The 576,716-nt window shown below is 37.3% G+C and overlaps 17 protein-coding genes and 2 long non-coding RNA genes across 27 annotated transcripts; 12 read left to right on the top strand and 7 right to left on the bottom strand.

The window, feature by feature from the left end:
- The first annotated feature begins 80,963 nt into the window (after positions 1-80,963).
- On the top strand, positions 80,964-82,487 carry LOC129738457 (GATOR complex protein NPRL2). 2 transcript variants are annotated; one of them, XM_055729663.1, is made up of 3 exons: positions 80,964-81,027; positions 81,138-81,385; positions 81,446-82,487. In XM_055729663.1, exons 2-3 carry the CDS (start codon positions 81,174-81,176, stop codon positions 82,422-82,424), a joined length of 1,191 nt encoding a protein of 396 aa, XP_055585638.1. In that variant the 5' UTR covers positions 80,964-81,027; positions 81,138-81,173; the 3' UTR covers positions 82,425-82,487. The 2 variants fall into 2 exon arrangements, with proteins under 2 accessions (XP_055585638.1, XP_055585637.1); XM_055729662.1 differs by lacking the exon at positions 80,964-81,027 and having other exon boundaries at positions 81,034-81,385.
- Positions 82,488-83,977: 1,490 nt separating this feature from the next.
- On the top strand, positions 83,978-97,129 carry LOC129751570 (uncharacterized). Of its 4 annotated transcripts, none has more exons than XM_055747175.1 (5): positions 83,978-84,154; positions 91,885-92,565; positions 92,625-96,416; positions 96,476-96,829; positions 96,898-97,129. In XM_055747175.1, exons 2-5 carry the CDS (start codon positions 91,892-91,894, stop codon positions 97,028-97,030), a joined length of 4,953 nt encoding a protein of 1,650 aa, XP_055603150.1. In that variant the 5' UTR covers positions 83,978-84,154; positions 91,885-91,891; the 3' UTR covers positions 97,031-97,129. The 4 variants fall into 4 exon arrangements, with proteins under 4 accessions (XP_055603150.1, XP_055603142.1, XP_055603135.1 ...); XM_055747167.1 differs by having other exon boundaries at positions 83,978-84,248; XM_055747160.1 differs by having other exon boundaries at positions 83,978-84,624.
- A 30-nt stretch (positions 97,130-97,159) lies between these two features.
- On the bottom strand, positions 97,160-124,046 carry LOC129751590 (uncharacterized). The gene is made up of 4 exons (XM_055747194.1): positions 122,817-124,046; positions 98,373-98,672; positions 97,846-98,303; positions 97,160-97,781 (listed from the first exon to the last, which is right to left on the bottom strand). The coding sequence occupies exons 1-4, from the start codon at positions 123,330-123,332 to the stop codon at positions 97,403-97,405; spliced, it is 1,653 nt and encodes a 550-aa protein (XP_055603169.1). The 5' UTR covers positions 123,333-124,046; the 3' UTR covers positions 97,160-97,402.
- Positions 104,485-105,231, top strand: LOC129751601 (uncharacterized). The gene is made up of 3 exons (XR_008738753.1): positions 104,485-104,879; positions 104,961-105,032; positions 105,093-105,231. It is a non-coding gene; the product is annotated as an uncharacterized LOC129751601 (long non-coding RNA).
- A 60,716-nt stretch (positions 124,047-184,762) lies between the features above and the next one.
- On the bottom strand, positions 184,763-193,095 carry LOC129737552 (uncharacterized). The gene is made up of 3 exons (XM_055728714.1): positions 192,039-193,095; positions 185,192-189,593; positions 184,763-185,150 (listed from the first exon to the last, which is right to left on the bottom strand). The coding sequence occupies exons 1-3, from the start codon at positions 193,093-193,095 to the stop codon at positions 184,763-184,765; spliced, it is 5,847 nt and encodes a 1,948-aa protein (XP_055584689.1).
- Positions 193,096-194,652: 1,557 nt separating this feature from the next.
- Positions 194,653-355,199, top strand: LOC129753622 (sushi, von Willebrand factor type A, EGF and pentraxin domain-containing protein 1). Its single transcript, XM_055749457.1, has 10 exons — positions 194,653-195,882; positions 319,920-320,096; positions 333,985-334,554; positions 341,398-341,550; positions 342,158-342,484; positions 347,137-347,667; positions 347,729-348,322; positions 348,385-348,741; positions 354,107-354,286; positions 354,349-355,199. Exons 1-10 carry the CDS (start codon positions 195,633-195,635, stop codon positions 354,879-354,881), a joined length of 3,672 nt encoding a protein of 1,223 aa, XP_055605432.1. The 5' UTR covers positions 194,653-195,632; the 3' UTR covers positions 354,882-355,199.
- LOC129753630 (peroxisome assembly protein 10-B) lies at positions 354,988-358,345 on the bottom strand. The gene is made up of 4 exons (XM_055749466.1): positions 358,174-358,345; positions 357,709-357,982; positions 357,394-357,636; positions 354,988-355,622 (listed from the first exon to the last, which is right to left on the bottom strand). The coding sequence occupies exons 2-4, from the start codon at positions 357,979-357,981 to the stop codon at positions 355,242-355,244; spliced, it is 897 nt and encodes a 298-aa protein (XP_055605441.1). The 5' UTR covers position 357,982; positions 358,174-358,345; the 3' UTR covers positions 354,988-355,241.
- Positions 358,346-359,076: 731 nt separating this feature from the next.
- LOC129738516 (myosin regulatory light chain sqh) lies at positions 359,077-384,504 on the top strand. Of its 2 annotated transcripts, none has more exons than XM_055729734.1 (2): positions 359,077-359,216; positions 383,649-384,504. In XM_055729734.1, the coding sequence occupies exon 2, from the start codon at positions 383,677-383,679 to the stop codon at positions 384,199-384,201; it is 525 nt and encodes a 174-aa protein (XP_055585709.1). In that variant the 5' UTR covers positions 359,077-359,216; positions 383,649-383,676; the 3' UTR covers positions 384,202-384,504. The 2 variants fall into 2 exon arrangements, with proteins under 2 accessions (XP_055585709.1, XP_055585710.1); XM_055729735.1 differs by lacking the exon at positions 359,077-359,216 and adding an exon at positions 376,492-376,650.
- LOC129737550 (uncharacterized) lies at positions 362,737-367,809 on the top strand. Its single transcript, XM_055728713.1, has 4 exons — positions 362,737-363,630; positions 364,027-365,210; positions 365,325-366,593; positions 367,707-367,809. The coding sequence occupies exons 1-4, from the start codon at positions 362,737-362,739 to the stop codon at positions 367,807-367,809; spliced, it is 3,450 nt and encodes a 1,149-aa protein (XP_055584688.1).
- LOC129737549 (uncharacterized) lies at positions 366,174-369,630 on the top strand. Its single transcript, XM_055728712.1, has 2 exons — positions 366,174-366,737; positions 367,369-369,630. Exon 2 carries the CDS (start codon positions 367,810-367,812, stop codon positions 369,628-369,630), a length of 1,821 nt encoding a protein of 606 aa, XP_055584687.1. The 5' UTR covers positions 366,174-366,737; positions 367,369-367,809.
- A 12,443-nt stretch (positions 384,505-396,947) lies between the features above and the next one.
- Positions 396,948-397,748, top strand: LOC129737548 (histone H1-like). Its single transcript, XM_055728711.1, has one exon. It carries the CDS (start codon positions 396,948-396,950, stop codon positions 397,563-397,565), a length of 618 nt encoding a protein of 205 aa, XP_055584686.1. The 3' UTR covers positions 397,566-397,748.
- An 8,949-nt stretch (positions 397,749-406,697) lies between these two features.
- Positions 406,698-408,018, bottom strand: LOC129739235 (uncharacterized). Its single transcript, XR_008735774.1, has 4 exons — positions 407,634-408,018; positions 407,457-407,559; positions 407,316-407,385; positions 406,698-407,250 (listed from the first exon to the last, which is right to left on the bottom strand). It is a non-coding gene; the product is annotated as an uncharacterized LOC129739235 (long non-coding RNA).
- A 1,171-nt stretch (positions 408,019-409,189) lies between these two features.
- Positions 409,190-409,517, top strand: LOC129738978 (histone H4). The gene has a single exon (XM_055730328.1). It carries the CDS (start codon positions 409,196-409,198, stop codon positions 409,505-409,507), a length of 312 nt encoding a protein of 103 aa, XP_055586303.1. The 5' UTR covers positions 409,190-409,195; the 3' UTR covers positions 409,508-409,517.
- An 872-nt stretch (positions 409,518-410,389) lies between these two features.
- Positions 410,390-411,424, bottom strand: LOC129739107 (histone H2B-like). The gene has a single exon (XM_055730506.1). It carries the CDS (start codon positions 410,808-410,810, stop codon positions 410,418-410,420), a length of 393 nt encoding a protein of 130 aa, XP_055586481.1. The 5' UTR covers positions 410,811-411,424; the 3' UTR covers positions 410,390-410,417.
- LOC129739108 (histone H2A-like) lies at positions 410,928-411,448 on the top strand. The gene has a single exon (XM_055730508.1). The coding sequence runs from the start codon at positions 411,039-411,041 to the stop codon at positions 411,420-411,422; it is 384 nt and encodes a 127-aa protein (XP_055586483.1). The 5' UTR covers positions 410,928-411,038; the 3' UTR covers positions 411,423-411,448.
- Positions 411,449-427,804: 16,356 nt separating this feature from the next.
- On the top strand, positions 427,805-459,921 carry LOC129738970 (uncharacterized). The gene is made up of 2 exons (XM_055730323.1): positions 427,805-427,939; positions 458,267-459,921. Exon 2 carries the CDS (start codon positions 459,142-459,144, stop codon positions 459,472-459,474), a length of 333 nt encoding a protein of 110 aa, XP_055586298.1. The 5' UTR covers positions 427,805-427,939; positions 458,267-459,141; the 3' UTR covers positions 459,475-459,921.
- On the bottom strand, positions 447,023-449,080 carry LOC129737547 (uncharacterized). Its single transcript, XM_055728710.1, has 2 exons — positions 448,564-449,080; positions 447,023-447,792 (listed from the first exon to the last, which is right to left on the bottom strand). Exons 1-2 carry the CDS (start codon positions 449,078-449,080, stop codon positions 447,023-447,025), a joined length of 1,287 nt encoding a protein of 428 aa, XP_055584685.1.
- Positions 459,922-474,762: 14,841 nt separating the features above from the next.
- LOC129737546 (uncharacterized) lies at positions 474,763-480,075 on the top strand. Its single transcript, XM_055728709.1, has one exon. The coding sequence runs from the start codon at positions 474,763-474,765 to the stop codon at positions 480,073-480,075; it is 5,313 nt and encodes a 1,770-aa protein (XP_055584684.1).
- Positions 480,076-493,190: 13,115 nt separating this feature from the next.
- LOC129738961 (forkhead box protein K1-like) lies at positions 493,191-575,540 on the bottom strand. 4 transcript variants are annotated; one of them, XM_055730303.1, is made up of 7 exons: positions 575,342-575,540; positions 545,805-546,601; positions 502,254-503,379; positions 501,664-502,189; positions 501,371-501,588; positions 501,002-501,306; positions 493,191-496,001 (listed from the first exon to the last, which is right to left on the bottom strand). In XM_055730303.1, the coding sequence occupies exons 3-7, from the start codon at positions 503,285-503,287 to the stop codon at positions 495,853-495,855; spliced, it is 2,232 nt and encodes a 743-aa protein (XP_055586278.1). In that variant the 5' UTR covers positions 503,288-503,379; positions 545,805-546,601; positions 575,342-575,540; the 3' UTR covers positions 493,191-495,852. The 4 variants fall into 4 exon arrangements, with proteins under 4 accessions (XP_055586278.1, XP_055586277.1, XP_055586279.1 ...); XM_055730302.1 differs by lacking the exon at positions 575,342-575,540 and adding an exon at positions 546,763-547,020; XM_055730304.1 differs by lacking the exon at positions 575,342-575,540 and adding an exon at positions 546,847-547,020.
- Positions 575,541-576,716: the final 1,176 nt, after the last annotated feature.

Below are 576,716 nucleotides of genomic sequence, written 5' to 3'. Positions count from 1 at the left end.
ATGTTTGCGTTCCGGTTCAGTTGTTGGTTTGTTTTTTCGTTCGAAACCACGATGAGCCATTCCACTTTCACAATCAACAACGGTTGACCGGCCGGCCCTGTGCCTTTACCTTTTTGACGGGTGATAATTTTTCAAAATATGCAGTGTCATTCTGATGCTATTCTCATACACTCCTAACGACCATATGTTTCCTGAATAAATTAACTCGTCAAATTTGGAGGCGTTGATTAGTCGCTTTCAATTTCCTTTGCTAATACTTCTCAAGCCAGTTTCTGTTGTCGTTTCTCTAGAAGATTAAGCTAAGGAGGATTTCTCTTCCCCAAACATAAAAACGTTATGAAATACTCTCGATCTTGTTTTTTGATTCCTGTGAATCGTTTAGCATGTTTAAAACAAATGCAAGCCCCTTTAAATTTCGCTACTTGTTTAGAGTGTGGTTACCATAATAAAAAAAAACAAAAAAACATGATAAACCAAGAAAAAACGTTGGACGGGATCTCAAATGAGGAACTACATCGCCGGTGTCATCAAAGGGCGCTAGAAATCGAGATTCAGGAAGTGGAGATGGATTGGGCACACGTTGCGCAAAGATTAGAACGAGATTTGCAGAGAGGCGCTTGGATGGAATCCAGAAGGACATCGGAGAAGAGGCAGACCCAGAATCTCGTGGCGGCGAAGCCAAGCCGCAGAAATCCGAACTGTCGACGAGAATCTTGACTGGGACCGAATGAAGACGCTGGCTCCGGATCGTCAACAGTGGAGGTCTAACACTTAAAAAAATCGTTTTTTTTTTATTTTCTTATTGTAAAACATTTCAAGAATGTTGTGTCAAATTTTCAAGTGAATTGAAGCAAAACTGTGGAAATAATAGGCCTTTATCTCCTCCTATCTAATACTGCAAGAAAGCAAGAGCAGAAACTTCAAACGCGTTTTTCTCGAAAGCATATTTTTAAAGTCCGTGGACATCGTCATTTGAAAACTACTTATCCGATTCTTTTCAAATTTGGAACATAGCTTCTACATATAAAATACCAGACCCCAACGTTTTTCTTTTTTTTTTTTAGTTTGGGGAAATTTTACAGATAAAAAATGGTGGATTTTTTCGTGAAAAATCGTAGTTTTAACTTCAAACAGCCACAAAAATTTCATAAAAATTTTGTTAAGTTAAGTAACGTTGGGGTCTAGAAAAACATCTATTAAAAATATTTTGCTCTGATTTTTTGATTTCAGATGATTCTGTGCTGAGATACAGTGTCCACCGCAAATCCTGTTTTCTAAAAGGCATCCTCGAAAATGCTCCGTCACCGGCTCATTTTTCAATATTTTTTTACGAAAAAATTACTAAATGTTCTTTTAACAATGCTTTGTATAATGCAATAAATTTGAATAAATTTGTTTGAACGATAGCTCTAAAAAAAATCGTGAAAATGGTGTTTTTTTAAATTCGTGATAATTCGCATTTTGGAATGATATTCACGTCCCACAGACACTTAATTGGACAAACAAAACTGGAGAATGTTTTAAAAGTAAAACTGAATGCTGAACTCATCAATCCAGCATTAGATCGTTCGTATGTAGAATGTTCTTTTGATCTTCGATTTTGAAATTCGACTTCTACTCGCTGAGCCCTTTCACCTGATACCCATATCGTGGGTGGTTCAATTGATTTTCAGTAATTTATTAAGTTAAGCGAAAACCGCCATCTTAGATTTCAAGATGGCGTCGGATGACGATATTCGACTTCTACTCGCTGAGCCCTTTCACCTGATACCCATATTGTGGGTGGTTCAATTGATTTTCAGTAATTTATTAAGTTTAACAGAAGCCGCCATCTTGGATTTCAAGATGGCGTCGGATGACGAAGTTCGACTTCTACTCGCTGAGCCCTTTCACCTAATACCCATATTGTTGATGGTTTATTTGATTTTCAGTCATTTACAGCATTTTTAAGTTGAGCGGAAGACGCCATCTTGGATTTCAAGATGGCGTCGGATGACGAAATTCGACTTCTACTCGCTGAGCCCTTTCACCTGATACCCATATTGTGGGTGGTTCAATTGATTTTCAGTAATTTATTAAGTTTAACAGAAGCCGCCATCTTGGATTTCAAGATGGCGTCGGATGACGAAATTCGACTTCTACTCGCTGAGCCCTTTCACCTAATACCCGTATTTTTGGTGGTTCATTCGATTTTCAGTCATTTACAGCATTTTTATGTTGAGAGGAAGGCGCCATCTTGGATTTCAAGATGGCGTCGGATGACGAAATTCGACTTCTACTCGCTGAGCCCTTTCACCTAATACCCATATTGTGGGTGGTTCATTCAATTTTCAGTCATTTACATTTAAATTAGTTTGAACGATAGCTCTAAAAAAAATCGTGAAAATGGTGTTTTTTTTACCCGTTAGACCCACGGTGTTTCACGCACCGATTGGTAACTAGTAAACAATTCCTTGGATACCGAAATTATATAAATGGGGTTTTCAACTTGCCACGCGAAAACTTCATACGGTCCCTTTGCAGATGCAGGATAACATCGATTCCGCTGGCCAGGGGCATCGGAATAACGATTTTCTTCGGTAACTGTTAGTCCATCGGGAGGTTATGGATCCTCGCTTGATTTTACCATTGGCTGGTTTCGACAATCCATGACGCAAGAACTGCGATGAAAGCGCACAGAAAATCTAACCCGCTTCAAAATGATTTTTTCAACCTTCACCAAGATTCAATTTTCAGTTGTTTGTTCACACTTTTCTAATAAAAATCAAGAGCTCATGGCTACCATGGTCAATTCTTTGCATTTTATTTTTGGTAGGCAATGTCGACGCTAGGTGGAAGAGTACACAGCAAAAAAAGTATTGTGAAATTACATCAAATACCTGTACATAACTTGAGTCGCAAATGTTACTTAATATTACATCGTCAGCATGTATCCGGCTGTTTGAAACCATCTGATATATAATGTACCGCTGATGCAAAATGGGCCAAATGTCCTAAAAATGAAAAATAAGGAAATTATATTGAAAGCTATAGGATTGCTTACATTTTTATTTAATTTTGGTAGTACTTACACGCCAAACAAAAACAGCTGAGGTCCGTAATCCGTTTCTAACTTTTTGAAATGAAATAAATTTGAACGTCAATTGAAGAAAACATTGACTACTTGATGCGATATCACACAGAAAGTTGTGAAATTACACCACACGACGTATTCACATTGTGTACATCGTTTAGATGTATTAATTTAACAGAAATCTATAATACTTCAACGTTTCCAGAAATTACATCGTCCATCGTTACATTTTTTTTTGCTGTGTAGTCACTTTTGCGAAAAATTTGATCAAATTTTCTATGCAGTCATGTCTGTATTAGTCTGTGATAAAAAATTGCCTTATTTTTTTGCTATTAGTTCTAACTTCAGCAGGGCCGGATTAAGCCATCGGGGGGCCCGGAGCAAATGTTCTCGGGGGCCCCTATGATTTGATTTTATTTCAAATGCTATCCTAGAGAATACATTACATTTTAAACGTGTAAAAGAACTGGAGATGAGTTCAGTATACTGTCTTCAAATAGCCATGTAGTCTGCGTAGAAGATGTTTTGTGATATCTTCAAATAAAAATTGTTAATTCATCACATGCAAACATTTCGGAAGAGTGCAGAAATTTCTCTGATTTGAGCTGCAAAATGCAAAATTTAATTCTCATTTTTTAATATCCTTATCACCAACTAAAATTCGTTGACTTAGAAAAATGACCAGATAGATATTTTAATTGATTTTCATTTAATTATTGATCGTCTGAATTGTAATTCATCAGAAAAAATAAGGTTGCAATTTGATTTTTTTTTCAGTAAACTACACTTTTTCCAGTTTCAAGTCGTAGATGGCAGCACTATCTTTCAGTTAAAACCAAATTAAGTCTCTGTATTGATTTACCAGTTTTATTTAAGCCCAAATTCCTATTTTTGAGGTAGATTTCCAACACTGTTTTGTTGGAGTTCACGCTGCAGAAAGCTTTTCCGGATTTGCAAAAAATCACCAGCACAAGAATGTACTACCGCCAAAATTTCTGCTCATCTCAACTTCCAATTCAATTGCAAATCATACCAATAATACTGCTAGTCGTCTGGTTCAACAAGCTCCATCTGAAAGTACCACATTATACTGATAATCGGTCCAAGAAATTCACTTTTAGTTACCTTAATGCAATTCTAATTTTTTTATTTAGTGATCTTAGAATTTTCAAGGCGTTCACGCTATACCAAGTACTTTATTCTTGACCAAAATCATTCAGCACACCTGAATTAATCACGAATATTCGGATATGGACATGAATTCGGTTTAATTGCATGATAGTGCTGCCATTTATGACTTACAACTAGAGAAATAGTGTTTGATTATTTAAAATCATTAGTATTTTCGAATTTGAAGCCTGCTTTTTGGATTTAAATTCAGTCAAAAATCTATGTTTCATCATTTTGCATCATACTAATGATAATTAATGAAGAATTCAAGCAGTTTGATAAAGTATTATAGCTCAAATATCATGTTCCTCAACGGTAGATGAGCATCTCTTAAAACCCCCTTTTAAAACCTTTGTAAACCTTTGGAATTCTGGAAAACTCCTTTAAATGCAGTAGTCTATTCAAATAATTCGTAGAAGCATTAATATTAACTTTTACACATTTTTTTTAAATAATCTTTTTTTGTTGAAAAACACAAGTGGCACTATTCTTATTTCGCACCCCTTTTTACGTTCAAAAAAAGTAAACTTATGCTTGATTTGTCCGTTAAACAATTCAAAACAAATTGTAGAAGGAAATTTCACAATCAAAACACATATACATAGGTACTATTCTTATTTCGCTCACTGTAGTATGATTAAAGTAATGTTAATTTTTTTCCCTCGGGGGGCCTCCCAATGTAACTTAACGAAAATTCTTTCTATACGTTCAGTGCTGCTCCCTTCTGAGAAGAGGCATCATAACAGGCGACTAAAACAGCTTGTACACCCTCCATGGGGATCAATGGTTTGAGTATTCAAAAACATCAACGTCAAATAACATACAAAATTATCAAAGCAACCAGTGTTCGTATTCGCACTGTTGGTATCAATTTTAACATGTTTGTTTTTATGAGCGAAAAGATTCCCAATTGAGCGATTATTAGATAATTTTCTTATCGAACAGAGTAAAATGAGAAAAGCTGAGTTTAGGTTACATTCAAATTCAAATCAAGTTTTTTTCCGGCTGGCAATATAGTGTTAACAATTCATCTAAAAGATCAACCAAAATATATTTTCACCATTTAAAGTATTGTAGATGGCTCTGCAGTACTTACTTTCAACAGATATACTTTGAAAGAGGATTTGTTTTTCTACGACACGCATTGGTTACCATGGCTAGATGCATGAATCTTGTTGAAGACGTTATCTTTGCAGTGTTTAACACAACTGCTATTGTCCAAAGAGTTGTAAGAACTCACAAGGTTTTCTATGGACCGATAGCCGAATCGGTTCGCGGACGTTTTGAATTTCCCATCCCTTGGTTCCTTTGTTGTCAGTAACTCAGCTTCTGACAGTTCTTACCATATTTAAGTGACCCTGAGATACCACCCACCACCTTGTGCAGCATTAACATAAACTTTTCTCGAGAAGAGAGCTAGAATGTAACAAAGTGCTATCGCGAATCCTACTGCGCCTTCTAACGCCACAAGAAAACAGATTCATGGGAAGCCATCATGGAGGGACGGTCTACGGCAAACCATATCTTTACATTACGGCAAGTCCTCCGAAAATACCGTGAACGCTAAATTCCTACGCACCCTCGCACAGTAGTGGTTTAAAACTCGACAAACGTGATCATGGGCTTTTTGAAGGCATAATTCTCAAAACAGCTTTAAGGTATATTCTACAATGTTTCATCATTTTAAAATGCTCATCTTTTGTAATTTTTTTTTCCTGATCAATTCACCTATAAGTGAGATAATTTTTTTTTTATAGTTATCATTTCATCACTATAATGTCTTCAAGAAAATTGTAGTTCATCAAATTAAAAAAAAAACTTTGTTGAAGATGTCAAAGCTCTATCTTTTGAAACAACATGTTTTAGAGACATTTTCTCAAAAACTAACCTCAAAAAACAAAAAATTCGTTTAGCTTTTTTCGAAGCGAGTTTTGAGACTAACTTTGTATGAGAGTGTTGTTACAATTGTAAAACTACACAACTTCATTGAAGGTGTCAATTCACTGTTTTGAATTTAAATGGTACTTTTTGGGTGATTTCTTTGAAAATTTGCATGTTTTTATAGTTCAATATCTCTGAAAGTTGCAAACATACCAAAACAAAAATATATACATTAGAAAGGACAATCTTTCAACTTTCATGAACATATAGTTTCATTTGTGTGTATGAGGTTTTACTACTAAAATAACTTAACTGAAAGATGCCAGTTTTAAATTTTTAGTAGGTATAGCCGATTCAACAATTCCTCGATCAGCCAACTATGCCACATTCGTGTTGAAGCAGGAACTTATGTTAGTGTGTGAAAAAATTCTGAAATTTGCCAATCTACCATCTTTGATTTAAGTCATTTTAGTAGTAAACCTCATGAATACAAATGAAACCATATTTTCATAAAAGTTAAAAGATTGTCCTTTCTTATGTGTATATTTTTGTTTTGGTATGTTCGCAACTTTCAGAGATATTGAACAATAAAAACATGCAATTTTTTAAAGAAATCACCCAAAAAGTACCATTAAACTTCAAAATAGTGACTTAACATTCAATTCAATGAAGTTGTGTAGTTTTACAATTGTCACAACTCTCTCATACAAAGTTTGTCTCAAAACTCGTTTCGAAAAAAGCTAAACGAAGTTTTCGTTTTTTGGGGTTAGTTTTTGAAAAAACTTCTTTAAAACATGTTGTTTCAAATGATAGAGCTATGTTGTCTTCAACAAATTTTTTTAAACTTTTGATGAACTACAACTTTCTTGAAGACATTATAGTGATAAAATGATAATGACAAAAAATAGAAAAACTATCTCATTTATAGGTGAATTGATCAGGAAAAAAAAAATACAACAAAATATGCGCATTTTAAAACGATGAAACATTGTAGAACATACCATAAAGCTGTTTTGAAAATTAAGCCTTCAAAAAGCCCATGATCACGTTTTTCGAGTTTTAAACCACTGTGTCTCAGTCTAAAAACGGAGTTGATCCAAGGTGCCTAGTTCAAATGCAAGGTATGCAAAGTTGTGGATCACCTGTGCTACCATGGGAAGGACCTTTCCTCAAACGTCATCCGGAATGAGCAGGGTTGTATCAAAATTGTGCTAAGACATAATGGAAAACCCAATATCACCTCTTAATAAAATATAAATGCGAGCTTCATATCTCCGGTGCCATATCTGCAGCGTAAACCTTGTAAAAAGTTAACACCAGCAGCATTGACCAATCTTTTCCGGATCTTATCTCAAGCCAGGGGTTAATATAATCAACATATAACCCGTGCGATGAGAAATAATAATAAAACGCGAGTGTGGAAAACCGAATCGAAACATTTTCACCTACCTACAAATGATTTCCACCAAAATACTACTCTCTTTCACCTTCACCGCGTTCGGCCAAATTTGTATGTACCAATTCATTTACACGATACACACAACACGGATGAGTAGGATTCACCTTTTCATTTAGGCGTATGTATTATTTATTTGGGCTTTTGGTCATGGTCATGGTTATCAGCAGCCAAGTTTTTCTCTTTTTTTCGACACTGTCTCTGCATCTTTTGCTTCGCAGCTCCAAAAGTTTTCCCCATTTGGAAAGTTCATACATAGAGTGGAGTTTCTGTTTTTATTTTGGAAGAGAAAATCAGCCAAATAATTAGAAATCAGTTTCCCTTCGGAGGATTTTCCTTTTTATTTAGCCTTTAATTCGTCCAGCCAGTCAATGGAAAAAAGTGCGCACAGAATCAAGAAAAGCTGCGTTGAAATTTATTGGTGAACACAAAAAAAAACCCTCTGAAACAATGCAACCGAAATTGGAAGGCTCACATTTTTCTGGGTCGGTACTCATCAATAAATATAGGTCTTTTGGAAGCGCTAAACGATCGCGATTCATTCGTACCTTCCTATAGAGCTGTTAAGCGCTCTCGATCGCGATTGGGATGGGATACGCAAATTACGGTTCTACGGACCTTGGCAGGTTAAGCCTTTTCTCAGCTCAAATATCTAAGTAATGGCTGACTTTTGCTTACCTCTTCAATCGAATGAATTAATAATAATTGCGTACAGTACCTACACAAAGAGGTGTTACTCGAAAGTTCAAATCTCAGCACGATGGCTAGTGAGTGCGTATTATAGCGGCTCAAGTACCGATACTTGATGGATTCCGACAGATTTGGCATAAATGGAACACTTGCCGGCAGGCAGGAAGGCATTTTTCGGCTTTCAGGCGCACTATCGATCGGAACTTTGGGCAATTTGCCGAGCAAAACACCCGATGAGATGTGTTCCGAAAACGAGAGTTAATTATTTGTCGGAATATTCAATTTAACGCCAGATGATGAGGCCACTAATTTTTTTTTTCTGGGGAGAGAATGCGGAAAATCCGACCGCCGAAGGGGAAAGTAGTTTTGATTTTGCTAACCACACAGGTTAGATTTGAGGGAGGTATTTTTTTTTCTTCGAAAAACGTGATTGCATCAGTGCGTGAATAAGCTTTCTACGCACCCCGGTGATACATATTTTCCACGTTTGAAGTTCATCCAGGAGTGATCGATAAAAGATTGTGAAAGTTGAAGGTTCATAAGTTAAACAATAACGGTCAAATCAATATGTAAAAGAAAATGGATCCATGAACTGTTAAAAATATAATAAGTAAACAGCTCCTTAAATAAAGATTGATAGCACACTAATAAATTCAGTTTTTTCGTAATGCCAAGGATTTTATAACTGATGTTAACTAATCTTGGGAAGAACTTTATACAAACATGCAATTTTTTCTCTTCTTGAGCAGCTCAAGTTTTTGAAATTCAATTACAGACCCCGTTCGTTTTTGGCAACATGCCCGAACATTTTGTGTTGCCAAAATCGAACGTTTTTTTTCTGAAACTTTTTTCTCTTATTTTTACAAAATAACTATTTTTATTATCATCAACGTTATTTTAAGTTCATTTCCGACCATTTTTAGATTTTTTATTGTTTTTTTTTCAGGTTTTTGATGCATTTTGCACTATTTTTGTTTTGTTTGGAATCTTTGTTTTTTTTTGTCATTTTTGCTGTAATTCATTTTAAAAAACAGATTAAATATCCATTTTAAATGATTGTGTATACATATGTATTTTCGACAACATAGTACAAAGCCTATTAGTTTATTATAATGAAGGTTTCATATTCAGAAAAAACTTCCTCCAAGTTCGCTAGTAATTTTGTCTAATCTAATCTAATCTAATCTAATCTAATCTAATCTAATATGTATAATCTAATCTAATCTAATCTAATAATTTAATCTAATCTAATCTAATCAAATCAAATCAAATCAAATCAAATCAAATCAAATCAAATCAAATCAAATCAAATCTAATCTAATCTAATCTAATCTAATCTAATCTAATCTAATCTAATCTAATCTAATCTAATCTAATCTAATCTAATCTAATCTAATCTAATCTAATCTAATCTAATCTAATCTAATCCAATCTAATCTAATCTAATCTAATCTAATGTAATCTAATCTAATCTAATCTAATCAAATCTAATCTAATCTAATCTAATCTAATCTAATCTAATCTAATCTAATCTAATCTAATCCAATCTAATCTAATCTTATCTTATCTTATCTTATCTTATCTTATCTTATCTTATCTTATCTTATCTTATCTTATCTTATCTTATCTTATCTAATCTAATCTAATCTTATCTAATTTAATCTTATCTAATCAAATCTAATCTAATCTAATGTATTCTAATCTAATCTAATCGAATCTAATCTAATCTATTCTGATCTAATCTAATTTAATCTAATCTAATTTAATCTAATCTAATCTAATCTAATCTAATCAAATGTAATCTAATCTTATCTAATGTAATCTAATCTAATCTAATCTAATCTAATCTAATCTAATCCAATCTAATCTAATCTAATCTAATCGAATCTAATCTAATCTAATCTAATCTAATCGAATCTAATCTATTCTAATCTAATCTTATCTAATCTAATCTAGTCTAATCTAATCTAATCTAATGTAATCTAATCTTATCTAATCTAATCTAATCTAATCTAATCTAATCTAACCTAATCTAATCTTATCTAATCTTATCTAATCTAATGTAATCTAATCTAATCTAATCTAATCTAATCTAATCTAATCTAATCTAATCTAATCTAATCTAATCTAATCTAATCTAATCTAATCTAATCTAATCGAATCAAATCTAATCTTATCTAATCTAATCTAATCTAATCTAATCTAATCTAACAAATCTAATCCAATCTAATCCAATCTAATCTAATCTAATCTAATCTAATCTAATCTAATCTAATCTCATCTAATCTAATCTAAGCTTATCCAATCTAATCTAATCTAATCTAATCTTGTCTAATCTAATCTAATCTAATCTTGTCTAATCTAATCTAATCTAATCTAATCTAGTCTAATCTAAAAGGATTCTTTCGATTGCTTTGATTCAGTAGAATTATTCAACCAAGTAGGCTCACAACACATATTTGAGTGAATCTTGCATATTTTTGAAAGCATAAGTCAAATCGCCTTGCAATCTTCAACCAAGTTGTTAAGGGGGGGGGGGGGTAGGGTCTAACACTTTCAAAAAATCGATTTTTTAATTTTTATATTTTCTTATTGTAAAACATTTCAAGAATGTTGTGTCAAATTTTCAAGTCAATTGAAGCAAAACTGTAGAAATTATAGGCCTTTATCTCCTCCTATCTTATACTGCAAGAAAGCAAGAGCAGAAACTTCAAACGCGTTTTTCTCGAAAGCACATTTTTAAAGTCCGTGGACATCGTCATTTGAAAACTGCTTATCCGATTCTTTTCAAATTTGGAACATATTTTCTACATATAAAATACCAGACCCCAACGTTTTTCTTTTTTGATTTTTTTACTTTGGGGAGATTTTACAGGTCAAAAATGGCGGATTTTTTCGTGAAAAATCGTAGTTTTTACTTCAAACAGCCACAAAAATTTCATAAAAAAATTTTTAAGTTAAGTAAAAACGTTGGGGTCCAGAAAAACATCTATTAAAAATATTTTGCTCTGATTTTTTGACTTCAGATGATTCTGTGCTGAGATACAGTGTCCACCGCAAATCCTGTTTTCTAAAAGGCATCCTCGAAAATGCTCCGTCACCGGCTCATTTTTCAATATTTTTCTACGAAAAAATTACTAAATGTTCTTTTAACAATGCTTTGTATAATGCAAAAAATTTGAATACATTTGTTTGAACGATAGCTCTAGAAAAAAATCGTGAAAATGGTGTTTTTTTTTATACCCGTTAGACCCTACCCCCCCCCCCCCCCCCCTTTAAATGAGTTAAAATCTTTCAATATTAAATATCCAAAGACTTGTTTTAGTGATGTCCAAATAGTTGTATTCCCAGAAATTGTACTCTTTATTTTTGCCAGCGTTGTTTCTCTAAAACTAGAATATCTATGCAAAATCTGCTATCTTTTCTGAATGAAGAACACCTTATAAAAAAAAACTTGAGGTGATAGACAAATTTTAACAATTGATCCGAATATAGGATGTTTAAATCTTCCAAAATCAATTATTTTAAAATAGGCACCAAAAATGCTGTTCCCTAGTGTAATCAAAAAGTTTGCAGCGCACACTTTGATTATTAACTATTAAACACAGGCTAAGCCTGTAGATAAGCCTTTCAACCAACCGAAATAGTTATATTAATTATAAAAGACTAAGCGCCTTTAGGGCTTGAACAATCTATCTGCAAAACTTCCGGCAACCGCGTGATATTTAAAGTGTGCTCATTGAGGTAGAACTAACAGACACTTCGTTTCGATTCCAAACAAAACAACAACAAACCCTTCTTCTGCTTACTTACACTAGGTAGGAAGGTAGGTCTTCGAATCATCATCAGCGCCGCACATTAATAACCCATTTTTACTTACGAGTTCGGATAAGTTGGACACGAAAGCTTATGATGGGCTGCTGGTTTTTTTTTCGTTTCGTTGCACTTTTTTGCCCAGTTAAGGAATCACGGCCGATTATACTGAAACTGGCACTGCTCGAGGAAATTTTCAAATTGCTGCTAGCTGCTGGTGTCCGACTGAGCCGGCTTAGTCGCTCATTTTAAGGGGTAATAATGCTGAACTTATGTGATTCAAGACGGAAATCGTTACCCTGCTGTGTTAGGCTAGCTAGCGAATTAGTGTACTCGAATCGACGTGCGTTCGGGGTTGTAAATCACGCACAAATTTTGCAACAATCAGCTAATGAAGGATCGAAACAAGTTAGCTAATAACTTTTACGGCCCATTTTGTAATCACCTGATAAACAGGACCCACAAAAAATCTACACCTGTAGAGCATTAGACAAAAAAGATGTTAACGTGCCATGAACAAAAGGGTTTCATATGATTTCTTTTTTCAAAAAATGCTATCAATAGAAAAAGGCAATTTAGAACATAAATTACATAATTGAAACTATTTTCTAAACGTTTCATATTCTTGTTAGAATTGGTTGATGGCTGGTTAAACATGCAAAGATCTATAGCTAGAGATCAATTTGTATGGAAATGAATTTAATCTTGGAACCAATCGAGTTGCAATGGATCTTTTTCTGAATGATAGATAAAATACGACTATGTTTTGTTCAAACAAATTTATTATGACCAATTTATTTTAATTATTAGCAGTGTTTCGTAATACCAATTGTAAAGCAATTTTTTCTGTAAATAATGAATATCATATTCAAATATTTGACACGAATTGTAGCTCGGAATGTTTTAACCCTTGCCCAGTAAGGTAAGCTGGCTCAACTTGCTAGAGAAGCTAGCCGCCAGACTTCCTGGCTGTCGACAAACGTTCCCCAAAACACTTTAATTACATTTGTAACGGTTGATTTGGCAACTTTTAGCGATTTTGCCAGCTTTGCTTGCGAGTAGCTCGGATTTTCGCGATGCGCGAGCAAAATTTTGATACGTTGTTCTTCATCCTTGGACGGCATTTTGACAACTGAAGAGTGAATTCCAAAATCAAAATAGGAACAACATTCTACACACACACACCTTCAAAATGAGGGGTGTTCAGGTTTTTTATATGGAAAATTGAAAGAAATACGTCAAGTTGATATTGACCAAATTTTGACCGTATCACCCTTTAGTCTTTAAGGCTTTTGATTGATCCTAGAAAGTGTCTTACTAACGGTCCCTCCCTCATTCCTCATTGACTACTAGGACGCGGCCAGCGTCGTTATTAATCATTTTCAAAGGGAGAGAAGGAGTTTTGTGCATTGAGAATGTGCTGCTAATCCCAAGCACCATTCTATTTGGCATTTGCACTAAATTGATGGTTTCGATCAATCACGGAGTAGCAACCATTGGCGAGGTAGAACTCGTTCTGCTTAGCCACGAAAGCGATCATGGAATTTGAATCGCGTAAGTATAACTAAGTAATCAAAAATGATACCGGAAGTTTTAAATGAATCTAAGCACTTCAAGTTCAATGATTCATGGATATGAGTAGTCAACTAAGCTATGCTAAGCTAACACATATAGCTTAGTTCTTTTAGAAATGGGACACTTTCTTTTGTTAATAGCTGGTTTACTAGTAATCGGACATTCAAAATTTTGACAGCATTTTGTTGCCTGTAAGAAGTACTATCCTACCTATTTTTTCAAAATTTAAAATTCACGCGTTTTTGAGATATTTACGATGCAAGAGAAAAAGGAAAAAATAATTTTGCACACTTTCATTATCATCCATTCATTAATTCATCCATTATTATCAAATTGATAGCCGACAAAACCGTTGATTATTCAAAGAACTACTGTGTTTGAGTAGTGGAAAAGTATGGAAACACTGTCAAAAATGTCCACAAAGTTCAAATCAGCCATTCTAAAGAAGCATATGATCGGCAACTTCGGCTAAGGGTCATCAGGGAAGTCAAGTCTCATACCAGCATTTTTAATTTTCAATAAGCGAAAAACTAAGGGTAGATCACTGAAATTTCAAAAAAAAAATTTCTCCGATAAGCTGAAAGTGTTGCCTCTTAATGAGTTATTCAAACCTAACCTCAAACAAAAAAAAATAGCTAGATCCACAGCTCGTAACATGCGCGGTCCTATGGGGGGGGGTGATCGGGGTGATCACCCCCCCCCAAGCGGCAAAAAACCGTTACAAAATATTCGCGAACGCTTGAATTTCTATTCAAAGTTCGAACATTTCCTAGTGGATGTTGTTTCGAATTTTCAAAATTTTCCACTCCGTGGGGGTGATTGTTAAATAAAAGAATTTATTTATTTCTTAAATTATTAAAATTGGAAAAAAATCGGTCCGACAAACTAAAAAGCTATAACTTGCAATTTCCTATGCCAATATTCACCAAATTACTTTTGTTAAGGCACTTACAGTGTTTAATTCGAATTTGCTGACCATATATGTATCTTTTATACATTTTTATACATTCATATCTATTAAATTTTCTAAAAATACCAAAATACTACTTAAATTAGAGGTGATGAACAAAACGTGATAAAAATTGTATTCAGGAATAAACCTGATAGAATAGTTTTAAAAACATAGGCTCCAAAAACATGCCTATGCATTAATTTTTCACAGATCATACAGGCGCGGTCCTATGAGGGGGGTGATCGGGGTGATCACTCCCACCAAGCGGAAAAAAAATTATTCAATTTAAAAATAAAACCATACATGTGGAATGAAAATTCAGCAATATGATATGCACAAGTAAAACTTAGTTTACGGTTCTTAAATTCAACTCAAAATTAAATTCAACAATTGATGACTGAACAAAGGTTGAGATTGCATGCTTTGAAAAAAACCCAGAAAAACCTAAAATTGAACCGTGCTTCGGAACGACTGTTTTGAGTTCGAACATAGCAGTTTATGGTTTGCCTAGGGGTCGTGTAGACGTTGTTTTGAAATACCAGAACTACTCTGTGAACATTTTCTAAATAAGATTGTGAGTGATACAACAAAATAGTTGAAAAAATGGAAAAGAAAAAGGAAATCAAGCAGATAGAAGGTCAAGGGAGTTTGATGCGATTTTTAAGAAAAAGGAAAATTGAAAATTTACAAGGTAAGTTGAATTTAATAACAGCATTTCTGTCTGTCTTTCCAATATATGTCCCGCTTATAAATCAGATGAAATTGAACTGACAAGAAAATCTGAATTTGTGCATGAGAATAGTTCTAGGTTATGGACGTGATAATTAATTTCATACATTAAATCCATCATTCAAAAGTGTTAGAAACCGACGGGTTGATAAGGTTAGCAAAGTCATGCGAGGTAAGCAAGGTCATGGCAGAGTGCCTACAGCTACGGGTGGATGCATATTGAGGAAAAGTAGGCAAAGGGTACCGAAAGTTTCTCATTGGTGGGGGGTGGAGACGGAGCGCTTTTTGACAGCCAATTGTTCGCCTACCATGCCTACGATTACGATTGCCTGTCACAAGATAGACGATTCCGTTCATTGGTATAAGAACACACCCGAGCTGAACTCGCCCTGGGTCATGATTATATATTAGGCCAGTAACGAAGAGTATATGCCCCACTGAACTCATCCGAGAACAAGCAAACGCTATCATTTATTCTCATTAAAAATTGTCAATAATAGTGTTGAAATAGATTTTGTATACATTTTGTATCAATATTTTACAGGGAGATTACTACTTTTCAAAAGAAAAATTCTTTGAAAAAAAGGAAAATGCATTTGAACCAAAAGATTTTTTATTTATCCCAAAATCAAAGGAAAAAATCCTTTGTTTTTGCGGCACTTTCCTATGAAATAAAAAATCTTTTCGCTGCGTGTAGTATCGAAGAAGAACGAATGATTCGATATCAATCATGAATTTATAGTTAATTATCGAGAACTAAAAGAGCTGCAGAAAATTTGTTCTGAATTACACTATACGAGAATTATTTGAAGATGAATCCAAATTACCATCCTACAAGCAGCCTTGGGCAACAAAAATCTTGGAAAATCGAAAAACTGCTGGTCAGTAAAAAAACTGTAACAATTGGTATGCAATCTTTATCTTGTTTATCTGTATTGTAAAAATTGATAATACTTATGCTAATTTTGTTTCAGAAAATCTTGTGCAGCATATTTTTAAATTCGGATCTCTTAGAACCATCGACTGAAAAAGATGAAAATTTTTCCAAATAGTACACATATTTCAGATTGATTTGGAACTAAATTGAGTAAAGGATAATTCGATCAAAAATTATTAGGATACAGTAGTGTTGTAACGTATTCAAAGTGTTAATAATCAGATATGCCTGACAACAAAATTTCGCATATAATCATCGAAAAATAGTCCAAAGATCGTACGACTGAGCAAATCCTCTAATTATTGATTAGTTGGCAATTCGATTATCGGAAAACAAAGTAGTCTTTTTGTTTTCATCATTCTATTAAACAACTTATTTCTAGGTTTTTTGTCAAAACGTCTTGGTATTTGGCAGAACTAATAAAACGCCTTTTTCTTGTACTTTTATGAACTGTTTTAATGTGGCAATACTTGGAAATTAAATAGAACACTTATTTCAATATTTTTAAATTCAATTCTTGCATTTATGTGTTATGAACAAATTTCTGGTACATATCCTAATGATATTTTAAATATAATAGCTATGAACTTTGAGTTCACTCTTTAACGTGACTTTGAATTCTTCATTAACTTCCGCATTACAAACAATTCATGTTCTAAGTGAAAACAATTTTCAAGTCCTTAAAACAATTACATTCCTAAACAGAAAAAATAAGCTTAAAATGAACTAAAGGTTTTTTAAGAATATGAATCGGATAAACAAATTAATAATTAAAACAACACAAAATTTCTATCAAATTTCTTTTATTAATTTTGATTTTTTTATTCTTCTAGAACTAAACTTACTGTCATAGAAAAAAGAATAATATAATTCAATATATACATGTAAAGCACAGACAAACAGACGGGACACTCGGTTTTAGTTTCTCGCAAACCTGTTTCGAAGCTAGGCAATGTCACCACAAGAGTGCACTAGAATCGCTAAGAGGCAATTCAAAGTTTTTCATCATGGTAGCTGTGTAATAATGGTAATAATATTTTCATCACCATGGTATTTATAGAATGTTTATTTCTGTTTGTTTTCATCCAGCGAATTTGATTTCCGTTACGGGAGACATTAATTTTTAAGTTTTGAAATATACTGCAACGGACAGCTGAAATAATCGGATCAGTAGGGACATCAGTCAAGGGTACATTCGTTCGGTATGTAAAACTCCTTTACTTCGTGCAAGACCAAGCTTCTAACAGCCAGTGTATTTATATTTTAGGAGTTATTTCCCTTAGAGTAGTCCGGATGAGTTTGTCGTACCTATCCCGTCTTGCGGCCGATGCGTTTTTTTGACACAAAACAGAGGAACTTGAGGAAGCTGGAAGAATTACTAAATCTTTCGAAATCTCAATGAGCTCTTCCTGCTTGCTTATGCTTATGCTTATGATACGTACACAGCCAGATCTTGTCAGCATCCCGGTGAATAGTAAAAATACATTTACTATTCATCTTATCAAGGCCGGGCCCACTGTGCAGTATTGGATGCAGAGACGACTGGAACCAGGGGAGGAAGAAACGTGGACAACAGTACCATACGTTCCCATGTTAATTTTATATTTATTCGTTGGGAGCATAGATGCTAAGATATTTCTATGCTCCTTGGTGTTGGGCCTTGCGATTCTTCCTTCAGGGGATGGAAATGAGGTTTTTCTACATGGAGTCCAAAATTCAACAATACAATATTAAAGAAATTTCTTTAATCATTATACACTGTTTAGTTCTGGATCCCTGTACCTTCATCTCAGGTCATCGACCATGGTTATAGCGCCATTGCCCGCTTTTGAAAAGATTTGAAAGAGCAGAGAAATTATTAATACAGCACCAAAATCCTTAGAATTTTTCCATTCTAAAAGATTTTAGCGCCAAAAGGAATACATACACATTATGACATACTAAAAATATCAAAAGCAAAATTCTAAAAACAATTCTTTATGATAAATTTGCAGTAAAAGATAAAATTAAATGATTATGAGCGTAAGAAATATAATCTTTAATCAATCAAAGTTAAATGCACTGTTGAATATAAAGTTTTGACCCTGTTGCAGACGAATAATCATAAGTGGTGGTATGCAAGTTTTTTTTGTTACATTTTCCTAGAATGAATAAATACTATTAAATAGAACTTTTAACCTTCCCATGCCGTTCGGGTCAATATGACCCGAAGCGCACATTTAAAATCTCTTTATCATCATTCCAATATACTGAAGAACTTGGAATTTTGACAGACCAAGTATGTTCTATGAAAATAATGATCAAATTAACGTCAAAAAATTGAAATTTGAGTTTTGAAAATCAGTTCATTGGGAAATGAAATACAGCTAAGCAAAGCAAAAATTGGATATCGTTTTTTTAAAGTTAGATTTTTTTCTACCGGAAGATCTGATATAGCGGTCAAAACTTTCATTGGACCCCAACATATCTATACACTGTCGGATAGATGGATTCTTGACGATTTCAAACATCAATGAAACACTTAAATACAGAAAAGCTGTCAAAAGTTATGAGCATTTTAAAAATAAAATTGATTTTTCGGACTTTTTACTTTCTGAACCAGTTTCTGATAACTTGGTAATACATATCGACTTTATTTTAAAATGTTGAGTAATAAGAACAAATTACCTACACAATGAATATAAAATCATCAAAATCGGTTAACATTTACAGCCAGGAGAACGAAATCAAACTATAACTCAAATTTCCCCGAAACGGATATTTTGCGAACGGCATGGAAAGGTTAAAAAATAAAGCCTTTGCATATTTTTGGCGAACCGAAATCAATTTAAACAAAGGATCTGAAATCAATTAATAATCGAACATATGTTATTTTGAACTCCACACACATCAACATCTTGTACATAACCACTATAATCTTGCCAACTGCATTTTAGTTATATAGGAAAAATAGTGCTAGTACTGGTACTTGAAATCTATTTAAACTGGCGCATGTTAGTGAATGGTGTCAATCAAATATGTTTTGAGACAAAATATTTTCATTTAGTCAAAAAAATAAATTACAATGTAGTATTAATTATCGTTGCCCGAAAGATTTATGTCGCCGGATAAAACGCAATCACTCAAATCGCTTAACGCCCGACCTAAATCGTTACGCTTAAGCGTTACAAAACCGTGACGGTGGTATACGAGTTTAATCCAAGGGTCGATTATAATATGCATGTATGCTTGATTATGAAAAGTATACTTAGCTTCGGGTTAACTTCGGATATTTTCGAAATTCCATCTGAAACAGGGACCAGACAACCAGTGTTACCAACGATCCCCTCGAAATCTCAATGAGCTCTTCCAATGTCAAACTGTATGCCTTGACGAATCGTAAATTCAGGGTTGACTCACAGAACCTGTACCGGAGCTGTTGCGTCACTGAAGACGACAATTGGGATCCGCCAACAACGATTGCCCGGACCGAGGGTACATGCCTCCAGAGACAGCAGCGGACCCGGTCATATAAATATTTAAAAAATCCAAATACAAAATTATCTCAACGCATCTTGAAGACCGTCTAGAAATGTTTGTGGAAGTGAATTTATCGAGGATGAGCCAACATTTACTAATATATAGTAGATATTTGAAACAATCTGCAACCTCTAAAATGACTTTTGAAAGATTGTTAGTAACGTAAGGCTAAAAGAATTAATTCTGTCAATATGAGACCTTTAAATTTTCGTTAAAAAATACCAGAAAAATTTTCTATAAAAATATTTAAAATTTCGATAAGCGATTTTATAATTCAACTGAGTCCTCAGAATAAAATGGAATACATGAAAGCAGAACAGCTTTTTCTTAAATAATAGTTGTATTTTAAACACAATATTCATACACAGTTCAATCCGAAGCACTTCCGTTTGATAAATCTTCATCGATTTCGGATGGAGGAATGTTCAATAGTCAACTCGAACCATTTTAAAACCAAATGGTGTCTATCGATGGGATTCACTCACACTCAAGGACGATAAAGCTGTTAATTTCAATTTTATGACTCTGCAAAATAAAATTGTGATTTGAATAATTTTAAATGCGCTACGGCAGTGATTAAAATCCATCCAGTTCAACAAACTCTCTCTTTAAGGGATGAAGCTCCGTTTTTCTTTCCTTCTCCTGTGCTGCTGCCTTTCATGAAGTTTCGAATATCTTCGGTTTCAACTAGAGCACTATCTTGCGCCAGAATGCTTAGTAACGATCACACTCTTTCTGGAATATCTGTTGTATAAGTTCTTGTTCCCTGATCTTCAATGAAATGGCATGTCTCGATCACACGCAAACAATAATATTAGGAAAAAAATTTGATAAAACCTTAGCATAAATGAAAAATTTGTTTGTTTACACTTTTTCTTTACATCACAATATCTTAGGCTACCTCGATCCTTTTTCTTGAGACAAAACTAATTGGTAGGCAATACCGACACCAGATGGCAATGTAATCTCTTGCGAAAATTTGTATGATTTTTCTTAGGAGTTTCCTGTCTGTTTGTCTGTGTGTAAAGTATCTTTAAAATAAACTTTGTTTCAAATTGTATTCAACATAATTAACATGCAGTTGAATATTTTAACACCTATTTTGCGATATATTTCGTCATTTTTTACAATTCTTATTACCATTGTATAATAGACTCTTTCATAGGAAATAATTTTTTAATATTTGAAAAATCACCCCCCCCCCAAGAGAGATCTCTAGGACCGCGCCTGGCTCGTAAGCTGTATATCTGGTTCCGAGGCTATGGGACAGATGATTTCTGATGAACGACAAAACTTATGAAATACGCTATTTTAAACAAACTCCAGCGTTTGAATCCTTTACCACGTCTGCTCGTGGCAAGGTCCCAAGTATATTAAAGTATGTATTTGCTGGATATTTTGTATAAAATATTATGATTTGCCAAAATTCTGCTCCTGTGGAAAAAAAACAGCAATTTTCAAAACGAAAACTATGATTTTCACTCTTTTCAAAAGCCTAAAAAGAGTAATCTGTTATGTACCCTTCGCAACCTACGATCTATTCTAACCAATTATACTTTAAGTTCAATCTCCTCATGGTTTTACTTCGTTATTGCCCGATTTTGCCAGCAGAAATTCCATTAAAAACGCTCAAAAAGTGGCTCAAAAATAATCAAATTTGTTAATTTCGAAACAGCTGTATCCACTAAAATGGCCTCAGTTTCTTTTAAAAGAGAAGTATTGGTCCAAAAAGTATCAGAAATTGAAGGAGGGGATGTAGTCGCCTAAAATACAGATTAGACGAAGTATTAGTTTGAAAAAACTGATCATTATCGTGACTCCAAAATGTGTGCGCTGGCCGAAGGGAGGTTCCAAGAATAATGTAGAATTTATTCTTACAAAAAAACGATAAATAATTTTTTTCAAATTTTTTCATGAATTATCATAAGATTACCTTCATTTCCTTCATAGAAAGTATTTAGATCAAACGAAAGGTTTTTGAGATACACGCATTCGTAACTGTCCCATTTCTAAAAGAACTAAGCTTTAGTGTCAAATTTTCATTCAAACTTGAGGCTCGATGTACCACCTCTTACAGTTTACCAAATGAGCTGAATTTGGCATAAAGCCAAAGAAGGATTTCAACACCCAGGTTTTGATTCTGGAAGATACACTTTTTTTGGACCAAACAATGAATAAAAAAATTAAATGATATCTTGAATGTGATACGTAGCCTGCATCTCGAAATCTCAGACTAAGTAAATCAATGAAACATGTATGAAAATTTATCATCTTTTCACGATCATAAAATACCGAGTCTTAAAAAAAAGAGAGTTTATCAACAGAAAGAGATGGATAATCGTCTTCATTGTTAAGACATTCGGCATAGACGATAAAACATATTCACACCGTGAGTTATTTATTGTATTTCTTTCGGGAGAAAAATCCCCAAGAAAAACATAAAACCGAATTTACCACAACATCTGCAACTAGCACAAATCAATTTTCTCACCTCATCAAACAGTTGGCCAGCAGCGTTTTTTTTTTGTTATTTTATCCACTGCCCTAATTGTTGCGGCCGAATAATTTCGCCTGTTGCACCACTTCTGGTTTCGTTTCGAATCGTTCGCGGGGCGTTTAATCGAAAGTGAAATTCGATCATTATCACGCCCCGCATTCATCATCGGCGTCATCTAGTTTGTTGCCGAGGTGGTTGAGATTGAGATGGTAAATCAAATCAGCACTCCAACTCCGAAGACGTTCAATCCAAAAGCGCCGATTTTCCTCCTTGCGATGCCGTCCATTCGTCAAACCGATATGGGAAAGAAACGAGACAATTTATGCCAGGTCCCGGCAGGTATTTACATAGAGCCATTTCACGGGTTCGTCGCCTCCACACAACTCTTCACCAAAAGAGATCGTTTAAGTCACTTACCACATCCGAGTCAATCAGGTGGCATATGCACGTTGCTGCTGCTGCTGCTTCTAGGACTAGTTGGTAGCACATGGAGATTGATCCAGTTTGCATTGCATTTCGCTATGGTTTTTTTCTGTAATGCTTTTCTCCAGGGCTGCCTACTTGAATCTGCATAGAAATCGACAGTCTTTTGGGTTGGAAAGTGTCAATTGCTTTGCTGCTAGGTTGCTTTGATGGCTTTTCTCTGTCCCTATTATAGCAGAGGGGGTTTGTTTACAGTCAAGGTAGAAACAGTTTTGCGGTAAGTTTGAATAGTAAAGAAGCCAGACTGTCACCCGTGCATAACAAGTGAAATTTGTCGGTTTATAAATCATAATAACAATTGAGGGTTCACTAGTACGTTTGTTACGTTAAAAGTACTTCAAAAACCGTTTCCATAATTCTTAAAATACTTACCAAATACTCAACTAGCTCATACGAAAGATTTCTAGTTAATAGCTTGAACAACGTAAAACCCCGTTAGCAGTTATAAAAAATGTCCTACGATGACCTATAAAAGAAAAATCTTTTAATCACATAACTTATTTAAGCATAAACAGGCATTAGATAATTTATGCAATCGAACATTTTTTTTCCTTATTTTCTTTTTTCAAGGCTGAACATTCACCAACCAACCAATTCGGACAACTTTCAAATGAAATCAGGTTTATTTCTTATATTTATTTTTCACCTTGTGGCGCGGCGAGTCCTAAAGTTTTTTGATTGACAATGATCGTGTTTTGAAGTATTGCTTGCTACCAACATAACATTAGCCGTTGCTGTTTTCCTGAATGACTGAATCAGTGCAGAAATTCAGTCGACTTGCTTTTTTTGGTGCAAGTGGGAAACAGCATTGCCGAGTCGTTTTTCGGTTCATGTTAGCCTACAAACTCGCTGCAAATCAATGGATGCATATGTATTACGCCACAGCTGAAAGTCGATTGAATTTATGATAGTGCGTCAGAGCCAAACTTACAATAAAAGTTTGATAGCCCGAGGGAAAAGCAGATCGGGAGCAAAAAATAAGACAGCATTAAGTAACCTATCTCGATCTATCTTTAAAACGGGTACGAAAGCTTACATTCAATAGTTTAAAAAAAGTTGATTCATACGGACTTACTCCATTTCTTGGATAGTCGTTTAAGCATAATGGTGTTCTTGTATGTTTAAATTGAATTTATATTTTTATAAATTGATAACAGAGAACATCATTTCGGTGCTTTTTAGTTTTTCTAAATTCGAGTCTAGTGTCACATTTTTTATAGCACCTAGGATAGAGGCGCCTAGAACAACGGCTTAAGGAAGCTGTTTTCATCATTTCAATAGAATTCCCTTTCATCATTGTTCAAATACTGATTTTTGACAATCGATTTATGTCTCTTATATTGTTTAATGAAACTCTGCAGAAATTACATCAATCCATTCCGTTCTTTTGAGCCTATTAATGATTTATTGCTCTCGTTCAAGTTCCCTCGTTGCCTTATCGATAGAGGTGTCAGGTGTCCAGATTTTTCAGCATTTGTCTTGATTTTCGAAAGGCCGTCCTTATGTTTTAAAAACGCTTGAATAGTCCTGATTTTTGTAAAATGGCCTTTGAAATGTCCTGGTTTGTCCTGATTTAAAAAAAGCTAAATTATAACTACATTATAACTTGTTAAATGGCGAGAACATCTAACAAATCTTTCATAAAATAGTGTAACAAGTTTGACCGATGATAATCTTTTGTTCAAATGATACTTAAATAGTGTTTTCGATATTAACTTCAGGCCAGCCAAGGTTCTTCTCGCGTAAGTTGCATAATTTGAGGCGTTTTCAGCACCTGTGTCTCGCCTTAAGTTATGCAATCTAAGCAGACTTACTTACTTAATGATCCCGCGCCGATCCACCGGTGCATAGGGCCGTTGTAAAAGACCTCCACTGTTGACGATCCGGAGCCAGCGTCTTCACCTGGTCCCAGTCATGATTCTCGTCGACAGTTCGGATTTCAGCGGCTAGGCTTCGCCGCCACGAGTTTCTGGGTCTGCCTCTTCTTCGATGACCTTCTGGATTCCAATCTAGCGCCTCTCTACAAATCTCGTTTTAATCTTTTCGCAGTGTGTGCCCAATCCATCTCCACTTACGTTCCCGAATCTCGATTTCTAGCGCCCTTTGATGACATCGGCGATGTAGTTCCTCATTTGAGATCCAGTTGCCAGGCCACCAAGCGCGGATGATATTCCGCAGGCAGCGATTTACAAAAACTTGCAGTTTTCGCGTCGTCACCGCATATGTGCACCAAGTTTCGCACCCGTACAGCAATACGGATTTGACGTTTGAGTTGAAGATAAGCAGAACTGCATGTTATTTGCATCAATTTATTGGTGTCCTCAAAAATCCCTTTTTTTCATCGCGGGGTCCTGATTTTTGACAAAACCTTCTGCCAGTGTTCGACATCGCTAACTGAAAAATGAGCGCCGCTAATTAAACCGCTAACACATTCAAAGTCAGCGATCGCTAATTTAATACGCTAAAGTTGCCGAAAAAATTATCGCTTTAAGCTTAAAGCGCTAACCGCTAATCACTAATTGTTGACCAGGCAGGAACAAGTATTAAATTCTTCTTCTGTCACGCCCATCTCCCCTTCGATTTTTCCAACTCCCCAAGGAAGAATAAACGAAGTTTCAAGTTTTATTTTAAAACTTGATAAATTGATCGAATTTTTATACCTACAATTATATGAGCAAAACAAAACTGTCAAAGATGGGAACTTTATAACCTCTTTGTTCTACAAATTAAAAAAAATCGAATTTTCGAACAATAACAAGAGCAAAAGAACAAAATTTGGAGATGGGAGCTTAATTTCCTTATTTATAAATATTGTAAAAAAATTTACTCGATTTATCGGGTTTGTGCAAAGTAAATAGTATGTTATTTCGTAGCAAACAATCTTTTGTGCAACTCATTCCATTTTGTTGTTGTTGGATTATTTTACATTATCCTCATTTAAAATCTTTAAATTGTTTGCCCCTTGTTCAAACTTGCAGGAGCATCGTCAAACGTGAAGTTTTATACAATTTCTATTTGAAATTGAAAAGAAGGCTACAATGAATTATTAACAACTTAACAAAGTCAATTCATTGCATGTTATTTTTTCTTATTTTTATTTGAACTGATCTTTAAAATCTCTAAAAAAAACTGTATTTTAAAAAGTAAATATCTTTATCAGTTTAAAGAAAAGCTGATTAAGGGATGTCAAAAATAGTTATATATTGTTTAACACTGTTTTTGCTATCTTGTTCTGTAATTTTTGCGAAAATAGTACCAAAAGAGAGAACAATGAAACTAAATACATATCTTTCCTCTAACTCCAGTACGCATTCCTCCAATGGATCCAATTAAATAATCAGAATGAAGCTCAATGTCATTAACTTGGTTAATGACAAAAAGTTTATTCTATCACTAATAATTCGTGAGATTGATTCAAATATATGGGAGTTAGCGGTCTTCAATCAGCGGAATAAAAAAATAGCGGAATTTTATATTCTTCGAGAAAGAATATTTAAGAATTGAAAGATTATAGACGGATAAAAGATTAGAATAAGATGAAAGATGTTGAAATTGAGCGGAATATGCTCAATGTTAAACTGAATGGTGTTTTAGACATCAAATGTCTATCTCTTCATCCCTGGGCACTATCAATTTCGTACAGCTAGATTGATGTTCTGCACCATTGTGCAGTGTATCAACAGTGATCCACTTAACTTACCCATAAATTTATATGTTTTATTTGAAATCTAAGTGAACTATCATTTGGTTCTGCTAGCATAAGCAATCTTCTGCACGCCAATATTTTTTTAAGGATGATTATGAAAATTTGTCAAGTTATTGAACATCAAATCACGACTTTTTTTGTCTTTATCAAAGAGGTTTTCAGTCACAGGACTCTGGAACAAATCACGACTTGATTTAAATAAAAAAAAAGCGACTTTTGTACAGTTTTTGATCTGCTGAGCAAAAACTAGTGAATCAATTTTCTTCAAATTTTGTGCAATGACTTTTCACTCTTACTTGCAGATTCGGTGAGGAAATGGTGTTGATCCAAAGCGCTAAGTTCCAATGCTGTGCAAAGTTGATGATTACCTGTGCTACCTTGGGAAGGAAAGGGTTGAAAGCTTGATACTGTTATTCGTTATAATCAAGTTAAGTATTAAAAATTTAAACTTTGTAGCAAATCTAGTCATTTTCTTCAAATAAAAATACTTCTTACTAAAAAATATTCATGGTTCTTCCAGTCAACAAATTAGTTTGACATTTTTGAAATATCTATTGCAAATTGCAAAACAACTTCCCTATTGATAGAGCTATCGCACGAAAACACACTTCTCGGCCGATATGAACGAGTTATGCCAGCGAGCTGATGCTAAATCGAGAGATAAAGAAAAAAATAGTCTCAAAGTTTGCCTATTTTTTGTGTCGGTCCATAAAATCCCAGCCGCGAAAGCGAAAGTGTTGATAAAGAGTCTCAGCTTCGAGTCTCTCATCGAAGTCGCTTCGAGAAGTCAACTGAAGTACTAAGATACCGACTAATCAATGCGCTATGACGTGGGGTGGCCGTTTGGGGATGACCAGACTAGACCAGACTCCAGTGCAGGAAGATTATGGTTAGTTACATAGTTTGAAAATATGCGAAGTGAAAATAGCTGGGTGATTTAGCATGGGAACAGCAAAACGCCTTCTCGCAAACCTTTCGGAGGAATTCCGCTTCGGGTAGGCAAGCAAATGTGTGACGTAACGATCGCAAACCCGTTTTCGCAGCTGATTAAGCGACGATTATGATAATTAGCTGATGTGAAGATTTGCAAGCGAATATATTTTTTACGTTATCAATTCAGATGACATTATTGCAATCTTCTGGTTTGAGAGAAAGTTATGAATGCATATTCATACAATTTCTATCTATGGATATTTGCAAGGAAAGGTCGTTTTTATATTGGTCCATGAAATGTTGCCGAAGGATGAAAATTATTGAAACCTCGTTAACACTAAGCTGAAAATTTCATTACATGACAGACTTTGTCTAACTTGTAACGTTGTTACAAAATAATTAAAAAGTTTAATCGTTTGCTGTAAATCATTAAATCATTTTCTACGATTGTTTGGAAAACTTCCTCCTTACGTTTATTTTGAGGCGATGGATAGTTGCTTAAGTTACAAGTAGTAATTTCAGTATCGTTTTAGATTGGATTTGCAATCCTAGTGATGGGAGGTAAAACCACAATTTGTTAACCGATCGCCGTCCGATGATCCATCTCTCCGGGTTAACGGAATTTGTGACGAATTCCGACAGATTAGGATCGGAAATCACATTTAATGTATTAGTGGGATTTGATTGCGTATGTTGAGTTTCCAGGGGTCAATGCCCTCGTTTGCCAATAAACATTCTTTTCTCGATTTGTGCGGCACTCAGTTGATGCGTTTGCCAAGTTCAAAAGTTTAAGTGGTTTGTGATCTGAGCTATTGGAAAAAGTTGGTTAGAAATCACAATTTAACCGCTGCCTGTGGAATATCAACCGCGCTTGGTGGCCTGGCAACTGGCAATTTTCAGAGTGGCGCTTGGAATCTATTACTTGCTCTCTCGGAAGGAGGTCGCCAATAGCCCCTAGTTGCTGGTCAAGCCACGGCAACCGTCTGGGGTGGGCTACATACGCCTCTTTTGATGGGCCAGCTAGAGCTTGAGAACCACTAAGGCTCAAGGTCGGCTCTCGCTTTATGAGACTGGTCGGATATCCAATAGAAACACTACGGACTCTGGTAAAAATGTTCTGTATTATAAAACTTACGTTCGTGTAGTGTGGGTGTGTGGTGTGTAATCTGCAGCTGCTGGTACCGGCCGGCCGTAACGGGTGCGGGGCGCACTCACCATGCGCTCGGGATTGCTTCGATGCTGTTTCAAAACGTGGTCATCAACTGTTGACCATTCGATGCAATGGAACCGGAGGGTAGTTGATTGAATTCTTACGAACCCGTTTGAAGGGATCAAACAACACCCTCTGGAACCAGATCGAGATGAGTCAGTTTGGCGGTTATGGTTGTCGTGGTAGATACCGGGACCTTCTGCGGAACTTCTTTTGCTCGGAAACTTGGCTTCAGGACGTCTCTCAGAACATTGGCGGTTCTGATTAGCTTACTGGTTCGTTGGATCCTTTGCCTCGGGCACACGGCAACTTGTTTGGATCCAACTAGCGGATTCCGCTAACCAATGTCTGCACTGTCGCTTGTGGACCTGGGAATTAGGCTCACTAGCTCGTTTGCCTCGTGCAAATTGATGCTTCGTCGACGCTAATTTGCAGAATCCAGAAAACTCCGGATAGAAACGGGATCTGGCTCACTGGTTCGTTCGCCTTGTGTGAACCCAAACTAGGTCGAGTCGATCCGGTCAGATTTGCTGTGACCAGAATCCTCGAGACCAGAAACTTTTTGGTCAGAAACTTTGGGGTCCTAAATCGGAACAGGCATTAGGATGGGTTTTTAGAAACAGCTGTGGGAAACTCACTTGACTAAGACTCTACTCTGGAAAAACAGGCACTTTCCACTTTAAAATTGGCTTTACTTTTAGTTATTTAAGTAAAACTTTGCACTAAATATAAGTGACTTCGATCTAGTCGCTATCGTGGTTGCAAGCGGAAAGACTTAACTTAGTCAAGGAGCTGATTTTCCCACCATTGCAAGTTTCCGTTCCATTTTCCGTTGACATTAGTATGTCCGTCGCCGTTCAGTTGGTGTTATGTGTTTTTGTTTGCGTTCTGTATTTGAATTTTTAAACTGCTGAATGTTGTCCGTTACTTTTTAATTTGGAGTGCTTAAATTATTCGTTTTTATTTTATTGAACCTATCTCCTACTCTTTTCCTGTTTAACAATTTTGTGTTGTTTTTATACAAAATGAGGCGGGAAAATCGTCGATATTTAATCGACGAACTTCTTGAGCACTCAGAAGGAATGCTTCAAGTGGCTCGCTCCCTATGGGTCCAATGGGGCAAGATACCCTAACGGTTACAAATCCAAAGGGACACTTGTGGCAGCGAAGCTTAGCCGCCTAAAAACGAACTGTCGACGAGTGTCTTGACTGGGACCAAGTGAAGACGCTGGCTCCGGATCGTCAACAGTGGAGGTCTTTTACTACAGCCATATACACTGGAGGATCGGCGCGGGAACATTAAGTAAGTAAATTAATAAATCACAAATTACAGTTTCGAGAAAAAAGATACCGTGACGTTGATAAAGTCTGTTTAACATAGAATCTGGTCGCATCTTTTCATTTACTGCAGCGCCCCTAGTTGTCAGATCGCGAATCTATTGACAGTGTTTTGATCCGGATGGTTTGTTTACTTAGTGGTGAAAATTTCATCAAGATTGAAGCAATCAGTCAAAATTTATCGACGATGGAACGCGAAAGGCGAGAGAAAATTCTGCACACTCACGTAGAGGCACCGACGTAGTCAGGGGTAAAGATCGAGAAATTCCTGAAATATCCAAAATTGACTGTACATTCGGTGCTGCAACGTTACCGGAAGACCCTTACGGTGGATTGAGCAAAACAAACCAGGCATAAAAGTGGAACATATGACCGGAAGCTGCGAGCAAATGTAATTCGATCAGTTCACAATAATCCTGGAATCTCCTAGCGTGATTTGGCGAAAAAGTTCAAGACGAATCACAGTACAGCTCGACGAATTTGTTTGCGAGAAGGCTTGCGGTCGTATCATGCAAGCAAACACCTGGTTGCCAACAACAAGGGCAAGGAAGTTGTACGAGAAAGTGTTGACCAAGTACAACGGATGTATTTTGATGGACGACGAAACTTACGTCAAAATGGATTTTGGATAAATACCCGGTAATAAATTTTACCTTGCGAAGCGTAAAGGGAATGTTGCGGGTAGATTCAAGTTTGTTTTCGCAGATAAATTTGCTCGTAAGTTTATGATTTGGCAAGGGATCTGTAGTTGTGGGAAGAAGACTAAGATTTTCATCACTGGGGACACAATGAATGGAAATGTTTACAAAGAAGAATGTCTCCAGAAGAGTGTTTTGCCATTCATTCGGTCCCACAAAGGTCCGGACCTGGCAAGCTGCCACTACAGCCGGGATGTCGTTAGGTGGTATAAGGAGAACAAGATCGAATTTGTTGAAAAATGTATCAATCCACCAAACTGTCCGGATTTTCGACCCATCGAGAAATATTGGGCAATAGTTAAGGGCAAACTGAAGAAATGTGGCAGAACCATGAAAAAACCCGCTCAAATGGAAAATGATTTTTATGTATTTTTTTCCTTAAAGTGCAATAAAAACCCTACAAAATAACATTTTTACTTTTGTTGTACGTGTTTCTTTGAGGAGAAATTATCCATTTTATCCGACCAGATTCTATGTGAAACAGACTTTAGATCGTCACTTTTTGTTCGGTTCGAGTGATTTGCCTTTAAGCTCCACTGGCAGAAACCGAATTCGATTGTCTCGATTGACACCAGGTTAGTCGGAGTGGTTCGAAAACCTCCGATACCAAGATCGAGCCCAGGTCCTCCAGCAGGGTGGAGATACATGCTTTACCATCCTAAAAGATTTTCCTTCAAGTTAAGGTGTTTCTTGTGGGTGTAAGGAGTGCTGATCAGCCAAATAGACGCTCTCCGAGGATTGATTCCAGATATCGAGAAGTTCGTTTATTTGAATCATCAATCGAATTCTATAAAAAAAAATTAGGCAGATTGAAAGAAATGAAACGAATAAGTAGAATTTCATAAGAATCATTTTCATCACGTGACATCAGTTTGTTCCTAATGGAACAAATTTTCATATTCATAATCTTGAAATGTTCTTACTAAAAAAAACATGACTTTTACCGACAAGGCCGATCAATTGAGTTAACATTTTATTATACTTTCCAAAAAAATTAACCAAGTTATACTGTATTTAAAAAAAATACATTCACCAAATTTTATAGTGAAGAAAACTTGAACAATCTTTAATAAGTTTGTCTTTGTTTTTCAAGTTCAAATTTTTGTGTTTTGATAACATAATCTTCTTGGAAGCCTAAAAATCTAAATTTTCGATAAGAATAACTTTGGTTTTAGCTTTTGTTCATGAAAAGATCGAAAAACAATTCGCAGGGTCAACTTTAAAGCCTAATTTAAATGCGCAATGTTGACTCAATTAGGTACTGTTTGATTTTCTTAGTTTTCCTAAAGCTTTAATTATGACAAACGTTCCAAGTTCAGATCGCATAAGCGTTATCACAAAAAACGAGCCTGAACTCAACTACAAACTGTTGATTGACTTTCGCAATCAACTATGAATATAAGAGATTCAGTTGTATTGGTATAATTCATTCAACTGTAAATATGATGAATTCAACTACAATAGTATGATTGATTCTAGGCATTGGCCTGTTGAATCAACTATATTTTAATGAATGATTGTATGATACTTAAATAAATTCATACACATATAAATACTACAGTGTAGTGAGTGTGCTCTCAGCAGCAGGCAGCTGGTGTTTACGAATGGCAAAAACAGAAGATAATTAGCAAAGGAGGTTTTATGGTTGAACCAATCATACAATTGTAGTTACACCTATCATTCATATTTATAGTTGAAATTATAAAAACCAATCATACAAATATAAGTGAATATTCAATATTCAATATCATTAATTATAGGCGAAATATTATTGATAAAACTATATTTTTTTCGTGCTTACTTCTCACTTATCTTTTCTTGCTTTTCTCAAAGTATCATGTGCCATATCTCAGGTCAAAGGCCGCATTTTCATTTATTTTTCAATTCGCTTGTCGGAAATCTGAGGTCGCAGGTCTCAAAGTTTCATATCTCAGGTCTCAGTTCACATGTTTGCTGATGATGTTCAAATACCTTTGCAATACTAGTGTATAGAAGCGATTTTTTCTTTTTCGTAGCCATCGTGAACAATGATCTATCGGCGGCGAATTGATTAAAAGCCATTCCATCTTCTTTTAGAAAAAAAAAGATAGATTAAGAACCCTCCCGTTCTGTTCGTAAATCATGAAAAAATTGGATTTACTGGTAAAGTCAACAGTGTAGAAGTAACTTTCGAAAACTTTACTTTACTTATAAAAGTTTTAAATTTTCCAACGCGAATGTGTCTCATTCGAATCGCATCAAACAGGGTTGCTAGCGATTTTTCGTTTTCAAATTCCAAAGTTTTTCCCGGTTTTCCCCCGGTTTTTTCCCTGTTATAAATGATGATTTTCCTATTTAATATTCTCGTTTTTTTAATATACAACCATGGTGAAAAAAAATAATCGTGAAGGGCCTCAAATTTCTAACAATTGTAACCCAAACTTGAAGAAATCGTGAAGAATACTTTGGCTACTAACACGTTATCTTTTCGTATAATTTTTTTTTCATGATTTTTAAAAACGAATCTAAAGAAATTGGCCTCTATTCGTTGTTTTGCTCTACAAATTCAAAAGTTTTGCAAAAAAAAAAATTAGGTCAATTGATCTTGAAACTATAATGTAGCACTTTTGAGCCACTGTGAAACTTTCTAGAATTTTTTTAGAGTTCTAGAAAAAAAATTATAAAAAATTCTAAAATCAAATCAGCTTGTCAACTTGAATGGGGATTTGCCTTACAAAACTCAAAATCATTAGATTGCAGGAAAATTTTTAGTTATTATCTGAATGCGGTTAAACTTTTTGAGGAAATTCCGAAGACATATTTGAAAAAAAAATGTTTTTTTTCTATACAAACCAATTATTAACTTTAGTAGTGCTCTAGTCATTTGAACTAAAGCTTCGTGAAAATATAGAATATCGTGTATAAGACAGGGCTGAACTTTAAACGTTTGAATGTGAGATATTATTCTGTATCAGGGTAAAGATCTTATATTTCGGTAGGAGCTTGTTTTCGATACAATTTTTAAATAAGACATATAAACGAGAAAAAATGTTCAGTTCTTTGGACTCCTACTTATCCAGGTTCGACTGTAGTTAGTTTTGTCGATAATAATTGTCGATAATTTTTTCAATGATGTGATGCTGATGCTTGCTGCCGAATGCCGATTAGGTTACGCGGACGACCTGAAACTATTTCATGTGGTAAAAAATGAAGCTGACTGTCTAAGACTACAAGAATACATTGATTTGTTCGCCAAATGGTGTTCTAACAACCATCTGACCATCAGCATCCCGAAGTGCGCCATCATCTCCTTTACTCGTAAATCTAACCCTATTGCATGGTCTTATAAAATTCGAATATTCCGCTGGATAGGGTCTCATCTTTCAAGAATCTTGGCGTCATCCTTGACGAGAAAATGACTTTCCATGAGCATTACGCCAGCATCATAGCTAAAGCCAATAGAAATCTCGGATTCATCACGAGGATTTCCAAAGAATTCAAAGATCCCTACTGCCTACGATCTCTGTACTATTCTCTTGTACGATCCAACTTGGAAACTGCATCGGTTGTATGGAGTCCTTACACAGAATACTGGGCTAAGCGTATCGAAGCAGTCCAATCGAGATTCGTCAAATTCGCCCTTCGATTTCTACCCTGGAACAATCCTGATACTCTTCCTGATTATAAACACTGATGTTTATTGATCGGAATGGAAACGCTCTCCGAAAGGCGCATAATTGCACAAGCTGTCTTCATTAAAAAACTCATTGACTACGAAATTGACTGTCCCGGATTATTACATCAAATCAACATCAACATCAGACCACGGATCCTAAGAGGTAGAAAATTCCTGCGCATCGATTTCCAGCGAACCAACTACGGACAGCAGGAACCACTTCGAGCTATGTTTAAAGTGTTCAATCATTTTTACGACCTGTATGATTTTCATATTTCAACTGATGTTTTCAAGACTAAAGTTAGGAATAGTAATCAGTTAGCAAGTATCACTATGTAAGTTTAGTTAGATTCTTTTTCTCGTTTTCTATTCATGTAGACAATACTGTCAGATGAAATTTCTAATTCAAATACAAATACAAATAAATAGTTTCATTATTAAATTTACAACATTGGAGTTATGCTTGTAAGTATAGCACACTTGCGGAGATCGAAAAAATGAGATATCTAATTGCCCCGCAATTTGTTAAAAAAGCGATTCAAACTTCGTTTGTTCACTAATGAACGAAAATAAGCGTTTATGAGATGAATCTATATCAAGACTGCCAAAAACTATTCTAAAATTTAAAAATAATTTTTAAAATATTTTTGAAATTCCGTGAAAAATCTCCAGCATGACAATTTTCCCGGTGAGGTGCCGAAATTCCAGGTTTTTTCCCGGTTTCCCGGTGACGAGATGAAATTCCAAAGTTTTTCCCGGTATTCCCGGTTTTCCCGGTTCGCTAGCCACCCTGCAAAATAGCGTTAAACGCTTGTGTTAGATATTTCTAGCACTGACCATATTTCTAGTGTGTTCCAGCGTAACTTTTCTTCAAAAGTATCTCCTCGATTGTAGTAATGCAAATTCAAACCAATTTCGCAATTGTATGATGATTTTAAAAATTATCAATAGCAAAAAAGCTCCTTATTTGTATCATCGTTAACGACCTTACGTAGTTCATTTTCTTCCGATTTTCTCATCCCACATCTTTCATCATTGAACTATGGCAATTCTTTAATAATGAGTAATAAAAAACTGAAAACAGGAAGATTGTAGCAGCGTTTGATTTGTTCTACCTGATTTATCCTGGCAAAAAATCTCTATTCTCTTGGAATCTCGTTTAAAAACCTTTTTTTATGTTTTTCAATTCAGTAGCTACCTTTATTCAAATCTAATATTTTGATATCTTACACGGCACCGATGCTCTGACGAGCAAGCACAGTTATATGCAGATCAGGGCTCCACGGTAATGCTCGATGATTAAAAGCATGACTCCTCGCGGGAACTTTCGAGTCTTTATGGATTATTAAAACTGAAAAGCCGCAACTATCTTGATGTGTAGGCACACCTCGAAATCTTTGCATATTATCTGGTTGAATTTTACCTGCGCGCACTCGGCTTAGAAGTAATGCCTAACTGTTTTGGCTTTCTTTTCGAAAAGTGTCTTCTTCTGTGTTTTTTTCTCCTCTCACGCCTTTGGAAATCATCAAAACATCACCGCTTGAAAATGATGATCTTGTACACCTATCAGGCATGGAAGTTGCGTTTGTTCGTATGGGTCAAGAAGCATTTGGCATACTCGTGATTATAGTAATAACAAAAGATTTGCATTCGACAAAATAAAATTTCTCACGCATTTCAAAAGTGCGCAGATTGTATCATTTACTGTTCTTTAGCACCAACCATTTTGTTGGATACCATTTTTTTCTTCACTTTTAAGGGCTACCGGCAAACATTAAATATCTTGTCCAAACATACTAATTTCTTGACCTTTAGCATCAGCACCATTTTCAGTGTGGAAAATTATAAATTAACTTTTCAGTTTGTTGATGAAATTTCTTCTGAGTCGTACTGTTACCTGTAAGAGTTGGGAAATTTAAGTTTAAAAAATAGCAGTCAATGATATGTTCCAACGTGCCTAAATTTTCAAATCCAACTTGTCCGAATCGCGTATGACTTAATGGCCTTGATAGGCTAGATAAACTCTCAAATTATACAACCTTTCGCTCAAAGTTCAGCCGAATGAATCACCCAATCTCAATCCGGATTTGACTTTCTTCCGGACTCTGCCGGCCATGTGATATGAGCCACAGCCTACTGCTACTACTATACTGGTGGCGTGTCAACCTGTATACACATCTCAGGTGGCGATGGAAATCCCGTGCTAAGTGTTAGTAAAAGTTTTTCTGTGTAAACATTGAAACCATGACAATTCGTGACGTCAGTTGCATTTCCAAACAAACAACCAACAGCGAAAACTATAGAGAAAAAAATCATTGCCAACTGCTGTTCACGATTCTCGCCTAGGATACATAAACATCCTGGCAAGTGACGTAGGCTTTGTTTACATTTTTACTTGTTGAATAACGAGTTCTGTATTAGTGTGCGTGTTTCTTCATCACCTTCTTTCCACCACATTGGTGGCGTGTGTCGGCATTCAAGTGCAGATGACATATGCGGCAAACAACAGGGCAGCAGACGCGTCTCCATCCGCGTTCGTTCGTGATTCATAAATATTTACAACGAAAGTGAGACCTCCGATTTCGGTCAATCAATTGCGCGCCCGGGCTGTTTCATTTTTATTATTTTCTTTCGGCTTTTGGCACTTTAGCTATACACCTTCCCAAATTGAGCGTTTTGGAAAACCGCGCGGTGTGGCGTTTCACCAATGCGATGCAATGGCAAGAAAGGCGCGCGCGTTAAACGAACCGGATCATAACCTTTCCATTACTTTACTTTTAAGTGTTCGGATTTCTGTATGGCAGTAGATTTACGATAGAAGCAGGAAAATCATATGGAAAATATAATTAATAACTGCATTAACTATTGTAGAAAAAGCTTTCCCAAAGATTAATTTAAATCAAATAAATTCCAAAAACGTGTCCGTTTTTTTTATCTTGTAACGAAAATACTTGAGCCTAAACAGTAGATAACTATCACAATGGACTAGTGAAATTTGAGGAAGTCATTTCGTACTTCCATCTATACCGTTGAGCCGTCAACACGTACGGCGGAGCATCGTTGCTGTGTACCTGCAGGAACTTTTTACATTATTTATTCTATTTTCTTACCTGTTTTCATTCAGCACTTTTCAGTGCTAAATTAATTTCATTTTATTTTATTAATATTTTCTCTTTTCTTTCCAGCATGGGAAAGTCATCGGCCGACGTCAAAGTCGGAAAAAAAGGATTGCCGAATCTAATTCAGGTCCATCCTCCAAAAAAGTTTAAATTTCTCACCGGCAATCAGACACCGGATGAAATCACAACCGAATTAAATTCTTTATTATGCTTTTCTCGGATTCAAGTAATTCAAATGAGGAAAAGAACCAACACGAATAATACCAGTAGTGTTGGTTTTGCTCCTGAGCTTTATTTGATCCATTTTAAAAAGGATCAGGTTAATAATTTGCAAATTCTTGAAAAGGATCGTCTTATGTTTCATTGTCGAGTCAAATTTGAACCTTGTAGCGTTATAATTAAATATGTGTAGCTATTTCGTCTTGAGTGTGTAGTCAATTCTACCAATAGAGAGAACAAATAGCCAAATATGCGTGTTTAATTCTAAGTGTGTAAGCTGTCAAACGAAAACATATGGGAAAACGTAAACAAGCATCGAACGAAACAACATCATTCATCGATAAATTACGTTGTTGCTGTTGATTTCGCGCAGAATGTACCGGATTATTCCGCTCCGGCTGAAGGGAGCAAAAACAAATCACCTCAAACGGATCGCATAAACATCCATTCTCCTCAACGCACATGCAACGGTTAAGTTGAAGGCGGCGACACCTGTAGTATCGTCACTTATTCAAAGGTTGTCTAGTTTCCATTTTGTTCATCAAAGCAACACTCGATGTTATAGGGAACAACAATAAACATTCTACTTCAAACTATCAACAAGAGCTAACGGTTTAGTTAGAAGCAGATCCTTTTCTTGGATACTACATTTGGCGACGAGGAGAAAAATGGCGAATCCATTTGGTGAGTAATTTAAACAGAAAAAAAAGAAAATGTATAAGTACTGAATTCTTGAAAATTTCAAGAAAGGAGACATAAGGAATAGAAACGAACCAGTCGCTTAAATGCGAACTTGTATGTCTGGTTGCGTTCTGCTAAAATGCAGGAATAGTAGTAGAAATGGATCAGGTGCTTAAATGCACATTGGAAGTCTGATGCCATTCTGCCAAAGGGCAGGTTAGAAAGATGTAGAAATGGATCAGGCGCTTAAATGCGCAGTTGAAGTCTGATTCCATTCTGCCGAAGGGCAGGTTGAAATGAACCAGTCGCTTAAATGCGGAGATTGAAGTCTGGTTTCGTTCTGCGAAAGGGCAGAAAATAGTAGCAAGGATCAGTAACTTAAATGCTGTTTAATGAAAGTCTGATTCCATTCTGTGCATGAGTATTGAGTCGCTAAAATGAAGCGCCTATTGATGGGAAATGGAGTTCCCAGGAGGAAAATGATGAAAAGTTGGACGGTATTAGTTACTGACAGGAAGTGGTAAAAAAAAGTGAGGCAATACAAAACAAAATTTGTTTACCTACTTTGATTTGGTTGGTTGTGCTCAGCTAATAGGAGACGTGCAGTTGTGTGGTCACGTGGTTCGATTTATGATGCGTGTTGAACTTCGGCTTTTCAAGATAACTTTGAGTGGTTCAAATGATGAATACCATTGTGAAATAATGAAGTAAAATTGTAGATTTTGGCAAAATGAGAATACACAAAGCATTCGTAACATAAAGTGAGTGAAGGCGATTTAAGAAGTACAGTACCCAAACATGTGAAAGAATCTGATATAAGCGATAGATGTTCGGAATAAGATAAAAAAATTGAAATTGTATTTTAGGCATGGGTTTCATTTATGTGACACCTTGCAAGTATGAGGAATGAATAACACATCTATACAGTTTGAAGAAATATTTGCTGATATAACAAATCTATTGGTGAGAAAAAAGTTGGAAAGTCAAGGTAGCAAAAAAAAAACTATATGTGCTGATCTATATGAGGAGAAATGTTGTAGTGAACAAAGGCTGGGATATATTTGATAGAATTAAAAATTGATGTGTATATTCGTACCACTTAAACCAGGACAACAAACAACATGATACGTTATTTGAAAAAAAAAAATCTGACAATGTGAAAAAGGTAAAACTTTGGTGGTAATGAAATAATGGAAAATCGAAGGATAACTTGAGAAGAAGAAAGGTTTTGAGATCTGTAATGCTGACAGTGATCTTGAGAGAGAAAAGCTTACACCATAGATTAATGTAGAAAAAAAACTATGTCAAAGAAGATAGTTCAGGCAGTTTGATTTTCGGGACGTACGAGTTATCAAGTTTAAGTTTTTTTTCTTATGGAGAATCGTTGAACGCCTAACAGTAATAAAATATAGTCAAAAAAAAAGAAGGAAGTAAATGTAGTATCGTCACTTATTCAAAGGTTGTCTAGTTTCCATTTTGTTCATCAAAGCAACACTCGATGTTATAGGGAACAACAATAAACATTCTACTTCAAACTATCAACAAGAGCTAACGGTTTAGTTAGAAGCAGATCCTTTTCTTGGATACTACAACACCCAACCTGAGGAGCAACCGGTCAATCCGAGCGGAACTGAAGCTTGCAACTTGTGATGAAAGTCATTGCCGACTGTGCTCATAGTTTGTCATCGCCAACGGCCCAAACTGGGTGAGTGATGAATAAGTGCATAAGAAACTTTTGAGAAAAGAGAAACAACCTTTGGTTTTCTACAGGGCCTTTGTTGAAGAGCTGAGCGTTGTTCGGGAGCTAAAGGCACTGTTGGCTCCAGCTCAGTCGATCGGGCCAAGCCGGAACAGAACCAGCCGGAACCAGACAGCGGAGGTGCTCCGGGCAGTGGTGCGAGCCCGTGGAGCAGGGTTGCCACGCCGGCAGGGTTGCCAGACATTCCCGTGATATTAAGCTGTGATAAACTTATGCCTTGTTGTTGTTTGGATGATATGGTAGGAAATGGGCCCGTGAGTAGAAATTATGTTAAGCTAGCTTAGGTTTTGAGAATGTCGTAAGAGTAAATTGTGACCATTTCTACAAAGTTTTGCGTGTTTGTGTTTTGGGTAAAAGTTAGCCGTGCAGCACACACTGAAAGTCAGTTGTGCTCAACTTGTTTCAACCTTTTCGAAAATCTTCAACCAATTTTCTTCAAAATATTACGAAATGTCGTCGATGACTGTCCCGTTAGGGCAAAAATTATTGCTTCAAGGAAAATTCCAAAACTATCAGAAAAGTTTCTTCTCCTCCTTCCTCTTTGTCATCTTCACACGTCAGGCCGACAAACAATCTGCCTGTTCGCGGTCAGCCTCGGCCTACTTTAGAACCACGTCTTGGTAATGCTCAAAGTGATTTTAATGTTACCTGAGCTGATTCAGCGCCACAGACTCGTTGTTTAACGTTCTCAGAGGTGGTCAAAAATGGGTTGCCAAGTCTCAATGTCCATGCGAAGGCTTGGGAAAATCCCCGAAATTCAAATATCCTTTCTTCTCCTTCTTTCTCTAATCCTAACAATTTTATTGATTTGGGTGAAATTACTGAGGAAAAATTAAAAAAAATTATTATACTGTTGAATATCCTAATGGGCATACTTGTTTCTCTTCAATTAGAAATCCCTTCACAATTGATTTGGTTCTAACGGATTAAGCGAGCATTTTAGTCAATTAGTTACTCATGCGGATCTCGATTCAGTCCACCTTGCAGTAACTTTTTCTTTATCCCGAAGCCCCATTGAAAACCCTTTGAAATCAACATCAACTTTCAAAAAGCTGACTGGAAGTGATTTAGGAATTTTATTGAACGTAATTTAGATGTAAACGTTCCACTGAATTCAATAGAGGATATTGATTTGGCTGTAGAAAATTTGACAACTTCAATAGTCAATGCTAAAGCCGCTTCAGTACCCAAAGATAAATATAAATTTAATCAACCTTTGATCGATGGCGATCTTCAGTTTTTGATTCAACTGAAAAACATTCGTCGACGCCAATGTCAACGAGCTAGGGATCCTTATTTGAAATTTATTTATTGCGACCTTCAAAAAGAGATCAAACGTCGTTTAAATTTTATTCGTAACGAAAATTTTGCAAAAGCAATAGAGGACATAAATAAAACCCTACTCAAAGCCATTTTGGAAATTAACTAAAATTCTGAAAAGCCCCAGAAGCCAATTCCTCCCAACAATTTGAGTATGTTTTTAATTTAAACGTTGTTTAGTCCAATTGATGGTCAAATTTCCCTTGAATTTGATGATATTCTTTCTATGCAAACTGTATTTGAATGTTCTTGCGAGACAAATATTGATGAACTTAAATTGATTTTAAAAAAATTAAGAATATGAATTCGCCGGGGGAAGATGGGATTTTCTATATTCTTATTAACAATTTGCCTGAAAGCACTATAAATTTTTTAGTCAAAATCTTCAATATATGTTTTAACTTGGCTTTTTTTTCCCCCTTAAATGCAAAAATGCCGAAGTAATTCCAATTTTGAAACCTGGAGAAAGTACTTCAGAGCCTTCAAGTTATCGACCAATTAGTTTGCTTCCTTCTTTAAGTAAACTATTTGAGAGAGTTATTTTGCCAAGGTCTTTTGAAAACACATGAAGGATCAAACCGATGGAAAATTTAAAATACCTGGAAGAAACTCATGTGTCCGTTTTACCCGAGCTTCAGGTCTCACGCGCCTAAACAACTTTTTTTTAAATGGTTGTTGCTCAAGCCCTTTGACCGAAATTCGCTGATTTTTCTCCAGATAGTGAAAGAAAAGTCTAATAAGGAGTGTATTCGAAAAAAATGCAACACTTTGTTTTGAGAATAACTTTTGAATGCATGGATGGAAATTGATGAAATTTTCAGTGAAGCTACCTAGTAATGTAATGTGTACATGTACAAAATTTGGTGACGATTTGTCAAGTAGTTTTTGAGATAGCGTCCAATAATGAAGTTTTTTTACAATTCGCTTGTTTGAAACGGCTTGTATCGTAGGTTTTAAAGAGCCAATGTCTGATTTGTGTAATTACATTTCATAGTTTCGATAGATTTCGTTACAGTGAAAAAGGAAGTAGTATTTATAAAGGGAGATCAATAGCTTTGAGAAAGAAATAGATTTCGAGCATGTAATCAATGGCTATTGCTGCTAATACATCTCTCAATGGGGTGTTGGGTGGCACATCAATACTCGGTTCCAAAGTTGTTCGACCGCTTCTGGTCCTTTGACCTTGGGTTTTTTCCGAGTCAACGTGCTGAAAAGCAAACAATATACGAATTTGAGTTTAAAAATATGTTTAACATTCACAAAAAAAACAACTCAAACTTACCATTTAGTTAGGAGAATAGAAATGATAACTCCACAACTTCGTTTGACTGTCAAAAAGTGACTGATTAAATGAATGTGTTTTTTTATTTATTCACAAAGCGGGTTTTTCTATTTTTCATGAAAACTTCGTATGAAAATTGAAAGAATTTCATAAGACTCTAAAGAAAAATGATTTTACACTCTAAAAGGCGTTTCATAAGACGTATCTTATGAAAACTATCATTGCAATTTTCCTGAGTGTACCTATATATTGAAAAGCTAGAAAAATTTTCAATCTTGTAATATTTTCGTTTAATGTTTTTGTGCAAACATAATCCACCATCGATTGTAAAACATGATCAAATTACAATTTACAAATTTCATAGAAGCGTGTCAACCATCGACCGCACCTATACGAAAATAATTAGGCGTGAAGCGTTGCCTTGAAGTGAAAGTTTGCCAAGCAAATTTGAGTTGGTATTTTTTCTGTAGATTTTATTTTGCCATCAAGTTTTTTGACAGCGAAGACGATCTCTCGTCACGGTCGTTGTGGTTCACGGAATACATGTGACCAGCAAACTGCAAGAAAAAGCGCTTCTCCGATTCGTTTCTCTTCATATGCGTGAGCGAAAGAATTCACCTTCCGAAAATTTTGACGAAAAAGCCAAAAATCGCGCTGACATGCGTGCGATATGCGCCCACGCTGCTACCACTAACCCGGGGGAATGACACCTTGGACCCAACAGGACCGGGGTTGGGCACGAAATTCCTCGCCCGATGGACATCTCGATGTTGTTGTACGAACGAGCTCATTTGCAGCCGAAACGGTCCGTTTAACAGGGGGCTCGCGCATACAAATTACTCACTTTTGCGCGTTTGACTTTTTCACTTTTTGAGGATGATACTGGGGCCATAGATGGGTGCGAAATGTGTCCGTCCAGAGAACAAAACGGAAATGATAGGCTTCACATTTTGTGGTGATTTATTGCTTAACGGTATGATTAATTTTGGGTATGAATCAAATTCAATCTCTAAATAATATATATTTTGTATGTGGTTTTCAGGTTTCGTAATGGTCGACGGATAAAAGATTGAAACGGGAAAAAGTCGGAATGAATAACGAAGAGTTCGGAGGAATGAGGAAAAAATCATAGAAGAAAGATGCCAATGAGCCTGATCATATGTACTTTCAAACAGCAAATTTTATCAACAATTGCCTGGTCGAATGAATAAAAAGTTGTAAGAGCACGATAGCACACAACAATCGAATGTATTATGAATTCATCTCATGTGCATACCATTCCGAATGACGACGGCGATCCCACACCGGAGTGCGCATACAGTCATTCCGAAACTAGGTTAGCAAAATAAAAGAAATTTCCTCGCGTGACAATTGCAAAAATGTGGTTCGATGATGGTACTCGCGTCGGCGTATCACACTCAAAGTGTTATACACTTGTAGAAGATTTGAACAAAAGAAAAAGATCGATCCAAAGTCTGAGGAAAATAGTTCTTATAAAAAAATAGAATATCATTTTATTGATTGATTCTTGAATTAGATAATACAGGCTCATGCGCGGTGCTATAAACAGGCGTGGTCCTAGAGCTGGCTCTTGGGGGGTGATTTTCCAAATTTTCAAAATTCAGTCAAACGTAAATATCTGGTGAGAAAACGTTCTTTCTGAGAAAGCGAATGGAGGGGAGGGGGATGCGAAGACGCTGCTTCACTACAAAGACAATTCGACCTTTTCGCTACCTGGTGCGACAACAACTTTTTCGCGCAAACGGCATCCCATTTCCGCCGATCATTTCCTTTCGGACCATTTAATTGCTTGTGGTTAAGGATTTAGGTGTGATTCTTGGTCAAAAACTTGACTCCAAAACACATACAAACTAAATAGTGGATAAAGCTTTTCGATGTATGGGCTTTATTTTGCGCGTGACGAAGGACTTCAGAGACGTAAACTGCTTGAAAAGCCTCTACTGTAGCCTCGTTCGCTCCATCCTGGAATATGCATCGGCAGTTTGGAGCCCCTTCTATCAGAATGGCGCTGATCGTATCGAAGCATTACAACGACGTTTCATGCGGTATGCTCTACGCCATTTGAACTGGTCTGACCCTTTCCATCTTCCAAGCTACGAGAATCGCTGCGGCCTTATTGGCCTAGATTCGTTACAAGCCCGTCGAGCAGTCACACGTGCCTTATTTGTCTCCAATATCTTGACATCGAAAATTGACTGTCCTTCGCTTTTGGAATCAATCAACATTAGTGTCCGACCTCAAGGACTATGGAACCGGAATTTACAGCTCTATACTTCACTTCGTCAAAGCTACTACGGGGTAAATAGTACATTGACCGGCGTGATCAGTACGTTTAACCGTTACTCTGAATACCTTGATCTTGGTACATCGAGGGATTCATTTAGAAGAAAGATTTTTATAGCGTTTAGATCAAGGTAGCAGTGATGGTAAATTTCGCCCGTCACGCTTGACCCGATTAGTTTTGTTTCATCAAACGACTGGCACTGTTCTCAATTGACGGAGCCTCAATACTCGCATGACGGACAAAGCACGACAACAATCAACATTTCTCCATCATCGACTGGCGAAGCTCCTACACATGGTCAAAATTTCTCCTGAGAGTGACTGGCAAATCTTTTCACACTTCGATCGGCTGCTGACGGCAGGTACAACTAATTGAACGACTTGCTGGCAGAGAGCAACAATAGCAATAAAAAACTGAAAACGAGCTTGCTGGCAGGAGCAACAATAATAATAAATGCTTTTCTTGTTCCTTTTCGGTCGTCTTCGGCTTGCTGGCAGGGCCAACAATAATAATAAATGCGTTTCTTTTTCGTCATCGGTCGTTTGAATGCGATTGCTTGACTAGGTTATTATTTGAGCTTCAAATGAATGGGGAATGAATGACTGGCAAACGAAGTGACTGGTCGTTAAGGAACAGTCAATTGAGTTTGACGGACCAAGAGGCTTCACAGTCACAGCTTCACGCCTCATGACGATGATATTTGCCAAGCCTGCAAGGTAGTTTGCGTTATTCTTTTTTCATAATTTTAATTATTTTGTTTTGTATCCAATTAATCATTAGGATAAACTTGTGATCTGTTGATTTGTGACCAAATAAACAAAGAATACACTGCTCCTCGTCCAACAACCGAGCATCTGTTCAAACAGCGTCTGTCTAGCAGCGAGCGTCTGAGTTTACGAAATTTCGCTGAACAAAGGTTCCAAAGGGAATAGTAACGAATTTTCTCGAATGTGAGCATGAAAGTTACAAAAGGTTCCTCAAATAGCCTTCTATGGACTTGAAGTTCCAAAAAGTTCCTCAAATAGCCTTTTTTGTGACATGTCAATCGCATTCACACAGTATAAAAGCTACAAATTAGGTCTCAAATAGCCTTCTGTGAACTTCAAGTTCCAAGAAGTTCCTCAAATAGCCTTTTTGGAGACATGTCCGCCATTTCATGAATATGAAATGTGAACGAACATCATAAAAGGGCATATAATAAAAAATAAATCATTTTTTGAAGCTTGAAAATTGTTGAAATGTATAATTTATTTTGAAACTTCAACTCAGAACAACTCAAAGCTTATTTACATACCACGAATTAATCACACATAGAAAGTCAGTTGAAGCAATTCATTAATTAAATATCAAGATAAACTCAAGAATTTGTATAATTTTATGCATAACAGTTAAAAACATGGAATTCCATTTTTTTTTAAACCGATATTATTTTAACGGATGATTGATTTATATGCCGTTTCGTAATGTTTCTTAGTAATGATCAACATGCGTCTTTGCTGCTGGCCGCTGGCTGCCCTTGCGGGTATTCTAGGAAGCTTATAACCACTTCGAATTTTAGCCGGCAAGGCAACATCTAGGCGTGGCGTCGTGGCAGCGTGTTTGGCTATCATCTTGGAGGATCGGGTTCAAATCTGGTACCAGGACTATTTTTTTCCATTTGGTTGCTTGATTGCCTGAGAAAGCGAATTAAACAATTGTGTAGCAGAACTGGCGTGCGTCCTGGCATGTATCGAAGAAAGTTAAAAACAAAGCAATTAAGTAAGATCAATTGAGGGAGGTGATGGGAGGAATAAAGATGGATGCCGAGGAACCGGCAGCACCACATGGGCTGGTGGTGATTAAAGTAAGAGAGGAGAGGAGAACTATTTTTTGTTTTTGCTGATTAAACGTTTACTTGTGGGCTGAATAGAAGGCCGTTCAAATCTGTAATGGAACTGCAAAGTTTCAATAAGAACTTAAATTTTGGGCTGAATAAAACGAACTTCAGCACATTGATTATGCTGATTAAGCTGCGTTCGGCCTTTTAACGAGACTTTTGGTTGCTTGGGAACCTACTGCTCCAGATTTTTTAAATTGTTACGGAATCCGAAAGAAATGACCGACTTGAAACTTTGGCGATGATTATAAGCATGAAAACACGGGCACGAATTGGAACTTGTAATGTTTTAACCCTTGCCCAACAAGGCAAGCTGGTTCAACTTGCTAGAGAAGCTAGCCGCCTCAAGCTTGAAATTCTGGGACTGAGCGAAGTCTGTTGGCCTAATACTGGAGAACACAAGACACAATCCATGTAAGTCCTGCTTTACTCTGGCATACGAGGATAACACGCTACTCAGGAACGAGGAGTTGGTTTTCTGTTAAACCCGCAGGACCATGCGGCCCTCATTAGATGGGAACCGATAAACGAAAGAATAATCGTATGCAGATTTAGAACACGGGTTAGAAATCTTGCAATGGTCCAGTGTTATGTGCCAGCTGACAGTTTTATAGGGTGCCATGGCCTAGGACAGATAAGCGAAAACGGAGAGCCGTTTGTAGAATTTTGTGGCAACAACAACATGGGGATCGGTGGATCGCTCTTTCCCCATCGACCAGCACATATGGTCACTTGGGTATCCCGAGATGGCCGAACAGAAATCAAATTTATTTTAGCTTAGCTAGCTTAGCTTGTTTGACTTCTCATATCCACCTTAAATCATTAAGCCCGAAATGCTTTAATTATTCTTCAAAAATACTACAATTTTCTCATGGTTTTAATAAAAATATAATATTATCAAATCATTATTTATTTATTTTTATTTACATAGTATTCCGTCTCACGACATAACTTGACGAACATAATTCCTAAAATTCACTCGGTCCATGGCAACCGTTCTCCAATTTCTCGGGCATCCCACGTTCGCCAGATCACGCTCCACTTGTTCTAACCATCTCGCTCGTTGCGCCCCCGCTCGTCTTGTTCCTAGCGGATTCGTAGCGAACACCTGTTTTGCAGGACAGTCGTCCGGCATTCTCGCAACATGTCCTGCCCAGCGTATCCGGCCAGCTTTCACCACCTTCTGGATACTGGGTTCGCCGTAGAGTCGCGCGAGCTCGTGGTTCATCCTTCGCCTCCACACTCCACACTCCGTTTTCCTGTACGCCGCCAAAGATGGTTCTTAACACTCGTCACTCAAATACTCCGAATGAACGCAGGTCCTCCTCGAGCAATATCCATGTCTCGTGTCTAATGAGCGTCATATACAGGTTACACTTCGTGCGAGGGCTAAGTCTTCTTGATCGCAGTTGCTTGTGGAGTCCATAGTAGGCACGACTTCCGCTGATAATTCGCCTCCGGATCTCACGGCTGGTGTCATTGTCTGCGGTCACCAGTGAGCCGAGATAGACAAAGTCTTCGACTATCTCCAGCTCGCCGCCGTCGATCGTGACCTTGTTATTACTGGTCAAGCGGGTTCGGTCGGTCTCGGATCCGCAGGCCAGCATGTACTTTGTCTTGGACGTATTAATCATCAACCCAATCCTTCCTGCTTCGCGTTTCAGTTTGCGGTAGATCTCCTCCACCGCCGCAGATGATCTGCCGACTATATCAATGCCATCGGCAAAGCAGATAAGTTGACTGGATCTGTTGAAAATCGTGCCCCGCATTTCGCCCACCGCTCGTCGAATAACACCTTCTAGCGCCACGTTGAACATCATGCAGGATAGACCATCACCTTGTCGAAGCCCCCTGCGCGATTCGAATGAACTCGACAATTCACCCGAAATCCGCACACAGCACTGCGTTCCATCCATCGTCGCCTTGATCAGTCTGATCAGCTTCCCGGAAAAGCCGTTCTCGTCCATGATTTTACATATCTCGTTACGGTCGATCGTGTCGTATGCGGCTTTGAAGTCGATGAATAGATGGTGCGTGGGGACTTGGTGTTCACGGCATTTTTGGAGGATTTGCCGTAATGTGAATATCTGGTCCGTCGTAGACCGTCCCTCCATGAAGCCGGCCTGATGACTTCCCACGAATCTGTTTGCTTGTGGCGTTAGGCGGCGGAGTAGGATTCGGGGCAGCACTTTGTAGGCGGCATTGAGGACAGTGATTGCTCGGTAGTTCTCACAGTCCAATTTGTCGCCCTTCTTGTAGATGGGGCATATTACCCCCTCCTTCCACTCCTCCGGTAGCTGTTCTATGTCCCAGATCCGCACTATCAGCAGGTGTAGACAATCGGCCAACTTGTCCGGGCCCATTTTGATGAGTTCAGCTGCGATGCCATCCTTCCCAGCCGACTTGTTTCTATTCAACTGGCGAATGGCTTCCTTAACTTCACTCATCGTTGGGAGTGGCTCCTCTGCGTCGTTGGCTACGCCGGCGATGTACCTTCCCCCACCGTCTTGATCTCCTGCATATGCGCCGTTCAGGTGTTCATCGAAGTGCTGCTTCCACCTTTTGATCACCTCACGATTGTCCGTCAGGATACCCCCGTCCTTATCCCGGCACATTTCGGCTTGCGGCACGAAGCCTTTGCGGGATGCGTTGAGTTTCTGATAGAACTTTCGTGTTTCTTGGGAACGATGCAGCTGCTCCAGCTCCTCGAGCTCCTCCTCCTCCAGGCGGCGCTTTTTCTCCTGGAAAAGTTGGACTCGCTGCCTCTTCCGCTGTCGGTGAATTTCCACATTTCGACGGGTGCCTCTTTGCTCTACTGCCGCCCGCGCGGCATTCTCTTCGTCCATCACCCTCCTACACTCCTCGTCGAACCAGTCGTTCCGTCGAGATCGCTCCACATAACCGATGACGTTCTCCGCAGCACTGTTGATGGCTGTTTTGATGGTATCCCAACAGTCCTCGAGAGGGGCTTCGTCAAGCTCGCCCTCTGCCGGCAGCGCTGCTTCGACCGATTGCGCGTAGTCTGCCGCGACCTCAGGTTGCTTCAGTCGCGCGATATTTAACCGGCGGGCGCCGGTTTCGCGTGTTATTTACTACGGAGAGTTTTGGGCGCATCTTCACCATCATCAGATAATGGTCCGACTCGATGTTGGCGCCCCGACAGGATCTGACGTCGATGATGTCCGAGAAGTGCCGGCTGTCGATCAAAACGTGGTCGATCTGTGATTGAGTTTGGTACGGAGCCATTCGTTTGGAGGCGGCGAAATCGATAAGTCTGAGGCTGTTTTCGTTGGTCAGCTGGTGCGCACTGAACCTTCCAATTGTAGGTTTGAATTCCTCCTCCTGGCCGACCTGAGCATTGAAATCCCCGATGACGATCTTGATATCATGTTTTGGGCAACGGTCGTATTCACGCTCCAGCTGCGCGTAGAATTCGTCTTTGTCGTCACCGGTACTTCCGAGGTGAGGGCTGTGCACGTTGATGATGCTGATGTTGAAGAACCGGCCCTTGATTCTCAACCGGCACATTCGTGAGTTGATCGGCCACCACCCGATCACGCGCTTTTGCATCTTTCCCATCACTATAAAAGCTGTTCCAAGCTCGTGTGTGTTGCCGCAGCTCTGGTAGATGGCACGACCATCTGGGTACGTTCGTACCGTGGAGCCCTTCCACTATACCTCCTGCAGTGCTACGATGTCGAATTTGCGGCTTTTCAATTCGTTGGAGAGCACGTGGGTACTGCCCACAAAATTTAGAGATCGACAGTTCCATGTTCCAAGTTTCCAATCGCTAGTCCCTTTTCGTCGCGTGTGTCTTTGCCGATTTCCATCCGAAATTTGTTGTTCGTTGTTCGTTGCTTATGTTTTTTGTAGTCACGGGCTCGCAAGGCCCGCAGCTAACCCCACTATCTCGCAGGAGAACGTTGTGATGTTGCTGTTTTGGGTCCCGAACACCACCAGGGCGTTGTTGCACTCCGCACGCCGCCCCTAACATGGAGAACAGACGCGTACGAAGCCCCCCTAACTCATTCTGCATGCGACCAAAGCATCCACCGGGGTTGGGTACCCGATCTCCGCTAAGGTTGCTCGCACCCCAGCTAGCACCACGGGGAGGTAGAGAATCAGAGTTGCAGACAAGAGGTGATATGACCACTACCCGGAGGTTGGGTGTATGGGATCTCGAGTTGCACATTGTCTACCGTTCACTAGCCAATCTTTGCTCCTTAAAGATTCTTAAAGAGACTTCTTAAATATGTATTGATTATCCATGAAATAACCGTTGGAAAACCGAATAATACATTTAACCCCTAGAACTCAATTCAACCTTAAGACGGAAATTTTACGATTTTTTCTAAATTTATTCAAAAAACTAATTTTGATTCTTGCGACGAATATTACTAAGTGGAATATATTACGCATAACAAGTTAGGTCCTTGAACAAATTAAAGTAAACAAGTTGGATCATCATTTTACAAGCAAAGAGCAACTCATAATAATCAATCAATCAATTTATTTCATGAGAGAGTTTTCATCAATGAGTACTAAGAAGCGATTTGGATAGATCAATATTAATTCCGTTTGAAGAATGTTAAAAAATTTCTGTTATAATATTTACCTTCGATATCGATACCTTCGAAAATCAGTATTCAAAACCATGAGAAGATGAGGGGGGGGGGGTCATTATCAGCGTTACGTAATTTTCATAGGGGGGTACGTCGAAGAGTTACGCTTTGTGACATACGGGGGGGAGGGGGTCAAAAAAGTGCATTTTTTGCGTTACGTGATTTATGGATGCCGCCTTAGACGTTCCAAACTAGGGAATTCGTCGGTAGAATCTATAGAAGAAAATCTGTTGGCATTAATGAAGTTTGATGTGCAACTCTCAAGTAGCACATTGAACTTCCCGCACGATTGATTCAACTTTGTGTGTAATGTTGAAAAAATTGTGTTACCGGATTCTTTGGTAACTATGATCATTTTTATCTGATTTTTTTTCATTTACTTCATTCCAAATTCAAATTCTTTCTTTTATGATAGTCAGCATTTTTGTTATCGGAAAAAGTGGCTATCTAAAATCACTTTCCCACCCCACATAACCATTTCAATTGCGAACCCGCCAAAAAAAATCCAGCACAAATTGAATGTTTCAATACTTTTGGCCAAACACTATTAACAGTTGCTTGCTTATTTTGCGTAGTCATCTGACAGAACAGCCCGTTGTGTGCTTCCACGATGATAATGCTAATGATTTTTTTTCTCGGACGTTTGGACGTTTTGGGAAACCTTCAGAAAGTGGTACGCGTACCCATCATCAGCCATCAGTTGGAGGTCTGTAAATAAACGGAAAAAATAGGGTACTGTATTGAGGAAAAAAAAGTGAAAACGATCAGTTCAATCGTGCTGAAATGTATGTATCTATTTGAAAGCAGATAAGCCAACCCAAACCCAACAAAGACAGTTAACAGCTGGATGAGCCATTAGTAAGTATTGTCACGTTCCAAGGAATGTCTTCGGTATTCGGCACGCAACACGAAAGTTTACCTACCTACTTGAATTTGGTGTACCGACATGCAAAATTTCACCATCGTGAGTCTATTTCGATTTCAATGTCAATGATCGGTGGGTAAGATTTTTTTAAGAATGACATTCGAAGAATATTAAATACCAGCCATACTCAAAAACGAACACGATATCGAGAGGATATTTCAAAAGAATTGAAAAAAATATCACCCCTTTTTTCCATAGACTTAAAAAGAAGGAAAAATTCATACAATAGCATAATTGTCAAATTTTTTGAAATGATTAGGGATAACTTATAAAATATCCAAAACCAAAATCAATGCTAAAAAAGTTACACACAAAAACTCATTGTTTCAGTTAAACATCTTAGGTGCATCCTTGTATCTTTCACTGCAAGGTTGCCAAAATCACAGAAAAATGTGTAATTTCACAGAATTTTGAGCAAATTTACATCACAGTTTCTGTGTCACAAAACATATAATTCTGAAATATTCTCAGATTTCACAGAATTTTTGATATTTGAATGGATTTCCAAAATCATAATTTTTTTTTACCAAAATAACATTAAGATTTCTTACTTTGAATTTGAAAAGTACGATAAGATTTGTAATGTTAATTGATTTTTCTCAACAAAAATGTGGAATTAACCCAATTTATCATGAATTTTCTATGAAATTCAAAGGAATAGCTTCATAGAAAACTATCAAAGAATTTTTAGGTAAAATCACAAAAAGTCAGATTTTTTTTCAAAAACACAGAATTTTTTTTCAGCAAACTTGTTTTACTGTTGATCGTTCAGGAGAATGCTGACGACTATCGCTTTATCCTCTGATTAAAATTTATTCCAGATATTCCTTAAACATCCCAGCTTGCCCAAAAATCCAATAACAAAATCTAGATAATTCAAACCTGGCTGGGATGCCCCGACATTGTTCAAAATTTCCCGAATTTTGCACGGGTCTATTAAAAAAATACAGTCACAAGAAAGACAAAAATAAAAAAAATAACAAACAAAAATGCCAGAAATTACAAAAACTACAAAAATTAAAAATTTACAAAAATTACAAAAATTACAAAAATGACAAAAATAACATAAATTACAAAAAGAAAAAATAATTTAAAAAACATACATATATTACAAAAATTACAAAAATAAAAAAAAATACATGTATTACAAAAATAACAACCATTGCAAAAAAAAGAAAAATAACAAAAATTACAAAAATTACAAAAATTACAAAAGTTACAAAAAGAATAAGAAAAACAAGAATAACAATAATAACAAAAATAACAAATATTACAAAAATAACAAAAAATACAAAAAAGTAAAAAATATAAAAAATGACAAAAATTTCAAAAATAACAAATCATAACAAAAATTACAAAAATGACAAAAATTACAAACATTACAAAAATTCCAAAAATTACAAAAATTACAAAAATTACAAAAATTACAAAAATTACAAAAATTACAAAAATTACAAAAATGACAAAAATTACAAAAATTACAAAAATTACAAAAATTACAAAAATTACAAAAATTACAAAAATTACAAAAATTACAAAAATTACAAAAATAACAAAAATTACAAAAATTACAAAAATTACAAAAATTACAAAAATTACAAAAATTACAAAAATTACAAAAATGACAAAAATTACAAAAATTACAAAAATTACAAAAATTACAAAAATTACAAAATGTACAAAAATTACGAAAAAAACAAAAATTACAAAAAACTACATAAATAACGAAAATTAAAAAAATTACAAAAATTACAAAAATGACAAAAATTACAAAAATTACAAAAATTACATAAATTACACAAATTAAAAAAATTACAAAAATGACAAAAATGACAAAAATTACAAAAATTACAAAAATTAAAAAAATTACAAAAATTACATAAATTACAAAAATTGCAAAAATTACAAAAATTACAAAAATTACAAACATTACAGGATGTACAAAAATTACAAAAATTACAAAAAATGACAAAAAATTACAAAAATTACAAAAATTACAAAAATTGAAAAAATGACAAAAATTACAAAAAAATAACAAAAATTACAAAAATTACAAAAACTACAAAAATAACAAAAATTACAAAAATTACAAAAATAACAAAAATAACAAAAATAACAAAAATAACAAAAATTACAAAAATAACAAAAATTACAAAAAAGATTAAAATAACAAAAATTACAAAAATTACAAAATTTACAAAAATAACAAACATTACAAAAATTGCAAAAATTACAAAAATTACAAAAATTACAAAAATTACAAAAATTACAAAAATTACAAAAATTACAAAAATTAAAAAATTACAAAAATAACAAAAATTGCAAAAATTACAAAAATTACAAAAATTACAAAAATTACAAAAATTACAAAAATTACAAAAATTACAAAAATTACAAAAATTACAAAAATTACAAAAATTACAAAAATTACAAAAATTACAAAAATTACAAAAATTACAAAAATTACAAAAATTACAAAAATTACAAAAATAACAAAAATTACAAAAATTACAAAAATTACAAAAACTACAAAAATTACAAAAATTACAAAAATTACAAAAATAACAAAAATTACAAAAATGACAAAAATTACAAAAATTACAAATATAACCAAAATGACAAAAATCACAATAAAGATTAAAATAACAATAATGACAAAAATTAAAAAATTACAAAAATTACAAAAATTACAAAAATTACAAAAATTACAAAAATTACAAAAATTACAAAAATTACAAAAATTACAAAAATTACAAAAATTACAAAAATTACAAAAATTACAAAAATTACAAAAATTACAAAAATTACAAAAATTACAAAAATTACAAAAATTACAAAAATTACAAAAATTACAAAAATTACAAAAATTACAAAATGTACAAAAATTACAAAAAAAACAAAAATTACAAAAACTACATAAATAACGAAAATAAAAAAAAATAACAAAAATTACAAAAATGACAAAAATTACAAAAATAACAAAAATTACAAAAATTACATTAATTAAACAAATTACAAAAATTACAAAAATGACAAAAATGACAAAAATTACAAAAATTACAAAAATTACAAAAATTACAAAAATTACAAAAATTACAAAAATTGCAAAAATTAAAAAAATTACAAAAATTACAAAAATTACAAAAATTAAAGGATGTACAAAAATTACAAAAATTACAAAAATTACAAAAATTACAAAAATTACAAAAATTACAAAAATAATTTAAAAAACATACATATATTACAAAAATTACAAAAATAAAAAAAAATACATGTATTACAAAAATAACAACCATTGCAAAAAAAAGAAAAATAACAAAAATTACAAAAATTACAAAAATTACAAAAGTTACAAAAAGAATAAGAAAAACAAGAATAACAATAATAACAAAAATAACAAATATTACAAAAATAACAAAAAATACAAAAAAGTAAAAAATATAAAAAATGACAAAAATTTCAAAAATAACAAATCATAACAAAAATTACAAAAATGACAAAAATTACAAACATTACAAAAATTCCAAAAATTACAAAAATTACAAAAATTACAAAAATTACAAAAATTACAAAAATTACAAAAATTACAAAAATGACAAAAATTACAAAAATTACAAAAATTACAAAAATTACAAAAATTACAAAAATTACAAAAATTACAAAAATTACAAAAATTACAAAAATAACAAAAATTACAAAAATTACAAAAATTACAAAAATTACAAAAATTACAAAAATTACAAAAATTACAAAAATGACAAAAATTACAAAAATTACAAAAATTACAAAAATTACAAAAATTACAAAATGTACAAAAATTACGAAAAAAACAAAAATTACAAAAAACTACATAAATAACGAAAATTAAAAAAATTACAAAAATTACAAAAATGACAAAAATTACAAAAATTACAAAAATTACATAAATTACACAAATTAAAAAAATTACAAAAATGACAAAAATGACAAAAATTACAAAAATTACAAAAATTAAAAAAATTACAAAAATTACATAAATTACAAAAATTGCAAAAATTACAAAAATTACAAAAATTACAAACATTACAGGATGTACAAAAATTACAAAAATTACAAAAAATGACAAAAAATTACAAAAATTACAAAAATTACAAAAATTGAAAAAATGACAAAAATTACAAAAAAATAACAAAAATTACAAAAATTACAAAAACTACAAAAATAACAAAAATTACAAAAATTACAAAAATAACAAAAATAACAAAAATAACAAAAATAACAAAAATTACAAAAATAACAAAAATTACAAAAAAGATTAAAATAACAAAAATTACAAAAATTACAAAATTTACAAAAATAACAAACATTACAAAAATTGCAAAAATTACAAAAATTACAAAAATTACAAAAATTACAAAAATTACAAAAATTACAAAAATTACAAAAATTAAAAAATTACAAAAATAACAAAAATTGCAAAAATTACAAAAATTACAAAAATTACAAAAATTACAAAAATTACAAAAATTACAAAAATTACAAAAATTACAAAAATTACAAAAATTACAAAAATTACAAAAATTACAAAAATTACAAAAATTACAAAAATTACAAAAATTACAAAAATTACAAAAATTACAAAAATAACAAAAATTACAAAAATTACAAAAATTCCAAAAACTACAAAAATTACAAAAATTACAAAAATTACAAAAATAACAAAAATTACAAAAATGACAAAAATTACAAAAATTACAAATATAACCAAAATGACAAAAATCACAATAAAGATTAAAATAACAATAATGACAAAAATTAAAAAATTACAAAAATTACAAAAATTACAAAAATTACAAAAATTACAAAAATTACAAAAATTACAAAAATTACAAAAATTACAAAAATTACAAAAATTACAAAAATTACAAAAATTACAAAAATTACAAAAATTACAAAAATTACAAAAATTACAAAAATTACAAAAATTACAAAAATTACAAAAATTACAAAAATTACAAAAATTACAAAAATTACAAAAATTACAAAATGTACAAAAATTACAAAAAAAACAAAAATTACAAAAACTACATAAATAACGAAAATAAAAAAAAATAACAAAAATTACAAAAATGACAAAAATTACAAAAATAACAAAAATTACAAAAATTACATTAATTAAACAAATTACAAAAATTACAAAAATGACAAAAATGACAAAAATTACAAAAATTACAAAAATTACAAAAATTACAAAAATTACAAAAATTGCAAAAATTAAAAAAATTACAAAAATTACAAAAATTACAAAAATTAAAGGATGTACAAAAATTACAAAAATTACAAAAATTACAAAAATTACAAAAATTACAAAAATTACAAAAATTACAAAAATTACAAAAATTACAAAAATTACAAAAATTGAAAAAATGACAAAAATTACAAAAAAATAACAAAAATTACAAAAATTACAAAAACCACAAAAATTACAAAAATTACAAAAAATACAAAAATAACAAAAATTACAAAAATTACAAAAAATTACAAAAATAACAAAAATTACAAAAAAGATTAAAATAACAAAAATTACAAAAATTACAAAAATTACAAAAATTACAAAAATTACAAACATTACAAAAATTACAAACATTACAAAAATTACAAAAATTACAAAAATTACAAAAATTACAAAAATTACAAAAATTACAAAAATGACAAAAATTACAAAAATTACAAAAATAACAAAAATTACAAAAATTACAAAAATTACAAAAATTACAAAAATTACAAAAATTACATAAATTACAAAAATTACAAAAATTACAAAAATTACAAAAATTACAAAAATAACAAAAATAACAAAAATTACAAAAATTACAAAAACTACAAAAATTACAAAAATTACAAAAATTACAAAAATTACAAAAATTACAAAAATTACAAAAATTACAAAAATTACAAAAATAACAAAAATTACAAAAATTACAAAAATTACAAAAATTACAAAAATTAAAAAATTACAAAAATTACAAAAATTACAAAAATTACAAAAATTACAAAAACTACAAAAATAACAAAAATTACAAAAATTACAAAAATTACAAAAATTACAAAAATTACAAAAATTACAAAAATTACAAAAATTACAAAAATTACAAAAATTACAAAAATTACAAAAATTACAAAAATTACAAAAATTACAAAAATTACAAAAATTACAAAAATTACAAAAATAACAAAAATTACAAAAATTACAAAAATTACAAAAATTACAAAAATTACAAAAATTACAAAAATTACAAAAATTACAAAAATTACAAAAATTACAAAAATTACAAAAATTACAAAAATTACAAAAATTACAAAAATAACAAAAATTACAAAAATTACAAAAATTACAAACACTACAAAAATTACAAAAATTACAAAAATTACAAAAATTACAAAAATTACAAAAATGACAAAAATGACAAAAATTACAAAAATTACAAAAATTACAAATATTACCAAAATGACAAAAATGACAATAAAGATTAAAATAACAATAATGACAAAAATTAAAAAATTACAAAAATTACAAAAATTACAAAAATTACAAAAATTACAAAAATTACAAAAATTACAAAAATTACAAAAATGACAAAAATTACAAAAATAACAAAAATTACAAAAATTACAAAAATCACAAAAATTACAAAAATTACAAAAATTACAAAAATGACAAAAATTACAAAAATTACAAAAATTACAAAAATTACAAAAATTACAAAAATTACAAAAATTACAAAATGTACAAAAATTACAAAAATAACAAAAATTACAAAAACTACATAAATAACGAAAATTAAAAAAATTACAAAAATTACAAAAATGACAAAAATTACAAAAATTACATAAATTACACAAATTACAAAAATTACAAAAATGACAAAAATGACAAAAATTACAAAAATTACAAAAATTAAAAAAATTACAAAAATTACATAAATTACAAAAATTGCAAAAATGACAAAAATTACAAAAATTACAAAAATTACAGGATGTACAAAAATTACAAAAATTACAAAAAATGACAAAAAATTACAAAAATTACAAAAATTACAAAAATTGAAAAAATGACACAAATTACAAAAAAATTACAAAAATAACAAAAATTACAAAAACTACAAAAATAACAAAAATTACAAAAATAACAAAAATAACAAAAATAACAAAAATAACAAAAATTACAAAAATAACAAAAATTACAAAAAAGATTAAAATAACAAAAATTACAAAAATTACAAAAATTACAAACATTACAAAAATTGCAAAAATTACAAAAATTACAAAAATTACAAAAATTACAAAAATTACAAAAATTACAAAAATTACAAAAATTACAAAAATTACAAAAATTACAAAAATTACAAAAATTACAAAAATTACAAAAATTACAAAAATTACAAAAATTAAAAAATTACAAAAATAACAAAAATTACAAAAATTACAAAAATTACAAAAATAACAAAAATTACAAAAATTACAAAAATTACAAAAACTACAAAAATTACAAAAATTACAAAAAATTACAAAAATTACAAAAATTACAAAAATGACAAAAATTACAAAAATTACAAAAATTACAAATATTACCAAAATGACAAAAATGACAATAAAGATTAAAATAACAATAATGACAAAAATTAAAAAATTACGAAAATTACAAAAATTACAAAAATTACAAAAATTACAAAAATTACAAAAATTACAAAAATGACAAAAATTACAAAAATTACAAAAATTACAAAAATTACAAAAATTACAAAAATTACAAAATGTACAAAAATTACAAAAAAAAACAAAAATTACAAAAACTACATAAATAACGAAAATAAAAAAAATTACAAAAATTACAAAAATGACAAAAATTACAAAAATTACAAAAATTACATTAATTAAACAAATTACAAAAATTACAAAAATGACAAAAATGACAAAAATTACAAAAATTACAAAAATTACAAAAATTACAAAAATTACATAAATTACAAAAATTGCAAAAATTACAAAAATTACAAAAATTACAAAAATTACAAAAATTAAAGGATGTACAAAAATTACAAAAATTACAAAAAATGACAAAAATTACAAAAATTACAAAAATTGCAAAAATTGAAAAAATGACAAAAATAACAAAAAAATAACAAAAATTACAAAAATTACAAAAACTTCAAAAATTACAAAAATTACAAAAATTACAAAAATTACAAAAATTACAAAAATTACAAAAATTACAAAAATTAGAAAAATTACAAAAATAACAAAAATTACAAAAAAGATTAAAATAACAAAAATTACAAAATTTACAAAAATTACAAACATTACAAAAATTGCAAAAATTACAAAAATTACAAAAATTACAAAAATTACAAAAATTACAAAAATTACAAAAATGACAAAAATTACAAAAATTACAAAAATTACAAAAATTACAAAAATTACAAAAATTACAAAAATTACAAAAATTACAAAAATTACAAAAATTACAAAAATTACAAAAATTACAAAAATTACAAAAATTACAAAAATTACAAAAATTACAAAAATTACAAAGATTACAAAAATAACAAAAATTACAAAAATTACAAAAATTACAAAAATTACAAAAATTACAAAAATTACAAAAATTACAAAAATTACAAAAATTACAAAAATTACAAAAATTACAAAAATTACAAAAATTACAAAAATTGAAAAAATGACAAAAATTACAAAAAAATAACAAAAATTGCAAAAATTACAAAAACCACAAAAATTACAAAAATTACAAAAAATACAAAAATAACAAAAATAACAAAAATTACAAAAAATTACAAAAATAACAAAAATTACAAAAAAGATTAAAATAACAAAAATTACAAAAATTACAAAAATTACAAACATTACAAAAATAACAAAAATTACAAAAATTACAAAAATTACAAAAATTACAAAAATTACAAAAATTACAAAAATGACAAAAATGACAAAAATTACAAAAATTACAAAAATTACAAAAATAACAAAAATTACAAAAATTACAAAAATTACAAAAATAACAAAAATTACATAAATTACAAAAATTACAAAAATTACAAAAATTACAAAAATTACAAAAATTACAAAAATTACAAAAATTACAAAAATTACAAAAATTACAAAAATTACAAAAATTACAAAAATTACAAAAATTACAAAAATTACAAAAATTACAAAAATTACAAAAGTTACAAAAATTACAAAAATTATAAAAATTACAAAAATTGCAAAAATTATAAAAATTAAAAATTACAAAAATTACAAAAATTACAAAATGTCAAAAATTACAAAAATTACAAAAATTACAAAAATTAAAAAATTACAAAAATTACAAAAAATACAAAAATTACAAAAATTACAAAAATTACAGAAATTACAAAGATTACAAAAATAACAAAAATAAAAAAATTACAAAAATAACAAAAATTACAAACATTACAAACAGTACAAAAATGACAAAAATTACGAAAATTACAAAAATTCCAAAAATAACAAGAATAACAAAAATTACAAAAATTATAAAAATTACAAAAATGACAAAAATTTCAAAAATTACAAAAATGACAAAAATTACAAAAAAAAATTAAAATCCAAAAATTTCAAAAATTACAAAAATTACAAAAATTACAAAAATCACAAAAATTACAAAAATTACAAAAATTACAAAAATTACAAAAATTATAAAAATTACAAAAATAACAAAAATTACAAAAATTACAAAAATTACAAAAAATAACAAAAATTACATAAATTACAAAAATTACAAAAATTACAAAAATTACAAAAATTACAAAAATAACAAAAATTACAAAAATTACAAAAATTACAAAAATTACAAAAATAACAAAAATTACAAAAATGATTAAAATAACAAATATTACAAAAATTACAAAAATTACAAAAATTACAAACATTACAAAAATTACAAAAATTACAAAAATTACAAAAATTATAAAAATTACAAAAATAACAAAAATTACAAAAATTACAAAAATAACAAAAAATTACAAAAATTACATAAATTACAAAAATTACAAAAATTACAAAAATTACAAAAATAACAAAAATAACAAAAATGACAAAAATTACCAAAATTACAAAAAAGATTAAAATAACAAAAATTACAAAAATTACAAAAATTACAAACATTACAAAAATAACAAAAATTACAAAAATTACAAAAATTACAAAAATACAAAAATGACAAAAATTACAAAAATTACAAAAATTACAAAAATTACAAAAATTACAAAAATTACAAAAATTACAAAAATTACAAAAATAACAAAAATTACAAAAATTACAAAAATTACAAAAATTACAAAAATTACAAAAATTACAAAAATTACAAAAATTACAAAAATGACAAAAATTACAAAAATTACAAAAATTACAAAAATTACAAAAATTACAAAAATTACAAAAATTACAAAAATTACAAAAATTACAAAAATTACAAAAATTACAAAAATTACAAAAATTACAAAAATTACAAAAATAACAAAAATTACAAAAGTTACAAAAATTACAAAAATGACAAAAATTACAAAAATTACAAAAATTACAAAAATTGCAAAAATTACAAAATTTACAAAAATTACAAAAATTGCAAAAATTACAAAAATGACAAAAATTACAAAAATTACAAAAATTACAAAAATTACAAAAATTACAAAAATTATAAAAATTACAAAAATTACAAAAATTACAAAAATTACAAAAATTACAAAAATTAAAAAAGATTACAAAAATTACAAAAATAACAAAAATTACAAAAATACCACAAATTACAAAAATTACAAAAATTACAAAGATTACAAAAATAAAAAATATAAAAAAATTACAAAATTAAAAAATTACAAACATTACAAAAGGTACAAAAATGACCAAAATTACAAAAATTCCAAAAATAACAAGAATAACAAGAATAACAAAAAATACAAAAATTATAAAAATTACAAAAATTACAAAAATTACAAAAATTACAAAAATTACAAAAATTACAAAAATTACAAAAAATACAAAAATTACAAAAATTACAAAAATTACAAAAATTACAAAAATTACAAAAATTGCAAAGATTACAAAAATTACAAAAATGACAAAAATTACAAAAATTCCACAAATTACAAAAATTACAAAAATTACAAAAATTACAAAAATAACAAAAATTACAAAAATAACAAAAATAACAAAAATTACAAAAATAACAAAAATTACAAAAAAGATTAAAATAACAAAAATTACAAAAATTACAAAAATTACAAAAATTACAAACATTACAAAAATTACAAAAATTACAAAAATTACAAAAATTACAAAAATTACAAAAATTACAAAAATAACAAAAATAACAAAAATTACAAAAATTACAAAAATTACAAAAATGACAAAAATTACAAAAATTAAAAAATTACAAAAATTACAAAAATTACAAAAAATACAAAAATTACAAAAATTACAAAAATTACAAAAATTACAAAAATTACAAAAATTACAAAGATTACAAAAATAACGAAAATAAAAAAATGACAAAAATAACAAAAATTACAAACATTACAAAAGGTTCAAAAATGACAAAAATAACAAAAATTACAAAAAATTCCAAAAATAACAAGAATAACAAAAATTACAAAAATTATAAAAATTACAAAAATAACAAAAATTTCAAAAATTACAAAAATTACAAAAATGACAAAAATTACAAAAATTACCAAAATTCCAAAAATTTCAAAAATTAAAAAAATTACAAAAATTACAAAAATCACAAAAATTACAAAAATTACAAAAAATTACAAAAATTACAAAAATTTTAAAAATTACAAAAATAACAAAAATTACAAAAATTACAAAAATTACAAAAAATTACAAAAATTACATAAATTACAAAAATAACAAAAATTACAAAAATTACAAAAATTACAAAAATTACCAAAATTACAAAAATTACAAATATTACCAAAATGACAAAAATGACAAAAAAGATTAAAATAACAATAATGACAAAAATGACAAAAATGACAAAAATCTCAAAAATGACAAAAAAAACAAAAATGACAAAAATGACAAAAATAACAATAATGACAAAAATGACAAAAATGACAAAAATCTCAAAAATGACAAAAATGACAAAAATGACAAAAATGACAATAATGACAAAAATGACAAAAATGTTAAAAATGACAAAAATGACAAAAATGACAAAAATGACAAAAATGACAAAAATGACAAAAATGACAAAAATGACAAAAATGACAAAAATGACAAAAATGACAAAAATGACAAAAATGACAAAAATGACAAAAATGACAAAAATGACAAAAATGACAAAAATGACAAAAATGACAAAAATGACAAAAATGACAAAAATGACAAAAATGACAAAAATGACAAAAATGACAAAAATGACAAAAATGACAAAAATGACAAAAATGACAAAAATGACAAAAATGACAAAAATGACAAAAATGACAAAAATGACAAAAATGACAAAAATGACAAAATTGACAAAAATGACAAAAATGATAAAAATGACAAAAATGACAAAAATGACAAAAATGACAAAAATGACGAAAATGACAAAAATGACAAAAATGACAAAAATGACAAAAATGACAAAAATGACAAAAATGACAAAAATGACAAAAATGACAAAAATGACAAAAATGACAAAAATGACAAAAATGACAAAAATGACAAAAATGACAAAAATGACAAAAATGACAAAAATGACAAAAATGACAAAAATGACAAAAATGACAAAAATGACAAAAACGACAAAAATGACAAAAATGACAAAAATGACAAAAATGACAAAAATGACAAAAATGACAAAAATGACAAAAATGACAAAAATGACAAAAATGACAAAAATGACAAAAATGACAAAAATGACAAAAATGACAAAAATGACAAAAATGACAAAAATGACAAAAATGACAAAAATGACAAAAATGACAAAAATGACAAAAATGACAAAAATGACAAAAATGACAAAAATGACAAAAATGACAAAAATGACAAAAATGACAAAATTGACAAAATGACAAAAATGACAAAAATGACAAAAATGACAAAAATGACAAAAATGACAAAAATGACAAAAATGACAAAAATGACAAAAATGACAAAAATGACAAAAATGACAAAAATGACAAAAATGACAAAAATGACAAAAATGACAAAAATGACAAAAATGACAAAAATGACAAAAATGACAAAAATGACAAAAATGACAAAAATGACAAAAATGACAAAAATGACAAAAATGACAAAAATGACAAAAATGACAAAAATGACAAAAATGACAAAAATGACAAAAATGACAAAAATGACAAAAATGACAAAAATGACAAAAATGACAAAAATGACAAAAATGACAAAAATGACAAAAATGACAAAAATGACAAAAATGACAAATATGACAAAAATGACGAAAATGACAAAAATGACAAAAATGACAAAAATGACAAAAATGACAAAAATGACAAAAATGACAAAAATGACAAAAATGACAAAAATGACAAAAATGACAAAAATGACAAAAATGACAAAAATGACAAAAATGACAATGACAAAAATGACAAAAATGACAAAAATGACAAAAATAACAAAAATGACAAAAATGACAAAAATGACAAAAATGACAAAAATAACAAAAATGACAAAAATGACAAAAATGACAAAAATGAAAAAAATGACAAAAATGACAAAAATGACAAAAATGACAAAAATGACAAAAATGACAAAAATCACAAAAATGACAAAAATGACAAAAATGACAAAAATGACAAAAATGACAAAAATGACAAAAATGACAAAAATGACAAAAATGACAAAAATGACAAAAATGACAAAAATGACAAAAATGACAAAAATGACAAAAATGACAAAAATGACAAAAATGACAAAAATGACAAAAATGACAAAAATGACAAAAATGACAAAAATGACAAAAATGACAAAAATGACAAAAATGACAAAAATGACAAAAATGACAAAAATGACAAAAATGACAAAAATGACAAAAATGACAAAAATGACAAAAATGACAAAAATGACAAAAATGACAAAAATGACAAAAATGACAAAAATGACAAAAATGACAAAACTGACAAAAATGACAAAAATGACAAAAATGACAAAAATGACAAAAATGACAAAAATGACAAAAATGACAAAAATGACAAAAATGACAAAAATGACAATCACAAAAATGACAAAAATGACAAAAATAACAAAAATGACAAAAATGACAAAAATGACAAAAATGACAAAAATGACAAAAATGACAAAAATGACAAAAATGACAAAAATGACAAAAATGACAAAAATGACAAAAATGACAAAAATGACAAAAATGACAAAAATGACAAAAATGACAAAAATGACAAAAATGACAAAAATGACAAAAATGACAAAAATGACAAAAATGACAAAAATTACAAAAATGAGATTTTTGTCATTTTTGTCATTTTTGCAATTTTTTTCTGTCGGTTAATTTACACTTAAATTTGTTTTCAAGTTCATTTTTCATTGTTTTGTCTATTTGGTTATGATTTCTTTTTTTATTTCTTGCAATATTTTCTACAAATTTTCTTTTTAAGAATGTTGTCGTTTTTGTTTTCAATTATTCTAGGGTAGTTCCTAGCAAAAAATAAAAGGATCAGCCTGATGAAAAATGAAGTTTAGGTGGAGCGACCATTGCATTTTAAGGTCATTTGGCATCAATGGAATTGTACTTCTGAATTCACGGTTCTTAATTTTAATTCTGGCTAAATTCTTAATCTTTTTTTAAGGATTTAAAAAAAATCAAGTAAATTACAACCTTTTTTTCGTTTGGAATCCTCATTCCTAATTCTGAATTTAACTCCGAATCGAAATCCTGAATCTAAAAAAAAAATGACTTTGAAAACCTGATATCGATTACAAAAGCCTAACATTGACATTTGCCGGGCAATGTGAATGCGGATCATGTTTTCAATTACAATTCAGTCACCCCAACTGAATGCCGATAAAATGGTAAAATATTTTCACTTTCACATTCACATTCAGCTCTTGCAATTCACCTGACGAGGGACGGACGCGGGCAGCAAGATCAAAAGTGTCATACCTAAACGTCATCAATCAAAATGCACTTGGCTTTGTAAATTCGCCAACATTCCGGCGGCGCACACGGCCAATGCCAAGGGGCATTTCACTTTGGCGGAGTCAATTATTACCGACCTATTCCAATGGCCCCAACAACCATTGCATTATTGTTCGTTCCATGCTTTTGATGAGAATGATATACCTAAGCCATGACAAAAGGCTAATGACTTTTCAGTATTTCCCAATTACAACTTTGGCTCGAAGCAACGACAGCACCTGTCATAGGAAAACGCGTTGATTGGTGGTCTTTTCATTGAGTTTTCTATTTAAATTTTACAAAAGAATAGAAATGGCAATATAAGTATTTCAGGATGGTTCCTAACTCTAGTTTACAGCATTTTTGAGCATAGTATTTTGAAGAACTAATTCGAAATCGAGCGCTGAATCTGAAAATTAATCTATATTTGTAAAAATGAATTTCTGTCTGTCTGTCTGTCTGTCTGTCTGTCTGTTCCCTATAGACTCGGAAAGTACTGAACCGATTTGCGTGAAACTTGGCAGGTGGGGGTATTGGAGGCCGGGGAAGGTTCCTATTATGGTTTGAGACCCCTCCCTCTTTCATGAAGAGGGGCAGGGGCCTCCCAAACAAAAGACAATTTTTTGCATAACTCGAGAACCAATCAAGTAAATGGTAACAAATTTGGCATGGGTGGGTGCTGGAGTACGAGAAATGTTTCTAAGAATATTTGGTACCCCTCCCCCCTTCCAGTGGGGAGATAGAAAGAGGGGAGATGGCCTACCTTACAATATTTTACATAACTGGAGAACTAATCAAGCTAATAGAACAAAATTTGGCATGGGAGGGTAGTGGAATACGAAAAATGGTTCTATGATTATTTCAAACCCCTCCCTTTTTCCATTGGAAATACAGGAAGAAGGGGGAGGGGGCTTTAACCACTTTTTTTTTGCATAGCTTGAAAACTATTCGAGCAAATGAAACCAAATTTGGCGAGGAAGGGTATATGGGTACGATAAACAGTTCTATGAATATTTGGTACCCCTCCCTCCCTCCAGTGAAGATATAGAAAGTGGGGAGGGTGCTCCTTTACAATTTTCAGCATAACTGGATAAATAATCAAGCAAATGGCACCCAATTTGGCGTGGGAAGGTATTTGATTACGATAAATTTTTCTTTGATATTTTGAGAGCCCTTCGTCCTTTAAGTCGGAAAATCTTAAGGCAGGGGGGTCCTCCCATATAATTTTTACATCCCTCGGGAACTTACTAAGCATATGGAACGAAATTTGGCTTGAGAGGGTATTTGAGCACAGGGAAGATTTTTGTGAATATTTGGTACTACTGCCTCCTTCCAGTGAAGGAAAGGGGGGGGGGGGGGAGGGGCTCCTTCACAATTTTTCACATTACTCGAGAACTAATCAAGCAAATGGAAACAACTTTGGCATGGGAAAGCATTTGGAAACGTGAAATGGTTATTAGCTTATTTGAGACTTCTTTCTCCTTCAATTGAGAATGCAGTTAGGGAAGACGGAAGCTCATATATGTATGATTGTTTTGCATAAACCAAAAACTTATCTAACAAATGGAACCAAGTATGACATGTGAACAATCATTCAATTTAACAACTGGGGAAGAATTTAGCATAGGAGTGTATTTGAATACACGGAATGTTCAATCTTGATCCCCTTCTTCCAGGTAGGGGATAGGAAGGAAGAGCGGTTCCGATACAAATTTTAAAGCATAACTCGACAACTAATAAATCAAATGAAACCAAATTTGGCATGAGAGGGTATTCGAGCACAAGATATGTTTTTTCGGTAGTTTAGCATCACTACCACAAATCAGTGGAACGATATAGAGGGAAAAGAGGGCATTGATACAATTTGTTTAATATTTCGATAACTTATCGAGAAAATAGAATTAAATTATCATGGGAGCAAGTTTGTGTACGAGCAATGTTTTTTCGATAGTTTGAGAACCCCTTCTGTTTTTTTCAGGAAATGCGGATAAAATTAAAAACAACCGTTCTGGTGGAATTCCAAAACTAAAAGAGGAATTTTATTTTTTATTCATTCTCCAATTATACTTTTCCCGCTAATTTGAACAATATAAATTGAAACAATGAAAACAAACAATTTGGCATCATTATAGCAGTGGTTGGAGATCTCAGCTTGATAGTCTAATTTCAGGCGTTTAGATGTCAGGGTGACCAATAGTGATGATATCGATCACCTTCTCTTGCCAGAGGGGAGAGATACAGTGAGGAGAGGGTCACCCATTTTTTTTTAATAACTCGAGAGCTTAGCGAGAATGGAGCCATATATGACGTGGGATCGTATTTGTATACAAGAAGTGTTTTTCTGATGTTATGAGACCCACCTTCCTTTAATTAGGAATGGGGGTAATTTGTATGATAATTCGAGAACGAATAGGTAAAATAAATGTCCCATGATGCTATTTTTTTCTAAAAATGTTTATATGATAGTTTGAGATAGTTTCAAATTGATATAAAAAAATATTTTGGCATAAGTTATAAACTTATGAAGCAAAGAAATCCAGAGTCATAAAAAGGATTATAACGCGGATTTAAAAAAAATAATTAAGATTTCAAAATAATAAAAGTTGCAAATTCATTTTGAAAAAACATTTTAAGGATTTTGAAATTGAACTTAAAATTTTGTGCAAATAAATAACAAGTTAAATAACTAGGTACCACAAGTTCAAAAATTTTTGGAAGGTGTAGCAAAGCACACAGGGTCAGTTTCAAATAAATCTCAGTATTTAGAACAGTTTTCAAGTTATGCTATAATTATTAAATTTTACTTGATCTTTATAGGCTTTATAGGCTAATGGAATAGAAGAAACGTGTCATCTGGACCGCTGAAGTGGTATGTAAGTCATCGAATTTTCTAAAACGAATCGTATATTTTTTTCTGATTACTCAGAAAACAAAAATATGAAAATTCTAAAAAAAAATGACAATCAGGCTAGAACAAATATCAATTTCTTCTTTTAGTCACACCCCCCTCGAAATTTCCAAAAAACCCGAAGGGGAAATAAATTAAGTTTGAAGTAATTTATGTAAATTTCGATTAAAAATTCCAATATCTGAAAGATTACAAGAACAAAAAACAAATTTAAAAAGATGGAAGTTATTTCTGTTTATATTCTGTTTTCTTGATTTGATTGGATTATTGGATAAAAAATTACTTGATTTATAAGTTTTGTGCTACGATATAGTATGCAATTTTGTTGCATACAAGCTTCCGTGCAATTTGTTCCAATTTATTTGTTTTTCGCATCATTTTTTATCGTGCCCTTCCCCCCCTCGCAATGTTCCATCTCCGAGTGACAAAAGAAAGATTTGAAATTTGTTCCGGCCTAAATCATCCAGAAAATTCAATTTAGCTTGAAATGAAGTTGGTCTTTGATTTTTTGTTGTGACTATTCTTAAGCTTATTTTTTGTTAACATGACGAGCAGCCAAGCATTTCATAATAAAAAAACAACTACATATAACCACTTAAAAATTAAAAATCTGAATACCTTTGAAAATTGTTTAAAAATAGCAGACTTTGCTCTCTAGAGCTTTGAATAATTTGATGAAATGTTTTTGCAAAGGTTATGACAGTGACAGTGAGGGGCAAAATAAAGTGTCCAAATTATTTTTTTTTCAATTTCTTTTATTTTTCTGGTAAAAATTCAACGAAAACACATCGTAATTATTTTTAAAATATTGTTTATTATGTTCTTTTCAATTTTTGTATATGTTGCACTGGTAAAAAATGGAAGTTTTCCTGATAGAAAAAAAACAGTTAATATTCCAAAAAAAAAACGGGCAAAATAAAGTGTCCAGATCAGTACAGCTTCAAATAATTTAAACTGAAGGCAAACAAAAACACCTCTCCTTCAGCCTTCAACACCTCCTGCAAGCGCTTCGGCATACTTTCAACAAGGTTGTGCAAGTGTTGCGGGTCGAGTTCTTCCCACGCATGCTCCAGGGCATCAAAATAAGTATTTTTATTTGTCACACCAGTCTTATCAATCAGAGCATCGAGGATGGCCCACCGATTTTCGATGGGGTTCAGATCAGCCATTCAAGGGGTTTGATGCGGCAGAAACGGAAAAATGAGTTCGTCAGATTTGCCGTATGCTTCGGATCGTTATCCTGCTGTAAAATGAAGCGCTCTTTGTGGCCCGTCTTGATGAGGTATACCTCGAGGTTTTCTCGCAGGATATTGCAATATGACTCAGCTGTCATGATTCCGTCAGTTTTTACTAAATTGCCCTCCCCACCCCAAGAAAAGCACCCCCACACCATCACGTTACCTCCTCCGTACCTCCTTGGACGGTCTTGGAGCTCCTCACCCGACTTCCGCCACATACATATGATCCCGCTTCTTCCGGTTGAATAGCTCGAATTTGGATTCGCCGGCTCACGACAATGCTTTCCAGTACTCGAGCTGTTTATCGGCGTGTTCCTTGGCGAACTTGAGCCGCTTAGCCTTGTTCACCTGGCTGATGAAAGGCCTTCTCACTACGGTCTTGCTATGGAGCTCCTTTGCATGGATGCGGCGACTGACAGTACGACTCAATACCGAAAATTGAAGCTCTTCCTGTATCTGCCGGATCGTTGTTATTGCGTTTTTGTTCACTTCAAGAATGATTTTCTTGTCCGTTCTGGCATCTGTCTTGGGCTTCAGTTCTCTTCCCAGGTGATCCACCACCGATCCGAACGTTTCCATCTTCTTCATGATTTTTGATACCACTCTCTTGATTATTTCGTAGTTCCTGGCCACTTCCCGGTGCGTTTGATCGTTATTCACATCACGAACAACCAGCTTCCAGATGGACCACGGAATGGAACCAGAAATTTATGCGTTCTCCATATTTTACAACTTATTCGAAATATAAATATCATTCGTCAGCTTTTCGGATGAGTTTCCGAACTTTTTTTGTGATTCCACCCATCATTTTCTGCACAGTGCTGCTGGTAATCTCATTCGCCATCCTGTTCCACCACTTTTCCATTTGAGCGGATTTTTTCATAGTTCTGCCACATTTCTTCAGTTTGCCCTTAACTATTTCCCAATATTTCTCGATGAGACGAAAATCCGGACAGTTTGGTGGATTGATACTTTTTTGAACAAAATCGATCTTGTTCTCCTTATACCACTCAACGACATCCCGGCTGTAGTGGCAGCTTGCCAGGTCCGGCCAGAACTTCCCCGGACCTTTGTGGGACCGAATGAATGGCAAAACCCTCTTCTGCAGACATTCTTCTTTGAAAACATTTCCATTCATTGTATCCCCAGTGATGAAAATCTTAGTCTTCTTCCCACAACTACAGATCCCTTGCCAAATCATCAACTTGCGAGCAAATTTATCTGCGAAAACAAACTTGAATCTACCCGCAACATTCCCTTTGCGCTTCACAAGGTAAAATTTGTTACCGGGTGTTTGTCCAAAATCCATTTTGACGTAAGTTTCGTCGTCCATCAAAATGCATCCGTTGTACTTGGTCAACACTTTCTCGTACAACTTCCTTGCCCTAGTTTTGGCAACCAGGTTTTGTTTCAGCGTCCTGTTGGGGTGTTTGCTTGCATGATACGACCGCAAGCATTCTCGCAAACAAATTCGTCGAGCTGTACTGTGGTTCGTCTTGAACTTTTTCGCCAAATCCCGCAAGGAGATTCTAGGATTATTGTGAACTGATCGAATTACCTTTGCTCGCAGCTTCTGGTCTTATGTTCCACTTTTACGCCTGGTTTGTTTTGCTCGATCCACCATAAGGGTCTCCCGGTAACGTTGCAGCACCGAATTTACAGTCGATTTTCGATATTTCAGGAATTTCGCGATCTCTACCCCTGACCACGTGCGTCGGTTTCTCTTCTCTACGTGAGTGTGTAGAATTTTCTCTCGCCTTTCGCGTTCCATCGTCGATAACTTTTGACTGACTGCTTCAATCTTGATGAAATTTTAACACTAAGTAAACAAACCAATAGATTCGCGATGTGACAACTAGGGGCGCTACAGTAAATGAAAAGATGCGACCAGATTCTATGTGAAACAGACTTTACCTGGTCTAAAATTAATCCTTTAGCCTACATGTTTCATTAAGATTCGTAGAATTCAAATTGTTACCACATTTAAATGGCACGTTTGCTTCCGCAGCTCCGGCGCACTCAAACACGTACCCACATCAGCAACAACCCACTAAAACTTTCCCGATAAATCACGCAAATTACATAAAAACCGAAATAATGAGCCATCAATTCGCAGTCCGAAAGTCCAATAATTATGGACACAAAACCGCGCCACGCTTGGATAATCTAGGTCTTTTAGCAGTCAGCCAGCCAAAGTCAATCAGTCGCAGTAGGCCGGCAGTCGTCAGAAGCTCATACGAGCCTCATGAATCCAAGCGATCCAGAAACAGCACCTAGGCTGCTTAACTCTTAACTCACTAGCCTAGCACGCTTCCGTCTCCCTCTTTCTCCTAAATTTTGTGGCTTGCTGGCTTTCTTCCTGATATGTACAATCCAAAAGTTAGTCGACAAAACCATTTCGCATGGTCGTAAAACCCGAAGGCCTTGCTCGTTGCTTCCAGGTGGGTCCCAGATTGTGTGAAGGTTGACTATCAAACAAATTCCGTTGGTTTGTAAACATCAGCAACAGCAAAAAGTAAACTGGCCCAACCTACCTATCATCTAGGCTGGTTGCCACAATCACGAGAAGATCCGACCGGAGAAGTGCTGTCAAAAAAAAAGCGCACCCGGAGAAGCCCGGGGAGTAAAAGCGAAATTTCTTTAAAAAATTAATAGCGAATTTAATAAATCGCTTCTTTGCGCTCAGTGAGTTAAGTGCGAGCTGCCTATACCAAGGTAGGTACTTATGGAATACTCACATATGGTCAGTGGCCAAATAGGCCACCCGCCCGGCGCACCTGAGTAAGAGAGATACCGCAAGCTTTGCGCGCGAGATAGACGAGCAAAGCGTGTGATGTGTGGTGCCCAAAACTGGAATGGTTCGACGAGCGAGGAGAGGGCCCGGGATCAGTGCAGCGTTTCTAATTGGCCCAGATTTTCGGACAGCCGGAAGAAGAAGAGCACGGATCAATGGGTGGGAAAACGAGGTGCAAAATGCACACCTTGATTAGAAACCTGATCAAATTTTGTAGACCAACGAAATGCTAGGTATTTACTATTAGGTAGAAGGAAGCACCGATAATCGAAATTAGTGTTAAGTTGATTGGCGCGTAACGCTCAATGGGAGCGAGTGTGATGATGTTGATGGCAGGTGTGTACACAGATGCTGCTACCTGTTGCAACAACTGGGATCCTAGTAAAATAAGGGAACTAGTCCAGAATCAGAACATCTTCCATTGTACAGAATTTGTTCAGTAGAGATGTCTGTGCATAAATTTAGGGGTAAAACCTTCACATATTTTTAATGATACTTTTTCTAAAATTACTGCTCAAAGTTAGACCTACAACCTAAAGATCCGATTTTTGGAAGCTAACATATAAAGCATAGCTCGCCCAAATCCGAGTGCATTAAAACGGGCCTATCTCGGAGCTATGTAAACGAAATTAAAATTGTATGTACACAAAATTGAGGTCTTTTATTGCACTTTAAAGGAAAAATATCAAAAAAAATATCCCAATGTGGTTATGATGAAATTTCGAACTTAGTTTGGACACCTTGTTCGCTGACCTCAGCGGCCATTTTGTTACACCATCGTATCATCTCTGATGCATTCCAAGTCCCAATGTTAATCGATAAGGGTGAATTGAGGAAAGTTGGGTGGGTTGATGCAGTATCTCGGTACCTCTTTGCCTCTTTACCACTACAGCTTGCCAAATCTGGCCTTTGTGAGATCTGATGTACAGAAGAATACGCTTTCTCAGGCACTCCTCCTTGTGCATTTTGGAGTCCATGGACTTTTTTGTCACAAAAACCGGGGTTTCCCATCCGCAGCTGCAAATACCTTGCCAGATCAAACACTTTCTTGCAAACTTTTCGGCAAAAACGGACTTGAACTTGCCGGGGACATCACGGTGACCAGTAGCTTTATTAATTTTTTGAACATCTTCTTGTACGTTTCGTCATCCATGAGGATGCATCCGTCGTAGAATCTTGTTGTATAACTTCCGGACACGTCCTTTGGCTACTACATTCTGCTTCAATGTCCGGTATGGTTGCTTACTGCCCGGTCCGATGCCTTGATCGTTCTCAACACCTTCAAATGCAGTTTCCGATCCTTAGTTCCACTATGACGGTTGGTATAAACCTGCCGATCGATTGATGCATCTCACGAGAATGCGGTCGATGTGACATTTTTCAACGATTTCGTGGGTGTCCAACATTAATTTTCGTTTCGCGGCTTCCATCACGATAACTTTTTTGAAACAATACCAAATCTATATAAAACTACCGGAGAACGCCCCATGTACTGGCAAACATTATATAGAACAAAACAATCACGCAAAATTAGTGTACAATTTGTTCAATGTTTCCTTTTCCACTCATTTCCTTTTTTTGCACAAAATTTATGCATAATGAATGTAAAAAATACCCCCGAAATTATGCACTACCAAAAAAAAATAAACCAAATATTAGGCTCAATTATATTAATTTTAAGCAGTAAAACATGGAATAATGCATTTTTTACTATTTTGAACTAATATAATTAGGCCAAATTAAAAAAAAAAGTCATGCTAATATTAACTTTAACATTTGGGGATTTTTTTTTTATTATCTGACGGGTTTGCGCCGGGGGTCTTCAGATTTTCCCCATAATTGAAAATTTGGTTCATTTTTGCGACTTAAAAACAAATGTATTTTTTCGGATTTCTAACATTTTTATTTTTTTTAGTTAGCTTCGGTTAGATTTTTTTGTCAATAAAAAATAACCATTTTTCAAAGCTACATAACTCTGTTATTTTTCATCGGAAATTATAAAATAGCACATCAAAATGCATTGAAATTTTATCAGCTTTCCAAATAAAATAGTTGAAAAAAGATAAATAAAGACCTTCAACATGAAAAGTTGTAAATAAACTTTAAATGGCGTCTAAAAGTACCGTCTGCACCACCGAATATTTTGCAAAAAATATCATTGAATAGCTCAATTTATGATGCAACTTTCATCTGAAGACACCAAAGTGGGCCATCAACTCCTTGAAGAGTTATGAAAGAAATAATGACGATAAATCTCTTTTTTTGCATCGAAAACAAACAATGGTCGAACAACTGCACTCACATATGGAGATAGCGCGCACTTCTAACAACATGGAAACAAAAGAACTTATCAAAGCAGGTAAAAAACATTACTGTTTGCAGCATAACTGACTTTAAATTTTAACTGAAATTCTTAGTATCGAATTGCTAATGTGATATAACAAATAATGGGAATGTTGCTTTTACAATCGATCAAAGATCATTGTGAAGCATAATCAATGTCAATAGTAGAAGGTTCAGTCCCTGTGTTTGAGATCACAAAAATGTGATTAAAAAATGAAATATAGACGAGCTTTACATAGTTTTATATCGGGAGCTAAGCACTGGACACCAAAATCATTTCCCATTGATCAAAAACAAAGAGTGTAGCATAAATGTAGAAATAATCGAAGAGCTCAGTATGGCCAGCCCAGGCTGTAGAAAACATCATTCCCATTGTAGGTAATATGACACTGAAAATATGATACTTTTACCGTATTCGTTTTCTCCATTCGCCCAGTTTTGAGGTTTACCATACTAGAACGAACATAATTCGTCGTCAGTGTTTTGCTACCTCGATCGCTCACAAACGAATCTTCAGTGTTCCACCGTCCATTTTAAATCAAATCTGGAGAATTACGGATGCAAAACTGAGCGCATAAACTTCTAAAAATGACAGCAAAATTTGCAAAACTTGTTGTGACCTGGTGCAGAACTGGGTATAAACGAATACGTTATTAGATTTTTGGATATAACATGAAGTCAGTTTAGCTGCAACACTCTACCGCCTCTACTTTCATAATAGTCCCATATGCAAAAACAAGCAAGCGAGAAAATCAGCTTTTCCTGTTTTGGAATACATTCTTAAATTGTGATCACCACTTTCAGTATAAACGAAAATCGTTTCTAGGTTGTCATTATAAATTGTAAGACCTGAAATTTTCGAAATTGGGTTATTGGTAAGGTCGAGAGCACTATTTTTATTCATTATGGGACTGTTAATCGACCATATTTGAAACCATTTTCAAATCTACTCGCATAACAGTCCCATACAGAATATTTTTTTCTCACCAAGCTACTTTCTAAGACTTAAATTTGATCATTTTTGAACTTCTAAATGCAATTTTCAGAAAAAGAAACATACTTTTGGAATAATATCGTAAATTCCATATTGTAAGTTGAATCCTTTTACGATTTTTGATTGCATCCGATAGTTTTTCGCTCAGGAAGTCATTCCTAAGGAACTTCGAAAACTTGTGTGCATCATTCGACATCAAGTGAGTTAAATTTTTTTAAATGATTCAAAGCAACGATTCAACGACTATTTCGCCGAAAGAAGCATTGAAAAGTAACCAAATCCGTGGTATTTCACATATGGAACTGTTATTCGGGTATATTTCATATAGGACAGCCACGAATTGATATTTTTTTCGAAATTTGTAGAATAAAACCTCTTTTTTTAGTGTTTTATTTTGAATCCCTATGTTGACCTAAAATGACAAAAAATCATATGGGATTGTTATGGGAGTAGGGGCAGTCTACAAGGCACAAAAAATAGAGTTTTTTACCTGCTTTGATAAGTTCTTTTGTTTCCATGTTGTTAGAAGTGCGCGCTATCTCCATATGTGAGTGCAGTTGTTCGACCATTGTTTGTTTTCAATGCAAAAAAAGAGATTTATCGTCATTATTTCTTTCATAACTCTTCAAGGAGTTGATGGCCCATTTTGGTGTCTTCAAATGAAAGTTGCATCATATATTGAGCTATTCAATGGTATTTTTTGCAAAATATTCGGTGATGCAGACGGTACTTTTAGACGCCATTTAAAGTTTATTTACAACTTTTCATGTTGAAGGTCTTTATTTATCTTTTTTCAACTATTTTATTTGGAAAGCTGATAAAATTTCAATGCATTTTGATGTGCTATTTTATAATTTCCGATGAAAAATAACAGAGTTATGTAGCTTTGAAAAATGGTTATTTTTTATTGACAAAAAAATCTAACCGAAGCTAACTCAAAAAAATAAAAATGTTAGAAATCTGAAAAAATACATGTGTTTTTAAGTCGCAAAAATGAACCGAATTTTCAATTTTGGGGAAAATCTGAAGACCCCCGGCGCAAACCCGTCAGATAATAAAAAAAATCCCCATTTATGTTGATTAACTTGAAATGAAAATAAAAAAAAGTGACCAAAATCCGTCTATTTTGGATGTTGACAAAACGAACGGTTTTGCTCGATGTTGCCAAAATCGAACGAGGTCTGTACATAGGGGAAAGCCGGTTAAAACGGACACTTTCAATATTCCGAAAAACACGATGTTTGGCTCAAATCTAAGATGGGAATATGTTTGCCTAATACCGTATTTGTTTTCTCCCCTCGTTCAGTGGTGCACACACGATAAAAACAAACACAAATCGTCGCCAGTGTATTGATACCTCACTCACACTCTCTCTCGCAACACTGACAAAATTTTCGGAGCACTACCACAGGGGTGTCAGGTGTCCTGATTTTTCAGGATTTGTTCTGATTTTTGAGAGGCCGTCCTGATTTTTCAAAAACGCTTGAATTGTCCTGATTTTTGAAAAATTACCTTTAAAGTGTCCTGGTTTGTCCTGATTTTTGAAAATATCTATACTTGTACTAAATTTATTGTTAAATGGTGAGAAAATCATACAAATCTTCTATAAAACAGTTAAACTATAGTTTAACCGAGGATAATCTTAGTTTCAAATGATATTTAAATAGTGTTTTTCGATGTTAACTTCAGGCCTTCCAAAGTTCTTCTCGCTGTGGTTGCATAACTTTAGGCGTCTTCAGCACCTATATTTCGCATTTAGTTATGCAATTTAAGCAGAGCTGCATGTTATTTTCATCAATTTATTGGTGTCCTGAAAAATCCTGATTTTAATCATTTCGGTGTCTTGATTTTTATCAAAACCACCTGGCACCCCTGCACTACCACCCGATGGCAGTGCAACACCAGGTCAAAACCAGTGCAACACTTTCCGAATAAACAAACAAGATGAAAGTACTTAGTGTTGCCCTAGTGCAACACTCGGAATAAACAAATACGGTATAAGTGTTTGCCGTTTTTTTTAAATAAATATTTTTAAAACTCCATTACCTGTCCGGGGTAAGATGCAACAAAATTAAAAACAAAGAGGCACATTTTAAATTCCGTTTCCGTATGCCGGAGTATGATTGTTTTGCATCAGACGTTTGTCAACATAGAAATTTCATTCATTCAAACATTTATTTTTATGATTTTAGCTAGTAGTTTTTTTGTAGTATTTTTACCCCTAAATGTATGCAGCATCCTTATGTTTAGAAAAATGTAAAAGTTAGTTTTAGCAGAACCCAAAACTACTGCAATTGTTGTTTTTATAATAATATAGCCTTTATGCCATCACCAGTTTATCAAAATCTACATATTTTTATACGTTTTCAATATACTTTTCATTAAAAATAAATTTTGTTGCAAATTACTCCTTTTTCTATATATGTATAGTGAAAATCGCATGTTATTAGAAAATTAAGAAAAAACTGGAAAATGCATTAACCTAAAAACTTTTGATGCATAAGGTATGATTATCCGTGGACATCAGTTTTTTAAGAAGCCATTGAAGTTCAAAAGTGTTGCATGTTGCCCCAGTTGACGGTATTTTTTTTTCTCTAAAACTGCATAACCACAGGGGCTAAAGAACTTACGGGGTTGGGTTAATTCTGTCTACGGAACGGAACTAAATCGCTAAACCACTCCAACACATTCAGTTATATTACATGTTATTTTAAGTTTTAAATTATTTCTACGTTTATGATTGCAACATTTCCTAACACTCGAGGCATGTTTTTCGAGGAATTTTCAACCCATGTTTTTTTAAGTACCTATATATATTAGTTTTCAGGTTTGTAATTGAAATTTTCCTGTTCTTCATACTCGAGTACTATCATTTTCTTAACACGATTGGGTCATGAATGTACTAGGTATTGGTTTATTTAAAAAAAAAATGAATTATTTGACTGGGATACATAATAAAACCGTAGGCGAGTAACGTTCGATGTTTACGGTTAGCTACAAAACGCCGAAATGCAGACTTAAAACTTTTTATATAGAATTGTACCCCCCGTTTTGGTCTTACACAATGTCAGCCAGTCTAGTATGACGAGAAACTCTCACAACTCGTTGACGCCATTCATAAAACTCGCTCGCGGGCTGGCTGGTGATCTGTTGTGATGAAAAAGGTAACCAAAAGCAAATAACAAAAATAGATATCGAAAACATCTGACCGCATATCGATATCTCAAGGTTGGCAAAATTTCATAGCAATACTTAAAATGTATTCTAATTTTAGTTAACGGATTAGAGTGAGAACATAAGTTGTTCGAAAATGTCAGTGGTGTCCAATCAAATCAATCAGTTTTATGAAGGCTGCGGTCAGGAGGGACCGATCCGGTGCATTCTGTTGAGCGAATTCCACGCAACGGCTGGCTCTAAAATTAGTTGCCAAGTACCAGACAATTACATTTCGAAGGAAGTTTTCGATTCCATACGGTTCTTCATCATTCCCAAGCCGCAACTTCAACGTTGCACATTGACGGTGTAAGTTAATTTTTTAGTAAAAATTTCGATCAACTCAAAAATAGCTATGTATATTTTCAGCAATGCCCTCGGCCACAAAGTCATCGGCTATCCTGTGCGAATCGATCACCAGCGATATCCTCGAAATGCTTTCTATTTCAACCTTTGTTTCGTTTGCGACAGTTGGGCTCGATCTGTCCAGTACGAAGCAGTGGTCAAGAAACTGTCCGAGTACCTTCTCATGATGGAAGAAGAAACGGCATTTCTATCTAATCCGGATAATAATGATCGAATTCAAAACTTACTCACCAACATATTGCGAGATTTGAACGAAAAACAGGTGGCCACAATTGTCGAAGGAGAGACTACAATTTATTTGAAGATTGTTAAACTACGACCGGATCCTCCACCTGTTCAGGACTACCAGGTCCCACTGATATGCAAAGGATTTGAGAACATTGCTCTCGAGTCTTGGGATCTGACCACTCAGCAAGTGATTCCGTTCATAAATGGTATCAAGCACGTAGCTCGGATAGCAGCCGAAGCAGATGTCGAAAATCAGTTGGTCAAATCCTGCATTCAGAATCTGGTCTATTATGGAGTCGTTCAGCTGCTACCTCTCTTGAAATATAGCAATGTTTATATGTGCACCCGAAATCTTCAAATCCTAAGCAAGGATCGCAAGTTTGCCGAAGATTGCCGACGTTACGTAGTGCTGGAATCGGAAAAGGAACCAATTCGGCTTCCATCGCTTCACAAGATTCTGCAGCTTTACTCGCAGATGACCCACGGTGTTACGCTGAGGGCACTCTGCCAGCGGCTCTGTCCCCGGGACAACGAAATCGACGAACGGAAATTGGTTACATTCGGGTTGCAACATGGGTTGGTGCGATGCATCAACAAATATCCTATCTTCACCGGGTCCTGTCCGAGCGCACGCCACAAACTGTACAATGGACTCAACAGTTTGGATGAGATTTGTTGTAAAACTGGGCTGTGCCCTAGCCGCATCGAGGAGGACATCGATGTGGATTCAAATGTTACCGTTATTTGGAAGTGAATGTTGAGGAAAATGTTTGTGCTTGCTTTGGAATATTTGTTGCTTTTAATAAATTGATTTAGGATAATCAGATTTGAATCTTATAAAATTGTATTCTAGAAAAGATGCATCCATCTCAAAAACTTGAAACGACAAATTTGTTTCCCCTTGCTTTATCATCTCCGTTATCTTTAGAAGGCTTAGTAAAAGAATACAAAATTTAAAACCGAATATTCATAATTTGAAATCTAAAATTCAGATTTCCTTTGATAATTTTCAAAGGAATTTGGACGTTTACAAAACAGACCCCGTTCGTTTTTGGCAACATCACATGTGCTCAAATCGAACGGTTTTTTGGAACGACATTATCTTATAGTTTTCACTATTAAGGTTCATTATTATTTAGACAAATATCATACATACGTTTTAACGTTCTTTAATGGTGATAAAATATCAGAAACCAAACATGTAAACATATTTTTCGACTCCCATTCGCCTTGTATTTGTTTCAGCTACTCGCCACAATATACAACGTGGCGCTAGTGAACTCTGTAAAGAAGAGGAGCCTATCGGACAGTGGAGAAAGCTTATTTGAAGGCCTGCATGTAATCGCATAGCTGTAACAATTTTTGGAGAATAAAAAAGTGTTGAGTTGATTTGCATTTTGATTATTATTAAATCGAGCAACTGAAAATATCTAAAAAAACGCTTTGTCTAAAAAAAAATCCATCACTTGCTATGTGAGATGCAACTCGGTACACAAAAAAAGTATTGCACACTTGCATTGCATACGCGAAGGCGCAAAACTTTGATAGGTCATGTTTTGCGCCTTCGCGTATGCAACACAAGGATTGTGTATGTGAATATCAAAACAAACAGAATTAAGGAAAACGCAAGAACGAAAAGCAAACACGCCGATTCTCCCATGATAATTTAGAATTTTCAAACAGTGAATCTATAGTCCTCCTGAGAAATCAGAATCATTTCGATTCGTATATTCATTTGAGTTGCGCTCAAATCTCTGTTATCGAAAGTTTTTGCGCAGCCCCTCTCTCTCACTGTCCACGACGAAGACTCTCCATTGAATGATGGTTGCCAAAACAACAGATTTATCTAGAAATGTGAAAATTACTGTTTGGCTTAAACAACAGATTTTTCGAATTTGAAACAGATATTTGTACATCGCTTTAATGACAAATTCCAAAAGACTCATGAAATTTTCAAAACATTGTTTGAAAACTTACAAGTTGAGTTGAATAATAATTGATAACAATTGAGGGTCGTCTACGATGTAAATTAATTGTATTATAGGTACATTGAAAAAAAACAAACTTGTTCTTTTGAAATATTCCTTCGAATTGTAATGTTCTAAGTATTTTGTAAATCGATGTATGGATTAAATTCAAAGATATTGTACCAACTAAAGAAAATACAAATCAATAGATCTGGCCACTCTGCTCGAAAATATCTCTCTTTCGTCAATCTCTTTCCCGTCTCCACCAATCACAGTCGGCTAATTTGAGCTCATCAATCCACTTCGAGTCGAGTTGTTCTCCTCGTCATTCTTGAGCGAACCGGTCAGCCGCGCGGATTGTTTTGCGTCGATTCTCCTCGGGTTTTCGTTTTCCTTTTATTTGCCACGTTCAACAGTGTGTTAGTGCCTTGGGGTTTAGTCAGCCAATCCCCTGGAATTCTACGGCTGGGTTCTGTTGATCATATTCAGTGCAATAGAATCCGTAAATTCAAACGAGGTGGGTACTTGATCCTCAACCTCGCCTAAATCGTGCTCCAAAACGTATTGGACAAACCCAAGGTCGCCGTCAAAGTGTTCAGCGCATCAATTACGTGAGTCAATAATTGATTAGACATCAAAATTTCGGTCAGTCTGACGAAACGGATGAAACGTACGAGGGCCAAGAAGAAAGGAATGTCGTGCAAGTGAGAGAAGAGCAACAAGTTAAGCTACTTGATTGGAGTAAAAAGTGCAGGCGTGTGTTTGTATTGGTGGGTGTTTTCTAGCAGCAGCTCTGTTTACAACAGCATTGTGCAACTCCATTTGCCCCCTAGCCCCAGCGGGAGAGAGTGTTGGTTCAGAAATTATTGCGCTGATCGTCGCATTTCCACCATTCATAACAACAAGCTCCAATAAAATGACTAAAGTTATTGGAGCAAGTAGCGGAAAAAGTCGTCTATGAGAGCTGAATAAACAGGAGTAATAAAAGTAAGGGCTAACAGCCATATGGCTTAGTTATGATTCATTACTTTTAAGTAACAGTTGCTAAATTATTCTATCGTATCAGCAACAGACGGTTCACATTCGTACTAAGATTTGAGTCAGATTCAGCAATGCTCATGGGAACATGGTAAACCGAGCATTGGGGCATGACTTTGTAATACGATGTATGCTAAATTGCAGTATGACAGAAACTTGTTCAATGAGCTGGGAGGATGAGTCATTGCGAGAAGGCGGCTACGTGAGATACAACTTATACAGTACCACTACACAGAGTAACACAATCAGGAGAATGTTTTAACGGCATTTCTCAAGAAGAACAAACCAGGTACTAACGTGCGGTTAGAACGACTTGAAGCAACCGTGAAAACTTTTCAAACGATAACGTCCGTCCAATCCTCATCTTGTATACTTTCGCTCGGGCACTAAAAGCGGCAACACCATTTCAAGAATAAGGAAAAGTCCCAAAGTTTGTATTCCCAATTGAATTGAAACGACTGGCGTGATTCGTTGATCAGCATCCACTCCGTCTGTTAAAAGATGTTGAGTGCTTGTAGTGAAGAAATCCTAACAAATAGATTAACCGGGTGTTACGAGAACGAGTTCTATAGTTGAGTCACGATATCCATCAAGGTGGGTGAAGTTTTGCAAACATTATTGTGAGATTAACAGGCAGGTAACAAATCAACTTCAACTTATTGACCGTATCATAACGATTCGTCGGTATAACGGGAATTGTGCGAAACATCCACATACCAAGGGGGTAAATAGTAGGTGATCTCTCAAATTTCAGAATGTTACAAGTAACATTGTACCCCCTACGCCATAAAGTCCACCTGGGACCACTTCAATAGTTGGAGGTCTTCACCCATCTTGGCATGGTATGAGTTCCAAGACAATACTCCGGCCGACTCAAGCACAACATTTGCTCTAACTAGTTAATACCCGACATCTCATTGTGTTCAAAGAGATCCACATGTTAGCGCAACTACAAGCTTTTCGATTCCAGTCCAGGAAGTCCAGAAACACAAAACGAGTAAGAACCCCTTAACCACGTGTAAAACTCAGACTCTTCCAAACCCAAACCCTTGACTTAAGTCACCACTCTGCGCCACTATTCAATTTGCGGGTCGGGGGGGTAAACGGTCCCGAAGCGCAAATCGAGCTGCCGACCGCACTTATCAGGTCGCACACGCGATTTGGGCGCATCAATTTTCCATACGCGTGTCGAACCTTCACACCTCCGGCACAATACTGTGCTTCATTTGCCACCTCTTGTGTCTGACACACCTCAAAGTTTTGATCTCTAGGTTGTCAACTCTTTGCCCTAAACGAGCTGTCGATCGCACTCCCTCCGGTCTAATTCGCAGTTCAGGGATAAAACCCCCGACCACGTGTCGGGCACTCACTGCTCACACCTGAGTATTAATGCCTGGTACCCAGGTGTACCACTTCTTCCGCGCAGATTTACGTATCTTTCGATGGCCTCTAGTGCGTTTCGTGATAGTTCCCTTAGCCGTACATCGGCGGGATTTGCAGACACGTTTCCGCCCTGGACCACGAGGAGGTGGACCTACCAGCCCAGGTGAAACTACCATCTAACGCCAACCAGTGAAAGTGGAAAGTAATCTGTGGAATCGTGTTTACATGTATTTAGTTAACAGTACTATCATTTACTCACGCGTCTTGCTCTATAATTGTGATACCTTTAACAAATGAGTCATGCATTCTTTCAAACACGTCGTGTGTTGATCTCTCCCTACCCTCCTTACAAAGTCACTACAGTAGACATTCGCTATGTCGCTAGTCCGAGCACCGTTCGCTAGCTAGATTGATACCATATTTTGAATCCTAACTAGCGAACGATCAATGTAGGTAGCTTGGTATGCCGGCTGTCTGAGGGGAAAAATCCATCTGAGTAAGGTAATATTTTTTACGCTGAAACAATCTGTTATCTCAATCATGTTGACACGCAGATGGTGTAGGCGATAAGAAATGCGGTAGGGCTTCCTGGTAGAAGGGTTGAGAGTCGATTGAAGAAAGCACTCTGTAAGTACATATATTTCGGTAATAATGCAGTAGTTTAAGAACTCAATACGACAGAAATCATCGATTAATCAATCCTACACCGAAAGAAAAATCATAGTAAACGTTACCATATCCAAAGGTGAATTTAAAAATAAAAACAGATGGATTTTTTTCGAGTACGTATTTGTTTATCTTGAACATTAGTTTGTTTAAAATTACCATGTGTTTACGTTATGGTGCGTTACGGCTTAATGACGTTCAATTTCACCATGCCATGGTAATTATTACAAAATATTGTAAATTTAGTAGTAATCCGTGCATTCAATAAAACAATTTAAATTTTTGAAATGCTGTTTTATTAATCCATCATTGTGATTATTCTCTTCTCTTATTATTCGGCGTAAAACATCAGGAAACATACGCCAAAAACCTAATTTGGCCTCCAGTGCTGCGTAATTGTCCTAAGATTTTATCGTCGTCGTCTCGAGCGCTGAAATAAAAAAAAATGGAATGTTAAATATTGCACAAAATTACTTATAAAATTCACTTACCCCTGATCATTTTATCATCGTCGTCTCGAGCGCTGAAATAAAAAAAAAAGTGTTAAATATTGCACAAAATTACTTATAAAATTCACTTACCTTTGATCATTTTATAAATTGTTGTATTGAGCTTCCATCATTGATGACTCTGCTTACGCTCCAGATTGTAATGGTTTTCTGAGGATGGATAAAAAGTGATATTTTTGGTTACATATCCCACACCAAAATACTTACCTTCAAGACACAGAGCACATAATCAATTTAATTCCAAAATTTAACCAGCCGATTTTATGGCAAGAAAAAAACTAAGTGTTAAATGACATGACGGAAGCATGTTGGCTATTGACATCCATGGTAAAACTTACCAGAGTATTGTTCACGATAACCAAAATATTATTCAAATGCGGAAAATGCTGCATATGGTAAAATTAAACCTCTTTTTTTATTTAGATTTACCACATTTTTTCTGGTTTGCATGGTAAAGTTCACTAAAATTTTATTTATATCGACAAATTTTGCGCATGGTAAAATTAAACCTCTTTTTCATTTAAGTTTACCATATTTTTTCTGGTTCGCAGAGTAAAATTAACCAAAAGATCGTCAAAATAACCAGAACTTTGTTTATATCGACAAAACTAGCGCATGGTAAAATTTAACATTTTTAATTATTTCAGAATACCATGATTTTTCTTTCAGTGTAGCTGTAGTAGGAAACAATCACGTGCCGTGTACACTGAGGTTTTTTTTACGCGGTTATTTTTTACACGGTATTTTTTTTACGCGGATTTTCGAATAACGCGGTTTTTCAGAGAAAATATTCTAAGACTTTTTCAAAGGAAAACACTTAGTATCTTTTTGTAGTTGGGAAAATCTTAGCTCTGAGACTAAGAACGTGATACATGAGATCTGAGACCTGAGATCTGAGACTTGCGACATGAGACCTGAAATATGAGGCTCGAGATCTGAGACACGAGACATGAGACGTGAGACCTGAGACTTGAGACCTGAGACATGAGACATGAGACATGAGACCAGAGACATGAGACCAGAGACATGAGACATGAGACATAAGACATGAGACCTGAGACATGAGACCTGAGACATGAGACATGAGACCTAAGACATGAGATATGAGACCTGAGACATGAGACCTGAGACGTGAGACATGAGACATGAGACCTGAAACCTGAGACATGAGACCTGAGACATGAAACCTGAGACATGAGACCTGAGACATGGAACATGAGACCTGAGACATGAGACATGAGACGATCTGAATTCCACACTGTAAAATAAGCCTCACTATATTCTACTATTCTATTAATCTAATTGATTTTGTTTTTTTATCTTCAAAATAAACTATCATTGTACCAGTGATTGAAATCCTCACCAATTTTCTCATCAGAGGCATTCAAAATACACACTTTGAGCAGACGGCTGCAACGTTACACGTTTTGTCTATGTATCGTGTGACCAACATCTTTTAAATATGTGCTCGTGAATCTCGTTTTTAAGCTTTTTTTCCTCAGATTTAAGCTTTTTTTGCCTTGAGAGCATAGGAGCGAAAGCTTAAATCTGAGGAAAAAAGCTTAAATCTGTCAAAACGAGGGGAAAAAAAGGGGAAATCTGAGAGCTGTGCTCCATACAGGCGGCGGCAACGCTATTCAAACCGTATGGAGCACATCTCTCAGATTTCCCCTTTTTTTCCCCTCGTTTTGACAGATTTAAGCTTTTTTCCTCAGATTTAAGCTTTCGCTCCTATGCTCTCTAGGCAAAAAAAGCTTAAATCTGAGGAAAAAAAGCTTAAAAACGAGATTCACGAGCACATATTTAAAAGATGTTGGTCACACGATACATAGACAAAACGTGTAACGTTGCAGCCGTCTGGCTCCATACGGTTTGAATAGCGTTGCCGCCGCCTGAATAACTCCAGCCGATAGCTGTCTTTGAGGAGAACATCTTCAATCTCGCCGCATATGTTGAGGCAACAACAAAAACAACCGAACTTATTGCGTTGCACGGCCCGCAACGTATAGTGCAAAGAGGGGGGAGGAAAAAGAAACGAAAAAACTAGCTGCCTGCGTGCGGTTGCTGTGCAATAATAGCAATAGCAGAAAAACCTCACGCATTCGATCCAGGCACAAACGAAGAGACTCGGGTTCGCTCTGCCTTTTGAATTTGCTTCCCTCAAGCTTGTAAGTAACAGGAGATGAGAGAGAGACATTCGTTTGGTTTTTTGGATTCGCTGCCTCGAATGTATACTGCTTCTTGAAGGCGGGCCATATTGAGAGCGTATGCATCATCGGTTTTGTCGTTTTCGCTGCCTCAAAGCAACCTTTGCTTCCGAGTAAAGCAGTGAGCGAGAGAAGGTTCAATTCATGCTCCGAAACATTCAATCACTGCATTGTACGCAAATTTTTAAATAATCATGGTTCTCACGCGTTTTTTTAGTGACGTGCTTTTTTGCGCGAATTTTTTAATTAAAATGGATTTTTTACGTGGATTTTCGAATTTCGGAGTTTTTCTACGTGGATTTTCGAATTAACGAGGTTTTTTTTTACGCGGATTTTCGAATTAACGCGGTTTTTTTTACGCGGATTTTCGAATTAACGCGGTTTTTTTACGCGGATTTTCGAATTACCGCGGTTTTTTTTTACGCGGGACGAAATACCGCGTAAAAAAAACCTCAGTGTATTTAAATCGATCAGTTTACCCCTTTGAAATGTATGTATAGATTCTTGGATATCGAAATAAATCGCTTTGAACCGGAAGTTCGACGTTCAACCCAAAGCTCGATAGGCATCCCACCCCAGCGGTTGGGAAGTTCCCTTTTAGCTGTTGGTTCCGAACCACAATGTATCGAAAAGTAGAGAGTTCGGCCAATGCTGATAAGTGGCATGAAGCGATGTAGCGAACGTGGTCGCTCGTGCCGTTGCCCCAGGAAAGAAAGTTGTTAGGAAGCAAGTGGGTGTATAAATCAAAGTGTGACGCCTCTGTGAAAGTCGTGAAATATAAAACTAGCTTAGTGGCACAGGATTAGGGTTCAGTGGTCTGCTGAAGTCACCTACCTTGGATTATTGATCGACCAAAAACTTCTTTTCCGCTCACATATTGAGAAGACCCTGGTAAAGTGCTCTGCCTTGACTAGGTATTTATATCCACTGATCAAACGTAGATCCCGCCTCCGTAGGAGTAACAAACCGGCCGTCTACAAAGAAGTAGTATCACCCGCGACCTTTTACGCTGTTCCGGTGTGGGGGTCATGCGCACAAACTCACAAGGACAAACTTCAAAGGATGCAAAACAGGTTCTTACGGATGATCTTAGATCGTCCATTTGATACTAGAATATCTGAACTCCACCAAGAGGCTGACATCTCGAGAGTAGATTTAAAAATTCAAGCAACAAATCCAAATTTGTAACAAAGTGCCAAATATCAGAACATGCTTTAATAAGTAACTTGTATGTAGTAGATTAGGTATAAATAGTAGGCTTAGGTGGTATAGGTTGTAAATAGTAGTTTCAAGTAGGAACCTTTTTCAAATTCATTACCACACAATACCAAACAAATGGTCTACGACTAAAACTTGAATACTTTTCTAAAAATTAAATAGCCTACACACTGACATTCAACTAAAGATGAAAAGAGAAAGCTGTATCACTTTGAACAAAATTATGTAATCATAACTAACATCACTGAATAAAGATAAATTTAAAGTCAAAATAAAAAAAGGATTTTACACATGACTATGAAGAGGTGTATGCGCCAGTTACCAGTCAAGTCAGAAAGGAATGGTTCCGCAGCACTGGGATGTGAAATCCGCATACCTACATGGCACAATTAAGGAGAAGCTGTACTCGCAGCATCCCCTAGGATTCGTTGACAATACCAAACACAATCTGGTTTGCCATCTACGGACTTGCATTTCTTCTTGAGTATGGAGGTGATCCGAGACAATGAGAAGAACAGCATCAACATTAGAAATTACATCGAGAAGGTAGCAATTAAATTCGGCTTACGCTCCGCTAAACCAGCTAGAACACTCATGGATGAAGGCTACTTGAAGTTGGAAGATGGTACAGCGCAGGAGTTCTCATCGACCTACCGCAGTTTGCGAGGTGCTATGCTCATCTTTGGCGAAGCAGCGATCTCCTGGTTGAGTAGGAGGCAGTCCTCAGTAACTCTCTCATCGATGGAGGCTGAATACATCGAATTGAGTGTAACATGCCAGGAAGTCATTTGGTTGAAAAATTTGTTTCGTGACTTGGGTGTACCACAGAAAAAGCCGAACGTGATACATGAAGACAACCAAAGCTGTATCTCGTTCGTGAAGTCGAAGCGTTCCACAAGGCGATCTAAGCACACTGACACAAGATAGAAGTTAGTGAACCACCGATATCATCTATATTGTCCCACGGAGAAGATGGCAGCAGATATCTGAACGAAGCCGCTCGGGAAACTACTCGACAATATGTAATTGGATTGTTCTCAAGGAACTACACTAAGGAGGAGTGTAGAGGGTGTAGTGTACGCTCTTTTCGTCTTTTTGAAGTCAATAAATCAAGACGTATTTAAAGTTTAATCCGATTGTTTTTTTTTATTTCGATTATCCGACTTTCCCAAAACAATCAGATTTTTCAATGATTTACAATTTTCTTATTTATTATCTCATTCCAGCGCAAACATGTCGGATCCGGCACCAGTTCCAGTTCCACGGCCTAGGAATCGTGGAGGTGCAACCGAAGCGAAAATTTCGGAGGATAAAACAAACAACAATCTAAAAAATGACACAGACGAAACAGATTTTGGACGCGCCGCATCGTTGTATCCTCAGTTGAACAAGAATAATTTTCCGGAGCTCTTCAATTCGCAAAACTATGAAAATTTTGAAATTCCACACCCTCAGAGAAAGACTTCTGTGTCTGAGAAGATTTCGAATGTACAGCAAGGTCACATTTCCGAAGCGAGGCCAGTTCCGGCACCTCGGAGAACGAAGATTGTCGTACGGGATGATGAAGAATCATCGAGTAGCAACTATCAAAACGTCACACCAATCAAAGCTAAGGCTGAGAATTCTACCGGTGCCATAAAAAAGTCAACTGCCATGCCATCTGCTGATGAAAGTGGTGGAAGCAATCGGAATGATTTCCATAGACCACCGATCAAACATCAAGATATAACAATGGTACATAATGATTTGAAGGGACACAATTCTGGATCTTCTCCTGGAGTCGAAACTAATTCGAAGCGGTTCAGTTTCGATGCAGATCGCTTATCAGGGATGGATCGTCCTGAATCGGATGGAGTATCGATTGGCAGCGCCGATAGCGGGAAAAAGTACAAAACTTCATCTCCAGGGTAAGATTGTTCAAACACGCTTCATTTATAATCAACACTAATCTCTGTTCTGTTTTCAGGGAGCTTTTCAAGTCTATCGGATTAACTTCAAAGCTGCTAACAGAATCAATTAGCGAACGCGTGTCGCACAAAACGAAAAAGGTCGTTACGAAGTTAGATAAAAATTTGAAAAATAAAACTAGTGCCATCACGAGTTGGAAAACGGAAGCAAGTAGCAAGGTTAAGAACGTAAGCAAATCGATCAATAGTATTGCTGAGGACAAGTTTTCATTGTCGCTCACGCGAAACAAGAACAAGCGTAGCAACAGCACAGGGGAAGATGCAGACTTTTTGGAGCGACGACAAACTGTTCCCGCCGAAAACAGTGAAATCATGCATGGAATTCAATTCGAAAGCCCACTTAATAACAAAGTTTCCAATAGGTACGATCTTACCAAGGAATCATCGTCATCGATCAGTTCTACTTACGACATTCCAAAAAACACCAAACGAACAAATTTCGAAGATCCCCCTCCGTATACCGAGTCCATGAAGTCGGGATCAAAATCTAACAGCTCTGCAAGTCTAGCCTCGGCCTCCTCATCTTCAACTAATCCACCCACTGCTGCTTTTACGAGAAACTCTGGCTTAAGCCAAAGTTTGTACAGTAGGGTGATTCCAAAAAAAGAAAGGAAAAATGAAGGAATACCATCACCACTTCCGCTGAGAATAAAGAACAAAAGTGAATCGAATCTACATGAGAGTAAATTCTACATCGATTCTGTTCGAGAAGTTGATATCGGTAGCAGTGCAGAAAACATTCCTCCACCATCATTTCCCCCTCCGATTCTAAACTCTTCTGAACTCGAGAATCCGTATGGAAAACTGAATATAATCCCTAAGAAAAAGTCGAGTAGTGAGTCATCGAATGAAGACAACACACTTCCCGAGTTACTCAAGAAAGTGCACATTCGAAAAAAGGCCGTGGCTTCGACATCTCCAGACTCGAGACGAGCCACCTGTAGTTCTGGTAAACGAATATTCTCTCGACGCTCCTCTTCAATCGATGAACTGCGTAATAATTTAAACCTTCGATCTGACTCGTGGAACTACTACGACATCAGCAGCCGCGATGAGACTCAGCAGGAAGATGAAGACAGCTCATCGAAAGCCAGCACACCAGAACCAACGTACGTGAACAATGAAGCGTCGTCATTCGATTCGCCACAAATCTACGGCCAAATATGCGAAATGGAGACCAAACTATTGAAACCGGAACCTCTCAACTCGCGGCCAGCACGTAATGACTACGACGAGGTTTCCATATCGGATGTGATAGACGAATTCGATCCTTTGTCTCATCCAAGGCGATCTCTGGACGCGATCCTCGAAGGCATTGGTGACGAATTGGATTTGATAGAAAACATTCTAAGCTCTGAGTCGTATGGACGTCGAGTACGACTTGAGTCATCCGATGAAGATCTAGTCCCCGAAGGCCTTCCATCGAAGGCTCCTAAGCCACCGAAACGATCAGATTCTTTGCTTGAATCATCCACTGCCAAGCAGCCAGATCTTGGCCCACCTTTAAAAGATCAACCGGAGGTACCCAAACGACGGAAGCATCGTAGTCCCAAACATTCAATCATTGTGCATCAAAACGCAAGTCTCCCTTCGGATAGCATTGAAAATCTAGTCGAAGGATTGGACATTACCCCATACCTGGCAAAAGTAGAGGAACCTACTGGAAGTCAAGATCCCGCAGACCTTAGCTACCCACCAAGCAACCCCGGGCCCAGCGCCAGCTGGTTCGTGTCCGATGTCAACTCGACTGCTAGCCCTCCAGAACCTGATATGTTTCTCAAAAATTCTAAAGTGAACCCGGTCAATGAAAAATCTGTAACCAGACCATCAGAGAAAATTCAAAAAGAGATTCCTTCAGAGCTGGCCAAGATCAGCGAAGATGAAATGTATCTGCCCTCTTACAACGAAGCGATCGCTGCCGCTGAGGGTCTTACAGGCCCCCTGCCAGGTCCTTCAACTTCGTCCGAGGCCAGCAACAATAAACCTAGCGTCACTGCCAAACTTCTGAGTGCGCTTAAGCGTAAATCGAGTGTCAAGGGTCGTGAATCAGTCAGAAATGTACTCGAAATGGTTCCAAAACCGCTGCTTACGGAACGCTTGATCAGTCACCAGGGGCACATTTTGAAACTGCCTTCCGGAGTCATTGGAGATGTCTTCAATGAGCTGGTTCCGCGATCTGTTGTTCTGAAGGAAAAAATCTTACAAACTTATCAAGATCCTCAAAAAACTCAACCGAAGGAGACATTACACTTGAAGTTCATTCTAAGCCTGCAGTGCGTTCTTCAACATAAGTTCAGCAACGACGGCGAACTGGAGTTGCACTGTTTCGAAATAGTGCTGGCTTTACCGAAAAAGGATAGCAGTTCAGGGGCTAGTCAACAGCTAATGACTAATCCAAATCTTGTAATTACCAGCTCAAACCACGGAAATGTGAAAACTATAAGACAATCTTATATGTTTGGCGTTCACAAACGTTCAGATCGCAATATTTGGATGGCCAAAATTTTCCAATCCGTTACAGATGTTTTCCCGGAGGGTTGTTTGTCGGAATTCACCAGAGGGGGTTGGTGTTACATGAAGAAATCGGTAACGACCGATTGGAGCGGAGCTTGGCTTTTGTTGGCTAAGAGAAGGTTGTATTTCTATAACTACCAAGATAGGCAGCTGGAGCAACTAGATCTCAGGAAAGCAAGATTTATTGGCGAAAGGGAAGCAGACGAAACCATAAGAAACTTGCACGTTGAGGCTGGATCGTCGATTCTCATTGATTGTCCACCGTATGCCACGCTTTATTTCATTATGTGTTCACCGCGAGAAACCCAGATATGGCGAAAGATCATTAGAGATACGGCCCACAAGAATGGAAGTGGCCTGCACAGTCAGCAGCTTACCAAGAGTGATGTTCCGGTGCTGATCGACAAGTGCATTAATTTCATCTACGCTCATGGTTCCATGTCCGAAGGTATCTATCGCAAATCAGGATCAGCTTCTCAGGTGACCAAGATTCTACAGCTCTTTAAAGAAGATGCATTCTCGGTACAGCTAGTTCGAAGTGAGTTCAACGAATACGATGTAGCCGGGGCACTTAAGAAGTTTATCAGAGACATTCCGAATTCCTTTTTTGGAGATTCTGCCATCAGTTTTGTTAGTATAACTAGCTTAAAATCCGCGAAGGATAAGCTAGACTCATACCACGAACTGCTCAAACGATTGCCAAGAATCGAGTACAACACGCTTAAAAAACTGATAGGACATTTGCATTTCATATCATCGCTTGAGAAGCACAATAAGATGAGTGTCCCTAATTTGGCCATGATTTGGGGGTCTACGATAATGGCCAACTCAAGCCTTAACCAAGAAGCCGAACAGTACACCTACTCACAGGATGAGGCTGATGTGGTAGCCGATTTGATCAAGCTGTACAAAAACCTCTTTACAATAACTCCGGAAGAAATAAAGAAGGAGCAACTTATGCTGAAGGTTCTGCAAAAATACCACGCAGCCGCCGAGAACCTTTCCGATACAGTAAAACACTCGGGAGATTTCAAAGTATGGGTAACCATCGATTGTGATTCGGAAGCTGCCCCATCTACAAGTTCTACTGCCAACGATGAAAAGCTTCAGATCAACGTGACTCTTACTCCGACGAAAACGGCGTCGGATTTGTGCAAGGAGCTGGCCGGAAAAACAAGCTACGAGTGGTACAAACTCACTTTGTACGAAGTAATATCCGAAGGAGCACTTACTCGACCAGTGCATTTTAGTGAACGTCCCCTTGAGAGTGTTTTGAGGTAAGTTGCCTGCCTTTTGGGTTATAGGTATTAGTTTATAAACCATTACCAATCCCCAGGTGGACGCAGTGGAACGATGCAGACCGAAAGAACAACTATCTGGCACTCCGGCCAACCACTACCTTACATGACGTCTACCGACAGATTCAGAAAGAGCTGGTCCTCACCCCTACTACGGAGCTAATGTTCGCCGATCAAAGCACCAAGGTAGCACGTAGCTACAAACTGCAGCTCATCGGGCGTGAAATTGTGGTGCTCAAAAAGCTCGAAGGCAAAAAGGACCGGGGTCAATACGAAGAGCACACGAAGATCAACCTGGACAAGGTTCAGGCCTACATCGGGCGGGAAAGCAAGCGAGACAAAGTGCGGCTGAGGTGGGCCATCACCCTGGTGGATCATAACTTCAAGAAAAGGTGAATACTACGAAAAAAAACCCCACGATGAGTTCGGGAAATGTAATGATAACCTTTTTCCATTGTAGAACGAGAGATTCACCTTTCATCGGCCACTTGCTTGGAGGAGTTGTAGTCAATGATCTGGTTCTTTGGTATTCCAGCATTTTATACAGCTTACACAAGGATAACATTCTACCAAGTAGTGATCTATTTTTCTAGATTTTCAGAACTACGTCAAGGAAAGAAAAGTCCCATTTTAAATGTATATACAATTCATTTATATCGTGTTAGAAAAATAAAATTAAAGAATATATTTTTCAATTTAGAATAAAATCAAGAGAGTATTGTTTGTGTCCAAAATTCTATTCTTCGTACCATATTTATTTATTTGAACAATGTTTTGCAAAAAAAAGCATTAAATTCTCTACATCGTAGGAAAGGTATTCTTCAACCTGATCGTATCAATTTCCACATTTCCGTTTTCTCATTCCGTTAAATTAAAAATTTAATGTGTAAATATAAAAATAATACTCTCGATACAAGAATTGTTGTTGTATCGTTCCATGCATGTCATCATTCTTAGTCTTAGGGCTAAGGTTCTTTCGTATCAATACTTTCGGTAAGTCTGGGAACTACATCAGTCGTCGAAGGCAGTGACTGTTTTTGCGGCGTCTCTGGTGTCCCATCGCTGGAACCTCCGCCAGCATCTCGCGCGGCTTCGGATTCATCCTGCCGACCGTTGGGCACGGTGATCGTTTCCATTTTGACGTCATTGTTGGTCTCTATCGCCCCAGCAGGGTTCGTTCGAACCCCCACATACTTTACTTCGTTCAGCTCTCTCCGCCATAGACATTCGATACTGTAGATTACAAGAAAGGCGGCAGCTAGCAGACAACCTATACTGTTCAACATCGTTGAACAAAGCGTGAAATAGTACCAAATGCCCAAAACTTCGCTACAGTTGAAATCTCTGAAAAAGTCATTAGTTTTATACTTTCATTGATGAATTTTCAATTGTGGGCTTAAAAACTCACCGGTATTCCATGTGGGTGATGCCTTGCTCTTCCAGGTTTTGAGCAGTCCTTCTCAGATCGATACCACTTATGACGGCCTTATTTCGATCCGCTAACGTTCTGTTGATCCTTCCAGGTGTTCCATCTTCATCCAGAAGAAAATCGCTACCTCTCAACTCGCTAGCTTCAGAAGTGTCATTCTCCTCAGTCATCGGAGTGGAGCGCGTATCGATCAGGCAGACACAGCTGGACGAGTTTATATTGAATTTATATTCCGGTTCACAAAGGAGCTGACTCGAACTGAGATACGTTGAGTGTATCAACGCGTAGATGAAGGCCAACATCGTGAAAAATATAGTCAGCAAAAGAATGACCAACGCGTTCACGCGTATGAAATTGTAACAATTTTCGCGTAACCGATTTGAAGGCCTCCGCTTGAAATCAAATAGTATTAGGAACAACGTGCCGCTTAAAACTAACTGAAATAAGAAAAAAAAAACAAATAAATATACCTTAAAGAACCATTCGATCCTACTTCAGTTACTCACAACCATCCCCGACCAATAGGGATTGTCCTTGGTGTGGGTGTTTGGGGACCACACGATGATGGTCATGCCCATCAGGGTAAGTAGCGCACCGATAATGATTTTCAGCACCATCAGCGTCTTGCTCAGCCGGATGTGGCGCAGGTTGAGCGAGTTGCCCTTCGGGTATCGCTGATGGAAGGTTTTGTTCACGACCAACATCCTGCTGTGCCTCAAACTGCTCCGGGTCGGTTTGTGCCTTCCGATTAGCGAGGTACTGTTCTTGGAAAAGTTCTGCGGCACAGTCGTGGTCATGTAAACTGCCTGAAAACAAATGGTGAAAAAACTAGGTGTTTAATTTATAACATTGACCAAACTATTTGAGCGAAATTTTTTTTAACTATGAGGGAGTTTCAAGTATAAATCCCAAATATCTGTTATTTGAATCCATCAAACTTTGCTAGTTGCTGCAAAATCCACTTTCAACAGTTTTTTAAAAATCATTTTCGTTCCAAACTTGGTGTTTTTTTAAACTGATTTTTTTCACAATTTTTAATTTTTTTTAGAATAACCCTAGTTGAAAATACATGCAAAACCCTAGTGAAACGTTCAAATTCAAACGGGGTCATGTGATGTTTGGGTTGATTTGTGATTTATTTTAAAGTCAAATTCTTAACATTTCTTAGAAATTTACCGGCCTTTTTGGAAAAGCCCATACATTGCCACCAAAATGCTGGGGTATCCTGTCTTACTCTCTGGAGCCACTTCTAGAAATGTCATTTCTGAGACTGAACGCTTAGAGACCTTCTAATGGAATTGAACCAAAGCCTTTCTAACTTTAAGCGCTACAATGATGATCAAATATTCTTGTGCTACTGGATTTACTTTTCCTAGCCACTTGGTTTGGCGAAACAGTTCCGGAGGTAGGTACTCTAACGACGTCAGAAGACATCAGCTTGATGTTGGAATTAGTACCATTATTTTTTAAGACTCAATCTTCCATCCAACGCAATGTTCTAAATAAGTTTCGTTTTGGTTCGAAACTCATCCAAAATTTTTTGCAGAATTTTTAAGTAACGTCACATGAGTAAATTTGAACTTTTTAGTTGGTTTGGAAAAATTGAATATTTTGTACTGAAAAATCAACATCATTTTTTTTATTCATCTGTGGAACCGAGCCTGCGGTATTTATGTGAATTTATGAATTTTCTAAAGGAAATTATCCGCTGAACCACTTTGTCGAAGATTGTAACTCCTTATCTATACTTCTTAACCATTTGGTCCGAAAAAAAAAATCAACATTTCATGAGCTTTCAAGTAAACTATGAAGAATTTTTGAAGCACAAAATTCGTAATAGAAGCAAATTTGTGCAAAATTATTTTTACCATGTCTTTTAGCATCGTATATATAAACACACGTTATCTTAAAAATCTATCAAAAATAGGCAAGATAGTCCTTCCCATAACCAACTCAACGCTACTAAAGTTTTGCATATCAGAGCTCTATTAAAGTAGCTATCACCGAAATAAAGTGCCCGGATACTAAACGAACACAGCTTACCAACGCTCTACAGACATGAGGCGTAAGGCTTCGATTTCTTAAGCATCTGTTGAAGTGAACACTTTTTTTACGATCAACTGAGTATTTCATTTTTTTTAAAAACCTATCTTTTACCATGACAAACAGGTGCCCACTTTTTTTTGTGAACACTTCTTACTAAAGGGTGATACTGTCAAAATTTGGTCAATATCAACTTGACGTATTTCTTTCAATTTTGCATTTAAAAAACCTGAACACCCCTCATTTTGAAGGTGTGTGTGTGTAGAATGTTGCTCCTATTTTGATTTTGGAATTCACTCTTCAGTTGTCAAAATGCCGTCCAAGGAAGAAGAGCAGCGTATCAAAAATTTGCTCGCGCTTCGCGAAAATCCGAGCTACTCGCACGCAAAGCTGGCAAAATCGCTAAAAGTGTCCAAATCAACCGTTACAAATGTAATTCAAGTGTTAGGGGAACGTTTGTCGACAGCCAGGAAGTCTGGGTCGGGGGAAAATCGAAAACCGGAAGCCGCTGAGACGACAAAGAGAGTTTCCGGTAGTTTCAAGTAAAACCCTAACCTATCTCTCCGAGATGCCGCAAATAAGCTGGGTGTATCGTCTACAACCGTGCATCGAGCCAAAAAACAAGCCGGACTATCGACTTACAAGAAGGTAGTGACTTTAAATCGCGATGATAAACAAAATACGACGGCCAAAGCGCGATCCCGGAGGCTGTACACGACGTTGCTGACGAAGTTTGACTGCGTGGTAATGGACGACGAAACCTACGTCAAAGCCGACTACAAGCGGCTTCCGGGCAGGAGTTTTATACGGCAAAAGGAAGGGGAAATGTGTGCAATCGTAACTTACTGCAAGGAAAGTCACCCTTAGCACGAGGCACAAGGCACTGACTTAGCCGTCCGAATGTTGGTACACGAATGAGCACAGATTCGCTAATACGAATGCCATACACCCGATGGCATCTAGTGTGTGTGAGGCATCGCTCAGTAGTTGCCGTCTATATACATGTAGCTTAGCTTAGCTTAGCTTGATTGACTACTCACATCCACCTTTGAACTTTGGAACCCGAAATACTTCATCTTGAATTTATTTATCATTAGATGATTCCATTTTTGCTTCCACATTACTTTTAATGTATTTCGAACTCCATTGTCGCAGGCGTGGCTCAGTAGAACGAATTCCACATCGCCAATGGTTGCTACTCCGTGATTGACCGAGGCCATCAGTTTTGCTCAAAGGTCAAAAGAATGGTGCTTGGGATTAGCAGTTCATCCTCAATGCACAAAACAGATGCTCTCTCTTTAAACATCAATAACGGCGCCGGCCACGTCCTAGTAGTCAATGGATAGATTGGAAAAGGTAGAAAGGGATGAAAGATCAATTTTGTGCTTTAGGACCGAGGTTACCTCTGCATCCTAGCAAAATAATTTAAAGTTGGAGGTTTGGGAGTAAAGGACATGAGCAGGATACACTTTTGACTAGTGTAAAGAAATGAAAAACCAAATCCTATACATTGTACTACGCTCGTGTTCTTCCCTAACGACACTCAAAAGTTTGAAAATACAATTACTATTAACTATGAACTTCTAATATTGAAGAATAAAATTGAAGAAAAAAATTATACCGGTGTAAAAAAAAAAAAATCTTTTAACTGTCTTTCTTTTCTTTAACCATCAACATACTAAATTTAATCTTAACTTGAAAAAGTATGTATCAGATAAGTACTTTTCAATTTTTTCAAAACTTATTTTACTTTATGAAAATATTACTATTGTGTTACCAAAAAAGTTGATTATCCATTAAATGTTTAGCCAAATTTCAAAATCATGGAATCCAAGATTTATGATCCTACAAAAGTTGGAATTCCAATCAAAACTGCAACTTTCTGGCCAATTTTTATTTTATTTTATTTATTTTTTTGTTTTGGGATTTTAAACCCATAGGTTTATTCATCCCCAAAAGGCCAATTTTTAACTTCCGAAAATGCACTTTAACGTCGAGGAATTCTGTAGTTTATTCAAAGTCAATTTCGTGACAGAAAAAAGTGACGTAGATTAACAATATATGTATGCAACTGCATATAATCAATATTACGGTCGATAATCAGAAACATAACTAAACGATTAACTCAAACCGATAAACCCGACGAAAATTAAGTCAAAGTTTTCCATTAGAAGCTAAAATTGTATCACAATTTGGAAACTGTGATTTATCAAATTCTAACCTTTGCAAAGACTAAAAATTAAAAAAAAATACTTAGCTTTGTGCTTTCAGGCTGATAGTACCAGATTTTCTAATGAAGAGCATTCCTGGAGAAAAACCATCCGAGTCGGGAATCGGGAACCTAACTGGTAAGGATAACCAAGGATCGATCACACCAAATTCTTCCATTTCCTTGTTGAAAATCTCGTAGGTTCAGCAGTCCATTTCCTTCGCTTGATATCCTAGGTCCACAGAGCAGTTTGGGAAAACATTTGATCGAAAATTTCTGCTGCTCGCCCGTTTGGGAAAACATTTGATCGAAAATTTCTGCTGCTCGCCCGTTTGGGGAATTAGTTATTATTTTTTCTCTACACCAACACGATTGTTCCTAAAAACTCTTGAAATTTTCGGAGCCGCTGTCAAACACGTCCTTCTTGTAGCGTTGACTACTTAGATCTCACGTAGTTGCCGTCTATATACATGTACACTATAAACTCTCTCGAGACACCTAGATTCATCGTGTTCGCTATGCTCAATTCATAACGGAATCAATGTGTGTACAATATGTAGCTGGTGATATATTCGAGCACCACACAAAAGGTAGCAGATATTTTCAAGCACATGAAACTGTCAAAGTTCGCAAAGAAATACATGGTTTGGCAAGCTATCTGTACCTGTGGCTTGAAAAGCAGCATTTTCATAGCTTCCGGGACTGTCAACCAAGAATTTTACGTGAAAGAGTGTTTGAATAAACGTCTGCTGCCTTTCCTGAAGAAACACGGTTGTTCCGTACTGTTTTGGCCGGATTTGGCATCTTGCCATTACGGTAAAAAGGCCATGGAGTGGTACGCCGCCAAAAACGTGCAGGTGTTTCCCAAGGACAAGAACCCTCCCAACACACCAGAGCTCGGCCCAATTGAGAAATATTGGGCTATTGTCAAGCGGAACCTAAATAAGACCAAAAAAACTGCTAAGGACGAGCAGCAGTTCAAGGCAAACTGCCTTCTGCGGCGAAGAAGGTGGACAAGGTGGCTGTACAAAATCTGATGGCAGGGGTTAAGCTTAAGGCCCGGCAATTCGGATTTGGAAAAGCGGAAGCCTAACTTAATATTTTTCCTGAATTTTATACTAATTAAACTTGAAAAAGAAATTTAACTTGATTTTTTAAATAAACGATTTCACCGATTTACACGGGTTTTTCTTTGACCAACTTTTAACCGTATCACCCTTTGGACATGTAAAGTGTGTTTTTGCTTTGCATATTTTGGCTACCAAAATGGCGTTTTAATCCGTTTTTCTTTAAATGTACAGTGGCAAAATAAAGTGTCCAAATTATTTTTTTCAATTTCTTTTATTTTTCTATTTTAAAATTTGTTAATGTTGCGCTGGTAAAAAAGAAAGTTTTTCTGATAGAAAAAAAAACAGTTAATATTCCAAAAAAACAGGGGCAAAATAAAGTGTCCAGATCAGTACAGCTTCAAATAAGTCAAACTGAAGGCAAATAAGAACGATTTAATAATGGGTATGGTCTCCTTCAGCCTTCAACATCTCCTGCAAGCGCTTCGGCATACTTTCAACAAGGTTGTGCAAGTGTTGTGGGTCGAGTTCTTCCCACGCATGCTCCAGGGCATCAAAATAAGTATTTTTATTTGTCACACCGGTCCTATCAATCAGAGCATCGAGGATGGCCCACAGATTTTCGATGGGGTTCAGATCAGGACTTTGTGGGGGCCATTCAAGGGGCAGGAACGGAAAAATGACTTCGTCAGATTGGCCGTATGCTTCGGATCGTTATCCTGCTGTAAAACGAAGCGCTCTTCCAGGCATATCTTAATGAGGGATACCTCGAGGATTTCCCGCAGGATATTGCAAAATGACTCAGCTGTCATGATTCCGTCAATTTTTACCAAATTGCCCACTCCACCCCAAGAAAAGCATCCTCACACCATCACGTGCTTGACTGTTCCTTGGATATGGCGGTCTTGGAGCTTTTCACCCGACTTGCGCCACATATGATCCCGCTTCTTCCGGTTGAATAGCTCAAATTTGGATTCGTCGGCCCACAACAATATTTTCCAGTACTCGAGCCGTTTATCGGCGTGTTCCTTGACGAACTTGAGCCGCTTAGCCTTGTTCACCTGGCTGATGAAAGGCCTTCTCACTGCGATCTTGCTATGGTACTCCTTTGCATGGATGCGGCGACGGACAGTACGACGCAATACCGAGAATTGGAGCTCTTCTTGTATCTGCCGAATCGTTATCATTGCGTTTTTCTTCACTTCAAGAATGATTTTCTTGTCCGTTCTGGCATCTGTCTTGGGCTTCAGTCCTCTTCCCGGGCGATCCACCACCGATCCGAACGTTTTCATCTTCTTCATGATTTTTGATATCGCTGTCTTGCTGATTTCGTAGTGCTTGGCCACTTCTCGGTGCGTTTGACCGTTATTCACATCACAAACAACAAGTTTCCGGATGGACAACGGAATGGAACCAGAAATTTATGCGTTCTCCATATTTTACAACATATTCGAATGTAGACACCTGTTTGAATACTCCAGAGCCAAGCCAGTTGTTTATGAAACGTCAAAATACACAAAACAAACAAATTGGCGATTTGCAGCTCGAAACGACACTCAGAAGGCGCTGCGATCAAAATGATGATATTATCGATCGAAACGTCAAAGCCAGTAGTAATTTTCCAAAACAAAAGAGAAATTTTTGAAATTTCGGAGTTTAAATGAAAATAATCGAAGATTGGATTATAGAATAAGGTAAGAAAAAGTGAACTACGCAATTTTTCATACCTTTAAAACCCGGGTAGGGTTGTTTAATATATGTATGTTATTTTTCAGTTTGCCAACCGAAATCAGCTGCTAGTGCAGAAAATACCTACTGAATTTTTAGGAATGATCAAGAAATAACTCGTAAGATGACAATCTTCAACACTTATTTATTGATTTACTATATTTATGAAACATTTTTAGATATGCGCCGAGTTCAAATCAAATGTTTCTGTTATTTTTTATACGAAGAAGTTCCCAGCAAAGTCATCAAAGAAATAAAATTGTAGCATTGAATAAGGAATCCAGGTTTGAGATGTAAAATGATTAGTAATAGTTCAAGATATGAAATAATAAGTAAATTTTTAAATCTATAACTTAAATATTTCGAGTATATATGATGATTCATAAATGCAATATTAAGAACTTAACTGGGAAATCACCACGATCTAAGCCTTTTAATTCCCGATGACTTGTTGAGCCCTCTAACTCATATGAGTTTGAATAATCGTTATCACTTATTATCAGACAAAAGAGCTGAACCGCTAGAGATGTGAAAAGCTTCGTAATGGGCATCGGTTGAAAGCAAATTTCTGCTTTGAAATATCAATGTAATGATTTTGTTTTATTAAAGACCTTTTTTTAACATTCGGGTTCATGTCATGATTTAATAATGTCTCGAAAATCGATCTCAATTGATGCTGCGTTTTCTTAGTTTGAAACTAATTATTTTCCTAATCTAATTTTATTTGCAAAACATGGAAAACTCTACTTGTTTCAACAAAAAGCATTGCAACCAGTTAATTTCAAGTTTTCTAACAAAATTCTGTCATTATTAGTGTCTGAAGTTTCGTTACTTCCGTACAAATCATAAATTTACGAACAATTCGTATTCACTGCCGTGTTGAAAATCAGCTATCATCACCCTTTTGTTAGTTCCGTATGTGAAAATCAGTTGGCGCTGTATGTCAAAAAGTTTTGCTGCAAATCGCCAATTCGAGTGGCCTCGCGATGGAAACTTATCGAAATTATATTGATTTTTGAGTTGGACACTTTATTTGGCCCAATTTTTTTTTTGGAATATTAACTGTTTTTTCTATCAGAAAAACTTTCTTTTCTACCAGTGCAACATTAACAAAAATTGAAAAGAACATAATAAACAATATTTTTGAAATGATTACGATGTGTTTTCGTTGAATTTGAACCAGAAAAACAAAAGAAATGATTAAAAAAAAATAATTTGGACACTATATTTTGCCCCTCACTGTAAGTGTTTGGAACTGATTTTTAAGTGAAAGCAGAAAATACACCCTGAAAATGCTGAAAATAATACTCACAATTTATACTTCAATTTCAATCCATAGCAAAAATTTAAAAAAAAAAAATACTTTTTCCCACGCTGAAACTTGAATAACTATTAAACGAAGAGTTATAGCTGTCGGGGCCGTTCAGATACCACGTGTACAGAAAAATGAGAGTTTTGACACCCCCCTCCCCCTCCGTGGACAAGCGTGGACATTTGGCAAACCCCTACCCCCCTCCCCGGATGTCCACGTGGACAGATTTGAGACACTTTTTTTTTAAATACCTATAATTTGACAGTTAGAAAACACCACATTTTGCCTTTTGTTATTGACATGGCTGATTTTGAAAAAACTGAATAATAATTCCCTGATACAAAATAATTTTAAAAATTTTAAATTTCAAATTTATCATATTTATCACTTGTAGCTATTTATTGTTCAAACTTAAACTGGAAAGCTTTGCAATTTTAAGATATTGATTTAACCTTCCAAAGCCGTTCGCTAAAAATCCGTTTCGGGGAAATTTGTACTGTAGTTTGATTTCGTTCTCCTGGCTGCAAATGTTAACCGATTTTGATGATATTATATTCATTGTCTAGGTAATTTATTTCAATTACTCAACATTTAAAAATAAAGTTGATAAGTATTACCAGATTATCAGAAACTGGTCCAGAAAGTAAAAAGTCCGAAAAATCAATATTATTTTTTAAATACTCATAACTTTTGACAGCTTTTCTGTATTTAACTGTTTTATTAATGTTTGAAATCGTCAAGAATCCATCTATCCGATAATGTATAGATATGTTGGGGTCCAATGAAAGTGTTGACCGCTATGACTAATCTTACGGTAGAAAAAAATCTTACTTTAAAAAAACGACATCCAATTTTGGCTTTGCTTAACTGTATTTCATTTCCCAATGAACCGATTTTCAAAACTCAAATTTTAATTTTTTGGCGCTGATTTGATCATTATTTTCATAGAACATACTTGGTCTGTCAAAATTACCAGTTCATCAGTATATTGGAATGATGATAAAGATGTTTGAAATGTGCGCTTCGGGTCATATTGACCCGAACGGCTTTGGAGGGTTAAACATCTTAATATTTATTCACCTTTAGAAAATATTTTGAAACTAAGTATGTCCACGTGGATATGACCAAAACCCCTACCCCCTTCTCCGTGGACAAGCGTGGACATTTCCATACCCCCCTCCCCCCCTAAGTTGTCCACGTGGTATGTGGACGGCCCCTACAGTGTCTTCTACAAACTTGCACTTCGAACGCAGTAAAATTACCAACGATGGCTTAACTTCCATCGCCTCCAGATGCTTTCTAACATATAAAAAGTAAGATGCAAGCTTCTTGTGGCTGTCAAAGGATTTTTTTCAGATGAAGAATTTTTACAACTGGGACAGCCGGCGAAAGGTAGTCTGCCATGACGCCACTCCTTGAGCTAAAGTTTTAAGGCAATCATCGTGGAGAATTACACACATCGAGAGGAGGAGTAGTGGCTTTCGCATTTCGAAATTTGGTTGGTACTTGTGTCGTTTGATTTCTAACGTTAAATTGTCAACTAAGCCCTCTGATAATAAGGAAAAAACAAGGTGGTTTCAAACGATTAAGTGCGAAAAACGTGGCTCCAGAGAGTAACTGAAGCTGACAGAAAGAGTTATTACCCATTTGCGTTCTCATAATCAAATCACACGATGCATTAAGCAGCGTTTATTCTGTTCGTTGTTTTTGTAGTCCATGTTTAAGATCTGAAGCTTTGTTATGATTAACATATTGGTGGACTTACTGGCAACCAATCTTGTTCAGGATGTACAAAGGGTATCGGCAACTAAATCCTGTGTAAGGCCACATTAAGGTTTCAATAATTTGGTTTTAACTTCGACAGTTGATTCTTCTAGACAAGTTTCAAAATTTAATTTCTTAAAAAAAGTCAAATTTCCATTTGTTAGATCATGGATACCTACATGAAAAAAGTTATAACCATTTTACCTATTTTTCGCAACTATGTTGTAAAAAAGAAAATGATGTAAAAAACGTACGATTCAATCAATGAAACGTAATATTTTTTAAGTCTTACCAGATAAATTTTGAAAAGAGGATTGGAAAGTTGACATAATTTGGCCCATTTCTGCATTTTCAATCCAAATACGTAAAACATGATTTTTGGCGAATTATAATGATTAATTATTACTTATAAATTATAATTTCAAAACATATTTCCACGAAAATAATATATCGATTCGAAGCTGAGAAAAAAGTTTAAGCTACACTATCATATTTTTTTCCAAAAAACCTTTCGTTATATTTCATTGGCCACAAATTCGTTGAATTCCAAAGATGGTGTTCAATATAAAGTGTTCTTATCCTATTCTTATGTGAAACGTAAAGCTTCTAACTTCAGCTTTCTTGGGCACTAATCGAAAATTTTGTTTGAGCATTCTGTAGTTGATCTACAGTCTTTTTTCCGAAGCATGTTTTTCGGATTTTTTTAGACTTTGAATAACGCAAAACAGAAGTGTTGTAGGTGAATATTTTATGAAAAACATATAAACAAAACTATAAATTTTATAAAAATCCGTTGAGAAAAAAGAGATATATAGCGGTTTTAATCGAGGAGTGTCGAACTTGGGCTTGTGATATAGCTCAGTTGGCAAATCAGTTGCTTCCTTAACCCTCCAAAGCTGTTCGGGTCAATATGACCCGAAGCGCACATTTCAAACCTCTTTATCATCATTCCAACATACTGAAGAACTGGGAATTTTGACAGACCAAGTATGTTCTATGAAAATGATGATCAAATTAACGACAAAAAACTAAAATTTGAGTTTTGAAAATCGGTTCATTGGTGAATGAAAAACAGCTAAGCAAAGACAAAACTGGATGTCGTTTTTTGAAAGTAAGATTTTTTTCTATCGGAAGATCTGAGATAGCGGTCAAAACTTTCATCGAACCCCAACATATCTTTACATTGTCGGATAGATGGATTCTTGACGATTTCAAACATCAATAAAACACTCAAATACGGAGAAGCTGTCAGAAGTTATGAGTATTTAAAAAATAAAATTGTTATTTCGGACTTTTTACTTTCTGAACCAGTTTCTGATAACCTGGTTATACTTATCGACTTTGTTTTGAAATGTTGAGTAATAAGACTAAATTACCTATCCAATGAATATAAAACCATCAAAATCGGTTAACATTTACAGCCAGGAGAACGAAATCAAACTACAACTTAAATTTTCCCGAAACGGATATTTTGCGAACGGCTTTGGAAGGTTAACCGATGTCCGTGAATTTGAGCCCAAGAGTAAACATCGATCACAGTTGTACAGGATAAGTTTTCCAATGACTGTCCGCCAACTTCATCGTTGATATAAATCGCGAGTGACAAAAAAGATGTTAAAATGACTATAATCGAAACAACAAAAAAAGAGTGTCAAATTGACACTCAAGGTCTAATTAGGGAGTTATTTTCCTTTCTTCTTTTTTTGCGTCCATAAAAAAAGTAATGATGCAAAATTAAAGAGTTCAAGAATTCATTGAGGGTTCCCCAAGAAATTGTTTTATTTGGACGCACCCGAATAAAGTTACAAGTCGCAAAACTTCCAATAATGTCATATTGACACTCAAGAGCGGATTAAGGTTGAAAAAAATTGCCAAAATTCTCAGCGAAAAAGTTTATCATTGGACAAAAGATGTTTTTAACCATAAAAACTAAGACTTCAATTTTTTCAGCAAGAAAATGAGTTTTAGTTGGTTAATTATTTCTGAAAGATATGAAGAAAAACGATGATTTTTTTAAGTCCCTGGATGCCCAAAACGAGGAGAAAGCTGAGCAAGATGACACCACTCCAAATTTAGTGGTCAAATTCTCAAAAAAAAATCCCCAAAGACATTTTTTATTTATCCCAAAATCGAAGGCTAATTTTGTTTTGTTTTTGCGGCACTTTCCATTGGAATAAAAAGTCTTTTTGCTGGGTGTAGATTGCAACTCCCAAAGTAACAATGATGGATTTGAGGATTTTCTGCTCTTGATCTTCATGTCTCGAAAGAAAGTTATTTTCAAATTTATCGAAAAAATAGATATGTTTTGTGTTTAGAAAAATAGTACAAGACTAGTCAAAAACAACACAACAAGGCTCAGTTACAATTGCTAAAGAACTCAAAAAATAATTTGTCTTCCGGCATCGAACTATCTGCGAAATCAATGGCAGATGGAAAACCAGTGCTGTTATTTCTGATCGTTATTCTTTTTTTTAAATCTATTTACAAACGTGCAACAAACACGCAAATCTCGTATCCCAAACCTCGTAACAACACTTTAAAATTTCCTCATTATCATGACACTCGTTGTACCTGATCTAAAATAATTAGGCCAGCAACGTTCACAAAAAAAAACACTAATGAAGATTACACCATCGCGAGGCATCATTTTGCATGTGTTCACTTGATCATCGTCACAGCGAGCGTAAAAAAAACCAACAAAACTCATCAGCTCTCAAGGCCTATAATAGGTATTCCTCCATCCATTCGCCCATTTGTTCAGCTGCCTCAAGCTGAACAGCAAACATATACGCAGAGTTCTCTTCGTTTTTTGTTCAGTCTCTTACTCAGCTATACCTAGCTGTTCAAACTGATTTCAGTTCTGGCTGGCACCATTTCTCTCGTTTAGCTTATCTCGAAATCAAACTCACCGCACGCATGTGAGATAAGTCATACAAAAAAGGGGAGTAGGAGAGCGCCAGATGGATAAGCGTATCCAACCTTTATGCCTACTTACTACATCTGTGGATGGAAACTCTGATTTAGCTTTACTTTTGGCCTTTTGAATAGTGACCCTCACCTCGATTTGCGGTAGCCCCGAATGTTTGAAACAATATTTATATTGGCTCCACACCGCCAATGCCTTAGATCGACCTATACTGCAACTTTTTTTTTTAGTTTTGCTGTAAGTTAGCGAATTTTGTCCCATTGTTCCACTTATTTTTCAGCATTTGGCTTCATTTCTTTATTTTTGAAATATTTACCACACTAATAAAAATAGAACAGCGATTAAACATTGAATTTATTTCAAACATTACAAGATTACCCTCAATCGCCATAACATACAGAAAACTCTGAAATGTAGATACAATATTTTTCGAGAAAACGCGTTTTTAAGTTTTCGTGTTGTGCTATTTTCTTTGGCTCTGAGGGCCTCATATGGAGTATTTATAATAAGCTTATATCAAAGGTTTACTGTCAGAAAGCCATCTTTCAACATTCGACAAAAGCACACACAAAATTAGCGGAAGGTTTTGAATATTGGAACTATAATTAGCTTGTTCGTTTTTACCAGGACTTGCCCGGATATTCAATCCACATGATAATACATTTTTGATTTCTGAAATTAAAAATGAATATTTTCGAGCAAGTTTTATTGAAATAAACAAGAACGATTTTTTGGAAGCCTTAAACACGATTCAAAATCTTCTGTGGTTAACACTCGTCGCTCGAATACTCCGAGTGTGCGCAGGTTCTCCTCGAGCAATATCCATGTCTCGTGCCGTGCCCATTGAGGACAACCGGTCTAATGAGTGTTGTGTACAGGTAACACTTTGTGCGGGGGCTAAGTCTTCTTGACCGCAGTTGCTTGTGGAGTCCATAGTAGGCACAACTTCCGCTGATAATTCGCCGCCGGACCTCACGGCTGGTGTCATTGTCTGCGGTTACCAGTGAGCCGAGATAGACAAAGTCTTCGACTATTTGCATCTTGTTATTACAAGCGGGCTCGGTTGGTCTCGGATCAGGTCCCATACGACTGGGATACGAGCGAGGAGGAGCAAATTTCGCTGAAGGCACTGCGGGACATTGCTAAGTCCTTCTAGTTGAATAAAGCTCCAGGTCCGGATGGCATCCCGAACATGACAGTGAAGGCCCCGCTCAAGGAACACCCTGAAATGTTCCGGTAACTACTGCAACAGTACGTGTTCCTAGATGTGTGGAAGCGGCAGCGATTGGTGGTCCTGCCAAAACCGGGAAATCCACCCATCAGCATATCGCCCGAAAAAAAGAGAGAAGACCGGTTTTGTGCAGTGATCACCCTTTGACGTGAGGAACGCGTCCAATAGCGTCAGTTGGGCAGCGATTGCGTCGTCGCTCATTCAAATGAGGATTCCGACGTATATCTGTAAGATGGTGGAGTGTTACTTCCGTAACTGCCAACTAAGGTGTATGGCCAGTGAGGGATTAGAAACAGTGAGCGTCTCAGCAGGGGTTCCACAAGGATCGATGCTTGGACCGGTATTGTGGGACATGGTCCACGACGAACTGCTGCGACTTTTGGGGTTCGCCGATGACGTGGTTCTCCTGGCATCGGGCCTGAAGTATTCAGTAAAATGCCTTTTTGATGTGTAGGTCCAAACCCATTCTGGATACACAGTCAGCATGAGAACCTCGCTGGTGAGTCTCTGTTCAAGATATAATAAACGGACAATTCTGGCATCCAACCAAAAACAGACGTGTTTGATTGTACTTTTTATTCTTTCTTAAAAACCCCGCTTTTATTCCATCCAGCTACTCGCCACAGTAGCGATCAAGCAAGTGGAAAGTTGGATGCGCCCTAAGAACTTCCGTCTGGCTCGCTACAAGACCGAGATGGTGCTGATTTACGAGCCTATAGTAAACAAAGAGACGAAATGTCACGATTGAAATTTTCAATTTTCTGTTAGTGTTATTCCAATCGAGAAAAGACTTGTCAAATTAAAAATTTTGGAATTGCGAAAGCGAAAGTATCATTTAAATAAAAAAATTTGAATAAGGGCATAACGAACATCCGGGGCATAATAAGCACTCCTCTTTTCTACAAAAATAAATTTTCATGAGGATTTGTTTCGTTCTTCCTTTAGTATTAAGTAGTATTAGTAGTGGTAGTAGTAGTATTATTATTTTCACCCAAAAAGAATTCTCCTTATTATCTGTACAGAAATATATGAAAATTACTAGCTAGGTTCTCAAGTAACGAAAATATTATAATTTTTGTGCACCGCAAAAAAAGCTCATATGATCGTTAACTCATCTTGATCTATAAAGTAAGCACTACAACATGATACACACATTGCTCCTCAATTTTCACCATCATGAAGTTTTTGATTTTTCACTATAATAAATTTTAAAACGCATTTTTACTTTAATTGTTGTCTCGGGGCATATAGAGCACCATTCATCGGGGTACAATGAGCATTTTTTGCCGTAGAATCTAGCATTGAATTTAACTCGATTAAGTTTACATCTGACGACCTAGCCTATTGGTTAGATGTGGGAGAGGTAATCAGAAGACTCGAGTTCGATTCCTGGTCGAGGTGATTTTTTTATTTACCATTCATGATCGATTTCATTGTTGCATTATACGGCTAGTAGCATCATCCCCCAAACAAAGCACGAGAAATATAAATTATAAGTGTGTGTGAATTGTTTGTATTCTACAAATAGGCATACATTACTCGAGTCTTCTTGATTACCTCTCCGGCACCTAACCAATAGGTCAAATCGTCAGACGTAAACTAGTCAAGCTGTAGTTCTATAATTCAGTTGACTTCATAGTTGAATTCGCTGCTACATTCTATGGCAGAAAATGCTCACCGTGCTCCGATTAATGGTGCTTATACTGCCCCAGTGAGGGCGAGAGTCCTCATTATGCCCATACGGTGACTGATTTTCAGCCTTAGGAAAAATGTTTTAAAATGCATTTTTAAACGTTTTTATCTACTTTTTCAAGTTTTAACCCGTTAGGAAAAAGACGGTAAAAAGTGATATTGAGTTTTAAAAATTAGTTTCTGAAGTGTCAATTAAGAAAAAAACGAGTGATCGTAAATCGACAATTGTATACCCGTTTTTGAAGCTTAATAACTGTTTAATGATAACTCTAATCGAAATGCGTTCTTCAGATGAAATATTTTCATAATTAAAGCTTTAAAACACTCAAATTAAAAGAAAATTGTGTTGATAAAGACCAAAATTATTGATGAAAAATGATTGTTTTTGTTCATCCCGAAAAAGATCCACGAATTTCCAAACAAACTTCAGGTTTAATGCGCGACCCCTTTCCGTAGTATAATCTGGCCCAAATTGTGCATGGGACCTTGTGCTAGTACCTACCTATATACTTTAATTTGATTAATTTTGTAATTCAGTTTAAAGTCTCTTTTGTGGGATTTTATGTGAATACGGTGTTCGATTTGGATTTTCTAGTAACATTCTTTGAGGTGGAAATTTCAATTAAGGACAGTTTTCTTAGAATAATTTTATAAGAAATTTATTTTCCATTAAAGTTTTATGAATTTGATTGATAGGAAAAGTCAATCTTTAAAATTTGCAATGTTCAACAATTTTTTAAATCTCTTCGCAATCCATGAATACATATTTTGTTTGAACAGAATGCTAGAAGTAATAGAAGCTATTAGCGGTTTTTTTATTCTCATATAGATTAAGCTTGCCAGATTGCCCGGTTTTATCCGGGTTTGCCCGGATATTTGATTCAAAATTTCGAGAAAGTCCGGTCCGGCCCGGTTGCCCGGATATCGTGAAAAAAGTCCGGATATTGCCCGGATTTTTTAACAATTTTCACAAAGAAACCAAAAAAAAAATCAAAGTTTTTGAGTACGTTTCAGCAAAATCGATTATCGGTATGGAAATTTTCAACGGTTGTTTCAAATAATTTCGCTGATTTACTTTTATAAACCTTTAAATATTTAAGTGTTCCAAAAAGTTGTTGGAAGTCTGCAATTACATTAATAAAATATTAATTTCGATTTTTTTTGCATTTTTTCTTTGCTTTTATATATAATAACACCTAAATTTTGCCCGGTTTTTGCCCGGTTTTTGGATTTGAAAAATTGAAATCCATGCCCGGATTTTGCCAGGTTTTTTTGAAAAAATGCCCGGAATTGCTAGGCCCGGATGGTAGTGAAAAAAATTCTGGCAACCTTAATATAGATATATGAAGAATTTGATCTCCTGCTATATGATTCACAAATATTCTTTTAAAAAATCGTTGAAGATTTCATGTTTACGATAGCTTGTTTTCTCTCGAATGAAGTGTTAATAAAGCGCGATTACATTTGTTTTTATTAGAGACTACCGTCAAACCGGGCATCATTTAACAGCGGGGTTAAATGCAACATTTATATAACACCACACTGAATCAATTTTTACAATTATATATTGTAATAAAGTTATCTTTTAATGGTTACAAAATGATGATGACATAATTTCTCGCATCTTTAGCTAGTTTTTCAAAGTTTTTTTTTTTTATTTTAATATAAAATTTGAAAAATGGTACTGTACCATTTTTCAGTCTTAAGAGCGATTTGGCACAGGTCATATGAGACCCCGTTGAAACTTGAATAATTTGCCTAAATATATGTTTAATGTAGTTTCGTAGTTAATAAATTCGTTTCAAAGTAGTGTGTTTTTTAAGCCAAAATAAATGTGTAGTTTTTGTAAATAAATTGTGTGCCTTACTTCAACGAGGAGTTTTTACTTACCGTCACCGGAGAGATTGCTATCATCACAAGGGACAACCCAACACCCCCCACGGAAGACTCAACCCAACCAGCAGCCCAAGGTTTGCCCCACGGAAATTCCCCCCATACAGTCCACTGCGAGGTCCAAGCAGGGTTTGGACCGCACCCCAACATTTGACAAACGGGTGCTAAAACTTAGCACAGAAGTGCTGCTGCCGAAGGGGATCTCCAGCTGCTAGAGGTATGATAGTGCGTTGTGTGTTGGGCTGACCTTGACCGTGAAAGACAATGGCGCACGGCAAGTGATTGATTGAGCCGTACCTTCTTGGCTCGGGGCAGGGTGGATTAAACCAGTCAGTTGATGTGATGTTCTGTGTGCTGTGATGTTAATTGATTAACCAATGAAAACCAAAAACCAGATGATTTTCATTCCTGGAGTGTGAAGAAATTGGTCAATCTATCGTCGTTGGTGTTGATGATGCTGATCAGCGCTGATGATGATCATCAGAGATGGTGATGATTGGCCGCGGGATGATGATGATGAGCAGTGAGATCGATATATGATATCACTGCTGCTGGTGATGTTAGTTCCAAGTGCCTTGTTGGAGTATTGGTGATATTCCGGTAGAGTTGTCGTAGTGACGTCGATGTTGATCTTGTGGGTTGATGGGGTTGGTGAGAATCTCCAATTCTCATGGGTGTGGATGCGGAATGGTAAACAAACGATGTAGTATGCAAAAAAAATCCTAGCAATTGGCTGAACATAAACTGTTCTCGGGTAATTTACCTGGAGAACCGTTTTCAGCGGCTCGATTGCTGGATACCTGCTACCTCGACCGACGAATTGGGTGATGTGGATATTACAGGTGAGTTTGGTGCAACGTTGTGGTTCCGAAGTGTGTGGAAGTTGTGCTAAACGCAACGTTTTGTTTGTTGCAAACGGCGATAGCTAAACTTCTTTGACGGCGGCAAGCGAAGTGTAGACCTACCAACGGGTTTCGTGAGCTGGTGATCGTAGGTGATCGCTGCTACTTTGCGAGTTGAAACGCGCACCTGGTGTCGGGTTTCCGAGTCTCCTTCTCGGGGAATATCCGTCGCAATGTTGATCCGGCCGATGGACCAAAATGCTACTACCATTGGTACAATAAAAGTACAAATTTTAACATTTTCTAATGCCGTAAAAATTTTTACATAGTATGATGGATTGGCTCGATAATATTACCTACAAACTTTTACTGGTTTCCTCATGCTACACCAACACTGTTGGTGTAAAAATATTTTCCAAAAAATCACTCAATTTTTTAAATAAATAAAAAATGTTATAGTTCAGTTAAGTGTCTGGGGTAAAATGCAACAAAATGCAAATCAAAGAAACACCTTGTAAATCTTGTTTCTATGTGCTTGAAAATGAATGTTTTGCATCACGCATTTGTAGACATTGAAATTTCATTCATCCAAACATATATTTTTTATGATTTCAGCTTGTAGAATATTTCGTAGTGCTGTTTAACCCCTAAATGTATGCAGCATCGTTATTTTCAGAAAAAATGTGAAAATTAGTTTTTACAGAAAAAAAATTACTGCAATTGGTGTTTTCATGCGTCAATGGTCCTTAAGGTATCGCAAATATATTAAAAACTATAAATTTTCATACGTGTTCATAAGATTTTACATTAAAAACAAAGTTTGTTGCAAGTTACCCCATATTCTAAGGAGGGTGAAAATCGCATGTTTTATGAAAATTAAAAATAATTAAAGAAACCAATAATTTTTATAACTACGCCAATTTGATGTCCAATCATCCTTAAAACTTTTGATGCATGAGGGGTAAGATTAACTGTGAACGTAAGTTTTTTTAGAGGCCATTGAAGTTGAAAATTGTTGCATGAAAGTTGCATGTTGCATGAAGTTGAAAATTGTTGTTAACTTTTTTTAAATTTGCATTGAACGTAATTACTGTCATTTCATTTCTAAGATGTTCTGTTATTTGCGAAAATGTGAATTTGAAAATGACCCAACCGCCCCCCCCCCCCCCCCCTGAGCCCTTCCAACGCTCCTCAAATTTCATAGTTGTGCTCACCGTCCCCCTATAAGCTTTCAACGCCCCCAAGGCGACGGTAAGGACCACTTTGAAAACCACTGATAGAGGGTTAAAAAACACGATAAATGAAATATTTCAAGCATTTCTAGAGTTTCTACAAAACAGTGATAAAACTGTGATTGATACATTGAATGAACCTTCATAAAACAATGATAAATTTTAATATATCCAAATGGCTTAAAGTGTGTAGCTTGGAATGGGAGATGTACATAAGTGAGAGGTTTGTTTCGGAATCGAAACCTTGAGGTTAGAATTTTATCCTGAAGCCTTCGCCAGAAGACTGCAAACCAAATTTAGTTTCATTTGGATAACTCTAATGCTCAACGACTTTGCAGTTTATTTAGAAATTTGACATCTGTTGTTGAAGCGAAACGGCGAAACTCACTTGTTTAGTTCCAACTTTTTTGCACATCCATCGATTGCTCTATGAATTTAGGTCTAGCTAGACGTAATTTCAGAAAAATTTTTTAAACACCGGGAGATGCTACATTAGACTGAATCGATTTGGGGTCATTTTTGAATTTCTCAACCCCTGGGGTCTTAAAAGTTTCGTTTTGGTCCAAAACTCATCCATGATTTTTTGCAAAATTTTTAAGTAACGTTTACATGATTAAATTTGAACTTATGGGCACAAAAATCATTAACTGGCTCGGTTCCACAGACGTAACAAAAATGATGTTGATTTTTCAGTACAAAATATTCAATTTTCCCATACCAACCTAAAAGTTCAAATTTACTCATGTAAACGTAACTTTAAAATTCTGCAAAAAATCATTGATGAGTTTTGGACCAAAACGATGCTTTTTAGACCCCAGGGTTCAAGAAATTCAAAAATGACTCCAAATCGACTCAGTCTACTGGTACATGCTATGACGAAATAATAAGAGGTATGTGTCTCTACAAAAATCCCATCACCTAAGGAAACTAAACTGCAAATTCATGTTTCAGAATCAAATAAATTTGTGGAAATCAAATAAAAAAATTATTAATTTTAATTTGATTTTTTAAAATGAAATTTACATATGCAGATTCAGAAGAAGGGGTCACTTAAAATGTTGTTTGTCAAAAAATAATTTAAAAATAGGTATTCAAATTTTAACCCTCATCCGCATTAGGGTGTCATTTTGACACCATTGCAAGTTTGAAGGCTTGTAACTTTTTTCAGAAGCTTCAAAATACAAAAATTTCTTCGGGGACCCTAAATGAATTCAAAAGTTCTTCAATATTGCATCTTTATTTTTTTTTATGGACGAACCCTGGAAGCCTGGACAAAAAAACTCCCTTTTCCGACTTTGGGTGTCATTTTGACACCACAAAAGTAAAATCTCCGTTCGGCACATGTGCACACTCACATGGCGGTCGAACCATCCATAATTAACTGTATCGAAAAATGTAGTGCCTTCTCTATTGGGTACTACTTCTTCAATACAGTTAATTGATGCGGGACAAAGAATTTAGCATGTGGTCAAGCTTCTATTTCAAATGTTCTTCGCTCTTTTCACCACCTTAGAATTTTCTTCTGATCTTCTATCCGTCTTTCATTTCAACTCTTTAACCCTCACCAATAAAGCCGCAATATTTCATAAAGTAAAATCTATTTTAGTCGTTTGAATTATTATGAACTTCATATAAAACTTATATCAATAGAAACCTTGTAATGTCAGTAAAATATGTTTAGAACATTATATACAGCTAAAGTTACAAGTTTTCTCGTTATTCAGCATGAAAGAAAAAACATCCGAAAAAACATGCCTCACGAAAACTGCTGTAGTTCATATATTACACGTCCAAAAAAATATTTGCCTTATGCATATGAAAGCTGAAGTTAATGCCTACATTATGAAGACAAGAAATATTTTTTAAAATTTTTTTTAATGAAATGGTCAAAAAAGTTCAAAAAAGTGGTCTAAATAACCTACTTCTCATTCGATTGCTAGTAAATACTATTTGAGCGATGGTAGAGTGTTTTTAAAAAAGATATGACTACAAACTTTATTGAAATTCTAATATTTTGCTGTCTTTAGATTTTCGATGCAACAAAAATTGAATTTACTGGAATTTTGCAAATTTGGCTACTTTGCGCAATTTTTTTACAAATTCAAATTTCATCTGTTTTTGTGGTCCTCCGTCAGGTTGTACCCGGATTTTCAGTGCTTTCTCGCCGTTTGAAGCAATCAAAACTACCATCAAGACGCCATTTACCGCCCAGTTAAGCGGTTTTTCAACTTCAAACATGTGTAATAAAAAAACGACGGCAGATTTTTATTCACTTTCTTTTCCAAAACATCCCAAAACTGCTCTACTTAAAATAAAAAATTTAGTGGAATGCGAAAAATGTACACTTTTCAAAATAATTAAACAAACTTTGGGGTGTTCAACTGGCCCTATTACCGCCCACTCGACTTTTTTGGGTATCGATAATGTTTTCTTAAGGAAAAACTATCTCAACAACACGGAAACTGTTCTTTTTAGTATTTTCCATACAACGAGCTGTCAAAACCATATTGTGGCTCTTTAGAGAATACATTTTGTGAAATTTTTTCCGCAAATTTAGTACAAATTTTAACAAAGTGCGTTGACTGACAAAATGATGATTCCCGGCAAACAACCTCAAGTAACCGGTTACTTTCAGCGATAAAACATCATTTTCTAACATAATCAAACTAAATGCTTCTTACAATTTACACATTTGACACAATACATGCGTTAAAAACAAAGAAATTGTGCGTGACCGGTCATTAGGAACCCACACTTTTTTTATACACCAATTACCGCCCATCACTAAACGCTTCAAAAAACAACAACTATTGAAAAAATCGAAAATTTTTTGATGCAAATCTATTCTACGAAAATAGAACTATCGTTTCAAGTCGATTTTAGGTCCAATAGGTACTATCTAGTAAACAAAAACCCCTTTTGCCCTAGGAGTACAGTAATGCTTAGTTCGCTAACAGGCGTCGAATTCAATAATTTGACCGGAAACGAAAAACCAAATATTTTATTTCTGGCTATAGTTAGCATAATTAAGTGATGTTTTTTCAGTGAAATGGTCGAACAATGATGCCGACACAGAACACAGGTCTTATATTTGGAGAAAACATCCCAGTTTTTTCAAAATACACACAAAACGGTGATTTTGGGCGGTAAATGGTGTCTGGGCGGTGAATGGCGTCTTGATGGTATATCCATTGAAAAGGGAATTTAATCTACATTCTAGTGAGGTGCAACAATTTACGCTGTGAGATTTCACAAAAATATGAAAATTATAAACGTAAAATCATTCCTAAATTTCTAGAACTACAAGCAGCGCGTCCAGCAAAACGTGTTTGTTTGCTCTCCGAGTAGGTACGGTGGGTGATGATTCGGGCAGAGAGCGAAGCCGACAGACGAAATAATGATGCGTGTCGTGACTAGCAAACGAGAACTACTGTCAATAGAAAATTTCCAACCGAGAAACGTACGACACGCATCATTATTTCGTCTTTCGGCTTCGCTCTCTGCCCGAATCATCACCCACCGTACCTACTCGGAGAGCAAACAAACACGTTTTGCTGGACGCGCTGCTTGTAGTTCTTGAAATTCAGGAATGATTTTACGTTTATAATTTTCATATTTTTTGTGAAATCTCACAGCGTGATTTGTTGCACCTCACTAGAATGTAGATTAAATTTGCTTTCCAATGAATATACTTTTGATTGGTCCAAACAAAGTGAAAGCACTGAAAATCCGGGTACAACCTGACGGTGGACCACAAAAAGAGATGAAATTTCAATTTGTAAAAAAATTGCGCAAAGTAGTGAACTTTGAAAAATTCCAGTAATTTCAATTTTTGTTGCATGGAAAATCTAAAGACAGCAAAATGTTAGAATTTTTATAAAGTTTGTAGTCATTGCTCAAACAGTATTTACTAGCAATCGAATGAAAAGAAGGTTTTTTAGACCACTTTTTTGAACTTTTTGTGACCATTTCATTAAAAAAAATTTTAAAAAATATTTCTTGTCTTCATGATGTAGGCATTAACTTCAGCTTTCATATGCATACAGCAAATATTTTTTTGGGCGTGTAACATATGAACCACAGCAGTTTTCGTGAGGCATGTTTTTTCGGATTTTTTTTCTTTCATGCTGATTAACGAGAAAACTTGTAACTTTAGCTGTATATAATGTTCTAAACATATTTTACTGACATTACAAGGTTTCTATTGATGTAAGTTTTGTTTAAATCGGTTTAACATGCCAAAAGTTATAACGATTTGAGCTTGTGGTGTTAAATTGACACTCCTAGTGCTGATTAGGGTAATGAAATCTAATGCGGATGAGGGTTAATCAGCCTTGCTAATTCATTTTTTGTTTGGCAGCTTGAAAATCACCAGTCATCAGTTTAAATCAATATAAAGCTAGTGTCGATGTATAGAATGTTATCGCAAATAATTGATAAAGTAAACAGGGAAACAAAAAAAAACCCATCCCGGTGTGTGTTAACGTCAATGCAATAAACTGAACGACGTCATCATCGGCATGGTCAGGTACCCAAAGCATCTACCTGACTGACGACGAAATGAACGATATGCGGAATCTCGCCCGACTGAGGGAGCGCTACTGGCACGAGACGAAACGAAACTAACAGAAAAAATGCAATGTTATTATAACATTCCTCTCTTTTCGTAGCCGTTTCCATCTTCTAAACATGCGCCTATTTGCTCAAGGTTCAGTGTCAGACTATTGTTATGCATTGTAGGCCTAGGTACCTGCTCTGCTGCTAGACTGGACCGAGCTGAGCTAAGGCTTTCCTGGAAAGTAGCCCAAGTTATTCAGCCGGGCGCCCGATTATTCATCAACACCTCTCTAGCGAAGCATGCATGCATGCATGAGTCGAGAGGCTGAGTGACTTCATGTGGAGGATGCCACAACACACAACCGGTCATTAGCAAGTTTAATCATTGGGTATCTGCGGGAGCTGATACTTGAAGCAAGCTCTGGGGATCGGGAAATTTTTATGTGTTACTCACCTCAGAAGGAGCGCTTTCATCCGGCAGCTTGATGGTGATGTTGCGTGTGGAGGATACGGGCCGGGATTTAAGTCCGGGGGAACCTTCTGGAGTTCCTGACGAACGGGCTAGTGCTGTGCTGGCAGTGGACATCGGTGAGGATGAGCTGGCAACTGGACTGAGGATCGGCGGAGGGGTTTTGCGATCGTCTGAGTCCGATATCAGCGCTTGAGTCTCCTGAACAGCATCATCCGGGTTTTGTTTACCATCCGTTGTTGAAATGCCATTGGCAGGTATTTTTGACAGTCCGAAAAAGTCTGACTTTGCATTACTCATTAGCAAGGTCGATCGCCGAGGATCGGCGGTGATCGGAATAGCATCATCAAATTTGAACTGAATATCCGGGATTTGGATAACTTTTGTAGCACCAGACGACGACGACGATCCAGCTGTGATGTTGTCATAGAAACTCAAGGGCCTCTCGTCGCCCGTTTGATTGGCAGTGAGTTCAAAGCTTGATCGCTTTGTCGAAGACATTTTGCATCGGTGAAAGTCTACTTCAAGCAAAACGTCTCTGCTGCAGGCGATCACGGTTCAACATTTCCCTCCCCCTGCCCTGCCCTGGAAGGAAATAACACCCCAATAATCCGTTTCTGGCACGAACTTCCTCCTTTACCAAGCTCGGTCAATTCGTTGACACCCAGCTATGTTCATAGATCACACTAACTACACTACACAATGTACTGTTTCCTGACTCGATCGCGCGAATGATGAAGACAACGACAAAAAGCGGGGGGAAACGCTTTGTTCTGAAAGCAGCACTTTCAGCTTCACGCCACTAGCTAGCTTCACTATAATTATAACTCTTTTTGGGACAGCCACTAATTACTATTCGTAGACCGAAAACACAATGACACCATCATCCAAACAATGTGCTTCTCTCAGGCAGGGCATCACTTCAGCAAACCACCATTTGAAGTCTATTGACTTCCGAATACACCGACCCTCCCGAGGAATTCATACCCATTTACCGAGCCCAGGTATTCAACATAGGCAGCAGCAGGAAATGTGAGCTTGGGGCCAAACGGGCGAGGAAAGTGCCAGGCCAGCCAACCCATACACCCGATCAGAGACCCCAAAAGCACATGGAGAAAACACACGATCACTAACGAAGGTTATCGGTAGCAGCGGCGTTAAACAAACCGACAAATTTCTTCAATCCGAACAACAGCGCGAAACAACCTCACTCGATCTCTGCACTCGCTAGACTGATCGACTCTAGCCGGAGAGATTCGAAAAATTGTCGAAGATCGGTAGGAAATTTACCTTCACTCAACCAACAAAACCATGCTTGGCAAAGGCTTGCGTAGAGCGTAGAGCATAATGCAACATACGCTCTCTTGCGTTTGCATTCTCTTCGCTCTCCCAATTTCTCCTAAATGACGCCTTTAGAGATTAACCTACCTTCAAACAAGCACAGCATCACAACAACGTGCTCCGAAACACGTGTTTATCTTAATGAGTAATATGCACAACAGTTAAAATTTTTACTATTCAAAGTCCAAACCGAGCCATGTGCAATTTTAAATGCGCCCTACTTTTGAGAGGCTGAATCGAGAGTGTTGTAAACGAAAGACACAAAGTAAAGTTATTATGACGAGTATCGATCGATTCGATTGATGTACCGGATTGCGCGTTGCTAGGTCGAAGATTAATGGATGAGGCGTTGCTCTTCGATCGAAATTCCAAAACAAAATATTTCCGGAGCAACGCAGCGTGCTGGGTGACACTGTTCCTCGACACCTCGCGCGGACAAACGTACATAGAACTTTACCGGAAAACCGGACGTTTCTAAAAATTTGATTTTTATGTACAGTAACAAAATACAGTATTGTCTCTAAAATAAATTTATTTAGAAACTTTCAAACAAGTATTTCATAAAAAAAATATTTTGAAAATTTAATTTCCAATTGTATGATTTAAAAAAAATCCTTACATTTAGCTGACATAGTGAAAGTTCATTATTTCGACCGAGATAGTAACGATCTTTGTTCAAAAATGCTATCTTTTTTGACCATTTTGTCTTTTGGCTCAATTTCATCAGACGCCAACAAAATTATAATGATTTTTTTTCTTCGTAAATAGATAGTGAACATGTATGACGATTCCAAAATGGTATCATTTTTGAATCGGTCCAATTGTTTTGAGAAACAGCCAAAACAGTATGGTCCTATATGGTCCTAACCGGTTTTTTTTAAATATGTCTTTATTCGTACCAATTCATCATTATATTTATATTATATTATTACATTAAATTAGGTGTTCAATTCAATAATGAACTGTCCAGAGCCCTATAGTTTACTAATCACTAAAATTTATTTATTCGACTTAAATTTTCTTTGCGCAATCATGTATTTAATGTAGGAGAACATCCTGTAACGGCAAAAATAAAGGGTGATACGGTCAAAATTTGGTCAATATCAACTTGACGTATTTCTTTAAATTTTGCATTTAAAAAACCTGAACATTCCTCATTTTGAAGGTGTGTGTGAAGAATGTTGCTCCTATTTTGATTTTGGAATTCACTCTTCAGTTGTCAAAATGCCGTCCAAGGAAGAAGAGCAGCATATCAAAATTTTGCACGCGCATTGCGAAATTCCAAACTACTCGCACGCAAAGCTGGCAAAATCGCTAAAAGTTGCCTAATCAACCGTTACAAATGTAATTAAAGTGTTTGGGGAACGTTTGTCGACAGCCAGGAAGTCTGGATCGCGGGGGAAATCGAAAACCGGAAGCCGCTGAAATGACAAAGAGAGTTGCCGGTAGTTTCAAGCGAAACCCTAACCTCTCTCTCCGAGATGCCGCAAATAAGCTGGGTGTATCGTCTACAACCGTGCATCGAGCCAAAAAAACGAGCCGGACTATCGACTTACAAGAAGATAGTGACTCCAAATCGCGATGATAAACAAAATACGACGGCCAAATCGCGATCCCGGAGGCCGTACACGCCGATGCTGACGAAGTTTGACTGCGTGGTAATGGACGACGAAACCTACGTCAAAGCCGACTACAAGCAGCTTCCGTGACAGGAGTTTTATACGGCAAAAGAAAGGGGAAAGGTAGCAGATATTTTCAAGCACATGAAACTGTCAAAGTTGGCGAAGAAATATCTGGTTTGGCGAGCCATCTGTACCTGTGGCTTGAAAAGCAGCATTTTCATAGCTTCCGGGACTGTCAACCAAGAAATTTACGTGAAAGAGTGTTTGAATAAACGTCTGCTGCCTTTTCTGAAGAAACACGGTTGCTCCGTACTGTTTTGGCCGGATTTGGCATCTTGCCATTACGGTAAGAAGGCCATGGAGTGGTACGCCGCCAACAACGTGCAGGTGGTTACCAAGGACAAGAACCCTCCCAACACGCCAGAGCCCCGCACAATTGAGAAATACTGGGCTATTGTCAAATCTGATGGCAGGAGTTAAGCGTAAGGCCCGGCAATTCGGATTCGGAAAAGCGGTAGCCTAACTGAATATTTTTCCTGAATTTTATACTAATAAAACTTGAAAAAGAAATTTAATTTTATTTTTTAAATAAACGATTTCACTGATTTACACGCGATTTCCCTTGACCAAATTTTGACCGTATCACCCTTTATTTTAAACTTAAAACTAAACACTATCCAAAAATTAAACTAATTATGAAGAGAACGAATCTCTGCGATGGAAGACTGCATCGATTTGCCTCTGAAGTTGGAGATGATTTTGTTGGCCATCTCTTCGATCGATTCAATGCCCACAATCCGATGAAGATCTTCGGTGTTGTGCCAAGGTGGAAGCCGCAAAATAATGTTCAGAACATTGTTCTGAATCCTCTGGTTGGCTTTTTTCCTCGTCGCGCTAGACTGGCTAGACCAAATCGGAACTGCATACATCATCGCTGGTCGGAACACTTGCTTGTAAATCAGCATATTATTTATTCTTCAGGCAAAGTCGGGATTTCCTGTTGATGAGAGAATAAAGAGATTTAGTGTATTTATTACATTTAGATTGAATATCTTCAATGTAATTTTTAAAAGTAAGATTCCGATCAAGTGTGAGTCCCAAGTACTTCACGTGATCAGACCATTCTAATGAAACGCCATGAAAAGTTATGGAATGATTTTCATATGGTTTTAAAAAATTTGCTCTTGGCTTATGGGGAAGTAAAATAAGTTCAGTTTTGGAAGTGTTAGGAGAAATTTTCCACATTTTCAAGTAATTCAAAAATGAATTCAAATTTTGTTGCAATCTACTGCGTACCACCCGTAAATTCCGACCTTTGGCTGAAAGCAAAGTATCATCAGCAAACAATCTTCTACCTTTTCCTTCTGGTACATCAGGAAGGTCAGAAGTAAAAATATTGTATAAAATTGGCCCAAGTATACTACCCTGAAGGACACCAGCTCTAATAGGTGTCCTTTCAGAGCATGAATTTTGATAGCTTACTTGTAAGGTTCGGCTAGTCAAATAATTTTGAATAATTTTGGTGAGATATACGGGAAAATCAAATCGAGCTAATTTAGCTACTAAACCTTTGTGCCAAAAACTGTCAAAAGCTTTTTCCATATCTAGAAGAGCGACACCAGTTGAATAACCTTCAGATTTGCTAGCGTTAATCATATTAGTTACACTCAAAAGTTGATGTGTAGTAGAATGTCCATGACGAAAACCAAATTGTTCATCAGGGAAAATAGAATTCTGATTAATGTGAATCATCATTCTATTCAAAATAACTCTCTCAAATAGTTTACTTAAAGAAGGAAGCAAACTAATTGGCAAACTAATTTGGCTCTGAAGCACTTTTTCCAGGTTTCAAAATTGGAGTTACTTTGGCATTTTTCCATTTATTGGGAAAATAAGCCAAGTGAAAACATTTATGGAAGATTTTTACTAACAAATTTAATGTGCTTTCAGGCTACTTTTTAATAAGAATATAGAAAATCCCATCTTCCCCCGGGGCTTTCATATTTTTTGAAACCAATTTAAATTCATCAATATTTGTCTCACAAAAACTTTCAAATACATTTTGCTTAGAAAGAATATTATCAAATTCTAGGGAAATTTGGGCATCAATTGGACTTACAACGTTTAAATTAAAATCATGAGAAGACTCAAATTGTTGGGCTAATTTTTAAGCTTTTTCTGCGTTTGTTAAAAGAAGTTTATCCCCATCTTTTAAAGTAGGAATTGGCTTCTGGGGATTTTTCAGAATGTTTGTTAATTTCCAAAATGGCTTTGATTAGGGTTTTATGTCCTCTACTGCTATTGCAAAATTTTCATTACGAATAAAATTCAAACGACGTTTGATCTCTTTTTGAAGGTCGCAATAAATAAATTTCAAATAAGGATCCCTAGTTCGTTGATATTGGCGTCGATAAATGTTTTTCAGTCGTATCAAAAACTGAAGATCGTCATCGATCAAAGGTTGATTAAATTTATGTTTAACTTTAGGTATTGAAGCGGCTTTAGCATTGACTATTGAAGTTGTCAAATTTTCTACAGCCAAATCAATATCTTTTATTGAATTCTTATATGAATTTCACAGTGTTGTTATATTTTTGTCATTATTTTGTCTTATTTTTGTAGTTTTTTCAGTGCTTTTTCAGATTTTAACATTTTTTGTTAAATTTTTATCAGACAGTCATGTTCCATCTACTCTTTGAGCCCTTTCACTCAATGACCATATTGTGGGGGTTCATGCGATTTCCAGTTATTTAAAGCATTTTGAAGTTATGTAGAAGCCACCATCTTGAATTCCAATATGGCATTGGATTATTTTCAGTGTATGTCCGGATAAACTAGCGCGATCGAGTCGGTTCTTCGCGCGAAGAATCGTGTGCACTGTAACCGATTGATGTTTATTTTTTAATGTCTTTCAATGAGAAGCGGTTTTAATTGTCCTCGACCAAAAATGTAGGTGGAGCACGATACCCCACACTCCCCTAATTTTTACCGATGGATACCCGAAGGACTGAGGATATGGTCCAATCGATCATTATGAAAAATACCGAGCTTATGAATGATTACCTCATGTTGAAAATTCATTTCAAAAATACCGCGTACGTCCGTGGCAACTTGGTGTCTCTTGTACAAATAGCGTACACAGCTAGAAGTTAAGGCTAGTCCACACTAGGAGACAGTTGGTCTCGAAACGGTCTCAATGTCTCATCCTATTTTATTCGGGAGGCACTGAGACCGTCTCATGGTTGCAACAACAACTCAAGTTGTCTAGTATGGACTTGAAAATGAGTTGAAAAGTAGATTCTTCTCAATCTACAAATTAAAAAATGATTTCATCAATCGTAAAGGAGGGTTCGATCGTCGAACGATCGTGAATAAAAGCGATACCTTTTATCAGCTTTGCCAAAACAGTTTATACGCTATATGACGGATTTATGTAGACCCTCCGCCAATCCGATATGTAATCGATCCAGCCAAGTATGATTTAAGCTTACCGACGCATTGGTGTCAAGTTCTCAAAGTAGGTACCTGCTGCTCACAGGCAGTCAATCAATCAATCGATTGTCCTCTCCGGAATGCCTCTTTCACTCGGGCGGATGCTATCGTTTCCTCCATGCGAGTTCAGCATCCAAAGCTATTACTTGGGCCCTCGGATCGATTTCCCACGATGAAATTTTTGCGCCCGGGAAATGTGATAACCCATCGTGCACACCTACCTATGCATGTGCTGCAGCGAACACTGAAAGATTGAATTTATGTTTCGAACGTTTCGCTGGAAGGAAAATTGATCAACGACGATTAATGATTGATTGGATCGGCAATCTGCAGTTTTTTCTTTCTTCAAACTTGATTGTACAAGAATATACGCGAAGGCAATCGGCATATTTTGGATATTGCAGTTTCACTCATACGCCATGATTGAGTTCATGAAACGAAATCAGAATTTGGGACTCAACAATAGATGGAAATAGGGCGAAAGATAGATTTATCCCGACTATCATCCAACATGTTTAAACCAGACTTACTTAATTAAAACTGGCAACTGGCACCCTTGTTGCTACATTGATCCAATAATAGAATCAACGTATCAATGCGATAAGTGGCTTATTCTAAACGGTTGTTTGGGAAGTGAGGTAAGCGGAGATAAGAAGGAGCAACCAAAAAAAACTCTTTCCGATGCCCTACTTGACACGCGATCTTCATCGTAAATAGGAGTGGGTGGCAGACGATAACGCAGTCATGAATGAACAAACGCGTGAGTATACCTACTTATGGTGCTATGATATGCTTCATAATGTTGCTGTCTAGCCCCTTGCTGATGCACGAGATTTCATTGCACTTGAGAGAACTTCATGCATGGAGGGTAATTTCCAATTCAAGTGCTGGAAAAATGTCAATTGAAAAAAAAAAGGCAAATGATCAAATTGGTATGATTGTAGAAGAATTAAACAATCATTATTCAAAGTTTTTCATACCAAATTGAAGATAATTTCAAAAAATAATAACTCAATCATAGTACATTCTATAGTCGTCTCGATCTTATTTGGTAAAATGTTTCATGCAGCGTGGAGGAAACTGAATTTGCATAATTCTCATTCAAATCGTTTGTCCTACATACATAGGAAGATTCTCTCGGAAAGAAAGGTTAGAGTTCTGATTCAACCTCCATTTCTGCGCGAAATCATCAGAATCCGGTCTCGCTTGAGCGAGATAGTTAGCATAAAATGCTCATTTCGACGACCGCCGAACTATAGCTAGTCCTATGCAGTCTGCCGGGCCGGGCGGCAGACTACAGACAGGCAATGATGAGACACAAGCAAAATAAAACAAAAACAAATAAAAATTGCTCAACATAGTCGCTACATTTTTATTGTAATGAACTCCTAGCGATGCGATGCTGTGTGGATCTGTCGAAAGGGTAAGTATGGTACCTAACTAACGTGAAATCACAAAAGCGAGCAACAAGTTTAATGAAACGAGAATCGGCTTCCCGTTTCCAGTCAGCCAGTAGTGGTAGACAAGACAAAACAAAACGTGTTTTTAATGGGTTTTCATCTGAATAATGATGTGATATATTTTGGCGGGAATGAGCAAATTTCATTTGCGTCATAGCGTTAACAAGGAAATGCAAAAATAATAAAGCTTAGGTACCTGTGCTGTACGAAAATGACAAAAAGGGCATAAAACCCAAAAATGACAAAAATGATAAAAGTGTCACAAAAATGATCCAATATCTGATTTGATTACTGTTAAGAAAAATGATAATCATTTTAAAAAAAATGGGCTTGAGATATAGCTCAGTTGGCAAGTCTGTTGTCGAACACAGTTGTACCGGATAAGTTTATCAATAACGATCCGCCAACTGTAACGTTGATAAAGTCGCGAATGCCATAAAGATGGTAAAACGACTATAATCGAAACAAAAAAAAATTAAAATTTCATAACAAATAGGTATATAACAGAAAACACGGTGCTTTTATGGAAGATGTTTAAAAGAAAAAATACAGTAACTCTAATTTTTTCAGAAATGAAAAATTTAGCCTTTTCTGAATCATTTTCAGGCAAAATTAAAATATTTGATCGGTGAGTCCTCATACGTTTTGTTTTTTTGAAGATTTGTAGTCCATATTTAGAAATTATTACCTGTAAATTTATTCCAGTCAGTGTTCGGCATTAAAGCGCTAATCGCTAATTTGTCTATTCCGTTTTTGTTAAATAATTATCGTGTTAATTCAGTTTTTGACCAAACGTTTGTACTAACAGATAGACAAACTCCACCACAAGAAATCAGTCAAGGAAGAACGCTGATATATGATTTTTTCTTGTGTCTGGCGTTAAATCGCTAATCGCTAATTAGTCCGCTACTTTGTTGCTGGCAAATTTATTTTATTACGGGATTTCTGTTGAAATAACGGATAAACAAACTCCACTAGGTGCCATTTTTCAAGCCGGAATGCTGATAAATGTTATTTTCTGCAAGGTGATAGAGTTTTTGCAGCCATATTATTTCTAAAAATAAAGTTATAAAATAAATATATAAACAAAAATGTAGCGGACTAACTAGCGAATAGCGTTTTAATGCCGACCTCTGATTCCAGTGCAATGGAATAGTAACTTTTTTCATGTAAAACTTATTTTTTTATTTTTACTGAAATATTTTGTCATTCTGAAACATCAAAAAATGTCAACGCCTGGAAAGATAAGTGATTTGGACTTCCTGAAAAACTTATTTTATATGAACATTTTATTTGAAATTTTATTATTAGGAATATCCTTGTTATTATTGGTGTTATCCAAATGTAACATGAATTTATATTTATATGTGTGTATCTTGGAGAACTAATTCTGGTTAAAAAAATTTATGATACATGAATAAGAACAGTCCAACATTATTTGATTGGTTTCCAACAAAATATTAAAAATCTTTTCTTTTTTTTTTCAAAATTGTTCTTTGCAATATTTCCGTAATATTTGCAGGCTCTGATGCATATGGGTACGCACTTTAGAAAACAAAAATTTAATTTTTGATGATGTCACTCGTTTACGGCATTTTTAAAATAAATTTAAAGATAAAGATTAGATTTAAACATATCTAAGAAGACCAGTTTTCAATAAAATTTAGTTAAAAGTTAAAGTACTTGCACTGAAATCCGTTTATCTTCCGCTACATAACATCTATTTTAAATTTCTTCTTCTCATATTGATGGTGAATAAATTTTCTATTAATCATTTGAACTTAATTTTTGCTTAAGAATTGAAGTACTGCTGATATTTTCATATTTATGATCAACAAAGCGATGAAAAACGATTTTTTTTCTAGAGAAATTTCAATTTTATCGACGGTTTTGGACCAGATATATGCGTTTTATTTTTTTTTTTTGTTTTTATGGATTTCTATGGTTTATTCAAATCAATGATTTCTATACTTTTTGCCATAATTGGTATACAATTGTAGAAGTTATGATTGTTTTACTGTAACATAAATGCTTCATTATGGTTCCATTTAATGATAAAGTTTAATTACTATCGCCCTTATCGGTGAAAAGTGATGTCCTTTTTAGTGAGAATATCTTATGATTATGAAATTCTATAGACGGATAGAATGTTAGAAGAAATAAAAGATGGTGAAAATGAGCAGGTAGAATCTATTAGAAGCATTATCAATTCATATCAACTCGGGTAGATGCAGCTCTATCTGTATCTAAAAAAAATTAATACGTGATGATAACCCAAGCAACCAAAAGTCTCGTTAAAAAGGTCGAACACAGCTTAATCAGCATAATCAATGTGCTGAAGTTCGTTTTATTCAGCCCAAAATTTAAGTTCTTATTGAAACTTTAAAGTTCCATTACAGATTTGAACGGCCTTCTATTCAGCCCACAAGTAAACGTTTAATCAGCGAAAACAAAAAATAATTCTCCTCTCCTCTCTTATTTTGGTCACTATCAGCCCATGTGATGCTGCCGGTTTCTCGGCACCCATCTTTATTCCTCCCATCACCTCCCCCAATTGATCTTATTTAATTGCTTTGTTTTTAACTTTGAGCGATACATGCCGGCACGCACGCCAGTTCTGCTACACAATTATTTGATTCGCTTCCTCAAGCAATCAAACAACCTAATGGAAAAAATTTGCCCTGGTACCAGATTTGAACCCGATCCTCCGAGATGATAGCCAAACACGCTGCCACGACGCCACGCCTAGATGTTGCCTTGCCGGCAGCTAAAATTCGAAGTGGTTATAAGCTTCCTAGAATACCCGCAAAGCAGCCAGCGGCAGCGAGCAGCAAAGATGCATGTTGATTATTACTAAGAAAAATTACGAAACGGCATATAAATCAATCATCGATTATAATAATATCGGTTAAAAAAATGGAATTCCATGTTAAGCATAAAATTATACAAATTCTTGAGTTAAACTTGATATTTAATTAATGACCTGCTTCAACTGACTTTCTATGTGTGACAAATTCGTGGTAAGTAAATACAGTTGGACGAAATTTTATAAAGTCAAAATATTTACTCTTTTCAAAAACAATCATTTGCGAGTTAGCTTTTAGTTGTTCTGAGTTGAAGTTTCAAAATAAATTATACATTTCAACAATTTCCAAGCTCTAAAAAATGATTTATTTATTATATGCCCTTTGGTGATGTTCGTTCACATTCCATATTCATGAAATGGCGGACATGTCTCAAAAAAGGCTGTTCGAGGAACTTTATGGAACTTGAAGTTCATAGAAGGCTGTTCGAGGAACTTCTTGGAACTTGAAGTTCACAGAAGGCTATTTGAGACCTAATTTGTAACTTTTATACTGTGTGGATGCGATTTACATGTCACAAAAATAGCTATTTGAGGAACTTTTTGGAACTTCATGTCCATAGAAGGCTTTTTGAGGAACCTTTTGTAACTTTCATGTTCACATTCGAGAAAATTCGGTACCAATTCCCTTTGGAACCTTTGTTCAGCGGAATTCGAACTTGGGAGGCACGAGTTTAAGTAGATATGAGACTTTTGGTTGCTTGGGAATGCTTCTTATAGAGTTGTTTTTGGCATTTCTTACGCACACTTGCTGAGCGTGTACAGATGAGAGGGGACGATTAACCTCAAAAACTCTCGGTACAAAAATCGGGCAGCCGGTCGACACACATGGTCGTTTTTTGGGTTGATTGTCCCAAAACTGAAGAATCTTAGTGCAACAAATTTGATCTCCTTATACAAACAGTTGTATTCAAAACTCAAAACTATTGTTCACTTCAGAGTTGATTAATTAAAATAGATTTTTTTCTTTCTTCGATTACAATTGAACATTCTCAAATCTAGGAGATGTGTTCCAGCCTTATCTTTTTGAACTTTATCTATAAAAAAAAACTGTTTACCATTCCTCGATATTTTAATTATTTAAAATTAGGCAATGCAATGTAAAAAGGGCGAATACAATCAATTAGGCCGGAACAAATATAAATTTTTTCATTTGTCAATCTAAAATCTGAATCTGAAATTTAAATCTGAAATCCGAATCTGAAATCTAAATCTGAAATCTGAATCTGAAATCTGAATCTGAAATCTGAATCTGAAATCTGAATCTGAAATCTGAATCTGAAATCTGAATCTGAAATCTGAATCTGAAATCTGAATCTGAAATCTGAATCTGAAATCTGAATCTGGAATCTGAATCTGAAATCTGAATCTGAAATCTGAATCTGAAATCTGAATCTGAAATCTGAATCTGAAATCTGAATCTGACATCTGAATCTGACATCTGAATCTGAAATCTGAATCTGAAATCTGAATCTGAAATCTGAAATCTGAAGCGGAAATCTGAATCTGAAATCTAAATCTGAAATCTGAATCTGAAATCTGAATCTGAAATCTGAATCTGAAATCTGAATCTGAAATCTGAATCTGAAATCTGAATCTGAAATCTGAATCTGAAATCTGAATCTGAAATCTGAATCTGAAATCTGAATCTGAAATCTGAATCTGAAATCTGAATCTGAAATCTGAATCTGAAATCTGAATCTGAAATCTGAATCTGAAATCTGAATCTGAAATCTGAATCTGAAATCTGAATCTGAAATCTGAATCTGAAATCTGAATCTGAAATCTGAATCTGAAATCTGTATCTGAAATCTGAATCTGAAATCTGAATCTGAAATCTGAATCTGAAATCTGAATCTGAAATCTGAATCTGAAATCTGAATCTGAAATCTGAATCTGAAATCTGAATCTGAAATCTGAATCTGAAATCTGAATCTGAAATCTGAATCTGAAATCTGAATCTAAAATCTGAATCTGAAATCTGAATCTGAAATCTGAATCTGAAATCTGAATCTGAAATCTGAATCTGAAATCTGAATCTGAAATCTGAATCTGAAATCTGAATCTGAAATCTGAATCTGAAATCTGAATCTGAAATCTGAATCTGAAATCTGAATCTGAAATCTGAATCTGAAATCTGAATCTGAAATCTGAATCTGAAATCTGAATCTGAAATCTGAATCTGAAATCTGAATCTGAAATCTGAATCTGAAATCTGAATCTGAAATCTGAATCTGAAATCTGAATCTGAAATCTGAATCTGAAATCTGAATCTGAAATCTGAATCTGAAATCTGAATCTGAAATCTGAATCTGAAATCTGAATCTGAAATCTGAATCTGAAATCTGAATCTGAAATCTGAATCTGAAATCTGAATCTGAAATCTGAATCTGAAATCTGAATCTGAAATCTGAATCTGAAATCTGAATCTGAAATCTGAATCTGAAATCTGAATCTGAAATCTGAATCTGAAATCTGAATCTGAAATCTGAATCTGAAATCTGAATCTGAAATCTGAATCTGAAATCTGAATCTGAAATCTGAATCTGAAATCTGAATCTGAAATCTGAATCTGAAATCTGAATCTGAAATCTGAATCTGAAATCTGAATCTGAAATCTGAATCTGAAATCTGAATCTGAAATCTGAATCTGAAATCTGAATCTTAAATCTGAATCTGAAATCTGAAATCTGAAATCTGAAATCTGAAATCTGAAATCTGAAATCTGAAATCTGAATCTGAAATCTGAATCTGAAATCTGAATCTGAAATCTGAATCTGAATCTGAAATCTGAATCTGAAATCTGAATCTGAAATCTGAATCTGAAATCTGAATCTGAAATCTGAATCTGAAATCTGAATCTGAAATCTGAATCTGAAATCTGAATCTGAAATCTGAATCTGAAATCTGAATCTGAAATCTGAATCTTAAATCTGAATCTGAAATCTGAAATCTGAATCTGAAATCTGAAATCTGAAATCTAAATCTGAAATCTGAAATCTGAAATCTGAATCTGAAATCTGAATCTGTAATCTGAATCTGAAATCTGAATCTGAAATCTGAATCTGAAATCTGAATCTGAAATCTGAATCTGAAATCTAAATCTGAAATCTGAATCTGAAATCTGAATCTGAAATCTGAATCTGAAATCTGAATCTGAAATCTGAATCTGAAATCTGAATCTGTAATCTGAATCTGAAATCTGAATCTGAAATCTGAATCTGAAATCTGAATCTGAAATCTGAATCTGAAATCTGAATCTGAAATCTGAATCTGAAATCTGAATCTGAAATCTGAATCTGAAATCTGATTCTGAAATCTGATTCTGAAATCAGATTCTGAAATCAGATTCTGAAATCTGAATCTGAAATCTGAATCTGAAATCTGAATCTGAAATCTGAATCTGAAATCTGAATCTGAAATCTGAATCTGAAATCTGAATCTGAAATCTGAATCTGAAATCTGAATCTGAAATCTGAATCTGAAATCTGAATCTGAAATCTGAATCTGAAATCTGAATCTGAAATCTGAATCTGAAATCTGAATCTGAAATCTGAATCTGAAATCTGAATCTGAAATCTGAATCTGAAATCTGAATCTGAAATCTGAATCTGAAATCTGAATCTGAAATCTGAATCTGAAATCTGAATCTGAAAACTAAATCTGAAATCTGAATCTGAAATCTGAATCTGAAATCTGAATCTGAAATCTGAATCTGAAATCTGAATCTGAAATCTGAATCTGAAATCTGAATCTGAAATCTGAATCTGAAATCTGAATCTGAAATCTGAATCCGAAATCTGAATCTGAAATCTGAATCTGAAATCTGAATCTGAAATCTGAATCTGAAATCTGAATCTGAAATCTGAATCTGAAATCTGAATCTGAAATCTGAATCTGAAATCTGAATCTGAAATCTGAATCTGAAATCTGAATCTGAAATCTGAATCTGAAATCTGAATCTGAAATCTGAATCTGAAATCTGAATCTGAAATCTGAATCTGAAATCTGAATCTGAAATCTGAATCTGAAATCTGAATCTGAAATCTGAATCTGAAATCTGAATCTGAAATCTGAATCTGAAATCTGAATCTGAAATCTGAATCTGAAATCTGAATCTTAAATCTGAATCTGAAATCTGAAATCTGAAATCTGAAATCTGAAATCTGAAATCTGAAATCTGAAATCTGAATCTGAAATCTGAATCTGAAATCTGAATCTGAAATCTGAATCTGAATCTGAAATCTGAATCTGAAATCTGAATCTGAAATCTGAATCTGAAATCTGAATCTGAAATCTAAATCTGAAATCTGAATCTGAAATCTGAATCTGAAATCTGAATCTGAAATCTGAATCTGAAATCTGAATCTGAAATCTGAATCTGAAATCTGAATCTGAAATCTGAATCTGAAATCTGAATCTGAAATCTGAATCTGAAATCTGAATCTGAAATCTGAATCTGAAATCTGAATCTGAAATCTGAATCTGAAATCTGAATCTGAAATCTGAATCTGAAATCTGAATCTGAAATCTGAATCTGAAATCTGAATCTGAAATCTGAATCTGAAATCTGAATCTGAAATCTGAATCTGAAATCTGTAATCTGAATCTGAAATCTGAATCTGAAATCTGAATCTGAAATCTGAATCTGAAATCTGAATCTGAAATCTGAATCTGAAATCTGAATCTGAAATCTGAATCTGAAATCTGAATCTGAAATCTGAATCTGAAATCTGAATCTGAAATCTGAATCTGAAATCTGATTCTGAAATCTGATTCTGAAATCTGATTCTGAAATCTGATTCTGAAATCTGATTCTGAAATCTGATTCTGAAATCTGAATCTGAAATCTGAATCTGAAATCTGAATCTGAAATCTGAATCTGAAATCTGAATCTGAAATCTGAATCTGAAATCTGAATCTGAAATCTGAATCTGAAATCTGAATCTGAAATCTGAATCTGAAATCTGAATCTGAAAACTAAATCTGAAATCTGAATCTGAAATCTGAATCTGAAATCTGAATCTGAAATCTGAATCTGAAATCTGAATCTGAAATCTGAATCTGAAATCTGAATCTGAAATCTGAATCTGAAATCTGAATCTGAAATCTGAATCTGAAATCTGAATCTGAAATCTGAATCTGAAATCTGAATCTGAAATCTGAATCTGAAATCTGAATCTGAAATCTGAATCTGAAATCTGAATCTGAAATCTGAATCTGAAATCTGAATCTGAAATCTGAATCTGAAATCTGAATCTGAAATCTGAATCTGAAATCTGAATCTGAAATCTGAATCTGAAATCTGAATCTGAAATCTGAATCTGAAATCTGAATCTGAAATCTGAATCTGAAATCTGAATCTGAAATCTGAATCTGAAATCTGAATCTGAAATCTGAATCTGAAATCTGAATCTGAAATCTGAATCTTAAATCTGAATCTGAAATCTGAAATCTGAAATCTGAAATCTGAAATCTGAAATCTGAAATCTGAAATCTGAATCTGAAATCTGAATCTGAAATCTGAATCTGAAATCTGAATCTGAATCTGAAATCTGAATCTGAAATCTGAATCTGAAATCTGAATCTGAAATCTGAATCTGAAATCTAAATCTGAAATCTGAATCTGAAATCTGAATCTGAAATCTGAATCTGAAATCTGAATCTGAAATCTGAATCTGAAATCTGAATCTGAAATCTGAATCTGAAATCTGAATCTGAAATCTGAATCTGAAATCTGAATCTGAAATCTGAATCTGAAATCTGAATCTGAAATCTGAATCTGAAATCTGAATCTGAAATCTGAATCCGAAATCTGAATCTGAAATCTGAATCTGAAATCTGAATCTGAAATCTGAATCTGAAATCTGAATCTGAAATCTGAATCTGAAATCTGAATCTGAAATCTGAATCTGAAATCTGAATCTGAAATCTGAATCTGAAATCTGAATCTGAAATCTGAATCTGAAATCTGAATCTGAAATCTGAATCTGAAATCTGAATCTGAAATCTGAATCTGAAATCTGAATCTGAAATCTGAATCTGAAATCTGAATCTGAAATCTGAATCTGAAATCTGAATCTGAAATCTGAATCTGAAATCTGAATCTGAAATCTGAATCTGAAATCTGAATCTGAAATCTGAATCTTAAATCTGAATCTGAAATCTGAATCTGAAATCTGAATCTGAAATCTGAATCTGAAATCTGAATCTGAAATCTGAATCCGAAATCTGAATCTGAAATCTGAATCTGAAATCTGAATCTGAAATCTGAATCTGAAATCTGAATCTGAAATCTGAATCTGAAATCTGAATCTGAAATCTGAATCTGAAATCTGAATCTGAAATCTGAATCTGAAATCTGAATCTGAAATCTGAATCTGAAATCTGAATCTGAAATCTGAATCTGAAATCTGAATCTGAAATCTGAATCTGAAATCTGAATCTGAAATCTGAATCTGAAATCTGAATCTGAAATCTGAATCTGAAATCTGAATCTGAAATCTGAATCTGAAATCTGAATCTGAAATCTGAATCTGAAATCTGAATCTGAAATCTGAATCTTAAATCTGAATCTGAAATCTGAATCTGAAATCTGAATCTGAAATCTGAATCTGAAATCTGAATCTGAAATCTGAATCTGAAATCTGAATCTGAAATCTGAATCTTAAATCTGAATCTGAAATCTGAAATCTGAAATCTGAAATCTGAAATCTGAAATCTGAAATCTGAAATCTGAAATCTGAAATCTGAATCTGAAATCTGAATCTGAAATCTGAATCTGAAATCTGATTCTGAAATCTGAATCTGAAATCTGAATCTGAAATCTGAATCTGAAATCTGAATCTGAAATCTGAATCTGAAATCTGAATCTGAAATCTGAATCTGAAATCTGAATCTGAAATCTGAATCTGAAATCTGAATCTGAAATCTGAATCTGAAATCTGAATCTGAAATCTGAATCTGAAATCTGAAATCTGAAATCTGAAATCTGAAAACTGAATCTGAAATCTGAATCTGAAATCTGAATCTGAAATCTGAATCTGAAATCTGAATCTGAAATCTGAAACTGAAATCTGAATCTGGAATCTGAATCTGAAATCTGAATCTGAAATCTGAATCTGAAATCCGAAAGTGAATTCTGAATCTGAAATCTGAATCTGAAATCTGAATCTGAAATCTGAATCTGAAATCTGAATCTGAAATCTGAATCTGAAATCTGAATCTGAAATCTGAATCTGAAATCTGAATCTGAAATCTGAATCTGAAATCTGAATCTGAAATCTGAATCTGAAATCTGAATCTGAAATCTGAATCTGAAATCTGAATCTGAAATCTGAATCTGAAATCTGAATCTGAAATCTGAATCTGAAATCTGAATCTGAAATCTGAATCTGAAATCTGAATCTGAAATCTGAATCTGAATCTGAAATCTGAATCTGAAATCTGAATCTGAAATCTGAATCTGAAATCTGAATCTGAAATCTGAATCTGAAATCTGAATCTGAAATCTGAATCTGAAATCTGAATCTGAAATCTGAATCTGAAATCTGAATCTGAAATCTGAATCTGAAATCTGAATCTGAAATCTGAATCTGAAATCTGAATCTGAAATCTGAATCTGAAATCTGAATCTGAAATCTGAATCTGAAATCTGAATCTGACATCTGAATCTGACATCTGAATCTGAAATCTGAATCTGAAATCTGAATCTGAAATCTGAAATCTGAAGCGGAAATCTGAATCTGAAATCTAAATCTGAAATCTGAATCTGAAATCTGAATCTGAAATCTGAATCTGAAATCTGAATCTGAAATCTGAATCTGAAATCTGAATCTGAAATCTGAATCTGAAATCTGAATCTGAAATCTGAATCTGAAATCTGAATCTGAAATCTGAATCTGAAATCTGAATCTGAAATCTGAATCTGAAATCTGAATCTGAAATCTGAATCTGAAATCTGAATCTGAAATCTGAATCTGAAATCTGAATCTGAAATCTGAATCTGAAATCTGAATCTGAAATCTGAATCTGAAATCTGAATCTGAAATCTGAATCTGAAATCTGAATCTGAAATCTGAATCTGAAATCTGAATCTGAAATCTGAATCTGAAATCTGAATCTGAAATCTGAATCTGAAATCTGAATCTGAAATCTAAATCTGAAATCTGAATCTGAATCTGAAATCTGAATCTGAAATCTGAATCTGAAATCTGAATCTGTAATCTGAATCTGAAATCTGAATCTGAAATCTGAATCTGAAATCTGAATCTGAAATCTGAATCTGAAATCTGAATCTGAAATCTGAATCTGAAATCTGAATCTGAAATCTGAATCTGAAATCTGAATCTGAAATCTGAATCTGAAATCTGAATCTGAAATATGATTCTGAAATCTGATTCTGAAATCTGATTCTGAAATCTGATTCTGAAATCTGAATCTGAAATCTGAATCTGAAATCTGAATCTGAAATCTGAATCTGAAATCTGAATCTGAAATCTGAATCTGAAATCTGAATCTGAAATCTGAATCTGAAATCTGAATCTGAAATCTGAATCTGAAATCTGAATCTGAAATCTGAATCTGAAATCTGAATCTGAAATCTGAATCTGAAATCTGAATCTGAAATCTGAATCTGAAATCTGAATCTGAAATCTGAATCTGAAATCTGAATCTGAAATCTGAATCTGAAATCTGAATCTGAAATCTGAATCTGAAATCTGAATCTGAAATCTGAATCTGAAATCTGAATCTGAAATCTGAAATCTGAAATCTGAAATCTGAAAACTGAATCTGAAATCTGAATCTGAAATCTGAATCTGAAATCTGAATCTGAAATCTGAATCTGAAATCTGAATCTGAAATCTGAATCTGAAATCTGAAACTGAAATCTGAATCTGGAATCTGAATCTGAAATCTGAATCTGAAATCTGAATCTGAAATCCGAAAGTGAAATCTGAATCTGAAATCTGAATCTGAAATCTGAATCTGAAATCTGAATCTGAAATCTGAATCTGAAATCTGAATCTGAAATCTGAATCTGAAATCTGAATCTGAAATCTGAATCTGAAATCTGAATCTGAAATCTGAATCTGAAATCTGAATCTGAAATCTGAATCTGAAATCTGAATCTGAAATCTGAATCTGAAATCTGAATCTGAAATCTGAATCTGAAATCTGAATCTGAAATCTGAATCTGAAATCTGAATCTGAAATCTGAATCTGAAATCTGAATCTGAAATCTGAATCTGATAACTAAATCTGAAATCTGAATCTGAAATCTGAATCTGAAATCTGAATCTGAAATCTGAATCTGAAATCTGAATCTGAAATCTGAATCTGAAATCTGAATCTGAAATCTGAATCTGAAATCTGAATCTGAAATCTGAATCTGAAATCTGAATCTGAAATCTGAATCTGAAATCTGAATCTGAAATCTGAATCTGAAATCTGAATCTGAAATCTGAATCTGAAATCTGAATCTGAAATCTGAATCTGAAATCTGAATCCGAAATCTGAATCTGAAATCTGAATCTGAAATCTGAATCTGAAATCTGAATCTGAAATCTGAATCTGAAATCTGAATCTGAAATCTGAATCTGAAATCTGAATCTGAAATCTGAATCTGAAATCTGAATCTGAAATCTGAATCTGAAATCTGAATCTGAAATCTGAATCTGAAATCTGAATCTGAAATCTGAATCTGAAATCTGAATCTGAAATCTGAATCTGAAATCTGAATCTGAAATCTGAATCTGAAATCTGAATCTGAAATCTGAATCTGAAATCTGAATCTGAAATCTGAATCTGAAATCTGAATCTGAAATCTGAATCTGAAATCTGAATCTGAAATCTGAATCTGAAATCTGAATCTGAAATCTGAATCTGAAATCTGAAATCTGAAATCTGAAATCTGAAATCTGAAATCTGAAATCTGAAATCTGAAATCTGAAATCTGAATCTGAAATCTGAATCTGAAATCTGAATCTGAAATCTGAATCTGAAATCTGAATCTGAAATCTGAATCTGAAATCTGAATCTGAAATCTGAATCTGAAATCTGAATCTGAAATCTGAATCTGAAATCTGAATCTGAAATCTGAATCTGAAATCTGAATCTGAAATCTGAATCTGAAATCTGAATCTGAAATCTGAATCTGAAATCTGAATCTGAAATCTGAATCTGAAATCTGAATCTGAAATCTGAATCTGAAATCTGAATCTGAAATCTGAATCTGAAATCTGAATCTGAAATCTGAAGCTGAAATCTGAATCTGAAATCTGAATCTGAAATCTGAATCTGAAATCTGAATCTGAAATCTGAATCTGAAATCTGAATCTGAAATCTGAATCTGAAATCTGAATCTGAAATCTGAATCTGAAATCTGAATCTGAAATCTGAATCTGAAATCTGAATCTGAAATCTGAATCTGAAATCTGAATCTGAAATCTGAATCTGAAATCTGAATCTGAAATCTGAATCTGAAATCTGAATCTGAAATCTGAATCTGAAATCTGAATCTGAAATCTGAATCTGAATCTGAAATCTGAATCTGAAATCTGAATCTGAAATCTGAATCTGAAATCTGAATCTGAAATCTGAATCTGAAATCTGAATCTGAAATCTGAATCTGAAATCTGAATCTGAAATCTGAATCTGAAATCTGAATCTGAAATCTGAATCTGAAATCTGAATCTGAAATCTGAATCTGAAATCTGAATCTGAAATCTGAATCTGAAATCTGAATCTGAAATCTGAATCTGAAATCTGAAGCTGAAATCTGAATCTGAAATCTGAATCTGTAATCTGAATCTGAAATCTGAATCTGAAATCTGAATCTGAAATCTGAATCTGAAATCTGAATCTGAAATCTGAATCTGAAATCTGAATCTGAAATCTGAATCTGAAATCTGAATCTGAAATCTGAATCTGAAATCTGAATCTGAAATCTGAATCTGAAATCTGAATCTGAAATCTGAATCTGAAATCTGAATCTGAAATCTGAATCTGAAATCTGAATCTGAAATCTGAATCTGAAATCTGAATCTGAAATCTGAATCTGAAATCTGAATCTGAAATCTGAATCTGAAATCTGAATCTGAAATCTGAATCTGAAATCTGAATCTGAAATCTGAATCTGACATCTCAGTCTGAAATCTTTAGAACATTATTTTTCTCGAAATCCTATAGGAAAAGGTTGTTGCATCATCGTTAAGAGTTTGTATTCTGGTGAGTTTAACATTCAAGATATCTGATTGCTGCTTACAGATGGCGGTATAGTGACAAGTCAGATTTTTGGGTTGGTCGTGTTGGTATTTTGTATATGGGAAAATGGGGATACTTGATCCTCTTTTCTTATTTTGATCATATCTTTTCGGAAAAATTTAGCAAATTTAGCGTGTATTTTCAAGTTTATATGCTAGAAAAATTGGAACGTTACGTTTTTTTACTATTTTTTTTTATTTTTAATGGCCCGATACATGAGCCCGTGGATGAACTAGAAGCATTTTCGTGGAAGTAAAAAAATTGCGATATATTTTAAGTTAAGGGAGACTCTATCCTTTATTGAAAGAGACTTTGATCCTTCACTCCGGGGGCCCTAGTCCTTGGAAAAAGTCTAACAAAATTTCAAAAATGAATGTCAATTGACTATTTTGGTCATGTTTTTTCTCATTTCATAAGAAGAAAATTCCAAAACTATGTCTTAACCCAAGTGTCTTTGCATACTTTAAGGCCCTATTTTTTTAAATTTAAGAGAAAATCAACTTTCTTTGCCCTTTTTGCCAAACAGTTGTTGTATAAATATCAGTGATTGGATAAATAATTGTAATCTTGTAATCAGCAATGATCACGATCTATTTAGAAGAGAAAAAAAAACTTTTTCGGTAAATTTTTTAAACATAGTTCAATAACTCATAAAAATATTTTGTTAAAATTTTTTTGAGCTTATAGCACATTTAGCACATTTTCTAGAACATTTGATCCTTGTAAGTCATTCCAGTTTCGAGATAAAGCTAAGAAATCAAGTATCCCCAGGGATCAAGTATCCTCATTCTCCCCTATAGAATTAAAAAAATATAAGAATCTTGAAATGGAAAGTTTATTCATTATATTTATAAAGATATAGTAAATTAGATTATATTTACTATTTGTGTAAGAACAAAAGAAGTATGTATTTGCAAAACCGATACAAAAAGGCCGATAAGTTGAGAGAAAATTCCAGATATAACTGGAGTAACGTTTTTCTTTATTGGAGCCGCCTGCTGGTTTCGCCCATTATGAAATGTTACGCGAGTCGCTTTCTTTGACATGAGGTATAAATTGAAATGAAAAAATTTTTACCGATTGAGCGAAAACAACACTTCAGTGCTGTGGTATACGAATGTTGCATCCAACCTTGCTGTTGTATGTTACCACGTTTTACGGTAGTTTATTTTTCACTATTCTGATTGTTGGTCAAACCGTTTTTTTTTTCTATTTATGGTTGCAAAAAAAAAGAATAATCTCTTGTGACTTACAGCTAAGCTCCTTCCCCCTAAAGACAGTCGGAATCGTTTTGCATAAACAGAGCGAATAACAGATTTCAACAAGAAGTTAATTATGGCCCATAAAAGCAGGTTTACGGTCGGTCGACCTTGATTCTACCTCCAAGATTTGTAACGCGGTGCACAAGCAACTAATGCAATATGTTTACACAATTTTTTTTTCACTTGGAATGGTATGTACCTACATATCAGAATGTGATCTGTGATTCACTCTCACGAATTCTGTTAAAAATTTAAAAAAAATAAAAGCTGAAAGAAAAGCGAAACCATGCGAACAGATATCCGGTAACAATGAGAGGTTTTTGACATTTCACATATTTTCTGCTGCTACCTGGAAAACTTGAAAATATCTCGAATGCTCTATAGAGGAAAATAATAAACCGGCTTTTCCTTTTCAATTGTCATTTTGCATAGAAGTGTTTCCACCGAATTTCTCCGGAAGATATTAAAATCATCTCAGTTCCGAATGCCGACGAATTAAAACAAACTACTGATGGACGCTTCTGGGTCAATATTGCACACAACATACAGTGATCGGCACAAAAAAACAATCCATCTCTCTTTTAAATCTTAAAATGCCGATATTTTCAGTTTCCCAAAATCTTTTCGACTTTCAATGAGTTCGTTAGAAAGCTGGTAATTTCAAGAGCGTTTTAAAATTAGATTTTTTTTTCTTAATTCGTCGAATCCAGTTTACTAAATTGCATACTTTAAGGGTATGGCATAATAAAAAATATTCTTTTGAAGTTCGAAATGATTTTGAGAAACTGATAATATCGGTATCTCAAGATTTAGAAAAGGGGTGGGTTTTTATTTGTGCCGGTCACTGTAGTATGAACATATGAGCAGGAAAATAAAACTAAACAATTCGGCGGCCCATTTCCACACACGACTTTACAACATTCAACGATTAACTGGATGTGCGTACCAGCCTGACAGGAAAAAGTCTGAAAATAAATCCCGTTCTTAGAGTAGCATCAGATTCAATTCACCAGTGAATCAGGTCAGATCAGAATCAAAGTTGTTTGAAACTTGAACAACTTGCCACCCTAACATTGTCCGAGTATAAGATTTGTTTACGGATTTAACACTTTTGTTTTTCCTCCCATCATCATCATCATCGCGACCATGATCCGGCTCCACCGACCGGTTAGTAGTCGCCGTTTTGACGAATGAATCTCTGTCCCAACAACACAATTAATTTCCTCATAATGCTCGAACAAGATGATATGGTTTGTCCGGTTTTCGATTTGACGTCAACTTCGAGCATGTTTGCATATTTTTTTTTTTAAATTAGCTTATAGGTTTCAACAGAATGAACGTATTCTGCCCATTGTTGCGGTATATGGTCTTGATCAAAATTCAAAATTTTATACATAAGTACATAGGTCAACGGTGAATATGTTCGTTTTAAGTTCAAAATAATAAGAATATGAAATCAAACTCCTAATCACGTCATACGAGAACTTTAAGCGCCTGCCGATATGTGAATTTGATCAACTTGCACGCAACACTACTGGAATGTTGCGCGCTACATAAAGATTGCATGAAAATACTTGAATGGACGCACGTTCTAGAAAAAAAAACCGTTGGTCACTATGATTGGCCAAAGCAGAAAATAAAATAAATTATCAATTTTCATATGAGCTTAGTATTTGTTTTTTTTCCACAGGTAAGATCTTTTCAAGGTTCAATCCAGAATTGGCCTTTAGTTTGAATGTTTGAACAGTTGGTAGCAACAGAACTGTTTGAATTGGATTAAGATTAATACTACATGAATACTTTTTTTGTGCATCACTATGTAAGATAATAATACAAAAGATTCATTTGCAGTAGGCTTATAATCTTCGTTATGTTTATAATACTATTCTCAACATATTGTCGGTTCACGATTGAATAAAACTTATTGCGTCTAAAACCGTCGATAACATTGAAACTTATCTAGAAAAGAAAAAAGTTTTTTTAAACGTTTCTTCTATTATACAATTACAAACAAATAATAACAAATAACAATACTGTTAATTGTTTAAAAAAGTTAAGTTTGAATAAGCGATAGCAAATTTATACACCTTAAATATGTACCTAAATAAAAGATTTTGAATTGATATTATGTAGCACATGTGCATCATTTGATTTCTAGCAGCTGAGATGCACGGAAATTATCATCTCATGATTTCAATCAGTGGATATATCTCACGCAGCGCTGAAAAGAGAGGAATGTCATATGTCATAGCAACGAGAGAAAAATATAAGAGCGGAAGTCGGACAAGTTCTGCTGAATGTTGGAAGTGAATTTGAGAAGCTAGTTGAGAAAATGCTGTACGTTAGAGCAGTTGTGCAGGTGACCCGCGAGTTTTTGTAAATGGATTCCTGTTAAGTATTCCCATCGATTACGACAGTGTCATGACCGATTTCTCTTACGGTACATAAGCCCGGCTTTAAAGGAAATAAATAGTCCTGATGGCCAAACAGCATTTATTACAGTACAGGTAGGACCGAAAGCCATACGTAGATTTTCCACTGAAATTTAAGCGCCTGCAGATATGCTAAAAATTCAAAATGCATGCAGCAAAACTTTGATGACGCGCTACAAAAAAAAATGTATCAAGCAACATGGATGGTCGTACGCCTCTGTATAACTAAATCAATTTGAAAGAAAGTCGTAATTTGTTTTCACTTAAACCACAGAGAACAGACGTACAAGCTCGAACAAAAAATCTTCAAAAAAGTGTGAAAAATTTCAAATGCTGACATCCAAAAAATACGTTGAAAATTGACTGGAAACAGTGCCATCTATTGCGCCGTTCAAAAGTTAGCAATCTAATTTTCAACAGCTCAGTTTTCGAAAAGGCGTAATCGTATATAATCGACATTAATAATTTAACTAATGTCGGTCTAAAATAGACGGGTTCAATTCATTGCTAAATAAATGCAATAAGAGTTACTAGTGATTGGGTAGAATTTCATTATATGGTTTTACTTTTTCATTTTTTCAGTGAGAGAAACAACTTTCTTTTATTTTTAAACTAGCTTATTTTACCCGGCCTTGCTCGGGTTCACAAAAAATATAAATCAAAATGAGTCGTTTGATTTTTCGAAATGTTGGAAGCTTTATATTCATCATTTAACCCACCTTTTTCTGAGAATCTCGAATAGATTTGGCCTTTAATTTTTTTAATGCAAATGATAAAATGTTCCCATTCTCCATTCGATGAAAATCTCTTTTGGAGATTATCCCACTTTTCAAGATGGATGATCTTCTTTTACAATGGTATATTTAAGTTTTATTCACTTAAAAATTTCCAGAAAACACTTCCGAACCTTGTTGAACTATTTTTAAGACTCATTTTGCATGTTTTTAATTGTATGTGTGCTTTTTTCGCTTTTTAATTGAACACTGTTTTATGATTAGTTTTTCTTAAATGTAGAAACTTTTACTAAAAGTTTCTTGGAGTTATCGAAAATAAATCATCTCTGAACCGAAACTACCATTTAAATGTTATGGAAATGGTCTTATTTGAGTTCTATTTAAGTTTTTTATTCTCGGACACAATCATTTTATTAATTATTTTGAAGAGTGATCAATGTTAAAATTCTTTGATATCATTTGTTTGAACTTGCATTACCAAACGAATTTTTCCCAAATTGGATGGTAGAATTGAAAACATGGATGGCCAAAAATAAATCAAAAGTTATAAATTGGTCAATGAAATAGAATTGTATAAAGCTTAAAACCTCCGATTTAATTAGCTAATAAAATTTCTACTCCCCCGTTTAAATTTCTCGGCGGCTATCAAAGCATTGAAATTGCAGCCTTCAATGTATAACTCTGAATCTTATTAATTTGTCTTTCTTTATAAGGAATCCTAAAAATATGAAAATGGTTGGTTCTTAAAAGCTGGAGTCTATGAAAACGCTGTTCATAAGTTTTTCAGCCTCCAGTCCAAATAGCTATTCACGGTTCAATTTTCAGTTCACTGTGTATCCTTGTAGACTCTCAAAGCCCCCGGGCGGTGGTAGGGAGCACTTTGAAAACCACTGAAATTCTAGTCAATATATTCCTAACAGGGATTGTATTTTTCAATCCTTAATTAAGGCTCATTATTGCAATCAAATACCTCGTACCAGTACCACGTGCTTTGAACAGCAGAAGGAAAAAAACTTCACTTTGAATTTGTAAATCGCTAGCAGGCTTTGATTTGCTTTCCAGTCCACGTGAACTCTTGATGGTCGTTTCTAATGCCCGGCCCATGGTGATGGTGAAAACAACCCCGCCAAAGGGAAAAAAAATGGTTCTGAAAAATGGGTGCCATGACTTTTGGTTTGTGGGAAAAAAACGAAAGTTCTATGGGAGGGTCCCTTTTCTCAGGTGGGAGGGGCTCGAAACTATTACTAAAACCTTCCCATGGTCCAAACACATAACTGTACCAAATTTCAGGCTGATCGGTTAAGCGGTGTGGACTTGTATAAGGTGCATACAAACATATATAGTCCAACTCATCTTTATATATTAGATTGACATAACTATTCCGGTTACTTTTCTTCATCCATCATCAGATTTCTCCCAGAGTAACCCGAAACGCTACCTTTATTTAAAATAAAAGAAAGTTGTTCAACTCATTGAAAATAGTCAATAAGTAAAACCGTATAAAAAGCACCGGTGTTCATTCCTTTATTTTTTCACTTCTGAGTCAGACTAACAGTTCATCAATAATTTTTGCACTTCTTGAACGACAAAGGACGATTCGGATATATTCAGTCAATTAGGAACATTCTTGACGATCAGTCTTACCCATCAGAACTGATTCTAGACATCTCAAAACGCGTTCTTTTAAGTATCATTTTTGCATTCCATTGTCCAAAATTATGCACAGTTTGAACGAAATAGCAATTAACTTTTAAGATATTTTTTCATTATGCAAACTAACGAGCCTATAGTAAACAAAGAAACGAAATGTCATGATTGGAATTTTCGATTTTCTGACAGTGTCATTCCAATCGAGCAAAACCAAGCAGTCTTAAAGGCAGCCCACAGCCGGGTTGCAAGCTTATTATTTCAAAAGGGATCAGACTGCGCCTCTTTGTATGTAGTCTCTTTAATGCAAACGAACAAAAGTGTTACAAAACTTTTACAGTAATTTTCTTGAAACATGCCAAACAGTTCATACGCCCTGTTCAAAATTGACTAAAATTTTGTTTTTTTTCTCAGTTTGGTTTTGACAGTTCTCTTTGGTGTTTTTGAAGACATCTGGTGGCCCAACCAAAAAAACAAAAATTGGTTCTAAACGATCGTTGGAAATTTTACACAAGTTTCATGGGCTAGCTTGTATGTCTGTTCTCTGTGCCTAAACCACTTAAAGTCACCTCTGAACCTAAATATCAGAGTGGTTTCTAAAGCTTCTAGGAATGAGTATAATTTCGGTAAAGTAAAGTTTGGAAACGTTTTAGAAATTAAACCAATCGATGTAAAATATTGCTATAGTCCGGCTTTAACCCTCATCCGCATTAGAGTGTCATTTTGACACTATTCCAAGTTTGAATGCTTGTAACTTTTTTCAGAAGCTTCAAAAAACAAAAATTTCTTCGGGGACCCTAAATGAATTCAAAAGTTCTTTAATTTTGCATCTTTACTTTATTTATGGACGAACCCTGGAAGCCTGGACAAAAAAACTCCCCTTTCCGACTTAGAGTGTCATTTTGACACTCCAAAAGTAAAATCCATTTAATTCGTTTGAATTATTATGAACTTCATATAAAACTTATATCAATAGAAACCTTGTAATGTCAGTAAAATATGTTTAGAACATTGTATATAGCTAAAGCTTCTAGTTTTCTCGTTATTCAGCATGAAAGAAAAAAAAAATCCGAAAAAATATGCCTCATGAAAACTGCTGTAGTTCATATATTACACGTCCGAAAAAATATTTTCTTTATACATATGAAAGCTTAAGTTAATGTCTACATCATGGAACAAAGAAATATTTTTTTAATTTTTTTTGTAATGAAATGGTCACAAAAAGTTCAAAAAAGTGGTCTGAAAAACCTACTTTTCATACGATTGCTAGTAAATACTGTTTGAGCGATGGTAGAGTGTTTTAAAAAATATGACTACAAACTTTATTGAAATTCTAACATTTTGCTGTCTTTAGATTTTCGATGCAACAAAAATTGAATTTACTGGAATTTTTCAAAGTTGACTACTTTGCGCGATTTTTTCACTAATTGAAATTTTATCTGTTTTTGTGGTCCACCGTCAGGTTGTACCCGGATTTTCAGTGCTTTCTCGCCGTTTGAAGCAATCAAAACTATATCCATTGAAAAGGGAATTTAATCTACATTCTAGTGAGGGGCAACAATTTACGCTGTGAGATTTCACAAAAATATGAAAATTATAAACGTAAAATCATTCCTGAATTTCTAGAACCACAAGCAGCGCGTCCAGCAAAACGTGTTTGTTTGCTCTCCGAGTAGGTACGGTGGGTGGTGATTCGGGCAGAGAGCGAAGCCGACAGACGAAATAATGATGCGTGTCGTACGTTTCTCGGTTGGAAATTTTCTATTGACAGTAGTTCTCGTTTGCTAGTCACGACACGCATCATTATTTCGTCTGTCGGCTTCGCTCTCTGACCAAATCACCACCCACCGTACCTACTCGGAGAGCAAACAAACACGTTTTGCTGGACGCGCTGCTTGTGGTTCTAGAAATTCAGGAATGATTTTACGTTTATAATTATCATATTTTTGTGAAATCTCACAGCGAAAATTGTTGCACCTCACTAGAATGTAGATTAAATTCCCTTTTCAATGGATATAGTTTTGATTGCTTCAAACGGCGAGAAAGCACTGAAAATCCGGGTACAACCTGACGGTGGACCACAAAAACAGATAAAATTTCAATTAGTGAAAAAATCGCGCAAAGTAGTCAACTTTGAAAAATTCCAGTAAATTCAATTTTTGTCGCATCGAAAATCTAAAGAGAGCAAAATGTTAGAATTTTAATAAAGTTTGTAGTCATATTTTTTAATTTTTTTTACCATCGCTCAAACAGTATTTACTAGCAATCGAATGAAAAGTAGGTTTTTCAGACCACTTTTTTTAACTTTTTGTAACCATTTCATTAAAAAAAATTTAAAAAAATATTTCTTTATTCCATGATGTAGACATTAACTTCAGCTTTCAAATGTATCAGGCAAATATTTTTTTGGACTTGTAATATATGAACTACAGCAGTTTTCATGAGGCATGTTTTTTCGGATTTTTTTTCTTTCATGCTGAATAACGAGAAAACTAGAAGCTTTAGCTATATACAATGTTCTAAACATATTTTACTGACATTACAAGGTTTTTAATGATATAAGTTTCATTGTAATCGGTTAGATATAAAAAGAGTTATGACGATTTTAGCTTGGAGTGTCAAATTGACACTCCTAGTGCTGATTAGGGTAATGAAATCTAATGCGGATGAGGGTTAAAGGAAACAGATAGTCCTGATGGTCAAACAGCATTTATTACAGTACAGGTAGGACCGAAAGCCACACGAGGATTTTCCACTGAAATTTAAGCGCCTTCAGATATGCTAAAAATTCCAAACTTCCAAGCAGCGAACCTTTGATGTCGCGCCACAAAATAGTGTATCAAGCAGCATGGGAGGTCGTATGCTTCTGTATAACTAAATCAATTTGAAAGAAAGTCGTAATTTGTTTTCACTTAAACCACTTAAACTATCACCTCTGAACCTAAATATCAGAGTGATGTCTAAAGCTTCTAGGAATGAGTATAATTTTGGTTAAGTAAAATTTGGAAATATTATAGAAATTAAACCAATCGATATAAAATATTGTAATTACATAACAGCTGTACCACGACAAATCGGTCAGATTTTTTTGTCTGTCAATAACCGACGCTCAAGTAATATATTTAAAGTAGTTGTTTCATGCGCACTTTTACTAAATAAATGTTGTACTATGTCGTGGTTGAAAATACTTGGTATAACGCAGAAATGGTAAAATTATCATGACAACGTTTTTGAAATTGTCACACAATTTTTTCCGTAAAGGGATGTATTGGATTGGAAATTTGATAAGCTCTACAAATATTTATAGTACACTAGCTGACCCGGTGAGCGTTGCGACAGCTTCCAAAATGAAATGAAATTTTAAGAAAATTTTGTTTTTTTTGTAGGTATCATAACTGCTCGGTTTATTACATCAACATTTATATGGGACCCCCTCCGACCCTCGCCAAACAGAAGGGTCTGTAAAATTCCATATAAACATATCTTGTATTCAAATACCTTCCCAGGTCAAATTTGATTTTCTTTGATAGATTACTTCTATACCAAGAAAATAATATTGGACTTCCTCCCCATTTCTTACTTACTTACTGGAAGAAAGATGGTGTTTCAAATAATCATAGAACCATTTTTCCTACCCAAATTATATCCCATGTCATATTTGGTTCCATTTGTTTGATAAGTTCTTGGATTATGCAAAACAATTTCATGCGAGCTCCCCTCTTCCCTAACTTTATCCCCAATTGGAGGAGAAAAGGGTTTCATATGAGCATATAACAATTCATCGATTCCAAATGCCCTCCCATATAAAATTTGTTTCCATTTCTCGATTAGTTCTCGAGTTATGCGAAAAATTGTAACAAAGCCCCCTTCTCTTCTCCAAAGCACCCCACGGTAAGGAGGCAATAGTAACAAATATTCATAGAAACATTCTTTGTTACTACTCAAATAACCTACTAAGCGAAATTTGATTCCATTTGCTGGATAAGTTCTCGAGTTATGTAAAAAATTGTATGAGTGCACCCTCCTACCTTAAAATTTCCCCACAGGAAGAACTGAGGGTTTTTCAAAATATGATAGAGACATTTCTCGTATTCAAATACCTTCCCATGCCAAATTTAGATCCATACGCTTTAAAAAAATTTCAATTATGCTGGAAAATGTAAAGGAGCCCCCTCCCCTTTTATATCTTTCCACAAAATGAAGAGAAGGGTATCATATATTCATAGAACCCTTTCTCGTACCCAAATACTCCTCCAAGTCAAATTTGGTTTCATTTGCTCGAATAGTTTTCAAGTTATGCAATAAAAAGGTATAGAAGACCCCCCCCCTCGCTGCCTATATTCCCACTGAAAAAGGGAGGAGTCAAAGATAACCATAGAAACATTTCTTGTGCTTCAATGCACTCCCATGTCAAATTTGGTTCCAATATCTTGATTTGTTCCCGACTTATGTAAAAAATTGTAACGTAGGCCCACTCCCCCCCTTCCTATCCCACCACAGAAAGGAGGGAGGGGTACCTAATATTCTAGGAAACATTCCTCGTACCAAAATACCACCACATGCCAAATTTCATAGCATTTGCTTGATTGGTTCTCGAGTTATGCAAACTTTTGTCTTTTGTTTGGGAGGACCCTCCCTCGCTTCATGAGAGAGGGAGGGGTCTCAAACCATAATAGGAACCTTCCGCTGCCTTCAATATCCCCACCTGCCAAGTTTCACGCAAATCAGTTCAGTAGTTGTCGAGAATATAGGGAACAGACAGACAGACATTCATTTTTATATATATAGACTAGCTGATCCGGTGTGCTTTGCTACACCTTCCAAAGTTTTTTTGAAATTTGTGGTTCCTAGTTATTTAACTTTTCATTTTTTTCACAAAATTTTAAATTCAATTTAACAACCATTTGAAGTTTCTGCGAAATAAAATTGCATTTTTTTTTTTTTGAAAACTTAAATTTTTTTTTATCCGTGTTTTGATTCTTTTTATGACTCTGGATCTCTTTGCTTCATAAAGGCGCCCGCACAATAGCACGTCGGTCGTCGCGTCGCGTCAGCTGTCAACGCCGTCGTTGAGTACTAAAACGCTGACGCGACGCAAACTACGATTTTTGCATCACAATGCAGCGTCGAAGACATAGCAACCAAAACGTTTGTTTTGATTTGTTGCTTCCGATCAGCAGTGTAAAGTTTGTTTTTAGAAGAATCGTTTGATCGTCTCCTAGCGGATTTGTAGCCAACTCATTCCAGGCAGTACCCTTGGCGTTATTTTTGTGCGATGGAATCACAACTTCACCCCTGCGGAATGGGCACATCCCAACCCAGGATCCAGTCAACAATTACCAATCCTCCAGCCGGAAGTGGATCGCCAGGCTGCACAATACCAACAGCCGCTCCAGGGTAATTGCAAAATTCATATGGTAGAGGAGAAATAAGCTTGATTGCCTCTCAGCGAAGAAGACGGTACTAGTAACAACGCCTGCAGAATGGACAGCTTCCAGCGTAGGATCCTTCAAAGTAGGATGATCACCCACCAAATCAATTCTCCCTCCGGTAGTGGATCGAAAATTCCCACAGTGCCAATAGTGATAGTGATTGTTAGTGGATTATAAATGTTAATTTTGTTTTAGAATAAATTTATAGAAATATAGAAATGTAAAAACAGTTTGCTTTGACAGCTCTTCGTGTGCGGTTCAGTATTTTTTGAGATCGCGAGTGCGTCTATCGAATGGGGGTTTTGCTAGTGAAGCTAGCTAGTTAGATAAAACTAATTTCTTAGCATTAAGTAGAAAGGATGGTTCAGTGCTGTTATATTGTCATGTGGTAGAAGTTTTGTGGAAGTTGTACCCGAAAAATGGAAGAATTGGGATTTAATAAAGGTTCTCCAAGAAAAAGAGTGTGGGCTATGCCCCGCAAATAGTCGGGCTTTACACATGCGCATGCGGGATATGTACGAAAAAACCATAGCCTGCTGTGTTGCGTTTGCATTCATCGCACCATTGATGGGAAATGTTAATCCCGCTTGGCTCAAAGAAAAATGAATACAAGATAGGTACTTGAGCCTGTGTGAAAGAATAAAATTTGAAAGAAATATCTAAGTGAAACTTTTTTTTATGATGAATCAGAAGATCTTGTGTCAATCAGAATGTATGTCAGCTAATCGGGAGTGATTTGCTGTAGGGAATGAGATACGAGCTAGTATGCGTGAATAGCTTGATATATCCCTAGCAAGTTGGTTCGGTACACAGAAAGCTATTCTTGAAAATTCTAAAAAGAGGAAGAGATGTAAATTGTGAGGGGTAATTGGTTCATAGTAATGTGTGTTAAAAAAGACATTTAAAAAAATAATAAAAGAGAAGAAAAAGAAAATATGTTTTCTAAATTGAAATATCATGTGCGTAGGCTTCAAGAAAAGCACATATCGTGAAATTTAAGTGTGAAAGTGGTGATAATTGGGAGCGTTCATAGCATTGTTGGGTGGGTAATGAAGAGCTCGTGAAGATGAGGGTAAAGATAGATGTTCCAGAGGTTAAATGAGCGAATAAAAAGAAAATCTTATTGCATACTAAAGAAGAGTTTCCGGAAAAAGATGCATGATTGTTTGCAATTTTGGTCATATGAAGCAGAGAGTGTAAAAAAATAAAAGAATAAATAAGTGAGGTTGTGTTTCATCTTAGCTAACAGCTAAAAGAAGAAAAAAGAATAGTGAAATGAAGAGGTCTTGCAAAATTATCTGGGACTGCTGAAAAGTTTTTGGATCTTAGTATTGGCAGATCTTAGTATTGGCAGAATGTTATCGGTTTGAGTCTCATTATGAGGCAATGGGTAAGATGCACTATATAAATTGGAATGTTCAATAAGCTACAAACTGGCCAGGTATATACACGGATGCCGGAATACCTGTAGTAAATATATAACTTCAAAAATGTTATAAATTTTTAACTGGTTGTGTATCTAATTGAATAACTCCCCCAAAATATACGTACATTCATTTACACGAAAAACATTCACTTCATAACAGTTCACACGAAGCCATAGTATCGGGTATTGTGCACACTGCATTGAAGATCTGTCGGTTAAATTGTATCATCTAAAGAATGCATATGCGCATTTACTTTGATGAAACTGCGGTGAATCCGTGCACCTATGGTGGATAATCAACATACATACATACAGAAATATAGAAATGTAAATAAAATACAATTCGTGGTTTTTTGTGCTTCCCCGAATTAATTTATTTTAAATGCATTGAATTTATTTATATCAAGTTTTGTTTTACCAATACACGTTTTATAATATGGTAGAGATATTAATTTGATTTCTGGCTGAAATTCAAACAAACACTGCCTAAAAATTACCATTGACGCGCAACTATTTCCAATTTTTTCAAAAAACAGAGCGTCGACGTTGGAGGACGCTGCTGTTTAGAACCAGTTTTGCGTTTTAGTACAATTCCTACGCTGACGCGACGCATCATTGTGATGGCTGAAACAAAAAATCATATCCCCAAAAAAGAAATGTCAACGCGACGCTGACGCGACGCGACGACCGACGGGCTATTGTGCGGCCACCTTAAGTCTATAATTTATGCCAAAATATTTTGTTTAAATATGGAATCTTCACTGTAACTTTTCAATATGTTGTGGGTCTCAAACTATCATAGAACATTTTATGTATCAAAATAACGAAAAGGGGCATTTATTTTACCTATTCGTTCTCAAATTATTATACAAATTGTGAGAGTGACCCCCTTGCCCATTCCTATATCTCTAGTGGAAGAAAGGGGGTCTCATAGCATCAGAAAAACACTTCTTGTATACAAATACGATTCCATGTCATATGTAATGGAGGGAGGGGTGTTAAACCACTGGAAAAACATTTCTTGTGCTCGAGTACCCTCTCATGCCCAAATATTCCCATGCTAAATTCTGTTCAATTTGCTTTGTTCCCAAGTCATATTTGGTTACATTTGTTAGATAAGTTCTTGATTAATGCAAAACAATGGTATCCCAAGTAACAATTTTAGCTTTATTATGGTCAGCAAAATTTCGTTTGGACTATAGCATTAATCTTCATAAAAAGCTAAAGCGCATTCTATAACATCACCTGGACTCTAATAAAGCCAAAATTAGGCTATTTGAAACGTCATCATGACATATCTTTGTTGGTCATCAATTCTGGTCACCAAAGCTATTATAAAACATGTTAGGAATTTTTGTTTTTTTCGATTCTGTGAGTTCTTGGAGTTTTATTTTTTTTTCCAGCAACCATAATGGTTGATGAATGATGATTGCATTATTGAGATATTTATGATCTGGTAAAATTAATAGCCAAAATACCAATGTTTTAACCATATTATGAGCCTCTTTTGTACTGCCAGTCAAGATTTTAGGTAAAATGTGTATGAAATAGTATCTTAAAATAAATGCGCCTCGTCAAATCTGATGGTCAATCATGATGGAATTGATGGAAAATGGGCTTGAAAAAATATTTTCCAATGCTTGCATTGTGAATCCATCAACATGGCGTCATTTTGTGCCCTTCGATTTCGCAACCAACATGGCGTGAGTCAATTCATAGTTTTATTATGGTTTAATGATGACCCCAAAAAAAGCTACGATTTGACGTTTCTCTCGCAAGCCAATCAATTACACGCTTAGGATGAGTTCCTAATTTCTGAGTTGTTAATCCTTAGTACAGTAAATGAGGACATACATTTTAAATAAAAACGGATTGGTTGTTAATCACCCGTGGAATAAATCATGAGTTGAAGTCAAATTTCGTTGTCTGACGCCATCTTGAAATCCAAGATGGCGGCTTTCGCAGATCGTTGAAATGTAGTAAATGACTTAAAATCGCATGAAATCCCATCAATATTGGTATTGGGTGAAAGGGCTAAATGATTAGAAGTCGAATTTCGCTATCAGACGCCATCTTGAAATCCAAGATGGCGGCATCCGCTGAACTTATAATGCTGTAAATGACCAAAAGTCGCATTAAACAACCACTATATGGGTATTGGTTGAAAGGGCTAAACTAGAAGAAGCCGATTTTTTTTCTTTTCGACGCCATCTTGAAATCCAAGATGGCGTCTTCCGCTTAACTTTGAAATGCTGTTAGTCACTGAGAATCGCATGGAAGGCCCACAATATTGGTATTTGGTGAAAGGGCTAAACTACAAGAAGTCGAATTTCGCTATCGGACGTCAACTTGAAATCCAAGATGGCAGCTTCCACTGAACTTTAAAATGCTGTTAATCACTGAAAATCACATGAAACTTCCACAAAATGGGTATAACTTGAAAAGGATCAACGAGTAGAATACAAATTTCGCAATTAGGCGTCATCTTGAAATCCAAGATTGCGGCTTCCACTGAACTATAAAATGATTGAAATCATTGAAAGTCACTAAAAATTCCCACAATATGGTCATTGGGTAAAATGGCTTAATCAGTTTAAGTGGAATTTCTCTATCAGATCCTCTTAAAATCCAAGATGGCGACTTTCGCTGAACCTTAAAATGCTGTAAATAACTAAAAAACCGCATGAAACACCCACAATATGGGTATTGGCTAAAAGGGCTAACCTAGAAGAAGTCAAATTTTGCTATCAGGTGCATCTCGAAATAAAAGATGGCGGCTTTAACTGAACTTTAAAATGCTGTTAAACACTGAAAATCGCATGAAACTCCCACAATATAGGCATTGTGTGAAAGGACCAAACGAGTAGAAGTCGAAGTTTTCTATCAAACGACATCTTGAAATCCAAGATGGCGGCTTCCACTGAGCTTTAAAATTCTGCAAATGACTAAAAACCGCACGAAAGCTTTACAATATTGGTATTCGTTGAAAGGGATAAACTAGAAGAACCAGACCCTGATTGTTTTTGGCAACCCGCTCGAACATTTTGTGTTGTTCAAATCGAACGATTCTTTCCTCAACTTTGTTTTTTCTTTGTACTACATTTTTTATCATGTTTTTGATGCATTTAGCACTTTTCTTGTTTTGTCGATAGTTTTTGTTTTTTGCCATTTGCTATTTATGTCATTGTATTATGTCTATCATGCTAATATGTCTAAATTTTATTGGTCCTATTAAAGCGAAAACTATAAGGTTATGTTGTTTCTGTTATTTGTTTGATTTAGGGACATGTGCCAAAATCGGATGTTTCCAAAATCGAATGTTGCCAAAAACGCTCGGGGTCTGTATTGTGGTTGCTTTGTGCGATTTTGGGTCACTTACAGCATTTCAGAGTAAAGCGGAAAGAGAAAATCGACTACTACTCGTTTAGCCCTTTTACCCAATACCAATATTGTTGAGGTTTCATACGATTATAAGTCATATACAACATTTTAAAGTTCAGTGGAAACCACCATCTTGAATTCGGATGGCGTCAAATAACGAACTTCGACTTTTACTGTTTCATTTCTTTCAACTAATACCCATATTGTAAGGGTTTGAGGCGATTTTCAGTCATTTACAGTATTTTCAAGTTGAGTGGTAGCCGCCATCTTGGAATTTAAGATGGCGACGGACAACGAAATTCGACTTCTACTCGTTTATTACTTTCACCTAATAACAATTTTAATAAGGTTTCATGATATTTTCAGTTATTTACAACTTTGAAAATAAAAGCGGAAGCCGCCATCTTGTACTAATGATGGCGTCAAGCAACAAACTTTGTTCCTCCTATTTGAACTCTTTCACTCAATACTCATATTGTAGAGTTATTCATTCCACTTCCGGTAATTCGAAGTTTTCATAGATTTTTATATTTTTTTATTATTTTAACTCAAAATCAACACACAGAACTTACCAAAAATGTGTAAAAATGAGAATTCTAATTCAAATATGTGCTATCTAATCTGAGCGTGTCCTGATTTGACATCTTGATCGAGAACTGTCAATAAGTTTTATGGCGGTTTAATAATCAGGCACTGAGTGCTATTATAGAACATGCAAAAGAAAGCTTGGAGCAAACTTCTAAGTTTGTGTTTTATTATAGTTTAAACAAAGCATTCCTAACTCTTTCTAAATAACTAAAACAGTATGTTTAATGGAAGATTTATGAGCGTTTTCAAAACTATCAAAAAACAGATGGTCGATTCAAGAATATAAGCATTTTGCATGACCATAATAAAATCATCATAAAACGAGCTGCACAAAAAAAGCCATAATAAAACCATAATAAAACATCGAAATGCTAGTTAGCTTGATCTGTGTTACTTGGGATGTCCCGTCTTCTATAACTGTATCCCCAATTGAAGGAGAAAGAATTCTCAAAAAAGCAAATAACCAATTTACGTATCCAAATGCTTTCCCATGCCAAAGTTGTTTCCATTTGCTCGATTAGTTCTCGAGTTATGCGAAAAAATATAAAGGAGCCTTCACCCCTCTCCTTCCCTTAACCTCACTGGAAGAAGGCAGTAGTTCCAAATATTCACAGAAACATTCCTTGTGCTCAAATTCCCTCCCAAGCCAAATTTTGTTCCATTTGCTGGGTAAGTCCCGTGTGATTATAAAAATGGTATGGGATTCCCACGCAAAATTTGGTCCCATTTGCCTAATAAGTTTTACAGTAAAGGAGCTCTCTCCCCACTTTCTATTTCCTCACTGGAAGGAGGAAGGGGTATCAAATATTCATAGAACTATTTATTGTACCCAAATACCCTGCCAAGCCAAATTTGGTATCATTTACTCGAACAGTTTTCAAGTTATGCAAATAAAAAGGTATGAAAGCCCCCCTCCTTCCTTCCTGTTTCTCCACTGGAAGGTGGGAGGGGTCTGAAGTAATCATAGAAACATTTCCCGTATTCCACTACCCTCCCATGCCAAATTTGGTCCCATTAGCTTGATTAGTTCTCCAGTTATGTGAAAAATTGTAAGGTAGGCCCCTTCCTCCCATCCTATCTCCCCATTGGAAGGAGGAGGGGTACCAAATATTTTTTGAAACATTCCTCGTACCAAAGTTTCCATTCATGCTAAGTTTGGCTTGATTTGCTTTTTCAGTTCTCGAGTTATGAAGACTTATTACTTTTAAATGAGAGACCCCCTCCCTCCTTCCAGGGATAGGGAGGGGTCCCAAACTATTATAGGAACCTTCCCCGGCCTCCAATACTTTCATCTGCCAAGTTTCTCGCAAATCGGTTCAGTAGTGTTCGAGTGTACAGGGAACAGACAGACAGACAGACAGACAGAAATTCATTTTTATATATGTACTAGCTGATCCCATACGAACTCCGTTTCGCTTTAAACTTGGAATATGTCATGAACAGTTTGTATGAAAGTCAATTGCCAAGCATTTTCCAGATTCATTGTTAAGTAATAATTGCAAAAATATTGGACGCTCACTTCGTTTGTCGTCTGCTACTAAATATGAAATCAGGAATCAAAAACCACGTGTATAAATTTCGACTAAATCATTGCATAACAACGCAATTATTGCCAAAAAGCTAAACCCCTTTCGGGGGCTCTTATACAATCTTTGATATCTGAAAACGATTGCCCTTCCCTCAAAACTCCCGTGTACCAATTTTCATAGCAATCCGTTGTATAATAACGTCAATATTGCTAAAACAGTGGAAAATTAATTAATATGGACGACCCCTTCCGTCGACCCCTGGCAAAATATTTGACATCTGAAATCGATTGCCCGTACCTGAAATCTACCGTGTGCAAAGTTTCATCTCAATCCGTTGTATAGTTTCGACGATATAGCAAAATTATTGAAAGGTTAATATGGACGACCCCCTTTGCCAGCCCCGTACACTGAATTTAATACCTGAAATCCATTGCCCGTCTCTCATAACTCTCGTGTACCAATTTTCGTCTGAATCCGATGTATAATAACGACAATATCGCATCAACAGTTAAAAGTTAATATGGACGACCCCTTTGGCCGACCCCTGATTTTGATTTGGATAAGTGAAATCGGTTGTTCGTCTCTAATAACTCCTATGTGCAAATTTTCATCCCAATCCGATGTATAAAAACGTCAATATCACTAAGATACTGAAAATTTTATATGGACGACCCCTTTTGCCGACCCCTTACACTGAATCTGATACCTCAAATCGATTGCCCGTCACTCAAAACTATCGTGTACCAATTTTCATCTGAATACGATGAGTAATAACGTCAATATCGCAAAAATAGCGAACAGTTAATATGGACGACCCCTTTGGACGATCCCTTACACAAAATTTGTCACCTAAAATCGATTTCTCGTCTTTCAAAACACCCATGTGCAAATTTTCAACACGATCCGACGAAAAGTCAAGTCAATATTGCGAAAACAGTTTTTGCCTTCTATGGACGACCCCCTTCAGAAGGGGTCATCCGAAAATCTAAAAACATTTTTCATCATTCCTGGTCCTAATGAGTATCCATGCCAAATTTCAGACCTCTAGCTCTTAAGACGGCTGAGTCTATAGAGGACAAACAAACAAACAAACAAACAAACATACAGAAATTGCTTTTTATATATATAGATATAGATAAGTTTTGTTTTGTCAATAAAGCGACAAAATCAAATATGAGCAAAATAAAACTTTTCAATAATCGTCACATCACGCTTGAAATTTTCTCTTGCTAAAAGACTGTATAGTTGTTGCATGTGAATTTTTATTGTTTTTTCTTTTAATTTTCCCAAAAGTTTCCAAAGTTTATGGACTGTCCAGAATATTTTAAATATTTTTGTCGACCTGTATGTTCGGTTGGCTTTAGTTGCAGGATGAATTGTACGAAAATCCACACAATTTGAAATCTCTGGAATTAAAATAACAGCTATGAATAACAATGATCTTAAATGCTAAAAATCAATTGAAAACGTTGTGTATTGTAAAAATATTGAAATATTGTGAAATGTGATAATTTTTTTTATAAAAGCTTTAAAGCATAGATTGCCGAGATTTGAAAATCATGGATCCACCTGTAGGCTCTTTATGTCATCGAAAGAAATAAACGTTTGCATAAATTCGGGCGGGCCATGAGGTTCATGAATCCTAAAGACCCCTGAATACATGCAAACACTTTTCCTTCGATGTACATACAGAGCCCACAGGCGATCCATGATGTTGAATATTCATAACAAAATTCAGTTTCTGGTGTCAGGTAGCTTCCAAATAAGGCTATTTTTGGTGAAAATTCTGACCACCCACGCTTTAAAGAAACTATTCATTCTCCACCGTATTCATGAAAAATCAAAATATTCTAACAAACAGTAAATAGGTACGCTTGTTAGATGACTCCGTGGACTCCCCACAAAGCTAATACTTATACCAGACCAGCATCTAAGTGTCTATCAATTTGGAATGATAAGCTCATGCGTTTTTCTTTATTTCTCTTTTAACGATGATGGGTCATTCGTCGAGATAACTGGACTCGAGGTTAAGGTTGGGTTGAAAATCACGATTGACCCCATCCCAACTTTAGTACCTACAGAGGTACTAGACTCCAGCCAGTCACCACCACGACACGCCTTCCTCCAAAGTCAGTCTCTGTGGATCTTCGTCTGCGTTGCAAATGCGGGAAAAGAATTTATAATTATCGTGAGAACTGGGGGAGTTGTTCCACGCATCGCCTCAGACTTCTGGCTGATAAATATGATAATGGAAACTGTTTTGATCAGCCAATGTGCCTCCATAAAAATGGTTAAATATGGTTGTTAAAATCTGAGGCCCGGACAAAAGAAAGATATTGATGCCGTGATGATTGCAACGCAATTATTGAAACGGAGATGAACATTGTATTCATAGAATTTTATTCAATTTTATTATCGTCATTATGCTAGAAAATTAGCATGTCGTTTCAATAGAAGCGTAATTTACATGATCAAAAACGAAAAGGGAGTTAAAATATGATAATCACATGTTTTAACGAAATTGATTGAATGCAAAAATTAACCTGAATTTGAAATCAAAATCTAGAGTTTCATTTGGAAATCGCCATTATGTTTACAGGATTCATAATCATCGTTCAAAGGCAAATTTCAGAAAACAATCAAAATATTTTTTTTTTCAGTTTATTCATTGAAGACTGGAAATAATTAAAACCCGCTCTTGTATTCAAAGAAATGTTAATGCTGGTGCCTAACTTCAGGGGCTCAGATAGTCGAGGAGAATTAAATTCCCGTGTAATCTGTTGTGTTTGAATGTACTTCGTGTTGCTGTTTGTGTTTATTTTGGATGAATGTTTCAATCATCTTCACAGCTAGTAAAAAAATTACAAATTTTACAATTTCATAAATTTACTACACGGCATCCGTGTATCTACCTGGCCAGTTTGCAGATGATTGATTATTCTTAACAAGGCCTATGATATTTTTAATTATTGAATACACCTTGATACTCACCATACCGAATATTTTGAAATTTATGAAATAACATAATTGCCAAATTTTTCAAAAGATTTTGGAGAATTTATCAAATATCCAAAAGTAATGTTGAAAAAGCTACACAAACATCAGAAACTTTTGGTTTCAGTAAAACATCTTAGGTATATCCGTGCATCTTTCACTGTAGATAGCTTTATACTTTGATTATCGTTTATTCAAGATTTTCTTGATACACTAAGTTTTTTTTACGCGGTATGGATTCCGTCGTTAACGTATGGGACTTGGAATATTTACGCTAAAAAAAAAGTGTTGATTCGCGAGAGCCGTGTAGAAGAAACGTATCCATGGCAAAAAATCGTGTAAAAAGAAGCCGTGTTTGAAAAACTGAGCAAAATCAATCCGCGTTAAAAAAAAACCTTAGTGTATATACAGGCTTGCCCATCAATCCAATAAAGGATTCGAGATAAGTTAAATCTGCCCAGATATTGTTCAAAACATCCAGGATTTTGCCCGGGTTCATTCAAAATATATGCTTAATTAAAAAAACTCAAATTTGTCTTAAAAAAAATTTTAAAATTTGTGTTGAAAAACGATTTTTTTTAAATATTTCAAAGTGATCAAGAAATTTTGTTAAATCCTTAGATACGATTTTTACACTACTGCTGTGATTCATTGAAAACTTGTAATTTTCAGTAGGTAATTTTCTTTCACTTTCCTCTTGTATGTTTTTAGCCCAGATTTCGTTCAGATTTGGCCTTTTTTACAATTTTTTCAAATCATCTTGATAATTGCCCGACTGTGTTGTAGAAAGTATGGTATGCTCATCGTTCTTTTTAACAACTATTTTGAAGATATCTAGCTCAAATTCAATTTAGTTCAATATCAAATAAGCAGAGGTCGGCATTAAAACGCTATTCGCTAGTTAGTCCGCTACATTTTTGTTTGTGTATTTATATTTTAACTTTATTTTTGGAGAGCTTACGGCTAAAAAAACTACACCAATTTATAGAAAATAACATTTATCAGCATTCCTGCTTGAATAATTGCACCTAGTGGAGTTTGTTTATCCGTTATTTCAACAGAAATCCCGTAAGGAGATAAATTTGTCATAAAAAAAGTAGCGGACTAATTAGCGATTAGCGATTTAACGCCAGACACTTCAAAAAAGCATGTATCAGCATTCTTCCTTGACTGATTACTTGTGGTGGAGTTTGTCTATCTGCTAGTACAAAAGTTTGGTGGAAAAATAAATGAAAAAGATATTTATCTAACAATAACGGAGCAAACAAATTAGCGATTAGCGCTTAAATGCCGAACACTGCAAATAAGTAATTTCCAATTTCTTGGTACCTCTTTCGTCGTCTTTTTTCCAGTTTTCACAGGCACTAATTCTCTTTGGTGATAAACGGTCTACAAGCGAAATGTCATCTGACGTCCTTGCAGTTATTGGTGACATTTTTAATATCAGAGAGACCCTTACTAGAAAAAGATATTACATCATTTGTTGATATCAACTGGTTGATGGGTGGATTGGAGGCATTGAGTAGGAAGAAGTAGAAAAAAATGAAATAATTGCTTTTGCATTTTTATTAAAAACTCGACAGAATGTTATACCGAATATTCGTTTGGCCAAATCGTTGAAATGGTCAACATTCAGTACCACAATTCGATACATCTCTACTTATAATGATTCCATGTAACTTTTCAACTTTTTTATTGCTACCTTTTTCTATCAACTCTTAAGACCAGACCTGAATTGGAATTTATTTTTACTGTTACACTTGGTTTAATCAGTCATAAATGACTGACTTTACCTATTCAATCACGTTTCGAATATGACCTACACGAATATCCATCTTCCCCTTTTTCACTTTTCCATATTTTCCCAACCACACTTCAACTTCCCACCACTTTTCACAGCTGAATTTTGGCATATTCCAGTAGGTCCGTTTTTTTGTTTTCGTTCAACACCATTATTATTGTGTAAATAATGTTTTGTTGAAATGTGTCACCATTTTAAGCAGATTTAATCAATTGTCTATTTTTTTTTGTCAAAACCATGTTAGTAGGGCTAGGTGGGGTAATTATGAACAAAATTTCTTCATTTGGCACACTTACAGCCACCATATGTTAATTCCTTATCACAAACTCTGAAAAGCTACCATCAATGAATGTTTCCGTGCTCTTCATCATTCTGTGGAGCAACTTTTTTTTTTTGGTCGCAACCCACGTTCTTGAGACGTCTGTTCATAATTACCCCGTCTGTTCATATATACCCCCTCTGTCTAGGGGGTAATTATGAACACGGATTACGGACTTGGTATAAAATTTTTGAAAAGTAACAGTAGTTATACGTTACATTTACGTATAGTAAGCAGTGTATGGTGATTTTTTACTTAAAAAATTATGTTCATAATTACCCCAAAACCTGTTCATAATTACCCCAAACAATGTTCATATTTACCCCGAGACTTGTTCAATATGATTTATATGGTGTCAGAAAATCTCAATTCAACACCAAATAATGAAAAAAATAGCAGTAATAAGAAAATGGGTTGTTTTATAAAAACTCACTTCAATTCAGGTATAAAACTTGTAAAGTAAACAAATGTAAGTGAAAATAAGATGTAAAGCAACAGATAAAATAGCTTTTTGGTGTTCTTTTTTATTGATTTTTTCTATCTTTTGTTACGGGAGTTGAATTTCTTTGTTGTATCTTTTAAGTTTTGGTTGTTTTTTTTTTGTCTGTTTCTTTATGTCGTTGCAGAATATTTTTATTTGATAGGACCTCTCCATACGAGTGAAATTTTAGGCGAGTTAGACAACTCGATAATTTTTACATCCGTTTAAAAGGTTCTGCGCAGCAAACATAAAGTCTTCACCTAAATGTAGGGAACTAGGCTTTTTGTGTATCATGAAAATGAAACCTATACATATGCAGAAAATTCGAAAATCTTTTAAGATAGTTGTTTCACAAAAACACTCATTTAAATCTTCTTGAATCAGTGAACAGTCATTTCTTGCAAGCCTAGTCAGTTCTATATGATCGACTGTTGTGAAAAATATTTACACTAATAAAATTTTTTATAACCTCTATGAAATTTCATATAAGTAGCTCTACTCTCTCAATAAAAATTTCAAAGTTTTCCTCATAAAACTGAAAGAGAAAACCTTCAACAAAAAAGTATTCTTTTTGTACCAAATTTAAAAAAAAGTTTTCGAACAAATTAACAATGAAAAAAATCTAAGTTTAAAAATAAGCCTGCAAGAAAATAGATTTTGGATCTTTGTTATCCGGATGTAACACATAAACAATTATTATTTGCTGTAAATCTAATGTACTGAATAGCAGCACGTTGTCCAAACATACAAGAAAATTGATCTTTTTTATCTTTGCTTTGTGGACTTATTCACCTAATAAATTTATCAAAGTTTTTCTTATATTTTACTGCTGACCACAGAGATTTAAAGTTCGAAATAATTTTAAATTTCACGCGGTTATGCATAAAAGCTCGAGCAACAAAACTTTTGTAAACAAACAGTGAATTTTATTTTAAGTAAAATTAATTATTTCTTCAAGTTAAGTTTATTACCTTGTTATTTATGCATACCAAAAAAACTGATTTTAAAAGGACGTAAAACGTGTATTCGGTATTAGAAAACTACTCCTGGGATACAGGTTTTCGGTTTCGGTATTACCGGTAAAACTGTCAGGTGATTTGACTGCCCTTTTTTATCAACAAAAAGCAAGTACATATCACTAATTTTTTGAACAAAATTATTATTTATTTTATTTACATAGTATTCCGTCTTACGACATAACTTGACGAACATAATTCCTAAAATTCACTCGGTCCATGGCAACCGTTCTCCAATTTCTCGGGCACCCCACGTTCGCCAGATCACGCTCCACTTGGTCTAACCACCTCGCTCGTTGCGCCCCCGCTCGTCTTGTTCCTACCGGATTCGTAGCGAACACCTGTTTTGCAGGACAGTCGTCCGGCATTCTCGCAACATGTCCCGCCCAGCGTATCCGGCCAGCTTTCACCACCTTCTGGATACTGGGTTCGCCGTAGAGTCGCGCGAGCTCGTGGTTCATCCTTCGCCTCCACACTCCGTTCTCCTGTACGCCGCCAAAGATGGTTCTTAACACTCGTCGCTCGAATACTCCGAGTGTACGCAGGTCCTCCTCGAGCAATATCCATGTCTCGTGCCCGTAGAGAACAACCGGTCTAATGAGCGTCGTATACAGGTTACACTTCGTGCGAGGGCTAAGTCTTCTCGACCGCAGTTGCTTGTGGAGTCCATAGTAGGCACGACTTCCGCTGATAATTCGCCTCCGGATCTCACGGCTGGTGTCATTGTCTGCGGTCACCAGTGAGCCGAGATAGACACTATCTCCAGCTCGTCGCCGTCGATCGTGACCTTGTTATTACTGGACAAGCGGGTTCGGTCGGTCTCGGATCCGCAGGCCAGCATGTACTTCGTCTTGGACGTATTAATCATCAACCCAATCCTTCCTGCTTCGCGTTTCAGTTTGCGGTAGATCTCCTCCACCGCCGCAGATGATCTGCCGACTATATCAATGTCATCGGCAAAGCAGATAAGTTGACTGGATCTGTTGAAAATCGTTCCCCGCATTTCGCCCACCGCTCGTCGAATAACACCTTCTAGCGCCACGTTGAACATCATGCAGGATAGACCATCACCTTGTCGAAGCCCCCTGCGCGATTCGAATGAACTCGACAATTCACCCGAGATCCGCACACAGCACTGCGTTCCATCCATCGTCGCCTTGATCAGTCTGATCAGCTTCCCGGAAAAGCCGTTCTCGTCCATGATTTTCCATAGCTCGTTACGGTCGATCGTGTCGTATGCGGCTTTGAAGTCGATGAATAGATGGTGCGTAGGGACTTGGTGTTCACGGCATTTTTGGAGGATTTGCCGTAGTGTGAATATCTGGTCCGTCGTAGACCGTCCCTCCATAAAGCCGGCCTGATGACTTCCCACGAATCTGTTTGCTTGTGGCGTTAGGCGGCGGAGTAGGATTCGGGACAACACTTTGTAGGCGGCATTGAGGACAGTGATCGCTCGGTAGTTCTCACAGTCCAATTTGTCGCCCTTCTTGTAGATGGGGCATATTACCCCCTCCTTCCACTCCTCCGGTAGCTGTTCTATGTCCCAGATCCGGATTATCAACCGGTGTAGGCAATCGGCCAACCTGTCCGGGCCCATTTTGATGAGTTCAGCTGCGATGCCATCCTTCCCAGCCGACTTGTTTCTATTCAGCTAGCGAATGGCTTCCTTAACTTCACTCATCGTTGGGAGTGGCTCGTCCTCGTCGTTGGCTACGCCGGCGATGTACCCTACCCCACCGTCTTGATCTCCTGCATGTGCGCCGTTCAGGTGTTCATCGAAGTGCTGCTTCCACCTTTTCATCACCTCACGATTGTCCGTCAGGATACCCCCGTCCTTATCCCGGCACATTTCGGCTTGCGGCACGAAGCCTTTGCGGGATGCGTTGAGTTTCTGATAGAACTTTCGTGTTTCTTGGGAACGATGCAGCTGCTCCAGCTCCTCGAGCTCCTCCTCCTCCAGGCGGCGCTTTTTCTCCTGGAAAAGTCGGACTCGCTGCCTCTTCCGCTGTCGGTGATTTTCCACATTTCGACGGGTGCCTCTCTGCACTACTGCCGCCCGCGCGGCATTCTCTTCGTCCATCACCCTCCTACACTCCTCGTCAAACCAGTCTTTCCGTCGAGATCGCTCCACATAACCGATGACGTTCTCCGCAGCACTGTTGATGGCTGTTTTGATGGTATCCCAACAGTCCTCGAGAGGGGCTTCGTCAAGCTCGCCCTCTGCCGGCAGCGCTGCTTCGACCGATTGCGCGTAGTCTGCCGCGACCTCAGGTTGCTTCAGTCGCGCGATATTTAACCGAGGCGGGCGCCGGTTTCGCGTGTTGTTTACTACGGAGAGTTTTGGGCGCATCTTCACCATCACCAGATAATGGTCCGACTCGATGTTGGCGCCCCGACAGGATCTGACGTCGATGATGTCCGAGAAGTGCCGGCTGTCGATCAAAACGTGGTCGATCTGTGATTGAGTTTGGTACGGTGATCTCCAGGTGTACTTGTGTGGGAGGCGGTGCTGGAAAAAGGTACTACGTACGGCCATTCGTTTGGAGGCGGCGAAATCAATAAGTCTGAGGCCGTTTTCGTTGGTCAGCTGGTGTGCACTGAACCTTCCAATTGTCGGTTTGAATTCCTCCTCCTGGCCGACCTGAGCATTGAAATCCCCGATGACGATCTTGATATCATGTTTTGGGCAACGGTCGTATTCACGCTCCAGCTGCGCGTAGAATTCGTCTTTGTCGTCACCGGTACTTCCGAGGTGAGGGCTGTGCACGTTGATGATGCTGATGTTGAAGAACCGGTCCTTGATTCTCAACCGGCACATTCGAGAGTTGATCGGCCACCACCCGATCACGCGCTTTTGCATCTTTCCCATCACTATAAAAGCTGTTCCAAGCTCGTGTGTGTTGCCGCAGCTCTGGTAGATGGCACGACCATCTGGATACGTTCGTACCGTGGAGCCCTTCCAGCATACCTCCTGCAGCGCTACGATGTCGAATTTGCGGCTCTTCAATTCGTTGGAGAGCACGTGGGTACTGCCCACAAAATTTAGAGATCGGCAGTTCCATGTTCCAAGTTTCCAATCGCTAGTCCCTTTTCGTCGCGTGGGTCTTTGCCGATTTCCATCCGAAATTTGTTGTTCGTTGTTCGTTGCTTATGTTTTTTGTAGTCAGTTGAACAAAATTAAGACTTGTTTAAATGTGGCTACGGATTAAGCCTTTTTTTTCAAAATTTCTGTTTTATTCAGTTTTTCACATTTGAAATTTTATTTTCAGTTTTTAATAAAATTGCGTTCAAAATTTTTTTTCAAAGACTGATTAACAGGCATAACTTTTTTTAATCCAAATATCATTTTTAGAAAAAAAAGGGAAACAATTTCTCAAAAATTCAAAACCTTACACTTAACACATTGCGGACCTAATTTTAATATGAAATTTATTGAACTTGGTTCAGTGGATTCTGTAATATAGAATGCCGAGTGTTGATGTTTCGCGGCTAAGATTTCTTCACGGTCCCTAATGTGTTAAGATCATACAGAAGGGGGGGGGGGGGGGAAGCGAGGGGTAGTTTTTAAGGGGAGGAGGGGAAAAGGGGTCTGTAAATACTTGGGTATTTAGTGAATGGCCCCCTAAGTTGATGAATAAAACATTTGACCATCAAAAAGCCAAAGAAATGTCAGGAAATGAATAAGAATATATGTTCATAATTACCCCATAGGACGAAAACTATGGGGTAAATATGAACACTCATCTGTAAATCAGTGGGATTAAAATTTTTCAAAATTTCTTCGAAATCCAGACAAAGCATAAAAAACTGGATGTAAAGCAGTTGGCAACAACATCCCAGCTGGATTTCCTATTATCAGATATTCAAAACATTGAACATTGTTGAAAACGATTTCCGTTTCACGGGGTCATGGTTTTTCAAAACACCTGAAATGATATCATTAGGATTTAAAAGCAGATCGAAAACAGCTTATAGCAATCAAGTGGATGTTAAACTACCACTTTTGGAACTTTTTGTGTTCATTCATCCCCCACAGCAGCGCGTATGGCACTTGTTCGGAACTACCCCGTGTTCATAATTACCCCACTTGACCCTATATAAAACCAGACATGGCATATCTATCATTCGATTTAAAATTGACGACCATAAATCCGGCCAATATCCGGGCAAATTTAAACAAAACTCAGAAATTCTTCAACAAAAATCAAGAAAAAAAATGAAAAAAAAAATTTTCATCAAAACTCCTCGACTGATTTTTAACCGTATTTTAGGCTTCCTAAAAACCTTTCATGATTATTATTAAAAAATTTGCTCAAAAAATTTGTTTTGGAGGAGTTTGTTGTTTTTTTTTTTGTTTAAATAAAACCGGGCAATCTGGCAACCTTAATCTATGTGGCTTATCCATAGTTGGGGACAACAAAGTTTTTGTCCTGTAAAAAGTCTTCTGAAGCTGGAACCAACAAAAACGACTGCGAAAAAAAATCCTTAGAAGAAACTGAGAGATTTGTGTGAAATCCGTTCGAAAATAAATTTGTTATAAAAATCGTCATCAAATCAAAAACCCATAACAAAAATATTTTATCATTGTCATGAACTGTTTAAAATATTCTGTTTTAAAGTTCATCCACAAATTAAAAAATCAGATGCCGATTTAAAATCCAAAAATAAGATCACCTTTTCGTTCAGTTGATTTGAAGTTCGAGTTCAGTTGAGCAATTTCACATTTCAGGTATTCCATATCAGATTTGAAACTCAAATATATAAAAATGAATTTTTGTCTGTCAGTCTGTCTGTTCCCAATAGACTCGAAAACTACTGAACCAATTTGCGTGAAATTTGGCATATGAGGGTATTGGAGGCTGCTAAAGGTTCCTATAATAGTTTGAGAACCCTTCCTCTACCTGGAAGGGGGAGGGGGTCTCTCATATAAAAGTAATAAGTCTTCATAACTCGAGAAATGATCAAGCAAATCCAACTAAACTTGGCATGGGTTGGTACTTGGGTGCAAGGAATGTTTCTAAACATATTTGGTACCCCACTCTCCTTCCAGTGGGGAGATAGGAAGGGAGGGGGAGCCTACCTAAGCTAAGGAACCAAATTTGGCATGGGAGGGTAGTGGAATACGAGAAATGGTTCTATGATTATTTCAGACTCCTCCCCCCTTTCAGTGGAGATACAGGAAGGAAGGAAGGGGGCGTTCATAACTTTTTTAAAGCATAACTTGTAAACTATTCGAGCAAATGGCTTGGAAGGGTATTTGGATACGATAAATAGTTCCATAAATATTTGGTACCCCTCCTTCCTTCCAGTGAGGAGATAGAAAGTGGGGGGGGGCACCTTTACAATTTTCAGCATTACTGGGAAACTAATAAAGAAAATGGAAAAAAAATTAACGTAGGAAGGTATTAGATAACAAGAAATGTTTATATGATATTCAGAGAACCCTCCGTTTATCAAGTCCGAAATTCTTAAGGAGAGAGGGTGCTCCCATAAAATTTTTTATATTTCTCGAGATCTTACAGAAAATGGAACGAAATTTGGATTGGGAGGGTATCTGACCACAAGTAATGTTTCTGTGAATATTTGGTACTACTGCCTACTACTTATTTTATAAACCTCCCCTCTTACAGCGAGGAAAAAGAAAAGGGGTTTCATGAATGTCACTCATTTTCCGCCTAACACTGCACTACTTTCTTTTTACCAATTAATTACACTTTTTGTGAACTTATGACACCTCCTCGATCAACGAAACAACGACCGTTCGCACAGAGAATAGTTTTTAGAATCATCTTTCCGACGTTCGGATTTCCTCTTCATCTCTCTCTTTTGCTCGTATTTACAACAAAATCTCTTGCACACAGTTTTTTTGCACTGAACGAAATTACTTGAACATTTATTTCGTGATTGTTCGTCGATCTATTTTACTCTTCTTCTATTTTGTTTTTAGACTATACTATTATTACCACAAGGGGGAGAGGAACTTCATACAATTTCACCCGCATAACTCGAGAACTATTCGAGCCAACAGAACCAAATTTGGCATTGAAGGGTATTTGGGTCCGAGAAATGCTTCTATGAATATTTGATACCCCTCACTCTTTCAAAACAATGGATGGAAAAGAGGAGTGAGAGCTCCCTTACTATTTCCAGCATAAGAGCACCTGCAACGGTTCAGGCGTAAATATTGGTTTTAAGTATACCAGTTTAAGGACAATTTGAAATTTTAGAATCGGCTAAAACACCCACTCCCCACCGGTGTAGGAGCAAATTTAAAACGGAAACACTTTCATTGCAGACACTCAATAATTGAGAAGGAAAAACCCATTTTATTAGAAAAATTGCATAAGTTTTGAGTTTCACGGTTAATTGTTTTAAAATTAATTCTACGAATATTCTTTTTGACAGATCAATGATTTCAACTATTCTACCAGGATTTCATTAATTTAAAAGCAAAAATGACTACACATCGAGGAAAAAAGGCATTGATAAGGAAACGAGAAATGTTTATCCCAAAGTCAAGGAAATTTTCCTTTGATTTGTCGACATTTTTGTTTGACAAAAACTTGTTTCACTATTTGCAAATTTATGTATGGATACAGAAAAATATGCTGATATTGACGAAAACTCCGAGCAATCCATACGAAACTAAAAAATCTCTCAATATCTCAAATAATACAAAAATTATAGAACAAACAATAAACATTTATTTTACCTCATTGAAAAAGTATTAACATTTTCTTTTCGTTTATTTTTTTCAAATTTTAGAACGCTGGCTGGATTAACTAATTCGTCGAGCCGTAATGAAAAGCTTCTTATTTTTTTTATAAAATCGAGAATAATGTGACATCTGTTATTTATACTTGATATGGTTTTTATTAACATCTATTCTCAATTTATGTTACGTATAGGGTGGTTGAAGCGAAAAAAAAAACATTCAAATAATATCTCAAAAAGAAATTATTATCACACACAATGTTACCCAAACATGTGTGAAAGAAATCATTGTTGGCTAAAATTTTCTCACCGTGAACTAAATCGGTCTGTCGTATATTTTGAAATCCTGTTCCAAATTTGCATGAATTTGGAACAAAGGCGTATAACTGTTGGGAATTTTGAAATCGATAACTGTGCTAAAACAGCAATTTACGCCACCGGTGCCAGCCTAAATGTTTTAGCGTGGTCGAAAACCGTGTTTTGCATCTACCGTTGGGACAGCCCTAACAGGAGATCTGATAGAGCAAATGGAACCAAATTTGGCATGTGAATGTTTCTATGATAAATTGAAGTCCCTCCATTCTTTCAGCAGAGAACTATCAAGGGAAAGGAGGGCTTCCATACATTTTTTTTGAATAGCTCGAAAGCTTATCAAGCATATGAAACCAAATTTTAAGAGTATTTGAGTACGAGAAATATTTCTATGAATATTAAGTACTCACCCCTATCAATCGCTTCTCGGCCTAAAGGCTAAGATCAAAGTGTAAGTACTCACCCCTTCATCCAATGGGGAGATAGAGAGGGGGGATGGGACTTTCTTTCAAATTTTTGCATAGCTCAAGAACTAAATAACCAAGCAAATGGAACCAAATCTGGCATTTCAATACGAGAAATATTTCTATGGTTATTTGAAACAAATCCTTTCTTGCAGTAGGAACAAATGGAATCAGATATGGCATGAACAGATATTTGGTACGACAGATGTTCCTTCGTTTTTTTAGACCCTTACGCCTTGCTGTCAAGGTTGCCGAAAAAATTCTGTGTTTTTGACAAAAAAATGCTCGAATACTGTGATTATAACCTAATATTCTGTGACGATTTTCTGTGACACTATTTCTATAAATTTCATTGGGAAATCATGTGAAACATCAACCAAAAACTATTTACAGTTTTGTTAAAAAGAAAAAAAAATCTATTTACATAACCTTGTTTTCATATTTTCATGATTAAGAGTCAAAAATAAAAAGTCGAAAGAGACATAAAAATTTATAATTTTGGAAATTTATACAAAATTTAGAAAATCTGTGAAAGTTTTCAAAAATCTGTGATCTGTGACACAGATTCTGTGACGAAATTTTGCTCAAAATTCTGTGATAATACAGATTTTTGGAGAGGGGAGGAAAGGAGGGGATTTCATATATTTTGTTGTAAAGATTAAAAACATATCAACCAAATGGAACGAAATTTTATATCAGAGTTTTTTCGAGTACGAAATTAATGGGTAATGAATGATATTAAATGGGTATTATAAAAGACCCCGACATCCTTCCAGCAGGGGATGGGAAGAACAATAGGGCTCCCTTACCAGTTTTATGACATAAATTGAGAAGATATTAAGCAAAAGGGACGATATATCATCATGAGTAAGGTTGTTTGCGTACGAAATAATGGACAAATACGAATACGTACGAGTAATAACTAGAAAACTCTTATCAAACAATAGGGCCAAATGTGGCATGTGACGTTTTTCAGACCTACTTAAAATATTTCTATGATATACCTAGTTCGTGAATCTTGCCGGCAATGGAAGGGGGAGAGTGTGGGGAATTTAATATGGATTTTCTTAAAGGGGTATTCAATCGATGGGTGTAGGGTTCAACACCGCATTCTTCTGCAGCGATATCTGGCTTTGATACTACGACGCAAGCGGGAATCCGTCAGATGATTTTGTAGTAAGTTTGAAAAAGGGCGAACGTGCCAAATGTAAACAAACCTAGCGTAACATTTCATAAGGGTGAAACTATCAGTTAGCTCGGAACAAAAAAAAAACGCTTTTGAAATTTCGGAACATCTAATCAAATCCTATTTAAAAAATCGACGCTATCTATTGGCCCTACCCGAATGAAAAAAACCATATTTTAAATAGGCGTAATTTCACGTTCCAGCCTGTTCCAACGAAAATACATCAACAAAAAATTTCACCCAATTTAATTTTATCGACTGTTTTAAAGTTTAAAGTGATTTTTTTGTACAGACGCGTTAATTTCAAGATGTTGTATTCCCTGGACTTTAAAGTATTTCTGAATTCAAACTTAATTTAAAAGAAATCGGGTCTAATAGTGAGTTTCAGAATACAGATTAAAATCCAAAAATTCAGATGCAATCCAGAGCTAGACGATTTACAAACCAAATTTACAAAACCGACATAATTGACAAAGATATCAATAAAGTCAATTAAAACAAAAATGACATAATTGTTTAAATTTTCTTAAATTACAAAGTGGACCAAATTTACATGATTGACAAAATTGATAAAAATTACAAAATACACAACATTTACAAACTTTTATCAAGTTTTAACAAACCTGACAAATTTCGCAAATATGGCAAACATTGACAAAAATTTACCAAAATTGACCAATTTTGAATGGCTTGACATAAATGATAACATTTACAAATTTGGAAAAACTGGATAGATAAAATTAATATAAATCATACAACTGAAAAAGTTTTCAAAATATGCAAATTAAACAAATTTACAAAACTGACATAATTTACAAAAATTTCAAAATAGTCTATAACTACAAAAATGACATGATTGTTAAAATCGTCAAAAATTACAAATTGGACCAAGCTTGCATAGTTGACAAAATTGATAAAAAAATACAAAAAAAATGACAACATTCACAAACTTGATAAATTTTACAAACCTGACAAATGCAAATATGGCAAAAAATGTGCCCTTTTCAAAAATCGACCTTACGTTGTGCGTCATTCGTTGGCATACCCAGTATCCCATTATTTTCTTCCAATAAGATTCTATGTTCCCTACCCAGCATGAGAGCAGCAGTGGTATCAATTTTTTCAAAAGGGCGTGCGGCCAAATGTTAACAATCGAATTATCAGCTGGGTGAAAAAGTACCGTTTGAAGACCTACATTTTAAACCTAATTACTTTCAACGCGATTTTCTCGAAACAGCTTTCGCCCTTTACAAAAAATGAATCAACATAGAAATCAAAGTTCTTAGCTAACCTATCAGGGGCATTCTTACTAGTATACATTTAAGGAGCAATTGGGTTGAGCTAGTTACCAAAAATTTTTATGTTTGGCTTGCAAAAAAAGTGATCCGTGATTCAAACAGCAACTTCACTGCTATCGAGCGCACACATAATATTTTAATGCATTTTGATGATTATTGATTTACATTTTACATTTTCGTCATTTTTGTCATTTCTGCCATATTTGTCGTTTCTGTCATTTTTATCACTTTTGTCAATTTTTTTCAATTTTGTTAACTTCTTTATTTTTTTGCCAATTTTGTATAATCATTTTATTAAGTTTTCTGTTTCATCAATATTGACAATATGTTTTATCAATTTTGTCAATTTGGCCAAAATGGTCAATTTGAACAGTTTTTTTTCTGTTTCATCAATTTGACCTAATTGATAAAATTGAAATAAATTGACAAAGTTGACATAATTGAAAAATTGGCATGATTGAAAAAATTGAGATAATTGAAAAAAATGACCAAATTGACAGAACATATAGGTTAAATTGATGAAACAGAAAAAACTGTCCGAATTGACCATTTTGGCCAAATTGACAAGATTGACAAAATTGAATAAACAAAATTGATAAAACATATTGCCAATATTGATGAAACAGAAAATTGAAAAACTTGATTAAACAGAATTGCCAAAAAAATAAAATTGAAAAAAATTACAAAATTGACAAAAATGATAAAAATGGCAGAAATGACAAAATTTTAGCATACCTTTCAGGGGCATTCTTACTAGTATACAAGTAAGAAGCCCCTGAAAGGTATGCTAATAACTTTGATTTCTATGTTGATTCATTTTAGTAAAGGGCGAAAGCGCGTTGAAAGTAATTAGGTTTAAAATGTAGGTCTTCAAACGGTACTTTTTCACCCAGCTGATAATTCGATTTGTTAACATTTGGCCGCACGCTCTTTTGAAAAAAATTGATACCACTTCTGCTCTCATGCTGGGTAGGGAAAAAAGAATCTTATTGGAAAAAAATAATAGGATACTAGGATCAACTCATCTAGCAGTAGTATGTATCCTGACAAGTTAAAGACAAAAATCAAAAATAAATATTTTAAATATTGTCGAGTATAAGTTTTTGCATCATTAAATTTCACTTGCCTTTCCAAATGTTCTTTTCCTATGAATTAACTGACATATAATTGTTTTTCAATTCAATTGGATAATATCATCATCATTACAATTATTAGTCTATTTGTCTATAATTTTATATCTTTCATTTGATAGTATTTCTTATTAAGTTTAATACTGACAAATTACGATAAAAAAATGAGAAAAATGAAAAAGTAGATAGACAAAATTGACAAAAATAACTAAATTGAGACCAAATTTACAAAATTGGAAACAATTGACAAACTGGGCTAAATTAACTATACGACCAAAATGAAAAAAAAAAAAAATCTATGTTGACAAAGTTGCGAAATTGACAAAATTGACAAAATTACAAAATTGTCCAAATTAAGAAAATTGACAAAATTGATTTGACTGACTAAATTGACTGAATAAACTAAATTTACTAAATTGACTACCTAGGCTAAATTGACAAAATAGCCTAGATTGACTTAATTCACAAAATTGACAAAACTATACAAATGGTCAAAATGTCCAAAATTTACAAAATTTACAAAATTTGCAAAATTTACAAAATTTACAAAATTTACAAAATTTACAAAATTTACAAAATTTACACAATTTACAAAATATGCAAAATTTACAAAATTTACAGAATTTACAAAAATTTACAAAATTTACAAATTTTACAAAATTTATTAAATTTATAAAATTGACAAAATTAATAGAATTGACAAAATTGACAAAAATGATAAAATAGACAAAACTGACAAAATAACAAAATTGAAAATATTGACATTTCAAAGTTGTCAAAATGTTTAATATAAGGTTGCCAGAATTTTTTCCACTCCCATCCGGGCCTAGCAATTCCGGGCATTTTTTCAAAAAAACCTGGCAAAATCCGGGCATGGATTTTAATTTTTCAAATCCAATAACCGGGCAAAAACCGGGCAAAATTTAGGTGTTTTTATATATAAAAGCACAGAAAAAATGCAAAAAAAAACGAAATTAATATTTTATTAGTGTAATTGCAGACTTCCAAAAACTTTTTGGAACACTTAAATATTTAAAGGTTAATAAAAGTTAATCAGCGAAATTATTTGAAACAACCGTTGAAAATTTCCATACCGTTAATCGATTTTGCTGAAACTTACTCAAAAACTTTGATTTTTTTTGGTTTCTTTGTGAAAATTGTGAAAAAATCCGGGCAATATCCGGACTTTTTTCACGATATCCGGGCAACCGGGCCGGACCGGACTTTCCCGAAATTTTGCATCAAATATCCGGGCAAACCCGGATAAAACCGGGCAATCTGGCAAGCTTAGTTTAATATCTATAGTTAATTGGATAGATTATTGTAATCTACGTTGAAGCATCGTATTTTAGTCTAGCAGTTGTAAATTTACTTTTTTTTTCATTTATTCGCTTCCTTTACCAACTTGAGAGGTTGAATTATTTGAAACACATGGTTAGTATGTATGTATGTATGTATGTATGTTTAACCCACCAGTGGCTGTTAGGTCTTTCGACCCGAGTCGGTACGGGAAGTCTCGATCGCACATTCAAATATTGTTCATACTTAACTTATCAACAATATTTGCAGCACAACCAAGGGGTCCGTTACCACTGGCTTGGGACAGGTTTGACTCATCTCACTCCCTTCCAACTGTTCGAATCAAATAAAGAATCCTGCAAAGGTGTCTAAGTAACCTCCCAAGATTCCAAATTTGCCGAGATACTCCGGCTGGCTTGAACCCACAATCCATTGTATATCAGTTTTCTGGTCGTTTGATGACCTGTCCAGTCCCCCCGCGAATCCCCAATAACAGAGTTAAGCAGTTATGAAAATGTGAATATAACTTGAAAAAAAAGTTACACATTTTAAACATCTTACCATTTGAAAAGGATTCTAGAATTTCTTCAATTACACAGGAGAAACACTCTACCTCATGGAACAGCTGACATAATTCCGGGAAGGTTGAAATTTTGCACGATTTGGACGTTCTACATTTGGTTGAACCAATTGATGCTTGATTTGAACTTTTCACTATCCACTATTTCACCAATTTTAAACTTTTTCGGTATCAAATTTGGCAGGAGCAAAAAATCTGCTACTTTTTATTCAAACAACGCCACTCAGCGAATCCAAAACTTAAATAATGGATCGATCTCACCAAAAACTGACAAAACTTCACGCAGATGCAAACATGTTATTTATGTGATGCCATCTGGAACCCTTTTCCAGCTATGATGGCATTTCCTGTAGACTTCAGCAAACTTCAAAATTTCGTTGATTATAGCATTTCCGTTGTGAAATTAATTTGGTTTTTCCATGAAATCCAATTAATTTTGAAACGCAATTGCTTTCACAATATGTCTTTTTCGGGTTTCCGAATTGAGGTTTTTCTTAACTTGTATTGAACCACACATTTCTACAGAAGGTGCTTATGCAATCCAACTCGTCACTTTCACATGAACGATTTCTCTAGCGATCTTCTGCCATTTGAAATGAATTTGATTATTTAAAATTTTTATTTTTCTATCAAAGTATTTTAAAATTGGCAGAGCCGAAAAAACCAATTATTTGAAACACATGGTTAGGCATCTTTTTTAAAAATTATACTCTTCATTTTTAGACCTCTTCTATTTTATAGATATAAGATCATAATGTCATAGAAACGGTAACATGCAAGATATCCCAGAATTCAATCATTAATAATTTTTCAATGAGTTTACAATTATGTTATTATTTATGTGAAAATTATAATTATTTCAAAATACCTTCATCCTATAAAAAAATTTGAATCCTAACTTCTCAAATTCATTTAGGATTTACTACGTTCGAAATACTTTAATCATTACTCAGAATTTATAAATCTATCATTTATTTATTATTTTGTGTCATGTGTATCCAAATATAATTTTTAGACTGTAAGAAAGGCTACAATCCACTTGTAAAATTGTTACTTCCGGATTGTGGTAACAATAAAGCTCAATTTCCAAACTCGTAACGTTCCCTTTATTCGTACGAAACTCTACCGGGACACGTTTTAAATTCCTACGATATGAATTACAATTATAATAGGGAAATTCTAACTTATAATTCGTTTGCTTACGTTTAGTGAGCTTCTACCGTATTCTTCTGCCTCGATTCCAGCTCTTCGCTTCCGCTAGTCCCTACACCTTAAGTAGACTTTGGTTAGAGATATAACTAAACTTTCTCTATGAATTTCTCACCTTTGTTCGTGTTTGGTTCAATCTGGGGATCCTGAATCAAAATCGCTTTGCTTCGTGGTATTGTAACCTAAATTAAACGGTTGCACATTAGGAACCATCACTTTTCATGTCTAAGTACAAGCATACCTGGGTTCAATTTTCCTGCGCAGTTTCACTTCGCACCCTTCCGTACTATAAGTAAATACTCGCTAATGCCTGGATTAAAATAGTTTAGGAGTTAGAATATACGTTACGCTATTCAAATTTCATTACAGGCCTACCTTAGCATGTAAATTTAGGGTAAGTATTTGACTTCTACAAAACCACTGTGCACTAATTAGCTTTAGTTTCTTCGGATCACCAAACGATACTACTGGCATTGAAATTCCACAATCTTTGTTTTGTTTACAATCTATCTCGCTTTTATTTTCCCGCCTAGACTCCTGAACTCACTTCTCACCTACATTCTAACTCATCTTCGATTTCTACAGTTGTCACTTCAGCGCGAGTGCGTTCAATGGCACATTCGGTTTCGAAGGTCAGTTCAGTGACACTCCCCCCTAGTTTGCTGACTCCGCCTCTGAGTCAGCAAACTCCTCCTTAGCTCTCACGTCTATCACTGCAACCTTTACAGCCGGTCTCTCGTAGACACCTTTCGGCGTCTTTATTGTTACGGTACGCACCTGCCCGTCTCGGTTTACCGTTCCGATAACTCGTCCCTTGGGCCAGCAATTCCTTGGTAGCTCGGAGTCGACGATGACCACGATGTCACCCTCTTTGATCGGTGGTACGTTCTGATGCCACTTGGAACGCCTGGTGATCTCCGGCAGGTACTCCCGCAGCCATCTTTTCCAGAAGTGGTTCGCGATCTGCTGCGATAGATGCCAACCTCGACTCAAAGCGATGGAGTTGACTTCCAGTTCGGTCCATGGTTTGAATCCGTCGGAACTGCCCAGCAACCAATGGTTCGATGTGAGCGCTGGTGCGGCCTCGTCTTCGATGGGTAACCTTCAATCTCGACAAGAGCACTCCTCAGTTCTTCCTCCTTCGGGCGATGGGGTAGCTGCAGTTCCACTAAGGTGCGCTTGACGGACTGCACGAGTCGTTCCCAGCTCCCCCCCATATGGGGAGCTGCCGGTGGATTAAAACACCAAGTGGTTGTCGCCGAAACAAACTCCTGAGCTATCTTCTGCTGGTCGACGTCCTGCAGGGCTTGCTTCAACTCTCGATCGGCTCCGATAAAGTTAGTCCCCCTGTCGCTGTAGAAAACGGAAGGTGTTCCCCGTCGCACAATGAAGTTGCGGATCACCATTATGCACGAGCTTGTTGTTAAAGAGCTAGCTAAATCAAGGTAGACCCCGCGAATAGTGAGACAAGTCAATAGAACCCCCCACCTTTTTTCAACCCTTCTCCCTATAGCCACTTCCATCGGTCCAAAATAATCGATGCCGGTGTGTGTAAACGGTCGAACGAAAGCTGCTAGTCGACACTTTGGTAGGTCAGCCATTGCTGGAGGACGCGGACGAGCTTCCCGCAGCTTGCAGCGTTGACAGTTGGACCTGACCTTGGCGTATACTCTGCGTAGACAACTGATGCAGTATTTCTGGCGAACTTCGTTGATGACTGACTCGTGGTTTTGATGATGGAACTTCTGGTGGTAGCTTTCAACGATGAGCTTCGTTATCGGATGGTCGCGCGGAAGGATGATAGGGTTGGCGATTTCCACTGCAAAGAACTTGCACGCTCCAGTTCTCCCGTGCATGCGCAGCAATCCTCTTTCATCGATAAACGGGTTGAGCTTGTACAGCTGACTTTGCTTGGGAATCGTTGCGTTGCGGTCGTCGCGTCGGAGAATGTTGAGCTCGGTTCGGAAGACGTCTTGCTGTGCTGTGCGGAGAAGGTATTCTTCAGCTTGGTGTATCTCCTCGCTCGAAAGGATTTCGATGGTGCGGGTGAATTTCTTTGGTCGAAGCTGGCGTAGATATCGGAAAACGTAGGCGGTTGTGTTGACCAATCGTCTCCAGGTTGAGAAGTCTTTAACTGGGATGATCTCGCTTTCCGTTGGGAAGTGCGCGTTGACGCACGCTCGCATCTCTTCCACCGGTTCCGTCAGTTTTTCCGGGGTATCTGGCCATTCTTTTTCTGCTTGCCACAGGAATTCTGGTGCTTTGAACCATCTGCTGTCGTTCGTCAGAGAGGGTTGACATTGCCACTTCGTGCCTTCGTCCGCTACGTTCCACTTCGTTGGGACCCACTTCCAGCTCGATACGCTCGTGAGATCTAGGATTTCGCTGACTCTCGCGGCGACGAATGCGTTGTATTTGCGGTGGTCGGCACGTATCCAGGCGATAACGTTGCGGGAGTCTGACCAAAAAACTCGACGGGCAACCTTGATCGATAGTCCCTGCATCACAAACGCAGCTAATCTGGCTCCAATTACTGCCGCCTGAAGTTCGAGCCTCGGAATCGAGAGATACTTGAGTGGTGCTACACGACTCTTAGCGGTGACGAGACTGCATTCGATGTTTTCGCCTTCCACGAATCGGAGATAGACAGCTGCTGCCGTGCCATTTTCGCTCGCGTCGACAAAGGTGTGCATCTGGATCTCAGTGTGATGACCAAGCGATGAAGACATCCTGTAGCACCGTGGGATACTGACGTTCTCAACGTCCGGAAGAAGATGCAGCCATTTTCGCCACTTTTCGAAGCACTTATCGTCGATGTTTTCGTCCCAGCCTACTCGGGTCCGCCAGATCTCCTTTAGCAGTACCTTGAGAAACATTAGGAAGTGCGCGATGAGACCTAGAGGATCGTAGATGGTCATCAGGGTGCGGAGTACCTCACGTTTCGTAGGGCAACGATTGCCTTCCAGCAGCTCACGTCCTAGCCGATCCCAGTTGATTTTGTAAGTGAAACAGTCGGTCTTAGTACACCACCACATCCCCAATACCTTCTCGGTCGCTAGGCTGGATGACAGGTCGAGGCTTTTCTCTGCACAGGAATCTCCACGAAGCGCTGATAGTATGCCAACGGAGTTGGACATCCAATTGCGGATTTCAAACCCGCCTCGATTGTTGATGTCCCAAACAGTCTTCGCCAACTCAATCGCCTCCTCTTCGGTCTCTGTGCTACACAACATGTCGTCGACATACGTACACTGCACTATGGCCGCAGAGGCTGCTGGGAATTGCTCGTTGAAACGTTCCGCGTTCATGTTCTTCACGTACTGTGCACTTGATGGAGAACAGCACGCCCCGAACGTCATCACCTGCATAACGTAAACACTGGGTTCACCTAGCTCTCTCTCATCTCGCCACAGAAATCGCTGGCTATGCTGGTCTTCGTCTCTAATTCCAACCTGGTGGAACATCTCCCTGATGTCGCCACAAATACCGAATCGATGTTCGCGAAATTTGAAAAGCACGGAAACAAGCGGAGTGGTCAGATCCGGTCCCGTGAGTAGTAAAGAGTTCAGCGAAACTTCATGCGTTGTTGCTGCGGCGTCCCAGACGAGTCGAACTTTTCCTGGCTTATTGGGGTTGATGACCGGAAAGACTGGTAAGTACCAGACACGCTCGTGGTTTTCCTCCAGTTCCTCCTTCGTAAGCTTCCGAACATAGCCCTTGGTGACGTAATCAGCCAGTTTCTGTTGCAGTACTCCCCTCAGCTCCGGGTCTTTCGCCATGCGTCGCTCGAGATTCAAGAACCGCTTCAGCGCCATCGGTTTGCTGTCTGGCAGATGCGTGATGTTGTATCGCCAGAGCAGGCCGGTTGTATATCTCTCGCCTTCGAATTTGGTTAGCTCACGTAACAGCTTGAGGGCCCTCTCATCGTCGGCGGAGCGCATCGTCTTAGTGGGTGCTGTTATTCCTAGACTTTCAAGAGAGAAGAAGTCCTTCACCGCGCGATCCAGCTTCCCGTCAGCATCATCTTGCATCTGGTAGTCACAGGCGTAAACGTGGTACGTATAGTGCACCATACTATGCGACTCTCCCGTCGGCACTCCTCCGTAGATCGTCCATCCCAGGTTGGTCTTAACTGCAATCGGTTGTCCGGATTCGCCCTCTCGACTCTTCCTGACCAACGTCGCGTTAGCGTGTTGCACTCCGATTAGCAGACGAGGTCGGACATCGGTGTACGAATCTACGGGAATTCCTCGTAGATAGGGGTTATCTCTCTGAAGCTGCGTCACGTCGAGCGTTTGAGACGGAAGTTGCAGCTCCTCCACTGTCCTTACATCCTCCAGGTGATACCGCTTTCCTTTAAGTCCGGACACATCTAAACTGACGATTTGACTGTTGTCCTCTGTTCGATATGTGCCTCCAGTCCACTTGAGGCCCAAGGGACGAAGTTCTCCTTTTAGGTTCAGCTCATCTGCTAGGTCTTGGTCCATAAGCGTTAGCGAGGATCCGTCATCCAAGAAGGCGTAGCATTGAATCACAATCCCGTTTCCATGCACCACGACTGGAACATAGCGAAACAGGACAGCGCTGGACCCGGACAGGTGAGTGTTACAGGACCGCTCTTCCCGTTGCGCGTTGTCTCCAGTCTGGATGGGCGTAGACTCTGAGTTTGGCTGCATGGGCGCGGACTCTGGGTTTAGCTGCTTGTGCAGCAATGGGTGATGTTTGCATGTGCATCCGTTGACTCCGCAGTTCCTGGACACACATCCTCCTCTGTGGCGCTTCAAGCATTTCCGGCACAGCTTGGTTTCGCGTGTGATTGCCCACCGTCCATCGTATGACAACTCCCGAAAGCCTTGGCAGTTCGCGAGAGATGCACAAGATCCCCTGCAGACAATGCACGCTGTGGGGTAGGCTCTTCTGGCACCGGCTGATGATGTACTACCTCCTGGCAAATGAGCGTGGTACTCCCCCTGGTGCTCAACGTGAGCATTCACGTATGCCTTAGTTCTCCTGCGTGGCTCCTGGTTGTGAGACGATGCTTTTGTCTGACGCGGCTTCGAAACCAGACAGGCGTCTTCGCCTATTTCGTAAATCCATTTGCCGAATGTCTTCAGGTTAACCTTCTGAATACTTCTGGAGTGTTTCGCCCACTGTAGTTGCATTGGTCCCGGAAGCTTGGAAACCAGTGAGTTCAGCAACGAAGCATCCTGCTTGAGCTCCTTCCGACCACAGGCGTCGATCGTCACCGTCAGGTTCTGGACGTCCAGCGCGAAATCGACCATCGCGTTCATCGACTCAGGGTCGACCGGTGGAATGGCAAGAACCTTTTCTTTCAGAGATTCGATGATAAACCTTGGCTGTCCAAACTTCAATTTGAGCGCATCCATCGCCCTGTTCACTGTCTTCGGATGGAGAAGAAAACTTCGAACGGCAGCAAACGCATCTCCCTTCAGGCAGTTCCTCAGCCGAATCATGTTTTCGTCGTCTGTGTAGCCGCACATCCGGGTCGTGCTCTCAAAAGTGGAGAAAAACATCGGCCATTCCTCGGGATTCCCTGAGAACGCAGGCAAGTCCTTAGCGACAACGTGGCGAGCGGCGAGCTGATTGCGCGTCAGGTTACAAGTTAACCGGCTACTGGTTGCAGGGCCGGATTAAGCCATCGGGGGGCCCGGGGCAATTTTTCTCGGGGGGCCCCTATAATTCGATTTTTTTTCAAATGCTACCCAGAAAATACAAAGCTTTTTCAACCGTGTAAAAACCTGGAGATGAGTTCAGTATACTATCTTCAAATAGTCATGTTGTCTGCGTAGCAAAATAGTTTCTGGTATCTTCAAATAAAATTTGTTAATCAAACACGTGCAAACATTGCGGAAAAGTTTAGAAATTTCTTAGAAATGAAAACTCTGATTTAAGCTGCAAAATGCAAAATTTAATTCTCATTTTTTTTCAAACCCTTATCACCAACTAAAATTCTCTAATTAAAAAAAAATTACCAAATAGATATTTTAAATAATTTTCATATCATCATTGATTGTTTGGTTTGTGTTTATTCGAGAAACATTTACCAAGTGGCAATTAGGAAGTATCATGAACATTTGAAACATTGAAAACAAAATTTAAAAAAATAAACAAATTAATTAAATCCACATTCCATAGAGATACAGATTACAATACATACGATACAGATTAGAATTAGAAACTTTAAATCACGTTATATTCAGAACTAAAATTCAGTGTCTTAAATCTAAATCATATTTTCAAATCAACTTTGCGAAACAAAATATGAATTATTGAAAAAAAAAGAGATACAAAGTTACAATGAGAGCAAAAGCAGAAATTGCCTCAAATGTGAATTTCAGTTCTATGTCTTTTAAACACAAAAAAATCTTTTCATGAGATGTTTTTGAATATGATTCTCATCAGATTAAAAAATTTTGAATTAAAAAATTGCTATTCTAAATGTAACGAAAGTTTCATTCAATGCCCTCAAAGCCAGAGGGGTATTAGTGAAAAAATGAACGATTGAAAAAAAAAATTGAGAATAAAGATTAAATGTTTAAAACACAGAATCAGTCATCATTGAAAAAAATCAAATAAAAATTCAAATGAGTTTAGTACCTTAAACAAAGTTCCTGAATTTTCAAATCTCCGAAAAATTATGAAACTGAACTTCAGTAACTGAAGAAACAACACAAGATTTGAAAATCTCAATGAATTGAATTTGGAAAAAGATAAGATTAAGATCATAAAAATATTCATATTAAGAAAATCACTCAAGGATACTAGCAACTCAACTATCAGATCGTTTTTATGATAAATTGAGAATGATCATTTAGATAATGATATGCTGAATTCAGGATGTTCACTTCAGTGGTTGATAAAATTTTGGTTAAATTAGTTAAAAATGTTCTAGTAAACATTTCAAGTCTAAGACAGAAATTGGGATGGAAATAAGTAAAGAAACCCTGAATTTCAATTGCCAAGCATTTTCCAGATGTATATCCGAATGCATTGTTAGACAATAATTGCAAAAGTGTTGAACGCGTATTATGGACAATAACCTTTTCTATCGTTTGCTACTAAATTTGAAATCAGGAATAAGTTGACCGTACCAAAAAACCCCAGTTTATGAATATTCGTCTCAAGGCGTTGCAAATTTACCTTATTATTGCAAAATCAAATTTAACAGTAGATATGAAGACTCCTTTTTTGTCGTTCGATACAAATATCAAAATCAGAAATCAATATACCGTCCCAACCCCCGTGTATAAATTTCAACTCGAGCATTGCATAATAAATGTCAATATAGCGAAAAAAAACAGTAAATAGTTAATATGGACGACCGCTTTGGCCGACACCTGACCTAGAAATTGGATAATTGAAACCAAATGTTCGTCTTAAATAATTTCTATGTGCAACTTTCATCTCAATCTGATGTATAATAACGGCAATATCACAAAAATATTGAAAAGGTAACATGGATGACCCTTTTTGCCGGCTCTTTACACTGAATTACCTGAAATCGATTGCAAACAGTTATTTTACATGTTCTGTACAGAATATCGTAACTGATATGTTTCGATAAAAAAATGAAAATTTGAGGTGTTTTGCCTCATTTTTAATTTTTTTTTTCGAATTCAGTTTTGCCCAGAAGATGTTGATATTCTCAGCTCGAAAAATGTGGGAGAGCTCCTTCACTGTTTACTCTAGGGGGCCCCCTTAGCTTTTTTAAAACAAAAACTAATCTAGATATTATTTCAGTTTTAGTTTTAATATTTCAAGTTTTCATTCCGATGTTCTTGTTTTGATTTCCTTTCATGAATTTGTAGTAGTATGATTAAAGTAATGTTAATTTTTTTTTCCCTCGGGGGGCCCCCATGAGCCGGGGGGCCCGGGGCAATTGCCCCTTTTGCCCCCCCTTTAATCCGGCCTTGACTGGTTGCGTCTTTTCGCCTGTTTTCGCCTTTCTTTGCTGGCGTAGAACGACCCTTCGGATTGAAGCTAGATTCGTTAGTTCCTCCCTTTTCGTCCTCACTAGAGTCATCGCTGCTGTCTGACACCGTTTCCTCCTCGGAATCATCGCTGGAATCCATTTCTCCACCTTCTTCCTCTTCTTCGTCGTCGGAGCACTCTTCTTCTTCATCCGCACTAGGAGATTCCTCTTCTTCTTCTTGGCGCCTTCCACCAGTGGCGCCTAACCAGTTCTGCACCTTAGTATCAGCGTCCACTTCCTCTTCATCGGCGTCTTCTTCATCCTCCAGGTCGACCAACTCCTCCGGAATGCTGAAGTGTTTCTCCATCAGCTTCTTTTTCTCTTCTAGCAGCTTCTGTTCTGCTTCGAGTTTCTGCAATTGCAGCTCCAGGTGCGCTTTCGCCGACCTTCTCGATCCCGCTGACTTAACAGATGCTGCTTTGGGTGGTTTCGTGGTTCCCACGGGTTTCCTCGGCAAAGAATCTTCCATCTCTTTCATCGCTGATGAAGTCTTGTTCTTCTTCCCGTCGCTGGTTTTCTCCGGCCTCGATTTTTCGACCTTCTTCGCTGCAGCGGTGTTCCTGGCAACCTTCGTAGCACCCGTCTTCTTCTTCTTTTGCTTCGCCTGGCACTGTGCACAATTCCACTTTCTATTCTCCACACTTTGGTTCACTCCCACACAACTAAAATGGTTCCATCCATCACAATCATCGCACTGAACCATCCGGCTGTTATCGACCGACTTACAGGTTCCACAACTATGACCGACATTAACGACCGTGTTCGCGGAGGAAGTATGGCTAGTATTGTTATTGGCTATAGGGTATTGTTTTTCGGAAGAGGTTTTCTTTTTGGTTTTTGTCGTGCCTGGTTTCGATTTGCCGTTCTCAGTGTTAGGGCCAAGAGCAACGGACTTGAGTTGAGGGGGGGTATCACTTTTCGCCTTAGGGGAACTACTCGCTAAGCTCTTACCTTTTTGGGCAGCAGTGGCTGTGGTGCTGGCTGAATCGGACATTTTCGTAAACGAATTTAAAATGTAAAATTGTTACTTCCGGATTGTGGTAACAATAAAGCTCAATTTCCAAACTCGTAACGTTCCCTTTATTCGTACGAAACTCTACCGGGACACGTTTTAAATTCCTACGATATGAATTACAATTATAATAGGGAAATTCTAACTTATAATTCGTTTGCTTACGTTTAGTGAGCTTCTACCGTATTCTTCTGCCTCGATTCCAGCTCTTCGCTTCCGCTAGTCCCTACACCTTAAGTAGACTTTGGTTAGAGATATAACTAAACTTTCTCTATGAATTTCTCACCTTTGTTCGTGTTTGGTTCAATCTGGGGATCCTGAATCAAAATCGCTTTGCTTCGTGGTATTGTAACCTAAATTAAACGGTTGCACATTAGGAACCATCACTTTTCATGTCTAAGTACAAGCATACCTGGGTTCAATTTTCCTGCGCAGTTTCACTTCGCACCCTTCCGTACTATAAGTACTCGCTAATGCCTGGATTAAAATAGTTTAGGAGTTAGAATATACGTTACGCTATTCAAATTTCATTACAGGCCTACCTTAGCATGTAAATTTAGGGTAAGTATTTGACTTCTACAAAACCACTGTGCACTAATTAGCTTTAGTTTCTTCGGATCACCAAACGATACTACTGGCATTGAAATTCCACAATCTTTGTTTTGTTTACAATCTATCTCGCTTTTATTTTCCCGCCTAGACTCCTGAACTCACTTCTCACCTACATTCTAACTCATCTTCGATTTCTACAGTTGTCACTTCAGCGCGAGTGCGTTCAATGGCACATTCGGTTTCGAAGGTCAGTTCAGTGACACCACTGTTAAGTGTATTAAATCGGGTTTTTTTTAGAAAGAATAGTAAAAGATTATAGACGGATAGAAGATTAGAATATGGTGAATGAGGATGAAAATGAGCGGAAGGGTAATTTTAATTCGAAAAACTTTTCATTTCATTTCATCTCTATATTCCTCGTGGGCATTTGAGAAATTCCGAGAATTCACCTCACGAGACATAAGCGTGTTTGGATGGATAGATCGCTTCATTTAGTTGTTGAAGCACTTCATAACAAAACATGAAGTACCCTACCAACAATTAGCACAACGCAAATTATTCTTAACATACCGAGTTCCACCTGCCGATTGGAAGGGTGTGTTATTTTTGTGTCGAAACTTCAATGGAGTTCAACGAGCTTAGCTTGGCGCGTACCAATCTCCACCCCCGCCTACTTACTTGTGTTTGTATATGTAAATTTATTTTAGCCGAGACTCCAACCACAACATAACCCCCTGTCGCGTTGTTTCGATGTGTTAGTGTGTTGGGGAATCCGCCTAAGAAATGAAACGACCCAACAAAAACCGCAAAGGAAACCAGTTGGTTTTGGTTGGTCGTTTTTATGTTTCTGCACAACAACACATCCATACGCAAAAAGTTACTAACCAACTGGGGATCAAGCCGTTTGACTGAAAGTGAATGGTGGCGGCAGCGCGCGATTAACAAAAAAAAGCCCCCAGCCCAGAACCCGACCCGGTCCGAAGTTGTTGATTTCAGTTTGTTTGTGGCTACCGATCGGTTCGGATCGTTGTTGATGATCGTTGTTGGTGATCGTGCGCGTGAGTGCTTTTCGGTTTGGGGTTTTGGTGAGGCGTTCTTGTGTTGTTAGAGTGGTTTTTGCACGTGATTATCTGTGGTGGTATGGGTGCGTGACATTTCTGCACGACATTCTTGATCAGTCGGGATCTGAGCTGTTAGGTGGCGACCCAGTTCTTGCGGTAACAAACCCTTTGAGGGGGGCTACAAATAGGATCGGAAAAGCAGAACAAAATTATCGACCGGGTGCTTGTGCTTGGGGTCTTGTAGCAGCAGGAAGACTTGATCCGATCGAGAAACCAGTTTTCTCTCTCCTGTGCGCTCTGTGGAGACTTGGTTGGTCTCGTAGTAGGCGAGGAACCCCTTTGGACTTGGATTGGGTTACCACGGCAAATCAAACGGGAAAACAAGAGTGAAAAAAGGAAAAGTTGTCATCGGCCAACTTCATCGTGGCACTGCGGTTGAAAGTGATAATCGGATCAATAAATAAAATTCAACCCGCCAAACCAGTAAGCCAACAAGCGGGGGGTAAGAAGAGGAAGTTGTGCAACTTGTGTGTGATAACCTCCTGTCCTGGGTAATGTAACCCAAACGGCGACAGGAAGTCGAAAATTGGAGTTCGATCGTTACCAAAATTTAATACGTACATACAGTCAATGGTCAAGTGCTCGAAAACAGCAAGTGCGCCCTCAATGTTGGAATAGCTATTGTATTTTGTAGTTCAACTGTGTAAGTGCAAAATTCCTAGCCACTGGTACACCTCGAAGGAAGAAATAACGTCCAAGCATCTTTCCCCTTCACTTTTGGCGAAGAGAAACCAAGAAATGCCGCGTTAAGGTGTCCAGAAGTGCTAGCTGGAGGCTATTTGTGATTGTTCATCTTTTGTGAAAAGAAGAGAGAAGAAAAAAAGTAGCATTAGAGCTCTAGCGACGATGGGACGACACTTGCAGAAGTTAGTGGAGAAGGAAGTTGATCACAGCAATCAGCGTTTTGGCCGAAGAAGATGGCACGACGTGGCCACGAGTCAACAACAACAACAAGTAGTAGGCGGTGAGGCTAGCTTAGTGCTGCGAAGAAAATCAGCTGCTGCTGCTGTTGGCTCCGAGAAGATGTTCAAGAAAACGATTACAGCTGCCGTAGTCGGTGTGATTTTGGTCACCATCTCAGCGGTAAACTGTCAAGGTAATAATCGCATAGCTAAGTAGTTGGTATAGCACCGCAAGAAGAGATCACCACTAACACTAGCGAGTGACGATCTGAAGACACCGGAGTCAACTCGCATGTGTTTACTATATTTTCATACATAGGTATCACAAGTTGGTGGCTGTTTTGCCCATGGGAATTTGAAAAGGTTGATGTCGACCAACAACAGCCAGAGCCGGCAAATTTTTATTTCTAGCCGTTCGTCGGTCGTCTCGAGTGAACGAGTTTCGTTCCTACGATGGCAAGGCGCCGCCTGAACTGAACACTGACTGGCTTGACTGGTGCCATTAAAACCAACAATTTTGAAAGTTCTGAAGTCGGAACCTATGCATGCAAGTGTGTGCTTTGGAAGAACAAGTTTCTACGAAACTTTCGCAGGGACTCCGCCGTAGGTCGTGGGTGTTGCGGAATTGAATCGAACAAAGTGCATTCTGGTTTCTTGGAATGAGTCCAACCTCGAATGCTTCAGAGATATTAAGAGGAGGAATTAAGAGGAATTAAGATACATATTGAAAGTAATAAATTGATCACGTGAAATTTGAAATATTGGAAAAAAAGTATTTGTTGTAAACATACATACATAAATTATTCCTGAAGACGTTTAACGCTGAAGAAATTTAAATGACTTACAAGAAAATAAATTAAAGTACATGATATGGTATCCTCAAAGCGCTCATAGTTTTGATTTTTGACTTTTAAAATCACTTAAGAGTTGATCGGAAATCGGAAAAGTTGAAATTTTAATTCTTATGTCAAATGACTTAAAAATTGAGTGCTGAAAGAGTCTAAAACCCCAATAAAACATAAACTTAGAGGTTTGATCCAAGCTTTTTTTGCATAATTTATAAAGGTACGCAGTGCTTGATTTTAAGCCGTAATAAAATTAGGTGACAGTTCTCGATCAAAATGTCAAAACCGGACACGCTCAGACTAAATTACACATAGGGAGAAGTGTTCCTAAATGCGCATGATTGACGATATGGCTAGAGATTCATCATATCTTATCAGTGCAGTTTGAGGGTAATACGCTTTTAACACATGGCATGAAAAAATTAAATTGTTATGTAAAGTCGAAAAAATTTAAAAATTCAAATAAGATTTTTGTCAGTTTTGTTATAATATATTGAACTTTAATTATTGTGCGTACAGATTCTGTGAACAAAAATATTAGTGGTTTTTCTTTCTTTTTCATCTGGAAATAGGAAATTCAACAAATTGAAGCTTTTGGCAAAGTTGTAAATGATAAGATATTGGAATAAGAGACAGATTTTGAATGCCCATATCAAGGCAGGTTAAATGCCTATATCACGAAAAATAGATAAGTCTTATAATTCTTTCTATCATTTAAACAAGAAATCTACGCTCAAATCACGATTTCACAGCGAAAAAAGAAGAACTTCCTACTTATCCGATAAAAATACAATATGAACAAAATGTTACCCTGAAATATGGTCATATGGCATACTTAACTATGTTTCATGCAAAAGAACTAGTGATGTAAAAAATTTCGCCAAAATTTCAGCCTTGACGTATGCTCAACATTCGTTTCTACCATTTTCAATTAAATAATTTCAAAATATTGCAATTGTAAATGAAATATAGCTCAAAACATAAATATGCGCATTTAGCCCGCCGGTTTCGGAAATCGGCTATTTTGACTTCTTTTATTATAAAATTATTTTCACAAAAACTGTAAGAGATTTTAACAGAAAAATTGCTCTTACGAATAGAAAACAGATGGCCGCTCATGTGCATATAGTTTTCAGACTCCTATCTATTGGAATATGGGAGACAATGAGTGCTTTCCTTAATATGCGCATATAGCCCGCCTCTCCCCTATTTGTATTGGAGTTCCTATTTATACCAACGTTGTTTTTGAATAAATTAAAAAAATATAAATATCTTTCAATTATTTCAAAGCTCCGAAAGTAATTTGAATATCTTTTAAATCATGTGTGGCCAACATTTTCATTAGGCGAGCCAAATTTTGGAAATGAGATTTGCTCGCGGGCCAAACAAGTAATTTTTCTTTAATATTTAAAGAATAAAAACCGCTTTAAAAATTAAAAGTTTCTGCATATGCCTGCCTCAAATGCAGATTTATCTTAGTAAGATATTATTTTTCTATGCTTTTTTCTAGCAAATTCTTTATAGTAATTTGAAACCTTCGTTATTAATTCCATAAGTGTCAAACCGCCACCCATATCGAAAGCTTTTAAATTTAATGGTCTCCCTGAAAAAATTTGCAGCTCTTTTGAAATAAAATTTTAAAAAACACTACATGGAATGGAATTGTTGAAGATTGTACCGTTCATAAGCTCTCGGAATTTATTTATTTACTAAATGTGCTGTGCTGTGCTGTGCTGTGCTTGAAAGCACAGACCTCTTGAACTTGGATTGAATTTCGAACTTTAAATTTACTCTTTTGCATTTGCACACAGAAAAGAATGACATATTTCAGTGAAATTTCTCAGAATATCTCATTTTGATTTGATAATTTTATCGGAAAAGTCATCCATAAACAAGATGACAATGCATTTGGTTATCTATAAACATTTCATAATTTTTCAATGAAAAAGTTTCTGAAAAAAAAAACAAATTCATATTCAAATCAAGGTTTCCAAAAAAAAATCTGTGTTTTTGCGAAAAACAATTCTGATTTTCTGTGATTTTACACGAAAATTCTGTGATGGTTTTCTGTAATGCTTTTTCATGCAAATTGGGTCTTCAATACATTTGAGTTATAAAAAATTAACATTTCAATCTTATGATGTTTTTTTCAATTCAAAATTAGAAATCTAAAATTTATGTAACCATAAAATATTACATTAAAATTCTTTAATTTTTTTTTAAATCTGTGAAATCTGTGAATCTTTTGAAAATTCTGTGTTTTGTGACACAGATTCTGCTCAAAATTCTGTGAAGTTATATCTTTTTTTCTGTGATTTCGGCAACCTTAGTTCAAATATGTCGTCTTTCTGAGAGATTTACCACGGATCTGGTTAAAATCTTGACAAATTTTACCGCACTGTAAATTCCAATGAATATTTAAGGACATGTTACCAATACTAAGCTATTTAAATTTGGTTTCATTTTCATAATTATACCTTTAACTATTGAAATTAAGCAAAAAGAACTAATTTCCAATACTTACGTACCAGAGTTTAGAGTTTCTGAATAATAAGCAAATGTTGAAAAGTTTTAATTGATATTGAAGGTTTTTAAAACAAAATTTTCATTACGAAAAGTTGAATAAACTTTTAAAATACAAATTTGATAATGATGTGAATGTGGTTCAAAGAATTTATGAAGTTTGATTGATCTGTTTTCCTGAGGCTTTTCTAACTCCTCAAAATAATATGTAGAGTAGAGTTCGCTAAGACAACTGAGGAGATCACTTGAAAAATCAATTATATGATAAAATCAAAAACAAATTTCGAGGATACTCTTGACATTAAATAATTTGTTCATATTTCAGTCAAACTGAAGAATATTTCAAAGATTTTAAAAACAAAGGTTTAATTCAGTGACCGCGTGCCAAATTTTCAGTAGACCGTGTATAATTTTGTTTCCTGAGAAAAAAAAAGTTACAGTTGTTTTTGTCAATTTTTCCCAATTCTGCACGGTAAATTTGGCTAAATTAAAAAAAAAAAATTCAAACCAATTTGCATAAGCATAAGTCGAATCGTGTCAATGTTGGCAAAAAAATTCTTGCATGAGTTAAAATTTTCAATACCAAATACTCAAAAACTTTCTTGAATGATGTTAGAAATATTTGTAATCTGATCTATTCCAAGATCTAAAAATGTTAAGATCTAATTTTTAAGCGTGTTTTTCAAACAGATAACTAAGCAAGAACTGAATCCGTGATCGAATGAAGGATAATAAACAGATTCAAAATCAGGTTTCAGTTTTCAGCACGTAAACCTAATTTAACCTAAATAAGATCGATTTCACTTAAGACTGATCAATTTTGAAACTTTTACACATTATATCACTAAATCAAGAAGAAATATATAAGATCTGCAAAAAGATTTATATTTGGGACGCCACAATCTTTGAAAGTCAGTTATTAAAACGTAGACAGCAGAAATGATGTTCCGCTGTGGATGTGTCAAATATTGTACAAAATTGAGAATTCAAATTTTTCTTGTAATTGATCCTTTATTCAATGACGGTAACTTTTTTGTAGAATTACATCAAAATCAAACAAGGAGATTTTTCTGTCCTTCATTTCAAATGAAGTCGATGAAGATTTAGGCACATTTTTTTTTAAATTATATAAACCAAGAAAAACATTCGATTCTGAAAACATGGTAATTTAATAAAGAGCTTCGCGGGCCACAAAAAGATAGTTTGGCCACCCATGTTTTAAATAGTTGACTGACTGTTTTGCATTTTATTTCCTGGGAAACAAACATTTTATAAGGGTGCAGTGAATGACTAAAAAACGACAAAAAAACTGAAGTATGAAAATTTGGTATAAAATTTCAATTGAAAACGACAAAAAAAAATTTAGATCGAAACACGGGTTTTGGACAACTTTTTCCAATGTGTACACCTTTGTGCATCGGACCGCTTGATTTGCACGAAAAAATAATCCAAACCGGCTATTTAGATCAGAGGAACATTTGCTCTAAGGAGATAATTGCATATGTTTGCCAAATGTATTGAATAGTATTTTGAAATCAGTGTCCCTTTTTCGTAGCTTGTTTTAACAACAAGACACCCGAAAAAGTTTCCAGGTACGCTGACAAGTCTATTAAATTTTGACCTAACGAAGACATAACACGACACATTTATCTGATGCCAATTTGCAATCGGTGTATGACAATTCGGTTTTGATCATTTTCAGCCGTGTTTGTTGCTTTGAAGCAAACGTCCTACCAAGAAATTTTGCAACGACCCTGGTAATTTTTTGTTCATTAGTGTCCCTCGGCATCGTCGGTCGGTTGGCCAAATGGCCAGTCCGCTGAACGGTTTCCAGTCCATTAGCAAGTAGATGTGAAAAACAGGCGCCGCCGTTCGTTTGTCAGCAGAAACGTGAAAACTCCGACCGGCCCGAAATGTCTCTCGAAATGTCCAGCAATATATTTCGCGCTGGAGAACCGTTTTCCTTCCCGTTTGTTTGAGTTGACCACTCTCAAATGGACAACAACTTGTATGGAGATTTCAACTAGATTTTAAGACACGAACCCAGCTATAACTAGTTGTTTGTTTCAGCATTACCTACTCACTGGCCTAAAACAGCACTCGGTTCAACGGCCAGAAAAGAAAATTATTACAACTTCATATCAGAATGGTTCACGTGGAGTCTCTGTTTCTGAGTTGCTAGCATAATGACAGTATGACATGTTGCTTTTTTCCGTTTTTTGAATATGCACAATCGTGTGCGCTGGTGGCCACTTGCCGCAAGATGACCTCCAGAGATAATGGCCTGACCACATTCGTTCCCCAAAAAGAACGGTATTCTTCGGTCGGGGTTTTGTTTTATGTGATGGGAATGTTGTCAGACATCACGTCAATAGAACTGTGTTAATAATTCACAAAACTGTTCTTTGGCTTCGTACCAAATTTGACCTCCTTTGCGTTATCGTCTCTTAAACAAGGCAGGTGACAAACAAATGCCCTTATTCGGTTGTCCGATGAATAATACCAGAACGCTACAAAGTGGAAGTGCGAATATTCACAAGTGAGAACCTGTTCCAAATACACAAACCGATGACTACCAGCCATGGGCGTAGAAACCTGGAAATGGGTTTGGGTTGGGGTTTAAACTAAAGATTTTGATTTTTAATTCAAACTGAATTCTATACTGCAAAAAATTCAGGAAATTATCTGACGCCCAAAGAGCACTGAAATGTAAAACATCATGTTGTAAAGCCTACAATGCTTATGCTTGCTTATGCTTATGCTTATGATACATACACAGCCAGATCTTGTCAGCATCCCGGTGAGTAATAAAAGTACATTTACTACTCATCTTAACTAGGCCGGGCCCACTGTGCAGTATTGGACGCAGAGACAACTGGAACAAAGGGAGGAAGAAACGTGGACAACAGTACCATACGTTTCCATGGCTACTTATAACTAAGATTTTAACGTTGGAAGCACATATGCTAAATTTCCTGTGCTCCTTGATGATGGTCCGTATGCATTCGTCCTTCTGTGGATGGAAATGATGTTTTTCTGCACAGAAATCCGAAACTGCATGCTATATATAATATTTCCTTCCAAATTTGCTTAATTTTTTCCTTTGAATTTTTTTTTTATTTTTAAATTTCGATTTTAGTATTGTTTTAACGTGAATAGTAATAGTTAAAATTAATAGTTTCGGATTTCGATGCACTATCATTTCTGGTCTTTACCTTGGATATAGCGCCTTTGCTCGCTCTTGAAAAGAAACATTAGAAGAACAAAAAAAAATCATAATTAGTGTTCCCAAATCCCATCCCCAATAATATAAACAAATTGCGAATTATACAGCGTCGAATGCCATTCAAACTATCAATATAATATTGGGAGAGTTCTGTAGATAACATTCAGTGGGTTAATTTTTTTTTTTTTTAGCTATCAGGTGAAATATCTAACTTCATAATTATGAGTGCAAGGTAAAGATGATGATGTTTATTGATCATTGTATGATCTTGATTAAAGTTCTCTTTACAACTTGTTAAAAATCTCTCCATTTCATTATTGATTTGTTAGGGCTTGTGATATAGCTCAGTTGGCAAGTCTGTTGTCTCCTGAGCCGATGTCCGCGAGTTCGAGCCCAAGAGTAAACATCGAACACAGTTGTACCGGATAAGTTTTTCAATAACGATCCGCCAACTGCAACGTTGATAAAGTCGCGAATGCCATAAAGATGGTAAAACGACTATAATCGAAACAAAAAAAAAAAAAAAATTATTGATTTGTTCATTTAGCAGAAATTCCACTCTTTCATTTCGGTGACATCACTATCTGCAAAGTACAAGCAGTACAATCTATAAACTAAAATTGCTCACTCCTCACTCTTTCAGAAGATATATTATATTTTTGGCGTAAATGAATTTAGCTTGTGAATAGTGAAAAAGCGAGCATTCATATACTGCCCCATCCCGCGGGACAAAGATGCAACAACACGAAGCATTTTAAGAACGTGTCACATAAAAAAATGTGCTTCCACTGTGTGTGGGTAGAAAACCAATCTATCTCAGTGGTACAGAATAAGAAAAAAAAACCCAGTCTCTCTATGGAAAGGGTCAAACTAAAAATATAATTTGAATTAAAATTTTGAATAAGAATATACTTAGCTTTTCATTCATTTCCTCATACTTATCACAGAAAATCTCAGGAAATTCAATCGAAGCAATCCGAGTAAAGCAGCAAACCATCAGCCAGCAGGGTTTTTGGACAGCTTGACGTCAGCATACAGCACAGCCGAAACAGCAAAGGATCTCTGTTCTCTCCCACACTTTCTCATTTACCGTACTTTTTAACGTATCTTTTTAACTTTTTAACAATATTTTCTTCCTTTTTTCTATTTCTTTGCATTCCTTTCACATCTGCATTGACTCTCGGAATTTACTACCAATCTTTGTTATCCCATTCGATCCACCTAGCGCTGTTTTTTTTTTCAAATATTGCACATCCACGCCAATCAAAATTAATTGATTTCACCATTGCCAGCCCTCATTAGCTTTCTTCTTACAATCCTCAAACCTTCCCATGTTACAATAATCATTTTTCAACCCCGTTACTTCCCAGCACCCTTCCAACGAAAACCACACATTAACAAAAGGCTCTTTACTGGTTTACGATATAGGAATTTACAACCAGATTCAAACGAAATCTTCTCATCACCAACACGTGTTTTTTTTTTTTCAACCAACAACATTTTCGGGGTTTCCTCAAATTTTCTTCCTCCTTAGAACACGAAATTCTCAACTTTCTTCTGAAAAATGGTGGCCACATTATCACTGGATCCCTGTTGTTCGGTAGTAACATTTTACATCGGATTTACTATAATTTATCGATAAAATTCAGAAATTTTGCGGACGGATGAAAAAACGCGTGCGTTGCTTGAAAAGCCTCGCCTACTTCTCCACATCATGTTGTAAAGCCTACAAGGAGCAAAACGACATAGAGAAATTTAAATTAATCAAAAAGTTTGTTGCAACCATTTGATGGATTTAACCTGCAAATAACATGAATTTTTTCTTGTTTGTTTATTAATTTGTTGTTCACGGTCTTCGACAACTTAATATCATTCATACTGGTTTCGTAATCTATGCTTAAAACTATCTTTACTCGTATTATAATCGAAACAATCAAAAACTTGATTCAACTATTTACATGATATGTCAAATGGGTGGTGAAATTCGTTTCATCCAAAATTAATTGTTCCTAGAGGCTCGAAATCCCGTAGAGAGCGAGATGGGACATGATACAGTATCATTTCGACGAGGTTAGCATTATCTTTATTTATTATAAGCTTACTTTTTTTTTAGATTAACTTCCATCGCCTTCATTTGGCACCAGAATAAAAGTTTATCGAGATCCTGCTGCATTGACAAACAGGTTTTGTTATATTGAGCGGTACATTTTTAGATCGTCAGCGTAGAACACTAGTTCAGAATCAATTATACCACAAAGGTCGTTCATAAACAAGTTGAACAGTAGTTGATCCAAATGACTCCCTTTAGGAACTCCAGAAGGAACAGTTAAGTTTCGGGATTTGATGTGACTCTATCGAACGAATGCAGTTCTGCCTTGGAGACACGATTCGAGCCATTTTACAAACCAAGCTGGGAGTCCACATATAAAGCATCTACTTGCTTTTTATTTGTGAGACAACCGCTGATGAAGGGGACATACACCATTAAGTTCGACTAAGTTGATCACTTTTTTCGAAATCCATGCTGACGTTCGTCAATGCTGTGTGAGGAGACTGGGCTCATTTCTTTCTCACAGTAGAGAAATACTACAATAATTTTCAACGAGATGTATATTAACAAATGTGGTCAACGAACGTAGTTTTAAAGAACTCTGTGCACAGCTGGACAGCTTCTGCCGTTTTAGTTGAGTGACGACTTTCATGCGACAGATTCTGTGGAAATGCAGAATATCCTTTTTGGTTCTTTAAGTAGCTCCAAAATGATGATGTTTCATTTTTGAATTTACGTTGGATATCGGCTAAGTAACGACGGTAACAGGAACCTGTAAGTTTTAAGTATTCCAACTCAGTTGCTCTGACTTCTGAAATTATGTTTCGAGGCATCCGTGGGGTTCTTTTATATATTTTCTCCCTTTCTTAGGTGGTTTTTAAATTTAGATTACTCGCGATTCCACCTTGCCAATTTTTTGGAAATATGGTGAGGGCGTATGGGCACATTTCTGCTCAGAATGTCCATTAATACGAGAGTAGAAAGCCTCATTAGCTGAGTCTACGTAAGGTCAAAGATATGTGGTATTTTGCTGTGGCATTTAAAACATAGGGCCGATTTTCCTGCTGGATTATAATATCGAGCTCATGAAAGTCGCAATTTTTAAAGTAATATTTAGTATCACTGCCTTCGTCAACGCCTTCGAAAATGTTGGAGGGAAAAGAAACTTTGAAAGCTGGGTGATGAGCATCCTCACGCATCAGCGGCTGCGGGGATTCAAATAACTGGAAACTGGTAGAGTCACTCGAAAACACTAGATCCAGTAGACCTCCGTTGGCGTATTCCTTGGATTGTAATAAATCGGGAACGTCGATGTAAAGGTCGGTTTCAGGAAGAAAACTATTTAATTCCTCGTCAAAAATCCAATGGACCTATGGGGGGGGGGGGGGGGGGTTTAGGGTCTAACACTTTCAAAAAATCGATTTTTTTATTTTTTTATTTTTTCATTGTAAAACATTTCAAGAATGTTGTGCCAAATTTTCAAGTCAATTGAAGCAAAACTGTAGAAATTATAGGCCTTTATCTCCTCCTATCTAATACCGCAAGAAAGCAAGAGCAGAAACTTCAAACGCGTTTTTCTCGAAAGCACATTTTTAAAGTCCGTGGACATCGTCATTTGAAAACTACTTATCCGATTCTTTTCAAATTTTGAACATATTTTTTACATATAAAATACCAGACCCCAACGTTTTTCTTTTTTTTTTTTACTTTGGGGAGATTTTACAGATAAAAAATGGCGGATTTTTTCGTGAAAAATCGTAGTTTTTACTTCAAACAGCCACAAAAATTTCATAAAAAATTGTTTAAGTTAAATAAAAACGTTGGGGTCCAGAAAAACATCTATTAAAAATATTTTGCTCTGATTTTTTTACTTAAGATGATTCTGTGCTGAGATACAGTGTCCACCGCAAATCCTGTTTTCTAAAAGGCATCCTCGAAAGTGCTCGTCACCGGTTCAATTTTTAATATTTTTCTAGGAAAAAATTACTAAATGTTCTTTTAACAATGCTTTGTATAATGCAAAAAATTTGAATACATTTGTTTGAACGATAGCTCTAGAAAAAATCGTGAAAATGGTGTTTTTTTTACCTGTTAGACCCTACCCCCCCACCCCCTTCCCCCCCCCACCCCCTTCTTAAGGCAGGTTGTAATCGCCTAGAACTTATAGCACTGATCACACTGACATGACACATAGAATCGACCATGTTATGGCTATTTTTTTTTTTTTAATTTTATAGGTTCGCAGTACCGACGGTAGGTGGCGAACCTGCAAAATTAGTCAAAAAAAAATGCCCTGTAGGAAAAATGTACCTGTTTAGGCCGATTTCATCGTAGAAATTGCCTATTTTTTTTAAGTTGTGTGGCACTTTCTAACTGGGATAGCATTTCTTCAAATCGAGCGATGCGCACTCTGGAATCGATATGGGCGATGGGCGCGCTCGCGATCCCGGTATACGATTTCTCATGTGTTAAACAGAGAAAGCAATAGCCTTCACTCCAATTTCACTCCGATTAGCTGTCATTCTTATGGAAATTTATGTAAGAGTAAAGAGCAAGCTTTATTCTTTTTAGCAGGCCCAAGCCCAATTGCGTGCATTTGGAAAAAATATCCAACAAACGAAATCGAGTGTCCAGTCAGTATGGTCGCACTGACCGAAAAGTGAATCAGTCGCTGAAAGCTGCTCAGATAGCTGCTTGATGTACGCAATGCGAATATGTCGTATAAAGTGTAATACCACAACCTGCTATTTGATATTCCAGCAAAGCAACCCTTGTTGACTTTTTTTGACGTTCAATAGTTAAAGAATCATGTTGAAAAATTGAAAAAGGATTGCGAAGCTCAGGACGATTTGTTTTGCAGGTAAGCGCGATTGATGTTCAATTTAAACGTGAGCAAAACCGTTGTCATGTTTTTTTAATCACTTTTCCATTTTAAGGAAATTTTGCCCGTAGGTTTGAGTGAATAAAAGGTTCGAAGTTATCAAAACAACCTAATATAGGGTTGCCATCCGTCCCGCAAAAGCGGGACATGTCTCGCTTTTTTGTTGAATGTCCCGCCGTCCCGCTTTTTCCTCAAAATGTCCCGCTTTTTTTTTTCTTAAAAAACTTTTAAAAAGTCCACTGACTTCCGCAGCAAAAAATCAAACTTTAGCATCAATTTCAATTCATTGGTACAGCAAGGAAAATTTGTAAAATACGTCTTTTTTCTCAAAATCAGCAGAATTTTTACAGTTTATATAAGAAAACACTGAATAACTCTAAAATTACAGTAAGATTATGATTCAGTTAAGTGTTCTTGGACCACGTTCAACCAATGTAATGTAAATTTTAACATTATTACTTGCTTCCAAATGATAACAGTAGGGATCAGCATTTTTTGGTGCTTATGTTTTAATTATTGTTTTAGGATGATTTTGGCGTCCTGAATTCGAATCATTTGACCGATTTCGTCTATAAGCTTTTGTTTTAGTTACATAGCGTGTGGGAATTTTGAAATTGACCAGTTTTGGGTAAAATCGATAATTGATAACTGATGAAATGAACCAACAAACCTAATTTAAAAACCAAAAACTGATTTAAAATCCTTTGAATATCCTCCATCTTATCTAGGATTTGGATTTTGTTTAGATATTCTATTTTCAAACATCCATCGCTTTAAAAAGATTAAATTCTACAATTTTTAGAAATTTTAAAACGATAACATTTCTGACACTGCTGAAAAAAGTGAATATTTGATATTATAGATTTTAACTTATTTGAGAATTTTGTTGAAGACTGCAAAATGATTGGACTATAATCGAAAAAAAAAAAAAATTTGACTTATTGTTTAAGAAATATCTAAGATTTAATTTGGGTAAATACTATAGAATTGGGAAAAATAAACAATAAGAAAACTTCTATAACTTTTTTCTGTGAAGTAAAAATTACTCGTGGTCTTTGAGAAAGCTGATCATTGATTTGAAATTTCAATTTCCAAACCTTTATAATGTTCTACAGTTTTGCCAAAAAAGTGCACAAATTGATTAAATGAGTTTTTATCTATTTTTCAAAGTTATCTCGATAACAAGAGCTGTTAGAAAAAAAAAACTAATTGCATATCTTAGTTAAATTGCCTTTTATCAACTAAACAACTTTTTTCGACCTAATGGTCCGAAATATACAATGGCCCAAGTTTTCGAATTTTTAAAACAAATTTGAAATGTATTTGTTCAAATATTTTTACGTGGTATTAAATTCGCCCTTCACAAATAGGACTTGAAATTTTCTCTCTCTAATAACGTATTAATTCGCGTGGCTTGCAAAAAAAACGTGTAAATAGAAGCCGTGTTAGAAAAACACAGCTAAATAAATGCGCGTAAAAACCTTAGTGTACTTTCTAGGAATAGCTTTGGCTGATGGTGAAAGTATAAGTTTGGCTATTCAGTTAAGCTTATTTTTTAAGAATTTTTTAAATGTCCCGCTTTTTTCGGCGGTGTCCCGCTTTTTTTCGAAAAATGTCCCGCTTTTTTCTGAAAGTATCTGGCAAGCCTAACCTAATATGAAGGTCAGTTTTTGTGTTGGAATCTCTCTCTCATTTGCGATTATTTCATAAATCCTTTCAGGAATTAACGATGAAACGTACGATGTAAGTGATACGGCTACCGTCCTATGATGACGCCGATGGGAGTTCAATATTGATTCGGAAAGGTAGTTGAAATTTCGGAAATTTCGTTAGAGTGAAAGAAGTTTGAGAGCTAGAACGCGATATAAAGACTCGAATAAGGACATCCCAAGAAAATGAGTTCTCAAGGTTTGTGCATTGAAGAACTAATAAGACTATTGCCGCCGACTCACTTTTGGTAAGAAGTTGTTTGCGAAAAAGTTACTTAATTCCAGACACTTTTTTGAAACTTCCAAAGGTTCCCACACACTTTCCGGATTCTTTGCACCCGGTGCTGGTTTCGAATGAGGTGTTGAAAGTTGTTAAAATCGCGAAAAACTGTCGGTGAGAGAGTAATTTTGTTTTGTTTTGGTTTTCTATTCTAGGGCCAGCCGGGCTGCCTGTTGGGATATCTTTTTAGGTTTCGTAAAATTTTCAGACTTGACACTGAATAAAAATCTAAACATAAAATTTGCTTTTTTTTATTAAAACTTTTATGGTAAATCGTAACGGCAGATGTCAAGCTATTTTTCGGAAAATCCATGGTAGAACTGTGAATGGTAGAAAGAGTTCCCAAATTGATTATTCTCGATCAAAGGGATTTGGAAGTGATTGAGCTTGAGTAAATTATAAGCAAGAGACTTCAATGACAAATGGATTGATTTTGAATATTAACTACGCTTAACGAGAAGGTTCAATTAAAGCCAACCCCCCTCCCCCCGTTTTACCACCAACAAAGTGTTGTCAAATAAGTATGTGAAACTGTAGCAAGATTAAATTAATAGCGTTTCTTTTAATTAGAAAGTTGAAACTTTTTCTTTGTTGACCATAAATTTTCCATTTGTAATTGATTCTCAAAAAAGCTTTACCTTTAGCTTTATCAAGGAAAATGTTCAAATAAAATGTGTGCTGACTGTTTGTAATACCGTTTGGCATCTCAGATCCGCAGTTAGATAAAGAAATTTTGATTCTACAGAAAACTTTTGAACGTGGAGTTTTCCGATGGCTACTATGTGTAAAATCGACACGGAAAACCAAAATCAAAATAAAACAGAGAAAAATTTCTCTCTTTAAACAGATTCCCTCTCCCCACTGAGAGGGAACTTCAAACTCACTTCAAGCGGTCGATATCTCCAGGCGCTTGCCGACAAGCCCCATTAAATGTCTGAATAAAATCTTTTTTCATTCTTGTTGTGTGCACAATAATTACAGAAAAAATAAGTTTAAAAAAAATTGTCTTCATAATCTTCTCCCTCAAACTGTTCATCTGTTTCAGCTATATTTCAGAAAATGTTTAAAAAATGCAACATTCATCGAAACAAACTTCATAAACGATGAACGCAACATTCATCGAAACAAACTTGTTAAAGCTACATATCTTTGAGTATACCAATCAGCTTATACATTTGAGCCGTTCTTAAGAAAACGGGATAAAATTTGAAAAAGTCGATTTTTTAGCTGTTCAATTTTTTACTTAATATTTTGATACTTAAGATTTGATTTCACAAGAACATCAACTAATCGAAAAAGGTTTTCATTTCATAGGACATTTTGACAAGTTAGTCGAACAGTTTGCTAGCAGTCGATCGAAATTAATATAGGCATAGGTATACACGATCGTTTGTTTTTTTGCTCCTGACTAGCCATGTTTCGAGCAACTTGCCATCAGCGAAAAAAAAATATCCCGGACCATGGAATGAAACTCGGGTGAACCGAAAAAAAAACAGATCAACCGTACTCTCGGATCCATATGAGCCAAGGTTGCGCAACGACGACGGCGACGGCGCTGCTGTTGCTTTACTATTAGGACTGCCGGCTGGGATAATGAAGAAAAATTGTTTCAAACTACGTTTTGCAGCGTGTTTTTGGCCAGCCGCCATAAGGGGGAGTTTGGCATTTAGGATCTATGGTGATCTGTCCGAGGACGGCGAACGATGCACAGAAAATTAGGTTCTTGATGGATTCTACTTGCTGCTTTTTTTCTGTTTTCTCAATATTCTTAAAATTGCCTTTGCTATTAACGTTCGTTGACAAAATGTGAATGCGAAACATCTACTTGGAGTTTTTGAGCGCATTCAATTACATTCACCTTAATTCGCACAGCTAATTTTAATGTGCAGAACAATCAAGGAAGATTGATATGTTTTTGTTGGTGGATGCATGTATTTTTTCAATTATTTTTAATCGTTACTCAATTGTGGTGATGAGAAAATTGGGGTTTCAATCCGATGCTTAGATGTTGTAAGCATGCAGCAGATCATGAATTGGAATTACGCTCTTGAGTAATGGCTTAATGCGTATCGTGTGCATGCAATTTAGATGTATCACCTTTCGCCAAAAATCCAACCGAAAATTTTAATCATACAAATCTTTAAACCTGTTTTAATAAGTAGCACTCATTTGAGTCTTATTTTCTGACTAAGCTGTAGGTGATCCAAATAATAATCCAATTTTTTATGAGATTCTGCAAGCGCTTTATAAGACTTTGTTCCAAAACCGCATCAACCCAAGCAACATTGGGAACTCTTCAAGTTTTGTAAGCAAATGGTGATGTTGTAGAAGAAGATGTTTTCTTTTGGTTAAAAGTTACTATAGTGCAGTTGCGATCAATTCAAATTGTTTCAATAAATTGAATAACTAAATGATCAAAAAGTGTGTTTTGCATTTCGTTTGCTAGACACCTTGTTTTCAATCCATAAACACCTCAAGTCAAATGAAATTTTTCAGAGCCTAATTCCTAATACTGATTTTTATCTCGGTCACTTAACCCCTCCTAGGCGTTCCAGAACCTATTTGCAGACACATTGTGTAAGAGAATAAAACTTATCGCTGGCCTAGATGTTTTTTTATCGTGTGGATTCAGCACTGGAAAAACCGGAAAATGACTGGGAATTTGACATTAAATAGAATAAGAAGAGAAAAACCCTTATGCAGTGGAAATATTTTTTTCTATTTAACCTTCATCCGTCCCTAAATTTTTTACCCGTTACAGTCCCTTGAGTGTCAATTTGACACTCCTGACTTAAACCAATATGTCTCTCATGTTATATGTTTCCCAACCGGTTTTTACAAAATTTATAGTTTTGGAAATCTCGTAATGTATCTCAAATTTGTTTCTCAGACAATATTCACCTAAAACACTTCAGTTTTCCGTTATTCAAAGTCTAAGAAAAAAACCGTCTCGGTGGTCGAGTGGTTAACGTGGTAAGACGGTAATCGCTGGTCCACTGATGGCATGGGTTCGATTCCAATCTCGGTACTGGATGTTAAATGTTAATCTTAAGTTGTCCACGTCATTTATTCAGTCTGTAAAGCCTAATCGGCTAAGACGATGTATGTCTTTTAAAAAATCCGAGAAAAATGCTTTGGAAAAAGACTGTTGATTAGCTACGGAATGCTTAAAAAAAATGTCACTGATTGTCCAAAAAAGCTGAAGTTAAAAGCTTTACGTTGCTCATAAGTAAATATATTTTTTAAATTTTTAAGATTATGACCACAAAAAATGTAAAAAAGTGGTTTAAAAACCGTACTTTTCAATTCAATGAACCGTCAAAATTGTTTAAATAACTAGAGATAAATTTTGGAAAGAGGATTGAAAAGTTGACTTAATTTTTAGACGCATTTTTAGATTGTCAAAATACGAAACACAGAATTTTTGACGAATTTTCAAAGGAAGCTGTTTTCAAGAACTTTTTCTTTAATTTGCAATTTCTCAGAATTTCTTGCACTTAAATTCAACATTGCACTGGATTTTGAGTATATTAACTCAAGATTTCCGCAATAAATTCAAGAAAGCTAATTTCATACCGATTCTAATGGTGTAATTAAATAAAAGCGTTGCGATACTTAACAAAAATACGAAAAATAAAAAGGTAAAACGCTTTCTAAACATTCACAAGTCAGAGCAAACTACCGCTAGCAGCTGCTAAGGCGATATCCATTAATTACGTAACGCATAAACTGGACTTTTTGTAAAAAAAAATCAATATAAGTTTGTTCGAAGAAATATTGTTCATAGTCATATAATTCTGCGGGTTACGCTACGCAGCTTGTAATTGTACGTGTTTACGCAAAATTTTGGAAGTGCAAAATAAATAATATTGATACATCAATGTTTCGAGTAATGCCATTACGAACTCACTATACCGATGGATTCAAATCGAAAATACTAATATGCAACAACTATCTAACAACCGAAAAAACCTAAAAAAAAACATTTTTATAAATTTTAATTTCGAGGTTTTTGCCAGGATTTGGGGTTTTAACATAATAGTTTTTTCACCATTCTTTAAATTACATACAACATAATAAACTGAGTTAATATCTGTCCAGATCTTGAGCTTCATAGAACTCAATAATGATAAATCTTTGTTACACTTATTGATTGTCTTATTCCTAATTTTCCTGTGCTTGTTAGCTAATGGTCTTCGTTTAATTTATTTTACTCAAGGAGCATAACTTGATATGTAAAATATACTTCACTAAGTAAAGACATCGAAACCCGGATCAGAAAGGCCCGATTTGCGTTTGCCAGTCTCCGAAACATCTGGTGTTCACGCCAGATCTCTCTACGAACAAAAATCCGAATCTTCAACTCAAACGTCGAATCCGTATTGCTGTACGGGTGCGAAACTTGGTGCACATATGCGGTGACGACGCGAAAACTGCAAGTATTTGTAAACCGCTGCCTGCGGAATATCATCCGCGCTTGGTGACCTGGCAACTGGATCTCGAGTGAGGAACTACATCGCCGGTGTCCTCAAAGGGCGCTAGAAATCGAGATTCGGGAACGTAAGTGGAGATGGATTGGGCACACGCTGCGAAAAGATGGAAACGAGATTTGCAGAGAGGCGCTAGATTGGAATCCAGAAGGTCATCGAAGAAGAGGCGGACCCAGAAACTCGTGGCGGCGAAGCCTAGCCGCTGAAATGAAGACGCTGGCTCCGGATCGTCAACAGTGGAGATCTTTTACCACGGCCCTATGCATCGGAGGATCGGCACGGGATCATTAAGTAAGTAAGTAAGTAAGTAATATTAGTCGGAACTATTAAACTTGCATGTTAAATCTTGGGGGTCTAATATACGGCTTTCCAACGGTTATTTCATGGATATTCAATACAAATCTTAAAAAGTCTCTCTCAGAATCTTTATGAAAGGAAAAGATGCAAACCAAAGGGATCTAAGTAAGCATCGATCGTTCGAAGATGTATTTGACAGTTGTTCCCGAAAATGTTCTAAATCATCATGAAGATAAAGAAAAAAAAATCTTAAACATAGTTTGGGAGAACGAGAGCTTTTGTTGAGGTTCAGTGAAAATTTTGAAACTTTAACCGAGAAGAACTGGAAAAGGTGAATGGTGGCAAAGATTGGATTACCTGTGAAACAAGCGTCAAACTGTGAAAGTTTCGAATAAGATCAATCCATTTTTTGATTGTTTGAACATAAACATTTCAAACCCGAATTCTTTAGAATCATATGAAACGTTTGGTAAGGAACTCCAAGCTTCATTCCTCCCTCTTGTCCCTGTATCTTTCGCGATATACATCACATGGTTGGCATGGCCGTAGTAGTATCTGTAATGCATGTTCTATGTATCAGATATGTACTATGTTAAAACGAAAAGTGTGGTACGCAAGTTTATCATTTTCTAGGATGCCTACAAGTTTTGTCCATGTTGGTATTAGGAGCAGAAGAAGATGAAGAACAAGAAAAGGAAAAGATACGAACCAATTAGAATCATGTTGAAGCTTACAAATTTGGTTTGATTTCCCTGGAAAAATTGCATGACATCAAAATAGCAGAGATAAAAATAAAAGCGTTACGTAATAAATGGATGCCCCCTTATTAGTTCCGAAATTGGGTAGTACTGGGCGACAAAAACGACCAAATCGTAAGGTGGTTCGTACCAGTTGAGTATTTTAGCATTGAACGTTGCCTACACTCTTTTCTATCTGCGCCAAAACGCTGAACCTACCTAACTTTTTCTAAATTCGATCCGACTGGTGAGCGAAAACAGTTTTCTAATGAATATAATCTACGGAAATCTTGAGTTATTAAACTTAAAAACTTAAAGTTGAATTATAGTGTAAAAAAACTGAAAAAAAATTATATTCACATAAAGTTCGACAGCCAGCTTTCTTTGAAAATTCGTCAAAAATTCTGTTTTTTTTAAACAGGTAACATCGAGGGAATCTTTCTAAAACAAAAGTTATATTTTGAGTTACTAACAATAGTAACACTTTGCTTTTACTTGTTCTTTTTACAGGTTCAAAAAATATATCTTCAATATGATAATGTGTTCTATCCATTCCTTGATATCAAGAGCACGATTGTATTCGATGCATGTTGCTGTCTACCTCATTACAAATTTCGCACATTTCGCCCATCTCAAAAAACAGTGCAAAGTTGAATTATATGGCCAGAAAATCTGAATAACTCAAATTCACAAAATGTTCAAAACCAGCTTTTCTAGAAAATTCGACGAAAATTCTGTGTTTCTTTGTAGAGAAATGAATCCAACTGTAAGTTGAAATTTCAGGGACTAGACTAGATGAAAATTAATGTAGAAAAACATGTGAAAAAAATCGCCTTGTCTCCCGGTAGGACTTGAACCCACATCTTTCGCCTCTCCGGGGCCCATGTATTAACATTCTACTACAGGAATGTTAATAGACATCGACACTCGACCAGTATAACTTTCATACGCCAGGTTGTCTCATGTAGTAGAATGTTAATACATGGGCCCCGGAGAGGCGCAAGATGTGGGTTCAAGTCCTACCGGGAGACAAGGCGAATTTTTTTCACATGTTTTTCTACATTAATTTTCATCTAGTCTAGTCCCTGAAATTTCAACTTACAGTTGGATTCATTTCTCTACAAAAAAGTTTCGCCGACTGAGTGTTTGAGTCAAGACCCATCTCTGGGTCACAGTTTAGAAAAAAATCTGTGTTTCGTATTCTGACAATCTAAAAATGTTGAATTTGAAAACATTATTTTTTATCACTCCTACACGTGATATTCGAATGTATGAGCTTTCCTTTCGTTTTCACTGTTTACTTCAACATAAAGCAGCCCCAAGCAACACTCGTTACAAAAATTTGAAAGATCGATCCTTTCTTCCGATTTTTTAGGTGGATCGATTCTGGATCCATTCAGCTGAATCGATCTTTTCCAGAAGATCGAACAACCGTTCTCTAAATATACATGTTTCGATATACTGCCAAAGAATGTTTTGAGTGAATTGTAAAATTTTCATTAATGTATTCTAAATGTGAATTTCGAGTTTAAAATCCTACTCAAAATGTTTAATTTTTTTATTCTGAATACTGAGTTCTGTGTGGTTTTGAAATTTATTATTTCGGATGAATAGTTTTAATCGACCGCTTAATATAAATTATGATTTTGAAATCAAATGTGTAAAAACAAACTGAGACAAATCACAAAATGCGAATGTTCTATTCAATGTGTTGGTATGTAGATTTAGAGAAGGTTTCTTTGAAATAAACGAATCAGACCATCCTACACTTTTAATCGACCGATTAATCTAGCGAATGCGTCAACTAAAAGCGATAAATGGACACAACCAAGATGACCCAAAGCAACCTTCCATCCAGTTGTCCACAAGCAAGTATTCGAACGAACGCCAAACGGCGAGATATATTCCTAACCAAACTTGGTGAAGGCGTTGTCATGGTGATCTACTTCTATTTGCATCGCACCGACTACTGCTTGATGACCGGTCCGGTGCAATAAAACCAAACCTACTGCGACTGACTGTGTGAAAAATGGGATGGTTAGAACTAGTTGATAATCTTATTAGGTAAAGGTTCCATGTGCCTCTACTGTTGATCAGTTAGAATGTTTTACTAAACAGAGTGTGTATCAAAAGCTTTTAAAAATCATAGTTTTTTTTATTAATTTAGTGATTAATGAATTACCTCACCAGTTCAATGACCTCTAGTAAACTTTGAGCCTCACCGTGCCAATCTGCTTAACCCTTAGCGCCAAAGAACAATAAAACTAGACACAACCTTCTCAAGGAAGTCAAAATTCCACCATTTCTAATGCAACTAGAGTAGGTACCTACTCATTCGTAGGTAGATAGGCAGATAGATGGATGGTCGTAAACTTTTCCCCAGCCGCCACATTTTTTTACCCACCATTGTCGCACATTCTTTTCAGCCTTTATTATATCGTCATTCGACTTGGCTTTTTCCATTTTTTTTTTCGCTCTGGGGAGAAAGATAAATGGTTTCAAAATTTCTCGAATAGCCTCGAAAGTTAGTGTAGTTCGTCGTCTAATGGGAAACTTTCTTCCGACAAACAAAACAACTGACGACAGACCGGAATGAGAATACCTGCCTTCCTACGTAGAAAAGTGAATATCTTTAGTCGGAACAAGCTTGGCCTCAACCGGCCATCGTTGTGGCTACGGGACACAAAAGCTTAGGGGTTCCATTTCAGGTGAAGGGTAAAGTTGTTTGGTGCCCCGTGGATATTGAGACTCGTTGGGCCAGGAAAGAAAATAGCCTCCACAAGTCTTGGAAAACTATTTCCAATCCAGATAAACCCCCAGACGAGGTGATGGTATTGGTTTGCTTAGCTTGGATTGACTTATTATGCAATGAGTGCCCATAAGCTGATTCGATGATATTGAAGATAAAACAATCGCTTAACGTGATTTTAACATACACTCTACACAGCAGCATAAAAAAAAACCAATCTATCAAAGTTGTGTTAAACTACAAGTCGACTAGTTTTTTGGTTTAATCATTTTTTCCGTGTTATATTAGCTCATAGTATGTACTTAAATCCAGTGAGTCGTTTAACCTAATGGCTGAGTGCTGGGTGGAGAAAGGCAAACAAAATAAGCCGACTACTACTACTATTTAGCTGGGTAGTTTTACAACTATCCGTTTTAATTGGACAAAAAACTAACCAACAAGGAAGTCCACCGAATGTGCTGAATGACGGTGGCGCGGCGGCCTTTACGGATGATTTTTTCATTTACTTTTAAAATGCCTTACACTATTTGACTGTGGGCTAAGCTGATTAAGCTGAGGGAGTAATAGGTTCGGCTCCTGTCTTGCAATATATCTGTCAAAAGATACTTACTCGGTAAACGTTCACTTTTGTTGATGAAGTTATGCTTGTATTCGTACCAGACTAGTATAAGTAGCTGATAATTCAGTGAAGGAAACAATATTATGAAAACTACATGAACTGTTTTAAAAAAAAAGATAACATTTAAGTGTACTCTATGAGAAGCAATAGATAATGAGGGCTTTCAATTCATCATTTTGAACCAAGTACAGAATTTGAAATTAAGTTTCATAATTCCGAAAGCAAATCGAAGTGGAGGGCGTGAACAATCAATTAAAGGGTGTTCGGATCAAAAAGTGGTCAACTTAAATTAGCCGTATTCGCCGTATCAGAATTTTGTACATGCGTCGTGAAAATTCAAACTACACGTACGCAGAAATAGCAAAATCGTTGAATGTGGTGAAATCAACCGTCACCAAAATAATAAAAGTGTTCGGGGGACGTATTTCGACAACTAACAAATCGGGATCTAGGCGAATCGAAATCCGGGAGCCGCAGGGACGAACAAAAGAGTGGCCAGCACTTTCAAGCGAAACTCGTATCTCTCCGTTCGAGCGAGATGTCGCCAATAATTTGGGAATATCGTCTACAACCGTGCATGAAGCTTTAAAACGATCCGGACTATCGACTTATAAGAAGGTTGTGACTGCTAATCGCAATGAAAAGCAAAACCTAACGGCAAAAACAGGATCTCGGAAGCTGTATACGACATTGTTGACTAAGTTTGACCTACGCCAAGGCAGACTTTAGACAGCTTCCTGGACAAGAGCAACCGGAAGGGGAAAAGAGGCAGGCATTTTCAAGCATATTGAACTATCAAAGTTTGCCAAGAAATATCTAGTTTGGCGAGCTATCTTTACCTGTGGCTTGATAAGCGACAATTTCGTTGCAACCGGGTCCGTCAACCAGGAAATTTACGTGAAATTGTGTCTTCAAAAGCGTTTGCTGCCTTTCCTGAAGAAACATGACTTGCCTGTGCTGTTTGGGCCGCATTTGGCATCCTGCCGTTATGAAAAAAAGACCATGGAGTGGTAAATATCTGCTAACAACATTCAGGTTGTGCCCAAGGATAAGAACCCTCCCAACACATCAGAACTTCGCGCGATCGAAAAATAATGGACAAAGCAAAACCGTAAGAAGAACCAAAAAACTGTAGGTAGCGAGAAGCAGTTCAAAGCAAACTGGCGTTCCGCGCTGAAGAAAGTGGATAAGGTGACTGTACAACATCTAATGCAGGGGTCAAATGAAAGTCTCACCAATTTGGACTAGGTCGACCGGATTTTTTACTGAGTATTTTTTCAGTCTTTTAAACAGATTGAACTTCAAAAGGAAAGATGCTTTAATTTTTTTAATAGACAATTAATCGATTTACACGCAATTCAGTTTGACCACTTTTTGATCCGAACACCCTTTATTCAAATAATAAATAAACATACATAACACAGTCACATTTTTTGCATGTTACGGGAATTTGAAATATAGACACCGCTCGAGTTTGGCAACACGCTCGAACACTTTAGGGGATGAATAACACGAGAGTGTTAAAATTCCAGAAAAACAAAAAACAAAAACGCTCGAACACTTTATGTTGCCACGATCGAACGGTTTTTTTCTCAACTTTTATTAAATGTTACTTAAAATCAAACATTCTTACTGTCATTAGCGTCGTTTTGGAGATGAATAAACCAATTGGTTTTAAATCCCAAAAAATAGCGAAATTTTTTGGTGAATTTTTAAAAAAATTTAGTCATTTTTTAATTATTTTTATTTCGTAGACACATTTAGCCCTTTTTGTTATGATTGTCATATTTGTCATATTTGTTATTTTTATAATTTCAGATCATTTTTAGTAACTTTTTGTCATTTTTATTTTTTTATATGTATTTCTATTTGATTTTTATAAAATCTCATCATTTTTGTCATTTTGAATACTTTATGCAAAGTTTATTATTTTCGTTACAGTTGTTATATTTTAACAACATTAAAGAACGTAATAACATATTTAAGGGATACCAATTTATTACTTAATTGAGTAGGATATAGTCTTTTATGCGAAACAGTGAAACTCTTTCAGTGGCAAATTTTAAATCATTTTCATTTTCAAGCTTAGTTTCAATGTAATGTTGCTTCTTACAAAATTTTGTAATAGTCGGTTTAGTGAATTTGTTTCTAGGATGAGCTTTGAACAAATATAAGCAATTAGATGAACATCCTTCATTATCATTGAGAGTAAAACATTTCATCTTTCCAATATTTGAAAAAAAAAAATGCTTGATTAGAAATCCGTATAGATGGTTTATGTTTGACAAACATGTGTCAATGTACCAAATGATCCAAAAATAATGAACTTTTTGTAGTTTTAGAAATGAGTCATGTGCCCGGGGTTTGTCTTTTATTGAATAAATCAAATTTTCCTGATCCATATGCTTTTCTGTTAAACAAACATGGTTTTTAATAACAAAACTAATCTTCTGTGATTTTTTGGGCGGAAAAATCCTGTTTAGCAGGTTAAGCAACTTGTAGAATGCATAATTGCAACACCCATTAGAAATTCTTTCTGAAGCATATAAAATTTCACCATTGTAGCCGATAAAATATTTATTTTAATTAATTTCTATGTGTAAGAGTAGTTTTTGACAGTCTCGATATAGATTTACCTCATAAACATTTATTTTCGTTGGGCTTATGATATACATAGCTCAGTTGGCAAGTCATTTGCTGCCTGAGCCGATGTCCGTGAGTTCGAGCCCAAGAGTAAACATCGAACACAGTTGTACCGGATAAGTTTTTCAATGACTGTCCACCAACTGCAAAGTTGTGATATAAAGTCGCGAATGCCATATGATCTATAATTATAATCGAAACAAAAAAACTTATTTTCGTTAATCAGAAAAAAAACAAGGTTTGTTAACGTGTTTTGATCACTGCTGGTTGTTGTTGACTTTTTGAGTTGATGTTTTGCGGTGAATTGTAAATCAAAATTAAACAATTTCTTTGACGTTTTGGCCGACTTCTTTTTTTTTCCTTTCAGCCAATCTCAGAAAAAAAACTCAATTTTGAAAGATAATTTCCAAAAAAACATCAGTTAATACGCGAGATTTTGCGCAATATTTATTGCTCCACTACTTTTCGTGCTTAGGAATTGTTTCGCCACTCGCCTCCCTTACGGCTGTCTACATTTAAGTCAGGTTGAAACCACCCAGCAAACTTAAAATCGCGTTAACAATGTTATTGCGAATCGCAATTCCTACCAAATAAGTAATCTATTGTAAAAGTCGCTACTTAAAACGATATAAATCGGATATGATAAAAAGTCCGCTATGTTCGCAAATTTGTTTTCCCGCGTGGGATTCAAGCAAGGGGGTGAAAGAGAAGAAAATTTTCGAACTGACATTTCAGTACCGGACTGACGTTTTAGTACCAAAATTCTATTGAAATCAAAGGGGAACTGACGTTCTGGTTCCAAAAAGTCAGTACCTACGGTCCGTTTGTATGTGATTTGACAGTTGCTTCAGTCCTTTGGATTCAAGTGAGAAAACAACCTTTTTGTACTCTCTGCGATAAGCAGTGCAACGAGATTGGTAACAATCAGATGGTTCATTTGGAAAAATTGCCCAATGAGAGAAGCAGCAAATATTGTCGCTTTCAACGGTTTGCATGCATCGAGAGCAAAACTTGAGCTCTCTTGCATACTTTCAGGATGTTCGAATAAGGTGTTGAATATCGTCCAATTTGTATAATTCTGATCACTTAAGCCAGAAGTTAAAAATATGTATGTAAATTGCCTCCACTTTGGTAAATGCTGTTTTTTCGAGTTTTATACAATGATTCTATAAGATATATGAAATAAATGTATAACAAAATTTGTTGCGAAATATACCTACAGGCACGTTTACTTCTAACAGCTGACGTCTTTAACGGTTCAAAATAAAAAAAAGTTGGCAAAAATTATTAAACAGCTTTTTTTATGGAAGATTGTATGCGGAAAGTTGGAAAAAAAGATTTTTTCTTTTCAATGTTTGTTATGTTTTTTTTTCTCAAATTTCTATAACAGGTTTTGAGCCTCATACTGGAAAATTGATAAATTTTCAATTATTTATTATCCACCTTAAGAAGGACGCTTATTTCACAACAGAAAACAGCTACAATATAATGAAGTATAATAAACAAAATCAGAATCAAATTTTTCTCAAATGTAGGATTGATAGTTAATCAGTTTATCAATGATTGATTTCAGTTAAAAACTGACACATTTAAATACTCCATATCACCAAAACCAAAATTGATAGTCAATATTTGACAAATGATTCAAGTTCAGGACGTTAAATCTACCAAGTCAATCATTAAAACATAATCACCAAAATGCTTCTACCTTGAGTAATGAATTAAAAGTTTTTCTGATGGTAAGAGGTGTTTAATGAAAAAAAACCTTCTTAAATGGTAAAAACCTTATCTTTTTAATCTTCATGTTTTGTTTTAATGTTCAAATGATTTCACCGAATTCTGTAGACCAGTTTTTATCAATTTTTAAATAAATTAACCTAATTTTTAAATTTAAATTTTAAAACTAGACTGCTTAGACATTCTTTTGAAGCAAATTTATAGTTCAGAATAAGGAGCATCATTAACAAAAATGAGCAATGACTAGCTAAATTTGAATTTCGAAAAACCTGTAACACATGGATATCTAACTGTTTCTTATAGACTCGAGAACTACTGACATAGCAAATGTCAATCTTATGACCATATTAATTTTCTATTTTGTTTGTCTGACGATAAATATTCAATGTGTCTAAGGAGATGTTGGAAGGTGCAAAGAATGAACAATAAACATTATCCGGAACTAAGCTTAGCAAAAATTAAAAATCATCGAAATAAATTTGTCTCCAGAGAAGTTTAAAAGTGTCCCGTGAATTATCTTTGATTGCTACTAAAATGAGAGCATTTGTACGAAGTCTACGAAGTACGAAGCATTTTTGATCTCCCGGCTCTGCTGATCGACGCCGGTAGTTCAAAACTTTAGCTGAAAGCTAATTTAGCAAAAAATCTGAATAAGCCCGGCTCAAATCCGGAAAGTTTTACAAAGTATGTGGCAATCCCGGTCTTATTTAACTTTTCTCGAATTCTTTTTTGGTTTATGGGCAAGCCTGGATATATCAAGAAAATTTTGAATAAACGATAATCAATGTAAAAAGCTATCTACAGTGATAAATACACAAATACATCTAAAATGTTTAACTGAAACCATAAATTTTTGATGATTTTGAAGGTTTTTCAACATTACCTTTGGATATTTTATAAATTATCCAACATCAGTTGAAAATTTGAGAAGGCTGTTTTTGTATAAATTTTAAATAATAAATATTCGGCCTATTCGGCCGAATACTCAACTCAACTATTCGGTGAGCTGAATATTCGGCTTAACAGTTTTTTGGCGGTATTCGGCGCCGAATATTCGGTACATCTCTAGTAAATATGAATTAAATTAGTTCAATAATCGTTCTAAGGCTCTCAAAACTTTCAGCGACTAACGGACGATTTAGTTCAGTAATTAGTGGAAACGCTTGGAGAATTTGTTTGTGTCATATGGCCCTCAGAAGTTGGCATCACTGACTTGCTGCCACTGACTGATCGCCAACCGAGAAATTCCTGTATTTTCTCGTCCAGAACCGATTTTCCATTAACTGCATAATTCTCCATTTCCGTAGAGGCCAGAAATAAGTAGACTAACCACAGAACGGCAAAGCGAAGTTTGCTTCTGGAGCCATGAGGTGACTGGCCATTAACCACTACTACACACTAGCAAACAATTTCTAGAATAAATAGCTCAAGTTGGAAAGCATTCATTGGTACTAACTTTACGCCGCAAAAAGCCCACTCAAGTGTATCAGAATTTGCATTGAGGCATTTTTCGTTCCTCGAGCAGGTTTTCAAGACTAGTTACTAGTGGCGACGGACGACTGATAGTTTTGCTCCTTTGCTGGAGCCCAACCGAATCAGTTCCCTTTTCTTTGCTTCCCGATCGAGTTTTTTTGTGTAGTTGTTGTTGTTGTTGAAGACTGAATGAATGAATGAATGACTGTATATTGGAGCTGTCTGATGGCGGAACCGGGTCTCAGTCTCAGATTCAGTGTTAATAACACATCGTCGCGTTGTGTGGTGGCGAAGTTGGAATCACTTGTTCCATGACGTGATCGACTCCGATCCGTTTCGATCCTCGTGAGGGTATCGTTTTTTGCTGCTACATGATGTTACAAAGTCTATTTTTGCCTTACAATTTAAGTTCCCGTCATGCTTGGGCGTTGGTTTTAAACAGATTGAATAAGAACGATTTGATATTTCGTCTTTTGAGCTTTGCTTCGAATCTTCTAATCCGTCAAATCCTGCCTTGCTCAAAACAGGTTCTATTTAAGGTAGGGGTCGTGCTTAAATTACTCCTTGCAGCGTTTTCAATCATTTTTGCTCCTTGTTGAGTTTGACAGTTTGAATATTGCGAATACGAACCGTGGTTTTTTGCTAGAGGTCAAAAGAAAAATCAATCTTACTGTGGAGTTAAGCCACAAAATAGCCAAAACTATATGTAAATAAAGACAAAGTGATAATAATGTCTCGAACTAGTCTAAATAAATTTTCATAAGAGATTCTTATGGAAACAGTAAAAAAAAAAAAAAAAAATTTACTCATTTTTTTCTGGCATGTTCCTATTTCGTGAACAGCTGCCGTCCATCCATAGAGTACCCACTTAAGAATCCGCCATGCAGAATTCTTGGACCATGAACATGATTAATGCCCGTGGGATGCTTGACGTGAGCTGCCGGCTTGGCTTTTCCACTTGGCCACTTGGTTTGGCTACCGGTCTCTGTAGAAACAAACGAACGTTCTCTCCTGAATCCACTTAAAACTAGCAACGAGTAGATTTTGATGTAGGTGTTGGTACAAACAGGAGAGAGAAAAAACTGTGTCGTGAGGAAGGTTTCGAGCGGATTTATTTAGTACGCTTGGTTGGTAACCTTTTCAGAAAAGTTGTTTGGTCATGTTTGCAGATACATGCATACGCGGATTTCGCTCCGGCTGGTTTTGGGACCAGACCAGATCGGCCTGTGGCTATGAAGAAAATCAATAAATGAAAGAACAAACACAAAACAAGAAGACAGAACTAATTGGTTTCGTGGTGATCTGATCGGTAGATCGGATCTTTCGTTTCATATTGTCGCTTTAGTTTCAGTTTTGGGCGGCCAAGCAATTACTGGGAGGCATAGCAATGAGACTTGGGTTGCCCAACTTTTCGTTCTCTTTCAACCTCAGTTTAGTGTAAGTTTATGAATTTGAGATTCGGTATCGTCATCAATTTGGCGTCTTTCTGCCACCCAATTACTCTGTCAGTAACGAAAAACTTAGGTAGAATTTGTTTTAAGAAATATTGATAACCAGAGAAATCCGGTGAAATGAACCCATTTGCGTTTAAGACGTACATATTCTGATTAATTTCTGTGGCTCTGAACATCTATGTACGTCCGGAGAAAAAACAATTTCCATTACAGGGTGACAAAAAGTCCGGTAACACAGGAAAATCTCAATATTTCAAAGAATAGGAAGAAAATCTGAACCTGTCTTTCATAGCTTTACTCAGTAACTCATAAGATACTTCACAGACGATATCTCGGAATTACACAACCTTTCTCTGATCGGACCAGCTTCAGACGTCTCGGAAAGTCGTCGCACGCGGCGCGCACGTGCTCCATCAGCATTTCGTCCCATATTTTCGTGATAACTCACTTGAATTGCTCCATTTTTTTATTTTATTGTCGTTTAGCTTCGACATCATGTATCCTCACACGAAATAATCCAGTGCAGTGGATTCAGAGCCGGAGACGACGGAGACCATTCATTCTTCGAAATAAAATCGATCAAGTTTTCCTCACACCACACCTGAACAACCTTTGCGGTGTGGGATGGGGCGCCATCTTGCTGGAAGCAGTAGTAATCGTCTTCAAACAATAGTTCAGCTTGAGGCAGAACATTTTTCTTCAAAACCGTGTCCAGGTAGTACGTTGCGTTGATTTTGACCCCTTTATCGATAAAAATAAGAAGCAGTTTACCTTTCTTGCAAATGGCTCCCCAAACCATCACTGACGTCTTATTTTGCAACCGGGAAACGTACAGCTTGTCCGCAGGAGGTTGCTGGAGACTCACACTCCAAACTCGATCATTTTGGCGATTGACTGTTTGCTCCAAAACGAACAGCCTCTTATCCTTTGTAGCTTTGGTAACCCCATGAACCACCTGTTTTTGTACAGTGTAACTTTAAATCCTTGCATCCATCCCAAAAACCCTCTCCTTCTAGAGTTGGTTTCTTTCGTACACACTTAATCTTTTCTCCTGTGGTCGGGACGATTTCGTCCTGTATTTTCAACAGCTGAAATTACAGGACAAATCTCGGGACAGAAAAACAGCTCAGGAAAACATCTGTCAAATTAACCTGTGGCATCGAAATGCTTTTCTCCTGTGAATTCCAGGGAGTTTCGTAAATCTCCTGCGAACTCATGACATGCTTCTTTTGAGATTTGCAGGAGATCTGAAGGGGTTTGTTTTTTCTCTAAATACAAATAAATTCTCAATTCTTTCTTTTTGAATGAAAATATAGATTTTTCTTCAAACATAAACAAATTTATTTAGTTTTTTTTTAAGCACATCTTTGACACACAACACTATAATATTTTAAGAACACTGCACAAGTTTTTTCCTGCTTTTGGGCCAGGCGGCTGTTTGCGGGCATTGTTGATCCGTTGAAGATGCCGCTGCGGGATGATCGGCCTTTGCACGAACTCAAGAGCGCGGTTGAGACTACTTACGCTGTGTTTACCATATGGATCTGGATCACTGGCAACCAAACGTACCGGAAACATCTTGCCGACTTGGAAAGCTCTTGCCTAGACCAAGCGACAGAGGGACGATAATCATTTTCCCGTTTTTGTCACACGGTACAAAAGGACAGAAAAAAACGTTGTTTTCTCTAACGTCTGCAACGAACGAACGGTGACCGTAAAAAGTAACGAGTTGAAACTTTTGGCGGTTTGGAATTTTATGCACAAGTGAAAAAGAGAAAAAAAAGGTTGTTTGTTCTATACAGGAGAGCAAGAGAAAGAACATTTGACAAAAATAGGGTCTCCCGTGATTCAGGAGAACACTAAGTCCTGAAATCACGGGGACACTGTAAGTTCCTGCGCTCTCGTACAAAGTTTGTCTCGGATCTCGGGAGAGATGAAGCGTCCCGAGATTCGGGTGAGTTCTCATTCGAACTTTGTTTGAATTGGGCAGTTCTCCTGTGATACGGAGATCCCGGGTCCCGAGCGGGATAAATGCAATCTTAGTGTGTATGACTAAATCAAGAGATATACAACAAAAATGTATGAGGCCCCCGTCTCCTCTCCCTAACTCACTCAATAAGAGAAGGGAAGGATCCCAAATAATTTTAGAAACATTATTCGTATCAAATTACAAACCCATACCAAATTCGGAAGTAGTTTCAAACAATCATAGAACCTTTTCTCTTATTCAAATATCCTCCCAAGCCAATTGGGATCCATTTGCTAGAAAAGATATCGAATTTTGTAATAAACATTGTATGGAAGCCCCCCTCTCCCTTTCAATTTTCCCACTTGAAGAAGGAAGGGGTCTCAAATAATCATAGAAACATTTCTAGTATCCAAATACCATCACATGCCAAATCTGGTTCCATTTACTTGACTAATTCTCGAGTTACGTTAAAAATTGTAAGAGAGCCCCCCTCCTTCCTTTCTATTGCCCCTCTGGAAAAATAGAGAGGTACCAAACATTCATAGAAACATTTCTCGTGGCCAAAAGCGAGAATTTTTAACATTTTTTCAAATATTTATTAATTTTGTTTGAGAGCCCTCCCTTTTTGGATTTGGAGGAGTTTGAAAATATAATGAAGCTAAGTTCTTTTAGAAATGGGATAGTTACAAATGCGTGTATCTCTAAAACCATTCGTTTGATTTAAATACTTTCTATGGAGGAAATGAAGCTAATCTTATGATAATTCATGAAAAGAATTAAAAAAAAAATATTTATCGTTTTTTGTAAGACAAATTTCTCCTTTTTTCTTGGTACCTCCCATCGGCCGGCGCACACTTCTTTCAGCCATGTTATTGATCAGTTTTTCAAACTTATTCTTCGTCTAATCTGTATTTTGGATGGCTACATTCTCCTCATTCAATTTATATTACTTTTCGGTCCAATACTATTCTTTTGAAAGAAACTGAGGCCAATTTAGTGGATACAGCTGTTTCGAAATTGCCAAAACTTTATTAATTTTGAGCCACTTTAAAGCGTTTTCTATGGAATTTCTGCTGACAAAACCTTACAATAACGAAGTTAAACATCATGAGCTTGAACTTCAAGTATAATCGATTAGTATAGATCATAGATTGCGAAGGGTTCATAAAGAAGGGTACATACAAAATTACCCCTTTTTATTCTTTTAAAAACAACGAAAACCGAAATTTTTGTTTTCTAAATTGTTGTTTTTTCCACAGAAGCAGAATTTTAGCAAATCATTGTATTTTATAAAAAACAACCAACAAATACATACTTTAATATGCTAGGGACCTTGCCACAAGCAAACATGGAATAGGATTCAAACGCTGGAATTTGTTTGAAACAGAGTATTTCTTAAGTTTTGTCGTTTATCAGAAATCATCTGTCCCATAGCCTCGGTACCGGCTATACAGCTTACGAGCTCTGGACCTAGCAAAAAATTGTTGTTTGAGGTTTGCATGACTCATCATCAAGCAATACTGTCAGTTTACCGAAGAACATTTTTTTTTTGGGAATTACAGCGATCTAAATACACTTAGTTTATCGCTTATTCAAAATTGATCATGACCCTGATGACGCTTAACCGTAGTTGCCGATCATGTGCTTCACTCCAATGCTTGATTAGAACTTCGTGGACATTTTTTACAGTTTTTGCAAAAATTTCAACCACTCACACAAAGTAATTCTTGCAATAATCAACGGTTTTGTCAGCTATCAATTTGATAATGACGGAATTTGAAGGAAACTGTGCAAACTATTTTTTTTCTTTTTGTCTTACATCGTTAATATCTTAAAAATGCCTTAATTTTAAAATTTGACAAAAATAGGTTTAATAGTACTTTTCACAGGCCGCAAAATGCTGTCAAAATTTTGAATGTCCGATAACTAGTAAACGAGCTATTAACAAAAGAAAGTGTCCTATTTCTAAAAGAACTAAGCATTAGAAACCATTTCTGGTCTTAAAAACGGTTACAAACCAATTTTCACGTTCATCGGTTCAGTAGTTTCCGAAAATTGTATCATATTTTATCAATTTTGTATGGGTGCCCCCTTTTTATTTATTCCGAGGGGTTTGAAAGTATTATAGAAACTATTCCCGGTCTTGAAAACAACTACACACCGATTTTCGCGTTGATCGATTAAGTAGTTTCCAAAATAATGTTTGAATAATCATATTTTTCTTAATTTTGTATGGGAGCCCCCTCTTTTAAGTCTGAGCAGTTTGAAAGTACTTTAGAAACCATATCCGACCCCAAAAACTCATACATACCATAATATTTCACATTGATCGGTTCGGTAGTTTTCGAGTCTATAGGGAACAGACAGACAGACAAACATTCATTTTTATATATATAGATATAGATACCACTGACCATACTGACTGGACACTCGATTTCGTTTTCTGGATAATTTTTCCAACAGTACGCAATGTCGATTCCAGAGTGCGCTTCGATCGATTTGAAGAAATGTTATCCCAGTTAGGAAATGCCCCCCCCAACTTTAAAAAAACAGGCAATTTCTACGATAAAATCGAGCTAAACATGTACATTTTTCCTACAGGGCATTTTTTGTCTAATTTTACAGGTTCGCCACCTGCCGTCGGTACTGCGTATCTGCAAAACCTGCTTAATAAAATTAGACAGAATATGGTTGAATTTTTGTTCTAAGTGTCATGTCAGTGTGATCAGTGTAGATACCATCGCCCTTAGAAATTATTAAGACAAAACAAGCGGGCTTAAGCTAACCCATTGCATTAAAAGAAAAAAAATGGAAACTCTTTGAGGAAACATCAATATTTCTCGCGTGAGCTTTCATTACGTCGTATGAAACATCTTAAGAATTCACAGAAAACTGCCACAAAAGTTATCAAAACAACTTTGAAATTTGTATTTCGCATATAGAACATGTTGTCCAGGCTACAAATATTCTAAATGTAAAGAAGTTGCAACTAGTTCATGTCAGTTTTTGTATTTTTTTCGTAATAAAACTGTTTGCTCACATTTTGTTTCTTACGACGTAATGAAAGCTAACGCGAGATTTGTTTCAATTTGTACGCTTATCTCACAAATCCGATAACTAGTTTTACAATAAATTGTACGATTGGCGTTCCATTTACCTCTATATTTGTTTGAACATCATAACTTAATCATCTCCTCAAAAAAAAAAAAAACAAAAAAGATCTCAGATCATATGACCTTGTAGGACAGCTCCATTTGTTCGAATGAACGTGTATAGATAGGTAGATCTACTGAGGGTGAGAGGCAAATTTAGCAGCAAGGTTCAACAAAAACAAGTGTTTCAAGTTAGCAATCAGCTACAGTGAGGAGGAAGTTCCAGACCACTCACCATGGTGCCTCAACTTTAGGATGACGTAGCACTGTGATTCTATATCGGTTGATCAGGGTGCGATCCGAAGCCGGAGGGATCGGGTTATAGGAATCTGCGGGTTGCGTCTACGTACGATCACGAAGGTATTCCTCGATTTGATATGGGTGGGCTATTAATGCTTTTTGCTCTAACTCACCACAGGCTTTGCTGGGGATGATTAGACATGAGACGTTTCATCGTTGATGATCGTTCATTAAGGAAACACGAAGTTTTTTTTTTACAATGAACTAATGCTTTATTTATAGTACAAAAATGTAATCAATTTAATTTCAATTCTAAAAAATACAAATCGAAACTTCATATTTCCTTTTTCTCAAACAAGAACTTTTTTCCCTCAGGTGGAATGAATTTGAATAAACGATTCCAACTGAACAAAGAACAGAACCAATCGCATATTGTTTTCCCTTCAAATTGACAGTTTCAATTGGCTTTCCACCTGGCTTGAAGCCGATCGAATAAACTACGAAGGTTTAAAGTGTCGATCGTTAAAATGGACCTTACTGCTCTGGTTGGTAGGCGTCAAACGGAACGAAAAAAAACCTAAATCTTTTCCAGCATCACTCTTCTCGGATGCTGCTGCCGGCGATCGACCGGCTGGGGAGTTGTTTCGAAAATGTCGATTTATACGCTCCATTGCGCCCAAATTCGTGCAGCCAAGTTGATTAGCCGTCCCTCTTCTCTCAGTAATAATGATGATGGTTTGGACCAATTTTCTCACCATCATCCGAAACCAGTCAACCAACCTATGGGGCTTGTATTTTCTGCAACTGAATCTTCCAATTGCCTTGGGATTCTGCATAGATGCCGTTCAGTAGAAATCGTTCTTTTTTTAGTTATTAATTGATCTTAATTTGAGGGTTAAGACCATTAGAATCGACACTTGGAAGCACCAAAATGACAGTAGTCAAAATGCGTGTTGATTTATGAAGGGTAAGAAAAAAAAGTCGCAGGTCTAACGAATTAAGCCTAAATGGCATGGCATTTAACACTGACCATAAATGTAATTGATGTGTGTGCGCTAACTAAATACTCAACCCATCCATAAGATATGTCTCCTCCTTCCTACCAACAAAGTAAAGCATAGGCTCGAATGAGTGTCTTATGGCATTCAATTAGGCCTTTCGGCAACATTTGAAGAAAAAAAAATTAAGTTTTCGAATGAATTTCGCATCACGAAAGTTATTGCTTTAAAAAACATGCTAATAAAATGACATTTTATTTTATTTTATTAAACATACTTGTATTGAGGGCTAACAATTGCGATTGAGAATTCAAATTTCAAATGTTGAAAGAAAGTAAAAACTGGAAGTTTTCTATTCATATCCATCATTGAACTTGAAATGCTGTGTAGATATGATCATCCATCAAAATTTCAAAAAAATTATCTTCAGATTACTTTTTGATAAGGATTTGCTCAATTTACGCATTTCGAACTCTATGCTCGCTGGCGTGGCTAAGCAGAACTAGTTCTACCTCGCCAATGGTTGCTTCTCCGTGATTGATCGAGGCCATTCATTTTGTTCAAGGGCCAAAAGGATGGTGCTTGGGACTAGTAGTTCATTCACGATGCGCAACACTCGTGCTCTCTGTTTAAAAAAGATCAATAACGGCGCCGGACACGTATGAGTAGTCAATTAGGGAAACAAGGAAAGCAGGATTAGTAGGATATTCACACAATTTTTGGTCCCTATATAATCCAAAAACTAGTTTTAAAAAATTCACAAACAGAATCAAGTCAAAAACACAAACTATAGAAACCGTCTATTCGTCTGCGAATCTATATTCAAATATCCAACCCAAGTAACACAGATTAAGCCAACTAGTATTATTAGTAAGTTTCATTATTATTTTATTATGGCATTTTATATGCACCATAATAAAACAGTTATAAAACACTGTTTTATTATGGTCATGAAAAATGTATAGATTTTGATTCAACCATTTGTTTTCAGGTAGTTCTAAAAACGCAAATTAAGGATAAGGAGTAGGCTTTGACTGGTTCGGAGCTCACGCGTTTTCTGTCACGTTTGCAAAAAAATTTCAAAACTATTAACTTTGACGTGGAAGTTGAAAAAAAAACCTTCCGAGTCATCTGAATTCATAAGCTTAAAAAGGTGTTCAGTCAATCTAGTGTTGATTTGTTGAGATAGCAGAATTGGGGCAAGGACAGAAACGACCAGAATCCAAAAGGCTTTAAGACTATTATAAAAGTATGTCTTTATTAAGCGGAGTTCTGGTACTAAAGGGTGATACGGTCAAAATTTGGTCAATATCAACTTGACGTATTTCTTTCAATTTTGCATTTAAAAAAAACCTGAACACCCCTCATTTTGAAGGTGTGTGTGTGTGTGTGTGTGTGTGTGTGTGTGTGTGTGTGTGTGTGTGTGTGTGTGTGTGTGTGTGTGTGTGTGTGTGTGTGTGTGTGTGTGTGTGTGTGTGTGTGTGTGTGTGTGTGTGTGTGTGTGTGTGTGTGTGTGTGTGTGTGTGTGTGTGTGTGTGTGTGTGTGTGTGTGTGTGTGTGTGTGTGTGTGTGTGTGGAATGTTGCTCCTATTTTTGGAGTTCACTCTTCAGTTGTCAAAATGCCGTCCAAGGAAGAAGAGCAGCGTATCAAAATTTTGCTCGCGCATCGCGAAAATCCGAGCTACTCGCACGCAAAGCTGACAAAATCGCTAAAAGTTACCAAATCAACCGTTACAAATGTAATTAAAGTGTTTGGGGAACGTTTGTCAACAGCCAGGAAGTCTGGATCGGGGGGGAAATCGAAAACCGGAAGCCGCTGAGACGACAAAGAGAGTTGCCGGTAGTTTCAAGCGAAACCCTAACCTCTCTCTCCGAGATGCCGCAAATAAGCTGGGTGTATCGTCTACAACCGTGCATCGAGCCAAAAAACGAGCCGGACTATCGACTTACAAGAAGGTAGTGACTCCAAATCGCGATGATATACAAATTACGACGGCCAAAGCGCGATCCCGGAGGCTGTACACGACGATGCTGACGAAGTTTGACTGCGTGGTAATGGACGACGAAACCTACATCAAAGCCGATTACAAGCAGCTTCCGGGACAGGAGTTTTATACGGCAAAAGGAAGGGGAAAGGTAGCAGATATTTTCAAGCCCATGAAACTGTCAAAGTTCGCGAAGAAATATCTGGTTTGGCAAACCATCTGTACCTGTGGCTTAAAAAGCAGCATTTTCATAGCTTCCGGGACTGTCAACCAAGAAATTTACGTGAAAGAGTGTTTGAATAAACGTCTGCTGCCTTTCCTGAAGAAACACGGTTGTTCCGTACTATTTTGGCCGGATTTGGCATCTTGCCATTACGGTAAAAAGGCCATGGAGTGGTACGCCGCCAACAACGTGCAGGTGATTCCCAAGGACAAGAACCCTCCCAACACGCCAGAGCTCCGCCCAATTGAGAAATACTGGGCTATTGTCAAGCGGAACCTAAAGAAGACCAAAAAAAACTGCTAAGGACGAGCAGCAGTTCAAGGCAAACTGGCTTTCTGCGGCGAAGAAGGTGGACAAGGTGGCTGTACAAAATCTGATGGCAGGGGTTAAGCGTAAGGCCCGGCAATTCGGATTTGGAAAAGCGGAAGCCTAACTGAATATTTTTCCTGGATTTTATACTAATTAAACTTGAAAAAGAAATTTAATTTGATTTTTTTTAAAAACGATTTGACCGATTTACACGCGTTTTCCCTTGACCAAATTTTGACCGTATCAACCTTTTTATTTCACGTTGGCAAAGTTGGCTACTTTGGAGCTGCCAAGAAATTCATTTCCGGAAAAGTAGTGGAAAAAACCGGCGGTAGAAGCTACTCGTCAGCAATCAAGCTTTCCGTCCCCGACGGAAACAGGTACGGAACGATTGCGCTTCATAACTCGGCTAATAAAATCCCGAGAACAGGGATCAGAAAATTGTCAGGACCACCGGAAACTTGTCAAAGGAGCCGTGATGAATTTGTGATGAATTTTCGCTTCGTTGTGTAATGATTTTTCGCTTAATTGCAGATCTTACGAAATATACCATCACATCTCGTCTTCAAGTGCCTCAATTGCTCCTCGGGTTTCGACACCAGGACGCATCGATCTGAGCCCTTGGGAGACCCCTGAGCCCTTCGAGTCAGTCGCGCTGCTTCCTGCCTGCGTCATTAGTCGTCCTGGCCCTGAGTTTGTTTGAGGCGATGGGGTTCTCCAGATCACATCTACAGGCAAGTACCCTGTTACGACGAGGACATCTTCTTCTCTTAGTCCAGCTAAACACTCCTGACCTCGGAAATCCGGCGTTTTCTACTGGGCCTCCAGCACCGGGACGCAACGAACTAGGAACTACGGAGAACCTGGAGCCCTTCGACTCAGTCGCGCTCTTTCCTGACAGCGTCAACAGTCGTCCCGGCCCTGAGTTCGTCTGTTCCTAAGGAGTTCTCCAGCTTGCGCTTTCAGGCATGTATACAGATCTTCTCCGCGTAATAGAATCTGTCTTCCCAGCGATCTTCGTTCCGGTACTGCATCTGAATCGGACTACTCTATCAGCATTTTCTACCAGAACATACATAAGTGGTGTCAATTCCTGCCTGATCGATTATCTGCTTGCTTCTGGGTGCTCCTGCTACGATATCATTGCCTTAGCCGAAACATGTCTTAATGACCGTACCCTCTCCAGTCAGATTGTTGGCCCAGATTATGCAGTGTTTCGTTGCGAACGTAAATGATTTAATTGAATAATATAAAATTATGGAAGTTCAGATAGCCGGTATAAAAGAATTCCAAATTATCCCAACAATATTCGTTCAACTCGTTCTCAAAAGTTTTAGTTCTAGTATACGATCAGTTTGAGATCTACCGCAAACTGAAACGCGAAGCAGAAAGGACTGGGTTGATGATAAATACGTCCAAGACGATGTATATGGTAGCGGGTCCGAGACCGACCGAGTCTGCTTGTCCAGTAATAACAAGGTCACGATCAACGGCGACGAGCCGGAGATATTCGAAATCTTTATCTGTCTCGACTCACTGGTGACCGCAGACGATGACATCAGCCGTAAGATCCAGCGGCGAATTGTCAGCGGAAGTCGTGCCCACTATGGACTCCACAAGCAGCTGCGGTCGAGAAGACTTAGCTCTTGCACGAAGTATAATATGTACATGTACATGACGCTCATTAGACCGGTTGTCCTCTACGGGCACGAGACATGGATATTGCTCGAGGAGGACCTGCGTACACTCGGAGTATTCGAGCGACGAGTGTTAAGAACCATCTTTGGCGGCGTACAGGAGAACGGAATGTGGAGCAAAGGATAGATCAAAGCTCGCGCGACTCTACGGTGAACCCAGTGTCCACAAGGTGGCGAAGGTCGAACGGACACGCTGGGTAGGACATGTTGCGGGAATGTCGGACGACTGTCCTGCAAAACAGGCGTTTGCTACAAATCCGGTAGGAACAAGACGAGCAGGGGCGCAACAAGCAAGGTGGTTAGACCAAGTGGAGCCTGATCTGGCGAATATGTGATGTCCTGGAAATTGGAAGTTATGTCGTGAGACGGAAAAGTATGTAAATAAAAATAAAACCAATCAGCATCCAAGATTAGGATAGAGAAAAGGTTCTGGAATGACGAACAAGGATTTAAGATTAGTTGTCAAGAGTCCGGGTTCAGGATCAGAGTCCTGCAGAATCCTGGATCCAAATCGGGATCCGAAATTACAATCATTATTAGAATCAGAGTTTAAAATGAGTATCAGAATTGGAATCCTAGAGCTAGATTCCGGATGAGGATCGGGTTCAGGGTTGGGATCAGAATCGGAATAAAAATCGGGTTTGCGAACAGGTTCTTGATCTTGTTTGGATGCCTTAGGTTTAAGATAAGGGCTAGAATCAGAATAGAGGCTAGGGATTAGAAATTCGGAATCTAATCACGATTTTTATGACATTTGAAATCTATTTTGTATGTACATAAGCTCAAAAGGTAAAATTGAAAAAGTCGTCTAACACTACCAAATGGAATAACCGCTGATATTTACAGCTTCAGAAAAATTGTTTATGCCATTTATGACAAGCAATTATTCTACAGAAGACAGTTAAAGTGAGTGCTTCTCGGACAATTCAGCTTAATACGAAACTCTAGGTCATGGGTTCGAATATAAAAATCCTCATCAACCGGAAGAAACGATAAACAAAAAAAATCGTAAACCAATAATAATAATAATCAGGTACACCCCATTCAAACTGAACCAGTTCGTTTCTTAGTCATCGTCGTCGCCGCCAACTTTCGCTTTCTTCCACCTTGGAAACCCGCTTAGTTATTAGGTGGTATAATCTCAAAGTTTGTTTTCACTGTAGGACGTAGCGTAGATAGAAGAAAAACTATAGGGGAGTTTCTTACGTGATACCGGGTTTTATTTATCCGCGTTCCGATCACGCATGCAGCATTGGTATAAAAAAAAAACTATCCAAACCAGTTATCACCTGGAGCCATCATCGTGTTGATCGTGTTCAGGATACTCGATACAAACATGCATTCATACATATGAACGTTAAGATTAGCTCCGGAGGTCCAATCTTATAGTATATTACATGACCACCACCAGTTATTATCTCGATCGTAAGGGTTACGATCGACACGACCGGCTGAGTTCGATCGACTTGCACTTAGACTTGGAGGGCCAGGGAAGATGTTCACACGACGATAGATTTTAGATATAGGATGTGTATCTTAGCTGATATGGGCATCAATTAGAGGAGACGATCGATCGATCGATAGTGTGCTCAGCTCATACAAGTGAACGTCAATCATAGCAACCAAGTCAACCATTGAAAACCGAAATATTGAAATTTGGCTGGCGACCCTGAAATGTTTCGATGTTCAATCAAAATTGAACTTAAAGGTTGAGTGGATTTTCAAAATACCGCACGATTGGAGATGTTGTTGATCGACGGGTGATGGTGACTGTCATTTTCGAAGATGGCTTAACCATGATAGTTTGAAATCTAGGTGGTCTGCACTGCAAATTGTCGCGGATGAATAGTTCTGATGATTGATATATGTATGTTCCTTTAAGTGAAAAATATTTATTGCAATTCAGTACTGAAAATTGAACATTGCGACACTGAAAACAGTATCGAGAAGCTATTTTTTGCTTGCAAAAGTACATTCCACGTCCTACGTATTGACCAGAAATTTTCAGTCAAGCCGTTCACATGCGCTTCTTGAAGGTAAATTTAAAGATTTCCATATGACTTTTTTCGAATTTACGTATTTGCATGATATTTTTATAAAAATTTACAGATTTGACGAAAAAACGACACAATTGACAAGACAATTTTGTTAAATTGTTAAAAAAATAACAATTTAACAAAATTGAGAAAATGGACAAAATTGACCAAAATAATAAATTTTGAAAAATAACAAAATCGGAAAAAATGATAAATTTGACGAAATTCACTAAATTGACAATACAAAAAATTTACCAAATCATCAAAAATGACAAAATTGACAAAAATTACCAAAATAAAAAAAAATAAAAAAAAATTATAAAATAACATAAAATTTGTCAAAATTGACAAAATTTACAAAAATGAAAAATGGACAAAATGGGTCACTTTGTCGAAAATAACAAAATTAATTCCAAAACATTGACACGATAATTGACAAAAAATGGTAAAAATGAAAAAAATGACAAACGTGAAAAAAAATGACAAAAATGACAAAATTGACAAAATTGGTAAAAATGACAAAAATGACAAAAATGACAAAAATGACAAAAATGACAAAAATGACAAAAATGACAAAAATGACAAAAATGACAAAAATGACAAAAATGACAAAAATGACAAAAATGACAAAAATGACAAAAATGACAAAAATGACAAAAATGACAAAAATGACAAAAATGACAAAAATGACAAAAATGACAAAAATGACTTAAAAGACAAAATTACTATAATAACAAAAATTACTAAAATTCCAAAAACTGCAAAAATTACAAAAAAAAAACAAAAATTACAAAAATGACAAAAATTACAAAAATTACAAAAATTACAAAAATTTCAAAAATTACAAAAATTACAAAAATTACAAAAATTACAAAAATTACAAAAATGACAAAAATTACCAAAATGACAAAAATAACAAAAATTACAAAAATTACAAAAATTTCAAAAATTTCATAAATTTCAAAAATTAAAAAAATTATAAAAATTATAAAAATTACAAAAATTTCAAAAATTACAAAAATTATAAAAATTATAAAAATTATAAAAATTATAAAAATTACAAAAAAACAAAAATGACAAAAATGACAAAAAATGACAAAAATGAAAAGAATGACAAAATTGACAAAAAAAACAAAAATGACAAAAATGACAAAAATGACAAAAATGACAAAAATGACAAAAATGACAAAAATGACAAAAATGACAAAAATGACAAAAATGACAAAAATGACAAAAATGACAAAAATGACAAAAATGACAAAAATGACAAAAATGACAAAAATGACAAAAATGACAAAAATGACAAAAATGACAAAAATGACAAAAATGACAAAAATGACAAAAATGACAAAAATGACAAAAATGACAAAAATGACAAAAATGACAAAAATGACAAAAATGACAAAAATGACAAAAATGACAAAAACGACAAAAATGACAAAAATGACAAAAATGACAAAAATGACAAAAATGACAAAAATGACAAAAATGACAAAAATGACAAAAAGGACAAAAATGACAAAAATGACAAAAATTACAAAAATTACAAAAGTTACAAAAATGACAAAAATTACGAAAATGACAAAAATGACAAAAATTACTAAAATTACAAAAATTACAGAAATTACAGAGATAACAAAAATTACATAAGCCAAGGTGCCAAGCGAATGCGATGGAAGTCAACCTAAAAAAATGTAAGATTCTTACGTTCACCAGAAGCAGGGTTGAGATTACCCATCTGTACACAGCTGATAGCGTCTCTCTTGAAAAAGTTGAGTCTATTAGGGATCTTGGTGTAATTATGGATAAATCTCTGACATTCAAGGAGCATTTAGCTGTAACCATGGCCAAAGCAAAAACTGTGCTGGGATTTCTGGTAAGGAACACCAAAGGATTCAGTGACATTACCACTCTCAAAGCATTATACTGCTCACTCGTTCGCAGTGGTTTGGAGTACAATATCCAAATATGGGCACTAGACCGCTGCAGGCTTTGTATAGGAAATCTGAAATTTATAAGTTATCACAACTCCCATACCATTTTTTGACGGGATTTTCACACACAAAAATCTCCGTAAAGTTTGGAAGCGATACATTGAGTCCTGATTTAGCGCAACGAGTTTTAATTTTGTATGGAGAATTACATGGGGAATCAATTTTTTTTATTCAAAAATCGCTACAGATTTACAGAAACTTCGGAAAAATAAAGAAGAGGCTGAATACTATTCCTCGAATTAATCTCTACAAATGATGTGAAGGTACTATGATGCTTAGTTGTAACACAACAAAGATATTTGGAATTTAGAAAATATTTATTAAAAACTCAGACGAGTTTACTTCACTCATGGCATCGCTGGCTGAAAACTTGCATGCAAATTATTCCTTCCCAGATCGAAGAAACGGTCCCGAATCGGCCCGAAATCGGTCAGAAATTAGTCCAAAGTCAGTCCGTTTAACATGTACAGATTTATAATGTTGAATTCTTCATAAACTAGTTTAGTAACTTTACTTTACACTATGGTGGTATTATTTAGAGAAAAAGCACCATTATTACACTGAAAAAAATCATAACTTATATAATTTTCAATCGATTTCGGTAAAAAACCTCTTGAATCATTTGTTTTCACTGATTCACAGAATCCACAGGAAATGATTTTTTTTCAAATGTTAAAATCAGATCCAAAACCATAACTAAAGTTGATTTTTTCTAAAACAAATGCGTTATTTATCGTGTTTTCTATCATTAATTCACAAATACTGTGTGTATTGTGTTAAATTTACCCAAAAATGAAGTTCAGATGATCAATTGCAAATTTAACACTAAACATACCGACATTTTTTATATACCTATTCATACCGCGAGTAGTCATATTTTTTCCGCTAAAACTCTCTTGTTTCTTTACCGATTTCTACAAGTTTATAGTTTTGGAAAGCTCGTAATGACTCAAATACGGTTATTCAAAGTTGAAGAAAAAAAAATCGAAAAAACAGCCTTCGGGAAAAAGGCTATAAATCAGTTATTAACTACTCGAAAAAAAAATTCACTTAGTGTCTGAGAACGCTGAAGTTAGAAGCTATATGTTACACATATGGAAATATTTTTTGAAAATTTCTTAAGATCATGGCCAATAAAAATGTAAAAAAGTGGTGTAAAAATCGTAATTTTTATTAAATCAACCACCAAAGCTGTTCTCGTTACAGTAGAAAATTCTTGTAAAGTGAACTGGAAATTTGACGTAATTGACATTTTGGCATCTTTAGATTTCTTAAACACAGAATTTTTGACGACTTTTCAAAGGTAGCTGTTTCTTTTTTTGCTTTTTATCAATCTGCCTTTTCTGAGACTACTCTAGCACCTAGATTTGGCTTTGCACTGGAGCGCAGCGTTCTCAGGCACTAAGTGAAATTCTTTCCGAGTACTTAATAACTGATTTATAGCCTTTTTCCGAAGCCTGTTTTTCGATTTTTTTTTCTTTGATTTTGAATAACTTTGAGAAAAATAATTGTAGCTAGATTTTGTTTGAAAATCGTATTTGAGTCACATTACGAGTTTTCCAAAACTATAAACTTTGTAGAAATCGGTCGAGAAACCAGAGAGTTTTAGGGGAAAGTGTTTGCCGTCATTTGACCGCTCGCGGTATGCAAAGGTATACCACATGCGTAACTTAATCTTATTTTTCAACTTGGTTGTGAATTTCGGGATCGTTTCACCACATCTATCACCGTGTATCTCCAATAATCTCAAAAAGTTTGTATCTTACTTTCTACATAGTGCTGCAGTTTTTTTCTATCTGCGTTACCCGATTAAAAACGCCTTTGTGTATGCCACGCATTAGCTTGTATTCAAGAATTCATCTAGAAATATTGCATGCAAGTTCAGGTTTCCAGTGCTGCTGACAGTTTTGACTGTTGATCTACTATGAATGATTTTTTTTTTACAGATTGCTTTAACTTTTTTCTGGTGGCATCTAGCTGAAAGTAACCTTAGTAAAAATTGAAGTTTAAGAATACAGTAACCCATTGAAGAAGTTATTTTTTGCATAAAACCCAAAATCGCTTCCCTAGCGATTTTAATCTGAAAAAAAAACTTTCCCCATACTAATTTCCATACAAATTTAAAACCCGTTGCGCTAACTCAGGGATGAACCAAATCATTTTATATTTAACAGAGATGATTGGAGAGCAAAATGGAATCGAAAAAACACATGGGAGTAAAAAGTCAGTTTTTGCAGCGGTCTAATGGGCACCTAATTCAATTGGAGGGCTGAAACTACTTGAGTCAGTTCAGAGGCGGTTCCTGCGATACGCGCTTCCAAATTTACCATGGAATGAACCTCAGCGACTTCCCTCCTACCATGACCGATGTGGAATCTTGAATATCGAACCAATCGGCTCACGTGTTGTGCTGCTTCGTCGTTTGTTTATATTCGACGTCATATCCCGGAAATATAGATAGTGCCAGTCTCATCGAAAGGATACCGTATCATGTCCCATCTCGTTCCCTAAGAAATTTCGAGCCGCTAAGATTAAACAATTATGGAAGAAATGAATTTTATAATCCATTTGACATCTCTTGTAGATTGTTCAACCAAGTGTATGTGTATTTTGATTTTAATATAAGTATGAATAGTTTTAAGCGTAGTTTAAGTAACCAGTCTGTATGATATTAAGTTATCGAAGACCGTGAACAATAAATAAATAAATAAATAAACAAAAATTACAAAAATTACGAAAATGACAAAACGACGAAATTTAAATTATTGACTGAATTGACTGAAGAAAATCAATTGTTCATTCGACCGATTATTTTGCCCTACATTTTACTCCAGCGATTGTAATTTTACCCAATTATGTTTTCTTCACTTAAGCGATCAATCCGTACAAACGCTAAGTTATTAGTTTTTATTTTTAAGATACCATATACTGTAACTCCGAAGTTTATTGAGATTATACTTATCTCGAAAAGTTTCATATAAACGGAATGATACATGATATTCCAGGAGCCAGTCATTTAAAAACTACCATTTAGTTGCAACTAAAGTTATTTATTTGATAATTATGATAATATTGTTATCCTATATACAATTTTGAATTTTAATATATTCAAATAATTTTGGATGAACTACGTAAGAAGTTCTTCAATCATAAACAGAATTTAAAAAAAAACTATCATTTGTTTATGAATTTGTATAATATGTATCCACATATAATTAACAGACTGTAAGAAAAGCTATAATCCATTGTAAAGTGTAATAATTTTTAATTCATTTTTCTTTTACTTTCAGGTATGAGGATTTTTCGTCTATGCATTCTGTTCATAAAAGGACTCAATTTTAAAGGATTTATGTACGTACGTAGGTGTTTGTAAATTTGGTATTTTGTAATGTTTAAATAAAAAATTTACTCACTCACAGGTTACTATGTTCAATACTCAATCGGGTAGTCGAAATACCGATAAGTTCCGTATCAGCTTTAAACCGCATATCTTCACTGTTTGATGGTAGACGTTAAAAAGCGTATCATAAGAATCTAATATTTTTTTAACAATTTGTTTATATGGAACGACTCCAAACTATTGAGTTCTGAATCATTCCAAGCGTTTGCTTATTAGTTGGCAAATTGACTCGTATTCAATTTCTAAGTAGGCTTAGTAGTAAAGGCGAATAAAAAGAAGGAATGTTATAATCATAAGTTTTTGTTCAACCACTAAAATTTTATTCTTGCATGCTTCAAAGATAATTTTGAAACAGTCTGAAGCAGAGATAAGTTTAGAATAGGAGTAGGCTTAATAGCAGCACTTTATCGAAATCCAAATTGTTATGTACAATGTACATCAAATTTAAAATAATAATACAGAACACATGTACACAATTTCGATACATATACTTTTTACAAAAATTTATGGAGAAAGATATAATCCCACGTCAATTTGTTCCAACCAAGTCAATATGAACTCTGTGATATATAGGGTGTTCAATAAGTTCGAATACATACTTTAATTTAAAATCAACTGAACATAATAAGTTTTTTTTTACTCAAATGGAAAGGTAATTTAATAATGACCAATCACACTTTTGTTTTGAAATAAAATTACCTTAAACCAATTATATGAGCCCCAGCGGTTTATTTATTTATTTATTGTACATCAACAGATCACATATTCATCCTAATGATAAAAATAAAAATTAAAATTAAAGACACTACAAATACAATGGTCTACTCAAAACTTAAAGCTTTAAGGACTTTTCTTCGGAATGCATCCCTCGAAACGTCAAAATCAAAATGTTCGGAGTAGCGGTTGAATGTCTTGATTACACCAATAAGTGCTGTGTTAGCCCCATAATTATTCAAACGAAGAGGGACGTAGAGCTGGAAATCACGATTTCTCAAACCACGTGGTCGTATGTTGAGTTGAAGACCTTCCAACAGTGCGGGACAATCAGTTCTGGATGTAAGCAAATCAGCCACGACAGAGGCTCGTGCGGCGGTCCTGCGGGCTTGCAGCGTGTCGATGTCGATTGAACGACAGCGGCTCTCGTAGCTGGGAAGTCGGAACGGGTCTTGCCAGCTCAGGTGTCGAAGGGCGAATCTCATAAAGCGCCGTTGGATAGCCTCAATACGCTCAGAGCCGTTTTGGTAATAAGGGCACCAGATAGCAGAGGCGTATTCGAGGATCGAACGAACCAAACTGCAATAAGGACTCTTCAAACAGTAAATATCTTTGAAGTCTTTCGCCATGCGGAACAATAGACCTAGGCTTCTAGAAGCTTTATCGACGATGTCATTGGTGTGAATCTTGAAATCCATCCGTCTGTCAAGAATGACACCAAGATCTTTCACGTGCTCAACTCGAGCAATAGCCGAGAAAATACACTGCATTTGATGGAAGCCGCTTACGTGAAAAAGAAATTGCTGCGCATTTACTACGATTCAAAGGCTGACAATTGACATCGCACCAGGAGGCGAAGAGGTTGAACTGGTCCTGCAGGAACTTGGCATCGTCAGGGCCGGAGATGGGATGAAACAACTTTAGGTCGTCTGCGTAAGCTAATTTTGGTCCATCGAGGAGCAACAGCACGTCGTTGAAATAAATCAAGAACAGTATTGGTCCTAAATGGCTCCCTTACTCCAGAGGTGGCGAAAAACTGGTTGGAGAAGGATTCTGCCGTTCGGACAGTAAGTTTCCGACCTACCAGGTAGCTGCGAAACCATTCCAGTAGAGACCCACAAAAACCAATGCGATCGAGTTTGGCGATAGCAATTTCATGGTTCACTTTGTCGAAAGCGGCTGACAGGTCGGTGTAGATGACGTCTGTTTGGAATCCTGAAGCAAAACTGTCTTGCACCTTAGACGTAAACGCCAGCAGGTTTGTGATCGTAGAGCGCTTAGGCATAAAGCCATGTTGATCATTAGAAAAATATGGTTTGCAGTACGAGAAGATAGGGTCTAAAACAACCAGCTCAAATAACTTGGCAATAGCGCATAAGGCGGAAATACCGCGATATTTGTTGACATTCCTCCTGTCGCCTTTCTTGTAGACCGGAAACATGTAGGCTTCTTTCCATATAGAGGGGAACGTAGACGTGTTGAGCGATGCTTGGAAGATTCGTTTTATAGGTGTTAGCATATGTGATATGCAGCGCTTCAAAAAGGTGGCTGGTATACCGTCCGGTCCTGCAGAATAGCTGTGTTTCAGCTTCACGGAAGCCTTCAAGATGGTATCTTCGTCGACTGCAAAATTATCAAATGAAGTGCTCAAATGAGGGACGTTGCTTGTTGCACTATTTAACTGCTCCGAGGATATTGAGCCAGAATCGAAAATACTACGGAATTTCTGTGCAAAGAGATTACAGATTTCACGGTCCGAAGTCGCCGACGTATCATCCAGGAACATGTAAGATGGTAAGCCGCATTCCTTCCGTTGATCCTTAATGTACTGCCAGAATGATTTAGGTTTTGTTTTAAAACCACGCTGAATCCGGATTAGGTAGCTCTGATAGCAACGCGTGCTTAGTATTTTATAGGCTGAGTTAAGTTTGCGATACTGATTTTTGGCCTGAAGTGTCTTGTGCCTGGTGTAATAACGGAGGGCTTTATTCTTCAGCGTTTTTATTTGCCGCAACTTTTTCGTGACCCAAGGTGCTCGTAGATTTGAGACTGCAGAGCGTTTCGGCACATGGCGATCGATAATGTAGTTTACAATGTGAGTGAACTTAACAGCAGCAGCGTTTGGATCAGAAGGGTCCAGTTCAGATTCCCAGTTAATGGTGTCCAGAGTTTGAAAAATCGCAGAAAAATCGGCACTTTTAAAGTCGTGGAAGAAGGATGCCGGTTTTTCGGTAACGGTGACAATTCCGGAAACATCGAGCGTAAGCAGCAAATCGGGGTGGTGAGGGACGGACTTGACCAGAGGCTCAGGAGCTTCTTCGATTGTTGGTGAAAGAGACCCGTCATTAGGGGCCGTTCAAATATTACGTAACGCTATTGTCGGTCATTCTCAACACCCCCCCCCCCCCCCACCCCCCTACGTAACACATTTGTCTCGGATTTTGGCCCCTTAACGAAACAGAGATCGAGCGTCCGGCCATTTTCGTTAACGATGTTGTTGTTTTGCTGGAGAGTGGCCGTACTTAGAGCGTCGAGGATGATGTTGGAGGGCAACGTGAACGAGGATCTTTCCGGGTCAGCAAACAAGAAGCTGCTTTGGGAGGAGCACCACTTTAAACAAGACAGCTAACTTTGGAAAGGCTACGAGAAAAGGATTCAGCAAAAGTCGCATTTTTAGCACGATCGGGGGGGGGAGGTACACAGCACCAATGTAAAGCTTTCGTTTGCCTAGATCGATACGAATCCAGACCATTTCCAAGTCAATCCATGCCACATCATCGATGGGCACGGCTGATAGGCATGACTTAATGGCAATCAAAACACCACCTCCAGTAGATTTCGTGCTGTTGTGGGGGCCTCGATCACAACGGAACACTGTGTAGTCCGGGCTGAAAACCTGACTGGTAAGGGTCCTTTCCTTAAGCCATGTTTCGGTGAAGACAATGATGTCGTAACAGGAACTTGAGGTGGCAAGCAAATATTCTTTAACACAGGCATTGATGCCGCCGACGTTCTGATAGTAAAGATTGATATAATCACGTTTACCGTCATGCAAACCGGGTCGTTGTACACTGGAACGGGAAAATCCATCACGAAGAGGTAAGTCATTAGAAGATGGATACTTGCCTGGTAAGACAGGCTGGAGAACAACTATGCCACATACGAACTCAGGGCCGGGACGACTGGTGACGTTGGCAGGAATCAGCACGACTGAGTCGAAGGGCACAGGGGTCTCCGTAAGGCCCAAAGCGTTGCGTCCCGGTGATGAAGTCCCAGTGGAAGTCGTGATGTTCTCGGAGTACGAAAAAGAACAAACTGAAGTATTGACGAGCGCAGCTTGGAGATTACAATCGAGTGATGTTCTGTTGGGCAGAAATTTATCACGCAAAAATAATGTTCTGGATGTAGCAGAGTACTTGCCTGAGCATGCAGGCTGGAGAACCTCATCGCCACGATCGAACTCAGGGCCGGGACGACTGCTGACGCTGGCAGGAAGCTGCGCGACTGAGTCGAGGGGCTCCGAGGTCTCCGTAGTGCCTAGTTCTTTGCGTCCCGGTGAAGAGGCCCTTGTCGGTAAAGCAGTACTTCTCAGATGTGGTTGAAATTCGATGAATCTATTAAAAGGCAGGAAAACACCACGCGCAGGAACAGCTCTCGAATTTGAAGAATACTTGCCTGTGGGGGCAATTTGGGGAGCATCATCACCACAGACGAACTCAGGGCCGGGACGACTGCAGACGCTGACTGGAAACGGCGCGACTGAGACGAAGGGCTCCGAGGTCCCCAAAAGGCCGGATTTTTTGCGTCCCGGTGATGGAAACCCTAATGGGGAGGCATGCTCGGAAGTCTCCGATGTGCTGACTCTGATGCGTTCTGGAGCAGAGACACTTGGAGTAGGTTCGGATGGCGAGAAAGACGATAAACTTATGGAAGTGCTGAGAGCACTCGATTTCAGGGCCATGGAAGGCCCGCTGTCGAAGAACGTAGAGTCGAAGGTTGTGGCAGGTTTGTCAAGTCCACTGTACGAGGCACGCTCCTCTATTGTTGAAATTTCGATCCACATGAGAATGCTGACGATTTTTATAAAGAGTCAAAATAGGTTTCCTGTATCTGTTTTATCTCGACAACATGTAAGATATAACTAACCAATCCAAGAGAGTTATATTTTAAGGGCAAGGCACTTTTCATTTTGAGCCAAAATTTCCAAAACCTGTGTTCTGTATAAAATGGCCTATGAAAAAAAAACTATATGCAAATTTAGCAATAAAAATCCATTAACTACCAATGTAAACTTAATAAAAAGTTACACAAGCACATATTTAATGGTTTTCGTCTATTTATGATGTGGAATAGTTCTATCCTCCATCAAGTTGATAGGCTATTTGATGAAAATCAGCTACTAACACGTAGCTACTTTTTCGACATTTCACACATAATACGGAAAAACAGATTTAATATGAGACAAGTTTAGGAATTCTGTTCTTGATGATTCTCGACAACATCATTATGGGAATTGGACCAATGGAGACATATTAGGTGACAGGTGACCTGTTAACTATTCATTTTGGTCAATTAATTGCATTTTTCGTCTATACCAGTACTTTTTGTGTAAAAAGGCTGATAAAAACGAATACTAAATGAAAATTAATTCTTCGAAACCAGGAATAATTTGTCTGATGATAGCACAAAATTACTGTAACAAAAAGTTAGATGTATATGCTACGGCTTTACCACACCATTTGGTTAAAAAGTGTATTCGAACTTATTGAACACCCTGTATATTTGAACGTAATTCTATAACAAAGTATCTTGCAATAAATCATTGGCTGCTGTCTAAAATAACCTCACTTACAGCACCATGACTGCAGACATAAAATCAGAATTGAGCAATTCTGTGAAAGAATTTCAGCATAAATATCGGAATTTGCCAGATCGTTGTGCCTAAATAACAAGTGCCAAAGAACACAAAATTACTTCATTTTTCTGAAGACCTTAAGCTATAGAAATTTTTATTTATTTGCAATAATGAGTGATACAGTACATCAAATTGTACTTTTCGCATTACAAGGTAAGATGTAAATATTATGAAAAGCTAATGTTTAAAACTAAAATGTACGTCCGGTACATCCGGTGTTGCAAGAAAATAAACAACAAGATCAGCAGCGTTTCCTTGGGGTAGTTCGGAACAAGCCTCGATCAGGTGCAATCTTACCGAAATTCGAATGTGGCTGATCCGATCGGCTCGATCATCCATATCAGTTAGTTAGTAGGAAATTTTTCTGTTCTGCAGACGCCCCATAGATTTTCTTGTTAAAAAGAAACCGGGCGGCCGGCCCAGGCACGGAAGCAAAACACGAACCGCCTTCAACTCAACTGCGCCTCGGCGAGCTGGCTCTAAATTGGGGAGGTCTCATTCTCACACCCCCCATCTGCACTAACTGGGGGGGCAGCTCTTCGGGTTAGCCAACTAAGGTTCAGATTCAGAGGCACCTGGTTCGGTTTGGCTCCATTGCCGGTTGCGCTCAAGCGTTTCGGCATTTCACGGACTTGCCAAGCCACACACCACATGGTGTCCCGCAGTTGAAAACCTTTTGAATAGCTAAACGCGTTATTAGCCTCAACCAATAGGCCACATGGCACTCAACGGCGGCGTCAGCTCGTAGCTACGTAGATTCCAACAGAGCGTTACGATTGATTGCCTGGTCGTCAATCAATCGGAGCAATTGGCCCCAAATGACGCAGCCGTGCAACTTCTTTTAGGGCCCGGTGACCGCAAATTTTTGGACCGGCCATTATTTAGGCTCTTCGAAAGGTGGTCCACCTGTGGTCAATTATGCGAAGACGTTTTGAGGGATTTCTGAGAAACGATTCCCATTCCCAGTGGTAAGGTATTCATCATTGGCAGGTTTATGAATTTCAATCAAACCTTTCCAATTTTTAAAGTCAGTCGAAAGGAACTAATGTTTTCTTGAATCGACAATCAAATGACAACATTATGGTACACAAACAGATTGTGGTTTGAATTAACTTAATGGAAACAAACCACTTTCAGGAACAAATGTATTAAACATTTAATTTAATCTATTTTTGATTGATTGTTTGCATGACAAAAAGATTGGCTAAATTTATCGTTATTTCGGAATTGATTGTTAGTTGATTAGTTCAACTACGTTTACAATGAAAAGCGATTGTCAGGGAATCAAAAAATCGTAAACCTTCGTTAGAATTTGTTGCTCAAAACATCCGCGAGGGAGGTTTCCATCCACCACTAACTTATACTCATCATTAAGAATTTGCTCGATTTGTTTTGCATTCTGAATTCAACTTATCGGTAGCTGTACTGTTAAGCATAAGTTCTCATTTGCTCTCATGTAGAAAATTGATCCCTGATTTGCATTCAGATTTAAATTGTTGATTTCGATAAATGATTCGTACAGTTTTGCTCAGATTGTAACTTGCGACCCATTTAGTGAAAGGGTTTTAGTTAAAGATGATGAAATTAAGTGAAAGAAGTCTTAGCTAGTGCTAGCACTAGTAACCGCTATAAATTATGTTAGTTCCGATTTCAACTTACGACCAGTCAATTGAAAAAGTTTTCCTTAAAGGTGACGAAAATTAGTGTCGCGAGTTTGCTACTACAAGCTACTAGTGTTAGTTGAAATTAGTTTAGCTCCGTTTTTAACATGCGACACTAATTTTCGTCACCTACATGTCAAACCCTTTCACTTGACTGGTCGCAAGTTGAAACTGGAGCTAAACTAATATCTAGCGGTACTAACACTAGTAGCTTGTACTAGCGAACTCACGACACTAAGTTTCGTCACCTTTAAGTCAAACTTTTTCATTTGACTGGTCGCAAGTTGAAATCGGAGCTTAACTAATATCTAAAACCACTTTTAGCTTGTACTAGCGAACTCGCAACGCTAATTTTCGTCGCCTTCAAGTATGTGTTTTGCATTCTGAATCCAACTTAGCTATCGGTAACTGTAACGTTAAGGATATGTTCTCATTTCCTCCCAGGTAGAAACTAGAGAAAATTGATCCCTGTTTTGTATTCAGATTTAAATGGTTGATTTCAATGAATAATTCGTTTAGGTTTGCTTGGTTTTAGTTGAAGATGATTAAAAATAAGTGAAAGAAGTTCGATAGTAGAAGTTACGCTAGTAATCGCTATAAATTATGTTGGATCCGATTTCAACTTGCGACCAGTCAATTGAGAAAGTTTTCCTTAAAGGTGACAAAAATTAGTGTCGCCAGTTTGCTACTACAAGCTACTAGTGTTATTATGGGTTAAAATTAGTTTAGCTCCGTTTTTAACATGCGACACTTATTTTCGTCACCTACGTGTCAAACGCTTTTACTTGACTGATCGGAAGCTGAAATCGGAGCTAAACTAATATCTAGCTGTGTTTACACTAATAGCTTGTACTAGCGAACTCGCGACACTGGTTTTCATCGCCTACATGTCAAACCATTTCACTTGACTGGTTGCAAGTTAAAATAGCAGCTAAACTAATATCTAAAGGTACTTACACTAGTGACTTCTACTAGCAAACTCGCGACACTAAGTTTCGTCACCTTTAAGTCAAACTTTTTCACTTGACTGGTCGGAAGTTGAATTTGAAGCTAAACTAATATCTAACGGTACTAACACTAGTAGCTTGTACTAGCAAACTCGTGACACTTATATTCGTCGCCTACAAGTCAAACCTTTTCACTTGACTGGTCGCTAAAATAATATCTAGCACTAAAAACATTTGTAGTTTGTACTATTATAATAATAATAATTCGTTTTATTCATGTAACAGAAGATTTTTACATTCTTTTTGATTTGTTACAATAAGTGTTGTTTACTTGTAATTTCAAATACCGTCAACTGATGCATCATGGAACACTTTTCAACTTCATTTATTTTTTATTTTTATTTATTTTCGTAGTATTCCGTCTCACGAGTCACGGCATAACTTGACGAACATAATTCCTAAAACTCACTCGGTCAATGGCAACCGTTTTCCAATTTCTCGAACATCCCACATTCGCCAGATCACGCTCCACTTGGTCTAACCACCTCGCTCGCTGTGCCTCTGCTCGTCTCGTTCCTACCGGATTCGTAGCGAACACCTGTTTTACAGGACGACTGTCCTGCAATCTCACAGCATGTTCTGCCCAGCGTCTGGATACTTAATACTCGTCGCTCGAACACTCCGAGTGTACGTAGGTCTTCCTCGAGCAATATTCATGTCTCGTGCACGTACTTTCCAATTTCAATGTCTTCTAAAAACTGAATGTCCACAGATAATCATACCGCTTGTACATCAAAAGTTTTAAGGTTGACGGGACATCAGATTGACGTAGGGGAGATGAGGGCATAACGAGCACCCGAGGCATAATGAGCACTATTCTTTTCTACGAAAGTACGTATTTTCTTAAATAAATTTTCATGAGGATTTGTTTCGTACTTCCTATAGTATTAATTTTTCACAAAAAAAGGAATCTCCTTATCATCTTTACAGAGATATTTAAAAAAAACTAGCTTGGCTCTCAAGTTACGAAAATATTATAATTTTTGAGCACCACGAAATAAGCTCTTATGATCTTAAAATAACCTTGATCTACAATGTACGCACTGCAACATGATGTACACATTGTTTCTCAATTTTTACCATCATAAAATTTTTGATTTTTCACTTTTATCAATTTTAAAACACGTTTTTACTTAAATTTTTTGACTAGGGGCATATAGAGCACCATATTATCGAGGCATAATGAGCCTTTTCTGCCGTAGAATCTAGCAGCGAATTAAAATTGTATTATAGCGCCACACCTTGACTAGTTTTCATCCGACGATTTAGCCTATTGGTAAGGTGTCGGAGAGTTAATCAAAAGACTAGCGTTAGATTTCTGTTCGAGGTGATTTTTTTCCATTTACAATTCATGATCGATTTTTTTATTGTTACATTATACGGCTAGTAGCATCATCCTCCGAACAAAGCACATAATGTATGAGCGTGCGTGAATTGTTTGTATTCTACAAACAGACCTAGATTATTTTGTTATTGCTTTGTTTGATGAATCTACGACTCACCTGACTTCATCGAATTGAATTCGCTGCTAGATTCCCCGGCAGAAAACGCACATCTTGACCTGATTAATGGTGCTCATACTGCCTCAGGGGGGGTTCTCATTGTGCCTCCACAGTGGCTGGTTTTCAGCTTTTGGCAAAATTTTTTAAAATGCATTTTTTAACGCCTTTATCTAGTTTTTCACGTTTCAGCCCGTTAGGGAATAGGCTTTTCAAGTGTCTGAACACGAAACAATAATGTAACCTCCATATTATAGCTATTTTCTGTGGTTAAATAACCGTTTTCCTTAAGGTTGCCATTATGCCCCCATCTCCCCTAGCCAGAAAAATTATTGGTTTCACCAGTTGTTTTTAAATTTACACAAACATGCGATTTTCTTCCTACTGAGAAGAAGGGGTAAGTTGCAAAAAACTTTGTTTTTAACGGAAAAAATCCAATAAGTTTGAAAATTTATAGTTTTTGATAAACTTGTGATGCATAACGCATAATTGCAGTAATTTTTGGTTTTGTTCTGATTTTTTTTTTAAATTTTTTGCTGTCAAAAATGTTTTTAACCTTCCTTCACGGTTGAAAAAAGGACAATTAGCCGATTAGGGTCATATAGAAACGAATTACTAGGGGAGTTGAAGGGGGCATAATGGCCACCTTAAGGAAAACGCTCATTTAACCATAGAGAACAGCTGTAATATGTGAATTACATCATTGTTTCGTGTTCAGACACTCAAATAGTCTATTGCCTAATTGGATAAAACTTGAAAAAGTAGACAAAAACGTTTAAAAATGCATTTTAAAAATTTTTGCAGAAAGCTGAAAACCAGTCACTGTAGAGGCATAATGAGAAACCCCCCGAGGCAGTATGAGCACCATTAATGAAGGCATAATGAGCGTTTTCTGCCGGGGATTCTAGCAGCAAATTCGACTCGATGAAGTCAACTGAGTAATAGAGCCTACAGCTTGACTTGTATCGTCTGACGATTTGGCCTATTGGTTAGATGTCGGAGAGGTAATCAGTAGGCTCGGGTTAGATTCCTGGTCGAGGTGATTTTTTTTCATTTATCATTCATGATCATGGTTGCACTAAACGGTGAAACGTTGATTCATCAAACAAAGCAATAACATTTAATCTAGGTCTGTTTGTAGAATTCAAAGAATTAACACATGCTCATACATTATGTTTCTGGTGTTTTGTTTGATGGATGATGCTTTGATACTATTAGCCGTATAATGTAACAATAAACAAAATCAATCATGAATGGTATGTGCAAAAAAAATCCCCTCGAACAGGAATCGAACTCGAGCCTACTGATTACCTCTCCGACACCTTACCAATAGGCCAAATCGACAGACGAAACAAGCCAAGCTGTAGCTCTATTATTCAGTTGACTTCATCGAGTTGAATTCGCTGCTAGATTCCCCGGCAGAAAACGCTCATTATGCCTTCATTGATAGTGCTCTGTTCGCCTCTAGTGAACAAATTAAAGTAAAAAAGCGTTTTAAAATTGATTAATGTGAAAAAACAAAAATTTTATGATGTTGAAAATTGAAAAACAATGTGTAGATCATGTTGCAGTGCGTACATTTCAGAACAAGATGATTTAAAGGTTGTAAAAGCTTATTTGGTGGTGCTAAAAAATTATAAGATTTTCGTCACTTGAGAACCTAGCTGGTTATTATTTAATATTTCTGTAAAGATGAAAAGGATATTTCTTTTTTGTTGAAAAATTAATGCTAGAGGTAAAACGAAACAAATCCTCATGAAAATTTGTTTAAGAAAATAAGTACTTATGTAGAAAAAAGGAGTGCTCATTATGCCCTGGGTGCTCGTTATGCCCTCATCTCCCCTACTTTGGCTGTATTTATCTTCAAAACTACTAAACAGATTTTCATAAAATTTACCATTTTGGAATCGTCTACATGTTCACTATCGATTTATGAAAAAAATGTTATAATTTTGTTGGTGTCTGATGCCGAAAGGCAAATTGGTTGAAAAAAGATGCCGTTTTTTAACGAAGATAGCTACCCTCCCAGTTGAAATAATGAAATTTCGGTTTGTCAACCAAACTTTGATTGATTCGAAGATTCCATTAAAGCAACAAAAAAGTTTTTGGTTCCCGACGTCATATGTCATGAATGGAAGTATAAGAAAAAATAAAATAAAACATTGATTTTATTCTTGAAAACCATTGATTTTTTTAACGGAATTATTAGGTATATTTACAAAACTGGGCTGATAGATAATTCGATCTATAGGAACAGAAAACCAATAAAAACTAATTTAATTTTAATTTTTTGTGATATTTTTATCACATTAAGAACAGCGGAAAACATACAACGATTTCAGATATTCGCTGAGCCGTATTTCAACATAAAATGGATTAAACGTTCAGATTCTAAATTCTTGAATTAATTGAAGTGTCGTATTCGATTTTTTATAAAATTATTTAAAAATTAAATTTAAGATTTCAGAGTACTCAGGGCAGGCTTACCAGAATAAAATTTCGGGAAGTAGGACATTTAGTTGAAAATACTATGCAAAAGTAGGACGTTTTTCAATCCGAAGTAGAACGAAAAGTAGGACGCTTTATTTTGTGATTTTAATTTAAAAAAAAAATTTACACAAATTTTCAAAAAGATAAGATGATATCACAACAAATTAAGATAAAAAAAAAATTCACATTTTTATGTAATTCTGTTTTTTAAATTCAATATTTTATCGTTAATACTTATTTTTTATAAAGGAAGTTATTCCTCTGAATCAAAGCAAACGAAAGGTTCCTTTTAATTCAACCACGGTAAATGAAAAGTTCATATACCGGTATTTCGATAGCAACTCAGTGAGTGTTTTCGATTGTTCACTGGAGAAGGTAGTAAGTTGCTATCGAAATACCGGTATATGAACTTTTCATTTACCGTGGTTGAATTAAAAGGAATCTTTCGATTGCTTTGATTCAGTTGAATCATTCATCCAAGTAGGCTCACAACACAATAAAGTTATTCTTGTTCTGGAACATACTTCTCTGAAGAGCCGTATTTTTCCAGTAACTCTTCATTTTTCAACAAATAGGAACTTTGAACATGAAATTTGCCTGTTGTTGTATTGCAGTGAGATAATCGCTCACACTGCGTCAATACGTCTGAGCTCTCAATCTATTTGAATTCATATCAATCAAAAGTTTTAATGCGGTTTCAACAAAGACCACAAACATTAAAACTCAAATTTTTGAGAAGCATCAGATAGCACTTAGACAATTTCAAAATGGTGTAGTTTATAAAAATTGTTTCAGTAGTTTTGAGTCTTTAACCAAAACAATATTAATCCGGGTCTATATGACCCTAACTGGTTAATTTTTCTTTTTTTTTTTGTTGGGAGTCTTTGATAATCCTATTCAAAAATCTAAAAATGAGAAATTGAAGAGCTCCTCATTTTAGGAACAGTCAGAAAATTTCATGTATGCTTTAGTTTCCTGAGATATCGCTTCGAGAAAGTACAGTTCGGGTCATATAGATCCTTACCGCAAAGGAAGGTTAAAGAATAAGCTTAGGGTGCTGCATACATTTAGGGGGCAAAAGTACTACAAAAAATTCTAGTTCTTGTGCGAATACTAGCTGAAATCATAAACATTAATGTTTGAATTGGTGAAATTTTGAAATAAACAAACGCGTGATGAATCTTCGATTTGCATTTCGATGCATTTTAGCCCAAATTGGTAACTGAATTATAAAAATATTTATTAAAATAAAATTGGATGCTTGCCGAAAAATATTTATTCACCAACAGTGTTGGTATAGAATAATAAAAGCAATATAAAGTTTGTACGTGATATCATTAAGTCAATCCGCCATACTGGATAAAGTTTTTTACGGAATCGAAAACTTAAAAAAAAATGTGAGAAACTATGACATCATCATTTTGCTATCATTAAATGATAACTTTATAACATTATACTAAAATTAAAATTGAATAAGTGTTGTGGTATATAAATGTTGCATCTAACCCAGCTGTTGCATGATACCCCGTTTGACAGTATATTGTGAAGCTTCTATATGAAGTATTCTGTGGATAAATAACTACGCAGGATCTAAATTTGTAAAAATCAGAATGGACGGACAACCTTTCAGATTTTTTTTGTAGGTGGGAAACACTGGAATATCTAAACAAGTTGTAAACGTAACAAGTTCAAAGAAACACGGAGTCTGTCCATGGACCTAACAGAACAATTTGAATAAATAAACAATTTCAATTTTTTCAGCACAAAGGTTCCACGTGGTGAGATTTAACTGATTCAAAGATCCATAAATTTTGGAACACTGTTTATTGACTTGCCTGATCCATGACAATTCCAGGTCAAAAATGATGCCAAGATTTTCAGCAAAATCGGTGAAAACTATCTCAAAATTTGTCAGATAAAGCGTAGGGGTATCAATATTTCTATTGGATCGACTGAAACATTAAGCCTTGGTTTTAGTTGGGCTAACAGGTGGAAAATTCTGAATAGACATAAATGATTTGTTCTAAGTGATAATTTATTTTATTACCAAAAGCTTCCATTGACAACGAATTGTAAGAACAAAAAACTATTTGTACATCATCAGCAAACATCTGAACGATACAGTATTTTAAAATTGATGGCAGGTCATCTTTAAAGAGAGAAAACAGCATTGGTCCTAAAATCTATCCTTGGGGTACGCCAGACCCAATTGTAGCTAACATAAAAAACAACCATCTAATAAAACTGATTGAAGCTGTCCTTGAAGGTTTTGATTTAATCATTTTAGTTACAAATCCAGAAAAAGTTAATTTGGATATCATTTTTTATTCTGGCAGATCCTACCACAAGCTTTTGCAAAATCTATGAGTAGCAGGAAAGCTAATCCTGTTTTATTAAGAAAGATGGCAATGTCATTGCGAACTTTCATCAAAGTAGTTTCGGTAATATGATTTGCTGTAAAACCTGATACATTTTTACATAATAATCTGCGTAAGTTGATTAACATTATGAGAAATTCGATGCTTGATTAAGTTATCAAAAAAACAATCGAAACGGAACTCAATAAACTAATAGGCCTTAAGTTGGTAATATCGAGATTGTTTGATTTTGTTGGGATTGGTACAACTTTAACTTATTTCCACTGTAAGGAAAATTAAGAACTTCTGATGATTGTATTAAACAGATGGCTTAAGATCGGGAGCATACAAGGAAGAACCCTTTTTCACCAATCTGATAGGGGGGCATCCATAAATTACGTAACGCTCCTAGGGGGGGGGAGGGGGTAAGCTCGAGCGTTACAAATTGTGACATAGGGGAGGGGGGGGAGGTAAGGTCATCGTTACGTAACGATTTTTCCTTAAAATTTCAGTTTAATTGCAGCTTTTAAGATGTCATGCAATTTTTGCAAAATAATTAGCAAACCAAAATTAGCTTAAAATTTGAAGCTTCAACAAGATTGAAAATGGTTTATAACCTTTCCCCTTAAAAGATTGTGAGATAGACTCCATAAAATATGCGTTGGATATCCGTGAAACAACCGTTGGAAAGCCGAATATTAGGTGCATTTACCCGCAAGAACTCAATCCAATCTCAAAACGGAAATTTACCCATTTTTTTTTTCAATTGATTTAAAAAATGCAATTTTGGTTATTCCCACGAATATTACTAAGTGGAGTATTTTTTGCATAACAAGTTATGATCCTGGAACAAAACAAGGTAGATCATCAGTTAACACGCGCAGAGCAACTAGTTGTAAGACAAATAATTTATTTTATCAGATAGTTATCATCAATGAGTACTAAGAAACGATTTGGATAGATATTAATTCCGTTTTTAAGAACGTTAAAAAAATTGATGTTAAAATCTTTTTTTAACTTCGAAAATCAGTATTTAAAAACATGAGAAGACGGGGGGGGGGGGGGTAATTGTCAGCGTTACGTAATTTTCATAGGGGGGGTACGTCGAAGCGTTACGATTTGTGACATACGGGGGGGAGGGGGTCAAAAAAGTGCATTTTTTGCGTTACGTAATTTATGGATGCCGCCTAGGAATGTTAGCCAATCCGGTAGCGTTGGATTCAATGGAAGTAACTGCATTAATGATTTCGTACTAATGGACAGAACTGAAGTGGAAACCAGAAGAAGTGTGGAGAATAAAAATGTCTCCGTTATTATTATGAAATATGGATTGGAAAATGGAAAATTGGAACAAAAATTATTACTCACTTCTGTTGCAGAAAAGTCAGTAGAAATTGGCGATTTCTTTGAATTTTTAAGCCAAAACTTTTCAAGTTCTTCCAGAACTTATTAGCGGGTAAATTAATATTCAATATCAGTTAATCATGCATGATTATAGCTTTTTTTATCAATGTGTTCACCTTGTTGCGTAATCGTTTGAATATTGCTCTGTCTTCGGCTAATCTAGACTGTTTTCAAGTTATGTATACTAAATCTCTGTTGATTATTCCTACTATTTCATTTTTCATTTTTTATCTGTGTTACAGCACATTTCCAGTAACAAAAAATCCGTGCTTCCGTTGTTATTTTCGAACTATTACCTACATGTTTCTAAACCTTAATCGGCTCTTAACATAAATACAAATTCCACCACAGTTTCTGAAACGATCATTTCTAACTAGATTAAAACCATCAATTGAAATCACTAAATCCGGGACGCGTTTCATTTAACTCATTTAAAGCAAAAGCAACTAAATAAAAATTCACTAATTTTCGTCACCTGGGAGTACGAGTCCGTACGAGTACGAGTTATTACATGGTGTTCCAATGATGCTACGCGCCGGGAGCCTTAGTAAATCCCGTTTTGAGTACTTTTGTGCTTTTTGTATCTTTGTCCCCTACAACGTACATATAAATCACTTAAGCAACTTTTAGGTGCGTTAATGAGTACATACAGTTCACTCATGGGAATTGGCCAGTTGTAATATGTAACTTTCGAAGAAATTATGTGACTTTTTGTTGCTTGGGATATTTATCGCTAAGTGTGACACAAGGGATAAACCAGTTATCATTATCATCTGATCAGCCCGATTTACTTCCATGGCAGTAAGACATAATTCTACGTCAAAAATTATTCAAATTTATCTGGTTTTTTCCACTTGTCTATTTTAAAAATAAATTATGACGATTTCTAATTTGATCTAAAATAAGTTTCGGATCGGTAGCTTCTACCGATCCCAATTGAAATGAAACACTATAAAAGTGAAAAAAAAATGGTATTCAGAAAGTTGACGACATAGTATTTCAACGGAAATTTAGTCTTCATGTAGGCACAAACGTTTAGCGACTTTGTTGGCCGCACATCTTTCTATCCTATGGGCGCGTGTGTGATTGATGCCCGTCGAATTGAAATATGTCACTGTGAGTGGAGAGCTGACCAAAGTGAAATCCAAGTAGGTCACACCAGTTGAAGTCACCCAGCACCCTGATTGTACGCGAGAGAGTTGTCCAAATAAATACATAGTAGATACGAACCTGGAACCTGCTGTTGCCTGGTTTTCGTCGCTTCGCGAACGATTGACACATTTTTGTGGAAGCGTTTCTTCCATGACTTCATACGTTAGTTGGGAGCAACCGTGAATAGCATATGTTTTACGGTCGATTTTATTTGGTCACGTCCTGCACCCCGAAACCTACTTTTGGAGCCAGCGATCAACAGTGATTTGTTTTTTTTTTTTAGTTGGGAGCTGTCAAGGTAGCAAAATGTCACTCGAAACGTTTTGGGAATTGTTTGTGACCATGTGTCAAACAATTCATTTTGATGTTCCAATGTAATGAGTAGGCATGGAAGATGAGTTTATGTTTGCTAAACAGTGCCAAAAATTTTAATTAAAAGCTCGGTCAGCTAGCTGTCAAATGTGGAAAGAGAAAACTGTGGGCTATGCAAAACTTTTCCCAGTGATTTTCCCACGAAATCTAATCTCTAACCATTTGTGGACGTTTGACCATACACCTAAACCGGATGGCGGAAGACGAGCACTTACCACAATGCCAAATCCCATCCATTGCAAAGCATCGCAGAGCATTAGGAAGGTAAACAAATGCCACAGGGTGAAACACATCTGCTGTCCGGTGATGCCGGAGATGAATGAGTGTTAATCAGACCGGGACGCCCTTTGCATTTTTGATCTATGGAATGCTAGCCAAACGCATGCTTAACTCAACAGCAGGGTCAGCCAAAGATGGCTGATGAATGTCATTTGGAAAAAAATGTATTAATTATTATTTTTGCAACTACTGATGCATGCTTTTGAGCTAATTGATATACTCATGAGTTTCACGCCTACTTAACTCTTCGTCAATCATGCTGTAAAGCTAGTTGTTATTTTTTATTGCTAACTGAAATTAAATTTTAAACATTTTCTGCCGAAAACACAATAATACCACTTTGACAACCGAAATTGACTATAGACAAACGAAACCAGAAACAAAAATAATGACAAACCGCTCAATAAGGCGGTAGTCAGTAACTCCTCCAGCAGCAGAAGACAACTTCGGCTTTCGGCAAAATTCCTCTTCCCGGAGCGATCTTGCGGCCTCGCTAGCTAGGCACATTTCGTTGCCCATTTCACCTGCCGCATTCGAATCTACTAATGAGACGGGAATGTGAATGACCTTTGAAGTAGGCAGCGCCAGTCATCAACAGCCATCAACGGCAGATGACGACAGCTTTCCATTGTTAAAATTTTGGTGCGATCGCTTAAGTTGGGATGATGTTTGAAAATAAGCGATTTCTCTCGATTAATTGGTCTTTTGGTAATTAAAGTTTGGAACAAAAATAAAAAATCTTGTGAAAATCCAGAATTCTAATTTGTAATTCGGATTCAGAATTGAGATTCCGAATACAGATTCTTGAAATGAAGAGTTGATCACCGTAAATTTATTTTATGGAATTATTTTATCGGCAATATCGGTGAAATTTTATATTCTTTGAGAAAGAATATTCAAGAGAAAGAATTTTCAACATGTTTCGCCTTATTCTAATCTGCTATCCGTCTATAATATTTCAATTCTTAAATATTTTTTTTCTCAAAGAACATAAAATTTTACCGTTTCTGTACTTGCAATACAGATTCAGAATCCAAATTCAGATTCAGTATCCAAATCTAAATTCAGAATTCAGATGTGATGATAATGCTATGAATAAATTCTGCTCGCTCATTTTCACCATATTTCATTTCTTCTTACTTTCTATCCGTCTATGAATTTCATAAAGACGGTTATGCTTAAAAGGACATCACTTTTCACCGATTAAGCCGATAAATTAAATAAAAAAAAACATAAATTACGGCGCTTCTTTGAATTCAGATAAAGAATACAAATTTAGAATTCCGAATTCAGAATAAAGATTCAGAATTCAAATTCAGCATTAACATTAGGAATGTAGATTCAAGACTTTGATAGGAAATTTTCAATTTAGCATTAAGCCTCAGAAATTTGTAATTCAAGTTTATTCAATTATCTTGAAATTTATATTATAACATCACGAATCTTTTTTAGACAAATTTCAACACAAAGAATCGGTATTACTGAAATTTTGCCCCACTGTTAAGAAGATCATCTTATTTTCAAAGTTCTTTTCACGGAAAACCCCGTTTGGTGATTTTTTAAAGTAAAAACTGAAACTTTGAGCATTGAGCTTATATTTTCAGCAAAATAAAAAATCGAGATTACACCAGATCTCGACGTTTCATGCATTTCTAAGTCATGTGGCTTTGAAAAAAAACATTTTTTACGATAAAACGCAAGATTTCGACGTTTTATGCATATTCAAGCCATTTGGATCAGAATTAACCCTTTTAGTACCTAACTAAAAGAGCATAAATACATAGATAATCCACCATGGGTGCACGGATTCACCGCAGTTTCGCCAATGTATGAGCTAAATTACGTTCTTTAGATTATTAGTTCAGCCAATTTTCAATGCAAATCAGCACATACCCGACACCATGGCTTCGTGTGAACTGTCATGTCATGATTTGTGTATGTGTATGTCTTAATTGTAGAATGTGCAAACAGTTTCGCAACCGTATAAAATTCATAACATTTTTAGTATTATGAATCTCTGACAGATATTCCGCACAACGGAACGGACCATAGACCAAAAAGTGTGTGGGTGGTAGCGACAGTACTGATAATCGTGATAATGATGATGAAGGCAAGTCCCCTGTCGATGTAGGGCGGCTTAGATCATCATCTGCTGTGTATACTGGTATTAGGCGATCTATCGAAATGTTGACTTTTTTTCATTCATGCTGATAACGAAATATTTCAATTTTCGATCAATGACTTCGAATGGTCCAGAATACGGGCATGATAGCGATGGTCTAATACAATCATTTCTCACAAATAGGGGAACATGCCCTATTATGCGCCACCTAAGCGAATCGCTGATTTTCTATGTATTCCAAGTACAAATTGTGTTGAAAATGGGTGTAATCGTTGAAGAAAAGTGTTTTCTACAAATTCCTATGACTTTTCATTACTCAAATTGCTATAGTTTCTTCAAAAACTTGATTTTTTAAAACCATATTCAAAGCCACAAAACAAAACTGTGTTGCGAATACGCGCCGCTGTGTATTCAATACGCGCCTAGCAGCCGAACACACCCGAGAGCAGCCGAAGACCGAAAACACACCAATACTTACAGACACTTTGACTGAAAAGAAAATCAAAATGGACTAATAGAAATTTAACAAAAAATGAAAAATAGATTTTTTGGGCTGAATTAACGCTCAAAATATGGTTTTCGACATTTTGTTCATTTTCAATGAAAATTGGCCTTTTTGAAAAATTAATGCTATTTTTAGCCTACTACGATTGGCGCGTTATAAAGAGCGCATGGGCCGTGATAGAACATACCCATGAAAAGCATACCTTAGAGAGTTCAGTATGAGTTTTTAGCATAAAATCATAATTTAGATTCTGCTCTATCGATGTGTCAGAAAATTTAGTCTTATTCGTTTTTCTCTACTTGGTGACACCTTATTGAAAGTGTTTTAAAATTTAGATCGAAATGAAGAAAAACCTTAATTGTAAAATTATCACGACACAGAGGCATTTTAAGGAAAAATTCATACTTGCCATGACCAATCACAGCATTTAAAACAAATTGGTAATATTTTGCAAGCTTAAAATGTTTCAGATTCTTCAAAACAAGAGTGGTGCGTATTAGCCACATGGGGCGTTATATGAACTTTTCCCCTACCTACTTGCATATGCTCAGGTTCTGATGAACGAAAATCTTTTTGGTACCGTGCCAGGCTGTATCACATGTTCGAAGGCTCTGCATTGTTTTGCGCAAATTGTTGTTTACGTCGAATTCGCTCCACTGATTCGAATGTTCACAAAAACTCTGATCGTTGTTTTGAAATACGAGACTTCAAGCAAACAGGTAAGTTCTGCGAACAGATTGGACTCGAATTGTCGACTTTTATCTGATGTGATACAATTAGGCACACCGAATCGGGAATTCCATCCTTCGGCGATCGTCGGGGCAGTCATATCGGGAATTGGTAACGATTCTGGCTAAAGGATGAATCGATCAATTATCGTGAGACAATAGCGTTGGCCATTGCTAGTAGGAAATGGAACAATGGTATCGATATTTATAGCATAGCATAGCATAGCATTGGGTGACTACACACATCTTGAATTGGCTGATACACAAGGTACAACTAATTATCAAGCCCAACACAAGATGCCAAAATGAATACCTGGATTCAATATTCATTTCAAGTGTTGTTATTGAGGATTAGTATGGTACCGTAATGCACACCGTGTCAAGTCAATGTAATCATGTAGGGATGGTCTGAAACAGAAAAATAAACTTTTCAGGTGCAGAAAAACTCATACGACCTTACATATAAAGATGCTGTTTCAGATAGGTAAGGGAAGGGTTATTTATGTTTAAAGGAAATCCTACTTGGCAAATAGGATTGATGAACGAAAAAATGTTTCAAAATAACACAGATACACAAATAAAAATGGAAAGGGCTCACCAATATTTTGTACCAGCTGAGTTCATGAATAATTTGAAATGATGGGAGCGATGCTGGAGTGAATTAATCATCTTCTATGATTAAGTATTCTGGTTCCTTTGAATTGCCACTTCCGGTTCTTTGAAATTTCTTCACTTCTTTTGTATCACAATTTCATATCATCCGGAACCTCAACTCTAATTTGAAGCGTGGTGGTACCTTCCGTTTTTCATACCGGTCTCATAGGAAAAAAAATCGAAAAAAAGAAAAATATACCCAATATTAATCAAAATGTGTTATGTTCTGATAAAACTGAAAGGTAATCTAAAAATTTTGAAACGACAAATAGAAAATTTACTAAAAATTTGAAAATAATAGAATCTGTTACCTTACCTTTGAAATAAGATTCAAGTTAGTTTTCTTTTAATTTTATCCCTCCAAAGTTATAAAAAATATCGAAGTATCGATTACCAGCTAGTAGAAATTGTTTTAGCAATTATCCCCCACTTCCCCACCAAAGAAAACGATACTCATCCGTATTTTTTCGATTCCGGATCCCTTGGTCCTGAAAGTTACGGTTAATTTGTTGTCTCTCGAAGAGTCGTTTTGATCTGGTGGGCATCATTTGAATTCGGTGACCTCAGCTTTTCCAGGCGCTCCTGCTTTCCGCAAAATCCGGGGGACAATCCAAATAGAAAAATAAACTGATTCTTCTGCAAAACTTGATTTTAATTTTTTATGATTTTTCAGCACCAAAAAAAAACGTGTCCGTCACTTACAAGCACAGCCTACCGAGACTGGAACAATGGTATCGATATTTATGTGGCTAAATCTTCCTTATGGCAGCGAATAATTTCCAGGTAGGGATCGAGTGTGTCGACCGACTTTAGCTTTCTGACATTCAATACAATTTTTGGCAAAAGCTATGCTGTCCTTTCGAATTGAAAAAAGTTTAAAAGTTCTTTTACCGTTTGAGATTTCTGGATCTTTTGTACAGCGTCGACTAGTTCTGGCAGGGGGCTGATGCCCCGCGGCGTTACAAGGTGTCCTAGAAACACAATTTCTGACCGACTAAACTCGCATTTAGAAACGTTAATTGTCAATTTGAACTGCACCAGTCGCTCAAAAAGCTGTCGTAGATGTATCCGGTGTTCTTCAGGCGATTTCGATGTAATGAATAAATCGTCGATATAAGGGAAATACGAAATCCATTCCTCGTGGATTAGCCGTTGGAAAGTTTGGGCTGATTACGAAGCCCAAACGTCATGAAGACGAACTCAAACAATCCGAAAAGGGTGTTACGAGTTGCTTTATAAAGAATAAAATCAACAACACAAACCTTAAAAATATTGTTAAAATTCTAGCCAATCTAGTTTTGGCTGTAACAAAAAAGAAAAATCCAATTCAGTTTTCACCTGTTCCTTAGTGCTGACAACACTAGCAAACATTACTATAGCAGCGAAAGAACCGTCATGACAATTTGACTTCCGCCAACTTACTAAAACAGCACTTCAACTCAGTTCTGGAAAAGTGTTATTCTAAAAGTTTTCACAAAGTGTTAAATCCAGCTTCTTATTGCTGAAAAACAAATCAAATCCTTAAAAGGTAGAATCGCAATTGAAAGCGACACTTTTTTACACGTGGGAAAGTAGCTACCGCTGAATACTTGTTCGGAACTGAAGCGTAGCATGTCATTGGGCATTGCCGAGGAATACCAGATTACAGTTAGATCGGGTCGTGCAGCAACGTGAAAGTCATCAGAAACGGTGTACCATTTCAAGGAAGGGTTCTCTCAGAGGGCCCTTTTTAAAACCGGTTTCCGAAGCATCGTTCGGGTCACGTGGTGACGACAGCACACGGCGACTCCTACACCTCATCGTGTTTAGGGAGTGGACGAATCATCGCTTCGACGAGTATTCGTGAATCAATCTTCGACCAGAGATAAAGTATCCGATCAACCAGCGAAGGAGTGCATTGGTGTGGCAATTTTCAGCTGCCAGTAATACACTCAGCGTGTGTTGGTAAGATCTGGAATCATCCACTGGTGAACATCACGTCGGCACTCGAATCAGTTTCCGCCGGTGCTCGAAAAGGCAGCCATCGATAGCGGGGCGTATCGGAAAATCGTTGCTGCTCCGCGAGATAAACGTCGGTGTGCGCAGGTAACGTTCGCGGATTCGAAAAGCCGAGAGGGAGGTGGTGAGTTATCGGAGGAGGGATTCTCGACAGATCAAGGGAAGGATCTCGAGATCATCGTGCCCAGAAAAATTCTGAGGCAGATTAAAGCGGAAGAAGAGCTTGAGTGTAGTGGTGATTACATCGGCCGATGTATAGTGCTTGTAAGCGTCGTTCTTACCAACACCGGCACCAGTGTTTTGGTTTACTCACAGAGGTGTGAGTTATAGCGTAGTGAAGGGGGTTGTGTAAGCGTGTGGGTAACGAATTGGTAGTGAGGCGTGAGCTTTGTTTACTTTTTTGGGTGAGCAGCTCGAAGATAATTTTGGAGAATACCTGAAGCCCAGGAGACGAGTTAAGATACACGACGTGGCCCCTTCGAAGACAGCATGACCATGGAATAACTTGATCAAATTTATTCGAAACAGCATCGCAAGCCGAGCGATACCGTCTGTGCATGAACGTCTAGACTGCCTCGGTTCCCAGTACATCACGTAAGTGAATTGTTTTAAGTTGATTTTCCATATAAGCCAGAAATACATTTACCTAAAATCATGTCTCAATATACCCACAATTTGTAAGCCTTATGTAGGAGAGTTTTGATTGAACCATTAAAGGTCTTGCGAAAAATATTCCCCCCCTTGATTAAAATTGTTGCTTGATACGTGATAGTAGATCGGTTATACGATGTCTTTGGGATATCGTCCGGGTGAATAGAAAGAAGAGGGCTGGCCCAACTACTTGATGAAGGTCGGCAAATTCCGTTATTTATTTATTTACATAGTATACCGTCTCACGACATAACTTGAAGAACATAATTCCTAAAATTCACTCGGTCCATGGCAACCGTTCTCCAATTTCTCGGACACCCCACGTTCGCCAGATCACGCTCCACTTGGTCTAACCACCTCGCTCGTTGCGCCCCTGCTCGTCTTGTTCCTACCGGATTCGTAGCGAACACCTGTTTTGCAGGACAGTCGTCCGGCATTCTCGCAACATGTCCCGCCCAGCGTTTCCGGCCAGCCTTCACCACCTTCTAGATACTGGGATCGCCGTAGAGTCGCGCGTGCTCGTGGTTCATCCTTCGCCTCCACACTCCGATCTCCTGTATGCCACCAAAGATGGTTCTTAACACTCGTCGCTCGAAAACTCCGAGTGTACGCAGGTCCTCCTCGAGCAATATCCATGTCTCGTGCCCGTAGAGAACAACCGGTCGGCAAATTTCGAGTTTCTTCAAATATTCGAACTCGGCACGAGCTGCAGCAAGCTTTTCGGGAGATAAACGCCTCGGACGTGCAATAACTGGCTGTCCGGACGTCAATGGAAGCCTGGCTAACGGTGCCAGGTGGAGTGAGTCGTGTGATATTTTTAAATTTATTCAACAATTCGAAGTACGGCGAAGATTAAGTGAATGACTTTATTGAATGCTGATTTGTGGGACCTGAAAAACATTTTGACTCAAGCGCAGTGTTGTTATCAATCAGTCGGTTGCGCTTCAAATCAATAAGCAGGTCGTGATAGCTAATGAAATCAGCTCCGATGATCCCGGAAGTCACGTCTGTGATCAAAAAAGTCCACAGGAATTCTCGACGAAGTCCCAAATCGAAAAGGGACTCGCCGTAAACATTGATCGGCGATCCATTTGCGGCGAACAGTTACATCGTTGTCGGTTGAAGTAATCCCGGCTGTTTTGGGGCCCCGGGGTATAACAGACACATCATCACCGGGGTCTATCAAATAATGCATGTTAGTTGTTGTGCCTGTAATTTTGAGGCGATAGATTTTGGGTTTGGGCTGTTTCGGAAGGCTCGTCATTCTCCGAAACAGCGTCAGCCAGGTGACGTCAATGTTGAAAGCAATTAAAAGGCGACAAAGAGCGCCCAAACGAACACGGTTTTCGGCAACGAGTAACGTCTGTGCCAAAGGTACGATGGTACCAACACTGTCCTTCTTCGCCGTCACAGCGTCTCGAACTCACCGATCTACCGCGACTATGGGAAGGATTGCGTCCACGGACGGCCGCGCCGCGATTTCTTTTTGCAGCGTACCAATACATTTCACTAACCATTGTTGGTGTGGTGAAGGTGTGTGGACGACATTAGTTTCGATGGCCGAAATATTTCGGAGTCCCATCGAATCAACGACGGCATCTGCGATGGCAGTTTTTTCTGAAGCAGCACCCTTTGATGCGATAACGGAAGCCTAGACGTCCACAGATCAATAAGAACGACTAACGACCTAACGACGTTCCAGCAACTCACTTCATTTCATTAAAAAGTTGGCTCGGCTTTTCATCCGCCAGAGGCATTTCGGCAAGCACACGGTGGAGACGTCGTTGCTGGCTATCGGCGATGTGTTCGATCAGCTTGTGTTTAATATAGGAATACTTCTCCGATCCTGGAACACATTCGATGATTATGTAACTTTCAAAGCCTTCTTTCAAGTGATTAGGTGACTTTTGGTTGCTTTTTCGTTGAAAAGGCGCAATACGAAATATTTGAATAAAGTGTGATATGGTCAAAATTTGGTCAATATCAACTTGACGTATTTCTTTCAATTTTGCATTTAAAAAACCTGTACACCCCGCATTTTGAAGGTGTGTGTGTAGAATGTTGCTCCTATTTTGATTTTGGAATTCACTCTTCAGTTGTCAAAATGCCGTCCAAGGAAGAAGAGCAGCGTATCAAAATTTTGCTCGCGCATCGCGAAAATCCGAGCTACTCGCACGCAAAGCTGGCAAAATCGCTAAAAGTTGCCAAATCAACCGTTAAAAATGTAATTAAAGTGTTTGGGGAACGTTTGTCGACAGCCAGGAAGTCTGGATCGGGGGGAAATCGAAAACCGGAAGCCACTGAGACGACAAAGAGATTTGCCGGTAGTTTCAAGCGAAACCCTAACCTATCTCTCTGAGATGTCGCAAATAAGCTGGGTGTATCGTCTACAACCGTGCATTGAGCCAAAAAACGAGCCCGACTATCGACTTACTGCAAGTCGCGATGATAAATAAAATACGACGGCCAAAGCGCGATCCCGGAGACACGACGATGCTGACGAAGTTTGACAGCGTGGTAATGGACGACGAAACCTACGTCAAAGCCGACTACAAGCAGCTTCCGGGACAGGAGTTTTATACGGCAAAAGGAAGGGGAAAGGTAGCAGATATTTTCAAGCACATGAAACTGTCAAAGTTTGCGAAGAAATATCTGGTTTGGCAAGCCATCTGTACCTGTGGCTTGAAAAGCAGCATTTTCATAGCTTCCGGGACTGTCAACCAAGAAATTTACGTGAAAGAGTGTTTGAATAAAGGTCTGCTGCCTTTCCTGAAGAAACACGGTTGTTCCGTACTGTTTTGGCCGGATTTGGCATCTTGCCATTACGGTAAAAAGGCCATGGAGTGGTACGTCGCCAACAACGTGCAGGTGGTTCTCAAAGACAAGAACCCTTCCAACACGCCAGAGCCCCGCCCGATTGAGAAATACTGGGCTTTTGTCAAGCGGAACCTAAAGAAGACAAAAAAACTGCTAAGGACGAGCAGCAGTTCAAGGCAAACTGGCTTTCTGCGGCGAAGAAGGTGGACAAGGTGGCTGTACAAAATCTGGTGGCAGGGGTTAAGCGTAAGGCCCGGCAATTCGGATTTGGAAAAGCAGAAGCCTAACTGAATATTTTTCCTGAATTTTAAACTAATCAAACTTGAAAAAGAAATTTAATTTGATTTTTTAAATAAACGATTTCATCGATTTACACGCGTTTTCCCTTGACCAAATTTTGACCGTATCACCCTTTAGATAACTGCATTTTTAAGCAACTTCTATGATTCTTTCAGAATTTTCCATTACTTCCAAGCCGCTCACGCGGTACCAAGTTCACATTTCTAGGCCAAAATCATCCAGGCTGCCCTAATTAAACCCAGAAAAGTGAACATGGGTCTTTATTTCAACTTGAAACTGAAAAAAACATAGGCTTGGCTTGTAAAAAAAATCGAATTTTCTTAATTGGCAGTCTATTTTTTAATTCAAATTCAACTCAGAGACTATTCTTCATAAATTAAAGTCATTTTAATGAAAAAAAAATAAGCAGTTCAATAAACTATATATAACAGTTGAAGTTCAATAAGCATAAAACAGAGCGATACAATTCTTGTTTCGCCCGGTGTATTTCGAATAATGTGTTAAGCTAAAAGCGTTGTCACTAAGATTGCCCAGGTTTCGCGGTTTTATTAGTTAAAATTTTATTTCATTTATGCCCCCTCGCTAATGACTTTCACGAAGTTTTTCAGGTACCAAAGTATCCACCAAGAGTGAATTATCTTCCGGAGCAGGAAAGAACTTGTGTTGTGTTTTGGCCGTTCATAAATAAAATATTCTCATCATCTACCCGAGTGGCGGATGCGATGAATGACAGCAAGATGGAGCACGTTTTGAAGTCTGAATTCAACTAAGCTCTTGAAAGCGACTTAGACTTGTGAGTGGCTGAATGAATAGTGGAATAGGGGAGGGTCTAATTAATACCTCATTAAATCATAGATTATCTTGGACCTCACTGAGATAGTATACTATTCAACGAAATTGTAGCTCCATTGACCGGAACCTCAAGTAGATCTCGCATTTTTAGCAAAAGCTGTCACCATTTACTTATTCAAGTTCTGACTAGCAAAATTCAAGTGAGGGTTTGATCATGAATGGCGTAACAAATTATAAAAGAATGGTCTTCGGTTTAGATGCTGTGGTATGAATAACCCCAGGAGGTTTGAAATCACATATAAAATTAAATTTAAAAATATTTACTGCACCACAGAGCTTAATAAATAGTGTGAATCAATGTAGGAAAAACCATTGCGTAATTCATTGATCAACCCAAGTTGAAACGCACCTTTCGTTCCAATACGAATTTGCCGATTTATTTTTTTTTAGCAGAATCTAGAGCAAGTTTGCCCGGTGTTACTGTTTTCCGTTTATTCTGTATTTCATTCCATTCTGCATCATTTAGTCACTTCAGCAGCCAGTTTTGAGCACACCACCAGCCTTAATTAATCAAGTGCCAAAAGCGGGCGGAACCTTGTTTATGGCTTTGGATTAAGTATATTGTAGTGCAGACGGACTGAACTGAACTGACTGGATCTGAGTCACACTATTTTCGGTGCTCGACCTGCAGCCTAAGTAGATGGGTACCTTGTTGATTGCAAGCAATCGTAAACTACCGATCCGTGAACGACGACGCCCGTCATAGAAAAATAAATTTGGCGGAACATTTGATTAACGAGAATTTAGAACAATTTCGAGCGATTAAACTAGTTCAAAATAATGAATCTTCACAGCGATTCGCTCTTTATCTGATTTGTTTTGTTTTTGTGAAACTTTGCGATCATAAATTGAAATATTATAGTTTTTTTAATCATTAATGGTGTTATTTATGAAATTAAAAATAACCTAAAAATTCTGCAAAAAATCATGGATGAGTTTGGAACCATAACGAAGCTATCTAGACCCCAAGGTTTGAGACATTTGAAAATGACCCCAAATCGACTCAGTCTACTAACCATGAGCTCTAAACCTACTTGGTTTAAAATCCCTGAGAAAAAAGGAAAAAAAATACTAACCATGAGTTACTTGTGCACTATCATTTCAACATTGAACTTACATAACTTTTTCCTCTAATGATATTTTTTAATCAAATTTGAAAGGAGTAAAGTAGGCGTTGACGGTATCGGACGTGATTTTTTTCCGCGTGTGTCAAAATTTGAGTCTGAACCAATTTATTTTGTTTATGTTATTCACATTTATTTTGTGGAATAATTACACAGCGCAGTTTCTACTAATAGCGACGAAATTATTGCGACACCGAATCAACCCGAAATTTTAGGGTAGTTTAACACATATGTTTCAAAAATTAAAAGAAAAGTTAATCGATGGAGCCTTGAGTGTAAAATTGAACGCATTGTCGCTTGATGCCCCCATCAAAGTCTTTACAGTGTCATCCGGTAGTAGTTTCTCAGTTTTTTTTTTCCATTTTCTTAACATGTCCTTCTCTTCTTTGACTGTCTTCTTGCTCTATCGAAGTTCCAGCATCATTATTGCCGAGTACTGCTGGGTACTTGTAGATCTCGCCATTTACTGTGCCCTTTGTCACGAAAGGCTCACTCCTCAGTCTGCAAGAGCAGATGGCCTGCCAAACGAGATATTTGGAGGCGAACTTCGACATTTTCTTCTTCTTAAATTTGTCGTCCACATCGGACTTGCCCTTGCCGGCGAAAAACTTCAACCCCGGAATTTGCTTAAAATCGGCTTTTATATACGTTTCGTCGTCCATCACACAGCAGCCATATTTGGTCAGCATCTTCTCGTAGAGCTTCCGTGTCCGAGTTTTAACCATCGATTGTTGCCGCTCATCACGGTATCCCAAAGTTCTGTACCTTGTTTGTATGTATGTAGTCCAGCTCTCTTCTTTGCATTCTGGACGTAGCTTTGTGACATGCCGATCTTTTTAGTTAAATCACGGCTTGAGACGTTGGGATTTGCTTCAATCATCCGCTTCACTTTTCCCTCCCTCTTTTTGTTCTCCGGCCCCGGTTTTCTTCCAGCTCCTTTGCCGTGGTCAAACGTCAACCGCTCCTGGAACCGTTCCAACACTCTGGAGAAGGGGAATGGTTAATGTTCAACATTCTTCCCAACTGCCGGTGCGACAGGTCAGGAAATTCCAAGTGTTTGGAGAGAATTTGTTCACTCGACTCGCGTTGGTTCACCTTCATTTGCAAAATTTGCTTGATTTTTACCCAATGGTAAAAAAGTTATGTTGAATGTGTTGCAATAAATTCGTGTTCAACCTTTATTTGCGTTTACTTTCTTTTCAATTTTTGTTCAAAATAATGCAAATTAAACTAAATTTCAACGTAAATTATATTTATTTTCTTTTTCTTTCACTACACACTCTTTACTTATTTTGCTGTGATAAAAATCCTTAATTCCAGGAGATTTTGCCAACGGTTTGATTCACGAAAATCTGTAAAACGTCAATAACAAAATACTACAGGGTGTTTCAAAACAAAGTTGTTTGGTATAATAAAAAGACCGAAAAAGCCAAAAATATTTAACAAAATACTAACATTAAAAAATATATATCTAAATGATAAATAACTTAACTATCGATGGAGGTAGAAAAGCCACCAAAGGAAGGTGACTGGTACCAGCCTTCATTGATCAGCAACATATCTGCATGACCTTGATACCCTCAGAAATCTTCACACGAATAAAAAAAAGTTGGCTGACTAACGACAATTTCTTTTTCCAATAAATATTTACCACCAGACACTCGAGAGAAAAATGCTTCTACTTAGGCTTTAAAGAGTGATACGGCCAAAATTTGGTCAAGGAAAAACACGTGTAAATCGGTGAAATCGTTTATTTGAAAATCAAATTAAATTTTCTTTTTCAAGTTTAATTAGTATAAAATTCAGGAAAAATATTCAGTTAGGCTTCCGCTTTTCCAAATCCGAATTACCGGGCCTTACGCTTAACCCCTGCCATCAGATTTTGTACAGCCACCTTGTCCATCTTCTTCGCCGCAGAAAGCCAGTTTGCCTTGAACTGCTGCTCGTCGTTAGCAGGTTTTTTGGTCTTCTTTAGGTTCCGCTTGACAATAGCCCAGTATTTCTCAATTGGGCGGAGCTCTGGCGTGTTGGGAGGGTTCTTGTCCTTGGGAACCACCTGCACGTTGTTGGCGGCGTACCACTCCATGGCCTTTTTACCGTAATGGCAAGATGCTAAATCCGGCCAAAACAGTATGGAACAACTGTGTTTCTTCAGGAAAGGCAGCAGACGTTTATTCAAACACTTTTTCACCTAAATTTATTGGTTGACAGTCCCGGATGCTGTGAAAAGACAAAGAGACAAAACAGAAGGAACAACAATCGACAACCATGGTGGAATTCTGCGCTGCGTAATTTGAGGACCGTGTTCGTAGAGCCCGAAAAGGTTTTCTGAAGCATAAAGATGACACCAGAAAAGAAATTCGCGACTTAGAAGCTGAGTACAACGCCGTAAATAGCCAGTGCTTCAGGAGTTACATCAGCAGAGTTGAAGAACAGGTAAAAAGTGATCCAAAAAATTTCTGGAAATTTATGAAAGATCGTAAGAAATTGAACGGGGTTCCCAAACAGGTTCAGCTAGATGGAAATTTTGCAAAGTCTCCCCGAGAATCTGCTAACTTGTTTGCTAATTTTTTTGAAAAAGCTATGGGAACTTGTTCACCTCCCATAGACCATGAATATTTGAACAGTTTGCCTGGTTATGAAATATTCATGCCAATGATGAATTTCTCGGAAAATGAGGTCTACATGAAATTACGTTCCATCGATTCATCCAAAAGAGCAGGTCCAGACGATATGCCGCCTTCGCTGTTGAAGAACTGTGCAATTTCACTTGCCTTGCCCATCAGTATGCTTTTCAATCGCTCTTTGAATGAAGGTACATTTCCGTCTCTATGGAAATCAGCTTGCGTCACACCGATACACAAATCAGGAAACCTTCAAAATGTCGAGAACTTCAGAGGTATATCTATACTGAGTTGTATTCCGAAATTAATGGAAAGTTTGATGCACGAGAGAATTTATCAAAGTGTTCAACATGTTTTATCACCTGATCAGCACGGTTTTGTAAAAAAACGATCAACTTTGAGTAACCTGATGTGTTATGCTTCAACGTTGATAAATAAAATAGAGAAACGACAACAGGTTGATGCAGTCTACATCGATTTCACAAAAGCGTTCGATAGAGTTCCACATGAACTGTTAGTAGAGAAATTGAAGAAGATGGGTCTTCCTACTTGGCTCACAAAATGGATAAGATCGTACTTAGTGAATAGAACAGCTTACGTTAAAATAGGCACCGTTGTGTCCGAAACTTTTAAGATATCCTCAGGTGTGCCACAAGGAAGTCATCTTGGCCCCTTATTGTTCGTTCTCTTTATAAACGACTTATGCTCTCTAATACACTCATCGAAACTGCTATACGCTGACGACCTGAAAATATTCAGAACGATAACATGTCCGTTAGACAGTTATGTTCTTCAAAAAGATATCGACACTTTGTTGAAATGGTGCAACACAAACGGAATGCAAGCAAATGCAGGGAAATGTAATACTGTGTCATTTACTAGAGCACGAAATCCAATCTTATTCGACTATAGAATGGATCAAACTACGCTTCAACGGAAGAGCGAGATAAAGGATTTGGGAGTCATTTTTGACTGTAAGCTGAAGTTCACAACGCACATTGGAGCGATCACAGCAAAGGCGTTCGTTACTCTAGGATTGATACGTCGTAATACGAAAGATTTTACGAATATCTACTGTTTAAAAACGCTGTTCAATTCTCTTGTCCGGACCGTGTTAGAATACTGTGTTCAAGTCTGGGCCCCCTACCATAACGTCCATGCTAACCGCATCGAGCGAGTCCAGAAAAGCTTTTTACGTTACGCACTTCGAACGCTACGTTGGAACGATCCTGTCAACTTACCGCCATACGAGCAGCGGTGCAGGCTCATTGGACTGCCGACACTCGCTTAAAGGAGAATTCTTCTACAACGTTTGTTCATTTATGATCTTCTGATGAGCAACATAGATAGCAGGGAGTTGCTCGAGAAACTACATATCAGTGCGCCGTCTAGAACATTACGCCATTACTATTTCATAAGACTCCCAACTCATCGTACACAATATGGCCTTAATAACCCTCTGGAAAATTCATGTCGCCATTTTAATAATGTTTACCACCTTTTCGACTTTAATTTAAGCAAGTGTTCATTTAGATTAAGGATTAGTTAATAAGTACACATCTGTGCGACATAGTCGAAGGTGAAATAATAAATAAAAAAAAATAAAAAAATGCTGCTTTTCAAGCCACAGGTACACAGGCCGCGAACTTTGACAGTTTCATGTGCTTGAAAATATCTGCTACCTTTCCCCTTCCTTTTGCGTATAAAACTCCTGTCCCGGAAGCTGCTTGTAGTCGGCTTTGACGTAGGTTTCGTCGTCCATTACCACGCAGTCAAACTTCGTCAGCATCGTCGTGTACAGCCTCCGGGATCGCGCTTTGGCCGTCGTATTTTGTTTATCATCGCGATTTGGAGTCACTACCTTCTTGTAAGTCGATAGTCCGGCACGTTTTTTGGCTCGATGCACGGTTGTAGACGATACACCCAGCTTATTTGCGGCATCTCGAAGAGAGAGGTTAGGGTTTCGCTTGAAGCTACCGGCAACTCTTTGTACGTCTCAGCGGCTTCCGGTTTTCGATTTCCCCCCGATCCAGACTTCCTGGCTGTCGACAAACGTTCCCCAAACACTTTATTTACATTTGTAACGGTTGATTTGGCAACTTTTAGCGATTTTGCCGGCTTTGCGTGCGACTAGCTCGGATTTTAGCGATGCGCGAGCAAAATTTTGAAACGCTGCTCTTCTTCCTTGGACGGCATTTTGACAACTGAAGAGTGAATTCCAAAATCAAAATAGGAGCAACATTCTACATACACACACCTTCAAAATTCAGGTTTTCTAAATGAAAAATTTAAAGAAATACGTCAAGTTAATATTGACCAATTTTTGACCGTATCACCCTTTACATGAAATTCATGAGCCATTTACGTAGAAAAGAAGGAATTACTACAAGACACACGTAAAATTGATGTGATGCACCAAAACACTAGTTTACGTTACAAATTCCGAAAAATTAATTTCTAAATTATTTTGAGTGTTTAGAATTTCGGACGATTGTTTGCATAAGAATATCATATTTTCTATTCAAATATTGTTTAGAGACTTGTGCTGAGCTTCTTTTTATTTTCAAATAAACCTTAGGTACCTACCGCCATATTTATTTTTAAAAATTTTTTATGTCTTCCGAAAATAAGGAAAATCTTATGGCATTATAAACTGAAATTTGATTATTTTAGCACTTTTATAGACCCTTCGCTGCATTTAGATTTTTTTCTTAACCGCTTTAAATCTTACAAATAACGTTTTCGCCAGCAGTCGTTTGCGTTTGCGAGAAATTTATGAGAAATTTATAAGTCCGGTGGAGTGAAAATTCATCACTTACTTTACAAAAAAAAATCATAAATCAGTTAGTTAATGATTTCTCTGTTATTGAAAAAGTCAAGTGCAAGGACAAAAAATCAAAGCAAAATCACTCTGACCAGAAAATGTCACCAGAATAAACATACCTACATAAGAGGGTGTTCAAGTAGGCGTTGCCTTGCAAGGACGTCAGAATATTCGCTCTGTAAAAAAAGTGTTCTTCCAGAAGTAAAATAGAATAAATACAAATTATTGAACATGGAATCCAGCTGATTATAACTGTGAATGTAAATATTGTGAACTAATAGCGAAGTGCGCTGTATCAAATGGGAAAATCCTGTATATATTTCATATACCTGAGAGACGTGAAAGGCGTCAAAACGGCTTCAGAAATTTCGGTTGCAATAGGACCCAATATCAAAACATCATCAACCAACCAAAGACAAACGGATCCGAACCAGTGAAGATTGTATCTCTTCAATGACAACTTATTTGGTGAGATCAAACCTTTTCACAGTTTCAGATTTTACATAGTACAGATCCCGTTCGATTTTGCCAACACGCCCGTACATTTTGTGTTGCCAAAATCGAATGTTGCCAAATTCGAACGGGTTTTTTCTCAACTATTTATTTAAGATATTATTACAAAATAACTATTATTTTTATTTGTCATATTTGCTGTTTTTGTCATTCTTCATCATTTGTTAGTTGTTCTTTGTCATTTTCAGTCTTTTGTTGGAATTTGTTTTTTAACTTTTTGAATTTTTCATCTTTTTTTCATTTTTGAGTAGTTTATAAATTCTTCAAAAAAACTTTTGTTTTTATTGTTGCATTTTATCACCAATTCAGATCATAAAAACGTGTTTATGGTGTTTGTCTAAATTAAATTGGACCTGTAATAACGAAAATTGTAGGTAATGTTGCTTCTAAAAACCGTTCGATTTTGGCACATTGATGAGGGAGTCAATTGATAAGACATGTCTCAAGCGATTTTCGTTTCTCAGAGACATGCATTTTGTTAATAACTGTAACTACAAAATTTATACAGTTAGATTTGCAAGTTATAACTGTAACTTATCAATAGAATGACAGACTATCACATTTGATCAGTTTTGTTTTGAGACCCTACTATGACCCCAACGGCGCTTACGACGTTCGTTCGGAATTACCCCTTGTTCATAATTACTCCACTTAGCCTTATTTAGTTATCTCTGCAATGCATGTTTTAATATAATAGAAATTATGCTGGAAAAAAGACGCAGGTTTTTCATTTTCCAGGATGATAACATGTTTTGGCTATGTTGGTAAAAGAAGAAGAAGAAGAAGAAAAATATCCGATGTCTTCCAAATTTTAATATAGAGATGACCCACGAGAAAAAAAATCTCTCGAAGGCTGGCATCAAGCACTGTCAGCGTGGTATGAATTCGATGTTTTTTTCAGTGAGCTATACAATCTTTCATAACCCGTCTCTGGTTAAATGTTATGTGAAATTAGGACCGATTTTAAGAATTTACCGTTATAATTTTTTTCGGATGTGGTCACTTGCATAACCGCACACCATTTTCGTTACGAAGAGATCCGAAATTGAACAAGAAAGATATCCAATGATCGTGCCTGCTGGTGAGCGTGGCCAAAAAGAAGGACGCAAATGGCTAGCTGCATGGGTAGAATATTTCCCTTGGATTTTTTTTTCAATGTTTTCTACTCAACCTTTCGAAAGCGTGGGTAAGATATTTTTCTTCATTAATTTTATGGCAGCGCGGCCAAATCTCTTGCGAAAAGGGTCAGATCCGGTCAGCTCGCCTTCATCGTCGAGGTTTAGGGCTTTGCGCTGTTATGTGTTGCGAGAAAGTTCGTGTCTCCCGGGCGAAAGATCTTTTCCGCGCCAAGTAACTGGGTCAATTGGGTTGATCGCTTTAAAAACTTTTGTTTTTTGTGAGTTCTGGGCGGAGGTTTCGTTCTACATTGCAGGGTGAGTAATCATTACTGTTGCTGGGCTTAACTTGGCCAAAGACATTTGTCTGCGAAATAATAGCCTCTTATACTTTTAAGTTTGTTAGAGTCTTTCAGCAAATAAGTAGTAGCTTGAACTTAAATTAGAATTGGTAATAGGAAGATAAGCCATTTTACTGTTGCAAGCATGCTCTCATTTAACCTCCCTCATTCGATCGTGCAGATGATCCCAAGCGCGCGATCACACACAGTTTGATCCGATTTCCATTTTATCTGAGATTCCGCAAACACGTAAAGTCGACGCGGTTTGCAACCTCACACCTTTTGCATAATCGCTCACGTCTTCTGCTGGTCTATCACGCTTCATCGATGCATGTGGTCTTCTTTTTGCTACAGTTTGGTACGACTCAATGGCTCAATTGGTGCGGGTCGCCTGGCACATTCACACATCTACCTAATATCATGATTTGCACGATTAAAGTGCGCCCCACAAGCTGTCGCAACCAATACGTTCCAATCTGTACTTACCTACTATTTTAAGCCCACACCCACACCGGCATTCAACCATCTATCACAACTCACAGAAAGGTGGCAGCTCAGCTGTAAGGGATTTGTAAGGCAGCCTTACGGTGGGAACTTACGCTTCGCTTCGTTGCCTACCTTCCCCATTCCCTAGCTCTTCGCTTGCAGTGCGCTATCTTCAAAGAAGCGAAGAAATTGGCAGTGAGCAGAGTTCTTCACTAAGTACCGCAGCAAAGCCGCGATCGTAGAGTTCAGACATCCGAGTGCAGTTCGATTTGCGAAACCATCACTGTGTGTAGCATTTAGGTATCCACTTATGAACGCTTCTGATGTGGATCAACCGAGTAGTGGCGAGTGCATAACACCCTCAGATGGACAGTGGGTGTTGGGCTAGAATGAATTCCGTAATTTCAGCTCTCAAAATCTTTTCGGAAATCTAATCATTTAAAAATCATTTTACCATTAATTTTTTTTTTTTAACTTTTTTTAATCAGTTAACATACTTAAGGGGTACGACGTGAAAAAATCCATTTAATGATTTAAAAATGATTAAAGAAATAAATGAACAACATTTAAATAACCGTTATCATCCTTGAAGATTTACTGACCATACTATGCGTAGCTATTTTTTGTGGTCTCGGAGGTATTTCGGTGGTGATTTATGATGACTAAAATCAAACAAATGCTAAAACCACCAACCCACAAAAAGTCAACTATGTATGCCGTGACCGGGATTCGATCTTATGAACCTAGGCGTAGATGTCTTGAACTCTAACGACTACGCCAAGGTCGCTGGCGACTGAATTCTCAATAGGATTCATTTTAAGGCCAAGGATAGTCAAACGATTGGTTAAGACCATGTAGATCAATAGAACGCTGCTGTTTTCTACGTTTTTTGGATCGGGCCATTAGTATTAGATTAAACGAATGTACTAGTCCTCCTGTTTCGTTTTAAGCGTGGATTCTTCCAGGTTCTCGAACAGAATGTTGATTTTGTTCTTTTTAAAGAATAGTCCCCGTTGATTATTATTTCATGCTAGTTTTAATGGCATTGCGGTGAAAGTTATGACGAAAATTCTTGATAGAAGAATTACAGATTGAAAATTAAATGACGGATAGATAAAGCAGATGCTTAGTACGAGGAAATTTACAGATGTTTAAAATGAGCCAAGAGCATCCCAAGTAACAATTTTAGCTTTATTATGGTCAGCAAAATATCGTTTGGACTATCGCATTAATCTTCATAAAAAGCTAAAGCGCATTCTATAACATCACCTGGACTCTAATAAAGCCAAAATCACCCTAGAAACGTCATCAAGACATATAATTGTTGGTCATCAATGTTGGTCACCAAAGCTTTTAAAAAGCTATTATAAAACATGTTAGAAATTTTTGTTTTTTTTCGGTTCTGTCAGTTCTCGGAGTTTTTTTTTATTTTTTCCAGCAACCATAATGGTTGATGAATGATGATTGCATCAGGTAAAATTAATAGCTAAAAAACCAATGTTTTAACCATATATTGAGCTTCTTTTCTACTGCCAGTCAAGATTTTAGGTAAAGTGTATATGAAATAGTATCTTAAAATAAATGCGCCTCGTCAAATCTGATGGTCAATCATGATGGAATTGATGGAAAAAGGCCTGAAAAAATATTTTCCAATGCTTGCATTGTGAATCCATCAACATGGCGTCATTTTGTGCCCTTCGATTTTGCAACCAACATGGCGTGAGTCAATTCATAGTTTTATCACAGAGAACGTTTTATTATGGTTTAATGATGACCCCAAAAAAAGCTACGATTTGACATTTCTCTCGCAAGCCAACCAATTACACGCTAAGGTTGAGTTCCTCATTTCTGAGTTGTTAATCATTAGTACAGTAAATGAGGACAGACTTTTTGAATGAAAAGGGATTGGTTTTGAATGACCCGTGGAATAAATCATAAGTTGAAGTCAAATTTCGTTATCTGACGCCATCTTGAAATCCAAGATGGCGGCTTCCGCTGAACTTGAAAATGGTGTAAATGACTCGAAATCGCATGAAACCCCAACAAAATGGGTATCGGGTGAAAGGGCTAAATGAGTAGAAGTTGAATTTCGCTATCAGACGCCATCTTGAAATCCAAGATGGCGGCATCCGCTCAACTTTTAATGCTTAATGCTGACAAAAAGTCGCATTAAACCACCACCATACGGGTATTGGGTGAAAGGGCTGAACTAGAAGTCGATTTTTTTCTTTCCGACGCTATCTTGAAATCCAAGATGGCAGCTTCCACTGAATTTAAAATACTGTTAATCAATGAAAATCACTTGAACACAACTTTTTTCACGTAATACTACATTAAAACTAGTATTTTAAGACAATTTAGATCATTTTAAATCACTTTTATTATTTTTTCATCATGTTTCTAATGCATTTAGCACTTTTCTTGTTTTGTTTATAGTTTTTGTTTTTTTTTTTTGCCATTTATGTAATTTTATTATTCCTATCATGCTATTATGTTTAAATTGTATTGGTCTTATTCTAGCGAAAACTATAAGGTTATGTTGTTTCTGTTAACCGTCTGATTTAGGCACATGTGCCAAATTCGATGTTGCCAAAATCGAATGTTGCCAAAAAGGAACGGGGTCTGTATTGTGGTGGTTTTTGTGGGATTTTCTGTCACTTACAGATTTTCAGAGAAACGCGAAAAGAGATATTTGACTTCTATCATTTAGCCTTAGCACCCAATACAATATATTTGGGAGTTTCATGCTATTTTCATTCATTTACAGTATTTTTAAGTTCAGCTGAAGCCACCATCTTGGATTTCAACATAGCGTCAGAATGCAAAAATAAACTTTTTATAGCTTATCCCATTTGACAAACACCCATATTTTGGAGGTTTCATGCGATATTCAATGATTTAGAGCATTTTTAAAGTTTATAGAAAGCTGCCATCTTGGATTTCAAAATGGCGTAAGATAGCAATATTCGACTTCTACTCGTTAAGCCCTTCCACCCACTACCACCTGGGTTTCATGTCATTTTAAGTCATTTTAAAGTTTAGCGGAAGCCGCCATCTTGGATTTCAAGATGGCGTCAGATAGCGAAATTCAACTTCTACCGGTTGATTTCTTTCAACTTATATCCCTATAATATAGGTTTTTTTGCGATTTTCAGTCATTTACAGTATTTTCAAGTTGAGTGGTAGCCGCCATCTTGGATTTAAGATGGCGACGGGCAACGAAATTTGACTTCTACTCGTTTATTACTTTCACCTAATAATCATATTGTGAAGGTTTCACGATATTTTCAGTAATTTACAGCTTTGAAAATAAAAGCGGAAGCCGCCATCTTGAATTAATGATGGCGTCAAGCAACAATTTTTTTCCTACTATTTGGGCCCTTTCACTCAATACTCATATTGTAAAGATATTCATACCACTTTCGGTTATTTCAAGTTTTCAAAGATGTATTTTTTAAATTTTAACTCAAAACCAACACGCATAACTTACCAAAAATGTGTAAAAATGGGAGTTCCAATTCAAATATGTGCTATCTAATCTGAGCGTGTCCTGTTTTGACATCTTGATCGAGAACTGTCACTAAGTTTTATGGCGGTTTAAGAATCATGCACTGAGTGCTATTATAGAACATGCAAAAGAAAGCTTGGAGCAAACTGCATAACCATAATAAAACCGCCATAAAACGAGCTGCACAAAAAAATGCCACAATTAAACCATAATAAAACTTCCTAATGCTAGTTGGCATAATCTGTGTTACTTGGGATATTTTATGGAAAGCTTTAAAGGTGCGTTCTAGACCCTTTGTCCCACATCAGTTGAATGGCTGGGAGAAGTAATAGCGAGAGGCGCAATTACGTTCACCCATACATCCAACCAATCGGGTTAGGGGAACATCCATAAATGACGTAGCATTTGGGGGGGAGGGGGGTGGTGTTGACTTTGTGTGACGATGTGTGACGAGAGGGGGGTTAGGGGTTCAAGTAAAGCTACGTAGCTTTAATAAAATATCGAAAAAAAAAATCAAAATTGTTTTGAGTAATTTTAAAGAGGACACGAAGTGCTGGTCATCACTCCGGAGGACGATAGAGAGTGGGTGTAAGCAGCTGACATCGCAGATGCAATTATTTCAGCCGAACAGACGATGGAGGAAAGCTGCCAAACGATTTCATTGGAATCCAGAATGGATATAATTTGGACCGACGCAACTGTTTCAACTGATTTTTTTTGACTGATTGATATGCTTTTTTAAATTCCATTATAACTTCTTTCCCTTTTTTTGTTATTTTTTGTATTATTCTTGCAAAATGCTGAAAATAAAAGTAAAAATTAAAAACCGATTTTTAAAAATGGGGGGGGGGGTTTCTTAAAGCTACGTTATTATCTAGGGGGGTCTATGACTTTGTGACGAAATGCTACGAGGGGGGAAGGGGGGGGGGTATAAAAACTCAACAAAAAAAGCTACGTCATTTATGTATGTTCCCTAATTAAGAAACCGAAGCAAAAACAAAACTAGGGCTATTAATTATAAAACGTTTGTTTTAGCTGGCCGGTATGTTCAATCTCGAAGATATTGGTCACCCTGGCTAGAATGAATAACGCCTAAAAGTAAAGTATCCATCTGAGCACCACAATAATGATGCCAGTTATTCATTCTATTGTTCATAAATGATTTAGCGGGAAAAGTTGTAATTTTAAATCGAAGTAAAATAAAATTTCTCTTTTCGGTTGACCGTGCTTAAAATAAGTTGTGTTTTATTTTTAACCCGACATGATCTGCCCAAACATGATTATTTAAAATAAAATTTGGGTTTTTTTGTATAACACAAAGAACTCAAATTATACCTTTATTTGTGATTTTCAACTGAATTGTGTTAACAAACTAATTTTGTTAAAAAAATTGAAATCTTGAATTTGAATTGACAAGCATTAACACATTTAGTGCATTTAGGGTCGCGAAGAAATCTATGACGAGATATCCCGAAATCAAGGAATATTTAAATATTGTCCAATAAAGTTTAACACTTCAATTCAGTCCATTCGAGTTATACTTTGAAGGGTAGCACACTGTTTGCAAGCGAAAAAACGAGATATCTCGTATTTTGTGTTCTCTTTTCTCATATTCGGAAAACTATTATCAAAATATTGAAAATGCATATGATCTCGAAAAAAATGATTTAAATTTAATATAAAATCTAGCGTAACATTTCATAAGGGCAAAATTAGCAGTTAGCTTGAAACGAGAAAAACGCGTTTGAAATTTCGGAACATCTAATCAAATCTTAATTAAAAAATCGACCACTTTTTGTTCAACACAATCAAAAAATGTGCATTATATTTACTTATTGTTCGTTGGTTATCAAAATCTTTAACTTTTTTCACTAAGTTTCAGAGATTTTCGAGTTTCGCCTTTTTTTGTTTTCGATTTCAGTTAAGCCTGCAAGTTTCGCCCAATTGATCGGCCGTTTTTGTTTTGGTTTTGAAGTTTCACCCTGGGCGTGTACAGCTTCGGGTGTGTTCTTATACCAATACACGGAATCGTCCATCTTGTGACAGGCAATCGTAATCGTAGTCATGGTAGGCGAACAATTCGCTGTCAAAAAGCGCTCCGTCTCCACCCCCTACCAATGAGAAACTTTTGGTACCCCTTGCCTACTTTTCCTCAATATGCAACCACCCGTAGCTGTAGGCACGCTGGTTTCGCCCATTGGTCCTACACGCAAAAACTTATTAGGCCGTTTTGTCACACACGGTCAACTCAGTTACGCCTATTGGCCCTACACGAATAGAAAAATTTTGAATATGCGTAACTTCACGTTCCATCGAAAATGTATCAACAGGAAGTTTTGCCCAATTGAATTTTATTACTTTTTTGAAAGTTTTAAGTGATTTTAAGATGAAACTGCGTTAATTAGGTAAAGAGCAACCGCGTACATCCGGAATGACCGCTAACTCGATTTGTTTACGTTTAGCGGTCTCGCCCTTTTGAAATGTTACGCTATAAATACAAAAACCAAATTTGAACCAGGATTTCAAAGCAGCTTTTCATTTCTAATTTCTTATGATTATTCGAACTGAAAATCAAGAATCATGAACTGGATTTAGAATCCGAAATATGAAAAAGGAATACAATTTTGGTTATGAGAATTATGGTATCAAAACCTCCGAATTGGGGTTTAATTTATTCAAAATTTAATATTCAGATCTGAATTTCGATGAACAAGTGAATTTCTTTTTTAAAAAGGGTAGCGGAATTTTAGACTTGGGATGGATTTGTGAGGTTTTGGCTTTAAAGCTATGATCATTTAGTGTCCGGACACTTTATTTCGGTGATAGCTACGTTACTAGAACTTGGTTATGCAAAAATTTAGCAGCGCGAGCGTTGTGTTGGTTATAAAAAGGTTTATCAGGTATATTTTTTCAATTTACGTGTGTTTGAAATATTTACGATGCAAATCGCCTTAGAAATTCTTCAATGTCGATTTGAAAACTCGTGACCTGTTGATTTCTTCTTGAATTTTTTTGGCCCAAATGGTTAAGAGGTATATAAGAAGCCACTCTAGGATGCTTGCTCACGAAGTTCAAATCAAGCATCGTAGTGGAACTCTTGATCTCACTCAGCTATAGTAAAAAGTCTTTGGTTATTGGGATAACTTAATGCAGACTCCTTAACAATGCAGTAAATCTGTTTCCGGCAGGCACAAAGTGTTACCTGTCTAGGCAAATAACTGATAATGACCTGTTCCATGGATCGCAATCTGTGCAACTGGTTTTTATACAATGTGACAGATGTGTTCTGATGGACAAATAAATTTATGTTAAAACCGAATTTAAGAGGTCAAATACTTCGAGATTCCTTGTCAAGACATGTTTCCAACCAGATTCCAATTGGTTTTTCCAGGTGAATTTGTGTAAAATATCATGATTTTTTGCAAAGGTTTTACTTCTGTGGTAAAAATAATAGAACAATACATGACTGAGAAAAGTGTGCAAAGATAAAAAAAAGAGATTTTTTTTACATTAAATATCATATTAACACCTTTATTTCCTCCATAGAAAGTTTTTCGATCAAATGAACAGTTTTTAAAATACACACGTTTGTAACTGCCCAGATTCTAAATTATCATAGCCTTAGTTTTAGTCTAGAATTTTACTCTTGATTAACCTTACTCTATTATTAAAATTTTGTTCTGAATTAAAAATTTTGAGTGTAGGGGAGGATTAACCCCCAAAAACCCTCCGTTTCTACGGCCATGAGTGAGCACATACTTAGGCAGCAACTGAAAATTGCAAAAATTTCAAAAATTTCAAAAATAATTACAAAAAGTTCAAAAAATGACAAACATTTTAAACATGCCAGAAATTACAGAAATTACAAAAGTCATTAAAACTTCTTAATTTACCTAAATTACAAAACAACACCAAGACCTCATAAAGTCACAAAGATCTTACGAATATTTGAAAAAGCACTCAAATTACTAAAATTTAAAAACTTTCAAAGGTCAAAAAAAGAAACTCACGTTTATAAAATTACAAAAATATACATCATTTAAAAAAATACAAAAATTTCTTTTTCGTAGGTGATGGAAAGAATTAGAGAAACATGAGGTATCAAAGAACGAAAGAACATAGGCCGTAAATACAATGAAATTTTCGAAAAAGATACAACGGCCGTAAGCAACGTTCGTCGCTAAACGTTACTCACTCCAAAATACGCCTATCATTGGAAAGTCAAACAACAATACGGAGTTATCGTTTTTTTTTCAGAATGATACCCAATTATGTATTACCAAATTCCTCACTCTTCTTCAACCGAAATTTGAATCCGAAATCCGAAATGAAAATTTCCAGCTTAGCTAGCTGAAATTAAAGTTGATTCATAAATGAACTTTAGAACGTGTTCTTTATCGCCAAGAAACGCTATCAATTTTGTTAACAGGCCAACAGAACAAAAAAAGCATCCCTTTGAACATCAATTTCGGCGCCGGCAACGTCTATATTTTCTATATTTAGAAAAAGAAGTAACTAAAAAACTATCAGAATTTTAACCATAGGCACATTTTGAATATGATGTTAGAAGTTTATCATTTTTTAATTTATCATGGATTAAAAAAAATCATTTGTATGGATTCTGTGAAACAATGTAGTCAACAAATTTTCGCACAAATCACCCCATGTTACATTGACATGATCTAGGTTGCTTCCCACAACAGCATACACAACACGCCCCCACATAGCTAGTAATTGAAGCATTGATTTGTCGAAGCGTCGAAGACAAGAAGGAAATTGGAGTAAATAGCAAGTAGCAGCAGTGCTGCTGCTAAAAAAACCAAACGATTCGCCGTCGTAAAGTGTAACGAAAACAAAACTACGACGGTGCAGCCATTTTTTTTTTGTTTTTTTTTGTGTTTTTTTCGTCTTTGACTCTTTCTCAACGCAGCATGATTTTCGCTCGAGTTCAATCACCATAACCACTCAATTTGGTCATAGACTTCACAGGCAGTTTTGGTTTGTTTTTTTTTTTCGGTGAAAAAAACAAAACGCCACTCCACGACGCTCTAGCTCTACAACTAATGATGCTTAATAATTGCTACTTTAGTTAATTCGATACTGCAACCGATGATGGCGGTGGCCTGGTTATGACTTTGTTGTTCTGAGATCCTGATCGAATCGATTATCTATGTTTTATAACAGACGAATAATGATTTAGGCAACAACAGCAGCAAAAACGGCGCACTACTTCTGAAAATATTATTTAGTCGCCCATCTAAGAAGTAGAACGGCCAACGAGTGAAGGCGTTTTTCTAATGGATATTTTCCCTCAGATTATGCGAATCGATTAATATCAGTTGTTGATTTGACAACCGTTAAGAATTTCGACAAGGCAGGACGCCAAATGGTTCCATTTCAAAAGAAATTAGTTTGAAGGAGGTTCACGTCTTGATTTCGCCATGATTAATCACCTCAAGGTAACGATTCGGGTTTGAAGCTGTTTAATAATTTCAGTTTCATTTCATTTAACTGATTAACAAAATAATTTTTAATTATATTTTAGCAAGAGACTTCTGAAAAATTCTACATGGTTCAATCAAACTCACATGTTGGCAAATTTTCTCAGATATTGATATTTATTGAACAAAATGTGAGGTCCAATCAAATGTTAGCTGATCTACTTGCAAAATTGTGCTGAAACATGATGATTTGATTTCCTTTATGACTCCTGAAGGCATAAAGACTCGAGCTCTATATCAAAATGATACCACTACATACAAAAATTCCAGCGAAACAAGATTTTTTTACAGGGATTTTCATCCTTTTAGATAATTCATCCAAGAAACAAGAAAAAAAGCTGACAAAAAATGAGTGTCGAACTTAAATTAACTGTCCTAATTTATCTTGGCAGTTGCACCACTTTGCCATGTGTTCTACCTTGGTCAGTTGAAGAACGAGTGTTAATTACGGATTGAATCATACCAATAAACGCACAACGCTCGTTTGGTTTATTCGAGTTCCTGAACCTGGACATATATCTATATTGAGTTTAAAACAGTCAACATTCAGTTTTCATTAGCAAGTTTTGTACTGGTTTAAAATGTTATTTGAAAATTATCTGTTTTTTTTTTTTTTTTTTTTTGAAAGCTTAGCTTAGCTTAGCTTGTTTGACTATTCATATCCACCTTAAATCATTGAATTCGAAATGCTTAATTTACAGTTTTTTCAAACCGATTTTAGAGGAATTAAGTATCTATTACATTTGATTTCAAACTATACATTTTGTTAGGTATCAAATCGAGCAATAACTGTCGTTTACTTTGTCATAAAACAAGAATTTGCGTTTTTGTGCTTTCCTTTTTACTTCCGTGCCACCATCATCATTCTATCAACTGAACGATCATCATTAAGATAGAATACAAGCAGGATGTCAGAAGACGATCACGCGCTTTTACTTCGCTCCCGAAAAACACTTTAAATAAGTTGTTTAACCCGTATACACCTAGGTTTTTTTTTACGCGGTTTTTTTTACACGGTTTTTTTTTACACGGCTTTTTTTACACGGTTTTCGGGAATTAACACGGTTTTTTTTTACACGGTTTTCGCGAATTAACACGGTTTTTGAGAGAAAATATTCTAAGTCCTTTTCAAAGGAAAACACTTAGAATCTTTTTGAAGTTGGGAAAATCTTAGCTCTGAGACTAAGAACGTGAAACATGAGACCCCTGAGACCTGAGACATGAGACTTGAGACCTGAGACCTGAGACCTGAGACCTGAGACCTGAGACCTGAGACCTGAGACCTGAGACATTAGACCTGAGACTTGAGACCTGAAATATGAGACCTGAGATCTCAGACACGAGACATAAGACATTAGACCTGAGACATGAGACCTGAGACCTGAGGCTTGAGACATCAGACCTGAGACATGAGACCTGAAATATGAGACCTGAGACCTCAGACACGAGACACGAGACACGAGACATGAGACTTTAGACCTGAGATATGAGACTTTAGACCTGAGACATGAGACATGAGACATGAGACATGAAACCTGAGACTTGAGACCTGAGACCTGAGACCTGAGACCTGAGACATGAGACCTGAGACATGAGACCTGAGACATGAGACATTAGACATTAGACTTGAGACATGAGACATTAGACCTGAGACATGAGACATGAGACATTAGACCTGAGACATGAGACATGAGACATGAGACATGAGACATGAGACATGAGACATGAGACATGAGACATGAGACATGAGACATGAGACATGAGACATGAGACATGAGACATGAGACATGAGACATTAGACATGAGACATGAGACCTGAGACCTGAGACCTGAGACTTGAGACCTGAGACATGAGACAAGAGACATGAGACATGAGCCATTAGACATTAGACATTAGACATGAGACATGAGACATGAGACATTGGACATGAGACTTGAGACTTGAAACTTGAGACTTGAGACCTGAGACATTAGACATTAGACATTAGACATTAGACATTAGACATTAGACATTAGACATTAGACATTAGACATTAGACATTAGACATTAGACATTAGACATGAGACATTAGACATTAGATATTAAACATGAGACATGAGACATTAGACCTGAGACATTAGACATGAGACTTGAGACTTGAGACATGAGACATTAGACATAAGACATGAGACATGAGACATGAGGCATGGGTCTCAGGTCTCAAGTCTCCGGACTCAGGTCTAATGTCTCAGGTCTCATGTCTCATGTCTCATGTCTCATGTCTCATGTCTCATGTCTCATGTCTCATGTCTCATGTCTCAAGTCTCAGGTCTTATGTCTCATGTCTAATGTCTCATGTCTCAGGTCTAATGTCTCAGGTCTCATGTCTCTGGTCTCAGGTCTCATGTCTCATGTCTAATGTCTCAGGTCTCATGTCTCATGTCTCTGGTCTTATGTCCCATGTCTCATGTCTAATGTCTCATGTCTCATGTCTCAGGTCTCAGGTCTAATGTCTCATGTCTCAAGTCTAATGTCTAATGTCTCATGTCTCATGTCTCAGGTCTCAAGTCTCAGGTCTTATGTCTCATGTCTAATGTCTCAGGTCTCATGTCTCATGTCTCAGGTCTCAGGTCTCAGGTCTCAGGTCTAATGTCTCATGTCTCAGGTCTAATGTCTAATGCCTCATGTCTCATGTCTCATGTCTCATGTCTCAGGTCTCATGTCTCATGTCTCATGTCTAATGTCTCATGTCTCAGGTCGCAGGTCTTATGTCTCAGGTCTCATGTCTCAGGTCTCAGGTCTCAGGTCTCAGGTCTCATGTCTCATATCTAATGTCTCATGTCTCATGTCTCATGTCTCATGTCTCATGTCTCATGTCTCATGTCTCATGTCTCATGTCTCATGTCTCATGTCTCTTGTCTCATGTCTAATGTCTCAAGTCTCAAGTCTCATGTCTAATGTTTTAGGTCTAATGTCTCATGTCTCATGTTTCATGTTTAATGTCTAATGTCTAATGTCTAATGTCTAATGTCTAATGTCTAATGTCTAATGTCTAATGTCTAATATCTAATGTCTAATGTCTCAGGTCTCAAGTCTCAAGTCTCATGTCCAATGTCTCATGTCCAATGTCTCATGTCTCATGTCTCATGTCTAATGTCTAATGTCTAATGGCTCATGTCTCATGTCTCTTGCCTCATGTCTCAGGTCTCAAGTCTCAAGTTTCGAGTCTCATATCTCATGTCTCAAGTCTCATGTCTCATGTGTAATGTCTAATGTCTAATGTCTAATGTCTCATGTCTCATGGCTCATGTCTTATGTCTCATGTCTCATGCCTCATGTCTCAGGTCTCATGTCTCAGGTCTCAGGTCTCATGTCTAATGTCTAAGGTCTCATGTTTTGTGTCTCAGGTCTCAGGTCTAATGTCTTATGTCTCAGGTCTCATGTCTCAGGTCTCAGGTCTCAGGTCTCAGGTCTCAGGTCTCAGGTCTCAGGTCTCAGGTCTCAGGTCTCAGGTCTCAAGTCTCAGGTTTTAGGTCTCAGGTCTCAGGTCTCAGGTCTCAGGTCTCAATAGTCAGGTCTCAAGTCTAAGGTACCAGTTCGCAAGTCTCAGATCTCAGGTCTCATGTCTTAAGTATAAAATCTCAAGTTTCTGGTCTCAAATCTCATGTCTCAGGTGTCATGTCTAAGGTCTAAAGTGTCTAGTTACATGTCTCATTGTTTCAAGTTTCAAAGCTGCATAAATTTTAAGTTCGTTTTTTACACGGTTTTCCGCAATTAGCACGGTTTTTTTTTACACGGTTTTCGGGAATTAGCACGGTTTTTTTTTACACGGTTTTCGGGAATTAACACGGTTTTTTTTTACACGGTTTTTTTTTTACGCGGTACGTATATCAGTGTAAAAAAAGACCTAGGTGTAAAAAAAAACCGTGTTAATTCCCGAAAACCGTGTAAAAAAAAACCGTGCTAATTCCCGAAAACCGTGTAAAAAAAAACCGTGCTAATTGCGGAAAACCGTGTAAAAAACGAACTTAAAATTTATGCAGCTTTGAAACTTGAAACAATGAGACATGTAACTAGACACTTTAGACCTTAGACATGACACCTGAGACATGAGATTTGAGACCAGAAACTTGAGATTTTATACTTAAGACATGAGACCTGAGATCTGAGACTTGCGAACTGGTACCTTAGACTTGAGACCTGACTATTGAGACCTGAGACCTGAGACCTGAGACCTGAGACCTAAAACCTGAGACTTGAGACCTGAGACCTGAGACCTGAGACCTGAGACCTGAGACCTGAGACCTGAGACCTGAGACCTGAGACCTGAGACATGAGACCTGAGACATAAGACATTAGACCTGAGACCTGAGACACAAAACATGAGACCTTAGACATTAGACATGAGACCTGAGACCTGAGACATGAGACCTGAGACATGAGGCATGAGACATGAGACATAAGACATGAGCCATGAGACATGAGACATTAGACATTAGACATTAGACATTACACATGAGACATGAGACTTGAGACATGAGATATGAGACTCGAAACTTGAGACTTGAGACCTGAGACATGAGGCAAGAGACATGAGACATGAGCCATTAGACATTAGACATTAGACATGAGACATGAGACATGAGACATTGGACATGAGACATTGGACATGAGACTTGAGACTTGAGACCTGAGACATTAGACATTAGATATTAGACATTAGACATTAGACATTAGACATTAGACATTAGACATTAGACATTAGACATTAGACATTAAACATGAAACATGAGACATGAGACATTAGACCTAAAACATTAGACATGAGACTTGAGACTTGAGACATTAGACATGAGACAAGAGACATGAGACATGAGACATGAGACATGAGACATGAGACATGAGACATGAGACATGAGACATGAGACATGAGACATGAGACATTAGATATGAGACATGAGACCTGAGACCTGAGACCTGAGACCTGAGACATGAGACCTGAGACATAAGACCTGCGACCTGAGACATGAGACATTAGACATGAGACATGAGACATGAGACATGAGACCTGAGACATGAGACATGAGACATGAGACATGAGGCATTAGACATTAGACCTGAGACATGAGACATTAGACCTGAGACCTGAGACCTGAGACCTGAGACATGAGACATGAGACCTGAGACATTAGACATGAGACATAAGACCTGAGACTTGAGACCTGAGACATGAGACATGAGACATTAGACATTAGACTTGAGACATGAGACATTAGACCTGAGACCTGAGACATGAGACATGAGACATTAGACATGAGACATGGGACATAAGACCAGAGACATGAGACATGAGACCTGAGACATTAGACATGAGACATGAGACCTGAGACCAGAGACATGAGACCTGAGACATTAGACCTGAGACATGAGACATTAGACATGAGACATAAGACCTGAGACTTGAGACATGAGACATGAGACATGAGACATGAGACATGAGACATGAGACATGAGACATGAGACATGAGACCTGAGACATTAGACCTGAGTCCGGAGACTTGAGACCTGAGACCCATGCCTCATGTCTCATGTCTCATGTCTTATGTCTAATGTCTCATGTCTCAAGTCTCAAGTCTCATGTCTAATGTCTCAGGTCTAATGTCTCATGTCTCATGTTTAATATCTAATGTCTAATGTCTCATGTCTAATGTCTAATGTCTAATGTCTAATGTCTAATGTCTAATGTCTAATGTCTAATGTCTAATGTCTAATGTCTAATGTCTAATGTCTAATGTCTAATGTCTCAGGTCTCAAGTCTCAAGTTTCAAGTCTCAAGTCTCATGTCCAATGTCTCATGTCTCATGTCTCATGTCTAATGTCTAATGTCTAATGGCTCATGTCTCATGTCTCTTGTCTCATGTCTCAGGTCTCAAGTCTCAGGTCTCAGGTCTCAGGTCTCATGTCTCATGTCTAATGTCTCATGTCTCATGTCTCATGTCTCATGTCTCATGTCTCATGTCTCATGTCTCATGTCTCATGTCTCATGTCTCATGTCTCATGTCTCATGTCTCATGTCTCATGTCTCATGTCTCAGGTCTAATGTCTCATGTCTCATGTCTCAGGTCTAATGTCTCATGTCTCAAGTCTAATGTCTAATGTCTCATGTCTCAGGTCTCATGTCTCAGGTCTCATGTCTCAGGTCTCAGGTCTCAGGTCTCAGGTCTCAAGTCTCAGGTTTCATGTCTCATGTCTCATGTCTCATGTCTCAGGTCTAAAGTCTCATATCTCAGGTCTAAAGTCTCATGTCTCGTGTCTCGTGTCTCGTGTCTGAGGTCTCAGGTCTCATATTTCAGGTCTCATGTCTCAGGTCTGATGTCTCAAGCCTCAGGTCTCAGGTCTCATGTCTCAGGTCTAATGTCTTATGTCTCGTGTCTGAGATCTCAGGTCTCATATTTCAGGTCTCAAGTCTCAGGTCTAATGTCTCAGGTCTCAGGTCTCAGGTCTCAGGTCTCAGGTCTCAGGTCTCAGGTCTCAGGTCTCAAGTCTCATGTCTCAGGTCTCAGGGGTCTCATGTTTCACGTTCTTAGTCTCAGAGCTAAGATTTTCCCAACTTCAAAAAGATTCTAAGTGTTTTCCTTTGAAAAGGACTTAGAATATTTTCTCTCAAAAACCGTGTTAATTCGCGAAAACCGTGTAAAAAAAAACCGTGTTAATTCCCGAAAACCGTGTAAAAAAAGCCGTGTAAAAAAAAACCGTGTAAAAAAAGCCGTGTAAAAAAAAACCGTGTAAAAAAAAACCGCGTAAAAAAAAACCTAGGTGTACACGGTTTTTTTTTACGCGGTACGTATATCAGTGTAAAAAAAGACCTAGGTGTATATTCCCCCGAAATCGGTGTTATTGCTTTCAAAGCACTCCCTTGACGATCACATAGTGAATCCCGCGCAATATAGTGGCCATTTACCTGTAAGATACCTTTTGCCCATACTTAGTGCTCCCGACTGTTGTCTGTTCTCGTTGGAAGTGCGATCATCTGCCAGCCCCGCAATCCGATTGATTAAGAGACCCCGAGTTCCCATCCCGACAACCCGCAAATCCGTAAGCCCGTCCCGAACACATTTCGAATTCCATGATCGCGCTGGCGTGGCTGAGCAGAACAAGTTCCATGTCGCCAATGGTTGCAACTCCGTGATTAATCGATGCCATCAATTTTGCACAAAGTCCAAAAAATGGTGCTTGGGATTAGCAGCCATTCTCATTGTACAAAACTGATGCTCTCCCTTTTTATATGATTTATCTGATTAATAACGGTGCCGGTCATGTCCTAGTGTCAATGGGGAAAAGGGAAGGATTGTTAGTTAGATACTCTTTAAATTCAACTAGCAACCTCTCACTCCTGCATATTCCAAAATATTTTTTTTTAAATAGTCAGAACCAGAGATAAGCTAGTATCATCAACTATGGAAACCGTCTATACGTCTGCGAATCCATATTCAAGTATCCCAGGAAGGAGCTGTGTTAGTTAAAGAAAGGTAGAGATCAGGATCCATTTTGGTAAATAGTGCGATCATGATTTTCCTACACCTCCTATGCTCCTAGACGTTTCCTAAGGAAACTCCTATTTCTATGAGGCATTTGATACACGTCCAATAAAATGGATGGAATAAAATATTGAAGGCAAATCAATACCATCCAAATTTCTTCTTTGATAAACTAGCACTTTTCCCTAACTGTTATCTTTGTTGAAGCAAAGAGTTTTCAAAAAGGCTTTACTGTTTAAAAACGGAAAGCAACTTAAAATGAAAATGAACTATATTTTAATATTCAGACACAAATTTTCGTAAATAGTTTTTGAAAACTCTTTGATTCTTCGCTTTTTTTTGCCTCACATTTTGGAAGACATAAGACCTTTAATGCTTAAAGAGTACAAATCAATGTTTTGAATAATCAAAACTTTTATTTTTTTTTCTTTTTCCACCAATTCGAGTAAATATATTCAGCATTTTATTTAATCACTTATATTTATACGTCAGAAATTTTAATCAATTGCATGATGTTTACTTAACGTGATTGATTTGGCATACCCTATTAATTACGTTAAGTCAACATCATTCATAAACCATGATACGAAAAAGGTGCCCATACACAATATTTTATGCTTCATGTAGACAAACGCCTAACTGTATGCAATCAAATTCCGTAAGAAATTACGGCTTGTAAAGTTTTTTTTTGCATATAAACCTCCTGCACAAGTTTTTCGTCGATGAAAGATCCCCTGGTTTTCTATGTAAATTTAGACTCGTGGTTTGTTAATGAATACGGCTGATTTTAATTCCACAAATATAACTGAATTTTATAAATATGAGTAGATATTCGCGAAAACCAGAACATGAAACGATTTAGGAGACGAAATACTCATCCTAAAGCATTATTGAGTTTCTTTTTTCCAGATAGCCGTCTTCATGCAATCCAACTTTCGGTTGTACCGAAGGGCGTAGTAACAGTGCCCATTAAATAAAATCACTTGAAATTTTTTTCAATTTTCTAGATTTCTACTTTAAATTTCACTGGCGCTTGTCTTTCAAAATGTGTCTCAGAAATTTATGAATAAAAAATGAAAAAATATAGGTATATCCATTCATTTTAATTTCTACATGAATTCGGTAATGATTTCTGCGACGGGAAAACGCCTACAGATATGCTAAAAAACTTTCATTTAAATAAAACAAAAAGCTTCTTGAGCATTATATGTGAAAGAGATGAAAATGAAATGAAAATAATGAAAACAAGTTACTTATCTTAAACTTAAACTGGACCCAAACTCATCTCCAATGCAACGCTCGGCTGGTGAAAAAATCTGGGTTGGTCCGGAAGGCGTAGTGCAAGCCCCAGCAAATCTGCCGATTGAATTTTTGCACTTTTTTCACTTCTGCGTTTTAAATTCCCAGAATATGTAAATGAAAAAAAAAATCACTTTACTTCTAACTTTCACGCACAACATTTAACCTTTTCTAATTAAACCAATCTTAAATCCTATTTTCCGAATTTTAGAAAATTTCACGACGAAAAAAAACGCGTGCCTGTTTTTTTTTTTTCGAAAGCTCGCAAATAAACATTAGACCGCTGCAAGCCTTCTATGAAAATTTGAAATTCTTAAATTTTCACTCCTCCCATAACTTTTTTTTAATTTTAGCAATAACAATTTTGGAAGCGATCCATCCAGTCCTGCATTACCGCAACGAGTTTCAAATTTGTATGAACATTTGTATGGGAAAACTAAATTTTTCATTCAAAAATCATCAGAGCTGTTCTTTAAGTTCCAAAAAATATTACTTTAGATGAAAAATATTGATTCTTGTAGTACATTTCATGTGGACAAAGCGCACACCTAACTTGTAACCAGAAAAAATATTCGAAGTTACATAAAATTTTTGATAATAATTTTTTTTTAATTTTAGCGTTTTTGACTGCTTATTTGAAAGCTGTGAAACCGCGGTAGGATTAGAATAAAAATTCTTTAAAAATTGCTTTGCATAGCTATTGAACTTATTGATTTATAAAACCTTTGTAAAAAAAACTTCATGAAAATGTTAAAAGCTCTAGCAAGCGAAGTCTGCCATTTTTAAATATTTTTCAATGGATTTTTTATTTTGAAATGGTTAAAACTTTTTTCATGAAATGTTTAGCTGCTTGTCATGTTAGCAAAAAATGAAGCTTAAGAATAGTCAAAACCAAAAATCAAACATCAACTTCATTTCAAGTTCATTTGAATTTTCTCGATGATTTAATGTGCAAATATTTCTTCTTCCATACAAATTTCCATACAAAATTGAAACGCGTTGCGCTAATTCAGGAATCAACCAAATCATCTCAAATTTTACACTGATGTTTGGTGACCCAAAGTATTTTTTTTCCAGCGGTCTAATAAACACTTCATCTGACAAAGTGAAGAAACTTGGAAGGAAATTCATGTTTTATGTGAAAGTTAACCTCTTCATATTTGTTTAAGTACGTTTTTCGTGTTATGTTTATGACCATTTGGAGATGTATTTTAGATAAAAAAAAAGGGAACCCTTCTAGAAGGAAACCTGAAGACACATACACATTCCAGCGTGACGTGGCGACTTTTTGACAGTGTTTTGTGCATAAATTGTCAGTGTTTTAGTTTTTCTTCCAAAGAACCCCAACAAGCTATACAAATTGATCTTATTCACAACCTTCATTACAGGGCTTGTGATATAGCTCAGTTGGCAAGTCTGTTGTCTCCTAAGCCGATGTCCGCGAGTTCGAGCCCAAGAGTAAACATCGAACACAGTTGTACCGGATAAGTTTTTCAATAACGATCCGCCAACTGTAACGTTGATAAAGTCGCGAATGCCATTAAGATGGTAAAACGACTATAATCGAAACAAAAAAAAAAAAAAAAAAAAAGAAACAACCTTTATTACAAGTTAAGAATTCTAATGAACAAAAAGGAGATTAACTTCATCCATTAATTTTTTTTATATTTTAAATATCTCCTTATGAATATTCTTCGAAGTATGATAAAGGATCTTTACTCTAAAGCATGGCAAACATTTTCAACAATTTCAGAAATGAGATTGGCTGACGGGCCACAAAGACAAATTATTCTGGAGTAAATAATAATAATAACAGATTTTTGAAAACGCTATGGAAAAAAAACATGTGCCTAGGTCACATCGAACATAGATGCATCTTAAAAAGTCATTTTTGTTAATTGCATATTTTAATACATTTCGCTCCATTTGTAAAATAGTAGAAATATTGTGCAACACGAAATGAGTTATCCCTCCCAAATTATGTGTGTTTTCAAGAGATTTAAAACCTCCTCGGTTTATTCATCCCATAAATGTCAAATCGTGTGACTACAATAGACATCAAGTCAATTTTATGGTCTCCAAATTAAAAAAAAATCACGCCTATTTTCTAAAGTTTTCAAGTTCATCGTTCTCCTAAGAAAAATTTGATAGACAAATTAGGAAAAACTGAAAAATGGAAATGTTGAAAAAAAAAGTTACGTACACAAGCTTTTGACATTTAAAAGAATGATGATTTCAACGAACTTTAGTTATATCGTAAAAAATATTGATTTTACAAAATACGGACCTTAACATCAACTCGATACAACTCTTTTCGAGTATTCCTGTATTTTGATTTGAAAAGTGTATTGGAAAAGACTTCTTTAAACAGGATGGATTCGAATTTGATTGTAATCATTAAACCTTCTTTACGTAAAAATGTTGCTAAAAAAGTCGTTCTTCTGAAAGATTTCTCAGTATCAAACCGGTTTAATTCTACTAGGTACCCAACTGTAAAATCTCTCTAATTTTTCATAATTGATGTATACAAATACAAAGCACGTTGCCAATTAAAATATATTTGGATTTGGTTTAATTTTCAAAAATATACCCTTTTCTGAAAAGCTGAGCAAAAAATTACAAATTGGAAAAACTTTCTATATGTTACATAATTTTTAAAAATTATCAAATTTGTATGGATGAACGAAGGTTTTGAAATAGAATTTAAGTTACGAATGGTTGAAGTTGTTGTGAAAGTATAATTTCAATTATAATGTTGAAAGTATAAGTTCAATGTATAATGCTGTTATCTTAACAAATTTTAAAAATTTTAATTTACGAGTTATTGAAATTCAAACAAAATGTGATTTGAACATCTTTTTGTATCACTTTAAAATATTTCTCACTTGAAAAATTATTATAAAAATATTTATTCCAATATGTCAATCGTTAGGGTATAATATGAACTTCATAATGCCATATTTTCAAAGCAATAGTAAACTCTCAATTTTTTTTTTGAGAAGAAGTTTTGTAAAATGTATGTTATAGGTATAATTGATCCCTAGAATAGAAAAAGATGTATTTTTCATTTGAATGGATCCTGATCATTGGTTATCATGAAATTACTAAAAATACTGTATTCATCTAAAAACTAAAAAATTGCGCCTTAAAGTATGCAATGACTCAAGGGTAGAAGACAAAATTTTATAATTCTCTTTGTCTAATACTTATGAAATATGAAATGAGGCATGACAAGGAATAGTTAACGGACCTTTTATCTTCGGATTTTATTAGATTTTTGCCTAGGGTCAGGGGACCCTGAATAAGGGTCTCCTTTAGTAAAGGATCAAGTCTCCTGTAACTTAAAAAATATATTTTTTTTAGTCTCAGGAAAACGCTTCTAGCTCATCTACAAGTTCATATATCGTTCTGAGTTTTTGAGCATATAACTTGAAATTACACGCTATCAGAACATATAAAAGTCGTCGAGTTGCTATATTTTCCCAAAAAGATATAATCAAAATAAGAATGGGAGATCAAGTATCCCCATCCTCCCCCATTGATAGGGTCTTATTATCTTTCTGAGTTCTTCATACCAATGATATGTAGTAACCAAAACCCAGTCGCAAAACATTGAAAATGTGTGATGGAATTTACAGATTATGTGTCAAATACCGAACAATTTTATAATCTAAAAATTGTAATTGCATTCGTTTTTTTTAATGACGGTAACCTTTTTTGTAAAATTATATGAGGCCCTTAGAGCCAAAGGAGTATAAGTGCAAAAATTATCGATTTTGAGTAAATAATGCCAAATGATTCTTCATGTTTCAAATTATATTTGGTGATTTTTATAAGATTTTTTTAAATATAATTGGATACTTTCACGTTCGACAGAGAATAGCAATTGTTCAAAAAATGTATGGAAAATGACCAATCATAACAATTCAAAGGCGTGTTTTCTCGAAACTATTTTTTATACACTTTAATTCCTTGAGCTTATATCATTTCAAAGAATTTTTCAGATCTTTGTTTTAAATTTAGCTAGTGTTGATTCAGATATATTTATCCAAATGATATGAAAGAGTAGTAGTTAAATTTTGCTACCTTGCGCCATCTTAAAATCCAAGCTGGCGCTTTCCGCTTAAGTTTATAATACTGTCAACCACTGAAAATCGCATTGAACTCCCTCGTAAATAGGTTATGGGTTAAAGACTAATTTCGCTACCTGGCACCATCTTTGAATCCAAGATGGCGGCTTCCGCTTAACTTCAAAATGCAGTTAATCATATGAATATATGATATTGGTATTTGGTGACAGGGCTTAACTATAGAAGGAGTCGAATTTCGCTTTCTGGTGCCATCATGAAATCCAAGATGGCGGCAACCGATTAACTGTGCAGTAAACGACTAAAAATCACACGAAACCTCTACAATATAGGTTTTGGGTGAAAGGGCTAAACAAGTAGAAGTCAAATATCGCTATCTGACGCCACCCAAGACGGTGACTTCCGCTGATCATTAAAATGCTGATGGTGAAATCTCGTCAAAACCGAGAAATACCATTAAAATTCAATGCGATTTTCAATGATTTACAGCATTTCAAACTTAAGCGGAAGCCGCCAATTCGACTTCTACTTGGTTAGCCCGTTGAGCCAATTCCCATATTAGGGGTGTTTCAAACTATTATCAGTTAGTACAGGTTTGAAATGAAAAAAAAAAATTCAAGATGGTGTCAGATACCGAAATTCGTTCTACTCGTTCTACTTCTACTCGTTGAGCCTTTTCACCCAATACTCATATTGTGGTTGTTTCATGAGATTGTCAGTCGTTTAAAGCTTTGAAAAGAAAAGCGGAAGCCGCCATCTTTGATTAATGATGGCGTCAAGCAACAATTTTTTTTCTCCTACTAGCAGGGCTTTTTAACTCAATACTCATATTGTAGGGATTCATACCACTTCCGGTCATTTGAAGTACACTGGATTCTTTTTTAAACGATTGGTACGTGCAAAAAAAGAAATCGTTTATAAAAGTTCAAAACAAACGGGCAAAATTCATCGCTTATTTCGAGTAAAGTGGCCAACTTGGGTTGTAAATCTATCATTTCCAACCAGGTAGACCATTCTGAGGTGATTTGAGGGAAATCGGGAAAAAATCGGGAATGTCTAAAACCTGCTTTTGATATGTTCGAAAATCGTCTTATTTCGAGAAAACGTTTAAAAAAATCTTTTAAAATAAAACCTTGTCAAATAAGATCGTTTAAAAAAAGAATCCAGTGTATTTCAAATGAAAATTTATATATACTTTTTTTAACTCAAAAATAATACACATGACTCATCAAAAAATGTGTAAAAATGGGAGTTTCAATTTAAATATGTGCAAGCTTGTCCTGTTTTGACATCTTGATCGAGAACTGTCACCTAATTTTATTACGGTTTCAAAATCAAGCACTGCGGGCCTTTATAAAACATGCAAAAAATGCTGGGACCAACTTCTTAGTAATGTTTTATTGGAGTTTTAATAGAGCATCCAGAACTCATTCTAAACATTTTAAATAGTATATTTAGTAAAAACTTCATTAGCATTTTCAGAACTACCTGAAAACAAATGGTTGAATCAACAATCTAAGCATTTTTTTATAACCATCATAAAACAGTTACAAAACTGGACGCATATAAGATGCCCTAATAATACCACAATAAAACTTGAAAGTTTTGACGAATCCCAACTACCCTACGTTAGCTCAACGATTTTTGTATCTCAAGGTCGGCATCCGACCACGGGAGGACTAATCGACCAACTCTGTAAATTCAAGGTGGATTCAACAAAATAAGTTCTTCTACGGAAATAGTATTTGGTTCATCTGAGCATAGAAATAATAAGAATTGGGTTTAATCATGCTACCTTTCTTTATTGTAACATTTCACGTGCTACCCATCGGTTTCTCGTTGGGCCCATTGATGAACAGCCATTGGGGAAGGTTGGGAGATAGAGGAATTGATTCGACTTGCGTTGATTCGGACGAATATCAAAATCCAGGTCCGCTGCATCCGGTGTGGTACAACGGGGCGCCGACGTCGATGTAGACCATTTGTATCGGGGTCTAAATTCTACGTTCTCACTATTTGATGTTGAGAAAACTTTTTACACGCGGTTTCGCGAATTCACCAGCACGCTCGAAATTTTTTAACCAATTATCGTTAAAAAGTAACCATTTTCACACCTTTCCGCGTTAAGTGATTTTTTGGTTTTTTCCATAGAAGTCATTTTTTGACTTCTCTTGAGAAGTGGAAATATGGTTACTTTTTAACCGCAAGAAGTTTTGGAGGAAAGGTTAGAAAATGGTTATTTTTCAACCAAATCGCAAAATGGAAGGGAAGCGGGCAGATTTGTTGTTAAAAATACTTGAATTGGGATATTTTCTGCTATAATAATAAAATTATTTCGGGTTTCAGAGCAGTTTATTTATTTTTGTATGTTCAAGGAAATTTCGATACATCCGTAGACGTTCCTCCTATATCGAACCCAATCAACGGTCGGAGTCTCGCGAACCCGTAACTGCATAACCCACCACGCCTCTAGCTGGTCCACTCAAAATAGCTCGAGCACCTCGGAAATTTTCACTCCTGGTCAAACCACCATCGCTCGCATGAACAACACATCCACTCCCTCCAGTTTGATTCTTGAATACGGTCTTGAAACTGGTCAAATAGTGCTCGACGTGTGTCGTCAGGAAAGGCACAGGCGGTCGTGCAACTAATCGACACTTCGATATGGCTTTGTGAGATAAGGTCAACTGTAACGCTATTTCTCCGACACGGAGCTCCTGATCCGGACAGGCGTTGCTATGGGCCAAAACTACGGCCAGCGAAGTTATTCCACCGTTGCAACACTGCTGAAAGTTGGGTTCGAATTTCAGCCTCGTCGATGGGAATCATTTCCAGGTAACGGCAAATTCGGTTCAATTTTGATCAAGCGTGCTAATGGTGCGCTGAGCCGGAACCAGCCGACAGTCTATTTCGGCAAGCTCCTGGTAGAGGTTCGATGGTTTTTGAATGTTCTAAAAATGGAAAAAGTATTTAATCTGTTGGAAAAAGCAAATCTTAGTTTGATTGTGCGAATTTGTCACATTTTTTTAAATCTGCTGAGGCCAGAACTAATCGAAACTTTCAAACCGAGAGGTGTTAGGTTGCTCATGAGCATCAATACAAGTTATTACACGTAAATGAACTTGAAGGAACTTCACAAAAAAAAAGATACGTAGGAAAATTTTCGAAAAATACTAATGTTCCTTAAAAACTAATTGATAAAATTCACACACTAACACTCACCAGTTGAAAATTGTTGGGCCTGGCCTGGTTTCCTATCTGGAGCAAATTCCGAAATCCTCGATTCACCACCAATGCCTCCGGATCCCCGGCTCGTTCCAGCAACGCATTGGTGGCTACCGTTGTGGATCGCTGTGGTCCGATCTCCTGCTCCAGAATACGTAGAATTCCTTCACTGGGCGCATCAGGATAGTTGGCAGGATCCTCGAACAGTAGCTTAAGTCCTCTTCACCGATTCGGGCCACTTCGTTCTCGATCCCTCGAGACCCTTCGTTACCTGCGTTACGATCTCCCCTGAAGAACCAATAAGAGGAAATGGAACAATGTAGCACAAAAAAAACATCACTTTCAACAGCAATTAACTTAATTTGTTAAAATTAAAATTTTTTGGAAAACTTACCGTTCAGCGGGATAGATTCTGGATAGGTCCGTCATTCCGAGTTTTATACAGGATTGTGTCTGGTTCGAACACAATAATGGATTCGTCTCTTCCGGCAATGGTCACAGCAATTGTGAATTTATCTTCGAAAAATTTGGCCTCCGTATCAGTGTTTTTACACATTCAACATTATAACATTTAGTTCACAAACAAGAGAAATTTTTAAACACATCCGTTTGAATAAAAACGTCGAGTAAGCTACCTAATTAATTTTAATTAAAAAAATTTTGTGAAAAACACGCACAAAGTTGCTCTTCTTCCAAAATGGCGAAGATGAGAAATTTCCATTGAATTTTTAACCATATTTAGTTAAATGCTCGAAAACTTCAACGATGGTTAATTTCGTGCTGAAAAAATATCTTAAAAAATAACCATATTGCCAGTTCTACAGTCAAAACCATAAAATGGTTACTTTTGAACCAAAAATGGTTAATTAAAAATGAGCGTGAGAGACATTATAGGTGTTGCGTCTCTTCTAGTCCCGAACAAAGTGACCGAGTCGCTTCCAAGAGGCTGCCCAGATCCCCCTCAATCCTTCTCTTTTTCCAATCTCGATCTCCTACTATCTCATCTCTCCCTGATCCCGTACATATCCGGTCCGCTTTCCTCGTCATCCCAAAGCAAGACCTGTTCAATGTCTCTCGATGTAGTCGGCATACTTTTATACGTTATAACAGTTTGCCTCTTTTCCGTTGCAGTTTTTCCGTTACAAATCATGTTAGTATGTCTCGACTTCATGCAGAGCCTTCACAAAAAATTTTCGCAAATTGTCGTGGATTATTTAAAGGGTTGGAAATTTTAATGTGTTAGTGTTGTTTCTTATGATTATGTTAAACAAAAATTGACAAAATATCTTAATCAAAAAATTTTACATCTACCAACAATATTTAAAGAGAACCAAAAATGCAAACAAATTTTAGTTCCGTCCCTATACAAGTTTATTTTATCTTTCTAGGTTAGACTTATCTAAAAACCATTTTTTTATTGTGACCATCGTGAAACGTTTGGTAACAAACTTTCAAATGCTAGTTGGCTTAGTCTGTGTTACTTGGGAGCATAAATGTAGCATAATTGAATATGAAGTATTTCGAAACATCAATAACACAAATACCTTCACTAAGTATTATATGCTATATGAAGTAATCGATGTATGATTCATTTCGCCGGAACGATTGTTCGGTGTAAGCAACAACGTGCTAAAGCTACATTTCCGGTGACCAAATACCCAGTGGCAGGGCCCAGCCAGACCAATCTCGCTATACCACTTTCGATTTCGTTCCGATCGGAACGCGTGGAATCCCCCAAATAGACATAAACATCTCCACTTTAGGTGGGTACCTACCTATGATGAACATAACCAAACCAAACACCGATAATGTTGCCAATGCTGGAAAAACAGACGCGCACATGACTAAGTTTGAGCTGAAGGGGGGGAGGGAGTCTTCTTCCATTACAATAACCCGGCCATCAAACACATGTGTATGACTTGTGTTCGCTGGCTGACCGACGACTGGTGGAAGCCTCAAAAATTGGCGTATTACGCAACTTGTGTGAAGCGGAGCAAACTTATTTATTTTGCCAGCCAGTAGGTATGGGGTGTAGGTATTTAGATTGATCGAACACCGGTGAGAAGACGCTCGATGCATGCCGGTGGATTATATACCTAAAACATACATCTTCAGTCAGCCACCTCACCATGGGGCCAATTCTTTTTTGGGGGGCTTTGGCTGGGACCTCTCGTAAAAGATGAGGCCGGTTATTATGAGTCATTATTTGGTGGTTTGTTTTGGTTATCGATGTTTTTTTTCGGTCGCCGTCGGTGGGTAATTTAATTCTGTTGTGCTATAAATACCTGTCGACTTCCAAGAAGGTTCATCCAAGTTTGAAAGTTAAATTATAAGGGTTAGATTCAATGCTATTATAATGACCTAATTTTTTTTACTTGGTTACGATTTCTAGAAAATGAACATGCATCTCAAGATAGCAGTTTGACATTTGAATGCGCCATTAGACTGAGTGGATTTGGGGTTATTTTGGAATTTCTCAAACCCTGGGGTCTAAAAAGCTTCGTTTTGGTCTAAACCTCATCGATGATTTTTTGCTAAATTTTTGAGTAACGTTTACATGAGTAAATTTGAACTTTTAGGTTGGTATGGGAAAATTGAATATTTTGTACTGAAAAATCACCATAATTTTTGTTTCATCTGTGAAACCGAGCCAGCTTATGGTTTTTATGCCAATTTATGAACATCGATAACCAAACAAAAATGATATTGATTTTTCAGTACAAAATATTCAATTTTCCCATACAAACCTAAAAGTTCAAATTTACTCATGTAAACGTTACTCAAAAATTTAGCAAAAAATCATGGATGAGGTTTAGACCAATAACAAGCTTTTTAGACCCCAGGGTTTGAGAAATTCCAAAATAACCCCAAATCGACTCGGTCTAATGCGCCATGCCAAAACGTGTGAGATTCAATTTCCAATCCTCATACGAATAGGGTTTTTCGCCGTCTGAAGCAAAAAAAAAATGTCTAAGCAGTGAAATGGAAATTGTGCTACATTCAAAGTTATTGTAACAACCACAAATTAGAAATTAGATACCTAAAACAAACACTCCCTTGTCCAATATCGTTTTCCCGAAAATATCAATTGCGATTTGCATTGACGTGTTGAGGTGGTCTAGCGGGCAGACTGGCGCTAGAATTGTAAGCCAGGCGTACCGTGTTCGATTCCCGGTATCGGCAACAAAACTTTTGAGTTCGAAACCGTGGCGGACAGATAAGATATGTTACTAAATATAAATTACTAAATATAAATATTTCAGAGGGAATACATCTGGGGATGATCTGAAGAGACTATTGTAAGCAAAGTGGATTGCCAGTCAGACAATCTCTGAAAGTTAACGAACCATCATCGGCTGTTGAAGCCTGAAACGCAGTACGAAGGCCAAGTCACACAGAAATAGACACGACTTTGTAACGGATATGGAGGAACAAGGCTTACATGCATACATAGATTACATACAATTTTGATTCGCATTGACTTGACAATGCTCTTATTGCAGTTTCACATTGATCGCATTTATAAATACTGTGAACTTAAATAATTTATTCAATTTTAAAATGATTGGATAAGTAAGCGTTGGATTGGGAAGATGGGAATAAAATTCAGCTTGTGTCAAAATAACAAATTGTCTAATTTTTTTTTTTTCCTGTTGGGGAGAGAGTCCACTGCGACCATTAAGTTGATCTATTGTGGTATTACCCCGCGTTACTATTTTTACTTTGCTATGCTACTTGACACCCCTGCACTATTGGTTGAAGCTGCAGTTGTTTACCGGTAGCACTACGAGCACACACATATCAAGGTAGGATCTCCAAGTGCAATCTAAGTTCCCTTGAAAAGATCCATCCACATGCATGTGCTGCATTATTGAGGCGTACAATTCCAAGGTATACACGGCTAGCATTTCACTAATGCTATAACCGCCAACCTTCATCATACTATGTGTGCCAGGTTATGTCACGACCGGGATTCGATCTCATGAACGTTGGCTTAGAAGACAAGTATGCTATCCTCTAGGCCACGATCTGCTGGCTAAATTAGGATTTTCGATATGAAATAAAATGTAAAGTTTTAGTTGTGAGCGAAAGCAGTCTTGTAGTTGGGTTACCAAGACCAGCAACCTGCTATCTTCATTACGGTAAATATCCCGGAGGAATCTTCATTGAAAATAATGGATGCACGCCAGCCAAGTTTTCTTAAATTTCCAATTTCTTCCTAGTGATTTTCCGTTATTCAAAGTCTAACAAAAATCAAAAAAACATGCTTCGGAAAAAAAAGACTGTAGATCAGCTACGGAACGCTAAAAAAAATTTAGTGTCCAATAAAGCTGATGTTAGAAGCTAAACACTGCGCACAAGGATATGTATATGTCTTTGATTTTTTTAAGATCATGAACACAAAAAATATTTAAAAAAAAGTGGTGTTAAAGCCGTATTTCCAAATTGTTTTAGTCACAGTAGACAAATTTTGAAAAGCAGGTTGCGAAGTTTACGTAATTTGAAACATTTTGGCATCTTTAGATTCTAAAAAAATGAAACACAGAATTGTTGACGAATTTTCAAATATATACCTGTTTTTTAATACTTTTTGTCAATTTACAATTTCTAAGATTTTCGGACACTTAAATTCAACTTTGCACTGGATTTCTAGTATATTTACGCAAGGTTTCCACAATAAATTTATATTCATCAGAAAGACAATTTTATATCGGTTCCAATGAAGTTACCACATTAGCGTTACGATACTCTACAAAAAAATGTGACGGTTTTTAAAACTATAAATTTTGTACAAATCGGTTGAAAAACAATATCGCCAGAGGATTTCTATTTGATGTCCCTTGTTAGCCGTTGCCTGTGCATCCAAGCTGCCCAATTCCGAATTATGTTTGAAAGAGAAAAGATTTTAACAACAAATAGGTGCCCAAAAAAAATATTTTAGGTATGCGTGAAGAAAAAAATCAAAATATGGGCGCCAGTAATCTAGCAGCCTTGCCTACTAGTGACGTTCCAGTCATTCGGAGCTCTTAAAACATTTCATTCATTATCTAATAACTATAATAAATTATTAGTAAATAATATCCTCGAGACACGTGGTAGCCAAGGAATATTTAAAGAAGGTAGTGTCGAGGCAGCCCTGCTCTAGTATTGGTACAGGCTGAAACGTCACAATCACGAAAAATGAGTTAATTTACTTGGATATATATATCTTTTTCGTTGATAATCCGAAGAATCTGCTGGAAATTTTCCACTTTGAAAACATGTTATTGTAGAAGGATTCTTGATCTTCAAGATCAGTACAAAAAAAGTTTCATTTTTGAATAATTTTTCTATAAAAAAGACTAACGAAGTTTATATTAGTTTATATAATAGATTTTACCCACTGAAATTTGCAAAACTTTAAATTATTTCAAATTCTTCTATAAAAATGTTCAAGTCAGTGCAGTTTTAGCTCCTCATTACAATAAAGTGATCAAAACACAATTTTTTATATAAATCAACAATCTTTTATAGGCATTTTAGTAAACTGATTTACCATTTTTTTTTTAATTTTATTAGAGACGTTTTAACCAACTTTTGGTTATTCGCGTCTTTTTAACAATCATTTATTGACTTTAATTGTTCTACATGAGAATTGTATATGGTAAACCGTTGAATTAAAATAATGACAATCAGTTGAGCACTCAATATCTACCAGCTAGACCTTTTAAAAGCTGATTTTCTCTTCGTTTTTGCACGTTTTAGCTTCAAGGTGACATTTCATTCATTGAAAAATAAGAAAAAAAAAACATAATGCAATCTTCAATGGACCAAAAAATTACATAACATAGTAAAATAGAGGCCTTACAACATAATCGAAATGAAATTGGAATTCAACTTCGTTCTAAAACTTGTTTTTCGTTGAAATTCCTACATTCTTATATAAATTTTCGATATAATCGTATTTGTGACATCACAAAAAAATCAAATATGGCTCTCGGCACTACCTTATTTAAATATTTCTTGCGTGGTAGCAACCAAATTTCCATACAACATACATAGCCTGCTGATATGAGAAATAAACAACAAACCTGCCATCTCTGGAGGCGCTATTTGATTTGATGCTATACACACATTATGTTACTTACGAAAAATCCGCTTCTCCATCACCCGTAATTTCTCTAACAGCCAGCACCAACGATTGGATACAAGCCTTATTGAGTACTGTATTCTTTCACATAGATTCTACGTGAATAATAGTGTTTTCGTTCATTAGCAGTGACAACCTAGTTATTCAGGAGGTCGCAGCAAGCGTTGGTCGAGTGCGGACGGAAAAAATTTATGGTGTCGGAAATTTAAATTTTGTTCTTTCCAAGTTGAATACTAACTGGTTTGATTGAATTTTATTGAAAACTATGTGCACTTAATATTTATAATTCCCGTGAAATGATGAATAGTTGTAAAAATGTGAAAAGACTTGATTTCAAAGTTCGTGATTTGAAAGGCCCAGTGCTATGCCAGGAGTTTTTTCTCCGTCCGCGAAAGTTTATTTAAATTGAATTCGAAACAAACTAATTAAAGTACATCGAATGGCTACCACGGGATTGAAGGAAGCCAGGGTACTTCATGGAAGTGATCATCGAAGGAGCGTGTGCCGTCTTGAAGTAAAATTGTGCCGGAATTTTATTTGGAGCCCCTGTTGGTGATCGAAAACAAATATTATTCGATGATTTTTTCCGCATATATTAAAGATCGAAAAGTGAAAGTAATACTAAACAATCGATGCGCTGGAAGAAAGTAACTAAATGAACAGTTACTGTGAAGAAGTATCGAGCCGCTAATTGGAAAGAAATTTGGAAAAAAATTCTAAAGATTTGTTTGTTCTGGTTCTGAGTTTAGAACGACAAAGGTGGTTTTGGTTAAAGTGATGACGTGACGATTTCAAAATATGTGTCCGAATGGAATCATCATCCAATGTGAGCAGGAAGCTTATGAGTCTTCCATGAAGTTAAAAGAGTGTGAGGAAAAAGGGGCGGCTTTAAAGCGGTACTCTATTCCCTGTTGTAATTCTCGTCTTACGAGCTGCCTGGCAGAAGGATAAATAGAATTGTTGTTGGAATGGATCGGTTGCTGCGATTGACAGCAATTTTATGGAAAACAACGGAAGTGCGGTATAGTCGTTTCAAATATAGAATTTTACAAAACAACGGAAGTGCGGTAGTTAGGAGGAATTAGTGTTAATGAAAATATTCAGTAGCAACCCAATTCAAGATTATCAGTACCAGGAAGAACTGGAAGATAACAACGGCGGAAACCTAGCACCTTTTGATGAACTCTGGTGAGATCGTTTCTTTATGAAAATTTATGCTTTTACATAATTATGTTTTATTTTTACTACAGAAAGTGTTTTTTGTAGTTCAATTATTAGATTTGGTGAATTATTTCTTTTATAAATTCTTTGAAAAAAAAACCTTTCGAGTTCTAAACAGGACCCGAAAGGTTTTATGTTCTTTTAATGTTTCCCGTTTCCCTTTTTATTTTCAAGAGCGAGTAAAGGCGCTTTATCCTTGGTCGAAGACCAGAAATGATTGTACATTGAAATTCAAAACAGTTGAACGAAGAATAATAATTCTTAGATTTTTTTAATCATTATATTTATAACATCCCTTTCTGTAAAATGACTATTCTCAAGATTTTGTGATTTCTATGTACAAAATAAGTCATTTCCAGCCACTGACGAATGGTCCTTGCGATTGGTGGAGCTACTTTACATAGCGCATAGTCATCATCATCATCATCATCATCAAGGAGCATTTTTCTTAGCATGCTTCCAACGATACTGCCCATTTGAAACGTATGGTACTGGTGGTCCACGTTTCTTCCTGTTCCTGTGTTCCAGATATCTCTGCGTTCTCTGCTCCATGGTAGGCCCAACCACTTTATGTTTTTGATCATTTTAATATTTTTATGTTAAAATGATTGAAAGCATGAACGAAGACAAGATGAACAATAATTAGCTTTTATTGTTCTTTGGGACTCAGACATAAGTTCTGGCTGTGGAAGTATGATAAGTGATAAGTGATAAGTGATTAGCAGTGACAACCTAGTTATTCACGATTTTTCCCCTAGTTGCTGTCATTGTATTTATTTATTTATTTTTTATTTACATAGTATTCCGTCTCACGACATAACTTGACGAACATAATTCCTAAAATTCACTTGGTCCATGGCAACCGTTCTCCAATTTCTCGGGCACTCCACGTTCGCCAGATCACGCTCCACTTGGTCTAACCACCTCGCTCGTTGCGCCCCCGCTCGTCTTGTTCCTACCGGATTCGTAGCGAACACCTGTTTTGCAGGACAGTCGTCCGGCATTCTCGCAACATGTCCCGCCCAGCGTATCCGGCCAGCTTTCACCACCTTCTGGATACTGGGTTCGCCGTAGAGTCGCGCGAGTTCATGGTTCATTCTTCGCCTCCACACTCCGTTCTCCTGTACGCCGCCAAAGATGGTTCCTAACACTCGTCGCTCGAATACTCCAAGTGTACGCAGGTCCTCCTCGAGCAATATCCATGTCTCGTGCCCGTAGAGAACAACCGATCTAATGAGCGTCATATACAGGTTACACTTCTCGACCGCAGTTGCTTGTGGAGTCCATAGTAGGCACGACTTCCGCTGATAATTCGCCTCCGGATCTCACGGCTGGTGTCATTGTCTGCGGTCACCAGTGAGCCGAGATAGACAAAGTCTTCGACTATCTCCAGCTTGTCGCCGTCGATCGTGACCTTGTTATTACTGGACAAGCGGGTTCGGTCGGTCTCGGAGCCGCATGCCAGCATGTACTTCGTCTTGGACGTATTAATCATCAACCCAATCCTTCCTGCTTCGCGTTTCAGTTTGCAGTAGATGTCTTCCACCGCCGCAGATGATCTGCCGACTATATCAATGTCATCGGCAAAGCAGATAAGTTGACTGGATCTGTTGAAAATCGTGCCCCGCATTTCGCCCACCGCTCGTCGAATAACACCTTCTAGCGCCACGTTGAACATCATGCAGGATAGACCATCACCTTGTCGAAGCCCCCTGCGTGATTCGGATGAACTCGACACTTCACCCGAGATCCGCACACAGCACTGCGTTCCATCCATCGTCGCCTTGATCAGTCTGTCTGATCAGCTTCCCGGAAAAGCCGTTCTCGTCCATGATTTCCCATAGCTCGTTACGGTCGATCGTGTCGTATGCGGCTTTGAAGTCGATGAATAGATGGTGCGTAGGGACTTGATGTTCCCGGCATTTTTGGAGGATTTGCCGTAATATGAATATCTGGTCCGTCGTTGACCGTCCGTCCATGAAGTCGGCCTGATGACTTCCCACGAACCTGTTTGCTTGCGGCGTTAGGCGGCGGAGTAGGATTCGGGACAGCACTTTGTAGGCGGCATTGAGGACAGTGATCGCTCGGTAGTTCTCACAGTCCAATTTGTCGCCCTTCTTGTAGATGGGGCATATTACCCCCTCCTTCCACTCCTCCGGTAGCTGTTCTATGTCCCAGATCCGGACTATCAACCGGTATAGGCAATCCGCCAACTTGTCCGGGCCCATTTTGATGAGTTCAGCTGCGATACCATCCTTCCCAGCCGACTTGTTTCTATTCAGCTGGCGAATGGCTTCCTTAACTTCACTCATCGTTGGGATTGGCTCCTCTACGTCGTTGACCACCGTCTTGATCTCCTGCATGTGCGCCGGTCAGGTGTTCATCGAAGTGCTGCTTCCACCTTTTCATCACCTCACGATTGTCCGTCAGGATGCCTCCGTCCTTATCTCGGCACATTTCGGCTTGCGGCACGAAGCCTTTGCGGGATGCGTTGAGTTTCTGATAGAACCACTGACCACACTGACATGACACTTAGAACAAAAATTCAACCATTTTCTGTCTAATTTTTTGTTGTCAGATTTTGCAGGTTCGCAATACCGACGGCAGGTGGCGAACCTAAAAAATTTGTCAATAAATGCCCTGTAGGAAAAATGGTCCTGTTTAGCCTGATTTAATCGTAGAAATTGCGTGTTTTATTTTTAAAGTTGGGTGGCATTTCCTAACTGGGATAGCATTTCTTCAAATTGATCGATGCGCACTCTGAAATCGATATTGCGTACTGTTGGAAAAATTATCCAGAAAATGAAATCGAGTGTCCAGTCAGTATGGTCAGTGATAGAACTTTCGTGTTTCTTGGGAACGATGCAGCTGCTCCAGCTCCTCGAGCTCCTCCTCCTCCGCTGTCATTGTATTCTTTTATTAATTCAGAAGTCCACCAGTTTTGCCCCATAGGTACATGGAAAATAACAGGTAGGCCATTGCGCTTAACCTCACTTTAAAGCTCCGTGTATATACACAGCATGCTTGCATACCAACAAAAATAGTTATGAAAATTTGGCAGTTTTATATAGAATGGCAATCAAAATTATTAATTTCTCCGTCGATAGCCATTCGATTCTTTTGCAAACAGCTTCAAATTGAAGATTGATCTTTCAGCCTCATCGGAAACAATTTTTTGCATTGGATTTTTGGATCTGAACCATAAGAAATGAGCTTCAAAATTAATTTTTATCACAGAACATTTTGTTTGAAAGCAAACAATGTAATGTTTTCTTCTGTATATGTCAAAATCAAAATCAATGATCAATGAATGATCAAAAATACTTCATATTGTTGTGATAAAAAGGTAATTTTTAGCCAAGTTTCACAAGAAAAACGTTACACAGCGCAAAAATATCACCAAATTTTAGTTTTAAATCGACAAAAAGCCCATTGCATATTACTTTAAGCAGTGTTAAAAAGCCAAATATTGTTCGTTACATTAAAATGCATCAGTGCATATTTTTCTCATAATTTAAATGCTTGTCAATTTTTAGAAAAATGTGATTTTCTGATAAATTCCATACATTTTTCAGTTTTTTCCATAACTATTTTTCAGGGCCTCTTACCAATACGTTGAAAAGCAGCGGAATAGCCTACCTTGTATATTTCAAAGTACTATGGTTTTGCCCGAGGTTTGAACCTCAAGCAGGCGGTTGCAACCCGTATAAGTTGTCAGTATTGGGGGTAAGCATAAGGGTGAGTATAGCAAGCGACCATATATTTGCATCGTCCCGGGTGACGATTTTGTTTATTCAGAAAAAGTTTTGCCTAAGCTAGCATCAAGCTTCTGCAAATGAAATTGAAACAAAAATAATAATAATAAATAAAGGAAATCAGAAATCACTTACTCTTGTTGTTCAGGTGTTCCCTTTTCCGGTCGCCTTTTGATCTGAGAAGCCTGTGTTAATCAGTTCTTCCAGATTTTTCTCCTATCTTTGATGAGCTGCTGGTGTTGGGGAAAATTTGGTCTTGCTGGTTTGATACGGTCCGAAGGGCTGCTAGCTACGAAGTTTGGCATGGACCAGTATTGTGCGGAAAATGTTGTTACATCCTGGGTCAGCTGTTTGAGGACTGTTGATTTTCTTATGTATAAGAATTAAAGCAATTGTAGTACAAGATTTGAAGGGATTTTTAGTCAACCACTTCGATTTTACCTGAAATTCATGTGTATGTTACATTGAATCCAATTGTTGTTTACCAATACCAAGAAAACATTGATCACGATGTTTTCCATACAAACATCCGTCCAAAAAAGAATGAAATCGCCTGTTGGACATTAATGAACCTCATTTTCAAACCGGCCCAATTTTTGATCGCGTTAATCGATTTTGACGAATCTTGGCCGAACATGGTTGAACTCGAAAGCCGTCCGTTCTTACTGCCGTGGTCAATCCGTAGGAGCTTTTCAGTGTCAAAAATCTTAAATTTGAATTCATTGAGAGACACCGAGACAGTCCGATTGATAAAAAAAATTTGGTATAGGTGTTAAGCAAATTTACATCGTCAGTTGTTTTGACATTTTTATACACTTCCCAAGCAACCAGAATTCCCTTGAAAAGGTTTCATAGAAGCTCAATCAGCTCTCGTTCATGTCTAAAGAGAATGCTAATCAGCCCAAAATTTAAGTTCTTAAAGCTACTTTCAAGTTCGTTTAGGTGGCTGTAGAGAACGCTATTCAGCTTCTAACAGAATGTCAAAAAACTTCTACGCTCAGAAAAAAATCCGATTGACAGATTGCTCTGACAACCAGATGTCAGATTGCTAGGTTGCAGGTCTATCATGGTCTATCTCATTGATTTTAATTATATTGTTTTGATTACAAAAGCTGCTTATGCCTAGAGAATTGAACCGCTGCTCTCTAGGTTGCAATGAAACTCACCAGCCTCTCAACCAATCCAGCAAAAGTTTTTTTTTTGTTTCGATTATAGTCGTTTTAACATCTTTATGTCATTCGCGACTTATATCAACGATGCAGTTGGCGGACAGTCATTGAAAAACGTATCCGGTACAACCGTGATCGATGTTTACTCTTGGGCTCGAACTCACGGACATCGGATCAGGAAGCAACTGACTTGCCAACTGACCTATATCACAAGCCCTGCAGCAAAAGTTCATTGCCACTGTTTAAACTTAATGTCATTTAAGATGATAGAATGGGTTAATCAATAGATTGTACCTTATTTCGTTTGAAGGACTTTCAGTACACAATATGAATAATAACAAAAATTCGCATCATCAAAAATTTATTTGAATATCTCAACATTTATGAGAAAAATTCGAAAAAATCTTGAATTCCATTTGTAAATATCAGTACAGATATAAACAAAACAAACACCATGACAAGAAATTGACAGACATTTTTGACATGTCGCTTAGAATTCCCATATAGGTTCTTTAAAACACCATGAAGTATCTTAATGGTGCGTTAGAAAGTGTTATGCGAACGTTTCCTGAAGTAACTTTTTCGCGACAAGAGTCACCTGAAGTTCCCGAAAAACATTTTTTCAGCCAAATCTGAACTTTGGTTGCTTGGTTTACCACCTTAATGTGAACATATGACATGATGAATTGAGGAATAGATGAATATCGTTGATCGCCGTCATTGATTCTTGATTTTTAACATGAGCAGGAAAACTTAACTACTCGTACCGAAGTTCAAAAAACCCATAAGCAGCCAAATTTCCTCTTGAAAAATTTATGACAATCGACAATGTTACCGTCAATGCTCAAACAAAATTTGGGATATGTATCATATACGATTTTACTTGTATTGACAACGCCTTCCAAATGCTTAGAAAACGGACAAATGAAGCCGCCAAAATAAAGTGTTTTCCTTTTGTTTGTGCCTGCTGGGTACTCCCCCGTCATCGTAGAAAGGGCAAACACAAACATTGTTGATTGTTGATGGTTCCCCTTTGTTTCATTGTTGGAATTTCATGCTCATCATTGGCACCAGTGTGTGTTTGTGTAGGGGTGCGATGCCAAATTGAGGCCCACTTAAAATAATTCATGCTGTGTATTATGTGCGCCTTCTTACATGAGCTCTTACTATTGATTGTTTTATTGTTAGGTGAAGACACATTTTTGGGCATCGAAAGAAAGTGTCGAAACAGCTGACGATGATAAATGGCGTGGTTCATTGTCACGCACCATGAATCAGCTATCATAGCCTACTATACACTTTGTCACACGTGACCTTGAGCAACAAAAATGCGATCACGTTTTAGCTTCGGTTGGTCTCTTAGATGGTACGTGTTAAGACCAAGCTCGTTTTTGAACAATTGATTAATGGTACAGCAAATGGTTTTATGCTTGACGGAAAATGAAAGTGTAAAACAATGCATATTGAATTAGCGTCGCAAAATCGATGAATTAGTCCCACAACAATATGTGAACAGTGATGTGGATATGAAGTAATTTTTGAATTACTACTACTGTAACAAACATTTTATTCCTATTTTTTTTCCTTTTTTTTGCAGTGTGTGGACCACCAGCGATACCGGCTAATTCCCGGGTAACAACGGAAGCTGCCACCGATGGAGGGCGTGGATTGCGATCGGCGAGATACGAGTGCGATTCCGGCTATGAACTGTTCGGCCAGGAGACCATCAAATGTGACCCAGTGAGAGGCTGGGATCGTGATTTACCCTTTTGTGGTAAGTATATGATATTGGGGCGTTGTACGATCGACCGGGTTCGAAAATTGCCTGGGAGAATCGGGAACCGTAGCTAGAAAGTGAAACTTCTCACACTTTCAATATGTGTACCTACCTCTCCTAACATTCGTCAGACGACGACGACGACGACGTTAGCTTCTTTTTCACATAAATTATAGACTACCGCGAATTCGTCTCAGTTTAGTGTGGCGGATGATCGATAAATTGGAAGAGAGCGATCAAAGCTTGATGGGAAAACAACCTGCAACTTTAAGAGGTTCTATGACACTAGCTATTGGCAACGGCCTGCAATTATTAGGCGTCTTCCATCCTAGCTAACCATGACAAGTTGCATCTTAGCGGTTGTTTTTTTTTTGCCTAGCCACATTTTGCTTAGCCACAAGGCTCACAGTAGGCCATGGGCGATGAATTAGGACGATTCAAATAATTTGAATTTATGTTGTACAACGTAATAACCACGCTTGAATGATGAAAAACACAATTTTAATTTGACACAAGTCAATTGGAAATGGCCACAGCAATGAACAAATTTTAAAACCTGTCACAACATGGAGAAATAAAAAAATGGTGTTCAATGCGATTTTTTTCTAAATAACAAATCTTTATTTCGAATTGGAATTTTGAATTCTGAACTCTAAATTTTTAATTTTTCACCTAAAACTTGAATCTAAAGTATGAATCTGAGAAATTTATTAAATTTCTATTTCTGAATTGTCTGTCTGTAGCTTTCGAAAGTTCAATCACATCAGAGCTTTCCGTCAGAATGTAAAAGTGACATTTCATTTGTTTGTACAGACAACAAAGTCGCATTCCTCAAATTAGTCATTCTTTTGTTCAATTCAACCGATCAGAAGACCGCAACGAGCAAAAGAAAAGTGTTTTTAAATCTGCGTATTATTTTTATTTGTTTACTAGTTGACCCGGTGTGCTTTGCTACACCTTTCAAAATCAAATGATATTTTAAAAAATTATTCAAATTTTTATTGTTTTATTGGCATTATTTTAAATTAAATTATAACATAATTCATAAGCAACCGCTATGAAATGAGAGCTGCAGCTAGAGTTTCAAATTGCAACACAAAGATAACTTAAACCAGTGGTTTTCATTCGCCCCCTTGGGGGCGATGAGAGCTTCCAGAGGGGCGGTGAGTTCATTTTTGAAATTTGGGGGGCGTTGGAAGGGCTCAGGGGGGTGGTGAGGTCGTAATTCACATTTTCACAAATCTCGAAAGAACGTTTATTTGAAATAACAACGAGTAAATTCAATGTAAAATAATGAAATTTCGACACAGAACTAAACATCTGGTTCAAGTCTAAAATATCTTTAATTTCACAGAGCTGCATGCAAATTTTTGTTCCAATATCTCAATATTTTTAGTCTTAAAATGTATCTTTAAGATTTTTTGTTGTGAATTGTCACAGATTTTGCATACGCTCTTCATGTTGATCTTGTTTTGTAAAGTTATTTTAAGTTATACTAAAATAGATTCATTTTAGATGGCAATGCTTGATATTTTTTAAAATGTATTGTCTTAAAAATATATTTTTTATAAGAATATATGAAAGATTTGTTTTAGCTAAGAGAATTTTGATTTTAAGTTCGTATTTGTTCATCTTTATTTCAATCGATTTAAAAAAAAATCAATTGTGCCGTTTTCCATCGATAAACTTTTTTTATCTATTCCGTATTCGGTTATCACTAACATTTCCGAATTTCAGTTATTAGAATCCAGTTTAAACTTTAAGATCCGTGAATGCTGCATAACTTTGAACAGGACTTAAATTCAAATATTCAAAGTTTGAAATATAAAGATTCGTTTGACATAAGTAAATCAGAATCGACCATTTTACCCCCTACTCGTTTGGCCCTCATATAGCCTCAAATAAATTTGAATGAACTTTTAGTTAAGTCTTACAACATCTTAAAGCCAAAAGCTAATGGGTATTTAACGATCCAGATTATCATTTTTTTAAAGGTTTCATAAAAATTGGCCCAGGGGGCGATGAGTGAAAAAAGTTTGAAAACCACTGACTTAAACTAATATTCTGAATCTTGCTCTATACATTTGTGTTAAAGATCTGATAATTTTAATCTGTCTGGAGGGTCTCAAATTAATCGTAGGCAAACAATTTAATTTATAATATAATAATATGTTCTGGATTCATGCTAAAACTGATAAGAGGGCCTCCCTCCTGTCCTTCCAATCATCCCCTGCTGAATGGAGATCGTGATCTTTAATAAATATACCCATTTTTTTCGTTCCCAAAAATCCTCTTATATCAAATACAGTTCCGTTGGTTGAGTTTTTTAAGTTTTTTAAGCTTACAACAAAATGTATATGGAGCCTCCTTCTTTCTTCCCCTCTCTACACTGTAAAGCGTAAGGGTTTATAACAATCGTAGAAACATAGCTCGTAACCAAGTACCTTTCCATGCCATATTTGTTTCCATTTGTTGGCTTCGTTAGCATAAATTGAGAAAAAATTGTATTGGGCTCCAATCCTTTCTCCTATATAATCTAATCACTGAAAGAAGGATGGTGTGTCAGATAATCAAAGAATCATATCAAAATGATTTTCCATGATAAGTTTTGTCCATTTTTTCGATTTAAAAAAAACTTAAATGTAAACCTCCTCTTCTCTTTTTATATTCCCAATTCTATCATCCTACTGCAAGAAAGGAATTGTTTCACATAGAAAAAGTGTTTTTCGTACTCAAATACTTTTTGATGCCAAATCTGGTTTCATTTGCTGGATGAATTCTCGAGTAATGCAAAAACCCCTTTATATCTTTCCGCTGAAAAAAAGGTTGGGTTCCATTTATAATAGAAACATTTCTCGTTTCCAACTACCCTCACATGTCAAATATGGTTCAATTTGCTCGATCAACTCTCTAGTTATACTGAAAATTGTAAGGGAGACCTCTCCTACCCTTTTTCATTCACCTCTTTGAAGGAGTGAGGGATACCAAATATTCATAGAAGAAATTTTTCGTACCCAAATATCGTTCCATGCTAATTTGATTCCATTTGCTGTTGTAGTTCTTGAGTTATGCAGTAAAAATTGTATGAAACTCCCCTCCCTCTTTCCTTTCTCCCCGCTGGAAGAAGGAAGGGGTCTCAAACAATCATTAGAACATGTCACGTTCCCAAATACCCGCCCATGCCAAATTTAGTTCCATTTGCTTAATTTGTTTTTGAGTTATGTAAACAATTATAAAAAAGACCCCTCCCCCTTTATATTTCCCTACTGGAAAGAGGGAGGGGTCTCAAATAATCATAGAAATATTTGTCGTATCCAAATACCCTCCCATGCCAAATTTGGTTCCATTTGCTTTATTAGTTTTTGAGATGTGTAAAAAAAATATGAAAGAGGCCCCCTCCCCCTTTCTACTGGAAAGAGGGTGGTTTCTCAAATAATCAATGAAATATTTTTCGTATCAAAATACCTTCCCGTTCCAAATTTTGTTCCAATATCTTTATTAGTTTTTGAGTTATATGAAAAGTTGTAAGGTAGCCCCCTCCCCCTTCCTTTTTCTCCACTGAGAGGAAGGAGGGGTAACCTTATAATCATAAAAATATTCCTCGTTCCCAAATACCACCCCATGCCAAATTTGATACAATTTCCTTGGTGGGTTCACAAGTTATACAAAAAATTGTCTTTTGTTTGGGAGGCCCCTCCTCCCCTTCATAAGAGAGGGAGCCATAATAGGAACCTTCCCCGGCCTCCAATATCCCCACCTGCCAAGTTTCACGCAAATCGGTTCAGTAGTTTCCAAATCTATAGGGAACAGACAGACAGACAGACAGACAGACAGACAGAAATTCATCTATATATATACGATCACGGTATGAATTTCCTTTTTTTTTTAGTTTTTTTTACCATGAATTCTAAAGCGGTCCTATGTTATGTCGCGTTATTTTTGTCAGTAAGTATGCTTAAAACTCATTTTAAAATAAAGGACAATTGTTTTAACTACGGATGATTTCAATTTCTTCGAAGAATGGAATTTGCAATTTCTGTTTTGGATTGAGCTGTGGTCCTATTCTATTGTCCGACACTGTATACTAGCAGACCCGGTAAACGTCGTCTTACCATGTTAAACTTGGCGACCATTTTCCATTTTCCCTAATTTTTTTTACATTTCCCTCCTTTTCGTTTACTCGAATTGTCCCGCTTAATTCTATCGAAATAAAACCTTAGAATTTTAATTCAATTCTACGGGTCTATACTTAAATTATAAAAAAATAACCTTCAATAAATCTTATATGCATCTTACATGAATACTTTTTTATTTACTTTTCTATAATTCGGATTTTTTGTTTATCGCCGAATGATTAGGTATCAGGTTCTCGTAGCAAATTCGATTTTTTTTTTCAGCACTCGACGTAATCTTCCAACTTGCAAGCCTCGTGCTAAAAAAATCCACCTTTTGTAACTTATTGCATAATTAACTGCTTGTTCATAATAAGTATATTTCATTTATTGTATTCCATTCAGTTTGTTTATACTGGTTTTTTCGAGTTCACAGGTTTTAATCGAAATCAAAAGTTTATCATTTATTGGAATATATTGCATATGAATCTATATGAAAATAGAAATTTGAATATCGGGACAATTTTTGGAGTATTTGATATTATGCCCAACGCAGCGATTCAGCTCCAAATTAGCTTTGGATGGTATATTTTTTAGAGCTGATGAAATAAAAACTATAAGAGAAGACTTTTTACTAACCATTTTGGTTTGGAACCGGTTGGTTTTGAAAGGAGGAAAAAAATATGGTAAGATTTTTTTTGTTATTCAACCAAATCACAGCATTTATTCTACTTTATCTTTAAGGGCCTATGTGCCAATTTAACCCATTATTCTAAAGATTCTAATTGAAGCATTGGGACGCTCCGATTTAGAAACTTCCTGAACATTGTTGGTGGTGATCTGCAATTTCATTTAGGATTATGTAATATTTTCAAGATTCAATCTCATTTAATTGAAAAGCGGATTTTTTAAAATTAAATAGATCTAAAAGAAAAAATCTGTTCATCGAATTTCACTGAATGCTGTTTAACTAAAATACCTTGATTTACAAAGAAATTTAAAAATTTTGAATATCCACTCCAGATTCAACACTCGGGATATCCTTTCTGGCAAATTTGTAGATAAAATTCTTAAATCGTAGATGTGACAGGAATTAAAATTATTTTTAAAACTTTCAGGTCATATTGATAATTCAACAAAAAAACTGCTGCCCCTGGAATATCAATCACAAAAAACTATTCAACAAAAAAGTGGATCAAAAGTCTCTTCTATGTAGACAAAATATGTGAAACGAAAACACACTGTTCATGTACGTTAGACTGCCCCAAATGACCCGACTTTTGAAAAAGTTATACGCTGCAGGCTAAAATTGATCCTAGGCCTAGTACAAGATCTCATGCCAAATTTGGGCCAGATCGGACCACGGGAAGGGGTCGCTCAACGAGCCTGAAGTTTGTATGGGATTTTGAGACATTTTGTTCGAGAGGAACATGAAAAACTAGTTTTTTGTCAATAACTTTTGTCTCCTTCGACCGATTTCTTTCAAAAACGGGTTTTCTTAAAGCCTAAATTATGAAAAATATTTCATTCAAAGGTTGCATTTCAATTAAAGTTAAGATAAAAAAGTTATTAAGCTTCAAAAAATGGCTAACTTTTTTAAGGGTGATATTCATCACTGTTTTAATGAGGCGACTAAATGTCCGACCAAAACACTTAATGTGAAATGCATGCCGTTACGTCAAATAATGACCGATTTAAACCATTTTTGTTGTGTTCGATTACAATTTTTAATGTTTTTTCCCTCCAATAAAGATAAAGATTTGAGTTTGTATTATATTCACTTGATAGTTCGGAAAGAAGTAAGGGCGGAAAAATGCTTGACATTTTGAAATAAAATTGCATAACCACAGGGGCATAGGAACACGACTGGGCGATTTGTGATGCCAATAAAAGATAAATTATTGAAAAACAGGTCCATTTACAGTCTTTTCACGTTTTTCTATAATTTTAGCTGTAGTTATAACAAAGTACTTCATTTGGATTAGAGTGTTTTTTATTACAAAAAATAATGAGGTTGACAGGCGAAGTTATTTCCTAGTAGGTTTTAAACTGAAAAAATTATTATATTTCAAAATCTTTTTTTTATTCATAAAGTTATTAACAAAGTTCAAAGTTTATGCACAACATTTCAGATCAAATTATTTTTTGTTGGAGATTTGAACTTTTTTTCGATGCGCCTCAACTACCTTCTATAAATATTGCAGTTATTCTTCATTTTTGGTTATTTTACCATTAAATTCCGAAATCAATGCAACGACTACGGTTACCATTTTTAAAACCGTTTCTGAAAGAAATCGGCCGACGGGAACCAAAGTTCTTGATGAAAAGCTGTTTTTTTTTTATTGTCATCACAAATCGTCTAGTCATGTTCCTAAGCCCCTGTGGTTATGCATTTTTTTTTTCAAATTGTCAAGCATTTTTCCGCCCTTACTTCTTTCTGAACTATCAAGTGAATATAATACAAACTCAAATATTAGAAAAACATTAAAAATTGCAATCGAACGCAACAACAATGGTTAAAATCGGTCATTTTTTGACGAAACGGTACGCATTTCACATTGAGTGTTTTGGTCGGACATTTAGTCGCCTCATTAAAACAGTGATGAATATCACCCTTAAAAAAGTTAGCCATTTTTTGAAGCTTAATAACTTTTTTATCTTAACTTTAATTGAAATGCAACCTTCGAATGAAATATTTTTCATGATTTAGGCTTTAAGAAAATCCGTTTTTGAAAGAAATCGGTCGAAGGAGACAAAAGTTATTGACGAAAAACTAGTTTTTCATGTTCCTCTCGAACAAAATGTCTCAAAATCCCATACAAACTTCAGGCTCGTTGAGCGACCCCTTCCCGTGGTCCGATCTGGCCCTAATTTGGCATGAGATCTTGTACTAGGCCCAGGATCAATTTTAGCCTGCAGCGTATAACATTTCACAGGTTTTAAATTTCCCGTACAAATTTGGGGCAGTCTAATGTACGTACTTGAATTGTGTGTGAACAAACAATATGATGAAGATGAAAAAACAAATCATACATTTTTTTTTATAAAAGTTGAAAGTTTGCACTTGCTCTAGTATACGTTCTTTATTGAAAATTCTTCCGGAAAATGCATATCCTCACTTTTTGTTATGAAAAAGTAGATTATTTTATTGATAACTCCAACTTACGCATGCAAAAAATCAAAAAGTTCAATCCAATCTAATCTATTTCAAAGTTAACCAACAAAACATGTATAAATAAACGTATTTTTAATTTAAAAAAAAAACAAAAAAAGGACAGACTCTTGTTCAGTTAATGTGTCTGTTCATTTTCATCGGATTTTGTTGTTCTAAACATTTGAAGGTGCCTGATACATCTTCAGTTAAGTACATTTGTACATGTTCAAAAAATGTTTCCGATCTATATCTGTCGAAAACATCTTACTATTTTTTCTGTTATCAAAATGAATCAAAACTAACCCAACATCACCCAACCCAATTTCTTTTTTTAAAAAAACGTCCTCAAAGTGTCATACCATTATTTAACTAAATTCATATTTTTTGACAACAATTGGCTACTTCAATTAACACGCAATCAACATAGTTTTAATTTTTAAAATCGTTTGAATGGTTTTAAATCGATTGGTAAAATTTCAATGTTAGTCACATCTAGGATTCATTAATATGTGCTGCACAAATAAGCTGGGAATCATGCCAACAGAATATTCTAAAAATAATTTCATTTGAATCGTTTGGGTCATTCTGGAGGAGACTTGGTCTGTAATTCTGTTAAAGAAATCTTAGTTCTGGTTTTTGAAATATAAAATCCAAAATTTTAAACCTTATAAAGCCATGAAATTAAAAATGAATAAGTTCAATCCAATTCGAATAGACATGCCTAATGAATAATGATTTTTTTTTTTTTTTTTTTATAGGGGAGAGCCCACTGCGACCAGTAGTTGATCTATTGTGGTGTTTACCCCGCGTTACTATATGCTGTCAGGTTCACCTGCACTATTGATTGGAGTGACAGTTGATTGCTGACTAAGCATTTTATCCCAATCGGGTATGATATCAAAGATGTATGATATAACCTTCTTAGGGCTGATATGCAACCATATGTCTTGTGCGCTTATTAACTTTGCCCCAAGTACTCGCTCTCTCCTATTTAGGAGGGCGCAGCAGTTGCATAGTAGATGCTCTGCAGTTTCTTTTTCGAACCCGCAGAACCGACAGTCATCGTTCAGAATTATGTTTATCCTTTTGAGATGCTGTTTTGTTGGACAATGTCCGGTCAAGAGACCTGTGTAAGTACTTAATTCGTGCTTACTTAAGTTCAACATGTTTTTTGAGAGTCGTGCGCTTGGTTCAATGAATCTTTTTGCCTGGGTTGCTCCCTCCGCTGTTTTCCAGTTGGAAACAATAGTGGTGCTTTCCCAGTTCTTGAGCTCCATAGTCAAGGCACTTCTCGATACTCCGCAGAAAGGTTCAGGTCCAATCAACAGTCCCTGAGATCCTTCCCTAGCTAGTTGGTCTGCTTCTTCGTTCCCTAGGATACCGCAGTGGCCTGGTACCCAGAATAAAGATACTCTGTTCCTTATGGCCAGGTTTCTTAGTGCAACTATACACTCCCAAACTAGTTTGGAGTAACATGTGAACGTACTTAGTGCTCGGAGAGCAGCCTGGCTGTCAGAGAACATGCAGATACTTGTGTACCTGTATCCCCTTTTCAAACAGGCTAAAGTGCATTCTAGATTGGCTTGAATTTCAGCTTGGAATACTGTTGGCCAGTTTCCCATAGGAATTGAGATCCTGAGTCTAGGTCCGAAAACCCCTGCCCCAGTTCTTTTATCCATTTTTGACCCATCAGTGAAGAATAGGATCGATCTGGGAGGAACCGCAGGTCCACCTGACTCCCACACGTCCCTATCATTGATAGTTACATTGTATGGTATGTCTAGGTTGAAAATGGGCTCCATCCAGTCATCATTTTTCACAATAAGTGAGTTTAATTTAAATTTCTTTAGGATTTTGAGGTGTCCTGTAAGATCTCCTTCATAGAGAGTTTTGTATTTGGAGAGTCTCAAGGCACTACGTTCCGCCTCTAACTCAATGAATTGATGTAGAGGCAGAATATTTAGTAGTGCATTTAGAGCCTCATTCGGTGTGCTTCGCTTTGCGCCAGTTATAGCTAGCGTTGCAAGTCTTTGGAGCTTCGCTAGTTTTTTCTGGGCCGTAATTTGCATAGTTTTGGTCCACCATACTAAGGAGGCATAAGAGATTTTGGGTCTTATAATAGCTGCAAATATCCAGTAGATAATTTTCGGCTGTAGTCCCCATTTTTTCCCTACTCCTTTGAGGCAGACCCATAGAGCTGTTGTAGCCTTAGCGATTACATGCTCTATCTGTGGGTTCCATGATAGCTTTGAGTCTAGTACTATGCCTAAATATTTCACTTGTGATTCGAGGTTTAACACTTCCCCATCTAATGTTAGAGGTTTTAGTGTAATTTTTCGTCTCCTAGTGAAGGCTATCACAGTAGTTTTGGAAGGGTTTATATTTAGTCCCTCTTCCCTGCACCAAAATAGTGCGTAGTTGAGTGCAGTTTGCATTCTATTAGACAGCACATTCTCATGTTTTCCCCGAACTATAATAACTACGTCGTCTGCAAAGCCAATAACTTCGAATCCCATGGATACAAGTTTGTTTAGGAGGTCGTCCACTATCAAGGACCACAACAACGGTGATAGAACCCCGCCTTGGGGACATCCCTTCGTTGGTGTGGCTTTGATTGTAAGTCCTCCCAAGCTTGCATAAATGGTTCTGTTTATTAGCATCGCACTAGTCCAGTTAACAATTGCCGAGTGGCACCCTCGTCTTTTCATAGCTGTTTCGATTGAAGTGTGAGATGCGTTGTCGAATGCCCCTTCAATGTCTAAAAAAGAAGCGAGTGCTATTTCTTTTGCCTCTACAGTCTTTTCTAGTTTTTGTGTAAGGGTATGTAAGGCCGTAACCGTGGACATACCTTTTTTGTAAGCGAACTGGAAGTTGTTTAGCTTACTTAAGCTAAGATACTGCGATTTAATGTACTCGTCAAGTATCTTCTCCATTATTTTCAAAATAATGGACGTTAGACTAATAGGTCTGAATGCCTTAGGTTGTGTTTTATCTTTTTTCCCTGGTTTCGGGATAAAGATCACGCGCACCTTCTTCCACTGAGTTGGAATATGACAGAGGGTCATACTGGCGACGAACATCTCTACCAAGGCAGGTGTTACCATTTGTTTAGCTTGCTGTATTTGAATTGGTAAAATTCCATCTTCACCAGCTGCTTTGAATGGTTTGAATGTACTTATTGCCCAGTCAACCATTGAAGATGTAAAGATTGTGCGTGATTTGCGAAGTGCTTCATCACGTCTGACATTTCGAGTGAGTCTTTCAATCGGAGTGTCATTAATCTCTATTCCTTCAATGGATTCTGGGAAATGCGTACTTAGTAGTAATTGAAGCGTTTCATTTGGGTTTGTAGTGAACTCCCCGTTCTTTTTCTTCAATTGACCCAGTCCATTTGAATGTTCTTTTGATAGAACTTTCTGGAGTCTGGCAGCTTCGGGTGTAGTTTGCACGGTTTCACACATGTGCTTCCAACTACTCCTCTTAGCTTTTCGAATGTTTTTATTGTACTCTGTTAGGGATTTACGATAATTATCCCAGCTTGAGTCAGCTTTTGCTTTGTTGAAAAGTTTTCTTGTTTTTTTCCTCAACTTTTCTAGTTGTCTGTTCCACCAAGGAACTTTCCTGTTTGAAACACGTTCCTTGAGTGGGCAGCTGGCTTCGAAAGCGTATATAATTTTATTTGTGAACCTGTTTGAAGCTTCCTCTAATTGTTTTGTTGTTCGTATTTTCGTTTCCAACAAAGGATTGCAAGCTTCAAGTGTGTGTTTATAAAGACTCCAGTTGGTTTTCCTGGGATCTCTATAAACGTCCTTGATTATGACCCCTCCCACTATGTCGAATGAGATATGTCTGTGATCAGACAGTGATTCTTCATCCGATACCTCCCAGTTTTTAATTTTATCTAGAAGTAGTGGTGTGCATAGAGTTAAGTCGAGGACTTCTTGTCTATTTCTCGTTATAAACGTTGGTTTGTTTCCCTCATTGCAAATTTCGATATTATTTTGTGAAAGAAACTCTAGTAAGGACTCACCTCTAGCGTTGATGTCGGTACTTCCCCACAGCGTGTGATGTGCGTTGGCGTCGCAGCATACGAGGAATTGCTGGTTCTGAGCCCGGCACTTTCTCATATATTCTACAACCATCGGTGGGGGTATATCGGTGCTATCTCCGGGGAAATACGCTGACGCTACACTTACCGTGTGCTTACCTTTCGGTGTTGGTATTTCGACCCTTATAGCTGCAATGTCTCCGCTGATGAATTCTGTAAAGGGAGTAAATTTAATTCTATTGTTTACTAGTAAAGCAGCCCTTGGGTGAGAACTGCTTTCATCGTATAGAATCTTACCATTCGGCGTGTATAGCCCTTTAACTTTACCCTTGTTAATCCAAGGTTCCTGGATAAAGGCAAGGTCCAGGTCTTCGGCGGCGAATCTTCTGAGTAGTGTGCACGAGGCTCCTACGGCATGGTGAAGATTCACCTGGACACATTTTAAGGTGTTTATTTTGGTAGTGCTTTGCCCGTGGATGTGGGGCAATGCACCGGCTTTTTGCCATTTGCACATGTTTGCTTATCCTTTTTCGGTTTGCTCCATGTGCTCGGTTTTTTCGGAGCCGTTTTATCGGTCTTCGGTTTTGTGTTAACAGGTTTATTGGAGGTTAAAATGCCCCCAACGCTGCTCATCCCGCTCGGTCCTGGTTTCTGTAGATTAAGTTCCAAAATACGGCCCTTATACAACTTACCAGTTCCTTCTGGTGAGCAATCGGCATTGGATCCACTGTGGCTCTCCTCGTTGTTCTTGTTAGTCCCGGGGTCTTGTCCCTGGTCCATAGGTTGGCCCTGGTTCATAGACTCCAGTTCATTGAGATCTGATGAGGCCTCAGTGGTACCTTTGCCAATCGTCTCTCCTTCTGCGGATCGGACTTGGTCTATCGCCGACTGGTCCTTTACAAGGCCCGGTTTAGGCAGCCCAGGTCCTTGAACAGCTTTGACGGTGTTTTCCCCTCGGTCAACGCTGTCTGTTGGATTCTTTCGGTTTATCTTCCAGATCTTACTGGAACCAAATCCGTAGTAGATAACGAATTTCCTTTTCTCTAACTCCCTCAAAGAATTTTCGTCCACGGTAAAGACTACTTCGAGAGCCTCGTTCCTTTTTTGGATATTATAGAACCTCCAGCTTTCGGTGCTCAGCTCTTCATTCTGGCTTTCTATAGTAGCCTGAACAGTTTCGATGTCGTCTTCAGCAGCTCCAGGTAGGTGAGCCTTTAAAATCTCCGATCTGGGAATTTGGTTTTCCCCAACGGCGATGAGCTCTGCATCTACCCATGGTTTGAGCACTGGTGTGACTTGTTGTAGCCAGTCCGCTGTGGCCTGATCAAGACATGTCACTACCATGAACCCAGATTTATAACAACACTGCGCAAATTTCGGTTTTAGTTTCTCCAACCGTTGGCCGAGAACTGCCCGTTTTATCGCTTGTTGAATCAGTTTAAGTTGCTCTGTCGTCAGCTGTGTGCTTGGGTAGTTTTTGGCGAGTATGCCTACCCTAACAGAGCTAGCAACCTCTTTGTAAGAGGGCTTTTGGTTGCCATTTTTTCGGCCTTTTGTTTTCTCGAACGGTCTTCCTGGGCGATTGGCACCATTTGACCTCCCACTCGTTGTTTTTTGTTGTGGTCGAGACTTTGTTGGTTCTTTGGGATCCGGTTTTGTCGTAAGGGCTGAAGGTCCCTTTGCCTTCTTGGCATTTGACTTTTCCGCGCTGCTCGAACCACTGTTATCTCCACTGCGAGCCCGTTTTGCATTTTTAGCAGGGGGTGTACATTTTGCAGTGGAAATTAGGCGCATGGCCTCTTCGTACGGTACATTTTGAGCGAGATACTTCTTCAGTCGCTTCCGTCCCGCACCACTTAGTTGCCGAGTATCTAAGTTTTTCTCTTTGATTGGCGTGTCGATCTTTTTGATGGTGACATTAACCCCATCATCGATGCTCTCGTCTTCCGCGGGGGAGTCCAAGGCGGAAGAGGAAATGGATGGCACTCCCGTGAACGACTCGATAGAGAGCTGTCTCTCGAGCTCACCTTCTGTGGCTTCCATAGGTTCCGGCTGAGACAAGCAGTCGGCACTCGCTATATTTTTTTTTTCATTATTTGAATCCCACGAGTAGCTAGGGAAGAAATGGTCCGCTGTGTCAGTGCCCTGCTTTAACACAGTAAGGGATATATACTGTGGGGTGCACCCTGGTTCCCCACAGGCTCCGTTAGAGGGCAGGATTAAACCCCCCTGCCCATTCATCCTTCGGCACGGTTGCTCGCGTAACACCTTGGAATTAGGGGTTTGCCCCCGTCTCGGTTTGCATGCGACCATAGCATCCACCGGGGTTGGGTACCCGATCTCCGCTAAAGTTGCTCGCACCCCAGCTAGCACCACGGGGAGGTTGAGAATCGGAGTTGTAAGACAAGAGGTGATATGACCACTACCCGAAGGTTGGGTGTATGGGGTCTCGAGTTGCACATTGTCTACCATTAGCTAACCCAATGAATAATGATACCAAATATGAAACCTTTAGATCGATTTCAATGCATGTAATGAAACCAACCCTTCACTTTACTTACTCCTTTCCAGGCACCAATGTGGCTTACCGAAAGCCAGTAAATCAATCATCGGCAACACGAGCCGGCCCGGCGGGTTTCGCCAATGACGGCAAACCGGGTAACCAGAACCCGGACGGCCAGGAGTGCTCGGAAACGCAGAAAGAGCCATCGCCCTGGTGGCGAGTCGATCTACTCACCCCGGAAGCCGTGCGTGTGGTTCGGATTACGACTCGAGGTTGCTGTGGTCACCAGCCGCTGCAGGATTTGGAAATCCGCGTGGGTAACAGCAGCACGGATTTGCAGCGAAACCCTCTGTGTGCCTGGTATCCGGGAACGATGGACGAAGGAACGACGAAGAGTTTTACTTGCGCAAGACCACTCATTGGGCAGTACGTTACGATACAGCTGGTGGGCGTGGAAAGCAGTCTCAGTTTGTGTGAGGTAGAAGTTTTCTCCAATGATGAGTTTTCACCGGATCGTTGTGCGGCTCCGAATCTGAACGCCGATACGGTTTTGACCACCTTTGCCAAAACGTGCTACGAGTTCCACATCACCCGGGGGGAGAGTTTCGATAAGGCTCGACAAGTTTGTCAATCGCATGGTAAGTCTAATTTTCTGTTACAAATGTCACAATATGTACAATTTCATAATGATCATATACAGTACCGTTCATAATTGTATAGAAGCACGCACACTGTCACTTCGACTTTGAACTTCCATAACTTTTTACTCTGATGATATTTTTTGATCAAATTTTCTGCGTTAGATAGATCAACTATCACACTATTATACCACAAAATTTGAGCTTTCTGGAGTTTGTGTGGTCTGAGATACCGAGTAATTCTGCGAAAATCGGACTTTTTGAACTTTTACCATTCAAACTGCAATATCTCAGAAACTACAATACATTTTTTTTTTAATTTTGCAGAGTGATTGTTGAAATATAATGCTAACATGTCTGAAGTTTTTGAAAAGTTCTATCGATGGGATCAAAAGTTACGCGAGGTACAATATATCAGGCATGAACCTAAAAATTCGACGATTCCGAGCCCTGATCAGTAGGCTCGAGTTCGATACCTGTTAAAAGTGTTTTTTTTTTTCATTTACCATTCATGATCGATGCATTTTACACTAAACGGTGAGGCGTAGATCCTTCAAACAAAGCAATACTGGAATAATGTATGACTTTTTGTAGAATACAAGCAATTCACACACACTCATACATTATGTTTTTGGTGCTTTGCATCACCCGCCAAGATGCTTCCTACCATGAAATGCAACAATCACAATAATCGATCATGAATGGTAAATGGAAAAAAATCACCTCGAACAGAAATCAAACTCTAGTCTTTTGATTACCTCTCCGACACCTTACCAATATGCCACAACGTCAGACGTAAACTAGTCAAGCTGTAGCTCTAAAATTCAGTTGACTACATCGAGTTGAATTCGCTGCTAGATTATACGGCAGAAAACGCTCATCGTGCCCCGATTAAAATTGCTCTGTTCGCCCGAGCCGACAAATTTAAGTAAAAACGTGTTTTAAAATTGATTAAAGTGAAAAATCAAAAATTTTATGATGGTGAAAATTTAAAAACAATGTGTACATAATACTGCAATGCGTACATTAAAGTTCAAGATGATCTTAATGCCATAAGAGATTATTTCGTGGTGCTCAAAAATTATAATATTTTCGTCACTTGAGAACCTAGCTGGGTTTTTTAAAATATCTCTGTAAAGATGTTAAGGAGATAAATTTTTTAGTGAAAAATTAATACTATAGGAAGTATGAAACAAATCCTCATGAAAATTTATTAAACAAAATACGTACTTTTGTAGAAAAGAGGGTTGCTAATTATGCCCCGGGAGCTCGTTATGCCCTTATCTCTCCTACGAACCGCGTAAAAAAATCGCGTTAATTCCAGAAAACCGTGTAAAAAAAACTTGATGTTGGGACAGGGAGGACCTGACATGAATGACATGACAATGACATGACAATGACATGACAATGACATGACAATGACATGACAATGACATGACAATGACATGACAATGACATGACAATGACATGACAATGACATGACAATGACATGACAATGACATGACAATGACATGACAATGACATGACAATGACATGACAATGACATGACAATGACATGACAATGACATGACAATGACATGACAATGACATGACAATGACATGACAATGACATGACAATGACATGACAATGACATGACAATGACATGACAATGACATGACAATGACATGACAATGACATGACAATGACATGACAATGACATGACAATGACATGACAATGACATGACAATGACATGACAATGACATGACAATGACATGACAATGACATGACAATGACATGACAATGACATGACAATGACATGACAATGACATGACAATGACATGACAATGACATGACAATGACATGACAATGACATGACAATGACATGACAATGACATGACAATGACATGACAATGACATGACAATGACATGACAATGACATGACAATGACATGACAATGACATGACAATGACATGACAATGACATGACAATGACATGACAATGACATGACAATGACATGACAATGACATGACAATGACATGACAATGACATGACAATGACATGACAATGACATGACAATGACATGACAATGACATGACAATGACATGACAATGACATGACAATGACATGACAATGACATGACAATGACATGACAATGACATGACAATGACATGACAATGACATGACAATGACATGACAATGACATGACAATGACATGACAATGACATGACAATGACATGACAATGACATGACAATGACATGACAATGACATGACAATGACATGACAATGACATGACAATGACATGACAATGACATGACAATGACATGACAATGACATGACAATGACATGACAATGACATGACAATGACATGACAATGACATGACAATGACATGACAATGACATGACAATGACATGACAATGACATGACAATGACATGACAATGACATGACAATGACATGACAATGACATGACAATGACATGACAATGACATGACAATGACATGACAATGACATGACAATGACATGACAATGACATGACAATGACATGACAATGACATGACAATGACATGACAATGACATGACAATGACATGACAATGACATGACAATGACATGACAATGACATGACAATGACATGACAATGACATGACAATGACATGACAATGACATGACAATGACATGACAATGACATGACAATGACATGACAATGACATGACAATGACATGACAATGACATGACAATGACATGACAATGACATGACAATGACATGACAATGACATGACAATGACATGACAATGACATGACAATGACATGACAATGACATGACAATGACATGACAATGACATGACAATGACATGACAATGACATGACAATGACATGACAATGACATGACAATGACATGACAATGACATGACAATGACATGACAATGACATGACAATGACATGACAATGACATGACAATGACATGACAATGACATGACAATGACATGACAATGACATGACAATGACATGACAATGACATGACAATGACATGACAATGACATGACAATGACATGACAATGACATGACAATGACATGACAATGACATGACAATGACATGACAATGACATGACAATGACATGACAATGACATGACAATGACATGACAATGACATGACAATGACATGACAATGACATGACAATGACATGACAATGACATGACAATGACATGACAATGACATGACAATGACATGACAATGACATGACAATGACATGACAATGACATGACAATGACATGACAATGACATGACAATGACATGACAATGACATGACAATGACATGACAATGACATGACAATGACATGACAATGACATGACAATGACATGACAATGACATGACAATGACATGACAATGACATGACAATGACATGACAATGACATGACAATGACATGACAATGACATGACAATGACATGACAATGACATGACAATGACATGACAATGACATGACAATGACATGACAATGACATGACAATGACATGACAATGACATGACAATGACATGACAATGACATGACAATGACATGACAATGACATGACAATGACATGACAATGACATGACAATGACATGACAATGACATGACAATGACATGACAATGACATGACAATGACATGACAATGACATGACAATGACATGACAATGACATGACAATGACATGACATGACAATGACATGACATCCCCGTTTGGTCATCCCCGAGTCTTTACGAAGAGAGGTCGAGTCAGCCCTTTAATCAACAAGAGGAGGGGTATGAGTGTTTGCCTCGAGTAATTACGAGGAGAGGTCAGATCTCGAGACGTTAGAGGAAAGATCGGGCCTTGAGTCGTGCAGAGGAGAGGTATGTGTACCTCGGGTCGATGCAAGGAGAGATCGGATCTCGAGTCATAAGAGGAGAAGTTTATGTGGGAATCTCGAGTCATTGCGAGGAGATGTCGGTTCTCAAGTCATTAGAGAAGAGTTCAGGCTTCGAGTTGTAATTATGAGAGGTATTGCCGAAGTGGTCTCGTCTATGAGTATTGCCTTGAAGCGTACCAGCCCGAATAGAACAGTTCGAGGTGAGAACTAGGTCTGTGGCTCCAGGTGGAGCTTAGAGAGTAGGAGATATACACGGCGTATCATGATAAGTTTTTGGGTTTAAAATCCAGAATCAGCAAGGATCCGACATAAAGGCCTGGAATCCTGGATCAAAGTTCGCAATCCGGATCCAGGATCCTAGACCATAGGTCAGCAACCTGCGGCTCACGAGCCGCATGCTGCTCTTTTGATGTAAAGCTGCGGCTCTTTAGTTCACTGTACTAATATTGTAAATATTTCTAAATAAAATATTTGTAAAATCATGCTAAAACGATAATTTAGTCTTGTGATCTGGCACAGATCCAGAAGTGAATTTTAAAAACTGCATCCGCTGTATGAACAAGCGGAAAGGAACAAAAAGAGGAGTGTTTGCCAAAGCTTAACTTTACCATTTTTCTTGCTTTTCAGTGTTTTTGAAGCATCAGTATAGAGATTTAGATTTATTTTATTATCGATCGTAAATTCAGTGAACAACTGTTGTTTTAAAACAACAAAACTTAAATCAAATTGTTTATTTCCAAAACGTGTGTGTTTCTAGATAAGTCAATCACAAACACAGGGAAATTAAAGTTTATCATTTACAAAAAAGTAGTTTTAGACAGCCTCTGTTTTGTTATCAAACAACGTAATCATCATCAAAATTTGTATTATAAGCACTTTCAATCACTTTTTTGCCGTTTATAAAATTAATCAGTTGAAACTTCCAAACTCTTATTAGGATTAATAAACCATTTCGAGAAATATTTTCAACTTTGACGCGTAACACATACGGTCCGGTTGGATATCGAGGAAAAAGGCCCGGTTTTTATCAGGATTATTCACAAATTTTACGAAATTCCAAATTTATAACTTATTTGAGCGAAATAAATTAGCAAGCATTTTTTGGAATTGTGAGATAAGATTTGAATGCCGCTGATGTGCTTTGTTTAAATTCATTTTTCGTGTGTTTATTTTTCAGCTTTTATCTTGCCTTCTTATGGCAAATACATAGATTTCGGCTAGATTTTCCCGGATATTACCCGGTTATGAGTTTTAAGTTTAGAAATCCAATGCCCGGATTTGCCGGCCTGGATAAGTTTAGAAAAATTCTGGAGAGCCAAGTCAATAAATATCGGGTTAAAAAAAGTGAATAGATACATGAAATTTAAAGTAAGACAGCTTTTCAAACTCTAATCAACATTGAGAATGAAAAAATATTTTAAAACTCAATCTAAAACTCAAAAAGCCAATATTCATCAAAAGCACACAAATTTTGAACAAAGTTTTAATAAGGGACGTAATTTATTCTTTATTGAAAGTTTATCACCGTTGATTTATTTTTTATTAATTTTTGTTTTGATACTTTCAAAGTTTCATTGAACTGATTTTGCCAGTTAAAATGTACTGTTTCTTTATTATTTGTCACGAATGTTCTATGAAGGCTACAAAATCCCATTATTACAGTTTTATACCGGTCAAGCAGCAGCAGCTTAAGCGAGCATTGATGAATAATATACAATGTATTGCAATTCATTTTTCATTCAATTGGACGCACAAAACTGAAGAATCAATTGTTAAATAACATGAGATTTTTGAATTTTCCAGAAACATAAAATTCTACCAGTTGTCAGGAGCATAGTTTTTGAAGATAAATATTTTCGACTACATAAGTTTTAGTTGAACTTTACCTCATACTTCTGGATTTTGGAAAGGATTAGCTAAGTCTGGGGAATGTCTTAAAAAACTTGATAATTTTAAGAAAATTAATTTTCCTTTGCATTGGTATTTTTAACGCTTTTCTTTGCCGAAGAACTTATAAATACTGTGTATTTGTAAATATGTTTTGACATCATGTTCATTCAAGATTAATATGGATTTAAAACTTTCTTGTTTCGATATTTGCTAACCTAGTTATTCAAATTTATATACAATCAAACCATGTTAGATGAGATGACGATCCAGAAGAAAATCCATATACTTAATGAATCAGAAATTTGAAAGAAAAATCCAAGAAGTAGATAAAAACTCTAATGGGTTAAAATTATTTTCGTAACCTAACGTTCATTATTCATTTTGATTTTTTTTATGAAAAACAAATACAATAAATCTTTCAGGTGGCTCTTTCAAACTCTGAAAATTCGAAAATTTGAAGTTTTTGGCTCTTCCAACTCAAAAGGTTGCCGACCACTGTCCTAGACCAAAGTTCAGTATCAAAATCAGAGAGTCGAATCAAAATTAAATGGACCATGGTTCGGGATCAGGATCAAGTAATAAGGACTCGGTAGCAAGATCTAGTATCAGGATCCATGATAATGATTCAGGATCAGGGCCAGAATCCACGATCGCGGTTCTTATCAACGTTCAGGATAAGGATTGTAACACAGAATAAAGAATGCGGAATAATGATTCAAGACAATTGATTAAGAACCATGATCCAGTTTTCGAAATCTATGATCAAGACAATATCAATAATTTATTTGTTCGCGTTTTTGTACAAATGATAATCGAGGATCACAGTCCAGTAGCAATATCACGATCCATGTTTAAGATTACCTCAGCAGTTAAATTGTTCAACCCTTATCGGATATACTAATTTATTACAAGAAATATTTACATTGACAAAGGTTGAGGGTTCAAATATTCAATATTACCACACCATCACACAATTTTTCAAAAGAAAAGTTGATTCCGAATAATGACCCAACAAAATAGTGCACAATGTTACAAAAGGAAATTCCCATGTTCTAATGCCTCCCCTTCATTTTATTTTTTCTTCCAGGCGGTGACCTAATACACAACATCCGCGGGGCCACGACGGATTATATCATCTCGGAACTGGAACGTCGCAAAACCGACCTCCGCACGCAGCTGGTGTGGATCGGGGCCCAGAAAGATCCCAGTATCACGTCCCGCACCTGGAAGTGGGTAAATGGTAAGAGTAAGAGTGCCGTTATTCGGTGGGAATCAATTTAATGAACGAACAAACTATTTCCAATCCCCCTCCCCCTTCTCTTAAAAGCCACATTTATGAGTCATATTTGATTTAATTTTTCTCTGGCTGGCAGGCATGAGGGGGGCCAACGTCGTCGTCAGCGTCGTGTATGGAGATCATCTTATTTTCGCTTTCGGGGGCGCTGATCGATCGCGCGGGTTGGCTTAGCAGTAATCTTCCAAGAACAATGCTGGGAACTTTTCCCAGCCCTCGTTTCGTACGCATCACGACGACCTGGCCCCGGCCACATGCTCGTTCGTGTGTTAACCTACTGCTGCCTTAAGCAATGGCGCAAAAAAAAATCGGTTTCCAGTTTGAAAACAGAGAAAAACAATGGAATTAGAATCCATAGTTCATGCTAAATAGTTGGAAATTTGTTTATGAAGCGCCAGCTGATTGAAGAAGCTGCTGCTGCCCGCTGGCTGGCACCATTTTCGGAGGGCACTTATCTTATCATCGACGGCGATCCATCAGCGGATTGCGTGTTGCCTCGTTTTTTTTTCTCCTAACTCACTCTCATCTTTTATCATTCTACACCACCCTACAGGAGATACGGTGCTGAAGCCGACCTGGGGAAAAGATCAGCCGAACAACTACAACGGCGAGCAGAACTGTGTCGTGCTGGACGGGGGCCGCAACTGGCTGTGGAACGACGTCGGCTGCAATCTGGACTATCTGAACTTCATCTGCCAGCACAGCCCCCTGAGCTGCGGATCGCCGGAAGCTCTGGTCAATACGACCATTGTGGGAAAAAACTTCACCATCGGGGCCAGCATCAGCTACAACTGTCCGGTGGGCCACTCGCTGATCGGCGATGGGCAGCGCCTGTGCCAGGGCTCCGGAGTCTGGAGCGGTCGGCCACCGACCTGCAAGTGTAAGCACGCTTTACCTTTGTAATGCTTTCGGGACCAACGTAGTTGTTACAAATTCTGAGTTGTTTGAAGTTTCTTTTGATCATTAGTCCTTTTTAATCTTTCCATTTTTAGATGTTTTTCAAGTACACAACCTATTTTAAGTAACCACGACTTCATCATTGCTTGTCTATAGATCGGTTTTACGAACAAAATTTGATTAGTTGTTACATTACATTCCAAGAAAAAAGTTCTCAAACTGATATGTTAAAGATTGTTGGAGATCTACTGTCTGACGATCTACGTCCTGACGATGTACGGCATGATAATTTATAGCCTAATGATCTACGGCATGACGATCTATGGATTTAATACTATCTACTGCATGACCATTTACAGCATGACGATCTACTAACTATAGCATGACGACGTATGGTCTGGCGATCTACGACCTGATGATGTACAGTCCGGAGATCTACGGCCTGATGATCTACGGTCTGACGATCACCGTCCTGATGATCTACGGTCTGACGATCCACGTCCTGACGATCTACTGCCTGGCGACCTACGGCCTGGCCATCTACGGCATGACAATTAATAGCCTAATGATCTACGGCATGACGATCTATGGATTTAGTACCATCTACAGCAAGACCTTTACAGCATGACGATCTACGATCTGACGATCTTTTATGGCATGACGATGTATGTGGTCTGACGATCTACGGCCTGATGATCCACAGCACGAAGATTTATGGCCATCTACGACTAGACGACAACATCAGGCCGTAGGTAATCTACGGCATGACGATCTACGATCTGACGAAAACCGACCTGAAGATCTACAACCAGACGATCTACTGCGTGATGATCTACGGTCTGGCGATCTACGGTCTTATGATCTACGGCCTGACCATCTGTGGCATGACAATCTACAGCCTGATGATCTACGGCATGACGATCTATGGTTTTATAATTTTCAGCATGACCATCTACAGCATGACAATCTACTATGGCATGACGATGTATGGTCCGGCGAACTATGGCCTGAAAATCTACAGTCCGACAATCTACGTCCTGACAATCTACGGCATGACAATTTATAGCCTAATGATCTACGGCATGACGATCTATGGATTTACTACCATCTACAGCATGACGATCTACTATGGCACGACGATGTATGGTCTGGCGATCTACGGCCTGAAGATCTCCAGTCCGACGATCTACACCCTGACGATCTATGTTCTGACGATCTAAAGCCTAATCTAAAGCCAATTTAAAGCCTAATGATCTACGGCATGACGATCTATGGATTTACTACCATCTACAGCATGACCATTTACAGCATGACGATCTACTATGGCATGACTATGTATGGTCTGGCGATCTAAGGCCTGAAGATCCACAGTCCAACGATCTACGTCCTGACGATCTACTGCCTAGCGATCTATTGCCTGACCACCTACGGCCTGACAATTTATAGCCTAATGATCTACGGCACGACGATCTATGGATTGAGTTCCATCTACAGCATGACGATCTACGGCCTGATGGTCTATTGTGGCATGACGATGTATGTGATCTGACGATCTACGGCCTGATGATCTACGGCCTGATGATCTACGGTCTAATGATCTTTGGTCGAACGACCTACGGCCTAGTGGTCTACTGTCTGACGATTTATGGCCATCTACGACCAGACGACAACATCGGGCCGTAGGTAATCTACGGCATGACGATCTACACCTTAATGATTTACGGTTTGACGATCTATGACCTAACGATCTACCGTCTGACAATCTCGGCGTACAACCAGACGATCTACGGCCTGATGATCTACGATCTGACGATTAACGGCCTGAAGATCTATACGCAGACGATCTACAGCCTAATGATCTACGGCTTGACGATTTTTTTCCAAATGATCTACGGCATGACGAACTATGGATTTACTACCATCTACAGCATGACCATTTACAGCATGACCATCTACAGCATGACCATCTACAGCATGACCATCTACAGCATGACCATCTACAGCATGACGATCTACTATGGCATGACGATGTATGTGCCTGGCGATTTACGGCATGGCGATCTACAGCCTGATAATCAACCGCTAGATCTTCTACGATCAGACGACAACACCTGGCTGTAGGTAATCTACGGCATGACGATCTACACCTTAATGTTTTACGGCTTGGTGATCTATGACTTAACGATCTATCACCTGACGATCTCGGCCTACAACCAGACAAAATATGGACTGACTATCTACGATCTGACGATTAACGACCTGAAGATCTACAACCAGACGATCAAATGCCTGATGATCTACGGTCTGGCGATGTACGGTCTGACGATCTACGGCCTGACCATCTGTGGCATGACAATCTACAGTCTAATGATCTACGGCATGACGATCTACTATGGCATGACGATGTATGATCTGGCGATCTACGGCCTGAAGATCTACAGTCCGACGATCTACGTCCTGATGATCTACGGCATGACAATGTATAGCCTAATGATCTACGGCATGACGATCTATGGATTTACTACCATCTTCAGCATGACCATTTACAGCATGACCAGTTACAGCATGACGGTCTTCTATGGCATGACGATGTATGGTCTGGCGATCTACGGCCTGAAGATCTACAGTCCGATGATCTACGTCCTGAAGATCTACGTCCTGACGATCTACGTCCTGAGGATCTACGGTCTGACGATCTACTGCCAGGCGATCTACGGCCTGACCATCTACGGCATGACAATATATTTCCTTATGATCTACGGCATAACGATCTATGGATTTAGTACCAGTATGAACATTTACAGCATGACGATCTACGGCCTGACGATCTATTATGGCATAACGATGTATGTGGTCTGACGATCTACGGCCTGATGATCTTCAGCATGATGATCTACGGTCTAATGATCTTTTGTCGAGCGATCTACGGCCTGGCGATCTACGGCTTGATGATCTACTGCCTGCCGATTTATGGCCATGTACGACCAGATGACTACATCAATCTACGGCATGACGATCTACACCTTAATGATTTACGGTTTGACGATCTATGACCTAACAATCTACCGTCTGACAATCTCGACCTACAACCAGACGATCTACGTCCTGATGATCTACGATCTGACGATTAACGGCCTGAAGATCTATACGCAGACGATCCACGCCCTGATGATCTACGGCTTGACGATTTTGGGCCAAATGATCTACGGTATGACGATCTATGGATTTACTACCATCTACAGCATGACCATTTACTGTCATGACCATCTACTGTCATGACCATCTACAGCCTGACGATCTACAGTCCGACGATCTACGTCTTGACGATCTACGTCCTGAATATCTACGTCCTGATGATCTACTGCCTGGCGATCTAGGGCCTGACCATCTACGGCATGACAATTTATTGCCTAATGATCTACGGCATGACGATCTATGGATTTAGTACCAGCATGACAATTCACAGCATGACGATCTACGGCCTGACGATCTACGGCCTGACGATCTACGGCCTGACGATCTATTATGGCATAACGATGTATGTGGTCTGACGATATACGGCCTGATGATCTACGGCATGACGATCTACGGTCTAAAGATCTTTGGTCGAAGGAGCTACGGCTTGGCGATCTACGGCCTGGTGATCTACTGCCTGACGATTTATGGCCATCTACGACGAGACGACAACATCAGGCCGTAGGTAATCTACGGCATGATGATCTACACCTTAATGATTTACGGCTTGAAGATCTATGACCTAACGATGTACCGTCTGACAATCTCGGCCTACAACCAGACGATCCACCGCCTGATGATCTACGATCTGACGATTAACGACCTGAAGATCAAATGCCTGATGATCTACAGCTTGACGATTTTCGGCCAAATGATCTACGGCCTGATATGTAGGATTGACGCCGATGTGGTCTAGCGAATAGGCTGGCGCGAGTCTAGTATTGGTATGCAGGGCGTACTAAGTTCGATTCTCGGTATCGGCAAGAAAACTTTTGGGTTCGAGTACCATTAGTGACCGACAGGTAAGATGTGTTTCCTGTTATAACTTACTATATAAGAATGTTCAATCAGTTGCCAGCTGGCCAGGTATATACACGGATGCCGAAATACCTGTAAGTAAACTAGTCCAGCTGATTGACTCATTCTTCCAAAATATACCGAATATCAACACAATACATTCACTCCATAACAGTTCATTCGAAACCATGGTGTCCGGGTATGGTGTTACGCGCTGCTTTGGAGATTTGTCGAACTTAATAATCTAAATAATGCACGTGAACACATACTTAGGCAAAAACTGCGGTGAATCCGTGCACCCATGGTGGATAACCAACATACATACATACAGAACCTAATAAGCGCTTTTGCTCTTAGAATGATAAAAAATCCATGCAATGTATAAAAACGGGAGTCAAATGTAAACATAATACTCTAACACAAACGATTGTCGCACAGCAATCGATGAGCCGCAAATCATGAAAGTATTCAGTAGAAACATATCAAACAAGTTCCAAAAGACACTTCAAGCAACTCAGAAATATCGATTCTGGTCATTGGTCATGGGATTATTAAGACTAAACTCCCGTTAAAAAAATACTCGTTCATTTCATTTTTCTGTAGACGTTGACTGTGGGCCGCTGCCGGAAATCGAACACGGTGGAATCATTCTGTCGGAGCAGCGGACCAGCTTCGGTGTGAAGGCGACCTACACTTGCCACGAGAACTACACCCTGATCGGCAATGAAAACCGTACCTGCCTTGCCGACGGTTGGTCCGGAACTGATCCTCGGTGTCTGATCGATTGGTGTCCGGAGCCACCGGCAATCCAGGGCGGAACGATCAAGGTTACGGGGCGACGGGCTGGTTCGACGGCCGTGTACTCCTGCGACTATGGGTTCGTACTGATCGGTGAACCGGTGCTGTCGTGCGGCCTTGGCGGAAATTGGACCGGCAAGACTCCGGTTTGTCGCTTCGTGGACTGCGGAATGCCTGCGCGGCCAGATCGCGGAAATATGTTGCTGGTCAACGATTCAACGACTGTCGGTTCCGTTGTTCGGTATTTCTGTGACGATGACTACTGGCTTGTTGGACCCCAAGAGCTGTACTGTACCAAGGATGGAAAATGGTCCGGAAATGCACCGGCTTGCGAGCGTAAGAATTTTTAACGCATTCAAAGGGGGATAAATGATATTAAAATTGCCTTCCTTTTCAGTAATCACCTGTGAAACGCCACATGTTCCACCTGGTTCATACGTGGTCGGCTACGACTACAACATCCATTCGTCTATTCAGTATCACTGCGATCCGGGACACATTCTTCGAGGGGATGACACTCTGACGTGCTTGGAATCGGGACATTGGAGTGGTGATGCCCCCGATTGCGAGTACGTCGATTGTGGTCCACTGACTGCCATTCCTTTCGGATCCCATCGATACATCCAAAACACCACATTCCTCGGATCAGAAGTTGTGTACTCATGCGCTAACTCTCATCGGCTCAGTGGAAGCCCAAAACGTATCTGCCTGGAGAGCGGTCTCTGGAGCGATTCAGCTCCCCGCTGTGAGGAAATCCGTTGCCCGGAACCGACCTTCGCTCCTCACAGCATTCTTAGCGTCACCGGCAACGATCGAATGTATGGAAGAACGTTAATCAGAACATCGGACGTACCCTCGAATAGTGTCCAGACGTACAAAATCGGAGCGCTCGCCAAATATCGCTGCGAGAGGGGCTACAAAATTGTTGGAGAGCCTCTGATCACCTGCGAGGAAAATGGCCTGTGGAGTGGAGAGATCCCGGAATGTGTTTGTAAGTTTGAAAGGTTGAACCCAAATTTTCTCTCAGTTTTTGAACCTAACATTTTCCCGTAGACGTGGACTGCAATGCTCCACCGCCGACGAAGCATGGTCGGGTTACGTTAGCCACCAATGCCACCTACTATGGAGCTGCTGCGCTGTACGAGTGTGACAGTAACTTCAAGCTGGATGGTGTTTCGCGGCGCCTTTGCATGGAAGACGGCAGCTGGAGTCACGAAAATCCGGCCTGCGTCGAGATTACCTGTGACGAGCCGAACCTGGCGGAGAATTTGGCGGCCAGCTACGAGGGTGCCCGGAAGGTGGGAACCACGGCCAAGTTTAGCTGCGCCAAGGGACGCTACATGGTGGGAAATGATTCGAGACTGTGCCAATCGAACGGTATCTGGTCCGGACGGAATCCGGTGTGCAAATGTAAGTACCGTTTTTGAATCTTATGAAATGATCATGCATGAAGCTTCTCTGCGAATGTCTAAACAAACTTGTAGGTTTGTTGGGCATTGCAATACACAAATCTGTTATTCTGTATCCGCCTCATATCTATAAGGGCCTTCCATATAATCTTAACGAGTTTTTTCGGGTGTTTTTGCCACCGTGAGTTAGGTCGTCCCACTAAAACCACTAAGGGCCCTTGGGAATTCAATCCCCAAGAAGGGTCGCAGGTCGCAGAAACAGTCGGCTTTCATAGCTTTGGTGGCACTGGTTCACTGCTCCTATTGTTACGATCTTCCCATTTTATTTATTATTTTATTTTCATAGTATTCCGTCTCACGACATAGCTTGATGAACATAATTCCTAAAATTCACTCGGTCCATGGCAACCATTCTCCAATTTCTCGGAAATCCCACATTCGCCAAATCACGCTCCACTTCCCAGACAACCGCGTGGCGTTCTATTTGTCCATCACCCTCCTACACTCCTCGTCGAGCCAGTCGTTCCATCGAGTTCGTTCCACATGCCCGACGACGTGCTCCGCAGCACCGTTGATGGCTGTCTTGATGGTATCCAAACAGTCCTCGCGAGGAGCTTCATCAAGCTCGTCCTATTCCGGCAGCGCTGCTTCGACCGATTGCACGAAGTCTGCAGCGACCTCAGGCTGCTTCAGTCGTGCGATATTTAACCGAGCCGATCATCGGTTTAAACAACGCCATTTGAACTTGTCGTCATCGATTTCGGAGAGCTTGAACTCCTCAGATTTCGCAGAAGGAGAATGCAGGATCGTCCAGGGTTCGTGCGTCTTCTTTGAAAAGGTCTTCGTACTTGTAAGCTATGTCTCGAAGGTTACTTCGGCTTCCGGGTAGACGCTGTTGAAGGCGTTCTTCACGTCAAGGGTGACCACTGCGCAAAACCGGTCTTTTACTTATTTATTTATTGATTGGTCTTTGGTTAAATTACCATGCAGACTTATAACTTAAAATCTAAGGGAATCTGCTTAAAACTAATTTAAAACTACGCTTACTCATGTTAAAATCGAACAGATGGTACACTAAATTGAAACGTTCACAACATTTATCTATCGGATGGTTTCTTCCATAAGTAGTACGGTGGTAAGGTATCCAGAGAAACTGGCGTTGTCGGAGTGTCCTAGTGGATGCATACATATTGACCCGTTGGAGAATGTATGCTGAGTCAATGCGGTAAGTTAACACATCACATATGAAGGTTTGCTGCAGTTCGGTTCGGCGTTTTTCGAGTGTGGCTAGGTTTATTAAGGCACATCTTTGCTCATATGGTGGAAGCTGAAGCGGTTCATTCCAAGGAAGGCGACGTAGAGCGTACCTAACAAAACTACGCTGAACACGTTCGAGGCGGTAGCATTGTGCGCTCTGATAGGGAGCCCACACCTGTGCAGCATACTCCAAGATGCTACGTACCGAAGAGCAATAGACGGCTTTCAAAGCGTAAATGTCATCAAAATCACGAGTGTTTCGACGCAGAAATCCGAGAATTGCAAATCCTTTAGCTGCGGTAAGCGCGATGTGCTCGGCAAATGTAAGCCTGTTATCAATTTTTACACCTAAGTCCAGAATAGACGACACATTCTCCAGGCTTTCTCCGCAAAGTTGGTATTCAAAATTGATAACACGACGTGCACGGGAAAAATTGACAACCTTACATTTTTTAGCGTTAGCCAGCATTCCGTTAAGATGACACCAGTTATCAAGTCTAGCAATATCGGCTTGCAAGGCAAGGCAATCAACTTCACTGACGACCTTACTGAAAAGCTTCAGATTGTCGGCGTACAGGAGCGAATCGGATTGAAGCGTGGCACACAAGTCATTCACGAAAATGATGAAAAGCAGCGGTCCCAGGTGACTTCCCTGAGGAACTCCTGACAGGGTGGCAAATGTCTTCGAGCATGTATTTTTTAGCTTCGTGTAAGCGTGGCGATGTGATAGGTACGACAAAATCCACTCGAGCAACCAGATTGGAAAGCCAAGTTGATCCATCTTTGCTATTAGCATCTTGTGCGGAACGCGGTCGAACGCCTTCGCGAGATCGATGTAAATAGAATCAACTTGACAACCTTCTCCAGATTGTTACTCAACGAGCTCACGTAACACATTAAATTGGTGACAGTTGACCTTTTTTTAACGAAACCGTGCTGAGAATCGGAGATCAATGGTTTGGCAGCAGCGTACAGTCGTCCATGTATGAGAACTTCAAAAATTTTGGAGATCGAACACAGAAGCGAAATTGGCCGGTAGTTTTCGACGCAGTGTGCATTTCCCGATTTGTAGATAGGAGTGATCGCCGCAATTCGCCACACGCTTGGAAATACTCTTTCTCTCAGTGAACGATTGAATAGACAGCAAATGGGGGCAGCTAGTGATGCAGCGCAATGTTTCAAAACCGTCGGAGGTATGTTGTCGGGACCGGGACCTTTAGTTGGATCGGCTGCGGACAATTGCTCGTATACTTCCTGCTCCGTGAGGCAAGGCAAAGGTAAATTCACGTCATGGGATTGTATGGAGGCTAGGTAGTTGTTGTTTGCTACAATGTCGGAGGAACTGAAAACACTTTGGAAAAAATCGGCAAACATGTTCGTGGATTCAGTTATGTTACGTGAAGTAACGCCGTTGAAACTGACATCTACAGGGATAGTTGCGTTTCGTTTTTTGTTTTTAAAGTGTCTCCAAAACGATGCTGGGTCATTTTTAAGGTTTTCTTGGAGGCGCAAGATATGTTGTCGGTAAAGCTGCTCATTAAGCGCTTTAAAGTCTCGTTCTAAGTTTCTCAAACGATGTCTCTGGTTTTCGGTACGATTCTTGATGAAATTCTTGCGGGCCTTTCGTAGCTGATTTCGCAGCCGTCGAAGCTCAGAGTTCCACCACTCATGTCTGAATGACTGGTGTCTTTGTGGGCGCTTCAGGGGGACGATTCGTTTCAAAACGGAGTAAAGATTTGTATAGAACGCATCGCGCAGTATTGAATTGTCAGCATCACCGAGGAATTCCCAGCTCGTTGAATCTAAAGCAGCTGCGACCAGCGGTCTCCTCTCCTCTTCTTCAGTCTGGCTCCGTCTGCTTCTTCGATGACACGTCGAATGGCATCCACCGTACTGCGGCCTTTCCGAAAACCGAACTGTTTATCGGATAGGCCGATAGCACTTTCGGTGTAGAGGCGATATGTTTATGGGTTACCTGGTGGCTTGCCCGCTTAACAGGAGCACCAATCGCTGCCATTTCCACACGTCTGGGAAGACCCTAGACAACCAGAAGCCGTATTTTATTTTACAGACTATATCGTATAGAATGTTATTTAACCTCATTTTCGTATATCTGCACCTACAATGTGCGGCCCATGCATATTCTTTATCGTATTTAAATGCATTTCATGATTTTATTACGACAATCCGTATCTGCACCTACATTGTGCGGCCCATGCATATTCTTTATCGTATTTAAATACATTGCATGATTTTATTACGACAATACAATCCAAATCAAGAATATGTGGGCTAATGTACCTATATGGCCTCCAAAATTATACGTCTATACTGGTGAGTGTGACCTGTAAGCGTCGCCCCAGAGGTTGTCATTGGCGTCCTTGCAGCATTGCCTGAATCGTGCTATTTTGCTCGCCTTGATTGCCCTGCAGAGGGCAAACCTCGCAATTGCGTAGGGCACTCTTCGCTCCGCTCTCGCTGGCAGGAACCTCACTTTCTGCGTAAGTAGCGATTTCTGTCGTCCATTAGTAGACGGGTTGCCGAGTGTCCTTTCGCTTGGCCCTCCTTGTCATCACACTTCGACACAGACGTTCTGGTCGAATTGTGTTGTCTTCCAGAAGCGTGCTCCTGTTGTCGTACCTCTTCTACCTGCCCGTGTGTTCTACCTTGTGCCCACACGATAACGAATCGCAAAGTGATCGCTAACGGTGAACGCATCACTTACCCTCCAGCCCGGACTACTGAAGGTGACGTCGATGATGGACTCACTCCCATTCCTGTGGTAGGTCTTCGTATCGCCTACATTCCCTAGGTCTACGTTCAGCCTTGTCAGGCTTCCAGTAGAATCTGGTCCCTGGGGTTTGTAAGACGACTACCCCATTCTACGGCACACGCGTTGAGGTGTACGATTTTGTCCATCATGGCGCCGAACCTCTCCAGAGACCACCTCGGGGGGACGTAGCAGCTACAGGCGAAGATCCCGTTGACCTTGGCTATCATCTAGGGTTGCCAGCCCTGTGTCCATTTTGCATCTTTGGTGCAACTAGCCGCCTGATGGCCGGCTTCACCGCACCGCCAGCACAAGTCACTCCTATCAGTGGCCTTGCAGGCGAATGATTTGTGCCCGTACTCGACACAGCGGAAACACCTTTCCGGTTGCTGGTAAATGACTATCTGGCAGATAGACCATCCCACCTTTAGCCGCCCACACTTGAGTGCTGCTTTTGCTGCCGCAGCTGGAAGTTTCACGAACGTCATCTGGGTCCCAGATTTGGGAGGCCCTTCTCGCATCCTGATCAAAATCTGATCCGTTTCGATCTTACACAGATCCTTCAGCGCATCCTTAACCTCAACATCCGTGGCTATCTCGTCGAGGTTTTTATCCCTGATGGTAACCGTGGTGCTCAGGGCTTGGATTTCCGCAGCCTCGCCAATTATCTCTGAATAAGGGCACTGTACTCCGTGCTTTTCACCGTCGAGCCAAGTCGGAGTTCGAGGATCATCTCGCCGGAACATGTTCGGCGGATTCTCCTGAAATCCCCTCCTAGGTCCACCAGCCTTTCGCTCGTCCTCATCTGATGAAGGACATCGGCGTAAGTACCTTCCGGTACCTTCATCACCAACGCCTCCCCCTTGTCCCTGACTCGGTTGGGTTTGGGCTTGAACTTGGGTTTGGCTTTGTCCTTCGTGGCCTTTTTCCTTTAGCGCTCAACCGTCTGCCACCCAGTTGGCAGTTCGGGAACTTGGCCTTTCCCTTCTACCCGTTTTTCGCTCGGATCCTGCCGGACTTTAGGATCCCGGGCATCTCTTGCCGTTTCCAGAAAACTCCTCTTCGCCATCCGTCTGCACGCAGACGCTGACCTTCTTCGGCCGAATTGTTTATTCGGGAGGTTTCCACCAACAACGACAGACAGAAAAGTTCGTCTAATAACAAAAATCGCAGCTCATGAGCATCTTGCAAGATGCCTAGTGTGAACTAGGCCTAACATTTATTGACCTTCTTGGCGGGGTGCTTTAAGATGTCATGAGTCAAGAACGTGGTGCAAGCGAAAAAAGTGGGGACGGACTCTAAACCTCAACTAGTCAAAACGATTTTTTTATATTTCCAGTGATTGACTGCGGACGGCCGATGGACATCGAGAACGGGCGAGTGATTGTTGTCAATGAATCGACCGTCTACGGTGGATCGGCGGAGTATCACTGTGTGCCGCACTACAATCGCATCGGTCCCTATCTGCGAAAATGTATGGACGACGGCAAGTGGAGCGGCGAGGAACCTCGTTGTGAACGTGAGTTGTAGAATGTTAATTTATCTTCGTTATGCCGTTTAACCGACTGTTTTTTTTTTTAGTAATTGTCAACGATGCCCAGGAGACGAACAGTCTTGGAACGGGTATTGCGGTGGGCGCAGCGATAATCGTGATCCTGCTGATTCTCATCGGAGTACTATTTCTACACCGCAACAAGGCTCGTCCGGTGAAGAACACAGAAAACGTCCAAGCGGCAGAACACAAGGACGAACAGAACGCTGCTGTGATGTCCTATTCCTCGCTCGAGAACGGTAGACATAACTTTGATCTACCGAACCGGGGTAACCTGGTAACATTCAATACGTTCCAAGGAGGTGGCGCAAATGGAACCAACGGCCATCCGCCTCCACCAAGTAGATTTAACAATAGTAGTTCTAATGGAATTAATGCTAGCAATAACAATAGCATAAGCAGCAGGCACATGAACGGGGGGCGAGAAAACATCTACGACCAAATACCGAGCGAGCAACTGTACGACGCTCCCTACGAAATGCGAAACAATGACGAAGTGTACGAACCGGAACCGACCATCAGAGGGAATGTCATCACAATCAATGGGGTTAGTGTACGATAAACTACCCCGGGAAAACCAACCAGCCCACAACTAAGTTTTGGTTATTTAGTTTGTATACTCGAAAGACTACACACTGCGCGTACGAAAGAAGAAGAAAAAAGAAAAGTTTTTAAACAACAATTTTATTTATTTAGGCCTTTGGAATCATCAGTGCCGCCTTTCAAAGGCACCACTTTGTGTATATATTTTTCCCCTTAAACGAAAAACAAACAAATCGTAAATTCTATCCAAGCACAATTGGTAGTAAATCAAATACTCTTGAAAAGAGCTTCTTAGAACATGTAAATATTAAGACTAATACAATAAATAGAATCGTAAAACCACATTCTGGATTCTAAAAATTATAACCGAACATTCCCTCTAAAAGTTCTGCAACCTTACAACCCGAGACTTTTTGATCGCTTCCCTACAGATGGGACAAATCTGTCGTTCGTCCAACCAATTCAGTATGCAGTGCCAACAGAACAAGTGTCCACACTGGGTAACACTCAAATCTTGTGCCATTTCCATACAGAGGGCACAGCGGCGAGAGCTCTGGGAATGTGGATTGTGTCTTTTGGGTTGCTGCTGTGCTGCTGTGGTTATCTTACCTGTGTTGCTCGCTTTGTGTTCCTTTGCTTTCTTGCGATGCTCGTTCATTTTTACCACCAACGATAGAATTAATTGGAGCAGAGTTACTACACCCAAAATCCGAAAGCCGTATATGGAATGATTTTCCTTGAGCCAGTTTCGTATCAAAATCTGGAAGAAGACAAGCGTTTGAAATCAAAGGTCAGGATAGTTTGGCAATGCGAAATGTAATCTCATATTTTTTCACAAAAATAAAAATGTGAGATAATTAGTGAGTAGCTTGAAAGAAGTAAAAATGATTTACGCTAGAGTATCGTGTTTACTTTCCCACACATCTCAGCGCCAGAAATAATACTGAAACGCATCAAGAAAAACTAGAACTCTCTTCGTACTACAACTGTTTATCTGATCGAATGGATGATCTATCGACATTAGACCAAACCGCCGTGGATAAATCCTTCGACAATGAAGCAGATAAACAAGGACAACTGAATATGCAGAGAAAACTCGACGACCTCACCGAAAACTCTAAGACAGCACGTCCCGAAGTAAACGTTGTAGCAATTTTTATAAGTTCAGCTCAGATTGAGAACCACTGATTAGCGAAACAACCGATCAAGAGGCAAGACGGAAAAAACCGGTCGATCCACACTCAGCAAGCCAGCAGAAATATGGTGTGGACTGCACGAGTTCAGAATCTATAAAAGAGCGGGCGCATGCTGCGATCGAGTTTACTACGTCTTTGGGCTTTATCCCGTGAAGTGCTCAGTTAGTGATCGTTGTTTGCCGTGCTGTACAATCCATCAAAGTTGCGATCTTCGGTCTTCTAGCATCACTCCGAGCCAAGATGATCAGCGTGCCACGGGATCAAGTTTCGCGAGAGCGATCAGGGGTTTTAGACCCGTCTTTCACAGACCGTTCATTGCGGGATCGGCAATTTTCATTGCCTAAAACAAATAACCGAAAGAGTGTAAAAAGAAAGAACGATCGCTCTCGCAATCTGGCGGAAAAAAATCGGAAGAGGCCGAGTAAGTCGCTTTCAGTTTTGTGTTTGATACGTGACTAAGTGTTCCGTGGTCTCCAATTAGGACACCAGCGGCCTTTTTTTTGGATTCTTCTGGATTTCTAAGTACTATCTTGCCCGCCCTAGTCTACGGAAGCCGCATCCGCTGATCTTCAAGCTGTGCGTGAGCGCTCGCGATTTTTTTTTTAAATTGGCCAAAGTAACGACAGTGTTTTTGTGAAGAACTTCGATGAATACAAATTGTAGAATACTTCTTCCAAAATATCTGAATTTGAGTTTAACTTGTGTCCTCTAGACATGCTACGGACCCACGACTTCCCGCTAGCCGCCGGGCAAAACGCGAGTGTTGGCAAACTTCTCAGTAAGTTTGGCGCTTAAGCCAATGCTTGAATTGGACCTAGTTTTCTTAAATCTTACTTAAAATTCTTTCGTTTAGCCACACAAAACGTTACAACGTGAGAAAGATCAATCGATGGAAGTCAATTCAGACAATTCTTATAGTTTCAGGGCAGCAGGGCAGTTCGTCCGCACTGCAAGTTTTCCCTTGTGGGGCTTACCATGTGTGGTGGTAGATGCAACTCTATATGTATCTACCACTTCATAGCAGTAGGCCCGTGAGGAACAAAAAATTTGATATGTGATGATAATGCTTCTAAATAAATTCTACCCGCTCATTTTCACCATCTTTCATTTTATCTAGCCTTCCATCCATCTATATAAAAAAAATCATTATCTTTAGATGTCCCTACTAAAAAGGACATCACTTTTCACCGCTAAGGCCGATAAATTAAAGCTACAAATATAAATTACGGCGGTTAATCTCTTCATAAAGTTATGTATAACTTTAAGGTTACCGTAATTTTCATGGAAATGTTAATGGATTAAATACGTAATTACATTAGAAGGTTAGAAACTTACATAATTGATTCCCATCAGGCGCTTCGAGATGTGATTCTTTCCGCCGTAGATATAGAACAGACTGGTGTGAAATCCTCGCACGTATGGCACGATAAACTTCAAGCCATCTATGAGCCGTATCAGGTTGACTTTGGCCTCGGGCAACAGCTCATCGCTTCGATCGATCTCCAGCTGCATACGTCTCAGAATCCGTTCGACCACATGCTCCCCACCGTATTCCAGCAGAATGGAAAAGAACTGAAGCTGAAAAATGTTGGAATAAAAAACAAGGACTGTTTCCTAAGCAAGACACCAATCTCAACAGTCTAAACTTACTGCTTTATTGGGAAGCATAACATAGTTGGAGTCCACCTGGATGATACCGGTATATTCTTCCCCAAGCGTCTGCAGATTGTGTGCAATGGCATAGTGATGGTAGAGTATTTCTGCGGCCAGCTTACACAGGTGTTGATATTTGAACCAATTCTTTTGGCTCACTAGCAGCAGAATATCGCTGAGTTGACTGCGTATTTCATTGATGTAGGTTTGATCTTTTTCAATTGTTCGAATGATTTCGGCCTGGCCGGCATTAGCATGGTACAGTGACATACTGCAAACGAAAGAAAGATTAGTGCGCTCCTTTTTCGAAAATTACAGTTATTTAATGCAGACATGTTCAAAAGTTTTAACGGTTTATTTAATGGTAGAATTCCCAACTGGAATATCAGTGCAATTTTGCATATCTAGTTATGTAATGAATAGGACGACATTGAATATTAAAATTAGGGAAATGTGGCTTACCTTTGGTTGGCTATGAACGATTTATCGAACCATATTACATAGAATATAACAATGACAACCTTTAGTTCAAAGAAAACCGGTTCTTAAATCAATGTATACCTTCAAAAAATCAATTAAATTCACTAGAATCGCCAGAATCAGGACTATTTGTGGAAATGCTTGTTTTGTTCTGTTTTGTTGAGATCGTTAACAAGAAAATAAACAAAAAATATTTTTCAGTGTATCCTTTTTTTTCGACAGCAGCGCCAACATTGGTGAACACTGTAACATAAACATCGCACGACACGCTCAAAGAACAACATGAAAATTATACAAAAAAGCATACTCAGATAAATCCAAATTTTATAAAAGTCGTTCAAAACACTTTTATGCTTCAATTAAATGTTGATATGAGTCCCTATAACTGAACAAAATGTTAATCGTTTTGAAGCTTCAACCACAGACTACTTAAACCACACATTCATTTTACAGATATCTGGCTCCGAGAAGTGTTGATTTAAACAACCATTTAGGAAAACATGTATAATATTTCAAAACAATCAAAAACATGTTCCAATGACGGATTACCTTCATAAATCTACGCTATCTCAAGCGATACGTCATCCCTATGAAGAAATAAATACCTGATAATTTTTGATGCATACATTTCATTATACTTTCGAATTGATTTTTTATCGTTTCCCCAATCTACACGAAAAAAACATATTGTTTAAGTATTCAACCAATTTTAAACAAATGACGTTTTTAATGATCACCTAATTTCATAAAAAATTAACTTTATTCAAAATTGTCCAAAAATATGGAATTCAGCAAGAATATCGATCACTTCGATAAATGGGTTAGATTTGTTTCAGTGTGCCGAATACAAACGGTTTAGAAACTTTCATTCACCCAAAACCCAATAAAAACCGATAAGCGTACACAAGTAAGAATTTCCACAAACACAAAGAAAACGCAGCAGCAAAAGTGAAGTGCACAAAATTATAGTTCGTGACTCAGTGCAGTGCATTTAGTGATTTGTTTTAGAAGTTATTTTATTTCCGGTAAGTTTTTCCTTGTACTCCTGATGTTTTTCATTAAAATTCACGTTCGGCTGGACCGATATTGCTGGAATCCATCTCGTTTCTTTCGGATTTCAGTGCTGTGGAAAAGTCATGTTTTCCTATTGGACATTCCAACAAGATGACGTCATGGGGCAGAGCCTCAACCGATTTTTGTGACTTTGTTTTGATTTCCTTGACCGCAAAGGAAATAAAATTTCACGAGTAAGCAATCAAAACTTTCAATGAATTATAGTAATAAAAGTAAAATGTACAGCAGCAGTTGCCTTTTTGGAGAAAAGTGGAAACTGTTCCCCATTTTTTTTTCGACACAATATGGTACCTTCTATATCCATTCTAAAAAAGGCTCCAATGAAACAAGTTTTGGTGTCCGCACCAAAAAAGGGCAGAACGACCTATACCGTCCAGTAGGTCGCCTTTCTTATACATAACGATCTTGATGGACACTGCAATAAGCTTTTTTTTATCGAGGTTCATAGGTTGAGCTGAGCATATAAAGCTTAGTTCTTTTAGAAATGGGACAGTTACGAATGCGTGTATCTCAAAAACCTTTCGTTTGATCTAAAAACTGTCTATGAAGGAAATGAAGGTAATTTTATGACAATTCATGAAAAAGTTGAAAAATAAAATTTATCGTTTTTTTGTAAGAATAAATTCTACTTTATTCTTGGTACCTCCCATCGGCTAGCGCACACTTTTTTCAGTCATGATATTGATCAGTTTTTCAAACTAATACTTCGTCTAATCTGTGTTTAAGGTAGCTACACCCTCTTCCTTCAATTCCGCTACTTTTCGGACCAATACTTCTCTTTTAAAAGAAACTGAGGGCAATTTAGTGGATACAGATGTTTCGAAATTAACAAATTTGATTATTTTTGAGCCACTTTTTGAGTGTTTTTAATGGAATTTCTGCTGGCAAAATCTGGCAATAACGAAGTAAAACCATCATGAGATTAAACTTAAAGTATAATCGATTAGTATAGATCGTAGTTTGCGAAGGGTACATAAAAGTTTACTCTTTTTAGGCTTTTAAAAACAGCGAAAACCGTTTTGAATATTTTTTTTTCTTTCCACAGGAGCAGAATTTTGGCAAATCATAATATTTCATAAAAAATAACCAGCAAATACATACTTTAATATACTCGGGACCTTTCCACGAGCAGACATGGTATAGGACTCAACCGCTGGAATTTGTTTAAAATAGGGTATTTCATAAGTTTTGTCGTTCATCAGAAATTATCTGTCCCATAGCCTCGGAACCGGCTATACAGCTTACGAGCTCTGGAACTAGCAAAAATTTAGTGTTTGAGGTGTGGTTTGAATGACTCATTACCAGGCAACACTTTCAGCTTATCGGAGAAAATTTTTTTTCTAAATTTCAGCGATCTACCCTTAGTTTTTCGCTTTTTGAAAATTAAAAATGCTCGTATGAGACTTGATTCTCTGATGACCCTTAGCCGAAGTTGCCGATCATATGCTTCACTCCAATGCTTGATTTGAACTTTGTGGACATTTTTGACAGTATTTGCATACTTTTCCACCACAGTACATACAGTAATTCTTCGAATAATCAACGGTTTTGTCAGCTATCAATTTATTATGATGGATTTTGAATGAAACTGTGCAAAATTATTTTTTCCTTTTTCTCTTGCATCGTAAATATCTCAAAAACGCCTAATTTTTAAATTTTGAAAAAAATAGGTCGGATAGTACTTTTTACAGGCAACATATTGCTTCCAAAATTTTGAATGTCAGATTACTAGTAAACGAGCTATGAGCAAAAGAAAGTGTCCCATTTCTAAAAGAACTAAGCTTTATGAAGGTAGGCATGTGTTAAAACTTTAGCTTCATCTCTACACTAATTTCCCCATAGCTTATTTAACAATAAACTCTTTTAATGAAACACTTGAATTGTCAAAAGGAAACAAAATATGTAACATTCAAGCACTTATTCCTATGTGCTATTAATGCTCAGATATCGATGTAAGTAAGGCAAACGTTTTCAAAGGTCTATGATTGATGTTTCTCAGAACGTACTTGGTGGAAATTTCGTAATAAAATAATTGACATTGACATTGGGGATGGAGGGAAATATCGTTTTTCAATTTGATCTGAATGATTTAAACATTCGTCTTGTAGTTGTTTCAGTGTTGGGGTCATCATCATGATCTTTGTGGTATTTCCGTAGTTTGACAGTAAAACACTTCTTTACAGTATAATGTATAATCCAAAAATGTTTTTTCACTAAAATGCCTAGTATAATACATTACAATTGATGACCTTGCTGACTTAGTGATCACAAGTAATCACCATAATCAGTAAGTCAATTTGCTCTGTTGTTCTCTACTAGTTAATCCCAAAAACATTACTGGTAAAACTGTACCTGAAGAATTATAGACGAAGATCAATAGCTTTTAGGAAAAGGTATATTTCGAACATGTAATCAATGTCTATCGCAGCTAGTACATCTCTTACTGGGGTGCAGTTTAGGGTGGGTTTCCTCGGGCCCGAAGGGAGTCTATTAAATTTGCTCTAGAGTCCAGGTGAACCTCACATGACCAGACAATATGCTCGATGTCGTGATAATCCTGGTCACAGCCACATAAATTTCTCCCATCGAAATTTATACGATAGAGTATCGCATTCAAGGAATAATGGTTGGACATGGGACGGGAATATATACAAATAAAATCAACCTATTAAATCAAGGGGTAAGCCTTAAACCCCTGGGAACTCGATTCCCTCTTGAAAAAATAAATACTTAAATAAAACCCTCGCGCGACGTACATATATCGTCCCCCTCTTACTAACACTACAAAAGTGAATTGAATACGAGGCACAAAAAACTTTATGAGTTAAATGAGAGCTTTGTAGATTTTGAACAGAAAAACGGTAATGAATGCGTGCTACGTTGGGGGAAGGGGGTCGAAAATGATAAAAAATTATGTTACGCAATATTTGAACGGCCCATTAGAAACTAGCGAAGGACTCTTTCTTCAGCGTTTCCATTTGGCCTAAATCGTTACCCAAGGAGATCGAGGGTTTAGAGCCGGGGGACTGAGATAAAGGGGGAAGATACGTATTGACGTGTGATCATTGGATCACACAAATTGTGCAGCCAATGTGCAGTGGGAATGTTTGATCAAAAAACGGTTCCTATTCCTCATGTGACGATCGTCTTCTTCTTCTTCTTTCTACTTTGGACTGCGCACCGTTTTCCAGGCCAGCCCAAAGGGGGAAGGGCTAGTGGCAAAGACTATATGCCCAACTCAGTCTTAAGAGCCGGAATCTCACGCACCTTTTTCAGTAAACCGTTTATTAGTAGTTCTGGGCGACCATACCGTCTTCGCAGCCTTTCAATAACTTGTGGTACCCCCGCCGGCAGCACCAGTCGACTGCGTACTGACTCAAGCGCTGCACCAGTTAAACATCGTTGCAGACGAAGCATGTTTTCTGCGTCGGAAAAACCACAGGCTTCCGTGGTAAATTCTAAATTATCGACATGACCGGCAGAAACGAAAAGGATGCTCCGCACTTTGAAGAAGAAGAAGAATCGAACTGCGCCACGTGCACTAGACCGGACAGCGAAGAGGATATGGTCCAATGCGACGCCTGCGATGATTGGCATCACTATTCATGTGCTGGGGTGGACCAAACCGTAACCAGCGCGCCATGGATATGCAACAAATGTATGGAAGCCAAAGATGATGATGCCGCTTCAGTACACAGTCAAGCCAGTTCCATCCTTTCTGTAAGCCTAAGTCAAATGATGGATCGACAACAACTTGAAAGAGAAAAGGCCGATTTGGAAGTACAACGTCGTCATTTGAAGGAACAACAGAAGCTGTTGTTTAATGCCGCTGGCGGAATTGGGTTGCAAAATGTTCCATCTCTCGAAGTTCCGAGTCAATCCAATGCAGCTGCTTCCGGTATAGCATCGAGAGGCTTGCTTGGTAGATTCGCCTCTGCCATTTCACCATACGCTAGCTCAACTGAGCAGGTACCTCATCTTTCGGCACCTTCGGCAGATCGGAATCCAACACCACCTACAGCGCGCAGCTTGAGTCATCATCACATAGCACTACGTGAGCTGAAGGCTAGTGTGGAGAGGTGTGAGACCAGTGATAAGCTATCGCCGGAACAACTACTCGAACTTCGGAAACAGCTTGAACACTGCCGTCAGTTGTTTACTGTGAGCAATTCTGATAAAAGCAAGGAACAATCGGATCTGCGGAAACAATCTGGTGCAATTCCGAAGACCACTCGTAACCTACCCACCGTACCGGAGGAGAGTCGCTTATCTAAACAAAACAACGCAATAGGTGAATGCGAGGAGGAAGCTACGTTAAATTCCTGGCGAATTAAGCAGTCGGTAAGCCAGAATGGATTACCGCTGGTAAGTGACACAACGCCTATGGAGACTTCAGGTAAGCGTCATGCCTCATACTATTCTGACCATGAAAATAATATTCATACTTTCCCTGCATTTAATGCAGCAGAATTAGATAACCACTCCACGACCATTATATCCCGAAAGCAGCTGCGAAATTACGCGCGCTCGGAAAATATTTCTCACTTCCGTGAACAGCTGCAAGACATAAACGCACGCACGGCTAGAATGAACGATTTGACTTTACCTTCAAATCAAGTCAATTTAGATTATGTATCGCAGTCGCGAAACCCCTTTGAACGTATACATAACACTCAAGAACAGTCTCAACTCCCTCGTCAATCAAATCAAGTGACAAGCAACTCTGTAAATTCCCCCCATGCTTTCCATCAACCAACACAGCAACAAGTAGTAGCCCGACAGTCCCTGGGAAGAGATCTTCCTCGATTTTCTGGAGACCCCACGGAATGGCCTATCTTCATCTCCAATTACGAATTTACCACGGAAGCCTGTGGTTTTTCCGACGCAGAAAACATGCTTCGTCTGCAACGATGTTTAACTGGTGCAGCGCTTGAGTCAGTACGCAGTCGACTGGTGCTGCCGGCGGGGGTACCACAAGTTATTGAAAGGCTGCGAAGACGGTATGGTCGCCCAGAACTACTAATAAACGGTTTACTGAAAAAGGTGCGTGAGATTCCGGCTCTTAAGACTGATCGGTTGGAAGGACTTATCAGTTTCAGCGACGCAGTGCAAACATTATGTGCTCACATCGAGGCTGCGAGGGAACACACTCACCTCTCCAACCCATCCCTACTACAGGAATTGATTTTGAAGCTTCCTTCGAACCACCAGATGATGTGGGCTAGATATCAACGACAGTTCAGCCACGTGAACCTCCAAACCTTTAACGAATATATGGACATGATTGTTGAGGATGCTTCAAGCATAGTGTCTCTAGAACCGGAAATAACGACGCGCGTTAGTGGACGAGATCGACAAAAACCAAAAGCCTTCATCAACGCGCACGCTGAAGACTGGATAGATGCGCAAGCACCGAAGGAATCCATGAGGGAATACGTTTGCGTTAACTGCGATCAGGTGGGACATCGGATTGCCGAATGTAGAACATTTAAGGCGCTGAGTATCGAGGATCGATGGCGAATAGTAAGGTCAAAAAATCTGTGCCAAAATTGTTTGTACAACCACGGTCGCAGATCGTGCCGGTTACGCCAAAGCTGTAATATTGAGAATTGTCGATATCGCCATCACCGTCTGCTCCACCCTGAGGATGTTCAGTCTACTCCGGTTATCGTTGCCGAAAATCACTTCCATCGAGACCTTAATATCTCATCGTTGTTCAGAATCTTACCAGTAAAACTGTTCGGAGAGCTCGGCTGCGTTGAAACTTTCGCCTTCTTGGATGAAGGATCTGATCTCACCTTGGTGGAGAATGAACTCGCAAGCAATTTGGGAGTGAAAGGCGATCTTCAACCTCTTTGCCTAAAATGGACGGGTGACACATCCCGTCTCGAGACGGAATCTCAGCGAATTTCTCTACAAATATCGGGAGCGAATCCTGACAAGCGGTATACCTTGACAAACGCCCGGACGGTAAATAGTCTAAACCTCCCATGCCAAACATTCCAGTTTTCAGAAGCTTCGAGAAAGTATTCGTATTTAAAAGGCATCCCCATTTCTAGTTATAGCAATGCCAAACCGCGAATTCTCATCGGTATAGATAATTTGAGATTAGCACTTCCGCTCAAAGTAAAAGAAGGTGACAGTAATGGACCGGTTGCTGTAAAGACCAGATTAGGTTGGTGTGTCTACGGACCACGCTTGAACAACACGGAAGAAGCAAACATCTACCATATTAGCAAATGCAATTGTGAAACCGATTTACAAGAATCTGTTAAAAGGTTTCTCGCTGTAGAAGCATCCGGGACGTCCAGCACACATGCTCCGCCATCGGAGGAAGAGCAACGAGCCCTAACCTTACTTGAATCTACAACAAAACGTATAGGTAACCGCTTCGAAACAGGCCTGCTGTTTAAAGATAACTATGTAGAATTCCCTGATAGCTACGCGATGGCGGAAAATAGATTGGTCTGTCTCGAACGACGTATGCAACGCCATCCTGCTCTGAAAGAAAACCTTCATCGACAGATTCGAGAGTATGAATCTAAAGGCTACGCACACAAAGCCAGTATGGCAGAACTAGAATCAGCTGATCCTCGCAAGACTTGGTACCTCCCCATCGGGGCAGTAACTAACCCAAAGAAACCCGGGAAGGTTCGGATTATATGGGACGCCGCTGCCAAATCAGATGGAGTATCTCTAAACAGCGTGCTTCTGAAAGGCCCAGACCAACTGGTAGCTCTTCCCGGAGTTCTATTCCGATTCCGCCAGTATAGAGTGGCAGTAACCTCTGATATACAAGAGATGTTCCACCAAATTCGTATCAGGAAAGAGGATATCCACTCACAACGCTTCTTGTGGCGTTCAGATCCCTCAGAGAAACCCACCATATATTTGATGGATGTTGCTACGTTTGGTAGCACTTGCTCACCGGCCTCCGCTCAATTTGTTAAAAATAGGAACGCTGAAATTCATTCTCAATTGTATCCAGAGGCGGCGCAAGCAATCATTCGTGACCACTACGTAGATGATTATTTGGCAAGTTTTGAATCGGAAGAAGAAGCGTTACGAGTGGCTCGTGATGTACGAACAGTGCATGGTAATGGAGGTTTTAAGCTGCATAACTGGCGATCAAATGATGCGACAGTATTACAAGGTTTGGGAGAAGAAAAAACACAAACAGCGAAACGTCTTGAACTCTCGGAAGGAGGGCAAACGGAACGAGTCCTTGGTATGCTATGGAATCCTTCGGATGATCTGCTATGCTTCTCTACTCAAATGAGCGAGGAGGTGCACAATTTGATTGTAACGACTACTCGACCAACAAAAAGGCAAGTCTTCCGATGCGTTATGACGTTATTTGACCCCTTGGGTTTACTGTCTCCTTTCATAATCCACGGTAAGGTCCTCATACAAGATTTATGGCGAGAAGGTACAGGTTGGGACGAACAAATAAGCGAAGATGTGTACAAAAGGTTTTTAACGACTCAATTTTTCTTTTAATAGCTGTATTACTTTGATTTTGAACGTAGAACGGTTGTTGATGGTTTTTATTTCATTAGGCAAGGCATTGTACTTAGTTGGACCAATAAATGATATTCTTTTTTGACCTAAGGATGTCACGGATCGGCTTCGTTGTAAAAAATCTGACTGGCGAGTGTTATGAGTACGCAATCCCGTTGTAAAATGGATGTTTTGATTACTGAAACTTGTGTGTAAATTGTCGTAGACATATATTACAGTTTGTAAATCGCAAAGATCTTTTAATGGAAGAATGTTATGGGCTCTTAAGGTGTAGAGCTGTTGGGTAGGAAAGAGCAACGGTAGTCTATAAATATTTTTTAAGCATCTATTCTGGAGAGTTTGAAGTTTTTGTAAATTTGACAAGGAAGCTCTTCCCCATATCATAATAAGATAGTTAATATGAGAGTGAATAAACGCAAAGTAAAATTTCAATAAAACATGTTGAGGCACAAAATTTCTCAATTTCCATAGGATACCACAAAGAGGAGAAACTTTTTTCTCTAGATATTCTGTGTGACGACTCCAACAAAGAGTTTCATCTAGGTAGATTCCTAGGGTGCAATGGGTAGGGGTGATTCCAAGGTGGCAAAGGTGGATCAAAATGTTAAAATTTATTGCAGAAATAAGAATTCCCCGATGTTATTTTCAGCGAGCGTCACGAGAAACCTATATGAATACGCAAATGCACGTTTTCGTCGACGCTAGCGAAATCGCCTATTCCTGTGCGGTTTACCTTAGGGCACAAGGTAAAGAAGGGTCATCTCAATGCTGTCTTGTAGCGGCGAAGTCAAAAGTAGCTCCATTGAAACCTTGGTCTATACCTAGAATGGAACTACAAGGATGCGTTCTAGGAGTTCGTTGGGCGAAGTTTGTGCGAGACAATCACGACCTTCCTATCTTAAAGACGGTCTATTGGACAGATTCAAGAACCGCTCTGGCATGGATCAGGGCAGACCCTCGGAACTACCGGCAGTTTGTCTCATTCAGAGTTGGGGAGATCCTAAAACATTCTTCTACCAGTGAATGGCGATGGGTTCCTCAAAATCCAACCCAGCAGACGAAGCAACGAAATGGGGGAGCGGCCCATACTTCAATTCAGAAAGCATATGGTTCAATGGTCCAGAATTCCTCTCGTTCTCTGAGTCGCGGTGGCCACAACCTACAGAACCCGTCACTCCAACATCAGAGGAAATTCGAAATTCAATTCTTCACCACCGTGTTGTAGAACCCGTGTTAGATTTCAACCGTTTCGCCACATGGGGTCGACTAAATAGAGTTACAGCCTACGTACTGCGATATCTGCAAAACCGCTTCAAAGGAGCGAAACTTACTGGACCTCTCCAACAGGAAGAACTCAAAATGGCTACAGAAGTAATCCTAAGACATGTTCAAGAAGATTCGTTTGCGGAAGAAACAAGTGCACTTAAAAATACGGTACACAACAAATCTGGTCGAAGGGCTATAGAGAAACGCAGTACCATTTACCAATTGATGCCATTCATAGATGAAAAGGGTTTGCTGAGAGAACGGGGTCGTATTGACGCAGTTAAGAACGTACCGTACGACACCCGACACCCAATTATCCTCCCAAAAAACCATCCTGTTACTGATCTGTTAATCCTAGATTACCATGAAGTTTATCGTCATAGAAACAGTGAAACCGTCGTGAACGAACTACGCCAACTTTACAGCATCCCAAAACTACGTGCACTGGTAAAGAAAGTCAGCAAAAACTGCCAGATCTGTAGAATCCGCTTAGCGCGGCCGAGAATCCCTGTAATGGCTCCGCTACCTCCAGCCCGTCTTGCTCACCACGAACGAGCGTTCACATACACGGGGTTAGACTACTTCGGACCGCTCTTGGTGAAACTAGGAAGAGCCCGAGTCAAAAGATGGATTGCTCTGTTCACATGCCTGACCGTTCGAGCAGTTCACCTTGAGGTCGCCTATACACTATCAACAGAATCCTGTATTTCGTGCGTTCGTCGCTTTGTGGGTCGTCGTGGATCTCCGATTGAGTTCTTTACGGATAATGGGACCAACTTTCAAGGAGCTGATCGTGTTCTACGGGGTCAAATTAGTCAGGGACTGTCAGCTACTTTCACCAATGCGAACACGAAATGGAGCTTCAATCCACCAGGGGCGCCACATATGGGGGGCGCATGGGAGCGACTAGTACAGTCAGTTAAAATAGCTATGGCCGATGCCTACACCGAGGGGAAACTGGATGACGAGGGGTTGCAGACATTGGTCGTGGAGTCAGAAAGTATGATAAATAAGAGGCCTCTGACCTACCTACCACTTGAATCTGACGAAGCAGAGGCACTGACCCCTAACCATTTCTTGCTACTAAGTTCGAATGGAAACAAATCTCCTAGACAAAACCATCAAAATTCGTCTGCCGTAAGCCACGAATCTTATCGTAATATTCTCGGAAATTCGTGGTCTGAAATCCAAACCAAACTCAACGTATTTTGGCATAGATGGTTGGTCGAATATTTACCAGTTATAAGGAGGCAACCAAAGTGGTTCGACGAAACAAAGCCTATAGAAGCGGGTGACCTGGTCATGGTAGCTGAGACAGCAAAGAGTGGAAAATGGGAGAGAGGGCGTATCCTAGAGGTACTACGGAATCCGGATGGACGATCAAGGAGGGCTGTGGTTCAAATTGGAGCAAATCGCTTCATACGTCCAGTATCCCGAATGGCCGTGCTGGATGTGGTTAATCGTGAAGCTGCGGATAAATCCAACCTACACCAGGGGGAGGGTGTTATTTCTAGCCAGCTGGCCACCCGGTCAGCAACGATCGACAAGTGTCAAAATCGAGAAAGTTGCCCCACTTAGGCCGTCTCTGTGTGTGCGACAAGTTGTCGAAAAGCCCACGCGCTTAAAATTCCTTTTCCATTCCAAGTAAATTTAATATTACTACAGTTTTCCCAAAAGGGTGTGCAAATTCTTTCTAAGTGCTTTAAGCAAAAGTAAGTTCTACATTTATCCTAAAAAGTAAGTTTATTAAAGTAAATCCCTATCAATAGGCCGCCTGGAGAAATCCTGTTGAACCTGAAAAGAGAGGTTATGAAAATCGTTAAAGCCTGAAAAGAAATAAAAAAGGGTAATATTGTATAATTATAATTTAAAATGAATACTAAATGAAATTTGATATAGGTCACAAGTGTCTGGAGTCAGTAAACTGAAATCAGTGGTCAAACTAAAGCGGGAAAAGCGTTGAAAAAAGAGCTATAAGGGAAACTGATAAGTAAGGTTATCTATTAAAATATCAGGCTTTAGCTAATAACATAAATTTCATTATAGTTTCGAAGCTGCTCTCAATAAATTGTTTTTGCTATCGAAACGGTCTCCTTACTTCACGCTACCTAGCTGCAACAATTGCCTTAACTGTACTCAATTCTGGAAAATTATCATTTGTTATGCAAAAAACACGAGGAATAGAATGGTCTACACCGCTTTCTGATAAAATGACTCTAAACGCCTCATTTTGTCGATTTCCCCAAAAGTAGAATTCCGATTGTAGCAATCTGCCTTCCAACAAAAAAGTCTTATAAAACATATTTAAAATAAATCGAATAGTGTACTCCAATTTTTGTTTTACCACAAGTTGCTCATTTGGCCTTTTTTCCCCTAAACTTAAGAAATGAACAAAAAATGCAGTCGAACAAAGTGTAATCCAACAATTTTTCATCATGCATGATAATTTTTGGTAGATTTATTCATCCTCAAGCTGATAGTTTCGTTTTTTGAACTAAACGACTTAATAGCCCCAATGTCCCAACGACAAGAAAATCAAAAAAAACACAGTGCCGTAGGAAAGTGGGAACCGAACACACAACACCATTTTTGTATCGTCTTGCCAATCCGACATCTTAACCAGTGTACTACTTGAGCTTCATGTAGGATGACAAATATATAGGCTTTCTGCCACCGATCAATCATCAAAAACGCAAGGCTTCCTGGCGTTTGACCTTCTTTCAAGGTAGTCCTTTGTCTTGTGAAGGAAACGGGAAAGTGAACGGATTCCCATTAACACTAAACATACCGACACTTTTCATATACTTACCTATTTTTACCGCCGGGGGTTAAATGACCCCTAGCACAATATTCGGCTACAATAATTTATTTCAGAGTTGTTCAAAGTCTAAGAAAAAAAATCCGAAAAAAATACTTCGGGAAAAAAGCTGTAAGTCAGTTATTACGTGCTCGAAAAATAAATCATTTAGTGCTTGAGAAAGCTGAAGTTAGAAGCTATGAGTTGCAAATATGGATTTTTTTTATTTCTCTAGATCATGGTCACAAAAAAATGTGAAAAAGTGGTTTTAAAACCCGTACTTTTTCATGAATCAACCGCCAAAGCTGTTCCAGTCACAGTAGAGAAATGTTATAACATATCTAGATTTTTGAAATACGAAACACAAAATTCATGATGACTTTTTAAAAGTAGCTATTTTTGAAATTCTTATAAATCTTGGTTTTTTGAGACAATTCCTACACTTAAATTCAGTTTTGCACTGGATTTTGAGTATGTTAACATAAGATTTAGGCAATAAAACTATATGCACAAGAAAGGATATTTCATACCTATTCTAGTGATAAAATAGCATTGGCAGTGTGACGCTTGAAAAAAATATGATGCGTTAACATACTCAAAATCCAGTGCAAAGTCGAATTTAGTTTCTAGAATTTAGTCTCAGAAAATGCAGATTGATAAAAAGATCGTAAAACGGCTACCATTGAATAGTCGTCAAAAAATCTGTGTTTCGTGCTTTATAAATCGAAAGATGCCAAAATGTTACAAATTACGTCAACTTTCTAATTTACTTTTCATTTTTTTTTATTGATTTTATTTAACAGCTTTGGCGGTTGATTCAAGAAAAAGTACGGTTTAAAACCACTTTTTTACAGTTGTACCTAGTCCTCAGCGTGAGGAGGCGGCCTCTTAGTTCTGATTTATGTTTCTGAGACGGCCCCGTTTTTCTAGGTCCACTCAAAGATCTAGGAAGGCCCCGTGTTTCTAGGATTACCCAAAGCTAAGGGAGATCCTCGTAAGAACATCTCGTAATTATGATCCATGTTTCTAGGCCGGACTTTTGAACATTTCTAACGGACCGCGAAGTGACTCAGATGCCAACTATCCATACCGCCAAATAGACTTATTCACAAATTGGGAGACCGCGTAGTGTTACAAACCGCTGAAAGGCAAACCGACAAAAAGACCGTATGCCAAATGAGAACCCGCCAAACAGGTGTAGAAATGTCATACCGCCAAAACGAATACCGCGGAATGGTTTAAATACCGGGAGCTGGAGTACAATCCTTTTTTATATTTTTTGTGGCCATGATCTAAAGAAATTGAAAAATATATATTTCCATATGTGCAACATATAACTTCTAACTTAAACGCCTTTACACCCAAAAACAATAGAACAAATCAGGAAAGAAGGCGTTTAAAGTTATTTTATCAAAAATAGGTGTAAACCATTCGATGCGTCGTGTTTTTTTAACATAAAGAATGATTATTTTTTCAAGTGAGACGTTTTTGTCTTAATTGGGGACTTTTTTTGGCTAAAAAATCCCCACTAATAATTGAAATTGTGGTAATTTGTAGCAATTTGTGCGGGAAATCAGAAGATTTGAGTTAAAATGAGGGAAACCATTGCTCAGGAAGAGAGAAAAAATGCGCGGCATGTTGCATATGTGCAACATATAGCTTCTAACTTCAGCTTTCTCAAATGATTTTTTTTCCGAGCACTTTATAACTGACTTACAGCCTTTTTTCGGTAGACTTTGAATAACCTTGAAATAAATATTTGTAGCTGAATATTGCCGGTTGAGAAACAAGAGAGTTTTGGCGGAATAGGTGAAAGGGGTCATTTGGCCTCCGGCGGTATAAATAGGTATACCACATACGTTTTTCGAAATCTACAAACTTAAAGAAATATGTTATTGAAAATACACGTGCATTTTAAAAATAAAAATAGTCATGAAGAAAAATTTGCGAAAAAACAATTATAATAGGAGTTATTGTCATTTGAAGTTCAAAAATGTCATTTGACCCTCTCCGGTACAAATAGTGTTAAGAATTTGCCTCAGTGTATGTTTTGGGTCAATAATTTGATGGAGGGGGCCCTCCAGTACTCATTTTCGCATCGAAAGTATTGAGTTTAGTATTGATTATAAAAACAGTGACAAAACAGTTTTCATAAACCAGTGGGGTAAGACCTGCACCTAAAATTGATAATTAATTTTCTCAACATAAACTGAATCGTGTTACATAAAAAAAACCGCTCAATGAAAGATATTATTATTCTGTACAATGCAGTTAAGTATGGCATTTATCAGTTTACCGGTTCTGGAGATTTTACCGAAACAAGTTCCAAAATATGGAATCAAGAAACTAGAAATTATGTATACCTAACACCCGACACATAAAATCACACTTAAATTCAGTGATGTTAAATGTTTTAGGAAGCCGTCCACATTCCTCGTGGACAGTTTAGTGGGAGGGAGTTGGTCCAGGTAGAGGGGAAATAGTGTTACATGTCCAGGGTTTGAACAATTGTTTTTTTTTTTTTGAATTTTTATGAATGCTTGTCCATTGAACAGGAAGGTTCTTAATTGCCAATATCTTGAATACATGGAATTACTATTGTATTAAGATATGAACACATGGCAGGGCCAGTTTTCTTACTTGATTTATTACTTAGGGGGTACCCTTCATGTGACACCTCTACTCACATTTTAACTAACAAAGACATCGAGCCCATGACTGCACCCACAGGTAGATCAATTCTGGAAATTTTTTGAATTAGTCGTGTCTGTTATTTTATAACAGATAGGAGAATTTATGTTTCAAGACTGTAATGTCAATGACACCAATCATTGCCCGAACGATCATCATTCGTTATTGCAAATAAGCTTCAACTCGTGATCTTTTATTTATTTTTATTTACATAGTATTCCGTCTCACGACAGAACTTGACGAACATAATTCCTAAAATTCACTCGGTCCTTGGCAACCGTTCTCCAATTGCTCGGACATCCCACGTTCGCCAGATCACGCTCCACTTGGTCTAACCACCTCGCTCGTTGCGCCCGCTCGTCTTGTTCCTACCGGATTCGTAGCGAACACCTGTTTTGCAGGACAGTCGTTCGGCATTCTCGCAACATGTCCCGCCCAGCGTATCCGGCCAGCTTTCACCACCTTCTGGATACTGGGTTCGCCGTAGAGTCGCGCGAGCTCGTGGTTCATCCTTCGCCTCCACACTCCGTTCTCCTGTACGCCGCCAAAGATGGTTCTTAACACTCGTCGCTAGAATACTCCGAGTGTACGCAGGTCCTCCTCGAGCAATATCCATGTCTCGTGCCCGTAGAGAACAACCGGTCTAATGAGCGTCATATACAGGTTACACTTCGTGCGAGGGCTAAGTCTTCTCGACCGCAGTTGCTTGTGGAGTCCATAGTAGGCACGACTTCCGCTGATAATTCGCCTCCGGATCTCATGGCTGGTGTCATTGTCTGCGGTCACCAGTGAGCCGAGATAGACAAAGTCTTCGACAATCTCCAGCTCGTCGCCGTCGATCGTGACCTTGTTATTACTGGACAAGCGGGTTAGGTCGGTCTCGGATCCGCAGGCCAGCATGTACTTCGTCTTGGACGTATTAATCATCAACCTAATCCTCCCTGTTTCGCGTTTCAGTTTGCGGTAGATGTCTTCCACCGCCGCAGATGATCTGCCGACTATATCAATGTCATCGGCAAAGCAGATAAGTTGACTGGATTTGTTGAAAATCGTGCCCCGCATTTCGCCCACCGCTCGTCGAATAGCACCTTCTGGCGCCACGTTAAACATCATGCAGGATAGACCATCACCTTATCGAAGCCCCCTGCGCGATTCGAATGAACTCGACAATTTACCCGAAATCCGCACACAGCACTGCGTTCCATCCATCGTCGCCTTGATCGGTCTGATCAGCTTCCCGGAAAAGCCGTTCTCGTCCATGATTTTCCATAGCTCGTTACGGTCGATCGTGTCGTATGCGGCTTTGAAGCCGATGATGCGTAGGGACTTGGTGTTCACGGCATTTTTGAAGTAATTGCCGTAATGTGGATATCTGGTCCGTCGTTGATCATCCCTCCATGAAGCCGGCCTGATGACTTCCCACGAATCTGTTTGCTTGTGGCGTTAGGCGGCGGAGTAGGATTCGGGACAGCACTTTGTAGGCGGCATTGAGGACAGTGATTGCTCGGAAGTTCTCACAGCCCGATTTGTCACCCTAATTGTAGATCGGGCATATTACCCCCTCCTTCCACTCCTCCGGTAGCTGTTCTTTGTCCCAGATCCGGACTATCAACCGGTGTAGGCAATCGGCCAACTTGTCCGGGCCCATTTTGATGAGTTCAGCTGCGATGCCATCCTTCCCAGCCGACTTGTTTCTATTCAGCTGGCGAATGGCTTCCTTAACTTCACTCATCGTTGGGAGTGGCTCCTCTACGTCGGTGGCTACGCCGGCGATGTACCTTCCCCCACCGTCTTGATCTCCTGCATGTGCGCCGTTCAGGTGTTCACCGAAGTGCTGCTTCCACCTTTTGATCACCTCACGATTGTCCGTCAGGATGCCCCCGTCCTTATCCCGGCACATTTCGGCTTGCGGCACATAGCATTTGCGGGATGAGTTGAGTTTCTGATAGAACTTTCGTGTTTCTTAGGAACGATGCCGCTGCTCCAGCTCCTCGAGCTCCTCCTCCTCCAGGCGGCGCTTTTTCTCCTGGAAATTCGGACTCGCTGCCTCTTCCGCTGTCGGTGATTTTCAGCATTTCGACGGGTGCCTCTTTGCACTACTGCCGCCCGCGCGGCATTCTCTTCGTCCATCACCCTCCTACACTCCTTGTCGAACCGATCGTTCCGTCGAGTTCGCTCCACATAACCGAAGACGTTCTCCGCAGCACTGTTGATGGCTGTCTTGATGGTATCCCAACAGTCCTCGAGAGGGGCTTCATCAAGCTCGCCCTCTGCCGGCAGCGCTGCTTCGACCGATTGCGCGTAGTCTGCCGCGACCTCAGGTTGCTTCAGTCGTGCGATATTTAACCGAGGCGGGTGCCGGTTTCGTGTGTTGTTCACTACGGAGAGTTTTGGGCGCATCTTAAGCATCACCAGATAGTGGTCTGACTCTATGTTGGCGCCTCGACAGGATCTGACGTCGATGATGTCCGAGAAGTGCCGGCTGCCAATCAAAACGTGGTCGATCTGTGATGGCGTTTGGTACGGTGATCTCCAGGTGTACTTGTGTGGGAGGCGGTGCTGGAAAAAGGTACTACGTACGGCCATTTTTTTGGAGGCGGCGAAATCAATAAGTCTGAGGCCGTTTTCGTTGGTCAGCTGGTGCGCACTGAACCTTCCAATTGTCGGTTTGAATTCCTCCTCCTGGCCGACCTGAGCATCAAACCGCGATCTATTCTTATTTGATTGAATCTATAATTTTAATGAATGACAAAGAAAGACACCCTAAAGCGGTTTATCGAAAAAAAAACAAAACCATACTTTTTTCGCGAAAAGAAAAAAGTTTACGATAAATTCACCCGAATTAAACTTGTCCAATGATCATCGCGACTGGAAGTACTGTATGCCATATGTGCCTCCATGAAAATCGCCACAGCAGCCCCAAGAATCGAAACCTGCACACACCGGTTTCAGTCTTTCTTCGCGCATTACCGAGACAACATCTCTCGATAATTACTATCGGTGTAGTTCTGATTGTTATTGACATTTGATTAGTATACGTATTTTTTTGATAATTGTTGCTGATTTTAGTGAAGTTGTTTAATTGGACTATCTAGTTGTTTAACCATAAGGTAAGCACATTTGTTAACAGAAAACCGAAAGTGAACCAGTCAGCAAGCAAGCAACTGTTAAAAATCTACCCATATATGGTATTGCTCACGTCCGACCGACTCATTCGCCGTGCCAGCGATCGCTCTGTTGCAATTGTATAAGAAGCGCGACCTCGAAGATCGTCTTACTTGTCGCTTGTTTTTTTTTTTTTGCTCGTTGAGCTGGACGGTGGTGCAACAGACAATCTGTTGAATGAAAGCTAATTTCGGTGACTCTTGCTTGTTGCAATATCGACAAGGATATTCCACAAAGTTGATGAATCCTTAAAGAAAAGCGTTGTTCCGTCCTGCGAAGAAAACGACCTAATACTCCAAAACAGTAGACTGACTGAAGCTTGAATAAATCATCACATAGTAATGTTCGCCTTATTTTGTCTCAATGACATACGATGCGCTAAGCACATGTGTCGTCCTACTGTTTGATGTGTCGCTGGCTGATGTGTGTGTACGACGAATGATAATCAACCACGATTACTCAGGTAACATTAACTTAGCTTGTCATGGTTGTGCTGTTGTATGTAAACTTTTTTCCGTTAATGAATATTTCTGTCAAATTCAGCTCCTCCAACGTATGATTTGCTTCAGACGGTGTAATTTTAATTTAAAGTTTAACAAATATAAAGGATGTTAACACATAAAGGACCGTGAAAAAATCTTAGCCGAAACACACCGAAATTTAAAATTCTAAATCTTAAAACACGCTGGACCAAATTTTACAAATTTAGCATCTTCGAGTTACCGAAAGTATTGAGTTCAGGAAGGATATAGTTTCATTATTAAATTTACAGGGTCCGGCAATTGAAGTGATACATTGAAATAAACATATAATTGATCAAAACAACAATTTTTTATTTCAAATTCTTTCAATTTCTCTTGGAAACAAATTACTTTTTCAAAATTCACTGGTAAAGTTCGACTTGTTCGCCCTTGAGTCAAACTCGCCGCAGACGTTCGAGAAACGCATCGTATGAGACCCGCAGGTGTTCTTGTGGTATTCTATCCCAGGCTGCCACGAGATGTCGCCTCAGGACCTCCACACCTTCATGTTTCTTAGAGCAGACTTCGGCCTTCAACATACTCCAAACAGTGAAGTCCATAGGGTTCAGGTCTGGCGAACTCGCCGGCCACTCGGAGTTCGATATGAACCCTGAAAAATGTTGCGCAATCCAAAGTTGGGTTTTCTTCGCTTTGTGAATCGGCTCCGAGTCCTGTCGGAAAACCCAATCCCTGAAACCAAAATGTCGACGTGCTCACGGTTCGACGACATTCTGTAGAACTAGTTCCCGTTATGTATTTTGGCTGATCTTCACTCCTTCATGAACAAAAACCAGCAGAGCCATCACCGGCCATCACGGGTGATTCCGGCCCAAACCATCACCGATGCTGGTTTCTGACGCCGGGTGGCCGTCAGCAAGTCCGCATGGCTTCGTGATCTGTCTGGCTACCAAACTCTGTCGTTCTGCTTATTCATGAACTGCTGTACGATGAAGAGTTTCTGGTCGGTAAACAGGATATTCTTCAACCTTCCTTCCGCGGCCCTCTTCAGCAGCGCCTTCGCTCTTTTTAACCGTTCTTGTTTCTGCTTCACCGTAAGGTCTTGAATCTTTTGGATCTTGTAGGGCTTAGTCTGAAGTTTATTTTTCAGGATCCGACGGAGACGGATACGGACACACTTATATCGGACAGCTCACGAACTGTGCCCTTTTGCCGTTTGCCATGTAGGAACAAGGCAACCACAGCGCTACGTTTCTGTTCGAGATCCATTTTTCCGGATAACACCTGATTACAAAAGTAACACTTACACCCAATGATAGCTAAGACTTCATGTAAACAAAGCGACGAGGGGTCGTTCAATACTGTTTCGTGTGCAACGAAATAATTACTGTTGAAGTAATGTAGCAGTTCAATTGCCGGAATCTGTATTAAGTTATGCTTTTAAGAGAAGCATATTCGTATTTGGTCCGCAATGTGTTATAACAGCCGTGGCCTTATAGGCCTTATAGGCAGTTTATAACTGCCGTGAACCGTGGCTTGTGAATTAAAAAAGTCGGAAATTTAAGTACCGTAAGCTGGGGCTACTTTGATCAAGTTTTGTTTTCGTCCATAAATTTTTTTAATTAAATTACAATAAAACTAGAAATTTTAAAATTAAACAGTGGAAAATTGTTTCCGGAGTGGTTCGTACTTTGTTTCGGCATGCTGAATCCTGGTTGGGGGAGTACAGAAGGAATTTTAAAGTCTGCTGCTCCGGACTAGAGGAAAAGTTTTCTGACGAAATCTTCCAAGACTTATTTGGTGAGATCAAACCTTTTCTATTATATTAAACGTTATTACATTAATACACATTTTCTTTAGATTAGTGTAGCTATTTTCAAATTATGCTGTAGATATTTAAGTAATCCATATGAAGCGATTGGTAGGGAACTCCACGCTTTATCCCTCCCCTTGCTCCAGAATCTTTTGCGGTATTTACCACATGGTTGGCCTGGCCGTAGTTATCTCTGCAATGCATGTATTTATAATAACTTAAATTAGCAAAAAAGGAAAACTTTCAATTTTTTAAACAAGAATAAAAAAAAGTATAGTAAAGTTGCTCCGTTGTCTTCGGTTTAACAGTCGTCCCAGAAATTTTTAACCGTTAGATTTTCTGGAGTGTCAATTTGACACTCCTGACTAAAATCGACACATCTTTTTTTTTCCTAAACCGATTTTTACCAAATTTAGCCACAACAATCGGTATAAATTTTCTATTCTGATGAATATAAATTTATTTTAGAAATCTATATACTAAAAATCCAGGGCAATGTTGAATTTAAGTGATAGAAAATCTGGGTAATTGCAAATTGACAAAAAGTAAAAAAAAACAGCTCCCTTTGAAATTTTGTAAAAATTTCTGTGTTTCGTATTTGACAATCTGAAGATGCAAAAATGTGCTAAATTGCGTAAACTTTCCAATCCCTTTTTCAAAATTTATTTGGAGTGACTTTAACAATTTTGACGATTCATTGATTAAAATGAGATTTTGAAACCAAGTAGTGCATTTTGTGTGGTCATTATCTTAAAAAATTCAAAAAAATTATCCTTCTGTGCAACGTATAGCTTCTAACTTTGGTTTTCTTGGGCACTAAGTGGCAGTAAGTCCTTTTTCCGAAGCATGTTTTTTCGGATTTCATTTCTTAGACTTTGAATAACGGAAAACTAAAGTGTTGTAGCTGAATATTGTCTAAGAAACTTTCAAAACTATAAAATTTGTAAAAATCGGTTGAAAATCAAGAGAAATGTAGCGAGCGGTGTCAAATTGACACTCATGGTCTGACTAGAAAAAGTTTTTGATTGGGCGTTTGGGTGCATCCATTAAAAAGTAATGAGGCAAAATTAAATATTTCAATTATTCATTGAGGGTTTGTTTTTTTAATTGGATACACCCGAATTAAGTTGCCTGCCGCCAAACTTACAATAGTGGCATATTTACACTCAAGAGCGGATTAGGGCTAAGAGTACGTTTTATGTAATTTTTGTTTGATAGGGTTGTTTGAATGTTTTTTTCGCTTCACAATAATTAACTATTAGTGTAACAAACAATCAATTTAGCTGTTTTGCTACACCTGGCGTTTTCCGGTCATTCGGTAAAAAAATTTAGTTGTTCGATAAAAAATACTTGGTGTGTTCGGTAAATGTTGCGGCATTTCAATAATAATTACCGAACACGTTACAATTAAAGTCATTTGATTATAACAAAATCAAACTGATTAACTTTTGCCGCATGTTGAAATTTGGAAATCGTTTTCGACGTTTCGTTCCGGACATTTTTGCTACTGTCATAGGTATTCAAGTTCTCTGTATCTCATTTTGAATATGCATTCTCAGTAAAATATATAGGTTCATAAAAAAGGAAATATCAGATTTGTTTTTTTTTTTCAAAAGTCAGGGAAATCTTAAGCTTATCAGGAAACGTTTCAAATTATCAAGCGAATCCTGCACAATAAACGAAAATTACCGAGTTCGGTAATTTTTTTACCGAATTCCTAACATGTGTAAATCGTTAAACTGTTCAGTAATTTTTTCGGTAAAAATAAACGAACATCGGTAAATGAAGAATCGATTTACCGATGTTCGTTTATTTTTTACCGAAAAAATTACCGAACAGTTTAACGATTTACACATGTTAGGATTTCGGTAAAAAAATTACCGAACTCGGTTATTTTCGTTTACTGTGTGCATATTAGACTAGTTCACTTTTCGGCTTTTTTCGCTGATCACAACGCCACTTACAGGGTTTGATCCTCATTCATTTTCAAGAACTCTGGCCGAATTTGAGCTCATTTGAGTAAGTTTCCAGCGTGCGCTAGAAGTTTTATTGAAAAAAGTCAATTTTTCTGGAAAATTTTCGTAGATCTAGAACACATCTGTTGTTAATATAAAATGATAATTTTATAGTGCTCGGTGATTGGTATGACAACCATTCGTATGGACCTGTTTTAGATAATTGACTAAATCAATCCGAAAAAAATTAAAAATTCATAAACTACCAACTTTTACCGAAAATTTACTTACAAGTTGAGAGCTTAAAATCAGTAGTAAATAGAAAAAAAGTATTTTCGATATAAACTTTTCATAAAAAGATAGCCTTATTTATAACCTTTAATTTGATGTAAGGTACACCGGGGTAAGTGTGGACGGTTTTTCATATAGTTCAACTTTGAAAAATCATTAAAAAATCAGCAAAGGAGCAATTTTGATAAAATTACATTCAATGTGATGCAGAACATGTTGTTTACAAACGCTGAAGAGATGAGCTTGATAAAAGCAAAGTGTGAAAAGTTATCACGTAAATTGTTAAGGACTGCTGGTGTCTTCACTTACCCCGCTTTATGGGGTAAGTGTGGACGGTAGATTTTCCTTTTGATTTCTCAGGAAATTTTCAAGAAATTTGTGTTTTCTCGGTTCGATACGTTACGATTCGAGCAATAATCGTCCAAAATTTTGAAAAAAAATATAATACTATTAGTGAGGCATCTTTCAATTTTTCTTGTATGTAATTTATGTTGCAACACACGAGATCCGATTTTATCGAAAAAATGTACTTATTTTAGAACAACCCAACTTTTCATGATCCGAATGCTAAATATAGCTAAATTGTATTGGATGAAGGACAGAAAATTGAAAAAATATGTAAATATCAAGCTTGTATTAAGCCGTCCACACTTACCCCAGGTAGGGTTTGGAGACAAAATTTTAGGTTTTTGTGTATATACTCTTTTTTCTTCAGTTTAAATCGCCGTTTCTTTTCCTAACTGGTTGTTTCGAGAGTTTTTCGTCAAGAGCCAGCTAGTTTACAAGAAATTTGCAATTAAAAAAGATGCACATCACCTCGACATCGTAGTTGAAAATAGAAAATTCGCAAAAAGCCGCTGTAAACATCCGTTATTGTCGGAATCGTATCTTTTTCACAGTTATTGGATAGATTACAAGTAAATTGAACATTCTGCATTAAAAGTTTGAAAAAATAGTGCACAGAATTGTTTTAATAGCCATCGTCCACACTTACCCCGCGTCCACACTTACCCCGGTGTACCTTAGAACACTTAATTATCGCAACAGCACAAGCAAAGATATTCAAACATTCCCATCACATTCTTTGAATCATAATGTTGTCTCCATTCAAGTTTTAGCATCATGCAACCTGCAAAACGTGGCATCAAGAGGACTTGCTTACAACTTGATCAAAGCGCGCGCTTTTTTTAACTCCTGGCCCCGTCATGGGGTACTTGATTGAATAAAATATCCTTTCTTGTGCACAAGTTGGTGTGGAGCAAACTTGAATGAAAAATATTTTATCAAATAAAATTTGTTGCATAGATATTTGATAACTTTGCTAGCACTCTTGCGATCATTAAGTGTTATACATCAAATTAAAGGTTATAAATAAGGCTATCTGTTTATGAAAAGTTTATATCGAAAATATTTTTTTTCTATTTACTACTGATTTTAAGCTCTCAACTTGTAAGTAAATTTTCTGTAAAAGTTGGTAGTTTATGAATTTTTAAATTTTTTCGGTTTGATTTAGTCAATTATCTAAAACAGGTCCTCACAGATGCTTGTCATACCAATCATCATGCACTATAGAACCATCATTTTATTTTAACAACAGCTTGCTAGAACACATCTACGAAAATTTTCCAGAAAAATTGACTTTTTTCAATAAAACTCCTAGCGCACGCCGGAAACTTACTCAAATGAGCTCAAATTTGGCCAGAGTACTTGAAAATGAATGAGGATCAAACCCTGTAAGTGGCGTTGCGATCAGCGAAAAAAGCCGAAAAGTGAACTAGTCTAGTGCATATGCAATAATTTAGGCATCCCTGCATGCGTATGTTGATCACTGACGGCACGAGCAATCTCTGGAGCAACATTTAGCTCTGTGAGGACTTCAATGAATCTATTCCACCACTGAAATAGGAATGAAGGGTTGCCAACATTTTTTTTTTTTTCAAAAATTAGGGAATGGTGAAAAAAATCTGGATACGTCAAAGTAACGGAAATTTAACTCAAAGTGATGACCTCGAAAAATCAGGCAAATCCTGAAAAATCAGGCACATTGGCATCTCTGTAGGGATGGGATGAATCATCCAATAGAATGAAAATTCCTGAAAAAAAAACACTGCATGAATCATTCTAAAGGATAAAATTTCCAAACAGCAACGAAAAAAACCCCAAGGGTTTAAGGGATGAATCATCCTAAAGGATGAAAATCCTGGAAAAAAAAAACCCCAAAAAACACTGTAAATTAGAATTATGACATTGAACATATTCGAATTTGTCTAATTTATATTTTTTCCATTGTCAATTCAGACTACTGGAAGTTCTTCATGATTTAATTGTTTAACACCTACGTTTAATGTACCAGAAAAAAATAAGTTTTTTTTTTAATTTATTGTTCCCTTTCTTTCTTTTCCCAGTTAACGTTTGCACCACAAACCATCGAGAATGTCTTCCCGAAAAACTGCCGGCCGCCGTGGCACAACCAAGAAGCGCGCCCAACGTGCCACTTCGAACGTTTTCGCCATGTTCGATCAGGCACAGATCGCCGAGTTCAAGGAAGCGTTCAACATGATTGATCAAAATCGGGACGGTTTCATCGAGAAGGAAGACTTGCACGATATGCTGGCATCGCTCGGCAAAAACCCAACCGAAGACTATCTGGAGGGCATGATGAACGAAGCCCCGGGACCGATCAACTTCACCATGTTCCTCACGCTGTTCGGCGAACGGCTTCAAGGAACCGATCCTGAAGACGTCATCAAGAACGCTTTCGGTTGTTTCGACGAAGAGAATACGGGCATGATCAACGAAGAAAGGCTGCGGGAGCTGCTCACAACAATGGGCGATCGCTTCACCGATGAAGATGTAGACGAAATGTTCCGCGAAGCACCCATCAAGAACACTATGTTCGATTATATCGAATTTACAAGAATCTTGAAGCACGGAGCCAAGGACAAGGATGAACAGTAATTTGGCCTTTTCTTTATATTTTATGTTTTCTTGTTTATATGTTTAGATAGTACCTACCCCATTCCCGTAGTTATGCCGCATATTTGGCTCATATTATTTCTACTATCTTATAACTGTCTTATTGGTTCGAACCCGCTGTCAGTATTTCATCAGAACTGCATTTTCTACTCTTGAGTACCCTCTTAAGCATTAATTATTGGGAACACAGTACTTTATCGAAAACTATCATTCGCAAACTCGTTTATCACTTATCGTGAAATCAAGTGTTTTAAAAAATATATTTAGAATCTATGATGAAGCCAATTTCGAAAAGAAAATTATTACATCCGAACGATCCTTTATTTACTTATATACATTTTCTAGAATAAATTCCTTGTGGTAAGTGTTTTTCAACAATAACAAAAGACGAAATTTCTGGTAACTTTGCCTTCCCACAAATCAACAGGTTCGGCGAAACACAATCGGCACCAGAAGTGACAGCAGGACCCACAGCTTCTGGAAATGGCTCGAAGGTTACCATCACCGTTACGAAGACCGTATCGTGGAGTTAGATCAATTTTCATCAGTGATTCCACTACATAGTTTGACTCGATTTTCCAAAAGAAATTTGAAATTCACTTTTAAGAAGAATTTTGACCGATTAAAAACATTTAATGTGTCTAATTTTCCCTAGAATATGATCTAGCTTAACCAATCATAACAACAACTCAAGCAACCAAAAGTCCCATTAAACAGGTACAAAAACGCTGACTCAGCCCCATCATTGATATGAAGTACGTTCTACGCATCTCAAAATTTAAGTTCTTATTGATACTTTCAAGTTCCAAAACAAATCTTAATGATCTTCTATTCAGCTTCCAGCGGCCTTTTAATTCAGCTTCCAAAAAATTGAAAAATGAGCAAAAAATCTCTCTTTCTTAACTGTACCCCCTTAGCATTGGTTCATATCACCTTCTCTTGATTATTTACTATGTTCTGTACATGGTGCCGCCATGATGCCACGCGCCGGATTCTAAACTCGACACATTGCTCAATTGCTTCTTTCCTACATATATCGCATCAGAATAGTAACTCAATTATCAAATTACTTGTTGAAAAAAAACTTGCCCGGCTTGGGGATCGAAGAACGACCTGCCTGGTGAGAATCGAACACGCTACCACAAGACCACGCCTACATGTTGTTCTAACTGAAACTAAAACTCAAAGTGGTGATTTGATTTTGAATGCACCTCAATGCACTTTTTGTGACTTACCAAATCCCGTTTTGAGTACGTTTGTGCCCTTTATGTGACTTAAGTCCCTTACAACGTACGTATAAATCACTTTTGCAATTTTCAAGTTCATTAATGAGTACATATGGGAATTGGGCAAAACAAGTCACATACAACGTACATATTAATCACTTTTGCAACTTTAAAGTTAATTTATGAGTACATAAAGTTCACCAAAGGGAATTGGGCAGCCAATATGTTACTTTCAATGCCTTCATTCAAGTAAATATGTGATTTTTGGTTGCTTGGGAAGTATTCCAAAACTAAACTAATAATCATATTGCACAGAGTTCGAGCCGTCTTGCCAAGCCAGAGCTGAATCCGAATCCATCGGAATTCCTTTAGAAACGAAACATCAATCAAATAAAAAAAAAACATACCCACCGCTGGTCGCAAACGCTTGAAAAAAACTGGTAAGTCTGATTTTATTCTTTCAATAAATCACGTTACACGAGAAGTCGCTGATCTGTAAAAGCCAATCCAACCAGAAAAAACGAACAGATTAAAAAGCAGTGATTCTCCATGGTCGCATTTACTTAATCAGTTTTCATTTCATTCTTCAATGTTTTTCACCATCAAGTAATTTTCGCTTCAGTCGACACACGTCTTAAATCTCTCGGTGAAATTAACAAGTCCTAGGTAACTCCACAGAGAACAGACGTACAAGCTCGAACAAAAAATCGTCAAAAAAGTGTGTAAAATTTCAAATGCTATCACCAAAAAAATACGTTAGAAATTGACTACAAACAGTACCATCTATTGCGCCGTTCAAAAGTTACAAGTCAACTTTAAAGTACCCAGTTTTCGAAAAGTCGTAATAGTTTATGAACTCCCAAAAAATCGATGCAATGTCTCAGAAAAATGGACGTGTTCAATTTATTGCTAAATAAATGAAATCAGAGTTACTTTTAACTGGGCGAAAATTCACTTTTTTTATTTTTGCACTACTATGACAGTTAAGATAACTAACAGCTTTGGTATAAGTTTTCGCACTTCTTGAACAGTAATTTATGTTAAAAAATGCATCACCTATGTCCAGTCAAATACAATAACATTCTTGACGATCAGTCTCACCCAGCAGTACTGATTCTAGGCATCTCAAAGCGGGTTACTTTCACATATCACTTTAGCATCCAGTTGTTTTAAACTTTGTATTTCTAACAAATTTGAAGGAAAAAGATAATAACTGTTATGATTATTTTTTTCATGCAACATGATGAACGTATTACGAAACTTCAACAGCGATTTTCTTGAAGCATGCTAAGCAGTTCATACGACCTATAGAAAACGGACTGAAACTTAGTCAGTCTTGTTTTGACAGTTCTCTTTGGTGTGTTTGAAGACATCTGGTGGCCCAGCCATAAAACAAAAAATGGTTCAAAAAGGGTGTTGGGGTTTTTACACAAGTTTCGTGGGCTAGCTTGTACGTCTGGTGGTAACTCTTCGCTTCTTGTTGTTATTCTGGTCGTTTAAAAGTTCTAATTATCCCTTCTGCTATCCGCAACCCATCACTCGATAGAGAAAATCCCAAAAACTTTAGCCGTGATCTTTCTTCGTTTGACCGCACACTAGTATGTCATCTCTAAATAGTTTCGCGATTGTTAACAACTAGCCAAAACTACGGTTTGTATAATTCGCTGGAAAATATCAGGTGCATTGAACAAACCAAACGGTAGCCGCCCAAAGCAGTAGATTCTATAGAGACCATTGAATCAGAATCCACCGGAAACGACAACGTTAACAACTTCAGTGAGCAGGAACTACAATCATTGCGCGAAGAAATTGTAGACGAAAATAACGATCCGAGAGAACCTATTTCACATTCTTCAAACGTTGCGAAAACCCCCGACCCAGCAAACATTTATGAAGGTGTAACACAGGAACAACAGAATTATTCAATCAAATATACCAGATGAAAAGATTGTATTAAACTTACCAAAATAGCATATAGCTACAAAATTGGAGGCGATATATCTACAATGACAAGATTTCAACGATTCGATTTTCCCACAAAAAGCAAAATAAACCGAAAAAAAATATCCCCGACCGAGATTTGAACTCCAGCCCTCCGAGTTGGCTGTCTTACTACGATGCCAACTCATCAACTGATATGATCTACGCTATAGCTCTATGGGTGAGATTCTCTTGTTATGAGAGGAGACCGGAAAGAGTGTTAATTGAAGGACCGCCCATTTATCATAAATCAGTTCACTCAAATCGTAAATGTTGAATTAGCATATTCTCAACGTTTTGGAGACATATTTACGAATTGACTAAACTGCTTTCCGATTCAACTTTTTTTAGGCAAAGCTTGTCGTGAATGAATGATGGAAAATCACTCAATACCAACATGTTTACGATGGTAATTGAAAATGTTTTAATATTCGATTTGGATTATCATTTCTATTACGATTTTATGTTAGCTGGGGTGTACCGAAGCCGATGTTGATGGAATTTCTATCTCTCAATAATCATCGTAAACACGTTGGTATTGAGTGATTTTCTATCATTCATTTACGGCAAGCTTTGCCCAAAAAAAATTTAATCGGATAGCAGTTTAGTCAATTCGTAAATATGTCTCCAAAATGTTGAGAATATGTTCATTCGACATTTACGATTTGAGTGAACTGATTTACGATAAATGGGCGGGCTTCAATTGACACTCTCTCCGGTCTCTTCCTTTGACCGGTTCGTAAAAAAAAAATCTCACCTATAGAGCTTTAGCGTAGACCATATTAACTTATGAGTTAGCATCGTGGTAAGATACCGGTCTGCTAACTCGGAGGACTGGAGTTCAAATCTCGGTCGAGGAAATATTTTTTATCGTTTATTTTGCTTTTTGTTGGAAAATCGAATCGTTGGAATCTTGTCATTGTAGATATATCGCCTCCACTTTTGTAGCTATATGCTATTTTGGTAAGTTTAATACAATCTTTTTATCTGGTATATTTGTTTGAATAATTCTGTTGTTCCTTCGATATACCTTGCTAAATGTTTGCTGGGCTAAATCATTCATGTGGTTTTCTAAATGAGTTATAGATCAAATGTTAGCAAAAATATTGTGAAAATAATGATTGCAAAACATTTAAAAATGTCTGTATTAATGAAAAACTTCAAAATGGGTTTGAAATATATAGGAAGAAAATTCATTAAAAAAACAATTGTTAGAAAGAGCAGAAAAACTGTCGAAAACTAGGTATATTACCCTATTATAATTATTATTTCCAGCAATCTGGATTGCCGATTTCCAGCAATTTGAATTGCTGCAAACCAGCATTGATGTTTGCTGTTTTTCGCGAATATTTTTGGCGCGCATTACTATTGTGAATTTAAATAAAAATTTTAGAAACGTTGCTGGTGAACTGGCAACGAAACACAGACTTCCGACAATCTAGTACTTCACTTTTCTTTGTCGGAAGTCCGGCACACTAAAACGTTTGATCATCAAGCGTGTTCGATTAAAAAATCACGTAGTAGCGCACAGAGTTATTCAAGTGATCTGAATAGATTATTTAAATTTGATTCGTGATTTTGCCTTTATTTTAATTGAACGAGAACTTCAGAGAACGCAATATTTTTTAAAGAAAATTTACAAAAAGCTATTGCCACTGTGACTGGTGATGCTCAAATGTTTCGTTTGGCCGTTTCAAATGAGGAAATTGTTAAAAATAAAGTTTCTTTTTATCAAATCATTGTTGTGCCTTTTCATCTCGAGAATCACACCAATAAAATATACTGAAAATATGTCCGTGATCGAAAACATCCATTACCTACTGCACATGCGCATAATTCAGTCCCTCGATTTGCGATTTTGGTAATAATTTTTCAGTCAAAAAACACTAGAATGTTCTGTTGTGGTATGAGCCTACTTGGTTGAATGATTCAACTGAATCAAAGCAATCGAAAGATTCCTTTTAATTCAACCACGGTAACCGTGGTACCGTGGTTGAATTAAAAGGAATCTTTCGATTGCTTTGATTCACTAGAATGTTGGAGAATTTGCTTAGTAAAATCAATTAGTAATTTTTTTTTGTTTGTAAATTCTTTATTTGAAACGGCTCATACCTTTAGGCTTAAATTAGTAAAACTTGTAGGGTAAATGATCTAGAATGGAACTGGCCGAAAACTGATCGTGAGTGGAACAATTTACTTTTCCTAAAATTTAAGCAACGGTTATGACCCGCATAGAAAAACATTGTGAAAAGACCATGAAATTCATTTTCACCCAACCATGAATTTTATGGTTTATACTATGCGAATCATGGTTCACCTTGAAAACACTGACAAATTCATATTTTTCGACTTTATGGCAAAATTGGACTTTTTGGACTCTTACCATTTAAACTGCAACATCTCAGAAACTACGCAAAATTTTCTATTGAAATTTTGTAGATTGGTTGTTGAAGTATTGAATCAGTATGTCTGAAATTGGTGAAAAGTTCTATCGATAGGATCAAAAGATGCCCGAGGTACAATATTTCAGGCATGAACATAAAAATGCGATTTCTATAGAATTCATGACGATTCATGAGAACAATATCGTTTCCATCTACAAATCAGTCAAAAAAATGTCTGGCAAAAGCAAAGAAGAAAAGATTAAATGGAATAAATGTTGCAGTTTGAATGAGAAATGTCCAAAAAGCCCTATTGGTTCACTTACTAAATGATCTCGCGTCTATTCTTCGGCGCATAAGGTAAAAGACCTCCACTGTTGACGATCCGGAGCCAGCGTCTTCACTTGGTCCCAGTCAGGACTCTCGTCGACAGTTCGTTTTTTCGGCGGCAAGGATTCGCCGCCTAAAGTTTGTGGGTCTGCCTCTTCTTCGATGTCCTTCTGGATTCCATTAAAGCGTCTCTCTGCAAATCTCGATCTCAGCTTTTCGCAGCATGTACCCAATCCATCTCCACTTACGTTCCCGAATCTCGATTTCTAGCGTCCTTTGATTCCTCATAAGAGATCCAGTTGCCAGACCACCAAGGGCGGATGATATTCCACAGGCAGCGGTTTACAAATACTTTCGGTTTTCGCGTCGTTACATGTGCACCAAGTTTCGCACCCGTACAGCAATACGGATTTGACGTTTGATAAAGATTCGAAAACCGCATCTATCGATAAATGTGTCTCGGTTGTATTTGGAGCTTTTCTGAGTGATCACATGCCATCTTTTTGTTCGTTCGCACTGCAAGTTTTCCTCTTGTGGGGCGAACCACGTACGGCCTACTATTGTGTCGTGGTAGCTACAACTCTATCTGTATCTACCACTGCAATGTAATAGGTCCGTGAGGAACTAAGAGATGAAATGTGATGAAAAGTCTTTCAAATTAAAATTTCCCTTCCTCTCATTTTCAAGATAATTCATCTTACTCTAATCTTCTATACTTCTATAATCTTTCTATTCTTAAATATTCTTTCTCAAAGAATTTAACATTTTACCGATATAGCCGATAAAATAATTTCATAAGATTCGAATTTTCGTTCGTAGAGATATCTGACGTGAGCTTCAGAGGTTGCGGAGACTCGCAAAGGCAAATCGGGCTTTTCTGATACGGGTTTCGATGTCTTGCTTGGTACCACCATCAGGCGTTATCTGGTTACCAAGAAACTGGAAGCACTCCATTTTTTCAACATGTTGACATTGACTTTGAGATATGCTGCCTTGGAGCTTTCGTTGAGGTCGTCGAGTTTGCTCTGCATATCTGGCTTTGTTTGGTCGAGCAAAACAATATCGTCTGCCAGGTCAAGGTCGTTCAGTTGCTCCATTGTTGAAGGGTTCCATGGCAATCCTCGGTTCGGTGCACAGTCGATCGATCCAGTCACAATCTCATGCATGACGTTTAGAAAAAGAAGCGGTGATAAGATACATCCCTGTCTCACTCCAGCAGTTACGGGGATTGGTTCGGACAAGACACCGTCGTGCAATACCGTGCATGAAAATGATTCGTACTGTGCTTCGATGATATAGACTAGTTTCACTGGGACTCCTCGTCGCCTTAGAGCCGCCCAGATGTTTTCGTGGTTAAGTCAGTCGAATGCATTTTCGAAATCAACTAACACCAGCAGAGGAGAGTCCTGAAATTCGTTGATTTGTTCCAGGATGATTCGAGTAGTCCACACATGATCGTACGGATCGGAATCCAGCTTGTTGCCGTCGGAGTGTAGCGTCGATTTCCTCCTGGATCCTGTTCAGGTTCACTTTGCATAGTACTTTGAGGGTTGTACAGATCAACGTTATGCCTCGCCAGTTACCGCACTCAGTCAGGTCTCCTTTCTTCGGGACATTTACGAGGATACCCTGCATCTAGTCGGCAGGGAATGTTGCAGTATCCCGGATGTCAGCGAAAAGACGGTGCAACATTTGTGCTGACAAGGCAGGGTCGGCCTTTAGCAGGGATGCAATCGATCCCAGCTGCTTTGTTGGATTTCATGTCTTTGATTGAACTGCAGGTTCTGTTGGCCATTGCTATTCGTGACTCGAAAGTGTGGTACAAATTGCTCAGTCCATCGTTTGAGCTGATCTGTTCGATCGGTCAATAACTGACCTGCTCGGTCTTTCAGCAACATTCTTGCATTAGTCCTTGCACCACTGAGGCCTTTCTCTTATCATCGACCATCCTCCAAGTTTCATCCGACATCCATTCACTTCTTCTTCCACAAACTTTCCCGAGAGTACCATGGCTCATCGTGATAAAGAAATTCTTGATTCCACACCACTGTTCTTCGACTGTTCCGCCTGTCGGCAATTCTGAGGCTCGGGATTCTCAACGTATACCCTTTTCACCTCTGGATTCTTCAACCGGCGGACGTCGTATCGACATCCGGCTTTCCCTCGCGCCGTTGGACACGCGGAACTCTCAGTCGTATCTCGCCAAGGACGAGGTGATGTAAACTCACCAAGGGCCAAGGACGAAGTGATGGTAAACAAACATACCACGCACAGATTTATTTGTATCACGGACAACTATTTCTTTTAGCATAGTTCGGACTCCACCCGAAACTGCTGACTCAGTTGGAAATACAAGCCGACTCGACCGGTGCTCAGTGGTGTTCACCATCGATTTTCATGTGATTTTACACGAAGATGTCATGTCCGGATTTATATTTTACACATTGTAAACGAACTCTGAAAAAATAACTCATACTGATGAGATCTCTCACGATCCGATCGAACGACGATCGTGATCGATGTAAAAATAAAAGATCATTCTATTCATATCCGTGGTGCATAGCGGAAGCCTTCTAATTTATTATATTCAAAGTCCAAATTCTTATATTAAAATAACGTTGGAATAGTTAAATCGTTTGATAAAGGATATACACTACGGAAGATTCATGCCATTCAATTTTTTTTTCGCGCGAAAGGCAACCTTCTACTCAATAGAGGATATGTCTATAGAGTCAGGATATGTTTGTCTGAGAATTTGAAAAATATCGAAAAGTTTCCCTTCGTCGTGATTTTCGAAGCAAACAAATTCTTGCTGAAACTTTTTAATTTTTTCACCCCCGATGGCTTCTGCGCAACGTTTAAATGCTTTGCGAAGTTCACTGGTCTCTAAAGCAGATTCTGGTTCAGTAGATGATTCCATCTTATCCAAAAAAGATTCCTCTGGTTGTCCTCTTAAACATTTCGAAAAATCAATATTCTCTACATTCAAGGGGTACAAGCCTGTACTCTGAAACCATTTTGCAAGGTTTGAATGGTCATATATTTTCGTAGACAAGTTTGCAACACGCCAGCAAAATTTTGTTTCGTGACTGCAAATTTTGGATTTTTAAGACGATAATCCCCAACAATTTTTTGGACGAAAGGCAGCAACATCTGCCGGTTGCATAATATGAGTTGCATTAGGGTAACCAATATGATCCCCATATCCCTGCACATTTCTGAAGTTTTTAAATTAATGTGGCTACTGTGGCCATCAATTATGAACATGACTGGTTTTTTTGTTCCTTGTTTATCTAAAAACGGATTGAAGACGTTTCCGATATAATCCCTGAAAACATCTGAAGTCATCCATCCATTTTTCGACTTGGCGATTCCCCAAGTAGATGGTACCAACTGTGCCACTTGTTTAGGAATGTTTCGATAGGGATACACTGTCCTTGGGGGCACGATGCTTCCATTCGCAGCAAACGAAAACATGACAGTCAGATTGACTTTGGTTGGCGCATTTTCAACATCGTAAACATTACGACTACCACGTTTCGCAAGCAGTGCGCTAGCTTTCGGGTTGAATTGAAAGCTAGTTTCGTCTCCGTTGTATAAATAGCTTCAGCCATGTTTTACCTAAAATAATGTTTGAACCACTCATATCCAAACAATTAAGTTTAATGTGGTTTAATTACCTGGACGAGTATTCTGAAATTTATTTTCTCGGAGAGATGCATCCAAAAACAACTTCACTGTGTCGAGCAGCATGTCTTTGGTCACAGGAAACTTGAGGAAACCCAACCTCCTGCATTTGGAATACCCAGTTTTCAAGGTCTTTCTCCTCTTTCGGCGTTAGAACATTAGATGGCCCGGACTTCGGAGGACCTTCAATGCTTGTTTTACGCATTCGAAACCTTAAGGTGTTTCTTGGGACCCCGTAAAAATCCGCTGCCGCTGCACCCATAGAAGAGGTTGCAAAAATCCAATGCCTATTTAGCAAATCTCTGTGCCGATAATGCGCTGAAATGTGCACTGTGCCGAAGATGATATGTTTGAAAAACCGTAACTGGCATAAGGACTCGGCTCCCAACCAATAAGATGCATGACCACTACATTCAAGCGAAACAAGAAAAACATTTTATTGGATTTCCTTCCTATTGGATAATTCATCCCAGAAACAAGAAAATAATGATAAAAACTACAGCGCCCGTAGGGAGAGTCGAACTCAAATCACCAATTACATTGCTTGCAAGTCCGACATCCTAACCAGTGTGCTATTTGGGCTTCATGAAGGACGAGGGATATTTGTCTTAGGCTTTCTGCCACCGAACAATCACAAAAAATCAAACGGTGGCTTCCCGGCGTTTGGCCGCCTTTCAAGGTAGTCCTTTGTCTTGCGATGGTAACGGGAAAGGGAACGGGAGTGAAGGCAAAGGGAAACCCATTGAATGAGAACTGTGCTTTGCTTACTGCATGCTATTACATACACACGCTACATATACACAGCTGCTAAAGCCGGGCAGCTTGGCCGGTGTGGAAGAAATATTTTTGTTGTTGCTTTTGCTACACATGCGCAGCTTAGCCGTGGTTGTTTGCCGGTAGATTGAATTGAAGCAATGTTTTTTTTGTTGCTTTTACTGCATACACACGCACAGCTTGGCCGTGGTTGTTTGCCGGTGAATTGAAGGGATTGAATTAGAAGGATGTTTTTGTTGTTGCTTTTGCTACATTCACACGCACAGTGCTCGGTTCGCTGGCTGCCTGGTGTTGGCCGGTATTTATTTCCATCCTTCTTCGTTTTGTGATGCGATAGGGAGGGACGTGAAAGCGTTTTTATTTTGTTTCTTTCAGACATACGCAATTCGGTTAACTTGGGAGATTAATGCCGGTGGGAGCAAATCGAATCAGCACCGGTCGCGTTATCTTCTTGTACCAATGATGCTGTGTAATTGACTACACGCCATTGGCACAGAGGCTGAATTTTGGGTGTGATAGAGTCATATGCCTCGTACTCACATCCAAAAGTACGAGCTGGACGTCTTCCTCTGAGTAGGTTTTTCGATAGTTTTCCGGACGCTGAAAGACACTTTTCTGTTAAATGAAACATGTGAAAATAAAGATTTGAGACTCACCATTTTAGATGAAATTTTTAACAATCTATTCGAACGATCTGCACTCCAACTGATAAAATGGATTTTGAAGTGTCAAACTATGTAAACATTCCCTTTGTTTTCAGTATCAAAGTTGGCGAAAACTAGATTTTGAGCTCATTTTCAGCTTCAATTTTCGACAGCCCAGTATTTTAATTTTAACTTTAATTTCGTTGCCTCTATTGAACTAAAATGTAAGAAAACGTTCGAAATCAACATCTTTTATGTATAACCGACTCAGTCTTATGAAAAAATTGTTGAAAAAGATCTTATTTAACTAATTTTGTAAAAAACGCTTTGTGGTCAAACACATTGTGATGAGCATGTTTACAAGTATGGTAATTTAAAACTTGATTTAAATGGCTTAGATCGTTATTTTTCTTTTCTATTTGTAGTGGTAAATGATTAAAAAAAAATAAACCTTCAAATAAAAATTCACGCCTAACAAATAAGACTTTTTTTTATTGACCGAATTTAAAAAAATTATCGAAAACTTGGGTTTCTACCCGAATTATGTGCATGTAATAAGCGATAAAACACAATTATTTTCTCCCATTTTTTCAAATAAGGGTTGTACCTATTTATTTCCAGAAACATGATTTTTTTTTCTATATTCCTACACCGGCTCTGGGGTGGCATCTTTGTGCCAAAGTGGTGATCATGGAATATCTACCTGTCCAATAAAAACTCACCCTTGACTTGATGTCTGGTTGGTAGAATATAGAGGAAAATGAATTGTATTAATTTAATCAAAATTTGTAACATAGAGTCTCACCTTGCTTCAGCGTGCGAAAACTAACAGACTCCAATTTGACAACTCGATTGCTGATTTTCTAGCAAGCACAGACCAGTTGCTGGAAAGTTCAGTAATTTGAAACCCGATTGCTGATTTTTCAGCAAAACTGACAAGAACACGACCGAATGCTGGAAAATCCATCAATTAGAAAACGATTCCAGCATTTTTTTACTGCAAATCGAGGCAAAAATTTACTGTGATATATAATTCTCAATCAAGAGATTTATATAGGTGTGAAAAGGTATTCTTTAATAAAATGGGGCACCTTATGTTATTGTTAATTTAAAAAAATATGATGAAATTAAGATAACTAATAATCATACTTGAAACTGTTATAGGCGATTGTCACCAGACCAATGCAAGTTGCATTTGGATGTAACATTGAGTTACATTTATTCATTTAAGCTGTGTTTAGGAACATGTAAGTGTGATAATAAAACGTTTTTAGGTAGATGAAATAATGAATTTGTTGGTCACAGCACCAGTTTCAACCTTTTTATTGTTCAAACGGCTAAATTTGTGCTTATTTGTGTGGAATAAACAGCATCGATCTAACATTCACACTTACTTATGTTTGTTATTTATGTTTGTAATTTGGTAACCAAAACGGAAAGTAGTTATAATTATGGGCCCATCAATTATCTCAATGTTAGCAATAATGCTTATTCCCTAAACACCTACATTAGTTCGAAAATTGTTTTACAAAATTAAATATTAAGTTCATGTCACACATTGTTTGAAAGAGCGATTTTCTTTTGCTATCCCGCATTTCTCTAATACGGACATCCGCATGGGATAACAGTAAAATGGATGCTAGCAATGCAAGCATTCGTAAATTCTTCTTACAGTGTTTGTTAAATTTTGAGAAAGTAAATTAAAAATGACGGAAACGGAAGTTGTTGTAGCCGCTGCTGCTGCTTCGCCAACTAAGGCCAAGAAGGCTAAGGCATCCAAGGGAGAGAAGAAACCGAAGAAGCCCGCAACGCATCCACCGGTGAATGATATGGTCCTGGCTGCAATCAAATCACTCAAGGAGCGTAACGGTTCGTCACTCCAGGCCATCAAGAAATATATCGCAGCAAACTTCAAGTGTGATGTCGCTAAATTAGCAACATTCATCAAGAAGGCCTTGAAAACTGGAGTTGAAAAGGGGAACTATGTCCAAACCAAAGGAACAGGAGCTTCCGGATCATTCAACATCAAAGCGGAAGCCAAAAAAGGAGCAGGAGAGAAGAAAAAAGTGGCTAAGAAGCCCAAGAAGGCGGCTGCCGGTGTCAAAAAACCTGCTGCCAAGAAGGCTCCTTCAAAGGCCAAAGCCGCGGCTAGTAAAAAGGTTAAAGCAGCTCCAGCCAAGGCAGCCATAAAGGCTGCAACTGTGAAAAAGTCAGTCACACCTAAGCAGAAAGCGACCAAACCAACCAAAAGCGCAGCTAAAAAACCCAAAACTCCCAAACCGAAAAAGGCTGCCCCAGCTAAAAAGGGCGCTGCCAAGAAGTAAAGTAATTCATCTCCATTACTAGAACATCTATCAATCAGTCCTTTTCAGGACTACCACTTCAATCGAAGGAGTTAGGAAATGAACTTTTTTTAATCATAAGTTGTTGCATTCCCTCAGTATTTTTAAAACAAAAATATGACTAAAATCAACAGCCTATTGGTTCGACTTCTGTCGAAATCTTCGATTGCCGCCAACTCAAAATTTGCCAAAGTCGTAAAAGGAGTTCAAGTGCACTCGTCGTCAGCCTAAAAGCATTTGTTTAACTAGGTATGAAAAAACCAGGAGTTGCAAGTAGAGGTGTTATCTTTGGACATTATGTATTCGTGGCTGAACCGAGTGTGGCCGATGCAGAGTCGTGTTAAAGCTCTTCTTTCGAAAGTGCAGGATCTATCAATCCATCTCTGTTTCGTGTTTTTAATCTCTCGCAACTTCGAGCGATTGTTCGAAGCCCATTCGATTTCCCAGCCTTCCATTATCTGGGTTTTAATGCTTCTACTAGCGTCGGATTGTGAAATGGGAATTGTGAGGGGGGAGTCATTTTGGAACCGGCTAAGGGAAGTTGATTGGCTGATTCGTTACAGGCAAGCTTCGGACGACTCCTGAGGTGTCACTCATAAGTGCAAGAGCAAAGCTTCACAAAGAGGAGTGGAACCCACGCTCTTGTGAGCGCTAAACCGCACACACTCTGCTCATGCTTCCCAGAAAATAAATGTTCGACACTCACTTACATGAGTGATGTGTGCTCCGTCAGTGTAGCTCTTAGAGCGTGCTCTTAGGGAAATTAAGTGTGTTTTTAGGAAACCGTCCTTCCCATCATCTGAATAGCAAAAAAAGACGCTCATTAATGGAATTCTGTAGGCAGCGCTTTGAAAGCAAAGCGTGCAAGCGCTTGGTGCCGAGATTCAAATTCCAATGGTTTAATGAAATTTATGTAATGTAAAGTAATCGTTTACAGTTACTCAAAAACATATATCTACATTATTATGACAATAGATGAATGGGGAAAATTTCATTATAAAATTTAAAAAAAACTTGTACGTACATTTTGATGACTGTTTGATGTCACTTGACTTAGAAATTGCATAAAACATCTGGCACTGCCATTTTTTTTAGATCTCTAAGGGATTCATATGGAATATTTAAGAATTTCACAACTCGCTGAAAATCACATGTTAATCATTTGAATTTTCATAATGCATATTAAACTATGTTTCAGAAAACCGAAAAAGTCCCACAAAGTCAATTTTTGGCAAAAAAAATCTTGAACTGCGGTCCTTCCACAAGCATTGATCTCTTTACGTGTCCTTTACCCACTAATTTTTCGTTTATTCGGGTGTTTGTAGACCAAATATCTAGCTTTGCATGAATTTTAGTCACAAAATACTTCCTCTTTGAGTTCAAGTACCGTCAAACAGGGCATCATGTAACAGCGGGGTTAAATGCAACATTTGATTACTACAGCCCTGTTTTATTTTCATTATTATATAATGCAATCAAGTTGTCTTTTAATGCCTACAAAATGATGATGAAATAATTTCTCACATCTTAAGTTAGTATTTTAAAGTTTTTCATTTTCATTCAAAGTTTAAAAAAAAAAAAAAAAATAAAAATAATTTAAAAAATAGAGCAAAAGATGTACAAATTTTAACATTTTTCGAAGCCGTAAAATACTTTCCCCAGTATGACGGATTGGCTTAATGATATCACCTACAAACATTTTTTCTGATTTAATTTTTCTGTAGTATTTTTTTAGTATTTTTTACCCCTAAATGTATGCAGCATGCTTATGTTCACAAAAAAAATCAAAAATCAGTTTGAACAGATCCTAAATTTACTGAAATTGGTATTTGTATGCGTAATGGTTTTTATGGCATCAAAAATTTATCAAAAACAATACATTTATATACTTTTTCATTAGATTTTTCATTTAAAACTAAGTTTGTTGCATGTTATCAATTTTTCTTAGTATAGTGAAAATCAAATGTATTTTGAAAATTAAGAATAACTGAAAAAAACAATAACTTTTCTGACTGCGCCAATTTGATATCCCATCAACCTTAAAACATTAAATGTATAAAGGTTATGATTATCCGTGGACGTGGGTTATTTAGAAGCCATTTTAGTTGAAAGTGTTGCATGTTGCCCCAGTTGACGATATGTTATTATTTTAAATTTTGTTAAAAATAACGTTTTTCAAAAACGCATATTTTGGTCAAAATTGTAGCCTGTAACAATTGTTAGTCACATAGAACTCCATGAAAACGACTTGTTTCTGACAAACATTTAGGGTATTCTTTGCTAGTATAGGCTAGTAGGTAGGGGAGAGTGGGGATACTTGATCCCCTTTTCTTATTTTCATCATATCTTTTAAGAAAAAATTAGCAATGTCGCCGTCTTTGACATTTTCTGACAGCTTTTAACTTCAAGTTTCTATGCTCCAAAAATTAGAACGATACTTGAACCCGTTGATGAACTAGAAGCATTTTCGTGGGAGTAAAAAAATTGCGATTTTTCTGAAGTTAGGGGAAACTTGATCCCCTATTGAAGGAGACTTGATCTTTTATTCAGGAAGCCCTAATCCTTGTATAAAAATCAAACAAAACCCCAAGATAGAATGTTAATTTACTATTTTGGTCATGTTTATTCTCATTTCACAGTTTATAGCAGACATAAGAAGAAAATTCTATATCTTTGTCTCAACGCTAATAACATTGCATACTTAAAGGCGCTATTTTTTATAATTAAGAGAAAATTAATTATTTTTGGTCTTTTCTTCAGACAATTGTTTGATAAATATTAGTTTTTGGATAAATATTAGTAATTTCGTGATCAGCAATCATAACGATCAATTTAGAAGAATAATATGCCAATTGGAAGGGGGATCAATTGTACCCAACTGTAGGGGATCAATTATACCCATAATCAACATTTTAGAAAACTTTTTCTGAAAAAAGTGGAGAGTTTTCGATTGCTTTGAAAATATGGCATTATGAAGTTCATTCTACGCTCGAACGATTGATGCATTGGAACAAATATTTTTTTCATAATTTTCCCATGTAAGAAACATTTTGAAGTGATGAAAAAAGATCTTCAAGTTACATTTTGTGAAATTTTTCAAACAAAGTTCAATTACTCGAACAATTATTTTGTTAAAAAATTTTAAACTACAAGTATTGTTATTTTGCTCATTTTGGCACATTTTTCTAGAACATTTGATCTTTGTATGACATTCCAGTTTCGAGATATAGCTAAGGAATCAAGTATTCCCAGGGATCAAGTATCCTCATTCTCCCCTATTGATTTTATTTCACGAATTCAAAACAATCTAAATCCAAAAAAAAAATCTTGTTGATAACACCCTCGACACTAGCTAGCGGACTGCAAAATTAACTTTCAATGTTCAATCAGCACCACTATACTGCAGATGACTTATGCTACCTTTACCACCGTGGGGGAGCAATTTAGTTTCACCCGGTAAAGAACTTTCGGATCGGTTCTAAGCGTGACTTATTTGGTTTGTTGTTTGATAGAGACTTATATTGAACCAAAGTATATAAGAATATATTGTTCTCATCTATTCCGGCTTGATGTTATTATCTTTTTGATTCATCTTCCAAAAAAAACAGCTGGATACGAACCAAAGCGAACAGCACCATCAATTTATTACTTGGACGCACATTGTGTACACCTTAGGAGTACTCTTTAGGTGACGCTCTTATAGAGCGCTCATTTCAATTTTGAGTGTTTTGTGAGTGACGAAAAACACTCCCTGTGTGTATGGTCACTCCGCTCCTATCGACCACTCTTGCTCCGCTCACAACTAAATTCAAAGAGCGGAGCTGATTTTTACACCGCTCTTGTTGGGCTCTGAAAAGAGTCCGAAGCCTGGTTACAGGGAATGCTGGAGTGGCCCGGTATCCAGCAGAGTGTTATGTTTTTACTGAGAGCTAGGCTTAAAATCGGTATAGATGTGTAGAGAGTGGGAGTATTGGTTTTCAACGAGTTAGTTCTTTCAACTAGTGGGGTTTCTCTGGAGCCATCATTAGCGAGTGACCTTATAGCTATCAAGGAAAGATGTTTAGTGAGGAGATTGATAAAGGGTAATTGATCACTATCGGCCATCAGTGATGGGATTGGACTTGATCTGAAAGCGGAGCTTGTTGCACTACGTTAAAAAGGTAAATTATTATAAGAAAACCATAACATAAATTGTAAAACACGTGCACATTAAAACAATACGTCACAGATATCATAACCGATTTTGGCAGGTCCAAGAGGGCCTTTTTGTGTTTTCGTCTATTTGTACCAGCACGCAACGCAGCCGATAACAAAAAAGGGCAGAAAGAAATCGGAACGCCAATAATCCGATACATCGAACGACTGACATCAAGTACGCCCCTCGTGGCAACAACCGAGACTACACGGGAAGGATCGTACTGCTGGTCATGGGCTCTTCCGGGACGCCGGAAAAGAGCCCATGGTACCTTGAACCGTTCTGCAATATTTCCGCATCTATTCAACGAAGCCGAACCTAAAATAACATCTGCCGTACATCGGGTTCAATAGAATGCCGAAAACAACTAATCGACCTGCCAAGTTGCAGGGAAGTTGTAGTTAAAAATTATTATGAATAAAACCCAATCATGAATTGAACCCTATAGGACTCTGTTTGGTAGAGTAACTTTAATCCCTTAACATTTTGTTCCGTGGTAACGTTTAAGGCTGAATGAGCCTCCCCCAAAACTTCATTTCTTAAGCGGTCCAGACTGTCTGATCTGATTCTTGGTGATTTCCCTTATTTGAGTTCTCTGGAGGAAAGTGTCTCGGGTTTAAAAGAAAGCAGTCGCATAAGATCCTGAGTTCCTAGCATAATTTCCCTTTCTCATGTTCCCCACCCAGTGAGTGTAGCTGTCAAGTTACAAAATATATCATAAACTATAAATTTTCAAACGTTTTCGTTTAAAGATAATTGTTCTCGACTGGTGAAACTGTATAAACGGGAAAATATTTCGGCTTTTTCAGTCAATTCACGGATCCAAAACACCTTCTCTTCTTATTCCGACGTTTCGTTCTTTATTTGAACTTTTTCACAGGAATCTTCAACAAACATTACAAACTCTTAATGAACTAATTCACAACATAGAACAGTAAAAAACTTACAGAAAATTGTGTTTCTTCATCTGGAGGATCAATTACAATCAAATTCACATACAATAATTGGACACTTTTTACCATTAAAAACGCTAAAAGATATTAAAATAAAAACTTAGATGAAAAAGCTTATTTAAATATTTATAAACAATGAAATTTACTGCCTAGAGCAAACTCCAAACACGAAAGAAAATCTCAAAGAAAACTCAGCAAACTCCGCAAACAAACACTCCGATCACTAGCTGGTTGCACTCAGACGGCGGCAACGTTACACGATTTGTCTATGTATCGTGTGACCAACATCTTTTGAATAAGTGGTCGTGATTCTCGTTTTTAAGCTTTTTTTTTCCTCAGATTTAAGCTTTTTTTGCCTTGAGAGCATAGGAGACGAAAGCTTAAATCTGAGGAAAAAAGCTTAAATCTGTCAAAACGAGGGGAAAAAAGGGGAAATCTGAGAGATGTGCTCCATACGGTTTGAATAGCGTTGCCGCCGCCTGGTTGCACTACCAAATGGTGTTGTTGATGTAGCAGTATCGGTCTGTTTGGGTATGTTTTTCTTCGGTCTATTTCCTTTCTTGATAGTGTTGAGGATCCCGGAATTTGTAGAGCTCATATTTTAATAAGCTTTTTCATCTAAGTTTTTATTTTAATATCTTTTAGCGTTTTTAATGGTAAAAAGTGTCCAATTATTGTATGTGAATTTAATTGTAATTGATCCTCCAGATGAAGAAACACAATTTTCTGTAAGTTTTTTACTGTTCTATGTTGTCAATTAGTTCATTAAGAGATTGTAATGTTTGTTGTAGATTCCTGTGAAAAAGTTCAAATAAAGAACGAAACGTCGGAATAAGAAGAGAAGGTGTTTTGGATCCGTGAATTGACTGAAAAAGCCGAAATATTTTCCCGTTTTCGGTTTATTTTTCATTAATAACAGAGTTTGTTGCATTTTACCCCTTTTTCTTAGTAGAGTGAACATCGCATGATTTTGTAAATTTAAAAATAACTGGTGAAACCAATAATTTTTCTGATAACGTCAATTTGATGTACCATCAACCTTAAAACTTTTGATGTAAATGCGGTGTGATTATCTGTGGTCATTAAGTTTTTACAAGCAATTGAAGTTGAAAAGTGTTGCATGTTGCCCCAGTTGACGGTACCAACTTTTTGCTCTATGACCGACGAAAAACGCCTTCATGTATACTACTACATCCTACTTATGTTGGAATGGAAAATTTCAAAAGCGTCAAACCTTTTCCGGAACTTTGATATATTTTAAATAATTTAATGCCATATTCGTTTTCATCTGGTGGAAAGATGGTTGTGCACCAACTGCTGTCATCTTCATATAAAAAAAAAACGCTTTGACAGCACTTGGTGCACTACCGGTGCACCACCAGGATGAAAACGAATATGGCATAAGTCTCATTGATGTTGTGTTCGTCGTATTGTCAAAATTTGTTCAGCCTAATTATTAACAATTTTTACATTTTTAGCTTTTATAATTGAAATATGAATGTAATTATAACAAAAAGGAAGTAATGAAAAAATTGTACAAATCTTCAAATCGTCTAGGAGCTTTCTCTTCCAGTTCATCTTCAGCAATTTAAAAATGATCAGGTGTTTGTCCGGAGTTCCAGCCTCTCCGATTCAACTACTTCGAATAATTTTCAATTTTATTATTTTTAGCACCTTATTTACTAAACACTTTCACTTTCACAGATTCAAGAATAACAACAACAACGCGAACAACAATGAACTTTAACATCTGGCAATATAATATACTTTTTCGATTAAATTTATAAATATTGAAGCCGGAAAAAATAACTTGTCGTCATGCATTAACCAAAAACTTTCCGGTCGTTCTCCCCCCAGCCGCACAGCTGACATCGTGCTATTTTAGCCGTACTTTTCAATTACATATCAGGTCACCTGATTTTAATTTACTTAAGAAAACTACAGATTTTCATGGATACTTAACTCTATTTTCCAAAGAAAAAGCTATGTTCTAAAGTCAGAGTTCACATCCGCTAAGCAAATGTTTATTTATACCAAACTAAGCTAATTCTTTGGGTTTTTGCTCTGCTTGATTTTGAGCTATGTAACAGCTACCGAAGCAATTGTTAAACCCTATGCTTACTACTAGAGGAGCATTCGATTTTGAATTGAATTAGCCTACCTAACTTCTAAAATATGAATTCCAAACTTTAGAATCTAAAGATTAAACTACAAGATCACTTATGATCTGATGATCGGTTCAGGCCCAAAACTCCCAGGAACCCAGACAGGACTAATGATTTCCGTTCTCCCAACATCTGAAGACCATCTATTTGAAGATTGTGTGACGAATATGATCAAATTTGGGTCCAGTAAATAAGATGTTTCATTGGTTTAAATTTGTTGTGCCTTTGAGAAACAAACTGGTTGATTTACGCCCAATGTAGAGGTTTAAAAAAATCGCATTAGTACTGAATAAATCTAATGTGAATCCATCACAAGCTTCCTGTAGTCGACTTTAACTATGTTGCATAAGCGTAGGCGATAAACAAATCAATCACTTTTAATCGTCTATTCCTACATTTAAAACTACAAACTTTGATTAATGAACATCAAAGTAAACTGTTGCTTTAATAAACCTCATTATCATTCGGAAAATAAGCACGTGCGCCAAGATGTTGATAACGTTTCACGAATTAAAAAACTCGAAAAAATTGATGTTAGGTGCAATAAAAAATAAAATCTTAAGTGAATGTTTGAAAGAGTTCTGCACTTTTTTTTAATTTCATTTCAAAATAAATACCTAATATTCTTTTTTTGTGTTTCATGCGTATCTGGTTTTGAAATCTTTGATTTCTGTCACAGTACGCGATTTATGATATGTTGCATAAGTTTGAGGCGCAAAACGCATCAACCTGAACATGTATTGCCCACCTACTCCAATGAAAGCGCCTTAACCTCAGCAATTTATCGCAATGTGGAATTATATAGTCTTAAATGTTGGAAAACTTATTTATTACGCTTTTATTTTGAAAACTCTGTCCGAACAATTTTTAAAGTCAGAATCAGAAAAGGACCATCCAAAAAAACTGACCATTTTTAGCTTTGTTTATGCGTGATAAACCAGTGCATGCAATGTTATCCGACTCGCCCACTTGAGAAACCGTAAACTTGGTTAAATTCTTTCCACAAAAAAATAATTACCTACCGCAAATTTCCAATTCCCGAGATTTACGATCATCAAATGTAATTGTACAGATAAACATGTTTTGTGGTTTCGTTCGTATCTGATTTTTGAAATCTTCGATTTGCATAAGCTGTAGGCGGAATATGCATCAACTTGAACATTCATTGCCTACCTACTTTGTAAAATTGCGCCTTAACCTCCACGGAAAATAATAAAAAGGTAAAATTTACCGAGTTAGCAAAGGTGAACGCTCGTGAAAGCCAAAAAGGTAACTTCTACCTCTTCGAGGTGAAACTCACCTCACAGCGAGGTAAAATTTACCTGAATCGAGGTTGGAAAAAAGGTACAATTCACCGAGAAAAAAGGTGAATCTAAAAAAGGTAAATCTTACGTCGTAGCGAGGTGAACTTCACCTGAATTGAGCTCAATAAAAAAAGTATAATTCACCTAGAAAAAAAGGTAAATCCTGTAACTCGCGGTTGCTCAGCGGGTGGGTGGTTTTTACTGGTGGGTGGAATTGGGTGAAATGAGTGGGACTCAGGGTCGGACTTTCTACGGTTGTCACTTGCAGGGCTACTTTCTCCCTTGAGAAACTCAGATAGAGATGTCCAAAAGGCGGGATGGCAAACCAGTGTTACACATGCGAGTGGTACCTCGCATGTTACCAACCGTTGCCGGATGCGTAAATTAGAAAAGATCTTGTAACATCTCAGAGGGAGGCATGGGATGACGGAGATTAAGTCGGTACAACTCAAAATGTGGTAGTAAATCCAATTAAATAGACACTAAAACAGGGCGGCTAACGTGTTACAAATCATGATGAGCTTATTTATTAGTTTAACAGGCCTAAATACGAGACGTCACTCTATTATTATGAATACTTGCGGTTTTGTTGTTATGGGTATAAACTTTTCAATGCTCCGAATTTCTCGCATTTTTTTCTCAGAGGGGCAGCAACCTCGGCGGATTTGTACATGTTTCGGCGTCCCGAAACAGTGTCCAAATCTGGCTGACACAAGCGATGTTCCGCACGATGGTTATGGACTGAATTGAGGTTAAGTCCTCCTTAGGATATTCTGGTCGTTAATCCTTGTGATGGCTGTTTGCTTTTGGCCACACTCGCTACCCAATGAGGGCGATCAGGAGCTTGAACGGAGAAACAAAAGAAAAAGGCCCTTTGGACCTAAGCAGAGGAGTTACTACTCTGTGACGTCATATATGTAACCGCATGTTTACAATAATTTTTCACATTATATAAATATATACATTTTTAGAACTTTTACCTTTTTCTTTACAAACTGGTTTTAATATGTTTTTGATGTTTCTGTTGTTGTAACGTTTTTCGATTTGTTGCTGTGTTAATAAGTTTACTTAGTACTTTTCAGCATGTTTTAAAAATCATAACCTATAAATTTTACCTTTGATTTTACAGAACAATTGAATGTCCGTATACTTTTTGGTTTTAAGCACTTTTAACGATAGGTTTAGCTGTTTAGTGTAGAAAAAACATATTTTAGTTTAGCTTTTTCACAAATACCGCATGTCATTTTCAAACGTACTACTTTCCGTTACAGCTTTTTAAATCACTTTTAACTTTCCGTTAATTATCGATTTCGTGATAGATTTTAACTTGTGAACGTCTCTTTTGTTTTCGCTTTTAACCTGTAATTTTAGTAAATCATATTTAATATTCATTACACCACTTTTTAAAAATACTTTTCTTTTTTCAACATTACTTTAGATTTTTACACACGGCGCGCACTTCATGCCTCTAAGACGTTCACGAACGGAAAGACCCTTCGTGGGCTAGGCCAATATCAAAGCAAGCTCTACAAATTCATCCGGCCGTCGCACTAACAAAAACGTCAGAAACTTTATTGGACGGGTGCGACGTTCATTGGGTGATAACACTTCCTCGCATTAACAAAGGAGTGTTCATCCGACGCCCATGGACACCTCCCGCGAGAGAAGTGTGGCTGCGTACAAATGGGAGTAGGAGGTAAAATGGGAGGAATCCTCTGAGAACCTTTGGTTGAGTGGCGAGTGTTGACATTTGTCAATCAGGGTTGTAGTCGGATTAAGTAGTGTGTCAAAGACACATTTCTGAGAATGTAACGAACGGTTACAATCCAAATAAGGTAAAACTTACCTCGTAGCGAGGTGAAATGGACCTGGATTGAGCTAAACAAAACGGTACAATTCATCTCGAACGAAAGTAACTACTTGACGAATCCGTTTATTGAGGTTAAGCTGTTTTGTCGTTCAGAAGGGAAGTTATGTTTCGTGCCAATATGAGAAAATCGGAACAGAATGGTAAGTTTTTTCTTAGATATCATTTAGTTGTGCTGGTTCTCGTCATAATACTATGCTTTTGTTTCAGATCGGCCCAGCTTCGAGGTATATTTCACGTCATCCTCCAGATATCATTCCGGAAAAGCCAGATCTGACTGGATTAGTCGCCATTATGGCGCGGAAGAACGTGAAGCTGAATTGCCACGAGCCTGGCGAAAAAGGATTTACATCAAAAAATTTTTTTAAACACGGTGATACATTACAAAAAAAAATATAATGAATAGTCCCTATATATTTCAAATAAATATAAATATTTGAATGAATTTTGTTTTCATTTTTATTGAAGAAACCAACCAAACCAAATAGCATTTACCTTTTAAATTAGTGAATGGGAAAACGGTATTATTTACTATTTTGCTAGGTGAATGCGAAAATGGTTAAGTTAACCTTTTTGCCAGGTGAATTGAAAAAAGGTAATATTTACGTTTTTGCTAGGTGAATGAAAAAAAGGTAAAATTTACCTCGAAAGAGGGGTGGAAAAAAATCACCTCGCAAAAAGGTAAATTTTACCTTTTTATTATTTTCCGTGTCTGCAATTCATCGCAATGTGGAACTGGTCTAAAATTGCCTCCATTCGGCAAACGGTCCGGAATTCAAAGTCTGAGCCGAATAGAAAAAAACTAATGGTTATTTTTAACATGGTTTTGGTGTTGTCAACTATGCCAACAGAAAATAATTCCAACATTAATGGCCTTTCTAATGATTCTTCAAATGTCATTGAAAAACAATTATTGAACACTCAAAAGATTATTTTAATTGTTCTCAGATTCACGTGTAGGTGGCAGCGGCGTCAGTATGTCAACATGAAAAAAATGTGCGAGCAAATTGACCAATCACAGACAAGCAAGGTGCGCAGAAAAGGCATAAATATGACTGACATGCAGCCGACACTTCATTCCAGTTTCAATCGTCAAGTTGCAAAGGTCATTAAATTCTAACTGTTAACATGACTGGTCGCGGTAAAGGAGGCAAAGGGCTTGGCAAGGGTGGAGCCAAGCGTCATCGAAAGGTGTTGCGCGATAACATCCAGGGCATAACGAAGCCGGCAATCCGTCGGTTGGCTCGCCGTGGCGGTGTGAAGCGTATATCCGGGCTGATATACGAAGAAACGCGTGGTGTGCTAAAGGTGTTTTTGGAAAACGTGATCCGCGATGCGGTCACCTACACTGAGCACGCCAAACGTAAGACGGTGACGGCCATGGATGTGGTGTATGCTTTGAAACGCCAAGGACGTACGTTGTACGGATTTGGTGGTTAAGTTTTTTGGCACTCGGAAAATAACAAAACGGCCCTTTTCAGGGCCACAAAATACAAGAAGAGTTGATTTTGATTTTCATCATGATATTGTCAGTACTTCAGTGAAGTAATAACAAGTACTTATAACACATCCTGCTCTTTATAAACTTCTGGTTTTGAAAAAAAACTTTCGGTTCTGCCAGAAGCTAAACCCATATTATGTAAATGTTGACAGGAGACAGGATTCAGACAGAAGTCAATGATTGATTGTTAATAACTAGCGTGTGTCTTTAATGAATGAAATTTATGGAAATGATGGATTTTCAAACCGCCTAGTTTTTCAATACTGATACTTCCGCCTACTACAATTTGATTTTGTTCTTGTTTGGCGTTTTTTGAGAAAAATGGACCGTGTGAATTCCCGGAAAAAGCAAAAAAAAAATATGTTGAAATTTCGATCAGATTTGCTGTAATGAATTTTTGAACTCACTCAAGTTTCCCTAGCATTGTTTTTTGAGAAGTTTTCCTAGCATTTTGATTCAAAGTGTTACTTAATTGTAATTGTTGAATATTTACACACGAAAACCTTTTAGGTCAAGGAAATTTTGAGTACATTCGAAACACAGTTAATACATTTTTGAACAACTGTTAAAAAAAATAATCTGAACATAGTATTTCAAAAAAAAATTTCACCGTATCGTGATAGTCACAGCGTTTCGTAAATATCAATTGTTTAGTTAGAAAAAGAAAAACTTACAAGACACGAACGGATTAGGGATGAAAATCCCAAGAAAAAAAAAGATAATTCTCGTTTTATTCAGTCAGGAAAATATTTCATGTTAAATAATGAATTCAATTTAACTCTTCTTAAATAATTGGTCGTCCTGAAAAGGACGGTTTTGGAGATGATTGTCGATTTAATAATGGCCTGCCTACTTCGAGCTGGTGTACTTGGTCACGGCTTTAGTTCCCTCGGAAACGGCATGTTTGGCCAGTTCCCCAGGAAGTAACAGCCGAACGGCGGTCTGAATTTCGCGAGAGGTCACCGTCGAACGTTTGTTGTAATGTGTGAGACGGGAGGATTCGGCGGCAATTCGCTCAAACACATCATTAACAAAACTGTTCATGATACTCATCGCCTTCGACGAAATTCCCGTATCCGGATGAACTTGCTTCAACACCTTGAAGATGTACATCGAATAACTCTCCCGGCGACGAGTACGACGGGTCTTCTTCTCGGTCTTTACGATGTTTTTCTGGGCTTTGCCAGCTTTTTTCACCGCTGTTGCTGCCGTAGCTGCTTTGGGACTTGATTTCGGAGCCATCTTTCTCGGTCAACTGTTGGAACACGACTGATGAAAATTCGGACGAAAATTCCACTTTTGTCACTTTTTCACCCCTCGAGTTTGCTCCGCCTCTCGTACAGTAAGCCACGCCTTTCCGATCGCAATTCGAGCGAATCAATTACACAAAAAGGCAAATTTTGGAAAATTTAGTTTTACGTTTTCAATTTGTAAATCGATAAGTCATTGTTAATACAGATATCCTAAATAATGTCTGGTCGAGGTAAAGGTGGCAAAGTTAAAGCCAAGCCGAAGTCCCGTTCGTCGCGAGCCGGATTACAGTTTCCGGTTGGTCGCATCCATCGCCTCATGCGGAAAGGCAACTATGCCGAACGCGTGGGTGGAGGAGCTCCCGTATACCTGGCTGCGGTAATGGAATATTTGGCCGCTGAAGTCCTGGAGCTGGCCGGAAATGCTGCCCGTGACAACAAAAAAACCCGTATCATTCCCCGGCATCTTCAGCTGGCCATTCGTAACGACGAAGAACTCAACAAGTTGCTGGCCGGTGTAACTATTGCCCAGGGTGGAGTATTGCCGAATATTCAGGCGGTTTTGTTGCCCAAGAAGACGGATAAAAAAACAGCTACACCTTAAGTTTATTTATTAAGCTTAATCTTCATAATGAATAAATTAAATTCATATTAAAAATTTGCGTTCTCATTAGAATTCGAAAATCAAAATCCGTCTTTTTCAGGACGCATCAAAATAATCCTTGAAAGAGTTTAATGAATTATCGATTTCCAGGTTAAACTAATTATCGGTTTACCATTTCCTGTGACATGGTTCTATTTGGTTTGTTGTTTTTTTCTTTGCTGTTAGTTGGCTGGGGCCTATTTGGTTTGTTTTGATTTAAGATTGTGGGGGCGGGAGGGCTTTTCTCGCTGTATCAAAACATCGAATTCTGATTGGATAATTTTCTTACTAGAATAGTGAAAACTGGGCTGCTAGATACATGATTCTGTTTTCATTTCCAAATCAGTCGAAAAGTTATTAAACATTGAATATGCCACTGCACTGTTATTTTGGAATTTAAAATCTTTTAATTGAAAAACATTTTAACTTCCGCGTTTTGGTTATCCCTCAAGGCAGTAAGTGCTAACAATTGCATTATGGATTTTATTTTAAACAATCTTATTATTCATCATAGTAACTGAAAAGCTACATTTAATTTAATAAATAACAAAATCTTATTTTACTTGGTAATATTTTAAAAGATTTTCTCGAAATAAGACATTATTATTTCCCGATTTCATTCAGATCACTTCAGAATGGTTAACCAGTTTGGAAATGGTCGATTTGCATGCAGCCCAAGCTAGCCGCTTTTCTCCAGGGATGTTTGCAACTTTTTTTAAACGATTTATTTTTTTTACACGTATACACAATAATTATTATTTTAGGAAAGAATCCTGTGTATTATGTTCCATCTCCATAATTAACTTCAACCCAACCGAAGTTCAGAAAATATAATACATTTTTACACCACTGCTAACAAACGTCAAATCATGTTTACAAAAAAAACATCGCATACATGCTCCCAGAAGGAAAACCAAGTTTGAGTAATTATCGTTGGAATCGAACCCAATTAACTTTTGAGAAATATTTCTGAATCTGAGTTGCTTTCATCTAGCGAGTTCACGCTAGCTCTTAATTGGGGTGAAACTGACTCGTTATGGCGAGCCCCCACAATCTGTCAGATAACGGGTCATTTGGTCGGATCAATACATATTGTGTCGCCAGTCCAGCGCTGTAAAATCAGTTGAGCGACAATGGATTTTTCTCAGAGTAGGTAAGTTAAACCTAACGTCGGAAGTAGTGCGCTGGAATCGTACGGTGACCCGCCATCCAGCGCACTACTTCCGACGTTAGGTTTAACTTACCTACTCCGAGAAAAATCCATTGTCGCTCAACTGATTTTACAGTTTTTCCCTGTAACGACAATATTACCTCTTATTTCGAAAAGCTCGATAAATAGGGTAGTTTCAGATGTTGTCATACACGCAAATTTTTGACTACTTTTTTTTTTGTTTCGATTATAGTCGATTTACCATCTTTATGGCATTCGTGACTTTATCAACGTTGCCGTTGGCGGATCGTTATTGAAAAACTTATCCGGTGTTGGATGTTTACTCTTGGGCTCGAACTCATGGACATCGGCTCAGGAGACAACAGACTTTCCAAATGAGCTATATCACAAGCCCCCAACTTTTGGCTACCTCTTAACGTACTTATGACCTGTTATCGAATAAGACTGGTGACCTCCTTTTTTCGAATAAACTCATCCTTTACCCTTTAAGGGGTACTCAGCATGATAATGCTTTAGCGGATCAAAATTACCCCTTATTTGAAAAGCTTGCGCTGGATAGAGATGTGAGCAGTGGCTTGTGGAATTGGGAAGAAAATAATGCAATGAAATGTCCAACCAAAATAAAACTAAACAAAAAACATCATGTATTATATGAAAAAAATTGTTAGTTAATATTTTAGGAAAATTCTAAATGCCGGGTCCTTCGTCGCGAGTTTTTTTTGTCCGAAATTTCCATCGTTTGCCATGGACCTTTTTTTTTTAAAATTATTGAAAAACTTATCCGATACAACTGTGATCGACGTTTACTCTTGGGCGGCAGTCTTTGATTGATTTGTGATGTCATAACGCATGTTAAAGCACCAATTTTTGGGTTTTTTTTTCAAATTAAATTTTTTCTGTCAAAAATGTTTTTAAAGAAAAGGCATAAGGGAGCTGCATACATTGAGGGGTTACAAATACTACAAACAATTCTACTTGAAATCATAAAAATTAATGTTTGGATGGATGCAATTTTGAAATTCACAAATTCGTGATGCAAAACAATCATATTCCAGCATATGGAATATGTATATTTTAAAGGTAAATCTTTAATTTGCATTTTAGCGCCGACTGGTAACTGAATTATTTATTTATTCAAAAAAAAAATGGTGATTGTACGAAAAACATTTTTAGACCAACAGTGTTGGTATAGGTATAGGCTATTAAAATCAATATAAAGTTTGTAGATGATATCATTAAGCCAATCCGTGATACTGGGTAAAGTTTTTTACGACATCGAAAAATAACAAATTTTGTGCATACCGTCAAATTGGGCAACACACTTTTCAACTTCAATGGCTTTTAAAATCTTAATGCCCACATATAATCGTACCTCTTGTACATCAAAAGTTTTAAGGTTGATGGTGTGTAACATCAATCTCCGACAGAAAGTCACCCGTCAAAGGACTGCGCCACCAAAACTGAGATTTGGTCTGACCGGCGAGGCCACCGCGTCTTGACTGAGGATGACCGTTGAACTGCTCGATTAAGCTCTCGCGGGATTGCGTGCTGTGCGTCGCACTTACTCATACATCTGCACAGTATACATCAAACCGCTCGAGTCTACTAAGAAAAAGGGGTAAGTTGCAACAAACTCTGTAAATAATGAAAAATCAAATGAAAACGTTTGTAAATTTATAGTTTTTGTTATATTTGTGATGTCATTTTTTTGTGATGTGATTTTTCTGTCAAAACTGTTTTTAAGAAAATAGTGTTAATCTGCTACATACATTTAGGGGTAAAAAATACTACAAAATATTCTATTATCTTAAATCATGTAATTAAATCTTAGGATGGATGAAATTATAATGTTAACAAGCAAAATAATCATTTCCCAGCATAGGGAAACGAGATTTAGTTCTGATTTGCATTTTGTTGCATTGTGCCCCAGACAGGAAACTGAATTATTAAAAAATATTTATAAACAAAAATGTGGTGATTGTCCGAAAAACATTTTTACACCATTAGTGTTGGTAAAGGATAACGGAAGCAATATAAAGTATGTAAGGTGATATCATTAAGCCAATCCGTCATACTGGGTAAAGTTTTTTACGGCTTCGAAAATTGTAAAAAATTGTACATGTATTGCTCGATTTTTTTTTATTGATTTCAAAAACTCTTTCACGGTGTTAAAAATTATGTCATCTGTCGTATCTGACCGGTTATTATCCAGAAGAGGTTGAGTGTCCTCCATTGATCGAATACTTAAATTCAAACATCTTATTTCCTTTATTCACTAACCTATCCTGTCTAATCTATTTTCAACTGCATTCCTTTACTGCTCTTTATCAACTGCCTTTCCTTTCAACCTTCTCTCACTCACCATGATCTCTCTCCTACGTGTATATACTCTCCTTGATTATTTGTTGCTCTTGAGCAAATCGCTCACTGTGGGACACATATTGTATTTCGTATAATCCAAAAATATATATTTATATATATATTCAAAAGTTACTCAATAATATCTCCAAATAATTATATTCTTATTTATTTATCTACAATATTCTCTACATCATCATCAATTTGTTATCCTTCAATTATAACTTTATTACAGTACTAGCTGATCCCGTACGAACTTCGTTTCGCATTTAACTTTAACACTGATAATTTTGTATTTGGTTGGTAATTGGGACGAATTTTCACCAAAACATTGCTTAAAATGTTAAACAGAATTTGCAAGCGTTCTATTTGCTAACGGAAATTTAAAATAAGAAACTGATTGACCGTCGAAAAGAACTCTCGTGTACGAATTTTTGTCTTTTTCGGATGCATCACAACGAATTATGTCTAAAATATTAACGACCCGTTTTCTGTCGTCTGATTAAAAATTTTAATTCATATATCAATTGTCCGCTTTGTAAAACACCCGTGAATGAATTTTTGTCTGGCTCTCATGCATAATAAAACAATTATTGCAAAAACATTATACAGCACATGTGGACGACCCCTTTTTCTGTCGTCTAATAGAAAGTTTGTTATCAGGAATCGATTCCTTGCCCTGCAAAACTCTCGTGTTTAAGTTTTTGCCTCGATATGATGCCTAACAACGTTATTATTGCAAAAAAAAAAAAATTAGAAAATATTACGACGAACCCTTTTACTGATTCCTTGTCAAAATTTGACACGTGAAATCAATAACATGTGCTGTAAAACTCCCATGTGCAAATTTTCATTATAATCCGATGAATAATTAAGACAATGGAGCTTATTCTGAGAGTCACGTGACGTGATGTGCAAAATTTCACATCGTTGTGCCGACTCCAGAAACCACTCTAGGCTAGAAGTTTCAGCTCAGAATAACCCCCAATATAGCAAAAACAGTGAAAATATAATATGGACGACAATTTTCGCAGACTCCTAACTCGAGATTTGAAATCTGAAACAATTGCGCGTCTCTCAAAAATTCTATGTGGAAATTTTCATCTCTATCCAATGCATGATAACGTCAATATAGCTAAATTTGATAACTGGAATCGATTGCCCGTTCCTTAAAATCCTCGTCTGCAAATTTTCATCTCTATCCAACGCATAATAACGCCAATATAGTGAAAACATTAAAAAGTTGATATGGACGACCCCTGACCCTTAATTTAATACCAGGAATCGATTGCTCGTCCCTCAAAACACTCTAGTGCAAATTTTCATATCAATCCAATGCCTAATAACGTCAATATAGTGGAAACACTGAATAGTTCATATGGACGACCCCTTTTGCCGACCCCTGACCCTAAATTTGATAACTGTAATCGTTTGCTCGTCTCTCAAAACACTCATGTGCAAATTTTCATCACAATCCGATGGAAAATAACGTCAATAACGTGAAAACAATATTTGTCTTGTATGGACGACCCCCTTCAGAAGGGGTCGCCCAAAAATCTAAAAACATTTTTCATCATTCCTGGTCCTAATGAGCATCCATGCCAAATTTCAGATCTCTAGCTCTTAAGACGGCTGAGTCTATAGAGGACAAACAAACAAACAAATCCACAGAAATTGCTTTTTATATAATAGATATTGAAATAAAAATTTAACAAATGTTGCATCTAACACTGCTGATGCATGATGCCTCGTTTGACGGTACAAAATTCATGTATGTAATGTAGACTTGCCGAAAAATGTCGATTTAATGATAGCATATGCGCCTAGATGATATGCAAAAGGATGTGTTTTTCAAGTGGTAAGAAACAAGAACTGCAATTGCTTTGGCTAAGCTAAATCGAACAGTCGAGCAGTCACTTAAAGCAATTGCTTCGGTTGTTATGAATATAAATAGTTTGATTTGGCAGCTATTTTCTCGGTCAGAAGCTTTTACATTTAGAACAAGCTAGTTTGGTATGTATAAAGCCCAAATCGGAAGCAAATGCTTGGCAAATCTCCTGGCAACTACTCTTTTTTCTAAGCATGATCGGTAGCGGACTTTTCAAATTAAAAATTCTTTTATAGCGTCATAAATGTATCATTTTTTTTTTTTTTTTTACATTAAATAAGTTTTATTTCACCTTAAATTTTTGTACATAGCAAATTTTTAACAGTTCAAGTGTTCTGCGAATAAGCAACTCATCTTTGATTTTTTTTTATTTACATAGGTACATTTAGATATGATTCTTCAAGAGGCAATATGATGGAGGCAATGAGTTATCATTTTTTTTTTTAAATTATTTAAATATAACTACCTACTTAACCTAATTAATTAACCTAAGGTTTCCAGTTCTCGGATGATAGCATGTTCAGAGGCGAGGCACCTCTCTCCAAATCTTTCGTTGTAATTTTGAAATTTCGTCTGGAGGGTATCCAGGCAAGCCCTTTCGTGAACCTCGACTGTTCTCGTCCAGGGAGGTAGATTTAGGATCATCTTTAAGACCTTGTTTTGGATGCGTTGGAGTCGTAACCTATGGGTCTGAGCACAACTTTTCCACACTGGTACAGCATACTCAATGGTAGGGTAGATGATTTGCTTATATACAGCCAATTTGTTCTCTAGTCTCAGTTTCGATGTTCTGCATATCAACGGGTACAAGGACCGGATTAATAAGTTACATTTGGTGATGATTTTTTCAACGTGTGCTCTGAATATCAGATGACTGTCCAAGGTAAGGCCCAAGTAAACTACTTCATTTGACCAATCGATAGTGGAGAGACCAAATCGAATTTTGACGTTGTCAGCTGGTATGAGTTTTGGGGATCTCGAATGCGGAAATATGATGGTTTGAGTTTTAGTAGCATTTATGACAATTTTCCAACTTTTATAGTATTCTGTCAGGGTGTCAAGGCCTTCTTGGAGACTGTTTGTCAGAGTGCGGATGATTCGACCTTTGTACATTATAGCTGTATCATCAGCGAATTGAGACAACACGCCACCACCAGGGAGCGATGGGATATCAGCGGTGTATATATTATACAGAATAGGTCCCAAAATGCTTCCTTGAGGGACACCAGCCACAATGTTGTATTTTTCTGAACAAGCCCCATGAAGGGAGACTCTGAATGCTCGACCAGAGAGATAACTTTTGATTATCTTAATAAGATAGTCAGGGAAATTGTATCGCTTCATTTTAAAGATCAATCCTTCATGCCACACATTGTCGAAGGCTTTTTCGATGTCCAAAAGTGCCATTGCTGTCGTTTTAGAAACTGACTTGTTGTGCCGGATGTTGTTATAGACTCGGGCGAGCTGATGAATTGTTGACCTTCCCCTACGAAACCCAAACTGCTCTTCAGGTAAAACACCGTTTGTATCGACACACGTCAAAATCCGGGTTTGCACGGCTTTCTCGAAAAGCTTAGATAAAGAGGATAGTAGACTTATTGGTCGATAGCTTTTTGGGATGGAAGGATCTTTCCCAGGTTTCAGAACTGGAATCACTTTAGCCAACTTCCAATCTGAAGGAAAGTAGGAAAGTTCCCAGCACCGGTTAAATATTTTGGCAATGAAAGCGAATGATTCACGGCTTAAATGTTTGAGTTCGATGTTGAATGTATTGTCAAAACCGGGAGCCTTCATATTCTTAGATACTTTTACAAATCCCATTAATTCTTCCGCAGTGACTCGAGATTCCTGAGGAACTGAGCTGTGACATTGGTCGATGAAGAAAACCCCTTCAGCAACGTCCCGTTCGTAAGGACTAAGGATGTGTTGTCCTAGGTTGTGCGACAATACAAACTGTTGCCCCAATGCATTTGCTTTTTCTAAAGGGGATATTAAAAGATGACCTTCCCCAGAGTCACCAGATGACAACAGAGGAGGGACTGGTTTAGGTTTCTTTTTAAGGATCTTTGTAAGCTTCCAAAAGGGCTTAGAGTACGGATGGATTTGACGAATTTTTTGTTGGAACTGTTTGTTACGAAGATCTTCGATCCTCACCTGGATAATTTTTGTAAGGTTACGAGTCATGGTCTTTTTATGAAGGTCACCAGATCTTTGATACTGACGCCGATAAATATTACGCAGTCTGATAAGGTGTTTCGTTGTGCTATCGATTTGGAGAGAGGTACTCACCTGGGCCTGTTCTGTTGGGACCGTCCTATTCCGGGCTGCTACGATTGATTGCTGGAGGGATTCCAGCGCCTGATCGACCTCTGTTGGGGATTCCAAGGGTTGTTCGAAATCGACGTTTTCCTGGACTAGTCGCTGGAAAACTGGCCAGTTGGCTCGATGGTAATTGCGCCGGGAATGCGATGGCACCGAGTTGGTTGAAGCACCGACTTTCAGCAATACAGGATAGTGGTCTGATGATAACTCCTCGAAGACGACTGGGGTTTCAGCGCAAGCCATGTTAGTTAAGAAGATATCCAAGGTACTGTGGATCCCTGATCTAGAGATCCTGGTTGGGTTGTCAGGTGCCAAGATGTTGTAGTGACCAATTTCAAAATCCTCCGCTAATATTATGCCATTTTGATTTCGACGATGGTTGCCCCAAACTTCGTGTCTTGCATTGAGATCTCCTGCTATGATGAATTTCGAACTACGACGAGTCAGTTTGGCCAAATCGTTGCGTAACAGAACGGAAGAGCCGTCCCTGGTTCTGGCTTGCTTGGGACAGTATGCTGTGATGATTGTGATCGAACCAAGCGATGTTGAAACTTCCACTCCGATGGCTTCAATAATTTTAAGATTGAAGCTTGAGAGTAGGCGGCATTCGATGTTGCGCCTCACTGCAACAGCTACCCCTCCACCCCCGGAGCTGGTTCGATCAAGCCTTACGAGCCGATAATCCGGAAGAAAGATGTTAATATTTGGTTTGAGATGTGTTTCGGTGATGGCAACGATGTCAACTTCCTTTTCCTTGAGGAAGTCGAGAAACTCAAATTGCTTATTCCGTAAGGAGCAAGCGTTCCAGTTAACGATTCGAATTACTTCACGATCCATATTTGTTCACAAGTTGGAGGGCAGCATGAAGCTGTTCGGATCTAGTTTTACAGGTTCGTAGAATGATGATTACTTCCGCAACGAGTGATACTAGCTCTTCCGACGTGAAAGGAGTATCGTCAATCTTCTGTCCAGATGTCACATGAGCGTAACTCAGACCTGGTGGAGGAGAGAAGGCTAGGTTAGGTTGTTCAGCTGCAGCAGTGAGGCGATGCTGGACTGTTCGATTCGGGAAAGCTTCATTGTTGATTGTAGGCTGCCTAATGATGCTTGCATTAGGTATTTGTTGATTGTTGAGGGGAAGCGGGTCCAAATTTGGAACCTGCCTGCGAGGTTGCAGTAAAGGAAAATGCTCCACAGAGAGCGCTGGAGGAGCACGAGCACCGCTATGGCGTCCGGGCTGGTTTTTCGTTGATGCTTTCTGCCGAATGCGCAAAAACTCAGCACGCTTGGGACATTCTCGATTGGAGGCTCGATGATTTCCGTTACAGTTGGCACATTTCGTTTCACTGTCATCTGGTTGATCACAGTCCGCCGTGGGGTGAGATGCAGCACATATGTCACAACGAGGATTCATACTGCAGTTTTTCGTTCCGTGTCCGAACCACAGACAGTTGTTGCATTGCGTTACGGCACGGTGTTGCGGTCGATACAGCTCCCACGTAACGATAATACGGAAAAGGTCTCGAATTTGTTTTAGGGCTCCGACGGAGGTGGTGCCCCTGATGAAATGAATCAAGAAAAGTTGATCCCTAAAACTTGCTTCAGCACCAACAGGAGACCGACGAGCGATTGGAAAAACTGCTTGCGGTTTCAGACCAATTTTTTCCAGTTCTGACTTTACGTCGTCTTCTTTGAAGGGCGGCAGACCACGCAGCACCACTTTCAATGGCTTCGTCGATTGAATGTCATGGGTGTAAAAGTTAATGGTATTCTTGGTTAAAAACGCACCGACTTTCTCGTATTCTTCCAGATTGGAGCACACAATTTTTGTACCAACACTGCACAACTTGAAGCACGGTCTTAAATTTTGTTTCGAGAGCTCAGTTTCGAGCTTCGTAACTTCCTTGAATGGAGTGAAATAGGGAGGAACTCGTTCCTTTTTAGCGATGACGTCTCCACATCCAGATTCTTCTGGGAGCATCGAGAACCGATTACTCATTAATAACTGGCTGTTTGCATCACTGGATGGTGTTTCCGTTTGGGTGCGGGCCTTTTTCGAGGGGCCTCCGGCGGGAGGAGCACTGGAACGATTGCGTCCCATTGATTTTCTTTTCGCGTGCTGAAGTAAACACGCCAAAGCAGGCGACGACGACGATAACGGGTCCAACGCGCAGAGAAAAGAGAGAATGAACAAACTTTTGTGGTACAATCACTAGAGAGAACTAGAACTTTACTCTTCCACGGTCGCGCAACGAATGATAAATGTATCAAATAAGCAATACAATTTAAATAGCCACTCCGATTTTTGTTTATTCATGTTTGAATAAACAAAAAATATAAGTCAAAGAAAACCTTACTTTTTTTTATATTTTTGGCGTTGTATTAAATGATTCGTCTTGGTCTTACATGAAATTGAGCAAATCAAATAGTAAATATTATAAATTGCCCGGATTTATTCGGAGTACAACTTGAGAAAAGTTACCGTAAATAGTGAACAAGTCCGGCCCGAACTTGGAAGAATATTTTATTCAAACGATTTCTTCAAGTTTTTAACAATATGAAATTTTTTTATTCTTAGAAATCTTAAATATGATTTGGCTAACAAACTGTTTCTTGATTGTTAGACCAATTGGAATTGCCCCTATCACACGAAATACCCCTTACAGCACGCAGCGAAAAGTAGTAGGTACCATTGGAATAAAAAAAATACATCTTTGATTCAAAAACCTTGTGTACATTGAAAGAAAATCTATTTTCCTAGATTCAAGTAAATTTTATATTGCACCAAACTTTTTTTTCCATTAAACGAATGTTCCAAATTTTTAAATCAAAATATTTCATTTGAATTTAAAGAATTATTTTTTTGACTCTGAATCAATGTAAAAATTCAATCATTTAGATTAAGTTACTTTTGAATCAAAGTATTTTTTCGTCAGACTGTCGACACATCTTCATTAGCTTCTGTTTGGTGAACTGCTCGGCGAGAAGTTTTTCCGACAACCAGTCAGACCTATTTACAGGCGCAACAGCCAGACAGCACCGGAATCACGAGATATCCGGCGTAGGAAAGGTCCGGCGCTGATTGACCGACGAGTAGGGCTGAGATATAATTGCACCAGCACTAAACTTTACTTCGAAAGTCCGGACTTCCGACTTCCGAAAGACTTTCGACAAGGAAAAGTGAAGTACTAGATTGTCGGAAATCTGCAACATGTGTTTTGTTGCCAGTTCACCAGCGACGTTTTTAAAAAATTTATTTAAATTCACAATAAAAGACCTCCACTGCTGGCGAAGCGCTGATGTGGTCTAGTGGATAGTGTGCAGACTGGTCCGACGTTTGGAAGTACCATCCTGTAGTAACTTTTTTTTTTTAATATAAATTTTATTCGAAAGGACGCGAACTTTCCTTCCCAAAAATCGTTAACTGAATGCCGCAATCAAATGAATGCATCAGGATCGTCGATTCCAACATCATGCCTTTTCATTTACACCTTTCCATTCACTGCAAGTGAATACGACGTCATCGACATTCATCTCGCTCTCACATCATCATTAACTCTCATTCCATTGATGATAAGTTCACGCACAGATTCGATGTATGATTCTTCACGTGTGCGAGTGAGATGTAGCAAACATTTCGCATTTTCTCTATAAGCGATCACTCGCCTTCAAATTTTTATTTTACACACTAATTCCTTATTTCTCATTCTATAAAATACACGTAACTTTTATTAGCAGATTGATCCAGCTCTTGGATACTACACATCCGCGGGTCTCCAGACCGCACCTAGCCGAAGGAACTACCGCGCTGCCTCACAGGATTCACTCGCGCGCTCGTTGTCACTGACTGGCGTGCACGCTCGTGTCGGATGACGAAGTGTCGGTTTTATCCATTCACACATCCCCCTCCTATCCCAAAAAAAATATGATAGAAAATATTTGAAAAACTATTTCATATATTTATCATGATTTTTTGCCAAATTTAATTTTAATCTGCAAACTCAAGGAATTGACGGAGTTTATGTAAGCAAAGTATTTGAATGTTGAACTGCATTTAGAGTGGTTATGCACTATAGGTTATATTATCACAACACCCTCGCAATTTCTTCAGAGAAGCCTCTTAAATATTTAACAGATTCACATTTAAAAATCTTTATGAGAGGTAAAAAATCGACGAAAAACCATATATAATCATTTTTTCCATACTTTAATGATATTTAGGTTGCAATACGATAGCTTCAGGACATTTCTTACTCACTTTGCATGATAATCATCGGAAATCTTACTTTCGATGCAAGGTGCAATTACTAACGTCAATTTATTCGTTCTCAAGATGTGTTTATCGATCAATTCAATTATCAGTAAAGGAACTGTTTCATACATTTTCTGCAAAGTGTCCTGTGTATCTCCTCTACTGTATTCAACCAAACAGTTAGCTTAACTCCTTTTTTTCCAAAAGACTTTCTAACCTCGTCTTCCAATTTCGAGCTGTCCAACAAATATGTTCTTACTTTTTTCTTTTCAATTACATTGTCAATCTTATTCATATCTTAAGCTTTAAGCCGTTACCTTGCTGTTATTTTAATTCAAGAATGCTTAACGTATTTATTCGATCCGCTATCTCGACTCACTAAGTATTGTATACTCTTATTTCAAGCTGAACTCTAATTCTGCTTTATCAATAATTTATTCATTAAAATCAGATGAGATTTTCTAGTTATATTTTAGTATAAAGCCCTAATTACTTTCGATATGTTTTAAAATTAGTTCTTATCTCAAGCAGTCCTTCCAGCTCGTTTAGTTTTCAATGAGATGAAATACTTAAATAATCTTTTCAACATACTTTTCAATTTCAAGCTGTCCTCACAACATAATGGATTTTTTTTTATCAATACGTTCAGGCTGCCCTCTCAACTCGCTTTTTTTATTTCTAGCTATCCTTGTAACTCGCTCGAAATTTCTAACAATCATTTGAGGCTGTCTTCTCAATCGCCTTTAAAATTCCAGGCTGCCCTCTCAATTTCGATCGATGTCTTCAGACTGTCCTCCCAACTCGCCTTCCAAGTCCTCGCGTTTCAAGCTGTCCTCTCAACTCGCTTGAAATTTTAATCAATTTATTCAGGCTGTCCTCTCAACTCGCCTATCAGTTTCAAGCTGTCCGCTCAACTCGCCTATCAGTTTCAAGCTGTCCTCTCAACTCACTTGAAATCCTCGTCAATGTGCACTGGCGGTCCGCTCAACACGCCATCCAATTTCAAGCTGTCCTCTCAACTCGCTTGAAATTGTTACCAAAACGCTCAGGCTGTCCTCTCAACTCGCCTATCAATTTCAAGCTGTCCTCTCAACTCGCTTGAAATTCTCATCAATATGCACTGGCGGTCCTCTCAACTCGCCATCCAATTTCAAGCTGTCCTCTCAACTCGCTTGAAATTGTTACCAAAACGCTCAGGCTGTCCTCTCAACTCGCCTATCAATTTCAAGCTGTCCTCTCAACTCGCTTGAAATTCTCATCAATATGCACTGGCGGTCCTCTCAACTCGCCATCCAATTTCAAGCTGTCCTCTCAACTCGCTTGAAATTGTTACCAAAACGCTCAGGCTGTCCTCTCAACTCGCCTTTCAGTTTCAAGCTGTCCTCTCAGCTCGCTTGAAACTAGCGTCAATATGTTCGGGCTGTCCTCTCAACACGCCTTCCAATTTCAAGCTGTCCTCTCAACTCGCTTGAAATTGTGAACATAATCAAGCTGCCTTTACGACTCGCTTAACATTAACATATTTATTGTTTTTTTTTTCAAGCTCTCTTCTCAACAGACTTTAGAATTAGGCTGAATTGTTTTCCTTAAAATCCAGTTTCGGCATTATTCCTAAATGGCTGTTTCTATTTTTCCAATTTGATCGAAATAGCTTCCGAAAGTCCTCCAACAGCGTTGCTTTTTCTTAAACAACTTTAAAAATTATGGGTAATCTAATTACTCGTTTTCCAGTTTTTTTTTGCAATGGGTAGTTCATAAACTGTTTGATTTTCAACCTCGTTTGACGAAAATTTTTTTAACGTGATTCGCGTTTGTTTTTCTTTTTTCGGTTCGCTTTTTTTTACTAATTTTTCGTTTTTTTTTAAAGCTTTTGAAATATTACCTGCCACAGTCGCCAAATGTGCAGACTGGTCCGACGTTTGGAAGTACCATCCGCGGGTCTCCAGACCGCACCTAGCCGAACGAACTACCGCGCTGCCTCACAGGATTCACTCGCGCGCTTGTTGTCACTGACTGGCGTGCACGCTCGTGTCGGATGACGAAGTGTCGGTTTTATCCATTCACACAGATAGGCTGGCGCGAGTCTGGTAACCCAGGTGTACTGGGTTCGATTCCCGGTATCGGCAAGGAAAACTTTTGGGTTCGAATCCCATAAGTTGCCGACAGGTAAGATGTGTTTCATTTTTCATTGTATAAATAATTATATATTTCAGAGGGAATGCATCTGGGGTTAATCTGAAGAGACTATTGCAAGCGGAGTGGATTGCCAACCATTGTAGGTCTCTGAAGGTTGGATGCCTTCTCTCGACGAACCATCGGCCGTGGAAGCCTGAGAAGCAATTCGAAGGCCAAGCCACACAGACATAGGCTGGACCTTGCTACCGATGGGGGATCCATACATACATACATACAATAAAAGACCTCCACTGCTGGCGATCTGGAGCCAGCGTCTTTGCCTGCTGTCAGCCAAGGTTTTCGTGAACTGTGTGGATTTCAACGGCTAGACTACGCCGCTACGAGCTTCTTTGCCTGCCTCTTCTTCGATGCCCATCTGGATTCCAGTCAAGCGCCTCTCTGCAAATCTCGGGGCTCTACTGTATAAAATTGTTATATGGTCGATTTCTTATCACACAATAAGCAGAAAACTGAATTTTAATAGCAATATGTTTGCACCTAGTTCACTCTGGTTGAACAAAAATGTTTAAAAAATTGCCATGCGGTATCATTTGACTGGGCAATTTGTTCTAAACGTAGGTGCCTACTTATAGGCGTTTTTCGAGCAGCACCCAACGAGTATTTCATGAAGTTTCCAACATTCTGCAACATGAAGTTTTTAGCCACTGGAACGTTTTTTATCTTTTAATATATCAGATATTAGATATTAGAGCCAAAGAACTGTTTTGAATGGAAAAAAACCAACACGAATAAGATTATTTCGCACAAAATCAGGTTTCAAGACAAAACATGCTTTGCATCTTTACTTCAAAGATGGCGCTTAGTTCACTTTGGCGCAACGCATTTTTGCGCTTTTCACTGTCTGCAACATTGAAATTTTCTAATAAAATCAGAAAAAATAGGAAAAATGTTCTGATTTTCATTTGATAGATAGTTTATCATGTTACGCATCCGCTGCCATAGATAACTCAATTTTTTACAAGTTGGCGTTCAGTTCGGTGTGGTCGAATCCCGACCATTTGGAAAAACTTCATGTTAATCAAAGTTACCACGGCGATCAAAGTAACCCCTTTGTTTACGGTATCCATAGTAAGAATTAACTTACACGGCATACACTGCAAGTTTTCTCCAGTTCATAAAAAGAACGGAAAGTGGTTGAAACAATTTCTTAACTTATTTTATACTGGATGATCGACAACGATAAACCGGGTTCGTCGCATCGCTGCTGTGCCCCATTATGTGATATGATTCACCTTTACCCACAAAACCACATTTTAGTGCATGTCTGGTTTTAGTTGTTGGTGCAATATTTCGAAACCGGCAAGTTGCCGCAGTTTAAGTTATCTATTTCCGCAGTCAAGCAAAAAGTGAGAGACAAATTCAAGCAGCCGATATAGGCTTTGAACGCGTTCCATAGCGTTACATTTTTGTTCGGGTACCTCGTACCGTAAGGCTGCGTCGATCTTCAATCGATCACATCGAAACGATTGAATTTTGAGTAAGGAGTTTTAAAAAATTCTTATAAACTAACCAGAGAAAAAGTTTACAGTGTGACCTCAAATTTAAAGACAAGATGAAGAAGGTCCTGACAAACTCATTAAGGGTTTTGTTTCCATTATCATTTCTCGCAATTTAACGGTTATAGGGGTGAGTCGAAACCGAGAACTAAACCACGAGAGCGCACGAAAAATAAACGCGCAAAACAAAACCCATTTCGGAACGGCATGGGCTCTATGGTGTGGTTCCTGTTGTCTCGTTGAATGCGCTTGAATACCATACTCGCTTCAAGGCATGAGCTTTAGGGGCACTCGTTCAGGTTTTAGGCCTATACTAAACCATTAGGCCACCCAAAATCGCCGCGAGCCTTTTGGGAGTCAAAGAGCCCACCTTCTTTCAGTTGCCTCGCAATATTCAAACGACAAACATGTTTTGACTTTTATTGTAAATTTGTTTTGACAAACTCTCATCATTAGCAGTTAGAACCAGATTCCAAACAATCTTCCGGAGAGATTGAGGTGGAATGTGATTGACCCGTGTCGAGAGAATCATTCACATGTGCGAGATGTGCTCGAGTGAAAACAAAATAATATTCTGAGTGAAAACATTATGTTGCTGAATACTGATAAGAAAACGCGAACTTCCTCAAACAATCAATTTGGTTGAACTTACTGCGTCCTCGACCCTGGAAATTCTGTTTTCTTTATGCACGCGGACCGATGATCTCCAATCTGTTGACACCAAAGTGCATCACGCGATCGGGAGTTTGAACTTTTTTTTTTTTTGCTGCAGATAAACCAAAAGACAGGTGGTTAGTAAGTATACAGCATATTCACATCTTGTAGATATGTAGATTCGCGAATTCAAGTTCTCAGTCATGGACGGGGCTCTTTGAAGAGGACCCGGTACTGTTGATGAATGAGAAGATCGAGCCCCCTCATTCCAACAGCTGGTTGTTGGTAATTCTCATTAACTTGATCCAACGTCGAATGCGAATATGGAAAACCGGTAGCTATTTAGTTAGTTAATTGGACTGGATTTACACTCGATGGTGACTAGCTCATCTAGTTACATTGAAGGTCATCCGGATGGTACGGAACTGTATTGAATTCAGTTCATTATTTCCTTAGATTTTTAACTGAAAAAGTTATTAACAAAAGGAAAGATTAGATATGAAGTAAAGCTGTAAGCAATTTTATGCTCTAAACATATCATTTGATAGAATGAATTGAGTCGTTTTTTTGGGGATTCAAAATGTTTCATAATTTTTCGAAAACAGGGGCTGATATTTCGCATAATTTTCATTGTGTATCCTCAACCATACATTGTTACATTTATTTTTAACGTTCATGTAAATAAAACGCCTTGAAGTAGACAACAATTCAAAACTGCAAGTATATAAGATGAGAATGTCTATATATATAAAAAGCAATTATCTGTATGTTTGTTTGTTTGTTTGTTTGTTTGTTTGTTTGTCCTCTATAGACTCAGCCGTCTTAAGAGCTAGAGATCTGAAACTTGGCATGGATGCTCATTAGGACCAGGAATGATGAAAAATATTTTTAGATTTTTGGACGACCCCTTCTGAAGGGGGTCGTCCATACAAGACAAATATTGTTTTCACGTTATTGACGTTATTTTCCGTCGGATTGTGATGAAAATTTGCACATGAGTGTTTTGAGAGACGAGCAATCGATTACAGTTGTCATATTTAGGGATAGGGGTCGGCAAAAGGGGTCGTCCATATCCACTGATTAATGTTTTTGCGATATTGGCGTTATTATTCACCGGATTGTGATGAAAATTTGCACATGAGTGTTTTGAGAGACGAGCAATCGATTACAGTTGTCAAATTTAGGGATAGGGGTCGGCCAAAGGGGTCGTCCATATTCACTGAATAATGTTTTTGCGATATTGGTGTTATTATACACTGGATTGTGATGAAAATTTGCACATGTGTGTTTTGAAAGACGAGCAATCGATTTCAAGTTTCGAATTGCGGAAGTCGGCTGAAGGAGTCGTCCATACCCAACTTTAATGTTTTTGCGATTTTGACGTTATTCTACATTGGATTGAGATGAAAATTTCCGCATAGGAGTTTTGAGGGACGCTCTTTTGCTTTCAGGTTTCAAATCTTGACTCAGGGGTCGGCAAAATGGGGTTATTATCTGTTCACTGGTTTTACGATATTCTATTGATTGAGCATAGAATTGTAATGAAAATTGGCACATGGGAGTTTAACAGAAAAGATAATTGATTTCAGGTGTCAAGTTTTGAATCGTGGTCAAAAAAAAGGCCGTCCATGTTAGTTGCTCACTGTTTTCGCGATATTGTCGTGATCATGCATCGGATTGAGATGAAAATGTTCAGATGAGGGTTATAAACTATGAGCAATTGACTCCAGGTAGCATGTTCCGTGTCAACGGTCGGCGAAAGGGGCGTCTATATTCACTGATCACTGTTTTCAAGTTCCTGACGTAATTTTACATATAATTTGAAAAAAAAAACAATGGCACAAGGGTGTTTTGAGGAACGTAGAATTGGTTTCAATTATCGAATTTCGGGCCATGGGACAGAAAAAGAGGGTTTTATTGAAAGTTCAGTGTTTTGTGCAATAATTTTGTTGGAGGCAGTTAATTGATACCAATTTAAGTGTGAAGGTCAAGCAAAAGAGTCGTGCACACAAACAAATAGTACATGTTTCTGCCATAATGTCTAGATTTTGCAACCGATCGAGAAGAAAACACTCTCACATAAATTTTAATAAAAATCCAATCAACAGTTTAATTTGAATTTCATATAATAGTAATAGTAGCGACTTTAAACACTGTTGAATTTTTTCCCCAAAATTGTCGAAAGAATGTTTCGAATTCATTTTCTAAACTCATTTTGACGTACCAATGATTTAAAGCGAAACGAAGTTCGTACGGGTTCAGCTAGTCAATGATAAAATTTGATTCCAATTTAAAAAAAAAAATAAAATTTGATTCCAACAGCTTTCATGTTTAACCGAATGAGGATTACACCACGTTTACACCACCGGTTCCGAATGGACACTGTTTTCGTACACGATCCTGTTGTTATCCTCTTTTCCTTCCTTAGTAAATTTGTTCTAACAATTTATAGCCGTCATTCTCAGTTGGTCAGTTGTTCGAGTCGGACGTATATTCGATTGCTCTTCAATTGTTTACTGGTGCTCTAGTGAATAGTTTTGATATTTGGCTCTCTATTGCGTGGAAAGTTTGATTGTTTTTTCAAGGCCGACTGATAAACTGCATTAATAGTAGAGTCTGGTCCTCAAAATAAGCCCTCCAATGGGGGGATCTTCAAAAAAGAAGAAATCTGGAGCTGGTGGCGGAAATGGTGACGCATTTCCGAAACTTGATGGCCATAGAGAGGGACCTAAATTCCTCACCATATCTCGTGCGGATGAAGAAGGTGCATCTTTTGAAAAGGTTAGCCCTATCTTTATCCATAAAGGTATCAAGGTTGCGTGTGGTGAACCACTCAACACAGTGAAGCTGCGAAATGGTACCCTGCTGGTTAAGACAAAGAACATCGCGCAAGCTAATCAACTTCTCCGATGCAAGATGTTGTTCGACATGGCCGTAAAAATCGAGGAAAATGCAAAGCTGAATCAAACAAAAGGTATAGTTTCTTGTTACGATCTACGCTACGCCAAAGAGGAGGAAATTCTTGAAGATCTTCAGGGCCAAAGTGTTTGTAAAGTGGAGGTGATAAAACGGAAGAAGGATAAGATCCTTATACCAACAAGCAGTTATATCCTAACCTTCAAATCATCAAGCATTCCGGAACAGGTGCAAGTTGGGTACCTCGTGCTATAAGTGGATAAATGGAATTTACTACTTCTAAAATGGCTCGTCCACTCTCTATTGATTCTAATGATGAGGTTATGGGCGATGGGCGCGCTTGCAATCCCGGTATACGATTTCTCGTGTGTTAAACAGAGAAAGCTACAGCCTTCACTCCAATTTCACTCCGATTAGCTGTCATTCTTATGGAAATCTGTGTAAGAGTAAAGAGCAAGCTTTATTCTTTTTAGCAGGCCCAATCCCAATTGATATTTCTCGCCGCCTTAGTGGTGCAAGGACTAATGCAAGAATGCCGCTGAAAACCGAGCAGGTCAGCTGCTGACAGATCGAACAGATCAGCTCAAGCGTTGGACTGAGCATTTTGATCAACTTTTTCGAGTTACAAATAGCAATGGCCAACAGAACCCGCAGCTCGAGGCGCCCACAGTAAGTCGCATTAATGGCGTCAACTCGGAAGCGCCCTCGCTGGCTGAAATAGAAGCGGCAATCAAGGACATGAAATCCAACAAAGCGCCTGGAATCGATTGCATTCCTGCTGAAATGCTCAAAGCCGACCCTGCCTTGTCAGCACAAATGTTGCACCGTCTATTCGCTGACATTTGGGATACTGCAACATTCCCGGCCGACTGGATGCAGGGTATCCTCGTAAAGGTCCCAAAGAAAGGAGACCTAACAGAGTGCGGTAACTGGCGTGGCATAACTTTGATCTGTACAACCCTCAAAGTACTCTGCAAAGTGATCCTGAACAGGATCCAGGAGAAAATCGACGCTACACTCCGATGGCAACAAGCTGGATTCCGATCCGGACGATCATGTGTGGACCACATCACAACGCTACGAATAATACTGGAACAAATCAACGAATTCCAGGACTCTCTTCTGCTGGTGTTCGTTGATTTCGAAAAAGCATTTGACCGACTGAACCACGAAAACATCTGGGCTGCTCTTAGACGACGAGGGGTCCCAGAGAAACTAGTCCATCTCATCGAAGCACAGTACGAGGCATTTTCGTGCAAAGTCTTGCACGACGGTGTCTTGTCCGAACCAATCCCGGTAACTGCTGGAGTGAGACAAGGATGTATTTTGTCACCGCTGCTTTTTCTCATCGTAATGGATGAGATCTTGACTGGATCGATTGACTGTAGACCAAACCGAGGATTGCCGTGGAATCCTTCAACCATGGAGCAACTTAACGACCTTGACCTGGCAGACGATATTGTTTTGCTCGCCCAAACACAACAAGACATGCAGAGCAAACTCGACGACCTCACCGAAAGCTCCAAGGCAGCAGGTCTCAAAATCAATGTCGGAAAGACCAAGTCGATGGAAATCAATACAGAAAATCGTTCCAATTTCGTGGTAGCTGGACAACAGGTTGAGACAGTGGAGTGCTTCCAGTATCTTGGTAGCCAGATTACGCCTGATGGTGGGACCAAGAAGGACATCGAGACCCGGATCAGAAAAGCCCGATTTGCGTTTGCAAGTCTCCGAAACATCTGGCGGTCACGCCAGATATCTCTACGAACTAAGATCCGAATCTTCAACTCAAACGTCAAATCCGTATTGCTGTACGGGTGTGAAACTTGGTGCACATATGCGGTGACGACGCGAAAACTGCAAGTTTTTGTGAATCGCTGCCTGCGGAACATCATCCGCGCTTGGTGGCCTGGCAACTGGATCTCAAACGTTGAACTTCATCGCCGGTGTCATCAAAAGGCGCTAGAAATCGAGATTCGGGAACGTAAGTGGAGATGGATTGGGCACACGCTGCGAAGAGATGAAAACGAGATTTGCAGAGAGGCGCTTGACTGGAATCCAGATGGGCATCGAAGAAGAGGCAGGCCCAAAAGCTCGTGGCGGCGAAGTCTAACCGCTGAAATCCGCACAGTTGACGAGAACCTCGGCTGGCAGCAAGTGAAGACGCTGGCTCCGGATCGCCAGCAGTGGAGATCTTTTATCTCAGCCCTATGCGCCGGTCAATCGGCGCTGGACCCTTAGGTAGGTAGGTAGGTAATCCCAATTGTTCATAAAAGAAAGAAAGATGATAGCAGTATAAGCACTGATGAACTGATGTTCAAGCTAAGCCTTGAAAAGTGTGTAAAGTCCCAACGACCGTTTTGAATCAATTTTATGTTTTTTGGTTGAGCCACCAGATGTCTCCAAGGACACCAGAGAGAACTGTCAAGAAGAAAATGAAATGTAAACAAAACAAAACAACAAACTTTTAGTCAATTATGAAAAGGTCGTATCTATTTGACGAGTTTCGATCAAATTGATGTTGAAGATTCGTTACACATTTCTGATTTGCATTATCAAAATTTTACGCTTAACGCTGTTTTTCGAATTGCTTCAAACTAGCATGAAGCACTTAATATAAACAGATATGATGCGTGAAAATGCCCGCTCAGAGAAGCCTAGAATCTGTATTTCTTCGTTGGATTGTTAATTTTAAGCTCAACTGGATAAAATAACTAGTTCGTCTGGCTTGTTCAAAGTCTCTTTGGTAAAAAGAATCGAGGTAAAATGAACCAGATGAATTTACCTTGCTGTGAATACATTGAAGCCGTCCATTTTTCTACGATGTTAGTTTATTAATTTTTGAGATCATATACAATTGCGCTCTTCCAAGAATCAGGTACTTCAAAAGTTGATTCGGCTTGTTTAAATGATAGCATTTGAAATTATGAATACGTTTCTGGAATTTTATAATTCAAGCTTGTATATGTGTCATTTCGTCAGTTTCTCTAGTGACAATATTATAATGATGCTAGTTTTCTCAGCTGAAATTTATTCTAAGTTCATCTAATTATATACATAGAGCAATTCATCTTATTGTTTTTAAATTTATTTATTAATGAGTTCAAACACCATTTCGCCCTCTCGAAAAATTCTTACTTGCAAAAGAGCTATCTAGAAACAGTGCCATCTGTTGCGCCGTTCAAAAGTTACAAATCAAGCAATAGATGGCACTTTTTTTCGTCACTTTTAACGGCTTCTTTAAAAGAGAGCACTGGAAATTTTACACAAGTTTTTGAAGATTTTTTGTTCGAGCTTGTACATTAGTTCATCAGTGGTATAAGTTTTAATTCTGAAATATCTTCTCCTTCACGTGATGGATTTTAATCAATCAATTATTCAATGGAATTGCAATGGTTTTTTTAATAGTTTCCAAGAACTCAAACTGTTGGAATCATATTTTTCTCCCATTGTCTTTTGTTTACAGGAATCACATTTGAAATTTAATCAATTACCGACATTTAAAAATTTTGACTTTTATAGATGCGATGCTTCTAGTCCACATGATAAAGCTCGTGGTGGTGTTGTAACATTGGTACGATCTATTTTAGCATCTCGTCGAATCAGTATTGACATAACTATTCAAGCAGTAGCGATAGAACTTCTTTTTCCAGTTAAATTCACCCTTTGTAATATTTATCTTCCCCCTAATGAAAAATTTCAAAAACTGATATTCAGAATTTAATTAATCAATTACCGAAACCGTTTATTTTACTAGGCGACTTTAATGCACATCACTTCTTTGGGGATCTAAATTGATGTCATCTCGAGGAAAACTCATAGCCGAAATGATTTCAAATAATGATATTAACTATTAAATACTGGAAATCGTACTAGAATTAATCCTATTAATGGTAATACATCTTGTATTGACCTGGCCCTGTAATACTATTTTTCATTGGAATATTCATAATGATACTTGTAACAGTGACCATTATCCTATTTTTCTTTGTCCTTACAATAATCGTATTTCTGAGGAGAAAAGATCACGTTGGATGCTTAAAACAGCAGATTGGAATAGATTTTCTAGTCTTGCAAAATTCGAGGATAATTTTTTTACAACTTCTATTGATGATCAAAATGCTCATATCGTTGACACTATAGTAAAATCAGCTCAGAAAAGCATGAAGAAGTCATGTTCAGTTAGTGGACGAAAGTCAGTTCCTTGGTGGAATGATTCGATTTCCAAAGCAATAAAAGAAAGAAAAAAGTGCCTTAGAGAATTTAAAAAGAAACCCACTGAAAGAAATGAAATAAAATACAAAATAATTGAATCGAAGGTTCAAGCCCTCATCCGTTTTCATAGTAAAGCGTCATGGAAGGATATGGTATCATCTATTACTTCTGAAACTCCACAATCTACTATTTGGAAACAAATAAATAGCATTAGTGGCAAACATAAAACTAGTTCGATAACAACTTTGAAAAAAAGATAATATGATAGTTTCTAATCCTACACAAATTGTTGAAGTGCTAGCCGAACATTTCTCTACTGTATCATACTCTTCCAATTATTCAAATAAATTTAAAAGAATTAAAACCCAAGCTGAAAGAATTCCTTTGAAAATTTGTAAAGTTAGCAAATCGTATAATAACTTATTTAGTCCAGTAGAATTTGAAATAGCATTGAATCATACTAAAGGCTCTTCTCCTGGTGATGATCAAATTCACTATGATATGATAAAAAATTTATCTTCTCAGTCTAAAACATATTTGTTAAGATTTTATAATCGTATTTGGGATGAAAACGTTTTCCCAGATGCTTGGCGTTTATCTTTAATAGTTCCGGTTATCAGTGGTTCCGGTACTCAAACCAAATAAAGATTCATCTCTACCAGATCTTTCTTCGACTTGGAAAAGGCATATGATTTAACTTGGCGTAGTAATGTATTAAACAAACTGACATCTATAGGAATATATGGAAATATGCTATATTTTATAGAAAATTTCTTAAAAAGTAGAAAATTTCGCGTATTTCAAGGAACTGTTGAATCATCAATTTTTAATCAGGATAATGGTTTACCCCAAGGTGCTGTAATCAGCGTTAGTTTATTTTTACTCGCTATAAACGATATAGTAAATGTTATATCTCCTAAGTGTAAAATCCTGCTGTATGCTGATGATATTACCCTTTATATGTCATAGAGATTTCTTAAATCAATTAACAAACAGTTACAACTATCAATTAATAAAATTAGTACTTGGCTTTCTGACCATGGTTTCAGAATATCTATTCGTAAAACATGTTTGGTTCATTTTTGTAGAAAGAAGAAACATTCAATGCATCCTGTTTTTCAAATTGAAGGCGAGACTTCACGCGAAGAAGATGAATTTAAATTTTTAGGAATGATTATGGATAAACGTCTAAGTTGGAAATCACATATCAATAACGTCAAAACCAGATCACTTAAAGCAATGAACATTATCAAAACTTTATCTAACAAAAAATGGGGTTCTGAACGCCGTATTTTAGCAAAACTTCACTCTCATCTAGTTTTATCTCGATTAGAATACGGAGATAGCATTTATTCGTCGGCTTCTTCTCAATTGTTGAAATCTTTAGATTCAGTCCATCATCAGGGAATAAGGTTAGCAAGCGGAGCATTTAGGTCTTCTCCAGTTGTTAGCATTTTGGTTGATATGAATCATCTTCCACTTAAAATGAGAAGAGATAAACATGCAATAAATCAAATGACTAGGATTATGAATAACATAACGCATCCATTGTATAGTACTATGAATAATGTTTCAGATTATTATAACAGAAAAGATCATTCGTTTACATCTAGATGTTTCAAAATAATCAATGACAATGACCCTCCGTTACCAAATATTAGTGTTACTCAAGATGAAGAAGATCCACCGTGGATTTTGCCCAAATTAAATATCAACTTATCAATGAGTTCTTTACCTAAAAATTAACCGGAAGAGTTATTTTTCAAAAATTATTCAAAGAGATTATCACTAAGTATAATGATTATGATATGTACTAGCTGACCCGGTAAACTCCGTTTTACCCGTTACTTAATAAATCGTTGGAAAATGTTTACAGTTCTTCAACTTCTTCGAGCTCGTGAATCAGTTTTGATGAAAATCGTCTTCAAGTTGTTCGAGATTAGCCCCTTTTCAGTTGATTTTGTATAGGAGCCCCCTTTCATAAAGAGTTATAATCTCGAAACTATTATACAAACCATCTCTGTCCCGAAAAACCCTCGGATACCAAATTTCACTTCATTCCGACTGACCATTCATACGTGATGTTGTTACAAAGAAAACGCTTCCATTTTTATATATAAGATTATTCTGATGGATCTCAATGTGGTCATAAGACTGCATGTGCCATTTATAATGAAAGTAAGGATACAACTATGTGTTTTCGTTTAGCAAATTATAGTTCTGTGTGAAGTGCTGAACCTAGCGGAATTCTGAAAGTAACAGAAGAAGTTTTAAAAAATAATAAAGATAAAAACCTTTGTTTAACTGACTCATTGAGCTCTCTTAAAGCAATCAAAAACCCCTTTTCTAATCACTGCATAGTTAAAAAAATTTACCAAAATATTTTAAAAATCTCCAAGACTTCAAAAATTCTCAAATTTTGTTTTGTGCCAAGCCACGTTGGAATAATAGGAAATGAGAAAGCGGATGTAGCAGCCAAGCAAGCAACTAATGAATCTATTTCACAAAATTCACAGACATCTTCAGATTTTAAAAACATAGTCAAATTTAGTTTCAAACAAACTTGGAATTATAAATGGATATCTACTACCGAAAACAAATACAGAGAAATTAGAGATTCAACTAAGAGATGGAGTTGTGTCGAAATGTTCAGAAGAAAAGATTCAGTAATTTTAACTCGTTTGAGATTAGGTCATACCAATCTTACTCACTACTATTTAATGTCACATGATAGTCCCTCGATCTGCGATCATTGCAATGTAAACCTTTCAGTCAAACATATTTTCAATGATTGTGAAAAACGTGCATCACTTAGAAAAGAAAATGATATTTCAGATATTAATGCTTTAAAAGATGATTTGTTAAACCTTAAAAATGTTTTAAAATTCCTCAAAAAATCAGATTTATATGATTCCATTTGAGTTTTTATTGTTATGAGAAATAATAGATTATAGTTATAAAAAAACAGTTAGCTTAGTTACACACTTTTTTTTGTAAACATTTAAAACACACTTACATTTATTATTTTTTTTTTTAATATGTCTTTATTAGTCTTTTAATCATTACATTTAAGTTACATTATTAAAGTTAAATTAAAGTGTTCAGATCAATTATGATCAGTTCAACTCTTTGATACAGTTAATTTTAAACATTGTTTATTTGATTTAAATTTGCTTTAGCAATAAATAATTTGATTTATAGGAGAATATCCTGTTAAGCAAAAAAAAAAAAAAGATGTAAAAACTTAATCCTAAATTCGGAAAACTAACTTAATTGTAAAGAGAACGAATCTCTGCGATAGAAGACTGCATCGATTTGCCTCTGAAGTTGGAGATGATTTTGTTGGCCATCTCTTCGATCGATTCTATGCCTGCAATCCGATGAAGATCTTCGGTGCTGTGCCAAGGTGGAAGCCGCAAAATCATTTTCAGAACCTTGTTCTGAATCCTCTGGATGGCTTTCTTCCTCGTCGCGCAGCAGCTAGACCAAATCGGAACTGCATACATTATCGCTGGTCGAAAGACCTGTTTAGCTTAGCTTAGCTTGATTGACTACTCACATCCACCCTTAATCATTGAACTCGAAACCACTCATTATGAATAGTTTAAGAAATAGCGAAAAATCATTTGTACACATTTAGATTTTATCAAATCAAATAGTATTCTAGATGCCTTTATTTATCTTAATTAGTTAATTTCGAATCCCATGATCGCAGGTGTGGCTCAGTAGAACTTGTTCCACATCGCCAATGGTTGCTACTCCGTGATTGACCGAGGCCATCAATTTTGTTCAGAGGTCAAAAGAACGGAACCTGGGATTGGCTGCACATTCTCAATGCTCAAAACTGATGCTCTCTCTTTGAAAGTCAATAACGGCGCCGGCCACGTCCTAGTAGTCAATAGATAGGTTTGGAAATAAGAGAAAAGGATGAAAGAATAATATTGCGCTTTAGGACCGAGGTCACCTCTGCATCCTAGCAAAAAAGTTTTAGGTTGGAGGTTTGGGTTAAAGGATATGATCAGGAAACACTTTTGACAAGTGCATGGATTTAGTATTTTTTTACCAGTTTCCCTCATCTCCTAAAGTTTATAGAGAAACTCTTTAATTACATTATTGGCAAAATTCATAAAAAAGGATTACCGTTCAACGACTTAGAAAATATTTCATTGTTAGGCAAACTTTTGTTCAAATGTTCAGAAAATCTACATTTGTATATAATTTATAGCTGCATTATTAAATTTTTGTCTGGTCTTTTGTAACAGCGTACACCCTATTCCTTCGATTACTTTAAAGTTAACTCACATCAAAGAATTGAGATAAAAAATGAAAATTTACTTTATTATTATTTTTGTAGTTTAAAAAAGGCTGGGATTAACTAAAATATTCCTTTCAAATTCGAATTCAATCGTCCGATATTAGTTAGTATTATATAAAAATACTGCTTATTTCTATCTTTTTAAAGAATAAAATGAAGAGAAAAAAATGCAAGAAATAAAGACACGGCTTCAAACTCAAATATTTAGGCGATCCATAAATTATTGTACAATCATATGGGTAATTAAATAGAATTGTTTTTCTGGAAACATTAGCTATTGGAATAAGTTATTACAAATCTTCAAACAAATCTAGTTACATTTATCGCTGATCTGGCCGTTTTAACATAAAATGTAAATAATAAAAAAGTTTACTACATAATATTTTCAAATTGTAAGAATCCATTAAAAAATATTCATTAGATAAACGTTGTTCATCTTTGCCACCTATATTAAAGGTAGTTAAGTCTCGTTTTTTGTATTATTGGGTGCTTTCCTTGACAAAGTATATCGACCGCGTGGAATTCTTTTTTCAGAAAATGGTCTGAACTAACATAAATTTAAAAATAATCTTCATATTCAGTTTGGTAGATTATTAATTAGAGAAGTTCTAAATTTAGAACTTCTGAACTACAAACAAAAATTCCCAAGTTTTTGCCTCTACTGATAAATAGCGTTTAAATCAATTACAACCTTAAAACTCTTGTTAATGCTGGAAATTTTTTTAGCATAGACGCATGAAAACTACAATGAAAATCCTTTTCTATTAAATTTAAATTTACAAAATCGCTTAAAATGTAAAAATTAGTTTATCTTCAAAAACTTAATGTTTTTCTTGCCTTCACAAACTGAATTACGTGAAAATATTTATTTCAAATAACTGCGATCATAGTGTTATAAATTGAGAAAGTTTAGGATAACGCACCATCTATTATTATCCACAGCAAAATACTCTGTTGTCAGAAAATAGAAGTTGCACCGATCGAAACAAATCGAAACGCAAGTCATGACACTTTAAAAAGTTTACAACGCCATCTCTTTTTTTTTTTATTCTTTTTTTCTCAGGGATACGACAACGCCATCTCTACTAATTTGTAAGCTAGTAGGTACTCACAGCTTCAAACGTATTTTTCTTTATAAAAGAGCTGAAAGTCATTGCTGTCGAGGTTAAAAGGGTTAAATGCAGACTGGTTAAGTTAAAAGTGAAAAGTACTTAGCTTGTGTCATTTATGATGGCGATGATTTTACCGATACATCCACTGTAAATATTCGTTCCAGTTCCATAATTTGTTGAGAAAAATTCTGCTACACTAGTACAACAAACTTTTGCATAAACGCTAACGCTAGCTTAGACTCGAACCTTTTTAAACGCCATCTTCATCCGTTTTTTTGTTCTAAATTTCTCAAACTTAAGAAAAACTCGCGTACCAATCGCGTCATCAGAAGACCAATTTTGAAGATATTGAAACACTATTTTCTCCACAAATACGGATTTGTTTTTCTGGCCTTCACACTGAGTGTTATTCTATACATTCAATAATCACTTTCACGAAAAATTTTGAATTTTAAACAAATAAAACTAGTAATAAAACACTTTTCCATTTCTTCTCAAAGAAACGCGTCCATCCGGAAACAGTGCTACCAAACCTCCATTATCGCTGGTCGAAAGACCTGTTTGTAGATTAACATCTTGTTTCGCAGACACAACCTGGATTTCCTGTTGATGAGAGAATAAAGAGATTTAGTGTATTTATTACATTTAGATTGAATATCTTCAATGTGATTTTTAAAAGTAAGATTCCGATCAAGTGTAAGTCCCAAGTACTTCACGTGATCAGACCATTCTAATGAAACCCCATTAAAAGTTATGGAATGATTTTCATTAGGTTTTAAAAAATTTGCTCTTGGCTTATGGGGAAATAAAATAAGTTGAGTTTTGGAAGCGTTAGGAGAAATTTTCCACATTTTCAAGTAATTCAAAAAGGAATTTAAATTTTGTTGCAATCTACTGCGTACCACCCGTAAATTTCGACCTTTGGCTGAAAGCAAAGTATCGTCAGCAAATAATCTTCTACCTTTTCCTTCTGGGACATCAGGAAGATCAGAAGTAAAAATATTGTATAAAATTGGCCCAAGTATACTGCCCTGAGGGACCCCAGCTCTAATGGGAGTCCTTTCAGAGCATGAATTTTGATAGCTTACTTGCAAAGTTCGGCTAGTCAAATAATTTTGAATAATTTTGGTGAGATATACAGGAAAATCAAATCGAGCTAATTTAGCTACTAAACCTTTGTGCCAAACACTGTCAAAAGCTTTTTCAATATCAAGAAGAGCAACACCAGTTGAATAACCCTCAGATTTGCTAGCGTTAATCATATTAGTTACACTCAAAAGTTGATGTGTAGTAGAATGTCCATGACGGAAACCAAATTGTTCATCAGGGAAAATAGAATTCTGATTAATGTGAATCATCATTCTATTCAAAATAACTCTCTCAAATAGTTTACTTAAAGAAGGGAGCAAACTAATTGGTCGATAACTTGAAGGCTCTGAAGCACTTTTTCCGGGTTTTAAAATTGGAGTTACTTTGGCATTTTTCCATTTATTGGGAAAATAAGCCAAGTGAAAACATTTGTTGAAGATTTTAACTAAAAAATTTAAAGTGCTTTCAGGCAACTTTTTAATAAGAATATAGAAAATCCCATCTTCCCCCGGAGCTTTCATATTTTTAAATTTTTTGAAAATCAATTTAAGTTCATCAATATTTGTCTCACAAGAACATTCAAACACATTTTGCTTTGAAAGAATATCATCAAATTCTAGGGAAATTTGAGCGTCAATAGGACTAACAACGTTTAAATTAAAATCATGAGCAGACTCAAATTGTTGGGCTAATTTTTGAGCTTTTTCTGAATTAGTTAAAAGAAGTTTATCCCCATCTTTCAAAGTAGGAATTGGCTTCTGGGGCTTTTTCAGAATTTTAGTTAATTTCCAAAATGGCTTTGAGTAGGGTTTTATGTCCTCTACTGCTTTAGCAAAATTTTCATTACGAATGAAATTTAAACGACGTTTGATTTCTTTTTGAAGGTCGCAATAAATAAATTTTAAATAAGGATCCCTAGTACGTTGATATTGGCGTCGACGAATGTTTTTCAGTCGTATCAAAAACTGAAGATCATCATCAATTAAAGGTTGATTAAATTTATGTTTAACTTTAGGTATTGAAGCGGCTCTAGCATTGACTATTGAAGTTGTCAAATTTTCTACAGCCAAATCAATATCTTCTATTGAATTCAATGGAACGTTTACATCTAAATTACGTTCAATAAAATTCATATATCGCTCCCAGTTAGCCTTTTGAAAATTAAAAGTTGATTTTAAAGGGTTTTCAATGGGACTTTGGGATAAAGAAAATGTTACTGGAAGGTGGTCTGAATCGAGGTCCGCATGAGTAACTAATTGACTACAATGCTCGCCTAAATCCGTTAGAACCAAATCAATTGTGGAGGGATTTCTTATTGAAGAAAAACAAGTATGCCCATTAGGATATTCAACAGTATAATAACCTGCAGAGCAATCATTAAACAAAATATTCCCATTAGAATTTGATGAAATATTATTCCAAGATCGGTGTTTTGCATTAAAGTCACCAATAATAAAAAATTTAGATTTATTTCTGGTGAGTTTTTGTAAATCTCCCTTCAAAAAATTTTTCTGTTCACCGCTGCATTGAAAAGGCAAGTATGCGGCAACAATTATAATTTTCCCCATAGAAGTTTCTAATTCAATTCCAATTGTTTCTAAGACTTTTGTATTGAAAGAAGGAAGAAGTCTAAATTTGAGACGACTATTGATGACAATAGCTACACCCCCACCTTGTCGATCAAGTCGATCATTCCGTAAAATTTTAAAGAAAGCATTGCTTTTCAAGTTATTGTCTGGCTTTAAAAAAGTTTCAGTGATGGCAGCAATATGTATGTTTTGAGTTTTCAAAAATAAAAAGAATTCATCTTGGTTAGCCAGCAAAGATCTAGCGTTCCAATTCATAATATTTAAACATGTATTTGGATCCATGAGGGAATCGTAAAGTCATAATAATTTTGTTAGCATAATTAAAAGAAGTTTGAAAAGCTTCAAACATTGAATTTGCTTTCAACATAAGTTGCATCATTTCCATTAAATTTTGATGCAAAAATTTTAATTTTTCCTCAGTAATCTCACCCAAATCAACAAAATTGTTAGGATCAGAAAATGAAGGAGAAGAACAAGTATTTGAATTTCGGGGATTTTCCCAAGCCTTCGCATGAACGTTGAGACTTGGTTTTTTCCCATTTTTATTAGTTAAACCTGAAGAGGGAAACCCATTTTCAACCACCTCTGAGAACGATAAACAACAAGTCTGGGGCGCAGAATCAGCACAGGTAACATTAAATTCACTTCGGGTATTACCCAGCCGTGATTCCAATGTAGGCCGGGGCTGACCGCGAACAGGCAGGTTGTTTGCCGGCCCGACGTGTGAAGACGAAAAAGAGGAAGGAGGAGAAGAAACTTTTCTGGAAACTTTGGGATTTTTTCTAGAAGCAATAATTTTTGCCCTGATGGGACAGTCTAGAGAATTCGAGGAGTGATTACCTGCGCAATTCGCACACTTAAAAAATTCTGTTTTTGGCTTATCACCACCAAAAAGGCATTTAGATTTTTCATGATCGAATGAGCCGCAAAACATGCATCTGGCATTCATTCTACAATTTTTAGTCCCGTGACAAAAAGCTTGACAACGACGACATTGCGTAATATTTTGTAAAAAAATTGGTAGTAGATTTACGAAAAGGTTCAAATTTTACTCGACAATGAAACATAAGACGAGCCTTTTCCAGAATTTTTAAATTATTAACCTGATCCTTTTTAAAATGGATCAAATAAAGTTCAGGAGCAAAATCAACACTACTGGTATTATTCGTGTTGGTTCTTTTCCTCATTTGAATTATTTGAATTGGAGAAAAACCTAACAAAGAATTTAATTCAGCTGTGATCTCATCCGGTGTCTGATCGCCAGTGAGACCACGAAGTACAACTTTAAATGGACGATCACTTCTAGTGTCGTACGTAAAAAATTGGTGTTTTTTATTATTCAAATAATTTAAAACCTTTTGAAAATCATTAAAAGATTCCGCCAATATACGAGCAGTTCCCCTTCGACCGATCTGAAAAGAAATCTTCACATCCTTGACGGAAGTGACGATTTCTTTTCGAAAGGCATTGAAGTTAGGAATCGTGACCGTTATTGGTGGAATCTTTTCGTTTTTAAGAGTATAAGAAGAAGAAGGTTTCTTAGTACTCTTATCAGAATTAAATATGAATATTTCCTCATCACCGATGTTATGAAGGACATCGAATGAATTGGAAATTTCAACTTTTTTGGGCGATGGACCTGAATTAGGTTCGGCAATCCGTTTTCTTCCGGCCCTTGACCCGGCCGATGACTTCCCCATGCTGGAAAGAAAAGAGAAAATATGAATAAAAGAAAATGAAGATAATTTTAGCACTGAAAAGTGCTGATTGAAATACAGGTAAGGAAAAAAAAAAATAATGTAAAATGTTCCTGCAGGTACACAGCAACGATACGATGCTCCGGCGTACGTGTTGACGGCTCAACGGTACAGATGGAAGTCACACTTACATTTATATTTAAGATTTTATGTATTATATATGTATTTATGAGCACAATATTGTAAAAACAACGGCCGAAATAGCCTTTAGTTGTGCTGATGGCCGACCAAATTGAACAAATAAACAAATAAAATTTATAGCCGTGACTATTACTGCTTCTCTCCTACTAACCTTTATAGTTTAATCTTTGATGTTAGGGGAGAATGGAGTATTTTCTTTGCTCTGATACACTGATATTGACCCATTCCACGCGCCATCATTTAATGTTTCTCATAATCGTTAAAATTCATACAAATCAAATTGGACCCAAAAAAATCGTTTTTTTAGGTTAACAACGTATTCCAAAGATAAATTGTAATAAAAATTTGGATTCTCTTCAAACATTTCTATTAACAGAATTGAAATCGGTTGAGAAATAAACAAGTTAAAAAAAATAAACTAAATGATGTGACTCAACGAAAACTGTGTTGTGTAACAAATTGTTATTATGTCTTCCAGGCGCACATTTTCGTGTTACACATATTACATACTTTTGATGAGTTAACACTTATACTTAGAATTTAAGGTTAATTTTCAAACCATTATAACTTTTACAATAACTCTTATGAAGGTGAAATTTCGTTCATAATTGTTGCCAGTGATATAAGCTTTGACAAAATTCACATTCAACACAAATCGACCACTATTGAAATAAGTTATTGATGAAAACCCTGTGCTACCTTTTTGGATGCATCACATCAGGATCAAAACTCCGTGGCAGAAAAATCGTGTGATATGACGCAACGAAAGAAAATTGCTCGAAAAATGACAAAACGAACTAAAATTTAAAACCAAAAAAACTACAAGTTTTTTGTCAACTCAAGCAAAACGTTTTAACAAAATTTCGTTCAATTCCGTCGTTTAACATAACAGAAATTTTTGAAACCGTGGAGAACACCTGAAAATTATTAAAAAATTACTAAAAAAAGTTTTCCGAAGATATGTGATGCAATGCTGGAATGGGTCACAGTTGTTACGTTATTTATTCGTCAGAATCAGTATTATTCAGGAATAATTATTATTTTCTTTTAAGATAAGAAAACTTTTCAGAACAGTTATCGATGAAACATTCTTTTAAGTCTTCTTTCCTATTAAGCCTGGTTTACACTCGTGAGAATGAAAAAATCTTATTTATTCAATATCTAAAAAACGCGACACAACTAGTGTGTGTAAAATGGTGGATTCGATGGGAAATGGTTGAAAAATTAATGTTCACTGGTCTTTTTGTTTAAAACCTCCTAGAACTGTTTTTGTTCCGATTCCCCCGGTTTTCACCGCGGAATTTTCTTCACGGCGGGTGAATCGGAATAAATACAGTTCTAGGAGGAAAAAACAACAAAACCAGTTGGATTTTCATCTTTCAACCATTCCTCCACAGATGAAATTCCACCATGTTAAAAAATCTAGTTTAGTCACTTATTGAGTTATTGAAATTTTATTGAATTTCTACAGCAGAATACAGTGTGTGTCGCCATTCAGGCGCTTTCGTGTGCTTCGAGTCGTTTCATATTTTTTAAATGTACTTTTTCATCAAAGCTATGGATATCTGCGCTTTCAGCTGCATGCGATCATAAACCAGTGATTGTAATCGACCAAGCACAAATATGTTAGGATAATTATATAATAACTCCAACCAGTTTGTTGACATTTTTATCGTTTTGTCCATCATCGGCGTTGTCAGGGAGTTCCATTTATCCTACACAATACGCGTCGCGAAAATTGTCTGAAGTGATGTCACGTTTGTCATGGTAACTATGTTTACAAAGAAAAAACTTTACTACTACCTGTAGAAAGAAAGAGCTCGGGCACCACGGAAAGCGGGCCTTTTTTTTTTTTTTGCAAGGATTTTCATCCGTTTGGATGATTCATCCCGACTCCGTCCGTGTCTAGTGTGTGTTTTTTTTTTTTTGTTTTTTGGTTTTTTTTTTTTTTTTTTTTTTTTTTTTTTTTTTTTTTTTTTTTTTTTTTTGGAAGAAACAAAGGGAAAGATAGAAACATAAAAGTAGGGAAATAATATCGGTCGTTTTCATATTTTTGATAGGAAAGATGAGGATAGATTGACACATAAGATTTAAATTTGGTAGATTAGGCCGGTCTTCTGAAGGAACTTTATCAGTTTGTCTTCTTCATCGGGGCAGTTGGAAAGAACTTCCCGAAGGCTTATGCCTATATCGAAGAACTGTCTTAGGCTTTCATGGATGGGGCAATTGATGAGAACATGCTTGACTGTGAGTTGGCAGTGACATGAAAAGCAGATGGGAGGATCCTTTCGATCCATTAGGTAGCTGTGGGTAAGGAGAGTGTGCCCAATGCGTAGCCGTGTTAGAGCGCGGCGTTCCCTGGGGTTGGGACGATCTACCCATCTAAGGGTGCTGTTTTTAATCTCCCGGAGTTTATTGTTCTGTATCGAACTCCATTTGGCTTCCCAAGCGTAGAACAGTGTGTTTTTGATTAATCGGTAGGCGCCTTGTTGAGGAATGGGTAGGGAGGGAGGAGATAATTTAGTTCCTTCGGCCGCAAGTCGGTCTGCGGCTTCGTTCCCCGTTATACCTGCATGTCCAGGAATCCATACAAGGCTAACCTTCTTCGAAAGAGCCTCGTCTGAAATGCTCGATACCCAGGGATGTTTCAAGTTGCCGGTGAGGGCCGCATTAAGAACGCTGGCGGAATCGGTGAAGATAACGTGGGAACCAACTTCTGGATTCAAGTTACGTAGAGCGTTGAGTAGGGCGTAGGCCTCTGCACTAAACACCGAACAGTCGGCAGGCAGGGCAAGACTTCTGTTGTTAGAGCCATCATGGATCCCACATCCCACTCGATGATCATCGGTTTTTGATCCATCTGTGAAAATATGAACATGAGAGCAGTATTTTTGTTCAACCAGAGATCGAAAGTGAGGTAGCACAACTTGGGGAGGTTGGCCAGCTTTTACTTTATTCAGTAGACTTAAGTCGATTGAAGGATTTTTATCGGACCAGTAACGGAATCTTGTAGCTTTTCTTGGGCATATAGGAGGGATACGCGAATCAGTTAACTCTTGTAGTAGGGAATTGGTACGGATTACAATGCAGGCATTTTCAGAGCCACCCAAGGCTAACCATCGCAAAGACTTCGAAGATAGGTGTTGGGCAATAAGGAATTTGAAGGGCATTTGGCCACTTTCAGCCATTAGCGATAATATAGGACTGGTTTTGAAGGTGTTTCCAATTGTTCGTATGCACTCATTATACAGGGGTTCAAGTTTTTTAAAAAGAGTTTCTCCAGCTCTACTGATAAAACCCAAACCGTACAGGGAGGCTGGTAGCAGCCAACCATGAACAAAACGGAAGAGAGGTTCACGATGGGCTAGGCTGGTTTTATTGCTAAGGATGCGGAGGATGTTAATTTTGTTGAGGGTAGCTTTACGAACTAGGTTCAAATGACATTTAAAATTGAGTTTATCATCTATCCAGACACCTAGTAATCTAAATGAGTGAACTAGTGGAATCGGTTGACTATTTAAGGTTAACGAAGGCAATTTGTGAAGTTTTTTTCGGTTTGGGCCAAGGTGAATCAATTTTGATTTTGTTGGGGAGAAATTAAAACCAGCTGAAGGCGCCCAGGCGGCAATACCATTGAGGGCTGTTTGGAGTCTTTTACGAGCCAGACGGGCAAACGGGGAGATGGAAATAAGGAGGATGTCATCAGCATAGATAAGGGTGTTGATGTTACTTGGGATGAGTTGAAAAATGGAGTTGATAGCTATCAGGAATAGGGTTGGGGCAATTACGGATCCCTGGGGAACGCCGGTTTGAATGGGTCTGGGGCTAGATCGATATCCATTGATTTGTACTTGTATCGATCGGTTGGAAAGGAAGCTTCGTATGTATTGGATCATGTTCCCTTTCACGTCCCAGCTGATAAGGTTATTGATGATAGTGGTTCGGTCGACTTTATCGAACGCTTTAGCTAGATCGAGGGAGAGAACTTCGATATGCCGGTTTTCATTAAGGGATTCGTCCAGGAGGGTTTCAAGGGTGCCAAAGTAATCATCGGTTGATCGACCAGGGAGGAAGGCATATTGCCTTGGGTCGAGACGGTTATCTTGATCCAGAAGAGCTTGTAGCCGGCGATTTACTAGTCTCTCCATTATTTTGCCGGAACAGTTAAGAAGGGTTATGGGGCGATAATTATCCACGTGATGGGTGTTAACTTTGGGTTTCGGGATAGGGATTACTAGGCCCAGTTTCCATTCGTCGGGAATAAAACCTTCTTTCCAAATTTTGTTAATTAGTTGGAGGGGATTTTTTTTTATTATCTGACGGGTTTGCGCCGGGGGTCTTCAGATTTTCCCCAAAATTGAAATTTTGGTTCATTTTTGCGACTTAAAAACACATGTATTTTTTCAGATTTCTAACATTTTTATTTTTTGAGTTAGCTTCGGTTAGATTTTTTTGTAAATAAAAAATAACCATTTTTCAAAGCTACATAACTCTGTTGTTTCTCAACGGAAATTATAAAATAGCACATCAAAATGCATTGAAATTTTATCAGCTTTCCAAATAGAATAGTTGAAAAAAATTAAATAATGACCTTCAACATGAAAAGTTGTAAATAAACTTTAAATGGCGTCTAAAAGTACCGTCTGCACCACCGAATATTTTGCAAAAAATACCATTGTATAGCTCGATTCATGATGCAACTTTCATCTGAAGACACCAAAGTGGGCCATTAACACCTTGAAGAGTTATGAAAGAAATAATGACAATAAATCTCTTTTTTTGCATCGAAAACAAACAATGGTGGAACAACTGCACTCACATATGGAGATAGCAAGCACTTCTAACAACATGGAAACAAAAAAACTTACCAAAGCAGGTAAAAAACACTATGTTTTCGTCATTTTCAGACTGCCCCTACACGCATAACAGTCCCATATGAATTTTCGTCATTTTAGGTCAACATAAGGCTTCAACATAAAAGACTAAAAAAAGAGGTTTTGTTCTAGAAATTTCGAAAAAAAATAACAATTCGTGGCTGTCCTATATGAAATATACCTGAATAACAGTCCCATATGTGAAATACCACGGATTTGGTTACTTTTCAATGTTTCTTTCGGCGAAATAGTCTTTGGTTTATTGCTTTGAATCATTTAAACATTTTTCAACTCACTTGATGTCGAATGATGCACACTAGTTTTCGAAGGCAGGTCTGACTTTCTTAGGAATGACTTCCTGAGCGAAAAACTATTGGATGCAATCAAAAATCGTAAAAATATTCAACTTACAATGTGGAATTCATGATATTTTTTTGCAAAAGTATGTTTCTTTTTATGACAATTGCATTTAGAAGTTCAAAAATGATCAAATTTAAGTCTTAGAAAGTAGCTTGGTGATAAAAATATATTTTGTATGGGACTGTTATGCTAGTAGATTCGAAAAAGGTTTCAAATATGGTCGATTAACAGTCCCATAATGAATAAAAATGGTGCTCTCGACCTTACCAATAACCCAATTTCGAAAATTTCAGGCCTAACGATTTATTATGACAACCTAGAAACGATTTTCGTTTATGCTGAAAAAGCTGATTGTCTCGCTTGCTTATTTTTGTATATGGGACTGTTATGAAAGAAGGGGCGGTAGATTGTTGCAGCTCAACTGACTTCATGTTATATCCAAAAATCTATTAACGTATGCGTTTATACCCAGTTTTGCACCAGGTCACAACAAGTTATGCACATTTTACTGTCATTTTTAGAAGTTTATGCGCTAAGTTTTGCATCCGTAATTCCCCAGATTTGATTTAAAATGGACGGTGGTGTAGGAAATAAGATGTGGGTTGAGTAAAAGGTAATAAATATAATTAAATATAGTCAAGTAAAGAAATATAAATATGATAGAATCATTCGTGAAATAATCTGCATTCGTATATGTGTACGATATAAATATAAAATATACAAAAAAGACTATTACATAGCCCCTCGGCTAGTGCTTCTCGATTCACGCGAAACATTTTAAGAGAGCGAGCTGTACTTGAGTACTGAGTATAATGATAGGAGAACAGGGAGAGTGTGTAGAGTTTCTGTTTCGATAGGTAGCGTGCGTGAGAAGGAAAAAGTAGGAGAGGTTGAACAAGAATGACGAAAAACTTGAGAGTTTAGTTTATAGACGTATTTCAGTGAACAAGGAGCGCTGCGGCAATTTAGAATTAAGTGAAAGGAAAGAAAAAGCATCATAAGATGGCCGCCAAGCCAGTCGGTCTCGACAATGGCGCAGTCGGTAGGAGCGCTGCGGCAATTTAGAATTAAGTGAAAGGAAAGAAAAAGCATCATAAGATGGCCGCCAAGCCAGTCGCATAATGCATAATCATAATAAATCTGTGAATGGGAGCGGGAAACTTTTAAAGAAATCTTAATTTATTGGTTGAGAGACTGACAATTACCAATTTCAATTTAGATTCTTAATATTGGATGTCAATGCTTGAAATTAAATGAGAACGAAGTTTGAGCTTCAAAGTAGTGCCTTCGTGATTTTATGTTGGATTCTGAAAGTCTGAGGTTTGAAAAGGTAAAGTCTGAAAGCTGAATCTCAGTCCAAGTGTCCCACGACTCCTTAACAGCAAAAAATGTGTTCTAGACTAGAAGTTCTAGTTCAGGGTCTTTACTTGAACTATGCAATTGGAGCGCGATACGAGTCTGATGCAGTATAGCTGTGCCTGTAGTCCAAGACCAAATTATTATAAGAAACACGAAATAAGATTCCGTAATGTTGATCTACTAAGGCATAAAATTATAATATAAAGTTTTATATTAAGTCTGAACTTGGAATTTGAGGTTCGAAGTTTAAATATGGTTACCTATAATATATACCTATATATTATATAAAAGTTTGAAATTCGATTGAATTTATCTGAACAAAACAATTTGGGATTTAATTTTTTGTGTTCTTGATAAAAAAAAATAGGTTCTTATTTCTTATCCTGTACTTTCTTCTCTTATCCTGTATTTCTAAACATGTACTAGAGATGAAAATTTAGTCTTGCATCTGATAAAATTTATGAGAGTTCGAAGTTTGACTTCATAATCTGAAGATTTGAATGATAAATGCAATTGGTATCTGTAGCTGAATTTTGATGTTATATGTTAATCTGGAATACGAAATTTGCATTGGAAAGTAGAGTGTCTAGTATCTGAGATTAGTTATTGTTTTAATCTGGTAAACGATCGAAGATAGGAAAATTCCGAGAAGAAACTGATAAACGAGTTTGCTGTACTTATTAGATTCTTACACAGAGTCTAATTTGAATCAGAGATTCAACGATGAAATCGTGAATCTATATATGTATAGGATATGTATTTGCGTTTTGAAGCTGGAAAAGAGTCGGTTTTGTTAAAAAATCAAAAATTGAATTCCTAGTATGAAACAGGAAGTATGAAACAGGATGAATTTAATTTCACAATCGATATCTTTAATCTGAATATGGTTTAGATTTACCATAATAAGAACCGGTAGTGAGAATAAGCAAAAGTTGTGCAGAACTTGAACGGTTGTTCATGTTTTTGCTGAAGGGCGATGCAACTATTGCATGCGAAATCTTCAAGTGTTCTGGTAGGAAAAAGATTATTTACTTACATACATCATTGTTGTGGTTAAGGTTTATCCGTTGATCGGTGTATCACACATGCTATATGTTTTTTTATTTTCGGTGATAGTTTCGAAGGAGTTTAATCCCCGATGATCCGATATAACTCATCTTCCTTTTTTAAATTTTTTGATAAATAACTTATCAAAAGCCTTTTCGACCAAAAAATCTACACTCTGAATTTCTACTATGCAAACATTAGTATTCTGTCATACAGAACAGTGCTGTGTTGGTTTGAGTAGATAAGTTGCTGCATAACATCAACAATTGCTTATTATAAGTTTTAATAATTATTATTAGTTTTTAAAGTCGATTAAAAAAAAGGGGGAATCTTAAATAAGTGCTTTAATTAAAAATCGTGTTAAATCAGGTAAACTATTGAAGTGAAGTATAGAGGCGGAGGCGAATGTAGGAAATAAGATGTGGGTTGAGTAAAAGGTAATAAATATAATTAAATATAGTCAAGTAAAGAAATATAAATATGATAGAATCATTCGTGAAATAATCTGCATTCGTATATGTGTACGATATAAATATAAAATATACAAAAAAGACTATTACATAGCCCCTCGGCTAGTGCTTCTCGATTCACGCGAAACATTTTAAGAGAGCGAGCTGTACTTGAGTACTGAGTATAATGATAGGAGAACAGGGAGAGTGTGTAGAGTTTCTGTTTCGATAGGTAGCGTGCGTGAGAAGGAAAAAGTAGGAGAGGTTGAACAAGAATGACGAAAAACTTGAGAGTTTAGTTTATAGACGTATTTCAGTGAACAAGGAGCGCTGCGGCAATTTAGAATTAAGTGAAAGGAAAGAAAAAGCATCATAAGATGGCCGCCAAGCCAGTCGGTCTCGACAGGTGGAACACTGAAGATTCTTGTGTGAGCGATCGAGGTAGCAAAACACTGACGACGAATTATGTTCGTTTTAGTATGGTAAACCTTAAAACTGGGCGAATGTAGAAAACGAATACGGTAAAAGTATCATATTTTCATCATTTTACAGCCTGGGCTGGCTATACTGAGCTCTTTGATTATTTCTACAACATTTGTGCCACTTTCTCATACTTTTTTGATCAAAGGGAAAGGATTTTGGTGTCCAGTGCTTAGCTCCCGATATAAACACTATGTAAAGCACGTCTATATTTCATTTTTTTAATCACATTTTTATGATCCCAAACACAGGGACTGGACCTTCTACTATTGGCATTGATTAAGCTTCACAATGATCTTTGCTCGAAAAATTAATAAGTTACATAGTATATGACCAGGTTGTAAAGCAACATTCCCATTATTAGTTATATCACTTAAACAATACGATACTCAGAATTTTAGTTAAAATTTAAAGTCAGTTTTGCTGTAAACACACAACAAAGCACGAAAAAGTAGTGTTTTTTACCTGCTTTGGTAAGTTCTTTTGTTTCCATGTTGTTAGAAGTGCTTGCTATCTCCATATGTGAGTGCAGTTGTTCCACCATTGTTTGTTTTCGATGCAAAAAAAGAGATTTATTGTCATTATTTCTTTCATAACTCTTCAAGGTGTTAATGGCCCACTTTGGTGTCTTCAGATGAAAGTTGCATCATGAATCGAGCTATACAATGGTATTTTTTGCAAAATATTCGGTGGTGCAGACGGTACTTTTAGACGCCATTTAAAGTTTATTTACAACTTTTCATGTTGAAGGTCATTATTTAATTTTTTTCAACTATTCTATTTGGAAAGCTGATAAAATTTCAATGCATTTTGATGTGCTATTTTATAATTTCCGTTGAGAAACAACAGAGTTATGTAGCTTTGAAAAATGGTTATTTTTTATTTACGAAAAAATCTAACCGAAGCTAACTCAAAAAATAAAAATGTTAGAAATCTGAAAAAATACATGTGTTTTTAAGTCGCAAAAATGAATCAAAATTTCAATTTTGGAGAAAATCTGAAGACCCCCGGCGCAAATTGTCAGATAATAAAAAAAAATCCCCTGGAGCAAAATTAATTTGGCAGAGAGCGAAAGGTTTTTATAAAAGGGGTACCCCAGGTCGTCTGGACCGGCTGAATTTCCCTTTACTTTGCGTAGAACAAACTCCAGTTCATCCAACTTAAAGTCGGTGTTGTAGGGCAGTAAACTGTTAAATGAACTATCTTGGTTTGTAGAAGAGTCAGGGAAAGAGGAAGATTCAGTATTAGTAGAGGAGATAGAAGAGAAGTGATAGCAAAAGGTTTCGGCTATTTGAGATGGATCACTTATATATTGTTGGTTGATCAATAGGTGAAGGGAATTTTTACGGGTTTGTCCATTTAGAACACGAATTTTGTCCCAGACTACTTTGGAGGGAGTATCCGGATGTATTTCTTCGGTAAATTTTTCCCAGCTTTCACGTTTGGCTTTTCGAACGGCAGATCTACAAGCAGATCTAGCTACTTTATACAATTCGAGGGCGGAAGACTTTCTGGGATCATCATTTGGAATTCTTCTCAGAGCTCTCAATCTCTTTCTTCTAAGTTTTACAGCGTCGCGGACATCGGAGTTCCACCATGGAACTGCAGTTTTCCCCGGGACCCCTTTGGTTTGAGGAATACTGTTTTTAGCGGCTGTATGCAATATTTTCGTAAAGACGGAAAGAGTTGAGGGATTTTCAAGTAGGATAAGGTCATCAACCTCGTTTTGATAGTTGTACCAATCAGCTTCATTAAATTTCCATCGAGGACGAGCAGAAACCTCAGGGGTGGAATGTTCTACCTTGATAAGAAGCGGAAAATGATCGCTACCATATGAGTCATCTAAAACTTGCCAAGCAAATTTGGAACTTAGTTCCCATGAAACAAAGGATACATCTAAGGCAGACATATTTCCCGTAGCCGGGTCCATTCGGGTGGGTAAGCTGTTGTTGAGGATAGTTAGGTTATGGGATAGAATAAGTTCTTCCAAATGTGAACCCTTATTTGTAGTGTGATTGCTTCCCCAACTGGTACAGTGAGCATTGAGATCGCCCATAATTAGAAAAGGGGCAGGGATTTGAGGGAGTAGATCGTCTAGTTTGTTTTTAAAATCCATGAAAGGCATTTGCGGTGGAATATATAAAGAGACAACAGTTATGTTAAAAGGGTGGTATAGTTTGGCACAAATAACGTAGAGAGTTGAATCGACTCTCACGAGATCGTATGGTATGTTCGCTTTAATAGCAATTCCTGCGCCTTGTTTGATGTTGGAAGTCGTGTCGGAAACGGTGTGGAGATGGTAGTTTTTAATAAAATTTTGGGGAGGAGATGAATTGGTGAGAATATCTTGGATGGCAAAAACAGATGGAGAGTATTTGGATAGAATGTGCTGAATTTCGGGGAGTCTCACTAGTAGACCCCTTGTATTCCACTGAATTGCGAAGTTCAATGGTTGTTTTCGTGTTGGGGAAGGGTACGGGGGATTATTTGGGAAATTGAAGGGGTTGATTTGGTTTATTGTGTCCATTTTTAAAGGGTGGTTTGACTTACCGAACGGGTTTGGTGGAGTTGTCTGGGAGTAGGTTACCTGGTGTTGCGTTGTTCTGGTCGTTTGGAGGGGACACTCTTTTCTTTTTAGGGCCTATTGTCTTGTTGTTGGTTGGTGATTGTTCCCCGGATGATCCGCCGTTGCGATTTCGTTTTGGTGTTGATTGGGATGAGGATTGGCTCGAAACACTGACCATTGTGCTGTCCGACTCGTCACCGGAACTTGACTCGTTTTTTCTTTCCAACTCCTGAATCTTGGTTGTTAGTTTGATGATTTGGGCTTGCAATTGACGGATAATGGAATCCTTATCGTCCAACGGCAGCTGGGAACGATTGGCTTCGAGTCTCTGTTGAACCTTGCTGGGGGCTCCTACGATGGCGCTTTGGGAAGATGCAGTTCGAGAACGGTACTCTTTCACGGCGGCGGATTGGGAGATTCCCAAATCCACACGGATGCGAACAATCTCTTGTTCCTCTTTTTGTATTGGACAGGATCGGTTGTTTGCAGCATGGGGTCCGTTACAGTTGATGCAGTGTGGTACTTTGTCACATTTTGAGTGGGCATTGGGTTCCCCGCAAGTAAGACAAACTTCACTTTGTTGGCAGCGCAGCTTAGTATGTCCATACTTGCCGCACTTCAGACACATGAGCGGACGTGGATAATAGGGGCGGGTTGAAACACGGATGTATCCGAAAAAGATGTGTGGTGGGGGAGCTGATCCTTTGACAGTCAGCACCATGGTGTCTGTTGGTTCCTCCTTGCCGTTAACTTTTCGGATAAACCGGTAGACTTTCGTCACGCCTTGGTCAGCCAAATATTGTTGTAACTCCGCGTCGCTAAGGCCAGCAACATCCCGGCAGGTGGCGACGCATTGGGAAACGTTGAGCGAGGGGTGGTCGGTGATAGTAACAGGGGTATTATCAAGAAGCAGCGAAAGTTTTTTCAGCTTGTTGGCTTGCTCCTGGCTCCTAACCTTAAGAAGGTAGGAATTACCGCCATCGGTTGGGTGGGCACCATCTATTTTACCAACGGCTTGGTCGATCGTTTTGGCAATAATGAATGGGTTTGGTAATTTTGCACCGGAATTCGGCTTGATTACCAAAAACTGGATTTCTCCAAATAATCCTTTTGGGTCCATCCATACAGGCACCGTTCTTCTGTTGGATGAACCCGGTGGTCCGGTTTGACCTCCCCAGGGAGGATTGGAATCCATCTCAAGATGGAACAGCAACCACAAATAATGTTATTGTGATGAATTTAATTCACTAGCACTCGCGAAAACTCAAACGAATTGGATGTCCGTGTTTTAGAAAGCACTAACGCGAGCGAATAACAAACTACGAGCACGATTTAAAAACGTCTGCACGCGACGACAGTTCGAGACGGACATGATCTCGGTGCCACCTCAAATAGCACGAAATATGTACTGTAGAACCCCGCTCATACGAGCCACCATTTTTATCAAAAATCCATGTAAAAAATGTGTTTTATTGTGTTATTGCTAAGCTATTAAATTGACGTCTCTGGCAAGTTTAAAATCTAAACTTGCCAGAAACGTCGATTAAATAGAATCCATGAAAGAACGAAGCTATGCGCCTGGATCATATGCAATGCCAGAGCAAAAGGGTTTGTCAATGTATTTCGTTTAATCCGAGGATTCACTTATCCGAAGTGGTCCCTCTCCCGACTAACTTCTTTTGCATACCATCCAGACGCAAAGCTCAATAATGAATGGATCTTATGTCAACTTGATGGCTGGGATAACGCGAGAGCTCGGTTAAGCGGTGTTCTACTGTTTAACATTTCTCCTGACTTTTCGGATAAACGATCTCAGTGTACCCTTTTTGGTGTCGCGGGATATGGTAGCCCTAAATTAGCTAAGCACGATTGCGAACAATCGCATCCATTTTTTGAAAAAAAAAAACGCCTGAATGTATACTACAGTTCTTAAGGTGAATATTTCCAATATATAACATGCAATCTCTAGCGCCCTAGTGTATGCAAAGTTACAGTTGAGATTATAAGTTTGTTTTCAAAATCCGTTGGTTGCCTCAAATAGATCCTTTCTTTGTTAGGAAATCTTTAAAAAACAAATTCTATAGACCTTAAACTTGCTCCAAAGCAACACAACAACTGCACTCGTCTAGACCGGCCGGTTAAGGATGGAGCGATGACTAATAATGGTAGATTAAAGCCTCTCTTCTACTTTCTTTATAGCGCAATAAAACCATCAACTGGTGGTCAACAACGGCGATCATCGGTCGAGGAATCCCACCGGGACGTTGCTGTTTTCCATAAACTTGATCGGTACCTCACTCAGCGACGTCATATGTACGCCACAACTAGATGTAGAGCTCATTGATCGCGAAGAAGACATGACATCGGTGGTGGACCTGGAAAGAACTGGATTTGCGCTGGAATACCAGAACCAGGATTCCCAGTTCTGAGAATCGCCGTCGCTCGCTCGCCGTGAGGGGAATAGGATGGTCGATCCTGCGGTGATGGTTTTGTTTTTTTTCTGAGCTCACTATCTCAACTCGGTGCGATAGAATACACTAGTGAAAGAAAAAAATCCCTTCTATAAAAGCATTCGCGCATGGAACTCCGTCCAATAGATCATCCATCGTTAGGCAACGCGATCGGACGTACCTCTCTGATAGTATACTTGAGCATATTTTCAGTACAGTAGCAGTAGTCTAAAGCCTAAGAATCGCGATCATACCACTTTTTTTATTTCAACGATCACCGAGGAACATTCCCAAAGAGTGTGAAAAGTGACAAGTTCCAAGTTTGCCAGACTGTCCACAATAACTGACCGCGAGGCCCTCGAGTAGTGTGTTGTCGATAATTGATTAGATTAACTATCAAACCGTAAACGTGTGTGGGGTGCAAAAAAAACAAGTGATCTTGGCCTGAGACCTTTTAAGGACATCGTGTCATTCTTTGCACCACTTGGCATCGAGTCTTCGATTAGGCACCTGTTCTAATATATAATTATCATTACTCGCCGAAGCCGGCTACAGAGATACCCACTAAAAATAGCCGCAACAGTTAGTTATCCAACATATAAGAACGATCTTATCGGGCTCAAGATGAAATCGCTGGCGTTGCTGATCAGTTTTTTGGTGCTGCTGGTAGCTGAATCGATTCTGGCCTCACCGATTCTGTTTGACAAACTGTTTGGATTTGCCGCCTATCAACCGACGTATGGTGGAGCTGGCTACGGAGCAGGAGGAGGTTACGGCGGTAATTCCTACGGATACTATCCGGTGTCTGGCGGTGGCGGAATTGCTGCTCCAACACAGAAGGCTCGCAAACCGAAAACAGGACGCTCCTACAAAGAGATTTGTCGGGTGATCAATCCGACTCCTTACGCCCTGCCGGGAAGTATACCAGCTGCCGGGGCTCCTTTCTGTCCATATTGAAGGTCGAATTTAATAGGCACCTTGAGCCAGCAACGAAGAAAACTCGTGTAAGATAAGCAGGATTTACTGTTTTGTGAAGTAAATCAGTGTTCATCTCAGTTATGTTTTAAGTTTAGGGCTAAGGCATTGTGTTCCTTTTGAATAGGTTTAAGTCTATGTGTTCTTTCCCAAATTGTGTGCTCTCTGTAGTTTCAAGATTGTTAATTGATGTTTTGAATTGATAAGGATTGATGTTTTGAATTAAGAAGCATGTGCATTTCTTGTGATAGGATAGTGTGATAATGTGTTGAAATAAAAACCGATTTCGAGTACTCAGCATAAACGTTCGAAATAAATACAAAGTTATAACACACGTGTGTTGTACACTACGATGACAATCAAATCACATATTTTATCGGTTGAATTAATGCAGCTACCGACACAGATTGGTAGTTGCTCTGTAGGGTCCGAATGTTTTGGAACATAATCATCAGAAACGGATGCCTCTTAGGACTATTTATTTTACTAAAGTCTGTTTCACATAGAATCTGGTCGGATAAAATAGATCATTTCTCGCAAAGAAATAACGTACAACAAAAATAAAAATGTCATTTTGTAGGGTTTTTATTGCACTTTAAGGGAAAAAAAATACATAAAAATCATTCGTCAGCTTTTCGGATGAATTTTCGAACTTTTTTTGTGATACCACCCATCATTTTCTGTACAGTACTGCTGGTAACCTCATTCGCCATCTTGTTCCACCACTTTTCCATTTGAGCGGGTTTTTTCATGGTTCTGCCTCATTTTTTCAGTTTGCCCTTAACTATTGCCCAATATTTCTCGATGGGATGAAAATCCGGACAGTTTGGTGGATTGATACTTTTTCCAACAAAATCGATCTTGTTTTCCTATAACCACCTACATCCCGGCTGTAGTGGCAGCTTGCCAGGTCCGGCCAGAACTTCACCGGACCTTTGTGGGACCGATTATTAATTTTTTATTTACATAGTATTCCGTCTCACGACATAACTTGACGAACATAATTCCTAAAATTCACTCGGTCCATGGCAACCGTTCTCCAATTTCTCGGGCATCCCACGTTCGCCAGATCACGCTCCACTTGGTCTAACCATCTCGCTCGTTGCGCCCCCGCTAGTCTTATTCCTACCGGATTCGTAGCGAACACCTGTTTTGCAGGACAGTCGTCCGGCATTCTCGCAACATGTCCCGCCCAGCGTATCCGACCAGCCTTCACCACCTTCTGGATACTGGGTTCGCCGTAGAGTCGCGCGAGCTCGTGGTTCATCCTTCGCCTCCACATTCCGTTCTCCTGTACGCCGCCAAAGATGGTTCTTAACACTCGTCGCTCGAATACTCCGAGTGTACGCAGGTCCTCCTCGAGCAATATCCATGTCTCGTGCCCGTAGAGAACAACCGGTCTAATGAGTGTCGTATACAGGTTACACTTCGTGCGAGGGCTAAGTCTTCTCGATCGCAGTTGCTTGTGGAGTCCATAGTAGGCACGACTTCCGCTGATAATTCGCCTCCGGATCTCACGGCTGGTGTCATTGTCTGCGGTCACCAGTGAGCCGAGATAGACAAAGTCTTCGACTATCTTCAGCTCGTCGCCGTCGATCGTGACCTTGTTATTACTGGACAAGCGGGTTTGGTCGGTCTCGGATCCGCAGGCCAGCATGTACTTTGTCTTGGACATATTAATCATCAACCCAATTCTTCCTGCTTCGCGTTTCAGTTTGCGGTAGATCTCCTCCACCGCCGCAGGTGATCTGGCGACTATATCAATGTCATCGGCAAAGCAAATAAGTTGACTGGATCTGTTGAAAAACGTGCCCCGCTTCTAGCGCCACGTTGAACATCATGCAGGATAGACCGTCACCTTGTCGAAGCCCCCTGCGCGATTCGAATGAACTCGACAATTCACCCGAAATCCTCACACAGCACTGCGTTCCATCCATCGTCGCCTTGATCAGTCTGATCAGCTTCCCGGAAAAGCCGTTGTCGTCCATAATTTTCCATAGCTCGTTACAGTCGATCGTGTCGTATGCGGCTTTGAAGTCGATGAATAGATGGTGCGTAGAGACTTGGTGTTCACGGCATTTTTGGAGGATTTGCCGTAATGTGAATATCTGGTCCGTCGTAGACCATCCCTCCATGAAGCCGGCCTGATGACTTCCCACGAATCTGTTTGCTTGCGGCGTTAGGCGGCGGAGTAGGATTCGGGACAACACTTTGTAGGCGGCATTGAGGACAGTGATCGCTCGGTAGTTCTCACAGTCCAATTTGTCGCCCTTCTTGTAGATGGTGCATATTACCCCTTCCTTCCACTCCTCCGGTAGCTGTTCTATGTCCCAGATCCGCACTATCAACCGGTGTAGACAATCGGCCAACTTGTCCGGGCCCATTTTGATGAGTTCAGCTGCGATGCCATCCTTTCCAGCCGACTTGTTTCTATTCAACTGGCGAATGGCTTCTTTAACTTCACTCATCGTTGGGAGTGGCTCCTCTTCGTCGTTGGCCACCGTCTTGATCTCCTGCATGTGCACCGTTCAGGTGTTCATCGAAGTGCTGCTTCCACCTTTTGATCATCTCACGATTGTCCGTCAGGATGCCTCCGTCCTTATCCCGGCACATTTCGGCTTGCGGCACGAAGCCTTTGCGGGATGCGTTGAGTTTCTGATAGAATTTTCGTGTTTCTTGGGAACGATTCAGCTGCTCCAGCTCTTCGAACTCCTCCTCCTCCTCCAGGCGGCGCTTTTTCTTCTGGAAAATTCAGACTGGCTGCCTCTTCCGCTGTCGGTGATTTTCCACATTTCGACGGGTGCCTCTTTGCACTACTGCCGCCCGCGCGGCATTCTCTTCGTCCATCACCCTTCCTGTTGATGGCTGTCTTGATGGTATCCCAACAGTCCTTGAGAGGGGCTTCGTCAAGCTCGCCCTCTGCCGGCAGCGCTGCTTCGACCGATTGCTTCAGTCGTGCGATATTTAACCGAGGCGGGCGCCGGTTTCGTGTGTTGTTCACTACGGAGAGTTTTGGGCGCATCTTCACCATCACCAGATAGTGGTCTGACTCGATGTTAGCTAGCGCCTCGACAGGATCTGACGTCGATGATGTCCGAGAAGTGCCGGCTGTCAATCAAAACGTCGATCTGTGATTGCGTTTGCTACGGTTATCTCCAGGTGTACTTGTGTGGGAGGCGGTGCTGGAAAAAGGTACTACGTACGGCCAATCGTTTGGAGGCGGCGAAATCAATAAGTCTGAGGCCGTTTTCGATGGTCAGCTGGTGCGCACTGAACCTTTCAATTATCGGTTTGAATTCCTCCTCCTGGCCGACCTGAGCATTAAAATCCCCGATAACGATCTTGATATCATATTTTGGGCAACGGTCGTATTCACGCTTCAGCTGCGCGTAAAATTCGTCTTTGCCGTTACCGGTACTTCCGAGGTGAGGGCTGTGCACGTTGATGATGCTGATGTTGAAGAACCGGCCCTTGATTCTCAACCGGCACATTCGTGAGTTGATCGGCCACCACCCGATCACGCGCTTTTGCATCTTTCGCATCACTATAAAAGCTGTTCCAAGCTCGTGTGTGTTGCCGCAGCTCTGGTAGATGGCACGACCATCTGGGTACATTCGTACTTTTTTTTTTATTAGTTGATCACCCAGGTGGTAAATCCTTTTTACGGATTGCATTCCAAGGCACGGCGAGCCACCGCTGGGGGGACTCCTACTCTGGGTCCATGGGTGCAATTGGACGACTCATGATACTATGTACCCCTACGCCATAAAATCCACCTGGGGCCTCTGGCCATAATTCCCATCCGGACCTAGCAACGAAGGCTTTACCCATGATGGGAGACCATACTCGCGCAATGCGCTCCACGGCAAATACTCGTTTTATTCGTACTACACCAGCAATTTACGTCCACTCTTTGTCACGATTCACGACTTACGGGTTGGCAGTCCGTTCGCCGCTACTCGTGACTCGAGTCCCACACATTCGGTCTCTTGTCACAATTTGAGCCGTCTTGACCCGTCTCTCCTCGTGACTCAAGACCTCCTCACATTCCTCCTCTTGACACGAATTGAGGCGTCTATACCCACCTCTCCTCGTGTCTCGAGAGCCCTCGATCGTTCCGTCTCTTGACCCAATTCGAGACGAGAACAACTCGCCTCTCCTCGGGTCTGGAGATAACCACACATATCCTTTTTTCTCCATCTCGACTCTTCGAGACCCAACCTGAGGCCCATCCACTGGGCGCCACATGTCACGGCACAAGGCCCCTCTGTCTGTCGTGAGTCAATCGTATCCGCGAATTGGGGCCAGGAACCTCCCCAAAAGGCAGGTCGATCGAAACTCGCCAAACATTTGGTCGTCCCGCATATCGGGGTCGCGACTACCCGATACACGTTACGACCCCTCCCTCTTGCAACTGAGCACTGGTACCAGGGTGCCCAGTCACACCACGTTTTGTCACCCTCGGCACGCAGCTCGTCGCAACTGACTGTACCAAGTGTGACGTGTAGTTCTCTTGGCCGTACATCTACAGCTGGTCACTTCTGTAGACACGTTTCCACTCTGCACCACGGGGAGGTGGAACTACGTCGCAGAGCATTCGTACTGTGGAGCCCTTCCAGCATACCTCCTGCAGCGCTACGATGTCGAATTTGCGGCTCTTCAATTCGTTGGAGAGCACGTGGGTACTGCCCACAAAATTTAGAGATCGGCAGTTCCATGTTCCAAGTTTCCAATCGCTAGTCCCTTTTTGTCGCGTGGGTCTTTGCCGATTTCCATCCGAAATTTGTTGTTCGTTGTTCGTTGCTTATGTTTTTTTTGTAGTCACGGGCTCGCAAGGCCCGCAGCTAACCCCACTTTCTCGCAGGAGAAAGTGGGGTTAGCTGTTTTAGGTCCCGAACACCACCAGGACGTTGTTGCACTCCGCACGTCGCCCCTGAGATGGAGAACAGACGCGTACGCGTAAATTTAGGCATCTACAGTACCTATACATTTATTTATGCAATTTAAGTAGAATTTTTCCTGAAAATTCTGATTTTTGGTGTACTGATTTTTGGTGTCCTGATTTTTGATGTCCTGATTTTTGATGTCCTGATTTTTGACAAAACCATCTGGCATCCCTGCGTTGGAACTAAATCGCACTTATTTTGGATCAATTCTTTATGCCATTTTTGGAAAAAAAAATCCAGAACTGGCATAAAACCAAACTTATACCACCGGTGCTCGAAGTTGGGTCTGAATTTGGGTCTTATCCAATGATTTGGACAACGGATACAGGTGCGCAGACACCAGATACCCAGACTGACCACTGAAGGCTGATTTTGGCGCTTGTTCCGCAGCGCTATCTACGGGTTATCGTGAAACTAACGGTCACATACACAAAAGGAAAAATCTCGATATATCACACACACACATTTGCATTGTGCTATTTGTTTTTTTTTTACATCTAGCGATGAACACGGTCGTTTTTGATTACCTACTTTTGATAGAAAAAAATAACACGATATATTTTGAAAACCACTAAAGAACCGTTTTTGAATTTGGAGCGTATTAACCAAATGTGGTCAGAATTTAACCATAAAGCTTATAAAAAATACATCGACTTCGACATAAATGAAAATTGAATGAAAACTTGAGATTTTCTGCACCACTTCCTTATTGCATTGTGGTTGAAAAATAACCATTTTATGACATCTTTGGCTTCATTTGTGAACATCACTTTCAACTGCAAGATTTCGTTAACCCCGAAACCTCCGTCAAGTTTCCCGAGTATAAAAATATTGTGACAAATCCAATTATTTGTAAATAGTTATAAAACAATCTAGGACTTGTTGAGAAAACGACAAATGACATCGTAAAAACATTTCACTAATTGTATATTGCAAAACTTCAGTATATTGAATGTGGCTTTAAATTATATTACTGTTAAGAACTGTTAAATCAGTTGAATGGACGAGATTCTTACAAAATTTTATCAAGAAATCTTTTTCAGTTAGAGTTTCTCAAAACCCTTCACCTAGCCGAATTACCGCATTTATATATAGAGGTTTACATAAACTGAATAAAGCAAAAGTAGAGATGATATTTACAAAATTTGTAAAGCAATGTTCTGTTAACAGAAGATTTTTAGTGAAAATCGCAACAACGAAATATACCATTAAGTCACCATCTACAACAAAAAACCGGTGTAAGATTTTTATTTACTTTTTTCTCCAATAAATCCTAAAACTTCCCTTTCTATGAAAAATTCGTCACACGAGAAATGTCTTCTTTTCGAAATATCTAACTAAACTTGGATATCAAACTAGCCCTTTTACCGCCCACTGGAAGAGGGCAGTTGAGGAAAAAATATTTTCGGCTTCGAGATGACGCATTTTCCTGCAAATTTAGTACAATTTCTAACAAAGAGCGTTGGTTGACAAAATGATAATTCTTAACAAACAATTTCAATTATCCGAGTCTGTTTAGTAAGAATTGATAGTTTAGCTTTTCCTGTTCTGTTGTTAAGTTATTTTTTTATTATTATTTTTTTGGTTATATTTCGAACCATTTTTTGAATATCGCACGTGTAATTGATTTTATCCATGGGTAAAATAAAACAAACGTGAATTCGTCACATCAAAATCAAAACATTAAATGAATTCACTCACACAGCCATACGATATTTGACATTCCATAAAACGACAAGAAAATAAAAATGACGTTCGTTTGCATCAAGATAGTACTGTTCTTTTACCATTCAAAATTCGTTTTGGTGGTGTGGAAAAGCATTGAAATCGATATATAAGTTTAGTTACTGCGAAATTATTTCTTATTTACTGGGCATCGGTTAAGGAACAGTAAAATGACCCTTATTCAAAATTATAGTTTTTTGAAGAATGGATCAATTTAGTAAACTAATTACTTTCGAAATATGATTTTAACGAAACTTTGAATCAAAGAATTTGGTTGAATGTCAAAGGTGAAAAAATTTCGGAAGCAAAGAGAAATGGATTTGAAACATATATTTCGAAATATTCCGAATTCAGTGCAATTTTTCAACAATTTTTTTTCGAATAAAATATTTTTGAGGTTGACATTTCTCACGCGCACTTGCTCTCGTGTACGGATTAAGATGAGGGAAAAAGTCTAAAAACATGGTTGCTTTTAAGGTTAATTTTCCAGTCCGGTCCAGAATTATGCCAAAATTTCGCGTAAGCTTTCATTACGTCGTATGAAACAAAATGTAAACAAACAGTTTTATTACGAAAAAAAAAATTACTTAAACTAGTAGCAACTTCTTTCCATTTAGAATATTTGTAGCTTGGACAACATATTCTATATGTGAAATACAAATTTCAAAGTTGTTTTGATAATTTTTGAAGCAATTTTCTGTGAATTTTCAAGATATTTCATACGACGTAATGAAAGCTCACGCGAAATGGTCATTATAGTTGTTTTTTTTGACATGTCTCACGCACATTTGAGCAGGGGAAAATACCCGGTCGACAAACACGGTCGTTTCTGAGGTTATTTTTCCAAAAATTTATAAATTTTAGTGAAATTACCAGCATTATATCACGAACACTTCCAGCGGCAAATAGGATTTAAGGACTTATCAATACATTTATCACATTTAAATATTATTCAATATATGTCAATAACTTATTTCACTCCTCAAACCTGTCTAGGTACGAGCCAAGAAACAGTTAAGATAAATTAGAATTCAAGTTTTTCAAGGAGTTATATATATAGTTTGTATTTTTGGTCGCAGTCAACCTTTCAGATTAGGACGAACAATTCCGAACTCAATGAATTATTTATAACAGACATTATAATTTTCATACTGTCACTCAGCCGGATAAATTAATTTTGAAATCAAAACTGAATCTCAAAATTAATTGGCTCTGAACTAAGGACCGCTATAACGTTGCGTTTGTATTTTTTTTTCATCTTAATCGATCAAGAGTCATTGTTTGTATAACATTCATCTCTTTTTATGATACAGAAAATTAAAGTAAACAATTAACATTGAAGACAAAAACGATAAGAAAATATTTGAGAAAGAATTTCAAATACTAATAGGTGATTCAATCAAGACGGTTTTCATTTGGCTTGTTAATTTATCAAGTGTTTTTTTTTATGATGAAGCACAGTAGTTTCACGATGCCCCGACAGATGGCGTATGATTCTGGGCGACTTGTAGTTGTATGGATTCAAGCGCCACTGATCAGTCTGGGTATCTGGTGTCTGCGCCTTAGTTTAGTTGCAAACCACACTTTTTAGAATAAAGAACCTTCTTCGAACCATCCTGAGTCCCTCATTGTTCAAGAAGAACTGAATGTTTGATGAACTCGTTTCGATTCGTATCGAAAAGTTACAACTTGAAAATATTGCATCGCTAATTTCCGGATTGTTTCAGTCGTAACTATTTGTACAATTTCAGGCGTTTTTTTCACTGCTCGTAGAAACGAATTTTCGGTTTTATCACATTTACCGAAATGGAATCCACCAGAAAACCATTTGACCAAAATTCAATAGCTGGAATCCTACGAAGAAAGCGCTATTTTGAAGTGCCTACGAAGAAACCATTTTCCCTTGCTAGAATTTTACGAGGCGAATTTGCGAAACTGGTCTGAATTTGGTTACAGATTTATTTTGATTTCCTAAATATGGTTTTTCAAGTGTGAGTGCTGTTCTAAATATTTGGCAGTTAACAACTGTATTTTATAACATGAAATCTTAAATTCCGTATTGATAGCACTGAATACTATACGTTAAAGCCTTAACTAACAGTAGGGAAGAGTGGGGATACTTGATCCCCTTTTCTTATTTTCACCATATCTTTCTGGAAAAAATTAGCAACTCGCCGTCTTTGACATTTTCTGACAGCTTGTAACTTCAAGATTCTATGCTCCAAAAATTAGATCGATACTTGAACCCGTTGATGAACTAGAAGCATTTTCGTGGGAGTAAAAAAATTGCGATTTTTCTGAAGTTAGGGGAGACTTGATCCCCTATTGAAGGAGACTTGATCTTTTATTCAGGAAGCCCTAATCCTTGTATAAAAATCAAACAAAACCCCAAGATAGAATGTTAATTGACTATTTTTGGTCATGTTTGTTCTCAATTCACAATTTATAGCAGACATAAGAAGAAAATTCTATAACTTTATCTCAACGCTAATAACATTGCATACTTAAAGGCGCTTTTTTATAATTAAGAGAAAATTAATTTTTTTTGCTCTTTTCTTCAGACAATTGTTTGATAAATATTAGTTTTTGGATAAATATTAGTAATTTCGTAATCAGCAATCATAACGATCAATTCAGAAGAAGAATATGCCGTTTGGAAGGGAGATCAATTGTACCCAACTCTAGGGGATCAATTATACCCATAATCAACATTTTAGAAAACTTTTTCTGAAAAAAGTTGAGAGTTTTCCATTGCTTTGAAAATATGGCATTATGAAGGTCATTTTACGCTCGAAGGATTGATACATTGGAACAAATATTTTTTTCATAATTTTCCCATGTAAGGAACATTTTAAAGTGATGAAAAAAGATCTTCAAGTTACATTTTGTGAAATTTTTCAAACATAGTTCAATTACTCAAACAATTATTTTGTTAAAAAAAAATTAAACTACAAGCATTGTTATTTTGCTCATTTTGGCACATTTTTCTAAAACATTTAATCTTTGTAAGACATTCCAGTTTCGAGATATATAAACTCCTTATTTAACTTGAAATCTGTTTCAGAGTAACTTAAGTTCAAAATTCAAGAAAAATGATTTAACTGTGATGTTCTTTGTCCATACCAACAAAGTTGAATGACTCACAGTGGGTTAAAAAAAACTACTGTGAGTCCCCTCTACTTGACGTCATAGATCGCATGTAGGTTGGAAAGCCCACGAAGTAGAAAAATTACGCTCGTATTTCAAGATCAAAATTTCACTCCAGCTCGAACTAAATCAACCATTATTAAGCATTCTGATCACTCTCCAACTGTTAGCCACATCCGTTTTTTACGACGGCAATGTGGACCTACATAGTCTGCTCGTTCTGCACAGAAAGCAAGCAATATTTTGTGTTTATGGGCTATTCTATTACGACGTTCACTGGCTCGTTTAGGGCCTAGCATCACATTTGGTATTCATTGGATGTCAAGATAAAAGCATACTAAAATGACACCTTTCAACAGATGCTTCAGATGTAATTGACATACCCATAAGATGTAAAATTTCAGTTGAAAATGTTTTTGGGTGCCAAACATGAAAAAATCACCGAAGAAGTACGTTTAACATCGGTGTGATGCTGATCGATTCATTAGGTACATACTAGGTTCAATAGGAAAGCGCCTAAATTTATACTGTCAATAAGCTTTCGGAGTTTTCTACGCAGAGAACACACAATTTATGACCAATATCTGATTGTTTAAAAAAAAAGAACCTATAAGATGATCTTGTTCACGGACTCAATTTAAAAGTTTCAGTTTGAATTGAGAACCTTTTGGCGGCATGAACTACATTTTTACGGGGGCCTGTCGCGACTTTTGATGAATTGTAAAAAAAAACAACCTAACTCAACGGGCGATCGCCTGAGATGCAATCATAAAATTCTAAGTCGTGTGTCATAATTGTGTGTCTCATTAAATTGGTCATAATAACTCACCAGCAACGTGTAGTTAGGCGGTAGTTTTATGGTTAATAATTCAAATCTTCGTCTGTGTCCTAACCTAATGTAACGCAACGCAACGCGTCTCGGCCAGACAGACATCCGAACGAACGGAATCGCCACCTACTTTGTTCCGAGTTGTCATTAAAAGTAAATTTAGCTAACCAATGGACGGATTTATTGCAAACTTAGTAGGTCATACCTTTGGCGAGGGTTCGAAAGGACTCGCTCGATTAAATAGTAAACGATCAAAGGGGAGTGACTTATTGGGCACCCATTCGAGTGAGAACGCTCTGCACATTCTTAAATTAGCGTATCGTACTACAGGCTGGTGTAGCAAACGGATATCGACGGTAACTTGTTTTTTTTATCAATTATGCTCAAACAGGTTGTAAGTGCAGATCACAACTGCAACAAACTTTGAAAGTTCAATTTGAAATTCGTTCATTAACCTTAAACCTCTAAACGAAGTAGTCAGTCACAGATGCTAATTGAAATTGACAGTATGTTGATAGTCTAAACAAAGTGCCGACGTTAATGAGTTATTTTCATTGCGGTGTGCTCAACGATTTAGGCAAAAGTCATTTCTCTCACACCATGATTGTGTTTATATTGTTTGCGGTAATTTAAATCTCACTAGTGCACGAGAGTGCGTGAAAAGTGTTTAAACTAGAGGTTGAATCCCAAACCGTTAACCCTGTTGGCACAAGTGTAATGTAACCAAAAGTTCTGGGAAACTGATGGAATCTGGTGGAATTATTCTCTAATGAACATAAGCTGATTTTTTTAGAAAAACTATCATCGTTTTGGGCATAAATTCAGGCGTTTAGTTTCTGAGACACGAACGATCTCAACAGCAAGCAACGAACGCTGTCTACGATTTATGTTTAGAAAAAAAAATCAACAAGTCGTATCTCCGAGCCATGTCTGGCACCGGAAAAGTTCCAGGAATCGTAACGCCAACGACGGACGCCACGCTGTCTCGGCAAAACAGGTCCAGAAAAGAGCGCCAACTGCAGCAGCACGCAAACAGGAAATGCCTTTGTCAATCAAAAAACCTTCAACATCCTTTCCGTACCAGGGTCGCATGCACACTCGACACAACTCGACTTGCGGGCCGATGCAGATTGTATCCTTCCTTCCCAATTGGAGTAATTTTTCACCTTGGTGTATTCACGAAAAATTTACTTCCGGTGGCGATTGTCGTGAAAAATGGCGGCTTCTATTCACTTTTCCTGGAAAATCCGGGAAAAATCCTGAAGAATCGTGATTTCCACTGATCAAAACGCGACGCGACACGCGACCACGTGGATTTCCCATAGCACACGGGTGAATTTTCTTCCTCCCGGAGCTCATAAACGGGAAGAGAAGTAACATCCTTCTTGTTATAATCTATTCTTACCAGACGGAACAGCGAACCGTGAACTCCCCTCGTGATGGAAAAAGGATCCGGTTTGTTTTTTTTTTTTTCATTGCAACAACGTGTTGCGTGGCACGTTCTGTTTGCATTAGTTTTATTGAGGAGGGTGAAATAGTCTGTGCTGGAACGATTATCGACATATAACCAATTTAGGGTGCGGACGAGTTGTTTGCTTAAGGTGGCACATATACACGTTCAATCTTCGTTGACAAATAAACTTTTTGCTTTGGAAAGATAACCATTTATAGATTTTTTGGAAAATTTAATTTTCAAAACTGTTTGTAGAAAACAAAAGTATACCTGCAGGCGTTAAAAATCATGCACTTGCAATCCTTACGTTCAGGATCTTGAAATAGTCCTTGCTTATACTCAGGCGTTTCATCAGACTCTTCGTTACTCGGCATATTGTTTTCAGAAGAAAATGATAATTTGGTAAGTGTGAAAAAGGAATAAGGGTGAAGAAAATGACAAAAAATACTTAAATGACAAAAATACCAATATGACAAAAATGATAAAAATGACAGAAATGACAAAAATGACTAAAATGAAAAAAATACCAAAATTACAAAGATGGCAAAAATAACAAAATGATAAAATTGAGCAAACTGACCAAAATTACCAAAAGATAAAAATGACGGAAAAGACAAAAATGACCAAAGTAACAAAAATGGCAAAAACGATATAAATGACACAAATGACAAAAAAGACTAAATTGACAAAATGACAAAAATACCAAAACTGACTAAATGTTAAAATTGACAAAATGACAAACAATATAAAAATGACGAAAAAGACAAAAATGACCAAAATGAAAAATGATAAAATTGATGAAAAATGATAGAAATGACAGAAATGTCAAACAAACACAAAATTACAAAAATGACAAAAATTACAAAAATGACAAAAATTACAAAAATTACAAAATTTACAAAAATTACAAAAATTACAAAAATTACAAAAATTACAAAAATGACAAAATTTACTACAATTACAAAAACTACAAAAATGACAAAAATGACAAAAATAACAAAAATGACAAAAATGACAAAAATGACAAAAATGATAAAAATGACAAAAATGACAAAAATGACAAAAATGACAAAAATGACAAAAATGACAAAAATGACAAAAATGACAAAAATGATAAAAATGACAAAAATTACAAAAATTACAAAAATTTCAAAAATAACAAAAATTACAAAAATTACAAAAAAATACAAAAATTACAAAAATAACAAAAGTTACAAAAGTTACAAAAATTACAAAAATGACAAGAATGACAAAACTGACAAAAATTACAAAAATTACAAAAATACCCAAAAATACAAAAACACCCAAAAATAAAGAAATTACAATATTACAAAATTCACAAGAGTTACAAAAATTACAAAAATTACAAAAAATTACAAAAATTACAAAAAGGACAAAAATTACAAAAATTACAAATATTACAAAAATTACAAAAATTACAAAAATTACAAAAATTACAAAAATTACAAAAATTAACAAAAATTACAAAAATTACAAAAATTACAAAAATTACAAAAATTACAAAAATTTCTAAAATTACTAAAATTACTAAAATTACTGTTCTGTTTGGGAACCACTGTACTGTAGCATAAACCCGAGTTAGAGAAGCGGAGGTATTGGGAGATCAACAATAAAGAAATTGATCTGCTGAGGTTACTATACTCGCATCTCCTAGGTCTAGTTCCATGCATGCCCTTTCCTTCCACCGTACACGAATAATAGGCGTCGTCATCGGAGGAATGGATCATCGATGATCAGCAATGATCATTCGGGCGAGTGATAAGAGCGTGAGTTCCTGATAACAATACGATTGCTTCGAACAATGCCCCTTACAACTGCAGAGCCGCGAACGACTGAGCCGACGACCAAGCCAACAGTTGACCACCGACTACCGACCGATCGACAGAAAGCATTAAACCTTGGCCGGGTATCTAAAAGGCCTTTGCTTTATAATAATTTATTATAGTTATAAGTTCTAAATAACGTTAAGTAAAAACCCGTTTTATAACGTGAAGTAAATTCCGCGAGTTTTTATTTGGTTCGCGAAATCCACTTCCAAAGGGGGAGTTCTGCATTCTGCACGATACACGGTTACACTTGGCTGGATTTTGTGGACTGTAACGACGGTTGGCTTCCAGGTCGGACAAGCCATTCCCAACGAAGATATTGGTACCAGGTTGGTGGTAAGAGGCCCATCCGGACACAAACATTGGTCCTTCGAGCCGGATGAGGGCCTGAGACCGGATACGATACCGTTGAATTCTGGACACAAGAGGGGACGCCAACCATACAATTCGCCATTTGCACGGGAAAGGGGACGCTTGCTGGATAGCGTCGCCATCGCGATTTGTGATCAAACACAAAGGGTGTTTTGTTCACTATTGATTGGGATCAATAGGTGATTTCATTTCGGATATCGATTCGGACCAGGATCGGTGCATTTTGGACGATTCGGTGAGGTTCAATGCAATAAGCGCTTTGGGAATTGATTGCATTGGGATCGGTGCATGCTTGACGAATCGGTGGTGCTCAACTCAACAAGGGTTTTCGGACTGGATCAGGATCGGTGCATGCCAGGCGGTCCTTTGGTTCTCAACCTACGAAACGGTCATAGAAAAGTGAGGCGCGGCTATCCTGGTGGTTCCGATCGCTCCCTCCCTTTGGTTCAACAATCCTACAAGCTCATCCACTGTTGGCTAGTTGCAATTGGTGCAACATCGGTGCTCGCTCGACATCCATCAGGTGCATGGTTGACCTGGGCTAGCTACGAGATCCGAAGCGAGGTTTCATCAAGGAAGGCAACGATTCGATCTACAGCGACGGCGAGCTGGGTGACACACTTATGCTACAATCGGTAAGCTACAACATTAACAGTGGTTCCTAAACAGTGATGAACTTGTGAGAAATTTTAAGATTATTTTTGATTCGAATATTTTTATGATATTATTCAATTTGGTGATTCTGGTTTTTAAAATAATATATGGTAAAACGAATTTTTGGTGGTAATTTATAACGGCGCATTTCCTTGAGATTAAAACTGTTCGTTAGAACAATTGTCTCGTTTTTCTCGGCCTTTACCTTGGTTTTTCTTCACCTTGCTCCCTTATTGCAACATTTTGTTGATACAAAGTTGAAATAATATTGGATTGATTTAATTGCGGATTTCTAACATGCCTACGGTCAAAGCTGTTAAGGATTCGAAGAATCCTTCGTTGAAGTATTTAATAGTCAAATTAAAAGAGATCCAGTCGTCCTTTTCTGATGTGTGGGAATTTGTGGAAACGTTTCAAGAGGATGCTACTCATGCGCAGATTTCGGTTCGACTTTCAGCGATTGATGATTTATGGGAAAGGTTTGGTGAAGTGTTAATTGATATAAAATCACATGAAGATTTTGGAGCGGATGTAGAACTTTATGATAAGGAGCGAAAAGAGCTCAGTGACCGGTATTACTTTGCAAAATCGTTTCTGATGGATAAGGCTAAGGCTCGTTTGGAGTTTTCTGATTTTGATCAATCCGTTCGTGCAGGCGAAACTAATAATCGCGGTGGTTTCGATCACGTTAGGCTGCCACAGATCAAACTGCAGTCTTTCAATGGAAATATTGACGAATGGCTTGGGTTTCGCGATCTCTACATCTCACTTATCCATTGTAAACCTGATTTGCCAGAGGTAGAAAAATTCCACTACTTGAAAGGTTGTCTCCAAGGTGAACCAAAATCGTTGATTGATCCTCTACAAATCACAAGAGCTAATTACGTAGTTGCATGGGATATTCTTTTAAAGCGGTACAACAACAGCAAACAACTGAAAAAGAGGCAGGTACAATCGCTTTTCAAGTTGTCTTCGGTGAGCAAAGAGTCCGTTAATGATCTTCTTCAACTATTAGAAGGGTTCGAGAGAATAGTTAACACTTTGGATCAGGTATTAGAAGCAAAGGATTACAAGGATCTTCTTTTGGTGAACTATCTCGTGTCTCTCCTTGATCCAGTAACTCGTAGAAGTTGGGAAGAAGAATCCGCCTCCAAGGAAGAAGATACTTTATCCGATTTAACAGATTTTCTGCACAGGCGGGTTCGAGTTTTGGAAGCTCTTCCACCAAGGTTGAATGATACTAAGGGTGCACCTCCACAAATGTCAACTAAACAGAGAGTCAGTGTCAGAACATTTCATAATAATGTGAATATGAATGGGTCTAAATGTTTTGCTTGTAATGGTCAGCATCCCTTGCATCAGTGTCAGAAATTTTTGAAATTGTCTGTGTCAGAAAGGGATTCGGTTTTGAGAAATCACTCTTTATGTCGGAACTGTTTCAGAACATCTCATATGGCTCGAGATTGTCAGTCAAAGTTTTCGTGTCGGAATTGTGGAGGTCGCCATCATACTCTGGTGTGTTTTAAGGGTAAAAACGGAGAAATTTCGGAATCTTCAAGGTCAGGTGAAACCAATGGCACTTCTAAGAGAGGAGAAACATCTTGTCAGGTTTCTAACACAGCTTTATCATCATGCGTGACATCGGGTGTCGGGCGCAAGGCTAATTGTCGGGTTCTTTTAGCAACTGCCGTGGTTCTCTTAGAAGATGAAATGGGAAATAGATATCCAGCTCGAGCGCTGCTCGATTCGGGATCAGAAAGCAATTTCATGTCGGAAAGATTGAGTCAGCGTTTGAAGATGAGTCGGAAAAGGGTAGATGTTGCGATACTTGGTATTGGTCGGACATCTACCAGGGTTAAACACAAGGTTCAAGCAGTGGTGCGATCAAGGGTGAACAGTTACGTTAAGGAAATGGAATTCCTGGTTCTACCCAAGGTAACGGTCGATCTGCCAACTGCTACGGTTTCAACGGATGAATGGTCATTCCCAAATGGTATTGAGTTAGCGGATCCATCATTTTTTGAGTCGAAGGTGGTGGATTTGGTGTTAGGTATTGAGTCGTTCTTTGACTTCTTCGAAACGGGAAAACGGATTTCCATCGGAGACCAATTGCCTACACTAACAGAGTCAGTTTTCGGTTGGGTTGTTTCTGGAGGTTTATCGCAAGAGACTTCAGCACGGATTGTTTGCACTGTTTCAACGACAGAGTCTCTTGATACTCTTGTCGCTCGGTTCTGGGCTTGTGAGGAGCTAGGTTCGGAAAACCTTTACTCACGAGAGGAAAAGCGTTGCGAGGAAATTTTCCAGAAAACGGTACAGAGAGACGGCGATGGAAGGTACACAGTCTCTCTTCCTAAGAACGAAGAGGTTTTCCCCAACTTAGGCGATTCGAGGGAAATAGCCTTACGGCGCTTGGGCGCAACCGAGCGCAGACTAGCTAGGAGTCCGGAATTGCGTGAGCTATATACCAAGTTCATGGACGAATATATACAGCTAGGGCACATGAGAGAAGTAAATGAAACGTCAAATACTAAACGCTGTTTTTTGCCACATCATCCGGTCGAGAAGGAGAGTAGTACGACTACTAAGTTGCGTGTAGTATTCGACGCCTCGTGTAAAACTACAACTGGTATTTCATTAAACGATGGGTTATTAACAGGTCCGGTTATCCAGGATGATCTTAGGGCGATAATACTCCGCTGTCGAATGTGTCAGATCATGGTCGTGGCTGACGTCGAGAAAATGTTTCGACAAATCAACGTAGCAAAGGAAGATCGCCCACTTCAGTCTATTCTATGGAGGAATTCACCATCGGAACCAGTAAAGACTTTCGAACTGAACACGGTAACGTACGGTACTAAACCAGCTCCGTTTTTAGCTACTCGTACTCTAAAGCAGTTGGCGTTAGACGAAGCAGAGAGATATCCCCTGGCCTCGCGGGTATTTTCGGAAGATACATATATGGACGATGTTGTATCTGGTGCAGACGATGCAAACGCAGCACTCAAACTGAGAATTCAGTTAGATAAAGCTGCAAAAGCTGGAGGATTTCGGTTACGAAAATTCGCATCAAATTGTGCAGAAGTCCTGCAAGGGCTTCCACAAGACAGTGTAGCTATTGAAGAGTCTTCAGATGGATCGGAGATAGATCCTTCGATGAAGATACTTGGGCTCACATGGATACCGAAATCTGATGTCTTCAAGTACAACTTCAACATTCCTGAAATTCCAAAATCCTCGGTTTTAACAAAACGCAAGGTGCTGTCGGTAATAGCTACGCTTTTCGATCCGTTGGGACTTCTTGGTGCTGCAATAACAACTGCTAAAATATTTATGCAGCAATTGTGGACGTTAAGGAATAGCGACGACCAAAGATTGGACTGGGATCAGCCATTGCCTCCAACGGTGGGTGAGGATTGGCTGAAATACTACGAACAACTGGTTTCTCTCAACAACATTCGTATCAAACGGTGCAACATAATCCCAGGAGCCATCTACAAGGAAATCCACTGTTTTTCGGACGCTTCGGAGAAGGCGTATGGTGGCTGCGTCTATTTGAAAAGCGTTAACCCAAATGGAGAGGTTGAGATTTGTTTGTTGTCTGCCAAATCGAGGGTATCTCCGCTAGCAAGTCAGTCAATTCCACGTTTAGAATTGTGTGGGGCATTACTAACTGCCGAACTTTTCAAATTTGTTCAAGAATCCATGAAGTTTGAATGTCCAGTTTACTTCTGGACAGATTCCACATGCGTGTGGCGATGGTTACAGGCTGTTCCATCTACCTGGACTACTTATGTGGCAAATCGAGTTGCCAAAATACAAAAGCTCACAGAGGGATGTGAATGGAGGCATGTCCCTGGCGTCGACAACCCATCAGATCTGATTTCTCGCGGCATTCCTCCCGCCGAAATAGGTAATTCTCGTTTATGGTGGGAAGGTCCGTCCTGGTTAGCACTTGAAAAGGAAAACTGGCCAGAACTTCCAGATAATCACTTAACGGAGATTGGCGAAGAGGAAAAGCGCCGAACAACAGTAACAGTATTGGCCACAAACACTTCCAAGCATGAGTCAGATTTCAATTGTTGGTATTTTAGTTTGTATTCGGATTACACTAAAATGGTCAGATGTACGGCTTACTTGTTAAGATTTATGAAGCTTTTAAGGTCAAAGCGTCAGGTCAAATTTCAACCTTTCCTACAAACAGCTGAGATGGATGAAGCTGAAAGAGTTTTAGCGATGTGTGTTCAAAAAGAGTGTTTTGCTGAGGAATTAAAGGCTCTTTCTAAGGGCGATTTTGTGTCAAGGCAATCGAAACTAAGGTGGTTCAATCCCAAAATATCCCCCGATGGTTTGTTGAGAATTGGTGGTAGATTGAGCAATTCGTCCGAGTCAGAAGCGGCAAAACATCCGATAGTCTTACCAGCCCGTCACGATCTTACTCGACTAATCCTAGAACACTATCACGGCCGATTATTGCACGCAGGTCCTCAGTTGCTTTTAGCTACGGTTAGGTTAAGGTTTTGGCCTCTGGGTGGAAGAAGCGTAGCTCGTCAGGTTATTCAAAAATGTCACACATGCTTCAAGGCTCGTCCCACACCAATTCAGCAGTTCATGGCAGAACTGCCGGCTTCACGCGTAACGGTATCGCGTGCATTTTGTAAGACAGGAGTGGATTATTTCGGTCCAATATACATCCGCCCGGCTCCTAGACGCCCAGTAGTAAAGGCATACGTTGCTATTTTTGTGTGCATGTCAACTAAAGCAGTACATCTTGAGCTTGTGTCAGATCTATCCACAGAACGGTTCGTACAGGCCTTGCGCAGGTTTGTCGGAAGAAGAGGAAAATGCTCAGAGATATTTTCAGACAACGGTACGAACTTTGTGGGAGCCAGAAATCAAATGTCGGAATTGTTTAGTCTGTTGAAGAGTCAGAATCATAGAGAAAAGGTTTACAAGGAATGTGGTAGCGATGGAATCAAGTGGCATTTCAATCCCCCTAGTGCCCCACATTTTGGAGGTTTGTGGGAGGCAGCGGTGCGTTCCGCAAAAAGGCATATTTTGAGGGTTATCGGGGAAAACCCTGTGAGTACGGAAGATTTCACGACGCTTCTGGTTCAGGTCGAAGCTTGTTTGAATTCGCGGCCCATTACACCACTTTCGAACGATCCTAATGATCTAGAACCTTTGACACCGGGTCATTTTATAATCGGAGAGTCCTTACAGTCCATGCCAGATAAATCCTACGAACAAACACCAGATAACAGGCTTAATCAAATGCAGCTGATGCAGAAAAATATTCATCTGATTTGGAATCGGTGGCGTAGAGAATATTTATGTCTACTTCAAGCTAGAACAAAAAGATGGAAACCCTCTGTGTCTATTGATATTGGTAGTCTAGTCATCATTAAGGATGAAAATGTTCCTCCCTGTAGATGGAAAATGGGCAGAGTTGTTGAGCTTCACCCCGGACATGATGGTATAACCCGGGTTGTTACGCTGAAAACGGAGTCAGGGTTGAAAAAGCGACCGGTTGAAAAGTTGTGTCTGCTACCAATGCCAGACTCCAGTGAAAATACAGATCAGAATGCGGCTGAAAAACATAATGATTGATGTCGTGTCAGAAAAACATATTGATTGAGTTGGGTGAGAACTGTGTCAGATTGGTATATGAAAAGAACAAGATTGGGAATTTATTGTCAGAATAATGTCAGACTTTGTCAGAATGTGTCTTCCCATCATGTCGGCTAATAATTAATTTTGAGTCTGATGAGTACGTTAAAATCAGTCCGAGTTCAGTCAGTGATTGAGTCAGTTAAGTTCACCAAAAATTTCTCACAAGTCATTCTTAAGGTAAAATTTAATCGATACAGAAATTCACAATTAATTTCTGGGTGGGTGAGGATGTTCTGTTTGGGAACCACTGTACTGTAGCATAAACCCGAGTTAGAGAAGCGGAGGTATTGGGAGATCAACAATAAAGAAATTGATCTGCTGAGGTTACTATACTCGCATCTCCTAGGTCTAGTTCCATGCATGCCCTTTCCTTCCACCGTACACGAATAATAGGCGTCGTCATCGGAGGAATGGATCATCGATGATCAGCAATGATCATTCGGGCGAGTGATAAGAGCGTGAGTTCCTGATAACAATACGATTGCTTCGAACAATGCCCCTTACAACTGCAGAGCCGCGAACGACTGAGCCGACGACCAAGCCAACAGTTGACCACCGACTACCGACCGATCGACAGAAAGCATTAAACCTTGGCCGGGTATCTAAAAGGCCTTTGCTTTATAATAATTTATTATAGTTATAAGTTCTAAATAACGTTAAGTAAAAACCCGTTTTATAACGTGAAGTAAATTCCGCGAGTTTTTATTTGGTTCGCGAAATCCACTTCCAAAGGGGGAGTTCTGCATTCTGCACGATACACGGTTACACTTGGCTGGATTTTGTGGACTGTAACGACGGTTGGCTTCCAGGTCGGACAAGCCATTCCCAACGAAGATATTGGTACCAGGTTGGTGGTAAGAGGCCCATCCGGACACAAACAATTACTAAAATTACTAAAATTACTAAAATTACTAAAATTACTAAAATTACAAAAATGACAAAAATTACAAAAATTACAAAAATTACAGAAAATACAAAAATTACAAAAATTACAAAAAAAAAAATGTCAAAAATGACAAAAATGACAAAAATTACAAAAATTACAAAAATTACAAAAATGACAAAAAATGACAAAAATGACAAAAATGACAAAAATGACAAAAATGACAAAAATGACCAAAAATGACAAAAATGACACAAATGACAAAAATGACAAAAATGACAAAAATGACAAAAATGACAAAAATGACAAAAATGACAAAAATGACGAAAATGACAAAAATGACAAAAATGACAAAAATGACAAAAATTAGAAAAATGACAAAAATTACAAAAATTACAAAAAGGACAAAAATTACAAAAATTACAAATATTACAAAAATTACAAAAATTACAAAAATTACAAAAATTACAAAAATGACAAAAATTACAAAAATTAACAAAAATGACAAAAATTACAAAAATTACAAAAATTACAAAAATGACAAAAATGACAAAAATGACAAAAATGACAAAAATGACAAAAATGACAAAAATGACAAAAATGACAAAAATGACAAAAATGACAAAAATGACAAAAATGACAAAAATGACAAAAATGACAAAAATGACAAAAATGACAAAAATGACAAAAATGACAAAAATGACAAAAATAAAAAAAAAGACAAAAATGACAAAAATGACAAAAATGATAAAAATGACAAAAATAACAAAAATGACAAAATGACAAAATATGACAAAAATAACAAAAATGACAAAAATGACAAAAATGACAAAAATGACAAAAATGACAAAAATGACAAAAATGACAAAAATGACAAAAATGACAAAAATGACAAAAATGACAAAAATGACAAAAATGACAAAAATGACAAAAATGACAAAAATGACAAAAATGACAAAAATGACAAAAATGACAAAAATGACAAAAATGACAAAAATGACAAAAATGACAAAAATGACAAAAATGACAAAAATGACAAAAATGACAAAAATGACAAAAATGACAAAAATGACAAAAATGACAAAAATGACAAAAATAAAAAAAAGACAAAAATGATAAAAATGATAAAAATGACAAAAATGTCAAAAATGACAAAAATGACAAAAATGATAAAAATGATAAAAATGACAAAAATAACAAAAATGACAAAATGACAAAAGATGACAAAAATGACAAAAATGACAAAAATGACAAAAATGACAAAAATGACAAAAATGACAAAAATGACAAAAATGACAAAAATGACAAAAATGACAAAAATGACAAAAATTACAAAAATGACAAAAATGACAAAAATGACAAAAATGACAAAAATGACAAAAATGACAAAAATGACAAAAATGACAAAAATGACAAAAATTACAAAAATTACAAAAATTACAAAAATGACAAAACTGTCAAAAACTACAAAAATGACAAAAATGACAAAAATGACAAAAATGACAAAAATGACAAAAATGACAAAAATGACAAAAATGACAAAAATGACAAAAATGACAAAAATGACAAAAATGACAAAAATGACAAAAATGACAAAATTGACAAAAATGACAAAAATGACAAAAATGACAAAAATGACAAAAATGACAAAAATGACAAAAATGACAAAAATGACAAAAATGACAAAGATGACAAAAATTACAAAAAAATACAAAAATGACAAAAATTACAAAAATGACAAAACTGACAAAAATTACAAAATCGACAAAAATGACAAAAATGACGAGAATGACTGAAATGACTGAAATGTCAAAAATGACTGAAATGTCAAAATGATGCCAAAATTACAAAAATTTCAAAAATGGTCTTATTTATTAAATTTATAAATTTTAAAAACCCAAAAAAAATTGTTTTAATTTTAATTAATTTTAAAAAAGTAGTAGTAGTAAAATAACATTTTATTTCTCTGATTTTATGGTTATACATTTGATTTAACATAGTTGTTGATCAGCCTAATAAGCTCTACAATCATGGATCTTCTTCAAGTTTCGTTTGATTCAATTAGTTTACATTTTAGAGTACACATCATTTTCACTTTTAGTTAGTTGTTGGTTTTAAATAGGAAAAATAATTTGATAACCTACCTAACTAATAATACATTTGATAATCTAGGGGGAAACTAGATCTCGTATGATCTGGTGTTCTGATGCTCGGCAACTTGCTCTGAACTTATGAATAGACTCACTAAAGCGATTTTCAAGGGTCTGAATTCCTGCCAAATCATGGACCACGCAGGTACGAGTCCTTGGGGGGGTATTTAATATCATACGAAGGAATTTATTTTGTATTCGCTGGAGTTTAAGATGATGAGATTTTGCACAACTCTCCCAGACTGGCATACCGTACTCAATCACGGGAAGTACAATTTGCTTATAGATAGCAAGCTTATTTTTCAGAGACAGTGTGGATTTTCGGTTGAATAAAGGATACAGTGATTTTATCAATATGTTGCATTTGGTTATAGTTTTTTCGATATGCTGTTTGAAAATCAGTTTACTGTCTAGGGTAACTCCTAAGTAGGTAGTATCATGCGACCATTCTACTGTAGTGCCATTCATGGAAATTTTACAATCTTCAGTAGGGACAAGTTTATGAGACAGGGAATGGGGGAATAGTATGACTTGGGTTTTTGCCGCATTTATGCAGATCTTCCAACTAGTAAAGTAACTTGCTAAGACATCCAAGCTTCGCTGTAGCTTATTTTTAAGCGCTCGAATTACCCTACCATTGTGGACGACTGCAGTATCATCAGCAAAAAGCGACAGAGATCCGTTTCCAGGGGTTGAGGGTATATCTGAGGTAAACAGGTTAAATAAGAGAGGGCCTAGTATACTACCCTGCGGAACACCGGCAGGAATAGCATGAGCATCGGAAATATTTCCGTTTAGTGAAACTCGGAAGGACCTCTCCGATAGATAGTTTTGTATGATTTTTACTAAGTAGTTGGGAAGATTGTACTGGTGCAGTTTATAAATGAGACCATCATGCCATACGTTGTCAAATGCCTTTTCTATGTCAAGCAAGGCCATGGCAGAGGTTTTAGAGACTGATTTGTTTCTTTTGAGGATGTTGGAGACACGTGTCAATTGGTGAACAGTAGAGCGGCCATTTCGGAAACCGAATTGCTCTTCAAGTAGCACGTTTTTCTCATGAGCGGATGCTAGAAGCCTCTGATTGATTGCCTTCTCAAATAATTTGGATAATCCTGAGAGAAGGCTGATGGGGCGATAACTTTTGGGAGACGATGGGTCTTTTCCAGATTTCTGGATAGGAATAACCTTTGCTGATTTCCAGTGTGAGGGGAAATAGCTAAGGCGGATGCATTGATTGAAAATCGTTGCCAGATGGTCAAAGAACCTTAGACTTAACTGCTTGAGTTCTAAATTCAATATGTTGTCGAATCCAGGAGCTTTCATGTTTTTTGATGATTTGATGTAACCGAACAATTCGTCAGCTGTGATTTCCAGTTGTTCAGAGAAGTCATTTTGGATTCGGTGACTGTTATTTATGAATTCATTAACGGCAGTTGTATATGGACTTGTAATATTGTGCCCGAGATTGTGGGAGCTTACAAAGTGTCGACCTATCTCAGCAGCCTTCTCAGCAGGAGTTATGAGGCGATCTATGGAGCTATTGTTATCGAGAGGAATCAGGGGGGGGGATGGGTCTTGGTTTAGTTTTTAAGGTTTTGGCTAGTTTCCAAAATGGCCTTCCATAATCTGGGAGAGAGCGGATCTTGTTAGAAAAATCATTATTCCTTATGTCCACAAGTCTCATCTTGATTATTTTTGTGTATCGATTGATATGGCTTTTAAGGAAAGACAGACCAGTTCGCTGATACTGTCTGCGGATGATGTTACGGGTACGAATAAGATCTTTAGTGAGTCTATCAATAGTTAGAGTGTTGCTTACCTGGCGGACCTTAGGCACATGCTGCTCCCGGGCTTGAGTTATTGCGTCCTCGATGTTCCAGAGATGCTGATCGATGTCTTGAATTGTCTCCGGGTAGTCTGCAAAGTTAACGCCTGCATCCACACTGCGATGGAACTGCTCCCAGTTGACACGATGATAATTACGCCGAGTGATGAGATGCCGATTGACCATGGATCCAACTTCTACCAACACTGGGTAGTGATCCGAGCTTAGTTCTTGGAACACGAGAGGTTTCGAGATGTTGTTGGTCAGGTTCGTAATGAAAAAATCAATGGTAGCATGTGCCCCAGATCGGTTCAGACGGGTTGGGGTATCCGGATTCAAGATAGTATAGAAGCCTTCTTCGTGATCTTTCTGGAGGATGCTGCCATTGAGATTTCTTCGAGTGTTACCCCAAGCTTGATGTTTTGCGTTGAGGTCACCGGCAATGATGAACTGTCCCCGATTTCTGGTCAATTTGATGATGTCTCGCCCAAGAACCGCTGCAGATCCATCACGACTGTTGGTTTGTGTGGGACAGTATGCTGCGATTATGTTTATAATTCCTTCAGTTGTTTCGACCTCCGCTCCTACAGCTTCGATGATTTCCGTACGTAAACTTGGTAGCAGGCGGCAGTTTATGTTGTTACGCAGTGCGATTGCTACTCCTCCTCCTACTCCTTGAGTACGATCGAGTCTTATGAAACGAAAATCTGGAATGAACACGTTGATATCTGGTCGAAGATGAGTTTCTGTCAGGATAGCAATGTCAATATTACGACTTTCCAGGAAATTAGCAAGTTCGATGGTTTTGTTCCGGAGGGAACAAGCATTCCAATTAAGAATCTTTATTGAGTTAGGGCCCATATTTGTTGAGAAAGTTAAGAAGTACCATCGTGGCTGCATCGAGTTGCTGTTGCTTTGTACGGCATTGGCGTAATTGCTGGTGCATGTCTTTGACAAACTCCATCATTTGGTCCGGCGAGTATAGAGTGTCATCATCTAACGGAGGAGCGACGAGGTTAGAATCGGGTTTTCTCCAGCCTGGTGGAGCGGTGAGTTGGACTGAATGGGCAGCGGCGGCTGTTGCAAATCGGTGTTGTACACAAGGTTGCCGAAAAAAATTCTGTGTTTCTGAGAATAAAAATTCTGAATTTCTGTGATTTTACCCAAAAATTCTGTGATGGTTTTCTGTGATGCTTTTTCCTTTATGTGCATAGAAAATTCATGAGAAATTGGGTCTTTTGTACATTTAAGTAAGGCAAAATCAATTAAAATTACATAATCCATTATACTTTTTTAATTTTAGGTAATAAAATCTAAATTTTGTATTGGCTGAAAAATCATTATTTTGGAAATCGATACAAAATTCAAAAATTCTGTGAAATCTGTGAATTTATCAAAATTCTGTGTTCTGTGACACAGATTCTGTGATGAAAACTTGCTTAAAATTCTGTGAAATTACAGATTTTTCTGTGATTTCGGCAACCTTGGTTGTACAGTGGAAGGTTGCGGCACATTTTCCTTGCGTTGATTCAGCGGAAGTGGAGGTAAGTTTGGAACATTAGTACAGAGTAGCGGAAAATGTTCCATAGTAGGTGGAGGAGGTAGCCTGTTTGCGTATTTCAATGAATTCGGTTCGCTTGGGGCATGCTCGATCGTTGCCTTCATGGTTAGCCCCACAATTTGCACACTTGGGTTCCGGATTCTCTTCAATTTGATTGCAATCTTCAGTCAGGTGATGTTCAGCACATTTACTGCACCGCGCTTGCATATAGCAGTTTCTTGTCCCATGACCAAATGCCAAACATTTGCCACACTGTGTCACGTCACGTTTTTTCGGCCGGTAGCGCTCCCATTCAACAATTATGTTGAAAAGAGCCCTAACCTTTCGGAGGTTCTCCAGAGACACAGACCCTTTCTCAAGGTGAACCAAAAAGAGTTTGTCCCGGTAGTTTCCAGTTTCTTTCCGCTTGATAGGGAAAACATTAAGCGGTTTGAGTTTTGAAGCTTTCAGCTCCGACAATATGTCCACCGGGCTGAATTCCGGAAGACCACGTAAAATTACTTTCATCGGCTTATTTCCAGGAGAATCATGAGTATAAAATTCTAGATTTTTGTCTTGCAGGAACTGTTTGGTTTCTTTGAAATCCGATTCGGAGGAACAAATTATCTTTGTCCCCATACTGCAGAGCTTAAATAGAGGGAAAATTTGCTTCGCCGTGAGCTCGTTCCTGAGGGCGTTTATTTCCTTGGAAGTCAAAAATAATGGGGGCACTTTCTATTTCTTTTGCACATCTTGAACTGGAAGCGCAGCAAAACTGTTGTTTGCCAGTAACCTGGCATGATGATCCGACGGTGCATCTTCTTCACACCTAGGTCGCTTTGAACAACTGGCTTGTTGATTAGCGGCAGATGTTCCCGCTTTTTTGTTGCGCGTCATAGCAACCGCACTTGGTAACGGTGTGTTAGCAGCAATCCTCTTTATGCCAGTTTTGTGGCGCGCCACCTCAAGCAGGTGACCAAGCGCTGGAGATAACGCACGAGATGGATACGCAATCGCGAGAAAAAATCACACTACTTTTCAAAATTTAACGATTAGAATATCACGATCCGATCTATCTGACGGTTGGATACAGAATGAATTTTAAAAAAACTTTTTAAACATTCTTTCATAGTGTCACCTGCTTTGTTATTTTGTTTGTTTTTGTTTTTCTTGTCTAAGGCATTTGGCATCAAAATGAAACATCAATTTACTCGATTTTATTTCAAAGATTTGAAAAGGGTTTAGAAAAGACTTTTCATGCGGAGTTGTCATGTGAAATTGAAGCCACAAAAAGGTATTGTATTTCGGTTTGATTCTCACAAATTGCTGTTTGAGTAAGATTTGTTTCGATAGAAGACAACGCCCGAATTTATATTTCCCAATGAGCGATGCCAACATTTTTTCAGCAGCATCCTCCAAATTAATTCGCCTTTGGGTAGGCAACGTCATACATTGGACAAACTACAATCGATCAATTTACCGTTGCCGTCAGAATTTCCGACTTTTAAACATAAAGCTTATTAAAATTTCTAGTCGCTTCTACTTCACATCTACCAGGATATTATTGTAATAAAGTTTAGAACAACCCTATGTGATTCTGTTCTACTTGGGAAAGCAATTTTTACCCGCGTATTTTTCAGTCGCGACTGCGCCGTTTCACAAACTTCCATTCAGCTAAACGAAACTTTCTCCATTCATAACACACCCTCCCCAAAACGTTTTTGTCGCTCGTCTAAACAACCCCGCCCTCCTCCTCCTGTCTGCCTGCCAGCTGGCCCTAGGCTCGTAAGAAAAGCAAGGACACGACACGTTGCGAGTCACCCCTAGGCTAGGAAATATGTTACACGCATGGTTGATTTTTTTTTCCTCTCTTCTTTTAAAGGGGAAACAAAAATAACGGTCCTCCTGCTTGGTCCTGACGGTCGCGAGTCGTTATCCTGGCATTGCTGAGCTCCTGTTACCGAAGCAAAATATGCGCATTCCATTCTTGACTCCGTCGCTCGGAGCGACATTTTAACCGTCGGGGACAACAAAAAATACATGTTTAGCGGGAAGTTGTACAACGCAAGTCGCAGTTTTAGGTTGACCTAGGTTTTTTTTGGCGATTTTTCGGTTAGTTTCAATATGAAAAAAATGAGCACTGCTTCCGTAAAAAAAACCATATTAACGCAGTTTTTTAAGATATTCACCTATTTTTTTTTTTTTCAAATAAAATTCTAACATTCTTTCCTGAGTCTTTTTACAAATCCTTGTAAGCTCAGAGTGTCTCTGGGAAAAATTAGCCTAATGTTTTAAAAGGGAAACTCGAAAACATAGTTCGCTCTAGATTCAAGATTTTTCAGAACCCCTTGAGTTATGTAAGTTATTGAGGGAATTTGATGCAAGACACACTTATTCGCGTTCCGCACACACAAAATTCTTTGGAGATTTGGGAATCTTTGATTTAGTTTATCTCGCCTTCAAGCTGAATTGTTAATTAATACTTATCAGTAGATCACATATATATGACGACTCAAGATTTAAATACAAAATAACATATTTTAAGTCTCACTGCGGGGGTCTCGAAGCACTTAAAACTTTTCTTCGGAAAACATCCCTCGAATCGTCAATGTCGAAGAGCTCGGAAAAGCGGTTGAACGTTTTCATAACACCGATGAAAGCACTATTGGCTCCGTAGTTGTTCAATCGAATGGGAACACACAGTTGAAGGTCCTGGTTTCTCAGTCCATGGGGTCTCACACTAAGAGGAATAGCTTCCAGTAGCGTAGGACAATCGATTCGCGATGTCAGAAGATTGGCGACGAAAGAGGCTCGTGTTGCGTTTCTTCGGACTTGAAGAGTATCCATGTCTTTGAGTCGACATCGACGTTCGTAGCTTGGCAGGTGAAACGGGTCCGGTGAAAGTTTAGGTGTCTGAGGGCATAACGCAAAGCGCCACTGGATATCCTCGGTACCGTTCTGGTAGTAGGGACACCAGACAGCTGATGCGTATTCGAAGTTGGATCGAACTATGCTGCAATACGGGCTCTTTAGGCAGTGCACGTCCTTGAAGTCCTTGGCCACTCGAAATAAAGTTCCGAGCTCCAACTTACGGTCGAGTTTTATTTATATATTTTCGTAGTATTCCGTCTCACGACATAACATGGCGAACATAATTCCTAAAACTCACTCGGTCCATGTCAACCGTTCTCCAAATTCTTGGACACCCCACATTCGCCAGATCACGCTCCACTTGGTCTAATCACCTCGCTCGTTGCGCCCCGCTCGTCTTGTTCCTACCGGATTCGTAGCGAACACCTGTTTTGCAGGACAGTCGTCCGGCATTCTCGCAACATGTCCCGACCAGCGTATCCGGCAGGCCTTCACCACCTTCTGGATACTAGGTTCGCCGTAGAGCCGCGCGAGCTCGTGGTTCATCCTTCGCCTTCACACTCCGTTCTCCTGCACGACGCCAAAGATGGTTTTAATTGAGCAGAGTGAAACACAGCTGAACCAACTTGGTTGAATGCTCGTCAAAGATTGAATTGTTTCATTTTACTAACAAACTAGGTAACTAAGGATACAGTGGTTACTATGCTTCGCACCATAGGAGTCGCTGCTTACTACGTCCTAACACTCCTCCCTAAGCTACGAGTCCTACCAAGTTCTTGAATGCTTCATGCTTCAGACTCGTTAACGCCTTGGTGAAACCGTCTGCTGGTTGATCTTTTGTGTTGATGTAAGACAGATCAACAACGCCTTCTTTCAGTGCATCTTTCACGAAGTGATACCGGATGTCCACGTGTTTCGTCTTCGGATGGTACCTTTGGTTCCTTGCGATACAGATGGCTGATTGATTGTCACATCGTATCGGGATGACTCGCTCTCCAAAAATCTGCAACAGTAGATGGCGCCACCAAAGAGCCTCTTGGATGGTTTTGGACAGCGCAAGATACTCCGCCTCGCATGAAGACAACGCAACAGTTGCTTGCCGCTTCACATTCCATGACACAGCTCCTCCCATCATGGTGAAAACATAGCCAGTTGTCGATTTCCGGCTATCAGGATCTCCTTCTCAATCCGCATCTGAGTATCCAACTAGATGACCTCCTGCTCGTCTGTACTCGATACGGTTGGAAACGGTTCCCTTCAGATACTTGAATATCTTCTTCACAGCTTCCCAGTGTTGGCGACCAGGGTTACTGCAGAATTGACTGACCTGATTCACGGCGAAACTAATATCCGGCCTCGTTGCTTGAGCCAAATACGTCAGACAACCAACAGCTTCCTTGTACGGAACCTCCTTCATCTCCAGAATCTCGTCCCTCGTGGTCGGACACATCGTCTCGTCCAGCTTCGTGCTTGGATCCATCGGAACCGAAACTGGGTGGCAGTTCCCATGTTGAACGGCTGCAAGATGCTCTCCACGTACAGAGCCTGATCGATCCACAGTTTACCATCAGCTCGGTCACGGGAAATTCGCAATCCGAGACAAAGTTGGGCCTCTCCAAGATCCTTCATCTTGAACCGCTGACATAGAAATTCCTTCAGCTTCTTCTTCAGGCTCGGGTCGTTTGAAAAAATTAGAAAATCATCAACGTAAACGGTGACGAAAAGCATTTTTCCACACGCCAGCTGGTAGTACAGGCAACTGTCCACCTTCGATTGCGATAAGCCAAACTCCTTCAGTGCTCCATCCAGTTGTGCGTTCCACACTCGTCTGAACTGCTTTAAACCATAAAGCGCCTTCTTGAGCAAACAGACCTTATTGCTCGTATCGCCGAACCCTTCCGGCTGATCCATGAAGATGACCTCATCTCCGAGACTTCCTTGTAGGTACGCACTCACAGCATCCATTTGTTCGATATTCAAGTCGTGCTCCACTGCAAGCGCCAGCAGATATCGAATCGTCGAATATCGGACCACCAGTGAATAGACCTCGTCGTAGTCGATCCCTGGACGTTGCGAACACTCCTTCACGACAAGACGCGCCTTGTACTTGTCGATTCGTCCGTCAGCATCCCGTTTGGTCCTGAACACCCACTTGTTGCGTATCGGTTTTTGGTCTTTCGGCAAATCAGCTAACTCCCAGGTTTGATTCTCCTCCAAAGATCGAATCTTCTCTCGCATGGCGGCCAACCATTGGCCTCGGTCCGGCGGCGCCAGGGCTTCAGCGTAACTCACGGGATCGTCAGTAGCAACCAAGGATGTCTGGGGGGAATTTTCCAGGACAGTAAAAGGCGTAAAAGTAACATAATCGGAATACTTGCCAGGAGGTCGGCGCTCCCGACCGCTGCGCCTAAACTCTAGCTGCTGATCAGCCGGTCTACTAAGTTGCGGAGGGAGCGCAGAGTCAGCATCCTCGGATTGGGTAACAGATTCTTCCATCTGCATCGTTGTCAATTCCATGAAATTGACAGGATCTGGGCTTGAAAAATTGACCAAAGCCGTCGGCTTTCCCTCTTCGACCAAGATGACATCACGACTGATGAACACTTCATTGCGGACCGGATCGTACAACCTGTAAGCCTTGGAATCTTCGGCATACCCAACGAAAATGCATGCCTGGGACTTCGGATCCAGCTTGCGTATCTGCTTCACCACATGCGCCATCGCACGTGAACCTTTAGGTGATGCAAGTTCGGACGTTTCCCGGACCATGCTTCCTCGGGTGTGATGTTCTCCAACGCTCTTGATGGACACCGGTTCATGATGTAGGCTGCAGTCAAAATTGCTTCAGCCCAAACCTGCTTCGGCAATTTAGAATCGTTCAGCATCGCACGGGCCTTTTCCAGAAGAGTGCGACGTCCTTCTCGAAACTTTTCCGCATCTCTTCGTTGACGTACTCGGTTCCGTTGTAAGTTCTCAACACCGTCAGTTTTCGTCCAAGTTGCCGCTTGACCCTGGCCTTGAACCGTTCGTAGGCATCCTTCACCTCGCTTTTCTTTCCTATAAAATACAGGAACACCTTCCTACTGGCGTCGTCTATAAAAGTGATGACATAACGACTTCCACCAAGCGACGGGACTTCGATCGGGCCACACAAATCTGAGTGCACCAGATCTAGCGATTCAGAGGCAGGCAGTTGGTGTCGCACCACTTTGTGCGAATAGATTGAACTTTAAATCAATGTCGTCCTGGTCCTTTATGGTGTAGAACAGTTCAAGATCATCAGCATAACAAAGTTTCGGGCCATCGAGGAGTGAGAGCACATCGTTAAAATAGATTGAGAAGATAATCGGCCCTAGGTGACTACCTTGGGGCACACCGGGGAGCAGGCAGAGACCTGGCTGGATAGAGTGTTTCCAGTGTGAACTGTCAAGAAAAGGAGTTATGCACTTCACTCAACTGGAGACTGCATCCTCAACTATAACAGTACCATTAATAGAGAAGCGCAGAGGCAAGATGTTTCTGACAGCACTATCCAAATGTTCGGGGGATATTGTAGTAAAAACTGTAGTAAAGATGCTCGAAAATTTGTGTTCAGTTTCGCCACGCTGACTTTCCACATGCTTCCAAAACAATTTTGGGCTGGACTTGAGGTTACGTTGTACTCGGCCTAGATAGTTTTGGTAACAACATTTACTGGCAGAGGGATATAGACTGAAGTCGGCAATGTTGGAGCGGCTGCACTGTGAATGTGATATTTACTAAATCAATCCAATAACCGTGTTCCTTCCATTTCATTTTATATTGTTAATAAATTTACATTTAAACAAATACAATTAAGTTATACAGTATCATCGTCCTCGTTTCCTAAACCTTAAATCCGTTTTTTCGGGTGGTGGTGGTGGTTGTTATTTTATTTTATTTTTTTGCTTTTGTTTCTACATTTTCATCATCCTCACACTCGACCTACACACTAAAAACGATCCACACAGAGTGCTTCTATGGAGAGTTTGTCCGTTACTTATATATTTTTCATCAGCAAACTATGTCCTACATACACATGTTTGCACATCAGTAGTTAAACATACTCGAGTGAAGAGGTTTTCGTTTGGAATCATTCTGCGGACCTTTTACCGATGCGGTTTGATGTGTTGGGAACCGCCTGCGAGGAAAAATACCTCAGGAAACACCGACTATCGATGGCGGCCACAAACCAGAATGGAAATAAGGACCGAAAATTTATTTTTGTTAATTTTAATTTATTTTAAAGTAATCAATTAGATTGATCACTTTGAATCTACGCTTCTCTGGTTTACACCAAACATTTTTATTTGATTCATTTTATTCCGGAAAGCTTTTGACTCGGTTCCTAAATTACCTACACATTTTCCGTACTTTTGCCAGCAAGCTCACACGGTAAGCTTGTCCTAGTTTGTCCAATCCATGCCATACGATTCCGTTGATGGGTTATCCTTCTATCACTATTCATAGGCAAAAACTGTTGAGGGTACAGAGGAAAGGCAGAAGAGAATCAAGAGGGAAAACCTACTAGGTACTAGGCACAGATCAACGATCCGCTGAAAGAATATGCCTTTCTTTTTCTTTTGTTAAAATTTCAATTCGCTATTATAATTTAGAGGTGTTTGACGAGTGTGTGGTGGATTGCGCATTTTGAATCTGGCTTTGATTTTGCGTAACCTTCTTCCCTAAAACCTGTCGTCTCTCTATCTCTCTGATCCGTTCTTCAACTGTTTCTAATTTTGTTAAACCCTATTCTACTTGCTAGCCGTACGATTTTGTTTGCTCTGTAGTTAGTACTACTTTTTTTTTGACACACACACACGATCAAATCAGATTTCTTTTCTTGATAGATTTTTTTTTTGCGTGTGCATTCGTTAAAGACTATTCTGTTCCAGTTTCACCAGTTGATTCATTTTTACTATTTTTTTTCCTCTCATTTAACGTGAGAGTGTTTCTGTTATTTTTTTATTCCATTAGGGGAGGGGTTTCACAATTATCAGATTGCAGCTGTTGTTTTTTTTTTCTAATATATTACCTACATACGCTCTGAGTGCCAATTCATGTGTGTTTTTCAACGAATCAGACCACCATTTTGAGTTGAACCAACAAACGTCAGTTGACTTAACCCCGTGTCTTGAGACCGAGTTATTGTATTCTATATTTAAAAGCACAAAGTTGCGACGGTTCTGAATGAGGGCATTTGAAAAATATACTGCGAAAAAATTCATTTTGCCCGATCAAAGAAACATTTTTTTTATGTCTGTTCTTTCTACCAACCCACAAGTTTGGCACTCGAAGCGTACGCACAGATTTTTCTTCTGTTTTTGTATATTTTTTCATAATTTTATTCAATAAAAGAGACATTTTACTAAACACTAAATACTTGTTTTTTATCTCATTTGCTCAGAGTTTGTGGATTTTAAATTAGTTACCTTTAGATTTGTATAGTTTTTTTTCTTGCTCACATCCATTAATAACTAGAAGTTTAAATGTAATTCTGCTCTTCAGATTATCCGGTTTGCTGTTTGTGAAGTGTTTCTTTTGATTTTATATAATAATTATATAAATTGTATCATTTCTTGGGTTCACTTGCGTTTGTTTGCAAACTCTAATCCCTTTCGGTGTTTTTTGTGTGTATAATCTGTGTTTATTCCTTACGTTTCCTATGAATGGTGGTTGCAATTAATGAACGGTGCATTCATTTCAAATAAATGTATGAATGACGTTTTTATTTGTGTCTGTTTTTTATGGGGTGGTTGTTCTGATGCGTGGGGATGATTGCGTTTATTTGAGTTATGCGCAGAGAAGACAGAAAAATCTCATACTCTCACTTGCTAGTAATTTCGTGTGTTTGAATTTTCCTTTTACAAATAGAACTATTTTTATATAAGTATAACTATTTTAGCAGATTACACTGATAAAGGAAAAGAATTTGTGTTTGTTTGTTTATGAATGTACGTGTGTGTATGTAAGTTTTTTGTGATTTGGCGATGCGCCTTTCTTAAAGTAAGAAAAAGAGCGACACGACCGTAAAATCGACAACGACAATTATGTGAAAGAGACCATCAAGAGCGCTTAAATTGAAATTGTGTGGGTGTGAGCTGTTGACTGTAATCATTTGTCTAGTTTTCTTTAAAATTGGATGCAAACTCTGTTCTGTTTGAGTGAGTTTACACCCATATTAGGTGTTGCATCTGTGCACTGTTTAATTTCTTCGTTCTGCTTACAGATGCATTGTTGCTTCTTCAGAAAATGAATGATGCTTCTGATGATACTCGTGGAGCATTCTTAACGACGATGGAGCAGATACAATCTGTTGGGAGAACTCTATTGTAGTGTTAAGTTGTTTCTTTCGGGTGCGAAATGGTTCGTTTTAGTCAAAATTTTGGAACATCCACAGATTTGCTTCCTCCTTCTTTGCTTTCTAGATCTTTTGGCGTTTGACCGGGGTCGGGACCACAGTTTCGTACTCGTCACTGTCGTACTCGACCGCGTCGTCGTCGTCGTACACATCGACGACGCCACCGTGCTCGACGCCGCTCGCGTACGCCGTATACTGATGCTGGTAGGAGCCTGAAATAGAAAATAATAAATGAAAATAGGAGTTTTTTTTATATTTTGCTTTATGGTTACGACTTAACACTAAAAAGGATCCATTGGTATTTTTTAATCGTTTTTGGGTAGAAACGGATTTCAATAAAACCTTGGAACACTTTGTTCGGAGACATCAGATGAGCTTAAAGAACCCAACGAAGCTAACCAAAAGTGAAATTCATCAACTGTTATACCTACTGCTGACAGACGACGCTAGTTCTTTGAGTATTCTCACGACGCACGCCGTCTTGCGTAGCTTTTCGTTTTCGAGAAGAGTCTAACTTCTCCACAGAACCTGGTCATCTAATAGCAACTGGCGAACTGCAGCGGAGACAATGGCCTCTGAACTTATTTCCATTTGCACCATTTGATTCTGACCATTTCTACAGACCTACAGATCGATGCTCGAAATCTACGGAAATGGCACTACTCAGATACCCCCGGTGCAGTGGGATATCCTAAACACGCACGCGGTGCTCCCATGACATCCATTGCGCAGAAGGTAGAGTCTTATCTTTGTAGCTTCAATCATGGAATCGGACGCACGCTACTCAGATGCTCCCCGGCAATGGAATCATCCTACACCGTTTGCGGATTGCTGCGGTCTCCAGCTCCTTTGCAGGGCAGTCATGATCCGGGTGAACCAATGGCTGACCACACGCCGGGTGGCTGGCTCGCAGGCTGCAAGAATGTTGGCACGGGCCGCTTCTAACTTCAAACAAGCGAACACCACACGTTCGGGTGTTTTCTGCACCTCACCACAAGTCGGGGAGAGTGGCGAAGCCATGTGTCCGAACCGGTAGTGGTACTTCATGAAGTATTCGTCACCAGTCAGTTACTCGTCGTATGTAATGTTCCGCAGGCCGGGCCAAGTATCCACTCTGATGGAATACCTGTAGAGACCTTTCGTTTTTTATTCCCTCACTAGTCATATACTAACAACAGTTGGCGGTTGTGGAAGGAGCAGTGGTTGAGGTTGAATTGGATCATGCCCATCTCCGGAGCTATTGCGGACGTCAATTGATAAGGTAATAAGGAATCGCTCAACGTGGGGAATTAGGCCGTTCTTTTTTGTTGATTACCCAGGTGATAAATTCGAAGAAGGAATTTTATGAATTGACACGTCAAGTACCGTGTCTCCGGTATCTGCGCTGAAACAATACTTCGGGAGGGGGTTAAATTCGCGCATATGCGCTACTCATGCAACACACGCTTAAAAGTTCATATTTAAACTAAATATAATACTGACCGGCCGAGGTCATCTTCACGTCGGGTTCCGAGCAGCTACGCTGATAGTCTAGCGTGGTTTATTTGATCGCATCGGACGTATTCATTTTAGTAAAGTTAAGTTATCCTACGTCGATCGCAATTTGCGTCAGTCTCCAACTCCTTTGCAGAGCAGTCATTATTCGGACGAGCCCATCGCAGAATGCATGCCAAGTGTTGATGTCATCACACATCTTCTGCAACATGTTGTTCGCTGTCGTGTATGGTCCGCAGGCGGCGAATATGTTGGCACGTTCCTCTTCAAATCTTGGACAATAGAATACCACGTGTTTGGTGATACTTCATGAAGCATCCATGACCAGTCAGGAATTGCGTCATGTAGAAATCCTCTTCGCCATGCTTTCTCTCTATCTACTCCTTGATATTTGGAATCTAACGATGGATCCACCTTCCTCTTTCTGAGCTGTCACACAGCTTCTGCCAGTTGGCCATGGAGCTATCGCTGGCTCGTGTTCTCACGTTTTGCGTACCTGTATTTTCGTAGCAATGGGAGTACACCACCAACAAAACCGAGATGGGTATGACTCCCGCTACAACGCATGCAGCCTCCGACGACACGGTGCGGTATGCACTGATGACACGCGAATTCATTCGTCTTTGTACACTGTTCAGCTTCTGCTGGTTACACTGGATGTTAAAACCAGATTTCCAGGCCGCCCCTCCATACAGAAAATTTTCGAAACCACACTCGAAATTATTCTCCGCTGAATACTTCGGATCCCCGAGTTGTTCGTCATTATCCTTGTAAGAACGGCCGTTGCCGTTGCCGCCTTCTTGCACACATAAGATTTTTAAAACAGAGCCGGTCGTCAATCATCACACCCCAATATTTAAGCTCGCCCTATGATTCGATAGTGCACAGGGTGGATAAAAATCAATGATTTTTTCAAAAAAATCAAAAAAATCAGATTTTTTTGATTTAAATCGGATTTTTTTGATTTAAATCAGATTTTTTTTTAGTTAAAAAGGATTTGTTTTATAAATTGGATTTGAGGGAAATATTTTAGCAACCGAAGATTCTTCAATCATGTGATAAGCTGAGTTGTTATACTCAGCTTTATAAATGCTGTATAATAGACTGCCCCAAATTTGTATGGGAAATTCAAAACCTGTGAAATGTTAAGCGCTGCAGGCTAAAATTAATCCTTGGCCTAGTACAAGATCTCATGTCAAATTTGGGCGAGATCGGATCACGGGAAGGGGTCGCTCAACGAGCCTGAAGTTTGTATGGCATTTTGAGACATTTTGTTCGGGAGAAACATGAAAACCCAGTTTTTCATGAATAACTTTGATTCCCGTCTGCCGATTGCTTTCAAAAACGATTTTTCTTAAAGCCTTAATTATGAAAAACATTTCATCCGAAGACTGCATTTCAATCAGAGTTAAGATAAGAAAGTTATTGAGCTTCAAAAATGGGCTGACTTTTTTAAGGATGGTATTCATCACTGTTAATAAGTCGAAGCGGTCGAACATATTGACGCCTCATTAACAGTGCTGAATACCACCGTTAAAAAAGTTAGCCCATTTTTGAAGCCTAATAACTTTTTTATCTCAAGTCTTATCGAAATGCAGTCTTCGGATGAACTATTTTTCATAATTTAGGCTTTAAAAAATATTGTTTTTGAAAGAAATCGGCAGACGGAAACCAAAGTTATTGATGAAAAACTGGTTTATCATGTTTCTCCCGAACAAAATGTCTCAAACCCATACAAACTTCAGGCTCGTTGAGCGACCCCTTCCCGTGATCCGATCTCGCCCAAATTTGGCATGAGATCTTGTACTAGGCCAAGGATCAATTTTAGCCTGCAGCGCATAACTTTTTCAAAAGTCGGGTCATTTGGGGCACTCTACTGTATACTGTATTCATGATTTTCAACATTCATCAAAGACCAAAGCTTTTCAAACTAAATCCACATCGATTCGATTTTGTATCTAACGACTCAAAACAATTGATGGTTGTCTTGAAAATTTTTGTTAAATTCCTTCGTAAGCTTACTCCATTTTTATGCATGTTTTCCACTGTCTAATTTTATAGTTTGAATAAAATTTCTAAAAGTTTTTTTTTAAATTAAAATGGTTTATTTCATTAACAAATGAGCAATTCCTTTACTGAATGAAAATATTATCGAAATTAACTAAACACTTTTTATAGACGGACTACACGAGTAAGAATGTAGCACTCAATCAGCCTTCTTGCTTCAGAGAAATCCAAAGATCAAATAAATAGAATAAATTCTAATTCATAATTTTTAAAAACTTTGAGCGTTGAAATATAAGCAAAAACATAAAAAAACAGATGATTTTATAAGAAAAAAAAATTATTCAGTTTTCTTGAAAGAAATGAACATTATTTTGAGCAGACTTAAGCGGACATTGTTTGCCAATGCGAACATCATATCAATATATTCATTGAATTGAATTTGAGTGATATTTATGAAGTATGTCCACGAGGACATCATCCAAACTCCAACCGCCTTCTACGTGGACAAGCATTTGGCATTCTCATCAATAACTACTTTCAGAATATCACAAGGAGCAAGAAAAAAAATCAGTTCTAAATTCCCGAGGGGATGCTTCGATGCTTAAAAACGTAGAAAAATGAAATAAAAACCATTGTATACTCACTAAATTTCAGGTATTTTATTCACTGAGGAACTATGATTTAAATCACTGATCAAAATCAAGTGATTTAAATCGTGATTTAAATCATGATTTAAATCACTTTGATTTAAATCAAATCCACCCTGATAGTGCATATTCTAACTATAATCCTGCCTGTTTGCAGTGAAATCAGGTTTGATATCAGGACCATCTCGCTTTGTGGTGAGTCAAATGCAAACGTTTGGAGTTCATCCAGCTCTCTACCGCTTCTACAGCCTCTGAAGCTCTTAGCTGGGCGATTTGTGTTGAGTAACCCGTTGCTAGTAGCACGACTTCGTCCGCGAAACTAACCAATTTTACTCCCTCTGGCAGGCTCAATGTCAGCAGAAATCTTTCGCTCGTCATGTATAAATGTAGTTTACAATTCTGGAAATAGCTTTCACTAATTTGCAGGGATATTTCGGTATCCTTATTCTAATAATCCAAGATGCAATCGCTGCGCAGCTGACACTATTGAAGGCGTTGCGCACGTCCAGTGGTATTACAGCACAAAAACTGTCCCCTTTTCTCTTCTTGAGTCTGGCTTTATCAGCCGTGTCGATGACAGTTCGAATGGCGTCGACTGTGAATCGAAAGCCGAATTGATTGTTGGACAATCCGCCTTCGCCCTTGGTGTGTGCCCGCTGGATACAATTCAAGATCACCGTTTCCAGAACCTTTCCAACCGCATTCAGTAGGCATATTGGCCTGTGTTTGGGCAGCAGAACCAGCTTCTGCCGTTCCCAATCCTCTGGAAACATCTTTTCCTCAATACAAATTTTGCAGTGACTTTTTCCTAGTGGATATTGTTTGAGATCGGTATTCCACGGTCGTGGGTACGTCGAGTCACGCTATCACGATTGAAGCTAGAATGTTGGTGAATGTTCAAGCACCTGTTGGAAATGGAACTCGTTTTTTCCTATAACCATACTACCAATTTACCTTGAACAAATCTATTGGCGTCCTATAAACCACTAGTTTGTATCAATCAGGGGTAATATTAAATCTAGCAAATGGAAACCAAATACACCGGTTCAACAGTTCCAACTCACCGTCGTGATTGCTGGACCCGTAGCTAAGGTTCCCGCTGTTGTTCTGCGGGCCGGGCGGCGATTCCGGCGCCGTCAGCAACAGCTCGTCCTGGATGGGGGAGCCCTCGCGCGATCCAGCCTCCATGTAGCTCGGTGAAACCGGTGCCGACCGGGGCATACCGAACGGCGTCCGGAAGCACTGAGAGCCCCGTTGGCGTCGCTTCCGGTAGCTCTGATCGATCAGCTTCAGCTCACTGGACGGGTCTATCCGCCAGAAGCTGCCCTTGCCCGGTTCGTCTTGCGATCGTGGCACCTTGATAAAGTATCTAAAAAAGTGAGGAAGGATGAGAAAAGTTTGACTCTTTGGTTGGGTTTTTGGGTTTGGGTTACCGATTCAAACTGAGATTGTGCCGGATGGAGTTCTGCCAACCCTTGTTGGCCCCCGTCCTGTAGTAGGGATAGTTTTTCGATATGAAAGAGTAGATGCCGGATAGCGTGAGTTGTTTTTCCGGCGATGCCGAGATGGCTTGCACAATAAGTTGTGCGTAGCTATACGGAGGTTTGTCACCTTCGGGCACGGTTTGAGAGGCGGGTGCTTGAAATTCTTGCTGGAAATGTAAAAATACGGTCGATTAAGATTCTTGCTAAAATGGGAATGAGATTCATTTTGTTTTCTGACTTACGGCATAATTATTGTTGTTGCTACTATGACTATTGTGACTATACTGCGGGAACTCGTGAACATTCTGCCGAGGGCTTGTCGGACAACTGTTGGCCGCACTTATTGTCCCCGTTGGAGACGGATAACCACTGCCACTCATGTGCATGCCTCCACTACTATCTCTAAGACTGCCACCGCCACCGCCTGGATGGTGGTGACCCCGAATATCGACGGCCAGGTTCGGGTTACTGCCGCCGCTTTGCTCGGGAATGGAAATCTTCAGCGGGGAGTAGACGATGTTTGGCGAATTTGGCGATTTGCCTCCGGACACCATTGACGTCGTGGTCGTGTTGTTTCCACCACCGGAGCTGAGATTTCCTCCGGCCGCAGCGATTGCAGCTGCTGCCGCCGCACTTCCACCCGACCCAGTGCCCACCTTAATTGGCGTGTGCTGGTTCAGGTCTATCGAAATGCCTCCATTGTTTGCTTGATCGATCAGATTCTCGAACTGAATCTTGATATTTGTACTGGGAAAACGGATGCTACAACTGCAAATAAAAGGAAATATTTATAAGGCGGAACTTTTGAAGAGTTGTTTGTAAGAATACTTACACCTTTGGCAACTTGTATGGCTCCGCACACTTCCGATGGAACACGTTGTCGATGAAGACCCCATTCTTGCTCAAACAGAACAGGTTGAAATCATCGTGGATGTCGTGCTGAATAATGAAATGCTTCCTGGAAACGAAGCTATTTTTGCCAACGTGAAAGTCAACCTGTGACTTGGATGAATTGCGACCCACTTCGATGATGTCCTCGCTTATCAAAAGCATGTTATCCTTGCTGATGAGCCGGCCGATGAAGTTGTGAAAGTTGGCCGTGTTGGGGGTGGCGGCACTGTTGGCCGGAGCCACCGTTACGGCCGGTTGAACTGCTGCCGGAGCGCTCATTTTGTTGCTGGACGAACCGTTGCTGAGTTTGTACGCCCCCGCAATCGTCCTGGTCGTGGTGGAGGCCGCGGAAGATTCCACCGTACCGGTGCTGCTTCCGTTGCCTGTGGGCTGCTGCTGAGAAGGTGGCGGGGAGGGAGATGACACGGGAGTTGATCGCTGCGAAGACAGCCGCTGATTGGTGGCGCCTGTGCTGCTACTACCATTCTTGGAAATATTGTTCTGCTGTTGCTGCTGATAGAGGGCAGCAATAATACTTTGCTCCTGCTGTTCGATCGAGTCCGGCTCGCTTCCGGCTACCGGAAGAACTCCACCACCACCGCCTACCGCCGTCGATTTGATCACTACTTTAACGTCGCCGCCGTCTGCCATTTCTGCTGGACAGCCACTGCTAGAAACATAATCCGAAGCCGCCGCCGTTACAGACACCGAGGAATGCTGCTTCACAGTGCCATTATTTTCGGCAACGTTCGAAGAACCCTTACTACTGGTAGTGTTTCTGGTGCTACTACTACTACTACTACTACTGTTGGCCACAACGTACTGCACCTGGTTCTGCAAAACTTTGACCACGTTCGCAGATGACGAACTGCTGCCGCCGGTTGTACTGCCGACCGTTGCCGATTGGTGCTCCTTCTGAACTTCTTGCTTCACTATGGGCTGGGGCATATGAAACTTAGTGGTACCGCTGGACATAACTTATTGGCAAGGGATTTTTGGTGTTTTTGGCGTCTTATTACTTTTGGTCAATGGTTCAACAAATCAACAAGATGGATCAGATGCATTACCTGAAAGAGAAGAGAAAAAATGCATTAGTTTTTTGCATTCAGTGAAACTTAACATATAAGTTGATATAAGAGAATAAATATCTGAGAAGATGCTCAGCAAGAACTTTGTCGTACCCATCGAATGCATTTCTTTTTCTCCATTTTAAAACCTTTAAAAAATAATTATTAACTCTATTTTCAAGAAAAAAAAAAGCTTTTTTGAAAAGCAATTCAGATGCGCTAATAGTGACAAATAAGTGATTAAATTGTGCGGTAAAACAATTCGAACGCAACCTCGTTACGTAACAAGATCAGGACGACAATCAAGCTGTTTGTTTACCGTTCGACCCGTCGTCTGTCGTCAACGTTCTACTGCCAAGTATACGAGGATCGAGAAGAAGGAGACATCTACCGAGCGTGATTGTTGAGCGTAATCACTGAGCGTAACAACACTACAATAACACTATTAAAGAATACATATAGAAAAATCAACAACAACAACCGGTAAACGATTTTGCTAAGCAATGTGTGTACTGTGTAGTATACATTACTAAATCAAGACCAGTAGTATACCTCTAAGTACAGGGACAGATTGGAGTATGGCACTGAGAACATCTCCTCTGCGTTCTCCGTCGTCACCACAAGAAATGAATTAATTGGTAGGTACCGCTATGGATGACAAAGTTGTTTTGGAAAAGCACTGTGTAATTGCACACTCTCCCCTCCCTCTAGTTTTGAACGCGACCTAATCGAGGAATTGAAAGAAGGGCACATGTCCAATGTGTAATAAGCAAAACACAAGTGATAACAAGGGGGAGGGGGAATATTTATTACTTTTGTACCATATCCGATAAAATGATGGAACTGAAAGACAAGTAGGTGATTTCTAGCAAACAGTATGCCTACTATTAGTTGATTACCGATAAAAAATGGTTTTTGACGTATAATTTCGGTCACACTGTAGGAGTGAAAATTTAAATTCCCCAACGAGTTTTGCGCCACGAAAAATTTTACTTCAAGAGACATTCACAGTCTTTTAAAGACATTCTTCGGTATCACACAGTCTGTGTTACCAAGCATCCAAATAATCCCTGACTCTTTGTATTCGAACTATCGGTTCATACGCCTTTCGAAACCACTTCCCTGATTATTATTCAGATCTTGATCCAGAACCATGCAAGTATTTGTAATAAATTATTGAAAAAGGTTTTCTGTTATTTTTCTTATTACAAGCAATGATCACGAACGAGATCCTTCGATATGACAAAAATCAATCTTGGTTTCCCTATTTTGCACGATGTGCCCGACAAATTTCGTTTAAATCGTAGCAAATTGATTTTGTTGTCTAATTTATATTTGAAAAAAAATTAATTGCATTGTGGTTCAAGCAGAACATAGAAGAAAACTGTTAGAGTAGGCCGATATCAATGTGAAACTAATCACAGCAATCAAGATACTCAAATGTCATTAGCTCTCAAGTGTTAACTTCAATCTTTCAAGACGTGTCTTCTAAAACTCTGTCAAAATCCAATACATCAAGAGGTTATGAGCCCAGTCAGGAAGATTCGAAGAACCGAAGATGTTTTCTGCAATTGGAAGTTCTGGCGGCGATGATGGTCTGAGCGCTTCAATCTCAAGTCTACCCGTAATCCAAAGGCTAACAGGGCGCGACAACTGGTCCAGTTGGAAGTTTGCCGTGCGGACATACTTGGAATTGGAGGAGCTGCGGTATGTCGTGAAGCCGCCCGTAACTGCTACCGGTGCGGTGCGGTAAGTCCCACAACGAAGGTCAGAGATGCCATGCGTGTAAAAAGGTCGGACACATTGCTAGGAATTGCCCGAAGAGGAACCGGTAAGGAGTCAGAAGTCAGAAAGGACAACGCGTTTTGCACGGTGCTGTCGAAGGTGGGTCAAGCTCGAAATGGTAAGTGGTACTTCGACTCAGGGGCCACATTCCATTGACCCACGACGAAAATCTGCTCGAGAAAAGACGCCGAGGCAGTGGTAAACTTCATTTTACCATTTTACTCGTATTTTGTTTACAGTCCATACGCAAATGTCCGCACCTTGGCCTTAACCCCGGCCATAAGATTCTGCACAACCTGTAAATCTACCGTTTTTTGAATGTGAACCCCTACTTTCCTCAGTTTCTCGACTGTCTTCACTACCTTAGGTCGTGTAAGAAGGTGCTGCTTCATAATCGCCCAGTACTTCTAGATGGGGTTCGGCACGAAATTGACCTTATTGTCCGCATACCACTTCAGCACGTCCTTGGAATAGTGACATGGGCCTTCAGGGGAGGAAGCAGCCGTTTCTGGAGGCACTTTATCATGTACACCTGTCCGTTAATAGTGTCCTGGGTTATGAAAGGTGCACTTCGCTTCCCGCACGTGCAGATGGCTTGCCAAACCAGGAATTTATTTGCAAAATTGGACATCTTCTGAGTGCGGACATGCTCCGGAACGCTGAACTTATCCTTGGCCGTGAAAAACAGCTTGCCGGGGATCTGTTTGAAGGCGGCCTTCACACATGTTTCGTCGTCCATTATTATTATTATTATTATTATTATTATTATTATTAAGTTTTATTCATCGAACATTTTGTTTTAATGAATTATCTACACTAAGGATCTATACAAAACAATTAGATAACACGAAACAATGAAGACTGGCGTACTCGGTTGATGAATCGGCTAGATGGCTCCCCCAATTGATGTAGATGCTCAGCAATCTGGAACGTACGCATCATTGCACTCACTGGTTCATTATGTCCGTAAGATGTTCGGTGGGTTCGATTCGATAGCAAAGAGTGATGACGTAAAGTCCTCGAAGGAGCATTAAAGTTGATCATTCCTAGCAGGTTTGGCGACTGAATTTCTCCATTCAGTATTTTTGCGATGAATGATGCCTGTTGAGTTTTTCGGCGGCGTTCCAATGTTTCTAATCCCAGAAGCTGGCACCGGTCTGAATATGCGGGAAGGTTTTCAGGATTACGCCAGGGTAGATGTCGTAGAGCGAATCTAACAAAACGCTTTTGTACACGCTCGATTCGCAAAATCCAACATAACTGATAGGGAGCCCAAACAATTGCAGCATGTTCTGTAACTGACCGGACAAGTGCGCAGTAGAGTGACTTCAAGCACAATGGATCTCTGAACTCTCGTGCTACTTTGGAGATGAAGCCAAGCTGACGATTCGCCTTTCTTATAACTGAAGTTCGTTGACTATCGAACGTAAGCTGAGCATCAAGGATAACTCCAAGGTCGTCAACTTCAAATACCCTGTCAAGGCGCTGGTTATCGATGTTATAATCATATAAAATTGGCGTTTTCTTTCTATGGAATGTTATAACGGAGCACTTGGATACGCTGACTGATAGCTTATTAAGTCTACACCATTCACCAAAGTGATCTAGTAAAGATTGAAGGTGTGCACAATCGACAGTGGATTCAACTGGAACGAATAGTTTCAGATCATCAGCATATCCTATTTTGGTTCCAATTTCCAAGCTAAGGATCAAGTCGTTGAAAAACAGAACAAACAGTAAAGGTCCCAAATTGCTCCCTTGCGGCACGCCAGATCGGTTAGTAAATGGAAATGATATGCTATCACCAAATTTAATCCTAATACACCGCTCAGTGAGGAATGATTTCAACCAAGAGATGTCCATGATGCAGCATTCCACTTTCGTCAGCATGTTGAGGTACAACTTCCTGGTAAGGGATTTGGCGGACTCGTTCTGCTTCTCGTCGCGATTAGGAGCCTTTTGTACCTTGAACGTCCGAAGCCCAGCCTTAGTTTTGGCCTTCTGGACAAAACATCGGCTTAGGTGCAGCTTCCTAGCCACATCCCGAACGGAAGCGTTCGAGTTTCGGTTGAAGGCCCCAACTACGCAGTTGTGATTTTTGGTGTTGTACGGAATACTTCGAACCGCCTCATCACTCAGGACACCGTGGAATTCACGATTCCCAACATTTTCCTTGTTGCAAACAATGCACTATGAACTAAATCCACCCTAATTTTCATTAAATTCTACCCAACGGTTAAAAAGTTAGAGCAATTTCGTAGTGTGGCAATTTCATCATGAACACCATTCATTAAATTGGGTTCCGGATTACAGCAGAATCAATATCAGGTTTCAGATCAAGAACAGCATAAGGACTCGGAACCTAATCGCGACCTTCGTTGTAGCGTCGTTGCTGTAGTCTCACAACCTCTTCAACGATTCGTTCCTTGCTCAAATATTTCGGTACCAGCTTTGTTAGAAAAAATCCTAACAGAATTATGGGCGGTTTCAAAAGAAATTGCCTGTTATCTTCTTATAAGTTTAAAACAAACCTATGCAGCGTTTTGACTGACGATGTCCAAGATGTAACTTGCAGACATTGAAAAACTATTGATTATCATTCGAAAATCATTTCATATTTGATAAGTTTCCTCCAATACTTCATTTTTTCCAATTTTAGGCCATGCACATGCCAAACACACGTACACGTGTAAACTACTTGCAAAATTTTCCATTTCCAGTTACCCCACCAGACGGAGTGACACCGAAAAGTAAAAGGTAAACACATGCTATGTGTATGAATATCATCTCCATCCTCCACAGCACGTTTAGTGCGAAAACCGGGCCATATCGGCGGCCTAAACCAGTCACTCACTCAGTCAGTCAGTCAGTCAGTAGTGTAGGTATTGGTGTAATCAATACCCCGTTCCGCATAGAATGCAAACTGTGTATACAAATAACGAGCGCAGCTAAAAAATGATACAAACAACAACAATAAAATCAGCTCCATAAAATAAACACCGGCGAACGAGCGAGAGGTAGGAAAAATAACAGAGTCGTCGACTGCGATTTTTTTCTGCCCTCGCCAAACAGAACATCGACCGACTGTGAGATGGCGCTTCTTGGCCGGTTTCTGTACAATTGCATGATACTAATTTGTTTTTTTTCTCGCTTATTATTGTGTAGCAGGTAGCTCATTCATTCTGCTCAGAAAAACGGAATGATATTGACACGTGGTGATCGTGAAGCTTAACTATGGCGATACGCTACACTTTTATCAGTTTAAACTGTAAATAAAGCATATTTCCATAGCTTAAATGGTAGTTTGTTTACAGCTGAATCGAGATTTTATCAATTATCCTAACATTCAAAGAGCACTGTACATGTGATTTACGATATACAGTAGCTTCACGCGTAATCTACTTGAAACGGCAAGTAGTTGAGGAGACAGCTGTCTTCCGTGACGTAAAGATTTTGCAATTTGACTTCTGCTGGAATTACCATGCAATAGATGTGGGCGTCGAATGCCTTTTCCGACTTGCGCCAGTCTGGTCCGGCCTCGTGAAGGTTCAGACACATTCTTAAAAGGAATACCCTGGAGACCATTGATGCGGTGCAACAACAGATCGAGGAGTACTTGAGCTCTCCAGAACAGCGAGAATTGTTCTGGACTAAGTGGACGGCCCACAGAAAGAACAAGACTAACCGAATCAGGGATAAGGAAGGGACTAACGCCGATGTCGTTCGGCAGCTAGAGACCGAGGAAAAGCTTGCGAACCTGATTGATAACTTAATAAGACTTGCTCCTATGAAATGATCCTTCAGCTGGAGCGCAGCCCGGCAGATGAAAGTAGCCCTACGACCTACAAGAAGAGGACCCAGGTAAAAAACCTTGATAAGGTACGATCAAGTGTGCAAATGCTACTCGGATCAAACGATGGATTTAGTAGAGGGACTGCTCTCCCAGTGCTAAAAACCAGATGGACACGTAACATAGGTGCCTACCGAGAGACGGAAATAGCGGACATAAAGGTGGTCCAGCTGAATTCCAACCACTGTTACTACCAAGTTTACCAGTTCCTTGTTCGGAAGATTGAATGTTGAAGGCTGAAAGAATGCATGAGGAGAGTCGGCACTCTTCATGCATTAAATGTACAGATATCACTGGCCCTTATTCTTTGGCGCGAGTGAGGTGACGATAATCGTGTCACCCAAGTCACTCTATTCCAGTAGTCGATTTAGGTGAGAAACGTCACTTTGGATGAACTTTGTGAACCCAAGCTTTTTGAAAAACTTCCGGAGCCATTGGGCCTGATCCTCGATCTAGGCATCGATTAAACGACTGGTCCCTGCATTTTTACGCTAGTAAATCCGGACTTTTGGCTTTAACTGGACTGCCGCAACAACTCAAGTGTGGGAATGAACATCTGTCACTTGCTGTCACCTTACTTACACCGACTGTTGGAACAAAGTGACAAGAGTCGAGTGACGGTGGGGTGACTCGACTAACGTCACGTTACGCACGGCGCAGAATAAGGGCCACTTTGTCACTCACATTTCTTTCCGGGACGTACAGCTTCCGGTCACTCATCTGTGATAACGGTTCCGACGACAGTATACGCCGTTTTCAGTGTTGCACCGCCGAACAATCTTGTTTTTAACAGAAAACCACCCAGTGATTCCAATGCGTACGGTTTAGGAATGAAACTAGTGAGTTGAATGTTTCGACACTCATTTCGATGCAGGGAAAGACAAACGCTTTACCGAATTTTCGATATTTTTTGTTTACTGAGTTTCGAACGGGGCGCGAGTGGGTATAGCATTGATGGTCGTTTGTTAGTAAATGAACTTGACGTCACGAATTGTCATGGAAACAATGTTTACAAAAAAAAATTTACCAATATGTTAGCACAGGATTTCAACGCCACCTGGGATGTGTATGCAGCAGATCTCAAGTCAAAGTCAATGTCGACAAGGCCAAGTCGATGAAAACCAACACAGAAAATCTTTCCAACCAGATTACAGATTACACCTGATGGCGATACCAAGAAAGACATCGAAACCCGGATCAAAAAAGCCCGATTTGCGTTTGCGAGTCTCCGAAATATCTGGCGCTCACGCCAGATCTCTCTACGAACAAAAATCTGAATCTTTAACTGAAACGTCAAATAAGTATTGTTGTACAGGTGCGAAACTTGATGCACATATGCGGTGACGACGCGAAAACTGCAAGTTTTTGTGAAACGCTGCCTGCGGAACATCGTCCGCGCTTGGTTGCCTGGCAACTGGATCTCAAACGTGGAACTACATCGCCGGTGTCACCAAAAAGCGCAAGAAATCGAGATTAAGAAACGTAAGTGGAGATGGATTGGGCACTCGCTGCGAGAACATGAAAACGAGATTTGCAGAGAGGCGCTTGACTGGAATCCAGATAGGTATCGAAGAAGAGGCAGGCCCGGAAGCTCGTGGCACCGTAGTCTAGAAGCTGAAACCCGCACAGTTGACAAAAACCTTGTGTGAAGAAGCTGGCTCCGGATCGCCAACTGTAGAGATCTTTTATCTTAGCCCTATACGTCGTTCAATCGGCGCCGGACCCTTAGGTAGGTAGGTAGGTAGATAGTATCTGATATTTTGATTTACGTCAACATATGCTTTATATTAGCTAAAGGTTACGCTGAGATTGGGAAAAAAAAACCTTCTTTAACCATTCAAAAGTACCAATCAAGATGCATCAGGTGCTTGATGTTTTGGCCGATACTTTTGGACCGAACTTTGTCCAACCTTTTCTAGTCCAACTCGTTTTTTTGAAAACTGATTCAAAAAATCCGAAGCGCGACCAAACTCAAAACAAAACAGAACAAGTTTGGCCATTTTGACAGATGTGTTCATTCGGCCACTCACCTAGAATGAACCTCTGTCACTTTACCCATATCGACTACGGGAATAAGGTGACAAATCTCACGGTGACTCCGAGGTGAGGTGACAATCATCACGTCACGCGCGGCGCAGAATAAGGGCCTTGAAGGCGACTACTACAGTCTACAAAAAAGGTGACATGAATATTGTTAACAATTATCGCGGTATTTTTGCCTGTGCGTTTGCCAAACTGTTTGAGATGATTGTATTAGATCCATTTTTCTCGTATTGCAAATTTCATTTCTTCAACGAACAATATGGATTCATGCCTAAGTGCTCTACAACATAAAATCTGTTGACGTTCACTTCTTCCGTGCATGACAACTTTGACAGAGGATTCCAAACCGACGTCATCTACACCGACCTGTCCGCGGCTTTCGAAAAGGTAAATCACAAAATAGCCATAGCCAAACTTGATCGTATCGGTATTTGCGGCTCTTTACTGGAATGGTTCCATAGCTACCTGATAGGACGGAAATTCTCTGCCTCTTCTGGAGTACCTCAAGGGAGCCACCTAGGACCCATAATATTCCTGATCTACTTCAACGACGTGGTGTCGCTTTAGCAGCTTCGAAGATATCAACGTCTTGAAGAGCCAGCTGAACATCTTCGTCGCCTGGTGTGATGTGAATTAGTCTTCCCTTGAATAGAAACAAATGCACGGTAATTTCGTTTTTAAGTAAGTGGCTTTCGCTATCGGCTGATTATTTTCTTGGACATGAGCACGAGTTGAGCATGTGAAAGACATTGATGAAATCCACCCGTTTGTCCAGGATCACAAGATCCACATGAACTACATCGTTGATAATGCTTCCGGATGCCCGGGTCTTCTGTTCCGCATGACGAAAGACTTTAAGGATATTTATTGCTTCAAGAGTCTTGACTGCATCTTGGTTCGATCGTCCTTCGAATAGGCCTCGGCTGTTTGGTGCTCTTACTACTAAAATGGCTCGTAGCGTATCGAAGCCATCCAGAGGCGTTTTTTGCGCTGCCGACTAATTGACATCGACACGCTGCAGGCCCGCCGGACCGTAACACGGGCCTCTATTGTCGCCGATCTGCTTTCGTCAAGTACCGGCACTGTTAGAAGCACTCCAACTCAGCGTACGTTCTCGAGGCTTGAAAAATCGTGATCTTCAGCTCTTTGCTCCTCTTCGACAGAACAACTATACGGAGCTAATACAGCGCTTATTTGTGCAATAAGGACGTTTAACCGCTTCATCTATCATTTTGATTTTGAAGTTTCGAGGGAATTATTCCGAAGAAGAATCTTTAGTGCTTTATGTACAATGTAGGGTAAATTTCATTTAAATGTTAGTTCGTCTTTCATTTTTAACCAATGATTTGGACCACTATGTGATCTGTTGATGAACAATAAACAAACAAACTGAATAAACAAATATTGAAACCGATCCTTGTAGTTGAAATATACCTGAAACGAATGCATGAAGAGAGTCGGCACTCTTCATGCATTCTTTCCGGTGAGAGTCAGCTGGTCTCTATAATAAAAAAAAACCATTTCACTAACATTTATTTCCGGGACGTTCGGTGATAATGTTTCCGACGACAGCCTATGTCGTAGCTTAGCCAAGCTGAACAGCGAAATTTGGGACGGTTTTCAGTGTAGAACCGCCGAACAATCTTGTTATTAACAGCCAAAGAAACCGCCCAGTGATTCCACTAAGTACGGTGTACTCAGGAATTATACTAGTGCAGTGGTCGGCAAACTTTTGAATCGGAAGAGCCAAAAACTTAAAATTTTCAAAATTCCAGGGTTTGAAGAGCCACATTAAAGATTTACTGTTATTGTCTTCAATAAAAAAAAAGAATGATCAATGAACATTATTTTTCACGAAAATATCTTTAAAACCATAAGAGTATTTTCAAACTTGTGGGTATTTCTTTTAAATTTGAATTCTCTTTTGAATCGTCAACTTTTGTAACATCTTTTGATTTTAGATCAGTTTTAATGCGTTGACAAATGTCGAGTCAAGAATGAATACTTTGCATGATGTTTAAGTGAAAGATTTGAACATATTAACATAAGCCGAATTTATAATTTCTTCGGCAAAGAAAAGCTTATAAAATAACAAAAAAAAGGGAAATAAATTTTCTTGACCCTCATCCGCATCAGGTTTCGTTACCCTTATCAGCCCTAGGAGTGTCAATTTGACACTACAAGCTCAAATCGTTATAACTTTTGGCGCGTTCAACCGATCTAAAAAAACTTTTATCAATAGAAACCTTGTAATGTCAGTAAAATATGTTTAGAACATTATATAGACCTTAGGCTACTATTTTTCTCATTATTCTGCATGAAAAAAAAAATTCGAAAAAACATGCCTCAGGAAAACTGCTGTAGTTCATATGTTACACGTCCAAAAAAATATTTGCCTTATGCATATGAAAGCTGAAGTTAATGTCTACATCATGGAGCCAAGAAATATTTTTTAATTTTTTTTAATGAAAGGGTCACAAAAAACTCAAAAAGGTGATCTAAAAAATCTACTTTTCATTCGATTGGTTGTAAAAACTATTTGAGTGATGGTAGAGCTTTTGAAAAAATGTGACTCCAAAATTTATTCTAATTATAATATATTGTTGTCTTTAGATTTTTGATGCAAAGAAAATTGAATTTAACTGAATTTTTCAAAGTTGACTACCTTCCGCGATTTTTTCACAAACAGTAACATTATCGTTTTCTATTCAAATAAAGAGGATAGCATTGAGCTGGTTTTTCCAATATTTCTATGTTATTACGCGTCGAAGTTATAAATATTTTCCGAAATGGCTGATTAATTCTAATACGATTTTGGAAATTTCGACTGATCAACTTTCACAGAGGAGTTACGTTGTTTGATAACAAAAACAGAGGCAATCTAAAAACGACTTTTTTGTAAAAGATAAACTTTGATTTTCCTGTTAGGTACAGCAAAGCTTTTGTGTTCGATTGATTCAAAACCATACACACATTTCGAAAATAGATAGTTTGATTTTAGTTTTTATTGTTTCACAACAGTTATTCTTTGCGTTTACGGTTAGTGATAAATTAAATCTTGATCCTTATGCTTCAAAAACAAAGAAAAGCAAAAAATTGTAAAATTAGACTTAAAATAATAGTATTTTGCCATTTGGTCCTTTCCGCTTGTTCTTACAGCAGATACAATTTTAAAATATTCTTCTGGACCTATGAAAATCCGTGTGCCAGATCACTAGACTCAATGGTCGGTTTAGCACGATTTCATAAATATGTTATCCAATAACATGTTTAATACTTGCACAGTGAGCCAAAGAGCCGCAGGTTTCCGACCTATGTATGTACTAGTGAGTTGAATTGTTCGGCACTCATTTCGATGCAGGGAAATGAGAAACGCTTTACCAGATTTTTGTACCGATATTTTATTATTACTGAGTTGCGAACGGGGCACGAGTGGGTATAGCAATAATTGTCAATTGAGGCGTCCGATAAGTAAGACACGGATTTAGCGGACTTAGACGACTGCTGCTCCAGCCAGCCTACAGCCTCCATCGGGGAGCCTTATTGAAATAGGGTATAACGGCGCCAAACTCAGAACATTTTTTTCAGGTATGTTAGTTTCTTTTGTATTGCAAACTGCCGACAGGAACACACCTGTAGTAAATTAGTGCTATTTGAAAGTAAATCAGTTTTTATTCTCGGCAAAAGTGACTATCGGAATCGTGTGACTCGGGTCGGGTGACTCGACTATCGTCACATCACGCGCGGCGCAAAATAAGGGCCAATGTGTCTTCTTTCAACAGCCAAATTTACAATTGTCAAATATATAATTTGGGCTTGCCAAATCATCAACTAGCGGGCAACCTTACCCGCGACAATAAATTTGAACCTATCAGGAGCATTCCTTTAAAGGTTGGAAAGGTAAAATTTCTGACCCGAGATTTGGCGATCAATCCTCCTGCACATGTTGGGTTGGGTTCAGTAACCACTTTGGTTGTGCACATTTTTTTTCTGGTCCCTCGCGTTCTATCTTGAATCGCTTTTCCTGACGAAATTTTCATTACAAGGTAAACAAACCCTCCATATCAAAACGCTGCCATTAGTTTCTCTGTACGGTAGATAGTAGCGATGTTGGAGGTTTTTTGCTACTGCAACTCCCGATACGAGGAAATACGCTAGGCAGACCTCGATGGTCGACAGACAACAGCTCTTGGACAGTTTAACAAGATGAAAGTGGATCCATCGCAGGATGACGTAGGGTTTAAAACTGTCCATCCAAGGTTCGAGGGGGGCCAGGATGACTCTATCTCCCAGAAATATCCGCATGGAGGGCATCCGATATCATTGTTGAAGCTACAAAATTAAGACCAGATCTACCAAGTGGTACATACCATGGGTACGCTGCTGCGTACGTGAATACAAAAACTCCTCCTACATGAATTATTCGAGTAGGGAATCGCGTGGAGAAAGGGGACCTTTCCACTGTCGGTAAAACCCTTGTAAATGCGTCTCGGTGGATAAAAAAACACGATGTTAGAAGACTAGAGCTTAAGATCTTGAGTGATTACGAAGGGAGGTAGAACACTGATTCTGATGAGTTTTCACCCCTTGAAGCGGTCCAGAACCTGATATTTGGAATTGCACCGTTTTAAAATTTTCTGATATTGGGGAAAAATTCCTTCCGTAACAATTGAATAGTACCAATAATAGTACCTTGATGTTTTGGTCGATACTTTTGAGCCTGATTTCGTCCAACCTTTTCTAGTTCCACGTTTTTTTTTCGCTCTTAAAACCAAAACTTTGCATGTCGATGCTCCATTTAGCGAGTAGGTATGGTACTTACTCGAGACTGACTCGAGCTGTTAGTAGTAAAACGTCTATCATCAAACGTCTATCTGTGTCTCAGGCTATTTTGAAACGAATTTACACCGCAAAATAATAGCAGCAACAATTTTTTGCTAGCGAACGATGAAGATGATGACGACCTGAGACGATGATGAGATCTCGGTAAGAGGTGGAGATTGTGGGGAGAATAACAATGTTAATACGTACGCCGTGAAAAGCGAAGAAGAGACCATCAGAACATGGCGCAATCTCGCTCCGACCGGCACCCATACAGGCACATTGGCGCGAACAAGTAGAACAGAACACAGTACTTTCAAGTACAGATATCTTCGGGTAGTAAATTTTGTATACTACACATTTTAGTAGCGCAAGGAAAATAACAAGCGCGAGCGAGAGTACGGCGCGGTTGCGATAATGTTTACGTTTGATTCACACCGGGGCTCTCTCGTAGATTGGCTGTCTGCTCGTTCAGATTATTTCATTCCGGAATCTGAATGAACAGAAAACGTAATGTGAGTTTAGGGGTGGCCAATTTTATACTAATCGACCCTTGTGAATATATACCTATGTTTTCTAAAAAGTTTTTTCACAAAACTTTAATTGATGGATTAAATTTGAAATCCAGAATTCAAATAAAAAAAAAATTCTCAGTCCAAAAGAAGTAGGAAACCAACCATTTCTACTGAAGCAAACCTAAATATTTCCTCTGTTTAAATAAAAGTAAAAAAAAATCATACTTCAATCCACTAGGAAGAGACGACCTGGCATCAGACACAGCCAGCAAAATAACGATTGTTTACATTCTGAAGGTGGGGTTTGGTTTGTTATTTTTCGCAATGCGTTAGCTAGCTACTCAGAAGGAGGAACAGTTGGAAAGCAGCAAAAAAAATACAACCATTTCCACCGTGGATTCGAAGAAACCGAAAGAAAAACACACCAATGCAGGGCAAACTCTGCCCCGGATAGCAAATGAGGATAGATAGCCGGATGATATTTTCCAGACGATGGTGCTCGGTTTAACCGAGAAGCTTCTGGTAAATTTAATATGCTATGGATCAGGCTCTTTGGAAGCCATATTATTCGAGCCTTAAGAAAAACTTTTAAGATCTTCATCATCCTTAAGGAAGCATTTTAAATTTCCTTGCAAAAAGGTCGTCAATACACTTTAGATTATTTGCAGTTTTTGCATTGGACTGAGTCGATGTGGATAATTTTTAAATTTATCATATCCTGAGGTCTAAAAAGCTTTGTTTTGGTTCGAACCTCATCCATTATTTAGTGCAGAATTTTCAAGCAACGTAACATGAGTAATTTTTATTTTTATCGTATTTTTGTAAAATATCGCAGCGCTTATGTAATTACACCACTAGAATCGGCATGGCATTAGCTTTCTGGTGAATATAAATTTATTACGGAAATCTTACGTTAATATACTTAAAATCCAGTACAAAAATGAATTTAAGTGCAAGAGAGAAATTGCAAATTGACAAAAAGTTAGAAAAACAGCTACCTCTGAAAATTCGTTATAAAACAATAGCGGACCCAAGTTACTACCTTGTGGTACCCCTGAAGTCGGAATGAAATCTGCAGACCCAGAGGATCCAATTTTTACAGCTAGGCGACGAATAAATAGCTAAGTGCTTCTGATCTGAAGTATTGCCTTCAATGCTTTTAATGGTTTTGGGGTTCTTTTGAGCTACTATGAAAATTTCAGATTTTCTACAATTTTTGCAAAGTTGTAGAAGATAAATAATGGTATAATTTGATATGAATACAGTATATATAGTGTATAACAAATCAGCTTGTCAGTAGACTGCACCCGTAGATTTCGGACATGTTTTGATGTTATTAACTTTGTAGAAAATTTTTAGAGAAGTTTCCAGATTAATTCAAGTTTAAAAATTTGACAAACTTTTTGTTCGTCTCTGAAAGATTCCCGAATCAAACTCAAACTTTTAAAGGACTTTCATTATTGTACGATGTCTTCCGGAAAGCTATTATATTATAGTCAAGTAAGTGACTTTGGTACGGAAGGATTCCACACCGAGGGACACATAAATTTTGGAACTGGATGTGCGAAAATGCTGTTCCGAAATGGCGAAATTGAGTTGAGTGACAAACCGACATTCGTGGTGATATGGCAACATAATTAATAGGAGAAAGGCAAGCAAGATCCTCTCTCCTGTTAAAAGGAAAAATGCTGGCGATTTTCAGAACTCCAGAAAAGTTTTCAATTCCGAGCCGGAATGAATATCCAAATTTCAAGGACTAAAGCTAACTACATATAATTTTTTTATTATCAACTAGCTGACCCGGTGTGCTTTGCAACACCTCATAAATAATCTGTTAAAATTTATGTATCGTTTCATGTTTAATTTCTGAATTTGCGATTTGGAGAACATAGTATAATTCTTACATTTTTATAAAAAAACGGATCTTCAAATTAATTCCCAGTATGAACCTGGATTTCTGAACTTTATTTTTGAAATGGTCTTTGATTCTTAGGAATTTGGAAACGAATTATTTTTGTTGAGTAAATTGAAGAAATGGACCTCAACATTTATACCTATTACCATTTTTCATATTTTTGGTCGTCAACGAAAATTGCTTTATCCAAAAAAAAGGTAACTTGATTCCGGGTTTGATTCAACCGTTGAACAATTTATAACAAATTGTAAAAGAAATTTTAAATCATTTATATTTTAACTATTTTTGTTTCGCTCACTGTTTTTTTTGTCGCGTTGTTTTTCAAAAAAATATTTTGTTATAACATTTTGGGACTTTCTTAACATTTAAGAAGTGTATGATGTTTGAGCACTTCCGATTGCTATCCGGACTTGCCCGGATATTAAGTGAATATTTTAAGAGGTTCGCTATCGTAGTACGACTGCCTGGATATTGCCGATTTCTGCAAAATAAACAAGAACTCAAACGAATTGTTGGTAAGTTTTTAATTTTGGGTCAAAAAACGAAATTTTTAGAGTTGATAACATCAGAAACAAAAAATCAATTATTGCAGCTCTTAATATGATAATATGCGTTCAAGCCGATGAACTTCGATGAAAAATTTAAATTTGAAATTTTTTTCTTTCATGTTTTTTTTTCTCATTCCTTTGAGTAATACTCGGATTTTGCTCAGATTTGCCCGGATATTACCCGGTTTTCAATTGGTAAATTTAATCATACGCCTGATAAAAAAAAAACTTATTGCATATTTGTTTCAAAACATAAAATAAACTTGATGAAACACAGTGGAATAAGAAAAGGATTTATAATTAACAATTGAAACACTTGTCAAAAATGTCTCCCAACCTTATTCTTTAACCCGACCTCCCAACCCAGGTTATTTGCTAGGATGCAGAGGAACCTCAGTCCTAAGCACAAATTCATGTCTTCCACACCCCTTTCTCTTCTTTCTATCTGTCTATTGACTACTAGGACTTGGCCGGCGCCGATATTGATGTTCAAAGAGAGAGCTTTGATAGAGTTTTGTACACTGAGAATGTACTGCTGATCCCAAGCGCCTTTTTTTTTGAGCTCTGTGCAAAATTGATGGCCTGGGTCATTCATGGAGTAGAAACCATTGGTGACGTATAACTTGTTCTTCCGAACCACACCAACGATCGGTAGAGTTCGAAATGCCTGTCAATATGAACAGTTTTCAAGCATTTCGAGTTGAGTTGGATGTGAGTAGGAGATCAAAGTAGTCTGCGGTTGAGACATGACGTGTTTTGCAGGAGCTCGGTGAAATTAAATTTTATCCCTCGAAAATTCTAAGAAATTTTGAAATTGTTAAGTGTAATGTTGTTAAATTGTGAAAATTATGAGACGAAATAGTGACGAAACATGTGTTCTAATATTAACGTAGATAATCTCGTGAAGATAAAAGCGAGAGGAGGCTGGGAACCTTGTTTCCAGGTGAACGCGTTTTTTGTTGACAGTTTTTTTTTTCGATTTTGAGGCGTTAGAAATAGTTTTTTCAAGAAATAATTTTGTTGGATTGTGAGTAAAGTGTATATGAATGTGAAAAGAATGGAGTCAAACATTGAGTCATCAACGCTGCAAGGTAAAATGTATTTTTTCCTCGATGTTTCACAATTGGTTTAATGACGACGCAGCATTTTTTTTGGCATATTGCAAAAGCGTCATAAAAAAATTGAATGTAGATAGCGCTTCAAAAGCTTCATAAAAGCTCGAAACTCCAATCTTTAGCGTTAACATGCATTACATCTTCCAACTAACCGTACTGACATCTGATTAGACGGAAAGATACGAAAGCAAAATAGCTGATTTACAGAAGCCCAAATGTAATATTCTTTATTTTAATTCTTATTGCGGTGAGTATAATGTTGGTAAGTTTCGTAATTTTATAATTCCTTAACAGCATTTCATGTATTAATATTCCATATATACTTTCCCAAATGACATAATTTCATATTTAGGTCTTTACATATTCATAATATTATATGAAGCGTTTGGTAGGGATCTCCACGCTTCATTCCGCCCCTGTATCCTGTATCTTTCGCGGTTTTCATCACATGGTTGGCCTGGCCGTAGTAATATCTGCAATGCATAGCAATATGTAACAGGTAATACGCTGAAAAGAAAAATGAAAGACGCAAGTCTTCCATTTTCCAGGATGCCTACATGTATTGGCCATGGTGATGTAAGAAGAAGAAGAAGAAGTTGAGTTGGATGTGAGTAGTCAAATAAGCTGAGCTAAGCTATGTTAAATGTATCAAATCAACTTGTCAACTTGAATGGGGATTTGTCCTGCAAAACTTAAAATTATCAGATTGCAGGAAAATATTAAGTTATTTCTAAAGTGCAGCTATATTTTCTGTACAAATCGAAAGACATGTTTCACACAAAAATGACTAACTTTAGTAATGCCCTAGTGATTTGAACTAAACATTCGCGAAAATATAGAAAATCTTCGATAAGACAGCGCTGAAATTTAATAGTTTTAATGCAAGATGTTATTTTGACAGGAGCTTGTATGCGACACAATTTATACTTAAGACAAATCTTTTAGCTCAGGAAACTTTAGGCAAAAGCTTAAGATCAAAAACAAAACGCTGGCGAGGCGATATGAGGCTTTCTCAGGCATATTTAGACGAAAAACAGAACAACAACTTTGAAAAAAAAAATCATTTTCTGGCGCAAAAGAGATTCCTTTCTTCAGAAAACTGTAACTCTGCTTAAAACCTTCTCACGCTGCCAAAAAATGTGTTTTTTTTGCATAAAATAATGTAATGAAACATGGAAGTTGGAAGATTTGTTTAAAAAATATAATCATAAATGTGTTTAATCAATTCGGCTGCAGGTGCACCGAAATTGACAGAAAGCTCAAGCTTTATCTTATCAATAGTCGTTTTGAAAATCAATTATATGTTAGAGATTATAGTGAGGAACAACTATCTTGTAGGAAATTTTAATGGTTGCTTTTCCAATTATTTGAATGTTCATAACTTTCTTTGGATATCTAAATTTATAAGACCTCGTAGATATTCCTGATTCAAACCTCTCCCTTACTAATACAACCCTTCCTGAGATACTAGAATAAAGATTCGCAGATGTATAGACGGTTTCTATAGCTGGCGATACTTACTTATAATTGTTTCAGGGTTTTTCGAAACAAGCTTTTGAAGAAAATTGGAAAAACAGGTTTATGGTTGATCCTAAAAAGTTTCTAACTAACAATCCATCCTTCTTCCCTCATTGACTACTAGGACGTGGCCGGCACCATTATTGATCTTTTTTTTAAGGGAGATCATGAGTTTTGTGCATTAAGAATGAATTTCTAATCCCAAGCTGCATACTTTTGACACAAAATTGATGACTTCGATCAATCACGGAGTAGCAACCATTTGCCAAGTGGAACTCATTCTACTTAGCCACGCCAGCAATCATGGAACTCGAAATGTTTTCAGTATGAACAAAGTAATCTACGCCGATAAACACCGATATTCGCCTATATTTAAATCAGAAACCACTGGACAAAATTCTTCAAACCTAGTATCATAGAGTTACCGAACGTTTTGTGTTTGATTTCGTCGATTAAAATCAAAATTTAGAATTTGTATCTATTTCTTCCAATCAGAATTTACTAGAACTTACGAAAAAGTTTAAGGAGGTTACTTATTCAAATGTAATATGAAATCACAACAAAACTACCGCAGACGACAGCAAGTAGGTAACACTGATTCGCGCGGTGACTTTTAGCTTTTAGTGTCCGACGACCTAGACAGACGGCTTGGCACATTCCATCTTCATGCCTCTGCCTGTCTCTCCTCTCGACGACGATCATCGTGATGATGCGAAATTGAAATTATGTAAGTTAACCATGCACAACACACACACAGGGCGGGCGCTCAACATAGCATGAAAAGCCAGAAGACAGAAGAAAGGGCATAAAAATCAGCAACTCAAGACAAAAACAGAAGAAAAAAACATAAAAAGTTCACAGGGCAACTTCGAACTAACAACCGGTGGGTTTGGTGGTGGAATTTCGCGATTTGCAAACGACACAGGACTAGTTTTTGCCGTTGTTGTTGTTGGTCTTCTTCATCTTCCTTTCGCAAGGTTCATTTTTTTGAAATTATTATTCTGAATGGCTTTGCAAAAGACAGCTCCCAGACAAGTTGTGGTAGATATTCAACTTCATGAATCAACCGCAGCCAGCAAAGTGGATGGTTTTTTGCGAATGAGAGGCGTAAAAAAAGATTGCAACCCTACTAGGCTTCTTGTAATGGTAATTTTCTTTGCTTTTGTTCCAGGCCAATTTTTGCCATATGTTCTTCATCTAGAATAAAATCGACACTTTTCCGAGGAATTAAGTTAGGGGAAAAGAGAGACTTCACTTATACGCACAGACCATTATGATAGAGATTGTTGTTTAAGTATCATGGAAGGTAAAATTTTAAAGCATAGAGTATTTTGTGGTTTCATGTTGCTTTATCTCGTTCTTTTATGTTTGGTTTTTCATGATCATTTTGAGTTTACAGTTAATTATACAGATTTTAAAAAATTTAAAAACTTTAATTTTGCAAATTTGATGTATGCTCTTTTTTTTTTTAATTCTGTAAATTTTACCACTTAAATTTGATTGATTTAGCCAATTTTTAGAATTTTGTAAATTTTCTCAATTTAGATTTATCGTCTCGTTTACTTTAGTATTATTTTGTATAGCAACACGACAGCTCGTTTCACTTTATTTTACTTTGTTTTATATAATTTCAGCTTGTTGATTTTATTTTTTCTCGTTTAATCTTTTCATATCATGTTCCATTTAATAAAATCTTGTTTTAATTTTTTTTAATTCCATGTCATTACGTTTTTTGATGTTTTTTTTTTGTTTGATCTTGTTTTTTATTCCTATACTAAGTTCTGTTTTACTTATTTTATTTTATTTATCATATAGTTTTTCTTGGTTCATTTTTTTTTATTCTGCTTTATCTGGTTCTTAATATGTAGTTTTATCTTGTTTTGTATGTTATCTTGCTTATGATATTTTATATTGTTTTTAAATTTATTGTGAATAACATCTTATAACATAAACTCTGGCAATGCTGCCTGCTACTTAATGTCCCATCAAAAAAGTTCATCAGCGCCAGAACTGAAACTGAATCAATGTTTTGAATAAATTCGCAAATCGTACCTAATCCGTCTCGTCTAACTACTACACAACAATCACACAACTTTGAAAGGCGAAAAGTTTCGATCTATTTACTGGGTACCAACCACCAACCAAATGAGTGGTGGAACAACTCTTACAACCTACTCTTACAGCGAGCTGCAAACACTGCTGTGAAAGATTGTGTTTGCAAACATTAATTACACCAGTCGCCTTTGCCGTCGTTGTCGGTTTCTGGGATATTTTTAGCGATAGTCAGTGTATTTTGCATGTATGCTGAACCGCTTCGGCTTGGCTTTTGCAGGTCGCAAGTTCATGTTAGTGGAGCAAAAAAAGTTCTGTTATCACCTTGTAAAAATCATAATACAATATTTGTTTACCAACAAACCGAAGCTAGTTTATTTTCTTATCTTAAGATTGATAATCAATTTACATAATTGACCGGGTGAGACCAGCAGTTCGAATCAAAGTAAATCGTATGTTTACCAAAAATTAAAAGAAAAAAACATGAAACCATGCTCTCGGAAAGTTTTCGCCAAATGAAACCGAAACTTCAATAATAAAATCTCTTCGCAAATTAGCCGACCTAGGAAAAGAAGGAAGAGAAGCGCAGAAGACGCGGCTTAGCAACAGTAGTGAGGTGTAGCAGAAAGCAAAACAATTCCAACTCGCGTTGTGTTGTGGTGTGATGTCAGGTCCGATGTTTGCTAACACGGATATCGCCAATGGAGATAAAAAAAATAATGGGGGAAGAGTAGTAGGCGGATGGCAGGTGTGTTTTCCCTTACCTCACTTTCAAACCTATCTAGTCAAGTCAGCACACTTGGATGGGCTCATTGCGGTGAAGTAAAAATATAACACCAAAACAAACATTCTAAGATAGTAGGCGACACATATTTGCAGGAAGGAGCAACGGAAAGAAAACCGCAATACCATGTGAACATTAGTCAACTAGCCCCAAGTTGAGAGTTGGAGGGTATCTTTTCATTAGATTGTTTATGGCCGCTTCAATTCACGAGGCATGTTTTGATGGTGTGCGTTTTTGTATGCTTTCGACAAACCGGAGCACAGTGGGGATTTTCGAGCCAAAAAATGTACCCAATTCAGGCAAGATCGTCTCGTCTGGCTTAGTAGTCATATTTTTGAAAATCAAAACGATTTTCATTTTCAGAACGATTCTCAATTTCAGAACTGATGTAAACAATCTCAGTTCAACTTACGTAAACGCATTACAATATATCACGAACACAAGAATGTTACGACACAATGTTACTGTTATAATAGACTGAGTCGATTTGTGGTCATTTTTTAATTTCTCAAACCCTGAGGTCTTAAAAGCTTTGTTTTGGTCCAAAACTCATCCATGATTTTTAGCAGAATTTCTAAGTAACGTTTACATGAGTCTTTGAACTTTTAGGTTTGTATGGGAAAATTGAATATTTTGTACTAAAAAATTAACATCATTTATGTTTCTTCAGTGGAACTGAGCCTGCTGATATATTTGTGCCAATTTATAAATTCTCTAGAGAAAATTTTCCGCTAACTTTGTCGAGGGCCGTAACTTTGTATCTTATGAGACAAAAAGTTTTTAGCTGTTTAACAGAGGTATGTCTTTTGGCAATGAAAAATAATCAATTCAATTGACATCACTGCTGGGTGCCTAACGAGATATTGCATGACTTCTATTCATGCAATACTTTGCGAGGCTCTAGCAGTGATGTCAATTGAATTTATTGTTTATCAATGCGAAAAGATTCAAAAATAAATATCATTCAGTCGCAAATTAATATCAAAAAATTAGATGTTATTGTTTGAATCAAATAAAATCTCGATATTCCTAGCACTGAAGAAAAATACCTTCGCTTTAAGAGCACAGTAAACTGGGGGAACTTTGATCACAGGGGTAACATTGATCAGACTAGTCAGGTTTTAGAAAATCAATCATTATGAATTGATTGAATAATTTACCTTTAAACTAATAATCTTATTAAACAATATAAACATTGACGTACATTTCGTATAAAAACTTTTATCATTAAATGTTTTTATTTTCTCTAAAATTAAAAAAAAACATTAAGACTTGAAATTTATTATTGTGAAATGGTCTACAAACAAACAGTTCTACAGATAGTATAAGCTTACAAAAAGCCAAATGAAAAGTTTCCCAAAAAGATTCAACGTTTCAGCTTTGTGTACATATAGTTTTTATGTTACATTATGATTATTTACACGAATTATTTGAATTTCAACAGAAAAACTCCCATAATTTATGGAATTTTTCGGTTCATTTCAGCTACAGCAGTAAGTCAACACAACATAGAAAATGCACACCAACCATTGTCCCAGCCCTAACCTTGTTTATTTCAGTTGTTTATTTTGTCGTTGTTGGTTTAGTTTGTTGAAAAATGCCCCGAAAATATACCAGAAAACCCGGAACAAGGAAGGATTATTCCAAGGAGAAATTAGAGGAAGCGGTGTTGGCTGTAAGAATAAAAAGGTTATCTATCCGTGAAGCTTCTCGGCGATTCGATACTCTGTATGGGACGCTGTACAACAAAACCAAGGATTAACATATGAAAAAACCTGGCACCCCTACGGTGTTGACGCTTGAACAGGAAAATGAGCTCATCGAAGTCATCAAAATCGCAGGAGAATGGGGATATCCACTCACCGGAAAAAACGTAATGAAGCTTGTAAACCAATTTTTGGCTTCCAATAACACCGGGGTAGTTCCCGAACAACATCCCGGGAAACGATTGGCTGTATGTTCGATTTTTTTACGCGGAACAAGTCCAAGTTGGCGACGCGTTGGTCGCAAAATATTAAGCGAAACCGTGCTAAAGTTAGCGAAGAAGCAATCCATCTGTATTTCGATCACATGGAACCCAATCTGTGCGACGTCCCTCCGGAGAATATTCTGAATTACGATGAAACAAACTTCAGCGACGATCCGGAGAACACGGTGGTCATTGTGATGCGCGGGCAAAAGCATGTCGAAAACGTCATGGATGTTTCAAAAACATCATATTCAGTGATGTTTGCTGGATCTGCGGACGGTCAACTACTGGCACCATATGTGGTTTACAAAGCTCTCCATTTGTATCCGACTTGGGTTGAAGGAGGACCGAAAGGATGTCGCTATAACCGAACCAAGTCCGGTAATGATTCATGACACGGTAAATTTATTTTGAAAATAATTTTGATTGTTCTTTTTCTAGGTTGGTTTGACAGTGTTATTTTTGAAGACTGGTTTTCAACGGTAGCTTTGCCCTACTGTAAAAGCCTTAAAAACAACAAACCGAGAATTATAATTGGTGATATTGTGGCTTCACATCTTTCACTCCGAGTCATGAGATTGTGAGATAACAATATTAAAATCATTTTTTTGCCTCCTAACTCTACACATCTGAGCCAACCATTGGATGTAGCCTACTTTCGACCATTAAAGCAGATTTAGCTTAGCTTAGCTTAGCTTAGCTTGTTTGACTACTCATATCCACCTTAAATCATTAAGCCCGAAATGCTTTAATTGGTCTTCAAAAATACCATGATCTCATGGTTTTAATAAAAATATAATATTATATTGTATCAAATCATCAATGCATTTCGAATTTCATGATCGCTGGCGTGGCTAAGCAGAACGAGTTCCACATCGCCAATGGTTGCTACTCCGTGATTGATCGAGGCCATCAATTTTGTACAAGGGCCAAAAGAATGGTGCTTGGGATTAGCAACTCATCCTCAATGTACAAAACTCATGCTCTCCCTTAAAAAAAAAAAAAAATTATCAATAACGGCGCCGGCCACGTCCTAGTAGTCAAAGAGGGATGAAGGAAGGATTGTTAGTAAAATACTTTTTAGGATCAACCATAAATCAGTTATTCCAGTTTTCTTCAAAAACTTGTTCTGAAAAACTCTGAAACAATGATAGTCAGTATCACCGGCTATAGAAACCGTCTATACGTCTGCGAATATATATTCAAGTATCTCAGGAAGGGTTGTTTTAGTAAGGAAGAGGTTTAGATCAGGAGCCATTTTTGGAAAATGGTGCGATCTTGGTTGACCTACACCTCCTATGCTCCTAGACATTTCCTAAGGAAACTCCTAATAATATCTACCTACAAGGTGTTTTTAATTAGAAAATTTAAAATGAATTATGAACTCTCAAATAATTAGAATAGCAACCATTCGAATTTCCTAGAAGCTAACTATTTCCCTCACTATAATCTAAATCAATAAATCATAAATAAACACTTAAAAAACATGTTTTAAAGAATCAAAAAGTTAAAGATGATGCAATTTGAAAACATGTTCAAAGGAGCAAGAGAAAAGTTAAATAGAAATGTGTTTTCTGAAAAAAAATTGATATTTGATCATTACTTTTTTTAAGTAAACATTATGAAAACTGCTATTTACAGAAACAAAAATACCGTGAAAATTATTTAAATTAATTATAAGTAAACCTGAGAAAATTTTGACTTGATCATAAAAAGTGTATAAGATTAAATATTAAAACAAGCGAAATATAACCACTTAGGGTAATATTTCTAAACAAATAGTTATCACTTAATAAGAATGTATGATTTTTCGAAAGATAAAAAAATAATTTTAAAAACGTCATAATTATATTCAGTTAACCTTGCAACTACAAAATCTTGTTTGATTGAAAAAAAGTATTGAGACGATTTTCGCACGAAAACTTGTATTCGAGATTGAAATGAATACGATCATGCTGTATGATAACTTAACTTGTGGCAAAAATATCAGCTATAAATTTTTTAATCAAATAAATACTATTTAAATCTGCATCTTTGCCAAAGAAAACAGATTCGGTCTACTTATCTGAGTACCAGCTTTACTGTAGTTCTTTCCTGGACAAATATTCTGGACCTGGTTTATTCAGGATAGTGTAGCGCCAGCCCCGTTGACTCAATCATTTACAACACTTTGCAAAAAAGCTAAATTTTCGCGTATTTCCGATTGAACTTCACTCTTCCACGTTTAAAAACTTAAAAAATTCCGCGAACGCAGTCTTCAGAATTCACCAAATTTTCAATTCGCGAAAATAAACAAACGGGAAAAACGCGACGACCTTTCGACCATTAAAGCAGATTTGGAGAAAAACTCTCGAAGGTTGGAAACTTTTCCACAAAAGAACTGTTACAAAAAATGTTTTTCCAAGGTTGCTTAAGGAAACGCTAGACAATCTTGAGAAAAGCAGCAAGAAAAATATGAAAACTGGATTTAAAGCATGTGGCTTTTATCCACTTGATAGGTCAGCAATATTGAGAAGAATTCTTGTGATAAATTGGAGGCCAACAGTTTATAATTGGTGCTGATAATTTGGTAGAACTTCTCCAAAAAGAAAGGTTCGACATAAAAGAACGTGCTATAACCAAAAGACGTCGTTTAATGGAAATTCAACCGGGAGCTAGCGTTGGAGAGGAGCAATTACAAATGCTAACATCTATGAACATTAAACAAGAAATAGACGATAAAGAAAACCAACCTCAACCGTTCCAATCAGAACCAAACACCAAGAATAAAAATCCTGCAAAAAAACCATGCTACGCAAGCCAACACTGCGAAGAAAAGAAAAGTCGATACAAATATCGCTAAAACAAGCAAAAGTTCGATGAGCAAATTCATCACAGGACTTTTTTTTTAATTTGTGCAGAAACTTCACTGTAACTTTGATTTACTGTGAACTGTGTAAACTGTGTACTGTTTACTGTGCTTTTAGGATGAATAAATGTACCAAAAATGATCATTAATGTTGAAAAATTTCTAGATTCTTAGAAAAAAAATTGAGGGAAAAAAGGGAAAATAAGTCACTTGTCGTAGTAAAAACTGAAATTAGAGTACACCAATCGATTCAGCATTCATTTTAACATTAATAAATATGGTTTATTTGACTTTTTATGTCTAAGCACGGTTTTGATACAACCCTGCGCATTCCGGTTAAAGTTAAAACAGCTAATTTCTGCTAGATGTCGTTGTTTACAGTTTAACTTTAAAATCTGCATATCGTGAGCTTCACTTTTCATAATTTTCGTGTAAATGAGAAGCATTTTCCCGGAAAAGCGCAAAAAAAATCGTGCACAAATAATGTTCTATCCACAACGTTTTGCTGAATCAATCAGCCAAAATGGAAGAAGTGAAAATTGGCACGGTCTGGAATTTGATTCGGAAATATGGAGAGGAATGCAGCTTCGTGAGCAAAAAAAAAATCTGGGGGGAAACCGGGTCCGGTGAACAAAACTTTGGACCGGAAAGTCATACGTCATTACGCCAGTTAGAAAACCGCTTTAATTTTTACCGAAAAAATCAACGTGAAATGTTACACTATTCGAAAAATTAGTACACAAGAAAGTTTTGAGATAACTTCATTGTATTGAATTATTGAATTTGGACATTCAAAAACTTTTCGAATCTAAAAAAAGTGGCAAAAAAATCATTGAACATATCAGAATACACATATTATCGAAAGTTGAACCTTTTCATAGAAATAAACTAACCAAAACGCCTCGAAATCGCAAAACCGTCAATAAATCCCACATGACTTGAGCCAATCGACACGACGGACTGCAAAGTGCAAAATGTGCCAAAATGTTCCGACTGAGCTGGGCGTTATCCCGTTTTGTTTCACCGAAGCCGGTCAGACCAATATATCAGACAGAGACTGAGAAAGAGAGCCCAGGCCGTACGAGCGAAGAAAAAAAATCAACAACAGAAAACAAACACGACAACGTGCCGTACGAAAACAGAAAATTGAAAAACCGGCTGCCGATTCAACAAGAATTGAATCGAATAAAGCAACAAAAACAAAAAGCGTTGCGAACAGTTGAAAAAAGTAAAATAACCGGGCCAAAATATACGACACATCATGCAACCAAGACGAAAGCTCATTTTCATTTGATGTATAAGTTAGTTCGTGCTGGCTGTGTTTGCAGGCTGAATCTATCTAGCTAGGCTATGTGGCTAGGTAGGAGCTAAAAAGTCTCGGGCAGAAGGAAGCCCCTTTAGTTGTAGGAATGACGAGAATAACAAAAACAACTATCTATAGTATTGGTGTTGTTTTTGTTGCCGCATTGAAATATAGCTAAAAAGACGAATGCCGAGCGCCGAGTCACGTTTTCGGTATCGCCTGGCACATGGTTTGGATTGGATTTTTTTTTTCTGTGTTTCTAGAACGAACATCTCAGCCTCAGGTGGAGAACGGCTTTTGGCTACAACTGTAAAGTTGTTGAATTAAAGTTCATTTTAGGTTTCTATTTAGGGACGAAAACTGTGCGAGAAACTTATTTGCGGTGCTATATTGGGATCCCAATCTGCCTTAGTGTTATGTATGAGTTGTTTATAGTTTTCCAGAGTCAATTCGTACTAGACATGACAATAACATTGTTGATTAAAAAATGAAATGAGCTTGAATACTTTTTAAATGATTGGATGAGAGCTTTGGTAGCAATAAATGCAATAAAATGTGTAAATGTGTTTCGATAAACGAGTTCATAAATCTGAACATTTGCACTATTGGAAAATAATCAAGTACTCCCCTCAAAATTCAGACGAATTTTACCATTCAACTACAAGGAGAGAAGATAATATGGTGAATTTAACACATTTTGACGATCTAAAACCAGTTGCAAGATCCGTAAATCGCAAATCTAGCATTTTGCTTTTCTATGTAGTTTCTTCACATTTTTGTTCGATATGTCAATATTTTTTTACAAGCAACATATAGAAAAAAGCTATTTTTAATGAAGGAGTAACGAATCGTTTTTCAGCAGGGTTATTCTAACGCTGATGTTTTCTCATGTGTGTTGACAATTGATTCAATTCATATCGGTTTTTATTCTGGCAAGTCGGTTTTAGAAATACACTGATGGACATACATATGCATGTCTTCGACAAAAGTTAACTCATCACATTTATTCAAAGTAACTCTAAATCTCGCGTGAGCTCTCATTACGTCGTATGAAAAAAATGTAAACAAACAGTTTTATTACGAAAAAATACAAAAACTGACATAAACTAGTCGCAACTTCTTTCCATTTAGAACATTTGTATCCTAGACAACATATTCTATATGTGAAATACAAATTTGAAACTTGTTTTGTTTGATAACACTTTTGCAACAGTTTTCTGTGAATCCCTAAGATGTTTCATACGACGTAATGTAAGCTTACGCGAGCAATAGTTCGTTATATTCACATTATTTTTAAAGTGAATCAAATCTGTGAAATGTTCTCTATCTAAGCTAAGGTTTCCATAATTTTTTTCGAGTGTATCCGGATCGGGCAAGTCCTTTATCTAAAAACCGGGCAAAATCTAGGCATTTGATTTCAAAATTGTCAATTAAAAAAAAATCCGGAAAATTTGGACAAAACCACACAATTATTTAAAAACATGAACAGAGTCTAATTTGGACGAGGCCGGCACCGTTATTGATGTTCAAAGAGAGAGCATCAGTTTTGTACACGGAGAATGAGCTACTAATCCCAATTATCATTCTTGTGGCCTTTGTACAAAATTGATGGCCTCGGTCAATCATGGAGTAGCATTGCACAGTTGTTGAAAAGGGCAAAAAGTGGAACTTTTTTCCTAGCGCCTTTGTCTTTCAATTTAGCTCTAAAGTGCCTTCATAACATTTGCTTCTTCAAACATGGTTCATAACTTGAAAGCATAAAAAATTATTAAAAGTCTATTATGAAAAAAATTAAAATTCTAACCAGACTTGTAAACCATCGACATTTTCTCTGACAGTCGCACAGCCTGCTTTTATCAGTCTCGTTGTTCGTGTCATCAAACGAATGCGACCAAACACTTGCCGAACAGTCGACTACCATCAAACGAAACGACATTCATTCTTCTTTGTGTGATTGTCGAACGAAATTTCGTGTCTTGGTACACGAGAGCGATAATTTGATGGTCAAACGACCATTATTCCCGACATTTTACGACTTCGCATATCTCTTTCACGCAGCAGAACTTACAGACTCAATAAGCAAATGCAAACTTTTCTATTCACTCCCTCCTGTTGAAAAAAAATTCCCCACTCTGCAGGGCGGGGTTATGTTTGGATTAGTTGGTCGAACAATGTGGGATAATTATTTACGCAAGAGGGATGGAAGTCAAACGACTAACCACAACAAAGATCAAAATTTCATGTGACAGTTTTTTGCTCTCCGATCAAACGGTTGCGCTCTCCATGATTGTCACGAAAGATGTGTTGTGGATGTCTCCGAAAAAATCAAACGATGGTGACCACTTACAAGCCTGATTCTAACTTTGTTGTTTCCGGAGATTCAGCTTTATTTTGTTCTACAAAGTTGTAGAATACGCAAAGATATGAAACTTTGTTGAAAACGCCAAAACTCTATCTCTATTCAGAGCAGAGTTATAGAGGTTTTATTTGTGTGTGCATGTAAACCGGCCGGCAATAGAGAACAGTTTCTAGTGTCCCATTCTCATCTCTTTCCCATCAAAAACAAAGTAGGATGGAAAAAAACACCGGCCAAACGGCAAACGGCCAACGTATTGCCATTTTTGATAATCGGTGTGTGGCAGAAGAACTATGACTATAAACATTAGTTTGCTAACCGACTCAGATGGTGCACTTGGTAAGATATCGGACTGGCAAGCCGAGATGAGATGTTGCAGTGAGTTCGATTCTCACTATTTTATAATTTTTTTTAATGAATTATGCAATAGGATGAAAATACCCTAAAATGTTTTTTTTGTTATGCTTGAATAGTAGTCATCATTTCGCTTGGGAACTCAAGTCTTTATCCCAGTACTGCTTTTCCAATCGTATCATCTTTGGAACAGTACACTCTTCAGCGCATTTTTGGCACATAGATTTGCTAAATAGGCATTGGACTTTTGCAACCTCTGCTATGGGTGTATTTTTTCCTTCTAGGGGAGAGCCCACTGCGACCAGTAGATGATCTGTTGTGGTAATTACCTCGCGTTAATATATGTTATCAGGTTCCCTGCACTATGGGTTGAAGTGACAGTTGATTGCTGACTAAGCATTTTATCCCAATCGGGTATGATATCAAAGATGTATGATATAACCTTCTTAAAGCTGATATGCAACCATATGTCTTGTGCGCTTATTACTTGTCCCAAGTACACGCTCTCTCCTATTGAAGAGGGCGCAGCAGTTGCATAGAAGATGCTCTGCAGGTTCTTTTTCGAACCCGCAGAACCGACAGTCATCGTTTTGAGTTATGTTTATCCTTTTGAGATGCTGATTTGTTGGACAATGTCCGGTCAAGAGACCTGTGTAAGTACTTAACTCGTGCTTTCTTAAGTTCAACATGTTTTTGGAGAGCCTTGCGCTTGGTTCAATGAAACTTTTTCGCCTGAGCTGCTCTCTCTGCTGTTCTCCAATTGGAGACAATAGTGGTGATTTCCCAGTTCTTGAGTTCCATATTCAAGGCACTACTCGATACTCCGCAGAAAGGTTCAGGTCCAACTAACAGGCCCTGAGATCATTCCCTAGCTAGCTGGTCTGCTGCTTCGTTCCCTGGGATACTGCAGTGGCCTGGAACCCAGAATAAAAATACTCTGTTCCGTATGGCCAGGTTTTTCTTTTCTTAGTGCAACAATACACTCCCATACTAGCTTGGAGTAACATGTGAACGTACTTAGTGCTCGGAGAGCAGCTTGACTGTCAGAGAATATATACCTAAGGCTATGATCATTTAGTATCCGGGCACTTTATTTTGGTGATAGCTGAGTTAATAGTACTCGGATATGCAAAACTTTAGTAGCGTTGTGTTGGTTATGAAAAGGACTATCTTGCCTATTTTTGATATATTTTTATGTTTACGTGTGTATGAGATATTTACTATGCAAAAAGCCATGATAAAAATAATTTTGCACAAATTTGCTCCTTTTGCGCTTTTTGTGCGTCGAAAATTCTTCATTATTGACTCGAAAGCTCATGAACTGTTGATTTTTTCTGATTTTTTTTTCGTACCAAATGGTTATTAAGTATAAGGAGCCACATTAGGATCCACACGAAGTTCAAATCAACCATCGGAGTGCAACTTTTGATCTTAAATATGGTAAAAAGTTTATGGTTATTTGGGATAACTGAATGGAGACTCCCTAAATAATCAAAAAATCCATTTCCGGCAGAGGCAATAAGTGTTGCCTGACTAGTAGACACCAAGTAAATAACTAATAATGATCAGATCCAAAGATCGCAATCTGTGCATCCGGTTTTTACGCAATATGACATATGTGTTCTGATGGACAAAAAAATTTATGTTAAAACCGGATTTAAGAGATCAATTTCTTCGAGATACCAACTAATGAAAAGGTTCCAACCAGATTCCAATTGCTTTTTTCAGGTGAGTTTGTGTAAAATATCATGATTTTGCAAAGGTTTTGGTTCTGTGGTAAAAAAAAATAAATCAAAACATGACTGAAAAAAGTGTGCAAAGATAAAAAAGAGATTTTATGAAAAAGTTAGAGTATTTCTTGAAATCATTGATAGATATTTTTTTTATATTTTTAGTTTAAATGTCATATTAACACCTTCATTTCCTTCATAGAAAGTTTTTCGATCAAATGAATAGTTTTTAAAATACACACGTTTGTAACTGCCCGGATACTAAATGATCATAGCCTTAGTACCAGTATCCTCTTTTCAAACAGGCTAAAGTGCATCCTAGAACTGCTTGAACTTCTGCTTGAAATACTGTTGGCCAGTTTCCTATGGGAATTGAGATCCTGAGTCTACGTCCGAACACCCCTGCACCAGTTCAATTATCCATTTTTGACCCATCTAAAAAAAACTATTATTTTTCATTTTTGTTCAAGTACGTGAAGTTCTTTTAATGTTTAAAGCATTTCCTAACACCTTTACGAAAGCTCTGTTAAAGCTGTAATTAAACACATGCTTTTCTGTTTGCTTCAAAGCTTCGTAGCCAGTTTTATTGAAACACGTCAAGTTGTTATCAACAATAATCATAAAGCCGAGAGACAGGTTCTAATCATAACAATAACGTGTTTAAGTTTAAGTTGTTTGGAGAAAGAGAGATACTGGTGGAAAATATTTATGTATTCGATTTTCTATTAAGAGAAAAGTCGTTGCTGGCTGGCTACATATTTTTAACAAATATCTCAATGTTCGCCATGCTATGTTTATGTATGAACAACCAGTATGAAATCGAAAATAATTTTGCCGACGTTTATTGAAATTAACTTTTAACTTTTTATTAGTACGACAAAAATCTCAGGTGGCAGGAGATTAAATGCACCATGTAAGAAAAAAGAGATTTTTTAGCACTATTTATCAACACATTTCGATGCACTCTTCAAGAAGGACCAACACTTACTTGGAAGATAAATGACTCGGGGACAACATCACGAGTCCAAAAGTTTAAAATAAATTTGCTTTAACAGTTGGTTTCGTAGTTTTTAAGCGGGCTCTGAGGGCGAGTTTATAAGCTCCCAAAAAAACTAAGCATAGTAAAACATTGGATTGGATTGGGGATGGATTTTAAAAAAGTATTATGCGATAGAAGTTGTACAATCTGCTATGAAGTTGAAATTGTTGCTTGGGTCGCACAGTGGGCCAGGAACCACACTTTTGCGGTCAAAATTGACTGCAGGCCAGAGGCTTCGTTGTAGCTCATCGGTGTCTTCGACAAAGTTTATCGACTATATTTGCGCTATACATTGATGGATTTGAATAAGTTCTATTTTTCTCCGCAAGGTGGCGCCAAAATCTAACTTTTTACAGGAGCAAGATACAGGCATGGTTTTTTCAACAAAGTTGTTCATTATACCTTTAACGTCAACTTTGTAGAACATTCATAAACTCTATGTTGTGTACTTACCTTGCAAAAATGATAATTTAAGAAAACCTTGCAAAAAAATGGTTTTTTTCGCCTATTTTTGTTTTTAGCTATACAATACCTCAAATTTCCACAGTATTCGATTGGAATAGACTCAAATAAGATATTCTAGTGGAAAACTTTTTCGGTTCACAGATTTTTTCTGTCAAAATCGCAAAAAATAGGTTAAAATTATACATTTTTCAAATTGTAATAACTTGCTTGCGAGCAATTTGGCGCACCTTATTTTTTGAGAAGTGACAGTTGTGATTATGATCTAAATGTATGTAAAAAATGTCGGCGGGTTCTCATGGGTTCCTTGCCAAATGATTTTATAAAGTTGGTTAATTTTCAATACAAATTCACATATTAAAAGACCTTTTTCAAAGAAAACATCCGCATTTCTCGTAGAAAAGTCGAATTTTCGTCGTTTTATTAAGCACATTTGAACAAATTTATTAAAAAATAAAAAATAATTTTTTTTTTTGTAGAGAAATGAATCCAACTTAGATGAAATTTCAGGGACTAGATAAGGGAAAATTGATGTTGAAAAACATGCGAAAAAAATTCGCCTTGTCTCCCGGTGAGACTTGAACCCACATCTTGCGCCTCTCCGGGGCCCATGTATTAACATTCTACTACAGGAGACCAACCTGGCGTGTGAATATTATACTGGTTGAGTGTCGATGTCTATCGGAATGAAGGGAATAAAGCTTAGTTCTTTTAGAAATGGGACACTTTCATTTGCTAATAGCTCGTTAACTAGTTATTGGATATTAAAAATTTTGACAGCATTTTGTTGCCTGTAAAAAGTACTATTCGACCTATTTTTTTCAAAATTTAAAATTTACGCGTTTTTGAGATATGTACGATGTAAGAGAAAAAGAAAAAAATAATTTTGCACAGTTTCCTTTAAAGTTCGTCATTATCAAATTGATAGCTGACAAAACCGTTGATTATTCAAAGAATTACTGAGTTTTTGTGGTGGATAAGTATGCAAACACTGTCAATAATGTCCACAAAGTTCAAATCAAGCATTGTAGTGAAGAAAATGATCGGCAACAACGGTTAAGGATCATCAGGGAAGTCAAGTCTCATACCAGCATTTTTAATTTTCAATAAACGAAAAACTAAGGGTAGACCGCTGAAATATCCAAAACAATTTTCTCCGATAAGCTGAAAGTGTTGCCTAGTGATGACTCATAGAAATCCAACCTCAAACAACCATTTTTTGATAGTTCCAAAGCTCTTAAGCTGTAAAACCGGTACCGAAAAAAAAACGTTCAAAAATGTGGTCAAAAATAATCAAATTTGTTCATTTCGAAACAACTGTATCCACTTAAATGCTTCCAGTTTCCAGTTTCCAGAGAAGTATTGGACCAAAAATTATCAGAAATTGAAGAAGGAGGGTGAAGCCACCTAAAATATAGATTTTACGAAGTATAAGTTGGAGAAACTGATCAATACCATGACTGAAAAAAGTGTGCGCCGGCCAATGGGAGATACCAAGAATAAAGTAGAAATTTCTTTAACAAAAAACGGTAAATATTTTTTTTCAAATTTTTTCATGAAATATCATAACATTACCTTCATTTTCTTCATAGAAAGTATTTGGTTCAAAAGAATGGTTTTCGAGATACAGGCATTCGTAACTGTCCCATTTCTAAAAGAACTAAGCTTTAGTTCTCCCATGTGATCATAATCATTTTTCTTGGTCTATTTCTATTCCCATCTTTTCATCTTACGGTAGTTGGACTCAAATTTGGATATTTTAGGCACGGCAAGATTTGCATTGCCTTCTCATATACTGCACGGGTTGTCAGTTATGATGAGAAATGATGCGTTTGCCGTATTTGGATATCCAACCAAATTCGGTGTTTGGCACCGCCTTATTTTCTATTTTTAAACTGTGACCCAAAGATGGGTCTTGACTCAAACATTCAGTCAGCGAAACTTTTTTTTTTTTGTAGAGAAATGAATCCAACTTAGATGAAATTTCAGGGACTAGATAAGGGAAAATTGATGTTGAAAAACATGCGAAAAAAAATTCGCCTTGTCTCCCGGTGAGACTTGAACCCACATGAACGCATCATTTCTCATCATAACTGACAACCCGTGCAGTATATGAGAAGGCAATGCAAATCTTGCCGTGCCTAAAATATCCAAATTTGAGTCCAACTACCGTAAGATGAAAAGATGGGAATAGAAATAGACCAAGAAAAATGATTATGATCACATGGGAGAACTATTCCCTTCATTCCGATAGACATCGACACTCAACCAGTATAATATTCACACGCCAGGTTGGTCTCCTGTAGTAGAATGTTAATACATGGGCCCCGGAGAGGCGCAAGATGTGGGTTCAAGTCTCACCGGGAGACAAGGCGAATTTTTTTCGCATGTTTTTCAACATCAATTTTCCCTTATCTAGTCCCTGAAATTTCATCTAAGTTGGATTCATTTCTCTACAAAAAAAAAAAAGTTTCGCTGACTGAATGTTTGAGTCAAGACCCATCTTTGGGTCACAGTTTAAAAATAAAACATAATTTAAAACTATTTTTTTAAATAATGTTCAAAAATTTTGATTTTTACAAATTTGACTAAAAGTGTAAAAAATGTGCTGAATTATTTATTCAAGCATCGACTCAACAAGCAATAGATTCATCCAATAACTGAACGAAAAAAAAAACGACTTTTCTACGAGTAATGCGGATATTTTCTTTGAAAAAGGTCTTTTAATATGTGAATTTGTATTGAAAATTAACCAACTTTATAAAATCATTTGACAAGGAACCCATGAGAACCCGCCGACATTTTTTACATACATTTAGATCATAATCACAACTGTCATTTCTCGAAAAATGAGGTGCGCCAAATTGCTCGCAAGCAAGGTATTGCAATCTGAAAAATGTATAATTTTAACCTATTTTTTGCGATTTTGACAGAAAAAATCTGCGAACCGAAAAAATTTTCCACTAGAATATCTTATTTGAGTCTATTCCAATCCAATACTGTGGAAATTTGAGGTATTGTATAGCTAAAAACAAAAATAGGCGAAAAAAAAACCATTTTTTGCAAGGTTTTCTTAAATTATCATTTTTGCAAGGTAAGTACACAACATAGAGCTTAACAATGTTCTACAAAGTTGACGTTAAAGGTATAATGAACAACTTTGTTGAAAAAACCATGCCTGTATCTTGCTCCTGTAACAAGTTAGATTTTGGCGCCACCTTGCGGGGAAAAATAGAACTAACTCAAATCCATCAATGTATAGCGCAAATATAGTCGATAAACTTTGTCTAAGACACCGATGAGCTACAACGAAGCCTCTGGCCTGCAGTCAATTTTGACCGCAAAAGTGTGGTTCCTGGCCCACTGTGGGTCGTGTAGCACTCATTGCGTTAGACTTTGACAGTTTTGTGAAAAGTCTTAACAGTGAAAATTAGCATAAATTTTTACCGTTTCTCTATCAAGGTACTAACTTTGGCTTTTCTCTTGATAATCATTGAGTTTTGTTCGCTTACGTTTTCGGATAAACTCATTCAGTAATAATGAAATGAGAGTTATTTTCACTATGGTGCACGGATACACCTCAATTCCGCAAATGAACCATTTCAGATTCGGAACTTGGTTTCAAATTTGTCTTATGGAAGTTGATCATTACATTTTTTTAGACGCGTATTGCAAGCCCAGATAATAATCGTCCTTTTGAAACCTATCATCAATTAGGCTCCCTTACTAAAAATTGCTTTGTTTGTCCTGTACATAAACTTAGTAATGGTCTCATACGGTTTTTCAATTTTGAAATTCAGCTTTTGTACTTTCGAAGAACGCTGGACCATCTTCTACACATAAACGATGATGCAGGTTTTTTGCTCTTATCATCATCAGCAGCCTCAGTTTACCAAACACAATACAGGTATAGAGTAACGGACTTATTTTGGACAGGACCAATTTTGGACCACCTTGTCTAGCTCTCTTATTAAAAAAATTATCATAAAATTTTTTAGCAAATATTGTTGAAGGCCAGGAACCTCATGAAATGCACTATTTTTTTACATCATTAGTTGCTTTATAAGAGAGCTAGATAAGGTGGTCCAAAATAGGTCCCCTGGTCGAAAATAAGTCCGTTACCCTATTAGCTGTTAGCATGACACCGCGAAAGCACCATGGCGCGATGTGGCTGGATGCTGCTACAAGATACATATTATTCAACCCAGTTAAATTGCGTCTGTTGTGTTTTTCGCTGAGGTGAAATGCGTACTAATGTATACATAGATTTATATGTGCGGTATCTCACGAATCTACCTCAAATGGCCGGCGAAACACAGATTAGAGAAGAAGAAGCGAATGTTAACTGTTGGCAGTGTTTGAAAACGGATGAGCAGCGAAGTTTAATTCTCATTCCAGCGGACAAGAAATGAGTTCTACTGCACCGCACCGGCACAGTGGGTTAAGGATTTTAGTTTATTTGCTATTCCATCTTTGATTGAATTGAGTAACAACGGCAATCGAATTTCACCGATCTATGGGGAAAAAGTGTTGGAGATTGAAGAATATTTAAAAATATTCTTTCCAAGAGGCATCAGGTTCCCACGAGAGTAGGTAACAACACAACCATCGAAACTATATGAAACTCGAAAGCCACGCGTTGCAGATTTCAGCACGCTCGCATTACAAAGACTAGCAGCAAGTACGTATAAAAAGGTACTGAAACTATGTTGCTCACGCCCTGACTAGGTTCTGTATGTCTGGCTGGTCGGATCGGGTACAGGTTGGTGGAGAATATGATTCCACATGTACTCATCACCAACATCATCATCATCATCCAACCAGCTAACAACCCCAGAAGACCAACTCGGTGTGGTACTACCAGCAAAGGCAATTCAGTCTACCGGCAGCGGTAGGGCAACATTTATATTGCCAATATAGTTTTAAGTGATTGTATATGGCGCAGAACTGTTGTTGCATCATCATAACATTCTGGAGGTCTCAGCACAGCAGCATAACTTGGGACCGGTTGAACCTTTTGATCGGTGTATGGCCTTAGGCTGATGTCATGCTGAAGCAACTAGCAACGCGACCTACAACGCAACGTTCACACGACTAACCAGCTCTCATTTGATCTCCATGGAAATCGCGCAGACCTGTCATACTGGTCGCTTTGTGTAGCGCGACCAATCTGATGCCGATGTGTTTAGTAGCGCGACTAGTAGGAAATCCAATAGGAACATTGTTTTTTCTCGATTTGAAGCAGTGATTCCGGGTTTTAAGCACAATAGTACGAAGATCTGTCCGAACTTGTGATAATAAACTAAAAACTATCTTAATCGGCGAGAAAATTTTCATGAATTCTTAGTTCCGGCAAAAAAACAAGGAATTTTGTCGGTTCAAATTTCGGCATTCTTGCAATCCGGGTCGTGATTTGATGAGTTTTTGATGGCTCCGGAAAGAAAGGAGACGATTCAAAGCATTATCAGATGTAGAGAAGGTATGATTTGTAGGGAATTTCAAAGTGACAGGTCGCGCCAGCATGACATACCAATGCAATGCAACGCAATCTTATTGGAACGTTGCGTTGCGTTGCGTTGCTAGTTGCGTCAGCATGACATCAGCCTTAGGGTGTCACGCGGCATTTATCTGAAGGGAGTCACAATTTTATGCATCATAACGGTTTTTCAATCTTCTCCAACCAAACAACGATGATTTTTAAAGTTTTAAAATAAATTGACAATTAATTTCAAACGTTTGATTTTAGAAAAGTTAACTCTTCATAGAGATAACATTGAATTTCGAAGGATCTGGCCGGCACCATTGTTTATGGTTACTCATATCGTAGCATAGGTCAACGTAAAATCTCCATACAGCTGGAAAAAATAGAAGCCTGTAGACGATGATATCGCACCTTTCATCGTGTTAAAAAGCATTCTGGATTGCTCGAATTCTGGGTTTGTCCGAATTCAAAATTCAAAAAGTCGAAAAACCAGATCTAGAACGGTTTCCTGTTTATCTTTCTAAAAGTTTCATATTCTTGCAAATTGGGATATCATATATTTTTGAACTTTATTGAAATTAATATCGCAAAAATGGGAAATCATAATTTTGTATCAGTTCATTTGAATTGATAAAATATTGCCATTTCAGGTGCACTTTCTACCAGATTTTCTAGAGGTTAAACCCAGAATTGAACATTTAAAATTACACGTCAAAAGAAACAATGCATTTTATGTGAGCTCTCCATCATATGTCAACAGTGAAGTACATATTTAACTTGATAGGTACGATAGTTATTTGTAGTTGACAGAGTAGGTTAACAAATTACAAACTATTACATAGTGCAACATACAAATAGAAAATATTTTTCTCCATTCGTGTTTTCTAACACGGAATACATCTAAGAATTAGGTAAATCCCCGAAAGAAAAAAAGAAAAGACTGACAATAACCACAAAAGTTGGCTCAGTGAATGTCCTCTGGTGATAAGAAAATAAAAAAAATTATAAATTTTGAAAAATTCAATTAATTTACATTGCGAATTTAATAAATATAACAAATTTAGAATATGAAACGAGTTTTAAAATTTTCGACACGAGAAAGAATGACCTAAACGGGTTAAACTCAAATCAAAAAGAAAAAAAAATTCGACAATATAATGAATGTATACTATGAACCTCCCTTTTCGACCTTCAAAATTACTCAAAACTTTTAATTCGGTCGGAGTTATGATGAATTTAACCAATTGTCCTCTTTTGGCATGAAAACTAAATTTTGACTTTTTATCACTTTTCCACACTTTTCGCAGGATTCCAGAGGCATTCAAAACAGAGTATAACTTTTGTGGGGCCTATTGAACTTCGGTGCAGGAAAAACGGTTGCATTTGTAGGCAGACTTTTTTGTATTTAGCCATTCTTTATGAAACACGACTGATTTGCAGCTTCCACAGATCGTCAGCCTCCTCAAATAATAGGCATCATTTTTTTTCTATTTTTTTTCTTTTTTATCTCCGGAAAACACATGCGAATTTTTGGCTGGAAATCTGCCCAATAGCGGTTCAAATATTTTGCGTACGATTTGACCACCGTATTTTGTTTATTTTACCGGTGGGCAGCAATTCGACCTTCGGATTGCGCCTAATAAAATCTCCCACATTCCCCTTAACTTTATGAAATCAATATTCCTCAGAAATTTTGTAAATGTTCGTATGGACAGCAAAACGAACTCTTTGGGGGCACCTGGATGGTTTCCAACCAAAAACTTTTCGTTGAGAAGGATCGCCTGAATGTTCCGGAGAATGAACAAGGAGAAAACATTGAAAAATTTGATGTCTAGTACTTGAGGAGGCTGATGATTTATTGAAGCCGCAATTTAGTCGGTGTTTCTAAACGATTGACCCGAAGAATGGCTAAATATACGAAGAAGATTGCCTCCAAATGCATCAGTTTTCCCTGAAAAGCACTCAAATAGGTCCCATAAAGTTTCAACACTGTTTCGCCTGATACTTGGAATTCTGCCATTATGCCAAAAATGTGGTGGACTGATAATAAAATCAAATATGTTGTTTTTGTGTCGAAGAAGGACAAACGGCTATATTTTGCATAACTTCTACCAAATTCAAAATTTTGACTTATTTTGAAAATTAAACTTTAGGATATAGATAACATTATCAAAAATATCCTTGATTTGGGAAAAGGGTGGTTCATTTGGGAAAAGGGTGCTTCATAGTTCACAATAAAGAAGGCACACCCAAAAATTAAAGTAAAAAAACTTCTTCATTAGACGCTATTCCGAAAACCATTTGACGGAACGTCTAAACATTAAACTACTAAGCAGCTTCGCTGAAAATTTCATTGAATTCCATTCATGCCTTCAAAAGATATTCACAGAACAAAGTGTTGTATTTTTTTTTCGAATACACTCCAAATATCATCTATTTGAAGAAGTTGTAAAAATAGTTTCAGTTGTATTGTCCAATACTATATGTTGATATGGATCACAATTGCTTCTAACACGGACATCTATTTTAACGCATCAAAGCGGAATAGGTTTGTAAAGACAGATTCGAAAAGATGAATAATTGAAGTATGAATAACAAAATGCATTTAAAAAAATCCGTATCTTGATATAGTATGCTTGAAATATTACTGAAATATTCTTGTTTTCATATATGTTAACATCCTACGAGATTTTTTTTTTTAAATTTCATGGACAAAAACAAAAAAGCAAAACCAAATTTAAAATCTCATAATTTTCTGCAAGCAAATTTAAGTTGAACCCAACCAAAATCTATCCAATAATTGAAACAAAGGCTATTGGAGTGATTCAATAATTGAACACTCATGACATTTCCCATTGAGTATTATTTGCATTTCATCCAATTTTACTCTCAATAAACAAAAAGTCTGTTTCCTGCATCCAATCGAAAAGGCACGTCTAGGTTTAGAGCATAAGTCCAAGTTTCTCAGATTGTAGCTTTAAGAGTCCGAAATTATTCAAGTATTTTTTAACAGAGGAAGAAACTGCTTAATAATGGAACTATGATTTTTGTTTAATTTTGCGACTGTATATTATGATTTTAACCTTCCAAAGCCGTTCGCAAAATATCCGTTTCGGGAAAATTTGAGTTGTAGTTTGATTTCGTTATCCTAGCTGTAAATGTTAACCGATTTTGATGATATTATATTCATTATGTAGGTAATTTATTCCAATTACTCAACATTTCAAAATAAAATCGATAAGAAACTGGTTCAGAAAGTTAAAAGTCCGAAAAATCCATTTTATTTTTAAAATACTCATAACTTCTGACAGCTTTTCTGAATTTAAGTGTTTCATTGATGTTTGAATTCGTCAAGAATCCATCTATCCGACAATCTATAGATATGTTGGGGTCCAATGAAAGTTTTGACCGCTATCTCAGATTTTCCGGTAGAAAAAAATCTTACTTAAAAAAAACGACATCCAGTTTTGGCTTTGCTTAGCTGTATTTCATTTACCAATAAACCGATTTTCAAAACTCAAACTTTAATTTTTTGGCGTTAATTTGATCATTATTTTCATATAACATACTTGGTCTGTCAAAATTCCCAATTATTCAGTATATTGGAATGATGATAAAGAGATTTAAAATGTGCGCTTCGGGTCATATTGACCCGAACCGCTTTGGAGGGTAAATTGGTTCTTGTTTTACTAGCGTTTAAGAACTAATGCTCATACCATATTTTAATTTTTTCTTCCTGTTTTTCTGTTGATTGCCCATCCCATGTTTGCTATTCCTGCAAATGTTCTGTATGAATACAATGTTCTCGAGACATTGTGATTTGAAGCATTAAGTTCCGTGACTAGGAAACTTTTTATAACTTGAAAAAAAGTGATTATTATTGTTCTACCAACAAAAAACCGAGAAACTTCAACCTAACAACAAAGTACTACTTACCGAGTGTATGGCCCAGATGAAGTTGCGAAAATTTTCCAACTCGAATTACAAGTGCAGACCGAAAAAATAACAATGTTTCGAAAACGGCAGCAGTTTTTTTCTGGCTTGCTTGCTATCTGTTCTTCTTGAATTTTTCTCTTTTCGTAACAGTTCGTTCTCCACAGAGCAGCAGTTTAGGTAGGGAAAACAGTAAAAATAAATATTCCAGCTAAATATTCTGTGCCTTGGTGAACACCGAAAAAACACTACCCGGGGAATATGCAACGAATGTTGAAGACGACGTACCACAGTGTACACCAACACTTGCGCACTGCACACTTGTCTTCGATTTTCTTACTCGGCGGAACTCGGCGACGGATTTGTTTGTTTATTTCGAAGAACGCAATCGCGCCGCACCAATACGCGTTCACTCTGAGCGCCCTCTTATTTTCCAAACCGGGGGGTTTCCAACCAAATCAGTAGGCGGCCGAATACGCTATTAGTGTTTGTGTGATGCGGTGTGTCCGCCGATGTTGTTCAACCAGTTTGTTGTTTTGATGTTCTCGAAGAGCCAAATCTCCGGGCACAGCGGCACACTGTTGTTGTTGCTAGATTTGTGATGTGGGGGGTTCACGTACACACTTCACTGGCACACTAATACACCGGTAGCAACATCAACATACCAACACTAACGAACGATATCCGCCGAAGATCGATACTTGATTTTTCCTCGTAGTCCGGTCGCCTCGTTGTTGTTTTTCTTCAAATTTTCACGCAGCCTGTTTTCACCAGATAGAATAGATTTTCCGCAATTTTCCCTATCAAATGGAAAATAAAAAAAGTAGAATTAGTCAAATGAGTAAAAATATTTTTCGTCGTGCAGCTATTTTAATCAATCTATCGCTGAAATAAGGCCAATTTTCACCTTCTAAAATTCTAGTACTTGGGAGAGGTTACTTCCTAAAACAGTAAAATTTACCTTAAAAAACAACAATTATCGAGAAGCTGATTACTATCAACTTCTCAATTAATTAATTTCGGCTTATATCACAAATGCACGTACCCAAAACGAGGAAAAATGTGCTTCCTCTAGCGAAAAAAAATATATAGGGTGGGTTTTTTTTTATATTTACTCAATTTCTTCCTCTGGCAAATAACACAGAATGAATTCGAATCGAGCGGCGGAGGACACACAGCAAACTCTATTTTGGTGCGCACTGCACGCAGGGCAAAAGGCAAAAGACAGCTTTCTGGCACTATTCGATCGACGTGAGCCTCGAACGGCAGCAAGCAAATCGGAAAGGGTTGCCAGCCAGCAGAGAATATGCGCTCTGCTGCTGTTTGCTTGCTTGGTGTGTTGGATATGGAAAACATATAAACTCTCGCTGGGTGCTGTTTTTTTTCTTTGTTGGGCCACTATCATCGTTCCCATATTGGCACCGGCTTCGAGAGCTCGATGAGAAACGTGATTCTCTGCATTCGGAAAGCGGTGCCAGTGAATGGGTAAAATTAAGGTTTTCGAAGCACTCGAGACTTTTGAAGACCAAGTTTTTACATCAGGTTTGAAAGCCTAAAAAAAGTATAGAAGATTTGGCAACTGCTTTGTTACAAAACGTCATACGGATCAATGACTTCCTTAAAACAGTAATAAAACTCCTATAAGTGTAAACAGTAGGATTCTCCCTCTAACTGTATGAGTATAAGAGCTTTTTAACTCTCATAGGCGTTTTATAAATCAAGATCTTACTAAACAAAATTGAAAATCTTTTATTTTTTGTTTTAGCTATTTTGAAAGATAAATCTTTCGGAATGAAAATCCCGAAAACTACACGGGCTTGGCCGGCGTCGTTATTGGCTATCGATGAAGTAAGAGATTCTCGAAACTCCTACAGTGAAATTGTATTGCTTGTTCCCAGAAATCTTTCATTTGATGTTGAAGTTCTGTTTCTTCACTCCCGGCTAGCAGTGGGGGAAGAAACACAAATCACTAAACATTCATAAAATTACGCCACAAAACAAAACCAAATGAAAATTGTGTTGCTTATGAATAAATTCTTATGTTTTATTACATGCTCTCTACTCTATGGCATGCTGGAATCTCCTTCTTCTTTCCTTTACTCTAATTTAATGGTTTTCTTTTTCTTTTCTCTGCTTCGTTCTTCTTCTTCTTCTCTGCCTCGCTCTTCTTCTTCCTTTCTGCCTCGCTCTTCTTTATCTTCATCTCTGCCTCGCTCTTCTTCTTCTTCTTCCTCTCTGCCTCGCACTGCCGCTAATTAACACCTTCTCTTCTTCTTCCGCTTCTTTTCTTTGTTTTTTCGCTCTACTATTTCGTCTTCTGTCTCTTCTTTTTATTATTAGCGCTACCACTTACTTTTATTTTCTCGTTCTTACTCTTCTTTTCAGCGACCACCTACGTCATCAGATGATCGAACAGCAGTTGAGCATCACTGGCAGCCGGCGATCGATCAGCCAAAAGCTCCCAGAGGAAAACAATGGCACTAGCTCCCGACAAAAGACCCCACTAGTTTACAAAATTTTAAAAAAATCGTGAACTTGATTAACTGACCAAAATTTTTAATGTAAAATCGGGCGCTGAATCCGAAAATGAAATTCAAAAAAATCTCAGTAGAACCGTTTTTGAGTTATGCTCCAAATATGAAATTTCGGAAAAATTAAAAAAGTTCTTGTACTTAGATTAAAATATCTCGGACGGCACAACAGTAATTTGAAATCCCTCTTTTGCATATTGAAGGTGAATAAATTTTCTATCGATCATTTCAACTCTGTTTTTGCGTTTGACCAACAGTATTGTTGATATTAGTGACTTAATGAGAGAAAAAATTATAAAAAACGCATTTTCTAGAGAAAAATTTTGTTTCAACAAAAGTTTCAGACTCGATGGTAGCATTTAAAAAATCAGATTTTCTTTTGCCCTTAAATGTCAATTGAAAACAAAGATTTCAAGTGGTTGTTTATCAAAATCGGTTGAAAATTGAAGAAATTATGGCTACTTTACCATAACTGTAATTTTTACAGTTTTTAATAATTTAACGATCCGCAGTACACTTATAATAGTATAGGAAGAATAACACATGGTAAATCTCACTCGCTCCAAGCCAACCTTATTTATTAGCTTACCAGAAGGTCACATGCCAAGTTTCAGGAAGATCTGACCATAGGGAGGAGTTGCTTGAGTCTCAAACGTGAATAAAATTTTAAGATTTTCTGCCCGGGAGGATCAAAAAATACTGGTTTTTCATCAATGACTTTTTTCATCACTAGCCGATTGTTTTTTATGGTTAATTTTTTTAAAGTCTAAGTTAAGACAAATATTTCACCCGAAGACTGCAACACGATTGGACTTGAGATAAAAAAGTTATTGCAGTTCAAAGGCCGCAAATTTTGTCCAACACGCAATGAGTACTTTTTACGCATTGCGTTTTATACGAGAATTTTCGACCAAAATACAATCTTTGAACCACAATAACTTTTCTGTTTCAAATCCAATCGAGTTACAGTCTTCGGGTGAAATATTTGTCTCAGCTTAGAGCACCTGCAACGGTTCAGGCGTAAATATTGGTTTTAAGTATACCAGTTTTAGCACAATTTAAAATTTTAGAATCGACTAAAACACCCACTCCCCACCGGTGCACCGCGGTGTAGGAGCAAATTTAAAACGGAAACACTTTCATTGTAGACACTCAATAATTGAGAAGAAAAAACCCATTTTATTATAAAAATTGCATAAGTTTTGAGGTTCACGGTTAATTGTCTTAAAATTAATTCTACGAATATTCTTTTTTGACAGAACAATGATTTCAACTGTTCTACCAGGATTTCATTAATTTAAAAGCAAAAATGACTACACAACGAGGAAAAAAGGTCCATTGAAATAATTCTTCAATTAATTCAATCAAATTGCTTTGAATCAATGGAATAAGGTTTTGTTAAAATGAAATGAAAAAGCAATTTTTTTTCTAGTTATTGTTGACATTGAATAAGGAAACGAGAAATGTTTATCCCAAAGTCAAAGGAAATTTTCCTTTGATTTGTCGACATTTTAGTTTGACAAAAACTTGTTTCACTATTTGTAAATTTATGTATGGGTACAGAAAAATATGCTGATATTGACGAAAACTCCGAGCAATCCATACGAAACTAAAAATCTCTAAATATATCAAATAAAACAAAAATAATAGAACAAACAATAAACATTTATAAGTATTAAAATTTTCTTTTCGTTTATTTTTTTCTAATTTTAGAACGCTGACTGGATTCACTAATTCGTCGAGCCCAAATGAAAAGCTTTTCATTTAATTATATTAAATCGAGAATAATGTGACATCTATTATTTATACTTGATATGGTTTTTATTAACATCTATTCTCAATTTATGTTACGCATTTGGTGGTTGAAGCGAAAAAAAACATTCAAATAATATCTCAAAAAGAAAATATTATAGATACTATCACATCCAATGTTACCCAAACATGTGTGAAAGAAATCATTGTTCGCTAAAATTTTCTCACCGTGAACTAAATCGGTCTGTCGTATATTTTGAAATCCTGTTCCAAATTTGCATGAATTTGGAACAAAGGCGTATAACTGTTGGGAATTTTGAAATCGATAACTGTGCTAAAACAGCAATTTACGCCACCGGTGCCAGCCGAAATGTTTTAGCGTGGTCGAAAACCGTGTTTTGCATCTACCGTTGGGACAACCCTTAGGCTTTAAGAAAATCAACCATAAAAAAACAATCAGCTAGTGATGAAAGAAGTCATTGATGAAAAACCAGTATTTTTCGTTCCTTCCGGGAAAAAATACCTCAAAATTTTATTCCCGTTTGAGACACAAGCAACCCCTACCTATGGTCAGACCTTCCTGAAACTTGGCATGTGACCTTCTGGTAAGCTAATAAATAATTTTGACTTGGAGCGAGTGAGATATCATGTTTTATTCTTCATATACTGTTATAAGTGTACTGCGGTTCGTTAAATTATGAAAAACTACAAAAAATACTATTATGGTAAAATAGCCATAACTTCTTCAATTTTCAACCGATTTTGAAGAACAACCACTTGAAATCTTTGTTTTAAATTGACATTTAAGTACAAAAAAAAATCAGATTTTTTAAAAGCTACCATCGAGTCTAAAACTTTTGTTGAAACAAAATTTTCTCTAAAAAATGCGTTTTTTATAATTTTTCTCTCATTAAGTCACTAATATCAACAATGTTGGTCAAACGCAAAAACAGAGTTGAAATGAACGATAGAAAATTTATTCACCTTCAATATGCAAAGGAGGGATTTCAAATTACTGTTATGCCGTCCGAGATATTTTAATCTAAGTAAAAGAACTTTTTTAATTTTTCCGAAATTTCATATTTGGAGTATAACTCAAAAACGGTTCTACTGTGATTTTTTTGAATTTCATTTTCGGATTCAGCGCCCGATTTCAGATTAGAAATGACCTTCAGTTTACTGAGTTCAAAAATGCTGTAAACTAGTGACCCCTATTAAAGTTCTGGGCGCGCTTGAGGTTATGCTCTTAAGGTTGCTTTTGTCACCTTCAGAACACTCTACTATTTTAGGGGTCTGCTATGCGCAATTTGGTGGCCTGATTGTGCCTAGCAGCAGCGATAGCCAGCTGCTAGGCACAATCAGGCCACCAAATTGCACTTCATCAGATACAAACATACGGTGTGGCTGCAACCAACAAACCGTGGTAGAGTGGAAGTCGGCTTCGTCAGCTCCGAGATGCGTTCTCCGGGTTATCATGGGTACAACTGTGCTTTAGGTGGGTTCCAGTTCCAGCACATAAAGGGATTACCTTTAACGAATTGGCTGATACAGCTGCGAAATACGCAGCCAAGTATGGCACTTTCAACACAGCGGAATTGTTAAAGTTCGGAATGCATTGCACGAGTTGCAACATAAGTAGAGTATTGGAAGCAAATGAAGATTCTGCTATGACATCATTCCTGAAGTGCAAGATCATGGTTCGTAACGTAAGATCTTACCAGACGAGAAGTTATCATTCTATCGAAACTAATCTCTAATCACTCGAAACTGTCAGCTCACCAGTACAGGAATAGCATTGTTACTTCAGCATCTTGTTCGTGTGGAAGTGCAGAGCCAACGTCGAATCACATGATCTTCGAATGCTGTAACTATGAATCGAGAGACAGGCGACTTCTTTAGATTTAATTGCGGAAATTCAGCGTTCCTCCAGATATAAAAAGTATTTTACAACAGCAGAATTATAGTCTCTATAAAAGTGTGTGTCAAAAAATAATGAATTATAAGATTCATATGTAACTTGAGAAAAATATAAAAAAACAAACTATACTTGACCATTCAAGGCGGTACTCGTAAAGCTAAGATTTAGTTAATAAATAATAATTTATATTATTAATTCTAAGAATTAACTCAAATCTTAGATGTTTTGAAAATTTATTAAATTTTTAAAAGTTCTCAGGTCCTCAGGTGTATTTTTTTTTATTTAGGTTCAAAATGCATTCACTATAAGTGATTGAAGGAACGTGTTTAAGGTCTTTAACACCAGGAAATTTAATGCAGAGAAATTGAAAATTGGTAAAAAAAAACCGTTCCTTGTGAATGCGGGAAAGAATACTGTGGACAAACATCTCAAACTCTGGAAAAAAGGTTTCCAGCAACCAGGCATGTTCCGGTGCCAACAGCTTGCCAAAATGGTCTAGTTAATAACAATGAAGAAATGGCAGTTGTTGGCACTGGAAGCCTGAACTTTTCTCAGGCAAGTACACCCATAGAAGAGGTTGCAAAAATCCAATGCCTATTTAGCAAATCTCTGTGCCGATAATGCGCTGAAATGTGCACTGTGCCGAAGATGATATGTTTGAAAAACCGTAACTGGCATAAGGACTCGGCTCCCAACTAAAATGATGCATGGCCACTACATTGAAGCGAAACAAGAAAAACATTTTATGGGATTTCCTTCCTATTGGATAATTCATCCCGGAAACAAGAAAATAAAAATATAAACTACAGTGCCCGTAGGGAGAGTCGAACTCAGATCATCAACTGTATCATCTAGCCAGTCCGACATCCTAACCAGTGTACTATTTGAGCTTCATGCAGGACGGGGGATATTTGTCATAGGGTTTCTGCCACCGAACAATCACAAAAAATCGCACAACGGTGGCTTCCCGGCGTTTGGCCGCCTTTCAAGGTAGTCCTTTGTCTTGTGACGGTGACGGGAAAGGGAACGGGAGTGAAGGCAAAGGAAAACCCATTGAATGAGAACTGTGCTTTGCTTACTGCCTGCTATTACATACACACGCTACATATACACAGCTGCTAAAGCCGGGCAGCTCGGCCAGTGGTTGTTTGCCGGTGTTTTTGTTGTTTCTTTTGCTACATACACACGCACAGCTTAGCCGTGGTTGTTTGCCGACAGATTGAATTGAAGCAATGTTATTTTTGTTGCTTTTACTGCATACACACTCACAGCTTGGCCGTGGTTGTTTGCCGGTAGATTGAAGGGATTGAATTAGAAGAATGTTTTTGTTGTTGCTTTTGCTACATTCACACGCACAGTGCTCGGTTGGCTGGCTGCCTGGTGTTGGCCGGTATTTATTTCCATCCTTCTTCGTCTTGTGATGCGATAGGGAGGGACGTGAATTCGTTTTTATTCTGTTTCTTTCAGACATACGCAATTCGGTTAACTTGGAAGATTAATGCCGGTGGGAGCAAATCGAATCAGCACCGGTCGCGTTATCTTCTTGTACCAATGATGCTATGTAATTGACTACACGCCATTGGCACAGAGGCTGAATTTTGGGTGTAGCTCTCCCATTTTTCCATCAGCAAACTCTTCCTCTGCTTCTTCAATTTCAGATCTGAATGATCCACATACAAAATCATCGGATACGATAGCCATCCAATGGAACGTCAGCGGAGTACGATCACATCGGGACGAACTACAAGTGCTTCTCAACAGATACCAGCCCCTCGTCGTATGCTTGCAAGAGATTAACTTACCCCCGAACAAAACAAACTCTAGTATTCTAGGTCGAAATTACCAACCTCTCACTTCTTCATGCTCTACACATGGCAGACAAGGTGCGGGATTAGCTGTTAGAGTTGGCACACCATTCGATCGTCTCGAATTCCAAACTAATATCCAAGCCGTGGCTATCCGGTTTTTCATACCCTTTGCTATGACCGTAGTATCGGTTTATCTATCACCTAACGAGGATAACGCCTCAATCAAACTTAGAGAGTTGATCGAGGAACTACCAAAACCTGTCCTTCTCTTGGGAGATCTTAATGCTCATCACAAAGCATGGGGAAGTCGAGTTACAACATCATCGAACGAAGCAAGCACCAGAGGGAAACAAATAATGCTGACTATTATCGACCATGATATGATCATACTAAATGACGGAACGCACACTCGGATGGACCCAGTAACCGGAAAAATACAAGCTTTAGATGTCTCTTTATGTTCTCCTACCATATCATCAAAACTGAGATGGAAAGTTACGACAGATTGTTGTGGAAGCGATCACTTCCCGATCCTAATAAGTTTAGCGCAGGACTCGCCTGAACCCACTAAACACAGGAATTGGATCTATAACAATGCTAACTGGGAACTTAACGAAGAACTAATCGCCCAAAGTATTCATCCCAACGAATTGGTAGACGTGGCTGAATTTTCTAATCGCATCATAGCAGCTGCTCAGAAGTCCATTCCTAGATCCAGTGGAAAAGATGGCCTCAAAACTATACACTGGTGGAACTCAGAAGTCGCCGCTGCAATTAAAAAAGGCGTAAATGTTTACGAGCATTGAAAAGGATCAAGGATGATGATACTAGAAAACAAAAAGCTTTAAATCGCTTTCACGAAGCACGGTCCGTGTCTAGAAAACTCATAAATGAAGCTAAACAAAAAAGTTGGGAGGAATTCGTACCAAGCTTTAACCCCGAAACACCTAGTAGTGTTGTTTGGAATAATATCAATCGATTAAGAGGTAAACGACAAACATCTACAATTATTCTAACTACATCGACCGGAGCTACAAATGACCCGCATGAAGTTGCGGAGACTCTAGCTGACGAATACGAAAGAAGATCTGCCCACAATAATAGCTCCGTTACTATGAACAACCTGTTAACCCCTCAGTTACACTACGATCGTTGCAATAGATCTGTGTCTTCTAAAAAATACAACCAAGATTTTACACTAAAAGAGCTTCTATGGGCGCTCGATCTATCTACTGGTCTTGCAACGGGACTGGATAACATCGGATATCCACTTTTACAAAAACTACCTGTCACTTCGAAAATGGCTTTGCTTAATTTTTACAATCGATTGTGGAGTAAGGGAGAATTTCCTGATGAATGGAAGGTAGGAAAAATCATTCCTATTCCAAAACCCGATGGGGATCGTAGTAGCCCAGACGGATTTAGACCAATAGCTCTTTTAAGCTGTTTCGGTAAAATTTTTGAAAGGCTGATTAACCGTCGACTAATCACAGAACTGGAAGATAACCGGAATTTTGATAAACGCCAACATGCTTTCCGATCAGGTCGTGGAGTCGACACTTATTTCGCACAACTGGAACCACTTATTAAACCAGCTGATGATGAACATGTGGAGTTTATCTCCTTAGATGTATCAAAATCCTATGACACAACGGACCGTCTTGCCGTAATCGAAACACTTAAAAAATGGAAAATTTCCGGTCGTTTACTCACGACTATTGTCAGCTTTCTTTGAATAGATCTTTCCGTGTAATGGCTAATGGCACGCTTTCTTCTAACAGAGTTGCCCAAATAGGTTTGCCTCAAGGATCAATTCTCTCAGTAACCTTGTTTTTAGTTGCTATGCAACCGATATTCGACGGAATCCCACCCGATGATCCTTCTATACGCAGATGACATCCTTCTGTCCTCCAAAAGTTCTTGTAAAAAGACAGTCAGAAAGCGATTAAGAACTGCGGTCGCTGCTGTTGCCAAATGGTCTTCCAACGTAGGCTTCTCTATTGCACCTAAAAAATCAAAACTAATGCACATCTGTTCAATGAAACATCCCAGGAAAAGACGTGCGATAAAAATAAACAACATAACGATTCCACGAGTCAGAAAAATGAACATCCTGGGTCTACTTGTCGACCAGAAACTTAATTTTTTTCAACACTTTCAACAAGTTAAAAGAAGTTGTCAACAAAGGCTTAATATAATCAGAATACTTGGCAAAAACCTAATCAGAAGTAATCGAGACATCCTCCTTAAAGCTGGTATGTCACTGATTGTCTCTAAACTCTTGTATGGCATTGGACTTACTAGCCTCAACATCGACGGAATGAATGGCGCTTTATCATCAACATATAATGAACTCGTAAGACTGGCTACAGGAGCCTTTCGTTCTAGTCCTGTGGATTCGATCTTAGCCGAATCCGGTTGTTTGCCTTTTAATTTGCTTACCAGTGAACGTCAACCTTATCAATACGTCTATCTGAAAAAGAATTTATCTCAGAAAATATTCCCCTGCACTATCGGGTTAAAGAACTATTACAACTGACCACGAATTTGATTTTACCGGAAGTCTCCAAAGTAGAGTACCGCTTTATGCAAAAATGGTATTCCCCCGATTGTTCGTCCAGTTTTTTCCAACTTCATTTTAAAATACAATACTCATATTAAAATGTATACTGATGGATCGAAGGAAGATCACAAAATAGGAGCAGGAATCTTAAGAAAGGACGTTGAGGAATGCTTTGGCCTTCCTGCAGCCTATGTGCAGCATTTTTTCGGCTGAGGCCTTTGCTTTGAAACATGCAGTATCTCAAGCGAACCCATATGAAAACACAATTATTCTGACTAACTCTGCTAGTTGCATTGATGCATTGCAACTAGGGACCTCCACACACCCATGGATTCAACAGACCCGTGCAATGATGGCCAATGATAACATAACCGTAGCCTGGATACCCGGCCATGCAGGCATCCCGGGCAATGATAGAGCTGATAGATTAGCCAAATCCGGTTGTAATGAATCTCTCACGAATGTTGCTGTTCCCGCTCAAGATCTAAAACGATTCGTTAAAGAGAAAATACGAAAAAAATGGGAATAATCTTGGAGATGCTCGACAAATGTCCTGAGGAGAATTAAAACATGCACTTCCAAACCAACAGATCGCAGATGCGCAACCGAGCAGAGAATTCTAAGTAGAATGAGAATAGGTCATACTCGTTTGACCCATCCGAGCAGACTTTGATGCCTAAATCGATAGCAAACAGTAACCAAAATGAGCTATCAGTGCCAAAATGATAGCATAATTTAGTATCGATTTTTTCTCGATGGCAATATAAGGTTTCATTGAAGCATCGAAATGTCGAAATATGAGACCGAACCAATACCTAAATGAGAGTATCCATATATAAAAAGTGAGACCCAAATTTTGGCATTGTACCACCTTTATTCGGGCATAATGATACCTCATTTTACTTTCAAGGCATGATAGCAAAATTAGGTATGATTTTGCCATAAAAGTCTGCTCGGGCAGTTCTGCCACATTTTGGTTTCATTGAGAGTTTTTTTGATACCTGGTTAAGCCTGCCTTTTCAAATAAGTTTGAGGGCACAACGATGCCAAATTTTGGTTCTATTGAACAGCAAAATTTGGCATCATTATGCCCTCAAACGCATTTCAAAACGTTGGCTAAACGAGGCATCATTAAGGTTTCAGCGAAACCTACACTTGGCATAATCGAGGTATCCATATATGAAAAGTGAGACGAAAATTTTGGCATTGTACCACCTTTATTCGGGCAAAATGATACCTCATTTTACTTTCAAGGCATGATAGCAAAATTAGGTATAATTTTGCCATTAAAATCTGCTCGGGCACTCATTCTTATTCGAAAAGAATCCGCCACCTGTCTGCCAATATTGTGGAGAGCAAACTACAGTCCAGCATATACTTGTTGATTGTAGAGGTTACGATCAAGCTAGGATAGACCAACATCTCACCGGTGACATTTGTGATATTCTTAGAAACGAACCAGATAGAGAAAAAGCCCTCCTACGATTTATAAAAAGTGTTGATTTGTGGAACAAAATTTAATAGACTCAGGAACTACTTTGTATAATTCTTTTTTCGGACACGAATGCCAAAAGTTGGTAAAATGTCCTAAATTAAATTAATAATAATAATAATCTGGAAAAAAGGATTAAAAATCATGAAACGAGTCTCGAACAAAACACCAGAGCCACAACATGCCATATATTGAGCGTTTAGATAAAAATTTTATAAACGTCGTTGGTGAACTGGCATTATGGCTGACTTCCGACCAAAACATATTGAGTCGTTTTATTTAAGCGTGCGCCAAGAAAGTTTCTGTTTTCAAATTCACATAAAATCAACGTTGCCACAAATTCATTTGAATCGTTTGTGTATCTCATTCTTGCCCGTAAGAGTATATTTCACGCGAACACAAACGATTGCTGGCGAAAACAGCAACAGCAACAAAAAAAAAAACATTTTTCACCTCGGCAGAGGGTGGTGGTTTGTACATAATATTTCGATCCCGACCGATTTTACTCAAACCGTTTGGGCGCTCATACAAGCAGTGCCATACACGATGCAAATCGTGTTCACAGCGACAAAATTTCATCGAATTTCATCGCATTTGTACCAATGTGTGTAGTCTGTGGCCCGCTTAATGTATGTAGAGATACTCTGGTGGATGAAAATTTATGTGTGGCAACGTTGCATATAATACACTGTTATTTTTTTAAACACAACTGACAAAAGTTCGGAAGTAAGTTCGGGATCGGAAGTCCGGACTTCCGAAGTAAAATTAGCACTAGCACTAGCTGGCGCTATAATAACAGAACCATAAGTTTAACTTCGACAAAGCATATATTTTAGAAATAGTAAACGAAGAAGAAAAACGAAAAACAGTTGAAACACTACACATAAAACTCAAAAAAAAAAAAGAAGAACACTAAACATCAACCAACATCACGACGGCACCGGGAACAATAGACGCCAGCTGCTTGATGCGACTCAAATTTGATTTAAATCAAGTAAGACAGCTGTTTAGGAAGCACGCGGCGATACAAATCGTAAATGCAAAAGTGCAGTGATATTGTGATGGAATATTGTGAAGATTTTTTTGTATTAATTTAAGTTTTTTGTCCTATAATATAATAGTTTTCTGAGAACGGCTGAAGGTAGTAGGCCGAAACGTCAAAAGAATTGTTTTTATTTGATTTCAAATTCACCGAAAAGCATCAACCAGAAAAGTGAATAAGATTCGACTTTTAATCAAAGCTTGTTAACAATAATAACAAAACCCGTTAAACTAAGGCTGCCGGATTGTCCGGTTTTATCCGGGTTTGCTCGGATATTTAATAAAAAAAATTGAGAGCAGTCCGGCCCAGCCCGGTTGCCCGGATTTCAATGGAAAATGTCAGGATTTTGCCCGGATTTATTCACTTTATCTGACAAATCAAACTGAAAAAAAAAATAGTGATGTAATTTTTTTTATTTAAGCCTTCAAAACGGAATTTTTTTGAGCAAGTTTTATAAAAACAATCATGAAAGATTTTTTGGAAGCCTAAAATACGATTGAAAATCTGTCAATGAGTTATTTTTCTCATTTTTGTTATTTATGTTGTGTGATTTCTGGTTTTTTTTCAAATTTGCTCGGATTTTTGGTCGTCAGTTTAAAATCAAATGTCCGAATTCTGCCAGATTTTTATATAGCAGGGTGGCCAGCAAGTTTCCATTTTCAAATTCCCGGTTTTTTCCCTGTTTTACGATCGAGATTTTATGATTTTCCCTGTTTTGAAATACATGAACGTGACAAGACGGATTTTTTGAAAACTAAAATAAGCTCTTTTTTCAATGTCAAACGTAAGAATATTCTGATAACGATGATGTTTGTTGGGATTTCTACAGAAAATTGTTTGAACAAAGGATGAAGAATATAATTGAGGCTCTCAGAATCAGAGGGTGAGGTGCCAAAATTACCAACTTTGAGTGAAGTTCATATACCAATCGATTCTTTATATCTCAATCTACATCTGCTGCAGCACTCTTATTTTTTTGATAATTTTGTCAACACTTTTTCGATTCAATTCAAACGATGATGTTCCAATTAAAAATTACTTTATCGAACACAGAATTTGATAATTGGGCTCTGGTTTCTGAATTATGAAATTTAAAATATAATCATCAACGATGAATTACGGATCTTTAAATCAAAACCTAACAACTTTAAGTTTGGATTTATGTTTCAAATTTCAACTGAATAATACTGATTGATATTCTAATTTATTTATTTTTTCTCTGCAATGTTGAGAACAGAATTCTTCTAAAATTATTCTAAAATTTTGATTTGATTCTCGTCTTGAACACTTGAGCCTGAGGCTGAGTTCTAAGAGCTTGACTTTGGACTTGGCATGTTTATCTAAACTCTGAATCTGAATTTGCAATCCAACCAGAAAATTTGAATATCGTAATTCAAATTTTAAATTTGAAGTTCTAACACAAATTTTGAAAATTATTCTAAGGCTCGAATTTGCTTTTCAAATTAGCTTTTTGATTGTGATAATAACTTAATGTAATTTTTAGCTCATACATTTAAACTATCTGTATTTTTCAAATTTTTAATCAATAAAGGAAGCGATTGCCAGTAAAAGCGCAAAATGTTAAATAGAATCACACAAACTTTTGGTATCTCGTTCTACCTATTAGGCATTTTATTAATGAACCATGTAACATGGTGGCCACTCATTTTGAATTTTTCTGTTTTCTCGCATTTTTCCCGCATAATTTTATAAATTGCCGGCTCTAGAAGGTTAATAAAAGTTGAATTTATTTGTGAAAAACAATTTTTTCGAACATATGAAAGATACATAAGTTCTTCGCGCTTTTGATGCTTATAAAAAATTTGTAAATTTGTAAATGTCAAAAATTAGTAAATTTACAAAAAAAAAATCTCAATATATTTTGGAACTTGAACACTCCAGAGCACTAAAAGGTATGTGCAGAGTTAAAAATCTCGGTTTTTCAAGAAATTATCGACTTTTGCCCACATTTTCCCCATGGAATTTTGATCCCAATTTTATTTCGCTTTTTAGAAAAAAAAAATGAAAATATCAATTTATTCTAGAATTCAATTGGTTTATATAGGGGGAAAATGATCCATAAAGAATTTTCCCGGTTTTGATTTAAAATTCCCGGTTATTTCCCGGTTTTCCCGGTCCAATTTTTAATTCCCGGGTTTTTGCCGGTTCGCTGGCCACCCTGATATATAACTGCCCGGATTTCTCCGGCCCGGATACGTATGCAAAAAAATTCTGTCAACCTAGCAACTCTGTTCTAGGATAGCAAAATAGATTATGCTCGTTTTTCAGAACAAATTTTTAATTTTTCCATAATAACCTAAATGTTAAGATTTTCTCATGAAAACGTTACTTTAAAATTATGCAAAAATCGTGGAAGATTTTGAAACAAAACAAAACTTTTAAGACCTCAGGACCCGAGAAATCCTAAAACGACCCTAGTTCACTGAGTCTGATGCCATGTAAAATGTGATAAAACTATATTTTTTTATCAGGAGCTTGTGAATGCTTATTTATTTTTTTTAATAAACCCTGCATGCGCGTGTAAAAAAATTGAAAAACCAGGCTATTCAAAACCATTTACATCACTCAAGTAAGGTGCATGGAACTTGAAAGTTGCATAACAGTTCGTTGAAAAGTATATTGATTTCCAATTCGACAAAGGCATATAAAACGTACGAATGTTGCAACACACATTTTTCAAGTTCGTACATAGAAGTTTTCACGAGTTTCAATTTTTGGCAGCACTGCGTAAATATGCCCCCGACCGAACAGCATTCGGCTAAATCATGTCGTTTAAACATACTTAAATTAAAACCTTGACGAGATAAAGTTAATGATTTTAGCTGTCACTCCAGAACGATGACAAGCAAAGGGAAAACCGCATTGAATCTTGTTCTAATACAAAGCCTTGTGCGGCAAATTAGCATCGATTCATTCAAACTTCATAACAATTAAGTGTTCCGTACCCATAGCCTGGCAACACGTTTTTTTTCTTCATTTCTGACGAAATCTTACCACTACAAAGGTTCGTGACTAAATTAAAATCAACAAAAGCACTCAGCCAGCCTGTGGCAGAGCAGAGCCAATGTACAATGTAAAATCAAGGCGCAAATTGCTGCTCACACATACACCCATACACTTACAAACGGGGCTCGCTCGAGTAGCGAAAATTCCAACTCGATTTTCCCGTTCCCGTTGATAAGGGGGTGTATGTGAATGTTTGTGTTTACGTTTCAGAAAGCCCGTCGTCATCAGCCGCCCGCCCTCCTCGTCTTGTTGATTATTGTTTCTCTCATTCGTCATTAAAAAATCAACATTGCTCGGTGGGTTTCGTTCGGCCCCCTGGCCACCCCTTTTTTGCAATGTACGGCGACCCCCAGCTCATCAACATTAACAACCTACATACAGTACAGATACTAGGTAACAACCGGTCGAATCCCAACAAAACTTTGCACAATTCGTCGTCTTCCGTTTTGAGGAAAACACACCCATACTGCTGCTTGTTACTGAGGCGCGCAGTTAGCAGCTTTATTATTTTTATTATTTTGTTGACTTAACTTATTCTCTCTGGCTAGGCCGGCCCGACCATCGTCGTCATTCCGTTTTGCCCTTCTTTTTCCACATCGAACGACCGGCCAGATATTTACAAAACGAGAGACCGGCCGCCATCCGGTTATTCTTGTTGCGTTGCGTATCCAACCAAAAGTGGGTAAACACAACAGGCATACCGAAAAATCGACTCGACGATATCAGCAGCGAGCAGCAGCTCAAAACTAAAATTGAGTGTAATGAATGTGCTGCCGCTGCTGTGCGTTTTGAAATCAACTGGCGGTTCTATCCACCTGCTACAGTTGTTTCTGCGTTTGGAGATTTAGCTAGCATTTCTGTTCAAATGCGGATTACTCAGCTTCATTTATACTGCTAAACAGAGAAACATCGATCGAGTTAGATCGCCTCCACGTAGTGCACCTTAGCTACTTATCAAAAATTTTAAACTACTACGGTTAAACCCCAAGTATTGAATCGGTTCAATAGGGACCATTCAAATATTACGAGGGCAGTAAAAAAAATGATCAAAAATTTCGTACCGTAACGGCTCCTTCTCACATTTGACGGGATGACGTTCTGAGAATGAAAAGGAGAAATTTCTTCTTGCTGTACCCGTATTTGAGACTATCTGAACACAAAAAAAGGAGTTGCACAAGCAATTCTTTAAAAGGCAATTTATTTTACCGAACCAGGTCTGTAATTTTCTACCGATCTCGTTATTCGATTCTTAACTTACCGAAGTTCATTTACTTCCAAGCCATGCTGTCAATTTTCAGCTAAAACGTGCCGAACATGAACTGTTGCTGTCAGCACAAACGTCGGATTAATGTTTTCATCGTGATGCGTTGGTGCAAAAGATGGCCGGGGTTTGGGGATCCTTCAGCACTCAAAGGCCGGAAGTGTGTTTTAGTTACACGAAGACCACTGACTGGACACTCGCTTTCGTTTATTGGCTTCGCTTCAAAATCAATGCGCAACGTCGATGCTAGAGTGTGCTCCTATCGATGTCCCCGAGCAGACTTTGATGCCCATATTGATAGCAAACTAAGACCATAATAAGGTTTAAACAGTAAACTGATAGCATCTTATGCTGTGGAATATTGCACGAGAGCAAAATGAGGTCCAATTAAGGTTTCATATATTTTTCACTTGATAGCAAGCTGAGACCAAGTTTAGGGGTATGAACAGAGAAATGGGAGCAAAATTTGTTGAAGAATACAATTTAATAGCAAACAAGGCAACAGTGAGGTATTCATTTTTAACACATAAAATACAAACCTGAGATCAAAGTTGGATTATTGAACTATGCTTTTTCTAACTTTTATCCTTTCATGGACAGCAAAACTCCTCAGATCGGCTTGTCTCGCGAAAGATTTTTTTTCCAGGATTTTCATCCTTTAGGACAGGTGTGAGCAACCTTTTGAAGCAACGGGCCACTTTTGATTTGAAATTCTTTCGGCGGGCCGCATTATTAACAACATTAAGCTTAACACAGTTTACGTTTTTTATAACGATAAATTTTTAACAAAAATAAAACTGAAAAAGGGTAAATAAAACGAATTCATGTACTTGCATAAATTTTTTTTTAGTATAAGGTGATTAAACCAGCCGAAATTGAACAATCACTCAATCTGATTAAATTGAGTTTAAATTGATTTGTAATCTTAAGCGAAAATTCTTTTTGACAAAAGAGAAACATCATTCGCTTCCCTTTTATTTATTAAAAACGAACATTTTTGAAAGTTTTTCTATGATTCGTTAAAAGATTTGAATCGTTTTCTGAGAATACCTCGTTTTTGTTCGAACAAAGGTGGTTTTTTTCGTAATCACTTCCATTTAAAATTTTCATTGAGCTTAACCAGAGCGATTTTGTTTATTTCGACTTTTGATAAGTTAGGGTAAATGTACCCGACCTTGGCACCTAAGGCATGGTTTACCCTTTTTTCGACATTCCTACCTTACTGTTGAGTGCAACATATAACATCCTTTGAAGAATTTACTTGCTAACTTGCTTAGAGTTCAACAAAAATATGTTTTCTCTATGGAACTTCCATTAATGTGAGTAAAATGCATGCAAAGAACTCACTGCGGTGCTCCAATTACTTGGCCGCCGTACCAATTGTTTGCCGTTTCGATGATCCGATTCTTGGCCACCAGCAATGTGCAATAGATCTTTACCAACAATGCTCAAATGACAGTTAACAGAATCGTTCGCTATTCTGAATATAAGGCCACTGACAGAATGACGTCAGCTAAGCGTAAAGTTCTATGCGACGATGGAACACCGGGCGCCACTCATACAACAAAAAGGCTTTTGAAAACATTGATGAAATTTGGTTGAAAGGGAAGCACAAAATAAGCTTTCATTCCAAAAAGTCGGAAGTCCAGAAATTCCGCAATGCGATTGCGACACATAGGTTATTTTCACTACCAAACAACTGTCTTCATATTGTGGAGTTTGGCTTCATAAAGTAAGAATGTTACAATTTAAATTTCATTAGATGTTTCTAGTCCTAAATAATATGATACGATAATTTGGCAACTAAAAAACCCATCCCCATGTTGATAATTCATAGCGTGTCGTTAAAATTTACCCAAAAACACGACAGAATACACTGCGTGTAAAATACACGAGTCTTTCACGTTTAGCGTGAGGTGGAAAACCCGCGAAACGTCATCCGCATTTCCGGGTGAAAAGAAAAACTAAAAGTCGCCAAGAGGATAAGTGCCAGTGAGTCAGTGCGCCGGACGAGAAAGAAACCGGAGAAAACCGGGAAGGATAACTCAACGGGATTCCTCAGCACGCAACAATTAGAAAAGGTATGTGGAAATTGAGCTGACAAAGAACCACATAGCACTCACAAACGAATATATTTCGTTTCAGCTCCGTTAAGGTGCGTATCAGAACACGCGTCACGTGCTTTTCGGAAGCGCAGCAGAAAAGTGTCTACTGAAAGGTAAAAAAATTACCTCGTTGAACAAATAGTTCACAGAAAATTAATGCGGTTCTATCCACCGACTTTAGGTGAACTTACGCCAACCGAGAAGGGCGGATTCCGAGCGTGGAGGGAAGCTCAAAGCTTCAAAAATCAAAAGCAAGAGGGTCGCATAGGTAAGTCGACATTTTTTGAAAAAACCTGCAACCTTTTTGCTCACAAGCGCCTCTTCCTCAACATAGGCGGCCTTCTTTTATTATCGCCTTAATTCCGCTACATTCGCCGGAGAAAAGGTGGCAATTGGCCACTCAATATCACCAGTGATTTCGGCTACAACTGCCTGTCTCGGCTCGGCTACTACGCGCTCATGGTAATTATATTAAAGGTGGCAGTTAGCCATAAAGCATCATCGTAGCGTCTAGATTCGTCTCTACGGCACTCGCAGACGTAGCACCAATTGTGGTGGCCAGCCTCTTAATATCACCGGCAGCTCCAGCTGCAAATTTCTTGCTATACTCGCCGGAGGAAAGGTGGTAATCAGAAACACCCCGTCATCGACAAATTCGGCAATAACTGACTCGGTGCGCCCGCAGTCGTGGTTCAAACTGTGGGGACTAGCCACTCAACATCATCGGCTGCTCCGGCCGCAATTTCTCACTGCACCTGCAGTGCTGCAATCAGCTGTGGCATCGGGCCACATATCATCATCGGCAGCTTCGACTGCACCTTTCGGCTGTACCTGCAGTGATGCAATCAACTGTGGCATTTGGCCACTCAGCATCATCGGCAGCCTCGACTGCACTTTTCGGCTGGACCTGCGATCGTGGAATCGACTGTGGCATTTGGCCATTCACTACCGTCGGCAGTCTCGACTGCACTTTTCGCTGCATCTGCGGTCGCCGAATCAACTGTGGCCTTGGGCCATCCACTATCACCGGCAGTTGCGACTGCACTTTCCGATTGCATCGGTGGTCGCCGAATCAACTGTGGCATTTGGTCACGTATCATCATCGGCAGTTTCGACTGCAATCTTCGACTGCACCTGCTATCATCGGATCAACTGTGGCATTGGGCCATTCATCATCAACGGCACTACTCGACTGCATCTGTGGTCGGCGTACCAGCGGAGGCATCGGAAAAATCATTCGGGGCATGATGCCGGAGGCGGCGAGAGGAGGTTTGCCCACACCAAGGCGGAGGAGGAAAAGCTTCGTGGCCACTCAGTGCGCTGCAGCGCCTTCATGGACGATGCCGTAAGTGCAATAGAATCTGAATGAAAATGCTATGGGGGAAATGTGGGTGAAAAATGTTGCAAAAATTATAAACTAAATTCAAATTCAAAATTTTCGAGCGTTATTTATTTCGTAGCTTCGTCTACGGTAAGCCTCCATAACAAGAAATTGAAAAATTCCTTGAATGGTATTTAAAAATTTTGCCCTTTTGAATTTGTTAGCTGAGATTATGAGCTTCTAGCAAGAGCCATCTCTAATGCCCGGGGTGTTGCGCAGTGGTTTGACACGCCAAATAGATATTAGAATGCAAACCTTGCTAAAAAAAATTTTTAATTCGACTCACATCAAATATTTTAAGGAATAATTGGAAAGCAAACGATATTTTCCTGAACTTCCAACTTCTGTTTCCATGAAAAAAATTAGAACAAAATTCCAAAAAAACAAATCTGAGTAGGTATATGGTTCCCAAGCAATAGAAAACGATTCCTAAACTCAATTAGTTATGTATTTTATATACTAAAGTCATAAATTGCCATCGATCTAACAATTTTTAGATAAGAAAAACCTCTTAAGTCTTGTTAGATGCTTAATTTAACTTAGTTTTTTTCAATATTTCGAACCACTGTGTTCTGTAGGAGACCACGTGGCTTTTGATCGGCAGACTGCAATGCAAATGCAGTTCGCACGCATACCAATGTACCTTCGATTCATGGTTCCCAAATAGCGATTTTTGCATTTAAAATGCTTGGATATGACTTTTAGTTAGTAGAATCACTTATGTTCTCCAACTTATTTCGAAGCTTAAGTTGATAGCAACGGTCTTATCATACAACCTAATTAGTATGAAAACATTAGTGCGTAGTTTTAAAGAAGTTTTAGGGAAAACATCAGCCAAAAAATACCTCTTTAATGTATTTTTTCCAGCTTCCAACACTGGTGGTGTATTTCGATTGAAGTTGCATGCCAAGAAAAGGAACAAAATTAGTTTTAAATTTTTATTCAAAACCTAAATAAATATTCACTCTTTAGTCTATCTAGTATTTTTTGATTTTTTGCCGAGTTTAACTGTAAGCATGAGTATTTATTGCAAATTTTTCAAATGAATATCCGCGTTTGAAAGCGCATGTGAATTTAACAGTTGCACTAGAAAGATGAGTTCATCTGATTTTCATACGGTGATTTCCAACATAATTTCCTTGGATGCAGATCGAAAAAAACTAACTTCTTTATTAAAGTACAAACAATCAAAAAATTCGGTATGCACAGATTTGAAACAAATTATTCTCTTCGCAATGAAAATATATTCAAAATTTCCTAAGCTCAATTTGGACCTGAAAAACATGAAAAGACATGTTGGCATGCCAAGAAAAGGACCATGCCAAAATAACACTTACCCTATTACACAATTTTATGAAGGATTAATCACCGTAATTTATATTTGTAGATTTAATTGATCGGCCTAGCGGTGATGTGTGATGTCCTTTTTAGTAGGGACATCTCAAGATTATGAAATTTTTTTTATAGGTGGATAGAAGGTTAGATGAAATGAAAGAGGTTGAAAATGAGCGGGTAGAATTTATTTAGAAGCATACCATCACATATCAATTTTTTGTTCCTCACGGGCCTACTACTATGAAGCGGTAGATACAGGTAGAGTTGCATCTACCACCACACATTAGTAGGTCAAGCGTGGTCCGCCCCACAAGGGAAAACTTGCAGTGCGGACGAACAAAAAGATGATAATATGTGATCGCTCAGATATACTCCCTTTAACTTCACTTTTCACCGCTAGGCCGATCAATTAAATCTACAAATTTAAATTACGGTGATTAATCCTTCATAAAATTAAAATAACTTTGGCCAAAAAGAAATGAAAAACACGACATCATAGCATCGGTGATAGGTCACTATCAGACTATCGACCGTCTTGTTTCGCATCCAAACCCCGGATGTAACAAAAGCGCGATGATAACAAACTGAGAAGACTTAACATCGATAGATGCGTTTCTGAGTTAAAGGGATTATATCTGAGCGATCACACATCATCTTTTTGTTCGTCCGCACTGCAAGTGGGGTGGTAGATGCAACTCTACCTGTATCTACCGCTTCATAGTAGTAGGCTCGTGAGGAACAAAAATTTGATATGTGATGGTATGCTTCTAAATAAATTCTACCCGCTCATTTTCAACCTCTTTCATTTCATCTAACCTTCTATCCACCTATAAAAAAAATCATAATCTTGAGATGTCCCTACTAAAAAGGACATCAGTTTTCACCGCTAGGCCGATCAATTAAATTATTACACAATTTATATGAATTTTGTCGTGAAGCCTCAGTTTTTTTTTTCTACAAACGGTGGTTATTTTTCAATTTTCAAATTTTAAGTTCCGTATGAATTGAGATATTGAGCAAGGTTTGAAAATCATGAAAAATTAAACAATTTTTCAGATTTTTATACAGATTGGTTTGTCAATGTTACAGTTTAAATTTTGGATTCTAGAAATTTTTTTTAGATTTCATAGTTTTTTTCAGATAATTTTCTAGTTAAATGACTCAATTCAATCGATGTTTGGCATCATTTGCCAATGAAATATCTTAAAAAGGCATCACAACGAGCAAGACAACGAAATTCACATTTTTCCGAGGTGCAAGGAATCTCAGAACTGATTTTGACTTATTCGGGGGCGCTGAATCCAGATATTCATTGATTCTAGTTTTGAAAATAAGGTAAAAATAGGTAAAAATAAGTTATTCAATAAGTGTACTTATTTAACAAACTTGTAAAAAACAAACACTAATTGACTCAATGATCAACTTTCACAAAGACCGTGAATTATTTTGAATTCTGAGAAAAACGTTATGGAAATTTGTTATTTTGTTAGTTTTTCCAAACAAGCAAAATCGGTAGTTTTGACGAAATTTTAAAGAAAAACTGAACTAAATTAAATCTTTTACATTTTTGGAACCGTATTTAAAATTATTTCGCAGTCTTCAACAAGGTTGTTGAATGAGTTAAAATTTTAATATCCAATATTCAATGACTTTTTGAAATGATGTTAAACGAAGTTGTAATCTTATTTTTTGGAATTCCTATAAATTGTCGAATTCAATGTTTGAAAACGTTGTATTTCTCTTACAAGAATAACTTAGCCACATCTTAGGCCTTGAATGAATGAAGGAAATTGATTCAAAATCAGCTTTAGGTTTTTATGAAGGTTTATGGGTTTATCACGATTTCAAATTGACGACCATAAATCCGGGCAATATGCGGGCAAATTTTCTCAAAACTAAAAAATTCCTCATCGAAAATTAAAAAAAAAATGAAAATTTTTTTTTTAAAACTCATCGATAGATTTTGAACCATATTTTAGGCTTCCAAAAAATCTTTCTGATTAGTTTTTTAAAACTTGCTCAAAAACTTTCGTTATGGAGGTCTTTGTTATTTTTTTTTTTGTTTAATTTGCCAAATAAAGTGAATAAATCCTGGCAAAATCCGGGCATTGCCCAATGAAATCAGGGCAACCGGGCCGGGCCGGGCCGGACTGTTCTCAAATTTAGTATTAAATATCCGGGCAAACCCGGATAAAACCGGGCAACCTGGCAACCTTAGGCTATAACCGTGGTCAATGACCTGAGATGAAGGTACAATGATCCAGAATTACACAGTGTATAATGTTTAAAAAATAATGTTCTTTAATTATTGTATTGTTAAATTTTGAACTCTATGAAGAAAAACCTCATTTCCATCCCTTGAAGGAAGGCCCAACACCAAGGAGTTTGAAGACAAAATTTTAGTGTCTTATAAACTCTCTTTTTTCATCATTTTCTTTTCCTAACATGATATTCTGAATGAAAGGATTGTTTCAGAGTAGAATTTGTCATTAGGAACCAGCTTGTTTACGAGAAAATTGTTATTGAAAATTATGCCCATCAACTCGTCATCGTAGTCAAAACCAGGGGACTGAGAGAAACGGAGAATCATCGGCAATGATCAAACAAATTTTGCAGCCAATGATTGAATTTGTGGTAATTTGTTACAATGTGTTAGAGAGAATCAGAAGGTTTAAGTTAAAATGAGAGAAACCGGTGCTCGGAGAGAGTGAAAATGTGCTAATTGTTGCAAATTGTTGCGATTTGTTAGATTTGTTAAGCAGTTGTGGAATTTTGATCATTACCGTTCCAAATGCAAAGAATTCTCTCTCCACTGCAATCCCTCGGTCAAAACTCTAAAGTAAACAAAACGACGCTGTCAAAATCCGTTATTGTCGGAAACGTACCTTTTTTATACAGTTTATGAATAATTTACAAGTAAATTTAACATACTGCATTAAAAGTTTAAAAAAAATAGAGCACGTTTGAAAAGCTATCGTCACCACTTACTCCGAGTCTCCACTCACCCCGGTGAATCTTACATTAAAGCGCTAGGAATTTTTATAGAAAGATTATAAAACTTTGAAATTTTGTGTCCTTTTTTTGCATATTTTCATAAAAAGCCGCTCCCTCTTGTTACAAATGGAAAAGATCGATTAATCGGAGATCGAATTTCAAGCTACGATTTTTTAGATAGATCGATCCCAGTACCGTTCATCTGAATCGATCTTAGAGGTCGATCTTTTCCTGAAGATCGAACAATCCTAGTCTACAGCACCGTTATTTCGCCTTTATTTGGATTGAATATCTAAGAAGAGCCGCATTTTATTTCTTTTTTTTCCTGATTTTCTGGCAAAACCACCTCTTCTCCGATCCGATCGGATCATCGCCACCACTTTTGGCAGTTATTTTTGCAAAAAAAATCAATAACAGCAGTAAATATGGTAGCCCCAAGTAGATTTATCCTCAAAAGTACATATTTTTCATTATTTTTTGGTACATATTCTATCCGCACTGAAGACAGATTTGAAGCATTTGGTTCGTTAAGCTAAGTACATATTTCACCATTTAAAAAATAGACCACAAAAAGCGTTTTGAAATAGAAAATAGAAACCATATCGATTGAACATTTCATTAAGAAAAAGACAGATTCATGTGTAAGTCGTTAATTATGGAAAATAATCACAAAAGTAGCTTCCGGATTTTAAAACATCTTTTAGGTAATTAATTAATTTTGATTTTTGAAAAATTGTGAAAACAGAAATGGTATGAATAGACCAACGTTCTTCAATTATTTTGCACTGATGATATTTTTTGTTAGAAAAGAAATGGTATCAAAAGTCAAACAAAATTTAAAAAAGCTACAAATTTTCCTAAGGGGGCATCCATAAATTACGTAACGTTCCTAGGGGGAGGGGGGAGGGAGTAAGCTCGAGCGTTAAGATTTGTGACATGGGGGAGGGGGGAGGGGGGTAGGTATGCGCATCGTTACGTAACGATTTTTTCCTTAAAAATTTCAGTGTACTTAGTCGCAGCTATTTTGACGTCATGCAATTTTTGCAGAATGATAAACAAACCAAAATCAGCTTAAAATTTGTAAGCTTCAACATGATTGATACTGGTTTGTAAACTTTCCTCTTTAAAGATTCTGAGATAGACACCTTAAAAAGTGTATTGAATATCTGTGAAATAACCGTTGGAAAACCGGATATTAGGTACATTTACCCCCAAGAACTCAGTTCAACCTTAAACCGGAAATTATACTATTTTTTTCAATGGATTTAAAATGCAATTTTGCTAACTCCGATGAATATTACTAAGTGGAGTATATTTTTTTTTTTTTTTTTTTTTTTATGGCGTTTAAATAGCTCGGGGAGCTGACGCTGGAAATGAAAATTAGAATAGTTTGGAGAAGAAAATTTAAAGTTTAGAGAAGGCAGCGTAGAATAGTAAGCGATCTTGAGACGTTGGTTAAACCATCAAGCACTTCATTATATCCATGGAATATGGATAAAATGCAGTTCAAGATAATAAACCAACCCCTCCCGATACCAGTTGGAGGAAGGACATGGGCGGGTTCGAGACTGGCCTCTACATACTCCCCACGCATCTAACTACATTTAATTTTTGTGTTATTAAAGGAATCATTTTAACTTATCTTATATGTTTTTCCTTCCTTCGTCGTCGTCTGTTGAACGTCTGCTTCGTGTCTCCGCCCCAATTCCACTGGTATGTGTGATGGGTTTCGTGATAGTTGTCTCGGGGTCCAGTCATCATATGACTCCGAATCGTATGCGCAGGGGTATATGAAAATAAAAGAAAGAGAAAAGTAGAGGAAAGAGAAATATAAAGGAAGGAATTAGTTCTTGCATGAAGTAATTGAAGTGTTATTTGCTGTTTTTCCCTAATTTTTTGCCTTTCATTTTCTAAATTTTGAAATTTTTGTTTTTCTTTTTAGAGTTTTTCCATTTCATTGCTAATCATACTATTTTACCAAAATATGGATGTGAGAGTTTGTTTTGCTTTTTGGAGCAAGCCTATTTCAAACTAATAAAAATTCTAGCTCAAATTAATAGTAGAAGTAAGCTACCTTATTCCTATCACAACATCACAAAATCATGAAAATTTACCAGAATATGGATATAAGAGCACATCTTACCGTTTGAGCAACGCCCTACCCTACCTACCTCACATAGTTGAATGTTAAAATCCATCATAATTTAAAAAAATCTACATAGGGGTTCTATTAAAATATACCGCATGCCTATTGTAAAATGCCCGAAATCAGTAATTAGGACTACCTACTCATTGTTATTCTTCAAAACCGTACATTCTAATATATACTTCCATAGATGAATTTCAAACTAAACCGAAAAACGTAAAGATTTGCTAAAAATGAATAATTAAATAAAAAGCAAAAAAAAACGTCTTACCAAATGAAATATAACATTTTCCAACAACAGCATTCCCATCCAATGAGCCTCTAGTTCTTGTAAAATGCTTGATTTAAGAATAAGCCAACGAAATTCATAAACCGCAAATACACACTTACTAGAGCATTGGGGAGGCGAATACCATAACCTTTACCTAACATCGTAATACTTTTCACACGTTTTCTCTATTTTTAATTCTACAAGACTAAACCATCTAACTACCTAACCAAACGAATTATGCCCTATTGAAAGTATCAACTTTTATTATGGTAAATTGTGATACTTTCACTACCAAATGTTGCGATTGTTCTGCGGAAGGGAGGGCAAGTGTTTCAACTCCCATTCATCTTATCAACATGGATCATGAAAAAAAATAATAGACATCTTTGAACCTTCTGCTGAATTTAAACTAAATAAAGATGTCCAGCTCCTCTTCTAATTTAGGCCATATTATGACACCATGTTTAACAAGATTGTGTGTAACGACACTGTCAGGAAAATGATGGGTTGATCCATCATTTTCACAAACATACACACCGCAGCCGTTAACCCATTGCAACTTAGGGTACGGAATATTACTAAGTGGAGTATATTTTGCATAAAAAGTTATGCTCCTTTAACAAAATGAAGTAAACTAGGTAATCATTAGTGAAAAAACACAGAACAACTCGTAATAAGACAATCAATTTATTTTATCAGAAAGCATCAATGAGTACTAAGAAGCGATTTGGTTTGGATAGATGTTAATTCCGTTTTGAAGAACGTTAAACAAAATTATGTTGAAATCTTTTTTTGATCTTCGAATATCAGTATTTTAAAACTTGAGAAGATGGAGGGGGGGGGTTATCATTTGTGACATACGGGGGAGAAGGGGTCAAAAAAGTGCAGTGTTTGCGTTACGTAATTTATGGATGCCGCCTAATATTTTCGATTATTGGAAAAAATGTAACGAGATTTTTTTTATTAGGATGAAGACTATTTTTCGACAGATCACAGAAAAAGTTTTTTTTTAAGTTTATTTAAACTTCGTTTGCTGAACGAAAAGAAAGATTAAAAATGTTAATCCGAATAAACTTGAAAATCAATTTTTAAAAGGTACACATGTTCATGTTAAAACTGTCGAAAACTATTTTCAAATTAAAAAAATTATTTAATTTTTTTTTCTAATTCCGTAGAAAATTTCAAAACATGACCATTTTCCCGGGGAAATGCTGAAATTCCTGTTTTTTACGGTTTCCTGATGAGACAATGAAATTCCAAATCCAATGTTCTGGATATATGATAATTTTATAATTAAATAAAAGAAATAATCTAATGGACGAGCAATCAATATTTACGATATTTACGGACCAAATGAAAAGCTTTTAAAAATAGCTGATGAATATGTGTCATTAATCTACAGTCATATATTTTTACAAAGTATTTTACTCGACCTCAATGATTAGGTTTCATTGTTTTGGTAACTTGAAGGTTTCCATAAATAAAAATCACAATTGAAGAATCATATCTTCATCAAATATAGAGCAACATTTCACATCTTAAACAAAAGTTTCTATTGTAACACAAGTAATGTATATAATATAATCATTAAGAACCCTTTTGAAGCCCAGTGAATAATATTAGTAGAATTTACGCCGTTTCATATGTTATATTTTCTGGTATTTTAAGCCTCTTGGGCTTATTCAATCCTATGTCATATATTAAAATTATAGTTTAAAGTAACGATTTAGAATGGCTATTCTAAAAAGTAAACAATGCGGGCGATGAAATTCCATTCAATTATCCCACAACCACTCACCAACACCAACACGCAAGCTATCGCTTTACAGGAAAACATCGCACAGAAGCCGACCATAATAAAGGCAAAATCGATGATTCTGTTCTGCAAAGGGTGCGTTGTTGTTTTTCCCTTACCTTCAACAAATTGATTCGGCTGCTTTTCCACCAGAGCGATAGCACAATCGCTGGAAAACAAACACTACCGGCACTTTGATCGACAGGGGGAAGTAATTTCACTATTTTAACACGGCAATAACTGTATTTTCACAATTTTTTGTGCGAATATTCGCACGAGAAAATCCAAACACGAGGTTTTCTTCCGATCACCACTTTGAAATTGTGCAAAGTTTGTTGGCTGCTTCTCACTCTCGCTTGTCGAGAGCTTTCGTGTACATATAGCATACGTAGGGGAGAAAGAGATGACCATATGAACGACACAAAAATAATGCACGCTTAAGTTAAGTTTGTGCGTTTAGGGATAATTATTCTGTTAGGACATCAATCGAAATGAGAGCGACCTGAATTTTGAGTCAAATGGATTTGACTTCCAAATTATTCTAAAAACTTTAATTTGAATAAAGATTGTAGTTTTTCGAGCGCTTAAAAATATGATAAAGTTTGTCAATATACAAGAGAAATATTAAGAATGAAGCACCCCGATACTGCTACATATAAATTTCATGCAAAATTCTTAGAGCAAGGAAATTGCTTTAAATTTTAGGTCCATTGAAATCACAATCAATGAAAATAGCTCAAAACCATTCGAATTAATAATTTTATTTAGGTTACTTAAAATTTTCCGCATATAAAGTTAGGAAATTGATGATCAAGACTTGAATAAATGTAAAAATATAAAAACGAGTTTGGCTTCTTAAAGCCTCATGGTATGAGCCATTTCAAACAAAGAAATTACAAAACAAAAAGTTAAGATATGGAATTCCCGTGATGTGAATGAAATATGGCGCACGGTGGAATAGACAACACACTGATTTTCTATACGAATTGTTCTAAAGAAAAATGACCATTTAAACAAACCGCAATGAATGCTTTATAAAATTGGCTCTACCAAAACCATTAGTATTTTGCCGCCAAAGTGTTTTTGGGTATTGGTAAGCCTGATCAATGGTTTATTTTATTTACGTGCATCACCAATATTTTGGGACACCCTGTATTGAGCTTTTTACCGAACGTCATCGAAAAGCTTTTTTTCCCCTCCGCAGCTCCGAAAGCTCTTCATTGTCATAATTGCTTAAGCGTCCTATGTTTTAACTGAATAATATAATTTGAGATCACTATTTGTATCGATTTTATTCAGGACATTGTTTTATTTTTAAATTTCCATGATAAATTCTACACAATAAAAAACAAAGCATCATGACATAAGAGACAGCTTAAAGAATATTAACTCACAGAAATTTGTTTCCTAAAAAGGTATACTATTGAGGACATTGAACTAATTTCAAAAATTGATTGAAACAATATTGTTCATGCATTTAATGGAGTCCTGGGT

Source organism: Uranotaenia lowii, chromosome 1 (genome assembly GCF_029784155.1).
Source record: "Uranotaenia lowii strain MFRU-FL chromosome 1, ASM2978415v1, whole genome shotgun sequence".
NCBI classification, from domain to species: domain Eukaryota; kingdom Metazoa; phylum Arthropoda; class Insecta; order Diptera; family Culicidae; genus Uranotaenia; species Uranotaenia lowii.
This window is presented reverse-complemented; position numbering and strand designations above follow the sequence as displayed.

Bases quoted from the DNA above. Each gene is read 5' to 3' on its own strand.
- LOC129738457 (XM_055729663.1), top strand. From the start codon at position 81,174: ATGTCAGTGGTGTCCAATCAAATCAATCAGTTTTATGAAGGCTGCGGT. The intron at 81,386-81,445 runs GTAAGTTAATTT...GTATATTTTCAG, and splicing joins CAACGTTGCACATTGACGGT to CAATGCCCTCGGCCACAAAG.
- LOC129751570 (XM_055747175.1), top strand. From the start codon at position 91,892: ATGTCGGATCCGGCACCAGTTCCAGTTCCACGGCCTAGGAATCGTGGA. The intron at 92,566-92,624 runs GTAAGATTGTTC...TTCTGTTTTCAG, and splicing joins TACAAAACTTCATCTCCAGG to GGAGCTTTTCAAGTCTATCG. The intron at 96,417-96,475 runs GTAAGTTGCCTG...ACCAATCCCCAG, and splicing joins CCCCTTGAGAGTGTTTTGAG to GTGGACGCAGTGGAACGATG.
- LOC129751590 (XM_055747194.1), bottom strand. From the start codon at position 123,332: ATGTCTTCGACAAAGCGATCAAGCTTTGAACTCACTGCCAATCAAACG. The intron at 98,673-122,816 runs GTGAGTAACACA...ATTTGTTTTCAG, and splicing joins ATGAAAGCGCTCCTTCTGAG to GCAGTTTACATGACCACGAC. The intron at 98,304-98,372 runs GTGAGTAACTGA...TTCTTATTTCAG, and splicing joins CCTATTGGTCGGGGATGGTT to TTAGTTTTAAGCGGCACGTT.
- LOC129737552 (XM_055728714.1), bottom strand. From the start codon at position 193,095: ATGTCCGATTCAGCCAGCACCACAGCCACTGCTGCCCAAAAAGGTAAG. The intron at 189,594-192,038 runs GCCGGATTAAAG...GCGGCTACACAG, and splicing joins AAAAGACGCAACCAGTCAAG to ACGACGAAAACATGATTCGG. The intron at 185,151-185,191 runs GCCGCACCAGCG...GTTGCTGGGCAG, and splicing joins GGTTACCCATCGAAGACGAG to TTCCGACGGATTCAAACCAT.
- LOC129753622 (XM_055749457.1), top strand. From the start codon at position 195,633: ATGGGACGACACTTGCAGAAGTTAGTGGAGAAGGAAGTTGATCACAGC. The intron at 341,551-342,157 runs GTAAGAGTAAGA...ACCACCCTACAG, and splicing joins CACCTGGAAGTGGGTAAATG to GAGATACGGTGCTGAAGCCG. The intron at 354,287-354,348 runs GTGAGTTGTAGA...TTTTTTTTTTAG, and splicing joins CGAGGAACCTCGTTGTGAAC to TAATTGTCAACGATGCCCAG.
- LOC129753630 (XM_055749466.1), bottom strand. From the start codon at position 357,981: ATGTCACTGTACCATGCTAATGCCGGCCAGGCCGAAATCATTCGAACA. The intron at 357,637-357,708 runs GTAAGTTTAGAC...AACATTTTTCAG, and splicing joins TTATGCTTCCCAATAAAGCA to CTTCAGTTCTTTTCCATTCT. The intron at 355,623-357,393 runs GTAAGTTTCTAA...GTCTTCTTCCAG, and splicing joins GCCTGATGGGAATCAATTAT to ATTTTGATACGAAACTGGCT.
- LOC129737550 (XM_055728713.1), top strand. From the start codon at position 362,737: ATGACCGGCAGAAACGAAAAGGATGCTCCGCACTTTGAAGAAGAAGAA. The intron at 365,211-365,324 runs GTATACCTTGAC...CCCCATTTCTAG, and splicing joins GGAGCGAATCCTGACAAGCG to TTATAGCAATGCCAAACCGC. The intron at 366,594-367,706 runs GCAAGTCTTCCG...TCTATTGGACAG, and splicing joins ACTACTCGACCAACAAAAAG to ATTCAAGAACCGCTCTGGCA.
- LOC129737549 (XM_055728712.1), top strand. From the start codon at position 367,810: ATGGCGATGGGTTCCTCAAAATCCAACCCAGCAGACGAAGCAACGAAA.
- LOC129738516 (XM_055729734.1), top strand. From the start codon at position 383,677: ATGTCTTCCCGAAAAACTGCCGGCCGCCGTGGCACAACCAAGAAGCGC.
- LOC129737548 (XM_055728711.1), top strand. From the start codon at position 396,948: ATGACGGAAACGGAAGTTGTTGTAGCCGCTGCTGCTGCTTCGCCAACT.
- LOC129738978 (XM_055730328.1), top strand. From the start codon at position 409,196: ATGACTGGTCGCGGTAAAGGAGGCAAAGGGCTTGGCAAGGGTGGAGCC.
- LOC129739107 (XM_055730506.1), bottom strand. From the start codon at position 410,810: ATGGCTCCGAAATCAAGTCCCAAAGCAGCTACGGCAGCAACAGCGGTG.
- LOC129739108 (XM_055730508.1), top strand. From the start codon at position 411,039: ATGTCTGGTCGAGGTAAAGGTGGCAAAGTTAAAGCCAAGCCGAAGTCC.
- LOC129737547 (XM_055728710.1), bottom strand. From the start codon at position 449,080: ATGGAGAGACTAGTAAATCGCCGGCTACAAGCTCTTCTGGATCAAGAT. The intron at 447,793-448,563 runs GTATTGCCGCCT...ATATTTTCACAG, and splicing joins ACTCCAAACAGCCCTCAATG to ATGGATCAAAAACCGATGAT.
- LOC129738970 (XM_055730323.1), top strand. From the start codon at position 459,142: ATGAAATCGCTGGCGTTGCTGATCAGTTTTTTGGTGCTGCTGGTAGCT.
- LOC129737546 (XM_055728709.1), top strand. From the start codon at position 474,763: ATGCCTACGGTCAAAGCTGTTAAGGATTCGAAGAATCCTTCGTTGAAG.
- LOC129738961 (XM_055730303.1), bottom strand. From the start codon at position 503,287: ATGTCCAGCGGTACCACTAAGTTTCATATGCCCCAGCCCATAGTGAAG. The intron at 501,589-501,663 runs GTAAGTCAGAAA...TTACATTTCCAG, and splicing joins GCAACAACAATAATTATGCC to CAAGAATTTCAAGCACCCGC. The intron at 501,307-501,370 runs GTAACCCAAACC...TCACTTTTTTAG, and splicing joins CACAATCTCAGTTTGAATCG to ATACTTTATCAAGGTGCCAC.